Source organism: Panthera tigris, chromosome A2, assembly GCF_018350195.1.
Source record: "Panthera tigris isolate Pti1 chromosome A2, P.tigris_Pti1_mat1.1, whole genome shotgun sequence".
Classification (NCBI taxonomy): domain Eukaryota; kingdom Metazoa; phylum Chordata; class Mammalia; order Carnivora; family Felidae; genus Panthera; species Panthera tigris.
Window position 1 is genome coordinate 147,197,655 of NC_056661.1, and position 576,716 is coordinate 147,774,370.

General features: G+C 40.3%; 2 protein-coding genes, 2 long non-coding RNA genes and 2 pseudogenes across 12 annotated transcripts in view; 3 read left to right on the forward strand and 3 right to left on the reverse strand.

Annotated features, from left to right (window-relative positions):
- Positions 1-746: 746 nt before the first annotated feature.
- CHCHD3 (coiled-coil-helix-coiled-coil-helix domain containing 3) lies at positions 747-280,368 on the reverse strand. Of its 3 annotated transcripts, none has more exons than XM_042972717.1 (9): positions 280,123-280,368; positions 268,842-268,929; positions 220,053-220,134; positions 176,316-176,433; positions 98,161-98,244; positions 55,462-55,532; positions 12,323-12,458; positions 5,484-5,582; positions 747-1,032 (listed from the first exon to the last, which is right to left on the reverse strand). In XM_042972717.1, the coding sequence occupies exons 1-8, from the start codon at positions 280,201-280,203 to the stop codon at positions 5,529-5,531; spliced, it is 714 nt and encodes a 237-aa protein (XP_042828651.1). In that variant the 5' UTR covers positions 280,204-280,368; the 3' UTR covers positions 747-1,032; positions 5,484-5,528. The 3 variants fall into 3 exon arrangements, with proteins under 3 accessions (XP_042828651.1, XP_042828642.1, XP_042828655.1); XM_042972708.1 differs by lacking the exon at positions 280,123-280,368 and adding an exon at positions 275,884-276,046; XM_042972721.1 differs by lacking the exons at positions 747-1,032; positions 5,484-5,582; positions 12,323-12,458; positions 280,123-280,368 and adding exons at positions 37,481-37,616; positions 275,884-276,071.
- On the forward strand, positions 141,863-142,462 carry LOC102955374 (annotated as a pseudogene).
- On the reverse strand, positions 221,962-231,837 carry LOC102955665 (annotated as a pseudogene).
- On the forward strand, positions 276,185-278,478 carry LOC122234865. The gene is made up of 3 exons (XR_006212809.1): positions 276,185-276,688; positions 277,432-277,568; positions 278,301-278,478. It is a non-coding gene; the product is annotated as an uncharacterized LOC122234865 (long non-coding RNA).
- Positions 280,369-426,346: 145,978 nt separating the features above from the next.
- The window catches only part of EXOC4 (exocyst complex component 4), a 745,858-nt gene continuing 595,488 nt past the window's right edge, over positions 426,347-576,716 (forward strand). For all 5 annotated transcript variants that reach the window (XR_006212814.1, XM_007076278.3, XM_042972750.1 and 2 more), the window contains exons 1-7: positions 426,347-426,470; positions 449,355-449,544; positions 459,766-459,960; positions 478,264-478,448; positions 489,541-489,650; positions 506,519-506,762; positions 526,076-526,250. Coding sequence is in view for 4 of the 5 variants with exons in the window: in XM_007076278.3 (XP_007076340.1) it covers positions 426,385-426,470; positions 449,355-449,544; positions 459,766-459,960; positions 478,264-478,448; positions 489,541-489,650; positions 506,519-506,762; positions 526,076-526,250 (1,185 nt within the window). In the remaining variant the exon portion in view is untranslated. The remainder of the gene's footprint in view (positions 426,471-449,354; positions 449,545-459,765; positions 459,961-478,263; positions 478,449-489,540; positions 489,651-506,518; positions 506,763-526,075; positions 526,251-576,716) is intronic.
- LOC122234870 overlaps positions 564,808-576,716 on the reverse strand; it is a 23,390-nt gene continuing 11,481 nt past the window's right edge. The window contains exons 2-5 of one of the 3 annotated variants that reach the window (XR_006212822.1): positions 575,738-575,881; positions 571,751-571,992; positions 569,588-569,714; positions 564,808-565,328 (exon numbers count right to left, since the gene is read on the reverse strand). This is a non-coding gene — a long non-coding RNA (uncharacterized LOC122234870). Of the gene's footprint in view, positions 565,329-569,123; positions 569,715-571,504; positions 571,993-575,737; positions 575,882-576,716 lie in introns of those variants that run through there. The other 2 variants (XR_006212821.1, XR_006212820.1) reach the window with 2 other exon arrangements.

Genomic DNA, 576,716 nt, shown 5'->3' on the forward strand with positions numbered 1-576,716 from the left:
GCAGGGTCAGACATTAGTAACCGAGCTTATCTAATCTAGTTCTTGCCCCAGGCGGGGTGACTTAAGTCATCCCATAGACAGGAAGGTTCATGCAATTTGTAAAGATCTCACTGAATCCTACCTAGCTGAGAGGCAAGTTAGAAGAATCTCTTGACTGTCTGAGGCAAAGTGCTTTGGAGCTTTTTAGAGGAAAGGTACAGCACAAATGCAAATTAATAACAATATAAATCAACTCAATTCCCTTATGCATAAGCATCTAACCCAACGAAAGGAATACGCGAGGCCCCAGGCTACAATGCCAGTCTTCGTTGGAAAATATATTTATTATTGATAGTGAGTGAAGTAAAGATGTCAGTATTCATGATCGAGAAGAGGTTGTATAAGCCAAGGTTGCCTTTATGAGGATAAAAAATGCCTTATTTCACTTGTAATCATAAACATCATTCCAGTAAAAGAGGTACATTTTTCTCTCCTTTTTGTCTTACTTACATGATCACTATAATAAGTTAAAATGAAGTAGCTCTTATATAGTAAGGGGAGAAAGGAACAAGAGAAAAACAACGTGCCACAGCCTAGACAATTCTACCCAGCACCGCTGGGCGGAGAGGGAGGTTTGGTGCCCCTCCCACCTCCCCACTCTAATTACCTTTGTCCCCCCTTCCGCCCCCCACCATCCCAGACCCCAGCTTTGTTTGGTGAACGTTCACCAAACCATGGAGCCTGGCAAGAACAGAAAGTTAAAAAGGTGGAGGGGGTGCCTTTCTCTTTTAATGGTCATAAATGGGTTGACTAACACTGCAGTGTCCTTGCTGGCAGATACCTGATCTAGGCCTCGGCTTTTCACACTGCAGCTACTCAAACTGGGATGTGCTTCGGCTGAATCTGCTCTCTGGTGCTTCTCTTTAATCGTCTTCTCTTTAAATGGGTTACTTTCTCACTAGGAAAAAAAAAAAATGTTCCGCCTCTGGAATTAACGTTGAGGAGTTTTGCTTGTTCTAAAAGTTGAGTTTATCCTCCCTTCTCAAGCATGCTCTGCAAGAGAAAGAGAAAACATGGGTTTTAGCAGGAGGGACCGAAAAATGGCAGTAACTATTTAGTACTATTTGTATCACTTTTCAAAGATCTACTCAAAAACACAAAAAACAAGGTGTATGCTCCATGGTCTCAAAATATTATTACCTTTAAAGAACACCACCGCTTAATCATGTATAATCTCCAAATGACCCCACCCCCACCCCCATACCAAGCTGAACCTTAAGAGTGAGCATGGTCTGGACTGCAGGGTTGGGGGTTGGGAGTGCCGGACATGTGTGTTCTCTCACTACTAGGGACATCTGGAAATGTGGTGGGAGTATATCTGGTGGCCACAGGGACTGGGGTGGAGTGGGGGTTAAACCCCAAAGGTTCTGAGAGGGTAAGAATCTCTCCCAGAAATCTCTGCTCACTCCAGGCAGAATGCAGATGTTCATGAGTTCATAATGCTGGGTGGAGCTACGGAGATAAGTATCTATTCCCAACTTGCAAAAATGGCCCCTCTATTCTATTTATTTATTTTTGTGAATGGGGGTAGGGGGTGGTAAATGGGAAGAATTCTCAAGTATCAGATTAAAACTCTCTAACTAGCCAGGACAGAAGATATATACTCTCTCCATTCTTAGGAAGCTTTAAAAGACAAAAGTGATGCTTTCCCATTTAGTTTTGAAATTACTTAGGAAGAGGCTAGGTTGCCTCTAGCTCATCTGTTCCCACTTTCTTCCCTAGATTCCCCATGCTTCCAGCCATTTACTCACTCAGCTCTTACCTGAGTTCCCACTAGGTAATCACTAGACTGAGTGAGGTGTTACAGGGAAACCAATAGACACGCCCATGGAAAATTAAGGTGTAATATAATGTAATAATTGGCTATTTTTAAAAACATACTTGCTAAATACATGCTAAAAGTTGATTTTATTGAATAAGTAATACATACACACAGTATAAAATTCAAGATTCAAGTATTTATTCAAGATAAAAGAATACAGAGAAAAAATAATTTTTGCCTCCCTCCTGTTTCCCAGTTTCTTGGGTATCCTTCCAGAGAAGGTAACAGTTTAAAAGAGGAGCGAGTGGTTCTGCCTCATTCAGAAGAAGAGATCTCTCTAGAGCTGGAGTGGTCAGAGGAGGCTTCTAAGAGACCTTTCAGACCATCTTTCAGAGTCTTTCAGAAGCTAGACAGAAGGTCCAGGAGTAGGTTGAGGAGGGGTGAGGGCAGGAAGCAGCGGCAACAATTCGGAGGTAGGAGAAAGCCCAGTATGTGTGGGGGGCAGAGGAGAGAGATGAGCAGAGCTAGAGGAAAAGCCTGGCAAAGATACTTCCTATTGGCCTCTGGGAAAAAACCTGAGAATCCAACATGTCTTTAAATAGGAAAATGCCATTTAGGAAGGTTCCCCTGATGTCCATGGCCTAATGGATCCAAGAGATAAGAGTCTGGAGTGAAGACCAGGGTGGAGGCAGATTAGGAATCAAGCAAGGGTGGGGATGAGAAATGGAGAGAACCATAAAAAGACAGGGGAAGGAAAAGAGAGGTGGTGATACCAAAGGTATGGTGATCCTCAGTGACAGGGACAATGGTAGTGCCACCAACAGAAAGAGAAAACAGTAGGAGGAGCCAGTTTGGGAATGAGGAAGGTGACTTAAATTTGGGGTTTGTAAAAAATCCCAGATGGAAATGTCTAGAAGGAAGTTGCGAACTTGAAAAGAGATGTCAACAGTCTTTAGAGATAAAGATTTAAGGCCAAAGATGAAGAATGACGACTGACATAGAAGAGCAGAACAGAAAGAGTGGAAGGACAAATAAGAGAGCATGTTGGGTCACAAAAGCACAGGATGGATAGATTATCCTAAGGATTATCCTAACTCATCCTGGATTACACGTTTCTAAGGCTATGTCCACAGAGCACAAAAGAACAGATATGAAAGCAGGCAAACGAGTTGAGAGAGAACACATAGAAATGGTCATAAAGATGATACATTCAAGGAGGAAGTAAATTAGAAAAGCCAGATGCATCTAGAGAAAACAGAAAAGACAACACAGATAAAGCAGAGGATTGCTCAGCAGAGCTGTCTTGAAAACAAGCACTGAAACATGAGTTCTCTCTTAAACCCAGCATCACATAAGCTCTGCATCTGCTGGAAAAATTAAAAGTTGAGCACCTACGATGTAAGAGTCAGACAGGACAATGTCCCAGTAGCACAGCATCTCATTTATCCCCACCCACTTGTGGCTTGATCTGTATGAGACAACAACCACATGTCCAACTACTTGGACAGGAAACCATGGATTCCAGATATATAGATGACCTCACCACAACATCACACGTTAACATAAAATAGAAGTCAGTATGAAGCAGATTTATACCGAGCCCATCTAAAGGCATTTAATTACCGAAGAAAATGATCACTTTATGAGTGATGCCATTTTGCATTTTGGAGTTAATACACTCACTACTTCCTTCAACATACCGATGGGAACTTTAAGCAATTATCTTCCTGGTCAAGATTACATGGCTGTGCCTCATACTACAGTTTAGGTCTTATGGTTATGATCACTATATGACAACGTGTTACTCTTTTCAAATGTTGCAAAATAATTCGTACTGACCACAATGTAATTAAAGCAATAGCTAAAGAGTTCTTCCAGAGTCTAGGGAATCTTACTATTCTTCCTCCAACGCCATCCAAATACATAAGGGTAATTTTTTAGCCAGATTATGTAAGAATTCCAGACTCTCTTAAAATTGTTTAAAAATATGTATTTTTTAATTTTTACTTATATTTGAGAGAGAGACACACAGTGTGAGCAGGGGAGGAGCAGAGAGAGAGAGAGACACAGAATCCGAAGCAGGTTCCAGGCTCCGAGCTATCAGCACAGAGCCTGACGCAGGGCTTGAATTCATGAACCGCGAGATCATGAACTGAGCTGAAGCTGGACGCTCAACTAACTGAACCACCCAGGCGCCCCTGGACTCTCTTAAATTTAAGAGAGACAAGCGAGGCCATGGCTGGTTTGAGGATCAGTGGGCCAGTCTAACAAAAAGATGAACAGGAACATTTTGGAGCAAGTACAAAACACAGAGAAATCACCACATTCACAGAATGGCCTGCTACATGTACTAAAATTCTAATTTTCAAAGATAGCACAGCAGTTCAGCTAATTCACGGGTGGCTCCTTGAAGACACAAGAATAAGAGAAGGTCTAGGGCTGGTCTACACACAGGCTGTAAACTGTGGTGGCACTCAGATGCCACCAAAGGGTGGCAGAGGTCGGTACAAAACCTCCTCACTTTGGTCAGAGACAGCAATAAATACAACGTCAAGTTGAAATTTTTTAAAAACTAGACTGACAAAACACTCTGTTATTACTGTATTGTAACTATGCAATAAAACCTGCTCAAAACCCAGGCCTGAGGACCTCTGGCTGGAGGGATCCCAAGGCCTGGAAAGGTCTGTGTCATTTAGTGTCACCTTATAGGTTCTCCCACAATCTCTGTATCGGTTCTGTAAGTAGCTGCTGTTGGGCTGAATTTCAACGCTGCATAAATTTAACACTGCATAAATTAACATAGGAAATTCCCCGAAGAATCAGGGAGAAGATTTGCAAGTTATAAAAAAAATTGCTTCCTTCATTTAAGGAACTGCTAACACTTCACCTTAATGTGGAGAAAGAAATTCCTCGCATTTGCTCATCATTCACGTATATGGGCCTGCAGAAACCCCTTTTAAAAACAGCTGGGTAAACTACCAAAAGGAGGGGACGGCTCAGGCATCAACACTGCTCTCTCCCCAAGTCTTTTCCTGATCCCAGCCACCGAGGAAGGAACAGCTGGCAGCTCGCACCATCAGACAAGAGCAGTGCCCTTGGAGACCAAAGATTGCTTGTCATTTCCATTTATTAATATGATCTTAACTGTTTTCCTCAAATATTTTTGTTACACAGTCATCTCATCAACTGTTTTCTGAATCATAGCTTTCTTGAAGGGGTTGACTGTCACAGCCGTGTGTCAGCTACTGGATGTCTCAATATATTTAAGAAGAATTATGGCAACCCTGGATTGCTGAACAATACCCATGAAGAGAATAAAAATGTGTGTGTGTGTGTGTGTGTGTGTGTGTGTGTTTTAAAGACACCAGTCAGAGTGCTTGTCTCTTGAGCTCACCCAACATCTCGCCAAGATTTCAACAGCCCCCCTGAAGCTGGATATGGAAGCGGGAAGGCTTACAGGGGAGAACTAAAATGGGAATGTGTCTGGGTATGCCTGAGTTTTTACCAAGGAGGGACATGAAAAGTGGGAGTAAAAGAAAGAGAGTGGTGAAGACACAGTGAGGAGACTCTGAGATAGAAGCAAAAGTAATCAATAAATTCAATTTATGAGGAGCACAAAGAGAGCCTTGCCCGTGCACCGAGCACACTCCTGACCACCTGAAAATCTGATTAGCTAACTTACTGTGTTCTCACTCTCTGTCTGTCCCTGACCAGCAAGGGCTGTTCTTTATCCTCCTGCTTCATGCATGGATCTGGTTTCATTCCTCCCGTGACAAATGTTCTGTGTAATATGCAAATTAAGTTACAGGTAATTAACTGTTTACACAACTTGCTGTAATAATAGACAAAACACTAACATACTGCGGTTCTAGCTCTAGCACTAGAAAAGAAATGCCTATTAGGAAGAAGGAGTCTATTACCATGGTAATATTTCTTCTATTAAACCCAGATTAAAAAAAAAAAGAAAACATCGTAAAGTGACTATTAGTCTCAGAAAGTGGTTTTGAAACCACTTTCCTATGATAGAAGGGTTCCTATGATAGAAGAGACTGGGTTAACGCACTTAAAGTTTGGAAATTAGTTTGCTTTGATGTGACTCCAAATCCGAAGGGCCGCCCCACCGAAGGACGGGAAATCTATTGTGGAACACCCACGTGTCATCCTGAATATGAGCAACCCAGCTGGGTGATTAATACATGTCATTAGGTGATGATGATAAAGAAGCCTTTAAACACAATAAAAACATGCTCCCATAGGTCTTCCCAGGGAATGAACCTTCTTGATTTATCTTTGTGCTCCCTGAAGGTGGGTGTGTGTGGACATCAGAAGAACTGCATCAGGCGAGGGGCCCCTGCTGTGGGTCAGGAGAGAGCAGGGTGACTGAAGCAGCAGGGCCGAGAGAGGATCTAGCTACAACCGCGAGGTGGTCAGGGGACCGTGTTGCCTTGGTTCAGTGCCTCTTTCCTCCCTCCTGCCAGCTCCTCACCCAGAGCTACCTACAGTTTCAAAGGAGAAAACAGGAGGGGAGAAAATAACTTCATTTTAAGAGGCTCCTGCCCTCTGTCCAAGACCTCTTCCAATATGTTCCTGAGGCTGAACCAGGAACCAGTTCCCAGGGTTGGTCTGATTAGAGCTCTGCCACATGGCTCGGACCCGACAGGCAGTGATGGGAAGTGGCAGCCCCTCAACTCTCAAGAGGGAAAACAAAGACTTATTCTTATTAGCAGGACCTCTGAAGGTCGAAGGCCTCGAATGCAGTTTAGGCCAATGTGCTCTAGAGCTATGTTTGCCAAACTGTGGTGCACAGAGTTACTTGGGGAATTTGTTCAAACTTCAGATGTCCAGGTCCAACCTCAGACCTTCTGAACCATAATCTCCAGGGATGGGGCCAGGCAAGTGCATTCAAATATACTCCCCAGCTGATTTTGATGTTCCCCCATGTCTGAGACCTGGTATTATAGAAAACAGCACCCTGGGTTAGGCATCAGGAATGGGCTGTGCTGGTCTGGACTCTGCCCCATGTACAGATGATCACCGACACTCTGAGTGCAAATTTTTTCCAAGTGAAAAGATGGGATTAGGTCACATGATCACTAAGCTCTGTCCAGCTCTATTAAGTCATTTGGATGTTATTTACAGTCTGTCTGAAAACAATGATAGAATACAGCTTGCTCTAGCGCTGGGTTTTTTTGAACTATGATTTCAAAAGCAACAGTGACTACTGGGTTTTCAGGCCTTCTTCACACTCCAATAACAGGGAAGTATTTGAGCCTTGGTCTAACATAAACCCACTACGGGGGGAGATAAAACATGATGTCCTTAAGAAGGCTGACACTTCCAGGGCATCTGGTGGCTCAGTCAGTTAAGCATCTGATTCTTGATTCCGGCTCAGGTCTTGATCTCATAGTTTGTGAGTTCAAGTCCTGCACTGGACTCCATGCTGTCATTGTGAAGCCTGCTTGGGATTCTCTGTCTCTCTGCTTCTCCCCTGCTTGCTCACTCTCTCTCTCTCTCTCTCTCTCTCTCTCTCTCAAAATAAATAAACTTAAAAATTATGTAAAAAAAGGGGCGCCTGGGTGGCTCAGTCGGTTAAGCGGCCGACTTCGGCTCAGGTCGTGATCTCGCGGTCCGTGAGTTCGAGCCCCGCGCCGGGCTCTGTGCTGCCAGCTCAGAACCTGGAGCCTGCTTCGTATTCTGTGTCTCCCTCTCTCTCTGCCCCTCCCCCGTTCGCACTCTGTCTCTCTCTGCCTTTCAAAATGAATAAATGTTAAAAAAAAATTATGTAAAATAAAAAAAGGAAGAAAGAAAGAAAAATTATTAAAATAAGGCTGATGCTTCCTGCCATGAAAAATTCCATCATATGCACCGATCTTTAAGTTTTTAATTTTGGAGGCTAACCATGGATTGGAGGCGTCATTTGTATTTTAGAAATGAAGAACTGGGTGCATTAGCATTGGGCTTAAGTAACTTCATATTAAGACCCAGCCTCATTTATCAGGGTCTTGACCTCATGCTCCCCCCCTACAGCTGGGTGGCTCTCTGACGTCTCCAATGATGCCAGCAGGAAGCACTGGCTTAAGGTGGGGGTCGCCTCACTTACAAGATGTCCTCATTTTGATCCTTCCTTCAACTAAGTTGCTTACTTGGCTATTGACCCACTGCCCACTTATTGATTTACACTTCTGCTATGGTTTACCCTCTGACTGGCCTCCATCATCTGACTCCAGGCTCCACACTGACCTCTGTCCCTTGGCATCTCCTGGGTCCAGCCCTTGCTTTTAGTCCCCGTCTTTCCTCAGCTCTTCTGACCTGGCTTCCTGGCTCTGTCTCCACACTCCCTTTACCACCCATGATCCGTGGTGGACAAGGTTAAAGCCATTGCACAGGGGAGCCTAGGCCGGCTAGAGGGAGAGAGCCTGCATTTTCTAATGGAGTTTATTATCTGGAAGGCTACATTCTGCCAGGCAGTGCTGAGATAGCTGTTTTTCAGTACACTGCCTTAGAGAAACTGTTTTTACCCCCTCCTAGTTCATTCTGCCACCCTGGCTTCCCTGGGGCTGTCAGGAGTATGAGCTTCAAGGAAAGGGTATATGGCTGTGGGAGGCCAGGCAACAGGCAGGCAATGAGAAGGGCAGCTGCTCTTCTGGAGTGAAAGTTTAAGGCTGACAAAAAAATCTAAGAGGCAGAGGCACAAGTGCTGGAGGTCCCCAAAGCAGCGGTGCTGCCTAGACCGAACAACAGGTCTCTTGACTGAAAGGTGCTCATAAACGTGTGCTCCTGGGCACGTGGCCTCTTGTTCTCATGCAGGGAAGGAGAATCAGTGCCACAGTATCACAGCTAGAAGGTCCTCATGGGTCACCTGGTTCAAACCCACAATTTACCAAAGAAGAAACTGAAACCCAGGTCATCATGACTAGATTAGCTACTTAGCTGCTAGATTAGCTAGTCTTTCCCATAAGCCCTGCCTTCCAGTGAATACAGAATGTTCACCCAGAGGCCAGCCAGCTTCTGTACCATTCTGTCAGCAGCAGGGGTGGGAAAACACTTGGAATGCTCTGAATTGCCCCTTAAGAATGCTATCCCCCAAGCAGCCAGATGTTGCAAGAAAACAGCAAGGTGGTGGGGGATCCCAGGGAACACAGCAATGCAGATCTGAGAGGGGCCCTCTCTATACCCTTCCTCGCCTTTTGATAAAGAGAACTTGGGTACATTTTGGTCCACTAGCGGGCAAGTATCACTGGCTCCCCATCTCTCTCCCATCTTCTGTAGTCTCCTGTAAGGTAGGTGAACCAAGATTGAATAGGATTCAGGTTTTAATGGTAAGATCAGGTCATACAATCTTGGAGAGTTTATAGAAAGCTCTGAAGCTAAGCAGGTATGAGAAATAAAAGATACAATAGTCTATCAATCAATGTCCTCCTACATTTTTAAAAGATATACCTCATGTAGCTGGCCCGTAGCTTTTAAGTCTTAGAAATAATAATTATAGCAATTTATTATCTCTCTACCCTTATGAAGAACATGTAACTTAATATACTGGAAATAAGAATCTAAATGTCTCGTATGAACCCATGAGGAATTGTTTAAGAATAGCTGAAGAAAGACTGATGTGAATAAGTGGCTGGAGAAAGGAAAAGTAAGGCCAAGGAATATCCGGAAATTTTCCAATCAGTAAAATCTATTAGTCTATAGAACAATGTGTCAAGGGAACCAGTGAAAGCCCAACCTTATGAGTCATTTAAAAATGGAGTGGATTTGGCTATTGGAATTATTCCAAGGGGAAAAGTCTTGCACTGCGCCGGAAATGGACAGCACAACCTAATGGGTTGCTGTCATGTTGACCATTTTCCACATTAGCACGCCTAGCCTGTTCTTTGGATTTAACAAGGGAACATAAGAAGGGGAGGTAACGAGTCAGGATCTGCTACAATTGACACTTAAGACCCTATACTGCCGAAGCCCCTTCTACCAATGGGCAGAGTCGGGGTCACAAAGTTAGACTAATTTCACACTGAGAGAAAGGGGAAGGTAGTATTAGAGGAAAAGTGCTCATGAAATACTGATTATTAATGCCCTGTGGCCATTTGAGCATGCTCTAAAGATAGGGCGGTGCTGAGCTATACCTTTGCTCATGGCCTTTATAATCCCACCTTATTTGTTACCTTAGTCTCTATTACTAGTTAATTTGTTATTCCTGTTTTTTCTCTTCCCTTCGTGATTATCGTTCACATTTTCTCTCACTGCCTTATTTCTGTATTAGTGGATAATGGAGGTCCTTTCTCACACCCAACTCAAAAACCAAACACCATTTTAAATTTTTTTGTTTTTATGGCAAGGCATATCTTGGTCTAGTTGTTACATTTATGGTCACAACTTCCCTGGGTTTTGGTTCTTTCAACTGTAAAACAGTGAAAATAAAAGCATCTCTATTTACATCTCCGGTTGTCATAAAAAGAAGTAAGAGCATAGATGTGAAATCACCCTGAAACCTAAAGTCCTACAGAAATACAAGGTACCATTGCTTCTTGTTTCTTGCCCATTACAGTGTTGCCCAACTTAGGATAAAAATGTCATGTGAACAGCTATCTTTTTATTAGATTTTTATTTTTCATTATTATTACCTGCTATATACTCCCTAATATTTGAATACAAGAGCTGTGAAAACAACACGTACCTCAAAACACACCTGCTGAAAAGGATATTAAATTATATTGCAGATTGGGGGAGGGGGGGGTCTCTTGGAATCACTAGTAATAATTTGGTGCTTTGAGATGATCTGTTCAGTGGTTTCAACGTGCAATAATACAACTGAGGAAAGGAAAAAATAAGATTTACTGGATACTTCATATAAACTTAATCCTCACAACACTGGGGATAACATCACCCCAGTTCGCAGATGAGAAGAATCAATGCCCAAGGTCACAGGGTTAGTAAAAGACAAAGCTTGTATACACACCCAGATCTGCCCGGTGTGAACTCCCTACTGTACTGTGTGGCATATGTGACGTTTTCACAAAGTGTTTTATTCTATAAATATATGCCATTGACGGCATGGGGCCAGGTGCAGACGGGCATGATGGAGTGGCAACTGCATACACCCTTTCAGTCGCCACTTCAGTAATGTTACAAATCACACTGCGCACACAGGCATGCTTGCTGAATGCCGGGGTAGAGACATACACTTTGTCACAGCCATTCTTTGCACTGACCGCCACCCCCACCTCGATATGGCACTAATATCAAGTTAGAAAAATCCATGAGTCAAGCCTGCAGGTCCCAGGTGCTTCAGTTAGTATTAGTAGTGAAGGTTGGGGCTTGTTAAGAGCATATCAGGAAGCTGTTTTTGACAAATGAAATGTACTAACATAACATTAGCGACGTTGCTTCTACCAAAGACCTTTAAAGAAAAGAATCGCTGGCAATGCTACTAGGAGCCACACAGGTGGTGCTTCAAGCAAGAAACAGCAAAAGCCTCAAGCCACTAGGCTTTTAAAGAAAACGGAGGCTTTTAATAAGTCTTGATTGTATTTTCTTCCACTAGTGTTGATGTTATTTTCTAGCTACCCAGATAATACTAACCCTCCCGTAAATATCAGATATTTATAGTGTTAGAAATATACAGTAAGTGGCATTATTATAACTACAGCAAATTAGACTGGAGAAAGGCATGCTGTGTAACTCAAACACTAGATTTAGTTGGGTCAGAAGGTCAACTCTAGGGAGTTTGTCAGCACAAAGAATCAAGGTTTCCAACAATTTCTATCTGTCAGAACAACCTATATCCAACTATTATACCAGTTAAATGATGGGCAATTATGTGACCTGCCAGAAATGATCATTTGCTTCAGTGTTTATCATTAGCTCTGTAAAGCACATGAATTAGAGAAAACACATGTCCTGTGGACATCGTATTATTCTGGAATGAGGGCTCAAGAGAAGAGAATGACTGCAGGAACATAAAAGAGATGGAAAGTGTTGCCTAAATCCTATCTCTGGCCTCCCTTTCCCTGCTCAATCCAGCGGGCTCTACCAATTGGTAGAAGATTGAACAGGGCTTGAAAGATGGCTTTCTGTTTTTAGGTTTTTTTGTCGATCCTTCATGTTTCGTGTTTCTCTGCATGAGTACTTGCTGCTTACAGACCCTTTAACTTGTATCTTTCCTCTTTGTTGTCTTTGAGTAGTGGCCCAGAAATATGGGGCAATGACCTTGTGGACACAATTACCATACAGTGGACGACAAAAGTTCAAAGCAACTGGAGAAAGTATTATTTTAGTAAGAATCTTTTTCTTTCCTGCAAATAAATGAGTTAAATATAAGGAGAATATTGACTCTTCCCACAACCACCTGGATGGAGGTTAATTAGCACCTAATGGACGTGTTAGAGCAAATCCTGATGATGAGGACTAGTTTGGTTTATAAAGCTTTTCCACACACATTAGCCCACTCAGTCCTTACCACTGCCCCACGATGCTGGGCTTGCTTCCTTCTGGTGCCCCAGTTAGCTTGGCCTGCACACCCACCTGTTTGGCCTGATTGACACAGCGCATGTACTGGTTGGCCAGATCAGAGCAGCTGAGGGTCTGCTGGGTGTTCTGGCGGTAACACTGAAGAATTTTGGCTTGCAGATCAGCACAGACAGGATGAAACTCATACCGCCTGAAAACAAAAACAGGAACCCGTGAGACAAATGCTCTTCAATCAGAATAAAGATCAAGGCTAAAGAGTGGATAAAACATTCAATAAGATGTAAATGTTGCAAATGTAGAAGCGAAGTTTGAGAAGTAATTTTCTTCAACCCTTAAAAAAAGATACCAAAATAGTTCCCATGATAAAAATACATGTAACGTAAATGACTTCTATGAAATGAGCTGCAGTAATTGGTACCACCACGAGCCTCTCTGGACGTTGTAACAATCCCACCCAAACCCACACCTAAACCAGGTGAATGGCACCGATACTCTTCAGCCCAGTCGGCCGAATCAGAAACCTGAGAGCCTTAACTTCTCTCTTCCATGCCCATATCTAGTCAGTCTCACAGTTCGAGACCCAGCAGTCTAGTCCTCTTTCTCTGTACTCACTGTCATCACATTAATTTGTAATCACTCATATCCTGGATTCAAGCTAGTCTGTCTCTTAGCTTTTGCCCCTCTACTACTGCCTTCCAGAAGGTTCTTTCTAATATATAAATCTGAGACCATATTTCTCCCGCCTGCTTTCTGAATAAAATGCAAGGTCAACAGGCAAGTCCTTCTGGGTCAGGTTTCTGCCTGCCGTTTAGCCTTCAATCCTCAGATTGCCGCAGCCTGACCAAGCCACTTTCAGGGTTTGATCCAGATACGCCCCTTCATGTCTTTGCTCATGCTGCTCTTGATTTTGGACATGCTCTGTTCCCAAAGTCCCACCCATCCCTATATATCTGGAAAACACTTACTCATCTTTCAATAGTTGAGCTAAGTATTGAAGTGTAACCTTCTCTAGACAGCTTCACTAACTCTCCATTCAGGGTGGAATCTACCACTCCCTTTTTGGTGACCCCACTGACCCCATACTGGCTGCTTCTACTGCTTCTTTCACCTTCCACTTAACACCGATGACACCGTAGCCTGGTGTAATTTACTAGCCTACATCTACTAGGAGGCAAATCCCAAGAAGTAAGGACTGTCTTATTTTCTTTGTGACCTCAGCTATTGATATGGATACCTCTTTTAGCAGTCATGCAATAAATTGCTTAGAATATAAATGGGTAGAGAAAAAAAACATTTTTAAATTCTGGGCTAAAATTTTACTAATTATACTTACAAATCTTTGCTTTCAGTGAATATGCAGTACTAAACACAAATGCCTCCAAAAATCTTAAAATATACACTTGAAAAACGATAACAAAATAAACCGAATGAATTATACAAATGAAAATAAAATATTCTTGTTAAGATCATAGAGGAATTTGAATTATAAGGGCTAAATACACGCAGAAAAAATACATAATATTATCACTTTTAATCTAGGAATTTATATTTTTTCAAATTAGTTTTGTTTAGTACAAAAGGCTTCCAGTTTTTCATATCAGTTCTTTTTTTGAAATTTAAATTTTTTATTTCTCTAGTAATCTTGAAATAGCATTATTTTAAATTAAATGGGTTCTAAAAAAAACCCCTACAGAATAGAGGGGGAATATTTTTCATCAATAAGGAAACCCCTGGGTGACGATTTGTCTCATTACTTTTATCCAAGACACTAAGCTAACACAGATTTTGCTAGAACAGAAAACTGACATGCAAACCACGTTACTGGTCCCTGAGGGAATTTACTTCTTACTACCTTCTAAAGAAAGTAGACACACAGGAAAAAAATAATCCCACAAATTTTACATAACATTGCTTTTACTTTTTCATTCATTACCGTCCTGCTCTGCCAAATACCTAAGAACAGAATTTAAATCCAATCCCTGGAGTTTCCATTCTCTTTAAGATTTCAAAGTTCACATATCTATGAGAATTTTTTTTGGACGTGGATTTCCCTAATCCCCCACCATGAACATCAGCATCTAAAAAGATGTGCTTTGAAGAGTAGAAGATACCATGAACTGACTGATTATAGCAAGACACATCTGGATAAATATTGAATAAAATATAATCAAGCACTAGGTCAGCTGAACCTAGCAAATATATGACGAATGCCTATAACAGTTCAAGGGAAAACAGGCTTATAGTCTGTCTTAGTGTTGAGGACCATCATTCTTCTAATCTATCTTAGATTTAAAAGCAGGGGAAGCAGGATAGGGAAAGAAGCCTAGAACAATCCTAATCATATATTCAGCTCTTCCTTATTAACATACAGGAAAAGATTGTAAAGAATGAGCTTCCACATACTGCACATCATAAAGAAGACAGTGTGTGGTTTTTTTTCTTTTAAAAAACTATTGGCGCTGGAATAATTCATTCAATACTATGAACTCCTTAGAAAGAGGTAATTTAAGTTGTATATAAACGTTTACTGAACTGAGCTATTAGTCATGCAAGTTAATGTCCATGAGTTATTTATGATTTGAAATGTGTCAAAACATACTTTTATCACCACAAATCAATACTGTTCACTTCCAGGGCCTGTGATTTCCTGTCTGGGAGTCCAGTAGGCCTGTGTGGATGTGTGCACGTGCACATGCATGCATGTATACAAATACATACACACACACACACACACACACACACACACACACACACACCCTTCTGAAATCCTTTTTGTATACATTTCAACGTTTATTGATGATTAGATAGTAGAAAGGGGGAAAGAGGGGTAGAAATCAGCATAATTTTCTCCCACTTCCTGGAGGAGCCTCTGGTACATTTTTCCTGGATTAATCTGTGAGGGCAAAGCTCTGCCTCCATATTGATCTGCAGTGCTTGTTATGCTGCTCTAATGTACTGTTTTCACTTTGGGAAAATGTGAAATGAGATTACCGTCCACCATTAGAAGGCCATAAAACACAAGCCATGGCACCTTCCACTCAGGAAAAGGTTTAAAGGCATTTCCAATATGCATTATGGTCAACCCTTCATATAGCCATTGAGTCAGCGATTGATTTTTATTGACTGCTTTCCTTCCTGCTGATGGAAAAAGTCACTACTAGGCAAAAATGACAAAAGGGCAGAATTTCAAGATACCTAAGAAGGAAAATTAAATCTTGGCTGCAAGGGACATTTAAATAATTTAATTTCTTTGTAGGGAAATAAGATTTTAAAAAGGAAATGGTGAATGACAAATGTTAAGAGAAAGATGAAGTATAAATATGGAGAACTCAAAACAGTAATAAAGAAAAGAGAGGACAGTAACCCAGAAACATTGAGTAAAAAGGAATTGGTGGAATAAAGTTGATACTTGAAAATATATATTGATCAAAAACAAGTTAAAAAAAAAAAGTTTCATGGTCACTTGAAAGGACTGGGGATTTTGATGGGTCCCACCTCATATCCATCCTCCCTCTTCACTTTCCTTTTCCTTCCTGGACTCTTCATTCTCTGTTCCCTGCCACCTCCCTCACTTCTTCAAGTATCAGCAGCTGCCCTCACCCTTCCTACCCCACCCCACAGTGGCACTGAGGACCAAGAGGGTTGATGACCATATTCAGCGACAGAACTGGAGAGCCAAAGACTTGAACAGAGAATAAAATCACTCCTGGTAGGCATTAGGTAGCCAATGAAACCATTTTTGTTAATGTTTAATGCTAATATTCACTTAAAAGGCAGCTAAGAAAATATATCCAAGTATTTTCTCATTACACTAACAAGGCCATTGTAGAAACTTTGTGTGTGTTTGGGGGGGGGGGGGGATAAAACAGAAAAGAATACAGAAACACATCAAGGCTGTTCCTAATTTTTCAGTGCTTAAAGTAACAGAGATGGATATGTTATATGTTGTTACCCTTCTCTCTGATTATTTCCTGGGCATAATTTCTTGTAAGCTGCATTAAGGGTCAAAGACAAATAAAAACATTTTGGTAAAAATGAAGCTGAGATAAGCGGTACTCAGCTCTCCTCTTCATCTGTGACACGCTGACACCTGGCCACCTGTTTTAGAGCTATCTGCAGACTTCACTGCTGCTGTGTCTACTTTCATGTCTGAGAAACTTCTTTGATGTGGGTCTGAGCTTTACATTTCGAGGAAACTACTTACCCATCTTTTTAGTTCTGCTAATATAAATGGCAAGGATAAGAAGGTAACTTCAGAGACGGAGGAAAACATGAAGATAGATCTCCTCATACCACTCTACCAGAAGGCTAAAGGAGTCATGTCATGACAATCAGCAGCCACAAATTCCTAAAGCTCTCAGGAGCACAGAAATTGTTCGTTATGAGTGCAGGTGCATGAAAAAGGATCCTTTCCCTGTATCTGGACCAGTAAGTACAGAGAGAGAGGGAACGGAGAGAGAGAAGGAGGGAAGGAAGGGAAGGAATGGATGGGTAGATGGATGGGTATGAAATGGATGGTGCTAAAAGAATTCTGATTTTTTTTTTAACAGGTTGTGACTGCATCCTTCATGGGATCTGGTGGTCTAATAAAACAGTATCTACCACATTAAAAGCAGGCACACAATACAGCCATGGAATCAAATCTTTAGCTCTAATTCCTATGGCATAATGCAAAAATGGTAATTTTATTCTGTATTAAACATTTCATTAGATGTTAAGCCCAGGAGTCAGGATTTCTGGTTTTATGACACAAAACTAAAGCTATCAAGTACATTGCCAATAGTTTAAAACATGAAATAATCCACTTATCATTTATAATAAAGCTATCATAAAATGCAGCAGCAAAGCAGAAAGTATTAACTCAAATGTGTTATCAAATAGATCTTTTTCATTTTAATTTTACCTTAAATTACAATATCCTAATAATAGTTTTTAGAATAAAATGTAAACAGCCTCTAACTATGCAAAATCTGAAAGACAACTCCAAGCTTTCCATTCTTTTTTTTTTAATGTTTATATTTATTTTTGAGACAGAGAGAGACACAGCATGAGCGGGGAAGGCGCAGAGAGAGAGAGGGAGACACAGAATCTGAAGTAGGCTCCAGGCTCCGAGCTGTCAGCACAGAGCCCGACGCAGGGCTCAAACCCACGAACTGTGAGATCATGACCTGAGCCAAAGTCAGATGCTTAACCAACTGAGCCACCCAGGCGCCCCTAAGCTTTCCATTCTTACTAGCTGCTAACCATCTTTATTAATGAAGCTTCTACCTGGGCTGTAATCAAATTTCCACAATTACACTTTAGAGGCCAAACATCTCCCAAAGCTGCCTACTTTCTTTGTTTCAATTTGTCTCCATATACACTTTGCTATAAAATTTGAAAAATAAAATGAAATAAAAGCAGAAAACTTTTTTTACATTTAGTTTGTAAAATGATGAATGTTATTAGCTATGATGTTGTCTATCCTCACAACACAAAAAATGCCAAGAGGCCTCCTCTGTTATCAGAGGAGGGACCCCTGACCTTGACTACCCCAGGTCAACCTGGGTTCAACCAGGGGGTTCAATGAACCAATCAAGCTGACAGTGCTCATTGCCCATAATGAGTGCCATACCATTCAACCAACAGATTTAACTGGGTGTTGTGAAAGAAAAACCCAGCGTGGCTACAGCTACAACAGAATTTACAGAATTCTATCCTATATACCCAAAGGCTTGAAAGAGCAACATCTATCTGAAAATATTTTAATACTTAATTCTTAATTTTAATCTATGGTTGATTTGGGGGAAAGATGCCAGTATCACAACTCAGTAATCTGGATCCATAGGAGGAAGGTGACCTGTCTGCAAGGAGAGAGGGGAAAATATTGCCAGTCTTACCCCAGATTTCAGCATCCCAAGTAAAAGGCCTAATGCTAGGAAAAATACACAGATAGGACCTGTGGTCACCTATCTGAGATAAGATAATACAATGTTCTACATACACAGGTTCACTGTTCTTTGACCAATAGGCCCCACAAACCCTAAGCAGATGAACACAAACACAGCAGAATATTAGGTGAGTGAAAAGCTTTCCAATTTTGCAATATATTTTGCTTCCTCATCCAGTAATACTGAGTACTTGGAAATGATGGGGACATGAGGGCAAACCTAGGAGGAGAGTGGGAACTTCCCATGTGACCACATGAAAGCTGGTGGGGGCTGACTGCTCTCTCTTCTCATGGTGCTCAGTGGACAAAAACCACTCTGACAGTATGGGACTCCCAGATGTCTGGTTTTGTTTTCCTGAGCAGGTTGCTACTACTCTACTCTGCAGGGAGAATGACATGGCATCTTGCCAACTTCACCATTCGCTGAGTGAGATCCTACTACAGAGACTCACCCCACGAGGGTCTGGATTTAGAAAAATGGGGCCATCTTCTGCCACATCTCCAAAGAATAAAGGCCTGAACCCTTTTGTTTTATAAATAGTTTCTTAAAATCTGGTGATCTAGAGAGACCAATGGCAACTTAATGTTAGTAAAAAACTTTTCCAGAAAATTTCTCCAGGTAATAATGCCTTGGACAAGAAATAGTTATTTATTCAGTTCAAAAGATTTGTGAAGTCAGGTATCAGGTATGAGGCAGAGAAAAACAATCAGTTGGCTAATTTGAATTTTCTACCATAGCATGGTACCCTTGATACATCTGGGCTATGTGCAGCAAGGCTTACATCTCTAAAAAGATAAAACACTTCTTACTTACATAAAAGATACCTGAAACATGAGACAATAATTATAGGGACAAAGAACATAAATGATGCCAACATTAACTCAACCTGGAAAGACCCCAAATCAACTTCCGGTCACACTTTCTTTAGAACAATCATGTACTCAGGAGATGTTTTCTCAAACTCACATAGTTCTTCTCATTAGGTGAAATTCTACAGCTAAATACTGCACTTTAGTCTGAGTGACCCTTAATTTAAAGACCTATAAGCCATCCCTTCCCTCTCTCCCTTTCTTTCTTAACGATGCTTGGAATATTGTTATTGCTTAATAAATGCCCACTAATAATGCGGTAATAAAAACAGGGACTCTAGTGGGTTAACCATGCAGCTCTGTGCTTTAATATGCCCGAGACAGCAGCAGTTTATACAAGTATCCTGAGTAGAAACATCACCTGCTGCATGCACACAGCACTAAAAACAGAATCACAGCTCATAGAAGTGGCCCTTGGTTATAGGAACTGTAATATTTGCAGAAGCATTCTTAGTCCCTTCAAAAGACCTACAAGCCATGGAATGCAGAGCTGTCCAGGGCCCAACATTAAATTTCAATCTCCCAAGGATACATCAATGTGAGACTAAGGCCACCTCAATACACCAAATTACTTTTATTTGAAATATTTTCATAAGGCGTCAAGGTGAAGAAAAGTATTAGTATTAATAAGGAATACTACTATGAGTACTACTAAAGAAAAGCATGGCATTTACTCTCACCTGACTTGATAAAACAGCTGTTTAATTAGACAACTTACAAAATGTTAATCTTGAGCATACACAATACATCACCCCTGCATTTCTTTTACTTTAAATATGTGTGTGTGTGTATATATATATATAATATATCGAACTTACGCCAACACAAGTTAGCTTATTTTGCCCCACCCGACCCAGACTTTGTGAATGGTTTGTATTTCTCCTATCCTGTTATTTTGAAATGTTCACTAAAATTGGTCTAAGAATGGAAGATATGAAGGTTGGCTGGTTCATTCATTCATTCTTTCATCCATTCTTTTACTCTAACAACAAATATTATTAAGCATTCATCACATGCCATTCACTATGACAGGCGCTGAATAAGATATGATATTTGCCTTCAGATGGCTCGAATGGGGGGGGGAGAGACAGAAGTGTGTATAAGGTCTTATAATGAGATCAAGAGATAATACATTTGTAAACTTAGTGCTAAGCAAATCCAGAGATTTAGTTTGGGATATGACAGAAATGGAACATACAGTATTGGAGACATGAGGACATCTATCACTAGTGAACAGGAAACAAGAATAGATTTTATGATTTCCTCAAAGTAACTTTCAAGCCTGCTGGAAGATCTGCACAGTGTATGCAGACTATAGAGACAGAAATGGAGAGGAGAGACCTCCTCTGAACTTGGGGATATGAATACACCCATAACCTGGTGACTCCAAGCCTTTTGAACTCCTCTGCTTTCCACAGAGGAAAGCTTGGTACTTGCGTTCATGACATCTGCTAACACAGGCTTGGTTTGGAGGGGTGGAAGTAGTTGTGTATAGTTAGAGCTTATAAACTCTTTGAGTCAAGTAGGAATCCACAAGGAAATAATCAGAGGCCAGGACAGAGTTTTAGACCTACCAACAATAAACAAATGTTGAGAAAAGCTCCCAGTTGCTGTCTTAGTAGGAGGGCTCTGGTGGTAACTCTCAACTGATGCTAAAATTACTCTTCAGCCTTCAATGTTTTCGCTACTTGAGAATGCTTTTTGTAATCACTCTGTTGCTTTATTACTTGATAGGGCCAAGGAGGAGCAAACTGAACAACTGGGTCCTGGATCAATGCCCAAATTTGGAGTTAGGAGTGAGAGAGGAGGGGTGGGGATAATATGGGGAAAGTAAAAAGATACGAGGAAGCAAAAGAACACACCAGAATTACAGGGAAATCATGGAGGAGAAAGGGAAGACATTAGGGGCCAGATGAGTTTCAGTGGAGACAAAAACAGAGGGTCTGACTGAGCATCCCAACCAGCCCATGGGAAAGGGGAGGCTGCACATTCTAGGCCACGGGGCTGAAGCCAACTGTGGCAGTTGTTTTCCAAGACAACTTTCATTGCAAATTGTGGAAGGAATATTACACTTCCCTTCATTACCCATCCTTCCTGTAGAGAGTCCTCAAGTCCAGAAGAGGAAGGACTGGATATAGCCAGTGTGGCCATCCCCAGTACAGCCAAGAAGCAGGGCACCAGTCCTGGCAAGACAGAGTATACTTGCAATGAACCTAGGCCTTTCCAAGCAAATGTAATGAAACACTGCATACAACCTCCCAGAGATAATCCTTCCATATTTGGAGAAATATAGATTTCAGAGGCCTTATAATATCATTTTCATCAATGAAATCTATTATAATAGCACAGAATCACAGAATCTTCCAATTGAGTAGTATGGTACCAGGAGCCTATACAGAAATATGGTTGAGCACACATATTCATGTTAAGCTCCTATTTTTAGGCACTTACAAGTTTTCAAAAAGAATTACCTGTTGGGATGGATTTCTTAGGCTCCTCAGCTGAGGGGATGCTTAGGCAGTGAGAAGTTTGGTGAAATCCCATTTGAGTCACCTAAGCATAAAAATACGTTCCACTATCCCCACATCTTCCCAGCTGTGATCACAGGTGAACGTTTAATACTAAGATAAGTCAGGAACAGCTTCGTTCTAAAAATTTCACAACTGTCACACAGCTCAGTGAGGACTGTGGCACATCCTAAGACAAGTACGTTAAGACCAAGAGGTCTGTAGTGACACGGTGCACCGCATTACTTGAGGTGATGCTCCTTCTTCCACCACATTTTGAAAGCAAGATCCAACTGGCAGATACACCCAGGAAGGAATGTGTCTGGCTCTCTTAACTGAAAGAATTGCAGATGTGTTTATTTTAGTGACAAGTGAAGAAAAAACTCATCCCTACTGACTTGTCCTCTAAGTATCAGGGTGCTAGAAATGAGTGGAGGGAATAGCAGGGATGAAGGAGGTAGAGATTAGCCTGTTGTTGGGTCTCCACTCCTTTGAGGACTTGAAGGGCTGGATGCTTAAGCACTGCCACCAGAAGCAGGAAATCCCTAAACGGGTGCAACAGGCCATGCCAGCAAATCTCCAGGGACACCAGGCAGCCAGGCAGAAAAAAGCCACATGGGCATCATACTGGTGGCCACCATGTATACGTTGTGAAGAGAGTCCTAAAGGGTGTGCAGAAACAAAAGGAGAGAGAAAAACACACACACATGAAAGACACACACTTGCAGAAGTCATAGGCAGCACAAGGCAATAAAGGTGCCAAGGAAACAGTACAGCGGTAGGTGCCACACTGTTCTCAGGAGGCAGTGATTGCTCCCAGTTGAGGGAGGCAGGAGGAGAGTCTGGGTGCCTTTTCCAGAGAAAAGGAGAGGGGGTAAAAGACCCCTGAGTGAAGGCTGGGACTGCAAGAAGACAGAGGACAGTTGAGAGGGTACGTGTGGGTCCCGGCTCAGGTTCAGCGGAGCCAGGCATGTTCAGGGGACTTAGACCGGAGGCAATGCTGCAAAGGAAGGGGCAGGGGCTGGGACAGACTTCCTATAAACGACAGTGTGCTTACAGTCTACTCCGCAGGCGATGGCAAGCCACCAGCCTGTCCAGATGAGAGAGTGAAGTTATAAAGGTGCCACCGTGGAGAGGCTGAACTGATCTGAATAAACCACATGGGCGGCAGAGGGAGCAGTCTAGGCTGGGACGCCAGCAGAGCAGTCCCCAGGTAAAAAACAGGCAAGAACAGCAGCCCTGGAAAGCAGGAATGGAAGGATGAGATAACGTACCAGACACGGATTTAAGAGGAGGAAAGACGGAGTGGCACACACAGGGTTTAGGCCTGAGTCTTTAAAGAACCACAGCTGGAAAGGAGCCACCATGATCCACAGCGTGGAGCTGGAGCTCAGCACGGGGCAGGGCTGCATGCGCAGATGGGAAATCCCTGAACAACCCACAGGGGGCGCTGCGGGGCAGTGGCCTGGGGAAGTGACAGGGAAGGGGGTGGGCCGGCCACAAAGCTGAGAGTAGAGGGAAGAGCCAGTGGAGCGCAGTGTCCCAGGCCAGGGAGGACAGAGTTTCATGAGAGAGAAGGCAGTCAACAAGAATAAGACCGATTAAAGGTCATGGCATTTGATCCTTAGCAATTTGGAGAAACAATTTCAGTAACAGACTAACAGGCAGTTAGAGAAATGGAGGCAGTGGGGTTAGGTCAGTTCAATATCCCTTACTGGGTGCATGTTACATACACAGCAGAAACTATGTGTGTGTATGGAGGGGGGAGAGACATCCATCCCACAGGAGCTACTTCAATAGGGTACAATTGGCAACAGGAAAAAGGGAAAAATATGAAAGGGGAGGATTCCACCTGGCTGGAGATCTGGAGAAGGTCTTAGATGAGATGAAAGGATTTCAGTAGGGCCTTAAACAGTAGGGAAGCCTTAGGCAGGTAAAAGAAGGAATGGAAAGGAACTCCAGACAGAAAAGTGGAAGAAGGAAAGGCAGTGATGTCACTAATCAACTGTTTCTTCCAAAGAGTCATACGGAAATTTACAAACAGATCAGAAAGCCCGGCACTTTCAACAGGAACATGTTCTGTAAGCAGATGAAGGAATTCCCACCAAGTACAGTAATGAGTGAATGTGTGCTCAGAAGTTAGTAAATAGGGAAGGCTGTGTGAAGAAAGAGGTTTTCAACAGTCCTTTAGAGAAAAGCAAGAAGGGAAGAATGGAGGGCATGGTCCCTGCAGACATGGTATGATCAAGGAGAAACACAGATTTCCCGGTTAAAGCATGAAGTCCACTGTAAAGAATACAAAACATGAGGTTGGTGAGATGCAGGAGGAGAAGGCAATCATCTGTTTGCTGAGAAACCTCAAAAGCTAACAGAATCATGTGGCAGGAACGGGAAATCTTGTACAAAAGAGAGCAGGACATGAGAGGGCTTCTCCTCCTCAAAGGGCCACTAAATGCTGGTGGCAGAAGGGCGGAGATGGGACTCCAGGGATTCCATCCAAATAGACGCTGACAAGAACAAGGGACAGGCCAGAGACCCTCTTGTACCCCCACTCCACACTGTACTTCCCACCACAGCTCATTCTTTTATGCATAAAGTAAATGCATTGAAGCCAGGGATATATTAGTGCATTTACTGGTCTTGTCTTCACGCTCACGCTGTGTCTAGTATGTTCATTATGAGTCCCTTCTTGCTCTCCAGAATAGACATACACTGAAATTAATGGGTGATTAATGGAAGATGGAGAAAGCTTGGCATAAAATATATTTGAAAAACAGGAGTTTATGGATGTTGGTCAACTATAATTCTCCATTAATCCATGATGTACTCAGGTTCAATTTAAAATCATGTAACGTGTATATGCTGATATATGCATAAGGTGTATGAAAAAATATACATACGATTGGCAACAGGAGTTGCTTCAAAGGAGAGGACTGGGATAGGAGGTTATGGACTTAAGGAAGAGGGCTACTTTTGCATCTGACATTTAAATCTTCTACTAGAGGCATATGTTGTTGCTTATCAATAAATAATTGATTTAAAAGATTACAATGCCGTATTATCTAAAGATACTTTGAATGCCCTGGAAATTGCTAAAAGGAAGGTTGCTTTCCTTCCAGATGCCTAAGCACCCAAACCTGTTTCTGTGAGATCTGTAGCACTTAACATAGAAGTGACTGGAAACTTAAAGACAACACCAAGACACCGGATGTGAAACCGCACATGCCAACTCTACACAAAGACAAAAATGTAAACTGGAAAATAATTCAAAAATGCCTTCACACATGTCAGCCTGCAGCACAGCCCTTCTGGTTTAATATCTCAGCAACTTTGTGAGAAAAAAGGACAGAGAAACTGCCCAATTATTTTAAGTCACAGGGCAAAGTGCTGGCAGTAAAATGTAACATGAGTGTTTGGAAAGCCTAGAAACTGTCTCCATCCACGAAATCCTTGTCAGGGAGGCTGCTCCCTTCTTTACCTTTTTCACTGCTCTTTCCCTATCTCCTTCTTCTCTTAATTGTGCATAATCCCCAAAGCTCAGGTCTTTGCCCTGCTGTTCTTCTAATTCCAGGGCAAGTTACCCTTCCCCCTCTGGGAGTGCTACTGCTGTGTGTGTGACAGAAAGGGTTTTCTAGTTGCTCTCCTTCAGTTAGTAGATGTGTGAGCTTTGGTTTCTTTGGGCATCAGTTCTTTATAAAATACACAGACAGTAATCTTCCCCACCTGAAGCCAGGGACTAGATCTGGTGGTCCTCTTACAGTCCTTCCAACTTGAAAACCTTTAGACTAAGCATTAAATGGGTATGTCCAATTTATTCGATTTCCAGTTTCTCATCCAAACGAGATTTTCCTTCCATTTTTTCACCAATAGCAATACCATTAACTTTTTAGTAGGCATTAAATTGTTGCTCTTTTGTGCTCTTAATACTTTATAGTCAAGAAGTCACTGAGGTTGTTAGTTCTTCCTTTGAAAAGTCTTTCACTTTCAACCATTGCTCAGTTCGCCCTAACAGTACCCTAGGCTAACAGTTCATGCACAGACTATGATCACTATCCTCTGAATAGTCTCTCTGCCCTCAGCTGCCTCCTCTTCAAGCTCAACATCATGAATTCCAACACATGCATACTTGCATACACAAACCTTTCAGAGGAGACAATCAGGACTCTTCCTTCTTCTCCATCTCCCGTAACTAATTTTACTTAGAAAATAGTTCTCATGTTCCTTGCCTCCTCAATAAGCTACTACTTGTGGTACTGGGAGAAAGAGAACCCACTGAAACCTCTACTAAACCACTATTTACCTATTCTGGCCTCAACGTGAAGGACAGATGGTGACATCTACAAGGTTGTTTCCAAACACAATCAAATAGGAACCAGTACAACAGCTAAAGAGCACAAATATACATATTCCTAATGTTCACTTTCCAAGCCATGTTATAAAATTATACAATCATTCTGACTTGATTCAATTTCTCACTTGTGGGTAAGGGCACTATCTACCACAGTGATAAGCTTCCATAGGAACTAAATCCATTTCAAAGGGTTGGAACACAGAGGCTTAAAAACAAGTGCTCAAGATGTTATACACAGTGCCTTACATCTCTGAAACTCAGTACTATAAACATTAACCTCTTAATTCCGTGAAAGTCCCAGAAATGAGAAAAAATGGGTATTTGGGAAACGAATTATTTAATGTAACTGGTAGGGAAAAGAAAGAACTTGGAAGTCAAGTTGCTGATAATCCATTTCATCTCTAGCATTAAGCACAACTAATCACACATGGTAACATGACTTACCAAGTTTTAAAAGAAAAATACATTATAAATTCAAGTAACTAATATTTCCCTACTTAATAGTTCATAAATGAGGGACACACCTCCAAAGCATTTTATAGCTAATGAAAGTGAAAAGTTTATATGGTACGTATAATTACACTGTACTACATGCACACCTATGAAACACCAACACAATTACTCTTTAATTTAAAAATTCTAACATGTTTCCTTTTTTTGGTTCTGATTAACTAAAATATTCAGTGCTGATGCCATAAGAAGGCATTAAATTCTAACACATCATATAACCTCAACTCCTTGTGTTACATAAATGGATTTAAGCATTTTTCAGAGGGCAGGCAAGATTTAGCAAATTGGCTTAACATTCTAGGCTGCTGCTGAGACCTAAATTAACAAGACCAACCATGAAGTACAGAAAAACAACAGCTTGCTATACAAATTCTCCAAATGATTCTGATGAGCCTCATACATGAGCATTTCAGAGGTGGAATCTCAATGATTCCTATATAAAGGGATAATGATGTATTACTGCAGGACTAAACAATGCATTTCTCAATTCATGTCCTGGATTGGATTCACCATGCTGAGCTCCATTAGTTTTACATCTCCCTAAGGGTTCCAATTCAGCAGTATTAATCTAAGCCATTACACACAGCCTCAATCTATGAACGTCTGCCTTACGAATGTCCCTTAATACAGCTCTCCAGTTGAGTGTTTTGGAGAAAAATCACACAAACCAGGGAAACTCGAGTCATTATAAATTCATAAGCAGACACTAAATTCTGCCTGCCATGTTTTCACACTTCTGTGGTAAATTCACTTTTGTCCCCTTTACAATGATCATTTCATCCCATCTCCAACCTCTCCCCAAAATCTCACCCCTTTCCTTCCTCTTTCACGCTTGGCCATTTTTCTATGTTTTGCTGTGAAAAACTGAAACCAAGAGAGAACTCCTTTATCTTCCCAGGGTAAAAGTTGGATGTGTACCTTTTCAGGTGTTACTTTGGAGAAAAAGATCCTTCTTCTAGAAAAACAAAGGCAATTCCTACACGTGGATCCAGTTCTTACCTTTCCCCTACCCTCTTTTCTAGCAGGATTTCTTCCACCTCCTATCTTCAATCTCTTTCTTGACTATATCATTGTCACTAGAAATCCAACAGTCTCTACAACAGTGCTATCCAACAGAACTTTTTGTGATGATGGAAATGTCTTATACCTATACAGTCCAACACAGTGGTCACAGCTACATGGTGCTCATGTGTACCTGAAATGTGACTAATGCACAGGTAATGCATTAAACTTTACTTAATTTTAATAAACTTAAATCTAAACAGTTACACATGGCTAATGACTATCCTATTGTTGAAAGCATAGTTCTGGGAAATACTATGCTTACAACAACCACCTCCACTGCCCTACCTTCCATTCATTCTCTCTGATTCACACCAAAATGGCCAAACCCAATGATTCTTTGTACACATCATATAGGAACACTCGCTCGGACTTGTTCATATAAATTACTCCCTTTTCTTGAAAGGAGTTTCTTGGCTTCTAGAAACACTGTGCTTTCCTGCTTTTCCTCCTAGCTCACTGGCCATTTTCTTCTAACTAATCTCTAAAATACAGGAGTTCCTCAGGATCATATTTTGGATGTTTCTCTCTGCTCTTCTCTCTTTATACTCTCTCCACCATTATCTCAACCATTCTCATGGCTTTAATGCCACTTGTGTGCTGACAGCAATCAAATTTGTATCTCTAGCCCTCCCTACTTACAGGCAACTGCCTACTACTATTTACACTGAAGGTTTTGCAAGCGTTGCATGATTAAAGTTGAACTTTTAATTCCCTGCTCTACACCCAGTTTGTTCTTTCTTCCCCATCTCAGCAAATGGACCGTCCAAATTCAGGGAGGAGTCTCCCGATATACAATCTGTCCCCAGGTCTTGTCCATTCAACTTCTAAAATAGGATCTAGAATCGACCTACTTTTCTGTCCATTTTCACTGTCATTATTCTAGTTCAAGAACAATGAATCCCAAAAATCTCTTAAGTAGTCACTTGGTTTCCATTCTGCGCCCCCATCCCCCCAATCTCTACTGCCGTTCATTATCAACAACACAACTGGAGTGCCCCTTTTTAAACTCTTGACTTCCAGGGGCGCCTGGGTGGCTCAGTCGGTTGAGCTCAGGTCATGATCTCATGGTTTGTGAGTTCGAGCCCCGTGTCGGGCTCTGTTTTGCCAGCTTGGAGCCTGGAGCCTGCTTCTTTTTTTTTTTTTTTTTTTTTTAACGTTTATTTATTTTTGAAACAGAGACAGAGCATGAACAGGGGAGGGTCAGAGAGAGAGGGAGACACAGAATCTGAAACATGGAGCCTGCTTCTGATTCTGTGTCTCCCTCTCTCTCTGATCCTCCCCCACTCATGCTCTGTCTCTCTCTGCCTCAGAAATAAACAAACATTAAAAAAAATTTAACAAAAAAAAAAATTTAACAAAAAAAAAAATAAACTCTTGACTTCCAGGTTACAACTCAAATCCTTCAAATACATCTTCCAGCTCTTGGGATAAACTTTAAAATACTACTTATGACCTTTGTAGGTGCCTCTATCTCCAGCCTCAACTCTGCCCACTATGCTTTCCTACATGCTTTCAGGACCCCAGTGAGCCAAGCTCCTTGCTCAGGGTCTTAATACAGGCTGGTCTTGCTGCCTAAACGCCCTTCCTTTGTGTTCCCCCTAAAGCCTGCTACTTTAGCTTTCAGGTCTGAGCCTGATCTCTCACAGTCCATCCCCACACAATGTGCTCTCTCAGTGCTTGGCAGTCGTCAAGTTATCTGAGTGACTAGTCATTCCTCCCATTAGACTACAAGCTGCAAGAGAGCAGGGATCACATCGGTTTAGTATACCACCGTGGGTCCCTGTGCCTAGCACAGCACTGCCAACCACCATGCAGCCACTGGGCACCCTCCCTGCTCCTCACTGCCACCGTGTTAGCCATTGTGTGTGTGGGGGGGGGGCGGGGAATAAGGTGGACATGTGAGGAAGAGTGGCCAAACTGTGCCGGGGAGACCAATGTTCCCAACATCCAAACTGGAATTAAGAATGAGCTTTCCAATAAAGTAGTATACCCAAAGTTAGGTTCCATATTACAGTTACTGCTTAGATTTTAGCTGTTTGTGGTGATGGTTAATACAGGATCTGGTATCTAAGACACATTACGTCCATATCCGGGCACCACCTTCTACTTGCTATGAAGCTTGGGTAAAGTGCTTAATCTCTCTAAGATGTGACTTTTTCATTGTTTCCCCTATTTAAGATTACTGTAGAGATGAGTAAGATAATGTTTAAGCACTCAGTGCAAAGCCTGGCACATAGTACGCTTTTAGTAAATATGAAGTATCATTGATACTTCATAATAATATGAATGTCAAATTATCATTTGACTTCGAAATGATTAAGTATAATCATTTAAACATCGGTAAGTTATTCTGGGAACCTCTTAGTTACCACCTTATTTCCAAAGGAAAACAACTTTCCACTTTCAAAAGACTAACTTAAAAACAAGTTTTAGAATACAATCCATGGGAGAGCTGCTAACTGTTCACACAACTTGAAGGTGAGCACAAAGTGTTCAGGTGGTGGTAAAATAAGGTTCCTGCACGTATTTTGATAAAGGGATTAAAAAGCTGCACTTGTGTTAAAATCAAACCTCCGGCACGGGGTATATAATTAACATAAACCTATATATCTTTTCTTTTCTCAACTAAGTTCTCACAGGGAGCAACAGCCCTCCCTTTGAATAAATGGAATTGTATTTGAAGTAATTACACTTGGCACAGATTTGCCCACTGCTGGTGGTGGGGCTGCTACTTGTGACTAGGCAGTGAGGGGGAACTCAACGGAATCGATGGCACACTGCTTTAATTTGCTTTAATAGTAGCAAAAGCGTGTCTAAAACAAGTTGGGCATTTCAAGAATAATCAACGCCACACAGCTACAGTTCTATTACCATGAAACCAGTATTCAAAGAGGCCAGAAACTGGTTTTCAGCCTCTTTCAGTGAGTTTCTGTATCTTTAGTGTCATAAATGTCATTTTGTAAAGTCAAGCTGGCAGTCCTCAGCGGGAAGCTGAGAAGTGCCAGTGTTAATTAAAAATGTTGGATAACTTTTCAGTTTATTCACGCTGTGAGATCTGTTCCTCCACCCCACCCTCAAAAACTTTAACTACCAAAGGGCACTCGGGAACAGGGAGAAATAGGAGGGTACTAACGATGATTTCATTTTCAAACGTTTTGAAATTGACAGGCAGTGACAGCATTGACAGGCAGTGACAGCACAGTCCAATAAGCAGGGATGGGGGAAAGGATGGACAGATAAGTTCTCTTTTCTATAATACTGGATGCAAAGAAAGCCCAGATCAGAAATCAGAAATGGTCTTCCCCGTGCCGGAATGTGTAGCCCTTGTGAAGGATAAATGAGACACCTGGATCCCTACACGTTAAAAAAAAAAACAAAAAACAAAAAACAAAAAACACAACAGACAACTGTGGATTGATTAATGCTCAGAAATTAATTGCACATGACTAACTTATGATGTTAAAAGCTTATAAAACTGATGTGCTATATATATCATTTCATATCATGGTAAGAATATAATGGCTATGGTGATACAGCATGCCATGAAGTAGAAATTTTGGACATATCTGCCTAATTGGTCAATGTAAACTGTCAAAAGCCGTCTGACTGTGGCCAGCAACTCCAGCTGCAGTTAGGACTGAAGAGTCCTGAAAGAGGAAAATCTTAAGTACTGCTCTGGATTATAACTTCAGTTTCAGGTCTGAGTAGCTGGTTTGGTTATCCAAACTGGATAAAACAATTAGATAAGTTATTCACAGTCACAGTGAAATAAAGCCCTGAGGTCTTTTATTGACACGATGAGAAATCAAGTATAGTATTAATTTCTACCAAATACCATAGATTTTTACCAGTTTGAGATCTCCAATACTGGCAATAAGTGTCAATATTTAGACTGAGGGAAGAATCATTTAACAGATAGAGCTTCACTACTTCCAATATTTAGGAAAGAGGTCACTTGATTGAAGTCTTATTTCCCTACTTGAAAATTAAGGCTTTTGCCCATGAGACACTATTTTCAGAAATGCACTGAAGGCTAATATCTTCGCATGCATTACAAATGCTAATCAAAGTGGAGTGTTAATATATTATCTTATTTATTATGAAGAAAACGGCTGATATGACTCCACGCGACGGACATTTGACCAACAGTTGTTTGTACCCTGCTTATTTCCTAGGTCCCTGCAAATGCTTGTCACAGCTCCGCTGGTGCTCAGGTAGCTGAAGTGGGGCAAAAGAAATGGGCTCTCCTACTAGAAGCCACATCAGGAGAAGAGACAGCAAAAGAGAGTCCTGCCGTGCAGTATTTCATTTCACTAAACCTGCTGGTAGGAGAAAAGGTGAAAAAAGAACAAAGGGGGAAACAATTTTTTTTTTGAGAGAAGATATTAAAACTGCAGTCTTTTTTCCTTCCTCCCCCTTTCCCTCCCCTCATTTTTCCTATTTCTAGTTTAGGCGCTGTCAATCAGGCAGCAAACAGATTTACATATGTGCTTCTAAAGGGGTTGGGGGGGGGAGGAAAAACTCTCTCAATGCTTATGCCAAAGACAGACATCACTAATCAATCCAGGCTGAGCCTTGTCACAGCCTCAGAGTCCTTCTCAACAAAATGCTGTAGGGAGTTCACTACAATCAGCTGGGGCTGGTGCCTGAAACCAACTTTAGTTGTGTTCCCTGACATGGAAGTTTGCCCCAGTGCTCTAGCTCTAGCACTGGGCTTGACTCTCTTGGTGTTGCACTCTCCTAGGACCTGAAGTTAAGGCTGAATAGTTCGTGATGTTGAAATTCACAAGAGCCCCAGCTTTCTTCCAGTGAACACTTTGCCATACAGAATCCAAGGCATCTGAAAGTAAGCAAGAGACCAGATAATACCCCTTTCTGACTCATTCCACATCCCTCTAAAAGGTGAGCAAAGCCAGGAAAAAATCACCTGGGCTTGGCAGGCCCCTATTAATGTTTAAGCTGGATCTTAACTGTGCTTATTTTTAAGGTTGATATGAGGTTCAGAATCAGCATTTACACTTTTTAAAAGTGTGCATTTAAAAGAAAGTTTCATAACAGTCACTAGATTACCCTGCACGATCATTTTAGGAATACCTTCCCCATACATTAACACACTCGTTCATTTGGCTTCTAATATAATTGGTCTCTCTCTCTCCAGAAAGCCCTTAATGACACCACCTCACATCCAACCTTCATAATTTGGCTCCCTCCACCTCAGAGAGCAGGACTTCCTGGGCACAGTCTTCCTGCCTGCCGTTGTGGGCCAAATGTGATTCTCCCCAGCTGCTGCTGTGCTTCCTGCTTTATGACAGGGGCCTGCCTGATCGCTCCAGGCCATCCAGGAACAGAAGCCTTCCAGGCAACAAGAAGCTATTAGATGCAGCCTGCTTGGGCCAGGGCCACATTCCGCTCCCAAGAGGAACTCATATATGCTTCTGCCTGTATTCTTTCGTTCTATAGATTAAGAGAGGATCATCTCCCACACTTGCACGAAGGATCTCTCTGGATAAGGAAGTCAACAGAAGATCAGAGAATGGCAAAACCTTGCCAAAAGTTCACTTGGTAAATGGCACGTAAAGACCTTGAAAATAATCTGGAATACCCAAATGGAGGTAGGTTCCAATGACTAGAAATGTGGCTGCCTGAAAAATGGACAGAAGCCAGAAAAGACACAGTGCGTCTCTGTCTATATGTGGGAACTGAAGGAAAGGTGGCCACTTCTCCTGTGCCTGTGTTTGTCCCTAGTCCCCCACAGCTGCTGGCTCTAAAGAAAATGCGAGTTGCAGGAGGCAGTCATATAAAGGGCAGCACTTATCTGCTTTATAGAGAATTGAAAAGATTTACGTATTTTTTCTGGGGTCCCAAGCTTTTTTTTTTTTTTTAATTTGGCATTACCCATAATGTATTTGTCCATGGGATAAACAGAGACGCCTTCCCCCACAATTATATTTGCTTAAAGGAAAACACAGCTGCCTTTCTTGCATATTAAGACGCAACTGGAACTGGAAAGACCAAAGATTTCAAAGGGAAGGAAAGTTTACAGCATAAAAGATACTCCGCCATACCAAAGCGCATTGAATCTAAAAAACCAAGGCAAAGTAATGACTATGCTCCTTGGGGACAAAAGTCCTTTTGAGAAAGAAGCTATAGGTGCCATTTTCTAGAAGAGCCACCTGCTACTACTTGGAGCTATTGCAAATATTCAGGAGCTAGAATTTGAGTCCTTCCATCTATTTGTGTAGGAGAGTATGCACGCACGTGCACCCTGAGGCAAAACCAATAGGTAATTACTGGATGCTGTCACTGTGGGATAACTGAACCATCAAGTCGACTACTTAATGATCCCCTCAGACGACCAGCATCACACTGCTTGCTACTACTGTTAACAGGAAACCTTTGGAGAAACATGCTAATCCAAGTGAAAGCAGGGAAGATACTGTACTGCTAAGAGGGCCCACCCCCATCAAAAGTACAGAATGTAGCAAGAAGATAATGACCCTAATTAGTTAGTTATTATTTGCTATACTGACAACTGCATCTAATAACACTGCCGCCACGGTGCTGTTTTGTGTGACATCTTCTTCATGTGGCAACCTTTTCATAAATCAAAGCAAAAACCAAACCAGTTTCTTTTATTCCCCCAGTTTCATTGAGAAATAACTGACATATCACTGAAGAAGGTTAAGGCATACGGCATGATGGCTTGATTTACATATGTTGTGCAATAATTAGTTCAATAGCTTCAGCCAACATGCATCTTCTTGTATTGATACAATAAAAGGAAAGAAGAAAAGAAGGGGGAAAAACGTTTTCTCCTTGTGATGAGGACTCTTAGGATCCACCCTCTTAACAGCTATCACAAAGCAGCGTTAGCTGTAGTCATCACGTTGTATTTATCTTGTAACCCGAAGTTTGTAGCTTTGATCACCTTCCTCTAGTTTCCCCTTCCCCTACCCCTGGTAACTACAAGTCTGATCTCTTCTTCCATAAATTTGGGGTTTTTTAAAGAGTCCACATATACGGAAGATCTTTCAGCATTTGTCTTTCTCTGACTTATCTCACTTACTGGCATTATGCCTTCAGGGCCTATCCACGTTGCCACAAATGGTAGGACTTCTTTTTATGGCTGAATACTATACATATCACATTACAACTTCTGTATCCATTCATCCATTGATGAACACTTAGGCTGTTTCCATGTCTTGGCTATCATAAAGAATGCTGCTATGAACATGGGGATGTATACATCTTTCTGAGATAGTGTTTTTATTTCCTTTGTATGTATTCCCAGAAGTGGAGTTGCTGGATCATACGGTTATTCTATATTTAATTTTTTAAGGAACCTCCATACTGTTTTCCACAGTGGCTGCACCATTTGCCATCCCACCAAGGGTACACAAGGTCTCTTTCCTCCACATCCTCACCTGCATGTGTAACCTCTTGTCTTTTTTGGTGATGACCATTTAAACAGGCATGAGATGGTATTTCATTGTGCTTTCAATTAGCATTGTCCCTGATGATGTGTAGCCTCATCTATCTTCTTTGAAAATAATGTCTATTCAGGTCCTTTGCCAATTTTTTTATTTGGGTTGTTTTTTTGCTATTGAGTGTATGAGTTCTTTATATATTTTGGATATTAAGCCCTTCCTTATCAGATATATGGTTTGCAAGTATTTTTCCCATTCCATAGATTGTCTTTTCACTTTGTTGATGGTTTCTTTTGCTGTGCAGAAGCTTAGTTTGAAGGAGGTCCACTTGGTTTTCATTTTGTTGCTTGTGCTGTCATTATCAAGACCCGTGTCAAAGAGATTTGCTCCATGTTTTCTTCTAGGATTTTCATGAATGCAGGTCTTGCATTTAAGTCTTTAATCCATTTTGGGTCAATTTTTGTGAGTGGCGTAAGATATTAGTTTTTTCTTTTACATATGAATATCCAATTATCCCAGCACCATTTATTAAAGAGACTATCTTTTCTTCACGGAATATTCTTGGCTCTCCTGTCAAATATTAGCTGACCATATACGATTTGGTTTATTTCTGGGCTACTGATACTATTCTATTGGCCTATTTGTCTGTTTTTATGCCAATACCATACTATTTTGGTGCCAGTTTCTTATACAGCCTGATAATAAAGGTTAACACTGAACCTTAGCTGTTATCTATCTTAGTAAATGTGTTGATGATGTGGCAAGACTGTTCCACATTACAGTGGGACTGCCAGTAATGGTAATACGTGCAAAGTGGCAACCCACTAGGTCAATGGGACTTGACAATCAGTACGGTTTTAATTGAGCCAGAAAAAGAAATGGCTCTTTTATCCTTTTCTTAAAGTATACAGGAGTTTTCTCTGCTGTGTCTTGGTTCCATCAGTGCCTTGATCATAAAATGCCTATAATCAAGTTTGATACAGACTTGTATGGCAGACAATAGAGACCTCACGGGGAATGCAGGTAAGTCAGCTTGCATAAGATAACTTCTTATGAAGTGTTTAATTGGCTTTCTTGGTAGAGAGCTACCTGACTTGAAGATGTCATGTTTCCAAGTTCAAGTAGAAAATGTTAATAAGGCACACTTTAGTTACAGAAAATATATAAATCTATCTACATTCACAGAGGTGAAATATAGTCCTGAAAAATAGCAAAGGTCAGGAAGTTTTCAAATATCTTCTTTAACAAAAATTCATACTGTACAGAAATTGAAACTGAAGGAATTCCCAATTAAGGACAAACCTTAAACTAACAAATAACACTCCACTGTATTTTGGATTTGGCTATAATCTTAACTACCCTACTGATACTGTCAAGAGGAAAGCTCATCTTCTCTCCGGCACGTTTTGGAGATGAATTGTGACAATTAGCTAGTGTCCCACAAAAATCAGCCCTATATTAACAGCCTGTAATAAAGAACACCAACAACCAGAGAAATCAAACCATTAGGCTAGACAGAGAGATGTCACATAGCCACAGTCCTCTAATTTGCTGAAGGAACTTATTTCAGCATGTTATTTACTAAGTACAGTATAAGTGCTAGGTGCTGGGGGAGATCTATAAACAGAATAAAATACAATTCCCTCAGGAAGCTTTCATTTCCACTGGGAATGAGATTCACACACTGTAACTAGATTATACAACCTTGGTATGAACCTTCAAACTCCCAAGAGTCTGTAATTCTTACTTAGCTTTTTACACCAGGGTTTCCTTTAAAGTTTGTTTGTTTGTGAGAGAGAGAGAGAGAGAGAGAGAGAGAGCGAGCACGAGTAGGGGAGAGGCAGAGAGAGAGCGAGAAAAAGAGAATTCCAAGCAGGCTCCGGGTTGTCAGTGCAGAGCCTGACGTGGAGCTCAAACCCATGAACCATGAGATCATGACTTGAGCCAAAATCAAGAGTCGGACACTTAACCTACCAAGCCACCCAGGCGCCCCCACAAGGGTTTCCTTTAATGAAAATTCAAAGTCCCTTCTCAAGTAAAAACATCCTGTGAGTAGAAGCTAAAAGCAGGAAAAAGTTTTATAAGACTTTAAAATCAATTTAGTAAATAACGATATCGATATTAATTGAACACCTGTTAAGAGTGCTATGGCTGTAAAGGTGGCTAAGACACAGCTCATGCCTTAAGGGGGAGACGGGCACAGGCAACCGCGATACAGACTGCAATGTAACAAGGGCCTGAGTTGTACAAACACAGAGGGAGCAATTAATTGTGTTCTCTTTTGGGAAGGGGGGATGGGGGGAGGAAGTGTCAAGGAAGGACTTCAGAGACACTAACATACAAGACAGGTCTTGACAATGGAGTTTACCAGGAGCAGATGGTGAAGGTGTGCTGTGCTATGAGGGCAGTGTGAGCACGCCTGCAGAAGCAGGAAGGTGTGAGGCGTGTTCTCTCTTTAAGGAAGAACTCTGAGGTCCATGACAGACTGCGGCAAAAGATGAGGTTGAGGTCATGTCAAAAGTTATTTTTATATTGTGCTTTAATATTGTAAGTTTTGGGTGTCTGTCCCAACTTCTGTATAATGATTTATTAGATACTGTCAATTATTCAGCTTTAAAGCAGAAACTTATTTCACTTTTAATCATATGGATCAGACTGATGGATGAGTATCTGGAGATTGCAGGGCAAGCTGTTAAAAAAAAAAAAACAACCATTATCAGTTGCCGCTACTTATCACTGCAAACCAAAATCATCACAACACTGTGCAACCAAATAAAATTTGGGTGCTGAGGATGACAGGAGACTGAGGCCACCACCCTTAGCCCCTATTTTCAAATGTTGTGTTCATGAAAACAAGTGTCTCTGTCTTCCTGATAATAAGCAAAGATTGTAAATAAGCTTATAAACTACATTTATATTTTTAAAAATACCCTTTATCATCTGTAAGTCTGATGATTCCACCCAGGATTTCATTTGAAAACAATCCCACTCACTGGTCCCCAGAAGTGCGAAAGCTACTAAAGGGCCTGGGAGAAAGCTGTTCTTTCCAAGGTTTCCGTGTTCCCACATCACTATGTGGATCTACATTTTTTCACAGAAACAAGGTTATACTCATGATTGGCTTAGCTTTTAAAATCCAGAATGTAGTTTATTTTTTTTAAGTTTATTTATTTAATTTGGGAGAGAGAGAAACAGAGCACATGGGCAGGGTAGGGGCAGACAGAAGAGAGAGAGAATCCCAAGCAGGCTCTGTACTACCAGCACAGAGCCATGATCTGAGCCTAACTGAGCCATCAAGGCACCACTAAAATCCAGAATGTAATTTAAACACACACACGCACACACACACACAATTTTTTTTTCTTTTTGCTTCTTTTCCTTCCCACAACCCCTAATCTCCAGTCTCTTATTCTTAACTGCAAACATACAGGGGTTAAATAGGTTTTTGAGGACTAACATAATCACAGGTATCATTTTTATTTCTGGAAAAATTATAGTCCAAATGCCAAGCAAATGACTTCAGAAGAAACTTCAGGAAGAATTTCGTTAATGCATTATAGACTACCAACCTATAATTGCCCACAATCTCAAGGTAATATTAATATTCTAAAGGCAAAACAAGTTATTATATGAAAACTATACTATAAACAATAGCTGCATTTATCCAAGCACAACCTCCCATGTGCGTCCCTAACTAAATTATGTGTACAACCTGGGATGTTAAAATACAATTATTATTTTGAGCAGTGTTGCTGTTAGTTAATGATTTGACAGAAAACATGTGTCTTTAAACATGTTTTTAGAGGCATGGTACATTCTCAATTGCAATTTTATATGTCCAGGGATTATCTCCGAAGAAACCATACACTGAATTATATGATGGACATCAACTTAAAAACACACGGAGTTCACTCAACAGAAACCTGAACTATTGATGACCATCCCAATTTGCTAACTATTGATAGCCATCATGGGGTATGCCAAAAACAAGAATGGCCTTCAGTTAATTCCTATTTAGCATCTCTGTGATTATCACCTTCCATAGATACAGAAGACATACCTGGAGGTGGGGGAGGAGGAGAGGTAACTTGCTAAAACAACTCAACTGCAAAATGTGAAGGACAAAGATTATACCCAGTAAAATTTCTGCTGACATGGATATTTACTATTCCATTATAGCTATAGTGACATTATGGAATGTAACAATTACGAGACGTCCTAAGTGGGGGGAAAAAAACCCAGGGAGACCAAGACCCACAAACAAGAGAAAATGAGCCTATTTTCTTGGTAGTTGCTATAGCAAAACCTGTAGCATATTAAACATTCTCTTTTTCTTAAATCTACTCTCTAGAAATTACATCATACAAAAGGGGAATTTTATGGCATGAGGTACAAATAGATGTATCATTAATAAGAACAGATCAGCTTTTTGAAGAACATGCCCAAAAGCCTAGCACTGGGATCTTTTAAAGATCTGGCCTTAATGCACTCTCTGGAGCAATGATCCTATTTTCTTTGCATCACCAAGTTCCGAGAGTGTATTTTTCATTTGTCTTGTCATCGGTTAGCAAAGGTGAACATGTGTATACATTTTGGTTTTCAATTCTCCTATTAAATCAGCTTCTCAGTGCTTCAGTCTCCAAATGCTCCAAAAGAGGTATGGATTGACATTTCTGCCAAAGGACAATTTTTTGCTCTGTAGTTTTTCCCAGAGTTAATGGAAAAAGTTCTACCACTAATCTTTTCAATTCACCTCTAGGGAATTATAAACCAGCAGCAAAAACTCTAAAGGTTGTGCCAAAATGTAATATTTTTAAATTACACAAGTCAAAAAAGCTGAAAATTTTCACAAAATGGGTTTTGCTTTTCTTAAAGGAGAGAGAGACACACACACTTGGGAGGCCAGATTTAGATTCACATTGTAATAAAACCTCTAAAGTTAAGTAACCTAGGCTCTGCCAACTCTAACCCCACTAGATCTGTACAGAAATTGATCCTGTATAGGGCTGAGTGTCTACTATATGCCCAGAATTTTACCTACGTTATTCATCACCCCTTATTACAAACCCCATGGGTTATTACAGGATATACATTTCCTACATCAGCAAAGAGCAGCCCAATGCCACATAGTAAGGACTGTCAGGGTTCAAACTGCACCCATGTTATAGGAACAAAAGTACCAATTCCAAAAGATTTATGTACAAATTCGTTTCACTGAAGTAGTTTTGTTTTGGTTTTTACACTACTCAAAAAAAAAAAAAAAAACAATAAATAATCTGAAACAAAACTGAGTGCCTGTCTGTAGGGGATGGGCTCCATGAATTCTGATGGGTCAATGGCGTAGAATAATATTAAAAGAATGAGTTGGAATTACAGGTGTTGACCAAGGAGGATATATCCATAATAAATTAAAGTCAAAGAAAATACATATGGCACAATCTCATGTGGTTTTGTGTGTGTGTGTGTGTGTCTGTGTGTGAAAAATAAAACGAACATCTATGTTTATTGTTTCTATGGGTAGACATAAATGTGGAAGGATTACTATCAAACTACAATGTCACAGGATTTACTTTTAAGGGGTTAACCTGGAAGAAAAATGAAGAAAAAAATTACATTTGCCTTGTTATAAAAAAAAAGTACTACCTTGATAAGTTTTAAAAATCCAATAGCATTTATTAATTTCATATTCTTTTCACACTAAGCCTCTAGGATGGATATCAAGAGGCAAAGGTTGATTACAAAGTGCAATGGGAAGGAAAAAGAGTTCTTATTTATTTAATAATAATACTAGGATCTTATGGCAACATAGGAGCTAATTTTATATGTCTTGGGTCCATGCAATCACCGTTAGACATCAATCAAAAACCACATACCCAGACAGACCGTATCTGAATAAACCACATAAAATTTGCCTTTAACACACTCTTTGCAACATGCAGAATCTGGTATCATGTGAATTCTTAGTATACCATTCAAAGAGATCACGCCTAGGAATATTTTTAAAAGTTCACCATTATACCATTTCAGTTAAAAGATGATCCCATAACTTGGTCTGCAGGGACAGTGCTAAATAAGGAACTGGCATACTGGCTTTTGGTGTTCCTTTATCTGAAAAGGTTCTTTCTCTGCTAAAATGCCCTAGGATTTCCCCACACAGCATCCTATGAACCAAACGTTTCTTGAACTCTCTCTTCCCTTTGTTTCTTTTCAATCAAAACTGCTCTTTCCTGTGGCCAGTCTCTTAAAGCCCTGAACTTTGCAAAGAGACAGTTAATGAATTAATATGTGCTTATTTTTGAATGGATATTAATAATGTTAAAATAATAGTAACCAATAGTATATAATAACTTGTGATTATAAGAAGCACACACACACACACACATATGCACCAAACATTACCCTTGTATATTTGATAGAAGATGTGTAAGAATAATGACCAACTCAGAAGGCATAATCCCATGGTGAGAATTATGGGCACGAGGTATAGGAGATATTATATATATATATTTTGGGGGCACCTGGGTAGCTCAGTTGGTTGAGTGTCTGGACTCTTGATTTCGGCTCAGTCATGATCTTACGGTTCATGGGATCGAGTGCCAAATCAGGCTCTCTAACAGCATGGAGCCTGCTTGGGATATTCATTCTCTCTCTCTCTCTCTCTATCTCTCTATCTCTATCTCTCTCTCTGCCCACCCCCTGCAACCCCTGCTCGTGCTCTTTCAATCTCCTTCTCAAAATAAATAACTACACTTTAAAAAATATTTTCAAGTAGGTAGGATTCTTGGCTGAATCCTCACATCTTACTCACTCTGCTTTTTACAACATGGTGCGTAAAGTCTGACTCTAATTTCCTTTATAGCTTCATATTCCATCACATCTCCCTCCACATTCATCACAACCATTTCCAGCATCCGATTCCCTCTTCGTGGAAAGCTATTCCCCCTTTTCCTACCTTTTGAATATCTCAAAGTGGAAAGACCCAGCCTACACCAGTCACCTCTTCCCGCAACCCAGATTCCCTTCCTTACTCCTATAGCATTTTTCCTGTACCTTTCTATCAGCATTTACCCCACTTTAGTCACTTGTGTATTAATCTGCCTCCCCCATGTATTCTACAAGTGTTTTGAAGTCAAGGATCATAACCTCTTCATATCTATACGTCCCGTTTATAAAAACCACCAGGAGTGTATGAGATATGAGTTTTTCTTGAACAAATGTTATAGTTTCTGTATGAGGTTTTGACATCTCTGTAGCAGAGCTAATGATCTCAACAAGTGCAAGACCCCTGAGGACAGGGACTCAAAGTTACGTTTCTGCATTTCCGGTGCCAACAGCGTTTGGAGGAGCATCAAAGACCTTTGATGGATGGATATGTTGACTTTAATGATGATTTAAATTCTCTAAAGCAAAAATGTCATATTAATAATCTTTCAAAATAAATAGACGTCCCTGAGCTCTTCACTGGGGAAAGAATCCCAATAAATGAGGATGGCAGAATCCACCAATTGAAAGGACCTCCAGGACAGGGGCATCAATGAAATTGGTCTGCCAGCGAAATCCACTATCTCAACTTCAAAGACCTCAAAAATACGCCCAAACCAACACTCAACTAACCAAACCAAAACCACATATTATTTAAGTAGTGACAAAACACTTGATTCCTGCTTCCCCTCAACTAACGAAGGATGTCTGAAAGATGGATTCTACACCCGACGATGTCATTTTCTTCTTTACATTAGCATCTTTTGTATCAGAGAAACACTATCGTGAAAAGAGCCAGTTAATTGTGAGTAGCACCAAATGAGCTGTGATGGAGGTGTTATGAATGTGTAGCAGTGAAGGCTGGTGCAGAAAACAGCAGCATCTGGGCGTGCAGCTTGCAAAGTAATGAGACTGTGATGATGCGCTGGCACCGGGCTTTGAGCGCTTCATCTTGCTCAAGAGCTCTGCTGGGGAAACAAAGGTGAGAGGCATTGACCTCCTTCCCACAGCTTGCACGAGCACACAAAATAGGAAAGGATCAAGGATCGAGGCCCTTCTCTCTTCTGCTCCTTGCCAACACACCCCTTTTTCAGAACTGATGGTTCCTAGTTGGGGGCCCAGCATAAAGCAGGCTGAGCAAGCTTCTGCCATATGAAGTGTCATGTCTGAACATGTCTACAGTAATTGGCAATTCATTTTTCATCCTGAAGGCAGAAACAGGTATATGCTACCTTCAAAATCCCAATCATAAACCACGCTGAATGTGCCTCTCACACAGGCAGCTTTGTTGAGTTCTCTTCCAGTGGCAGGCTGGTGGACTTCAGAGTCTCCAGGGATGTGGATGTCTCACAAACAGGTACGTGTGTAATCCCAGAAGCATAAGAGAACAAAACGAAGAGCAAATGGCAGCAAATTAAAAAAAATAAAATCCCACCACACAACAGCAGCCCTTAGTCTTTGTTGTGTTAATACTGTAATTGGCAAATAGCTGACTTCTTTATACTTAAGATCCCTACAAAGCATGTTTAACATACTGAAAACGGAGGTTTGAGCCCTCACAAAGGAGTACAAAGCCAGATGTATCACTTGCACAGTATTTCTTGCCAGCTTCATCCAGAAACAGTAGCTGAGGTGACTTTTGAGAGGAGCCAAGAGCAAAAACGCCCCTTAATGAGCGCATCTATCAATTTTCAAGGGACGCAGTTGATTACCAGCATTTAGACGTATAAGCTCACAAAAGGAACACGGCAATTTAACTGTTGGCCACTGAATGAGAAAGCACATAAAACAGCTTAAGGCAGCCATGTGAGCAAGTTGGGGATGCTTGGCGACACTTGAACATGGGAACATGTGTGCTTCCGTTTCAACATGTAGAAAAGGGCCAAGATGCAGGCTTTTACAAGTTCTGAAGCATTTTGCCAGGATGCAATACATAGTATGAACAACTTGCTGCCTCGGGTTATTATATTACCAAGTACCAGTGTTACTGTATAAATGTTTCATTTATAAATAGCGCCTTCAAAATCCCTTTATCAAAAATAACTTTCAAAATGTAACCAGGTCTATCTACAAACAAGACTCTTAGCTAATGAGGAAGAAAGTATAATAGGCAAATGTAATTTAATAATGGGGAGAAGACTAATTGATAAGAAAGTAAATAAAGAAAGCAAAGCACGGTTTACTCCTATTTCTACAGCATTGAAACATACTGAATGAACGGTCCTGACTGAGATAAGGGACTCTAATTCTAGTGAAAAAAATATGATTATGGACACAATTGGAAATCATAAGTTTCTTAAGGCTGACTAAATTCAAGAAACTAACTTATTTTACCTAGGGCAAATTACAGTTAGAAGTTGGGCACTCCTAATATTTGGGGCAATTTTTCCCCTCATTAAAATTAATTAACAATGACTTTAGGGTGCTTTAAGTATAATTACCATTACAAAAAAACTGCACTGATCTTAAGTGTTCATATTGTAGTAAAAATCATATGTATAACCATTACCCAGAAAAGAATACTCGCGGCGGTTTGGAAAGTTTGTGTCCCTTTCCAAGCAAATACCCTTCTACCCCCATCAACCAGTGTGATTTCAGTCAATATAGACTAATTCTTCCTATTTTTGAATTTCATATATATGGAATCACACAAAAGGACACATCATTGTTCCTGGCTCCTGGCTTCTGTTTTGCCTAACATGTTTCTCAGATTCACCCATGTTATTCCATGTATCAACAGTTTGCCTTTCTGTTTTTGTTATTTTTTTTTTTAACTGCTGATAGTATTCTATTCTACTGTATGAATATACCACAGTTTGTTTATCCATTCTCTCACAGAGGACCATTTCGGTTGTTACTAGTTTTTGACTACTATGAATAAGCCTGATACGAACATATGTGCACAAACCTTTTCGTGGATGTATATTTTCTTTCCTCCTGGGTAAATACCTAGGACTGGAATTGCAGGGTCATAGAGCAAGTGTATATTTAAATTTATAAGAAACTGCCAAACTTTTTCAAAAGTGGCTGCCATTTTATACCTCCACCAGCAAAGGATAAAAGTTTTGGTTTCTCCACATCCTTACAAACAATATTATCAGTCCTTTTGGTTTGCAGCATTCCAATGTTATAACTCACACGGTCCGATAACTAACGATGTTATTAGCACCTTTCACGTGCTAATGGCCATCCTTATACCTTCCTTTGAAGTGTCTGTTCAAATCTTTTGCCTATTAAAATTTTTTTTTTTTTCTTAATGGTGTCTTAAGATGAACAGAACTTTTAAATCATGATAAGGTCCAAATTATCAACTTTTGTATTTTGTATGCTTATGTCTTAAGAAAAATCAAAAGAGGCAGCAATGAGAATCCTTGATAGACTGAAACCATGAGACATCTCACTAAAAATTATCATTTCAAAAGACCTATAGAAATGTATGCCTAAGTAGAATTATCCTAGAAGTTCTGGTTTCGATTTTACTACCAGGGTTTGAACCCCAGGCATGATGAAAGGGCAACCACAGACATCTATAATTATCTGGTTGAAGGCAGGGAGGCCTGACAGTATTTGGAACAGACTTCCCAAACTATGAGATGATAAAACATAACTGGATCTCACAATATGGCTGAACCTACACAACTTCTTAAAGATTGTCCCGAGAGCTATCATTTTTATGTGTAGACAACGGCTTTGATGTAATTTTTAACCATGCTCAAGACATAAGATGGTTAACTCTGCAACCTTGACAAAAGGAGAGAATTGAAAACCTACATCCTAGAACTTTCCCGGACATTTTAAAACATGGCAGGTCAGTAAGACAATAATTAACTCTAATTGGCCCTCCTACAAGCTCCTCTCCTTTCTACCTGGAGCTGAGTGGCACTCAAAAAGCAAAATAACTTTTTCTTACTTTGAAAACATCAAAGGAAAATCAAAAATTATTTTCTACTGGATCCTTTAAAACATAAAGGACCTCTAGTCAGAATCAACAAGAGGAACAAACTTCCAAGTCCCAGTTAGAAATATCTTTTGGGAGCTGTAAGCTGTATGGTTGTCTAATTACCCAAAAAAGCAAGGATCAAGGAACACATTCCAAAATACCATGCACTCTAGAACTCAAAATGTTCTCATTTAAATATTACAATACAAGGAAAGAAACAAGCTATCATTTTGGCAGAATCTTCATTTATCTGAGTGTGCAATTAATATTTCATATAACCATGTAGGGTATGCTAGATTCTAAATGGATTGTATTGATTAAGGAAGAAAGCTCAATGCTAATGTTCTTGTAGGGGAAAACAGAAACCATTTGTTATCTTGCGTGGAACAAATCATGGATTCAGGAGCTTATGGCCACAAACCTAAGGGCTACAGCGAGACTGGTTAGGATCATTTACATTTAATGCACAAACAGGTTCCATTAAAGTAAAGAAGATGCTCAGAGCAACCCAAACCAACCGTGATTGCCACAGCTGGGACCCAGAAGAGAGTTCCAGGTCATGGATAGGGTGTGGCGAATGTGACTGGACCTTTGGTGGCTTCTGTCACCACTTGAGGCTCCTGTACATCCTACATTGACGATGAGGAAGTTGCTGCAATGACCCTCTCGTGACCTTGTGACCAACTGCAGATGCTCAAGTGACGGCCGCAGTCTGGGTTCTTTTTTGTGAAACAGACAATCCTGTCTATGGTTTACATCCCTGCACCTGCCCTACGTCCCAATCGCCTTGGCCACTCTGCCCTGCCCCTTTCAAATACAGACACCCTGGACTGAGTGGAATGCTGTGAGGGACAGTTTAGGAAGCAGAGGGAAAAAATGCAGATTAAAAACCTAACCCCCAAGTAGTGTTAATGTTTCTTACCAGTTACTTCTGTTCCCTTAAAAAACAGTGCAGAGACTAACTACAGAGATCCAAACCAAGGAACAAAAGGAAACTAAATAACTTAGATCTGATTAGAAGGGCCTCAATCTTAAAGGAATTTTAAAAAGCATTAATCACCTAAGGTTTCTTTGCAAATCTAACCAATCCTAAATGCCTATGACATGAAATGTTTGTCAAAAACTGGTGTGTTCCCAAGCAGACCTCACTTTAATTGGAACTAATTTGTGGTTGGACACAGTTGGGATTTTGGGGGGGGGGGGGTGGAAAGGGAGACAGACTCCTAGCCGGAGAGGTGGCAAACTACTTTGTACGTACCCCCTGATGAAGGACAGAAGGGGAGCCGCACCATCTAGAAGATAATTCAAATGGCAGCCAGTGTCTCAGAACTGAATACAACAACTACTTACAACCCTCTTTAGATGAGGCTCAATGACAACATTCTTTTCCTTCTTTTTTAACTTTTAAACCTTCTCAGCGTGGATGCCCTCGAGAGAGTGGTGGTTATAGTTTCCATTTTACAGATGCAAGAGACAAGCCAAAGATGTAATAAATAACCTGCCTGAGGAACTGGTTGTTGGAAAAAACCAAGCCCATGTTTCAGCCAAATGTGTACTTGCCATTAGCTTCATATACAAAGTATATTCTTAAGCTCATAAACATTGTTTTTCAAATTCCGAATTGAAATCCTCTACCAGTAACACATCGACAAACTCTAGACGGTACGTGAAATACTGTGCAAGTTGACAAAAGTGAGCCGATGTTTTTTTAAAAAACAACAAATAACCCTAAACTTCTAAATAGGCTATTGTAACCAAGTTTATACACAAAGGGTACAGGTATATTTATTTTATCTAGAATTTTGCCTCTTCAATTACTAAGTCTCTTACTGAATAATCAAGATGTTACTTGGCTTCAAGGTCCTTAGGGAATAAAATGTCACCACTGCAGCTGCTGTATTTCCTGCTCACAGCCTTTCAAATTAAAAAAAGGGAAAGGAGGGCCCAATACAAATGCAGAATTTAATTAGTTAGTAAAAGCCCAAATCCTTGCTCAAAGCCCTGTTCTTCCTGCAATATCGCATTCTTTTCTTCTTGTGTAAACTTTTCATTATGAAGGAGACATCTTTATAATACAATAACTCTAGTTATAATGTAACTTCTGGTAACATAACTCCTGCATTAGAAAAGACAGCATGTTCAAGTAATGTTGTTTTAATACAATTTGTGTTCAGCAGAAACCAAGTCAACTTGGTCATTTAGAATTTGATCAATGTGAATTAGTGTCTCACTGAGATAAACCATTTGATCATTTAGAAATTGATCAATGAGAATCAGAGATAAAACATTTATCATGTACATTTGGTCTATCAGAGCCATTCACGCAGCACTAAAGTACGTTATAAGTAGACATCAGTAAGTGTTAGAGACGATGTGCAGGGGACCTGTCAGCTGCAGATACAAATACATGTCCAACAGTATATAATTTTAAGCTTTTTGATAAGGCAAGTTATTCAATAAGGCAGCTGGAGTCACTGAAAAATTACTGGAGCTCAACTTTGGAGAAACCACAAAGAGCAGCACAGCGAAAGTAAACAGCTCAAACTTTCTGAAATAAGTTTTAATTAAAAGCAAAAGGTAAGTAACATAAATTTACTTGGCTAAACTTCTAGACGAGTTTTGAGACTATTAATCAGAGCAAACTTTGTACCTGCGGTACAATTAGTTCTATTAATCTAGTATTTCCAAGTTGAAGTCAAGTTGACGTTCAGGCACACTGGCTTACGCATCTAACAGAATTATAAATTTGCCAGTCAAAACCTTATTTAATTATTTCACGGCCAATTAAGCAGGATCTTTAAACACTGTTGCTTAAAACTGTCCATGATCCCATGTGTAATTATAGAGAACACGAGAAACACCTGCTGATACCACTGGCCTGTCATCCTCAGCTTCTCTAATTCATTTGCAGTATAGCTATTAAAATCATACACCCAAAAGAGAAACAAAACAGTACTGCCAGTATAGAGGCGCAGAACTTGCCACCCCAAAATATGTCCCTCTGGCATAGGATTAGTTTTGGTTGATCATTCGGAAAAAACACACGCCAACGCACGAGAAGCTCTGGAAACCAAGGAGAAATTACCCTCTCGCAAGAGACGTACCCATGCATAAGGGAAACCTCCATGGGTGGGGGGAGGTCTCCCTTGCTGTACCAGGAAGAGGGGGGATGACTCAGTCTGCAGAAAGTCCTCTCTCAATGGAGAAGACAATGACTTAAGTCTGCATAACCACCTCACCCTTGTTGACTGTGCTCCTGTAACTGATTCTGTACCTCTAACATCTTTTGTCTTTAGCTGAAGACAGACGGTATTTAAGTTGATGCTTTGGGCCATTTTGGAGAGTTACTCAGTTTTTCCAGGTCTCTTTCACATATACATGTCGCTACTCTTTGAGTTGTGTTCTCCTGTTAATTGGTTTTACACAAATTTAATTATTCAACCAGCCAAAGAACCCAGAGGAAGGGAAAACTTTTCCATCCCTACATCAGTCAAAGTGAAACCTAATAAAAGCAAAACAGTTTAAAGTTAAAGGATTTTACATTGAAGAAAACTTTGAATATATGGTAATACTTACAAAATCCATTTTATCTCGAGGAGTTTTGCACAGCACTCCTCAGATACTCTAAAATCACCTCAACTTCTTCCACAGGGTGACTAATCTTTTAATACTTTGTAAGGATAGCCCAGGCTTCTTCCACGAGCCTAAATTTATAAGTCGGGCTTCAACAACTTTGTTCAAGGATAAAAGTGAAAACCCCTTCTGAAGTCAGGCACACAAAGGAGTATTAGTAGTGCTCACATCCAATCTCAGAATCACACTCCTTCATCTTTCAAAGAAACAGAAGCCACGCTGAAAAGTTACACCTCTAACAAAAGGATTCCAGAACTGTTTTCCACAGACCTACGTCACTTCCCACATACACATTTTCTCCTTTCTGGAAGGTAGAAACGGGCCACTTCATTATCTAAGACAGGATGGGAAAGAAACATCAGTCGTCTTTAAAATGCTTTTCATTTGGTTGATAGCGCACGTCTTCACGAGGTTTTCCACTGCCTTCAACATATTCCTATTTCTTTGATATGTGCTTTTATATTTGCTTGATATTAGCTTTTAGATTTAAAAAACAAACAAACAAACAAACAAACAAACAAACAAACAAACAAACGCACGCGTGGAGCACCTGGGTGGCTCAGTCGGTTAAGCATCTGACTCTTGATTTCAGCTCAGGTCATGATCTCCGTTTGTGGGATGGAGCCCCGCGTCCGGCTCTGCACCAACAGTGTGAAGCCTGCTTGAGACTCTCTCTCCCTCTATCTATCTGTCCCTCCCCTGCTTGGGCATGCACTCTCTCTCTCTCTCTCTCTCAAATAAAGAAACATTAAAAAAAAAACCCTCATATGTACAAAATACACTGGTAACAATGGTTCAGCTTTGCAGGTGTGGCATTCAGGCCCTACTGAACCCCAAAGAGGTCTGACTGTGACAGGGATCGTGAAGCAGGGCCCCTGCAGCACTCTTCCCCTACTGCTCTGCCACACCCCTCAGGGCGCCCTAGGTCCCCAGGGCTTCACACTAGGTCACCGGGTCTCCCGCTGGGCTGGGGGCTTCCTGAGGATAAGAACCCTTTCTGTAACCTTTTTTGTTTAACATCATGTAGATTTTGTCTGGAAGCATACAGAAACTTCTCCTGTGGTGCACAGCTGCGTAACTTGAACTGGACATAATAATAAAATTATATCATCACAATATATTTAACAATGAAAACTAATAAAATCAAATACACACTGAGCATTTACCTTGTGCTAGACCAATGCAAAGCACCATCAGTGTAACATTACTTGATGTATTAGTTTGTTTAATTAATGACCTATCAGGTGGAAAATAAGGATTAATATGGAACGTAATTCTCGGTATGCTGAGCTATGTGACACAGTACTAGGGTACTAGCAGCACGTAACTAAGAATTAGCACCATAAATGGCTCTATTTAACACATATTAACGAAGGGTGATAAAAGGTGACTGGAACTGCTAACAGTGACTTTTTAGTTGGACTGGGTGAGTAACGGTTACCTTTTGAATAAAAGCTAGATGTAAAAAAAAAGAAAAAAAAAACTGCTGGGTTTGCTAAGTGATTTGGGTTTTATAGATAAAATCTTAAAGCGATTGTGGTCGGGAAAAGTTCTTGCAGGAAAATAAACAGCCCACATTCTTAATCTCCAAATTGATTCTTGCTGAAAAAAATGGTAAACAGTATTTTTAATAACTTATTAGGGACATAATTATTCCATTACAGTAGAACTAATTTGGGGTTTTTCAAATGCTCTTTATTGTAAAGTTCTGTCTTCCTCCTGCTCTCTCTGGTGGACTCTGAGTTCCACACTGGCAAGGTCCTACCTGTCTCCTCAGAGCTATGTACTCAGAACTCGGAGGGCATGTCACACAGAAGCTCTCTGAATGAATGACGCGGCAATAAAATAGGAGGAAAAATCCCATTAAATCTAAAGTGTTTCAATGGGTTCCTGCCAAAACTATAAACTGAAAGACTGAAGGGTGAGTTAATATTTAAGCATCCTTAAAATAATTCCATTAGCTATCCTGGCGGGACGCATGGATGTGACTGGTGTTTATCACGTGCCACCTCAAATGCTCTTAGCTTTCTTTCTCTTTACAATGATTTTGTGTGGGGGCGCCCGGGTGACTCAGTCGGTTGAGCAACTGACTTCGGCTCAGGTCATGATCTCACGGTTCGTGGGTTCGAGCCCTGCGTTGGGCTCTGTGCTGACAGCCCAGGGCCTGGAGCCTGCTTCGGATTCTGTGTCTCCCTCTATCTCTGTTCCTCCCCTGCTCCTTCTCTGTCTCTCAAAAATAAATAAACATTAAAACAAAACAAAACAACTTTATAATGATTTTGTGTGCCCCTCTATCAAGTGAGTAATAACACCCTTGAAATTGCACTTTAAAAAGCTTCCATCTCCTGTAACCAAGATGCACCCAAATGAACACTCCCGTCAAATAAAATTAACTAAATCCTCCCCAAAGTTCTTCAGAGCCTGTTGAGATCAACAATGCTGAAATCAACAATGTCATGCAATGAAAAGGATACAGTATACTGCCTTGCAAAAGACTGAAGCTGCCAGGATTACCTGAGATGCTCAGATCTCTAAGGAGAAACAAAGTTCCACTGAGTAACTTCTGTGCCTTCAAAGATGGTAAGCATCTCTTATAGCCAAGGCACTATCACTTCCTACGCATGAAGCTAACAAACTCACCACAAATCAAAATACAAACTTTCTAAGAAGCTCCATCTAGCAGGTAGTATTGGGCAGGGGGGGGGGGGGTACTAATATAATGGAAGCCACTCTCTGAGAAACTAGCTCTTAAAATTCCTTCACAGTATGTGAAAACCTGGGGTTTTGTTTGTACCAGAGTTGGCCAAACTGCCAAGTCCAAGGGCAGAGTCTCCAAGACTGTCCCCACTCTGGCATCATCTGCAAGTTCAAGGGGTTCCCAAAACTGCTCCAGCCTTAATAATTCACTAAAAATATTCACAGAACTCACAGAAAGCTATTAAACTCACAGTTACGGCTTATCATGGGAAATGACACAGAGAGTTAGCCAAAGGAAGAGATACATAGGATGGACTCTGGGAGAGTTCTAAATGCAAAGTTTCCACTCTCCTCGGGATGCTCTACTCCCCAGGCATCAACCTGTGACAATACGCACAGAGAATCAACCAGAGAAGCTCACCCAAATTTCAGTGTCCAGAGTTGCACTGGGGCCTCATCGCATAGGTTTGCTTGACTGATCGCTCATGTGGCTGAATTCAGTCTCCAGCACCACTTCCCCAGAGATTGGTTTGACAACACATGGCCCAAAGGGCCCATCGTGACTAATGAAACGCTTCCATCACTTGGGAAATTCCAAAGGATTCCAAATTCCCTCTCCCAGAAGATGAGTATATAGGCCAGACCTCTCTGTGGGAAAAGCCAAATTCTTTACCACGCCAAATGAGAGTAGAATTTAATAAAGAATAATATCTTATAAAGGTAACAGAGAACGAAGCTGCCGAGGCTCTGATTAAAACTAAGTCTAGGGGCTCCCAGGTGGCTCAGTCGGTTGAGTGACAACTCTTAATTTGGCTCAGGTCGTGATCTCATGGTTTCATGGGTTCAAGCCCCGTGTCAGACTCTGCATGCTGAGTGTGTGTGTGGAGCTTGCTTGGGATCCTCTCTCTCCTTCTCTCTCTGTCCCTCCCCCAGTTGTACTCTTTCTGTCTCTCTCAAAATAAATAAATAAACTTAAAAAAAACAAAAACAAAAACACTAAGCCTAACCTACAGCTCCATGTTGTCTTGGAGAAAGTAAGTCAGCAAGACATTTATTTTTGTGTTCCCTGCAGCCTCTCATTTGCCAGCAGGCTAGTCCAGGCTGAATGACATGGCAGCTGCACAGGGCTTTTAGGAGAGTGATTCTGTTCATCTAAAACCAGATTTACCTCTCTCTATAAAAATCGAGCCTCCATCAGTTTTCCAATCTGCTAAACCTCTATTCCTGGTTTTCCCTAGTGCCTAAATCCAGGTGTCACGGGCTGAAGGGACCCCTCCCCAACCAAATTCGTATGTTGAAGATCTAATGACCGGTATCAGAAAGTGTATTTGGACAAAGGGTTTTCAAAGAGGTAATTAAATTAAACTGAAATCATTACGGTGAGCCCTAATGCAATGTGATTTATAAGAAAAGGAGACTGAGACACGGATGTGGAGAGGGAAGACAGGTCAACCGTGCGGGCACCCCGATCTCACACTGGCAGCCTCCAGACTGTGAGGAAATCAACTTCGGTGGAACCACTCAGTCTGTAGTTCTCTGTTACGGCAGCCCTAGCAAACGAATACACCAGTCACTCACTAGTCCAGGTCTAATCTTTCAGTGACTTGCTTGCACCCCCTATCTTTTCTCTTTCACTTACATAGTCCTCCCGTTTCCTACTACTGCTTCTTGTTCCTCACCCCCTGGTCAAGCCTCGCATCCACTGTCTGGTTAGTATTACCAAAGGAGCACAGAAATCAAGCGCTTACCTGGTCAAAGACCTTCCAAAGACTTCTTGCTACATGAAGACCAACCTCTTAGCCCAGCAGTTATCAAAGGACCGTACTGACTTTTCCAACTTCATCTTGCACGAGAGTCCCTCTGAGTCAAACCACTGATCTTAAGGGATTTGTCACCCAACTCAAGAACATGATTTTCCTTCTGAATCCTTTCCTTTCCACCTGTTCAATATTCCCCTTCAAGCCTCAACTGAGTAATTGTTTTCCTTATGATAACGTCATAGATCATTCTAGTCAGAATTGATCTCCTTTGATTTATCATAAATTTTACTTATTTGAATAGCTACCCTCTGACAGTAGAGGAATACCCAGGGTGCCAAGTCAAAGATTCTCATGGCATAGAGACAGAAAGGATAACAAATGTTACATTATTGTTAGGGGAAAAAGATAAACCATAACTTGAAAAATACATATGTAGAGTACCTTTTAAAATCAAGTCCAGATCCATTTTTATATCTAAATACTTAAGAAAGCACATTAACCTTTAAGAGTGAGATTTGTGGCCCATTCTTTGAAGGTCTCTCCCTGCTGACCTAAAAAGATAATTCACTAACAAAGACAAAGAGGTTTGTCTAAATATACCTCAAACTACCTTTAAAAAAAAAAAAAAAAAAAAAAAAAAGATTTTTTTTTTTTATTACATTAAAGAACACACTAATATCCATTTACCATACAAATTGTACCACAGCAGAAAGTAATAAATAATGTTACACCTTAGGGTTTAATCATTTTATCAAAAGCTTATAAACATGCACCAGGAAGAAGGTCAGAGCCCAATACGATCTTTCAACTAAACCTGTCACAATACCTTTTTTTGCTTCACTAATTTGCACATGTGCTACTAACAGGGGTTACACAATAAAACTATTTATACTCTCAGGAAAATTCTGAATGATGTCTTCTTACCTAATGTGAGAACTGGCAGCAAAGGGAAAGTACAGGGCTACGGGTCACGGACACTTTGATCCATCAATTAGAACATTCATTTAAACATTCCAAGGATTAATAGAGGCAGCAATTTAACATCACCTTCATAATCAAGGGCAAGGTAAAGTCTGTGATTTAAACGCTTTCAAGGTACATGGGAAGGAATGAAAACAGCTTGAACATGAGAAAAGCGGTTACTCAAATTTGGACATGCCTGTCATTTTATTATATAAAACTGAATGGTCTCTATGATTCTATTAACAGAGATAGCAATTTCACGTCACCTTCATAATCGAGGGCATCCCATCTTATATAATATTATTCCAAATGAAAACTCTATTAGCATTGCTTTCAACTTCCCCTTACTTCATGAAACTGAGTCGCAACAAGCTTTCATCAAATGCCCTTTCCTTGTATTTGGAGAACACGGATGCACCTCACTACCCAAATACCCAAATACACTTCCAAGTATTCCAGAGGGCCCACAACAAGCCATCCACTATTCAAGAAGCAAGAACCTTGTACTTTGATCTTGTCAAGGACGGGAAATACTGTAACATTATGTGTTAAAAACTTACTTGAACTTTGCTTCCACCTCTTCAGCTGCTTTCTGATATTGTTCGGTGGTGACTTTGTAGAATTCTGAGCTCTGTGGACAGAGATTGACAGTAGAGTTTTCACTACTCGAGAGGGCAAAATGTAACACTTACAGTTACAAAATAATACATAAAATCTTTTTTTCAGCCATTCGAGCAGTAGGACAAAGATCTCTTGCATAAGTGACATAGATACTTATAAAAGTGCACGTAAAGGTATCCATTTAAATAATAGCACATCTGCTGGTATACCAGTTGTAATTAGAGTAAACCTTCATTGTTATAATTCATCATTATTTGATCCTTGTGAGAAAATTCTTCACATATTTGCCTATTATTCCAATGTTCTACCTGGGATATTAAAGGTTCACTTCTTTTTATACAGTATTTTTGTCCTCAAGATGGATTCTTTACAGAGTAGAATGTGTTCTATTACCTTCACATGACCACAAGAGCATCAATATTTATAACAAATTAATTAGTAAGAACAGGGTATGGGTTTAGGTAATTTTTTTACCCCCTAAAAAAAAAATGTTTCCAGTATTACATAAATGAACACATACGCAACATAAATCAAGCTGCAATAGGAAAGGAATGCCTTTCCTGAGGCAGAACAATTTTAAACTATCCATTCTGGCTGGCTACGTTGAAACCTATCTTACTTCAGGGGGTGGCCTAAATGACCCCAAGAGCCTTCAGACTCAATGAAATACCCTGCAAGACCTGTCCCAGGACAAAAGAATACTACATGATGCAGTGGTCTATTGTGCACCTTCAATCCCTAATCACTCAGGTTACACATACGTGACTTGGGGTAGTTTATTTTTTAATAAATCATTGTTGGTTGGTGAGAAAATGAAAATGAAATCCTCTTCACACCAGTGACCCCTCTGCATTTAACAATCTGGGTTGCCCAATGACAGTCACATCCAGGTTTGTTGGATGCAGATAAAATCAATGGATATGTGATTAGACAGCAGACTCGGGGTGGCTGGAGCAACGGACGGGTCACCATTTGAGATGATGAATGGCTCTCTATCAACCCAGAGTCCCCTACGATGCTAACACTTACTATAATCTTATTTGGGCTGCGATTTATCTTTCTTGCACCTGATCAATAAAGACGAACAGAACAGTTGTAAGGATCGATTGTAATTTTTTATCATTTTCAAGCACGAAGGTGCATTTCTGACATGAAGACAATATTCACGCAGGGCTTCTGCATGTTTTAAAATCACACTGCGAATGACCAACTTCATCGGTCTATATGCCAAGAGGTTTTAATTCACCTGTAGGTCGCAAGCTACCAAAAGGCCTTTTGTCTTCTCAGGTATTATAACCTTATGTCGTATCACACCTCCCTTTCAGTTTTATTTTACAAGATTTTTCTTTCCTTTAAAATACACACCGGTCACTACATGCTCTTTTGCAACGTTTGGCTTAAGCTTTTTTTGTGTGAACCCTTCTAACAAAGAGGGCAGTAAAAAGGCAGTTACTAACCTGCCACTAACACTGATGAGAAACGCCCCATACTACTATAATAAACTGTCAAGGGGGCGTTATGATACTAAAGTTTCAAAATGCCGGCAAAGCTAAACATCTTGATTAATACTTTCAATTAATTTAAACATTGAAACAGTAATGTCCAGACAGAGCCAGGACGAGGCTGACAGATTTGGTTTCAGGACGAGGCTGACAGATTTGGTTTCTGGTTCTGCTCTGTGACCTTGAGCAAGTCCTTCAAAGTCCCCTTGGCTTTCTTTTGTAACCTGTAAAATACGGATGAAGTAGCCTTGCTTATCTCTGCCAAAGCAGTTACAGAAATCAAATGAGATTGGCACAGGAGCTGTGCCACCTATTTTTGCCGAGTCAAGTCAACATACAAATAAAATAATTTTGGAGGAAAAAGCTAATTTGGGCAAAACTAATTCTGGGTACAAATTCAAAATGATCAAAGGCAAATATTGAGCTTTCTAACAGGAATGATGCACAAAAGTGAGTTCTGCCATAACATAAGTTAGCAAGCTCCCCTCTGCTTTATAATGCCAAATACAGGTAAAATTACTACTGATTTTGTCAAAGTTTCCCTAAGACGTTAAACAGACAAAAGACATGTACCTGTGCTGTCTGCAATCTTAGCTCTTAACTTCCCAAGTTAAAGTTTTAGGCTTTATTTATGTCCTGTATTTCCACCTCAGTGGCCAGATTCCCACACTGTATAAATCTTTATAATGAGGAAAAGTCCCCAGGAGGCAATGCCATATAACAACTAAGGGAATAAACACAAATATGCCCAAGATCTGTATGCAGATAGCGTTTAATTCATGTAAGTATATACTTATTCATTCAACCAAATTAGATACTTATTATCCAAATAATGTCCAACTTGGGGAAACAGATCTTCATGATCTGAAAACTTCTTGAGAAGCTTTCCATCCGATATAAGAGAAAAGAAAGAGTTAAATGAAAGGTCATAAATATTGAGTTAAAGTTGTGGATAGTGTTACTAGAGTACAGAAAGAGTAGAGTTTCTCTTTTGGTGGCAGAAAATATTTTTAAAAATAAACAACCATTAAAAAACAAAAACAAAAAGCTTGCCAATAAGCTTGCCAGCAGGAGAATGAATAAATACGGGGTATTCACACAGTGGAAATCTACACAGTGATGAAAAAGAATGAATTACACATACATGTGGAGCAAACACAAGCAAGTTCTAGATAGAATATTGTAGAGTGTAATTTATGTCAAGTTTGGAAAAAATGCAAAATAATCAAATAGAATTAGTAAATAGCAAATTCCACGGATTATCCCCAAGTAGCAGCAGTTTGGTGGTGGTAGCCGGCGGGTTAGGGGCAGAACACCATCAAGAAAGGAAACACAGTGGGACCTCACTGACTTGTTATGTTTCTTAAAATGAGGTGTACATAGCTAATTGTTATGCTGGTTATAAATGCCTGTAACATATACAAAAATTGTGTTACTCTCCCCCTCCTCAAAGGAACTAATTAACAACAAATAATTTAATAATATAGCCAGAACATAAAAACAGGGGTAGAGGGATACATGCTGAACAGGTTGGCTAAGTCAAGATTTTGTATATTTTCTTGAATGCTAACCTATTGCCGAATGTCCACAAATTACTAAATAAAAGCAATTTCTGTTGTGAAATAAGTATGGACTTACAGAAAAGGGGCAAAAATGGTGGAAAGTTTGTATATACTGTCACCCCCCTTCCTTTCACGTCAATGTCTTAGATAATCCCAGCACAATCATCAAAACGAGTAAGTTAACAATGCAACATTACTAGTAACTAGTATTAACTAAATTGCAGACTTTATTTTGCTACACTTTTTCTATGAATGTTCTTTTTCTATGTCAGGACCCAATTCCAAAGGTCATTTTGCATTTAATTGTCACAGCTTCTCAGTATCCTCTTGTCTCTTAAGACCCCTTGACACTCCTGAGGAATACACCAGTTGGATATTTTGTAGAATGGCTGGCAATATGGACTTGTCCGATGTTTTCTCATTAGACTGACGTTATTATGCATCACTGGGACAAATATCATAGTGGCAATCGGCCCTTCTCCAAACTGGACCCCAAACTACTCCCAAAATTCTAGCTTCACAATTGCCTACCGATCCTGCAAGGCTTCTACTCTGAACAGGTACGCACAGGTGGTAGAAATACCCTAATTGGGGTCCCTGGGTGGCTCAGTCCTTTAAGCGTCCCACTTCGGCTCAGGTCGTAATTTCATGGTTTGTGAGTTTGAACCCCATGTCGGGCTCTGTACTGACAGCCTGGAGCTGCTTCAGATTCTGTGTCTCCCTCTCTCTGCCCCTCCCCCGCTTGCGCGCGCGCGCTCTCTCTCTCTCTCAAAAATAAAATTAAAAAATTTTTTTTAAAAAGGACCCTAATTTTCAGAAAGTCTGTTTGTATTATCTATGTTGTCTTGAGATGGTAGTAGGTGTGTATATGCCTCTTTTCTTATCAATTATAAATTACCGTTACTTTAATGTTATTATGGTAGCTAAGTTTGTTGTTATTTGGTCAACCCTACAGCTTGTAGTAAGTACACACATCAATTGTGTTTTTGTCTGATCCTTTAAAAAAAATTGTTTTAATGTTTATTTAGTTTTCAGGGAGAGAGAGACAGAGACTGAGCAGGGGAGGGGCAGAGAGAGGGGGAGATACAGAATCTGAACCAGGCTCTAGGATCCTAGCTGTCAGCACAAAGCTCGATGCGGGGCTTGCACTCACGAACTGTGAGATCATGACCTGAGCCAAAGTCGGATGCTTAACAGACTGAGCCACCCGGGGCACCCCTGATCCTTTTTTAATAGCCACATTTTGAGAACAATATGTGCTTCAAATAAGTAATATCCACATTCCAATTTTCAAAGAAGGTAGATATTATGTTATATATGTACGTATATAAAATGGCCATATATACCTGTCTAAGTATACCTACCTACCTATCTATATGTGTCTATATCTCTCCCCTCCAAACTTTGTTAAAATACTTTCTTTAAAAAAAAATTTGCTTTTTAATGTTTATTTATTTTTGAGAGAGAGAGAGTCAAGAGTGCATGCAGGAGAGGCAGAGAGAGAGGGAGACACAGAATCCGAAGTAGGCTCCAGGCTCTCAGCTGTGAGCGCAGAGCCCGATGTGGGACTCGAACCCATAAACCGTGAGATCATGATCTGAGCTCAAGTCGGATGCTTAACCAACTAAGCCACCCAGGCGCCCCCGCTAAGATGCTTTCTAAGTCCTCACACCATATGGGGTAGGGGAGAATAATCTGGTCAGATGACCCTAAAAAAAGAACCAAAAAGAACAGGCAGAGAAGGCTGCCCATAATCTAACATGGTGGTCTTTCAACGAAAGGACCATTCATTGCTTTGAGCATGGTCATATTGTTTTTATGACTGTAGGGTCCTTTACAACCTAAAATTTAAGAAGATTTACAACCTAAAAATTTAAAAACATGTAAATTGTAATTAAATTTAAAATTTAAAAATATTTACAACCTAAAATTTAAAACTCTCTTTCATTCATATTCATTCTGTAGTTTCCTGCTCCATCAACAGAGGTAGAATAGTTGACATGATTTGTCCAGTGGAAGCATAAATTTGTAGCAAGTAAATCTTATTTAAATCAAATATTAAAAGTCTGTTATTTTCTTACTTTAAAACAAAATTTTCTTGTTTGACATGAGCATTAAAACAATGTTTTCTATCAAGATTTCCTTTGAGAAAGGTAGATCTTGTAAATTCAAAGTAGAATAATGGTATCTTTTTGATGTTTCAGCGCTATCAAAAATCTGATAAAGGCTTGTCTTTGTCAAAGATTAAGTGAAACGAAGTTCCTAGGAGGTGACCTATCTCCAAAATAACAACATAATACTAGATATGGGAGATGTGCCTGTCCCCTATAGGAGAGGTCAAGGCACCACTGGAAACGACAGGCATTTTTGTTTTCTGTATTAAAACATTTTCCAATCTAAGGCACTAGGTACCAGTTACTAAAAACACAGGCAGCAGACTGAGTTGGAGACTGAATGCTCCACTGTACAAAATGTTTAATATATTTGAAACAGAATATGTTGTCCACAGCACTCTGTACTCCGGTGAGCAACGTACTTTCCTTTGGAGCCATACTGCCAATACAGCTCCTTCCTTATAAAACAGGACATGTCACCGTACCCCAACAGTTCTCTCACCTCTGTAAAACTGGGACAGTAACAAAAATGGCCTAATAAAAATCTCTGGGAGATTAAATATGATAATTCATGTAAAGTTCTTTGAACAATACCTGGGACTATATATGGTAAGCATTTTGGAATGTTACCTATTACTATTACAAATCATTTGAAGAGTACAAAAAAAAAAAGTATAGAGTGTTGGGTAACTTTTTGCAAAAGCCATTTTAATAAACATTTAAATCTTTAAAACACAAATATCTTTTCTTCTGTTGGACCAATCACTGAATTTTGTTTACACGGCTCATCTGTTCTATTTTTCTGTTCTTTAAGATAAATGGGAAATGTGAAGACAATGGCTGGGCTGTACTGAGAATGTTAATGGCTATGAAAAAACTATAAATACATAGAGAGATAGTGACACTAGACCATATTTACAAAAAATAAAAAATAAACCAATAATTTTTTACCTTATCATCAATGAAATCCAATGAACCAAATTACACAGTAAAAGTACTTTTTACTGCCAGGATTCCCAGGGCCTTAATTCTTAGTATGCATTATAAATCGCCAAGATGAGAAATATTGCTCGTGATGAGCCCCAAACTGATTTCCCATGGAACCTTTTAATTCTGGAGCATCTTGAGAGAACAGAACTCCTCAAATGTTCCAGGAGAAACGCTGGGTTAAAGACAAGTTCACAACCACTATTTCAATCCTGCACTTCTCTGCGTGCAACTTTTCTCTTCCCAGAGCAACATTTTCTTACGGGTTACTCTTAAAACTCATGTTCAAAGGGTAGAAATCAGCAATACTGGAAAATGATTCCAGGACTGATGGCATCCCTCTTTATGAAGTGCTAATAAAAAGGAGCAGTCTATTATCTTGAACTTTAAAAAGTTGAGATGAATTCTTTAAAGAAAACTGTTGCTGTACCTCCCTGCTGCTCCCTCAGTGCCCTGTGGCCACGTTTTTCCCTCTTTTCTGTGTATACGGCTCTTGGTGACATGACCTTGCAAGCTTCTCTCATCAAGAAAGGGTGGAGTCTGTTTCTCCACCCCTTCAATTTGGGCGATGCCTGTGACTTGCTCTGTCCAACAGAATGACAGGAGTGACAATGGGCCAGTTGCAAACATAAGCCTCTCTCTTGGAATCCTGGCCTAGTGCCACATATGGAAGTCCAGGCTGAAGAGGAAGAGACTGTAAGTCACCCTAGCTGAAGTCGTCCTAGACCAGCCAAACCTTAGCCAACTCAGTGTAAGTGAGGGCGGTCAAATCCAGAAGAAGTGCCCAGATGGGTGATCTGCAGAATCATGAAGTAAATAAATGGTGGTTGTTTTAATCCACGAAGTTTGGGGTAGTTGGTTATACAGTAAATGCTAACTGATTTATACCTTTGTCTGTGTTCTCACAGCACCATGCACTTCTAGCAAAGCACTTAACGCACTTACCAACCATGTGTTTTTACATGTGGTCTCTCCAACTAGTCCGTAAGATCCCTAAAGGCGAGTAGTTCATCCCATTCATCAACGTACGTAAAGCGTTCGGCAAAGTACGTGACACACAAAACTTACTGAAATAGTGTTAGAGTGACACCATAAATTGTAAGCTGCATTCCAAAGTTTACTTTTATTTACAACAGGCTGGAACAGACAGAAGTTTAAGGTAACTGAAATACTGTAACATGGAAACGTGGAGCCCTACGTTTATCGTACATCTCTTACAAACCGACCAACACTGCAGTCTGCTGTGGAAATGAAAAAAAGAAATGGCTATTGCCGGGGACTGTGTTCAATTACAGTCCCAGTACAATTAACAGTTCAAGGGACAAACAGCAGCTTGAACAGGTAAGGGGTTTATTTGTCTCATGAAATAACAAGTCCGGATGCTGGAAACCCAGAGCTGATGTAGGTGCCAAGGATTTTATCAAATGACTAGGCCCTTTTCTCTCAATTCCTCCGCAGCCATGCTTAGCATTTGCCTTTTATTCCCATTGCCTCAAGATAGCTAGTGTACCTCCAGTTATCATGCCCATGGTCTAAGGAAGGAAGAGGAGGGAAGTGAAAAAAAGGGGAGAAAGGCCCTCTCCAGAGATCTGTGCTTACATCTCTCTGGCCAGAATTATAGATCATGCACAACCCTGGCTGCAAGAATTTTTGTTTTCTCACTTCTACAGTAAGAAAGAGAAGGCAGGAGTTTGGAATTGGTGTTTATTGAGCCAATTTATCATACCTGCCACAGACAGCTGAAGTGACAGCACAAAATCATGCACAAAACTGTGTGGCTGATTTTAGATGCGGGTATTCCCAGTATTTCCTTCCAGCTGCTCTTAAACTTCAAATTTGGGGTATGGGGGGATGGATTTACACATCTGGTATCCTAATGCTCAAGAACAAAGTTTTTAGACAGTAGAGGAAGGAAGTGGGAATCAACAAGAGTGGGCATCATTCCCACTTTTTTGGGGCTGGCCGTGGCCCATGTTTTTGAATGTGTGACACTGCCATTTTCCATTTTCAGAAAGTTTCCCTTTAAAAGTGTATTTTTAAATGCACATGCACAGACACACATTATTGCTAGATTTGAAAAGTATCTGTTTTCAATTCTAAATTAGATCAAAAGAAAACACGCACACACAGTATTCTTGCAGCATTTTCTGAGGTTCTGAATCTCATTTCTGTTCTGTTCTAACTAATATGATCATACCTCCAGTATGTAAGAAACGAACAAAACAGAAAGGTCACAAGAAAAATTTGCTAACGAGCTTTTGTCAGTTCTTTTACCAAATGCTTCGTATGGTGATTTGGGCACAACTACATAACACATCATACTGAAGTATAATGTAGATTCTGGTAATCTTACACTTTTTCTCAGAGGTGAGTAACACTCCTACTCACTGTCCATTCAAAGATTATGGCAGCTCAGCAGGCATTTAGCAACAGTGAATGGGAGAAGGACCAGGTCTGGCCTTAGTGTGAGCGGTCCAGCTTGAAGGTGTGGCTCTCCTCTTTCCAAACTGATCTATAATTACCATTAACAATTATAGGTCTCTATCCCTCCTACAACCCACCCAAATGTAAATGTTACTGTTCCTGGCTTGTTTTTTTAAACAAAGGCCTAGTGTGTACAAGTACCAATGAAAGCCTTCCTATGACAATGTCAATGTGAGCATTCCTATGTTAAGTAGCTGGATTCAAAACAGGCTTCTATTTCTCGTTATAACACTTGCCCAGGAGCTATGTTATAATATGTAATCAGCTAGATGCAGGTAAGTATGTTTCCCCCAAGATGCGAGCTAGGCATACAAGGACCTGATTTAATCCTGCACATGCAGCATGGTTACAATTCCAGGCACAGAATCCCTGAAACAGTCATTTACTGAATGGCATCAGGTGGCCAAAAAGAGTTGATGCTTCCTCAACCTGTCTTTTTGTAGACTTACCCAGAATCAAGAGACTCCCTGCAATATAACTAAATTCTTTGCATAAGAATCTTAAAAGAACTATAGAATTTTTAGAAATTTAAAAAAAAAAATCACTAATGGTCTCAGTTTAGTTTACCTAGTGGTTTCAGTTATTTCTCCTGATAAACTTTCCATCAGAACACCTAACGGCTGGTTTGAATTCAGCCTCCTGTGTGTTCCTGTATATCCTGAAGTCTGAAACAGGTGGGCAGAAGAGCCATGGGAGGAACTCGATCATATTCAGTCAGAAAAGTGGCCCTTGAATAAAGTAGTTGGCATAGTAAAGACTCTTTCATTTTTGGCACTTCTTAAACCCACGGCCTCGAGTCTATTGTCTCTCTACTCTCTCCTTTTATCTCTTTCCCTCCCTCTAACCTCCTGCCCCAGAGAAAGCTGTGTAAATAAATACACTGCCTATTTAAGTAGTCTGCACACTGCCAACACTGCTTCAGATGCATGGTGTATCAGATTCAGTATTCTGTTTCTAAGACGCACATCAAGGAATGGGTTTGGTTATTTAAGCTGAGTCTCACTTTTTAACATCTAAATACGAGGACCTTATCTTTGAGAGTGATTGTATCAACAGGCCACTGTAGGCTCACCAAATGGCACAGATCCTGGCCTCTCCTTGTTCTCCAGCAGAACACCACTCCCGCCAACAACCCCTAGCTCCCTAGCTGATCCACCAGAGCCTGGGTCTCCATTAATTTGCCTGCATGGCTCCACAACCTGAAGAATTATCATCGAATCGAGTAGATGCATAATTAGCTATCCTGAGTAGCCCCACATTTCTGCTAATAACCATTTGGGTACATATATAAGTGTATTTTAATTATGCTCAGCCTTATTTTTTTTTCAAATTTATATCACTAGTGATGGGTAATAAATTACTAATTTAGCAGCTTCTCACAAATCAGAAGTTCTGACCACTAAGTTCTGTGATAAAGACAAATGAAGATTTCCCTATGGAAAAAGCCTGTCAGTAAATTACTCCAACATCTCTCTCTCCTAGTTAGATAAATCCCAGTTTTAGGCTAGATATATGGTCAACCAAACTAAAATTTCCAGCTTGCTTCAGGTTAGGCTGCACTGTAAGCAGAACTGTATGGGGGCTTCCAGGTAGGCTGCCTAAAGACAGCTGACCTCGACTGGCAAAAAATCTTTTCAGCCCAGTCTTTTCCTCATTTTTCCAGTCTGCAAGTGTTTGAGCCCCAGCAGCCATCCTGAATACAAGCTGACCTTAAAGAGAGAAGACCCTGTGCCAGGAGGCTGGAGAGAAACAGTAGGTGCCTGGGGCTCTAACAACCTTGAAGCCAACATGCCAGCCCTGAATTGCCCACCTCTAGACTCGTATTAAATAAGAAAAAAATAAACTTGTAACTTAAGCCATTCCATCTTTATGACACACTGAGTCACAATAATCCGGAACAGACCTTCTTCCTTAAGCCCTGATAGGTTTGCTTTTTGTGCACCTCAGGAATGACTTTAATAAAATCAAATGAAATGATGCACCAGGAGTAAACGTTTGTCCTTTGCAGTAATGCTTTGCTTCCACTCGTCAGAAATCTGTTTCCATCTGCCTCTCTCCTTTTCTGACAAAGGACAGGAAGAATTGAAAAATTTTAGAGCCATGGTTAACTCTAGCATCAAATCTTACCAGTCATAAGAAACCACATTTCATGAAAACACCAGGGTCTCCTAGGCACTCTGGCAAAGGTAATGAACTGCTCTTGTACCTACATTTTCCTTCCATCTCTACTATTTCTCATAAAAAGCAACAGAACTATTCAGAGCTGCTTCTGGCATTTCTAGTTTTATTCCAGGCACTTTAGAAACTTCACTAATTAGAGTCTCAGGTTTTTCCTTTCTTGATTTAGTTTTCTAATTAGAATAGAAATCATAGATTCATTGACAGCCTCGCCACTACATGAGGTATATTAATTATATATGAGTTATATTGTCTCATGCCTCAGTTTCTTCATCTGGGCAATTTAAATAAACTGTACCAAACATTCACTTGGCATCCCAAGTTTCCTTCATCTGCTCATTTCTTCATTCTACAGATACTGAAGGTCTGAAGGTCTGTGCCAGACCCTAGGCCAGGAACTTGGAATATAATGGAGAGTAAACAGAGGCTTGGCCCTACTTCTACAGAGCTTATGGCATACAGGGCGAGACAGACACAAATTCAAAAATCACACAAATTATAATGAACAAAGAATTACAGTGCCACAGGATCACTATACAGAATTTTTTATTTCTGGGAAGTAGTTTGTCTAATGAGTCTCTAAAGCCCTATATTTTCTATATTTCATATTCAGCTCTTAAGTTACTTATGCTTTTATTTCCTTTCAATTTCTCTAGCTGTTTCTGTCATATAAGTCAAGCTTCATAGCAGAATTCTCTCCAACTGTGAAGCTCTCTTCTAATCCTGTTAGAAATAAGGGGGATCTACTTGAACTCATATGGATGGAAAGAGGTCCAAGTAGTAAGAAAAACAAAAAGATGTAAAATAATTTGAAGAGTATATTTTCTAACCTGTTGGGTCCACGTGCACATACACGTACACCCTGAAATACCCTGTAAGCAATAGTTGTCATCCCTGGAAAAGCGACATGAGGAAGAAATACTTTCCTTTTTTTTATAGCCGCCTGTGACAATTTAAGTTTTTTACCATGGGATCGTATTATTTTTTAAAAGAAAATTAACCATGCTGCAATTTCTAACAGGCATTACACCTATATTTGTATCATGCCAGAAAAGTAACTTATCTAGATATTATTGGGAAAGTGACTCCCCGACCCCTTCCTGCCCACAGCTCCCTTTTACCATGCTTACAGTAAGACTTCTCATTTACCCGAAGTATAAGGTATGAACTTTTCTATTATCCTTTTCTATAATAATGTCGATAAAAGGTCTTCAGTCGTTATATTGCTTGTAGCTCTTCTGAGATAAAACCACCCGCCCCTCCTACACTCCCCTTTTAGACTTCTACATTATACATCTGACACCTTTCTACTTTTGACATGCTTGTGTGTCTCACTGTTCCCTCAACAACGGTGAGACAAAGCAATTTCACAGTTATCACAAGGGTTATCATGAGAATTTACCATGATATCTTGCAAGACCTACACAGAACCTTTTAAATGACTGCACAGGAATCTGGTTCTCTTGAGGACTGTGTAACATGACACTGTCAATTCTCAAGGTTATAAGTCTTGTGAAGGGCTCATTGGGGTGACGCTACATGCACATTTAACAGCACCCCCACCGGATGGCTCCACACAGAAGGCGTCACTTTTCTATTGCCAACACATCTCAGGCCTGCACTCCATTTTACCCTAACTGGTCTCATTATCGTCTCCCATAGAAGGGAACTCTGTAACTCTCTTATACTTGCTCAGCACATGCACTGGCGCCCACACATGCTCAGTGTCCTCTTGAAAACCATGGGCTAAAAAGAAAGCTGGAAATGATAATCCTTACAGTAGAGAAGGAGGCAAACATTAGCTTCTTCATCATCAACTCTGCTGAGTTCTTCATTTGTTCACAATTTTATACTAATAATCTGAAGAATCTATAACACAAGCTCCCCTTGACCATTACCGGCTGTCCCATTTACCTTCAAGTCTTCAGGTCTAGCCCTTAGGCCAACCTGAGATTCAGACATTTAAAAGGGCTTATTGTTGAAAAGCTAATGCTGGCCACACCCACAGGGGTGAGCCCTTGTATGGGAGGGTGAGGGCCTCTTTAAAGGCTTATGGGGAGAAAAACCTAAACTAACCCATTACAGGAAACACAGGTAGTTGCTTTCAGTTTTATAGCCTTTGAGCCTCCAAGAGCCCCTTTTGACACTGAAAATGCCTTGAGCGGAGGTAAACTGTCATCCACCCCTGCTCCTCAAACCTGTAAGGTCCATCCTACTGACAGCAAATATGATTCTACTAATCACATAAATACAGAACAGAAAACACAAATGTTAAAGACTCTCACAAAGATTAGAAGACCTTCTGAGATTATTTCCTTGGAATCCAGATTGAGAAACTCTAAACTAATCCATTTACTGCCCTGTAGCTTATTATAAGGTGATTTCCTCAGAGGGCCTCCTAACCAAACAGGTAGGGGAAGACTAATGCTTCCCAAGGCAAAAGAGAAGTGTGTAGAGTAAAAACTGCATCCCCGGGAGGAAGGAGAAGTGTCAGGGAAAAAAAGGGGTCCTGACAGCAGGTTGGAGAGGCCAACACAGAGCCTGTCTTCTTCCTACTTTTGCCTAGAACCAGAATTTTTAAACTATGGTAGAGGCCAACACCAATAACTCATTCGTATCCAAAAAAATCTATCCAAGAAAAGCTTTCGTGAAAATTGAGCAAACCTTTGAGCTTGCTTTCACAGACACGACACTTGGTTTTGTTGGAGAAATGAATAAAGTACTGCGCCAAAGATGGCCGACTGGACCACAACAAGCTCTGGTCTCTACCTTGGAGACCCCTCTTCCGGGTTCTTCTTGCCCTGTTTGCTGTGCGCCCGAAAACCCCCACAGATATGGAAGCTGACAACTATAAATTACCCTCCCCACTTGCATTCGGCGCTCAGATCTTTGGAGAAACGGTCTCCTCTGAGCCCGCCGGTGTTAAATAAATCTCCGACCCACCGAGGTCTCCGAGTGCCGCCTGGTTTTTCCGCCAGCGTTCCAGCCTGGTTCCATAACAGTTTCTCTGCTTCTCTGGCACCAGCTAAGCGGCAACCGCAAAGTGAATCAAGCATTTGTTCAGAGGTCATACCTTTCCAACACTACGTAAAAAGGAGCAGCTCACATAAAAGGGAGAGGGCCACAGACAAGCTCAGAATCCCAGACTGAGCACATCTCTTCACGTGAGTAAGCTAGGATTCTGGCGGACCTCAGCACCGTTAGGACTAAAACCCTTAATGAGGGTGCCCATCGAGATGCAGATATGGCAAAGCACTCCAAAGCTTAAAAGACAGTTTCATCATTCTGCTTAGAAAGCTATTTGTCACCTTGAGATTTACTCATTAAGGAGCTAGGGTGCTCACCCTCTAATGCATACATTTCACACCCATGTTCAGTAGTCTTGGTGAGATGCGGGTAAGGGGTATGGAACTATCATCCACGGCAGTTTCTCATTAGCACATCTACTTTTGTCCCTGGCATTCTATACGATCAGAGGGTTAGAGAAAAACTATGCAAAACCCAACCAAAGCCAACATTTTAGAAATAACTTTATTGTTTTCTAAGTAAACTTTTCACCTGAAAGAAAATGCCATTTTTCAAAATCTCCTGGTTAAAAAAAAAAGAAAGGTCCAGAGTACAAGTATTTGCCACATCCATTTCCCTAGAAGTAGCATTCAATAGGTTACAGGAAAATTTGTCAAAGATTGGTAAAATCATTTCACTTTATCCTCATCAAATCGGCTGGGTTTTTTGTTTGCTTTTTGTTGTTTATACAGATGGACGACATTGATGAGTATATGAAGAAGTGGGCTCCCCTCTTAATTTGCTAGTCGAAGTATAAACTGGTACAATTTAGAGCAACAGGTCTCAAATGACTTTGACTCAGCTTCATTTCTACAAATATCTGAAAAAATCATGGGTGTGTATAAAAATTTAGCTAAAATATTTTTCATCATAGAGTTTACAACACAGGAAAATGAAAAGCAACTTAAACATTCAACCACAGAGGGCAGCTAAAGTAAGTAATAGATCAACCAAACAATGGAAGGATAGAGTTGTTTCAGCCTGCTTCACTCCTGAAGATGGAAAATGAGAGAAGAAATATTTAAGTTCCTTTCGTGATTATACTGAAGAGTAAGGACAGTTTTACAATTTCTTACAATGTTCCCAGACAGTATCAGCTCTCCTCCAGAGGAGAAGAAATAAAAACAAATAGCTGGCATTTTCACAAGCTACAAAGTACGTATCCATCCAAGACGCCAATACAGATGAGACAGTAGAGATTAATTTTAAAAGAGGGGGGAAACCAATTTTAAATTACAAAGGTCAAAACCCTATTTATTCGTGGTGTCTGTGAAATTCTTCTCCTATTTGCTAAGTGGGTGAAATGTTCATTTTTTACTCACTCAAATATTTACTGACAAACATCTCCTAACAGCAAAGTGCTAGAAGCTGAGGAAAATATTTTTCTTTCTTCCTCCTCCTCCTTCTTCTTCTTCCTTTTTTTTTTTTTTTTTTAAAGGTAGTTATGTGAGGGGTGCCTGGGTGGCTCAGTTGGTTAAGTGTCCTACTTTGGCTCAGGTCATGATCTCACGGTTCGTGAGCTCAAGCCCCACATCAGGCTCGGTGCTAACAGCTCAGAGCCTGGAGCCTGTTTCAGATTCAGTGTCTCCCTCCCTCTCTCTCCCTTGCCCCTCCCCCACTCATGCTCTGTCTCTTTCTCTCTCAAGAACAAACATTAAAAAAAATTTTTTTAAAAGGTAGTTATGTGATTCCAATGTTTATAACCTACAGGAATCTGATATTCATACGAAGAAGTCCTGAAAAGAGCAGAGGGTCTGGGAATCCCATCTCTACAACTGCCACAATCCCATCAGACCAACACCTGAAACTGCTGGAAAGCTGGTGGAGACCTGCCGGCCAACCCTGCCCCCGCAAAAGGCAAATACGGTGAGGAAGCAATCATTTATCTCAATGGATTCTATGATAAAAACCAGCTAAAGAATCAGCAAAGTCAGAGGCTGTGCCTTCATTTTACCTACCAGGAGTGGTATGCTTAACCAAAGTTACATGCTTGCTTGATATCCCATAGGTAGTATGCGCTATAACCAAATCAGCCCAGGTCTGATGCTCTAAGTACAGGACTGTAAAACTTAGGTCTTGAGATTTAAAAATAATATAGCCTCTTCAACACAAAGCAGTAGATGGTATCCTATAAATACTTGACAGATTTACGATTTTTTTTGACCACAGAAGGTATTATATTTATTTAACAGTCATGTAAGAATGAACTGCAATACCCAAGCAAAATAAGATCCAGTGCAGGTGAAACACCTATCTCAAGTTTTAATTACCTTTCATCGATTTTGAGCCCCTAACAGTGGCATGGTTCTCTCAAGTGCTAGAACGCATATAAAGCTTCTCAGGTGAACAGAAAACTCAAGACTTAATTTTAAGGGTTAAAACTCTCAGCTATGAAAAGGAGAAAGATTTCGAAAGTGGCAAAGGGATCACCTATCCATTTCAAAGACATGTTTATCTTTTTGTATTTCAAAGGAAAGGCCTTTTGAAAGATCTGGCACAGAAATATGCATGTGAATAGAAGCACATTGAAAAATCTTAGCTTTCAGGTATAATGGCTCTCCCTCAGAAAGCACTGTGCAAGATTCCTCCATCTGGAAGGCAAAGGCGCATTTCACATGCTGCTGAGTACACAAGGGCCCTGCAGTGTGGCTTCTGTCCAGCTTTTATCTGATGACTCATTAACATTTCCCTTCATGACAGGCCTAAATCGTACTACTACTTAAAAGTTTCACTCCCCAACTGCAGAAATGCATTCATTCGTGTGGTACTGAAACATGCCAGAATGTTAACAAAAGAAAAGAAAAGAAAAGAAAAGAAAAGAAAAGAAAAGAAAAGAAAAGAAAAGAAAAGAAAAGAAAAAGAAAAAAAAAGCAAGCGGTACAGGGGGAGGTGGGGGATGAGGGGGGTGGAGAAGAAAAGATAATTATGGAAGACCCAGTAAGCAAATTTGATAAGTCTTCTTCTAGAAATATTCATGAAAATCTGTTCTTGAAAACTGCTAGTATTTAGTAGCCAATCTTTTCCACATGGTTTTACTGAGAAATGTTCTTAGAAAGATCACAGAGAGGGGTGATAACAAAATGCGTGTCATCAAATGATCTTTTGGTCTGGCATGGAGTCTCTCTCGCACATCCTCTGTGTGGATTGCGGCTCCTTCCAGGGCCTATCCCATTCACTCCGTCTTAATCACACTGTGCCTTCTGCCTAGTGCAAGTCCTTCCAAACACCGCAAGCAAGAATGCAGCCATCCACCAGGGACAAAGCATGCTGTATTCCGTTAGTTTCCACAAAGGCGGACCCTGGGGATTTAGAGTTGAGGTCTACAAAAGCACTTTAAAGAACGTACTCACCCACAGGAAAGAGTTTCTTGTGAAACCCCTGTGGTCTGAACACATCTCACGGGAAAGAGACTGGTTCTTTACTTCTGACAAAAGGTCTTTATTAAAAAGACAAATGTGAAATATAAATGTAATCTGGGGTAAGTAATGTGAATGAGGCCCTGAAATCATTGCTCTTTTTGGCCCACATTCACAGAAATCACACAGCAAAGAAAGTCTGTAATAAGCTGGCTCCACTGGCATCGTGAGTGTGGCCTAAATGTAACTAAATCCCTCAGCAGCTAGATGTAAACGGCTATGTCCTATAGGTTTATTCTCTGCCTGCTGAAAGCCCTCTCTTCCAACTAGAGGACAAGTTATTAAGAACCCGGTTGTCATCTTAGATTGGATAGATCATTTGTTTCCCTGGATTCTTTTTCTCATCATTTACTCATTACACGCCTCCTCCTGATGTAAGGAGACATTTATTAGCTTCTGCATTTATTGCATTGGCAAACAGAAACATTCTGCTGCATTTCCTGGGGGGTTCACTCATTTATCTATTGGATAAGAGACTGAAGTTTTCTACAGGGCAGAAAAATTAAAATATCAGTCAGGTTGACAGCTAGGAAAATGAGGGTCTCTCTGCAATAAGCAGCTTTCTTGAGCTTTGGGTTTAGTGAGGAACTGCCATGTTATTTCTCCAAACTACTGCTTCACATGGAACTAAAACTGTGGGCCACTGGCTAGCAAACTAATACTCTGAATGAATGATACACATGGTACCCAGTAAAGTATCTGAGATGCAAAGCTAATTGGTATTTTAAACAGAAAATGTACAAAATGCTTTCAAAGATCCATTTCCATAAGGAGCTAGGGAGCGAGCACTTCTCAAACCAATGAAACTAGAGCAAAAAAATCACAGGACTTAAAGCTGCAAGGGACCTTTCAAGGTATGGAATCCTATCCCAAGAATCTTCTTTACGGCATCCCTGACAAGTGATCGTTCTCATTCTGCCTGAAACACTGGTGGTGTGAGGGAGACTGTCATACCCCACAAGGCAGCTTATGTTAGAGCTGAAGACCTCTGGTTGACAGAAGGCCACCTCCTAAAGGTGGCCTGAATGAATGCGTGTGACCTTGGGCAAGTCATTTGACCTCTCCTGGCCTCGGGGTCCTTGCTTCAAAAATTAGGTTACCCTTATGTTGAAAGAACCAGAGGTGAGGAGGGGAAGTCATTTAGAGACGCGACTGCTGCATCCCAGCCAGAAGACGATTGAATTCAGCAGGTCATGGGATACCACGCTGTCCTGGGAGACAGTGTCCCAGCATAAGCAGAGCCACCAGGCTGGTGTCTAACTGTCTGTGCTGAGTCCTGGCCATTTCAACCAGGACATGGGAGCTCATTTAGGGTACAGCTGTCTTCAACTCTTTGTCAATTCCTTCTTCAATTCTTGTTGCCTCCTTCCTTTTTGGCTTCACTTCCCCTGAACCAACTTGGTTATACACCTTTCGTTCTTGACAAAAAGCAGAAACCACAACACAATGGAAAGTTCTGTTGAGGCTGGCGATCACTAACACAACCCCGCAAGCAGCCGGTCTATGCCAACCGTGCCCTGATCTTCCTGCTTCTCTGGTAACAACTTTATGGGGTTTAGCTCCCCACTGAACAAAGCATGAATGGCCTAGTATTGTGCCAGCACTGATTATAGACAAAAAACTGATTTTTAGAGTTTTTCTCAGTTAAGGGTTTACATATTAGAGAATACCAACCTTTCTTACACAATATAGCTCAAAATATTGCTCAAGTCCCACCGAATCATTTTGGGGATAAGAAAGAGTAGAAATGCTAGTAAGAATATTAACTTCATAAATCAGTAACATCTTTTAGCCAGGTGTTCATATAGCCATTTTTCCTACACGGCTCTTAAATCCAATGAGAAGAGCAGCCTGGGTAACTACACTGCTCTGCGTGCTACTGCAGCACTGATGAGCAGCTCCACTCGTGCCGCACAGCCTCAGTTTACCGGCTGGAAGAGATTCCCACTCATGACTATGAAAGCCTTAGCTACAGTCCGTGAACTCCCTGGAAGGAAGTGATGCAGCATGCACTTGATGATAACTTCATTAAAAGCTCCCTTACATGTTCAACCATGGCTTAGAAGCCTGGGGAACACGGCAGTACGTAACGCTGCAAAGATTCGTGTCCTTCCTCCCAAAAGAGTTAACGTCAACATAAAGCTAGAGGATACTTCATTAAAATCACAAAATTACACCTGTGCAATAATGACCTAGCTTCTAGAGTCTCCCCCACTTGTGGTATCTTTCATATAATCAGCTTGGATAAAAAAGCAACAGAGGTTCTTTAGGGGGGTTCACAGTTTAACGAGACGTCCATATGCCATTATGTGACACAGGATGATTAATATTTTTCAATTTAGTTTCAGCATTTATTTTATCCAAGCAAGAGTATTCCTGAAGAAGTCCTTAACTCCTAAATTCCTTACAAAAACACTAATTCAAAGGGATACATGCACTCCTATGTTTCCTACATTATTATTTACAATAGTCAAGATATGAAAGTAACCCAAGTGTCCGTCGACTGATGAATAAAGAAGATGTGGTATATATACACAGTGGAATATTACTAAGCCAAAAAAAGAAAGAAATCTTGCCATTTGCCACGACGTGGATGGAACTAGAGTATTATGCTAACTGAAATAAGTCAGTCAGAGAAAGACAAATACCATATGATTTCACCCATATGTGGAATTTAAGAAACAAACGAACAAAGGACAAAAAAAAAAAGGACAAACCACAAAACAGACTCTTAACTATAGAGAACAAATTGATGGTTACCAGAGGGGAGGTGGATGGGGTATGGGTGAAACAGGGGATAGGATTAAAGAGTACTTAGCCTGATGAGCACTGAGTAATGTATGTAACTGTTGATTCACTATACTGTAGACCTGAAACTAATACAACACTACGTTAACTACACTGGAATGAAAACAAAATCAAATAAAACTAAATTCTTCCAAATGCTTCACTATATGTAAGGAACTATAGGAGGAACACAAAAATCGACACCACACCATCTCTGTCCTCAACTAACCAATCTGCCAGAGAGTTTATATATGTTAATATTTAATATTCACTGATAAAATCCTATGTGCCAGGCACTATAGTGTGCTTTACATGGTTATCTGATTTAAACCATACAACACTACCATCACGTTGGTATTATCATTTCTGTTTTCCAGAGGTGGAAATGGAGGCCCAAAGAAGTTGAATAGTTAACAGATTGTTTGAGCTTGTCAGTGGCACTACCAGAAAAGAATCCAAGCCCGCTGGCTCCAGAGATGATATTCTTAACAGCTCTGCTATAGTGATTTCTAAATAGCCGTATAAAAACTTAAATGCCTTATGTAAAGAAATCACATCTGTACAGAAGGATCAGGAGGCTTCACGTAGAAGGTAGCAGGTAGCCTCTAATTAAATCCTATTCCTTGCCTCAATCTATTATTAGATATTTAATTTATTTTATTAAAAAATTATGTATTTCACTTAGCTTTAAAAAGGGAGGAAGGGTGATAAATCAATTGTAATTACAAACAAAAGCAGATACAGGTGCTAAGAGGCTGTGATGATTTTATGGATATCCAAACACTTGTTTTTAAATCTCTACACCACAAACTGAAGCCAAAAAACAAAACAAAACAAAACAAAACAAAACACACACACACACACACACACACACACACACACACACACACACACACACAAATAATCAGAGGGAAACTGGTTAACAAGTCAATGAACATGCGCTTTCTCTGACATAGCAATTATAAAGGTCAAAACTTATTTTCACTCTATACAAATTAAACTAAAATGAACTGCTAAACTGTATATTACAAGGCCTTGAATTAAATTTTGACTAGTCAGACTTTTCTAATAGAAAATGCTCTTAATAATCTTTTGCTTTTTTCTAGTCCAAATTTGCATTCCCTCCATGATGATAGAGAACCCCTTTCTGTACAAATCAGCACAAGTCTTACACTATCCCACACCATCCAAAATAGTCCTGCACCAACAAGTCCCAGTGGAAGACTCCCTCTGCCAGACTTTGTCCTCTCCAAAGAGTTAACCACCAATTCAGGCCTCAAGGCTTGGTTCATGGTCCTCCCTCCTTCTGGGTCTCTAAGGGAGCTCCTCCTGTCTAGTGGCTCTAAAATTTTCCCCAGTTCAGTTGACAAATTTATATATCCAGCTCATATCTTGCCTCTGACGACATGCTCATCGGTCCAAATATTTTGCTGACATCTCAACTGGCTATCACCGAGACACCTCAAAATTAAATGGATAAAAACACAATTGCTGATTTGTGCCCCACAGACATTTTCTTGTTTCAAAGAGCCAACTCATCCTCCTGGTCTTCCCAGTCTCAATAAACGGTTCTTCCTTTCACCCAGATGATGACGCTCCAACACAGGAATCCCCCCTTCTTTCTTTTCTCCTTCCTCATATTATATTCAGTGCGCCACATCATGTGTTCTCACTCCCTACTTTCAGGCCAGACTGCCTTGTTTCTTCTTCTTTAACAGGCAGGTAACGGGCTTGGGTTTTATTTTAAGAGCAGTGGGGAAGCAGGAACAATTTTGTAAGTAAAGAATGGATGTAATATAACTCAAGTTCTTAAAAGATCACTGTAGCTCTTAGTTGGGGAATAGGCTGGTGGTGGGTGGGGCAGATAACAGAGTTAAGGTGACAAGTGATTGCAAGAATTTAGGTGAGAAATGATGGAGGCTTGCTTGGTCCTTGTTGGTATTAGAATTAGAAAGCAGACAAAATTGAGCTGTGTTTTGGAACAAGTCTCAAAAGAACTTTCTCATATTCAAAAGGAAAAAAGAGGGCATGTGACGAAAAAGAAGAATCAATACTGTGTCGTGAGTTTTTTAGCTTCAACCCTTGAATAGATAATGGTACCACTTCCTGAGGAAGGAAGAAAGCTGGAGGAAGTCTGGTGTCCAGAACACCTCATAACCTCTATGTCTGCTATTCTGAGGGAGGGAGGGTGTGCATATATGTGCGCACACGTGAGATTCTACGTGGCCCCCACGCTCAGCCTTCTCTACAGACTGTTGTGCCCTTCCTCTTAACTGCTTCGTTGTCAGACCACAACATCTGAAACAGCACCTCTCTAATCTATTTTCTCTCACAGTATCCATGGGTCCTTAATCATACTTTATTCATCATCTGATTTTCTGGCTTTTTTTGCCTTCTTAACGGTCACACACTCACTAGATTATGAGCTCCGTTAGGGCAAGTATGTCCTTCACATCTATTCCTAACTCCTGGGTGCCAAGCACAGGTCCCGGCCCATAACTGCAACTGGATAAACATTTGCTCCATCAATTATCCTCAGGAATTTCTAGGGAGAGGGGGAAAAAAACATGCCTAAAAGACAGCTTAACAAACTGTTTCCAAAAAGGGCCAGATAGTAAATATTTTTAAGTTTCGAGAGCTACACAGTCTCTTGCAACTACTCAACTCAGCTGGAGCATTAAAGTAGCCACAGAGAATATGCAAACAAATGAGTGTGGCTGTGTTCCACTAAAACTATATTTATAGAGGCTGAAATTTGAATTTCATACAGTTTTCGTGTGTCATGAAATTATTCTTTTGATTTCTTTTCAACCATTTAAAAATGTAATAAGCATTCTTAGCATGTGGGCCGCAGTTTGCTGACCCCTGGTCTATCCAAAATTCACACATCTAGTGTCAAGGAAAGGAGAATGAGGAAATGGTAGTCTAGGTGATCAGTGTTAACTTCCACTGAAGAATTTACACTGTAAAATAATCCTTGTATTCACATACCTGTTACCCTTCCACTAGCCTACTGGTTCCTTAAGAAAAGGAAATCAGGTCTATGAATCTTCTCACCAAATACTTAATTTTTTTTTTTTTTTTTTTTAATCACAAGAGAGGCAAGAAAGAAAGGAGGAAGAGAATTGCAGAAATATATCCCAACTCTGAAACAAAGACAACGCTTATTTTCTCTTGATTCTGGTACTATCTGGCCATGATGAGAAATACAGCAGTTTCAAAAGATGAGTGGTCATACAATAAACCTCAATTTCAAATTACAATAATGACTTTAACTGAAAGACCCTTAAAAAATGTAAAAAGTTCTAAGAACTCTCCTATTATCCTGTAGGTCAACCTGTTCAGAACAAACACTATTTTCAAAGACAAGGTCAGCAATATCTCTATTAAATACAAAACTGACCTCCAACCATATACCTCTTGTCATTAAAACTGCATTTTCTATAGTTAAAAATGGTAAGACAGACCATTAAAATGAATTTTAATTTATCAGATAAAAAAGGTTATGGTATGAAGATGCCTTTAAATATCTAATAAAATTATGCCAAATGTAAATTGTAAAGCAATATCCTGTAACTGAGTGCCTTGAAAAAAAATTAATGGGAGGGGGGTAAAAAAGAAAGTGATGGCCCGGCCATGCTAAGGATAACACACAAATACGTGTCCCCAAGCTCCAGCACGGCCACTCTAACATTTACCGTCCACAGTACAGAAACCAGCAGGGGGTCTAATCTTTTTTTGTTTGTTTGTTTTAAGGATGGAAAAGAGGTAGAGGGCATGAGGGGCATTATAAGCCTGAAAGTAGGGAAGGGAATTCCCTCAAAAAGGGGCACAAAATGGAGGGGCAAAGAGTAGCTACCAAGCCTTTTCTGTTCTGATAGGATCAATGAAAGCCAGAAAGGGAAGAGAGGGATCACGAAAACAGGCTAACCATGTCCAATCTGTGGACATGATTAGAGGAGAAATCTTTGTGCGACTAATATTACAACGTATGTGGGTAATCCACATAGTGTTCAGCTTTGGTTAGGGACACCGAGTGCAAGAGGCCTGCGTGATTCTTTGTGTCTAATCCAATCCCATCCCAACTCTGGCCTCCCAAGAGTCTATGCAGCACAGAGATTGAGAATGTGGACATTGAGAATTGAGAACATTGTTACTCTGCCACTCTCTGCTCCAAGGTAAAAGGAGGATACAGGCCTGCACATGAATGTATATGACGTATGCAGCACAGTGCTGGCAAATGGTAAACTCACAATAAATGCTGTGGTTCCTCCTTTCAAATAGCTGGGCAGGATTATTCCTGCTGACTTGGATGTGGAGGAGGGTGATTGGGGGCCTGAGGAAAGAAATGTGAGGTCACAGGGAGACCTGTGGGCACATTTCCATTGATAAGGAATTTTCTTCTAAATACTGGAGTATTCACTTACCAGATCCAGAGCACCTATTTTCTAGTCCTCTAGGAGAATGAGGATTAGAATCACCCTTGAAACTGGAGTGCCATTTGAACTCAACAGAACTGATCTGCTAACAAAGTACAGACCGAAATAAGCAACGTCTGCCAGGCTTGGCAAGACAGATACTGTACTTGAAAAGCAAACCTGGCACTTGCTGAAAAGATAGTGAAGAATGCGCTAGAGCAATAAATGGCATGGAATCAAGGCAAGAGATGTGGGCAACTGGTGTGCAACGGGGCCTGCCAGAAGGCTCTTCCCCCATATGCGTGGTTCACGCCTGGCGCTCAGGTCCCTGCTCAAGTGGCACCTAATCAGAGGCCTGTCAGTATAAAACAACATCTGCACCTATCTGTTCTCACCCCAACACACACAAGCTTGTCATTTTCTCTTCCCTTATTATGAGTTATTTCTCTTCACAGGACTCATTACTGCTTGACATAAAATATATTTGTTATATACTGTCAATATCAACAGAGTGTTAACTCTGCAAAACCAGGAATTTTTGTCAATTTTGCTCTCTGGTATATTCCCGGAGCCTAAAATGGAGTCTGCCATACAGTTTGTTCTAAATAAATATTAAATGAATGATCCAGCCTGGTGAAGAGCTCACGGTGACAAAGAAAAGAAAAAGATACTGAAAATAAAAATTTCTAAACTGTAATGGGGTACTAAACTGCTTGTTTAAAAAAAATTAATATTGCCAGTTAAAGCAATAATGACTTTTCATGTTCATGCAAACACAGCAAACTATCTAAAAAGCATTCTAAATCGCAGATGGGACCAAGAAATTGGAGGACAGTCATTCTTGAATCCAACAAAAATGAATGAGGAACACACAAGGTAGGTTTAAATGTATAGTTTAGAAAGTTTATTTTACTTGTTAACTAAAATCAGCACACATTCCTTTCTCCCATAAAATGTCCACAGATAAAGAAAGTGACTAGATGTATGTTAAGTAAAAGTCAATATTTCTGTTCCTTAAAATACTTACCAAGAACATACAGTATTTTATTGCCATTACTGATTTTTGGATAAATGAATAATGAAAACTACAAACCAAAGAGAGAACCTACCTATACCCATTTTTCTATGTGGATAAACTTTAAGAGCAGTAATTTTCTCAAAAGAAAAATGATTTTCTTCAGATAATGGGAAGATCCAGAAAGTACATTATATAAAATAAGCTCTGGGAAATTTTTTAAACTGCCGTGTGGGTGTGCAAGGTGGCAAGTTGCCGTATTTTGTACCACAGAGAAAATGGGAAAGAAAAATACAATTTATTACAGTTACTTATGCTTTTATCTTTAAATTATAGCATATTCAAATAAAAAAAGACATTCACCCACGATTGAGAAACGGTTTAATCCTTATAATGCCCACAATTTATACTACAATAACTGCATACTTCAGTCATTAAAATATACTTGGTTTCCAGGGACTGAAAATACAAGATCTGCATATATAAAAAATAATTTAAGGGGCCAAACCAATATTCGTTGTATTTGGGTTTTTTGAGGCCCAAGCAATAAAGACAACAGGAGGCTGTGGGAGAGACATAAAAATTTAAATTACAGGAGAGCAACACAGAGGTTCACAGAGATCTTTTGAAAATATTACTGTTTGCTGATTTTGTTTTTTAGATGTAGTATTTAGTCATTTATTTCTATGCAAATTCTCTAATCTCAGAATGCCTCTGGAGAAATCTAGTCAAAAGAGCTATATTCTTGGGGCGCCTGGGTGGCTCTGTCGGTTAAGACTTCAGCTCAGGTCATGATCTCGCAGTTCATAAGTTTGAGCCCCATGTCGGGCTCTGTGCTGACAGCTAAGAGCCTGGAGGCTGCTTTGGATTGTGTGTCTCCCTCTCTCTTTGTTCCTCCCCCGCTTGCATTCTTTCTCTCTCTCAAAAATAATTTTTTTTTTAAAAAAAGGTATTTTTTTAAGAAAGTTAACACAACCTACTGTGATTTTTTTTTTTTTTTTTTTTTTTCTGAGCAGGCCAACAATATGCTGAGGTGTTAGTTTTATAATTAAAAGGACTTCAGTGATTTTGCTCTTTGGTGGTACTTTTAACAGACTCTTGCATAAACTGCACAAAATGATGAGACATGCCAGAATTAAGTCTGACCTAATACACTTTTCTGTGGAAATGAAATTTACGATTTGATATCAACATCCCACTGTTATTTCCCCAAAGTCATGACCACACCAGAAATGTTTTCTGCCTCTCAGGAATACAATCCAAAATAAAAGCCTCATTTAAGAGAGAAAAAAAAAAAAGACCCCTGTAACCAGGAATAATATTCTGATCCATGAAATCCATCATTAAAGCACAGTCTGTGTCAAGGAATCACCCTACTGTGCTTCTGTTTTTGGTTTTTGTTTTCCCACGTATCTCCTTGCTCTTGCCCCAACACAACCCTATGACCTGTTTTCACCCAGGCTTTCATGCTTTCTCCTTCTTTAATGGATAGTACAGAAGATGAAAACATAACTCATTCTGTACTACTTGTTAAATAAAAACTCTGCAAGACTGACCCAAAAAATCACAAAGAAAAGTCAATCCTTATTCTGCACTGATATCCCAGATCAGAGACTTCCGATGGAAGATTAAAATAAAAAATATTCAAGTAAAACACATGTAATCATAGCACATTTAATAATTCTACAGATTCTTCAGTCTCCTCCATCCCTGTGCTCCTCGCACCCCAGCTACTTCCTTAAAGCTGCTTCCCCTGAACTTTGCAACCACACGTCTCTAGAACCCAGTCTCCTTACGTGTCAGTCCCTGGGCTTGGGGAGCCACCCTCCAGAATCACAATATCTCAATGTTTCATAAACAAACCATTCCTAACCTGGAGAAGTGAGTTCAACCAGCTCCATTTTGTTGTTGTTCTTTTTAATCTCCCACCTACTGGCCGGCCTTATGGTCATAAATGAACAAAGATTCTAACCAGCCTCTCCTCAAAAAATGGAGGATGAAAGAAAAGACCTCAGCTTAAATACACTGAAGTGTCCAGATTTGATCTCTCTCCCTCTCTCTAATACACACACACACACACACACACACACACACACACACACACACAGAGTCATTCAAATTTGAAGGGATATACATACAAGAGAAATCTTATTTGGGGCGCCTGGGTGGCTCAGTCGGTTAAGTGTCTGACTTTGGCTCAGGTCATGATCTCATGGTTCGTGGGTTTGAGCCCTGCATTGGGCTATGTGCTGACAGCTCAGAGCCTGGACCCTGCTTTGGATTCTGTGTCTCCCTCTTGCTCTGCTCCTCCCCTGCTCACGCTCTCTCTCTCTCAAAAATAAACAAACATTTAAAAAAAATTTTTTTTAATAAAAACAAAGAGAAATCTCATTTTATCAAATAAAAAGGTATTTACAGAGCTCTGAAAACCTAAAAGATTAGGCAGACCTAACTGCAGTTTTCTTCTTTTTTCCTGCATTACAAAATGGTTATACAATTGAGCTAATCGTTGTTTCTGGCAAAATTCAATATAACATTTCAACATAACGAAATAATGGATATTTTTTTCCTAGAGTTTTTGTCCCCAACAAGTTACCTCAAATTGTGCGTAATTATCATCCTCCTAGATGCTGGAGACTGAGGCTTGGCAACAGCTGCTATCCGAATGTAATATCCATATAAATTCACATAAAATAGTTGGTTTCATCTCTACACCCTCAAGACGTTATGAAAACCACTTTACTGATGAGGCTCTTGGGTGAAACAGGTTGTGTGTGGTGTTTTTAAGGACGAAGAATCAAAAAGTAGGTCTGACATGACTGATCTTTGATGTCATTATGTTTACTTTGTGGTCCTGTGAGGGAGAGGTCTCAAGCCTTTGAGGAATACTAGGATCATCTAAGCCCATCTCCCTAACTTGCTGAGGCCTGGGGTTATTAAACATCTCAAGTAATTATGAAATAACTGAGAGACAAGCATTTGGAAATTACCGCTTTACAACACAGTGAGTATGTGAAAATTAGCAAATGGAACGAATCAGCAAGTTAGCTGTCCTTTTCTCTGTTAGAACAAATCAGGCAAGTTCTACTGGAACTTTCTTTCATTCAGCACAGCAATTAATTAAAAAAACTACCACGTGCCTGCTTTGTGCCATGGTATCAATAAACCCAGTGAAGTTTTGTTTGAGTTTCATAAAACATAAGGAATGGTATCCAAGTATCCAATATATTTCAGTCACCTTTGCAGTACTTGGGATGACCACCCTAACACCAATCAGTTCTAAGAGCCAAAATAAATATTCATTTACTTACTTAGAACCTATTTGAAAAGATAATAATAAGGACTAAATACTGCCAGCACTCTGCCAACTATATAAAACCAATTTTTAAACCTCCAGGCTTCTGCTTCTTTGTCTGAAAAAGTATACTTCCATACTAGACAAATGCTAAAGTTCCAGGGAGCAGTAAACTTTCATGTCTATAAAATACTCCATTTCATTCATTCAGAATCCAGGTTGCTGTATCAATAATGGTTTTAATTGTCAGTGAGCACAGGCTTCAAATATAGGCAATCTTGTTTTGTTGCCTGGCAAGGCTTGAAATCCAGGATTCCATCATAATCACTGTTTCCATTTGGCTACTCCTAAAGTAATATTCATTCAAAAACTATCTTTTGTGTAATTACTCTTAAATAGCTAGAGTATAACTGATATTTCTGTAAATGTAGTTACTCGATATAACTTGTGCCTTTATTTAGACTAGAACACTCTTTTGTCTTTCTGGCACTATTCTTTTGGGCACCGAGTTCAGGGTCACATCTAAATGATACATAATTTTTTAATGTACCCAAAAGAGAAATGCCAATCTCTGTCTTTAAATGCATACTATTTAATTTTGACAAACAGTTCTAGGAATGTCTGCCAAACTTCTACAATTTACAGCAAATGTATCATGAAAGAATAGACCATTCACAATTTATTATGTATTATTTTTTTTTGAACTACAGAAACACTCACTGTAGTTCTAGTCACATTTTTATGTGAATGATACTGAGGTAAGCGGAAAAACAGATCTCAACACGCAGATTACCTACCGGAGGAGATAACCTGAGGATCTCAATTCTCCACCTTAAACTACCCTTCTCCTGCCCGTGTCTGCACTCTCTGTACCATCACATACTGACCCATCTGATCCATCATATACTGTCCATCTGGGCAAGGCAGAAGCACACTGGGATTAAGCTCTAGAAACACTGATATTAACACGAGGTAACAGGCAAGGAGGAGAGACAAGAGATGAACTGTGTCGGATTCAGCCACTCTGTGTATCTCAGGTGTCTACCATGCATGGCACCTGGACACATAGTAGGTGCTCGACATCCCCTAAAAGGGGGATGTCTAACACAGGGTAGAAGAATGTACAGAGAGACAGCAAGCTTAGAGATTTCCTAGTGAGCAACGCTGAAGCGGCAGATGGAGACCATCACGAGAGATGAAATGGAGAAATGGCTTCTGTTTAGTTGACTGAATGGTGTATTTCTGAGATTTATAATATTGAAATTACTCAGGTTAATTCTGAAGAAGAGTCTAAGGAAGCCACTGAGTTGGAAGTTCAAATAGCTCTACGATAGGAGGACTATTTCTGGCCTTAAATTAGAGAAAGGAAATTGACAGTAAACTTCTATTTGTGTGACCATGATCCAAATCTACAGGAAGTTTATGTTCCAGGATTCTACATGTATACAATCTAACCAGTGGGCAAATAACAAAGCTGGGCTGTTGTGGAGACAGGGTTCAAGGGCTACTTCACCACAGATGTACTAGAAAGAAATGATTCTGCAAAATGAGCTGTGGCAAAGGAAGACGGCCGGGGAAAATGTGTCCAAGTAGCAGTGCGAGCTGGAAGGGGATACCACATCCTGTCTCTCCTTGCTGCCAGCACACTAAGACTTGCCATTACATGGCTGATCTAGCTTGGCATGTAACTTTGATTTCTGGATGCTTCTCCCCAGAGTATTTCTCAGACCACCTTCTTTCTCTCCATCCTCCGAGGAATAAGGCCCAATCTGCAGACCTTTTGCCACCTCTCCTATCAATCTGGTCTGTGTGCTTCGTCAGACGAATTGTATCCAGCATCTGATCAGGCCCTATAAAAGAAACTGGCGCAATCTCTCTTTACTGTGGAACACGATCCACCATTAAGTAAGCCTACTGGTGCAGAGTTTATAAAAGAAGCCAAGAACAAAAGATGCTAGGGGAGACTCAGCTGAGAACCTGCTCCTTAACTCTAATGGCTCTAAAAGTGTCATGCCCACTTCCACCAAAAATCGTCTCAAAACAAGGGGCAGGGGACTGGAACTGCATAACGAATATAAGGCCAGAAAGCACAGGTCACACAAGAGAAAAGACTATTAATGAGGATAAGAGAAGGGCCTGGCTACAACAGCTGGGAAACTCAAGGCAAGCTACTTGAGGTCTCTGAGCCTCGACAACAAAATCAACAACAGACCGGGTGGTGAAGACAGAAAATACCATCCCCGAAGGGTCTGTGCTGGCATTAAAAGGATGGTGTTAAGTCCTTTCATACACTGCCTGGCTAATACTAACTCCTCAGTAGATGGCAGCTGTTTCAATGACACTGCTGATGATACCAACACGGATACCATATTTCTTGGCCAACACTGTCCACAGTGTAATAGGCCAAAGAGCGTTTTCACCCAAAGCCAAGTCTGGGGATAATACATGAAGCTGGGCATTCTATTTAAGACAGGGCGTGTAGATAAAATTGTTTACCTCCTCTTCAAAACTATGTAAAAAGTAATGGCTAAGAACACTGTTTAGGCAATATGATTTAATTTACTTCAAAACTTTGCTCAAAAAGTAGTATCTACACCGATGTTTAATTTTATATAAATAAGATGTGCCGTTGTATTAATATCAGTAGCTAGTGTGACTGGACCAGAAGGACCCTCACCCAAATCTCTAAGAAAACCTGCAGGATAAGGTGTAACCTGAGGTAAGGTGGACACTAAGTAAACTGGAAGATGAGTATCTTAACTACATGATCGTTTTTTTATATTAAAGACTTTTACCTCCTGAAAACTCATTCATTCATTTATTCAACAAAGATTTGCAAAGCACCTACTATGTGTTAGGCACTGTTCCAGGGACTGGGGATACAACAGTGAACAGACAAGGTTCCTGCTCTTATAGATCTTAAGTGAGACCTACAAATAGCGAGGGCACAGTACCACGGCCACATTATTCTCCCCGGACCTCGTGTTTTCAACTGTGCCTGAAGGCAACTGAAATTAAGAGCACATGACTACTGACCTTTATTCCGCTTAGCTCATTGGATACAAAGACCACATTTTCCGACCTAGGCAAGCAAAACCTAGAGCTTCCTCATCAAATACTAGCCAGTCCTATAAACTCTTCCTGAAGGGTCACAGAAAACTCAAGGCTCTGAAGGAAAGGAAGGTGTTAACACATCTTGTCCTTAGTCTTCTAGCTCTAGAACTGTGTAAACACTGTGGGAAGATTTTTAAAGGCCTGCAATGGTAATTAAATATTTATCTAATTTGATTACCATCCTACTTCATTTTATAAAAGAGAAGAAAATTCCTATTTGGACCTTGATTCTTGGTGGCATCAGCATCCCCAGTCTGATTCCTCACTCAAGGATGTACATACAAGTCCTGGGTTAATGGGCATAATTCTGGGTCCAGAGATGGAAGCGCTCTAGTGAAAACCCTACTACCCCTCACTCCCAAGTCTGCAGAACTGGAATAACGCAAGCCTGAATAAAGAATGTGAATATAAACACAACACTGAGAATCATAGGCACCGTTTCCTAAAGATTCTTAGAAAGACTAATGATTATAAAGAGAACTAAAAGTGTGAACAACCCCCACTCCAGAGGACCTTAAGAATCCTCCGGCCTTTCTCGTCTGTCTCCTCTTTTGCAACACAGTGTAATGGCAGACCATTCTAGGATGGCTGCAGTCCCTCAGAAGTCTTCAAATTAGAAACTCTACTAATGAAACTATGGCTCTTGACTTCGGGGTCCTACGATGGAAATCAGGAAGGACTCAAAACTGTAGGAAACGGCACTGTGCAGGGCACAGCAGATCTCAGATGGTGTGCTGGGATAAGCTAGTGTTTCCTGAAAAAACGATTCCCTGGCTTGAGCGTAATGCTGAAACATGGCATGCAGCATCCTCATCTTGGAAGCTCTGGATGTATATAAACTCTGACAAGGCCTACAGTAAAGAAATCTGTTCAGCCAGTTAAACTTAACATTCTTCAAAATTATTTGGCCGTGGAACCCAGCCCACTTCTTGACAAACACATTAATTTTTAAGAGTTCGCTAGTGCCTACTGTGTGCCATGGTGATCAAAGGGGAAATATTTCTGGTCTTCATGTAACTTACATATTTAATATTTATTTTCAAAGACAGCTATTGAAGGTAACCAGTTCACCGGGTCTTTATCTGAGCCTTTAACCTGATAGATCACTCCAACTCACTAAATTCCCCTCTAAATCCCATGATCTTTAGCTCTCTGAGACAAAAATGGCAGCTACTCCTCACAAAACATCTCTGCTCTGGAAAATAATAGTCTGGCATAGTCTCCCTGGATCCGCTGTGGCAATTAAAAGCTCTGTACCAGATGCCAAAGGGTGTTTGTGCCATTTGTATTCGTCACTATACCTACATACACTGCCTGGCTCACCGGCGGGGTTTAACAAAGGTGTTTTTGAATCAACGGTAAATGACAAGGACTCCTTCTAGCCCCTGAAAATTCAGACTAAGAATGACCCAGATCAAAATCCTATCTTAGTCTCTGTGGCCAAATTGGATTTAGGTTCCCTTTATTGAATGCTGCCCTTACTGTGCCAACCTGCTTTATATGCCAAGTTCAGATGTGGGCACTTCTTTATTGATGATGTTATGAGCTAATATTATTTGCAAATGTTTTAATGACCAAATAGATCTTTCTAACTGGAGCTAATGTGTTGAAATGTAATCCCTTATAGAGGCACAGCTGGCTCATGGTCTGAACATAAAACTGGGATTCAAGAGCATTTTCTAACACCAGCCCTGCAATTTTCTTTTAAAAAAAAAAAATTAATATTCGTGTATTTCAATTCCTCAGTCAGTGAAACAGGAAAATAAACATTGGCTGGTATAACTAGGTATAACTAAATGGAGTATGTTTGAAATTTATAACTAAACAAGATACCAAGGAACAAAACAATCACTAATTATGAAATTGGATGCAGAGAAGATTCAGAGGTCCAGCCCATTTTCAATCACATACACCGGAAACACAAGATGACTTCCTGGCTGCAGGGTTCTCACCAACGGCAAGAAAAGATCCCAAAGAAAGGAAAAGGGGTATTCATTGTTTGACAAATAAAACAGCCTGGCTGAGCCTCCTCACACAAAACAGAAATCTTTAAAAGTGAAATTAATTTTCCCTGGATTTCCTAACACTTTACTTCTTACCTTGTCTTTACACGTTCAAGTGGCATATCGTTTGAAAAAAACTGTTATGGTAAACAGAATTTAATTATTTTATGGTATGGTCTTTTACAAGGTAAAGGAAATGTGAGGAGTTGAGAAAGTACGCATCCCATGTGGTTGGCGTCGTAGCACTTATGATCATTACAAGCACTCACGAAAAGGCAATACTGGGCTTTAAAGCTGAACTCTGTATTATCTCTTTCTCAGAGCCCTGGGGCTATCACTGCAAAGCACAGTGGTCCATTCTAAGCCCTGAATAGAGAAAAGGAAGAGATCATTAAATTATAATTTCCATGCACAATTGGTACAAGTATTTCCTACCAACAGGATTAATATGAAAGCAAGATCCCAGAATAAAGCTGCTCAGCAGAGAGGATGGCAGTTTAGTGTCTTGTAAATTTGATTTCACTGAAAGCCCTGACACATCATAATGGTGAAATCCTATTTACTGTAGCAAGCAGGATGGATAATGCTATTTAATACCTGGTGTACTGTGTGCCATCAGCTCATAGCTTTGTACTCCATGCTCTCATCTTACCTTCAGGTTAATACTTCTTGACAGCCTACATGGTAAATAGAGCCCCAAATTAAGTGCTGATCCTGTGATTTGCAAATCTTTCCTCTAAAGTTAGGCACAGAAAAACTGGCTCCAGTTAAAAGGATAATATTCACGGGATACACTTTTAACAGGCTCACCCCAGAAAAGAATGTAAGTCGCATAACCGTAAAGCCAGATTTAAAAAGCATTTCAAGGTTATCCAAATCACATTTCCCATTAGGAAATTCAGAGAGGTTAACAGAAAAGCCAGAGTGTTTGAAGGACTTGTTGAATAATGAATTAAGGATAAGACCCCCATACCCACTATCTTGCGTGGATCACTCCCTTCCCCCCAAGGAGAACAAAACAGAAGGAAAAAAAACAAAAACAAAAACCTCCATTCCTGCTTGCTGCTTTTGGAGTATTTGCAACAACAAGCTTCCTTTAGGGAGGTAGTTTAGAGTATAAAAGGGTTTGGTCTTTGAACACACATTATAAAGAACTATGTCAATTATATTAGCAAAAGTTGTAATGATACTGACCCTTATTAATTTCTCTACCTAATAATTAAAACCTAAGTATATTTAGTTGAATTATCACTACTTGCTAATGAGAAAAAAAAGAGGAACTCAAGGTAAACCACTACTAAAACCTCTGTCGTGTGTGATGGCATTACAATTAAAAGAGTCACTCACTGGCTTCCACTGCCTTCAGTGTCCAACTCGTGGACCAGAGAACTCTGTTTCTGCAACGCTGGGTAACTTCAGACGACAGGGAATCTGTCCTGATTTCAAGATGAATGAGGAAGGCAGTACAACAATTCAGGGTGCCAAGGGAATAATAGATCTCTAGGTTGACAAACGCAAACTAGTTAGTTATGTACCACAAAGTTGTACTTGCTTTTAACTACTGTGTTAAATTTGCTATGTCACACCGTATGGCCAAAGCAGCCCACACAATAAAATTTATTATATATAAATGAGCTACCCATATGACCTAGAATGGGTAATGATGACTGTTTAGAGAGCATTTGAGGGTGAAACTACCAAAGAATTTTTTTATCCCATAAATTGACTTTATTATCTTCCTACCCAAAAAGAATGTTTATGTTTTAGTATTTCAGATGGCGCTGATCTCTGATTCTATCCTATATTAATCCCTTCAAAAGGCTGACCAAGTTTCACTCAATGAAGTATTTTTATAATGACAGACTTCATCTGGTAATAAAAATACATAATAATTTCTTCCCATAAGGAGCACATTGGGCTGACAATAATCCGCTCTGTTGTCGTTTCTCTTTAATGTCATTGTTAGCATTATTCTCCCCCAAGCTTTGCACAAAGGAAAAGAGAAACCGAGGTACTAATTGACAAAGAAGTCAAGCAATCAAAAAATCCAATTAATCATACAGATGAGCCCAACTCTTTATGATGCAATGGAAGATATGCCACCCACTATAAGTAAAAGGCTTTTAAAAATTGCTCATTTGATGTAAGTAAGCACGACCTTAGAATTTAATTAGTAACTCTCTCCACAGGTGACAAACTAGCGAAGTACTTTTCTTCTTAATGACAATTTATTTTTCACCATTCTCTTTGCATTGCTCTCTTTTGCCCAGCTTGTACAATTCCCTCTCCTTAATTGTATGGGATTGACTGCAGTGTGTATGCAAATAGCTGCTGAAATCCGGAGGAGCCTATAAACTGAGAGCAATACAGATCCCCCTACCCTGTTGCTCTGAACATTATAACTGTAGCTAACTAAGCCCTCTGATCTCCCTCAGCTCCTCAGCTCACCAGGGCTTTTATAGCTCTCTTCACACTGTGCCAAACCCCGCCATTCTTATGAGTGCCAGGAGCAAAGTGGATTCAGTAGAGCAAATCAATTCAAGTTCATAATTGAGAAGTTAGACACGCAAGACACACTAATCATCAAAGAACTCACATCTCCAAGATGTCCTGGGCAGGAGGGGGTCCTTCATGCTGGAAGATCTCTGGGGGAATCTGGACTCTGCCCTCTCATACTATGGCCTGGCCTTGCTTCTCGCTTCCCTCCCGCCATAGGGGTAACAGACTACTGGAAAATACACATTTCCCTGAAGAACATGAAGACAAGCAATCCAGATTCTAATGAAATGGCCATCAAAGCGGCTTATCAACAGTAACAGAGTCTGTTTTCTTTCTAGAGATGGAATGAGATGACTCTCCTATAGCAACACAACGAACATACAGATGAACGGTTCAAAAACATTTTTAAACTGTTTGAATGACTATGAACTCCTTACTCTGAAGTAGAAGAAGCACAACTGGATATTAAAATAACTCTTAGAGGTATCACGCTGTAATTGGTAGGTAATAATACTGACTTTACGTATTTCCTTTTGGCCAAATGTCCCCGGAAAGTACCAAATCCTGGGGGGAAGATTCTGCATTTTGAATGCTTAACACCCTTGCAGTTTATAAGGCAGCATTAATCACATTTTAACATCAGGACCAAAAAACGCTGTATTAGAAGCCAAAAAGAATGAATTTACCACCCCAAGAACAAACAACCAGCAGGATTTAACTCATGAGTGGAGAACTAACAAATATTAAAGCTAATACTGGCTAATGGCTAAAAGGTCAGGTGCCGGACCTGCCCCAGATTGAGAAGCTTTGGCTGTATGTTCTCCAGCAAATTACTTGAAGCCTTAGGGCCTTCATCTAAACAACAGGATTGATAGCCTCATAGTGCTGTGTGTGTGAATAAAATGACATAGTCTGTGCAATGGGTCTGGCACATGTAAATACTCGAAAAACATTATTCTGAGTTACTACAATGATGATGATGCTACAAATAGTATTAAGGTAGTCAAACTTAAATATGATTCTCAGAGGACAGATATATACTATTAATTTAAATGACTAATGAAGAAGATTACCACTTACTTGGTGGATAGTTAAAAGTATACATTAATTGCTTAGACATCATTTTATGGTATAAGCTTAGTAAATCTAGGATTCATTCACTCAACTCCTACGTGAGTTGTGGAACATACAGGGACAAGAAAATTACCTCTGCTCTGAAGGAATTTACAAGATAAAAACAGATAACTTACCACAGTTATCATGAATATGGCACCTTGAAGAGAGGTATATAAAACACTATGGAGAATTCCCTTACCAATTTGTTGAAAGCTTCCTAAAAACACTTAAGAACCTTCGCTTTGAAAGCTGCCCTAGGTTTCCTCTCATCAAATCACCAATCAGGAAGCAATATTCTCCAAGTCTCTGGCATCAACAACCAGAGTTAGTGTTCAAGTCTCTTTCAATGACGTGACATACCTAAATGTGACCCCTTTCCTGTTCTTTACACATAGAAGTTCAATTCACAACTATGTTCAATGCTGTTTGACAAAGCCAGCAACCTTTCCAATGAAATAAGGACTTGAAAGACTTTTCAAATGGCTTTGACTTTCTTTCTCAATAAAGAGTTGCTGGTTTTGGAATACTGGTTCTAAGAAGGGTGAACTGGTGTCCAGTTAAATTATACTTATTCTGAGGCTCCTGGGTGGCTCAGGTGGTTAAGCGTCTGACTTGACTGCAGCTCAGGTCATGATCTCACAGTTCCTGGGATCGAGCCTGGCATCTGACTCTGCACTGACAGTGCAGGGCCTGCTTGAGATTCTCTCTCTCTCTCTCTCTCTCTCTCTCTCTCTCTCTCTGTCCCCCTGCTCAAAAAGTAAACATTTTTTAAAAATTCTTATTTTATTTTTTTACTTATTCCTCCCCATGAGTTAGTGGTAGGAGAAGGTTATCTCAGACTCCTAGTGAACTAACCACTATGGACATGCGCGAGGAAAAAGCTCCATTCACACGTGGGAATTATCTAATTGACAGAATTTATTGAAACAGATCAAAGAGGCAAGCTGTACTATAGAAGTAAATGTGCTCCACATGCTCGGGGGGCTTGGGTTCATATTCTCAAAAGAAATTGGTATCAAGTCCATGAAAATGAACAGTTCAAGTAATAAGATGATGAGTCATCAAAAAGTGATAATGTAGACAGTTATGGTGTTCACCTAGTTGACGGGTAGGTGGTAAAGTGATCTTAGGGGATCATTTTTGGAATGATTCTATGAAAGACTGGTCAATGTTCCCTGTTCAGTAATGATACACCATCTAGTATCTAGTCTATGGTTTCATCATCTCATTTGGTTAGAATAAAGACATGTGCTTAAACCACTTTTAAACCACAGGCAGTCTGGATTTCATACAGTAAGTTAGATGATTCTGCAAGTGATCATAATATCATAATCATTTTTCTGACATTATGCATTATTGGATTCAGCACTTTTATATCTTCTAACCCGAAGTGTATGGAGAACTTCTAATAGAAATGGTTAGACATTGTACTTTTCACTGTCATCCCAATACAAGGGGAACTCTTTTTACAGTCTTCTGCACTAAACCTAGAAAATGCTTCATCATTGGAGACCTAAATGTCTCTCAAATATTCCTGGAAGAAATCTAGTTGAATGAAATTAATGTAGGTACTTCAGGAATGGCAATAGTAAACAGGATTTTACAGAGATGGGAGAAGACAGCAGAAAGTTGAATAATACTAAGGTAATTTCATGATTTTTAGTATTTTGTACACAACAGAAAGTAAGTAGCTTTCTTTAATGGCAACAGCTTTTGCTAATCATTTTCCAGTTTTCAAAGAGCTTTTATATACATCATCTTATCTGGTTCCCTCAATAACTCACAAACGTGAGCAAGTAACGGAGTATTACCCCCACTTCATCGATGAAGAACCAGAGACCCGAAGAACTAGGTGACTTGTCACATAACAAGATGACAGCACCGTGCCTTCTTCTGGCTCCTGGTCTAGTCTGGAGTTATTTAGGTATTAACTAATAGTAATGTGATTATTCCACCCCAGGATTTTTCTAAGCTCACCAATGCTTCCCAGTTTTCAGGTAAAATTCCTAAATAACTACTTTCCAGCCTTATCTTCAAAAAGAAAACATATATATTTTTTTCCTATATAAGAAAATGCTGATCGCAATGATTTGACCCCACCGTACCATATCCATCTGATGTACCACTGCATGTTCTAACCTGAGGCCAAAAACAACAGTTACGTGCGAAGCAGATCAGTTTCACGCACGAAGAGCAAATCCTCTTGGTACTTCACACTAATCACCGAATTATCTCCATCAAATTGGTGGACTTAGGAGAAATGGGTGAATATTTTTCAGTGCCTTTTCTTGTACCCAACAGTGGTCAATGACAAATTCAAAAGGTACCTAGCATAGTAAAACCTGAAGGCAAAGACAACGGTCACGGGGTGGGGAAAAAGGAGATGCTAGATAAATCACCTCAAAAACTACCACTGGTGCATTTTACCCTGCTAATAACATCGACTACCAAGTATGGTGCTCTGGAAATACGGAAGTAAAATAAGAACTACCACTGGATGAGTAGGTATTCTATGCTGGATACTACAATAGGTGCTTTATGAGAATTAGCTCACCTAGCAAATCAGTGAGATAAGTACTGTTACATCCTCATTTTACTGCTAAAGAAACTGAAATTCTAAGTAGCGTGCCCCCAAAAACTCAGCAGGTAAATGTCCGCTCAGTGAATTCAATCCAAGCCATCTGACATCACAGGCTGTGCTCTGAACCAGGGTTCCGTAGACTATAACTCATGGGTCAAATCCAGCCTGCTATCTGTTTTATATAGCCCTAAGAGTGGTTTTAGGTTTTTAAATGATTGGGGGTGGGCGCAATCAAAAAAAAAAGAGTATTTCATGACATACAAAAGTTACATGAAATTCAAACTTCAGTGTCCATAAAGTGGAATACAATCACACTTGTTCAGCGACATACTGGCTATGGCTGCTGTCACACTGCAATGAACCGAGAGTGGGGTAGTCGTGACAGAAACCATTACATGGCCAGCAAAGCCTAAAATATTTCCTACCTGGCCCTTCTGAGAAAAATCTGCTGCCTCCTGCTGTAAGCCATTCCACTCTATGCTTATTTCACATCTCTACTTGGATGTCTTAACAAATCCCCCAAACTTTAAGTATTTAAAATCAAAGTCCTGATTTTTTCCACCATCTACATGCAGGTCCATATTTGGTTAGTCTTCCCCTGTGGAAAATCCATCCCTCTAGGTATAAAAGCCATAGATCTACAGTATCCTTGAGTTCGTTCACTCATGTTCAAAACCATCAGCAAATGTGACCAGCTTTGCCTGTGAAATATCCAACCCCATTTCATTCCCTCTACTGCTAGTGGCCTGGCCCAAGCCATCACTATCCCTTTTCTGAATTATTGCCACTACATCTTAATAGGTCTCTCTTGTATCAGTTCTTGCCCAAGACAGCAGCCAGAAGGCTCCCATACTCACAAACCCTCTAGCTTTTCAAACATACCAGGCATACCCCTACTTGGTGCTGGCTTGCTCCCCATTACTGCAGACCCACCTATGAGACAGGCCCTCCCTCTCCACGAGATCCCCACCAACACTCCTAGCCCCTGGGACTCCTTTTTTCTCTGCTTTATTGCTCATCCATATTATTGCAACCTGCCATTCAATAGATATATTGGATTCTAATTGAATTTAAGCTCCCTGAGGCAGAAGTTTGGTTCATTTTTTTTTTTTTACTAGTATATCTCTGGCACTGGACCAGGGCCTGACATTTATTAGGTGCTTAAGAAGATAGCTGCTCAATGAATGAGGAAATGAACCCTGTGTGCAAGAAGCACTCAGATTAGTGACACACAGAGATGGGTGAACATACTTAACGTGTTAATAATTGTACTGAATGGGGCTTAATAGTAGATTTCTTATTTTATCTACTTTCTTATTAAACACCTTTCTAAACAAATCAAATTTTAGAAGTCTCAATCAAAGGGAAGAGAAAGCTAGCTTTGTAAGACCTATGTATGAAATTATTCTAGATAAATCTACTTTCCTGAACAAGGGCACCGATGAGGTACTCAAACTCCCATTCTTAAACCCACGGTCTCATTCTGTTTTAGCCTTAATTCCCTCCTCTACATCTCTGTCAAACTCTGGGGCCATGTTGACTAGAGGTACTGCCTCAGCTACCCCACTTAGCTCTTCTCCCCAACTCCTACTATTCAACTCCTGCCCGCCACTTTTTTTTTTTTTTTCCTCTAAATGTTTACCTATTTTTGAGAAAGAGCCAGAGATAGAGTGTGAGAGGGGAATGGGCAGAAAGGGAGACACAGAATCCGAAGCAGGCTCCAGGCTTTGAGCTGTCAGCATACCCGAACCCATGCAACCGCGAGACCATGACCCAAGCCGAAGTGGAACACCCAACTGACTGAGCCACCCAGGTGCCCCATCCTGGCCACCACTCTGAAGAGAGATATTCATTTCCTAGCCACAAATGCAGGGAAACTGAGATTTCATAAAGACAATAATATCCCCTTAAAACACTACCATTTCTAAGAACGTACTCAACTTTGCACAACGTTTGAGAAAGACAAGAGTAGCACTCTACTATCTGACCTGGAGGCAGTGCAGTTTCTATACATTTAAGGAAAGGGGCGCCTGGGTGGCTCAGTCGGTTAAGCAGCCGACTTCGGCTCAGGTCATGATCTCACGGTCCGTGAGTTCGAGCCCCGCGTCGGGCTCTGTGCTGACAGCTCGGAGCCTGGAGCCTGTTTCAGATTCTGTGTCACCCTCTCTCTGACCCTCCCCCATTCATGATCTGTCTCTCTCTGTCTCAAAAATAAATAAACGTTAAAAAAAAATTTTTTTTTAACATTTAAGGAAAAAAGATGAGGGCGTTTGCAGAGTGCTAAATACCTCATTGAGCCAATAACATGACCACACCCAAGGCAACCAAAGAAGAAATGATATTTCCTGTGAGAATGATCTACCTGCTTGGCGTCTTCACTTCCTGGCCACTTGTTAACTAGGAAAACAGTTATATTTGTAATTATTGATGTTTAAATAAATCATATGGGAAAGCTGCAGATGTGGTACAAGAAGAGAATCAATGACAAGAAATAGTCATACCCTCTCCTCCAGTCTAGCCAGCTGCTCTTTGTAGAATGCATCCTGCTTCTTTATCACTCGATCTTTCTCTTCCAGCTGCTTAGCCTAAAAAAAGAAATGAAGAATATACTATATGGAGAAAAAGCAGCAACAGCAAAGCAAAAGTCAAGTATAAATTACATTAGAAATAAGTACACAAAGCTGAAGATTTTTGCAATCTATTAGGTCTCTGCCACAGAACAATATTAATAAGATGATGATTGCTGTATTTAAATGTAAAGGAGTCTACATTGTATTTTTTTTTTTTTACTGTGACAGCTGTGTCCTACTTTGTCCAAAAGTATCAGAATACAGCAGACAGTTTTATTTAACTTCTTTCGAAGAGTAATTCCAAAATAAATTTTTCTTAAATATTTTCTACAATAAAACTTAGATTTTATTCCGATCATAAGCTACATGGTTAACCTTTTTTCTTTTTTTTTTCTGAACAACAAAAATGCCTGTATGACATTTTCTACATAAATCTTATGTTTGAGAACGCTTAAATTACACACTGAAACCTGCACATAAATACATGTATTGGTCTATCTTCTTTCTTATGAAGCAACTGTCTTTGGAGGGAGGGGCAAAAACTACTGTAAATGTTTATTTGAATAACTGAAAATTAAAAGTAATAAATAAAAAACAGTGAAGGTAATTTTAAAACTTGGTCGTCCCCTTTCTAATTTACAAGATTTTTTTTCAAAATTAAAAAAATGTAATAAAATATTTTTTGATACTTGAAAAAATAAAGATAGTTACTTGTGGATGTTTTTCAAGGTTAAGAAATGCATTTTTCAAACTGTTGTTTGTATCTTGATCATTACATTTTAATGATCTTTATCTTTGATAACAGACCTCCCTAAATCACCCCAAATGATAAAAGTTTTTAATATTTTTGTTCAGTAGAATGCTGAAAACACACTTGACTAGGAATTTTAAGATATTAAGCAAGTATGTATTCTGGCACTCCCATCCTTGTGCCGTGCAGCACATTATTTTGCAGGGCGATCAAGTGTCCCCTAGCTCAGCCTGGGTAAGGGTGACTTCCCCTAGAGGCTCAGATTCAGTGTACCCATTTTGCACATTTATAGGTCATTGCTTTACTACTTACCTTGTCTTCAATGTCCTGCAGCATGTTTGAAACAAACAAACAACAGTTTTTTAACAATACAAGTAGTATTTTTTCCTAATGTCACAAAGAAATCTGATAGATAATATCTGAGATGCAAACCAAAGAAAGCAATGGGGGGAAAAAAAATCAGAGGACTTGCTTAACTTGGAATGCATTTGAATGTCACTGTGCTGTTACAGTTTGAATAGAAGATTTCAATGAAAAGTTCCTGCTACTTGATAGCATATGAATAAATAAAAACAAACATTAAGATTGCGCCACAACATACTAATATGAAAGTACATAATCTATGGCTCCTTGTTACAACATAGTAAAAAGCTGACTAGTCTGTCAGGAATATAAAAGAAAAGGTAAACAAGGAAAAGAATTTTTAACAAAGCTAAGTATGAAGAAAACATGCATGACTATATGACCTAAAAAGAAAAGATCTTCCTAAATTCAACACACACACACACACACACACACACAATGAATACAGGAAATGTGAAAGAATGGATTTATGAGACCCACCATTTAAAAAAAAAAAAAATCACTAAACCAAATGAATAAGCAAATGACAAAAAGAAGAAAAGAAATTTCAACATGTAACTGAGAGTTAAAGATAATACAACACAGAACACGTTTAAAAAGCACCTCCCCCCCCCCCCCAAACAAATGACCTACACTGGTAATTCACACACAAAAATACAAATAATAAACACATGGGGTAAAAATCAAAGCCCAAGAGAAATCAATGAAAATTAAAATAATGAAATACCATTATTCATCTACTGAACAGACAAAAATATAAAGTACTAATAAAAGTGTCAAGGATACAGGAAAATGGGCTCTTCCAGACACTACTGATCAGAATGTAATCTGGTATAACCCTTTTTTAAATCAATTTGACAAAATCTAATGTTTTCAAAATATACATATTCACTGAGATCTAAACTCTATTTTTAGGATTTAAGTAATTATGACAATATATGAAGATGTTCATGATAGGGTTGTATAGAACTGCAAAAAAGCAAAAAAAAAAAAAAAACCCACAACATTTTAATGGTTAAATAAAAATATCCTCAAAATAGACTAAGTAAAAAAAGAAACAGATAATAAACAGAAAGGACAGTATAATCTCTTTTTTGGTAGGGAAGAAAAAAACTAGGATACTCAACAAAATGTCAACAAAACTTATATGGTAGGCTTATGAGCGGTTTCTAGTTATTCTTGCTTTTTTATATTTTCCAAATTAAAAAAAAAACATACTTTATAGTCAAAGGACATACGAGAGAATTGTCTGAGGTGAGAGAACTACTCTTCTTGCTTATGGTGGTGGTTACACAATTGCATGCATTCGTCAAAACTCATAGAACTATATATCACAAAGAATGAATTTAACTACATAAATATTAGAAAGTGTACACAAATTAAGTACACTAAAACTTATGAAAATAGCTACATATATAAACATATGGATGGATGGGTGCATACACATGTCTTTACTATTATTAATCTGTTTATCACTTGGCTGATTTTATTCTAGATATTTAATCCCAGGAAATATTAAGAAAAGCACACAAGGATTTATACCTAAGAAAATACAGCCAACATTATTTAAAGCAACAAATAATTGGGAACGACAGAAGTTTGTGTAAATAAGATTTGGTCCAACACAAAGATATTGACTATAAAGATTTTGTCCAGCTATAATGACCAAACATGGAGAGCCACTAAAAATTAATGTTTTAGTAGAATAGTTAATTTTCTTTAACTCAAAATTTTATGTGAGGGGGAAAAAAGCAGGTCATAAAATAGCACATACGGGAAATTCCTAATTTTGGTTAAGGAAGGAACAGGGAAAGTTGAGTGCCTTGTTACACAGACTTGGAAAAAACTACCCATCTTAGTATGCTAAGATGTTAACAGTGAATATGATATGCATAGTGGGATATTTTTTCTTATTTGGACTGTTCTATACTTTCCAAAATTTCTGTTATGAACAATTATTACTTCTGTGATCAGAAAAATGCTTCTTAAACATTAATATCACATAAATGTATCCCTGACTAGGATATGGAAAAATATGATAGAGAAGCTCAAAGAGTGAGGTATTAAGTAATTATATTAACAACCAAATTGTTTTAACAACTTGAACAATCATTTATAGCATGGAAATTATTTTACCTACAAAATCCTTAATGTACTAGCACTTGATTCTCTCTCCCATTCAATTTTTGACAGTACCCACCATGGTTCTTAAAACACTTGCACTAAATGTTTCTTTTGTTCACATATAGTGCACAGTGAGACTTTTTTAAAAACACACACACAAAAAAGTAATAGCTATTCCATTATGGTTATTCAGAAAACACTAAAGAATTCAATACTATAAATATATTGCTTGAACCTACTGAGGACCACATACACCAACAAATTTAATTTGGAGAAGCAACATAAATAAAGGATGTATAGCAATATCCTCATTCACTTTTCTAAGATGCAATCTTTGAAAAAATTTAAAGCAACATGTGAAACGGTCAGATGTGCACACTAAAAAGGAACTACCTCCAAAGACCCGAAAACACCAAACTATAGTCTAACATCACAAATCTTTCCCTAGACAGCCAACAGAATCAATAGTTTGCGAGCCACTGGGGAGAACAACAAAGCAAGAAGCATGGCTGCAACACCTGAACAGCACATTGCTTTGAAACAGTTAATGTGATGCTGGGAGGGAAAGTCACACAATATGAATCCTGAAACTCAAACAAGCCTAGAATACATTGACTAAGCTAATAGCTGCCAAGTATGGAGAATCACACTCAACTTACAAAAAAAAAGCAGTAAACCAAGTGCAAGGAAATAAAACTTCTACGTATAACTCTCTAACAGAGAATCATTGTAAATGAACAAATAAAAACAAAGAGGATTACAACATTATTGCAGAATTATTTCTTAGAAAAAAAGGAATATAAAAAATTTCCCCTCATCTCTTGTTTGCTATTATTCCTCTCACTACAAGAAATGTACGCTGGTTAGTTTTCAGATCCTGTTGGATTTGGGACAACATGATCAGAACTTGGGAAAACATGACAGAACTTAAGCGGATCATTATGGAAAACGAGAGCACCCCATATGCAAGAGAAACAAAGAAAATAAGGAAATCAAGGTTCCTTTAAGAAACCCAACACATAAACATTTCAATGTTTTAAACTCGGTGGTAGCTAGTTTCAAAATAAAGTACCCATATATTATCTTCCTTAAGACTTGATTCTTTTCAGAAAGGATTTGAAGGTACTATGACTAAGAATATAATAAGATCAACAGAAGTAAAAACTGGGATTTTGGATACAACATATTGTGGTGGTGGGAACTTTACCTTCCCCCGTACATTCCTAGGTAACTCTTCGTACCGAAAACTTTTGGGCATAGTAGCTCAGCCTTCTTAGGCCTGGTTGCTGCTGAGGACTGAGATGTGGCACAGAGTACGTGGCATTGAGAACCCAGTGACATCACAATCACTTAGCTCAGAGGTTGTACTTCTTTGGACATCAAGGACAAGGCATGTTAAGGAAAGGTTTGGGACCATGGGAAAGCTCGTATATTTTGAATGACAAAGTACTTGGAAACGCTAGTGTTCAATTTTAATTGCTCAAGGGAGAAAACAAAGCAGGTACCTGCTCAATTTGATACTAAGAAGCCAGAGATTACCAGGATTGAGAAAAGGCAACAACTGTAAATCAATGCACCCAGGATATCCCTATAATTATATTTCCTATCATTCTAAATCTTGTAACAAATCTGAAACACACATACAATGGATGGAGAAAGATTTAGTCTTTCACAATGATATGGATCATCTGTGGCATAGATCAATCTCCATCTATGTAATAACTCACATAGGCAAATAAGAGCAGAAAAAAGAGCTTTATTCTTCATTAAACCTACACAGAACACAAAATATATAGGAACCTAATAAAATTATATGCTGACATAAAACAAAGAGAGAACTGAAATATCCAACAGGGACAAACCTAAACCTGTAAGGTAATAATACATTTAGAAGCTATGGAACATGATCATTGAGAATATCAATTGGCCGTAACAAAATAATTAAAGTAGCCATGTGTTCAATTAGCTGAATACTAGACTTCCGTTATAAATGAGAAATTACATAGGGTTCACTGAGCTTTTATCAAGTGGCATTAATAAACAAAGAATTATACAAAGTGCTGTTTTCCGAACCACATTAGAAGATGACCTTCAAAAAGGGTAACTCATCTGGGTTAACTTGAATGATGCCCAACCTATTATCAACTTTAGCACTTTTCAATGACTACTTACAGGCACGAGCTATGACCAAACCCCAGCCTGAAATGTTAAACTACACTTATGTCCGCTAACATAAATTGAATACGGACCAGGACTTCCAACAGACTCCTTAATCCTAAATCTGGAACTCATATCCAGGCCCCAGGACTTGACCAGTCCATTTGTTTCTGTTTTGTCTTCCCGAGAAGAGTTTCAAGAACTCTGGTCTACATTTCAGCTTTTTCATGCTAAGGACATACTGGAAACAGCCTAATGAATAAGTCCTCTTCCACTTTTGGGCATATCTGCTTAGTTTCTTCAAAATGCCAGCAAAGTGGCTTTTGAAATTAAAAAGTAAAGCCAACAATGAGTGAAGAGAGGACGTTATTAGGTACATAAATTTAGAATAGAAAACAACCTAGTGTTGCTTTGCTTTAAATTCTTCCAGTTCTCTCCTAGTAGTTGTGCAGAACATGGTAGTTAACAAAAGAAGCAAAATTAAGTGCTAGATGAAGTCAGAAACAATTTTACAAGCTTTCTTCTACAGCTTTAAAGAGGAAAAATAATTTTTTACTTATACACTTACTTCTCCATGTTTCTAGCTTCAGAACTTACTACCACTATGACACAGTAAGTAGTCCACCTGGTGGGGAGTCAGGAAATCCATATACCCATTCCAACTCTGTTAAATCACGATGGCCACCTCAGGCCTCATCCATGTTCTAAAATCCTTCTCTAATATTACTTCCTTCATGTAGCTTTTCCCAAGTCATACCCACCTCCCCACCCCCTGCTGCCTCTGCTACTTTTGCACCTAATAAAACTTTCAGCAGGTCTCTTACGGCACCTGTTTGCCTTTTTTTTTTTTTTTTAAGATTTTACTTTTAAGTAATCTCTACACCCAATGTGGGGCTTGAACTCACAACCCCGAGATTAAGAGTCACATGTTCCACTGACTGAACTAGCCAGCTGCCCCTTATAGCTCCTGTTTTTGAGTTTGTCTTGTATCATGTATGTTTACTTAGCCACTGTCCCTCTCTCAACTGTAAACCCTCCTCCCTGTCTAGGAAGAGATTTACTCCTCTCTGGATCTCTGGCTCAACTTAGGTCTGGAGCTTCCACAAAGGAAACACTCAGGACATGGTAGCTCAAATGGAAAAAAAGTACACTGAGGTGAAGAGACTGGAGGAAGTAAGAAGACACAACTTCTGGGGAGCAATTCTGTCACAGCATCTGTGATTTACTTCAAGATGCGCAGTATGACATCATGTGTCTGTGCTCCTTAGGTTAAGCTCTGAACCAGGTGCTGCCAGTATGCTACTCAAGAATACACAACGCAGGAGCAGTCAGCAAGTATTCTTACTGGAAGTGCGAAATCGGAAGCTGAAAAAGTACAGGTGGGTACTACAAGGGCTTCACTCATGCATGCCTTGATCAGTAATGATGGTTTGCTAATTGGCACAATGACTGGTGCAAATGAGATTTTATTAGTGAAAATGGTTCATTAACTAGCATGATGTCAGATATAAGTTCTTTTTAGTTAGTAAAATGAACGCTCAAAAAGATACAAGGGTTAGCTAATGGAAGGACCCTCCTACATCTGCGGTGTGACCAGTTATCAGACAGTGAGAGCTTATGAGAACAAAGCACACAGCTCTAACTTTAAGGATGGTGGCCTTAGGCTTAATCGCTTAACAGTCTTGTATCCAGGCACCGGTTGAAGACAGAGATTCTCACCTTTGGCATTGCTGACATTTTGGGCCAGATCCTTCTTTGTAGTGGAGAGCTGCCCTATGCATCACAGAATGTGTTTAGTAGCATACCTGGCCTCTATGGTGCCAACAGTACCACTCCAACTCTGAGCTGGGACAACCGAACATGTTTGCAGACATTGCCAAAACTGCCCCAGTTGAGAACCACTGGTTTAAGAGGATTGTTGGCTGCCTAAAGTCAACCATAAGCAGCCTAGTCTGCCCCAGGTAACCCTTGTCCTGAAAATAAAACAACTTAAAAGAATAGACAACTGGGACCACTGAGTTTTACTGAATGGCTTGTATCAATTATTGCTAATACATTTTTCTTCAATAAACACCTGTTTGTATTATAAAACTGAGGTGGAGACTTGCTCCCATTATAACATGGCAGGGTTGCACCACAAGGTATAATGTATAAAAGCAACAAGAATGGCTCACACGCATGTAATGAATAATATCTCAGTGAGAAAGGAAACTGGGAATGTAATTTTTTATTTGTGAATTCTTTATTTCTGAAGTATGCAATTTATAAAATAAGTATGTAAGTTCTGTCTTTTCTATAGCTCCGTATATAAACAGAACCAATGCCCATATAACCTAAAATTTTTGAATCCATGCAACTGATGTTCAGTTCGGGCAGAATGGATATCCAGTTGACATGAACTGGTACTAGTTGTTTAACATGTGTTCCGCTTGGGCAATGACAACACTATACCTGATGCTAAATATTTTATAGATCATTCCTGAGAATAGGTGTATAATGATTCCATTATAATTTACAACTTTCAATGTTACAAAGCAACATGACAGTTCAACATGAAAAGCACTGAAATATACCACCTGGTCAGTTCAGTTCTGTATATTTCATGCTGGTCCCAAACACCCATTTGAAAAAAGAACATTCATCATGATACCCAGCTCGTAAGAAACACTAACTAAATGCTCAATCAAAAGTAAATGAACTGTTAGGATTTCAGAATTCTTAAATAAGCAGCTTTATCTTTTCTAATGACACTAACTTTAGCTACCCCATGTTTACGAAAGACACAAGTGAATGCAATCATGCATCAAGTCTAAAAGACCACCTAAATCAAATTTGGCAACGGAATAGAAAACGATGTTCCAGAAGACCAAGTTCTATGAATAAATAAGAACCTCATGTCACAGAATCATTAGTAAGCGTAGAAACTTTAAGGATAAGAATGATCATCAAAAGAGGAAAAGGCAGTTTTTGAAAGGGACCATATTCAAGAAAACTACTGGGCTCAGAGCAGGAAGGGGCTTTTATTATCAAATCCAGCTGCAGAATAGATGGGCATTACAAACCACTGAGTGTTACCATCGCATATAAGAGCAGCATGGTCTTAACTCCAGACCACATCTGACGGGGTCCAGAGTAGAAAGGAGCAAAGTGCAGTTCCACTACAATGTCTCGATCTCCTTATTCCACATTGTGGGGAACAGTACTTCCATTTCCAGGCACTTATGTATAATCCTGTCTTAACACAGAGATTAAAAACTCTCAGAAGCACTCTAGCACAGAGATGCTGCGTGAGCCACACTATTTGTGCCAAGATACTTGGTGGCCCTGATCTGACACCTAAGTTGGACAACACCGTGGAAGCAATTACCGCCCAACTTCTGACTTCCTTTTCTTTGTATTAACTTGTGTTTGTTCAATTTACATTGAGATTCAATGCGTATATTACTGGGACCCATTGGCCGCAGTCAACCTCTCCTCTTATAACCTTATTCCTTGTTGACGGAGGGAATTCCCAAGGTCTGGGAGCAAGTTGGCTCTGGGACCCTTGCTCTTGACAGCAGACATCACTCACTGACTGGATTTCTTTTCATTTTGGCTCGACGTGAAGAGAAGACAATGTAAAAGTGACTAGTCAACGATTTGTAGTTATTTTCAACCCTACCCAACATAAAGAGATTTTTAAAATTTGCTGTGAGGCTAATGCAGAATATTCTAAACATGTCTTCAAAACCACCGATATGCCATGTCAGCTCAGGCCCACTGGGATGCAGACGCGGAGGCAGATCAGAAGTAGGAGGGATGTAGTGGGGGGGAAGGATAAAGGAGAGAGGGAGCAGGAGTGGCAGAGGTGGCAGAGCGAGCCTCTGACTATGCTGTAGGTCTGATACCTGTGGTGCGAGGTGAGGTTGGAAGGAGACAACCGCGTAGCTCTGAGAAAAGCTCCGAAAAGGCCAGGACAAAGAGGAGCCCCAGGCCGAAGACTGACCATTAGAGGAATCCTGTGTCAGGCAAGATGGCGCAGCTCCAGAGCCTCTGCCGTGTACTATCAGCCAGGCAGGGGCATGGCCCGGGGACGAACGCCTGCGGTGGGTTCCAGACTTGCAGCAGCTTGAGGCTTACGGCCAAGTGCACCCTTGGCAACACATTCTCTCCAAGAGTGAGAGCCGAAAGGCACACCCCCATGGCTGCCACAGAACCTGATTTGCAAATGACAAAGACCAACTCTGAGCAGATCTTAAACTTCAGCTTCCAGTTCGAAATAAACCAGCCACCACGAGTGAGTTCATATCTGTTTGTACGTATCAGTTCCTTAGGAACTGCCCCAGTTATGCAGGCCAGGCTGCATATTTCCAATCGGACCTAAGAAATACAACTTGATCCAGAAGTCCTGCACAGCAAGAAAAGCAACAAAACAGTCATCAGACAATTAAAGTTTCAATTCCAGTTTGGCTGCTAACTCATGATCCTGGTAACCTCTTGGGGCCTGTTTCCTTTCCTTTAAATTAAGGGGACGGTCTAAATAATACCTAAGATCCCTCTAACATTCACGTTTTATGCATTACATCTACCACAACAATTCTGCTGTTATTCAATTTGAATCTACTCTCCAGCTAGGCCAGAGGAAACTCACTGAATGCGTATGTGTTGCTGCCCAATTGTTAGGATGCTACAAGTACACATTAAACAACATTTGGAGTGTGTGTGTGACACCTGGTTGCCAGGGGCAGACGCTGCACGGCAGCCGTGACGCTCCCTCTCTGCCTGACGTGGCACTGGTGGTGGGTGTCCAGTTACTGGAGAAGTGATGTGGCCTTTCCCGGCTCTCAGGCTCTCAGCAATAGTCACAGGCCTGCTTCTTGAACCTAATGCTACCTGTCAGATTCAAACAGGTAAGACTGACTATAAAATGGGCCGCTTTCTAAAACAAATTCAGCTCACTGCTGCTAACCAAATCACACTGGCTCTCATTTTCTACCAAAAAAAAAAAATGACTAAGTGCAGAAAATAACTGGGCATCCTTCTCTCATTTATAATGCTTTAAACAGGACGGCACGGTGGAATTACGTCACAGGCACATTTAATTTATGCAAATACAAAACTAGTCCCTGAAGGAGGGGACAGAGGAATTTTTTTTTTTTTTAACGTTTATTTATTTTTGAGACAGAGAGAGACAGAGCATGAACGGGGGAGGGTCAGAGAGAGAGGGAGACACAGAATCTGAAATAGGCTCCAGGCTCAGACCCATCAGCACAGAGCCTGACGTGGGGCTTGAACTCACAAACCGCGAGGCCATGACCTGAGCCGAAGTCAGATGCTTAACCGACTGAGCCACCCAGGCGCCCCTGGACAGAGGAATTTTAAGTAACGCACAGGATTCTACTACCCCATCGGGAAGCCTGGGACAGACAGCCTGCCGCACTCTTGGCCTCCCTCGTTTCCTGCCCAATGAATGGAATTCTAGTGCTTCAAGATAATAGAGTTTCCATTCACAAATCCTTAAATAAAGGCCAACATTTTATCTAGTGCTCAACTAAAGAAACATAGTGACTCAATAACAGAAGAAAAATAGCATGGCTGGGCTCTTAAGAATAAATCTGAACAAAAGAAATCTTTGCCTCATACACGGGTTTTGTTTCTGGGCTTGAGGTTTCTTTGTTTTTGTTTTTAGTCTTACTGAGATGTAATTGACATATAAAATTCTCATGCTGATTTTAAAACTAAACCCTTAAGATGTGACTCCACTGTATTCCCAGAAAAACTGGAATTGGGAAAATATTACAAGGATAAAAATTATTTTTAAAACTTTCCTCAGCAATGGCCACTGGTAATGAAACTATGAAGGGGTACCTGGCCCTCTGTACAAGGCCTCCAGCTTACCTGACCAAGAAAAAGCGGTTAAGATATGAGACCATGGGAACAACAAATGATAAACTCAAGCTTCAACAAAGCAAAAATGGAAAGAAGTCTTAGGGAGGAGGAATGGAAAGAAGAGAATGCACCCAAACCATAAATCACCCAAACAGAAAGCAAGAGAGCAGACCAGATAGAATGTAAATAAGCCACTTCTATTCCTGGATCAAGCTGGTTGAAGAAGGATGAGAAGGCAGCCATTATCTGCCCATGGTGGAACCACACTGAATCACACCTCTTCTCATTCTCTGAGCTCGGCTAGCTTAGATTTAGCATTGTTCTCATCCCTGTTTACACACTGGTGTGGAAACCCCATAATGATACAGAGATTCTCAAATTCCAGAATCCTTTGGTACACTGAGGGGAGGGAGGGGTGCTTTTCATCCAAGGTTTGCTGAATAAGGAACTCAGGAATGGACGTAACCAAAATGTCCACTTACAATTCTTAACATCCTTTATCACTTTTTAAGACCTAAAACTACACAATCATGTTAGAAAGCCTCACTCCACAGCAATGTGAAGTAAAGAGTACAGTTTTATACCCCCCCCTTTTTTTAATAGTTAAGGAAACGGTTCCAGACAAGAGACTTGCCTGAAATCTACAGCTGGAAGAACTGTCTCGTGAAAACAGAATTTCTAACTCTCCCTACTACTACAGCTCACCAGGCAGACACTTCTATAGGTTTGGATCCAAGAATGAAAAGCAACTTTTTGACTTTGACTTGGTTTTGCCTGCTGGGAAGTCAGAATATTATTAACTATTTGACATGATATCCTGCCTGCCTTATAGTTATGGCCATCTTATTATATGTTATCTTTCTGGCTTAAAAATCATCCTCCTGTGAGTATGATTTTCATTCATCCATCATTTGATCAGATGCCAGAAAGCCCCTAGCAACTGTTCTGACTGAGGAGCTAAGTGATAAGATCCCAGCCCCAAAGAAAGTGACCCCCACCCTCAAGCCTCTTAAACCAAGTACAAGTACAATGCAAGTAAAAAGATGATCTTAATGACATAGCATGAGTGACACGTGATGCCATATTTATCAGCTATCAAAAACACTCAGACAAAAAGAGAAAGGATCATATACATTTGAAGCAGGAATGTGCCTTAGAAACCAAGGTCTTCAGATGTTAAAGAACTAATTCTGGGACAGCTCTACTCACATAAGATCATAAAGCTAGTTAGTCATGAGTTAAAAACAGAATACAGGTTATCTTGACTCACATTTAGAGTTGACATACTAAACAATATCTCAAAAAAACCTGCCTTTGAATAAGAAAAAAGAACCCAAAAATAAAAATTCTTGCTATATCAAACATAACATCACTGCTTCCCCCCTCCACCGCCCACCAGGCACATACACAATAAAAAAGCATGCATTTGCATGGGTGATCATCTACAGAGCTGCTAAGGGGTGTTCACAATCTGGGATGAGCACTGAAGAAGTGGACAAAGATACTACAGACCACAAATCAAGAGGTGCATGAAAACATATTCACTGAAAGTAACAGGTATATATGTTAAGCATAAATACCAACATGTGTAAGTCATTCAGTACAGCAAAAGAAATTTATTGCTGAAAGCTCTGGCTTGATTCTTTAAAATTTTAACAATATTAGCCAGCTCTTCTATTTTAAAATGCTGGATGTTTTGTGATCCTTGCTTGCCATGTCACCTAGCACAGAATATTCCAGACTCCAGGAAAGAATTAGTGCTTTTTCCTAACTGAACTAAAAAGGCAGCCTGTTTGCTCTGAAAAATGGCTACCACCTGCTATTAATCTGAGCCCGAAAACAAGCAGTGTAATGACATTAGCAAGTTAACACTCCCTCCCCTACTTTCCTCAAAGAAGAGCAAAAGTGACATTTCATAATCTCGAAAATTTTGCAAAAAGTTCTGAGATAGGATTTGTATTTTACTAATAATAAACTGCAAATGATATATGAGATTATTAAAACCAGATATTGTGTCCCTGTGGTGTGACAAGCCTGGTTTAAGTGCTGAAGGAATTCCTCCCAAGTCCCCCTCTCTTTTTCCTTTATTCTTTTTGTCTAGTGTCAGATGAATACAAGCAGTAATGATGACATGATCAAGGAAGAGTTGACAACTGGCGGAATATTTGTAAAAAAGACTGCTTAACTGATCTTTGCAACAAGCTGTATTTTGTCCTACTTGTGCTTTCTGGCTCCTGAGGCAGCCTGCGTCCTCAAGAGCTGAAATGTAACATAAAGCAGTTACTTGACGTATTCTCCAAATGATTTCTGGAACACTTGGGAGAACTTTTCCAATTTGGCTGGTAGAAAAAATGGGCCACCAGCTTACTCAGTTCTAAGTAAGCATACAACCATGATCTAAGCAGAATACACAACACACGACAGCCCATAAATGACTCTGGGGCCACTGTGAACATGTCTGTTCCTAAACCAGACCCTACACACCTGCAAACACGTTAAGTTAAATGCTAAAATAATTTGCCCCTCTGGACAACAAAATCAACCTAACATATGTATTCATTTATTCAACAAGCACTCAGTGAAACCTATTTTATGAAGATCCTCCAACACTATTTTATAAAACCTATTTTATGAAGAAACCTATTTTATGAAGATCCTATTTTATAAAGATGGTAGAACACAATCGCCAAATACATCTCAGTGACCATAAACCACAACCCTGAACTTGCGATTTGCACAGAGCTATAAAACCAGCAACAATCCATTCTTGTCTACTAACTGTGTTCTTCAAGAATTCACAAACTGGCGTGAAGAGCAGTGCATGGGTTGTGTAAACAACCAACCATAATAAAAGATAATATATGATAAGGACAGTGAATGGTGCACAAAAAATAAAGGATTCGATCAGCTGCACCAGAACTTGAAAGCTCCATGAGTAGGATTTAGATGGGCAGAGGCAGAGTCAAAGGCCACTGCAAGAGAGGGGACAGTAATCAAAGGTACACAGGAGAGAAGACAAGAGGCCTCGGCGCATACAGCAGTTAAGAGGGCATTTACAGTAGGAGGGTCAGAAAGTAAGTGGGAACTAGTCTGCAGGAAGACATAACTGTCTGGCTAAGAGGTCCGGACTTCATCCTGCAGGCCATGGGGGGCCTCTAAAGGTTTTGGAGTGGGATGAAAACGGTATTTTAGGAAGATTAATCTTGGTGCACAGGATGGATTAGAAAGAGGGGAGAATGCCAGTGGGGAAACCATTAAGGGGGCTGTTGAAAGGATCCAGGTGTGAGATAATAGCGGCCTACATGTGCTGAATGGCATTTATGTTTCCACCAGCACTTTCTAAATACCATCTGAAGTAAATATATAAATCCCAGTGAGAGGACAGGGGACTGCAAAACTGAAAGAACAAACCATTCTCCAAAACGCAGGGGAGACGTGCGAGCGTGAACACAGTGCGTCCCGTCAGCCAAGCCACAGAGGATCTCCAGACAGAAACAACCATTGAAACCATGTGATTTGGAGATAGGCCATGGATATATTTGATGTCAAGTACACCATTCTAAAATAAAATTAACTAGCAAGGAAAATATAATTAATGAAAGAGGACGAAAATTGGGACAGGTTACCATGAGATCTCAGGCATTGTTTTCTTTAACCACCAGTGGCAGTCGAAGGTTAAAAATCTGGGAAAATACAACAGACAGCATTCTCCAGATCCAGCTCCACACAAGTACCAATGTCCTTCCATCAAGATGTTCAAATTCACTACAGTCTAACACTAAATTTCAAGTCCTTTATCCTGAACAAAAGACTACTGTATAACATCCATTACCTTAGAAAAATCATGATGGCTCTAGATAAAGTTTTTAATACCCTAATTTTAATATTTGCTCAGATATTTCACCGAGATGTTGTTTTGTATGCCACTTTAAAAATGTTAGTCAAGGAAACCTGTATTCCATGATTAATTTGTGATTTAACTAGCTTTCTGATCTTAAAACCATTTTTTAATGGTTTCTAAGGTATGGTCAAAGAGTTTTAAACTCTAGACCCTCCTCCAATGAATTACAATAGATGGCTAAGATGCCCCAAGAAGTAGGTCAGAAGTGAAAGCCCTTGTCCTGCTTGCTGGGTCCAGAACAGGCTGGATCCCTTAGGCATCCGTGGACACTTCAACAAAACAGAAAACGAACCAAAAGGAAAACCACTCTTAATAACAAAGATTAATAAAAACTAATAGTTGTACAGCACTTAGGAGTTTATAAAGTTCTTTCATATTTATTACATCATTTAATTCTCAAAACAATGCTAGGACTAAATTAAATTCTCTACACAACGCCTAGAGAACAGCATAGCACAAAAATAGTAAAATAAACCCTGAGAAAATGATCACCCCAATTTTATACCAGAACACACCAAGGTCACAGAAGTGAAAAGAAATGGTCAAGTTACAAAGCCAATAAATGGTCAAGATGTGTACAGTACCTTTCTCACCTTCTGCCCAAAGCCATGCCCAGGCTCCACTAACCATTCCCTGGTATGAACTCCCATGGCACTTGCAGCCTGCAGCACCCAATGCATTCAGCAAAAGTTATGAGAAAACTTCTGTGTATGAGGCATCGTACAGAGGATTGTTGCTTAAGGGTGTATTAGTCAGATTTCTCCAGAGACACAGAACCAATAGGATATGTGGAGAGATATATAAGAGGACATTCATTATAGGAATTGGCTTGCACAGTTATGGAAGCTGAGAAGTCCTACAAACTGCTGTCTGCAAACTGGAGAACCAGAAGGCTGGTTGGTTAATTCAGCCCGGATCTGAAGGCCTAAGAATCAGAGGAGCTGAGGCCACTGGTTTGACTCCTGGAGTCCAAAGGCCCAAGAACCAGGAGCTTCAGTGTTCAAGGGCAAGAGAAACGGACTTCATCCCGGATGAAGAGACAGAATTCACCCTTCCTTTGCCTTTTTGTTCCATTCAGGACCCCAACAGAATGGATGACGCCTACCCACATCGGTGAGGGCAGATCTCTTTACTCAGTGTACTGAATCAGATATGTTCATCTCTTTCAGAAATACCCTCACAGACACACTTAGAAATGATGTGTTACCAGTTAGTTATCTGGGTATCCTTTGGACCAGACAAGCGGACACATAAAGTTAACCAACAGAGGCTGCAACAAGAATGAGAAACTAATCAGGTATGAGTTTTCCTCTGAAAAACTCTCCATGCTTTAATAAAATCGCCAAAAGACAGAGAGACAGAGAGAGGAAGGAAGGAAGGAAGGAAGGAAGGAAGGAAGGAAGGAAGAGGGAAAGAGGGAAAGGGAGGGAGGGAGGATACAAGCATACAAATAACTATAAAAACAAAAGTAAAATTTGTAGACTGTGAACTCCTCAGGCGCAGGGTGGATGTCTTTTGATCACTGCATGAACAGAGCCTAGCAGGTACCTAAGAGAAGCACCATGTAGTTTGGAGGATGAATGACAAGATTTCCTCATACGCTTACCTACACTGCTCAGGTTCCAGACGGCCACAGAGTGGTTTAACTAAATGCACACTCTTTGTTCCTCAACTTTCTTATTGACTATTGGCATTTCAAAGAGTATATTTTTGAAAGAGGAAGATGAGTAAGAAAAAGTGTATTTCTGAAATGCCCCTTTGTAGATCTCTCGCCCAATTTGATACTGTGCATTGTTATATGTGTCATTTCCTCCATCTCTCTTCTTCCAAGAGATAGGCCTACGCAGTCAGCTTATGATTTCCATTTCCCTTGATCCAATCTGATCCCCTCTACTTTATCACATGGAACATAGCAGTGCATTCTGATCAGTAAAGAGCTGGCAATTACATGCTTCCAAGACACCCATCCAGGATGGCAGACAGAAGCAAGTATGTCAACACCTCTTTCTCCCACGCCCATGGCAGACATCACTCGGCCACCGCTGCCCTTTACTCACAGAGTCTAAAGGGGGCCGCAGAACTTCCTCAACTCAGTGCTCTAGGCAGGCAGTCCCAATCAACTGGAGCTGGCTGACAGTTTGCCAGAGCACTTTCCTGGCTGTCAGACATGCTTTGGGTCAAAGAAAAAGCGGAGAAAAATGTACAGAATACTAAGAGGAGTAACGGAGAATAATTAGGGTGCGGGAGGTGCAATCATAGATTAGGCCCCAAAAGAAGCACAGACCGTGTTGAACCATAAAAAGAGTTAAAGGGCACGAAGACAGTGGACAGAAAAGCTGGAGGAGATGGGAGTTGCACAAATACACAACAGTGATCCAGTGGCCCCAGGAGCATGCCCAGTCCCTAAATGCACACATCTAAGTAGAAACCGGTAGAAAGCAAGCAGGCCACACTCTGGGAATCAGGGACTGATGGGGACAATATGGGAAGAGGTTCCAGCCAGGAAGTGACCAAAAGATGACTTACCACTCCTACCCAAACAAAACTAGGGCCACCAGTTTTGTTTCACAGAGCATCACCAGGGTGACATCACCTTCGGGCAGAGAGCAGCCAGAGCCTATTTTCAGCTCACGTGGGTAGAAAGGACGAGCTGTTTATATAGCGCCCTATTGTGCCCAGCAACCACCAGAATGCAAATGAGTCATGGCAGACACTGACAAGAGACCCAAAAAAGGGCCCAGAGAACCCAAAGGTGTGGACAGCTCAAATTATTTTCATTTTCCTTCTTCCCATAGAAATCCTGTGAGAAACCAAAAGTTTGTTGCAGAGGTGCACAGAAAGTGATATGGGAAAATAAAACTCGTGTGCACTACAAAACTTATCTTGGCTCAGCCTACTTGCTCCTTGCCTTGCTCTCCTGACTCCTGATTTAGTGCCTCTGAACTGACCTCACAGGACTGACGTTTGGTTTTCCGTACCCTTCTTTTATAAACTTTTCTAAACCACTTCCCAAGCGGGTTACATGTTTAAAACCATAAACTATGCAGGAGAACACTTTTGGCATGAGTGAGTTTTTACTTATAAATCCAATCTGACAAAAGAATTCAATATATACGCAATATGAGTAAACATTAATGTGTCCTCCCATGTCCTTTTTATTCCCTCTTTTTCCCTCAGTTAGTGCTAATATTTTCTTTGGTAATAGAATAAAAGTCAATTACATCAGCCAAACTAGGAACCTGTCATACCCATAACTCTTCTTCACTTTCTCCATGCAACTATCACAATATCCTATCAATTAGTAGTTCATGTACCACTCTTAGGACTTTTATGATATGAATTTAACCACCATTAAGACCTACTGCTATTGGCTCGATATTTTTCTTTAAAGTAACTCACTTTTAAAAGCCGAATAATTATAAAACTTTATATAACTACCATAATTAGAAAACCAGATTCAACTGTCACAAATAGAAGATAATAGAGAAAAATACAATGAAAACAATTTCTGGTTAGAAATTATTGCCCAACCCAAGATTCTGAGCTTGCCCTCTGACATGCCCCATTCTCTTTATTAAAAAGGTAGATTGACCATGCTAGCGTTTAAAGACAAAGTATCACCAACGATGTTGGCAGTAAATTGCAGGAGTTAATGATATGTAATCCACAGCCAGAACTCCTGGGTTGGAATTTTAATTCCTCCACCTACTAGCTATGTGATATTAGGCAAGTTATTTTAACCCCTCTGTGCATTGGTTTCCTCATCTTTAAAATGGGACTATTAACAGTACCTCCCTCATGAGGTAGTTACGAGGTTAAACGGATTAGCATTTGCAAAACACTAAATCTTCACTACATGTTTGTTAAACAGAATATAACCACCACAATGACAAAATTAGGTTCTGCTGAAGAGCACACAGGCACAGCAACTACTCACAAGTTACAACAAATAACACTATCACGATGAACATTCAAGAATATGAATAAATCAAGACACTAGGTATGTCAAGGGCACATGCCAAAAGAGACCAAAGAGAATGTAGAGATTTCAACTGAAGTGAAGGAAATGAGCCCTGCATTTCCTCTGTTTGAAGTAGACCAGAGATTTGGCTTCTCCCCAAGTTCAACAACCTCAGGTAACTGTAGTAGGCACGTCCATGATGACAAAACCCTGCTTCAAGGATCTAGAAATCTAAAGAGGGACAGTTGATTTTTAAAAAATCACAACGTAATACGATGAGAAAGGTGGTGGCATGGAAATCAGAGAAGGGGGAAATTATGCCAATGGAGTCAGAAAAGGCTTTACCAAGGAAGTCAATATTGAGATGGGACCTAGAGACTGAGTAGCTAATTCATCCACCAGACAAGAGAAAGGGTACTCCAGGTTCAGAATGTATGACGCCTAAAGGTGGGAAAGCAGGCTGCATTCAAGGACTGGCAACACATGTGAGAACGTGAACAACTTCCTCTACATTGTCTACACCAACAAAACCCAAACACACAAGACCTTGAAAACAAGGGACGTCTATAACACAATGCTTTCTTGCCGCGTCATGCCCAGACTGAACAAATGTGAAGAATCACTGGCACAGTGGGCTGCAGCCAGCAGCAACAGGAAGGGAAGAAAGGCTTTAAAGATGGCCTGAAAGATAACTGAAAACGAAGTGACATCACTGTCACCTACTTGGAAGCCACTACAAGGCGAGATCACGCTGATGAGCAGCAAGCCAAGCCCAAAAGGTGATGGTGAACAATGTATTTAGAATGACATCTGGCTGAAAATCAGGGCTATAAATACCTAAAGCTCTCTAACATCTGATTCATTTGGGATATAAAATCCAACCAAAGTAAGGGGGTCTGGTCTGCACATCAGTTTTCTTGAACAGTGATCTCTACTTAGGACTCAAACATGCAGAAATGACATTATAACCTCAACCATCTAGGCCTGGGCATACAATTGTGTTCATCTAAATTAGTATCATTATGCATGTAATCAATAAGAAATATATTTCACCACAGAATGGGAAAAAAAGATGGTCTGGTTTATCTATTTGTTGTGATAGATACATCCTAAATGTCAATGAAATACAAACACACTTTTCTTTTCCAGGCAACAGCTTTCAAATGTTCTCGACCGCTGAGCTTGAAAGTGGGGAAAAGGGGTGCAGCTATGCCAAAGCAGCACCCCCTACCTGACAGAGATGTGTGAGCATTGAGAATGTGCTCAGTGAGGGGAACAGGGACCCTAAAATGCTATGTAATCAGATTACTTAAATACATCAACTTAGAAACAACAGGAGGAAAACTTTACTAATGAAGCTAAAATAGAGAAGAGAAAGATAAATCCAACAAGGACACACTAAGTCCTATGGATACCACAAGCTTCTAGGACATCCACTGGGAGAGCAGAGCAAGGAACCAAAGCTGAGGTAAGCAGGAATGAATTCAGGCAAGACAGAGGTGGAGAGCAGCGATGGAGCTTCTGGGAAACATGGGGTGAGGAAAGGGACAATTCTGACAAAGCTTTACTTTGAGTGAGTCACATTCAGAGGGCAAAAGCATAGGCCAGCAAGCCTGAGAAAGTGCTGGAACAGGCTTGTTGAGGGCAGATGTGGACAACCTCTATTGTTCCCTCATTCTCTTTCCTCTGGTGTTTTCTTTTGGACTCTTTGCCATCATCTTTCCCTCCCTTATTTATCCATTTTTCCACTTATTAGTAATTTCTTTCTATTCTGGTCTCTTTTCTTTGCTCATTTTTCTTCCTCACTTTTGTTCTTGCCCTTAAGTGGGTGAAAATGTATGCAACGCATTAAGTTGTTGTTATTGTTTTGAAGTTCAAAGGAAATCAAGTCGAATATGTTGTACTTTTGACTCTAAAAACCGAGAAGCATTAGTCCCACCCCCAGCGCCTTACTTGTGGCTGGGTTCTTTTCTTTTCTTTTCTTTTCTTTTCTTTTCTTTTCTTTTCTTTTCTTTTCTTTTCTTCTTTTCTTTTCTTTTCTTTTCTTTTCTTTCTTTCTTTCTTTCTTTTCTTTTCTTCTTTTCTTTTCTTTCTTTCTTTCTTTCTTTCTTTCTTTCTTTCTTTCTTTCTTTCTTTCTTTCTTTCTTTCTTTCTTTCTTTCCTCCAGATAATTAGTAGAACTACAGAGAAAAAAAAATTCCCTATTCCTGATTTAGCAAATACATTCTTAGTTCTCTGCATCTTTGCTCGTACTGATGCCTCACCGATCTTTTCATTACTTCTCTAATTTCTGACTTTGTGAGCATGGGGAACAAAGGGTATTAAGCCACAATTATCCCTGGCACACGTAAAATTGTGATGCTTTGTGTGAGATATATATAAAACTAATTTTTCACAGAAAGCAAAATGTTTTTCTCTGGTAAGTCAAAATTAGCACTGTCGTTCTAGAATCTAACACTACAGAATTAACACATATGGGGGACAGGCCAGTGAATTCTTGAGCCCCCGCCTGAAGCTAGCTCTCCCAATGTCTCTTGCCTACTCATAACCTATTTTTCTATATTTCCCAGTGATCTAGTTAAACAATACTTCTCATCCCTTGATTTCACATACTTCTCATTTTTAAATCCATTCTCTCTTCCTCTACTCTTCATCCTCACCGGTTTATTGTGGTCTGGGACTACCCTTCAAGTGCTCTTGCAGAGAATTAGAAATAATAACTAAATCATTCAGCAGGAAAAGATAGAAACTGATAAATGTGACACTTTGTTGAGCAGCCTCTTTTGCCCTAAATAGATAGCTTCATATCACTATTCTTTATTTTCCCTAGAATGAAAAGAATGTGGTAGGAAATTATTTATAATACAGTCTCTAAGTATATAATGAGTGCATTCAAATGGTACGGGCTGCACCCACGTTTATGATTCTGCTGTTGTTTAAAAAAAAAAAAAAGTAAAATCAATATATCTAACCGTACAACTCTGCACTGGGTTGGCTAGTTTATTATGCTGAATCTGGACTGAATCTAAAAGTGTTCTATACACAATCCCATAGAGAAGATTAACCAATAGACTTTCCTTCTACCAGAACTAGTTCCTGTCTTTAAACTAAATCCCTCCTGCTGAAATTGAATCCTTAAAAAAATTAATCCCATACTCAGATGTAGCTAGAAAAGAGCCAGTCGTAATCCTCCATATCATACTTCTACACATACTAGCAGAAGGTAATCCCCTCAAACGTCTCCTCTTTTAACTAAATACCTGGGCTATACAGCTAAATGTTTTTTTATCCAGCTCTTTAACTGCAATGTGGATCTTTTCTGTGTGTTACTCAAACTCTACATCCCTCTCAGTTTATTTAGATTCTGTGAACTTTGGTTTCGTCATCTAAAAAACAAAGCTAGTGACACCTGCCCTATTACTTCTCTTTTAAGAATCAAATTAAATCATACCTGTGAAAGCATTAAGAATTTAAAAACAATATATTCATTACAAGTAGGTATATGAGCAAACAAATGAGAAATGATGACCAGAATGAAGAAAACACAGGAAATTTAACATAGTTAAAATTTAAGTTCAAGCTTGGTCTTTATTTTCTGTTTCACTACAGCTAATTCACTCTGTGACAACTTCTAGTTTTGATTCTAATAAGGAATAGCTTAGCAACTGACAACAAGTTAAGATCTTACCTATTGCTATATTCAAAAAGACCTACTACAAAAGTGCTGAGTTGGCTGCTGGATGGCGATGGTATAGTTAGGGAGACCAAGATACTGAATCTCAAATCTAGCCTTTACTAGCTTTCGACCTTGGGAAAATTACACAGACTATCTAAGCCTTAGATTCTCCATCACCAAAATGAGGACAACAATCAGACACTCCTTAAATGGGCTCTGTAAGGATTAAATAAGACCATATATAAAGTTCTGGCACGGTGCAGCACACACGTGGGAAACAATACCATCAGGACTAGTAAATGACAGACTTAAAACACCGACTGAAAAACAAAAAATACCTACGTACTTTATACATTAAGTTGTAATAAAATACCTAAATACAAATTCCTTGCCAATTGTCTGAAATAAGAATGAGTCCTTTTCCTTGGGTATGGTTCTGCTGAGTTCCCCATAATCTTCATAATGGATTATCAATAATTTCAACTGGTTTCCTTAATGGTGAGTGAGGACTAAAAGACCCTCATAGAGCAATCAGCATGCAGGATCCTTCTTGGATTTCTTCCCTAATCTTTCCCACAGTTCTCACCCATACCCATACCTAACTCAACAGCAAATTTTCAGTAAATCACATTTATGAGTCTTTCCAAAGCATTCACCTTATTTTTCATATAATAGCAACAGATGACACGACATTTAATTAATTTATGCAGAAGTGACAACTAACATAAATAGGCTTGCAAACAAACATTATATACCCTTGGTAAGCATCCAACTTGGTAAGCATCAGGTAAGAAATGCACAGGGATGTTAGAAGTCTACTAGTCACAAGAGCACCAATGAGCCATGGACATTACAGAGTATGTATCTGAGGGAATAGAAGTTGTTTAACCTACCAGGTGAAATCTGAAGAGGTCAGAGAAGGGTTATACTATAGCTGAATCATCACCAACACGTTTGCTTTCACTCTAATCCCATATATTTCCATTTGTTCCTGGAAGATTCCACGTAAGCTGTTTACCCTTTTTGACCAAATGATCCCCTAAGACAACCGATCTAACCCCCTCCCAGGAAGCAATAAAATCAACTTTCAAGTCGCCCAAATCCAGTCACAAGTTTTCATGATTAGTCTGCAGTAATTCTAGCTTGCAGAAAGCAAAGACAGGGAACGATCCAGTAATATTAAACACAAGGCATATTACCATTTGGCTCAACCGATAATGAGAGCATTTTTTGCGCCCTAAGATCTCTGTGGCCCACGTGCACACTATCGGAGGAGCAGACATGTCTTGCTCCAGTTTTAACAAGTTGTGTTCTAAATGCAACCCAAGCCATTAACTCCAAAGAATTAGCCTTCTAAAACTGGCACTTCTCACAGATGTATAGCCACAGGCTGACGTGTCACACATCTATGAGAAGTATGACAAGTAATCGGACCCTACTAACAAAGTACTAAAGGTTGTGACTGGTTTCCCTCTTACACAAATCACAGAAGATTCAAGATTATCCCTGTGATAAGTTGCTCTCATTCCTTGGGTTTCTGGGTGTTTTCAGTGAGAAAGGGGTAGAGCTTTAGCTAGCACACTGTAAATGCATTTCATCATCATGCCTTTATCTATCCCTTTATTTATAACACAGGTAACCCATGCAGCAATGTTGTATAGAGGAATATACAAAGAGCAAAAATCGTTCTACCACGGAGGTCAGTAAACTGTGGCCCAAGGGCCAAATCTTGCCCACCACTTGTTTTGGAAATAAAGTTTTACTGAAACATAGCCCCATCCATTCATTTATGTACTTGTTCACGGCTGCTTTCGTGCTGCGATGACAGTTAAGTCATTGCAAGAGAAACTGTAAGGCATGCAATGCTTAAAAAATATTTACTATCTGGCCCTTTACAGATACAGTTTGCTGATCCTTGCTCTAACAGAAAATGTGGTACCTTAACCAAAAGACCTAGAAAACCCAGTCCTTTGACACTCTGGGACAGAAAAAGAAAATATACAAAAAAGATGTTTATCTGACATGCAAGTCCTCCCAAAAGGCAGACAAATATGATTTAGATACAGACCTAGTTTTCTGAGGGTAGCATGGGTGGTTTAGTCAGTTGAGAGTATGACTTTTGGCTCAGGTCATGATCCCAGGGTCATGGAATCGAGCCCCCGGTCATGTTCCATGCTGAGTGTGGAGCCTGCTTAAGATTCTCTCTCTCTCTCTCTCTCTCTCTCTCTCTCTCTCTCTCTCTCTCTCTCCCCCCGCCCTTCCATCTTACCCCTCTCTCACACTCTCTCTTAAAAACAAACAAAAAACTAGTTTTCTGAATGACCAAACACATACAGTGAAGATCAACAAGTTCTCTCAACTTATTATTCTTAAGCACCAGAAAACTGAGTCATAGAGAGGATAGTTTCCTAACTTGTGTTTTATTTATTGTTTATTTACTTGTTGCCATGAAAAAGAGAACCAAAAATTGTTATGGAGTTCCAGGATGGTGACAGCATGCTCTTGTACATTTTAGAAGCAAGTTGTTTCATGGTCAATATGGCTACCTGACAAGTGGCTCATCTTAGCCAAGTTCAAGTTCACTTAGAATTACAGGCTTGTTACATCCCAAAATAAGAATATAATCATTGTTCACTTAATTCTTTTACTTTAGGCATCAATATTTTTTTAATGTTCTCAGGTTTGACATTTTAAAAAGTGATTTACAGATTAAATCTGGCCCTGCAGTTTATCATGAAAGCAGCTTTTTAAACTATACATCCCAATACAGCTCATGTTCCTTGGTGAATGCGAATAAGAAAGAGAATTCCAAACATCATTTCTTTTCTGCCCACTTACCAACACTTACCGGCTGAGCAAGAACCACAGTAACAGACACTGCTTGGGTTACAACGGCAACCACGTGTCATACCCTCCCCTGGGCTCCTCGGAAAGAGGCTGTTTCCCACCTATCACTGATGGCTTCCTCATGACAAATCACCACCACGCAGAAACAAAACTCATAGAATATAATCAGATGCAGAACAAGAGAAAGGAAAAGGTCTTGTGTAAAGGGAACAATATTTTAGTTTTAATATTATAATACTTGAGGAAATTATGACTCCAATTTTGAGAAGATTTGAGGGTGTATAAATACATACAAGCAAAAAGCCAAACTACTCATAATGATACTCTAATTTTATAAAATTCTTCTCTACCAAAGAACTCAAGCCAATTATATATCCCTGAAATACACTTCCACCACTACTTTCCTCCAGGCTTTGAAATTTCATTTAAGAAATGTAATAAAAGCAAGTAAATCCCAAGTACTAGCACAAGTTTCACTACTCACCCCTTGAAACAGTTCCTTTGCAAAGTAATGAGATTAATAATCTACAAGTCTCTGCATATTAAGCTCACCCTACAAGTAAAAGTAAATAAACCTAAAACGTGCTTGAAGGAGATGTCAAAACTCTCAATTTATAGATAAACACTGAAATTAAGAAGAGCTTAAGACTTTTACTAAATACAAAACAGAAAAATATGACACATACCAACAAAAAGCACTTATGTAAGTCATCTTCCAAAGACTAAATTCAAAGGCAATTGCTTGGAATTCCGAATGTATTTTTCCATTAGAAAATAGTCCAAAGGCAGCTGCTACAAAGCCTAAAGGGGACTTCTTAGCACCAAGTTTCAGAGGCTGATGGTACTGGGTTAGTGAGAAGTCTCCTTTCCCTACAGAAGAGAGGGAACTTGCAGAGACACAGAATTTTAGTTTCAGTGGAGTGGAGAAATCCATCCCTTCAAGCCACATCTCTGTTGAGAGGAGAAACAAAGGTTCAGCAAGAGTGAATGACCACCCAAGGACCCACAGCTAGAAAGAGTTGCCAGAAGGGTGAAGAGGCACCGTCTCAACTCCTGCATTTTTTCTGGGTGCATACAACTGAGGTTGACTAGATTGGTTTTCGTAAGTTCACAAAGAGGACGCAGAAAGGAAAGGGAAAAACCTTTTGTCAACTTGGCAGGCAAGAGTTAGGACAGAGGGAAAAGAAGAAACAGCTTAAGGGGAGTGCGGGGAGGTAAGTGAAGCTGCTCGAGATGTACAAAACGGGCTCATAGAGCGCACCCAATATACCCTAAGAAGGATGAAAGGGGTTGAGCAAATCTCTCTTGACTCAAAATCTGTTTGCAGACATTTAATGTGACCTCTTCCAAGCAAAACTACTAACATCACCACTAAGCACCTCTGCTAATTAATCAACAGTCATTGGTTCATGTCCCCCAAAGCCCGTAACCAAAGAAAATGCCACAAGGATTTAGAAAACTGTCCAATACCCCACTGCAGTGCCACTCAATGACTGTGAGTCCATGCCGGGTCTGTCCCCCATATTCTGCTTACTCACTGAAAGAAGTTTCAATACTATCACTCTGTTTCTTTTCCTCTCAATACTAAAAAGGGGGGGGGGGGAATGGCCAATGTACGAGCAGGTACTAATGATACATTTGAACTTTGAGCAAATGTCCATTATTGATTTGAAAGGCCTAACCCCCATTTTTCACTCGGGCCTAAAATTATTCTAATTATTTGAGTTTGGTATCTAAGTCACTTGACCAATTTTCAGGGAGTTTCATTCATTTTCAGGATTTTAGCCACAACTGAGACTCTCAACCTTATAAACTGCTACGCTGTATTTTAAGTATGGGGAAGCTACCAGAAAAGCAACTATCTGTTTTTAAAAATCATATCCCTCAACCGATAATGAGGAAACATCATTTCAAATAGTCATGCTGTATCAAGCCCATGCCACCCATAATGTGCTAAATGTTGTTGGATAAACATATTAAGGTATATCGTAAAAAGAATTTACACACAAACCTTTATGAGAAAACTTATTTATTCCCACATGAGGCAGAATCTAAAATGGTCAAGAAGGAAAACCAAAATCAAAGAGCCATTTAGAATGTGAATTCAAAATAATCGGAATGATGTCTCACTTAAATGAGAACAAAACAAAGAGCTTTCAAACACATGCCATAACAGACATTCAAAGCTCAAATGCATCAAGAGAATCTTCTAATAATTTTCTTTTCTCCAGTTACCAAGAAAACTTATAATAATCCTTTTCAAAAGTTTATTTGATATTCTGGTGGGTTTTAAATGTCTATATTTCAACACAGTTGGAATGTGGTTACCCATTTATAGGCAGATTTGTATGTGACTGGACACTCCAAACCTGCTTTTTCCATATGGATAGAATAGATAAGACTAGACATAGATAGAAATAAATATGTAAAATATTCAGAGAGAAAATTTTTTTAATTATTCCATTTATGCAGTGGCCAGATTTCTGGCAAATGTAACCAGTTAAAACAAAGTATTGATTTCAAGTAAGATTTATTTTTTAATTCTTAGCAACGGGGGTGTCAGGGTCTCTAAACCTGATTATACATGAGTTTTATGTGCCTTCAGATCCTTATTCATAAAATTGCATGTAAAATAAGATAAAAAATCAGAACCCAAGTTTTACATCCAGATAAACACACCTTTTCAAGTATAACTTGTCAACAGGAGATAGCCCTCCCTCAACAACCAGAAAAATTTTTGATCTTCAGACTTTGGAAGAAGTGTTTACACACTTTTTTCACCCAAAGACAAAAAAGAAACAGATACATGGAAAGTTCAATTTGACTTAGGGAATGAGCAGGAATAATTAAGCACAAGGTACATAGCTGAAGTGTTGAAGTATTTATTAGTTGTATGCAATAAATGAATGGGTATTAGACTTCTGAAGAATCCTGTAATCCTTTGCAGACAACATGGATTAACTATGCAATTCATTAGAACCAAAAGAATAACATTTGGCTTACAAACCTTGGAGTAAATAGCCAAGGTAACTAGAAGAATGGAACTTTGACCACAAATGGAGAAATAACGGATGAGAAGAAAAGAACTGTCATCATTTAAAAACCAAATTTTTTTTAAGGTTTATTTATTTTTGAGAGACAGAGACAGAGTATGAGCAGGCGAGGTGCAGAGCCAGAGAGGGAGACACAGAATCCAAAGCAGACTCCAGGCTCTGAGCTGTCAGCACAGAGCCCAACGTGGGACTCAAACCCATGAACCACAAGATCATGATCTGGGCCGAAGTCAGACACCTAACCAACTGAGCCACCCAGGTGCCCCAAGAACTATCAGCATTCAGATGACTGACAAGGGTGAGATTAGGTGACAATAACGAGACTTGGAAAAAGAGGCCTGGTTTTAGTGAAATATGGAATATATTATGTGGAAATTTCGAAAACTAAGAATGATCAGAATAAGCCTCAATAGGCTTTGGGGGAATGTTTTACTCTAATATTATCCAATTATAGTCTCACAATACATGACATAAAGGCAGAATGAAGTTAAAAGCACAGCGTTTAAAAATAGCTCAGTTGTTGGAGCACTTGGGTGGCTCAATCGGTTAAGTGTCTGACTCTTGATCTCCGCTCGGGTCATGATTTCACAGTTCGTGACATCAACCCCCACATCGGCCACTGCACTGACAGCCCAGAGCCTGCTTGGGATTCTCCTCCCTCTCTCTCTGCCCCTCCTCTACTCGCACGTGAAAATAAATAAACTTTTGAAATAAATAAACTCTCTCTTGAAAATAAATAAACTTTAAAAACAGCTCAATTGTTTTTAATTTATAAATCTGTCACTGTCTCACAGTTATTTAAGTGCAATTTATTATTCCTGGTTTGAAATATAGGTAATGATTAACTCTCCTCATCTCACCCACCAATACTCCAAATTGAGACAACAAACAACTGAGAGGTCATCATGTAAAAGGGACATACTGGCTTTGGTCAGAGTAAGGAATTGAATTTTTTTTTTTTTTTCGTTTTTCTCAGCTCTTTAAAAAAAAAAAAAAAGAAAGAAAAAGCCAAGCAAGTGTCGAATATCCAAAATTCCTATGACACCAGACTTCAAACTGTGGAGTGGATATTTTTAAATGAGGATCTTTAAAGGACTCCCAACTTGGGTTAGATAGAAGCAAGTAGTATTTCAACACAAATGCATTCCTTTGAGATGCGTTATCTCTGGGATATGCATTGCAAAGCATATGAAATACCAAATGTCCAGCTCGCTCACTTTAACACACACATACACACACACAGCATGCAGTCATGCCCAGCCATCTGAGTGCCACATGCCTTGAGAGAGATCTAAGGCTGCAACAAATTAAACTAGATCCTATTTCTTTAAGGCCCAGAACTGAAAAGAACTGCTGAATACTAGTGGTGAACCTGTACCCCTTTGATCTTCATTGTAACAAAAAAGCAAGATGACATATGCTCAAATGAAAAATCATTTATAATGGATGAAAGAAGGACTATTCTTTCTTTGAATTTATCTGTTCGGAAGGGAACAGGGTGGGGGAGTTTTGGAGGGGAAAAATAAATTCTCAAAACACAAAACAATCCTTATGAGATAATAATACCAATAATGGAGTGGAGCGAGGAGCCAAGCAGAAAGAAAGGATGTAAGGAAAATCACTTCAGCCTCCACTAGAAAGGGGAGAGATTCTAATCTAACAAATGGGTGGGAGACAATTTCTCATTTAAGTGAGATTAATCGTAAAAGAACCCGATTATGCTGCAAAGTTGCAAGCAGAAAGCACGGTACATCATGGATTAACCCTGCACTACTGTGACTCTGGAATTCATTTCAAAATGACTGCATTTTATTACTGCTTTCCAGCTACAATTTACTACTTTGTAAGATATAAATATTGGGAGTAATAAATTTGTCTAGTTGCTGCCTTTAAACATTAAAATTGAACTTAATTAAATGCATTATTCACAGGGGACACAGTTCCCCTAGCTAGCCCCTCAGTTTAGTAAAGTGAAGTTTTTTTACTGAGTTTGTGTTATTTATAGAAATCTCTAAAAACATCTGTGGCTGACATTTTTCACCTATGGCACAGCCTATCAGCACCCAGCCATATTAATGCCATACTAACAAACTGTTTTATCATCAATACTTTTTTCTTATTTTGAGAGAGAGAGAGAGAGAGAGAGAGAATGAGTGGGGAAGGGAAGAAGGAGAGATAGGGAGAGGGAGAGGGAGAGAGGAGAAAGAGAGAATGAGTGGGGAAGGGAAGAAGGAGAGATAGGGAGAAGGAGAGGGAGAGGCAGAAGGAGAGGGGGAGAGAGAGAGAGAGAGAGAGAGAGAGAGAAGAGTCTTAAGTAGGCTCCATGCTCAGCGCAGAGCCCGACATGGGGCTCGATCCCACAACCCTGGGATCATGACCTGAGCTGAAATCAAGAGTCAGACACTCAACCAAATGAGGCACCCAGGCGCCCTCTTATTCTAAATTTTTTTTAAATTTTTTTATTAATGTTTTATTTTTAAGACAGAGAGAGACACAGAGCATGAATGGGGATGGGGCAGAGTGAGAGGGAGACACAGAATCCGAAGCAGGCTCCAGGCTCTGAGCTGGCAGCACAGAGTCCGACGCGGGGCTCGAACTCACGAACTGTGAGATCATGACCTGGGCTGAAGTTGGATGCTCAACCGACTGAGCCACCCGGGCACCCCTAAATGTTTTTTAGCCAAAAGGATACTTTTTTTTAACCAAGAGAATAACTCAACAAAGTCAATGATTTTGTCAGTTGAATCACAACTTACATTTTTAGGAATCGGTGTATACAGAAGTGGAATACAAGTTCTAGACTAGAAGAACTTTTGGAATAAGTTGATATGATATGTGTGTAGGCTCAGACCTGTGCAATGCTCTGCAAACATCCATGACATTCCTAAGTGTCCCAGATGACACAAGGTGCTGGAGAAACAGATGTTCACCTCATTGCCCCTGTCCTCTAAAAGCTCACATCTGCTGGGAAAGTGGAGTGGGAACACAGAAGAAGGATAATAAATTTCACAGTGGATGGAGAAACATTAACAAAAAATGGTTCCAAAAGATGGGGCTCAAGAAAGTGTCAATATGGAAAAGACGTACGTGCGTATTTGCAAGCAAAGGCATTAAAGCATGGAGGGGTGGTAGCATGAAAGTACATGGCAGGGTCAGCAACCTACCGACGGTTCAGGGCAGTGGTGTCTATGCCGCACTCAGAAATATGGCCAAACATGACGTGGCAAAACAGTGCAGGGGCAGACTATGAAAGATACGCCTTGCTACCATACTGAGCCTCCAGCTTTACCTGGAGACCAAGATGAGCTGCTGCAGGACTTTTTGCATGGGAGTAACACATCAGAGTTTCATCTGAGACAAACCAAACCACTCCAGAGGCCACATGGAACACGGAGGCAGACTACCTGGGATATGCTTTCAGAGATACAGGCTAAATGTCATGAAGACCCAGACAAGGTCTGTGGCGGCAGGTTTGGATTCCAGAGGTTTAAGGAAGTGGAATCAGTGGACTGTGGAAGAGGAGACGGGAATGGCAAGGAGGACAACCAGATTTCGGATATAGATGGCGGTCTCACTCACTGAGAAAGAGAACAGCAGTTTCTGCTGAAGTTAGCGGGTGAGAAGAGAACACTGGTTAAATGTTACATGTTGAAAAATACAGCCTGAGAATAAACATTCTGAAGTTATTGGTCTATGGCTGATGGCTGGAGCCATGGGTGTGATGAGACTGTAAAGAGAGAGTACAGAGGTTGAACAGGAAGTACTCACAGGAATCTGTGACGAGCAAATGAGATGATGTGTGTGAATGCATTGCAAGCTGTGCCTTTGAGACACAGGTACAAAATATCAGTATAATAAATAACATCGGGTAATAAAATGTCAGTGCCCGTACTCTTTTATCAATCATCTCTACTGATTCGTCTTTTTATGAGCAGTTCTATGTATTATGGGATACGGACTTAATGATTAGAATCTGAAGTATGACAGAAATTTAGGGAGTACAGTTTATTAAAACATACATTCCCACAGATTACACAGAAGCCCACGACCCCCAGATTAGAACCACAGACAGTAAAGAGCCCACTACAACAATGAAACAGATGTTAGCCCGTTTCCCCAAAATGTAGTATGAACAGTAGTTTCATGGAAAATCATAAATTTTCTCCAAACTGCTGATGCTTCTGGCCCCTTCCCCAGCTGCCTTTATTAGCCACAATGAAGTGAAATGGGAAATCTCCTTTACTCTTAAGATACACACCAAGTCCCTGGAAACTCTCTATTCATTTCTAACCTCTCGCCAGCCATCAACAAACTCTGCTTCTAATCAGATAGGTGCGTGGTAATTTGATCAAATATGTAACCAACTTCAGCCCCTTCCAAGATTACAACACTGAACCTTGCTGAAGCATTTATAATAGGGTCTAACAGCTACCGCCAAGCTGCGTGGAAGCAACTGGTTTAAAACAGCTTGAATTTCTAAAACAAGTGGTATTTTTCAAAAGCTGAAAGACACTGTTAAAATAGCTCTATCACTTATGTATCTATTAAATTGTTTGAAATTGGCAATCTTTAATGTAAGGCTCTTCTTGGAATTGGATGTCCATTTCCAATGTCAGAACAGATTTCAGAAGCACTGGAAGAACTCACCCTTCAGTAAGACTCAAAAGTATGTTTTGGCAAGAAAAACGCAGTCCATCTGATAGAAAAACCAATCTGTCAGATACATTTTAGACTTCATTTTAACTTTTTTAAAAGGTTTCATCCTTCACAAGAAGTATCTTAATGTACCCCTAAAGTCAACGATATCCATATCCTGAAGGATCTTCTAACATATGTAAGTATTCATATAGCAAATCTATTGATTGATACAGTTGAGAAAAGGACCCATGAAGCAATTTCAGCCTTTTTATCTCTAAGAAGCACAGAACTTGCAGAAGAGTCCCACAGAAAGACTAGACTAGGATCTTTAGCTGGAGGCCTGACGAGGAAGGTACCCTAAGGGAGGAGGGCAGGCCCAGGCAAGAAGGAAGAACTAGAACATGGAAGAGAATTAAATCAAGGATAAGGAAGAAAAACAAAAAGAAGTTTGGGAGACATGAGGGAAAGCTGAAGTTGGGACAGAGGTATCAGGAAGGGGGCAAGCGAGTCAGGTAAGAGGCATTAACATCTGCTTAGCAATGAAGATGCACCTGCTCAGGACACTGGACTGGGAATTCCATCGCCCCTCACCTGACCATGTTCACCTTAGCTGCTTCAGAGCCCTACTCTAAAGAATAAATCGACTCGGCATTCACACAGAAGAATGTAGAATCTCAGTAAATCCTGTCACTGAGAAAATGGAGGCCATTAGGCTGCAAACTTCTCTCCCTTCAGCTTACATTTCCTCACATGATCCTTCCTTTCCTCCTTCTCTCACTCTGGAGAGGAAGACCCTCAACTCTAAACTTGGGTGTACTCCCAAATTTCCGAGATTTTGCTCTATCAATTTATCACCACCTTTCTTGCATTTTTGATCCTTCTCTTGCCATTGGGGCTCCTTCCCTTAACTCCCAAATACATCAACCTCTTTAAAGAAAATCTCCCAATGCAAAGTGGTGCAGCCACATTAGAAAACAATATGGAGACTCCTCAAAAAACAAAACAGTGTGAGTCATCTTTGTAATGCCAAGGGCACTAATGTAACGCTCAGCACATAGAAAGCACTATATTAATGTGGGAAAACACTAGACAAGGAATGTCAAGGGCTGGTTCAAGCCATGACTCAGTCACTTCTGTGGTAGTAGTGATTTCCACCAAGCCACCTAATGTTTTGATTATCAGTCCCCTCCTCAATAAAATGTAAAATAAGAATTCTTTAATTTGAGGGTATCCAAAGGACCAAGAGAGATAATATATATGAAAGTTCTTTGGAAAACCAGTATTATGCAAACAAACATAAGACAGCATTACTAGAATGTTTTAAAACAAAATGTATATTGATAAAGATTGAATTTTTTCTCCAAAAGAAATCCTGCTATAAATGATTAAGTACTGGCAACAGAAACTGGATGAGACAAAAACATCAAAGAGGTCTGCTCACTGGTAATATTTTATCTCTTTAAGATTATGCATTGCTTTATCATACTGAAATATAACATGTTAATCACAAAATATTAAACTAGATTTTAAAATACAGTATTTTGTAGGGGCACCTGGGTGGCTCAGCCGGTTAAGTATCTGACTTCAGTTCAGGTCATGCTCTCACAGCTTGTGGGTTCGAGCCCCGCGTTGGGCTCTGTGCTGACAGCTCAGAGCCTGGAACCTGCTTTGGATTCTGTGTCTCCCTCTCTCTCTGCCCCTAACCCACTCTCATTCTGTCTGTCTCTCTCAAAAATAAATAAAACATTTAAGAAACAAAATTTTTTAAATGCAGTATTTTGTAGCCTTCTGTAACTTCAGGCATTAATTTGGGTAAACAGTCATTATATTACACTCCTATACCTAAATGCTCAGTTATACTTTCAACGTAAATGTCAACTACATGAAATAGCTTTTGAAAAAGCAGCTTTCATTTTTTCTTATGATTCACAGTTAACAATCTACATTCTCACTGACCAATGTAAACGAGCTTGTACATTTCAAGTTTTATAAGAAGAGTATCTTCAATGCCACCCCAACCCCCAACACACACACACACATTTAACACCATGTCTGCCTTACTTCTGAAAAGAAGAAACCCACTGTGCAGCAGGCAGTGTGAAATATAATGCAGCTTTACACTGCATTATGAAAGCAAGAAAACAGCCAGCTGTGAGTTAGAAATAGAACAAAATTTCGAGTTGCAAACCCAAGGGACCTTTAGGTAACACTGAAAGTGTTCCTTAATGATGAATAGCTGATTTCATTTCAGACCCACTATGAACACTGTAGGATATATTTAACATTTTAATTTTTGGTTTCAAAAGCAATAAACCTGTTGGTCAGACGGAAGCTTGGCGGTCACAGCGGCCGATCTATCAATCAATCCCACATGGCTGGGCTCCACCAGCAGCCCCTGACACCAATTAGGAAACTGAAATAGCAAACTGCTGCCACCAGGTTACAGTTTTGCCAATTAGAGCACATCCTGGGTGAGAGCGACCAATGAACACTGGAACCCAGGGTCAAGAAAGAGAGGTGAAAAGCACCTTGTGTAATGTGACATGAAAAAGAAAGATTGCAGGAGGGACACAGGAAAGAAGCAAGACAGTCTGAAATCAAACAGTACATTTTATTGTTCACTTGTCAAAGACATGCAGGCACTAAGACAAAGCAAAAGCAAGGCACTTCCCTTGGTCTCTACCCTGGAAGGAACTGCTTATTGGCCAGCACAACTCGGGAGCCCATCACTCTCGTACATGAGCACAGAACCTGCCATCTCCAACTGTTCCCTTTTAGTCAGGATTCACAAGTTAAGGCGGCTCATGCAGGGTCTGAACGTCAAAGGCAGACCACTGATAGACCCATATCAAAGTGCTGGAAGGACACTATTTCAGATCAGGCTCATTACTGGCGCGCAAAACTTATCCGCTAAAATTTCTCTTTTTTACATCCTACAAAATTTTAAGGACCTCCTTTCAATTTTTCCACCTGAGTTTCTCTTCCAAGCCACAGCTTATCACCCTGGCTTATGAAAACGTCATAAAATCTAAGGACCTCAAAATCTTCCCCCTGGAGTCCCTTCATCTAGCCACTGTGTCCTGCCTCAGAATACCTTCTCTTAATTCCATTTAATCTTCTGGCTTTGAGGGACTCCCAGCTGATCCTTTCTGCTCTGTGTCATCTGAAAAAGCAAAAGGCAAAAGCAAGGTTTTCTGACATGAAACCCTTCCAGAATGTGGAAGTTTGGGACTTACAGCTTTCCTTTTCAGAATCAGATATAACCCTGGGTCTTGATGAGTTTCACAAGCGTGAAACAGACAGACAACAACGGTAGGCAAGAACATCCTAAACGTTCAAAAGAACTGTGATTTTTCAAATGCAAAAGTGCTATTATTCATCTATCAACTGAGTCACAAGTGTTATATTTTCCACAGGATCTGATGTCAGTCTCATTGTGCTGACTCAAATTCAACTCTGGTAGCTTTCCGTTCTGCTGCCATCAACTCTGCCACGTTTTTACAAGAACGAGCCCAAGCAATTCTACAGGTGTGCACTCAGCATGCTACACACATCTGTATCTGCACAACAAGGGTGTACTTCAATGATGGACACTGAAAGCATCAGTCAGAATTTATCATAGGTAGCTTCTAAATTGTTCTAGGGCCCTACATAAAAGATATTTTTCCTCTAGAGAGGAGGTTGTCAACCTTGGTTGCCCACTGGAATCACCTGGAAGCTTTGAAAACCTGCCACATCCTAGGTCCCATCCTGCAGAAACATGGATTTCATTGGTTTGGAGTGATATCTGAGAATCGAGATTCCTTTTTTTTTTTTTTTTTTTTTTTTTTTTTTTTAATGTAAAGCCCTAGTCTGACTTGGTCCACATCTGGATTTCCTTCCCTCAAAAGATACCAGAGGTCAAAACACCACACAGCTGAGCCAAAGATCACAAGTATTTCAAAGGTTTATGGCACACAGGCATACATATGGCAAGAGAGTCTATGGGCAAGGGGGCCACAGGCAAAAGGGCCCTCCTGTGGGTGCAAGGAGACACAAGAGGGCAGGTGCTGGGCATATATACATGGAACTACAGCATACCAGTGGGATTTCTGAATGATGCTGGCTGAGGACTAACTTCAGGTAGTCCATTCCAGTTGTGGGGAGGGAGATATCAAAAGGACAGGATAGGGTGCACTGCTCGGTCTTGCTGGGAGTAAGAGAAGTGAGTAAAAGCAGCAGCATCTGACATCCTTGTTGATGCTTAAAGGTGTGACAAAATATCATTCTGCTGGCCATGACTTCTCGTGCCCAACTCTTATTTCTCTACATAGCCAAGTAGAGAAATACCACGACTCTAAGAGTACTTCTCAAACTTTAATGTGCATATTCACCTGGGGATCTTGTTAAAATGCAGATTCTGCCTCAGTAGGTCTGAGCTGGGTCAGAGAGGCTGCGTTTAACAAGAAAAAATGATGCTGCTGCTCCAGGGACCACTCTGGCCCCATTCCCCTCAACAGTCTCCCCTGAGTTACAGGCCTCTCACAAATGAAACGCCCACGGTGGCCTCTGACTTACACGTTCTGCGTCTCTTTCGAGGATCTGTGGGTACTGGCAAAACTGACAGTCCTGGGGATGGGGCACAGACACGTGGAGAAATGCTGCAGGCTGCAAGGCTCCATCATCTTACTCCATATTATAGCTCCTCCAATATTGACTGCATGTCTTATGTATCGTCTGTCTCCCACTAGTATGTAAACTCAAAAAAAGGAGCACCGTGTGTATCACACTCGCCATCATAGCCCTGGAGCCTTCTGACACGGAGGAGGCACCCAAATTTGCTGATTCAAGGAGGGACTGGATGAGAGGATGGGGGCACCACGTGTCACGCTAGTGCTGGGTTACCCTAGTCTGTGCTACCAGTTCATTCCAGGCAAAGACAAGTGGGGCAATAACCTTAGTCTTGAATTCTGGCCAGTACTTAGGTAGGTCTGCCTGGCAAAGGGTACAAGATGATTAATTTCTGCACCTTCTCAATTCTATTTATAATAACACAGGGGGTATACAGTGTCCAGCACAACGGGAGACAAAACAGAAGAGGTATAACTGGAGGGAGACCATTTTTTTCCTCTTCAGTTTCCCTCAATTGCCATAATGAACTTGCCTGGCATAAGAGAACTTGAGAAAGAAAGGGAGGCAGCCTCTGGAAAGTACAACCTAAGCATAACCCTGAATCTAAACTCCACAGGATCCCCGAAGGACCATGATGAAATGGCAAAGGAGAAACTCTGAGCCTCAGGAAAGGTACTAATCCATCCTCAGAATTCAATCACTCATAAATGCCTCCTAGCAAAACTACTGAAGGTCTCACAAAATTAGAAAACTAACAAAATTAGAAGTGCAAGTACCTGAGGCAGCATATAAGCAAGTGTGAAACCAGTGAAACCCAGATTTCACTCACTAGCATGAACCCAAAACGCCAGCACTGATCTGCAATGATTTTCAAATTGTAGGTTGCTATCCATTAGTGGACTGTGAAATCGTATTAGTGGGTCAAAACCCACTGTTTTTGAAAATGGAAACAGAAGAAAGTAGAAAAGATGAAGGCAGAAAATGGAATAAATAAAATATGGTATTCTTTCTTGTGTTTCAATTAATTTATCTGTGGGCGGTGGGTCATAATTTAAAATGTATTATTGTAGGACACAATTAAAAACCCATCTACACCAGGGAGGGCCATATTTTACACAGCATCACACCTAAATAAGTCCTGTTCACAAATTAAGAGGGCACATTTATACTACAGGGATGGTATGCATAGTAGCTCCAAGCATGGGTCTGGGGCCAAAGTGATTGCCTGGTGACTATGCGCAAATTACTTCACTTCTCTAAGCCTCAGTTACTCCAATCTTATAGGAGCGGTAATACTATCACCTCATGCTATAACAATTATATAAAATATATGTGGAGTTCTTGGCACAGAGCCTGGTACGACTGAGCGCTGGATAAAGTACCATTATCATCACTGCTTAAAGGTAGGTCTGATAACGTTTTTTTCCATGATTTCAGTGGTAAAATACTAAGGAACAGGGGTTAAGGTAACTCATGCGAGCAAGACTGTGGCTCTAAATAAGTGAAAAATGAGGAACTCTTTTAATTCTGGGAGAATCTACTTGAAATAAAGAGCTTGCCACTGCAAAAGGGCACGACGGAAGAGTCACTAACTCACAGAAATGCCACCAAGCTAAGACACGGCAAAGAAAGAGAGCACAGGTCAATAAAGGCACAAATTAAATTCTCTCACCAGGACACCTGAATCTTGCTCTTCTTTTAAACTGCCACCAGGAGTTCTGACCCTGGCCCCCAAAGGTACGGAGGGCCTTAAGCTTGCCCTGTTGCCCAGTCTTATTCAAACGGTGAGGAACCGCAAGCTGCGTTCTTAAGAACCAGTTATTAAGTAGAAGCCCTGAAAAGCTGGACAGTGCTCGTAATTATTAAATCCAATATCAAAAAGGTAGGTGGATAATTACTATATTCGCTTCTCCAACTGGTCTTGATGAAACATGCTGACGTTATTCTCGACACAAGTGTTACCACTGGTAAAGCACTCAATTCGCTGGCATCTCATCAATGGTACACTTGAAACTCCTATTGCTTGCTGTTAAACTAACAGTTTCTATTAGGCTAAACACAGTTTGGTAGCCATTGTCAAGAAAATTGGAGTTGCTCAGGCATGGCGGCAGTTACTGATGTTATTTGTTTGGAAGCCTTGTGATTTAGTGAATCACTAGCAATTGTTAAGCAAGTAATTAAACTATAAGCCAAGACCTGTGATTTTCAGTCTTTTCAAAGCAATAATCATCAAAATTCCAAGTACCATTTAACTGATTCCCTTCTAAACATGCTGGCAACGTTTATGTTGTCATTCATCAGTTGTATAGTTTATAAAAACTAGATTATGGCCTTTATAGAAATCATGTGCTGCTCAACTACTCTGCTAAATAGGAGATGTTTAAAGGAAAAATTCACAAAAATTATTTAATGAGAAGTGGACACAAAGACTTTTGGATTTGTTCACGAATATGGCTATCTCAGGTTTAATAATTCAAAAGTCCTATTTTTAGGACTGAAATACTAAAATAACCAGACTATTGTTCTTATAACCTTTTCCAAATATAAGAATGCATTATATAAATTTCACAATTTCTCTAAGTGCCTTTAAAATTACAAGCAATTTAGTCTATGATTCATGTACCATACCAACTGCATGCAGTTTTGTTTTTTTTTTTTTACTTCGCATCTCAATTATATCTTAATATTATGGGGGCTGAAATGCATTAAATAAATCATATTTCACAGACTCCTGGTAAAGTAATAATACTTACATGCATTTTAGAAGAAATTGGCCTACATTATAAATGTATTCATAATGTCATTACCTGCCTTTCCACGCTAACTGAAATATTAGGCGGTGGTGCCTACCGACTTCAAGCCACTGATGAAAGCTTTTAGTAAGTCTTACGCTTATTCTGGGGCTGGCAATCAGCTCCGTGAGCTAATATAATATAATCCAATGTTTACCAACAGCAGTTTATCCAAAATATAAACGAGCTCTTATAATTAGTGAAACACGATTAGTCTTTAAGATTTAATCTGGTGGCTAGTATTTCTTCACTGTGCTACATAAAGAGACTGGCTGATCTTTCATCTGTCAAAGGGCATTGCCTTTTCGAAGTACCTTATTATTGTCAAGTGTTTTACTTACCCAGCATACTGCCATTAAGGAAATTAATTCCTTAAAAATCTGTTACTTAAAAACAATATATCAGTGGTTTTATAAAATGACAGAAAAAAGAATTCCTAGCAAATACCTTCCACAAGTTAAGAAAATTCATAGCATTTTAGAGACCTGCCAACACAGTTCTTCTCTCTTTCTAACTGTTAAAAAGTAAATAATTGTCTTTGGTTTATATCCCTTTCTAAAAAACTTACAAGGCACTTTCATGTACATTATCTCCTATGATGTTTCCAATCATTCTGTGAAGTAGGTATCATGGCTATTAATTATTTCTACTTAACAGATGGAAATACTGAGGCTTGTGGATGTTAAATGACTCGCCCAAGGACATAAAGTTAATACTGGTAGGGATTCACACTCTTTCCCCCATGTGACATTGCACACTTGATACAGCTATTTCCAGAGCCTAAGAAAACAATCTGAGTAACCCATCAAGACAAGACAGAAATACAGACTGTACACAACTTGAAAATGGGCTGTTCCACTTGGAATTTGGTTTGGGGAGATCAATGAATCTCCTCTGAAAGAGGAGCCCGAGCTGTGGACTGCACAGCCACCATTCCCATGAGGCATGGGGTGCAGTGAACATGAATGAGTGTGTGAGAGTTGGGGGCTGGGGAAAGCAGGAGGAAACCTGGTAACAGCAGGCTATCCCTGCACAGATCCCATTCTGGATCTCTCAAAAAAGAAAGGACTTGGGGCGCCTGGCTGGCTCAGTCGTTTAAGCATCTGACTTCAGCTCAGGTCACGATCTAGCGGTTCGTGAGTCTGAGCCTCGCATCAGGCTCTCTTGCTGTCAGCACAAAGCCTGCTTCAGATCCTCTGTCTCCCCCAACCCCGTCCCTCCCCTGCTCATGCGTGCACGCTCTCACTCTCTCTCAAAAATAAACATTAAAAAAAAAAAAAAAGAAAGAAAGAAAGGATTTGCTAAGATGGTGGAGGGAATATAATAACAAAGCATACTAACCCTTAATGAGATGAGTACTCACAAAAAGAAGAGGGCTTTGCACTGTTTCAAATACTGAGAACTGTCACTCACTCGCTTAAACATTAAAGAGTCTTTTGAACAAACAGGAAGGTTTGGAGAGGAGAAATGAATAGGGTATACTCAAGCATCAAAGTCAAGAGTCTGGGGGATAAAAAAAAAAAAACCCTTGAAGTCTCGTAATAAATTAAAAAACAGAACAAAACAAACAAACCAAAAAAAAAAAAAAAAAAAAAAAAAACAACAACAACCCTGAAAGACATATTGGAACAAATGAGTTTGTGGTATTCTCATTTATATTAATTATCATCATAATTTCTTCCACGGTTCAAATTGATTAATTCAAATTTCTTTTCCCAGGAGCCCATCAACTAATAAATAGTCCCTATGGACATATTCTCTTTTGAGGTAAACTATTAAGTAAACACACAGCTCCACAAATGTATCACATGGAAAATTACTTCCTCTAAGGAGCTAGCTATCTAAAAGGTGTGAGTGATAGAAAGCAGAAACAGAATACATTTGTCACTCCCATTAGCATTATTAGTGCTAATGAGAAAGTACATGAACAAGAACATACACCTCTTAATTTGAATGTGTTACAAATAGAGAGTAGATTAGTCACAGCTACCCAGATTAAATTTTAGCACTTAATACTGAAATACTACAAGAGGCAATGCTTACAGTGGTTTTGCAGCAGAATTTCAGCTATTTAATTACAGTTTTCAAACCATTTAACACCTCTTGGCACACAGAAGCTAGATGTGTGTATGAATGTGTGTTATTCAGACAGTTCAAGATTTTAGGTATAACTCAATTATCTGGCATCCCTGGGAAATAAAGTGCTCCATTTAAGTGCATTTTCTATATAACTGAAGCTTCTATCTTCATGCATCCTAAATCCCTGATTAAATCTGTGGCCATCTGTAAAGGAAATCTTTCCTCGGAGTATTTCATTTCCCTGTCTCCTTACAGGCAATTGGACAGAAAGTAGTGAAGTGCTTCCAAGTTGTTTTGCTTTATGGATGAATCAAGGCCATCATTAGGAATATTCACCAGGGGCACGGGGGCGGTTCAGTCAGTTAAGCGTCTGACTTCAGCTCAGGTAGTGATCTAACAGTTCATGAGTTCCAGCCCTGCGTCAGGCTCTGTGCTGACAGCTCAGAACCTGGACCTGCTTTGGATTCTGTGTCTCCCTCTCTCTTTGTCCCTTCTCGACTTGTGCTCTGTCTCTCTCTGCCTCTCAAAAATAAATAAACGATAAAAAAAAATTTTAAGGAATATTCACCACTGAAGCACTTTCATACAGTTCTTACTTTCTATATTGTGTCTTTTCCTTCAATATCAAGCAGTTAGCAGTCATTTCTCCCAGGATCACAGTGATGGCTTCCAATTTACAGATTCCATTATTCACTCCATTCTTGGGATTTGTTGCATCTTCCATGGACTGGTGGAGCAAATAACCAAACATGTTAAGAAATATAGTCGAGCCTTTCCATCTGGCAGAGCCATCAGCTCATAGGAAAGCCAAGATGGGCACCTACATGTACATCCAGAAGTTATGGAGGAAGAAGCCATCCAATGTAATGCATTTTCTTCTCAGAGTGCTCAGCTGCCAATACCACCGGCTCTCTGTGGTGCGTCCCACAGAGGCCCCCCGCCCAGCCTGGCCCAATAAAGAATGAAGACTGGGGTACAAGGCCAAGATTCATGTGCGATGTGGTGGCTGCAAACGCTCAGTGCCTAAGGGTGCAACCTATGGCCAGTTTGTCCATCATGGTGTTAACCAGCTAAAGTTGCCCCAAAGCCTTCTATCTGTTGCAGAGGAGTGAGCTGGACACCACTGTGGGGTTCTGAGAGTCTTGAACTCTTACTGTGTTGAAGAAGATTCCACGTGCAAATTCTTTGAGGTTATACTCATTGATCCATTCCATAAAGCTATCAGAAGAAATCCTGACAGCCAGTAGATCACCAAACCAGTCTATCAGCTCAGGGAGATGTGAGGGCTGACACCTGCAAGCCACAAAAGCCATGGCCTTGGAAAGGGTCACAAGTTCCACTAGACTATTGCTGGTTCTCGCCAAGTCTCCTGGAGAAGAAGCAATACTCTCCAGCTCCGCCGTTACCACTAATATAAGTAATGCTTGTAAAATTCTTACCTAAGAAACAATTTAGGTCAAAAAAAAAAAAATACACACACACACACACACACACACACACACACTCAATAGGCATCAATAGGGCTAGAAATGGGGGCATAAGGAAAAAAGCATACGGTTTTATTATTCTTATTAGTACCCAAATTCAATGAACAAAGTATTTTGCATTTACCCTGTCAGTTTCCATTTTTAGAGAAGACAGCAGGGGAACTCTTAAGGACCCCAGACTCCACAGGTAAGATCCAGTTCAAACACAACCAGAGAAGCCAATTTCTCAATGACGGATATCCTCTCAAAATAATGTAAAGCTGATGCTTCCCAATCATAAAGGTGGGCCTTACTTTTAGGCGGGCCCATTTTCATCCCTTCTTACATGATTCCATCTGCTAAAGGTATCATGCTCTGTGTGTTCAAACCAAAAAGATTATGATGGGGCAGCAATTCTTTGGATTCTTTCCTCAAATTTGTGACTATATCCAACATAAGAAGTGGCCAATGTCACTACTTACAACACCAGTTCTTACCTTTGTAGTCATCCTCGACGACAGTACTTAAAAGAAGGCACTAGATTCCTTACAACTTCACACGGTGGGAGTGGGGGTGGGGGACTAGCTGCAGTTACTGCTTAGGCATCCCTATCTATGCACCACTCCCGAGGCCATCCTCAGCTACGCTCCCTCTGCTAAGACTCCCTGCTGCTCAGCATAACCACACTTCAGCTCACATCAATGCCTTTCCTTGTCCTCTTCAAAACATCCCCTCTGAGACCATCAGCCACTCATTGGAACAGCTACTCCTAGACTGGGGTTCTTTCTACAGGTGCTCTGCTTGTCTACATAGATTTGTAACTGGAGATTCCATCTCTTCAACCACAGCCTCATTTTCCTCTTTTTATCCTCCTTAACAAACTCTCTCAAACCTTCCACCTTCACCAACCAATTGCCCACCTCCTAGGGACGCCGGGTTCTCCACATTGCTGGGGACACCAAAAATTAGGAATTCAATCCTGTTCCCCTTAATGGCATCACCTCCTCTACTTTTTCTGATTGCGTTTCTGGCAAACCGCTGGGATAGATGGATGGTCAGACAGGGCAGGGATCTAGTCAGGGAGCATGAGGTGTTTATGAAGACAACAGGGCAACGTGGGAAAGCACTAACAACAGCACTTGGATTCCCATGTCCAACTGTGGAATCTCAATATAGATCTCCCAATCCTTGTTAACACTGCCAAACACAACTACGGGAATCGTTATCTACAGAAACGTAACAGGACTACACTGATGAGGTTACAAAGCACATGTCTCATCTCTATGAACTTCCAGAACAAACCTCTGAAGTAACTATGGTCATTTGAAAGATGAGGAAACAGATTCAGGGACACCGGATAGTGGCCGAAATCATTTATTTAATGAGAAGAGCTCGGGAGCAAGTCACCCTGAGTCATCTGACCTCCTCCAGTGTCACCCCCATAACAATTCTAGGCCTATATTTGTTGACAGGGACCATCCAGGAGGCACACACTTGTTTCTAATGAGGTCAAGAGATGCTTGGAGAAGGGAAGGCAGAAAGTCACACAAGGCAGAAGAGGGGAACACTATTACATTCATTAAAAAAATCCTTACAGTGACTTGTTTATCGTCCTTGATAAAGATGAGAACAAGTGTTGAAATAATTTATTTATGATGGATAACAGTTTAATGGAGTATAAAGTAGACTCTCTTTTTTACAGTTAGTGGGGTTCTTAATGTTGCCATATCCAGACTGAGCCTGTATCCTACTCATCCAGACTTTTGACAGAAGCATCAATTTTCTAAATTGTTCTCTAACAACTACAAGAAAGAAAATCACTCTCGGTGTTAATAATTGCAATTCTCTGAAGATACTAAAGAACCCACTATAATTTCACATCGTTGAATCCTGTGGCTTTATACATCAGAAGAATTTTCAGACAGTTTCTCCTGTGTGCTTTTAATATTAAAAGAAGATATCTATATGAAATACATTGAAGAGCTAAAAATGATATGATGGGATCCAGACTAGTATTACAGACTTGAAAGTGCTGTACGACAACATCCATAAAACATGAAGAGAGCAAAACACATCACACAAATGTCCTCTGAAAAAGCAAACAAGTACTTCTCTTTGTTCATAATGACAACAGGCAGAGTTAGCTAAATGAAGTTCACAGGTGAACCTCAATAAATAACAAACTGATGTTATTTATTAATAACAAAACCCACATTACGTATGATGTCTACTGCCAGGCATCTGATTGGCTGCAAGGGTCACAAAACTTCCAGACATGCAAGAGTGATAAACGGTTTAGTAGCAAATAGCGAGAAGAGACTCTAGCAAACAATAAGAGAAGAAAAGAGAAAGGATAAGGAATAAGCATGAATAGATCCTTAAAGAATAAACTACCAAATATCTAAAGTAATATTAGGAGCACAAAAATTTCTATTTACATATACATTCCAAATACTACATGAAGGTATTTCAAGGCACAAAGAATAACCAAGGGTCTCAAGTATGAAAATACTTAATGAAAAGAGACTAACATTCATTGTGAAGAAGAGATGAATTGTATCAATAAAGAAATTTTAAAAATTAATGGCCATGACTAGGGAATTGCCTTGATAAATTTTTTACAGTGTAAATCTACAATAATTTAGATAATGTGATATTAGTTCAAGAATTGGCAAATATAGCAAACAAACAGAATTCAACACCAGAAACAGCCTTAATTCTACATTAGAACTTGGGTATGAAATAGCCAAGATATCTCTGAGGAGAATGGATACATTATTTATTTTAAAAACTGCTACTGGCAAAACTGTCTAGAAAAACTTCATACCATATGCCAAAATAAATACAAGAATGAGTAAAAATTTCACTGTAAAAAACTCAGAACAAAGTAAAAAATAAAATAAAACTAATTAAATCTTACAGACGGACAAACCTTTCTAAGCATATACTCACTATAAAAAGTGATAGATTTGACTTTCTAAAAACTGAAACAAATTTTTTTTAATGTTTACTATTTGGGGGGGGGGGGGGGAGCAGAGAGAGGGAGACCCAGAATCCAAAGCAGGCTCCAGGCTCTGAGCTGTCAGCACAGAGCTGGAAGCAGGGTTCAAACTCCCAAACTGTGAGATCATGACCTGAGCTGAATCAGACACTTAACCGACTGAGCCACCCAGGCACCCCATAAACATAAAAATATTTGTAAATCCTGTAAAAAGGTTATGAACGGGCAATTCAAATTAGCAGTGTGTGTATAAAAACAAAAACATTCAAATATACCCTTTGACCCAACAAATTTGCTTCTAGAAATTTATCAAAAAAACAGAAAATACATCATGGATATCTGCAAAGATTTAGCCCACGGGTACATTCTCCTATCTTTGTTGATAAAATTTAATAAAACAGGAACAACATCCAAAAATAAGGAAATGGTCAAATATCCAAACTATACATCCATGAAAAGACTCCCACAGAAAAGTAATAATGGAGAAAAAATATGCACAACCTATTTCTGTATTAAAAGATTTTAAAATAGTAATACAATATGAGCCCTAACCTGTACCCTCCTGCCCCACATGCACACTCCCCAAAAGTTTGTGTGTGTATGTATGCATACGTATGTCTACATATATAATGGCAAAAAACAGGAACCATACATAAAATATGAACAGTAGTTAGTCTTCAGGAGTGGTAGGGTATGGATATCTTGCTTTTTCAATATCATCAGTACAAATTTTTTACAATAAACATTTGGTTTTGTTTTATGTTGATGTAATCATCTATATATTACATAATTGTCTTCCAAAATGGAAGCCTACTCTAAACTTTCTTTTGTTGAACTCACTCCTTATCAAGACAGAGAATTTCTTCATTAACTTTATAGACAGTTCCTGTAACTTAATTCTCTTAGCTTACGAAAATTTGTCAGTTGATTTCCTTGGTTTTCTAGGTACAAAGCCTGCAAATAAGGGACATTTTACTTCCTCTATGTTTTCTCTTCCATTTTTTGCTCTTACCTAACAGTACTGGTTAGTACTTCCAGAACAAAATAAATAATGGACATCCTATGCTGCTCCTGACTTTAATGGGAATGCTTCTTTTAAATCACCATTAGGAATCACAATGGCATCTTGGATTTTAGGGGTTTCTTTCAAAATCAATTTTTAAAAAGGCTCATCTTAAGAGCATACACTGTTGCCTCAAACTAAAAGGAATTAATTAAATATGCACAATAATGTAAAATTAACCTGAAATAACACTTTTCAAATAAGGCATGGTATTCCAGAACTCTATATTTTGTGTCAAAGGAATATAACACAGTAGATTAAATTTCTTCAATACTGTGTGTATATTAACACACACATACACATCTGTCTCTACACAAACGCAAACACACACACAGACACACACACACACACACACACACACACACACCCCAAAGGGGTTGTCAAGCCCCTAAATGAATTCCTGTATTTTACTGAAAGTTAAAATAATACACGTTAGTAAATGACCTCAAACTTCTTTTCTTTAAAAGTGATGTAAATGAAGAAAAGGGAAGAGACTGAAAGAAATCATGCAAGAGCAAGCTGGACACATAATGTTAACATGAAGAGTAAACAATCATTCGTCTAACACTCAAAGATGTAAATTCAAGCTGCATTAATAAAATTTGTTTTAAAAGAACTTTCAAAAAGAAAAATTAAGCTGTTTAGATAACTACTGAAGATGCACTAAAATGTAGACCACTGACAGTAGGCACACAAAAAGTGCTCACAATATCTTCTGAATTAAATTTGAAACCACAGGGGCGCCTGGGTGGCGCAGTCGGTTAAGCGTCCGACTTCAGCCAGGTCACGATCTCGCGGTCCGTGAGTTCGAGCCCCGCGTCAGGCTCTGGGCTGATGGCTCGGAGCCTGGAGCCTGTTTCCGATTCTGTGTCTCCCTCTCTCTCTGCCCCTCCCCCCGTTCATGCTCTGTCTCTCTCTGTCCGAAAAATAAATAAAAAACGTTGAAAAAAAAAAATTAAAAAAAAAAAATTTGAAACCACAATCTATGCCAGTCAGCAACTATACTAATAAGCACAGGAGATTCTATGATGCATAATCTTCAGAGGGCAGACTTACAAAGGTCACATAAACATTTTTATGGAAAATGATAAACAGAACCATCTGTATACACCCACTATCCAAAGAGCCACCAGGAATTATAAAATGGGTAAAAATAGGTATTACATCCAACACTGGTAAGTTTATACTGATGATTACTATATTTGGTCTTGATAAGATATGTTCAGTTACCCATAGGAGAATAATTTGACTAAAAACTTTGGTTGGCCTTTTTTGGGGAAAGAAAACAATGAGAAATTCAAGAGTATCTCAGTATTTTTGGAATGTACCTGATTTGTTGAAAATCAGCACCAAAGAGGGCCTGGAACAGGGTAGCCACTCATTAAATGTTTTTTGGAATAAAAATCAGCCCATTTTAGAGCCTTATGATTGGAACATCACTTAAAACTCTTCTTGTCACCTTGGTCAGTTTGGCTGAGAGGCTGAGTTCATACTGGACTTTCATGTCATTTAAGGCTTCACTCTGTTGGAAATGCCAAAGGCTAAATTTATTCCAAAAGGTCAGAATTAACTCCAAGAATTTAATGACTGATTCCATATTCTAATTTTATAAATATATACAGGCAGAGTAAAAATTTGTATATATCAAGCTAAGGTCTAAAGTGAGAGGATTCTGGGGTGCCTGGGTGACTCAGTCAGTTGAGCATCTGACTTTGGCTCAGGTCATGATCTAACTGCTCAGGAGTTCAAGCCCCGCGTCAGTCTCTGTGCTGACAGCTCAGAGCCTGGAGCCTGCTTCAGATTCTGTGTCTCCCTCTCTCTCTGCCCGTCCCCTGCTGGCACTCTGCCTCTCTTTCTGTCTCTGTCTCTCTCAAAAATAAATAACCATTAAAAAAATTTTTTTTAATAAATAAAAGTGATAGGATTCTATTTCAGTGCAAACTTATCTCTCGTATTAGTGTGCTTATAGCCTGATACATATATTTTATTGTATAAATGGATGAGTGAATAAATGAACAGATTAACATTATAATCTGTTTAGATAATGTCTTTAATGAGAAGAAATGTCTGAATTGTATGTTCTTTTGTTTTTTAATGTTCAAATCCACAATAACCTTTATACCACCATCTTAAAACTTTTACCAAGCTATGTTTTATCAGTTGTCTATTCTACAAAAGAATGTACATGAATCAGCATTCTTTTTGCTAAACAAGAACCACTTTTACCCATTCTTGAGACATGAGCTACTGAGTATTTATAAGATAGACCACTCTATTAAAATACTAGAAAATCTAATGAACACTGTTGTTTTTTATATAAAATTAATGTTTTAACACAAGCTGACAAAAAATAACTTAATAAAATAACTTTCTTACCTCACTACTATTAGTGCTTTAAATTTATTATGTAGTATCATAGTTGAAGGCATAATTTTATTAATCAAAAATTAAATGAAACAAACCATGTAGCACAAATAACCAGAAACAAAGGGTACGTTATCTCAATATCTAAGCACGCCTATTTGGCTTTTGTACTAATTTATTTTCCTTCCTGCTTCCTTACCAAAGCAAATTCAATAGTATTTTCACTTTATTTTAAAACTTTACACAAGAAGTTCAGGGAAAGAAAAGAAAAACAAACGAAAAATCTCTGATGGCATTAAGAATGCAAAGTAGTTTTGGGCGCCTGGGTGGCTCAGTCAGTTGAGCATCTAAACTTCAGCTCAGGTCATGATGAGTTCGAGCCCCATGTTAGTCTCTGTGCTTACAGCTCAGAGCCTGGAGCCTGCTTCGGATTCTGTGTCTCCCTCTCTCTCTGCCCCTCCCCCACTCGCACTCTGAGTCCCTCAAAAATAAAAATAAATATTAAAAAAATTTTAAAAGAATGCAAAAGTTTCTAAAATTAGAGCCTTGAAAACTTGAGATATCAAGTTCAAAAGAAATAGGGAAATGAGAACCATAGTTTTAAGTTTAAATAAAGACCATTAAGTTTTACATTTAGTAGATACAGAAAGACTCAAATGTTTAGTGTAACTGCTGAGCACTTCAATTTATTTTTGAAAGTTGTATTTTCCAAGCAAAGTAAATTGATAGTGCACTAAGTATATCATTTATTTGACGGTGTTAAAATAATATCATTGCATTTGATAATATGGAACTACATGATGATTATGTTTAAGATAAGCACAAAAACCTGACGGCCAATTTTCAAATGTTAAACTGTAAAAGAAAAAAATCTATCAGGTACCCAATTTATATAATTAAACATTGAGTAAAGTTTGATTTCCTCTGGTGTGTGTCAGTTTAATTACTATATTTCAAATATGACATACAGATGATCAGTAAAAACTCCAAAAGGACTATCATCATAAAATAAAACTGTGACAGTGATCCCCCAAACAGTCACAAAACACAGCCCTTAGGAAAAAGACATAGGGGCAAATCCAAAGGTAAGAGGATAAATAAATACACAAATTTTGTAATGTCATTATCAAATAATAAAACTAATATTTTAAACAAACATACACATCAGGCTGAGAGATCCTATTTTGGAACTTCCTTCCTAGCCTTCCAAAAACTCAAGAAAATTGGTCTAATTACTTTACAGTTACTCCTTGTATCGAATTGAAAATATTATTACAGTTCTATCACCCAATAGCCTTGATTCTAAATGACTTCAGCCTGTTCCCAAAATATCAAATCTATTCTCAGCTGATGAAGATTTATCACTTTGGAGGATATTCAAAGGATGTGCTTTTAAAGGCAATTCTTGGAAGAAGGGAAAAAAAGGAAGAAAAGAAAGAAGGTGGCGGGGCAGGGCAGGGGAGGATGGGGCAAGCTTTGAGCAGGGCAGTTCTAACAGAATCAACACAACAGCTTCAGGGAGGCTCTGTAGAAGGAAGAACACTTACTGTGCGATTTCAGTTTATTTTTAAACAATTCTCATTACATGCCAGTCATACTTCTACAGGCATGAATTGGTTGACAATGGAGACTCTTCTGTATTTACATGACCAACAATGATACCAAATTCAAGAAGAAAAATTTTCTATGGGAAATCAGTCACTAATGTTCAAATAACATACGTCTACTCAACATAATGCATAAGTGGCTTTTTTACTTCAAGATTTTTTTCCTCCATTTCACAACTGACAATTGACTTTCTCACAGCTAAAACTTTAAAATGGCAAAACAAATTTTGAAGACATTTTCTGTAATTAAAAACGGCTGCTTAGATGCTGAGAGAGAATTTTTCAAGAATAATGTTGCTTTTCACTTTTCCCTTCAAAGACTCAAATGAAAGAGAAATGAGTTGAAATCAAGTGATTAGAATTCCATTTCGTCCATCACCCCTTTTCAAAATTTCTTTAAAGAATCTAAATTTTACTGACAACTTTTTATCACTATAATATCTAGGAAAATAATAGTATTTGGTGTTTTCAAAAGAATATATGTAATCAAAAAGTCAATATGATTTATAATCGCAAAGGAGTTGTCAAGGAACGTTAAATACCTAAATACTTTTTAAATTGGCTTCACATCAGAAAGCTCAAGCAAGTATCAGTCTTGAAGACCTCATAATTTTGGCAGACTGAGAACTCCTCATAATATCCATCTCACCTTTATCGATAGTTGGGCCTCTGATGTTTAGCTCGGCTCATTATCATGGGGGATTGGCACATAGGGAGAGGGGGTATTTCCTAGCTTCCTGTGATGCTGGATGGGGACTAGTAAGTAAGTTCTGACCAAAGTAGTATCTGTACCTTGCAGGACTCATCCTAGTCGAGAAGGGATATATCCCTACTTCCCCTCTGCCCCTGACACTGTCCCATTGTATGGAACGTGAAAATGTGCTTTCTTAGACCCTATGGATGAAGACTAACCATAAACATATACTAATATAAAATTTAAAATTGCAAGTTCCATATTTTAGTAAGCCTATACTTATTTGCCTAAGTAGTGTTAACAGTAATTGTTGCAGAATGTAAAAATGTATGTGATATCCTCCAGAAATGGATAATACCTTTTCCCAATTCAGTCAAATGGCTTTAAATTTTAAGTAGTCTCATTTAAAAAAAAAAAACAAACAAATCTAGAACAATGTACAAATGACCTCAAAAAGTATCAATATTTCAAATAAATTTTTAAGAACTCATATCTTAGAGTAATTCAAATAAGTCTTAAGACCTTTGAAGATCAAATTCTTTGATTCTGAAGGACCAAGAAAAGGATACAGAAACAACATGGTCTCCCCAAAAAGGTGTAAGATTTCAGTATAGGTAAGACTACAAAAATCACCCCAGAGGAGGCAGAGAAGAATTCAAACAATATTCAATAAAAGGACTTAAAAGACAGATCCAACTCAGAAGCCCCAGCCCTTCCAATTGTCACCTGCACAAACATGGCCGTATCTGAGTTCCTCCTGGAGGGTCTCAATTTTGCTTTGAGAAATAGGTAACAGGTGCCCAGTCTACTTCACGGTGCTGTTGTAGACATTAAGTATGGAAAAAACATTTTATAAATGGATCCAAAAAATGATCCTTTGCAAATATAAGGAACTATTATTCAAATAGCTATGTGTACATGCTAAAATACACACTGGCTTTCATTTTTAAAAAGTAAAGAAAGTCATTTGTTTAAAAAAAAAAAAAACACGTCACTGTAAATGCATTCATATTTAAAAATCTAATAAAGATCTCCTCTCACCTGCACTTGGCATTTCAGGAAAAAGATGGCTTAATTTGCTGCTCTGAAGATTTCCCCCTCACAACTAAATAAATAACAAGGCTAATATTTACCAGTATTATGTAAAAATGACATACAACCAACAAAACATTTCTCATCTTATAAGATGAGAAAAACATTGATTCCATGATTGATCATAAAACAGAATGTGAAAGACAACCAAAGGACCATCCAAACACAGATCAGAAAGCCTAGGGTGGCAGTATGGGGGCTAAGAAACCCCACAATTTTTTAAGTTTAGATTTTTATTTAAAAATTTGTTTTGTTAATTATTTTCCAATGTCTGAAAAAATAATTCCCAGATAGTACATTAAGTGCTGTCAATTGTGTTACACTGTATAATATGTTGCTATGTGGTTTCTCCATTTTATCAAAATTACATTTGAGAGAATGAAAACCATTTGTCTACATTTAAAATTCCTCATCTCTACAACTCAATATTTTTCCTTGATGCATTCTAAATGCCCTAGTAGAAATTATTTTGAAAAGAAACCATTAAAGGTATGCTAATGACTCTGAATTGTGACAGATGCTGTGGAAACAGGCCTGTTGGCTGAGGCACAGCACCATTAACTATCTATCATAAAGTACTCTGGACTTGCTCATTTATTACTGCTGCGTTGCTCAAGGGGGGAGAAAAACAGCAAGAGTTTCTCTTTCTGAGGCAAAAATCATAAGCCACTCACTTATTCTAATGTCATGATCCCCACTGTTTGTCTGCATGATAATTAGGAAAATCAGAAGTAATGAAATATTGCTTTAACAACGTGATTGGAATTAAACCATTAAAAAGGCCAAGGAGAAAGTTCCATGTGCTTACTAACTGGTGAGTCTCCAACACTAGACACCCACTGCAGGCAAAACATATCCTATTTCCTAGGAGTGAATCAAGGTGTGGAATTGCAAGCCTCACAGGGAGGGGCGGGGGCAGGGGAAGAAGAGAAGAATTAAGGAGGAGGAGTGGAAACAACACATTGTTATTCGGAGAACCTTCCCTTACAACCTGTTAAGAATATTTGTTGATCACCCATTTTGAGAAGAAACACTGACCCAGCCACTGTGGGAATCAAGAAGTAGACCAGTGCGTTTTTACAAAGTGAATGCATGCATGTTAGCTCACTGGATCCTACCAAGAAGGCTTTAAAGAAAATACCATGCTGCTTTTGGAAGAGAGGAAACTGAAGCGCAGCTACAAGCAAGGGGACTGACTCAATATATCTCAGGCTCATTAGCTGAAGCGCCCAGAGGTCAGGTCTTCAGTCTTTAAGGCCAGTACTCTTTTCTCAAAGACCAAATACGAAAGAAGTGATGCGAAGCGGGGAGGGACGAGAGGTAGGATGGGTGGGGATAGTTTCTTTAAATCTCTACAAAAATATGAAGACTATGACTACTGTACAACATGTTTCAGATAGTTGTTACAGTCACATTACATGGAAGACGCTTGAAAACGGATATGGGCGCCCAGGCCTTGGCGCACCCAACGAACAGCCTTGTTCAGCTGACACAAAAGGCTATCCGACCACAGGGCTGCCAGGTACCAACAAGAGGAGGAGAGGGCCTTGTTTCTCTCACCTCCATCAGTTGTTCACAATGAAGGTTGGACATAAAATCCTGTGTTTTAGACCTCGTGAAGATAAAAAGCTTCTGCACTGCCAAGGAAACAATCAACAAAACTAAAAGGCAACCAACGGAATGGGAAAAGATATTTGCAAATGACATATCGGACAAAGGGCTAGTACCCAAAATCTATAAAGAGCTCACCAAACTCCACACTCGAAAAACAAATAATCCAATGAAGAAATGGGCAGAACACAGGAATAGACCCTTCTCTAAAGAAGACATCCGGATGGCCAACGGGCACATGAAAAGATGCTCAACGTCGCTCCTCATCAGGGAAATACAAATCAAAACCACACTCAGGTACCACCTCACGCCAGTCAGAGTGGCTAAAATGAACAAATCAGGAGACTATAGATGCTGGCGAGGATGTGGAGAAACGGGAACCTGCTTGCACTGTTGGTGGGAATGCAAACTGGTGCAACTGCTCTGGAAAACAGTGTGGAGGTTCCTCAAAAAATTAAAAATAGATCTACCCTATGACCCAGGAATAGCACTGCTAGGAATTTACCCAAGGGATACAGGAGTACTGATGCATAGGGGCACTTGTACCCCCATGTTTATAGCAGCACTTTCAACAATAGCCAAATTATGGAAAGAGCCTAAATGTCTATCAACCGATGAATGGATAAAGAAATTGTAGTTTATATACACAATGGAGTACTACGTGGCAATGAGAAAGAATGAAATATGGCCTTTTGTAGCAATGTGGCTGGAACTGGAGAGTGTTATGCTAAGCGAAGTAAGTCATACAGAGAAAGACAGATACCATATGTTTTCACTCTTATGTGGATCCTGAGAAACTTAACAGAAGACCATGGGGGAGGGGAAGGAAAAAAAAAAAAAAGTTAGGGAGGGAGCCAAAACATAAGAGACTCTTAAAAAACTGAGAACAAACTGAGGGTTGATGGGGGGTGGGAGGGAGGGGAGGGTGGGTGATGGGTATTGAGGAGGGCACCTTTTGGGATGAGCACTGGGTGTTGAATGGAAACCAATTTGACAATAAATTTCATATATTGAAAAAAAAATTAAATAAATAAATAAATAAATAAATAAATACTGAGAACAAACTGAGGGTTGATGGGGGGTGGGAGGGAGGGGAGGGTGGGTGATGAGTACTGAGGAGGGCACCTTTTGGGATGAGCACTGTGTGTTGTATGGAAACCAATTTGACAATAAATTTCATATTTAATTTCATATTTTAAAATTTTATTTTTTAAAAAAATAAAATAAAATAAAATAAAATAAAATAAAATAAAATAAAATCCTGTGTTTTAAAAATGCACTTGCCCAGGTCCCACCCTGTAACTACCAGTCCACTCAGGCATTTATGTTTTTTACTAGCTTGACAGGGGACATGAGTGACCAGCCAGGCTTGGGAATCCTAGAGTCACAGCCCTTTCTACTGTACCTCCACACACACTTGGTAGAGAAAAAGAGGTCGGAACAAAATTCACAGCTTTAAAAGTAAGCTACAGATTTTAGAAGAGTTAAGTGAAGGGCAGGAAATGTAGTAAAGAATTAAACAATAAACAATCCTGTCCAGGAAGGTAATACCAAGCCTGAGAGATTTTTAACTACAGAAAAGGAAAGTACTCAAGACAGCCCTAAATGGATGGATGAGAAGTTCACTTTAACAGAGACAGACTACAATTAGCTCACACCATATAGTGTTTGCTGAGCAAAGGTGCTTGACAAAAGGTGTTATGACACCCCAAGCTCAAGTCTGTATTAACGATTTGCCACTGAAGTCCAAATTATAGACTGTAGTAAAACCAAATGCTCATTACCTGCAGAAAGATTCTAAGTGTCTCCCTTTTCATGGGAGTTGCCCCCTGGCATTCAAGAATAATGATAACCAGGGAGGTGGCAATAAAATACTGCACCTAAAGACCTTTGAAGTGTTCTAAAGAGGTGTTAACTTACGGTCATCTATAAAGTAGAAGTCAATGTGTCCATTATTTACTTATTCTAGAACCACATGGTAATAAATTCAATATTATTCAATACCTGAATTAATAATACCAATAGCTACATAGTCTACCCAGTGAAAAGGACTGTTTAAATAGCAAGTGCTTCATTTATATGTAAAAGCCCATGAATTAATGTCATCTGGACCCTTCATCAAGGACATCTGTCAGTGACACCTAGTCTATAAAAGAACCTTATAGAGTCTTCTACTCTACGTAACTTTTAGCAAACTTACTAAGTGATTATAACCTTCTCAAGTGCTTTGAGTTTAATATATTGCCAGGAGGTGTTCAAGTTTAATGGAGACTGTAAAGATACCAACCACAGCATGTAGGAACAGGGCCCTGTCACCTACTGGCCTCAGGAGTAGTGCCCCCCCCCCCCAGCTAGGTTCCCATGTCCTCTTAGATGAATGCAGCAAGGAGCATCACCCATGGTCATCCTCCACCTAACAGAACAGTCATTTCGCTGACCATAGCAGCCCAGAATGGGCATGAATTGCCATTATACCAAGATTTGGACTACTGAACGACCCAAAGGAGCCCCATCACGGCTGACTCTCCCTGGCCCAACTCTGCCTATTCAGATTGATTTCCTTCTGATAGCTAGCTAGCCGGCTGGAAGGTTGCAACAGGGTTGCTCAGCTACTGATACCTATTGTGGATACGAGAAACTCCATTCAGTGAGCATAAGTGGGCTCCTACTGAGTGTAAAACTCTGTGTGAAAATGCAAGCATAGAGGGCAGGGTTCTCATCTGCCCTTCCCACCTCTACAATGGAACTGACATTCTAAAATGAGAGATGAACACACACTTGACCAGACCATACTTTACTCCAACAGGGAGTAAAGGTTATGAGTAGGGAGACCACATGTTCTGGTTTCCCTGGGATGTCCCAGTTCAAGTGTACTGTCCTCATATAATTAATTAATAGTGCCTCCTTCCGCTTTCCCTGTTTAGATGATAAATTATAGGGTGGCCCTATTAATAAAAGAGCTATGAACAAAAGGTTTTAGAAATACAGAAAGACTGTGAATCATTTCTGAATTAGGAAATCAGGAAGGCTTTATAAAAGAGGTATTTATGCTGTACTTTGAAATGAAAGGCAAAATTTAAACGAGGCGACTCAGAGATAGGCGGAAAAGCAGAGGACAACATTGCAGGCAGAAGGACCAGCCTGAGTACGATACAAGAAGCAAGGCACATCTGCTGCTTCTGAACCACTTACTAGTTGAACCACCTTATTTTGTAAATGGCAGTCCATATTATGGCTACTCTAAGTGTCCTGAGAGCAAGGATCCTGCTCAATCTGTGCTCCTCCAGCTCCGGACACAGCACCTACACAGAGGAGGTATACAACACCTACCGGTTAATAATTACGTGTTGCGATTCAACTGAATGAAGTGGGGCACGCACCATCACGTTACCCTGCCATATTACACAGCTCTGCCTACAACCCTAGCACTTTTGGCTGGCCCTGTAGTTTAGGAGAACATACAGGAGACTGCGGGGCCTAGAGAACCCATACCTCTGTGGAGACAGGGTCAGAGGTTATCGTGAGGCAACATCCAGGGACACATTACTGAGAAATGGCTGAAAGGTGAAAGCAAATGACAGTGCCAACATGATGTCACCTTAGCCCTCCCTTGTGCCACCTTTTGCATCTCAACAAAATAAGGACTCTGCCATGCTCAGAAACAAGAGGAGCCTTCACCTGCAGGCCCAACTGCATACCAGGTAGAGTTCTCAACAGTCCATGAAGTCCTGCCCAGAAAGGCCAAAAGGCTAGCAGCAGCCCTTAAGACCAAAGAATGAGATCCCCCAGGGAGAAGGATTTCTGCCTCCAGACTGCCACATCAACACTCCCCTGGGTCTCCAGTCTGCCTCCCCCCCCCCGAAGATTCTGGTTTATACCTTTTCCCTTTGTTTTATTTCTTAAATTCCACATATGAGTGAAATCATATGGTATTTGTCTTCTCTAACTTGTTTTGCTAGCATTATACTCTCTAGATCCATCCATGTCATAACAAATGGCAAAATATCATTCTTTTTTGTGGCTGAATAATATTCCACCATATATATAAATAAATACAGAAGTGAGATGACTGGACTATAGGGTAGTTCTATTTTTAATTTTTTGAGGAACCTCCATACTGTTTTCCACAATGGCTGCACCAGTTTGCATTCCCACCAACAGTGCATGAGGGTTCTTTTTCTCCACATCCTTAACAACACTTGTTTCTTGAATTTTTAATTTTAGCCATTCTGACGGGTGTGAGGGGATATCTCATTGTGGTTTTGATTTGCATTTCCCTGATGATGAGTAATGTTAAGCATCTTTTCATGTGTCTGTTGGCCATCTGGATGTCTTCTTGGGAGAATGTCTATTTAGGCCTTTAGTCCATTTCTTACTTGCATTTTTTTTTTTTTTTTTTTTGGTGTTGAGTGGTATAAGTTGATTATATATTTTGGATACTCACCCTTTATCAGATTAGTCATTTGCAAATATCTTACCCCATTCAGTAAGTTATCTTTTAGTTTTGTTGGTTCTGCTGTGCAGAAGCTTTTTGATGTAGTCCCAATAGTTTATTTGCCTCAGGAAACATATATCTAGACAGATGTTGTTACAGACATATATCTAGACAGATGTTGTTACAGATGATGTCAGAGAAATTACTGCCTGTGTTCTCATACAGGATTTTATGGTTTCAGGTCTCACAGTTAGGTCTGTAATCCATTTTGAGTTTATTTTTCTGTATGGTTATAAGGAAGTGGTCCAGTTTCATTCTTTTGTCTATGGCTGTCCAGTTTTCCCAGCACCATTTGTTGAAGAGACTGTCTTCCTCTCATTGCATATTCTCACCTCCTCTGTTAAAGATTAATTGACCATGTAATCATGGTTTGATTTCTGGGCTTTCTATTCTGTTCCATTGATCTATGTGTCTATTTTTGTGCCAGTACCATATTGTTTTGAGGACTACAGCTTTGTAATATAACTTGAAGTCTGGAATTGTGATGCCTCCAGCTTTGTTGTTCTTTTTCAGGATTGTTTTGGCTATTCAGCAACTTTTGTGGTTCCATACAAATTTTAGCGTTGTTTTCTCTAGTTCTGTGAAAAATTGTGTTGTTATTTTCACAGGGATTGCATTAAATCTGTAGATTGCTTTGGGTAGTATAGACATTTTAACAATATTTGTTCTTCTGATCCATGATCATGCAATGTCTTTCCGTTTATGCCATCTTCAATTTCTTTCATCCATGTTTTAGTTTCCAGAGTACAGGTCTTTCACCTCTTTTGGTTAAATTTATTTCTAGGTATTTTAAGTGTGGTGCAGTTTTTAAACATGTTTTCAAAAACAATGTCATCTGACCCAATTATCAAAGTTGTTCAAACTCAAACATAAAAGTAAAAATTCCCTGAATGACAAAACACTCCATAGATATAAGGTGGCACGCACGTGCACACACGATCAAGAGGCCGAATTACAGCATGAAATACGGAGTTCACTATTTTTATTCCTTTTTGGTTAACTCCTCTCTTTCCCTAATCTGCAAGTATTTCAGGCCTCAGCATTAAGCATGATATATACCAATTAGTCCTACCAACATGTAAAGGCCATTAGGGAAGGGATTTCTCTTTTTGTATGTTTTGATATATCCCCAGTATATAGACTACAGTGCAGAGCACAGAGTAGGCTCTCAATAAATAATTCTTGAATAAAGAGAAATGCAGATGGAACACACATACCTACAGACAGATCTACATATGAGATAAAGAAAACGTTCACTCTTGATCAACCCATGAGCATTGGTTGTGATAGGCAAGTTATGTTTTAAATTATAAGAGCTTTATAAAAATTCCACATGAGTACAATAAAATGTCGTTATAATCATGGAATGAGGTCTATCAATGATCATTATTCAATTACCATATATCTGCCTCTGTTCAAGGTAAAACAGAAGCCAGTGACATTTATTCACTACCAAAGTCGTTCTAACGGTGGCCTTGAATAACCGACAAATAATATGGACCTTTCCCCCATTATTTAAGAGTGACTAGGGCATAAGGTACCTGTTTCATAGTCTAGGAAGTTATATTTATCTTTGTCCAGCTACTTATGTCTCTTAAATGAGGAGGTAGGCAAATGGGCCACTTAGAAAACCACCACGTAAGGAGGAGAGACAGAGGTTGCTGGGTGGCTCAGGTGGTTAAGCATCTAGCTCTTGATTTCGGCTGAGGTCATAATCTCACAGTTCGTGAAATCGAGCCCCAATCGAGCTCTGCAATGACAGCTCGGAGTATGCTAGGGATTCTGATTCCCTCTCTCTCTCTTTCTCTCTTACTCTATCCCTCCCTGACTTGCATGCACATGCTCACTTGCTCTCTCTCTCTCAAAATAAATAAAAATTTTTTAAAAATAAATAAAATAAAGGAGAGACAGAAGAGGTGACACAAAGATAAACGTGCATTCCCCTAGCTCTGTTGAAGAATGATCTACCCTGGCCTTCTTATTCTCTGGCCTGCAATCTTCACAGCCTACCTGGAAATCACCACTGAAGATGATGAAAAACATCCCAGACAGGAAAACTAGAGATAGTGGAAACTGAGCTCACTGTCACTTTATCCCTAAGAGGCCTGGGCCTCTTTCTTCACAAACAGGAAGTTAGGTAGGGTGATTTCTATAGTTTCTTTAAGTTGTAACAAGAAGTACAGTGATCGTGCGAGACAATTTCACCTCTATCTGCACCAAGGCTGACTGGCCACTAAGACCGGGGGAAGGAAGGAGACAGAGCGCCATACAGCAGGTTCTGGGCAAAAGTGTGCAGTGGGCTGCAGCTCTGAATTGATGAGGCTCTCCCATCACAGGGCATGCCTTGCCGAGCACATCTCTCAATTTCCCTTCTTCAGGGACATGGCACAAGGGCTATTAACAGGACTGGCATCAGGATACCTGTCAAAGGCCCCAGGTGAGGAATTAATTACCTGGGTGAACTTACTATTGCACGTTTCAAAATCCAGTTTGCTGACCGCCTCGGAAGTTTACAGAGACTTACAAATGAACTAAAAGGCCAAATTATCGCTTTCAAGTAAAAATTACGTCTGCCAAAAAGAACACACATGTGGGACCTCTGGCCAAGGCATGCTCTTTCTGCAGGCCATCTATGTGGACACTGGAAAGTTACCTGAAAAGCTTTATGACCTGGAAGTGTGCTGGCATGATGCTATGACAGCTTGCTCGAAGTATCTCCACAAAAGGCAGGCATCCACCAGCACCAGACAAATGCAGACCAGGGCTGGGGTGGGAAGGACACAGCTTTTCTTGTCTTTTTGAGTCTTCTCTTTCCTTCCATTTATAGAACTCTTTCAAAAGCAATTCGTTAGGGGAGCCTGGGTGGCTCAGTCAGTTAAGCATCCGACTTCGGCTCAGGTCACAATCTCACGGTCCATGAGTTCGAGCCCCACGTCGGGCTCTGTGCTGACGGCTCGGAGCCTGGAACCTGCTTCTGATTCTGTGTCTCCCACTCTCTCTGCCCCTCCCCCACTCATGCTCTGTCTCTCTCTGTCTCAAAAATAAATAAACATTAAAAAAAAAGCAGTTCATTAATGACTGAAGAGATCTTTTTTAAAAAACTGTATATAATAAACACATATTCAATTCAGAGAATCAGATAAACACAAAAAGTGTTTTAAAAATAGAAAAAATCAAAAAGAAAATATCCTATAGCAAGCTGTCTGCGCAGATACAGATTAGAAAGAGCATGAGGACTTGTATGGTATTAAATATCATATTGTAAACATGTCCCATGATATTAAAGATCTTTTGAAACTTTATTTTGAAGACTGAAAAATAAAAATCGACACATTCTTTCTTTAGACATGTTAATGTATTCCACCAGTGACAAGCAAGTTTTACTCTACAGTCACTCAAAATATGTTCTGAACTTTATTATAAGACAACTAACTATTCCTCCTTTATTTCTAAGCTACTATACTGCAGTCTCTAACTACAAAAAAGACCTCCTAAAATGAAAGCACCCCATCCTTAGAAACTTTAAGCTTTATAAGATCTCCAGACTGACAAGGTGGCGATATGACAAACGCCTCATCACGACAGCTGGGAGAGGAGGAGGAGTGCCCCTATCCCAGATATCAACTAGCATCCTTTTTCCCAGGCATCACACGTGCATATCAACGGTAGTCTTGCCAAAGTAAACACCCCCGCACTTTCCTCCCTTGCTTCTATCTGGAGAGAGAGAGAAATAAGAGGGAGAAACAGAGAAGAGGGTAAGGCCATGCCAAGTCAATGAAAAGTATATTTTGTAGACATATAACCTGGCAATAGCATCAAATCACATCATTACTCCACCTACATGCAGGATGAAGCTCTAAGCCCCCAATTAAGTTAGGCTCACACGACAAAACCTTTTCAACCTCCTGCAATTACACAATACAAAGCAGAAGAAAAGCTCCAGAAGACTTGTACCAAACTGTGGCCACCATAAGAACATTCCCTCTTGCACAGTTGGCTTTTACTTGCTTGTGTCCCATTTTCAGGGACATGGGGACAGAAATGTCTTTTGTGCAGCTTCTCTAGGATGACAGACATTAATAGAAATGCATGGATGGATTTACAGCTGGCATGGATCAATTTCTAGTTATTTTACAATTATTGACTGGGGAACTCAAAGAGGCCTTGCTACCTGCCAGACAAAAAGCTAAACCCACCCCTTTATAAATCTTGAGGAAAAAAACAAAGAAACATGAAAACTGATGTATTCTGGAAGGAGCGCATGCCAAGACAAAATTATAACCAACTCAAAGCTGAGAATCGAGTAACAAACACACCTCCAGAACAGAGCTGGAGAAACTCGCGGGCTTGGCAAGTTATCCTTACTGCCGCAACCTTTGCTGCGACTGGAAGTGACGGCAGGCTTTTTCACTTCAAGTAAAAGACTTCTGTCAGGGTGAACATATTTTAATCCACCACATGCATTTGTACCATGTCATTTACAAAGACAAAACCTGACTACTTCATGAGCCTGCCTTTGTTGTGTCACTCCACGGGTCTGGTGTACATGTTCCCAAGGCTCACAGAAGAAAAAAAATACTGTGTGTGTGTGTGTGTGTGTGTGTGTGTGTGTGTGTGTGTGTGTATGAAGTATATATAAAGAGAGGAGAGGGGAAGAGAGGGTGGGGGAAGCAACAGTGTAATATACATGCAGAGCATATGTACAGCTATACATACATCTTGGAAATGGTGATCTACAAGATGGAGATACATGGTTAAAATATGCTGCATTCTAAAGGAGGAGGGAATTTAATTTTTTTTTTTTAACGTTTATTTATTTTTGAGACAGAGAGAGACAGAGCATGAGCAGGGGTGGGGCTGAGAAAGAGGGAGACACAGAATCTGAAGCAGGCTCCAGGCTCCGAGCTGTCAGCACAGAGCCCGATGCGGGGCTCGAACTCACGGACCGCGAGATCGTGACCTGAGCCGAAGTCAGACACTTAACCGCCTGAGCCACCCAGGTGCCCCAAAAAGAGGATGGTATTTAGATCTTGTTCTTTTTGATGGATGCCTTCAGGGTTGGAACTCAGCAAATTTCTTTACAATATACTGAGTTCCTCAAGGAGTTAAAAAAATGAAGCATCCATACATTCTCCTGTCACCTATGTATAACAGAGAATGATGGGAACATTCTAGAGATAACATGGAAAGGCAGGGAGGAGTTGGAAAAGAAAAATTATGCCTCAAATGGGCAAGGCAGAAATACAATGCTCATACTAGAAAATTAACAAAAGATTTTTAGTGAGCTGAAGAAATACGTGGGAAATAAATGGAAAATACAGTAAGCATTTAAAAAGATGAATCTTTAGGGGTGCATGGGTGGCTCAGTGGATTGAGCATGAGCATCTGCTTAGGCTCCAGTCATGGTCTCGCAGGTGGTGAGTTCAAACCCTACATCAGATGCAGGGATCAATCTCACAACCCTGAGATCATGACCTGAGCCAAAATCAAGAGTCTGACACTTAACCGACTGAGCCACCTGGCCACCCATTGACCCTTTCAATACAGTGACTGCTAACAGCATTTACACCACTGCCTATGACTAAACCACTTCTACTAATCAGAGTTAAGTTTTCAATAACAAAAATCCAATTTAACCAAGAAAATAGAGGCTTTCAACTTTAACTATTTTTCTTTTTTTAAAATGGGTTTTTTTTAATAACTAAAGAAAATTAAAATAGATGTGACTCTTGGAATTGGTAACCTATTCATAAGCAAAATTATTTTATGAAAAGTCAATTTATAAGCATATAGAACTTTGCACTCTCTTAGAACTCGTGTATTTATATATTTATTCATCAAGGTAAAAGACTTGAAAGAAAAGTGCATTAACGACCTTGTCCTCATTTTAAACAGATAGAAACAAAGGGCACAAAGAAAAAAAGCAATTTGCCTAAAATTACCTGGAGCAGTACTTGAGGGAGTAGAAGGGGGGACAGAGAGAAGTCTATTCCAGATAAAAATATTGTTCAAAAAACTCTGTAGAAAAATAAGAGTTTACTCTCTAACAGTTTTTCATGATACAACATGGATGCCTGCTACATTTCAAAGACACAGAATCAATACAGATGCTGGTGAAAGCATTTAAGTTGTTTTCATTTTGGTTCATGAAAAGAAAATACCCAGAACAATTGAATCTTTACCCACAACATAGAATATTAATCTATATGTCTGAATAAAACCCCTCACCTATCATTTTCTGCCCATTCTACCACCATCTTTGTAAAACTCTAACAATAACAGCAAGAATTCATAAATTGAAATTAACACAGTATTCATGTAGATCCCGTTGTTCGTAAATCATGCTTAAAATGTCTTAAGATATGACAACAAAATGCAATATATGATCCTGGGACGTATCCTGTTCCAGGAGGAAACATTACTATGAACATTATTGGCATCTGGATTAAAGAGTAAACTACTGCGGGGGCCTCTAGGTGGTTCAGTTAGTTAAGTGTTCGACTTTGGCTCAGGTCATGATCTCAACAGTTTGTTAAGTTCGAGCACTGCCTCAGGCTCCATGCTGACAGCTCAGAGCCTGGAACCTGCTGCGGATTATGTCTCCCTCTCTCTCCTCCCCACCCCCATTTGTTCTCTGTCTTTGTCTCTCAAAAATGAATGAACGTTTAAAAAAATTTTTTTTAAGATTAAACTATTGCATTAATGCTAGACGTCCTGATTTTGACAACTGTTCTTGGTTATGTAAGAAACAATACATAAAAATAATTTATTTTTGAAGGAGAGACAGTGCAAGTAGGGGAGGGGCAGAGAGAGAGAGAAACAGAATCCAAAGCAGTCTCCAGGCTCCGAGCTGTCAGCACAGAGCCCGACGCGGGGCTCGAACCCATGAACAGCGAGATAATGACTGGAGCAAAAGTCAGACACTTAACCAACTGAGCCACCCAGGCACCCAAAGAAACACGCTAATTTTTAAAGGGCAGAAGTGTTAAGGGGCAAATTAGCATGACGTATGCAACCCATGCTAAATGGTTCGGAGAAGGAATGTGTATGTGTGCAGGCACGCATAGAAAGAGACAGAATGACAATCCATGTGTGCTAGATGTATCTGAGTAAAGTTCTTTGTTCTTAGGAAATTTCTGAAACTTAAAAATTTAAAATAAAAAATTTAAGAAAATAATTTTGAAATTAAAATTTCTTGTAGTGTCTACAAAATACCTTTACCGTGTGCAACACAAAGTATACACACCTACATGCAAGAACATCATCTAGCCCTGCTTATGTTCAGGTTTTAATTTTACAACACACAGTAAAAATCAGTTACTGGCTCTTTCCTGTCCTTCTACCATAGCTGTGAGGGAAAAGCCTACTTTTAGGAAAAAGACTAATTTTTCTATTACATTAATTAACCTGCTATGAACAAGAAATATTCTTGGGATCATTAATTAAGTTGAAAACTGCATTAATGGTTATATAACTACATCCCCAATTTGTTTCCTTTTTTTTTTTTTTTTAATTTTACAAATCTCCAAAATGGTCAATGACATAGTTTTTTTCAACTCTATTCAGAGTCTGACTTTTACAGGGAAAACCTGTGGAATACCTTCACTTTAAATTTCTCATAAAGTTCAGTAAAACATAAAATATACAATTCACTAAATCCACTGCAGGAGTAAAGTGGACATATATTACTGTGAATACATACATATATTATTGTGAATATATTACATTTAATCTTAAATATAATCTAGGGGTACCTGGGTGGCTCAGTCAGTTGGGCATCCAACCCATGATTTCAGCTCAGTCATGAACTCACAGTTCATGGGCACAAGCCCCATGTCGGGCTCTGTGCTGATAGCACAGACCCTGCTTGGGATTCATTCTTTCTCCCTTCCTTCCTTCCTCCCTCCCTCCCTCCCTCCCTCCCTCCCTCCCTCCCTCTCTCTCTCCCTCCCTCCCTCCTCCCCCTCTCCCTCCCTCCCTCTCTCTCCCTCTCTCTCTCAAAATAAATAAATAAACATTTTTTAAAAAATCTGCAGCAAGCCTATCTCTATTCTCAACAAGAATCCTGCTACATTAACACATCTTTATTGTCCAAAGTAGAAAAATAATCAATTCATCTCTTACCTCCCCTGCAAATAGTTTACCTTGCACATAGAAAAAGAAAGTTTCTTCCTTTATATATTGGTGATCTTCTGAGGGCAAGGAAATGGATAATTGCTACAAACCTGGTCCTTTTCTATCCATATCAATCACCTCTCTCAAAATACAACATAATAGAGCAAACATTTTTTTAGTAAGTACACTTGAAAATAACTTTATGAAAATATACAATAATATTTCATTTAACCAGTATCCTTTGCATTGTTGACATTCACAGGTGAGAAATTTTTTTGGAATACTGAAATTTACAACCTGACAGGCCGAAACTTTTCAATTCAAAATAATTTAGAAGGAAACTTTAGTTCTAATATGAATTCGTCCATTCCTTGTCCTTAAATAGATTATTCTTAATCTCTGGTAGTGTTGCAATAATGAATACATTATTTCATTAAGCAATACCACACAAGGCCTGCTAGAGTGGCCAGGGCTGCCTGCCTTCATGTTCCTTCTCCATGAGTATAGTATGCCCATCATGCTGTGGTATTTTTACTTCCTGCATGTACTCACCATATGTATGACGTTTTCATGTCTTTTTTAGGCCTCCAGTAATTTCTCCTTTGTCCATTCACCTAACCCTAAAAGTCCCCTTACTCTTTCAAATATTGTTGGTAAAAGCACTATAGGTTAAAAACTCGATAATAACAAAATTTGCTAAATTGTTCCCCAACTAAGATCACCCAGGCAGTGGGGACCTAATTTGCAGCTCACTCCCTGTGCAACCTTTAAGTTGACAGTCTCTTTGAACAGTTCTCTTATCATTTGTAACAGGAATGATAGAAGTCCTGCCCATTTCAACCAATTATCAACACCAAATAAGACACTGGACTTGGAAACTCTTGGTTAAATGAAAAGCGCTAAAAACAAGTTATCAACTATTTTCATTGTGATGCTGGTTATCAACAAAACTCATGAGGGATACAGCACTACCTAGAAACGTTCTGTGGGTTTCCAAGTGTTTTGGGTTTGGAGCTATAGTTCCAGGCATTCAGTTAGCTACGTTTCTGAGAATCAGCCTAAAGAAACGTTAAAGGATTATATTTAGTGCGTAAGCAGAAAATGTATACAAATAGGTCTGTAATCGCCAATAAAACTAGCCCTGAGACACTGACCGGTGTCTCAAGAGAATACTAAACACAATCTAGAATTAAATTTATAGTCAGTGTTTTAAACAGGCAGAGGATATTTAAACACAGAGTTAAGTATGTAACTTTGTAGTCATTTATCATAAAAGATGGGCAAATGAGAAGTTAGCTAGAAAACTCCTCTAAACTTTTAATCTCATCAACAAATTTCTATGACAATGAAAACATCTGATGAGTTTGCCACAAGTAATCATGAATTATTGGTGCTGATCATCCCATTACATTTTTTTGAAAATAGCCTGGTGCCGTCTGAGTAAATCATATTCTGCCCAGGGCTATGTAGCTTACCTCGAATTATTTCAGAATCATCTAAAATGACTCATTTTTCTATTAAAATGATGAATGGGCTAAATGAGGTATGTAATAAATACTGCAGGTTTGTAAACAGATTCCCGCTCTCTGGAGAATGGAGGCCTTACTTCATTTGGTAATTCTGCCCCTCGGTATTTTCAGGAGAAGTCATCCTTAAAATATAGTTAGTAAAGAAAAGAGTGGAGAGAGTCACATTGGAACAAAATGTTGAATGTCTTTCTGGTTAACAGAATAACCCCAGGCTACGTGGAAATAAACCTTCCCACACCCAAAAGCAGGGCATAGTTTAAAACATCAAGAAACTCAGAAAGAACATAATTCAGTCCCATTTAGGAATCACATCTAAGCAATAAAATCAGGGATACATAAAAGAAATAAATATAGAGTGGTTCAAGAATGCGTAACATTGTGAAAATTTCAATGTCCAAAACCCAAAAATGAAACAGATCTCATTGCACACAGTATGTCACAGAGTAAGCATCACTGCTATTCGATTCACTGCTGAATTCACTAAGTCACAGGTCTGCCCACAATGGGTTGAAAGCAATTCTCCAAAGCCGACATCAGAACTGGCAGCTTTGGGACTTGCCATGAAGACAAACTGAAAAGACTGTTGGTAAACAAAAAGGAGCACATTTGTCTTACAGTCTCATTCACAACATAATGTGCAAAAATCTTACTTGGGATTTGTAAGGACTGACAGACTTCGTTATACTTATGTTAAACTTTTAATTTGTTAAAGGTTAAACCTCACACCGAGGGCCATATTTCTTGGCCTCTTCAGCAGGAAATGAGATTATGATGTCAGTTCGATAAAATTCCAAGGCCCTAATGACCGTTCATTTCAGACCAGGCAGTGAAGCAAATAAGTTAACCATAAATGCCAGATCATTATAAAGAGATGGAATCATAAGCAGCCCTTTGCACCTTAGTTACCTATGGATTTTTACTCAGTGCTCTCCATACCTCACCTTGACACCCATAATGACCCACCTGATAGGACATCAATAAGCTATTGATGGCAGGGCTACCACATAGGATACCACTCGACACGAGCTGCCCTCAGCCAGCCAGCTTGCAAGCAACTTGACGCACTTTTTTCAGGACGTTTCGAATGGAAATATGACAGCACATTCTAAGCAGAGTTGCTCCTCACGGTGGTCTTTTAATACAACTAGTTGTAAGCAAGAACATCAACAGCATTATTCTCAACTGTGCTATTTCTTCTCTAATCACTTTGTCAACAAGGTCACACAGGTAGTTCCTCGGACAAAAGCAACACGAGCAAACTGTGGTCACCTGTACAATGTGTCCACTGGACGGCTTCGCCGTCCCTGACAGTGAGATTTAATCTCCACTGCGCGAAGAACACTCAGCCATTCTCTGCTCCAGGCCCCACGGTATCTGCTGAGCATGCATGCCTCTCTAAGGCTACTTGGTAATGCTGAGATCCCGGGTATTCCTGTAAAGCTGGATGAGGACAGGGTTTGACTAGGTACATTGAGAAGCACATTCATCTGGTTAACCTTTCAGTATGTAAGTTAATACTGAAATCTGTAATAACAGTCCTATTCTCTCTCTGGGCTCTTAACATAAGGCTAGGCTGGCAAACTGAGACAAAACGTCTTTCTCCTTTTCCACCGCAGGAGCAAATAAACACACCTGAAGCTGCCCTACCTTTCCATGGGATATTTCTCGAACAATCTCTTCACAGGGCTCTGTGCACTCCCGCTGACAATAATAATGCTGCTTTACACACAGAAAGTAAGGACCATATGGTAACAAAGAACAAAGGGAGATGGCATCCGCATGCTTTGTCCTGGCACCTTAATGGCCTGCTGATTCCAAACACACAGGAGGCAAATGTGTGCAGTGCACCTTGGCTCCACCAGTCTTGAGGGATAATGCCCTTTAAAGTTCCTGTTAAGAGAGTAACTGAGACTTGTAGATGGATCCCTGGTCCCATTCTCACCAATAAGGCTGAGGAAAATATCTTCTACCGACATGGCTTAGATCCCTCAAACATCAAGTAGAAATTCTATATTTAAATCATCTTCAAAAGCAAAAGCTCAAAATCATTAACTTCATTTTTGGCATTGAAAGCAAATTAATACGCCACGCATGTCAAAACATTTTGGGCTTGGCGTCTTTTGCAAGAAAACCAGCACACAGTATATATAACCAGAGGGAACACATCAATAGAGATTATAATCAAAGCACTAAATTGCACCCAAAAAACTGCAACAGTTTTTTTAAAGTATATTTAAGAGCCCAAGGACCCAGGAAAGCTGCTGCAACACGGCAATGTGGCTCACCTGGTTAATCTTAACAACACTAAAAGCCCTGAGTGATCAGCCTTACTGTTCTATTACAGAGAATTTGAGCAAGAGCCATGCTGATCATTTTGATCATTTCAAAATGACAATCCCAACTGCATCCTTTGGCCTTGGGCAGAACCTCACTTATATTTGGGCAGTGTTGGTATTCTTATCTACTTCTTTTAATTTAGTCATTTTCCTCCATACCCCAAATTTCAAAACCTTTTTCTCTTTGACCATGAAATTTCAACTGTCACAGTTTGAAGCACAAACAAAACATAGAACTGAAAAGCACACAGCACAAAATTAATCAATTCTTCTTCTTGATTGCTTCACTGGTGCATTTCAGACAAAAAGGAAACTGGGGATAAAAAGTGACATTTTGGTGAAACAGTCACTTAAATTTAGAAAAACTAAATTTATGCATTCACCTACCCTATTTTTTTAGTGTTATTTCTTCTAAACACTACAAGGTTTTACAGATTCAAAGAAATATGACATAAGTAGAAGAAGAGTTGAAGAATGACCCTCCCACAAGCCCTACACCTTGTAGGAGAGTCTTCAAAGAAAAGTAAGCAGATATAATTCATCTTTGCATCCCCAGCAACTAACAGTGTGTAACACATTGTAGGTGTTCAATAAATTTGCGAAAGAGGGAAGTGCAGAAAGGGATCAAATCTGACTAATGATCTCATCTAGAGTCAAACAAAATAATTAGTGCGGTTTCTGAGTCCAGAATCCTCCCCAATTCCACACAGAAGTCACACTGCACAATATGCACTTAACCAAGAATGTTTTCAATTGATAGCTACTTTTTCTATTTAAAATAAGAGGATTTCTAAAAACAGAAACCTTGGAGTCACCCCTGCCACTTCTTTCAACTGTTCAAATCTAAAATCTTCTAAGTACTATCATCTAAATATCTCTTACTTGTCCTCTTTTCTCTCCATCCCCACTAGCACTGTCCAAATTCCAGCACCACCCGCCCTCAAATAGGATTAATGAAGACTTTGAACTTGTCTCTTTCCACTTACTTCCTCCTCTACTCTGTCCTGCCCACTTCACCAGGTTAAGGTATCAAAATGCCTACCTAACCATTTCATTTCTCCCCTTATATGTATATGGTGCAGGGTTCCCTGGATCGCATACACAGAACTCATGATCTTAGCCCTGCCAACCTCTTGTCTCATCACTCAACACTCCCTGCCCTGGACTTCCCGCTCGGCAACTCCTTGCGGTATACCACTGGCCCCACGCCTCCATGCTTTCACCTGCAAAATGAAAGCATCCCTACTCCTCAACCATATGCGTGATCCCTGCTCATTCCTCAACACACAGCTCAGGCACCACTTCCCTAAGAAGTCTTTTCTATTCTTTCCCACGCCCTCTCTCATTTTCAGGGCTTGAGTAGATTTGATTCTTCCTTTAATCAACCAACAAGTATTAATTGACTAATTCCCCTTTGCTAGGCACTTATATATTAGGCACTCAATGTGTGTTGAACAAGCAAATGCTCATGTGGCAATGAGTTAAAAGTCCCTGCTTTCACAAAAGTCAGAATTCTCTCAAGAATGTAAGTAGCATGGCTCTCTAACAGAGTTAGTGCTTCTTAACATTATTTTTAATGTATCAGTCTCCCACACTATACTGTGAATTTCCTAAGAATAAGATTTTGTCTTTTTCGTTTATATACACTTGGTATGTATCTAGCCCAGTGTTTTTCACACAGTAAGCACTCACTAAAACATCCATCCAATGGGTGAAGAACACTACTGCATAATTAGAGGTATATTTATTTGACTATTTCCTTAAGTAAACTGTGGACTCTTTTAAAGTTTAGGTTAAGAAAAGAAAAAAGAAAATACTACATAGTTCTGTGTGGTAACAAAAAAATGACTAATGTTAAGTCAACAAAATTTAATAAGACAGAAAAAAGAGTGAACCAAAATTTTAATTCACATTTTAAAAAGAAATTAAATGTAATTCCAAAGTTAAAAAAGACACAACTCCCTACTCTTTAATTTTTTAAAAAAAAATCTAATGACACAGAAAATATTAGATTTATATACGTACAAGGTCTTAAAGATACACAGAATGTCAAGTTGAACTTTACAGGTTGCCTGGTGCTGTCCTTTTCTTTAATCTTCATTCTTTATGGAGGGGCTTCCCTGCACTTAAGAAACACTCATTCCTATCAGTGAACTGCTTCTCTAAAACTTCTGGGTAAAAATCAGCTAAGAGATCAGTACCAGTCAGTGAGAAGGAGAGTGAGGGGCTAGTATGGGCTTCTCGGATCTAGAGCAGCACTGAACAGCTTCTCCAGTTAAAGCAATTCTTCCTAAAGGCAAAGTCTGATCTGATCCGATTTTAAAACTTCAACAACAGGACTACCGTCTTTGCCCTTCAAAGAGCTTCAGTAAAGCCAGCTGCTACAACTGTGGGAAGAGAAGCCTGGACGGAGACAGCAATCTAAATGTCAACTGTCAGCGGGTAGAGGCAAACGGGGACTGGGGAAGGAGTTCGTTTTATTTCACGGTACCAATATCCCATCAGTTTTGTTTCTTTTTTCCTAGCTCTCCTGAAAGACAGCTTTCCAATTCCTTCAAACATGTGAAACCCAACCTTTACTTTCTTACTGGCTGCAACATCCAGGCTCTAAATAAAGAGGAACAAAATCAATGTTTGATCACCATTCCACGAGTCTCACATGTTAGGGTGAAGAATGGCCGCAACTGGGGCCCAGCACTCACAGCAGAAACATGCTAACATTCTCGAAGTGACTCTCACAGGAATAACGGGTGTTGGGGATGCCTACTTCTCCAGCTGAGAATCAAAGTACTAAAGGACAACATTAGACTTAAATCACTTAAATCCTGTTTTATAAGTTGCTAGATTGTAGAATCTAGAAACTGGACTGTAGACGTATGGGGGAAAAGGAAGAATAAACTTTATACCCTCTAAATATTACACGTGCACTGATGTTTATTTTCTTCAGAATCTTTTTAAGTCTTTATTTGTGGTAATATACACATAACATAAAATCTGCCATCTTAACCATTTAGAAGCGAAGAGTTCAGCAAAAGGACATTAACATTGTTATTCAACCCATCTCCAGAACTGTTTTCATCTTGCAAAACCGAAACTCCATACCCATGAAAAAGTGCTCCATTTCTCCCTCCCCACAACCCAGGGCAACCACCCTTCCAGAATTTCTCCCTATAGATCTGACTCCTCTAGACACTTCATGTAAGTGGAGTCGCACAGTATTTGTCTTTTTGTGACTGGATTATTTCACTCACCATAATATCCTCAAGGTTCATCTATGTTGCACTGTGTCAGAATTTCCTTCCTTTTTAAAGCTGAATAACATGCCACTGTAAGTCCATACCACATTTTGTTTATGCATTCATCTACTCACATACACTTGGGTTGTTTCCACTTTTTGCCTGTTATGAATAATGTTGCTATGTACAAATATCTCTTTGAGACCCTGCTTTCAAATCTTTTAGATAAATACCCAGATGTGGGATGGCTGAATCATATGGTAATTCTATTTTTAATTTTTTGAGTAACTGCCATAATGTTTTCCATAGTGGCTATATCATTTTACATTCCCACAACATCCTTGCCAATACTTGTTATTGTAGGTTTTTTTGATAGCAGCCATCCTAACGAGTATGAGACAGACAGTTCCTTAGTAATTTGTACATTTTCCAAATTTTCTATAATGTCCCTGTATTATCTTACTAGAAGAAAATGCTGTGAAATGCAGTCATCAATCATTAAAAGTGATCACACAAATACATATTTATGAATACAGAATGATCTTTACATATAGTCTAAATTGTTTTAATGTGCAGGTTACTGTAAGAGTTATATGAGACTATGTATGCCATCACCTATGTTTGGGGAACTACATATAAATATATTAATATAAATGTTTTATACAGACTTAGTGGAATGTGGAAAGGAATACAAAAATAATAAACCAGAATATTAACAGTAATTGTCTCTGGATAGTGTTAATCCAAGTGATCTCAATATTTTTCTATTTACTTTCTGACTTTTATCCAATGAATATGCATGCCTTCTAAAATGAATAACAACAATACAGGGGGGTTAACCTCGTATCAGGTAGCTAGATTGCTATGGGCAGCCATGTTGCTGTGGCCATGAACTACCATTCAAATCTCTAAGAACACTCAAGCCAGGACAGATCGACTATAATCCTCTTGTATAAATTCCACTTTTAGTCCCTAAGTGCTGTGAGGGCTCTGTTTTGGCTAATATTATGATAGGTGCCAAAATCTGGAAGATACTATAAGTTGTTATCTATACCCTATAACCCCAGAATCAAGAAAGAAGAGACCTACAAAACAGTCTGACCCTGGACATTTCTTTCTTGGGCCATCACTTCTGTTCTGGCTTCACTGTCTACCCATTTAGCCTGGACCCTGGGTTAGTCTTTGGAGAAATGGATTCATTACACATCGGCTTCCTTTTATTTTCTCTAATGGCATGTGGTCATAGCAGTTGGCCTCTCAAAGAAAGGACCAAGGGAAAAAATACGAGAGAACACAAAGTGACCCTTTTCTTATCAATTTTTCAACAGTTCTCAATGGCCTGCTGAACAAGGGACATCCCCCTCAGTTCTGCAATCAAAGTTCTCCAATATAGTCTCATTTTACTTCTCCACTGATTTCCCAACTGTACTCCAATGAACACTAGTGGTCCTGAGAAGTTACATGTGGGTTTCTAGGAAGACTGAAGTGGGCAGTAAGCTGTTGGGACACCAAAATTCAACCAGAGCAGCCCCACTTTTCCCTAACAATGGAAAATCCTTTGATAAGTTATGTCGCACAGAGAAGACAGGATGTTATTTAGCCATCAAAAAGTACATTTCACAAGAACATTCACTGATATAAGAAAACGTTCATGATGGTAAATGCTATATACAGCATTATACAAATTCTTATATATTCTTATGTATACACAAATTCTTAAAGTATGTAATTGATCTAAGAACCAACATTGTCTAGAGGTGCCTGAATGGCTCCATTGATTAAGTGTCTGACTTGATTTCACCTCAGGTCATGATCTTAGGGTTGTGAGATGGAGCCCCGGGTCAGGCCCTGTGCTGAGCACGGAGCCTGCTTAAGATTCTCTTCCTCTCTCTCTCTCTGCCCCTCTCTCCAACCCCTCTCTTAAAAAAAAAAATTGTCTAGAGGAAACACACCCCAGTGTTTGTAACTGTAATTCTTACAGTTATGTAAGAATGACAGATTTATGGGTGCCTTTTAAATTTTCCCCTATCAATAATCAATTTTTAACGTTTATATAACCTTTCCTCTCAAACTGTTTCAAAATGTTTCTTTTAAAAAAAGTATCCCTTTTCTTTAAAAATACAGTTCCCCAAAGCCTTTGCTACGCATCTTTCCCTTTCTAAAGCCCAGAAAGTGATTAATCAAAACTTACTCACCTTTGCTGGAGACTTCCCAGACTAACATCTGGTGGTTGCGAGCAGGGATAGAAACAAGATAGGCTGCTTGCCCCAGAGGTTTCAAAGACAATGAAATCAAAATCAAGGGGAAGGGGGTGGGGGCGGGGAGGGAGGCAAGCAGAGCAAACAAGCAATATCCCTTCAGGGAAGATGCATGTGCAGTGTCTCAGTGTGGATCATCACTGCAATAATTCTCAAGTTGCCTGCCTTTAAAAAGTCCTTCAAGGTTAATCTTAGCAAATTGTCAACAACTTGTAAGAGGAAAAAAAAAAAAACAAACAAAACAAACAAAAAAAAAAAAACAGAAAAAAAAAAAAAATCTAAGCAAAGAGAACATGCACTTTGTCCACACTGAAAGCTGGCCAGAAGTACTTAGCTTTTCCCGAACATCAGAGATTTCCTTGTAGACAAGACATTTCTACTAAATCTTTAATACTCACCAGGTGCTTTGCCTTGGCTCGTTCTTCTTCACTTGATATCCTTTCTCGAAGAATAGCTCTGGTTAACTGCTCATTGGCAAAAGCCCTCTCTCGGTCCAGTTCTTTGCTTTGCTTAAGTCTGAAAAGACAGGAAAGGACTAACTTAGGAAAAACTATTTTACTGGTTATTAGTTAACAAAATAATAGAGAAGCAGCCAAAAATCACTCTGGCCTATAATTTATTAAAAGCACGTATATTTTCTGGGGCGCCTGAGTGGCTCAGTTAATAAGCATCTGACTTCGGCTCAGATCATGATCTCATGGTTTGTGGGTTCGAGCCCCACATCGGGTTCTGTGCTGACAACTCAGAGCCTGGAGCCTGCTTCGGATTCTAGGTCTCCATCTCTCTCTGCCCCTCCCTCACTCACTCACTCTCTCTCTCTCTGTCTCTCAAAATTAAATATTAAAAAAAAAAAAAAGTGCGTATATTTTCTATCAAGCCCCCATGCAGCCCCTACCCAAACATTTAAAATAGCAGAATTCAAATCCCGGAAAAAGTTAATTGATAGGACTATTAAACTAGTTTTACAAAGTTCTTCCTATGTAAAACTGAAATGTGTCCACCTAAAAATTCCATCCCTGGTGCCTGCCTCCTTTGTCCTCTGGAATATAAGCAGTAAGTCTAATTAACAGGCCATCTACAAGACAAATATTTGAAAGTAACCATCATCTTCCCGTCAAAACTGACTCATTCAACTGTTTGTGGAACACACACCAGCCATGGAAAGAAGCACGATGACACAGTGCTGAACAAGAAGGATGGGTCCCTGTCCTCATGGATCTTACATTACAGCAGGGAACTAAAAACATAATTAAGATGTCTTCCCTCCAGATGAATTACTCCCATTTTCCAAGGATCCTCATATGCAAAAATGGCAAGACCTTTCAACAGCAGAGGTCCTCACTTCTGGAAGGACTCCAATTTGTCCCTTAGCTCCAAACTAAATGTAACACTATGGACACAAAATAAGAAATAAGTCTAGCAAAATAAGAAAACAGAACTTCACCCTCTAAGATCTGTACAGAATACTGATTGTGTTAATGAAGCATCCGACAACACTGGGTTTATCAGTAACCTCATCACACAATTACATCATAGTCAGTTACCATCCACTAAAACCCCTCATTGTGCATAAAAAAGATAAATTACTTTGGTAACTATTTTCACCATAATGCCTGGCACATAAAGGTATTCAGTAATCAGTGAATGAGAAGATATTTCAGTCTAATCTCATGAACAAAGACTTTCTGATTGCCTTTTCTTCTTTGAGAGAATAACCCCTGTATACCATCATATCCCTAAAGGTACAAGCACTGCTTTAAAAAGAAAAGGTAAAATTGTTATGTTGGTATAAGTGAAATTCTGAATGAAATCTACTTTGTAAGTGGGAATGATGAGCACCAAATTGAATTCAATACTACTCTATCAAATTTAGTCTTAAAATGATTTTTGAAAAGAACTAAAGAAAATAAAAATCTTTGCTACTATTTTTAAACTCCCACATCATCCAGATACTCTGAAATTCTCAGAAATCAATTATAACAAAACTTGATTATAATCAATTATAATTAAAAATATAATTAGAAATTACCTTGTAAAATATATTCCAAAAAATTAAACCTGTGTGTTTTTAGGTCTTGAATAAAGACGAATAACAGAAACACATTAAAACCTACACTTTGAAAATCTCTAATGCAAAAGTAACCTCTAGAAACTTTTCCTTAAGGGATGCCTGGGTGGCTCAGTCGGTTAAGCGTCCAAGTTTGGCTCAGGTCATGATCTCACAATTTGTGGGTTCAAGCCTCACCTCGGGCTCTGAGCTGAAAGCTTGGAGCCTGGAGCCTGCTTCGGATTCTGTGTCTCCCTCTCTCTCTGCCCCTTCCCCCACTTGTGCTCTCTCTCTCTCTCTCTCTCACTTAAAAAATAAATAAATAAACATTAAAAAAAAAAATTAGGAACTTCTCCTGAAACAGTAAGTACAATCACACTGACACAAATCAAATTTCTCCATACTATTTCACAGTGAGTTCAGCAACATCAATGATACCAATACAGTAACTCAGTGGACCTGCATAATCGAAAAAGAACACCAATAATGCGAAGTCTTGTCACTTCCAAGCAGCAGTTCCAAAAGTATCCATAAATGAGCAGCAGTGGCAGCACCCATGGGAAATTGTGAGAAATGCAAATACTTGGACACCACTCACATCTACTGAATTAGAAAGTCTGGGGGTAGTGTCTCCAAACTGCCTTTTCATAAGCCCTCCAGGTGATTCTAATGCTTACTAAACCAAGAGCCACAGCCCTCAACTAGCAAAATATACTTCCACTCCCATAAATCCTGGAGGCCCTATAAAAGGAGAAGAACATCAAAAATGAAGTGGTCCTCATCAAGCTAGTGTGCCGGTCACTGCTGAGGTTACCGTTTAAGGTAACAAGATGGTGCAGTTAAATAAAGCATTTTACTGGCATGGCACCTGCATGTAAAAGATATTACCTATGTTACAAGTCAGGTGGAAACTAAAAATAATAAAAATCACCATCATGTATAGATCACCTACTCTATGCCGAGCACTGTGCTAGGGACTTTACATACATATATACAACTATTACAAAAATTACATTATTAGTTCATTAACATAAAATGAATTCTGTACAACTAGATTTTCTATCTTCTACCACATGTGGTATATATCATATTTTAAAGTAGTATTTATTTAATAATAACTGCCTACTTTTTTTGGGGGCGCCTGGGTGGCGCAGTCGGTTAAGCGTCCGACTTCAGCCAGGTCACGATCTCGCGGTCCGTGAGTTCGAGCCCCGCGTCAGGCTCTGGGCTGATGGACGGCTCGGAGCCTGGAGCCTGTTTCCGATTCTGTGTCTCCCTCTCTCTCTGCCCCTCCCCCGTTCATGCTATGTCTCTCTCTGTCCCAAAAATAAATAAAAAATAAAAATAAAAAAAAAAAATAACTGCCTACTTTTTAAAATTTAGTTTACTCACATATACCAATTTTAACTACAAATGTAGTTAAAAGGGGTTCAAGCTTAAAAGTTTTGACAAGGTAATGAAAAAGAAGCAAACTACTATGTTTGGGGTGCCCAGGTGGCTCAGTCAGTTAAGTGTCCAACTCTTGATTTTGGCTCATGAATCTCATGGTTCATGGGATCGAGTCCCACATTGGGCTCTGAGCTGACAGCACAGAAGCTACTTGGGATTCTCCTTCTCCTGTCTCTCCCCCCACTCACTCTCTCTCTCAAAATAAACTTAAAAAAAAAAAAAAAGCAAAAACATATACACAACTTCAATGTTATAATAAACATAAAGGTTATCAGTTTGTAATATTTGGTACAGAGGCACAGACTTTGGAGTTGGGAGTCCTGGGTCCAGAACAAGGCTCTAGCACTTACTAGCTGAGTCAATGCTTGAGCCAACCTCCCTGGGTCTTGTTATTCTCATGAGCAAAATGAACTGGTGTAATACCTACCTTAAAGGGTTCTACATACACAAAGCACTTAGCATGATGCCTGTAATACAATAAGCACTCACCACTATTAGGGTAAGTAGCAGTATTAGTAACAGTACTCACTATAGGGTCAGGAACACAGAGAAAGCAATAGTATTCTGAAAAGAAGAAGAAAATCTCCAAGTTCGCTAAATATACCATGACTATATATAGCTTGGTCTTCTCCATCTTTGTTTCCGAGTTTTCACCACTAAGAAGTTCTGCTTTATTGTTACGACCTTCAAGAACTACCAAAGTTGAAAATGACAATGCCCTTCCAGCCCTATCCCTTCACCTGCTCCTTTGTTTCTTCCCCACTTGCCTATAAGTTCTGTAAGGGCAAGAAGGTGGTCTGTTTTTGTTCACTGCTATATTCCCGGTGCTTTTACCAGTGCCTGCCACAGAGTAAGTGCTCAACAAATACTTGTTGGATGTATGCATGCAAGAATGAGTGAGGAGCATGTTTCCAACCAGAAAGAAAGAAAGAAAGAAAGAAAGAAAGAAAGAAAGAAAGAAAGAAAGAAAGAAAGAAAGAAAGAAAGAAAGAAAGAAAGAGAAAGAAAAAGGAAGAAAGAGGAAGAAAGAAAGAAAGAAAGAAAGAAAGAAAGAAAGAAAGAAAGAAAGAAAGAAAGAAAGAAAGAAAGAAAGAAAGAAAGAAAGAAAGAAAGAAAGAAAGAAAAAGAGAAAGAAAGGAAAGAAAGGAAGGAAGGAAAGAAAGAAGGAAAGAAACAGGGGGAGGAAGGGATGGAGGGAAACCAGCTGCAGAACATAGAAGACTGAGGGATTTACAAAACAACTGGTGAGACCAGCTGAACCCCACAAGAGCCAAGCCACCGGGTTGCAAGTGTCACAAGTGTGATATAGTCCCAGACTACACGAAATACCCTAAAACAGAAGGACGTTATAATACTTTTATTGTAGATGGAAATTCTATACTCCACAATACTTCAGAGCCTCTGGAATATCAGCACCTAGTTGTGCTGGACTCTTGGCTGCAGAGAGACTAGATGGGCACAAAGTGACTAAAAAGAAAATTATTTCCCCTTCTTAATAAATTCTTAGCCACTTTTATTCACCATTACAAATAGACCTGCATCTTCAGAAAGTCTGGCGGTAGGGCCAGAACAAATTCTTATTACCTGTCAGCAACTAATCTATCTGTACAATCTAATAAACCTGTTTGCTCAGCTTTAAAATGTGAAGGTTGGACTGTACCATCTTAAGGCCACTTGCAGGTACAAGTTTTACAAACATCATACATTAAATACATTATTCCTCATCCTGTACAAACTCTTAAGAAAGGTGGTGGTAGGGGACAAATGAAACTAAGAAGTATCATTTCCAAATTTTCACTCAGTGGGCACTTCTATTTCTTGTGTCATCCTTAGACTTTCCCACTACTTAATAAAAACCATGTACTAGGGGCGCCTGGGTGGCTCAGTCCAATTCGATTGCAGTTCAGGTCATGGTCTCATGGTTCATGGGTTCAGGCCCTACGTCAGGCTCAGAGCTAACAGCTCGGAGCCTGCTTGGGATTTTCCTTGTCTCTCTCTCTACCCCCCATCCTCCTCCCCTGTTTGCATGGGTTCTCTCTTCCTCTCTCTCAAAATTAAAAAAAAAGAAAGAAAGAAAGAAAAAGAAAAGAAAAAATGGGATTCACAAATTCACTCGATACATAATTACGGAGTATCAGACACTATTGTGATTACTGAGAACAAAATGGTGAGCACAAGAGACACACAGTCCTTATCCTCATGAAGCTTAAACTCTGATGGTTTTTTGTTTTTGTTTTTAAGTGAGATTGCCATGAAACTATATGGATGTGAATTGAAATCTAGAGGATATTAACTGAGGAACCTTGGGAAGGAGAATGAGTTTTAGAGGAAACATCTGAGAAAGCATTTTCTTTAGAGCTCTGTGACTGCTGTCTCAGGCACCAATGGCTGGCATATTTAGGGTCACCGAGGGAACGCTTTTAAAACATACAGACACACACAAACACACACACAATTGTCAATAAAAATTAGTGCAAGGCTTGAAAGGGGATTTAAAATGAATGGCCTTTGCAATTTTAGAAAAGAATTTTAGAAAATTTTAGAAGTTTTCCTTACTGACATATTATTTTGGAGGGCAGATTTCAGATAGATGGTGTCACTAAATGAGGTTTCCTTTTTACTTCGGAAGTAAAAGCAACAGATTAAAAATTTCTATATTGTAATCTTCCTAATTTCCCCAAATCTCTCCTCCACGAAATTCATTTATAGCAATACTTTCTTCTAATTAAGTTTCCTCTTTCACTGATTCATTTAAAACATTTTGCAACTGCTTTGCAAAGAAAAACTGCCTGTATTCTCAGAAGCTCCCAATTCTTTTCTGAGCTTCCTCTCGGGTGCCCTTGCTTTTATTATTCCACCAAGCTACTCTGTTCAATGGCCGTCTATGAAAGGTAGACGGCTGTATGATCACCTAATTTTCCTCGTATTTTGCGCCAAGTGAGATGAGCCTGTTTTCTGGACCTCATTGAATGCTACCAGCCCAATGGTGGAGTTGCACACCAGAAGCCAGGTCGTTCGGTAAACACTCCACTAGGGAAACAAGAGTGAAGTGCTCATTGACAACAGAAGGCAGCACTTTACTTTTAAGGTCCCTCTTAGGTGAAAAGAGGGTATGAGATAAAACTTGCACTATTATTGCATTATTAACTTGGGTTTCCAAAGCTTTAAGAATTATCTCAAAATAAAACTAGCCAAACCAAATATTTTGGAGAATACATTCCCTTTTTATTTACTGGCATTCCCCACTTATTATTTCAGATCTCCTGGTCTAATATTATTCTACATTAAGCCCCTGATTTAAGTTTCATTTAAATCTCCTTCTTTTAAATACATATCTCTCCTCAAATTCTCTAGAGTTTTAAGCAAAGAAGTAGGAGTTTAGTGTAAACTTTTCTTATTTGCATTAAGTAATTGGATAGCTTGCCTAAGCTTAATGAAACAAATACCAGTCAGCTCTGCCCTTATACCTCAAGCCCTAGCAACTTCGCTCTTTTTCTCAGTCTATTCTCCATCAGGTGAGAGACTTAAGTACACCAGCAAAATGAATTTCTAAAAACCAGCCAAATCTCCTATAATGAATATTATATTTTTCCTTTTAAGTGGAAAAAAAATAAACTACTCATATATTCAGCTTTCATAGCTATCTATAATCTAGTCCTACCTATTTCAGTTTCTATGTAAAAAACCAGCCTTTATTATTTTATTCCAAAGAACCTAAAGATTTCAAGAAAGTGGGAAGGACATTTTAAAGATAGCTTTGGCTACCCATTTTTTGTACAGTAAACCTCATTATCCTCCATGAAGGAGGCACTGTCATCCCCCTTCTTTACATGAGAAAGACTGGGGTGTGGAAAAGCACATGGGAGGGAGACAGAGAACAACCTGATTGGATTTCCAAAGCTATGCTCTTAAATGTCCTAAAGAGTCACCCCTCTACCGGAATTCGTTTCTATTACATCACTTACTTTGTGGTCATACACGGACAGGTTTTAAATCTGATATTATTCATAATTATTTTTTAAAACCTCATTTTTTATTTGTTTCCACTACATCAAGTCAGATTTTGCCAAAGTCAAAATTATTACCAGCCTTTCCCCAAAGTGGTGTGGCTTTCAGTGGCCCTATATGTTTCTCTGAACCTGCACACTGCTCATGTGGCCATTCACGACACTTAGATTTATCTTCATCTGGGTTGACACGTAAGTAATTCCATACAATTCTAGCTTAGAAAATTACTTTATAATTTAATGTATAAGGCCATTATATTACTGAGGAACAATAACAAGAACCTCAGATAATGGGCAACAATAAACGGGAAATGAAGATTGTTAGAGATACAGTAACTTGATGAAATGATTGATCTACAATTGAACTGTGACCATTATACACAGACAATATCTGCGAAGTATTGCAATGCACTTGACTCAGACTGTTTCAAACACTGCAAGAGAAAAATGAGCGACTACAACCTCAAAGGTCATTTCTAATGCTAATGATGAATTTTATTTTAATGCATCATACTTTGTCAGAACATGCTGAACCAGCATTCAAAATACTGTGTACTATTAATTTTTTAAACAGAAAAGCTGAGCTGGTAATTCAACGAACTGATTATTAGACTATTAAAAATAATGATGGAACAAGTATACAACTTTTTATTAGTGAGACTTTATAAAGTACAGAGCAAGCTTAATACTTCTCTGCTCAAATTACTTCAAATACTGGAAGAGATATCTGTGCACTGAGGTTCCAAAATACACGCATGAAGGTAAACGCACATTAATATACCATTTATATAATAGCTATGTGTCCTATGTGACATTTATATATACCTATATGGAATATACAGATGTGCGACAGATAAAGAGTTAGCATTTAATAATGCTGACTTCTGTGCCAGGCACAGGTCTAGGCACTTGTCAGGCATAACTCACAACAAACCTTATGGAATCGATTATTGTATTTTGAATGAGGAAGCAGAGACAGAGAGAAGTTATGTAACACCAAAGCTTATGTAAGTTAAATAGTGCCTAGCTCTTGGCAGGTATTCAACAAATATTTTTGAAAGAATGAATACAGATTATAAGCATAGTTTAGCATTACAGAACATAGGTATTCTTTATATAATGGTGATTTAACAATAAATGGCACCGTCTTGGAAAGCTGAATGACCGCAATCTCACAAATCATATAGTAAATTAGTATTATTTAACCAGCATTATGACCTGGCTCTGAATATAACTGAGAGGACATTCATTTTTGTCATCTATGTTTCTACATAAATATCATTTAAAATGTCATTCAGAATCTAACAATCAAGGTCTCCTTTCTTTGCAGAAGAACATTTTTTTTAAGTGATTTTAGTATACACTCAAATTTACTTGTAGTCTGGACATTTTCCTGCATAACTTCAAAATGATGCTGGAGGTGAAACTCAGCCCATAACTGGAAACCCACAACTTTTACTGGGGATTACCTGTAGCCATAATCCTAATCGGTTTTCATCCCTGCCCCCACCCAATGACTGCCTCCCATCACACATCATATATTATTTTGTACCTAGAGTCCCTATTTCAGTTCTTACTTGGGAACAAGTTCTACCTGTGTGGCTTTCTGATACCATTTTCTTACCAAATGCATTCTCCTACTGCACAGAAAAATACACTTACACTTGAAAAGAATTCTGATTTTATTCCCAAGTTAATGTCACCATATCCATGGCTCATAAATGTCTCTGTCCCTTGGAAATTCACAATTAAACTCCCTGGGAGGAACTTACACAACACCCTGAGGCACCCCTGTCTTCCCTCTCCCAGAAAGACCTATGGCCACTTCTTTATGGGCTTAGGCTGAATATTTAGAGACATCTTACACCAAAATCAACTATTTACTTTAAAGGTTACATCACTTGTCACAATATTCAAAATACAAATGAACAGTGGTAAGAGTAAGGAGGTAGAGACACCATTAAATTGTGGCTTATCAGCAGGGCTTGAAAACCAGCTGTTTCACAGAAGTAGGAGGAAGAAATCACCTTGTGTGACCTGTTTCTTGTCTAGAAAGTATCTACACCCCTCCCCTTGCTAGCACTGTTTTTGTGGGTGCTGCAGGGGTTTACGTACTAAGATGCTGGAGGAGGGCAACCACAGAGTCCGCTGGATACAAACGCAGGTATCTCGGGGACAAATCCCTCTCATCAGCCCACATGAGCAGCTTGAGCCAGGGAGAGATGGCAGTGTGAGATGGCTTCCTGCTGAAGACAGAAAACCACAACACTCCTGATTCAGTGACCTAAGATACAGGGGTATCTGCATAAAGAAGATTCTGAACTATGAAGAAATGACAGCATCTTCATATCCTCAAGTATACAGAACACACATCAAGCCTTTTACGGTGATTGAATTTAGATTTCTTCTTCATAAAAGACACATTGTGCCAGGACACATATTTTGAAATTAATGCCCTTGTTAAGGTGGGAAGTCTGGGGAAATTTTGGCCAGATAAGAGTGAGAGAGAAGACGTTACCATTCTCCATTCTAAGACTTGCAGAGGAAAATAATCAATACTTCTTTTCTCTTTCAAAGAACTTTCAGGCTTGAACCAAACTACAACCTCTCACCCTCCACCGGCATTATGCCTCTGGAACATACAGATGCACACCTCACCTGACTCAATCCATCTCTTTTATGGGAGATGCTTTAATGTTAAAGCTTAGTGGATTCCTCCGTCAAGCCCAGGGTAAACATTTTTAAGAATGATTACACAAAGTCTTTTATTTTTTTTTAATCAAGTAGTCTTTGAATTTCTCATTGTTTTTGATTCATATATTGAGCTGTTAATTTGATGCATAAAGGTTAATAATGACTTGTTTTTGTAAACTGTGCTTGTTATCGTCACATAATCGTGCTTCTTTATTCTGGTTAGCGGTTACAACCTTGAATTGTACCTTTCTCAGATTTCTGTTTGTGTGAGACAACTTTGCCCAACCATTAATTTTTAACCTTAACTTATTAAGGTTAAAACAAATCACTTTGTTTTAAGCATACATCATATAATACATAGCTTCTGGGTAGGTGAATGTGTCTGTGTGTTAACACAATCTGGGTAGGTGAATGTGTCTGTGTGTTAACACAATCTGGCAGCCTTGATCTTTAAATGGGCAATGTGGCCAGCCACAATTATCAACAGTATAACAACTGATACACTTACCTTTATTTCTTCCATTTTATGTTTACTATTATTTTTACCTTGTCATTATCTCCTTTTCTCCCCCTTCCTTGTTTTCCCAGTTATATACTACATATTCTCTTCACCTCTCAAAAAGATCTACAGTATTTTTGTATGCAATTAGTGGCCATTCCTTTTCCTGTTCAGACACGTTTTCCCCCTACTACAGTTTAAAAACAAAACTCCTACTATTTTCTCAACCACTACCCTCTGCAAACTCAGTCAGATGAAATCATTTGAATAGTGACTTTTCCCCTCAACCCAACTCTTAGCTAAGGGTTCAGTGTTTTCAAATTCATACAATTCGTGGGTTTTCTCTTCAAGGATTCTCCCCAGTTTCAAGCATCGGTATTAATACTATCCTTATTAGACGTTTCTATCATTCATGTACACATTATAAAAATGTTCCTCATGGGAACTTCTCCTCTCCCCCTTTCCCTATATTGAGATCTCTGTTGTCATTTGAAATTTCATTAGAATTCTTTTAAGTATTTTCCTAAGATAGTCTACTGCATCAGATATTTCTCTACAACTATTAGCTTCACATCCCTCTTCTATCTACTTTTGTGATGTTGAGAGCTGGAAGTCTCTACACCACATTTCTGCTCTGCGGTTGGGTCCCTCTTGGGTTCTGCCAATAGAGGGTGCCAGAGGGAGACTGCAAAGCTAGAGGAAGAAAAAGCCACTCTCCTGTTTGCTTGTCTATGCCTTTCAGCATCACTCGGGCCTCACTATTTAATCCAGTTTGCCCACACTTGCAAAATCAACCTCACTGTACCCCAGTCTGGAGACACCAGCCCTGCCTACCAGGGCGCTCCTCAAAATCTGAGTCCCAGCAACACTGGCCTCTCCTCTAAGCTCAGAGACAGGATCACCACCAGCCAGGGGGCACCTCCTCCTCGGAGGCTGAGCAGCACTAAGAACCCCTCCTGCAAACTTCCATGTTTAACAACTGCCACCGCTTCCCACCAGGGCTAAGTCTGGGGCACCTTCAAGCTGTGCTGTGTGATACAGTCAATAATAGCCACACAAATGTGGCTGTTACAAACTGAGACGCACTTTCAGTATAAAGTACACATTGGATTTTTAATACTTAGTATGAAAACAGGAATGTGGTATATATCGTTAATAACTTAATATTAAACGTTAAAATGATATTTGGGATACACGGGGGGAAATAAAACACCTTAGAATTATTTTCACCTATTGCTTTGTGCTTTTTGGACATGGCTACTAGATAAATTCTAATTAACAGAAATATAATGTGAACCATCTATGTCTACAGCACTGTCTTAGGGCTCTTTTTTGTTGTGAGTTGTTTTTTCCCTGCCTTTTCAGCTCTTAAATACTTCATTAACAATTCTTCTATTAAATTCTCTCTGTAAAAGCAACTGATGAGTTCTGTCTCCTTAATGGATTCTGGCTGCTAGCTGTTACCGTTAATAAATGCTCGAAACCCTTGCATGCCCATAGGTCCTTTTTTTCACCTGACAGGTAAATGAGAGCTCGACACAGAATTCTGGACTTACAGTTCTTTTTCTCAGGAATCCCGAGAGTTATTCCACCTTCTAGCTTACAGTTTGGCAGAAGAAAAGGCTATACCAGACTGATTCCATTTCCTTTATAAATTAGTGGTTCTTTCTGTTAGGAAGCTTATCGGATTTTCTCTTTATCCTTAGAGTTGAGAAATGTTAGCGTCTATGAATAGGGGTGCATCTGCTCTCATCAACCTTCCTAAATAGAGAGGCCTTTCAAAGTGCAGACTCCAGGCTGTCTTCAACTCAGCGAAATGTGTTACACCATTTAATTACAACTGTTCCTCAGTCTCTTCCATTTATCTCCATCTACAATTTAGTTTATTTCATCAAATATAACCTGCATGGGTTATCTTCCCCATCCTTCAATATGTATAAAATCAAGATGCACCTTAAGATCTACGTGTCCCACAATCGAGTGGCAGTCGCTGCCAATGCTACAAACAGCAAAAGCACCACTGAAATATTGCAACAGTTCTTGATGGAAGCACCTTTTCTGAGGGCTCCTTTCATTTGTCTACCTGGCTGCAGTGTCCAGCAAGTGCCCCCTTTTCATCTGCCCGCTCACCAGGGTATAGGCCCAGCTGCAGGGCTACGTTAAGTGGAGGTACCCGTTCAATGGTAGGAGACAAGGCAGTCTCCACCCCTGGGGCCTAGTGGTATATCACCAGCCGAAAAGTTTTCAGCCCCCTGTCAAGGGAACCAGGTGAGAATCTCTCTGTTCCCATCTCCCTCCCAGACCAGTTGACAAGGACATGGAAGCCAAAAGGTTCTCTGAGAAGCATTCAGAGAGACTGGGGACAATCCTGGTGATCCTTGTGCTATGCCAAAGCTAGCCCACTGGCTCACATCTGTCCATCACATGCTCTTCTCACCAGGGACGGCAGGGAACGAGACCGAACTTGAAATGAGAGGTCAGTGGAGACGCTTTCAATGCTATCAAGCCTCCAACTCCTTAAAATCTTCTCCACTTCTAAAATTTCTCTTGTATTTTTATTCTTTTTTAACACCAAAGAGTGTTAAACACTCTTTAAACACTAAAAAGTGCTGGATGAAGCAATCTAGGGCACTGGAAATTAAGTCTTATAGAAAAAATTTCCCTATATCACCTCTTCACTATAAGCTGCATTTTCCTAAAAAGAAAACTTGAGGTAGAACATAGCTCCCCACACTATAAATACCATGAAGTCGTTATGTATACTTTATACATACATATGTAATATATATACAGGGTGAAAACCATTAACACCTAAACAATCAAATAAGAGCAATTTCACATAAGGACAGAATAGCGTGGCCCAGTTTTGCAGCTAAAAATAATCAAGCACAATTGAAGGACAGGTCTTAAGGAATCAAAGAATAGGCAGAATGCCTATCTTGCAGAGCACTGCTTTGATTAAATATTGCACAGTAGTAAGTTCAAGATTAAATTCCATGGCAAGCACCTATTCCATAATCCCGGTGAAACAAACAGTCAATTGACACAAAGGTCAGCCTGAGAGAAGAGTGACATCCTCTTTGGAAAGCTTAAGAGTCTAATGAAGTTGTACATGAAACAGAAAGACAACCACTCCCCCTCGACCAAAGAAGTATATGCTGCAAAGACAAATTTTGTTCTCAAAAAACTATGGAAATTCACTACAACAAAATCCACTACAACAGCCTCTTAAGAATCAAATTTTAGGGGCACCTGGGTGGCTCAGTTAAGCGTCCAACTTTGGCTCAGGTCATGAGCTCACAATTTGTGGGTACGAGCCCCGCCTGGGGCTCTGTGTTGACACCTCAGAGCCTGGAGCCTGCTTTGAATTCTATGTCTCCCTCTCTCTTTCTGCCCCTCCCCTGCCTACACTCTTTCTCTCTCTCTCTCTCTCTCTCTCTCTCTCTCTCTCACAAAAATAAGTTAACATTAAAATATTTTTAAAAAAGAAAAAGAATCAAATGTTACAGGGCACCTGGATGGCTCTGTTGGTTAAGCGTCCGACTCTTCATTTTGGCTCAGGTCATGATCTCATGGTTCATCAGTCTGAACTCCGCATGGGGGCTCCTCACTGACAGTGCAAAGTCTGCTTGGAATTCTCTCTCTCCCCCTCTCTCTACCCCTCCCCTCCCCCAAGCTCACTCATTCTCTCTCCCTCTCTCAGTCTCAAAATAAACTTTAAAAAAGTTTTTTAAGCTAAAATAAAAAACGAATAAAATTTTACATCATTGAGCACAGCCATCATTCTTACTATGAGCTAGTTAAATACAGGCCTTAGGAAAAAATATCCATGGGGCACCCAGGTGGCTCAGTCGGTCTGATGACTGACTTCGGCTCAGGTCATGATCTCACGGATTGTGGGTTCAAGCCCCACATCGGGCTCTGTACTGATAGCTCAGAGCCTGGAGCCTGTTTCGGATTCTGTGTTTCCCTCTATGTCCCTCCCCACTTGCGTTCCGTCTCTATCTCTCTCAAAAATAAATAAACATTCAAAAACATTTTTTAATTAAAAGAAAAGGAAAGAATATCCATCAGCCTCACAGATGAATAAAGATGGCCCTGTATTTTTTCACCTCAACTGCTCTGTAACCTCAAAAGAAATACCAAGAGTTGAAGGGGTCTTGACCCTTAGACCAAGCTGGTCTTCTGTTACAAATCACCTTGGTCTACGCAAGTACAACAGACAACCTCAGCACCCACCACGCCTGCTCCACAATGCACTCTCCCTAGGTAACAGCAACCATTTTACATGCCTCTCTGATACTATTCATCAGCTAAAAACTCATTCTCTGGCAGATGTTCTATTTCTAGCATTCACGCTAGAAACCATGCTAAAGAACAAAACAAACTCTAATAAAAACACACTGATCTGAAAGCCACACTAAGCAGTATATATACTGGATTTCATTTTAATTTTCACCTTAAACAGAAAATGAGATGGCACAAAGATGTAGCACAAGATCCAAAACTGTGAATTTCTGTATGGTTTCACCTACTGTCATTCTCGGATTCATGTTCGTTCCCTCACTTGATATTTTCCATCTCTGACTCAAAAGTAAAATCACAGACGCACCTTCAGGAATAAGAATTATTACCATTCAGGAGTCACATCAGAGATAAAAATGAAAGAAACAAATGGAATCGTCTGAAATGAAAACGCATTAAAAAGTGCTTTTTTGCAAATTTAATATGTAGACCGTAGTGTAGGAACAAGGAATCAACCCACAGGAGACAGAGCATGACATCTAGGCCTTGCACTTAAGGAGTCAACGGCGACACAATTCCAATTCATTCTAACAAAAGGCATTCAGACCCATGTGCTCCTTCCATTCTCTATTCCATTTCATTTGTTACTTTGAATACTGAAGAGTTTCACGCACAACTTATGCCTTTTAAGTGAAAAAGTATGCATAATCTTCAACTAATAATATTATAATAGCTGCCATTTAGGGAGTACCTCCTTGTGCCAGGTATTTTAACAGGTGGTTTACGTACATTATTTCATTTAATCCTCACAAAAAACCCACAGAGTAGTAGTTATTCACCTTTCAGAGCTAAAGAAACCAAAGCTGAGAGAAGTTAAATACACTGCTCAAAGTCACATAGGAAAATACAAGATTTGTATTCTAGATTTCTGACTCTCAAAACCACATGCTAGTCAACTATACTACGTGACCTTGATTGTGTGAAGCAAAATGCTTAGCTAAAAAAGCCCCTCTGAACAAAATGTCCAGTGTCTGATTCAAATGTTAACATACACAGCTAGTCTTTCTTCCCTCCCCATCAGACCCCTCCATCTTTTGTCACTTGGCCATAATGCAACTGCAAAAGCAAACACGGGTAGTGATATCACGTGGCAACAAGTGGTTAACAGATGGTCCAGAATGTGCTTCCACTCTTTTTCCCCCCACTCACAGACTCCTGAGGTTGGGAAATACTGCTACAGCACTATTCCAAAGGTATAATCTGCATATAAAATTACATTAAAAGAAGCATAAACCAAAGATTACAGGCGCATTGATTAGGACTATAAAATACCATGGGTAAAAGAACAGAGAAATTCAAAGGGGTCTGCGTTAGGTCTTTTTCTCTTTAGAGTTACTAAGGCCGCAGAGGTAATAACTTAACATTAACGTCTCAGTTAATGCAAATAGCTATGCAGTCCCTCAAATTTAGTAGTTATAGGGGTGGGGAGCCTCCTGAACCCCTTCAGTGATCTGCAACATAATTCTAAGTGAGAAAAGCAGCTGCAGTGTTGCAGTGAGGAGGGAGTGTGCTCCTCGGGCTTTGGAACCGCACCATTGACTCCCGGGCAGCCTGTCCAGAAGAACAACACAGCGGGCGGTACGCAAAGCAGGGGCAAGGAACTCCAACATTAACCACAGTTAAAAACGTCTTGGGCATACTGCCTTCGTGTTACACAGATGTTTAATAACGTAAAAACTTCAAAATGATTAGGTAAACCGCATCTACTTATACAAATAAAACTGTATTTCCACGATGTTAACAACCATTTCTAAATTTCAACTCTATTATAGGCCTGAGGAACTAAGGCTTTTTAATTATGCAATATTAGTCACTGACATCGTGCTTCAATCCCACGCAGCACGAACCGTGTTAGCTAAACCAACAAAATGAATAATTTAACTCTCAGCCAGCAGGAATTCGCTACGCCACCTTCATTATTTACTTCACAATGCCCATTTCTATCATTTTTTGAAATAACAGCTATAGATGTTCATCATCTTAGCGATGAGCCCATGGGCTACTTACATAGTTTCGGATCCACATATCACAGGAAAATTAATTCATCCTCTGTTCAAAAATATTTAAGTAATCAAGGATGTTTTAAAATCAACCTACACTCTCTTACTGATCTCCCTCATTAAATTCTAATCCATTAAATGTCAATAAACACCAACATATAATCAATGTAAGCATACTTCAGATAAAGCTGATACGCTATGGTATTGGCACAAAAAACAACGCATCTCCTCAATTGTGCATTTTCACACCTTTTACTACTTTACTTTTCTTTATTGCACCAGAAAAAGGGTTTTTTTTTTTTTTTTTTTTTAAGAAGGAACAATTTTTGACACAAAAACGCTTCTGTCATTTTCCTTCATGGAAAGAATTTTATGGCTTCTCACTGTAACTAACAGGGTTGTGAAAAGCAGCAAGAAACCAGATGCGTTCACAGCAATCCAGAACAAATTTGGTCACAGAGACCAAGGCTTGAACTCGATCACTCTCTTACACTCTGCCGAATATCAAAAGTGTCCAGTTACCCCACAGTTCACAGGAGGCCCATCTAGCTCCGATTTTGCAGCAATGATAGCCATCATGGAGATTTGAAAAATGGTCCCTGAATCAGATATTTCAGTTTTATAAGCAGCTAGAATTGTACTAACTCATATTGAACCCCTAGTTAAAATAATTTTAAAGATAAATAAATACTGTCAAGAAAGAAAAATTTCAGGGATAACTATAAATTTCATTAAGATATATAGCAGATGTTACATGGAAGATGAATATTCATTCCATCTGGCTTCCGCTGCAATTCATTTTATCTTTACCGTGATTTCCAAATATCCCAACTCAAAATGCTTACATTGTACAAAAATTTAACTGCAACACGTTTGTGGTGCAAACAGTTTGTCATTTTTTTGCTTAGTTCAACATGACTAAGTTTGTTAATATATTTTGACAGACTTGCATAACATCCTAAAATGTTTTGAACAATGCAGTTTAGGCCGCAATGCAATATTAATGAGTGAATAATGTTCTTGAATATAAGGTTTAATATTTAATGATTCAGAGTGCTGCCTGGATTTGATGCAGAAGAAAAATGTGGTTAGAAATCACTGCATTTTTCAGGGGACCTGAGAAAAAGACTACGGATTCGAGGCAAACCTTTAACCTAAACTTTGAGCTGAGGTCTCAGGTGTGAAATTGATGCTTCGCCAACTGAATTTCTAGTGCTTATCAGTATTCACAGCATCACAACATTTATCAAGTGTCATTTATCAGAATTTTTAAATTACTAGGAGCTCAGATGTCTATGCCAAGAGGTGGGAAAAGGAGGGTTAGCGTAAAAATAACACTGGGTAGTCTACATTCAAACACATTTAAGAATCAAACCCGCCAATTGCACTAATATGTCAATTTGATTATTTCTCTTTTTAAAAATGTGTGAAACTATGATACAGTATTAACTTCAGATCAAATAACTTATCTCCATATCTTCTGTAAAGGTTAAGTACCTAACCTAAAGGATCACACAAGAAGGATCTAATCAAATGATCACAGTGATGTTGGTTCAACCTGTTAGTCTAATGCACACACTACTGAACTTGACTTACCTGCAAACATTTCTATGTCTTAAAACTAAGCACATGAAGAGCAATAAGAACGAGATTTATCAAAATCAGTAAAGTAATACCCAACACCATAAAACTGTGAAGAAAGCACTGTCAAGTACTCTTAACTGGAATGTTAATATTCTCGTGCTCTTAAAATAAAACACTATTCCAAGGATGCAAATAAGGCCCAGTCTCCAATATTTATCTGCACTTAATAGTTCACAACAGCCATGTCAATAACCACTACAACACTACCTAGAATCAGAACATCAGCGTGTAAAACTCTACTCTGGCATACTGACTTTATCAATATAACCTCGCTGAGCTGTTGATTTTTCTCACAGGCAGATGGAAATATAACACCTTATGCCAAATGATTGTTATAGAATCAAATTAAATAACACTGTTAAGCACTAGGTCATACTCAAGGCATTATACCAATGTGAGTAAACACAGAAAAACTGATGTAACATTTACTGAGCAACTACAATGCGTGACAAAGGGCCTGCACAAAACCCTTCATTTGCATTACCACTGTAGTTGTCAGAATAAAAAGAGAAGACAATGGCAAAGTCTAGGCCGCTTCATTTAGGTTCTAGAAAAAAAAGGAGGAAAATGAAAATAACAGGAGAATGGTGGGGGGAGACAAAAAGCACAAAATGCAAAATGGCAGAAATAATTCTAAATATGGAAGTGATCATAATATGTGTAATTTGAACTGAACTTGCTAGTTTAAGTCACATTATTGATAGACAGAATTTTAAAATCCCACCTACATACTGTCTACAGGAGATACAGCAAAATCACTAAAATACAGAAAGACCAAAAATAAAAAGATGGGAAAAAATGCAATTAAGCGAACATTTACCAAAAGAAAGCTGGTGCAGCTATATTAATATTGACAAAACAGAATTTATGTTAAAGAGTATCATTAAAGATAACTACATGATAATAACAAAAGATTCAGTCAACGGGAATAGATATAATGTTCAACCTGTATGCATTTAATAACACAGCCACAAACTATATAAAGCAAAAACTGTCAAAAATACAGGCACACAGCTCTTACAGTAACTAGTAGATGATGCAGCAGGTAAAAAAAAAAAAAAGTAAGACTATAGATTTGAACACAATTTTTACCTAATGGACATGTATAGAACCCTCCACACAACAAATAGAGAATGCATATTCTTTTCAAGTGTATACTAAATAGTGATGTATTGAGCCTTTAAAAAAAAATAACAACAGAAGGAATGCAAATATATGGGTGAAAAAGTTTCTAATATCTGTATTTCCATCAACATCATATTTTGATAGTTGACAAAGTTATCTTCTCAATTTGGAAAAAAGACAAATTATCAAGTGATCATCAATGCTCTACTATTCAATTTGATACATGTTTTAATCATTATTTATTGAGCACGTATTATGTGCTTAGAATAGTGTACAAAACATGTTTAAAAAAATCAGTGACCCGGGGGCGCCTGGGTGGCGCAGTCGGTTAAGCGTCCGACTTCAGCCAGGTCACGATCTCGCGGTCCGTGAGTTCGAGCCCCGCGTCAGGCTCTGTCTGGGCTGATGGCTCGGAGCCTGGAGCCTGTTTCCGATTCTGCGTCTCCCTCTCTCTCTGCCCCTCCCCCGTTCATGCTCTGTCTCTCTCTGTCCCAAAAATAAAAAAAAAAAAAAAAAAAAAAAAAAAGTTGAGAAAAAAAAAAATCAGTGACTCTATCAACTACAGTATCATTCCTTCCTTTATATCATGACTTTTCTATAATGCTATTAATTCTATCCCATTTTTACCAGATCAGCAATTACATCAACATTAATTTCAAAATGAGACGAACAGAAACAAAACTGCTTTAAAATGTCTACCATAGAAAATCTGAAAAGTTTGCCAACAAGTAATAATAGTCTTCTTTCACTACAAAATGTTAATTACTAGCACAATCAGTAAGAGTCAATTTTTTCGGTTAAACCATTTAAAAGAATTGATGCTACAAATTCAATGAAAATTAATTAATTCCTCCTCAGCACTGGTCCTGATGCTCCTGCAGGTAATGATGGTGTCTCTTTAAGGGAACAGAGAATCGGTAATTAGACTTCCCTCAAGTGTGAATAACTGAGACAAAAAGGCAGACAGAAATTCACTTGGTACTCTTTACCCACCCTAACCCAAAAATCTATATTAAGATACAGTAGCTTTTATGACTATTCTCTTTTAAAATGTACTTAAAAGCAAATGGAGCACCTAGGTGGCTCAGTGGGTTAAGCGCCCAACTCTTGGCTTTGGCTCAGATACTGATCTCACAGTTTGTGGCTTCAAGCAACACGTCAGGCTCCGAGCTGATGGTGTGGAGCCTGCTTGGGATTCTCTCCCCGTCTCTCTCCCTCTGCCCCTCCCCTGAGTTCTCACTCTCAAAATAAATAAATAAACTTAAAATTTTTTTTTTCCCCGTATTTAGGAGAACAGTATGCTCAGAAAAACAGAAGAATACACAAGAATTTGTTAATAATGGTTACCACTGGGGAAAGAGATGGGGTACTGGGCTGAGTTTTTTTCAATTTTGTGGTATAGCCATTTTTATGCAAATGTATTATTTACATAAAATGTTAGAGCAACATTGACTAGAAATATAATGCAAGTTACAAATGTAATTTAAAATTTTCTAAAAACCACATTAAAAAGGTAAAAAGAACCACATCAAATTAATTTTGACAATGTATTTTATTTAGCCAAATACATCCAAAATAATTATTTCCACATATAATCAATACAATTAGAGACAGACTTTTATAAATAAAGGAGATGTTCTATATTCTTTTTCACACTGGGTCTTTGAAATCTGTATTTTATATTTAGAGTAGATCTCAATTTGGATCAACCACACTTCAAGTGCTTAATAATTACGTGCAGCCATAGGACAACACAGACCTACATTAAGTCTCAAAGGCACATCTAGGTACAAGTTATTTTTCTTCCTAGATTTCAAAGCAATAAGGAGGTATCTATGCAAACCTCTCTCTCATCAGTTCTCAGCTAATGGCAGTAATACTACTGTTTCACTACTGATTTTGAAGATCTTTGTCAAGATTTTGCTTCTGATGGCAACTTCCACAACAAGGAATGATTTAATTTCTTTCTGCAAGGCTTTATTTAGCCTACTCGTCAATGCCCTCAATCCGTGTATGTCATTTACCTTCTTGGTATGTAAATGAGAATTCTTAAAATTACACTGCGCATTTGCAAAGTCATGGATGGGGCTAAACAGTATTACGCTAAGTGAAACAAGTCAGTCAGACAAAGATAAATACCATATGATTTCACTCATAGGTGGAATTTAAGAAACAAACAAACCAGCAAACAGAAAAAAAGAGACAGCGAGAGGGAGGCAACCCAAGAGACAGACTCTTAACTACACAGAACAAACTGATGGTTACCAGAAGGGAGGTGAGTGGGGGGTATCGGTTAGGTAGGTAATAGGGATTAAGGAGAGCACTTGTGATGAGCACTGGGTATTGCATGGAAGTGTTGAATCACTATATTGTCCATGTGAAACTAACAATACACTGTATGTTAACTAACTGGAATTTTAAAAATTATGTTATTTGTGTGCAATGCCACTATCTTCATTCAGGGCTTTAACTACCTAAGCAAAGTTGGCTACTGCTGATCACCTGGCTCTCCTTTCAGAAGGTCTTTAAAAAGCCAAACACAGGGGTGCCTGGGTGGTCCAGTCAGTTAAGTCAGGCACCTTCAGCTCAGGTCATGATCTCAGGGTTCGTGGGTTCGTGGGTGCGTGGGTTCGTGTTCCGCATCAGGCTCCGTGCTGACAGCTCAGAGCCTGGAGCCTGCTTCAGATTCTGTGTGTGTGTCTCTCTCTATGCCCCTCCCCCTCACACTCTCTCTCAAAAATAAATAAACATTTAAAAAAAATTTTGTTAAAGCCAAACATAATTGAAGAACACAGTTCCAGACTTTACAGAGGGTCTCCCAGCGATTGAAAATTATTTTCTGAGCAAGCAAAAAAAAAAAAAAAAAAAAAAAAAAAAAAAAATGAAGGCGCCAGTACATAAGAATCAATCATTTAGCATCATTATCAATTTTAACACACTTATATTAACTAAAAGGATAATTTTTTCAAACTAAAAGTCGATTTTTTCAATCACTTGTTAATCTGATAAGAAAAAAATGCCCTATCTCACCTCTCCCACTTAGCACTTTTGAAACTAGACATGGTGTATCCTTAAGAAACACAGTCAATGGCTCATGCAAAAGAAAAAAAGTACACCTAGCTTCACTTAGCTTGTTTTTCGTGCATTTTCACCAACAAAGAGATTTTCTACACTCCTTAGAAATGATGACAGCAAGAGAAAATGAGAAAGGGCACATGCAGAAGGTGGCAGGTAGGTTGTTCTCTCTATACAACGAGGGAATAATTCTCTGAAATGCATGGGTAGATGGACCGATGGACAAAATAGACAATCACATATACAGAACATGTACTATGATTCTGTGAGTCACTGTGCTGCTCTAAGAACTTTATATGGAATATATCACTTAGCTCTCAAAGTAGCCCTGAGGATATGCCAATGTGGGTGTTATTATTGTGTTCCATCTTACATAGGGGGAAACTGACCCCTAAAATTGAGTAATTTACTCTGTGGTCTCTGAACTAGTAACTCATAAAGATGGAATTCAAACCCAAGCAGTCTGACCCCTGAGGGGTCACACTCTTACCCATCACATGCTACTGCTTTTCAAAGAGACAAAAGTTCTCTGTAAAAAATGAGCATTTTGCATTGAAAGTTCAATGTGTGCCAGGCAATTTATATATATTATCTTATTTAACCTTCACTTAAAAACAAGCTTATCAGGTAGGTATTCTTACTAACCTAATTTCACAACTGAGGGAACTGAGAAGGTAAATCAGCTACTCGAGATCACAAATTACTAAAACACAAAGCTAACAGTCAAATCAAACCTCCATCTCTTAACCTTCAGCCTATTCTCTGCCCCTCCCTCGATGTAGGTAGATTCGTAATTAGTATAATGGAAGAAATCCATGTAATTAGGCTTTCCTATGACTAAAATAATTTTACTTGTAATGCTTAACAGTTCAAAACGAGCACGTTATACAGAGAGATACCCTGCATGAAGTTAAGCACTACCAAAAAAGACCACTCATTACAAAACTATTAGAGGCTAACACTGTTTCAATTTCTAATTCACTTTAAGCTTGCTTTAATAGAATTAACTCAGAATGGGCGTACTATTTAAATAGGGACACATTTTCAAATTTTTTCTTTTCAAATATCTACAGAACCCTTATTAAAATTGCTCTCCCATTTAATGTCACACAATAATGACGCCTCCTGAAATCTTCATACACAATACACTCACACGGGCAGCAAATGTTGCAATGATATTAACCTACCATTCATTTAAGTAGAAATCAAACAAGAATAAAAATGAAATTAAGGGGCATTATTGTACAGTTTCATTACAGATTCCAGGGTGAAATAAAATGCCAAGACATTGAAAAATAAAATGTGTATTTGAATTTCTAGGGGTTGCTATATATATTTATATATTTGTTATCTATATATATTTTTATATAATACGTATATTTTATGTAAATAAATAAATAAGTGTATTAGTGTATGTGTGTGTGTATATCTATCTATATATGTATGGAAATAGGGTGAAAAGATACAAGTAACTAATGAGGTCTATTAGGATATTTAAAAAATAAATCCTAAAATTATTAAGGATCAGGGCGCCTGGGTGGCTCAGTCGGTTAAGTGGCCAACTTCGGCTCAGGTCATGATCTCGCGGTCTGTGAGTTCGAGCCCCGCGTCGGGCTCTGTGCTGACAGCTCAGAGCCTGGAGCCTGTTTCAGATTCTGTGTCTCCCTCTCTCTGACCCTCCCCCGTTCATGCTTTGTCTCTCTCTGTCTCAAAAATAAATAAACATTTAAAAATTTTTTTTTAAAATAAAATAAAATAAAATAAAATAATTAAGGATCTATCTATGTATTAAAATGAATCAAGATGAACCTCACAAAACAGTTTATCAGGTAAGATAAATGTTTCAAAGATAACATGCAACCAAATTTGTGCAAGATTGCTAGAACGTGAAACTTCCACTACGGCCAATTCTTAAAAATTTCCTTAAGACCTGTTTATAGGACTAAAAAAGTACAGAACTGGCAAACATGATCTTAAAAATGCCTGGAGACTTGTATGCTTTAAACATGGGCTTGAAATGGTAAATTAACCTCTCTAGGTTCAGGTCAGGTCCCATGGGAAGACAGAACAAACCATTATTTTTTTAAAGCAAAGTTAAAAATAACAAATACAACCACTGAGCTTTTATTTTTAACCAGGTGAGATACGTACAATTGGCTATAAATATCTTCAATGACTCAAAAATGTGATAATTGAAGAAACGATAATTTTGTTGCCGTCCGTCCTACGTGACAGTGAAAAAGTAAAATATGGCTGTAAAGACCAATTTTATTTCCTTCCTCACTATGACAGTGCACTACCATTTATAGTTAGCTGTCAAGTTCAAATTTACATAGTCTCCTGTTTGTTTCTGATTTTTTAATGTATTTATTTAAATGCAAGGTGGACCATCTGGGTGGCTCAGTCAGTTAAGCATCCAACTTCAGCTCAGGTCATGATCTCGCAGTCCCTGGGTTTGAGCCCCGCATCTGGCTCCGTGCTGACAGCTAGAAGCCTGGGGCTTGCTTCGGATTCTGTCTCTCCCTCTCTTCCAGCCCCTCCCCACTCACACTCTGTCTCTCTCAAAAATAAATAAACATGGGCCCTAATCCAATACGACTCCTGTCCTTCTAAGAGCAAGACATACCAAGGATGCTCTCAAAATGGGGGATGGGGCAGGGAGGGCAGAGCCAGATAAAGACACAGAGAAAAGTCAGCCATCAGCAAGACAAGGAGACAAGTCTCAGGAGAAACCAAATCTCTGGCTTTTTTTTTTTTTTTTCTTTTTTGAATTTTAGAGAGAGAGTGCGCACATAGGAGCAGGGGGGAGGCAGAGAGGAGAAGAGAAAGAATCCTAAGCAGGCTCCACACTCAGCAGAGCCCAATATAGAGTTTGACATGGGGCTCAATCCCATGACCATGAGATCATGTCCTGAGCCAAAATCAAGAGCTGAATGCTCAACTGACCGAGCCACCTAGGCGCCCCTGGAGGAACCAAATCTGACAACACTTTAATTTGGACTTCCAGCCTCCAGAACTGGGAGAATAAATTTCTGTTGTTTCCAGCTATCCAGTTGGTGGTATTCTGTCATGGTGGCCATAGCCAACTAATATGCCATCTCCTGAGAAAGAATACCAGAGGAGCTTCAGAGTTCTAGAAAACAAGACTGATTGCATTGCAAAGGTGGGCCGTGAAAGCAAAAAGAAAGTTTCAGAAAAGCTAGCTTATAAATAAAGATAAAACTCAAATGGAACCAAGATTTATAATGCTTTTCAGCATAGAGGTCAGGTTAAGGTACCTCTCAGTACAGCACGAATTATGATATATGTCCAAAAAGCAAAGGAAAGCAGCAATTTAAGACACTGGGATAATTAAGTAGCAAACTAAAAAAAATAAATAAATAAATAAATAAAATTAAAAAAAAAAAAAAATATATATATATATATGAGTGAAAAAGCGATGTGAAGGGGGAACAGTTTCTAGGCCAGGGGTAGGAAAGGGAAAAGGGCAAAAGAAACTTCTTTAAAAGAGCACAACACTTTGCAACCAGGAAAATTTCCAAATGCAGATACTTTTTACTTTGGTTCAGTGATCTACGGAATAGAATCCCCGTGATACAGCAAACTGAAGAAAGTCTGGGTTCTACTGGTTAAACATCTGCATTCTATCTCCACCATCATATTTGCAAACAGAAGGGAGTTTATTCAAGAGATTAATAGTGGTAGTAGAAGTAGCTGTGGTAATAACAGTCATTACTTTTATTATTTAAAATAGTATTATTATAAAAGTTTATAGGGCCAACGTGACTGCAATATATTATTTGATCTTCAAAACACTAGGAAAGCAGTAGGACCTCACTCTCTCATAACTGTTTCCATGTTTTCGGAGATAAAGAAATTCCGTGATTCATCCATCCTCAAACAGTTAATAACTGGATATGGAAGGACTAGATCCCCCGTCTTCTGACTCCCAATTCTGGGTGCTTTTTGTCTAAAAACACACGCGAATACGCACCCAAATCTCTTCCATCTCTACAACGCCACTTCTATGTTTATTATACTCGTCAGCACACGTGGCGTCGGGGAGAAGCACGTGCACATCCCCAGGCTAACCCTCACACCAGGGTGAAGTGAATGTCTAACTTGTCTTCTGCATCTGCTATTAGTCCAGAATCAAGAGACGTTCCAGCAAAAACATGGACTTACACTTTTTAGAATAAGACGAACATTTATGAAAATAACTGTGCTAATTACAAATTTAAAATCAGGTAATTATAGAAAAATCAAGAAACAAGAAAAGAAACAAAAGTGTAAACTACACAGCTTTTTTTTTTTTTTTTTAATTTGAGAGACAGAGAGCACACGCAAGTGAGGGAGAAGAGCAGAGAGAGAGGGAGAGAGAGAGTCTTAAGCAGGCTCCACATTCAGCGCAGAGCCCAGCCGAGGGCTTGATCCCACAACCCTGAGATCACAACCTGAGCCAAAATCAAGAGTCAGACGTTCAACTGACTGAGCCACCCAGGCGCCCCTCTGCCATGCAATTTTTTTAAGCCTAGACTTCAGTCACCCACTTCCCTTTCACAGGTTTTTCATTTCAATCTTCAAATTTATTTGATTTTCCTTTCATTTCATTTTTTGTAGCAAGCAAAAAGCAAACACTGTGTTATCCTTTAAAAGATGAAAGTAAGGCCAAATTCAACATTCAACAAATATTTATTTAGTACAAACTGTGTGCAAGGCGTGGTTTATAAAACTGGAAACATCTCAAAGCTGGTTTATTTCTTCTACTGATCTTAGAACACAATCATACATTCACAGATGTGACATGGTGCCGATCAGTTAACCAAACCACATTTAGGCCAGATCTAGGGTGGCAATTTTAGGAACATCAAGTTCTGGAGCCCGCCAGCCACATACTGTCTCTCACTGCTCTAAGCCTATCGCATCTCTTCAGCTGCATACAGATCTCACTGACAGGTTTTTATATCTAGAGACAGCTGACACAAGATCAGAACTGAGTAACAGTTTTTTTTGTCTATTATTTAATTTATTATTTAATCTATTTGGGTTATTGTTAAATAACCCAAAATTATCTGGCAAGTATTTAACAGGTGCTTCAACTCTCACGGCACTCCTTCGGTAACAAGACCAACAAAAAGACACCTCCATCCCACAAAGAACCACCCATCTAAAATCAATGAAAATGCTAGCCAAACAAATCTGAGAAGGTATGATCACATGGGCATAATGTAACACAACACTAGTTTTACTACTATATTCCCAAAATTTGCAACAGTGAGGCAAAAGCAGCGACTCATGGGTAGTGAGTTAACCAACACAATTTCTTGAAGGTACACTGGCAATAATATTTCGCATAATTTTTGCCTGAGCAATTCTACTTGGAGAAATTTACCCCAAGGAAGCAATGCTGGATAATACTGTAATAGGAAAGGAAATAACACTGGATATGTGTTAATTTGCTAACAAGGATATTCAAAGCATTCTCCACAGTACTGAAACATTCTGAGCTATTTATTTGGAAGGCAAAGTCTCAAATGGTGAACTACCATGAAAGTATCCAATGACAAAACATCCATGATACGTTTAAGAAGAAACGTAAGGCAGCTTAGAAAAACAGGAGTTACAATATGACATCACTTCTGTTACCTTCCCCCATGTACCAAAATATTTACAACAGTTTTTTGGGAGCAGTGGGATTTTGGCAATTTTCATCTTCTTCATTTTGTTTAGCTGCTTTTCTCTAATTCTGTCTACAGTGCACATTACTTTTGAAATTAGAGTAAAACATTTATTACTACTGTGTGCCTCTGACTATCCTTTTACCCATAGATACTCTCAAATAGTAGGAAGAGGGTACGGGTGAGGGGATGATAGAACATAGAAAAGCAGAGCAGGCTACGAGAAAGAATCGACTTCAGACAAAGGAAGAGAAACAAGCAGAGGCAGACTCTAGAGAGGCTCAGGGACAGGCTGGTGCTCAGGAACCAATTCCCCTTATCGAGGGCCTGAGGGGCCACTAGAAGTGGGCAGAGAAGGTGGCCCGTGTCATGGCTGCTGCTGACTCCAGATCCCTGCAGCATTTGAAGTTTCACGGGTAGGGGAAACTGGCAGCTCTCTGGACCTCCTCAGGGACCCCCAAGCTACATACTGCTGAGCCCTCTCCCCACCACGCTACGATACATGTCTCCCAATCTTCTGATTCTCTTAGCTTCTTGATTAATTTATTTGCCCTTTCAAAATGTCCTCTAATTCATTACAGCCTTCCTGGAATTGCTGTCTGGCTTCTCGACATGTGATATCAGATGTCCCATAAACAACAGGACTATTATATTAAAACCGTGAATTAGATCCGAGCATCCTATTTCTCCCTAAGCCTATTAACTTGATGTTCTACAGGTTGAATCTCATTTAATTTGCCATTTACAGGATAACCTTTCCAGGTGTATCTTTCAAGTCCTTCCTGCTGTTCTGGATATCTCTTAATATCTGTATGTTGGGGAAAATCATCAGAATGAGGTAAGAAAATTAATCCTGTTTTTCTCCTAATGGGAAAAACTGGAGAGGATGAGCACACAGTGCAATCAAGTCAAGACTGGGCAACACCCTGAAGAGGGCTGCCTTCCTGACTGAAGACTGAATAGCCAGCTGCTCACAGAGAAAAGCAAAGGATATTTCTCTGAAATGAGAAGATTGAGTGATCAAAAGGATCAGTTAAGGCAATTTCCTATTCTTCAGCATTTTGCCATTCGTTATGCAGTCAAAGGTGTTATGTCTCTGTGCACAGAATTGTCACCATATGGTACCGGAATCAGCAGATCATATTACCAATGATTTTTAGGAGAGGAAAATTCAAAATGATACTTCTCTGTTATCTATACACACATGCAGAAAAGCAAGAAATTCTATGGGGGTGGGGGGGGGGGCACACTTATATAACACAGCAAGGCCAGGCATGTTGTCAATAAGAGTAAATTAAAAAATCACTTTGCCACTTTTATAACCTCTCAGTTTTATACTGTGTTAGAATGATATATGTTAAATACATCAAGATAACGCTAGTCAGTCATGAAAAATGCCTAAGACAAATTTAAATGACCACCATAATAAAGAATTTGATCTTTTCTTTTTTGTATTCTCCCTAGGCTTATGTCAGTAAACTAGAATAAACATGTTATTAAAAGAGAATCAATAGAAGCCTTTAAAATATACAGTACCACAAAAGGTCAAGCCCTGGTATTGATTTTAATATAACATTTTTTGTGCAGCTTCCCAAAGGGTTCTTTTCTAATATTGTTCTTCATTTTTCTCTCACTTTGCTCCCTGACTGGTGAATTTGTTGTTCTTGTCTGCAAAAAGCTGTCTAAAGCTGGGTTTGCTGAGTGTGTGTCATTCCTATGACAAGCTGCTGGAAATGAAAAAACAAAAAGCAAAAAAGTCAACCAAAAAAAAAAAAAAATTAAAGGTAGTGGGAGGATAGACAAGAAAGCATGAAGCACAAGACAACATTCAAATAGCAAAGAGTACAGAAATGCTGAAACTCAGAACAATCTGCCATCGTGGACCCTCCTGGGCTTTTATCTCCCCGGGGGCCTTGCATGGACACCGAATCCTTGAAGCCAGGAAGGCTGAGGAAACCTTCCTGGTCTCTTGGGATTCAACAACAAGAAGAAGAAAAAACGATCTCAAAAAACCAGGTAAAGGACACAAATTTTCGAAATACAAATCCATGTGACCCCAGGCTCCTCTTGAACTTAAAGCACCAAATGTTCAAAGGAAAACTGGAACACCTTCAACAGGATTCGAGGGGACTAATGAGAGGCGTGCGGCTAGAGCCACAGACTTCCTGATTTCTGTCCCAACATTCAAGGTTCACAGACTGAGATAAAACACACTCAGTCATAGAAGTATGAGTGTGTGACACAGTGTGTATTTTAGATGTAGTTCAAATTTTTCGTAGGTTTTTAGTTGCCAACAAAAATAGTCCAGAGTCCAAACCATAGTCTCCTAACTGTCAGTCTTTCACTTCTAGACATTGCTGACTAAGCAACTGTCTCAGGACAGGATAGAAAAATACATTATTTTTTGCCTAAGTCACATGAAACCAAAAAAAAATGCTGTGTCTGCAGTTAAACCTGCGAGCCAGTTACACCTACTAGAGGGGAAGACATGAACCACAGTTGTTTCCTGAGGCCCAAGAAAGCTGAAGAGGAACAGCTGGGAAAGAGGTGTAAGGGGGAAAGAGAGCTGGATTCGAATCCTGACGCTGCCTTTTGTCAGTAACACAGCCTAGGGCAAGGGACTCAGCCTCTCCGAGTGGCGTGGCGTTCCAACTGTAAATCAAACCTGTGAGGAGCAGAGCTACCCATCCATTTGCTCCCAGTTTGGCAGGGGGGGGCGCCCAGCCTTGAATCCTGAGGAACTGTGAGGGGTATCATCCTACAGGCTGCCATACAGGCTAAGGAAGGGTGGTCAGAAGGCTCCTGCGGGAGTGCGGAGCTAAGGTACACAAATACAGCAGCACGGCACCCGGTAAACAGGAAGCAATCATTAAGTGAGAGCTGCTGTTGTCACATGATAATTCTCCTGCCTCTTTTCCCTTCTGGACAAATTCTATCCCATTCTAATCCTATTTAGCCATAACCATAAAATATCATTTTAATTTGGTAATGCATTCTTGTTGACACTTACTATATATATATGAGTTCTGCCCTCCTATTCCAGTGGAAGAGACCGTCAATCAACAGCCAAAGTGCAATGAAGAAACAAAGTAGAGAAAAAGATAACCAGAGTGAGAGGACAGGAAAGAAAAAATATTTAGGTAAAATAATCAGGGAAAGCCTCTCTGTGGGGCTGGAAAGAACACCAAATAGTAAAGAGGAAGCCAGCCATGCAAAAATGGAATACAAGTATTGTAGGCAAAGAGCTGTAGGCACAAACAGGTTTGCAGCTGATGCCACTGAAATGTCCAATGAGAAGGTGGTAAGAGATGAGGCATGAGCATATTCATATACAAAAGGAATCAGGACTAGAAGGTCATGGAAAGATCCGGACTTTATGCTAAATCTAATGAAAATCCAGTCGAAAATTTTAAGCAAATAAACTCCCATGATTCAAAATACATCTTTAGGGGCACCCGGCTAGCTGGGTGAGTAGAGCATCCGACTCCTGATCCAAGGTCATGAGTTCAAGCCCCACGGTGGGTACAGACATTACTTAAAAAAATAAATTTTTAAAGCACACTAATACTGCTTTGTGAAGAGAACTTGGAGACCAGGGTGGCTCTCTGGAGGAGACTTTGTAATTGTACAAATGAGAAATGATAAAGACTTAGACCAGGGTTTCTCAACCTTAGCACTGATGACATTTGGACTGAATAATTCTATGTTGTTGGAGGCTGTTCTATGCATCATAGGATATTTACCAGCATCCCTGGCCACCACCCACTCCCTAGACACCAGGACCACCCTCTTCGTTGTGACAACTGTAAAGGTCTCCAGCCATGGCCAAATGCCCCAGGGGTGGGGGCGAGAGGAAACTATCCCCCAACTGAAAACCGCTAGCTTAGACTAAGTAGGGATAGAAATAGTGAGGGACAATGGATTTGCAATACATTTGAAAAGCAGGGACAACAGGGCTAATTAATTAGAAGGGGGAAAAGAGAGACATAAAGGCAAGAAGAAGGGAGCAAGAATAATCACTAATCAAAATTCTAATATTACCCTCAATTTTTGTTAAGCTAACATGTAAGTTTTCAGTAGTTTCAGGAAAGTGCTTTCTATGTCAAACCTACCTGGAGGTGTACAAATAACTTATGTTACAGAAACTCACTTGGACAATAGTTTGGGCTCTTTTTCTCTAAGTCTATAAAAACCAAATTGTATGGTTGACAGGTATATTCATAAAGAAATACATAATTCCCAACATTGTATAGCAAAATTTACTGAAATATTAATTTTCATCCACTATTTGACAGTATTTTGACAGTTTTATTTCAAAATACAGTCATGTGAATTAAAAAAAAATACCAAAAAAAATCCCTTTACTTATGAATTCTTTTCAAAACTAAATTCCTTATTTATTGAGCTCAACGATCAATGGAAAAATTGTACTGAAATCTGAAAAACATAAAACTTCAGTAAACCACATCAAAAGAGCCTCAGACAGAACATTCAGACTAATATATAATCGGTAACATCACTGTTGGACCAGAAAATAATTTAGCCTCTGAGACACAGTCAAGTAGAGTGGTGATCAGTATGATTTCAGATTCCAGACTGTTTGTGTTCAAATCCCAATTTCTCTATTTTCTGGGCATGTGACTGTAAGCAAGTGAATCTCTGTGTGTTTCAGATACTTCATCTGCAAAGTGAGTGTACCAGCAGAAGAGAACTTCCTGCACAGCACTGCTGTGAAGGATTAAATGATCAATCCGTGCAAAGTGCTTGCACCAGTGCTCGGCACAAAGGAAGGGTTCAAAAACTATCCGCTGTTACTATTATTACTTATTATTACATATTATTACTGTGACTATTACTTTTCCTACGTAGAGTCTTCTTAAATGGCGTGTATTATCAGATCTAAAGTCTACCTGTAAGATCTGTATAAATGGCACACATGGGAAGAGGCCCACAATATAAGATTGGGAAGGGAAAAAAAGCAAGTTATACAACATTACTTCAATCTCATTTTGTTTAAAACACAAACCATGTAAAACACTGTTAAGAATATATTTCCCCCCGGGTATGAATGTGTGAATGGTTTTCTATGGGGAAACAGCAGAGTCAGGGAGAGAGGGGGAAAGATGATTAACTTTTTGTTCTTCTATAGTATCTGAATTTCTTCAATAGGTATTTCTTGTGCGTGTGTGTGTGTGTTTGTGTGTGTGTATGTATATATTTTTTTTTACAAATAAACATCCGTGTTTTCAGTAGTTCGAGGAATGACCTAAGTCAAACCTACCAGGCTCTGTAGCAATAATAAAGATTGCAGACACTGCTGGGTAATGGTTTTTAAAAGGTGAAAGATTTATATGAAGAGAAACCAGAGTATGGGCAATGGTCTTTAAATTAATTGACATTTCCCATATTAAATTAGTGGTCTCAGTTGCCTTTTTTTTTTGGTTTTGTTTTGATTTGGTTTGCTTTTAATCCATCATCCTATTGTACTTATAGCAAAATTGTAATTTATGGGTTTTTAAGGAATTCTTGTTCTAATCTAATCACCATTCGTCAAATGGCACCGGGAGATAAGGAATTTAAGCAATCCATTCTAAGAAGCTGTGAAGGAACTTAAATTTAAATCGTTAATTGAAACATTAATGGTTAATAAACTATTTTTATACTTTATACTTGATGTCAAAAAGCACACTAAAATCATTTTAATGGGATAACTTCGAAAACCAGTTCAAGTGAAATAGTTTGAGTGTGAAGGTGCTACACAGTATATGCGTAGGGAAGCAGCTGTCAACAGTATATGATAAATTGCTCCACACACATCGTACCTACACATTACTCAACGCGGGAATTCTATATTCTAGTTCCAAAGGCACATTGCCCTAACAGCTAATTTTCTTAACTGATTTAAAAACACAGAAGTTTGTCAACTAAATGTGATACCTTATCAAATTACTTTGACTATTACAGAAAAGACAAATAATAACAAACGCTACAAACCAAAAATCCAACACATGAAGCAACACAACCGATAAAAATACTAGAATGACTGTAAGTCTCCTAAAAAAAAACAAAGAAAAAGCCCAAGAATGAATATAAAAGTAGAAATGCAAAATGATTTCCACTCCACAGTCATTTATTTAAGTAAATCCTACACCTCTTTATTACTTCTGGAACAATGGCAGGGCCCAGGTGGCTCCACTGAACTCAACAGAACACTGCTGAGCACACGTGTGCCTCAGTGACCAGAAGCTGACACTCATCTCTAAAGTTCAGGAGGCAGAGGACCACCTGCTGCCACGTGCGGAGCCACCACACTGAGCAGTTAAGAAAAATGTCCCAATCTTAAGCTAATAAGGAATTTACATTGCCTCCATCACTTAAAATATGTACACAAATGAGCATTTAATAATTAAGTTACAGCCTACATAAATAAAGAATATTAACTTTAAACACAAATTCTCAAAAGATTTTGGTCCTAAAATAAAGGAAGTTGTAAAAAAATAAATAAAATAAAATAAAGTTGCCCAGATCTAATAACCAGGAGCACACCTACGGAGGTCCTTTTTGAAGCGATCTTTTATCTACTATGATTCAGAGGTGAAAATCCAAGTAAATGCTTGCTACTCCTCCCCACAATGATAAATGAAAAACTTTAAGGGAAGGACTCCCTGTACACATGGGAAGGTAGTACTGTGGGATGGTAAAGTGCATGGACTCCATCGACTTGGGTTTGAATCCCAGACCCACCGCTTACTAGATACAGGCCTGGGCAAGCTCCTTTACCTCTCATGTTTCTTATTTATAAAGTGGGGGTAACAGAGGTGCTGAGAGGATGAATGACTTAAAATACATAAAGTGCTCAGAACAGCACTGAACACACAACAAATACAAGGCAACACCACCTACAATTTTTTTTTTTTTAATTTTCTCATTTTAGTTGGGCAAATGGGCCCTGAACTGGAAATGGTTTTCATAACAGATAATATGTGACCCCAGAGTGTATATCCTATGTGTGTCTGTCATGTATAAACTGTGAAGAAAGTTTCCAAAGACAAACCATATCCACTTCTGGATAAGAATGGGATATGAAAGAATATGGGTTCTCTCAGCAAAATACTTACTAGAAACTTAACATGAGCCACTAGCTTTTTAACAGTTTTCACCAACCAGGAAAGGAAGGGGGAGGGGTTATTACTTAAACATCAAAATGTGTCAATGTTTGGAAATATTATAATGCTGAGAAAAAACTTTACATCTGATTTACAACCGTGTTGCCCACACTCCTTTTCAGCTTGAGACTCTACTGGCAAAGCTGTTAAAGTCAGAAGAAGAAAGAAGGGACCCTGTCCATGTATTTTTCCAGTTTCCAAAGGGAACTGCCATAGAAGGATCTCACATTCTTCTACACTCTTCCCAATACAGCATTCATTACCAGCAGGATCAGCAGATGTCTTCCAGAAGGGCCAGGACTGCGTGCTCAGCCAGGGTAAGGCCCAGCCTACGTGGACCACCGTCCATAAATACTAACTTCTGGACTCAAGGAAATGGACATCAGGCCACTGCCCACTCACCTTCTAGAACAGAAACAAAACCACATCCATCCAAGAAATGCCGTTTGGACAAGACAAGTACACTCCTCACACAGAAAGTGTCCAAATTGGAGAGAAAATTATCCTGACCCCAGGTTTCTCAAACTAAGCCCTAATTAGCATCAGGGCCTATGAAGATGATTCCCAGGTCTCTAGGAAGGGAAAAGAGGGAGGAAAAGGCTGACAGAGCTCTACAACCCTAGTCCTAGCCCTAACCAGATAGCACTTTATATTGGAGTCCCATGTGGAGCTTCCTTTGAATCAATGTTTTACAGGATGATGAGAGTCAATATGATTCTATCACCTCAGCAATCGACAGTGTGGGGCTGAGGGGCTGTCCAATTCAAGTCCTGGTTCGGCTGCTGACTAAGAAGCTTCACATATGTCTACTTCAGTCATATGTTTCTATGAAACAGTGATAAACTATTAATGCTACTGTCAGTGTTATGGAAGGAATGATAAATGATTCACAGAGCACATTACCACCTCCTCCCATCCCCGGATTGTACTGGGCAATGCAGAAACAGCAACAAGAACCACTCCAACCACAGAACACGCAGAAACCAATTCGTAGAAACTTCCAAATGCAGAAAACCAATTTTGGCACAAATAACTTCAAACACTATGCTTCACGAGAGAAAACTCTGTAATTACTATCAGAAGATACACGTGAACAAGAAGTGGTTGAACATCACTGCTGTTAATACAATCAGTAAAAAAGTTACAGATTTCTACGGCATGCTTGACTGATTCTGGTTTTCCAGGCTTAATATTCCTACCATGCAGAAAGAGCTTCTTCAACAGGATTCGGGGTGGGCTTCTCCAACAACGTAGCATTGATAGGAAAGAAAAATGGCTTTGGAAAAAGAAGAGATTTAAATAAAACACAGACTCAATAATCTAACCTTCTATAATGACTGGTTATAGAATGGAGTAGATTCTATTAAAAAGAGAAAAGTGTCACTTGAAGAGAAAAAGATGAAAGCAGCAGATGGTGAGAGATTCCAATAATCAGTACATACAAAGCACTTCCAGTCATGTTCCCCGGAAAAGTACTGGGTGGCTAAACGTGATCTTCCTACTGCACTGAGAACGGGTTAGGTCTTTATCTACTTTTAAACAAATGTAATAGAAAAGGGATGGGTATAAAACAACAGCAATGCAGTATGCATTAAAAAAAAAAAAGGCTTCAATAAGAAAATAAATCTATTATATTAGGGCTTTTAATACCACAGAAGGAGCTCTTAAATGTCAGCAAGTATAAAGGAGTAGTTTGCAGATAATGCCAACAAACTGTCCACTACCATTAGCAAGCCAGACACAGAAGTACATTCGCATCACAGCAGAGTGATACACATTACACCCGGATATCAGAGGAGTGTCACTGAAGAATGATAACTCAAATTTCATCAATCACCTTATTTGCAAATATTTATAAATCAGAAGTTAAAATTCATTTGCCTGTGATAGTTGAGTGCCTTGAGAAAATACTGACTGCTAAGTCATCTTTTAAAGTCACTTAAAAACTACACTTTTGGGGCGCCTGGGTGGCGCAGTCGGTTAAGCGTCCGACTTCAGCCAGGTCACGATCTCGCGGTCCGTGAGTTCGAGCCCCGGGTCAGGCTCTGGGCTGATGGCTCGGAGCCTGGAGCCTGTTTCCAATTCTGTGTCTCCCTCTCTCTCTGCCCCTCCCCCGTTCATGCTCTGTCTCTCTCTGTCCCAAAAATAAATAAAAAACGTTGAAAAAAAAAAAAAAAACAACTACACTTTTAAGGGGTGCCTGCACGGCTCAGCGGGTTGAGGGTCCGACTTCAGCTCAGGTCATGATCTCACAGTTCATGGCTTCGAGCCCCGCCTCGGGCTCTGTGCTGACAGCTCAGAGCCTGAAGCCTGCTTCAGATTCTGGATCTCCCTGTCTCTCAGTCCCTCCCCTACTCGCGGATGTGCTCTCGCTCACTCTCTGTCTCTCAAAAATAAACATTAAAAACAGTAAAATAAAAAACTGCGCTTTTATGATGAGTACGGTTATCCATGGTACTTCCCTGAAAACTGTTTTTTTTTTAAGTACTATACACCTAGACATTACACACAGGCTGAAGGTATGTAATTTCATAACTGTGTGATTTGTGTCTACAATTGGAAAATGGTGTTTCACACTACACTAACTTAAAACAAAGATTTATAAGACAAGTATCTATGGTCTCTAGTTAAAGTCTGATTTTTATTTTTTATTAATATTTTAATGTTTATTTATTTATTTTGAGAGAGAGAGGTAGAGAGTGAGCGGGGTAAAGGCAGAGAGAGGGAGGGAGACAGAGAATCCCAAGCAGGGTCCGTGCCAAAGCCTGATGCAGGGCCCAAACCCACGAACCATGGGGTCATGACTCATGGTCAAGAGCTGGATGCTTAACCAACTGAGCCACCCAGGCGCCCCAATGTCTGATTTTTAAAGGCATAATTTGTTTTTATTTTTAACAAAACATAGAATATATATGTATATGTTATAGAACAGGCCGTCCTTGCTAGAAGACTGTCAGGATTTTCCAGGCCCAGTGATTCAACTCAACAATTTCTGTGAGAGCTCACTACATGAAAGGCATCACGCTACGTAACTTCTGACAGGTTTTTTGTTTGTTTTTTTTTTTTAACGTTTATTTACTTTTGGGACAGAGAGAGACAGAGCATGAACGGGGGAGGGGCAGAAAGAGAGGGAGACACAGAATAGGAAACAGGCTCCAGGCTCTGAGCCATCAGCCCAGAGCCCGACGCGGGGCTCGAACTCACGGACCGCGAGATCGTGACCTGAGCTGAAGTCGGACACCTAACCGACTGAGCCACCCAGGCGCCCCTCTGACAGGTATTTTCAGTGGGACGCTAACCCACAATACCCTGTTTTTCTCCAGTGGACTCTTTCCTCCTTCCCTTCCCAGTTTTTTCCTGCAAGGGCAGAAAACATCTAATAATAAAGCTGAAATGAATTATGATACATAATGAGTTTAAACAGAAGATACCATCACTGTGAATTTCACTTTTACGATAAGAAACTAAATGCACAAATAAGCTTATTTAAGCCCTTGTTTGCTGACATAAGCCCTTACTTGATGCTCTAAATTGAAAACTGAATGGACTGTGCTCTACTCTAACTTACCCAGATACTGATAAAATTTATAACTAATTTATTAACCAAACTAATTATTTTAAGTCTCACAAATCTAAGGTAATTTTCCAAGTAATTAAAAATGAGGTGAAATTTCAACTGATGTCCATCAAAAACAGCAGGTAAGTCATCTTGGTTAATGCTCGGTTAGTTACAACATCGCGTAGCTATTCCCTTCCTGGTTTCTTGAAGAAAGGTTATTAAAACTGAAACACCTGCGCTTGCCTTTACAGGTAACGAGGTGAAATTCAAATGCCAAAGGTCAGAGGTCAGAAGTAGTTCCATTTTTCTTGCTGTCAGAGACTGACTCTTGGAGGTGGGGTGCAAAAGACCACATATTGTGGCATATTGTGTCCCTGCTACATTGGCCTGCTACGGTTACAACACAGTACGGTCAGCCATAATCCAAAACAGGCAATAAAGAATAACAGCAAAAACAGACTGCTGACACGGGCATTCAATTTACTCTTGACTCCCAATGCACCAGACAACCGTTCCATCCATGAGATGTGGTGGTAAGCAAAACTGGGATTCCAAATTAGACCCATCAATTGTAGTGTACTACTACTAGGTCAGTGATTTGGGGGGTGTCATCTTGTCAACTAAGCAAATAACTAAAGATTTTCATAAAAGAGAATCGGATCTAAAATTAACTGAATTGAGCTTCCACATGCAAATGTTTTCTGAGATACGATGAGAATACAACACATACAGTCATGGGGCTTACAATCAGCTGCATTGTCACTGGTCTTAATGAAGACCTTTTCCTACAAAGCAACTTTTAATTAGGCTACGTCTGCTGGTTAGATTTCAGACAGCGGAGATTTAAAGGAAAAGAGTTCAGGTGAATTTTCAATGGCCAGTCCAAACATTTCTGAACCGGATCTAACGGCGTGTGGCACTGCCAGGCAGAGATGCCGTCCAAGGCCTTCCGAGCAGGTAGGACAGGAGGCAGACCCTCAGGAAGTCCTTTCGGACCTGACAGATGTCATGGCCTGGAGCGTGTGTGGACTGTACCGGAGAATGCAGCTCCAGGACTGTGATGTGCCGTGTTTTCTCCCGCCTGAAAGCATCTCACAACTGCTGTCTGCCACGCGGCAGTCCTGCACGGTTGTCACGGCCTGCGCGTAGCATCAAAACTTGCACAACTGGCAGCAGCAGCCTGGAAAAACCCCAGGAATGACAACGGAGCAACCTTGTAAGGAAGGAATGCTGCGTTGCCAAGGTGTTGATAGCACAGAATATGGGATCCCATATGGAAAAGCAAGAACATCAAGACCCTGAGTCAAAGAGCGAGTCAGAGGAATCAGACCCAGTATGAACAAGGACATGTTGAGCCAGATCATTCTTTGTGTGGGGTGGGGGGGTTTACCCTATGCATTACAGGATTTTTAGCAGCACCTCTGGCCTCACCTGCTAGATGGCAATAATGACAAGCTGTGACAGTCAAAAATGTCTCCAGACATTGTCTTATGGCCCCTGGGGACCAAAACCTCCCTCACTTGAGAACACTACCTTAACCTATTTATTTTGCTTACATTTTCCTTTTTCATGAATACACAAAGTAATAGGTTTTTTAAAAATTCAAAGTAAATCTTAATGAGCTCTTTCAATAAAATTTCTAAGAGATAAACTACTGTGCTATAATTTGCAGCAATTTTTTTCTTAGTGGTACATCAAATGCTTCTTAAATCGATGACATCTTCAATTCAATGAAATTTAGCCACCCACCATTCTTTCCCCTTTGTTGTGAAACCTTCATCCTGATTTCCTTTGGGAGAATTACTTCTACCCTGCTGTGTACAGTTTCAGTAGTACTCAGTTCTTCCCTACCTAGTAGTTCTCTCATCTTCCTTTTGATTCTCTTGAGCTATCCAATATGCTTCTAAAAATTTCCTCGCTTCCTAAGTTACCCAGAGTTCAGTTTCAGTCTTTCAACCAAAAAACCTAACTGAAACAAAAGTCCTTCTTTAAGCTAGCCTGATGGAAGACATTTTGGATTACTTCGCTGCCACAAAGTTCATCAGCTTATTAAAAATGTTACTGGTGGGGCACCTGGGTGGCTCAATGGGTTGAATGTCCAACTTCGGCTCAGGTCATGATCTCGCGGTTCCTGAGTTCAAGCTCCGTGTCAGGCTCTGTGCTGACAGCTCAGAGCCTGGAGCCTGCTTCAGATCCTGTGTCTCCCTCTCTCTCTGCCCCTCCCCCCGCTCACACTCTGTCTCTCACTCTCACTCACTCTCTCTCTCTTTCTCTCTCTCTCAAAAAGAAACATTAAGAAAAAAAATTTTAAAAAGAAAAAAAATATTACTGCTTCCCTTACCATTTGCCACATAGGCAGCATGAATGGATTATAGATGAAGCCAGAATTGTTGAAACAGTGTGATGGGCTTTAGGGATTCATTGTACTTATCTCTGATTTTCAGTGTGCTTTAAAATGTCCATAATAAGAAGGTAAAACAAGGATAACAAATACTCTGTAGAGAAAAATAACAAAATCTAAATGATTTCCAAAGTCCTTTTTGCACAAATTTGATTCCTTACACATACGTGTACCTACGTGCCAACCTTAAGTGCTTGGGAAACTACCTGCAGTTATGTGTGCATCTGGACAGCAAGGGAAAACAATGAAGCAGCATTACAAGTGACGGGACAATGGCACAAGGAACCATTCTCTGAAACTGCTTACCAGGGTTTACTCAATTAAGGCAACAGATACAATAACGTATAAATGCCTCGTGACTCCAAAAAGTTGCTTTTAAAAGACTATGCATAAAACTTTCTTAATGCTTCTTCTAAAGTTTCTTCTCCAGTAGAAAAAAGAAAGAAAAAAAAAATAGCTATTGATTCTTCCAAGAACTACCATACAGATGAACACACACTTTTTGCCGAGATCTGACAGCTGGAAATTTTCATTCTGAAGAAGGCTTCAGACAAAATATTTTTGTAAAGAAAAAATAATAAAAAGGTTGTACTACCCTCTGCTCTCCTTAAAGGTGACAGAAAATAAATTCTTTATCAATAGTCATTTGTCCAGTTACAGCAAAGCTGCCAACCCCAGTCCACAAGAGATAAGAGATTGGCTCTCACTGGTACCTTTTACTCATCCCATTTGCCCTTTACCCTTTCACCGACCAAGGCAGAGCAAATGGGAGTTGAATAATGAAAGGGGGGAGAAAACACACGAAAACAAAAACAAGACACCACAGTGAGAGTTATTGTAACTGAAAGCCTGTACCATGTGTGGAGAAAAGACAAAAGTCCTATGTGAAATATAATAAGCAAAGTAAATATGAGAGTCTAACCAAAAAAAAAAAGCCTTATTAAAATAAAATTCAATTAAAAATAAAATTTCAAAGACAAGAAATTCTACCATAACATATCGATTTTCTTTGCTTCTTAATGAAAGTGGTCTGAAATCTTTTGAATATTTAAACTCCACTCTCTAATTATATACTCCACCAACCTAACCCAATTAAGTAATTATAAAGTGTTGCGTAGGAAACTATTGAAATACACAGAAAACCCTTTTAGCAGTACTAATTACATCTTGATTTTTTTTAAACCCTAAGCCCTGAGCCTTCCCTATTTCCTGAGAAAATGGTGGTCTTACTCTTAAAACTTATGTCCTATTCCATACATTTCAAGTAAATTAGAGGTAGCTCAGCACATTGTCAAAGGGAAAGAAATATTAGGGAACATTTTTCAGACTCCTCAGTTTAGAGATAAAAATCTTTAAGGCCCAGCGAGGTTAAATTATATGTTGAAGGTCCGGTGGTCAGTGAGGACTAGAATCCAATTCGAAGATTCTTTACATTGAGCTCTCTCAAACAAAATAGTTAAGCAGTCCAAAATAAGAACAAATACATACTAGGCATCTACACATGGTAGGCATGTGCCTAGTATTCACAGTAGAAAGATCTTCACATGATTATAGAATACACTGTGCTACATGCAAATTTCAGAAGGAGCACAGATGGAACACTTGACTCTATTTTGGATTAAAATGTATTCATATATTTTTATGAATAAGTACATACTTTAAATCTTTAAAAGTAGTATTTTTTACCACAAAAAATTATGCTGTTTGGAACGTTGCTTTTTATCAATTTATGGCTTTTCCACATCTATCTGAATCAGCACAGGAGGATCTACTTGACTGTCTAGTACTCCATTGTAGGCATGTATCCTAAGTCATTCATCCTGTCCCCATAATGGGCATGTGGATTGCTCCCTGTTCTCTACTATTACAAAAACACTTCAGTGAACATTCTTTCAGCTGTTAGCAGTAGTAACAATGACAATAATTGTACAGATGCACAAAAGAATAAAATGTTCAAGAGTGGTTATCTCCATAGAACAGTTATTGAGGATTTTGATTCTTCAACCTTATATATTTCTGCAATGTCTCCGCTCTTTTAAGTGAGCACATTACTAATTAGTCCTATCTGTTAATATTAGCACTATGTAAAACATGTAACATTCACTAGCAGCTACAATACCGTAAACCTTAACACCCACAGTAGAATACACAATTTACAATCGCAAACCATTTGCTGAGAGAGACTAGCCTCAGAAATGCTTGGAGAATCCTCAAGAAAGACTTCTCACATACCGAGAAACTGTACAATAATCACGCAGCTAAGAACCACACGAGAGATACAGCTGTCACAATCAAGTGTGGGAAGAGAGTAAGGGAGGGTTTGAACAAGCACCATCCAAAACTAGAAAATGGCCACGTTCATATGTTCAACACATTCTGCAGCCCAGACACAAATATGAGTCTTATTACAATCACTCCTCTCCAAAAAGATTTCATAATTATGACAAAAGTCCACCAAAATCTCCCTCAGATATCACAAAACTCACCGTTTCTGATTTTCAGACTCTTTCTTGGCTTGCTCCAACGCCAGCTCCTCAGCCACTCTTCTTTTCAATTCTTCATCAGAAACTAGGATCGATAGAGTGGAAGGAGAGAAAATCAATGATTTCTTAAAAACAAAAGCAAGACAATACTCCAGAAAAACAAAGCGAAGACTAGATCTTAGTGGGCAAAGTTCTGCCAGCTGGTCAGCATCTCCTTGGAACTACCTAAGCACTGTAGAAAAGACCAATTAGTGCACTTCAGGAGTAATTTAATCAAAAGTTCCCTGGTGACCTAGAAATTTCCACACCTGCCAAAACGTATAATAAACTCAAGTAGCTGCTTACTGCCCAGTGGGGACCGAACCATTAAGTACAAATTCTTTAGGATGATGTCCTATCATTAAAGTGTGACCATCACGTAGAAGAGGAGGAGAGGCTGGAAGGAAGGGACTTCAGAGAGGAAGAGGAAGAGGACATCAAAACATTCTCACTTTGATAATTAAACACTTTAAAGAACCACTTACGACAGGAAGAAAATCATTTGTATTTACAACCATTTTTCCATGATTTGTGAAAAAGGACATTTACAATTTATGAAAATTTTATTTTTCTTTTAACTTCTTTATTAAGTTTGTTGCATAAAAGATATACATTCTCATACTGACAAGTCTTGCCATGAACAAAAGCAACACAAATAAGGCAACAGCAAGATGTGCTTCACATATAAACAATCATGTGGTAAGAATGAGAAATCTGGCCCTGCACAACAAAAAGATTAGGAAGCAAAATGTGAATAATCCCTGCATTCAGAATACACCCAAATGTGTGCACAAAGACAGTGCACCCGTAACACAGCTCACTTAAATTCCCGTTTATGATGCATAATTCCTTAATCATCCACTTGTGCAAGAAGAATGAACATGAAGAAACATGAAATCCGAATTGCATTTATTTTCACAACATCAATGCTATACTCAAAATAGTAACTTCATTGAATCTAAAGGTTAAATGTTTCAAAGTGAAAGGCAATCTTAAATTTTTTAACCCTATGAAAGGGTCTGCGGGAACAGGTGGCTTATTTTTCTGCTTGCAAGGAGACTAGGTCTCAGCCTGCACTAAGTGGCATGAGCGACAAAGGACAACAAATACCATTGACAGTAATGCCCAGACATATCAAAATCCCGAGTTGAACCACGTTCTTTCTACTTCTATAGCAAGTCTATTAAACAACCAGCATAACGGAAGCTTCTGCCTCATGCGACAGAATCACTAACTTAACTATACATCTATCAGAAATTTCCAAACCCCATTTCCAAAACAATTTTAGTACACCTATTAAGTACTGTGGGTCACTTAGAAAACCAGAAATAAAACATACAACCAGTCTTTGCAATTAAAAGTTTTTCATAACATATAAACAATGTTCAGATACAAATTCTGAACTAAATGTTTTTTTCTAAATATGATTTATGTAATCAAGGCTTTCTTAAACAAAGACAGGTCTTAGATGTATGATCTGTACAAACTTACAGTAGTGTATATTCCAAATAGAGATTTTCCTCCTATTATGATATGACAATGTAACTCTTTTCTGAGTGAAGACATATGTTAAGGCTTAAGGTGTAAACAACTCTGGAAGGCAAACAACTTAGTAAAGAAATAACCAGTCATCTAAAAATGTGTATCATCTCATAATAGGCCCCTGAATTTTCAAATTTACATGTGAGAATACATTTACATCTTAAATTTCTAGGAAAGGCACAGGCTTTATATAAAAAAGCAGCAAAATTTTAAACCCACCAATTTATTGAAAAAGCCATTACTTTTATTAGAAACAAATAATGCTTCTCAAAATGTTGGCAACAGGTCAAAGTATAGACATATGTTTCATACAGTGTATTTCTCCCTTTAATTATATTCCAGAAGGAGGTGGAATACCTCCTTGGGGTGGGAAGCAGAAGTATTTGATGGATTGTGTGAACTGGTCTCCTTGTACACAAACCATGCATTTCCTCCCCAAAGTATCATATTCAGAAAGCCAAAGATCACAGACACATTTAGGGATCCGATACTAGTTACAGAGCCAAAATAACATGTCATTTCTTGATGGTCACAAGGCTGAAGTTCCTTGACAATACTGTGACCAGTAGCTACTTTAATATCTGTAAGAGCTTTAGCCCAGGCTGAAGTGCTCGCCAACCACAGAAAAGTGGCAACGAGTAACAATGAAGCCAATCATGGGAAGGTTTCGACTATCCCAACACAGGTTCATATAACCAACATAGAGCAGAAGGGCAGCTGAGCAGTACAGGAAGACAAAGACTGCAAATGTAACGCAGAATTGTGCAGAAGAAGAGTAATCTCCAATAAGGACATAATTTTTCCAATTTACATCACACACGTTTGCATCTGGAATTGCCTCAAATAATGCTTCATTCAACCTGAATGGATAGGCAAAAAAGCAGCTGTAATCATTTTATTTTCATTAACTTTAGGACAAGTCACTTGAATTTCTGTTTTGCCCTTAAAACCTCCACAGGTGGCAAAAGCAAAGATAGAAGCAATCCACTCGAGGACCTTGATGAAGCTGAGTAGCTCCTTGAGCAGGCTGAGGTTGAGCTGAAAGGAGGACATCCTCTGAGGGAAGGGGGGAGAGAGCAAAAATGTTAAAGCCGTATTTTTGGAAACTATGTCATCCACATCAAGTGCCAACAATTGGAGAGAGATGTAAAAAAAAAAAAAAATGCTGAGAACACAGCTGGAGCTTTCTAAATACCTGGTGACTTGATTTGAAACATCTGGTGTTTCCAATTGGAAGATGTTGTACGATATGTTTTGTAAAGATTCTTGCAGCTATGATAGCAAATCAAATAGACAAATCTGACATACTTCTTAAGAGCCTTCATAAGAAATATGTAGAGAGCATTTCCTCTTTACTAGAAATCCACTACCCAAAATCATGACCAAGAAAGCACCACAAAAATTGGGGGGAATCTAGGGATACCTACAGGAACTAAGAAGTATTTCAAATGGTAGAGGCTATTAGGTGGGAAATGAGGTGGGACCGTCTCTCCCGTGCAACAACACTTTGATGATCTCCACGCTTATCAGCACCTTGCCTCAGCGCATATGCAAAAAAGTGAATTACAACAGGACATAGAAAGCCTTTTTAAAATTTAGCTGACACTGGACAATAACAAAGAAGATATGGGAAAGGTCATAAGGATGTGTTCTCTTTTTTTTTTTTTAATTTTTTAATGTTTATTTATTTTTTGAAAGGGAGATAAGAGTGTGAGCAGGGGAGAGGCAGAGAGAAAGGGAGACACAGAATCTGAGCAGTCAGCACAGAGCCCGATGTGGGGCTTGAACCAAGGAGCCATGAGATCATGACCTGAGCCGAAGTCAGACGCTTAACTGACTGAGCCACCCAGGCGCCCCTGTGTTCTGTAAGTTGTAGATTATCAGGAAACAACAAGAGCATCAGAGGACATCATCATGAAGGTGAAAAGACAACTGACAGAATGAGAAAAAATACTGACAAATCATATAGCTGATTAGAGACTTGTATCCAGAATACACAAACAAAAAGACAACAAAATTAAAAATGGGCAAGGGATAGAAATAGGCATTTCTCTAAAACAGATCATACAAATGGCCAATAAGCATATGAAAAGTGACTGAAGGGCATTCATCATCAGGGAAAGGCAAATCAAAACAATGATACACCAATTCAAACACAGTATAATCAAAAAGACAAACATTAACAAGTGTTGCTGAGAACATGAAGAAATTTACGGCAGTATTATTGACAATATCCCAAGTGAAAACAACCTAAATGTCTATCCACTGATGAATGTATAAATAAAATGTATATCCATCTCAATAAAGCTTTAGAAAGAAAAAAGAATATAATACAAAAGAAGAAGAATGGACAACGAATTAGGGAAAGGGTAAACACTAGCTGGGTCTAATCCCAGCTTGGCCATCAACAATCTGGAGGACCTAGGGGAAGTTACCAGCCTCTCTGGACAGTTTGCCTCAAAAGGTTGTTCTCAAATGGACGTTCTCCAGGGTCCCTTTCAACTATATACTATGCTGCCCTTTGGCTTCTCTCCTCCTTCACCGTCCATAAGATGAGAAAGATACAAGTCTAGGCTTTGAAAAGGTCACATAAAGTCAAGAAAAGAACTAGAACAGAGAATTCTGTCTATATTCAGGCAAATCTTAAAATTCTTTTAGTATTAAAGGTTTAAAGCAACGCAAACACCAACAAGAGAAATTAGACAGTAATAGAGGTCAACGAAGAGTCTAAACAGAATAGTCCCTGTTTTTCCATTAGCTACACTTTGTATCAGTCAAATAACCTACCCGAGGTTCGACTTCCTCAACCAAAAACAGGACCCGCTGGGTTACACGGGTGTCAAGTGGCTATGAAGTTCGAGGCTATGCACTCCACAAGGCGATGATTTTCACATCGTCAGCTACTTCTCATAAACAAGCAAAACAACATCACACTACATTGTTTCAGGTTGCTCACAGCTGGTAGCTCTAATTAGTAGCAAAAATTGAAACAAGTATTTAATCCGATTAGTGCTCCCCAAACTATACCCTTAAGTTTCACATACCAGTTAGAATCCACACACAGGCTGATGTGTAGTCACACCGCTTCCCCCGGATTTTTTCAAATTACCACAGCAACATTTCTCTCAGGCAAAATGCAATCAAATTCTCAACCACAATTCAACTGAATTTCATTCAACCAATTAAAACTAAGCTTCAGTGAGACGTCAGCATTCCAGGTCTGAGGATACAGCAATGGGATCTGTTTCCTAAGTCTCCGTATCTTCCACAGCGTGCTTTATGCCTCTTACATATAGGGGCTTCCTACCACGGGAAAAGCCAAAGTCTGCAGAGAGCTTCTTACAATCGTGTGATACACCTAAACTGGAACGGTAAGGACTCCATTACCAAATGGCAACGAGCTGGGTGGCTGGGAAGGCAGCCATGCAGAAGAGATTGCAGAGAAAGAAATGTAGCCTCAAGGCTTGTCCTCTTTCTCTATACTATCCTGCCTATCAGGTCAACTCCACCACCGGCCAGGGGTGAGGTGAGAAAGAGATGGAGGTAACTGGTGATGTCATCCAGGCAGGCCACAAGGGAAAGAGGTGGGAGTGAGAAATTACCAGCAATGCAAAGGGCCAGGATCTCCTAGAGGTCACTGAAGAAGACATGCCCAAGGGACCAACTAGCTGACATCACTTATGGTCAGGAAAGACACCAACGCACAGCTGTCTTTCTAATGCCCCAGCCAGTTCTTAAAAAAAAAAAAAAAAAAAAAATGCAATGTTGGGTCTCACATCCAAGGTCACAGCTGAAAAAGTAATTACCTTAGCTACAAGTGAGAATTTAAAATAACAAAAGATAAAACATGACCTAGCATAAAGAGTTTAAAATCTAAAATAGCAAATCTAAGCCAGGCAGGAAAATAAACCAGTGTAGTAATGGGTTTTGAGCAAATCTAAGTTTCATGTTATTTGTTTTTAAATCAATAGAATACAGAAAGCAACAATATACTTCTTCTGAGGGGTCTGGTCCAAAGCACAGAAGGGAAAAAGATATACCATTTGGAGACCACTATTTAAAATGGCCTTTCTGAAAACACTCTTTTCAGCTCTCAGGATCTGAACATTTTCTCAAATAAAACTGTTATTAAATTAAAAGGTCAGAGTTTCAGGATGGACTACTTTAAGAGAAGCACAAGAAAGGCCAACCTTGCCTATTAGCACAGTGAGTTTCCAAGCAGATCTTTAGGGACGGGAAAAGTTTGTGAAATGAGAAAAAGTGAAAAAGAGAAATGCTCAAGCCATATAAATCAGATTTGCCATGGAAATCTGCAAACCTATTTCAAGCTCAGTAAGTATGGTTCCACAGCTTTTACATACATACGACACTTTCCTTTTAAAATGTGTTAAGACAAAAGGGTATTTTCTTCACATACTTGAATGCTTTGCTTTTAAAAATCTTCTCAAAAAACATGTTAATGTCTTCCTCAGTGGCAAATTGTGTCTTAATGAACACAAATACTGGCATTTTCTCAATTAGTTATAGATGATACAACACTGACCAAAGAACATGTGAGAAAAAGTCAAGTATTGCAATGGCTTGGATATAGCAAATCTGGCCCTAAATCCTTTATTTAAAACTATTATTGAAAATAATAGGGGCACCTGGGTGGCTCAGTTAGTTGAGCATCTGACTTCAGCTCAGGTCATGATCTCACAGTTTGTGGGTTCGAGCCCCACGTCAGGCTCTGTGCTGACAGCTCAGAGCTCGGAGCCTGGAGCCTGCTTCGGATTCTGTGTCTCTCTCTCTCTCTCTCTGCCCCTCCCCCACTCATGCTCTGTCTCTCTCTGTCTCTCAAAAATAAATAAAAATGTTAAAAAAAATTTTTTAAGACTTTAAATTAAAAAAAAGAAAAAGAAAAAGAAAATAATAAATACTTGTATGGTTGAAAGCTGCTCACAATTCCTAACAAATCTGTACTTGTTTTGAGTAAACAACATTCTAAACACATGTTTTCATTAGTCCACTAATTCTTTACTGACTGCTTAGCAATCTTTTACTCCTCTTGGCCACATTCTAAATTTCTAAGAATTTAAATTATTTTTGTCTTAAATCTTATTTATTTATTTTGAGGGGTTGCAGGGAGGGGCAGAGAGAGAGAAGACAGAGAATCCCAAGCAGGCTCCACACTCAGCGCAGAGCCCAATGTGGGGCTTGATTCTCACAAACCGTGAGATCATGACCTGAGTCAAAATCAAGAGTCAGACACTTAACCAGATGAGCCACCCAGGCACCCCTGAGAATTTAAAGTCTAAAGAAATTCTGAGAATCTAAGTTTCTCATTTGGGTTCAGGATCAAATAAGAAACTCCAAGATTCCTACCTTGTTCTAGATCCTAGTGTTCTTAGGAATAGAATACCATGGTCTTAATACTCAGAGGAAGTGTAGCATAAATTCATTATGCCTCACTTGCTTCTATGTGATATGACTTGTGTCTAAATCCTGTTTTTAGAAACTGGTTAAACTAGAAGGAGACCGGGAAGGAAGGGGTGAAGAGAGAGACTCACTATACTCAAGACAGTTCCTTGAGCGGAAAACAGAAATGACTCCAAAAGATGGAAGAATTTTATGAATGCCTCACATCTATGAAAACACAAAAACTTGAAACTACAACTATGATTCAAGATTTACATGGATTCCCTGAACCTCAAGGGACGTATCAATGTCCCCTGTAACATTTTCCGCCTATGACTTTCCTTTTCCCTTCATCTTCTTTGCAACATCCTTACACTATAATTCCCTCCCCAGTTACCATATTTCTTAAACAATCTCTAGAAGTTACTTAATGAAAATGATGGCTTGCCTCCTGGCAAAATGTCAGGTCCTTCGGGACTCTTTCTTTCCTCTATTTCTCTTTCCAGTTTTACCATCTGCACACACATGTCATGTCCGATTTTACAAAGCCTATTATTTTCATATGCTGGTTTAAAAACACTGAAAAAAAAAACTATGAAGATCTACTGACAGAAGGAAATAAATGTATATATTCGCATAACACAAGCAGATTTTACAGAAACAATGAAACTCTGCCAGGATTGAGATAGTTGAGCCACAGCTTACACCAGAAGACATAACCAAATTAAATTTTCAGCTCTGGAGAAATATCCATTAATCTTATAATTTCAACAAATTCATTAATAAACAAAAAAGAGCACTGATTCTTTTAAATATAATAATGAAAGCATCCATGCAATGAATGAAATACAGCACACAGTACATTAGAACTAAATGGCTCACAGCATGGGTTGCAGAATAAATCCTGTCCCACTCCTTGTAAAAAGTACAGGGTTTGATTGGGAGAAGGTCAAAAGATGACAAGGATAAATCTCTGAGGTTAGAAAGAAACATGTAACAGTTTGCCATCATCCTTCTGTAGCACCATTTACTTGGCAGACAAACCGGATTTAAACACACACGCGCACACACACATGTATACTAAGTATGATGTTCAGCTGACAGTTATGTTAACTATCACCCGAGGATAATGTACTTTAAGACTGCCTTCAAAAACATGCTGTCGAAGTACCTGGCAGAGTAACTGAGGCTACCTATATGTTAAAGTTAATGACAATGTTAGAATGAAAAATCTCTAATGCACATTTATAACCACAAATACTGAATGAGAAAGCACAGTGCTACAAAGAGTTTGGCAGCCTAAACGTCAGGAGCACCAAGTTAACGGCTTCTTTCGTAGTATTACTGCTCCATCAGGATTTATATATACCTTTGTGAATTTCTAATTTGAATGGATAATATGCAAATAATGTCCACTTTATTGCTCAGTTCACAATCGGCACTCACGGAAACCAGCTCCGTGTTCCTTTCTATGGGAAAACACACATCAATACCAGGCCACAGAAGCTGTATAGCAACAGACAAGCTCATCAGTCATATTCTACAGTTTCCACATTTTTAAGTAGATAATTCATAAAACCAGTATTGAGAATCAGATAGATCTAGTATTTCATGTCTTAATATCCTGAATGATAGTTGCAAGACCTCACAAAGCCTCAAGGAAAAATAAGATCTATAATTTAAATTAAAAAATAATAATTACCTCTGGGTATTGCTTTTTGATGCATAGCTTAATTTTTTTCTGTTTCAGAAATGGATGTGTTTTATCATGGGGATAAAACTATAAATGAAACAGCGTTAAATCTCCAGCCCCAAATAAAGTACCCAAACTTCCCAAACCTGCTTCCATTTCACTTTGGTAGTCCTGAGCATGGACATACTCAAACATTTCTCCAGGGAGTCCTGTGAAATGCAAAGAGGGCCAAACTGGAAATGAAGGGGGCTCCCGTTTAGTCCAGGCTTTGCCACAATTAGTTTTTGTAGATTTTGCTCAAAATCAGTTCATGAGATCGAGCCCCACATCGGGCTCTGTGCTGACAGTACAGAGCCTGCTTGGGATTCTCTCTCTCTCTCCCTCTCTCTCTCTGCCCCTTCTCTGCTCATGATCTCTCTCTCCCTCTCCAAAGTAAACATTAAAAAAAAGAAGAAGAAGAAACAGACACACTGTAAAATCATATACAATGTAAGTAAAAAGTGTACCTGCTACTCAAAAAAAGAAATTCAAGACAAGCTCCCCACCCTTCCCCCTCACTTCCCCACAGCACTGCCACCATCACCAGGTTTCTGCTCCTGGACGCTCCTTTACAGAAATCTGGAGTCACCACTACTGACATTCTATTACTTATAAAGGAGAGGAAGCTTCCTGTGCTGGCTGGGGATTTCAGTTTCAATATTTAACCTTAGTATTCCATTCTATGGCTAACCATATGAACTTATTTTTGTTTAATTATTTTCTTCCAAATCAAGCAACCTGTAGGAATAACACAAACTAGGGGAATCAGTCAATTCATTAAGTAGTAAATTCTCATTGACTAGGCACTCCTGGGTGGCTCAGTCGATTGGGGGTCTGACTTCAGCTCAGGTCATGATCTCACGGTCCATGGGTTTGAGCCCCACATCAGGCTCTGTGCTGACAGCTCAGAGCCTGGAGCCTGCTTTAGATTCCGTCTCCCTCTCTCTCTGCCCCTCCCCTGCTTGTGCTCTGTCTCTCTCTGTCTCTCTCTCTCTCTCAAAAATAAATAAACATGAAAAAGAATCTTTAAAAAAAAAAATTCTCATTGACTTAATCCTATGCTAGGCCTTAGAAGAGATGAAGGCATACGATCCCTACTATTATAGATTATAGTCTAAGTTAGTAAAATCGTGCTACTGAGGTTTAATATTAAGGAACCATACCAAGGTTGGCTGTAGTCATGGAGTGCTTCGTGGAGTCCCACGTTCATGAAGCAGGTGGGACAGGAGCAAGTACCTACACTAGAGATGGAAAGGAAACGCGATAAAGCTTATTTGTAAGAAGAAAAAATAGAAGGTAAATTATGTTTAATTGTGAGGAGGCTTGGAAACCAAGCAGAAGTTTGGATAAGAAATGTTACGAAATGTTAAGAAACAGGGCACCATGAACAGTTGTTAAAATAGGGGAATAACGCAACGAAACAGAGTGTGACAGGAAGTTTATTCTGGCAAAGGTTTGCAGATAAACAGGATGGGAAAATCATAAGGCAATAAGTAGTTCTCAGAGTATAGCTTCATCCCCTCATCCCCAATTCTTTCCCCTCCCAAGCAGCAGCAGCACCAGAAAGAGATGCAAATATTTCAGCCCCACCCCAGACCTATAAATCACAAAACCCTGGGGGTGGGGCCCAACAAGCCCTCCAAGTGATCCTGACGGTCTCTCAAATTTGGGGGTGGGGGGGTGGGAGGGGGGCAGGAGGTGATGAAGACCTGAACTCAGGATACTGACAGAAACGATGTGCTGGAAGATACAAGAACTTTTGTGGAAAAAACTGATCCTCTGTAACTGAGAGAAGAAAGAAAGAAGTCAAAGGTGCAACCAGATGCCAGAAAACTAATACCCATGATGGTCAATTAAGGAGAAGCTGTTTGGGCAAGAAAGATAATGAGTTCCATTTCAGACAAATTCAATTGAAAGTAATGGTAGAATCACCACATGGAATTCAGATTTGATTTGCAACTTGGCTAGAAATGCTGATTTGGGAATGACAATTACAGATCTGAGCTCAGTGAATTCTGGAAAAAACTGTGCAGAGAGAAAAAAGTAGAAGACTAAGGAACAGGCCTTAAAAATACATCAGAGGAAGGAGGGGAGTAAAAGAGGAACACCATTAGAGACAAAGAAGAAATGGAATGGAAAGGAAGAAATGAACCAAGATACCATGTGCACAAATGAGGAAGAGACTTCATCTCATGCGCCAATTTCAATCAACTGGCAGCAGCTGCTTGGAGTGCTGTGTGTAGAAGGACTCCACGGCCAGTCCAGGTTCAGTGAATTACAGTCCACCGTGAGCACTGGAGGAAGATCTGGAAGCATGGCTAACAATTACCTATCATTCCGTGGAGTGCACGGAATTCAGACTGTGTCGGCATCGGGAATCAGTGGCAAGAGAGTAATGGTGGGCAGCAGGTGCAGGCCTCTCTTCAAAAGTTTAGGAATGAAACAAGAACGAGATAGAAATTTTATAAATAAAAGACGATTTTCACAAAAAGTGGCAATCTGTGCATGTTTGAAGGGCAGCCATAATGAATAATCTGTAAATTGTTAAAAGACTGATGAATGCTGCTTGTTGTTTCTCAGAAGTAATTTGGAGAATACAATGTACACATTACTCATAAGGATCTGATTGTTTAATGTATCATAATGAAGACCAACTAAAGTTTATATATGATCTTCCAGTCCACTTTTCTCATTACCACCCTGTTGCAACGTTCACAGCACAATTTTTAAAGTATATTTTTAAAGTGACTCTGACACTTAGAGTCATAAATCAATCTTCCCTCTTCCTACTGTTATGAACAAGTGTGTGCTTTTTGGCAATAAAGACTGTATTTTATCCAAAAATTCATTAATCACTAATAAAAGAAGTGATTAAATAATACACAAATAAATTAATTACTAAATAGGATATTTAGTTCTTTAAACTGTGACCAACATTATTTTCTAACTTATCTTTGCATGAAATCAAACCCCAAGAAAAGCAGAAGACTCAAAAGTCTGAAAATAAATTCTACCTTCTAATTCACCTAACTTTCTATAGCTCTGGGAAATGTCAACTGACCCCAATCTGGAGACTTTTCTTCTTTTGAATGAAAATAAAAATTTTGACCCAATTATGGCCCTTTTGAGAAGGAAGAAAACTACAGAGTCCTATTTCTAGACACTGGCCCACTATCAGACAGTAGAAACATAAGAGGATCACAGATAGACCTTTGGGCTTCAGTGACTTCATTTATAGCCCATTAAGTGTGAGATGCCAAAAAGGACGTATTTAACACACTAACTAACCACTACAGAACAATGGCCTCTTCTGGGAAGTTTTTGAAAAAGCAAGTCAGGTTTAACACCCATGCTTAATTCATATTTTATTTATGGTACTTCAAATATATTAAAACTGTGAGACAGCATAATACACATTGGTATTATATTTTTCATTAAGCTATAGTGCAATATCCTGAGCTTTTTTTTATTTAATTCACATTGTGATAATTAGATCGGCCTCTTTTTTTGAAGTAAAATTATATCAATAGCCCTGTTTATTTTTTTCCTTCATCTAAAGTAACAAATTTCCATTTATCATTCAGAAAAAAAGAATTTCAATGTAGTCATAATCTCTAGTAAAGCAAAAATAATACTCTGAGGCATTGCGGAAGCTGCACATCAGCAGATCAAGGCTGATTGCACCACCTTTAAAACACAAGACCGTGCACAGGGAATTCAAGACCCAAGCCCTTGTCCTGTCTTTCATTTAAATCCAAGAATGCACTTAACCTTTTTTCGAGAAGTAAAATAAATTACCCACAGTAAAGTTAGGCCGAACAGAAGAGTAAAAACATTTATTATGATTATATTCCTAATGATCCACAAACTTCCTCAATACCAGTGCTATACGGAGAAAGGCGGTAGAACCCTTTCTTCTCATTCAGTAGCGTGTCATTTTTGTTAGCTTAACACCAGGTTTCAGGATGTAAACCATTTGGAATACCTGGGGCTATCCAAGATAGTAATGAAAACAGGTGCTTCCTTCAAACCAGTGTTTTTCTCCCTATCAGAAACAATGCTACTTTCTTTTAGCAAACATTTTGTAATGGTCCCTTTACTATCCCGAAAATAAATGATAATCTGACACAAAAAAGTTGCTATCAATATTATACCCTGCGTGTTATATTTTTAAAAGAATAAAAAGACACTACTTTATAATAAAATAATGACCTTTCGCTAAGTCAATGCTCAAACCTAACCACACTAGAAGATGTAACGAGGGGCATCTGGGTGGCTCAGTCGGTTAAGCACCCAATTCTTGATTCCAACCAGGTCACGATCTCACAGTTCACGAGATCAAGCTGTCAGCACAGAGACCGCTTGGGATTCTCTCTCTCCTGCTCTTACTCCTCCCCTGCTCTCACTCTCTCTCTCTCAAAATAAATAAATAAAAGATTTAACAAAATAGTCTGAATCTTGAGCTTATATATTAAATCACCACAAATGCAATAGATAGAACTATGGTTACACAGCAGCTGCATTCTTAGAAAATTCAGTATATTTTAGAGCCATGCAAAACAGACTTTCTGCTTGTATGTTAAACAGGTTCTGGGCTGAGTAGGCAGGTTTTCAACTGCATAAATTTCTGATGAGTCATCCAGAAAACTGAGGGCACAGGACAATTCTTCAAGGTACAGAACTATCCCAGGCCTTGCAAGACATCTAGATCCTTGCCCACACCACTGAACACCAGGATTCCCTTACAAATGTCTAAAATGCCCACCTGGAAACAGTACTGCCTCATCCCTGACCACCACTGCTTTAGACTAAATTAAATATTCACTCTGAAACAAGAAAAACACGGGAAACCTAGCTACTTTATGGTCCATATGACCAATGATAGTCGCAAATAATGCACTGATAGTAATATGGATTTTTCTTTTTTTGTTTCGTTTGGTTTTTTGGTTTATTTATTTATTTATTGAGAGAGAGAGAGAGAGAGAGAGAGAGAGCGCGCGCAGGGGAGGGGCAGAGAGAGAGTGAGAGTCACAAGCACTGTCAGCATGGAGCCAGATGTGAGGCTCGAACCCACAAACCATGAGATCATTACCTGAGCTGAAATCAAGAGTCAGACACTTCCTGACTGAGCTATGCAGGTGTGCTACAATATGGATTTTTCAAACACAGATACAAATCTGCTGAGAACTGCAAAATGCCTTCCACCAATGTGATCTCTGCTCGCAGGTGCCCAAGTGTTACTAGCTTCCTCTCTCCCCATACTCACCAAAATCACATTTGCCAGGTCCCAGTCATACAGATCATCTTCATTTTCCTTAAGGTTTCCAAAACCACTTTCTGCTAATCATCAACTTGTCAATTTTTTTCTCCTCTGATGCCTCAAGATGAGTTCTACAAGGTTGAGGGTTCCATCAGGAATTTAGTAAAAATGGAGAGGTGGGTTCAAATTACAGCCTGAAGACTCCAGCTCACTGTCATGATACCTCAAGAATACATGGAGATACAGGGTGATACCCATCTACCCACAAACTATTCTAATGTTTTCATTAAGAACCCACAGACGTTTCCAGGTTAATGCCTTTAAGAAAACAATTTCCCAAACATAACACACTTCCCATCAAAACTATCTACATCTGATGGTTCCTGGCCAATTAAAACTATGTGTTTCATAAGTGACAATATCAGAATTAACACTGAACAAACAGTTCAACAGGCCATATCATTTTTATAGTCCAGGAAAATGAGAAGGTATTTCAAGCTACTCACTCTAAATTAACTTACAATAATTCACAGAGAGTCTTTCTTGAAATTAAGGAAATGAAAGGTTTAGTAAGGAATAATTTCTCTATAAACACCAAAATAAATTAGCTTTCACTATAGCATATAATAGAAAAACTAACAAATTATAGGAAGGCAGCAAGAATGAGTATAATCTAAATACACACGGTACTTTTAAAAAATGTATTTATGTCATTTTTAAGTACCTTCAGCAACTGGATCCAGTCTTTTAAAAAATGTTATCAGGTAAAGGTCCCTAGAAATATTCTAATAAGACCAATAATTAGAATATCAACTTATTCTCTGTAAATAGCAATTTCTAATGTACATGACAATTTCATAACATAATTTGCTGAGTAATTGGAGATGTCCTCGCAGGGAATTTTCTTACCAAATTCTCCCTCTCTTTCACCCCACCCACCACCCTGTTAGTGTAAGTAAATATAAATCTTCTCTAATTTCATGACAAATTGTAAATTAAATGAATCCAAATTAATTTTACTGTGTTTTAACATTTTAAGTGGCTTTAACATATTTTATCTGTAATAGAGTTCCTAGAGGATTTCACAGTAAAAAATAAGACATTATACACACATAATATAAAAATATCTTTAAGAGAATTGTATGAAACATTCAGATTTAAATCTATATGCATCTGAAACATGGCATGATAACAGGAATAGTATAACATGCCACACACAAAAAGACTTTCATTTTACAGTCACCATTGTGTGTGTGTGTGTGTGTGTGTGTGTGTGTGTGTGTGTGTATCACATACAACTGTGAAATAGAGAAGCATATCATATTGAATTTCTCTGAAATGGACAGTAAAACAGAGCTCAATGAGAAGCAAGGCAAAGCTATTTTAATTAAAGAATCATGTTTAAAGACACCTGTGTTCTCTTTCTGACTTTACCCTCTGTGACTTAAATTCTTAGCAATAAATTACCAAGGAGGTTTTTCTCGAAGATGAAGTAAATTATAGAGGTATTTTAAGGCCAATGATGAACATCATTACAAAAACAGAATGAAGCTCTACTCAACTGAAGAACCACCAGCATTTCATTTTTAAAATCTTGACTATTTTATAACACTTCATTGAGCCAATACTGTATTTCACAAGAGACTATTTTAAGCCATATATTCTTCAGAATGTCAACATGCTATGATTTACAATTTTTTTCAATGGACGGAAAAGATATAATAAGAAATTTTTTTTTAATTTAAAAAACCTGGAACTGAGGGTTGCTGGAGGGAAGGTGGGGGGGGGGGGGGTTGGCCAGATGGGTGATAAGGAAGGAGTAAGGAATTCACTTGTTGTGATGAGCACTGGGAGTTCTATGTAGGTGGTGAATCACTGAATTCTACTCCTGAAACTAATATCACACTGTATGTTAACTAACTGGAGTTTTAACAGAAGCCTGAAACAGAAAGAAAAAAGAAAAATAGGAAAAAGAAAAAAAAATTGTGATGTGCCTCTCATGAGAATTTAAGATTTTGCCTGATGTCGGGGTCCAACTACATAAGTATTTTAGCTTCTGATCTCCAAGGTTCACGTATTTATTATAAGTGAATTTAATCTGACAGTAACAAGAATTAATTTTAATTTCTTTCCTATTCTTTGAACACTGCTAAAGTCATAGATTATGATGAATGATGAGGAGACTGAAGGGTAAAGTAAAACTGATGCGACCCAGTATTGTCTAAATATTCATCTTCATGGCCCATTTAAATGACTATTAGAAACATGAAGGCTGATAGCAAAGAGAAAGATTTAGACCACAAAGGAGAAAGCATACATTGTATATATAAAGCAATGACAAATAGGAAGCAAACTCAATATCCAGAAACAGGAAAATAGTCAAAACAGTAAAACAGGAGAGCCAGATTATGAAATATGGTGCTAATATTAAGAAATAGGCTTTAAAGAATATTAATCCATGAAAGGATTCTCACAAGAAAGCTAAGAACCTAAACTTACCATATTTTTTGGTCATACTGTTTGATCATTTTGTTTTGTAAGTTAAACATCTAGAACTGAAAAGAGCATAGGAAACCATCACAAAGAAATACATACATATATCTATACATAGGGTCTAGAATGATATATATATATATATAGATAGATCTATATATATAAAGTGATATTAATGATATCTTCAAATTTCGTGGGGAATGGATCATTTTTCTTTTTCTTTATACTTAATGGTACTTTTTACGAAAAACATACTTTTACATCCCTAATCATTTAAAAGGTTATTTTTTAAAAATGCTTGAATTCCAGTTTAAAAAACACCTTTATCAAGTCAATCATGAACATCAAATACACAGAATATATCAGATTAGCTGACAAGACATTCAAACCTCACTTACACCACCAAAAAAAAAAAAAAAAAAAAATTTAAAAAAGGGGCGCCTGGGTGGCTCAGTCGGTTAAGCGGCTGACTTCGGCTCAGGTCATGATCTCGCAGTCCGTGAGTTCGAGCCCCGCATCGGGCTCTGCTGACAGCTCAGAGCCTGGAGCCTGTTTCGGATTCTGTGTCTCCCTCTCTCTGACCCTCCCCCGTTCATGCTCTGTCTCTGTCTCCAAAATAAATAAACGTTTAAAAAAAAAAAAAATTAAAAAAAAAAAAAAAAAAACTTGTTTGTTTTTTTCCTTTTACCCCACAAACCATCCTGCCTACACACCATTATACTAGACTATGTATTCTTAAAAGGCAAATTACTCAAAGAAAGTATAATCAGAGACCATTATTGTAATAATGTTTGGGGGGACAGAATTTATACCATGGTTTCTTATGTGCTACCTAGAAGCATGCCACATGATGGCTATTTGATAAAGAATTCTTTTGTAGTGAAAATGATGAGATTCAAAGTGTCAGAAAAATAATACTTGATGGCCATATTAAATACAGGTAGAAAATGGGGTAGGGGGAGCCTTAGAGTCAAAATATTCTCTTTGCACTTCATTGTTTCAAGAAGCGTTTAATTTTTTGTCTTCCATTTAGATTTTTCAATTGATAATACCAATGGTCCTAGTATGATGAATGATAATATGTTATCAAGGACAGCTGATGAAAAATTCTTAGTCACTGACTTAAGCAATCAACTGAGGTTAAGCAAGTCAGATAAAAGGAATGAAAGATAACCACTGATAGGATTTTCTACATCACACAACAAATAACCCACAACATAATGATGGTAAGGCTCTATGGAGATCCATTTCCTACATACAGCAGTCAATGCTACAGAGTCACTACATTTGGGGATGTTCTAGAAAATCTATAAATTGTCCATTTTGGCTGCAAAACAGACATAGAGTCCTATTTATTTTATTCCACAGAGGCACAGGCTAAAAGAAAATATAACTTCAACTATAAATTTAAACTATATTATATCTATCATTATATTCTTTGCTGCCACTAGCAAAATAAAACATTTAATGTTCTTTGCTTTCTGATTAGATTTATACTTAGTAGGAAATACATATCAAAATTTAGCCTTGCTTCCTTAAAATGGAATCTGACAACTTCTCACTGGGGTTTCATGGCCTGAAGCATCTCTAGTGAAAGCTATTATTCAATGTACCAAACTCTCATTTTTTTAAAGTTGCTTAGTACATGTATACAATACAATCACTGGCTAAGACAAAAAGGTTTTAAATATCTATTTGTAAGAACTGTATCTCAATGACAAATATCAAAATCATCGCTTTTCACAAAGCTTTCAAGACAGAGTAGCAATGACAAATGACAGGATACTGTAACAGATACTATAGCTTTATCGTGAGTTTAATCTTCATCTTATTTATTTGAGTTTAAAGGAAAATCAAACTAAATTATTCATTCCTTACAGTAGCAGAGAAATCTTCAGATACTGTTTATGCAGTTTGAATATAAACTGAAAATATCAAATCTTTTCAATTTTTCACCCATGCTACTAAATCAGGAATAACTAAAATCCAAACAGGAATTCAGACATGTGACAAAGTGAAATATTGGTAACCAAAATACTCCAGCGCTACTCAGCTCTATTCTGAAAAGAACCTGTGTCTCAGGGATGCCCAAATTTTCAGCACTTACAATCTTGGCTATATCCTCATCCAGCCTTACCTAGGAATCCAAACTACCAACTTCAACTAACACAGCACAGGATACCACAAGGGGTAATTTTTGGTTGTGCACATGGCCAATCAGAATAAAGACTACCTTGGGTGTCTGGGTGGCTCAGTTGGTTAAGCGTCCAACTCTGGCTCAGGTCATGATCTCTCAGTTTGTGAGTTCGAGCCCTGCGTCGGGCTCTATGCTGACAGCTCAGAGCCTGAAGCCTGCTTCGGATTCTCTCCCTCTCTCTCTGTCCCTCCCCCACTCACTCTGTCTCTCCTTCAAAAATAAATAAACATTAAAAAAATTTTTTAAAAGAATAAAGACTACCTTTTCCAGCCTCACTCGCAGTTTCATACCCTCATGGCCGTCTTCTGGCTAATTATGTGTAAGCAGACAAGGTGGGTGAAGCTTCTGAGTCATTCCCCACAGCAGAGGCTGGAGGACAGCTGGGAGCCACTTTGGACCATATATACAGAAAGGAAACACCCTAGAGACGAAGAGCAATAAGACAGAAGGAGTTTGGGTCGCAATAAAAAGGAATCATCAAATTACCCAAAATGTACAGGAGAGAAAAATAAAATTCTAACTTTTTAAGCCACTGTTACTTGGGGTCACCATTCAACAGCGGAACCTCTCTTCTATCCTATACACCTTCCTAAAATATGGCAAAAATTCAAAGTTCCAATCTACCCTCTCTCAGACCTCAAAGACAATCTCAAAAACATGCACACTTGAGAAAGGACAGGGAGGGAAGGAGAGGGGAGGGTGGGGGAGGGTGGGGAAGGGTGGGGAAGGGTGGGGAAGGGTGGTAAAGGGAAAAGACACTTCAAAACTAGCTCTGTTGAGCATCCCTGAAAAGAAGCGGAAGAGTTCTGAGGGCAGAGGCCTATGTTTGTCCTAGGGAAAAGTCCCTCCCTCCAGATGTGCATGAGAAAAGGAAACTGGAAAATAACCCAGGTGTTTGGTCCATTCCAGGGTAAGTAATTTAAGCAAGCTATTTAATTTCTTTAGAAGAGCCTCAGTTTCATTATTTCTAAAATGAGGGGCATGGATCAGATCACCTCAATGTTCCTTTCAGTTAACCTAATTCTGAACCTGTGCTTCTCTACCCATGACGTCAGAGCAGAGCAGCTAAGAAGTCAGCTCTGGAATCAGATTGCCTAGTGCCAAAACCCAGCTCTACCATTGTTATATGTAAATCTTTGGTCATTAGCTTCCCTGTGACTCAGTTTCCTCACCTGTAAAATAAATATAATAAGAGTAACCATTGGGAATGCAAGCTGGTGCAGCCACCCTGGAAAACAGTACGGAGATTCCTCAAAAAACTAAAAATAGAACTACCCTACGACCCAGCAGTTGCACTACTAGGCATTTATCCACGGGAACCAGTGTGCTGTTTTGAAGGGACACACGCACCCCTGTGTTTATAGCAGCACTATCAACAATAGCCAAAGTATGGAAAGAGCCCAAATGTCTATCGACGGATGAATGGATAAAGAAGATGTGGTATATACATATACAATGGAGTATTACTTGGCAATCAAAAAGAATGAAATCTGACCATTTGCAACTGCATAGATGGATCTGGAGGGTATTATGCTAAGTGAAATTAGTCAGAGAAAGACAAAAATCATATGACTTCACTCATATGAGGACTTTAAGAGACAAAACAGATGAGCATAACGGAAGGGAAACAAAAATAATATAAAACCAGGGAGGGGGACAAAACAGAAGAGACTCATAAATATGGAGAACAAACTGAGGGTTACTGGAGGGGTTGTGGGAGGGGGGATGGGCTAAATGAGGAAGGGGCATTAAGGAATCTACTCCTGAAATCACTGTTTCACTATACGCTAACTAATTTGGATGTAAATTTTAAAACATAAAAAATAAAATTTAAAAAATTTTAAATTTAAATTAAAAAAAAAAAGAGTAACCATGTCACAGGAATTTGTGGAAATTATATCTCCTCCTAATGGATGTCCATACCTCATCAGATTACATTTTAGCACTCATAAACCTACTTTACCTAAAGACCTATACATGCAGTCCTCAAACTTCAAATAAATAGCAAGTGACTATCAATTAAGATTCTGACTTAGGCTCAGGTCATGATCTCATAGCTCATGAGTTCAAGCCCCGCATCGAGCTCTGTGCAGATAGCTCAGAATCTGGAGCCTGCTTGGGATTCTATGCCTCCCTCGCTCTCTGCCCCTCCCCCGCTCACACTCTGTCTCGCTCTCCTTCAAAAATAAACATTAAAAAAAAATTTTTTTTTAATCACAAATTACCTTTTCTACCCTGGCAATTCTTCAAGGCTTCATCTTGCCATCTACTTCCTGTTTAATAGAGCCTAACATCATCATACTGCCTGCAAACCAGTAATTCACTAACTTTCCACCCCCTTTCTGGAAAGTGAAACCTTGGTGAGAAAATGTTCCGGCTATCCCAAAGTTTGTTCAGAATCTGACTACCGGAAGGAATGCTCTCAATTTTTTTCCTTCTCTCTTCTTATGCAGCATTCTATATAGCAGCCAAGGGTTTAAACAAATCCTAAGTCCTCCCTTTGTATAGATTTTTTTTTAATTGCAAATTCACCAAGCAGAATTTCAAATAGAATGATGATGTCACAAGTTCATTTTCCCCATCTTCCTTGCCCTGCCATCATCCACAAAAAACTCACATTCTGGGGCGCCTGGGTGGCTCAGTCGGTTGAGCATCCGACTTCAGCTCAGGTCATGATCTCACGGTTCGTGAGTTGGAGCCCCGCGTCGGGCTCTGGGCTGACGGCCTGGAGCCTGCCTCAGAGCCTGGAGCCTGCTTGGGATTCTGTGTCTCCCTCTCTCTCTGCCCCACCCCCACTCGTGCTCTCTGTCTCTGTCTCTCAAAAATAAATAAATGTTAAAAATAAATTAAAAAAAAAAAAACTCACATTCTATTCTAGATGTACCATCTAGGAACCCCACTTCCACTATTCTCTGTTCCGCTACTAACTTTCAGGAATTCCTAAAGCCCAAAACAAACAGCACAACTTCAATGCTCTCTTTGATATGCTAACAGTTCCTAAGAGAACTTCAACCATCAGCTACAAAATAAACATTAGTTTAGGTCTAAAACAGCCTGCGTGGGCATAAGTTAGGTAAAATATTAATACATTAAAGCTGCTGGTAATGTTCTTAGCATTCATGTTAAAATTCTGTAAGAAAATAATTATTTTAAGCATGCGGTGACTGATTTGCTGCATTCTTAAGAAATGCAAATCATATCCAGAGGCCCTTTTTTTCCTAGTACAGCATGTCCAATTTCATAAAAGATGTAAATGGAGAACCATAATCCACTTAAACATATTCGCTTAACAGGAAGCTTTGTTGAAACACACCGTTTTTTTCCCTTTTTAATGAGCAATACTTGTACTTTCGCCATCTTAAGAATGCTTCTCTTACTCAAGCTGCAGTAATATTTCTGCATTTCCCTAAGATTCTTTCGAACTATCTTAGGTCTTTCCTTTGAGCGCCTAAATGACCGTTTTTTAACCTCGTGGCCACACAGGAGATAGCACACCAAGAGAACAGCCTCTGAAGGAGTCATAAATGACTTCCTACCTCCTGCCAACCATCGTTACCCCAGAGAGAAGTAGAGAGCTTGGCATCCTTGCCAGGTGACACTCATCACCACAGTCAACTCTGCAATAACACAGGGACCAAGCAGGGCCAATACACTGCGGAAGTCGTTCCAAACTGGCTCCGGTCTGTGCCAATGTGTACACGTTTCCACAAAGTTGCTCCCTGGTGCACAAACTGGGGAGATGTTTCATTTCCCTTCCCAAAGCTCTTCTCCCTGCTATACATTCCAATAGCCGAATGCTTTGCTCAATGCTTCTAAAAGTACAAATCCTCTCACTAATACAATCTTAAGAAACTGTTCTGTAATTTTTAAAAGAATCTGTAATTTATATGTTAATGATAAAGTAATCATAAGTTTAAAACATTGGATTTTAAATTACTAATATTATTGAGATGATGACAAAGTGTATTATATAACCTTTCTATATAGTGTTTACAATATACCGTGATAAAACTTGTTCTAGTCTTTACTTATGCAAAAAAAAATTTTTCAAAAGTAAAACCAGGGGCACCTGGGTGGCTCAGTCGGTGAAGCATCTGACCTCGGCTCAGGTCATGATCTTGCAACTGGTGAGTTCAAGCCCCACATCAGGCTCTGTGCTGATACTGTATCAGCTGTATCCGGAGCCCGCTTCGGATACTGTCTCCCTCTCTCTTTCTGTCCCTTCCCTGCGTGTGCTCTCTCTCAAAAATAATAAATAAACATTGAAAAAAAAAAAAGTAAAACCATATATATATGTTGGGGGCCAAGAGTATTTTTAAATATGGTATCAAAAACAGACGAAAAGTGCTTCCATGACCTAATATTCAGAATTCTTACATTTTGCACTTCAGCTGTCTAAAGTGGTTAAAGTAAATTAAGTGGTTTCATTTTAGCCCCTTCTGTGTTTTATTTCTAAATGGCAAGATAAGAGAGGGGCACCTGGGTGGCTCAGTCAGTTAAGCATCTGACTTTGGCTCAGGTCATGATCTTGTGGTTCATGAGTTTGAGCCCTGTGTGGGGCTCTGTGCTGATGACTCAGAGCCTGGAGCCTGCTTCAAATTCTGTGTCTCCCTCTCTCTCTGCCCCTCCCCTGCTCATGCTCTCTCGCTCTCTCGCTCTCTCTCTCTCTCTCTCTCAAAAATAAATAAACATTTTTAAAAAAATGTTTAATGACAAGATACGAGAGATTTCAGGGTGCTATTTGTAAATGCAAACAAATTTGATGGAGGATAACTTTTATTCCCAATAAATTAAAAGCAAAACTGAATATAATAATCACTGTATTTTTCTTTTTAACATTTAGTATTAAAATATTAGACACACCTCAATGGGCTATATGAGAATTTTTATCAAATGAATACAGCTTACTAATCTAGTGAAAAGCATCCTAAAGTTAATTTTCAAAACTATCATCATTTTTATGATGTTCATTAACCTGCTTTTCATCTTTAGTGCCCCATATGTTTCCAGACTTTAACCAACAATCCATTATGGACATAAATCAAATACTACATGACTATGAATAAAAATTTTAAACTACTTAAATGTCTACTCGCCACGGCAGGTGGGAGTATGTGTAATAAACCAACTATGTGAGAAAGCAAACAAGGGACTAAAGCCTATTTGCCTGATCTCCACTAACAATCACAAAACTCATTAGACAGGCAAAGAAAATATTTAAATAACTGTTTTACTGGGTGATTTGTTCACAGAAATTAAAATACCCTCCATTAGAGCATTTAACAGCAATGTGCTCTCCAGAACACTGCCATTCAAGTCCCCAGATGGGAAACAGTGCTTTCAAATGGTACAAAATACCAACCTAAGCAGACATGGATTCTTTCAAAGTTCTTTCCTATGAATTGTATAAATACTTATGCTTTAGGGCTCCAGAAGTTTCCTAATGGGAATCAAATAGCAAAATAAAAGTTAATGGGGGCACAGGACAGTTACACACACACACGTCATTATAAAAAAAGAGGCACTAAGAGAAAAAAAGTGTATACTGTCAATGCCAAATTTAAAGATTTGTCCTCAGATGATAAGGAGTTAACAGCATCCTCCAGCCCTATCCTAAGCAAAAGTCTTGTTATAAAAACTTGGGCCAAAAGCTGTTGCAAGCTGCTCTAGAAAAATAACAAGTTAAAGAGGTTAGAAAGAGTAGAGGGAAAGAACGTGTGTGGCAGAAGAGAAGTTTGCCAGATGTTTCTGCAGGGCCGACGTGGGGAAGGAAGCGTGTGCAGGTCTGCAAGCCCCCTTCGTGGGAGGGAAGACAAGGCTGAAGAGGAGGGCTATGTCAGCGTGCCCCACACGTGCCCCACACATTCCTCAGCTGGGACCTAGGAAGCTGGCCTGGGTCAAGCGGAGACACAAACTTCTTGTGTACTGGGGGGGCTGTAATCCTGTTGAGTGGCAAATGAGCCAAGGGAGTTTGTTCCCTCTACCTAAAGCTCTTCCTGGAACACCATCCAAGTTATTTAGTATCTCTGAAGCTACAACTAAGTCAGACAGGAGCCGGAGAAGAAAACAGCCTACCTATTCCCCGCCTGAGGGAAGAAATAAAAGGTTTTTGAGTGGTTATCTCCTATTTAACTCACAAAAGAACTGGTAGAATTAGGCTTTAGGTACCCGTAGGAGCAAGTACAATACACTCAAGCTGTCCGGTCTGACAAGTGATGAAGAGGTTCAGACTCACCAGGTAGAAAGCGTTACAACAAACCTTTTCAGGCTCACCTAATGCAAACAAAGCCATTTCAACACTCTAACATTCCACTTCAGGTCCTGTCTGTGCCCCATGTACCAGTCATTACTGATGGAGACCTGAAATGCTGACAATCATCCTCATTAAAGCAAACTGCCCAAAAGGAGCTAAAACACATAAGACTAATGCTTTTTAAGCACGAAAATACTAAACCCCAATATAATACCTTTAGAGCACAGGAGAGTAGAGAACTGACTAGAATCTGAAGAAACATAATTTACAAGTATAGGTTCCAACCATTTTAAATTAAAGTGAACTTTAACGTTTACCCTCAAGAATCTAACAACATATGGGCACCTTAATTATTTTCCTTTTTTAATGAATCCTTGTATCATTAGCATATATTTTGATTTTGCAATTTGTTTATTCAACCTTTATTAAGTACCTAGTATGTGCCAAGACCAGCAGGTAACATAATGTGTACCGGCATGATGGACAATATGGCCCTGATGCAGCTCGTAACCTGGAGATTTTGAGGCTCATAAACTTGGGTAGAAAAAACGAATGTATCTTTATTTTTGCTAACTTCTAAATTAAAGTGAACATTTCCTTCAATTTTGAATGATAGCCTAAAATAAATTAGTATTAGACACAGCACCTGTGATTTTGTCACCAAAAGGAATCATATTCTCATAACATATAATAATAGTTTCAGATATCTCAAAATATCAATACTTCATGCTCATCACTACTTTGAAGTAACAGTAAAACACCAGATCTTTGTATTTAGTGTGCTTATAACTAGTAAGTATACTTCAATATTACAAATTTGGGTCCTTTAGTATCTCGAAAATGTTATAATTGGTTTCCTTTGTAATGCTATAGATTTTATGTATTAATAAAAACATTATTCTGAGAATAGATCCATATGCTTCACCAGAATGCCAAAGGAGACGATGGCACAAAACAGTTAACACTGTCTAATCCAGTAGAATGCACAGGTTTGCAGTAAAGACCCAAGCTCAAATCCGGATGTTGTTGCCTGTGACCTAAGCAAGTCATTTAACCTCTCAAAGCCTCAGTTCCCTCATTTGCAAATATTTCTCAAAGTTGCTGGATTGTGATAATGTATGAAAGAACATGAATCAAATTTTAGATGATGCCAAATTATGGTAGAGATACCAGAGTTAATAGCATCAATATGACTTCTCGAAAAGATTTAACCAAAAGTTTCAGACTAAAGACAGAGGTAAAAGAGGTTATTTTACAGTCCTATAATCCTAACTCTATAAAATGTCTTATCCTCAGGTCATTTTAAAAAGGTAATCCAGGGGGCACCTGTGCGGCTCAGTCAGTTAAGTGTCTGACTTTGGCTCAGGTCGTGATCTCACGGTTTGTGAGTTTGATTGAGCCCCACATGGGGCTCTGTGCTGACAGCTCAGAGCCTGGAGTCTGCTTCGGATTCTGTATCTCCCTCTCTCTCTCTGCCCTTCCTCTACTCGCGCTCTGGCTCTCTCTCTCTCTCTCTCTCTCTCACTCGCTCCCTCTCTCAAAAATAAGTATTAAAAAATATATTAAAATAAATAGATAATCCAGAAAATTCAAAACAAGATATGAACTAAACTCAGAGCCACAGCTCATTATTTTATATAATCATCTAAATTTTCGTCACTCAAGAAGATACCTTACCTGAGTTGAATCGACAAGTATTAAGTTATATTTAAGATGCAAATGTGGTTTGTCTCAAGCAAAAATGAGTCTCATCACTTTACCCTTACCACAGAGTACAACATATTTATAAATTACTGTGCAATGCTTTTTTGTACAAATATGATTTATACATTTTAACAATCAGAGATCTAATGACAGGTGGAAAAAAAAACCCACCTATGATGCCTGAATTTAAAATAGCTAAGTTTTGAAAACATTATCTCAACTAATGCAGGCCCAAAAAAGAAATCTTTAATCTTTAAAGACTGGGGGACAGAAGGAAAAGAAGACAGATATAGATAATCCAAAAAGTCAAACACAGTTGCTTTAGTTTTGGATCCAGTAAGAGTTATACAGTCAGAATCAATTAGTGAACAACTACCTTACAGAGACAGCAGTCATGAGTTGTGGGTATAAATTCAGGAGGGAAGAAAGGAAAACAATTTGTACCTGCCAGTATTCTAACACTAGGCTGGGAAAATAATATGCACACATAACTTTAAAGGACCACAAAGCAACAATTCTAATCCATCACTGAGAACAACCTAAAACAATAAAATAACTAGGCGAAACTGAGTGTGGTAAGAGTTAAGAGATCAGAGTCGCATAGGGATGATCAGGGAAGGCGTTTTGGAAGAGGCAGGATTTTACTGATTTTAAAGACGAATCTGGCCTAATGGGGAGAGGATGACAAGGAACGTAAAGCCAAAGAGGCAGGGTGGGAACAGGGATCATAGGGCTAGTTTAGAAAGCAACAAGAGGAGACCTCCTTTCTGAATTAAATCAACAGAACAGTTACTCATTTTCCATTCACTATCAAAAGGTAAACGTTAAGAATTGTCCCCCCAAAAATAATTTAAAACCTCTCAGACACAATGATATAATATTTAGAGAACGGCAACAATATAAAAACGTATGTGCAAATACTCCCCAAGCAAGCCTCAAAATACATATAAATTCACAAAGCAAGAGGTTTCAGATTTCTGAAGACAAAGAACCAGGGTAATGTATCTGCTCCACAGCCACACAGAATGTGCTAATTTAAAGTACTAGACCCCTGGGGCGCCTGGGTGGCTCAGTCGGTTGAGCGACCGACTTTGGCTCAGGTCATGATCTCACGGTTTGTAAGTTCGAGCCCCATATTGGGCTGTGTGCTGGCAGCTCGGAGCCTGGAGCCCACTTGGGATTCTGTGTTTCCCTCTCTCTCTGCCCCTCCTCCACCCATGCTCTGTCTCTCTCTGTCTCAGAAATAAATAAACATTAAAAAAATCTTTAAAAAAAAAAAAAATAAAGTACTAGACCCCTGTATTTTAGCAAATTTTTTCAATTTTGTAACTTTTTATTTTGAAATCATTTCAACTTGCAGAAAAATGGCAACTCTACAAAAAATCCCCATGTACCCTTCACCCAGATTTCCCAATTAACATTTACCAGATAGGGGAGCCTGGGTGGCTCAGTCAGTTAAGTGTCCGACTCTTGGTTTCACTCAGGCCACGATCTCACAGTTCGTGAGTTCAAGCCCCACATCGGGCTCTTTGTCACCAGCACGGAGCCTGTTTGGGATTCTCTCTCTTCCTCTCTCTCTGCCCTTCCCCTGTTCATGTTCTCACTCTCTCTCAAAATAAATAAAACTTTAAAAAAACATTTACTAGATATATTTGATCATTTTCTCTCTCTACATAAACACACACACACACACACACACACACACACACACACTTCTGAAACATGTGACAGTAAGTTGCAGACGTGATGCCCCTCACACCTCAATATTCCAGTGATTTCTGAAATGCAAGGACAATCTGTTACATAACCACAGGACAATGATCAGAATTAAGAAATTAACAGTCATACAATACTATAATCTTACTCTATTTCACCAATTGTCCACAAATGTCCAAAAAAAAAAAACCTGATTCAGATCCAATCCTGGATCATACACATTTCAGTTACCATATTTCCTTAGATACATGATTTTGTTAATTTATTGAAGACTAAATTAAACTTAATAAATCCAGGAGGAAGAGTGCCCAGCAGTCTTATCCTACTTAATTTTTCAGTTCTATTTACATACACTATTATGGTGGTCTTCCACGTTTACAAAAAAAAAAAAAAAAAAGACAGAGGCTTACCTATACTATTTAAGGAAGTACAGTAACTGCTTTCTCACCCATAATGAGGTCCACAGACTATGCTGTACTCTTGTTAGCTGTGTTTATTACCATTTCTCGTTTAACCATCGGTACCTTGAGAACAAAAGCCTCACTCATCTTTGTATCTCTTATATACGTAACTTTGACGTTTGGAAGGTGTTTCAACAGTACAGAGAGAACAGGGCTATCTTTTCAAGTAAAACTTTCCATTAAGAATCTCCATGAAAGAGAAAAGGAAATTGTACATTAAAATGATTAGAGATTAACAGTGTCTGAACATGAAACAATATCCTTAACTGCAGCATTAACTTAGAACAAAAAAAACTATCCCACCTTCCACTCCTCCTCTATTAGCCTCTGGACAGTGACTCCTTGGTGCAAGTCTCTTTCACAAGCTAGTACATTGCTGCCATATTCTGTGGATTCTGAGGACACATACTTGTCCACATTTTAACTGCTCTGACAGCAACAGCATCTGACTATAGCTGTGAGCAGAGTGGCTCACAGAACACAGTTCACGAAACTGTCTAAGTACGATAGAGAAAGCAATACCATCGAAACACGCAGAACGAGTATCGGCAGCTTGGGAGAAAACTCCAGCATCGAAAGAAAAGCACTGTTGTAAGAAATGCCACATTTTAATGGCACAGAAGGTAAGAAGAGCGTGGGGGAATATGCAGACATGGAGAACTCAGAGTCAGAAAGTGAGTCAGACTTAGATAGTGAATAAGTTTCAAAAATATCATGCCCAATTCATTTCAGTTTTCCTTTTTAATCTGTGTTCTTCCAACAAATAGAAAATCAACATCCTAATGGATAAAAAAGAATTTTATTAAGCTTAAGTGTCAAGGTTATTTCTTTGTGGGACATAAAATAATGGTGTTTCTTATCATTAAAATGGCATCTTTAGATTCAAGAAATCACAGTATTTTGGGATGCCTGGGTGGCTCAGTCGGTTAAGCTGACTTCAGCTCAGGTCATGATCTCAAGGGTAGGGAGTTCAAGCCCTGCATGGGGCTCTGTGCTGATGGCCCTGAACCTGAGCCTGCTAAGGATTCTCTTCCCCCTCTCTCTCTGCCCTTCCCCCACTCGCTCTCTCACTCTCGTTCTCTCTCTCTCTTTCTCTCAAAAATAAACAGACATTAGAAAAAATTAAAAAAGAAGAAAAGAAATCAGTATCTCAAACACAGAGGAGAAAAAAGGCTATGTCTGCTACGTTCTTGGAGACCTCCTTCAGAAACAGACCAAAGCCAAGCTGGAAAGTCAAACCACAGTCCACCTACCAGTTATAAACTTCTCCAGGAACTGATGAGGTTCTTGCGGGCCAGCAGGGAGGGCACTGCAACATGCAGCAGCTACTTCTTGAGACTGCATTTCAGAAGGCAGTATCTCTACCTCCATTATAACATGCTCCCAGCTCGTAACAGAGCACACACACCCCTCACAAACCAAAACACAGCTGCTGTGTTAAATTTAGACATGCCAACCTTGATAGTACCCTTCTAATTACTATTTTTTTCCAATTCTCTAGAGTGACTTTCTTTAAACCTAAAAGCTGCCAACAGCATTTTTGCTGTTATTGGCTACGTTATTCTGAGCATCATATCCAAATAATGAAGTATATTAATAAATAATTTTAAAATAAGAGATCTTTCAAAATACATGTTCTTGTGCCTTGATCATTTTGATGTATTTTATCTAATTTGTAAATTTTATATATTAGATCTAGGCATACACACACATATATGTATGAAGGAACTGTGTTTTGTTTTGGGGTTTGGGGTTTGTTTGTTTCAAGTTTTTATTTAAATTCCAGTTAGTCAACATCCAGTGTAATATTTGTTTCAGGAGTAGAATTTAGTGATTCATCACTTACATATAACACCCAGTGCTCATCCCAACAAGTGTCCTCCTTAATATGAATGAATTTGTAGGTAAAGATATATTTCAGACCACTTGGGAACAAACTTCGAAGAAAGACAATTTCCATTTATAAATGCTCACGGATATAAACAAATAAGCTCATAACTATACTATACAGTATCTAATCACATAACAATGACTCCATCATTTGCTGAAAATCTGTTTTGCTTGGGTAACACTGTCGACACACACACACGCAAACATGAATGAAAATGGTTCTTATTTATCCCAGGAAATCTCAGAGAGAAGAGTCCATTCCACATTTGGCAGATTAGAACGCCCAGAGAAATAAACTTATCCAAGGTAAAAAAGACTAGTTGGTAATAAGGTCGAGATAAAAGTCAGATCTTCTCACTTTCAATAACCCCATTAATTTCAATAGTCTATTTATTAAACAATATTGTAGGTATTAGGTTTTCTTTTTTTTTTTAATGTATGTTTACTTTTGAGAGAGAGAGAGAGACAGAGCATGCGCGGGGAAGGGACAGAGAGAGAGAGACTCACACACACACACACACACAGAATCTGAAGCAGGCTCCAGGTTCTGAGCTGTCAGCACAGAGCCAGACTCGGGCTCCAACTCACAAACCGCGAGATCATGACCTGAGTCAAAGTCGGACGCTTAACCAACTGAGCCACCCAGACTCCCCAATCAGTACCAATTTTCTAGGTGAGGAAACCACTGTGACTGGCCCACAGAGATTCAGAACTGATCCCAAAGCCCTAGTGTTGTTGCAGCAACAGATCTGGACAGGCTCTGACCCTCCCTGAAAAATGGCCTGATGTGTCATGAAATTATTTCCATGTACATGTGCTAAATTCTCCCTTCTAAAGTGTATTGGGGAGAAATGCAATAGTTAATACTCTTGAAATAGAGGAAAACAAGAACAAAAAGCCACCACTATCACACTTGGGAAAATGAATAAACAAAAGTCAACCAAAATTATTTAAACTATTATAAAAGTAAATTATTGCCACCGCTTCGCCTCCCTGTCTGGTCACACTGGACCTGGGCACAACAGCAAACAGGAGACCATTTGCCTTTGACACGAGCTTCCTTCAGTAACTACTAATTAAAATGTTTCAATGTCCGCACAAACACATCTGTGGTTGACACGTCATTTCCATAGGTGATGAACACACACACACACACGTTTGTGTGTATATATATGTGTTTATTTGAACAGAACTGCATAGAGACAATACCCGACCCCAAAGTGAAGCATTATAAGCCCTCTCACAAGACAGAAGAAACCTTGTACAAAGGAGCCGACCCTGACTGCAAGCTACAGGAAGGTACCCACACCTTAGTGGTGCCAAAGCTCAATGTAATCTCTTCACTAAAAAGTGAAATGGCATCTGGGTTTCCAAGTTAACCCCAAAACCCATTACAAGCCTGAAGAATTACTCTAAGAACATTATTTTCAACGTCATCCATTATTTAAGAAAATGCATTCCTTTCCCAATAATGGGGGACTGCCCAAGAAACAGTGACTTCAGGATGTAGCTCCTGCCACTCGTGGGCCTCACAAATCAGAGAGAGCTGAGGTTCAGAGAGGCTGAGCACACTGCCCCCAGGTCACACACACAAGAGGGGGCAGAGCAGAAGTCCAGGTCCACTCACGTCAGGACTTCAACATCTATCAATTATCCAGTGTTCCTTCCACCAAACCCCAGGCGCTGGGCATTTATTCAATAGGTGTCTGAGCAACTTCTTGGGGTCACGCACAGGAGGGCCGGAGGGGCCTATCTGGAACAAGTGGGAAAATCTCCCACCAAAACCTGAGGACTGTGGCCCTTACTGGTTGAATAAGTCCTCCTACTCATCCTTGGCAAGACCTACTGATCCAGCCCTGGGTTGACTCGGCTAGCTGCAGGGTGAGTGAAGAGAAATGAAATGCAATGCTTTTGCTATTACAGAGTCTCTGAAGAAGCCCTCATAACAATCAGATCCATGGTGAAGAACCACCCACTGCCACTGTTCATGTTAAATCAGGGTTAAGTAGATCATATCAGCCTCCCCAAAACATTAATCTGAAACATCCCATTTTTTTAGATAGTTGGCAATCATATGAAAAACGAAACTGTACGCATAATAATGGTAAGTGTCCTAAGTGATTACATTGGGTGATATAGTGTCAGAAAATAACTGTTTTATTTAAGTCAGTTGATAACGATTCCATTCAAAATTTCTTGTGGGTAGATTGCATGATGAATACCTTTTGGCAATGATCTTGTTCACTTTTTAAGAGGGCTAGATTTTGCATGAACGAGCACACCAGAATAGAGGCTCCCCACTGTTTCATCAACACAGAAACTACTAGTTCCTACAGTAAGGGAGGAAAAAGAAAACCACATTAAACAACTTATCTAAGGGCACATGTTTTATTAATATGTGTGGCTTCATAAAAGCTCTAGTATAAAACAGACTGTAGAAATAAAGTGCCTGTTAACGAGAAACACAACATCAACAAACTACATCTACCTCTCTTATCCTGAAGGTGACAGAGAAATAACACCATTCCTTCTACTTCTGTGAACCTCGTATAGCTTTTTATTAAGACAAAGCAATGCCTTACTCTCTAAGACAAACTTCTTCAAAAACCTGAAAGGTAAAAATACACTGCTCAACTATATCCAACGATGCCACTTCATTGATACTAAAATTAACACAGAGAATGATGTCACTGCGTGGGCTCGTCAGAAGGTCCCTCTCACACTCCCTGGCATCTCTGAAGGGGTACTGAATTCCCAAAGCTCTACTTCACCTACATTCTACTGAGTTCCAAGTCACAATTTTAAAACAGAATAATAAATATTATAATGCAAGTCCCTAAGTGGGTACTGTCAACATGAGAACAGGCAAAAATATGCATTTGATGATACTTTTCAAAAATCTGACAAGATTCAAAAGTATTTTAACAGCTTTATTGAGATAAAATTCCTATACCATAAAATTTGCCCATCTAAAGTGTACAGGTTCGGTGGTTTTTAGAGACTTACACAGTCATGCAACCATCAGCAGGCACTCTCTACCCACCTGCACCCCACCGCCCCGACCGTAGGCAACCACTAATTTACTTTGTTTCTCTGTGCTTGTGCAGGACATTTTTCATAAAAACGGGATCATATAAGATATGGTCTTCTGTGACTGGCTTCTCTCATTGAACACAATGTTCTTGAGGTCAACAGTATTTTGAAGAAGCTGGGGATGCTCATGGGCCCTTCCATTCTTAAGCACCCTCTACAGGTGAGGCAGATGCCAGATGGGTCACAGTGGGGCCCAGGGGGGGCTTTCAGGTGTGAATTCTGCCTTCCAGGAGCTTACTGAAGAGTAAAGATGCTAACCCGGCTATCAATAACCCACTTATTTTATTGGTAGAAATAGTGACCACCAAGGGAAAAATACAGACAAAGTATCATGTATGTTCAGAGAAAGGCAAAGTAAACAGAATCAAGAGAAGTTCTGATAAGGTGACCTTTGAGTTGATCATATATACACACACAAATAGTTAAAATCAAGTACAGAAACATGGGGATGGAGGCATTTGCTACAGAAGTAAATCCACACTCCTTAGCTCTGTTATTCCATCCATATTTACTCGTACTCTAATCTCCCACTCAGTTTCTGCATTCTAAATAAATATAACTAGTTGCAATTCCCAGAGAGCACTAACTCCTTTATGATTCTGATGCCGCAACCACCATTTCTTCTCCCAAGAAAGAATTGTGCCCCACCTCCTTCATCATCCCCCACCATCAAATCCATTATGTGTGATAGGTAAACTCCATTCATCCTTCAATATTCAGCTCAAATATCACCACCTCTTTCATGATGTCTGCCCTGACCTCCCCACGCAGAGTTAGTCCTTAATTCTTCATGCTACAGGTGTATCTCCATTACGGCATACACTGCATTGCTCTGCTTTATGCATCTATGAAAGCCCAGCACTTAATAGTGTCTGGCACACAGCCAGGACCAAATAAATGATTGTTGAGACTAGGGAACAGAACACAAGACAAAGGCAGAGAGGGAGACAGAAAGACTGGCAGAGCCAACGTGGTGTGTGAAAGGTGGCATTGAAGTCAGAGCCCTGGATGCTATGTTAACGAAGGGACATTTATTGATCACCTGCTATATGTCAGCACCCGCACATTATCTCATTTAGTCTCCATGGCAACCATGTGAAATCAGTCTCTCCATTTTATCCTGGAGAAAACGGAGATAACACAAGATCACCCAACTATCAAATGGCAAAAGCTCTAAAAATAAATAAATAAATAAATAAAATAAATGGCAAAAGCTCTTTGAACACTAAACGTACACTGTGCATGCGAGCGTGTGCACGTGCAAACACACGCACACACACGCTCTCTCTCTCTTCTATCCAAGGTAATTCAACTACAACCTTCCCATTACCTATTTGAAGAAACGGGCTCGTTTCCTCTGGAATCCTGTTCCCAAAACCACACCATCGCACTGTATCACTGCCAGGGAAACAGAGGTGGTGACTGCAGTCAGCTTTTGCAGCCTCCATCCTGGGTCTGCTTAGCCTGGTACAAATCTTACCTCCTGCAGTACATCAGAAATAATGCTGCAGACCTAAGTACTACAGAGGCCTCTATGACAATTCAGCTAAAAGAAGTTTACTTGGATGGAGAAGAGGGTACTCTCAATCAAAACATAACATAGCCTTAAAAAGTTTCAGTTCCAAGCCCTATAAGCAATAATGAGCAATAAAAATGAGCAATTTTTTTTAAAAATCACTGGTTTTAAATTTGATTGTCATTTCTGCAATCATCATTTTGCAAAAAGGTGAGCATGGGTTTATGAAACAATGCCTATGCCTGTAGAGCTATAATGTTTAATAGGACAGAAAAAAAATTAGAGGGAGCAATTTATCATTTGTATGTTTATCAGGCTTGATAAAAAATTATTTTTTAATTATACAATCCATGTTTTCTCAAAAGTTTTTTATTAAAAAACTAATAAAATTTGCCAAAGGCCAAATAATCATGAAAAGAGGATTAGAATTTCCCATATTCTTGTAATAATCACTCTAAAAAGCTTCTGAGAAAAAATAGTAAAGCAACCTTTTCAGAAAAGTTTTATAAAGGTGTCACAAAGGCAGTTCATGGGTTCAATCTCACGAGATTCCCAGAAGTCAACACGTCACTTTAAAAAGTTGAAGAAACACATTGTGCCCAACGGGCGTCCAGGATGCCCCACAGAATTAAACAACAGCTGCTTAGCTAGCCTCGGTCCTCCTGCCAGTAGAGAACAAAACAGAGATGATCGGCCCTATGACGTCTGCAAGTGTGCATGCACACTGTGGATTGAAGCCGTCTCTTCTCGCTAAAAGCACAAGTTTTAAGGAGGGAAATGAATGAGAGCTGTTGGAAGTGTTTTGTTAAAATAATTTGTTTACATAATTACAAGGACAACATTCAGAATCCATAACCTAGCTGGCTGAATTCATGAAACAATAAAAATGTGTTGGGGGAGTTGTCAATCTTTAATGCTGCTTTATATTTTTTATTTAGATCAAATCTATCCTCATTATGGTAATTGATTTTCTTATCATTCCTCAGGTCAATCCTCAAAAATGACATACAGCAATCAATATTTATCTTATTTTTTAAAGCAATGAGATGCCCGTCACATCGATAGCAAGACTAATTACATCTGAAGAATTTAGCCTAACTACCAAACAAAATGGTAGGGCAAAGCCAATCTGATATAATTATATGCATTATCACTACTGCAGTATACAGCAATAAGGTGAAAATGGGATGCCTTGGCTAAATTCCCATATGAGCTAAACCAAATTCTTAAAAAGTTTTTTTTAAGTGTATTTATTTTTGAGTGAGAGAGAGAGGAAGCACATACACGCAGTGAAGGAGGGCCAGAGAAGAGAGGGAGAGAGAGAATCCCACGCAGGCTCCACACTGCCAGAGCAGAGCCTGATGCGGGGCTCCGACTCACGAATCCCAACATCACGACCTGAGCCGAAATCAAGAGCTGAACACTTAATGGACTGGACCACCCAGGTGCCCCAGAGGTTTTTCTTTGATCACTGTTAGTTAATGCTTAGCTATCTATGTGTGTTTGAACACGCTGAGGAGCCAGCTCCCTGGTCTCCCAGTCTTCTCCACACAGGCATAAGAGGACACAAGCAGCGGATCTTCCTTCCAATCCCTAACACCTCTAAGTTCCTGAGCTTCCAGACACCAAAACCGCAGAGCTGGCCCCAGGCGCTTGAGGAAGTCAATGAGAGCAGAGACCAGCCTTTCTGGAAGACAAGAGTGATAACAGTTGCGTCAGAAATGGAGATCCAGCAAGGGAACAGCTGCCCAGGAAGAAGAGATGAAGAGGGCTTCCACTCTCAAGGGTTCCAGAGCACTGACATCAGGAACACAGCAGAAGGTCCTCCTGGAGGAGGCTGCCAGGGCTGAGGAGCTGCTTTTCAAAGTCAGAGGCCGAATCTAACCGTCCTAAAACTCCTCAAATTCCAGGGCACAAAGGGACTAATGTCAGATTAACTCCGATGCAACAGAGAAGGAAAGTGAGGATGGTACCAGGAATTAAGAGTGGAGGGTCCTTGGGGCGCCTGGGTGGCTCAGTCGGTTCGGCGTCCGACCTCAGCTCAGGTCATGATCTCACAGTCTGTGAGTTCGAGCCCTGCGTCGGGCTCTGGGCTGACAGCTCAGAGCCCGGAGCCTGCTTCGGATCCTGTGTCTCCTTCTCTCTCTGCCCCTCCCCTGCTCATGCTCTGTCTCTCTCTGTCTCAAAAATAAATTAAAAAAAAAAAAAAAAGAGTGGAGGGTCCTAGAGGGAAAATCCCAACTGTCTTCAGCCCTCCCCAAAACGTGGCAAAATCTAGGCACGTTATTTCTCTCCAAACTAAATTAATAACTAGGAATGGGACATGGATCGCCACATCAGCATTTCTGAATCAATCAGGGCCCTACTCCCTAGCCCCTAGCTCCACAGACTGTGCTTTTCACAAGATAGCGTTCAAGAAAGGATCTCTTGCAACAGGGTTTCCTGGGATTCGCTATGGTTAAGAACTAAAACTGGCAAAGCATTACATGGACACCATCCTGGGCCTGGTGAAGACCCTCATACCCATGCCCAGTGGAACAAGTGTAAGAGAAAGATCCCTTTTCCACCTTGTGTCTAGATGACACGCGCACGTATACACATCAGGCTCCATGACCCATATGGCTTTAGCTCGTTCATTCCACAAATATGTACTGGGCACCTAACATGATAACATAGTCACCGTGGCTGTGGGTATACAAGAGGAGTAAACAAACGTTCCCTGACCCCAAAGGCTCATAATCTAGGAAGAGAGACAGACAACTAAGCCAGCAACTACAATACAATGAAGCCCATACTCTAACAAGGATCAGTACTATAGACATAGTGATGAAAGCACAGGAGAGTCTTCAAAAAGGTATCAATTTGGAAAGTCTGTACCCAGATTACGGGAAAATGGCTCCTGAAGAAAAGAGAAATCTCCTCAGCCCTCTGAGACTTTTTTTTTTTATATGAGTTTGCCTAATCATCTCACCTCAACAGGTCGATGCTTACCTACAGCAAAGACAGACCTGTAACCGCTTTTCACCTCAGCCAAGGCAGGTCGGCACCACAGCAAGACACACCATATAAGGTGTCCTGAGAGGACACACAAGTGAAGAAAAGTTGTGGCACCTGAGAGACAGGGCTGAGTACATGGGCACCTGCAGCACTATGGAATAAGGGGAGGCACACACAGGGTGCTGGGAGGGGCACCTAGCTCAGACCTGGAGTCAGGAAAAACTTGCTGGGGTACATGATTTCCAGCCATCTGAACAATCCGGAAGGGCTAGCCAGATAAAAGACAAGCAGGAGCTGAGGTGGGGGTGGGGGTGGGGCTGGGGAAGACAGCTGGGGGAACAGTGTTCACACATGGTCAAAAACCCAAAAGGAACACTCTAGAACTTCAATATGACTAGAGTTCACCATGAGACAGGTGGGTCTGGGAGATGAGGTAGGAGATAAAGCAGCAAAGGGATTGTGCAGGACCTGCTGGCAACGTGGGAGAAATCTAGATCATCCTAAGGGGAAGAGAAGCCTCTCAGGCTTCCTTAAACAGAGGAAAGGCACGATTGGTTTCACACTCTGGCAGTGAGAACAGACTGGGAACCGCAAGACTGAAGGCCAGGAGCCGAGCAAGACACTGTTGGAACACGGCAGGGGAGAGATGATGGAAGCTGCTGGGCCAACGACCCCGCGGACGGGAGAAACCGTAAATCGTGAAACCATGGCTCTGCCCCTACTCCTCAAACACACAGGGAGGCTTGGGGTGTCCCCTGTAGGACTATAGGCACAAGGGGGGCGGACCAGCAAAATGAATTAAAAAAAAGAGTAAGGGGGAGGAACTGAGGAACGGAGCAGCAGCACTCGCTTACCAGCCAAAGTAAATGAGTCCTGCCACCAAAGTCAACACACAAGGGCCTTCTGCGGCCTCTACCTCCCCACCGCACAATCTGCAAGACATCATAGCCTTGAAGTGAGGAAACAGTTACCATTATTACCCCGTAAAGCAATTCCAAGCTCCAATCATTCGGTCTGGTTAATTAAAACCCATATTCCGATTAACCGCTCAGTCAGGGGGACCGGGGCGTGCAGACCCAGAACGCTGTCTTAAGCATGCCACGGCAATTCTGTGAAAAAGTTTGAAGAGCCTCACTGTAGTGACCCGCATGGGCGCCCAACGCTTTTCAAGGAACACTCAAGTCCAGTGACAGCTGTCAACAAAGTGTCAAGGAGCCCTGGGGGCAGAACAGGTTTAAACAGGGACTTAAAAGCACTTAGTGTTCCCGGGTAGCACTGATTTGGCCTAATACAGAGCACTGTACCTGTGATTCTGAATAAACCAGGGAGACAGGAAAGGGTAGAGAGAAGAAATGAAATGCTGGGTCAGACTTTACTTTTTAAAATGTTTTTTTACAAGGAAAAATATCATCATCGACAACAATAACCCACAATTTGGTCAACAGCCGGAAGGGTCAATGGATTGATTTTGAATACCTCAGCTTGAATTCCTCAGTTAAAGGAAAAATGTACCTTTAACACTCTCTTGGCCAATTTATTTTCAGAGATCTGGGCCATCCAGATGACGCCCTCAAAGTCTATCAAATTCTAAGAAAGACAAAAATATTGGTAATCAAGTGTTTATTTTTATCACTGGTATATTAAATTTAAATCAAAGATGGTATTTTTGTGTATTGTATGTCCTACACTTTATAAGCCAGGAGAGCTGCCTCCATAACCAACGTCGGATATTTTATTTTATAAATCCTGAAGCATGATTATAACATTTTGACTTTAGAGTCGTTTTCTCTTTGTGGTTTATGAGCCATCATTGGCGCTGACCATGATTTACTTGTTAATGCCCAAGAACAACACTTGTTCTATGAGAAAATACAATCCACTATCCCGCAATTCACTTCAGTGTCAAAATCTACCACGGCGAAAAGTGGAGCGCTTCGCTAATACACCCCTTCTCTTTCCTCCCCCGTGGTCACTGCCATTCCTGCCTTTCAGCTCAGCTCCTGAGCGCTGACTCCACGGCACCACTACACCGCGAATCTACAGGACACGATGCAACTAACAAAGCACCTCTTCTTTCCAGGAACTGAGGAACAAGTAAGGAATCTCTGGCCCACTTGATGTGAAACCCCTCGAAGCGCTAAGGCAGCTATGCTGCACCAATCACAGGGCAGGGGCCTCCGAAGACGGAATAAAAAGCAGCTCAGTCAGTGGTCAGTTAACTCAGAAATCAAAGGGCAGAAGTTCTAAGTCACAGAAAACGACTGGAAGGTGTGACTCAGTGACAGGTCAGAACCTACTAAGCATCTCTCTGTAATTCCTTGCCTCTACTGCTGGAGGTTTTTCCTTTCTGCATGCCTCCCCTCTCACCATCCCAAAATACCATGGGATATAAGCTGTATTGTCAATGATTTTTTTTGTTCCATTTTTAGGAGGGAACTATTGCTCCCGATTTTAAAACAAAGTGAGTTTCAATTTGTGCTGGTTCCTCAAAAATAAATAAAACACAACAGTGACGGATCAACAGATACAGAGGAAGGTGCCCTAGATGAGGGGGGGACTGCCACTAACCAGCCCTGTGGCCTGAGGCACCAAGTCCACCAAGTCCTTCTTTGCCACCGCCTCTTGGATCCGCACCACGCAGAGCGGCCGTCCCTGTCTCTGATTTCCAGCGCATCCTGTCAATTATCTTTCCAGGCACCCTTTTGTATCATTTCACTCTCCCTGCTCAGAAATCATCTGCTGTGCCCTACACTGTCTCAAAAAGCTGAGGGCTTTTTGTCTATTCTTTTTCTTTTTTGCTATAGGGCCAGTTAAGGACAAATAAAAATGCTCATGGGGCTGCTTATCTTTTCATGAAAATAAAAATGGTTTTATTTAGTACTCCAGTGGAAAACATATATTCTTACCATTTACATTTGTTAAATGTAAAAATATCAATGAGAAAAATCAGCACTGCATTTTTAGCCATAACAGTGTTATTAATATCTGAGTACATTTGAACAGTAGCACCAAATGCAACTCTCTAAACTTGCACCCTAAAATTAAATGGGAGTGCTCAGTAGCCACTAGGCCCTATAGGACAAAAGCCAATTCCTTAACTTCCTCAACCGTCTGTCCCATGAGACTCCCACGTGTACCCTTCATCTAAAGTATTCACATCTGTGTACCGAGTCTAATGAACACCTTTCACACCAACACTTCCACCTCCCCTGGTTACCTGCCTACCCGAGCCCTTGACTGTCTTCTCTGAATTCCTAAAACACTTTCTATCCCTCTAGCATATTCTATCTTCCTTACATATTCATTCACCAACTCAAAAATATTAACTGAGCAGGCAAAGGGGAATAAACTCGTATTTCTCCACTACATTATAATGTTAAATAGGTTTTGACCAAACTAATAATTCCTTGAAGCCAAAGACCACTGCCATGCTAATAATACTTGTTGACTGAATTAACAATATGAGTTCAACCATCCATTAAACATAGACTGTGGATCTATTTTTAAGAACAGCATGCACTGAGTTGAGAATTTGATTTAAAACCTTGAGAGGTGCTTGTGTGGCTCAGTCAGTTAAGCCTCCGACTCTTGGTTTCTGCTCAGATCATGTGGGACTCCATGCTAACGGCATGGACCCTACTTGGGATTCTCTCTCCCTCCACCCCTCTCTCTCCCTCTCTTTCTCTCTCTGCCCCGCCCTGCTCTCACTCTTGTGCGCTCTCTCTCAAAATAAACTTTTTTTTTTCATGTTTATTCTTGAGAGAGAGAGAGAAAGCGCGTGCACACGCACTCGCACGTGCCGCGGGGAGAGGCAGAGAGAGAGCGAGACACAGAATGTGAGGCAGGCTCTAGGCTCTGGGCTGTCAGCACACAGCCCCTTGCAGGGCTCGAACTCATGAACTGCGAGACTGTAATCTGAGCTGAAGTCAGAAGCTTAACCTACTGAGCCACCCAGGTGCCCCCAAAATAGATAAACTTTTTTAAAAAGTTAAAATTAATAAGTAAATAAATAAATAAATAAAGCCTTTAAATCAATAGTGTGCAGGGTGCCTGGGTGGCTCAGTCAGTTAAACATCTGACTTCAGCTCAGGTCATGATCTCACGTTTTGTGATTTCAAGCCCCACTTCAGGTGAACATGACCCCCCACTTCAGGTAAGCCCCACTTCTCTCTCTCTCTCTCTCTACTCCTTGTGGAATTCTCTCTCTCCCTCTTTGCCCCCCGCTCACTTGTGCCCTCCCTCATAAATAAATAAATAAATAGCATACACATAACTTCCTTTTAGGAACCGTCAGACAAATTATCTATTACAGCACAAAAAGTGCACACCTGAGACACTGACATCAACAGAGTTTCGTGTATTAAAAGTTGGAAACCTGGATTCTGTAACTTCCCTTCCATTCTTGTAACTCAAGTCAAAGGAACAAGTGCAACGTGTTTACTGTGAACTCTCGCTACTGTGTTATGTCTAAATAGGCCTTAAAGAGCTGTTTCAGAGGGCTAGATTTGGGGAGAAAAACACATAGAACATATAGATGAATCTATTTCCCTAAATTGGCTGTTGAGTTTGGGCTGTGCTATTTCCGGCTTAAATTGGTTTCCTGCAATTTGTTAAGGCTGCCAAATACTTAGTGATCTCAGTGACACACTTAACACAAATCAGCAAATCTTTCTTATTTTTCACAATGGCAAGAAATGTACAGAGAAACTTGCCCAGTGAGGATAACAATAAAAGTGAGTTATTTGTCTTTTTTCCCAGATTCATCATTTTCATCTGGTTCCTAGTGGCTTAGGAAACCAACAAATAGCCTCCTAATGTCATTTCCTGCCTGTTTTTTTCCTATTGATTTGGGGACAGAGTTCCCTCAACATTAGGTAGGGTCAAACATGAGCGGTCTGACCTCACTATAAGCCAGAAAAACTAAAGGATCAGGGTGGAAATGAAGAAAATCGATATCCAACAGTGGTTTTTAAAATCAAAACAGATGCACAATGTTAATATCGCCTTACAACAGCCTAAAAAAAAAAAAATCAACTGGTGTAAAAGCAAACCAACATATTTGGGATAACACATAACACAGCAAAGAATTTGAGGCAGCAAGGACACAGTTAAGTTCTTTAGAGCACATTCATTTATTAAAGTGGCATTACAATCTGCTGTGTGTCACATATTATATTATTTTGCCTGAACAGCTTTACATGCAAATACTTATTGCAACGAGTCATTGATCTGGTTCAAGGTTTGGCAAAAAAAAAGTTTCAGTAAAGTCTTTAGAGGAACTCACTTTTTTATAGCATAAATTATATTCTCAAACAATATATATGACAAAACTTAGCTCCTATATACAGAAACCCTAGGGCTCTCAGTCCACCAAATACGCTGTCCTATATTCACACATATGAATAGTCTAGGGCTGGTATGAATGAGACTCCTCAGAGGAAGAAGGCATTTTAACGAATATTAAAAAATTCAACTCGGGCGCCTGGGTGGCTCAGTCAGTTAAGCGGCTGACTTAGGCTCAGGTCATGATCTCGCGGTCCGTGAGTTCGAGCCCCGCGTCGGGCTCTGTGCTGACAACTCAGAGCCTGGAGCCTGTTTCAGATTCTGTGTCTCCCTCTCTCTGACCCTCCCCTGTTCATGCTCTGTCTCTCTCTGTCTCAAAAATAAATAAACGTTAAAAAAAAAAATTTTTTTTTAAATTCAACTCATATTTAATATATAACTTACGTGAGACACCGAAAAATGTAGAAAAGGCTGCTGACATTTTTATCAATATGTAGACTTGAAAAATTATTTCGTAATGCATCTAAATGATAAGCCTTTAAAAACTCTATTACTGAGTATTAACTAAAACCCCCAAATGAGACAAACACAGAGAAGAACATAAACTTTGAGGCTTTCTACTTTTATAAACGTTTCTTATTTTTAAGAAAAATAAATTTTTGTTAATTGGCACAGTCATAGTCTAACTGCATTCTTAACCTAAGGGCAAGACCATTTCAAAACAGCATGTCAGATCTTAGTTCTTTTCTTGAGTTGGGTTGGAATAGATTAGGGAAATATTCTACTCAGAGGGCCACATCCTGTACCACATCATGGTACAGACAGAAAAAGCAAGTATTTATGCAGAATGTGAAGATACAGGTGTTCCCCAGCTACTCGGAATCTAAGGAATCAATACCTCCAGGACACTTGTAACACACAGTTCAGGAAGCTATTATAAAGACTGAGGTGGGGCGCCTGGGTGGCTCAGTCAGTTAAGCGCCCGACTTCAGCTCAGGTCACGATCTCGCGGTCCGTGAGTTCGAGCCCCGCGTCGGGCTCTGGGCTGATGGCTCAGAGCCTGGAGCCTGCTTCCGATTCTGTGTCTCCCTCTCTCTCTGTCCCTCCCCCATTCATGCTCTGTCTCTCTCTGTCTCAAAAATAAATAAACATTAAAAAAAAAATTAAAAAAAAAAAAAAAAAAGACTGAGGTGAAGATAGTATACCCCAGGGAAATATTCCCGGAAGTGTCCACTTACCCACAATCCTGGGGGAGCTGGGATGTGGGAAAGGAAGACAACAAGATTCAAACACACAGCACCATTGAGCTCAGTAACTTCAGTCACATCATTGAAATCATCTGATGGACCTCACAATGGCAGCACTGATATATTCTAGACTACGCAACAGAACTTTCTGCAGTGATGAAAATGCCCTGTATCTGCACTGTCCAATAAGATAGCCACTAGCTGCATGTGGTTACTGAGCACTGAAATGTGACTCACACAACTGAGGAGCTGAAACATCAGTTTTATCTCATTTTCATTAATTTTAATTTAAATCTTCACAGCCACGTGTGACTGGGGGCTACCATTCAGAGTGTAGTTCTAGCCTGACCACCAAAACACAAGGTGGCATTCAAAGAGTTTTCAGTGCCCAGGCTGGCCATGGACCCGAGTTCATCAGTCATGTCAAACCCAGAAATGGGAAGGGACAGACGTCTCAGCACAGCCAGGGTGCATCACGATGTCAGGTCATACTCTGCAGGTCAGACCATGAGCATTCACAGAAAGCCTCCCTACCCACATCCACTCTCTCAAAAGTACCAGTTCAAGAAACCAACCCAAGCAGGAAAACACTTTCTCTCCTCCAATGCACTACTGAATGAGAACTAATGTGGGGAAAAGCTAGAAGATGCAACAATCACTTACAGATAGAAGGTTCTTTCCTAAACTCAAGCAGCACATCACTAAAAAGGGAGCTCTTGGAGGGAGGGCAGGGTGGGAGGGAGGGCAGGGTGGGTGATGGGTATTGAGGAGGGCACCTTTTGGGATGAGCACTGGGTGTTGTATGGAAACCAATTTGACAGTAAATTTCATATATTAAAAAATAAAAAATAAAAAAATAAAAAAATAAAAAATAAATAAATAAATAAATAAATAAATAAAAAGGGAGCTCTTTCCCTCCAACTAGTTTCTGTCACATCTTTTCTACAAATGAAGCCGGGTGCCATTCAAATTATAATAAACAGGTGGTTAACAGCATCTGCTCTGGAGTCAAACAGACTTGAATTCAACTGTCACCTCCATTGCTTACCAGCTTTGGGACTCTGGGCAAGATAACTAATCATGTCAAGTCTCCATTTCCTTCTATATAAAACAGGTTAAAAACAGTCCCTCCCTCACAGGGTTATAAGGATTAAATGAGATAAGACATAGAAACATGCAAATGACATTTAAGGATTATTTATCACAATTCCATCATTACTTCATTGTCTTCATCATCACCATTATCATCCTCTCCCCCTAACACTGTAGGAAGGAAAGAAATCTACCCAGAAAAAAATCATGTTGTAGAACGAATTCCAATTTAAAAAATATCCACACATCGGGGCACCTGGGTGGCTCATAGCTCAGGTCATGATCTCGTGGTTTGTGAGTCCCACATAGGACTCTCTGCTGTCAGCTTGGAGCCCACTTCGGATCCTCTGTCCCCATCCATCTCTGCCCTTCCCCTGCTGATTCTCTCGCTCTCTCAAAATAAATAAACTTTAAAAAAAAAAAATCCACATATCAAAAGTTATTCTTAAGCCAAAATACTTGATATACTTAATTTTAGTATCTTTCTAGGTTTCTCTTATACTATGCTTCTATCTTTCTTATCATCTTCTTATATACTTAGTTGTTTCTGCCCAAAAACCCAAAACTTTTTGAAAGGAGAGGAGTTTTGTGTGTATGTGTCCTCTCAAAACAACTAGTTTAATTATTTGCACAATAGTGGACAGTCAATAAAGTAAATGCCACCTGAATTAAATTTATACAATTATATTCCAAAACGATCACGAGTAGCTACCTTCAAAATGGATAATGGGATCACCCTAAATTAATTCAACACTTAAGCACTAGGAACTATCCTAGAAGCTGGGAATTCAGTTGTGAAAAGACAAGGGACCATGTCCCTGGAGCTTACCTTCTGGAGGAGATGGCAGTCACCGGACATAAGTAAAAGAAGGATGGTAGGAAATGATAAATGATGAGATGAAAAACAGAAAGGGTCCAGTCATGGTGTGCCTCAGAGGCCAAGGAAAGCAGTTCAATTTATATTCCGTGTACCATGGAGAGCCACCACTGGGATGTGACCTGGACTGATCAATTTTTTTTGAGATTGCTAAGGCTTCTGTGTGCATGGCAAAGTGTAAAGGGACAAGAGAGGAAATAGGGAACCAGTTAAGAGGCTCTCAGACGGCAAGGTGAGAGGCACTAGTTGTCTAGGTCGGTGCTACAGCAGAAGAGACAGATGTGAAAGGGTCACATTCCCGTGTGTTGTAGAGATGGATGGGACGAGCCTGGCTAATGGCCCAAAGTAAGGAGTAAGGATAGCATGGGGCCCAGGTTTAGGGCTTGACCACCTGTGCCATTTACTGGGAAAGATGGAGAAAAGCAAGTCTGGGGAAGATCAAAGAGGCTTACTTTGGATATGTTACGTTGAAGATCTGTAAGCAGAGACTTCAAGTAGGCATTGCCTAAGTTTTGTTTCAAGGAGAGAAGTCAGAGCTAGTGATACAATTATGGGAGTCACGGGCATCTGTATTATGATTCAAAAGCCACTGAATTGGGGGAAATTACTTAGTGGAAATCAGCAAAGACAACTAGGCTGAAGAGGTGGGAAGAAAACCAGGAGAGTGTGTGGTCCAGAAGCCAAAGAAAGGGTTTCTGGCAAGGAGGGAGTGGTCACTTCCTAATGTTAATGAACTGTGAACCCCTCTTAATGCTCCCACTAAACAAGAAGATTCATTAACAGCAAGAACTATTACTTATTCATTATTTCTTACTCAACTATTTCTTACTCATCTCTTACCCTCTGCTTTAAAAAACATATCAGAAGCTCAATTCATGGTATAACTAATGATTGGTAAGAAGGTCAAGACTATGCCCAAGTGAATGGCATCTGGGCAGCATTTCATCCTTCTCAGTGTATCTCAGTCTGGAGGCAGATTTGCCACACAATACCCTTTCTAATAAGTACAGAAACTACCTAGTCCAAGATTAACCATCTCGATTATTTTCCCATTGCCATTTTCCGAATAAACAGAGGGTCCATCCATCACACTGAGTAGCACAAGAACAGTACCACACACAAAGAAGGTGCTCAATAAACTATCTGTTGGATGAAGAAATGGATGGGATAGGGGAGAACAAAGAAAAGAGAAAGAGTCTCTTATTCCACAGGATCCACAAATAAAATGAGGCTTAATAATCATCTGTAGATTTCATTTAACATCTTGTTTTCATCAATAATTAAGACTGAGAAGAAATAAACTGTTTATAAACTTAGAAGAAGTCTACTGGAAAATGAAAGCATTAGGGATATTCACAATTTGGCAACAGTAAGTCGATATGTTCTAAGTTCAATATTTTATTATAAATGTTTATTCCTAACTCTCTAATATTCCTACAAGTAATCCATTTTATACAGATATTATGAAGTAACCTGCCAAAACTTAATAAAGGGTTCAGAAGCTGGTTGAGAAAAAAAAAAATTGTTCCCAAGACTGGTTTGCAAGTAGATTCATTCTCCTTTTAGTGCAAAATGTTTTAAAAGAAACCCTGGTACTGATTTCTAACATTGCATATAAAAAGCCGAACACTAGGGGCGCCTGGGTGGCTTAGTTGGTTGAGCATCCGACTTCGGCTCAGGTCATGATCTCACACTCCGTGAGTTCAAGCCCCGCGTTGGGCTCTATGCTGACAGCTCGGAGCCTGGAGCCTGCTTCCTGGAGCCTGCTTCCGATTCTGTGTCTCCCTCTCTCTCTGCCCCTCCCCGCTCATGCTCTGTCTCTCACTCTCTGTCAAAAATAAATAAAACATTTTAAAAAAATAAATAAATAAATAAATAAATAAAAAGCCGAACACCCAAATAACAATAGACACAGAGGAGTGTAGAAGAAGTTGACTACCAAGTAAACTCTTATCGCTTATAATTTTTCTACTAAAAATTCTAAAATTAAAATTCTGAAATACCTGAGGCACCATAAGCGCCAGAATACCGCTGAGACTTCGAACCAGATGGGGAGGTTTCCTTCATACGATCAATCACATTTTCTGAAAGCTGAAAAGGCAACATCAAAATAAAATCAATTATAAAAAAAAAAAGGAAAGAAAGAAAACAGTACAATAGCACCCGAGTAATTTAGTCATCCATATCAATATGTATAACGAATGGCCTAAAGAAAGCTAATAGCTATAAAACTAAAAGCAAGGAAGAAAAGTTTTAAGACATCAAGATGCACCCTACAGCACTGCTTTATTTCTCCTAATGCACTGCTAATTGCGCATTATAAATACCTCCTGTCCTCATTTTATACAGTGCACTAAATTAATCTCTGAGAAAACGTAAGCCAAGAAAACGCCTTTGACTTTCCTCCCCTAATCCTACAAATTAATTTATGCAAGCAACAGGTCTTAGTTCCTTCCTTCCTTCCAGTCTCAAAGGAAATGGTGTCCCTTCATCCCTCCTGTTCAGGCTAATCACAAACAACTGCTCTTTCAACAGATTCTATTATGCAGCTATCCCGTGCCAGGAACCAGGCTAGACTTGGGGTATTCAATAGTCATCAAGTTGCATAAAGTGGGTTAGAGGAAACAATCATCAGGCATTTAAATATAACAGGAAGAGCATTGCCTATGTCAGCTGGCCTAGAATGGAAGTATACAGAAGGCATAATGGACAGGACATCTAGCCAGGCTTTGGGCATGGGGCCGGGACTGGGAAAGATAAGCAGGTGTTAGGAAGAGAGGGGGATAACAGTACTCCAAGAAGAGGAAAACACATGGCGGTATAGATGAGAAACAGGGCTTGCCACCATCAGACGTTAAGTGCAGATAACAAGTAGACAGTTGGCAGTAAGGCAGAGGCTCTGAGGAACACTCAGGCCTGGAAGGTCTGAGAGTCATCAGTCCCTGAATTACTATTGTACCATTCTTTTTATTTTCTTTATTGCACTTACCACTATCTGATGCATTGTTTGCCTGCCTTTTACACTAGAAAGGAAGTTCCATGAAAGCTAGCATTTGGATGTCCTATTATATCCCCAGAGCCTCAATAAGCCTGGTTAATTGAGTGAATGGCTAAAGAAATGACTGAAACAATATGTGAATGAATGAAGAATGGCTGAAGCACAAAACTGGGGAGAGGGCACAGTGAGAGAAGGTGGACAGGGAAATAAGATTTTGGATTCTGAAGAGTCCTAGCAAACCCATGAAGTCAAACAGTTTGAACTTGATCCTGAGGGCAACTGGGCACAATCAAAGGATTTTAAGCAGGGTAATGACAAGATCAGACTTACATTTTAGAAAGATCACTCTAGCCACTGCTAGAGAACAGATTGGAGGGGGACAAGAACAGAAGCAGGAAGTCCCCTGAAGGAAGCTAAAGGACCAATTAAGAAGCTATTAAGCATATGTCCACACAAAGATTTGTGCAGGGATGTTCACAGCAGCATCAGTCATAATATAGCAAGAGCGGAACCACGCAAATGTCCGTCTGCAGGCAAACGGATAAACAAAACATTATGTATCCATACGATGGAATTCAATTCAGCAGTAAAAAGAAGTGAAGTTCTGCCACATGCTACAATATGGATAGATCAAAACAACAATTAAGGGAAGAAAGCCAGATACAAAAGGCCACATATTATATAATTTCATTTATATGAAATGCCCAGAAAAAGGCAACTCTGCGTAGATAGAAAGTAGAGAAATAGATGCTTACGGCTAGAGTAGGAATGGGGATTAACTATAAATGAACACGACAGATCTTACTGGGGTGATGAAAATGTTTTAAAACTGGACTGTGCTGGGGCGACCGGGTGGCTCAGTTGGTTAAACGTCCGACTTCAGCTCAAGTCATGGTCTCACAGTCTGTGAGTTTGAGCCCCGCATCGGGCTCTGTGCTGACAGCTCGGAGCCTGGAGCCTGCTTCCTTCCGATTCTGTGTCTCCCTCTCTCTCTCTCTGCCCCTCCCCTGCTCATGCTCTGTCTCTCTCTGTCTCAAAAATAAAAAAAAATTTAAAAATTTAAAAAAAATTTATTTTAAACTGGATCATGCTGGAGCACTTGGGTGGCTCAGTCGGTTAAACATCCAACTCAGGTCATGATCTCACAGTTTGGGAGATCAAGACCCGCATCAGGCTCTGCACTGCAGAGCCTGCTGGGGATTCTCTCTCTCCCTCTCTCTCTTTCAAAATAAATAAAATTTTTAAAAAATTAAAAATTAAAAAAAAAACTGGTTTGCGCTGATAGTTGCACAAGTTGGTAAATTTACTAGAAAGTGCTGTATACAGAAAACAGGTGAATTTTATAATACGTGAAATACACAATAAGGTTGTTTAAAAAAAATTATTAGCGATCCAAAAGGAACACATTCAAAGATATTTAGGATTAAAATAGCTAACATTCACTGAGTGCTTATTATGTGCCAGGCGTTACACTAAAAACACTTTCCTCATTTAATCCTCACCTATCATATGAGACAGACACTTCTCCACTGTATAGGTGAGAATGTGAAGCCCAACCAGACTAAATAACTTGCTTGGATTTTATATTTTATCAGTAATGGAGCCAGAATCAAACCCAGGAAGTCTGAGTCTCGAGGTCCCACTCAGGTACCCCGCTTTATTGCCAGACCTGGTGTCTGACTAGCCATGGAAGTGAAGCAGAAGTCATCAGAACAGCCAGGTTTGTGAGTTGTGTAACTGGGTGATCCCCCTCCTCTATCCGCAAAGACCTCCTTCCAACTTCCACGTCCTTGACTCACCACCATCTAGCTTATAACCCAGTACAGTGGTGCTCTTGTAAGTCACCAATGACCAAATAATCTTTTGTGTTTATATTTATACAACTAACTTACACGGCTTCCCTTTAGCTTCTAACACCTGCGGTCACTCTCCTCTTCTGGAAATGTCTCCAGTGGCCTTTCTGACCACCCACCATCCTGACAGCCCTAGGGCTCTGGCCACATCTTATCTGTTTGGCAGGCTTCCCCCGTCTCGCCTACCCTTAGATGCCGGAGGTCCACATACCCTCCCTTGCCTTTATTCACTTCTCACTCTCAAAGCTCTTGTTGGCAATCTCATCCACTCCCTTGATAACTGTGTTGATGAATTAATGAATTCTAAATCCTTCATGTCCCAAAACCTAAACCTATACATTGAACTGCCTAATGGACACCTCCTCTTGGACAGACCACAAGCCCCTCAAACCCAACATCTCCTAAATTGAATTCTTATTTGCCAAAATCTCTCCATCTTCTTGCTTTCCTAATCTCATTAATGACACCACCTCCATCCAACTTTCTGAATCAGAACAAAGGACTTACCCTGACTCTTCATTCTCCCTCGTCCTCTGAGTCATGAATTCTTCAACCGCTAAATATCTACTTATTCCAACATTCCTTCTCCCGTCCCAATTCCCCTGCCCTAATTCATGGCACCATCAATAACCTTCCTAAAACACAAATCTGATTATGGTAACTCCCTGCTTCAACTCCTTCATACCTTCTGTTGACAGAAAAGTCCAAATTCTTCTGCACAGCACCCAAGACTTCCTCATCATTTGGTCATGGCCTAACTCTCCAACCTCAATTTCCACACCCTTTCCCTTAATACTTCATACCTTGTTTCCCCACCTCCATACTGGCTACTTATTTGATGCCATTGCTTTGCCTTTACACATGGCTCTATTGCCTTCTCCCCTGGCCCTGGGGGAGGGAATCACCTTTCAAAATTCAGTTCAAACATCCCACAGCCTTCTCTGACCAAATCAGTTCCCACTCCATTCCAACTCTGCTTACCCAAGGGCTACCCTTATTTGTGCCCCACGATACCTTGCACAAATCTCCAAAGACAAAACAAGTATTTTCCTTTCAACAAAACTGTGTGCTCCTGTATACTATGGAATCATTCACCAAATGTTCCCTGCAAGAAGACATCAGTGAACAAAACAGTTTGTACCTGAGCAGTTACTTGTATCTCAGGACCCAAACCGGAATGCAGGGGGAGCCAGTTAAGGGAAAGACTACAGCTCAAAAGCTGGCATCTTTGGAGGAAAATCCCAAGGCTCTTGGAGGAGAAATCGAAGTTAGAAAGGACAATGTCAAGGGACTTTCTATTTGAAGATGTCAGGGCCACTTGCATCTTTTGTAACAACTGACAGCCACTGACACTGCTGTTGAAACTCATCTGCAAAGCTGAGATACATCTTAGGAAAAAACCCTTTAAGACTGACTGACTATAATCCTGAGTAACATCCAGTTTCTGGTAGCATCAGGATAAGCGGTAACCCCCCAATCTCTAGGCCAGTGCTTTCTCTGTTAAACAATACACCCCTACGATCCTATGTGACAAAATAAATTCACTTCCTCTTAAGGAGGTAAAATGAGCCTAAGTTTTAGAATCTTAAAACTATTTTAACTGATACATAATGTATATAAAGCTCATTCAATATATAATGTAATATACTACACATTATGTATATTTATAGACTATTTAAATTAGTATGCCATAATATATTACATATATATCACATATCATACACTATTATACATCATATATGGTATGTTACATATTTAACATAATTTGTGTTTAAAGCCAATCACCTAAGGTTATTTTGAGATAAATTATATACACACGTAATTTTATATGTTAATTTATATTTCTATTGCTCAGGCCAGTCAAAGAACTACAACTACACTAAATATATATCCTACACAATCAGAAAGTGAATGTGTTTGCTAAAAACCAAGTGTTAGCTATAAACCTGCACCTGTATTGGGCACAGGCTACCCTTTCTTCTAAATACCACTTCATCCATTTCTCATCCAAATTCATACATTACCATTACCTATTGCTACTTTCAAAATGAATACGACAGAAAGTTCTTCCACTGACTAAAGCAGCTTCAAAAGTATTATCCCTTTAGAGTAAAACTAAAGGCTGACCCAAATAGAGGAAAAAGCACTGGCCACCTCCTGGCTATACAATCCTAAGGAAGTCCTCTCCAGGGGCCTCATTTTCCTCATCTGAAACTGAAGAAGGCCTACGCCCAGGGTTTTAGGGAGGATTACCTACACACATACTTGGTAAAACTTTACCAGCAATACGGCTCCAGCCATGGGGACTTGGACTGATCCTGTCATCATGTTCTTCCACCAGCTCATCAGAGCTTGGGCTGAGCTCCTCGGCTACCCGGTGCACGAAGACCAGGGCTACAGCTATTGCCGGTGGCAGCTGCCTAAGTCCTAAAACGATTACATAAAGTTCTCATTTGTCCCTATCCATGCATACTCTTTGGGTAAAGTGTACTGTCTCTTTCAGCCTGATCACTAAGTCTTTTTATTTATTTTTGTGGCTTATCTGATGCCTCAAAACTTGCTACTTAATGTCAAATTCTTACATCAATTCCAAACATTCCCCAATGTGGTCTTTGATTGTATTTCAGTAAGTGTATAAGCATGTCATGTCCAAAGCAGCACAATTCATCTTTTGAGTTGATAAACACATCGTAAAGTTGTGTTGAGCATCAACCTCCCTGTTTTGTTCTTAAAATCTTTGTCAGTGGATTCTTAGGCCCTTCCAAAGGCACATCCACGGCAGCCTATGGTTGCAACTCTGCGTACTCCAAGCATGATTCACCCTACCCCAGGCCGTTCTCAGCTACGCTGATACAAGGCAATTGCCATGCTGTGTTATCCTCTGTATTTCCAGTGAACACCAGCTGAGCTGACCTTCCAGGTGCAGAAATGGGTTCATACCTGCACCCTCCCCTCATCTCCTCTGGGAACCGGGGGTACTCGTGAAGCAGTTGACATGTCAGGGTTACACCCGCAATCTGTAGCTTTAGAACAACTCTTCTTTGTGATGTGAACAGACCCAAAAGGGATCAGAGGTAGAACATAAGCTTCTGCAAGAGCTGGATAAGCAGCCCTCTGTAAGAGAAGCAGCTACTTCAGGAAACATCTTCCCTTAAACAGGGTACTTCTTTTAGAAAAGCTTCTGTCCTATTTAAAGACCTATAGCTACTATACCTGCTTTCTAGACCTCTCTGTACTTACTCCCCAGCAAGGCAAATATCATGTGCAATCTACAAAAAGTATTTGCAGCAAACAATGGCAAACTCTCTCTCTCTCTCTCTCTCTCTCTCTCTCACACACACACACACACACACTGGAATCATGCCCGGAGGTCCCTGGACTCAGGGGCCCATGGATTAATTCCTCAGCTGTACGCAACTCTCTGCTTGTTGCAGAGTTCTAGGCAGAATCTATAGCTCACAGATTTACAATAATCTGTGAACTAAAAGAACCACTGTTCTAACATGACAGATGACTTAGAGAAGGGCCTGCCAACATCGCAGAATTCCATCCACTGACTTTGATTATCTGCCCTATTCTCTACTGATGCTAAAGACAAATTTATGTAAATGGGGCTTCCGAAGCTCTGAACCACTCACCACACCAACATGTGCTCCAGAGAGGAGGAAAAGAGGTGTATCATATCCTACAGGGTTCGCTGTGGAACTCAAATCTCCCCACCCACCTTGACTGGTCTTATCTAAAATGAGCACAGATAGGGGCTCCTCGGTGGCTCAGACAGCTAAGCGTCCGACTTCAGTTCGGTTCATGATCTCACGGTTCCTGAGTTCGAGCCCCGCATCGGGCTCTGTGCTGACAGCTTGGAGCCTGGAGCCTGCTTCAGATTCTATGTCTCCCTCTCTCTCTGCCCCTCCCCTGCTCACGCTCTGCCTCTCTCTCTCTCTCTCTCTGCCTCTCTCTCTCTCTCTCTCAAAAATAAATAAACATTAAAAAGTAATAATAATAAAATAAAATGAGCACAAATACACCACTCACCAATCTAGAATCCGGTATTTTCAGAAACAGGAGGCTGCGTGAGATGGACAAAGTATTTCCACTTCCAAGGAACAGAGTAAAATGAGGGGAGCTCCTAAGTTACCCTTCTCCAAGAGGTAAAGTTTGCAACCACATGAGACAAATAAATCACACCCTCACCTCCATAACAGTTTTTCTCATCTCTTCCAGATGCATCTTATCCAAAAGATTAAAGGAGTCAGACCCATTTTTCTCGCTCGGTCTTCCTTCCACGTAGGTCATTTTCCGTGAGAGTACTGGTTTGCTTTTTGTTAAATTACCATTTTAAGACACAGGCTCCAAAAACTGCCATCATTATTTAGAAGCTGTTACTCCTAAACACTTAAGGGCATGGCAAGGGAGGGAGAGACACACAGATAAATACAGTAATTTTTAGCTTATGTTTGTAATTTGCCACAAACATTTCTTTGCATTTGTCATTAGTGGAAATGAACTTCTACTACCTGCATAAAATCTTAGAAAGCTTTAAGAAGAAAAGTCCTAGAAAGTTTAACAGGGTACTCTGCCCAAGAGAGTCACAGATGCTAAACTGCAAAGGTACCAATCATCCACCAGTTAGCTGAACTACCTAGACAACATCCCTCCGCACTCCCCATGACTGACTGGACTTGTTGCCTCTGCTAATATACACTCTCCGGAATCCTCAACAACATCTCACGTTAAATAATCTTTTCAGTTAGAGGCTCCCAACTGCCAATACTTCCCCAAAGCATTAGCTGTGTTCCATGTGAGGATCCACACTACCACATGTATGGCTCCCATGAATTTCAGCTTGCAACTTCAAGGCCCGTTGCAGAGACTCATTTATGCCTGGAAAGCACGATAAATATTACTTTGAAAATGATACTCATTGAAGTTGACATTTGCTCTGGAAGAGTTCACCCAAAGCTTTGATGTTTCAGATAAACCAGTGGAAGACTGAGTGGTAAGCATGCCTTCCGAGCAGGCACAGCAGGTGCTCAGAAAAATCATATTAAGCACATGTAATATGAGTAATGAAAATGCTTGGTCTTTCTATCCCTAGAAATTATTTTAGACTTGGAGAGGAAGGCAAGGAAAGAAGGTGGCCTTTCATCCAACCATGAGTTGTTTCAGATTAGAAGATGAAATAAGGTGTAAGATTATGGGTGATTTTATGCAAGTGGGGGGAAAGCTATCAATTGCTAAGGATAAAGGAAATAAATAAGACCCTATAAATACCATGAAAATAACATGTCGTAGGTGAGAATAAACTTTAAACTTAAAATTGTAAGTAGGTCCTTTAATTGCTAGCCATTGAGGACCTCAGCAAGAAAAATCTAGACAAACATTATCAATAAACACAGCCTAGTTACTGAAAGCCTGATATTGTCTGCTAAGTGCAACACTTCCTATATTAAGATAAATGAAGATGAAATTACTATCCTTATCAGTGGAATGCAGAATTGGTTTTCCAGCAGTGACTGAGTCCATGAATCGCTCCTATGCTCTCATTTCTTACGAGTGAGGACACAAATATTAGACATTGGGCAAATTTGGAACGTTTTCTTCAGCCAAGTTGAACTACCTATCTGCAGTTCAACATTGAAGCATGGACCTCATCGGCACCATGTTTTAATCAACTGAGCTAAAACCAGTAACTCACTTACGATACTGAGATTGTTGCTTATCCTTCCCGGTGCCTCATAGGGAAACAAGATGACTCTTTCGAGCTAAGAAAAATACAGAAATCAGCTGAAAAAATATACAAAATGCCTAAAGAAAAAAATCACACAGACGATCAGCTGCAGAACTCAGGACTCCTATCTCCCCGTCCACATCTTTAGGTATGTCGTGAGAACACAACATGCTCTAATTTTTAAGTTCAATATAACTTTATATATCCATTCCCTTGAACAGCTCTAATAATAGCTATTACTCATATAAATAGTAAACACTGTCAAAATACCAAATGCCTATATACATTGTCAACTTTCTCACCAGTAGAGCTTGATACATAAGTATTTCAAGCAGGCTACAGTATGCAGACATACTAAACAAGGAAACACAGTCAAAAGTGACTTGTCCAGGGCCACAGAGCCTAGTGAGACACAGAGCTAGGACTAAACCCAGGTCTGCCTGGTTCCAAAGCAAGTGCTCTCTCCACTATACTACACAGCACCTCCAAAGAATCTTCAAATATTAGATGTGATGGAACCTTACAAAAATGGCTGCTTTTAGAAAATCTACAATGTGCCCCATATTTTAAATACCTTACCTCAACTTCTTACCAAATATAAAAAAGTGACTTGTCCAAAGCCACAGACTAATAAATGCCTAGTCTGAGACTTAAAACCGAGGTCTGTTTAACTCTGACTGATGCTCTTTTGACCGTGACCTCAAAGAACTCAGAATGACCCCCGAATACTCAACAATTCAAGAGCGTGCCATTTTTAGAGGAAAATGCGATGGGTTGACTATGGCTACAAGAAATTTATAGTGCCACTAGACTCACAGAATTTCAGAACTTGAAAAGCTCAGAGATCTTAGAGATGTATTCAAGCCCCATCATTTTGCAGATGAGAAAACCAAAGCTCGGAATGATGCAAACTGTCCTTGAAAAAGAAGGATTTGAAGCAACTGGGAGAACACTGCAAGGGCATTCCAGGTGGAGGGTAGATCCTGAAGAAAAGTAAAGCGTAGAGGTCAAAAGGAGCATGGTGTGTGCTTGGATTATTATAAATAAAGTGCGCTCTGTGAGAAAGGAAAAAAAAAAAAAATAGAATACAGCTGTCAAGCTGAGCAGCCAAAAGACACAGCTTCTTTTATGTAAAAAGTTTAGAAAAAGTTTTTTAAACAATCTCTCCATTTTAGTCTATTATATACCCCTATCATATACTTACCCTATTTAACCTTACCTAATATTTGATATTAACCTCTGTGCTGTGGCCAAATTTTCTTTTAATTTAGTTTGCTCTCATCACTGTGTCTGTACCAGAGCATGAGAATAATGATTTACACATTCTTCTGGCCAATGTTTTCTCACCCAAAATTTATTTTGTTTCCTCTTACTCTTCTTTTTCACTCTCTGGGTATGGAACAATCAAAGCCTCAAGCAAGATTAAACAAATCTCTGCATAAAACTCAGAGTTTATAGTAGTTTTTATTTTACTCCAAAGAGTACCAACTAAACCACAACAATGCAAGGCAGCCTCAGACATTCTATTACAAAATGTGGCACTATCATTAATTAATATAAAGAAATGGTGGTCACAGACCAAAAACTGAGTTCAACAGTCTGAGTTTCTATAAAGAAAACTTTAATAAATTCTTCTCAAGGTAACAGTCTCGCAGTAAAAAGTTTGTAAACATTGTAAATATTTAAGAAATTTTATTTCCTGATAACATGCTAAAAATAATTGATACATTTCATTTACTTGTGCTGGCGGTGTAATTACAGAGGAAGAAAAATAAAAGATATTATAAAACGTTCAGAAGTGAAATCGCTTTATTTACTAGGTTCAGGCATACTTTCAAAAAAAAAAAAAAAAAAAAAAGAGGCTCCAAATTCAGGTGCAGCAGCGAGTGTGTTAATGAAGTTAGTGCTGGTGTGCTGACACCCTAGAGAAAACTCAAGCTGTCAGTTTATGTGTCAAGCACGTGCGGGAACATTAAAAATTCCTCTGCGACGTCTGGTTGAGAACTGATTGTATGACTCCCAGCGGTCTGAAAAATTGCAAACCTGTCTCAGGCCCTGTCAGGCTGGCAGACACTTGTGCTGAAGCAACTGGGTCTAGCCCAAAACTTAGGCGGCTGGCCACAGAGGGAAAGAGGAGGTACCAAGTGAAAGCGAAGAAGGGAGAAGTCACCCCAGGCAGGTCAGAAGTCTATGGGGTGTGCGAGCGTGCGGCAACGGGTGGTATCACAGGGAGGGCACCAAACGACCGAGAGCAGGTAAAGGTCTCCTCAAAGCCAATTCAGCTTGAGAAAGGTTACGGGGGCAGTGCAAAACGAGAGCTGGGGTCCTGAACCCAGGGGGTGTAAGACAAGCCCCATTTCACAGAATGGAAGACAGGGGTTTCAAATAAAGTCCCACTACTCGTGAGCAAGAGTCAAATCTAGCCTGTGAGCCCCTGGCCGGTTTAATTCAGCGTGGCATTCCCCCCGACCCCCGCAACCCCCTCCAGCACAGTGCTCAGCACTTAGCACACAACCAGGAAATATCTCTGAATGAATGTCCCAAGTCTTGAAACTTCAAGCTTCTTTGCAGAGAACTCGGCTTCGGGCCGGACAACACTGGGGGCCGGGACGGGGGAAACCAGGCAGAGCGAGTCCCGGGAAGATCGGAGGTTTGGGGTCCGAATCCAGCTGCTGGCCCTCTGCCCGCCCACTGTCACTCACCCGGATGCCCTTCACCACGGTGATGTTCTCATTCTCGTCCGCCTCGAAGGTGACCCGGCGGGTGCTGGAGGTCCCGCCCATGGCTCCTGCTTCTGCCCCCACAGAGACCTAGCTGGACGCACGAGCACTTCAGGCCCCACGCGCACACACGCGCGTGGACACGCCCGGACTCTTCCCTTGCACGGCGGGAGCAAGGCCACGACCCCGAGGAGCAAGGAGAAGGCGCCGGTCCCGAACTCCCGCCTCCTCCGGTCACGCTCCACAACAAAAAGGCCTCTGGTTGGTCGGAGATACGAATGGCCCGCCTCTACTCGGTAGGGGCGCCTTGATTGGTTGGTCCAGACCCGGATGCTATGGCAACAGGTTCTGTTTGACAAGGTTTCCGGAGCCTCTGGGTGGCACTGGGAATTGTAGTCTCCATCAGGCGCGATGGTCGCTGGGACGTTCCCGCCTCAGACCTGGGGCGCAAGGGGAGCATGGCATTCTGGGAGATGTGGTCTTGACTGCCCGAAAGGCTTCTAGCCTGACAACTTTCAAGGAAGTTCGTTTATCTAACAAAGCGTACTTTGAAAATATTCTAGAAACTTAGGTAGGTGCGTTAAAAGATACAATGTCTCTCCTAAAGGAACTCACAGTTTAATTACGGAGATGCACCCGGCAAATGAAGCCATTCCTAGATTCCTAACTATAAAATCTGAGGCAAAATTTAACATTTAGTTTAGTCTTAACCATAAAAAAGTAAAAATAAAAATTAAAAACTTGGCCAATGGCCTTACCTCATGAGGACTATATATTATGTACTGTTTTGTTTACTTTTGTAAAGTAAAACTTTAAATATAATGGTTTTCAAATCTGCATATGTGAAAACAAAGACCATAAGTTATTTGCACCAAACATGCAGATCATTCACTTTCTTGTGTCTCCTTCAACTTCAGTTATATAAGCTAGTTAGGCCATAATACAATGAGGCAAAGAAAAAGTTAAGTGATTGCTAAAAGTAGCATGAATTAGTGGAAGAATGGAAACTACTTCAGACAAAGTTGAGATAATCTATTTTGGAAAGTTTCTAGTTCAGACCTTCACCTCTACAAGACAAGTAAATAATTTTTAAGTAATGTACACACACATTTAAAAGTATTATTTTTGTGGTGCCTACATGGCTCAGTCGGCTGAGGGTGGGACTCTTGATTTTGGCTCAGGTCACGATCTCATGGTTCATGGGATTGAGCCAGCGATGGGCTTGCACTGAGCATGGAACCTGCTTAAGATTCTCCCTCCCCTTCTCTCTCTGCCCCTCCCCCCTTAAAAAATTATTATTTGCTACTCTGTGACATGTAAGTTTAGTTATGTGACCTTAGTCTTAACGGAGGTCGATTTGGAAATAAGGCTACTGACAGTACGATCCTGGGATCCCTTTCAACATTACAAACAACCAACCACAACACAGCATCCTCTTATTACATAGGCCTTCACAAAATTTCAGTAACACTTTCTTTTTAAGTTTTTCTCATCTCTACACCCAACATGGGGTTCAAATTCACAGCCCCAAAGTCAAGAGTTGCATGCTTCTCCTACTGAACCAGCCAGGCACCCCTTAAACTGCAGTAACATTTTTGAGTTTCAGTTATGTGCTAATTTATTACTGTAGGAATCTTTAGAACCAAGACGATGTCTTTTTCATCTCTGTATCCCTGTAGCAGAGCAGTGAATTTATCCTATGTCATCATTTTTTTTTAATTTTCACTATATATGTTTCCAAATTCTATTATGCAACTTTGCAGTTTTGAGACTACATGTTACTTTGTACTTTTCCCCAAATTGTATATTATGTTTAAACTTTGCTTTTACAGGGAGCTAAAAATACCAGGGATTCTGTCTTTCCTTTCATTGGCACCTTCCCTCCACATACACACTCTCCTCACTTATTACCCCAACATATACTACCTATTGGAAGTTCTACATAAAGCAGATGTTAAGTAAATTCTTATCAAAATAACTAATTACAGGAGTTTAAGGGAAGAGTAGAGATATGAAGGAATCACTAGTTATCTTGAATCTATGCCCTTCAGCTACTAAATGAGTTCTTTCAACAAAATAAAGATGAGGAGGCCAAAGTATGAGAGGTAACATATTGCCATAATATATATTTTATGATAGAGAAACATGTAACTAATCTTATTAGGCAATCTAAAAATACTTTGGAATTCATAATCCATTCCAACCAACATTACAAAGGAAAAAAAACCTTGACTTGAAAAAAAATACATCTCATTCTTCGAAAAAATGCCTACTATAACAACATTGGTCTATGTGTATCAATTTCAAGGCCAAGCCATGCCTACAGTCCCTTCTAAAGATAATTTCCTGAGCTACCCAGGACCTGTGATCTCCCTTTCTCTCTGGCCACAGCTTATTAGTGATCATCTAACCCAAAGGTGTCATTTAATTACCCAGAGACCTATGAGCTAGAATGCAAAGCTTTATCCAAACAAAAATAACAGCTAACGCTTGAGCCACTCAGACTCTATATGTCTTTTTCCCTTTTCTCTATCTCTCTGTTTCTTTCTCAAATTTGAACTTGAAATTTCAGAGCATGCAAAAAGATAGCAAAGAGAAAAGCTCTGAGGCATCACAGTAAGCTAAAGATAGGGGAGCAGAAATTATAAGAACAATAAAAGGTATCCAGACTGGAAAAAAAGTAAAACCATCTCTATTCACAGATGACATGACATGATCTTATAAATACAAAACTCCTAAGGAATCCACTTAAAAAAAACTATTAGAAATAATTTTAAAAATTCAGCAAGTTTGCAGGATATAAGATCAACGTACAAAAACCAATTGAATTTCTATACACTAGCAATTAACAAGCTGGGAATGAAACTAAGAAGACAATTTCATTTATAACAGCAGCAAAAAACAATTCACATGCTGTGAGCTAACGAATTGGTAAACAAAATGTAGCATTTCCAGAAAATGGAATATTATTCAGCAATAAAAAGTAATAAAGTGCTGACATCTGCAACAATGTGGATGGACCCCAAGAACATTATGCCAAGTGAAAGAATTCAGACATTAAATACCACTTCTTGTATGATCCATTTGAATATAATGTCCAAAATAGGCAAATTCATAGGGGGGGAAAAAAAGTAGATTAGGCTTGCTAGGGGCTAGGAGGGGGTAAAATGGAGAGTGACTTCTAGTTGGAACAAAGTTTCTTTGCGGGGGGGGAGGAGCAGTGATAAAAATGTCCTAAAATTAGATTATGGTGATGTTTGCAGAACTCTTTGCATATACTCTCATAGAATTGTATACCCCAAATGGGTGAACTATACAGTATGAAAGCTCCATACCAATATGACAGAAATTTATTTATCATTCACTAAAGTCTAAAATAGGATTTTTAAAGAAAAAAGGGAAAGAAAAAAAAAAAGAAACTCTGAGAAGCTTCAAGGTACTGAAAAATAAGCCAATCAAAAGAGATACTAGAATAAATTGGACCTTTCAGAATTAGCTCAGTCCTACACATAGCATGGGGGTGTTGGGGGTGGAGACCCACAGCTCCAGAAGCTTCCGGAGTTCCCTAGGATTCATAAAGGCCTTCAAACTGCAGTTTTTTATAAGGACTGGATCTTTGAAGGCTCCTACTCTTCCTAATGCCCAGCTGTTCCGTGTTTCCTAGGCTCTGGGGTACACATGCCCTTACCAAAGAATCTTTGTAATCCTAGGAAGCCTACCTAAATATCTACAACAATAATAATACAACATAGCATTTTCTTCAGTCTTCACAAGGAGACCAGCACTCTAAGTAAAATCATTGGCTGTCAACAGTTTACATTGATGCCGAACAGAGAACTGGGCAGTACTTTGATTGTTCACAACGCTTAGCTTGGCCAGCAAGCAACATTACCTTCCAATTCCTTCATCCTGAGTGACTTCTTACTTTCCTGCCATCTCAAACCTTTAGAATTAATGCTCCAAATAAAGAAAACAAATAAATAAATGCTTTTGGTGTCAAAATTCCAATCATCCCTAATTCCCTCCACCCCCTGGAAAAATAAAAACACACCTAGACTTCCAAATCACTCACATAAAATTCCAGAAGTCTCACGTGAGGAAGGTTTGCACTACATACTCTTGATTTTTCAATTCCAACTTTAAACACAAAGTTGCAGAAGCAAAATCCTGGTGATCCCTCTTCCACCACGTTTCTTCACACATCACTTGACTGTCCCTGATATACTACTTGGGAATGTAGGAAGAAGTGTGTGAGAAGGAGAGGTAAAAAGAAAGAAAGAAGATGATCTGGCATGATGAGATATCAGGAAGGAGAGAGACCTGTTCCTGGTCCTGAACCAGAAACACTAATGAATGTGTTGTTCATCATAGCCTCTCCCCCACATTTCTGAGTAGCATTTCAGCTGCACAGGAGATCACGCAGATTCTATGACCTGTGCTGAAATAGAAGATAGATATAACGATCATGTTTTCTGAGCTAAAAATTGGAACACATGCTCTGACTATTATTTGTGTACTTATAGAGACAATTAAATCAGTCCTTGAAATCAGGATCATCCTAGAAAATCTAGGACATATAGTTGCCATAGTTATAGCAAACCAATTAAAATCACTGAAAAGGGCTTCTTATGTAGTTCAGACAATCAATATAAAAACATTCTGAAAATATAGACTGAGACTTATTCAACAAGCCAGAACAGGACAGCAGCCTTAAAGCTTTCCCCACCAATTACTGTATGTAGAATCATAAAAACAATGAAGTGTGTGTGTGTGTGTGTGTGTGTGTGTGCGTGTGTGTGCCTGCACAAGTGTGCTTATGCGACATATTTCAAATACAAGAATTTTGAGCAGCATACTTGAAGAGATTAGAAAGCCAAAATAGCATGAAACAAGTCAGCAATAATTACAAGGTATTCATAAGTACGGTAGGACAATATCTCTTTATGTCTTGGAAAATAGCCACAGTAATGGCACAAATCACATGGTGTCCCTTTAGTATCTCATCACTGGTCAAGTAAAACAGACCCCTGCACTGCCCATGCATCTAGTAAAATCATGAGGCAGTGTTCTCCATGTTTCAAGGACCTCTCCATCTATCTTTGACTTTCACCTCATAGTAGCCTTTGCTACTGATTTCTTGTTCACAATAAATTGTATAAGCTGTGCTACATCGTCATCACAGTATGGGCTCTGGTGGCCATTCTGCTTAACAGACATCACTTAATACCACATAGCTAAAATAAATTTTACACTTGGGTTATCACTTGGCAAAGCACCAAGAAGATTTCCTGGTACCTCTGGCATAAAGATTATCATAGAGTAAAGCTTCAACAAATTTATAGCCAGTTTCTAAAAGGCCATTCTCTGCCATTTCCTGGACATCCTTCTGATATATATTTTTTTTCATTTTTATGTTTTTTCCTTGACATCTTATTTCTTTTCTCCTCATCCTACATTCATCAGAATACAGTAGCCGAAATACAGAGTGTTGGCATCAGGACATGGAAGGAAGGATGCCAGAGAGTAGGGGAAAGTCTGCCCAGAGAGCAAGAGGCCCACCCAGCCCAGCTCCTGTCTCATCCACCCTCAAGCCCTGAAAAGGTCTCAGGGCCTTGGATTTCCTCTGTGTCTGATCTGGAGTGATCATCTCTGACAAACAGAGCCCAGGTCAGAAGAGGCTCATTTCTCCTCTCTGAACCTCAAACAGGCTCAAACATTCCATCTGTCATCTCTCCTGAATGGCTCCTCTGGCCTTGATGAATTTTCAAGCCATTTTTATCTGAGAGCACAGGGACATTCTCCTCACCCTTTAACAATATCGACCTGTCATGGATCTTGAGAGATTTCTGAAATACAGGCTGTTAGCTTCTTTACTTCCAGATAACAAATGCTTGAAATGCATCAAGGTTATATGAGCACTTCTGCTTCAGTGTTGGACAGGCAGAGAAATGCCTGTTTATTGATGTTAATAGAGTAGAAATGTCCCTAAGTATACATTCCACACAACTGGTCCTCACCTAAGTGTGTTTCCCTGCTTAGAGAAGCACCAAGGAGGGCACTGTATGAGAATCTCAACTCCACTGAGATTCTGTTCTACTCAGATGTTCCAAACCACAGTGAATCCCAACCCTCACCCTGCAACAAGAATCTGGACAATACAACTCTTTGATTAGTAATCACAAGACTTCCAAATGGAGGTGACCTTGACAACTATTGAATCTTCTCTTTATTTCGTAGATGAAGGAGCTGAAAAACAGAAAGGCTATGAGTTGCCCAAGACCACATAGTCTTACTTTATCAGAACCTGGGGAGATCCTGGATCTCTAGCAATTTAGTCTAGGACTTTATCACCACCCTCATGCTGCTCTACCATGAGAAACTGCCCTCGTGAGCCCTATATGTCAGGGCTCTGAAGCCTGATCTGAGATACTGCAGTGGCTACTGGAACCATGACGAACAAGATTATCAAGCAGAGATGGGGAGGGACAGTGCACAGCTGTGAGGTGGCAACAGAAGCATCCAGCACAGAGGTGGCTCAGGTAGCAAGAATCAGTATGCCTTCCCCATAGGACTATAAGAGGCTTCATCAATTCATTTGCTAACCATCCACTAGCTAATGACCCAGAAATTCCACGCCTGTGAATATATGCAACAGAAATGAAGGCTGGTGTCTACCAAAAGACACCTACAGGAATATTCACTGCAGCTTTATTCACAAGAGCCCCAAATGTCCATCAACTTTAGAATGGAGAAATAAATGGTGGTATATTTACACAATGGAATGCTGTACTTCCATGCAAAAGAATAAGCTATTGCTACATTCAACAACATGGCTGAATATCATAGACATGAAATTGAGCAAAAGAAGCCTAATGTAGAAGAATATATACTGCATGATTTACATGGTGTTCAAGAACAGCCAAAACTAATGTATGGTGGTAGATATCAGAGTAGGTGTTACCTTTTTGAGTGTGGTTGACTGGGAGGGGGCATGATGTTGTCTTCTGGTAGGCTGGAAATGTTTTATGGTGTGGTTATTATACAGGTGTCTAGAAAATTCACTGAGGGGTGCCGGCATGGGTTAGTCGGTTAAGCATCCAACTCTCGGTTTAGGCTCAGGTCATGACCTCATGGTTGTGAGATGGAGACCTGACTCAGCTCCTTCATGCTGAGTGTGGAGCCTGCTTGGGATTTTCTTTCCCTCCTTTTCCCTCTGCACCTCCCCTGCTTGCACTCACGCTCTCTCACACACACACACTCTCTCTCTCTCTCTCTCACTCGCTCTCTGAAAAAGAAATAATAGTAATTAAAAATTAAAAAATAAAAATTCACAGAGATGGATGATTACAATTTTTGCACTCCACTCTGTGTAAGACATAAATAAACTTTAGAAAGTACATTTAAAGAGAGAGATTTGTTTGATACAATATGTCTTACGGGATGAGTGAATCCTTTACAGGGAAGCTGGGATCCAGAATACTTCATAATTAACAAGAACATTCTGAATCTAGTATAGCCTTCATCAGTGAAATTGAGAAAATCGAAAGACAGAAAAAAAGAGGAAGCAGTGGAACCAATGTGTCCAAGGCAGTCCCAAATTGAAGAATTTAAAGCAGTGATGTGCTGAAGTAAACTTCCACTGACTCGTGAGAGCTGTGCCACATTAGGTGACATCCCAACTCTCTCTTCAGTAACATCACCTCCGTGGCTTGCATTTGGCTGGGGTTGGAATAGTTTCCACCACAATGGAAGGCAAACACTACAAATCAGAGCTCTTTTATTTTTTTCCTCCAGCTGTTTGTTACACATCAGGTTATTGAAATGGATTTAAGGTGCAATCCACATGGGATGGTGTACTGCATCTACTGTTAGAACCAGATACCTGAGAGTAAGTATGTCTAAGTAAAATGTGTCTGCGCTCTGTTGGCTACTAATCAGGGAGGATCTGATCCCAGTCAATCTTTCTCACTATCTACCTGTGGTCACCATCTCACTAAACTTCTAAGTAGTCCAGTACATTTCATAACTCCAGACCATTCAGCAAGTTGTTACCTAAATCTAGAAACACTCTTCCTGTTCTTCAGATCATGAATTTCCTGAAAACCCAGTTCAAATGTCATCTTCACAGTCTAAAGTCTTCCTGAGATGCCTAAAATCAAAGAATTGCCGGGATGGACATTTGCTGGTTCTTCCCTGACACTTGCTTCTCTTCTCTCCTGCCATTAATATTGTTGTCTTCTATTCACAGACTCCCTCTTTGCCTTTCTCAGACATCAGTTTTGAATTACACTGTCCCCCATCCTCAGCTCCAGCAAGGAATGAGGTTCCTCAGTGGCTTAAGCCTATCAGCAGATCTGGTGATTCTAGGAGGGAAAAAAATGTTCTTCTGAGGAAGCTTCTGGAATAGACTTCCACCATATGGGAAGGAGGCTATAGCCTAGAGTGTGTCCTTTATTTCACCCCGAGAGAAAGCTGCCTGAAAATGGAGCTAACCCAGAAAGAACAGAGCCAAGAAGAACTGGAGAGAGAGAAAGTGAGCCCTGGTCACATCTCCTGGCTCTGAATCAAGCCTTACCTGAAGCCAGAGGTCTTCCTGGACTTTTAAGTTAAGTGAGCAAACAAATCTGAGTCTTGTTTTCTGTAAGTTGCCACAAAAAAAACACACCAACTGATAAATTGCTTCATCTTCTGTATGTCAAGTTACATTCATTCCACCAACTTTTAGGGTAGCACAGAGTGGTCACTGCACAAGTTCACGCAGTCCTTTTGGTCACTAGGGTAGAAGGTAGGGACTGGATCAGGAACTAGGGAGATCTCTTGGGGCCCTGACCAGGGGCAGAAACTACCTAGAGTAGGTCAGAGCCTGAGAAACCATTTGAACGTATTGTTTTTTGACACCTGCTGACTGGCAGAAAGGAAGAGTCATTTGCTCCCAAGACTAGGTTGTGAGGAAGGAGTTTCTCAAGGAGGAGTGGATGTCTCAGCTAGAGTCTGCTCTAAGGCCTGAAGCTGGCCCTTCCCAGATGTTTCTACCTTTTCCCTCTATTGATTCGTTTAAATAAAGGAACTTTTTACCCTTTCTCCCCATTTTAGCTAATGTATTTAAACCACCTAGCACAAACAGCATCTGACATCCACTGAGAGCTCAATAAATGGTGATTTTATGTTCTGGTGGGGTTAATTTCATTCTGCCTGATGTAAAATTTCTTATTAATTATATTTCCAAGCCTTTAATATTGTATTTTGTTTGTATATGTTTTAGATACTTAAATTACTTAGATTGACTCTATTTTTAAATTCTTAATTTAGAATTCTTATTTGTAACCTGCTGTCTTATTTTCCTTAATCTTCCTTGAGTTACTTTCACTTATTAAAAACAACACGTTGGGCACCTGGGTGGCTTAACTGGTTAAGCAACTGACTCCGGGTTTCAGCTCAGTTCAAGATCCCATGGTTGATGAGTCGAGCCCTGCATCGGGCTCCAAGCTGACAGTGCAGAGCCTACTTGGGATTCTCTCTTGCTCTCTTTACCTCTTCCCCGCTTGTCTGTGCAAATGTGCATGTGCTCTCTCTCTTTCTCTCTCAAAACAAATAAAACTAGAAAACATAATGTGTTTATTGTAGTAAAGTAGATAAACAATAAGTTGGAATTTAAATCACCCACAACTATTCATTACCCATAAATAACTTGGGCTAATATATTAAGCATATATACACCTATTTTCCCCCCAAAACTAATGGAATCATATAGTATGCATTGTTATTTAGCCTGCTGGAGTTTTTGCTTAATGTTTTGAGATTCTCTTTTCCATGTCATTAAATACTCTTTTAAACAATGTTTTAATGATTGTATAGTATTTCTTTTGTAATAAATCTTTATTAAATTTCCTACTATCAGGCCAGAGGGACTTTCTCCCTCTTAATTTCAAAAACCCCACCATCAATGCTTTGATGAAAGTAACTCATTGTGCATATTTGTGATTATCTCTCTACCATAAAACCCTAGCATCGAAATCATTGGGCAAAAGAATATATATCCTGAAAAACAAATACTGTCTGATTCCATTTAGAGGAGGTTCCCAGAGTAGTCAAACCCACAGAGACAGGAAGGAGAACAGCAGTTACTGGGGGCTGGAGGGAGGGGGAAATGGCGAGTTATTACTTAATGGGTATAGGGTTTCAGTTTTGCAAGATGAAAAGAGTACTACTGGAGATGCAAAATGGGGATGTTTGCACAACTATGTGAATGTACTTAATTGCATCCACTGAACTGGACATTTAAAATGATTAAGATAGTACAATTTATATATACTTTGCCACAATAAAGAAAATTGAAAGAAAAAAAGGTTCAAGGTCCTTGTATGTCTTCTCAACCTCTGTATCTGAAACAATTCACAATTCCACCTGTCAGGCATGAAATGGTTGTTTTCTATATCCTTGACTACACTGAGCAGCATCATTTTTTAAAGCCGTTCCCAACTTAATAAATAAAAAATCAACTGCTCATAGTTTTAATTTGCAGTTATTTTATTACTAGTGACATTGAACATTTTGGTGTGTATATATTATTATTTGAATTTCTTCATATGTGAATTCATGTTCTTAGTCCATTGTCCTGTTAGTGTACTCATCATTTCTAAAATATTATGTTAACTAATTAGAGTTTTCAACTTAATAATATTTATCTCTGCTTTTTAATTATGTCTTTTAAAAGTATAATTAACTTAATTTTGCCTTATAATGTTAATCATGATTTTGTTTTTATATTATTAATTATGATTTTTACTTTAAATTATTTTGTATCTATTTTTAATTGTCCATCTCTCAAATTTGTTCCCAATTTTTTATAATTGATGTCATCTTACTGAGTCTTTCTAAATTCTTTCTTCAAACCATTTTTTGCCTTATATAATCTTCTTTTTATTCTCTCCTCATTTCTTTAGAAAATCATTTTCTCTGCTTTTAATTACATTTTTAATAATTACAAAACTAATAGGAAGAGAAGCAGAGACAGCAGTGGTTCTGGGCGGGGAGAGTCCTCGACATTCAAGACATCTTTCCCCATCTGCCCTGAGGTTACTCTTCTCCTGGACTTCCTTACCTTCCCAGGCTGGGTTCCTACCCCTTGTGGGCCTGTCTCCTTATGACAGACACAGCAGACACAGCCTGTGTGTGCTTCTGTAGGAACCCTATTACCTCTGGCCACTCTGCATCTGGACCTTGCATCAGAGGTTACGAGTTCGTATATGGGATTCCTGAAACACTACAGCAGCTAGATTTGGGACACGCTGTGCTACGCACATTCCATGAGGAAAGTGAAGAAGGTAGGCAGGAGATCTCACCCAAGGAGGGCTCCTACACAAACCGTCCTTCTCCTGAGCTTGGTGAGAAACCAGGGAGCACCCATCTGTATCACAACACCGCCCTCCTCCCTTGTACCCTTGTGGGGACTGTGTCCCACTCAACTTTCTATTCTGCCCATCTGGAGTCCCTAGTCTTTGATGTATGTCTGTTAAATGATTAATTAATGTGAACCAAGCACATGCTCGTTTATAAAGTGCCAGCATTGTAATGCAGTGGAGTCAGAATTCTTAGGTTGTAACCTAAACTTTGTGGTCGGTAAATTGCTATCTAGAATGGGACCTGCACATAACTTTTAATTTCTCGAACTTTTTGTTTTCTCATCTCTAAAAACAAATAACACCTACCTCATCTAACTGATATGAGTAACATAGGGGCACCTGGGTGGCTCAGTCGGTTAAGCATCTGACTTCAGCTCAGGTCATGATCCTGCAGTTCATGAGTTCAAGCCCCGCATCGGGCTCTGTGCTGACAGTGCAGATGCCACTTTGGATCCTCTGGCTGCCTCTCTCTCTGCCCCTCCCCTGCTCGTGTTCTCTCTCTCTCTCTCGCAAAAATAAACAAATACATTTTTTTTAAATATGAGTAACATAAAGAATAGCTGTTTGGTTATTATGAAGATTTCAGGAGAATTTTTTAATTATTTAAATTTAAAACAACTAAGATGGTCTCGCTCTTGCCCAGTAAGATACACATGTGGCTCATCTACTCAGCAGTTCCCCTTTCCTTTTTCTCCATCTCCAGCCCTGGGCAGATGAGGCTATGGTGGAGGCAGAGGCATGGGGTGACCGCAGAACACAAGGGTGTCAGGGATTGCAAATCCTAGTGATGAGGGAGACGGGGAAATTCAGTGGACAAAGAATTGGCTCCATTATATTGGCTCTCAGTAGATGCCAGCTGTCTCTCCAGAGAAACAGAAATAGTAGGAGATTTGATACCAGACTGAAGATAGTGATGATAGATGATAGATAGATAGATAGATATTATAGATGACTGATAGATAGATGGTTCATAGGTACAGATATTTCAAGGAATTTGTTTATGTGGAGGCTGGCAAGTCTGAAATCTGTAGGGCAGGCCAGCAAGCTGGAAACCCTGGGGCAGAAGCTGACATGGTAGCCTTGAGCAGAATTTCTTCTTCCTTGGGGAAAACTCAGTTTTACGATTAAGGGCATTCAACTGATTGGTTGAAGTTATCACCCGCATAATCAAGGATAATTTCCTTTATTTAACCAACTGATTTTAGATGTTAGCCAGATCCAAAGCAACACCCCGAGGGGCCCTGGGTGGCTCAGTCAGTGAAGCGTCTGACTTCGGCTCAGGTCATGATCTCATGGTTTGTAGTTCGAGCCCAGCATCAGGGTCTCTGCTGTCAGGGCAGAGTCCGCTTCGGATCCTCTGCCCCCTTCTCTCTACCCCTACCCCGTTCATGCTTTCTCTCAAAAATATAAATAAATAAATAAATAAATAAATAAATAAAGTGACACCTCAATGAGTGTGTGACTGAATAACTGGCCAAGTCATAGACTAGCCATGTTGACACAGAAAACTGACCCTCACACCAGTATAGATTAGATCTGCTTTACATTTTTGTCACTGGACAGTTTCTTTGGGTGAGACCCTGACCCGAGGCTCATCCATACAGTACAATGGGATTTATTTCTGCTAAAGAGTATCAGACATGCACAGACACAAAGACCAGTGGCAGTCTGCAGACTAAGCGGGTGCTGTGCAAACCATTTTTGCTGATTAAAATTGGGGTATGGGGAGAAAGAGAAAATAATGGGGCAGGTGGGCATTGTGGCTCTGCATTTGGAGAATTCCTGAGGAAGGGCCTTTCCTCTGAGGGCGAGCAAGCTGGACGCGTACATCCCAGGATGAAGAGCTGGCCCAGAGAAAGGACAGAGTCTTCAAAGAGAACACCTCGATGTCTGACATGCACATCCTCATCCACCATAACTTATCCAGTGCGTGTGTCTGCAAAGTCCAAAGGTGCTATTCACATGTAAATAGAAACAACCTCTGAGAAGAAATTGGGGGCCAGAGGGCCACTGAGAAGCAAGCAAAGGAAAATCTGCAAAAGGCTTCTTGAACAGCCTAGTCACGTGAGCTCTCCTGCACAGAGCCTTAGCTCTGCTCTCTAGGGCCCCGAATGGAGGCTGCTCAAAGCCCTGTGCTCCCAAGGCCCCATTCACCAGGGCAGCGTGACAGGAGGGAAGAGAGGCAGCAACCTCCTGTGTCCTCACCCCACCCTCACCCTGAGTCCCAGGGAACCATTTCCTCCGGCTCAAGCCCCGCATCATCAATCGCCAATGGACTGTTGAAGCCCTCTTTGACTTCCCAGAGTAGGAGATTTCCTGGATGGGAAAGCAGTCCTCTAGATACCCCTTCCCAAGTTACGTGCTGTAAACCGAATCCTGAGCATGGAAAATGCAAGCCTTGCCAGCCCACAAATCACTTTTAATGACCCCTGAAAGAAACCATCAGTAAACCTCAGGCAGCAATCTGGAAGTCTGAAGGTACAGCTACAAAAACACAAGGTAAGGAAGGTGACATATAAAGGCTCATTTCACTTGGGCAGCATCTCTGTTTCTTTCTTTCATGGATCATTGTGTTTGCCTTTTTGTCTGCTGTGAGGTAGAGATGTGTCTTGCCTAAACACATTAGGAATTTATAGTTAATCTGGAGCTTCGACGAACCTTGTCAATCTCATATCGGTACCATCTTCATGACTCGACTGCCTGTGTGTTCCAAGACAGCGATTCAATTATAAACAAAACCCTTGCAAGAAATGCCAGCCTTCTGCCAGAATATTAAATGGTTAATGGAGCTGTGAACAGCAGAAGGAAGAATTCCTAGCCACCTCCTCTCTCCTACTTTATTTCTGCTCCAACTTCTCCAGCCTTTCAGAAGTGGGATGGGGTACTCATACTCAAGCCTCACCCTCTGCCACCCCCTAGGCAGCGCCCCCTCCCAGGCTGAAGTGGGCCCCAGTCCCAGAGCCCATCTGACTGGGAGAGGACTTGTATCAACGCCACGGCCCTGATTTTATATTCTGACTCTGACAAACTGAAATTTTCCAAAAATAGCCACTGATATTTCCAATCTTTCCAATCCCAAGTGCTTTTTTCCAAGAGCGTTGCCACTCCCTGCGAAGAAGTGGGGTCTATTCCCCACCCCCACCCCCACCCCCACCCCCACCCCCTTGAGCCTGGTTGGGACTTTGCGACCGCCTCAATGAATAGCATGAGGCAAACAGACACTGCATGACTTCCGAGGCTAGGTCATCAAAAGCACTATAGCTTCTGCTTGGCTCTCTCTTTTTCAAGATGCCGGCCCCAGGCAAACCAGCCACCGTGCTGTGAGGAAGCCCAGGTCACATGGAGAGGCCGTGCGTTCCGGTGGATGGTACCAGCTAAGGTCCCCACTTGCAGCTAGCATCACCGCCAGACATGGGAGTGAGTAAGGCTTCAGATGACCCCAGCTTATGCTGTGTGAACAGAGACGAGCTGTCACTGTTGAGCCCTGTTCAAATCAGATCTGCAAGCAGAATGAGCATTGCGTTGTTTCAAGCCATAAAGTTATAGGGTAATTCTATTGCAACAGCCACAGTAACTGGAATAATTACTCTTCTACATCTGGAATCCAGGGCTTGGAAAGACCACCAGACTCGTTGCTCGCTGAGTCCGTCTCGTCCAGGCCCATCCCAAGCCTCGGCTCCCCAAGGTGGCCCCCCTGTGACCGTTAATACCTCCCCATGCGGGCTTAGTCTAAAAGGTTGGGCTCCTGCACCCTTCCATCCTCCTCCCTTCTAACCCCTTCCCTTGCCCAGTCACCCCATCTCCCTCAGAAGGGCAGTTTGGCCCTGTATTCTGCCTGGTGGCCCAGGAACTGAGCTTCTCTGCTCTCTTCTGGTCCGTGTTTGCTGTGGGATAGACACCCACCTCTACAAGTCCAGCCCTGTCGCCCTAATACACCTACCCCAGCCCTTTGTGCGTGTTGGCAGCCCTGGTCCCCGACCCTAACCCTGGCAAGACCGGCTTGCTTGGGACAGGATTGGGCATGCCGAACCCAGGGATGTTTCTTGCCAGGTGGTGATACCTCAGGAATGGGCTTTGCAGATGGGCGAGCTTCCCAATTCACAGGGACATTCTCTTACCAGGTCCCCAGGGACTCCTCCTCTCCAGCACCAGGTGTCTCAAGTAGCTCATCCTTCAATAACCGCTGGGGTTTTTTTTTTAATTTTTTTTAATGTTTTATTTATTTTTGAGACAGGGAGAGACAGAGCATGAACAGGGGAGGGTCAGAGAGAGGGAGACACAGAATCTGAAACAGGCTCCAGGCTCTGAGCTGTCAGCACAGAGCCCGACGCGGGGCTCGAACTCACGGACCGCAAGATCATGACCTGAGCCGAAGTCGGCCGCCTAACCGACTGAGCCACCCAGGCACCCCAATAACCGCTGGTTTAATACCAGAGAGTGATCCGGGGTAATTGTGGGTCAACAGCTGGTATTACTCTAGGAGTTCTGATCAAAATAAAAGTTCTTGGAGGGACAGAAGTTTGAAGTTGCTACCTAATCTTTTGATTCTTGCCTGGGATTTGGCAGTCTACCTATATTTAACAAAATAAATACAAATACATGCTCTCGGTTGCTGGCAGCAAATGTATTCTGAGGGAAAAAGTCTCGGTCATTGGAAAAATTCCACCACACGATACAGGCAAGAACAGTGGCCAGTGTCAAGGCTTCAGAGAAGGCTGAAAACATATTTTGGGTAAGACAAAGACGGACATTTTTTGCTCCCTAATGGAGAGGGGAAAAGGAAGTGAAAGGAGAGAGAAAAGGGGGGGTGGGACCTGGGTGGAGAAAGCGTGTTGTCAGGGATGGAGGAAAGCCGCAAGGCCTTCTGTGTGACCCTGCTCTGTGAACTGCACAGCTTCCGAGAAGTGCCCCCAAACCAACTAAACACTACTTGGCTGTGGAAAGTAGGGATGATGCTGGAGTTTGGATCAGGGCTGAGGTGGGGCACAGAAAGCCCACAGGGAGGACACCAGAGCTGGAGACAGAGGTCAGTGTCAGCCTGGAGGAAACGGCAGCAGGAGGCTGGGGAACCCCCGGAGGGGATGGAATTGGGAATTCAGAGCAATCTCGCTGAGGCCTAGGGGCTGTGCAGGCTCCAGCTGAACTCTGCCTCGCTTAGAATTTCAGGGCCCCGAGGGCCTGAAATTTATACTTTGATCCTTCTCTCACGACACAATGAAAAGGCAATACATGGTCACTGGAAAATATTTGGATAGTTCAAAAAATAGAAAGAAGTGAAAAATCATATTTTGGTATCTTTGAGACAAAAAGTACTTTTCTCTGAAAGAATAGGAACAATAAAGATGTTCTCTTGCCACCTCTTTTCCCAACTAATAAGACAATTATTAAAAATAATATAATATCTTTCTATATAATTGTTCCTCTTTACCAGGAACAGCTAGAATAGCTGAAACCCTATCATGGTTTATGTAGAATTCTAAAAAGATCCACCTAATTTTTTGAAAAGGTTTATTGCTGGATAATGCTGTACATATTCCCATGTGCCACATTTTGGTCACTGACAACCCTGCAACCTCTCTAGAAAGTCCTATGTAATTTGCACTTAGAGTCACCAGTTTTTGTGGACAAATTTTCAAATACTTGTTCATGTGTGTCATCAGAAGTATAAAAAGAATTAGAAAATACCGGTTGTTTTCCTCAACTCAGGAAGCTCTGTAAAAAGCACAGATATCAATAAATACATATGTGGGGGGTGCCTGGATGGCTCAGTCAGTTAAGTGTCTGACTCGTGATTTCGGCTCAGGTCATGATCTCACATCACAGTTCATGAGATCAAGCCCCAAGTTGGGCTCTGTGCTGACAGCACGGAGCCTGCTTGGGGTTCTCTCTCTCTCTCTCTCTCTGCCCCTCCCTAACTCATGTGTGCTCTCTCCCTCACTCTATGAATAAATAAATAAATAAATAAACTTAAAAAAAAAAAAAAAGAAATATAAAGTTGACAAGAAGCTCTCTTTTCATACTAGCTGGAATCTATCCAAAGGGAATTCAGACTGGAGAAGTGTGCAAGATGGAGTTAGAAACTACAGACCTGCATGAAATGCAAACAAAACACACTTTCCTCTACAACAGCCCACAGAAGCTCATGCTGGAGGTCAAGGGGGTACTGCCTACTCCTGTGTCCTCCTGGCATTGGCCTCTGGCCTCATGGCTAGGAGCTCACCTCTGCAGGACCTGACAAGGTAACCCTGGGGCCACGGGTAGCATTTTCCTTGTGAATGTGTCTTTGATTTGGCACAACTCTGAGATGGAGCTATCCCATAATAGCTTTAACAGGGTTATACACAAAATCTTGTGATGCTGGCTAGCAGAAGGTTGGAATCTTCAAGTGATACTTTAAACATGCTTTTCAAAGCAATACGTTTTTAAGTCCCCTCAATCCTTTCATTGCTTTTATCCTTTGAAAAATGAGGTAGGGGTTTCCCCATCAAATAGTACATTCTCTTTAAAAATACCTATCTCGGGGCGCCTGGGTGGCTTGGTCGGTTAAGCGTCTGACTTCGGCTCAGGTCATGATCTCACGGTCTGTGAGTTCGAGCCCCGCGTCGGGCTCTGTGCTGACAGCTCAGAGCCTGGAGCCTGTTTCAGATTCTGTGTCTCCCTCTCTCTCTGACCCTCCCCCGTTCATGCTCTGTCTCTCTCTGTCTCAAAAATAAATAAACATTAAAAAAAAATTAAAAAAAAAAATACCTATCTCATGCTAAGCATTTCTTGGCCTCTTTCTACAAAGTGGTGGTATAATGAAGAATAACATTGCAAGTACATTGTTAATTTCTTTATCTGTCCTTACAAAGGTTTACTTCTCCAGAGCAGCCTTAAAATTGAAGTGCCAGGTGCTGTCAGTGCCAGAGACAGAGTCCTACCTCTAGTGGCTTTCTGTTTGGGGTGGCAGTGCTAAGCACTGATGTGCACCAGAATCACCCAGGAGGCTTCTGAAACATGTATGAATAAATATCTGGCCCCATGCCCAGATACTGTGATTCACATTAGGTTTGGGTGGGACCTCCTCATCTACCTTTTTAAAAAAAAATTTTTTTTAATCTTTATTTATTTTTGAGAGAGAGAGAGAGAGAGAGAGAGACAGAGTGAGAGTGGGGGAGGAGCACAGAGAGAGAGGGAGACACAGAATCCCAAGCAGGCTCCAGGTTCTCAGCTGTCAGCACAGAGTCCCACGCAGGGCTCGAACTCAGGGACTGAGACATCATGACTCAAACTGAAGTCGGATGCTTAACCGACTGAGCCACCCATGCGCCCCTCTACCTTTTTAATAAACTTCCCCAGCGATCCCCGATGCAGGTAGTCAAAGGCTCACACTGGTGTTTCTATGGTTCAAATCTCCTTGGTGGGCTTCCTGCCTTCCCAGGCTAGAAACTGTCATCTCTCTGCATCTGATATTTCCCTGCATTTTGATTTTCAATATTAACTCTTTCCCCAGCGTACAACTTCCAAGACTTTATTAAGACTCACTTTTTACGTTTTCCTATATGTCCCCTAAGGTCCAGACTTGAGATAGAGGTAGGTTTGGAGGTGCAGGATTTCCCGCCGGTTCAGTGTTTAAAGTCTAAATCAGAATCTAATTGCAATACAAGGAATAATGATCCTTTGCTAAAAGCAGCTTAGGGATTCTGAGCTGAGAAATATTCATGTGAATGGGAAAAATATAATCCACTGTGGAAGAAGTGAGCCGTGTGTTCTTTTCTGGAATGGCATCCTCTATATTTCATGAAAGCCTCTGGGCTCCTTGCCACTTGTGTGAATAACCAGGTTGGCAGACCACACAACTTGAAGAATGAAAAGGTCATAGCATCCTGATTCAAGACCTCATAGCTGCAGAATTTATCGTCTTACCACGGGGTCAAGAAAATGTTCCCTTCTCGTCTGACCTTGCACAAGCCCTCTGTTCCCCCTAGACTTCTGTGCACAGAGCAGAATTGAGATGAACTAAGTGGAGCCGCAAGTATTATTTCACGTCGGTCCCTCGGCTTCTTAAGGAGGGCAGCTAAGGTGAGGGCGGTTGATAGTATTCCCGAACTAGAGGGAAGAGAGCGAACAAAGGGGTGAAATCTCCCCACCTCTCAGAATTAAAAGTCTGGCCACCAGGAGAAGGAGAAAAGCTAGAAAAACAAAAGGGTGGTCGTGGACAGCTGCTGGGTTTCCCCCTACCGAACATCCCCTTTTCTCCTTCTGCTTGTAGAATTCTTCTTTTCTGGGGGATACTTTTTCCTTGTGGCTAGGATAGGCTACCCCTGCCTCTCACCACTGAGTACTCTGCCCCTTGCCCCGCTCCCCCATCTCAGGCCTGCAGCGATTGGTTCAGGGATACAATGGGAGGGGGGGCGGCCAATCAGCAACTTCCCTGGTACTTTTTTTTTTTTTTTTTTTTTTTTTTTTGCCAGAGCTGCAGGAAACCTTCTCTTTCCACTGGGATTGCCAAACCAGCAAGATGGGAGTCTTGGGCTGTGGGATGTCATCGTTATGATCACAGTGAAAGAGGCTGTCTGAGAAAGGGAGAGATAAGTGGAGCTCTGGGTGCAGCCAAGTATGATTTTTTTTTTGTTTGGATGTTATTTATTTTTGAGAGAGAGAGAGAGAGAGAAACAGAGCATAAGCAGGGAAGGGGCAGAGAGAGAGGGAGACACAGAATCTGAAGCAGGCTCCAGGCCAGCCAGGCACCCCGGGTTTTTACTTATTTATTTATTTTTGAGAGAGAGAGAGAGAGCTCAAGTGGAGGAGGGGCAGAGAGAGAGGAAGATAGAATCTAAAGCAGGCTCCAGGCTCCGAGCTGTCAGCACAGAGTCTGACACAGGCCTCGAACTCATGAACCGTGAGATCATGACCTGAGCCAAAGTTGGATGCTTAACTGACTGAGCCACCCAGGCACCCCAAAGCCTGATTTTTAAGAGTCAACAAAATCCTTCTGTGCCTTGTTTTCCCTTATTTTAGTTGGGAGTGGCTTTCTGCTACTTGCAACCTAAAGAACCCCGACTACTAGAGATTGTGCATTTATCCTTGAGATCTATGGCATGTTAGTGTGAACGCTGTCGATGCCCCATCCAGGGCTCCTTTGCAGCTAGTGTGCCCACCCCCCAGCTGCCGTAAGTGCTACGCTAATGACTTAGGCCTGATCTCTGGGTTGACAAAACATCTTCACCCTGAGGTGCCTAGGAAATTATGCCAGGCATCAGCCTCTGACTGACGGATGCAGGCCTGCCTCCGGGTGGGACAACTGCAGAACACATGACCGAGAGCTATCTGTGGATCCACCAAAGCAAGACTTGAGCTAAGGCCACTTCCTTGCTGGGCTCCTTCCTCCTCCCTGTCCTCCGGCTCTTGCTTCCTTACAGAGCTTTCCCAAGGGGCCTGACAAGTCCCAGGCACCCGAGTCCCTCTCAGCTCTGCTTTTTTGGGAACACAACCTAAGAAGCACAGTGGTTTGTTTTTAATTAGTTTTTATTTTAATCAAAGAAATAGATGACATAGTTAAAAGTAAAAAAGTAGGAAAAGGCATTTACTGGTAAACAGTCCCCTGCCCAAACCTCCTCCACCCCAGTCTAGGAGGTAGTCCTTCTCGATTCTTCTAATTCTCTTACTATTTATCCTAATGTTTTAAGTAACATGCATACCCTATTTCCTTTTTAAACATTATCTACTGACTTCCCACAGGGATAGAGGAGAACTCAGTCATTTACACTGCCTCTGCTCCCACACACCCCCTGACACTTTATCATAGTATATCAGAACTTCTGGCTAAATCAATAGTCATTTTTTTATATTATTTGTGACTTTGATGACCTACACCCATATTTCATCAAATTTAAGATGCCATCAGTTGTAAGACACACTATTAGTTTATCTACTACTAAGAAGAAAAAGTGTTGCCAATTAAGCATGACATGCCATCAATTATATGGTGCATCCCAGTTTCAGAAGTAACATGAGGTGAAAAAAATGTTTTGTCAATCCGACTCCCCAACACACGCTAGCGTATCAGATCCATACAAGCACTCGGTCTGTTTTGTTCACTGCTGCGGGCACACCAGCTGGCACATAGTAGGTGCCCAGTAAAGAACTCTTGCGTGCATTTGCAAATAGTGCCAGAAATTTCACACATCGCTTTCATTCACAATTCATCAGGCAGAATAAATCGCCTGCCCTGCCCCGCTGTAAGGGTGCTATGAAGGCTTCCACCAGCCCAGAAGCACAGCAGAGGCAGATATTGACAAGCCACCACTACCTCCCGAACATCTCCATCAGAGCGGCCACACTCACCTCCTAGTCAACAAGTCCGAAACAGAGCACGTCTTCTCCCATCCCACCCTGCCCTACGGAAGACTGAACTGTGTATGTGCTCTCTCAGAGACTGATACCACCCTCTATCCAGTTCCCAAGCCTCGAATCTGGTACCCATCGTCTCCCTTTCTCTCTACATACAACTGGTCTTTTCGATTCTGTTACCTTAAAATATTTTGATTTGGTTTTCCATCTCCGGAGATCTCTAGTACTTAGTATCCGCCTTCCTTGTTTCCCTCCTGGAGCATTAAAAGAGGCTTCTTTTAAAATTTTTTTAAGTAATTTTTTTTTGTTAAGTTTGTTTGTTTGTCTGTTTATAGAGAGAGCATGAACCAGGAAGGGGCAGAGACAGAGGGAGGGAGAGAGAGAGAATCCCAAGCACCATCAGTGCAGAGCCCAATGTGGGGCTTGAACCTAGGAACCATGAGATCATGACCTGGGCCAAAACCAAGAGTCAGATGCTTAACAGACTGAGCCACGCAGGCACCCAGGGGCTTCTTTTAAAAAGAGAATAGAGTAGTGGTTACCAGTGCTGGAAGGTGGGGGAAATGGAGAGATGTTAGTCAAAGAGTACAAACCTCCAGGTACAAGACGAAAAAGTTCTGAGGATTTGATGTACAGCATGGTGATTAGAGTTAATAATACTGTATTATATACTTAAACATTGCTAAGACTCTTAAACGTTCTCACCACAAAAAAAGGAATGGTAATTATGCGACAGGAGGGAGGTGTTAGCTATGCTGTGGTGGTTATAGTTGTGCAATATACAAGTGCAATATACAAGTCAACAAGTGGTGCACCTTCAACTTACACAATGTTAAATGTCAATTACTGTCTGTAAAACTGGGGGTGGGGTGGGGGAAACAGGCTTCTTTTTATGCTCCAGGCTTCAGGTTCCAGCCCACTGGCTACACAGTTGCCAGAGGTAACCCTCTAAAATGCAAGTAGTGAAATGTCATTCCTTTGTGTGCAAGACTCTGCTGCCCTTAGGCTATGGTTCAAGCTCCTCAGGGGTTGTGAATTTGTCAGGTTCTGCCCCCATCTCTCTGCCCTCACCTACTCCTCTGCCCTGCTACCCCTGCACCACGAATGCAGGTCTCCTCACCTTTCCGCCTCGAGACTCTGCCTGGAGCACTCTTTCCCCAGCAATTTACATAATTAATTCCCTCATTTCCTTCCAGTCTTTTCTCAAAAATCACCCTCACACCTCATTGTCTCCTCACTCGGGACCCAACTTAGCCTGTTTTCATTTTATCTTCCTCATACTTAGCACGATTGCGTGGGCAATTCTTTAATTTTGCTTATTAGATGTTTTCTGTCTTCCCCTCTGCTAGAATATACACTTCATGAAGAGGAGGAATGTTTGTCCATTTTGTTCACTGATGTTTTCCAAAGCACTAAAGAGGACATAGCACATAGTAAGGGCTAAGAGAATACATGACAGATGGAACAAATGAACCTCTGTTGTATCACGTTGCCTAGACCATTGTAATTATTTACTGGTTTATCTGCTACTCGCACTAAGATGTGGATTATTTTATTTCTATAGCCCCAGCATGATGACTGACACCTACGTGTTCAATACATATTCGGTGTATATCTCAGATAGGATAAACCTCTCACTCTATCAACGGGAACACTGAGGCCCACAGAGCTTGCTCCATGGCTTACGGCGGGTAGATGCTGGGGCCAAGGTAGAATCCAGATCTTCTGTGTCTGTGGGATGAATCTCTCCACTATACAGCCCAACGATACTGAAAATATTTGTTTATTTTGTTATTATTATTATTAAGGTTTACTTCTTTTTTTGAGAGAGAGAGACAGAGTGTGAGCCGGGGAGGGACAGAGAGAGAGGGAGACACAGAATCAGAAGCAGGCTCCAGGCTCTGAGCTGTCAGCACAGAGTCTGCTGCCCAATTTTATTTTATTTTGAAAGAGAGCACGTGCTCAAGTTGGGGAGGGGGAGAAGGAGAGGGCGAGAGAGAATCTTAAGCAGCCTCCGCACCCAGCACGGAGCCAGATGCCGGGCTCCATCCCACCACCCTGGGATCAGGACCTGAGCTGAAATCAAGAGTCGGACACTCAACAGACTGAGCCACCCAGGCGCCCCTGTACTGAAAATATTTTAAAAGACAGCTTGTCTTTCAGCTATGCTGTAAATTTCCAGAGGTAGGGGCCAGGTGCCCAGCTACTCTGAAGTTCTAGCGGCGCCTGATACAGTGCTCGGTAGACACAATACTTATTCAATAAATATTTGTGGTTTGAGTGCTCAATAACAATATTATTATTGGTAGCGTTGTTTCCACTTTTAACGACAGAAAGGCTAATAACCTCCCAGCAGTCTGCTTTAAACAGGTTCAAGACACTGAAATACAATTTTAACAGTGTCTTCCATCAACTTGCTCCCTGGAGAGATGAAATGAGTTCATAATGAGATTCCTGCAATGAGTCAAAAAGCAGAGGGAATGAGTGCGGGCTTTTGCTGCGGCTGACACAGATGTTTTTCCCTGACATTTGGGAGCCCGGTTCTCTCCGCGGCTCAGAGCTAGCACCAGGCTCTGGGGAGGCGGACAGCAGTGTGACCCCACCGATGCCAACAACACGTCTTCTTTTCTGGGCATCCTCCTTAAACCTAGCTTAGCTGCGGTAAAGGGCTGGCAGGCAGTGATTGCTCGCAGCCAATGCAGTGTGCTACCAGCCTACGGAAACATAGGCGCCTCTGAATCCCCCACAAAATAACAAACTGATTAATTGCCAGCAACTGCAACAGCTTATTTTCTCGGCCAGAGATTGCTGTAAAGACTCTTATTTCGAGCTTATGTGGCTAATATGTTTGACTTGCTTGGTTTTAACGTAGGGGTTGATCCCATCTGCTGTTTTGAAGCCTTGATGATGAAAGCATTAGTTCGTAGATTCTGGGCCTGAGGTGGCCAAACAAATAATTGGATGAGCAGGGGTAGGTTTCCTTATTTCCCTTTATGCAAATCGAATGGAGAAAAACAGCGAAAAGTAGCCTGGATTGGAAGGGCTCTCGAAATGCTGTTCCCTGCTCCTGGTATGTTAAGCTGCTTTTCTGTTGTCCGGTGGTTCTAGGGTCAACCAGGGGAAGGTGTTCCAATAACACGATCTCAGAATGCTGTCCTATTTATTCCTACTCCTGAGCTAGAATGTCTCAGGGCCTTCTTCACCCCTAATGACTCTCTGAAATAAATAAATATATACCCTTATTTCCCGAGCACTTTCGTGACTCTGTGGCATCACTTCTGACCATGTCTAACGTCACAAATCCCTGAGCTGCTTTAGGGTAGCCAAGGGTGGCCGAGGTTGATCTTCTCTGTGTGGACAGCATCTGTGCTCACATTCAGGGCCCTCCGACTGGGCCACGTCACCACTTACGGCAATGCACCCTCCCGATCTCCCCAAGTAGCACAACAAACAAACCCATCTTTGGTAAATTCTAACTCCAAAAGCACCGGCAAGTTGCATACGTTATGGAAGATTTTGTGATAAGACAGAGGAGAGACCTATAGTACAGTCCCGTCAGCAACATTTTCCAAAGATTGTTCTAATGTCTTCTTAGGACTCAGTGGCCTACCCTTTCCTGGAGAGCAGACTCTCCAGCTATTTGGAGCTCAGCATCGCCCTCTCCTAGCTTCCTATTTCCCATGGAACAATTTAGAGCCTGTCTCAGCTTCCTCACTTTGCATCCGTACAAAGAACTTTCTCCGCATCCAACTTTCTTACAAGAGAGGGGGATTGAGAATGACATTTTGGGGCTCAAAAGCTATAAATTCCAGCTGTAAAATAAATAAGTCCTGGGAGTGTGATGTACAACATGGCGACTACAGGTAATAGTATGCAGTGCATATTCGAAAGTTCTTAAAAGAATAGATCTTAAAAGTTATCATCATAAGAAAGGAACCCTTATGCACTGTTGGTGTGAATGCAAACTGATAAAACCACTGTGGAAGACAGTGTAGAGGTTCCTCAAAAAGTTAAAAATAGAACTACCCTCCGATACAGTAATTGCACTACTGGGAATTTACAAAAAAAAAAAAATGAAAACATTAATTCAAAGTATTAATTCAAAGTACATGCACCACTATGTTCATTGCACCATTATTTTGTAAATTTAAAAAAATTTTTATTTTAGAGAGAGAGAGAGAAAGAGAGAATGCGAGCAGGGGAAGGGGGCAGAGGGAGAGAAAGGGAATATTAAGCAGGCTCTGTGTTCAGCGCAACATAGGGCTCGATCTCACAAGTGTGAGATCATGACTTGAGCCAAAATCAAGAGCTGGATGCTCAACTGACTAAGCCACCCAGGTACCGCTTTTGCAGCATTATTCATAACAGCTAAATTATGGAAGCAGCCCAAGTGTCCATCAATAGACAAATGGATAAAGATGTGAGATATATGTAACGGAATACTATTCAGCCATAAAAAGATTGAAATCTTGCCATTTGCAACAACATGGATGGAGCTAGAAAGTATAATGTTAAGCAAAATAAGTCAATCAGAGAAAGACATACTATATGATTTCACTTATATGTGGAATTTAAGAAACAAAACAAATGAGCAAAGGCGGGGAAAAAGGAAAGAGAAAAAGACAAACCAAGAAACAGTTTCTTAACTATGGAGAACAAAGTGATGGTTATTAGCGAGCAGGTGAGGGGCTAAGGGGATTAAGGAATGGACTTGTCATGATGAGCACGGGGTGGCGTATAGAATTGTTGAAGTACTTTATCACAGACCTGAAACTAACGGAACACTGTATGTTAACTGTTACTGGAATTTTTTAAAAACCTTAGTAAAATTATATATAGATATATACATATATATATATATATGTATATATATATATATACATATACATATTTTTTAAATTTCCCATCATAAGAAAAAATTATAACTGTGTGTAGTGATGGATGTTAACCAGACTTGTCGTGGGAATAATTTTGTACTATATACAAATATTGAATAATTATGTTGTACGTCTGAAACTAATCTAATGTTATATGTCGGTTAAACCTCAAGAGAAGAATGCCTAACAATAATTGAATCATGGCATTAGACTCACACCTAAGTTTTCTGGCCCTACGTGAAACGCTATTTCTATTGTGCGCATTTTGTCTAAAATAACATTAAAATCTATTTTTTGAAAAAGGATATAGCCTCTTTCCCTTTGTCACATGATGTGAACGCGGTTGTTTAATGAGTATCTCGTGCTGAGATATGGGGACTCGGGCACTGGATGGTATGTGATTCAGCTTTCATTGGGCCGTGTTCTAGTGAGGGCACCAGGATCAGAGGGTAAGATACTGGCCGGAGCTCGGATCTGTGAAGGACATCTCTTCCACCCTTTCCTCATAGATAAAGTGGGGCTCCTAACACCTTCCCTACCTCCTCTGCAAGGTGAGATTATAGATGAGAAAGCTTTAGAGGGAACAAATTAACAGATCCTGAGACATTGCACCACCATGGCTGAGACTCTGTGATTCCCTTCCCACTCTTTCAACTTCCAGTGGTTTCTATCTGTAATCTCTCTCCTTTCCCCATAGCGGCCCGAGGGAAGTCTGATACAGATAGATACTTGGAGAATCCCAATATCTAAGCCCCCAGAACTATTAGTGTGCCCATGTCAGTCTAGCACACTGCTTGCCTGATTAGCCCTTTGTCCCTGCCTTTCTGATCGCTAAGAAAAACATTGCATTGAAACGAAAAATCATTCCTTTTCTATGCCTGCTATTATTTCTCTTCACTGAGAGTATGTTTCCCAAGGTTTCTAAGGAAAATGCAGGGAATAATGACCACAAAGGTAAATTGAATTACATTCTCGTGGTATGAGGATGACTCTCAGGTAAAAAAAAAAAAAAAAGTGCAATAATGTAAGAGATAACTTTTATTATTTTTAGCAAAAGTGTCTGTTAAAGGAGAGTTTACCATAGGATTTTCTATTAACTTGTCACCTGATCTGGCTATATAGGCACAAAGAAGCAGGCAAAGCAGAGAGGGATTGAAAATTCAATGAGACTCAGAGGGCCTCTTTCCCTTTTTCTGTCTCTGTTTTGCTCTGATTCATTGTGTTGGTGAGGAGTTGATCTTCCGTCTGGGCATTTGGTGCCCCTGAGAGAAAAAAACAAGGATGGGCGGAATTTTATTTTGGTGCCAGATTCTTTCACAAAGCCTTTCAGAGGACATTGGCCTCTGCTTCATTTCATTCTTGGAAAACTCATCTCCCAGCCCTGCCGTGACAATATCCCTAAGTCTCCTAGGGTTTGGTCTGAGTTCCGGGTTTCTGAAATCCCCTTCTAGCCTGTCAGTTTCGCACGTGATGGACCTGTTGATTCCACAACATGCCAGCACACAAATCCATCTGTCATGATGGCATGGTGCCCTTGCTGCAGGGTGACATGCCAATATCCACCAGTCCCGGTGCCAGCCAAAGTGGCATTAGCAACAATGCCCTGCATGACACAATAAACTGTATACCATTCAGTAAGAAGGTCTTCCCAGGGAAGGCACACACTGCCAAATTAGGAACATCGCTCATTATGGCAAATGACACATGGCCCATTTCGGTGTAGACCCTGTCCCATGGGTAAGATTGGCTCTGTCTGTGAAGAGTGACTGTGAGAGGGCAGCTCCTGTGCACTGACAGAGCACACCCTGGAAGGGAGAATTAGCAATTGCCAGAACCGTCATTGGGTGACAAAATATCCCCATGTGCCATGAACTGAGGGGTTTCCTGGGACAGAGGATTGGCACTGCTAATAACAAGAGTGTCTCAAGGATACTGGGATGAATTGGTCAACCTACCTGTATCCCCATCACTGACCCTACCAGCTAAATTCCCCTTGGTCCTGTGTCTCCATCTAACCCTATTTCCATTTCCATGCCATTGTAGTAGGCATCCTCTGAGATGGCCCCAATGATCCCCTCCTTCTAGTTTACATGCCTTTTTAATCCCGTCCAGTTGAGTGTGGGCTTAATTTATTCACTCACTTCCAATGAAAACAAGGTAGATGTGAAGGATATTACTTCTGAGATTTTAGAAAAAAGACTGGTTTCCATTTTGGGTGCTCCCTCTCCTCAGTCTCTCTTCTCCTTTCCCCTCCTTCCCCTCTCTCTTCCCTCTCTTTTCCTCTTCCTCTCTCTTTCCCTCTGAGGATAGCCAGTGACCATGTCTTGAATAGCCCTATGGAGAAGCCCACATGGCAAAAAATCGATGTCTCTGCCACCAGCCTACAAGGACCTGAGACCTGCCAAGTGTCATCTAAGTGAGCCTGGACACAGATTACCCCTCTATCCAGCCTTGAGCTAACTGTAGCCCATGCCAACACCTTGACTGTAGCCTTGAGAAAGACCCTCAAGCTGGGCACCAGGTGGAGTCACACGGGGATTCCTGATACAGAGAAGCTGAGACAATAAACATTTGTTTGTTTGTTTGTTTGTTTGTTTGTTTGTTTTGAGCTATGAAGGTTTGGGGTATCTTGTCACATGGAAATAGATAACAAATACAACAGTAAACCATGAAGGAGCCAGGCTAGTTCAGAAAGATGGGACTTGGAATATCACAATATTTAGAATTTACAGGAATGCAAGAGCTCAACTGTTCCTAACGATTCATTAGGAAAGTGAGGAGCCTGAGCTCAAAGGGGACCAAGGCACTTGTTGTGGAGTGAATTGGTGACAGCTTGACTTAGACCTGGATGCATCTTCAGACTCTGGCTCTGGTGGTGGTTTTGTTCAGGGCTGCTGCCCGGGTTTGGTGCCACCAAGCACCCAGAAACCTGCCACCTCTCATTTGGTTTGCAAAAGGAGACTCCCTCGAACAGACCAGCGTCTTCTTAATCATCTCTTCCCTGCTGGAAGCCTTTCTGACTCCTATTAGCTGGCTAGATGCTGCTTTCAAAGGCTTTCCAGGTGGAGTGGAATGTGAGTCCCATCCCCCTATTTGATTCCTTTTCAAATTGTAGTGTTTCTCTGAGATCTTACAGGGAGAGAATTTATCTCCAGCTTTGTCATAGGGTTGATAAACTTAATAAAATCTTTTATACATGATCTAGAAACACTGCAGATTTTTCCTGGATCTGACAATCAAGAAGCCTCTAATCCTCTTTAAATCAGATTTCTAGAGTGTGAATAAACTCTCATCTCAATTTAATTCAATGAGTGTTCCCAGAGCACCTCTGTCAGCATTTGTTCTAGAAGGACTGGAGTGGAAAAAATTTAAGACATGATTACTATCCTCAAGGAGCATTTCTGGGTGGAAATGATAATCATAAGCCAAGTCATAATAACATTTAGCACCAAGGGCTTATCTATGTTTATCTATAATGTGTTCTTTCTTTCATTTAAAAAATCCGAAAAAAAAAAGATGAAATATTAGTTGTTAATTCTGAGTAGTGGGCACATGGTTGTTATGTTATTTTCTTTTTAAAAATATGCACTATATTGAGGTGTCTGGGTGGCTCAGTCAGTTAAGCGTCCCACTCTTTTTTTTTTTAATTTGTTTTTAACGTTTATTTATTATTGAGAGACAGAGAGACACAGAGCATGAGTAGGGGAGGGGCCGAGAGATGGAGAGACACAGAATCTGAAGCAGGCTCCAGGCTCCGAGCTGTCAGCACAGAGCCTGATGCGGGGCTCGAACTCACAAACCGCGAGATCATGATCTGAGCTAAAGTCGGATGCTTAACTGACTGAGCCACCCAGGTGCCCCCATTAAGCATCCCACTCTTGATTTCAGCTTAGAATATGATCTCAGGGTTTGTGCTGAGCATGGAGTCTGCTTGGGTCTCTCTCTCTCTCTCTCTCTCTCTCTCCCCCTCTCTTTCTTTGTCCCTCCCCTGCTCATGCATGGGTTTTCTCTCTCTCTCTCAAAATAAGTAAACGTTTAAAAAATATATACACTACATTTTAATAATATGTATATTATAACAAAACTAAGCATACATTATATTTTTACAATGTATACATTATAAATGTATGTATCTTTTAAATTAAAAGTATCTGGCATTTAGCAAGTTTTCACTATGTCAAGAACTCTCTACCAAGTCTTTACATGCAATTTCTCATTGAATCCTTCTACCAATCCTCTGAGGAAAGTACTGTTTTTGCCTTGTTCCAATTCAGAAAGGTTGAGTAATTTATTCAAAATCGTTAGGCTAAAAAATGGAATTAAAATCTAGTTCTATCTCCTTCGGAAGTGGATGATCTCAGTCACAAAGCTTAAATTCCTGCCAACAAGAAGTAACAAAAAGTATATCGAGGTGCAGAAAAAAGAGATACGTGTTCAGACTTCAGTAAGCTGCCACACCCGATCTAACCTAGGGTCAAAAGTGAGGTAATGTGCTATCAGTCAGGAAAGTGAGGAATCAATGTTAGCCAACCTAATAAGAGAAGGCTTCATGAAACAGACTCATTGATTCATTCAACTACTATTTCTTGAGCACCTGCTATGTGCCAGGCACAGGTGCTGAGGATAAAGTGGGGAACAAGATGTACAGGGCACTATTCTTGTGGAGATCACAACCTAGTGGGGAGGGACAGATTGTCAACAAGGACATGAATAGGTAATTTCAAATGATGAAAAACTCTATGAAGAAAAGGAAACGGAATGAAAGTAACAGAAGTAGGGGCTTTTAGACTGATTGTTTTCGAAGTCCTGTTCATTAAAGTTCGGAATCAGTTCCCCTTTATGCCTCATTGCTCTGAGGTGGAGGGTTTCACGTGACTGGGGCACCCTAATAATCAGTGACATTTGTGAAGAGAGGACCAATGTGAAGATTGACTGTGTCAGGTAGAGTGATAGATTCTGCTACACATATTATCTCATTTAATAACATTTGGATGTTAATGATGGGCAGGAAGGCAATAATAAGAGCACGTGCGATGTGAAATCAAGAAAAGCATCCTGAGTTTGGGCAACAGACCAGATAAGGGAGGGCACAGGAAAGAAATTAGGGACGGGGGGGGATGGGGGGCGCCTGGGTAGCTCAGTCAGTTAAGCAACCGACTTGGGCTCAGGTCATAATCTCATGGTTCGTGGGTTTGAGCCCTGCATTGGGCTCTGTGCTGACAGCTCAGAGCCTGGAGCCTGCTTCGGGTTCTGTGTCTCCCTTTCTCTCTGCCCCTCCCCCTCCCCTGCTCATGTGCTCTCTCTCTCTCTCTCTCTCTCAAAATAAATAATCATTAAAAAAAAATTAGGGACAGGGTATTCTAGACAGCTGAAGAAGAGCTGACTTTCGAAAGCCAGGATGGGGCCTTAGATAAAAAATTTGAACCAGAATGAGATACTAAATAAGACAGTGACGTGATGAAAGTGGTGTTTTAAATGGCTTATCCTGGCTACAGATAACACAGGGTACATACATAGTGGTGACAAGGTAGTGGTGGGAGGCAAGAAAATCTTCCAGAAGACTATAGTTCAGATAAGCCATATGGAACCCTTATCTAAGAAAGCAGGAATGGGGAACAGAGTGATGTATCTGAGAGACAAATTGCAGAGAGAGAATCAACTACCCAACTCCAAGAGCTAGGACGGGGAGGGCTTTCTTTGGATATAAGCTGTGTGAGCTCCCAGTTGGAGGTGACAGCGTGGTTTTTGCCCAACAGATCTGGAGGACTGAGTTGTTCTGGTCTGTTGATGCTTGAACAGATGGTGAAAATGATCTCTCCAACTTTTTGGTTTTGGACTTGAGATGAAAAGTTTCTCTGAACTATTTACTGGGTAAGTGGGAGGGACTGTGCATAGGACTTGAGCTTCCGGGGGCAAGAGAGCTACTGCACAGGTGGACATATTACAGAATGCACACTACAGTCAACTCCTGTGTTCAGAAGATTTCCTTTCTCCCTAAAATTTGTTTCACTCCTTGAGAAATAACAAAAGAACTTGTACCATATGCTTCAAATATCACTAATACTCCATTACTTTCCAAAAATATTGAAACTACTATTCCCTCCCAGTCGTATAATTAACACCCTCTTTGCCAACATCTATAGGTTTTTATTGGATTCTGGGTTTCAAAGAGTAAAGATTTGCCCAAGTGGCCTCAAGAGAATATAGGGAAGGGCAAAGAATTATAAGGACTTGTAATAGGATATAAAAATAGGACTCTTCTTGTCTCAGAATTTGGGCTCAGGATCCCCAACTCATGATTATAGGTGCAAAACACTCCTACATTCTAAACTGTGTCCCTAAATCACTGATAAAAGGGGTGGTGGAAACATTCTGGCCAGCATTGGCTCATCACCCACTTCTAGGCAATGTGAGGGATGGGAAATTTATTAAGGAGAATAGAGGCCAAGAGTTGGGATATCTTTGGAAAGAGTCATCCGTGTGTTTTTCATCACTGCACGCCCCATCCCACACCCTTCCATGGTGTGGCAGATGTGGTTAGTGCTCATCCCCTTGCCCTTCCCTCCTCATTGAGCACTGATCCCCCAAACAACCTGCACTGCCTTTCTTTGCCTGAGAGTTTCTCTGGCTCTCAGAACCCTGATAGGAATTGCTGGAAATTAATGCCTCCCTACCTTCAAACTCAGGGATTTCAACCACTCACTGATTGGAGTTGGTATATGAGAACCCCAGTTCCCATGCCCATTGAGGGGGACACGCCTCTGAAGCACCCAACTTGCAACACTGTTCTATAGGAATCAATACTCCGAAATGCTTGGAGATTTCTTTTTCGTCCTAGCACATGGTCAGTTTTTGTAAATTTTCCATAGGTCCTTGAAAAGCATCAACATCCTAAAGATGTTGGGTGCTGTGCTACTTGGGCTATTAGGCAAAGTTTGTTTGTTAAATTGTTAATTGTTCTAATCTTCCATATTCTTACTGGTTTTGTCTATTTTATTTTATTTTATTTTATTTTATTATTTTATTTTATTTATCTTAAGATTGATTGTTTGATTTTTATAGTAAGCTCTATGCCCAACGTGGGGCCTGAACTTGTGCTCAGGAGATCAAGAGAGTCACATGCTCTACTGACAGAGCCAGCCAGGTGCCCCTGAATTTTGTCAGCTTTTTAAAGGAATTTTTGAGAGAGGTGGTTAAAATCTCTTGCTAAGTTTGTGGATTTATCTGTTTTTCATTTTAGTTTTGTCCATTTTTGCTTTATATATTTTGAGATGATATTATTAAGTACATATTAGGTTAAATTTGCTATCTCTTTTTGGTAATTTAATTATATCATTAAGAAGTGATCATCTTTACTGCTAACAGTATTTTTTTGTACTAACCATCTATTTCACCCAATATTAGCATAGCAAAAGCAGATTTCTTTCAGTTAGTATTTGCCTGGTATCTTTGTGCATCACAATGAACATAACCATCACCTTCAAAAGTTCCCATATGCCTCATTCCCTTTCCCCTTGATTCTCCCTGCATTGTCCCCTAACAGTTCCTAGGCAATGTCTGACCTTTTTCTCTGTCACTGTAGATTAGTTTGCTTTCCCTAGAATTTTATATAAATGAAATCATTCCTTATGTACTCTTTTTTAATATGACTTCTTTCATTCAACATATTTATTTTTAAATTTATTTATGTTGTGTGCATCAATAGATCTTTCCTTCTTATTCCTTATTTTTTCTTATTTCTTATTTTCACTTGAAGTTGTCTCATGGTCACTGAAGCTCTTTTCATTAAAAAAATTTTTTTTCTTTTTGTTTCATTTTGAAAAGCACTTATTTAGTCTTCAAGTTTAGTCTTCAAGTTCACCACTCTTTTCTTCTACAATGTCTATCTGCTGTTAACCCATTCAGCATTTCTTTCATCTTAAATATTATAATTTTCATATCCATTTTTTTAATGTCTTGAATATCTCTATTTACCTTTTTAAATATATGAAAATACAGTTTTTTAATATCTTTGCTAATTTTAATATGTGTAAATCCCTTATCAGTTCCAATTAACAGATTTTACTCCACTTTCTGGGTCATAATTTCCTGCCTTTTTTTCCAGGTCTGGTATTGTCTAATTGGATGCGAGTCATTGTGAATTGCACCTTGCTGGGTGCTGAATAGTTTTGTATTCCTATAAATAATTTTGACCTCTGTTCTGGTTTAGTTACTTGGAAACCCTTTGATCCTTTCTGTCCTCTCCTTAAGTTTTGTTAGTTAGGACCAGAGTAGTATTTAGTCTAGGACTAATTATTCCTCACTACTTAGGCAAGATCTTTTTAAGTACTCTGTTCAGTTATCAGTGAAGTAGGTTTCTAGTCTGACTGGTGGAAACAAGTACTATTCCCAACCCTGTGTGAAAGCCTTCGAAGGTTGTTTCCCCCCTTCCCCACCATCTCAGAGTTTCCTCACATGCATGTACTGATCAGTACTCTGTTGAATACTCAAGGACCTTCTGCAGATCTCTGGAATTATCTCTCTTTTCAGCCCTTTCTTTTCAGCACTCTCCTGAAAACTTGAACCACCCATATCCCCTTGGATTCTTAGCTCTGTTTCCTCAATTCAGGGAGTTCACCAACCTCTGCATGGGTTCTCCCTCCCTATCTGTGACCGGGAAACTCTCAAGAAATTAAACTAGGGTGGTGGTGTGGTTCACCTCATTTGTTTCCTATCTTCTACAGATCATTGATCTTCATTGACAAATTCCAGCATCTTGAAAATTATTGTCTCAAATATTTTGTCTGCTTTTATTTGTTTCAGGTGAGAGAGTAAATTTAAACTCTGTTATTCCATCTTTGCTGGAATCAGAAGTTCTACCTTTTTACTCCTAATCTTTCTCTAGTCTCAGGTTTTAGATGTGTTTTTTGTAAATAACGTGTATTTGGATCTCTTTTTTTTTTTTAATTTTTAATGTTTATTATTTGAGAGAGAGAGACACAGAGACAGAGAGCAAGCAAGGGAGGGGCAGAGAGAGAGGGAGACACAGAATCGGAAGGAGGCTCCAGGCTCTGAACTGCCAGCAAAGAGCCCGACATGGGGCTCCAACCCACAGACTGCGAGATCACGACCTGAGCCAAAGTCGGCCGCTTAACCCACTGAGCTACCCAGGCACCGCGTGTATTTGGATTTTTTAAACCTAGCGTAAAATCTTCATTTTAGCTAAAGTATTAGCTAAAATGTTATTAATTTTAGTTTAATTATAATACAATTTAAATTCTTTACGCACTCAATGGTTTATTTAGGCTTATATCTGCCACCTCATCTTTTTATTGTTCGTCTCTATTCTACATGTATATATATTTTTTATTTCCATTTACTGCTTTTTAAAAAATTGACTATTTTTTATTTTTCTCGTTTTTGCCTCTGGACTAGTTTGGAACTTAGTAGGATATTACACTTCACGAAAGCAAGTTTTGTGAACCTGATAATATAGTCAGCAAGATTCAGAATAAGGATAGCTCAGAATCCAGGTGCCATAATGAAATCACAACAGGCCTCTGAAAAGAGAATTTAAGGAAGGAGAATATCCAGCATGGCTACTGAGTAAAAAATTAATTAATAACAGGAGGGAAAATAACTGGGAAGAAAAACTCATTATTATCAGAAAGATTCTGGTGGAAAAGGTAAAATAGCAATTGCCACTGTAGTTTTAATTATGTTTGCATGCCTTATGGGGCCCAGCAAGCAAATGAATTCCTTAAAAAGACGATCCCAGAGATGATGGGAGGTGGTGTTATAATAATCTAAGCTTTATGCCCCTTGCTCTTTCCCTAAATAAAAGGTCTACTCCTCAGGGAAATAATAATGATGATGATGACAGTAATGACAGAGTAGCTAAGAGTTTTTGAGTACTTAAGTATGTAATAACAATGCTTTCTCGTTTAATTCTCCCAATAATCCTTTGGCGTAGATTTGACTGTATAGAACATGTAGGCTACTTTAAATTCTCTGAATCTCCCTTATCTGTTAGTCTAGCCAGTGCTACAGTGACCAGTCCTGCACAGCTCCATGCAGATGCAACCTGGCGATATCTGCCCTCAGTCCCATTCTTCCTGCCCCAGAGCTTCCCTGCTCATGATCAGCGTGGGTTGTTCTGAGAAAGCCCAAGTATGTCATTGGGATGGATATACTCAAAAGTTAGAAGAATCCTCTCGTTAGTTTTCTGAGCTCTAGAACAAACGCCACTGTGAAAGAAAGGACAGTGTGGAGGCTCTTGTCATTTCTCCCCTCCCCCACTTTTCTGGCCAAGAGAATAAAGCAATCGTGTATCTCCGAAGTTGTAGAGATTAGTGCTACCAGCAAATGTTTAAAAGATGCAGGCGTAGTGGTTGCCGTAATATTTCCATTTAATTCACCTATCCAGATGCTGAAAAACAAAAACAAAAAATCCAAGATAGATCATGGTGGATGAAAACCAGAAACCTTAATCAAGTGGTAACCCCAATTAGCAGCTGCCATTTCAGCTGTGATATCTCTACTAAAGCAAATCAACACAGCCGCTAGCTTTTCATATGTGGCTGTTGATCTGGCCGATGACTTCTTCCCCATCCAGATCAGTACAAGAAGGATCAGAATTAGTTGGATTTTACATGGGAAGGACTGAAGTACGTTCACTGTCTTGCCCCAGGGCTATGTTAACTTTCCTATGCTCTGCCCCAGTTGAGTCTGTAGGGACTTGATTGTCTTGACATGCCACCAGAGCATTAATGACATCTTGCTAATGGGATCTGGTGAGAATGGGATGGCAAGTGTCCTGGATGCCCTTGTAAGTGAGCCAGTTTGTGGAGATAAATTCTACAGACTCAAGTTGCAAACATTAGTAGTGTGATTAGTTGCTAATAACTTAAAATTTTTTAACTTAAAAATTTAGCTTTTATTATGGAAAATTTCAAACATATACAAAGCTAGGCAGAATGAGATAATAAATCACCATGCATCCTTCACCAATTCCAACACTGATGGACCCATAGCCAATTCTTTTTTCATCTATAAGTTCATTCACTTCTCATATATTTTGAAATAAATCCCAGAGTTTGTATCTTTTCACTCATAAGTATCCCATATATACCTCTGGAAGATAAGAATTCTTTTTAACATAATTACAATATTATGTTCACTTCCAAAAATACTTAAGAATTCCTTAATATCATCAAATGTTAGTCATTTTTAAAAATTTTCCAGTTGTTTCATAAATGTTTTTAAAGTTGGTTTTAATGTTTTTAAACATTTTTAAAGTTGGTTGTTTGAGTAAAGATACAAAGAAATCCTACACATTGCAAGTAGTTGATATGTTCTTTTTAACAATTTTTTTAAATGTTTTATTTATTCTTGAGAGAGAGATAGAGCATGAGCGAGGGAGGGGCACAGCGAGAGAGGGACACAGAATCCAAAGCAGACTCCAGGCTCTGAGCTGTGAGCACAGAGCCCGACGTGAGGCTTGAACTCATGAGCCGTGAGATCATGACCTGAGCCGAAGTCAGACGCTCAACCGACTGAGCCACCCAGGCGCCCCAATAGTTGACATGTTCTTAATGTTGCTTCTAATTTACCAGTTCTCTTTCCATCTCCCTGGGATTTTTTTTCTTGTAATTTATTAGTTAAAGAAACTGGGTCATTTTTCCTACAGATTGGATTTTGCTAATGGCATCCCTGTGGTGTCTTTTGGCATGTTCATCTATGTTTCCTGTAGGTACGCAGCTCGTGATGAAATTTTTAAAAGTCCATAAAGTCTGGGCTGTCCTGGTAGAGGACAAGCATTTGTACCTTGCACCTCTTATCAAGGAGGCACAATGTTTGATGAGCCTTTTGGATTTTGGAAGCCTGCACTTACTTGAAAATACTATTCTAACCAGTTTATCAGGTCACTAGAAAGTCTTCCATTTTCAAGTGGGATTCAAAACACAAAAACAACTCAGCAACAGGTCCAGGCTTTAGGGCGAACTGCCCCGTCGCTTGGACCACATGGCCCAGCAGATCTAATAGTGCTAGGGAGATCCCTGGTGGGCAAGAAAGCTGTTTAAAGTTTCTGGCAAGCCCTGATGTGAGGGTTATAGCAGGGTTCTGAAGCAACATCTGTCCTCGACTTGCAACGATGGCTTTGTGGAGTGGGAAGAGGGTGTCCTTCCAGCCAAATAACACAGGGAGAAAGAATGTGCATCTGGTTCATAGACGGGTTGGCTATATATGTTGGTGCTGGCCAAAAATGGATTCTGTAAGTCCAGTGGTAAAGGGAAATTTTCCTAGTAGATGGAACAGTGAGAAGTAGTGAACTTAATTGTTCCATTTTCTATGAAAGGAGAAGTAGCCTGAGGTATGGATAAACACAGACGTCTGGGCAGTGGTGAATGCTTTGGCTGGTTGATCAGGGACGTGAATGAGACCAGAAGATATAATACCACAGGATCCTCTGGTCTGACCACTTACCCTGTTATTCAGAAGCAACCAGCCTAACAGAATATTTCATTGAGTGCCAACCCCGGCAAGGCTCCATCTCAGAGGTAGCACCTGCTGGGTTGTCTTTTTTTTTGGCTTCAAGATATGTGCATGGAGTCTAAAGACATGTGGTGTTATCTCCCCAACATCTAGAATACCTGGAATGGGAGAAATTGTGCCAGGGGACTTAGCCACTGAACTTGAAGCAGTCACTACCACCGGATCGTTTGGGGATCCTCATGCTGGAGCGCAAGGGCACTAAGAAAGGAACTGGCAAGGGTAATTGACCTTGATAACTACAAGGAGCTAGTGCTATACAACTCAAGTAGGGAGGGGTTTTTCTAGACCCCAGGGGATTCAATGTGGGCATCTCTTAGTGACTGGTGAATGAGAATTGCAGTGATCACTCTCTGGCAAGTGCAGGGCAACCAAAACTTAGGTTGTTCGGAGAGGACTATCTGAATCACTTCCCCTCACCGGGAAGGAAGCAAAGGGGGTAAGAACCAATAGATAAGTGTTTCCCATCCCTTTCCATTCCCCAGAAAACAGAATCTGCATTGCACCTTATATAGTTTTTCAGATAGTCTTGAAGAATCGAGTTGTTAATTGCTTGTAGATCATGTCCACTCAAACACATACCATGTACAGGCTCTCCTTCTTTCATCCTTCACTTGCCCCATCCTGTTCTCTGCAGTGATACTCCCCAAGAAAGGATTTGCACATAGATCTCTGTTTTCAATTCCGTTTTCTGGGACACTTCGGTGAGGACAGGTACTATTATTATTTCCATTTTATAGATGCCAATTAATTATTTGTCCATGGTTATATAGCTGTAGGATCATGCAACTAGGATTCAGGCTCTGTCTGACACCGAGGCTGTGTTCTCAACTGGTGCCGTCCAACAGAACTTTCTGTGATAATGGGAATGTTTTCTCCCTGCACGGCCCAATATGGTAGCCAGTAGCCACATGTGGCTACTGAGACTTGAAATGTGGTTAGTACAACTACATTTTTAATTTAATTTAATTTTAATTAGGTTGAAATCAAATAGCCACATGCAGCCAGTGACTATCATATTAGGTAGTCGCCGATTATCCAGGCCAAACAGCTCAAAACCACTTTGTGCAATTGCCTTCTAGGAAAGACCTAGGGTAAGCTATGAGGCACCACTGATTGAATATTATTCATAAAACAATCTGGAAGCAGAGTGGCCAAAACCAATAAAGGTGTGTTTGATTATTCTTGCTGAGATTTAACTGCAAAACAAACAAAAGAGCCTCATGTCAGAGACTAGAAACTTATTTGACAAATCAAAGCAAAGATTAGGAGCCAAGCACGTTCTGAGCAGAGGGTAGATACCGGCAACCAGGAGAGATGTGATCCTTGCCCTGCGTTTAGATCAAATCAATGCTAGATATTACAGGCAGGAGATATTATCCCCCTTTGTCTTCCTTCATCACAACACAATTCATCTGTGTAGGATGTCATTTTTCTTATCTACTCCCTTGACCTTTGATAGTTTCATTGCTATCTTACCAACCCAACCTGTTCAGAAGCGTATCTAGTGAAAGGAGCCCTGGAATCACACAGACCTGGGTTAGAGTCAAGTTCTGCTTTTAAGACCTGCCCTGTCGTATGTAGTTACTTATGTCTCTGAGACTTAGTTTTCCTCATCTGTAAAATGGTGGTGAGAGGATTAAATGAAGTAATAGATGTATATCCTGGCATTGGAGAGCCCCACAGAAATGTTACCTCTCTTTTCCCCACTCTGACCTTTAGGGATTCCCTGTCCTCGTTCTCCTGGAACATTTAAAAAAAATTTTTTTTAATGTTTATTTATTTTTGAGAGAGAAAGACAGAGCATGAGTGGGGAAGGGACAGAGAGAGAGAGGGAGGCACAGAATCTGAAACTGGCTCCAGGCTCTGAGCTGTCAGGAGAGAGCCCAACGCGGGCTCGAACTCAGAAACGGCAAGATCATGACCTGAGCTGAAGTCGGTCGCTTAGTCGGCTGAGCCACCCAGGTGCCCCTCTCCTGAAACATTTATAAGAACTTTCCACAAAATAGTCAAGTACATGGCAAGAGAAGCCAACTCTAGAATGCCACTGGCAGTGACAAGTTAGTTACAAGATAATATTTAGAAATAATTTGTGAAAGGAGATAAAGCTCCAGGCCTGGTGATCACATAGCTCTTTCAAAAGGAAGAGAGAGTTACAGGCCCATAATCACATATTCCTGCCACATTCACCATGGAAACAGGTTTGGGTTACTAACCTGAGGCATGTAAACACAAAGCAATAAAAAATAGATGATACGAGAGCTATGCTCCTTTTATTACCTTAGGAAATTTAAAACTGCTCAATTTACATGCATGGCACTATTAACAAATACTTTTTGAATATCCACTGTGCATTCATCACTGTGCTGGCTCCTGGGGATAGAAAGATCAATGCAACCTGGCCTGTGTCCTCACCCAGGCTGAAGTTCTGGAATACTGTGTTCAACACATATCACAGGTAACATGTGACGAGTGTCAGGCTATTAGGACAGCTGCCTTTTCCCGGGATGCCTCATGGCCCTGGATAGAGTGACAGAAGCAGTGCTGGAGAGGTCTAACAGCCCAGCTTAGAGGACACAGCTAACTGGCCAAGTCATGGTCTGTAGCAGGAATTGGGCTGGGAGTCTGAATGATGTTAATACAAAGGTTCCAGGCTCTCGTTTGCAGCCAGGTGAGATTTCGTTGCAGCTTAAGTAAGCCCAGTTCCTGATGGCTCAGACGGTGGAACTGGAGGCTAGAAGAAATGCACCTGACTAGCTCTGTCCTGGCTCCCAGGTAGGGAATTCTGGCAGCAGTATTCTGAGATACTCAGCTGAGATAACTCAGGCTGGACCGTCAGCTGATCTCCATTCAGATGAAAGGGCTGGTTGCATCTGAACACCCGTTTTGATTTCCCTGTGGTAATGGCTGAGTCCTCCTTGGCCCAAGAACCCTTGCTGTGGTTTCTGTAGGTAGTTTAACATCACTGAGGTGACTGGTTTTACTTGTGCAGTTAAAGCTCCCTTCTCGGCTCATTTTGACCACTCACCTTAGGTCCTCAGGGTTCCCCGAGAACTCTCATTTTAGGAGGACGTGGTCTTCTCATTAGATCAGAGCCAGAGGCACCTGTCTGAGGTACCACTCGTAGTGTCTTTGAGTGTCCACTGAAGGTAGAGAACCCTGGAGACTGAGGAGGTCCATCCCAAGATGGAGCATGATCGTCAAGAACACTGATCACATGGGGTCTGTGTGACTGGAGCCCCTGGAGATATGCAGTGCACAACATATGTAGCTGCACATGGCATCCCTGTAGATAAGTAAAGAAGAAGAGGGTTGAGCATTCTAGGTAGGGAAGACAATGTGAGCAAAGACCTAGAAGCTCCCTCTTTTTTTTCTTTAATTTTTAATGTTTTAATTTATTTTTGAGAGAGGCAAAGACAGAGTGGGAGAGGGGGAGGGACAGAGAGAGAGGGAGACACAGAATCTAAAGCAGGCTCCAGGCTCTGAGCTGTCAGCACAGAGCCCAACATGGGATTTGAACTCAGAAACGGTGAGATCATCACCTGAGCTGAAGTTGGACGCTTAACCGACTGAGTCACCCAGGCGCCCCCAGAAGCTCTCATTCGATTCGCATTCACTTATTACCACTTTCAACCAAGGAAGATTCTATAATCCACAGGCATTATCACCTCATTATTACTTCATTAACTCCCTCTATATCTCTGGAGAATTATTTTGTGGCAAGTGTTAGTAACCTCAGTAGAATACATTAAGGGTAGTGATATGGATTCTGATGATGAGTTTTTGAGAGGTCGAAAACGAGAGCTTCCTGTCCTTGGGTTCTACCTCGTCTGTAGTCCCACCTGGGATTCTATCACCTTCATTTTAAAAAATCAACCTGATTTTTTCAGGGTGATGGAAACAAAGTAAGCTAGCCATGAGTGTACTCCACCGAGCAAGAGCCAAAGCTGGACAAAAAAATTTAAAAATCACTTATCTTTGCACAGTGACAAACTGAAGTTGCTATAAATGCCAAGAGAAAACAATACAGAGAAAATGGATGGGGTTCCTGGAACACATTCATAAATTCATGCAGTAAATGTGCTGTGTGTTCTCCAATTGGCAAGCGTCTAATATAAGACAATATTAAGGTGCTGCAAAACCTAAGTTAATATAACATTTCCCTTCTATACTATTTAGATTTATTGCCTGAATTTTTATGGGTTTTAAACAGCTTTTCTTGACATTAAATATTTAGCAGTTAACAGTTAATTTGTCACTTTAATCTCGAATTGTTTCATACTACACAATATGACAGGAGTTAGGGGGAAAAGGGAAGTTATGTTCCTCTGCATGTTGTAAGGTTACGTCTTGGATTTGTGGGCACGTTTGGGGATGAGGGTGCCAGCTGGGAAAATTTCAACATTTTCAGAAGTCTCTTGCACTTGAAATGATGATATGTTTCACGGCTTTCTGGAAGGTACTTTAGGGACGGGAGGATGGCAAGATCCTCTGATCGCTGCTATCCATTCCTGTTAGCAAGGAGGGGAATAGACATTGGTCATTCTTTACTATACATGGGAGAAATTAAGACACCAAAACCAAGTTGCATATGGTTGGCAAACACTCATTGAGACTGGAGGAGTACGTGGAAGGTTGATTAGAGTATGCTCTCTGCTTTGGTGTATGCTTAAAAAATATCCATAATGAAAAGGAGAAAGAGAGATTCTAGAAACAAACAAAAAAGCAAAAAGCACATTTTTGTCCCAGTGACAGGACATGACCTTGAACCTTGCTTCCTCTCTCTTTCTCAGGTTGCTCTGGTTTCACCTCAGTTTCCTGTGCTTTTCCTCCAGGCCCTGCTGAATCATGTGTTAGCACTGTCATTGCAAATGTAGGATTGAGGCTCCTTTAAGATTTCATTTCAGGAGAGCCAAAGAAATAATCATCTTGAACCAATTGGTCAACACTGAACCAATGCTTTAATACATCATCTCAATTAAATACTCAGATCATCCTCTGTGGGAGGGTATTAGCACTGTTTTACAGATAGAGAAACTGAGACTTAGAGAGTTATATAATGTGTCCAAAGTCACAGAGGAAGGCAGAACTGGCATTAGAACCCAGGTCTGTTGTCCCAAAGCACCAGTTTAAATCTTGTGTCGAAGTGGATCTAAACTAATCTGTAGGGGGCGGAGGGTTACGGGAGGCCCTTCAGGCTGACCGTCAGGGGTCAACTCCCCTTCACTCTTGGGTTTGAAATCATCCTCCTATTCAATGTCCAAAAGCAGCAACATAATTTCAGGCTGTCATCCCCCTTTCTGCCCCCAGTACACCCACAGGAATCCACAATGGGAGCACAGAGTTGGGGGCATGGGACAGATGATGTGGAGGATGAGGTCTTCCTTGGGAAAGATTTAATCTGGGCAGTGCCACAATACCTGGTGTCTGTCCTGAAGGCATACTGGGTTCTCGGCTGTAAGCCAAGATGAAAAGGAAGAAGCCACAAATAAGTAGAGCCGGCACTGAGGTATTAGTTTTGCTTTCTGGGTGGTCCTCATGGGATGGTAGCCTGTGGTCTTTGTCCCAGTAGGAAAAGAAGGATAGAAACAAGAAAAGAAGGAAGGAAGGCAACTCCAACTTCAAAGGGCTATAGCAAATTCAGGCTCTGTCTGGGATGACATAAATATGTAGAGGTCCAGCCCACTGGGTGAGGCATGTCAGCAGAAGTTTCTATGATGCTGAGATGCTTGAAGGTAGACAATGGCAGTATTAAGGTTCAAGAAATTCATCCTTGTCAGAGGCCAACATTAGGCAGGAGATTTTTACAAACGTCAGATAGGATATCAAGGCCCTAGTCAAAGAGTATGAGGTTCAGAGAAGGGCTCTTGCCTCAGCCCTTTTCAGACTCTACTCAGAAACCGTAGAGTTCATGTCAAGTAGTCAAGGTCATTTAGATTTGAGACTGGTCCTTAATGATTCTAGGAAATACCACTGCAAAGCCCACCATGATTTCCTCAAGGAAAAGGTCCACATATCAGCCTTTTTGTATCCATATCTGCAGTTTTGAATGCAATGCCTAGTGCAGAGTGGGTCCAAGGAAACGTCTGTTAAAAGAATGAACGGGAAGGTTTCATGCCTAGATAGACACAGGAACTTTCTGAAGTCAAGATAATCCTGACAGATCAGGCCTATTGATAGTCTCAGCTCCAACTGTGTGCACACCTCTCCAGGTGTCCACAACTCAAAAGGTAATCACTGAAAAAAGCAGGTCAGCCCTCCAGACTTGATTCAGGTTGGACCTTCTTCAAGTATACCCATCCTAGTTGGGGCTCTGAGAGACCAGAGCCTCATTCTGTCCCCAGGTCTCCTCACATAGACCAAGCTTCAAATGCTGGAGTGCCAGACTGGAAAAGGACGCCCACAAGCCAGGAGTGCTAAGACTTTCTCTGTGGCTCTGAGTCTCATTTTTAGGCTCATTCTATTTCATGAGCATCTATTACATTGCTACAGGGATCCAGGCCCCCGGGACTGAGAGGAGAAGTTCCTCAGAGCAGCTAGCTCAAGAATCTATGGTAGAGTCCGTAGGAGAGTGGTGCCCCGGCATGGCTCAGGTCTCATAACAAATGAAGTTGTGTTGAATTTGCTCTTTGCTGCTTGCCATACTCCAGGGTAGCTTTGAGTTAAACCAATCTGAGCTCTGCAAGCACAGGTTCCTTAGGGACAGTGAGGACAACGTCTTACTCTGAATCTGGTCCTCCCTTGTAAAATCAACACTTGACATTGTGTCTGGGCTCCCTGTTGCTCGTGGACATGCCCTCTGCATCAGTTAGGGGTTGTGCAGCCACAGCAGCAAGAAGATGTGAGCTTCCATCGCTCAGCTTCTGTCTTGCATCTTCCAGAGCCTGTTAGATGAGTGTAGCAAGCTTCCTGCCAAAGGACTAGTGAGAAGGGTAGAGGCAATAGGGATCCCTGGACTGCTGGATTCTCCTTCCTCATCCAATTTCTCTCTTCTTTCTTTCTTTCTTTCTTTCTTGCTTTCTTGCTCTCTTTTTCTCTCTCTCTCTCCCTTCCTTCCTTTCTTCCTTTCCTTTTCTTTCTTCCTTTTTCTCTTCCTTCCTTCCTTCCTTCCTTTTTTCTTCCTTCTTTCCTTTTCTTTCTTTCTTTCTTTCTTTCTTTCTTTCTTTCCTTTCTTTCCTTCCTTCTTTCCTTTCTTCCTTCCTTCCTTGCAGGAATTATCAGTGTCTGTCTTAAGATTGCTGATGAATGCTGTGATATGCCACCCAGATACCCTGATGGATGTGTTGTCCCAGTTTATTATTCCTCTTTGCCTTCTTACAGTCCAGTCAGCCCAAGACGTGACTGTGTATATTAGTAAGTAAGCCTAAATAGAAGGAGGAGTGCCAGAGTTCTATGTCCAAGTGCTGACTTTTCTATTGACTTTGATAAGACCACAAGAAGAGCCATTTGCCCTTTATCTTAGGGCCTTTATCTATTAAAGGAGAAACAAGGGTATCAAGCTGACTTTTGTGATGGGGGAAACATACCGTTAGATTGTCAAATTCTCAGGAATAGGAATCATGAAAGAAATGTGAAGCGATTGACTTGAGACATGTTGCTTACTGCAGATTCCAAATACAGCCACGGTGGGAAAAATCTTTGAAATGATAGGTCTGTAACTGTGGGTTTAACTCCTGTCTTTGATCTCTGCTTCTCTTTAAGAATAGTGAGCATTTCTTTCTTTCAGTGTTTAAAACAAGAAGGAGCCTTAAGGGACGGACTCCAGCATTTGAGAGTTTCAATTTCTTAAAAAAAAAATTCTTTCTTCAAATGGCAGGATCTCAGAATTATTGCTCGTAATTACCTTGGAGAAGGAAATGCCATCGGAGGTGGAGGGTTGAGGGATGAACTGGCAAAGGGAGGGCAGAATGGGACCCCAGGGAGTCAGACTGTTTTGCTCCAAAGGGGTCCCCAGGTAATGGATGTTTCTGGATTCTCTCTGGCCCCACTGTGATAGGACACTAGGTACTTACTTCCCATTTCCATAAAATCGAATTGGTTATACGTGGTGCCTCTCTCAGCTGTTGTGAAAACGGATTTCAGAGAATAGATTCTTTCACCACATTTTCACCTCGACTGAACCAAGCAGCGATGAGCAGTGATTTGCAGATGTTGACCATCCCCTGTCTCCATCATTTCTCTCCGCGTCTGCCTCTTCTTTGACAGCCCAGAGTATGGATGGCATCCTGGGATGGCTCACATCTCTCTCTGTCTCTCTCTGTCTCTGTCTCTCTCTCTCTCCCCCTCCTCCTTTGCTTCCTCTTTCTTCCCCAGCTTATTTCTCCCTTTGATGAAAACTGTCTTCTATCAGGATGAGATATACTTTGCATATATTTGAAACCAGCAGGGTCTTTGGTTCTTCCCAGGTATTGCACAAGCAGCAAATACCATCAAATATGAAAAGCGTCCTTTCAATGGTCCCAGGAAAGCAAGATGCCTATAACGTGAAGAGGTATACCACCCAAACATAGTCCTATTTTTCAAGAAACAGTGGGCTGGGGGCTCAGGAAGGTCCCACGGCTTCCTTTTTTTTTTTTTTTTTCCTTTTCTTTTTTTTCACTTTCAAAAAATAAAAAGTAGTCCTGGTCAAAGGATTATCTGTTTTTGTCAGAAACAGGAACCTCCTATAGTTTTTCATGGATGCTTACAGATCCTTAGGGCTCAGAAGCAGACTGATCAACAAAGAGGTAGGAAAATGCCAGTGGGTAACAAGACACATCCTGGGCCAGGCAGACCTATTTAATCCACAGAGGCAAACTTCCACTGCTAAGTGCTAACTGTACTCAGATGGGGCTGTTGGCAAGCTGCTGGTAGACAACACTCTCTGAAAAGTCTTCCGTGTTGTAGAAGAAATGGGAAGGGGGCTCTGGCAGAAATAATAGTACCCCCATCATATTTATATGGTACTCTGCTCTTCGGGGAAGCTTGAAATGAGTTTAGTCCTCACCAGCAACGTATGAATTAGAAAGGGCAGTTTTTTCCAGACTGAAAAGATAAATAGCTCACTAGGGTCGGTCAGGACCGCAAAGTTTCATTTTATATATCAACTTGACTGGATTACAGGTGCCCAGATACTTGCCTAACTGTCATTTCTGGGTGTGTTTCTCTGGAGAATCCCGACTGAGACAGGGAATTCAGGCCTTCCAGCGTCCAGAACTGTGTTCTTTCCAGCACACGAGGCACCTGCTTCCACAAGGTCTGCAAGGCCAGCCGGAGGGGATCCGACAGCCAGCAGCGAGAGATATCATTCCAACAGCATGGATCACAGCCAGGGGCCCAAACTTCATTCTACTTAGCCGCGTGGACCCCTGCCGTGCAGATGTCTGAGACACCTGCTGAGTGCTGGTCCTAAGGGCAAGGGGCAACTTCTGCACTTACCACTTTGTGTACCTTATCACACTGTGAGACGGCTTCTTTCTTACTTGCCTGTGCCCTCTAGATCATAGTTAGCAAGCTTTTTCTTTAAAGGGCCAGATAGGGGTGCTGGTTGGCTGTAGTCGGGAGAGCATGTGACTCTTGATCTTGGGGTCATGAATTTGAGCCCCACGTTGGATGTAGCTTTACTTAAAAAATATATCGTTAAAGGGCCAGATAATAAATAGTTTAGGCTTTTCAGGCCTTAAGGTCTCCGTAGCAAGTACTCGACTCTGCCACTGTAGTGAGCAGGCAATTACAGACAACAATACAGATGTATGAGCATCTGTGTTCCAATAAAACTTTATTTATGGACACTGAAATTTACATTTATTTTTTTAAGTTTATTTATTTATTTTGAGAAAGGGAGAAAGAGGGAGCATGAGTAGAAGGACAGAGAAAGGGAGGGAGAAGGAGAACCCTAAGTAGTCTCTGCACGGCCAGCACAGATGCTGATGCGGGGCTCCATCCCACGAACCATAAGATTATGACCTGAGCCGAAATCAAGAGTCAATGCTCAACCGAATGCACCATGCAGGTGCCCCTGAAATGTGCATTTAAAAAAATTTTTTTAATTAGTTTTCTTTATTTTTGAGAGGCAGAGAGAGACAGAGCATGAGCAGGGGAGGGGAAGAGAGAAGGGGGGATACAGAATCCGAAGCAGGCTCCAGGCTCTGAGCTGTCAGCACAGCCCCACGCGGGGTCCGAACTCACGAACCGTGAGATCATGACCTGAGCCAAAGTCGGACGCTCAACCGACTGAGCCACCCAGGCGTCCCTGAAATGTGCATTTCTTATCATTTTCACTGGTCAGGAAATATTTCCCCCAACCACTAAAAAAAAAAAAAGTAAAGACCATTCTTAGCCCTCAGGTTACTCCTGGAGTAAGGAAATGAGTTGCTCAGGCAGCCTCTGCCCTGTGTGTCACACAGGTCTTGGCACACAGAATGTGCTCGGCACTTACTGGGTGACTGGGTAAATGGGGTAAAGGCCAGTCCCTAGACTGTTTCCTAAGGCTTTCACTGGCTTAACCCCTTATTCCGTCAGCCCATGAAGTCTCCCCAAAGGCAATTGCTTTCCCGAATTGCCCATCAGGCTGTTAGGATGCTTTCCTCAGCACCAAAGGCTCTCTGAGAAACACATCATATGGGTTTGTGTTCATTCCCAGCAACATAAAACCTCCTCTTCCAGCCTTGTTTCCAAAAATTTCCAGGAAACATTCTGGCACGGTAGAGAGTCTGAATTTTGTTGTTGTAAACAGGAACATAGGTAACAGGTGTCTCGGCTGCTCTCATCAGAAAAGGGAAATTCCAATGATATCAAAAGCTTTGTTATTGAAATGATACACGCACCAGGGGAAAATAATGATTGCAATCTGATCAAGCAATATTACCAGCCTGGTATTTTATAAGCCCGGAGTACATTCCTTAGATGACTTCCCCATTGATTTCGTCCTCAGTTAGGATAACCATCTGCAGGCTCAGCCTAAAGGATTTATCACCTCCTGGTTCTGCTGCTAGACCAAGTGCCCACTGTTGATAAGATCAGGAGGCTGATTTAACAAATTGAACTTTAATATGATTTTCCTAAGAAAATTTATCATCCCCAGTTCCCCTCTGCCTTGTTGAAACAGTCCCCGCAGGAGATAAAGAGATAAGGAAGTTCTGAAGCCGCCCAGCCATTGGGCTCAGCACTACCCTCATTCTTGGAGATTGTGTGGACACATGCCACTTCCAAGAGCTGCTAGAGAAACGTGGTGAGGTCGGGAAGAGCCTGGTTAGCTAGGGATGCCAGAGCTCCTATAGGATTCAGGCCGGGACCCTGGACCGACCCCAGCCAAAGATGTGATGTGGGAACAGCCCAGACCTCTGATCATCCCATCTGGGTCTTCCTCTCATTCACATGTCCCCAAATAACCCTGTTTCCCCAAACCAGGTCCTCAAGTTTGGGCCATCTTCTCATCTATCAAAATCTACCTTCAGGGGTGCCTGGGTGGCTCAGCCGGTTAAGCGTTGGACTTTGGCTCAGGTCACGGTCTCTCAGTTCATGAGTTGAGCCCTGCATCAGGCTCTGTGCTGACAGCTCAGAGCCTGGAACCTGTCTCCCTCACTCTCTGCCCCTCCTCCACTCTCTCTCCCTCTCAAAAAAAGAATAAACATTTTAAAAATTAAAAAAAAAACAAAAAACAAGCAACCCTGCTTTCAGAAAGACTATCTGATGGACTTATTCATCCCCCAAGGCTGGGTTCCCTAGAATAGTTATTTATAACTAATTTGTTTGTCTTTTTCCGCTGGGATATAAGTTCCGGAAGGTCAGTGTGAGCTCTTTCCTTCACTTAACAGGTGTGCAGTAAATCTTTCCTGAAAGAATTAATGAATGAGTGGTCTGCACTTAGGTGCACCATGCCATCGTGCTGACCCCCAGAACAGAGAGAGGAAGGTGAGAGAGAAGAAGTGTACCTGCTACTTTAAACAAAGCCTGAGACTCCTGGGCCTACATACGATCAAATGCTTAGACTTGTAAATTTGAACATTTGTAACAAATTTAATATTTGCAAGGCGCTTAGAGTAGTGCCCGGCTCACAGAAAACAGTATATGGGATTCTTCAGAAAGCAAACAGACGTACACAAAATGAACAAAGAGCCGGCCAACGTTCCCTCATTGCTGAGACAAATTAGAAAAGACAGCTTCTCCTAACATCTCCCTCATCACCTCTCCTTTTCACCTTCCACCTCCATTCCCCCACCCCTCCCCCTCTCACCACATTACTTATTTTCTTTCTTCTCCAATTTAAGGGTATTACCACTGTCCATTCTTACCAAGTTTGATCTGTCTGGGAACATCGGGGTGGGAAGGGCCCCAGCCCCCATCCCTTAAAGCGGCCTGAGGACCGAGGAGCTCCTAGAGAATGCTAATTGCATTTCGATAGGCTTGAACTCAAATACGTCTTGGAAGGTGTACTTCTGGGGACAGTGAACAGGCCCAATCACACCCCCCTCACTGAATATGTAAATCCCTTCTTTGTAAGATCAGCCCTGGTGGGTCACTCCGGGATTGATTTCCTTCCCTAAGGTAATGGTGGCGGTTGTGGGTGATGTTGAAGGTATAAAGACGAGGAGGAGGAAGATGAAAACAGGGGCTGCCGTGTAAGGTGCTCACCGGGGGCTCTTTGCTGTCCTGAGAAGCTCTTTTCTCATTAATTATCCTCTTTAACCCTAGGAGATCGTTGTCATTTTTATGTCCCCATTGTACAGACTCAGAGAGGTTAGCTAACTTGCCCAGGGTCAAACAGCTAGTAACCAGCAGAGATTCAAACCCAGCTCTGTCTCTACTCATACAAACTCTGCATGAAGTGCTATCCGTAAGGCCATGCGTCTGCTATCACTCATTCTTGCCACAATACTCTTAGGGAGGTGTCAATGTCCCTTTTCTAGACCTGTGACAAATGAGACTCAGAGGAGCTAAGTGTCTTGTGCGAGGTTACAGCTAAAAATGATGGCACCAGCATCTTAGCTGAGAAGTCCCACATTCTCTCCACATGCCATTTTGTTGTCCCAACGCGGTGGATCGTTTTTATTTGCTCCTTCAAAGTTTTAGAATATTTTTCAAATGTTTAATAAGCATGTATTTTATTTTTATCTCTTTATAGCCTTTTAATTACAATATTAATATCGGAATACATGCTTATAAAAAATTTAACACTGCAGAAGTTATATTCCTTTTGTAATGAGGAGAAAAGATAATAAAAATGATGTTATGCCATGTTTCTTTGGTTGCATTAATGACCTCGCTTTTGTTATCACTAACAGTCCTTAGAGCACGAAGTGAGGCATGACTGTGGCAACGCCCCCATTTTTCAAACGAAGAACCTGGTAGGGAGTGAGAGTGCTATGGTCACCGTCAGTTTACGTTGAGAGATTATGTTGACTAAATCCCTCATCGTCCTGCTTCAACCTGGTTTGCAGACTCCAAGGCAGTCAGGGTGGGCTTCAGAGCATCAGTGGGAGGCAAGTTTCTCTTGTTCTCTAATAGAAGCATGTGGGTTACAGGCTAGTGGGGTGAGGGGTTCCGGGGGATGGGGCAATCACACGAAGGAGCATTGATGATAATCAGGGTCTTGAAACCCTGAATGTCAGTAAGATCAGGGCGGGATCCAGGTGGCACATTCAAGTGGGGAAATAGGGAAGAGTTTAGTGAAGGGGCTACTTATAAAGGTGTGGGCAGGGTTAAAGGAAACCAAGGAGGAATGGTAAAATATCTGGGTAGCAGTAGCATCTGTAACCAGGCTAGATCTGAAGGAGAAAGAGGACGGAGTGGTTAGGGAAACAGAGAGAGATCTGTTGACAGGGCCTCCCAGAGCTACCTCCCAGGTAGTACAACACAGTCACCGCCAGCCCACAGCCAAGCAGTAGGGACACCAGGGGAGTAAATACCCCAGCTTCTCCCTCCTTCCACTTTCTGATCTCCTGCCAGCGCCTTCATTTGCAGAACCCAGCAGGAGTCAGAGAGCAAGGGAGCCCAGTTGGTGCAATTCATAGTGGGCAACTTCTAGAGGCACAGAGTAAGGGTGAGGAGTGAGGGGCAGAGAGACAAACAGTACATCTGGCATTGCCCTGCCACGCTAGCCAAAGGTAAAGGAGAGCAAAGCAGAAGAGCTGCGAGGCTCCCAGAATGTAGAGGTAGGAGAGAAAGGGACCGGGAAGGTAGCCTTGATGACCACAGAGCTTGTCCCCCCCACCTTTTAGTCTTTGTTTGAGAATGGTTTTGGAGTTACAGATAAATTAAGAAGATAATACAAAGAGTTTCCATAGACCTTGCACCCAACTTCCTCTATTATTAACATCTTAAATTAGTATAGCACATTTCTTATGGTTAATGGACCAATTTTAATACATTACTATTAACTACAGTTCATCAAAAAACGATGATCTCCTTAGGTTATCTTTAATGTCCTCCTCGCTCCCACCCCGAATCCCATCCAATACCATATTACATCCAGCCATCATGTTTCTTTTGGCTCATTTTAGATGTGACAGTTTCTCAGACCTTCTTTGTTTTTGATGTCCTTGACAGTTTTGAGGAGTACTGGTCAGGTATTTTGCAGGATGCTACTCTACTGGAACTTGTCTGATGTTTTTCTCATGATAAGACTGGGTTATGGATTACTGGAAGGAAAACCACAGGGGTAAAGTACCATTTTTATTGTGTCATATCAAGGGTACATACTTTCAACATGATTTATGACTATTGATGTTGACCTTGATCACCTGGCTGAGGAAGGGTTTGTTAGCTTTCTGGACTACACAGTTATTTTTTTCCTCCTTTCCACACTGTATTCTGGAAGGAAGTCACTACATGACGCCTAAGGATTGGGAAATTATGCTTCCCCTCTTTGAAGGAGGAATATCTACATAAGTTATTTGGAATTTTCCTGCACGGCAGATTTTTCTTTTCTCCACCATTTATTCTTTAATCCAATCATTCATTATATCACTATGGACTCATGTATACTTATTTTCTACTTTGGATTATAATCCAACACGCTTTATCTGTCATGTTGTCCAAACTGTCCCAGCTTTGGCCATTAGGAGCTTTTCAGTTGGTTCCTGTAGTCCATTGACACATCTCTATCAATTTGTTTTATTTTTATTTTTTTGTGTGCACTTTCTTTTTTTAAAATTTTTTAAAAAGTGTATTTATTTTGAGAGAGACAGAGAGGGTGCAAGTGGAGAAGGGGTAGAGAGAGAGAATCTCAAGCAGGCTCTGAGCTGCCAGCACAGAACCCAATGCAGGGCTTAAACCCATGAAACTAAGACATCATGACCTGAGCCGAAACCAAGAGTCGGACGCTTAACCAACTGAGCTACTCAGGTGCCCCTGTATGCACTTTCTTAATTTCTGGCCCTACGAGATGGCTCAAGGCTTATTCTACGCATTTCTTGCTAAGAGAAAAACTATTTCCTCTACCCACATAACACTTCTAATGCCAAACGTGTGGAGTTCACCCTTATATTAAGCAATTTTGACACTAACTACCTGGAGTTGGCACAGACCCCACAGGTTAAGGGTTCAATCCCACAAGACTACCCTTGACTTGGGTTGCTAATCACAGGCAGTGAGCCCCCAGGTTATCCACACTTTTGTCTGACTTGGCTACAATTGGAGGCTCCCATGACTTCTTCCTCAAGTTCAATAATTTGCTATAATGGCTCACAGAATTCATAGAAACACTTTATTTACTATTACCAGTTTATTAGAATGGATTCAAACTCAGGAGCATCCAAATGGAAGAGATACGTAGGGCAAGGAAGAAGGCACGTGGCGCCTCCATGGCCACATGGGCATGACATCATCCTAGCATCTTGGATATGTTCAACAACCCAGACTCTCTCTGAATTCCCTTGTTTAGGGTTTTTATGAAGATTCCATTATATAGCATAATTGATCATACCACCAGGCTCTGGCGATTAATTCAATCTCTTGCCCTTCTCCCTTCTTTGGAGGTAGAGGTAGGGTTGAAAGTTCCAGCTCTCTAATCACATGATTTGTTCCCCTGGCAACCAGCCGCCCTCCAAGAGTCACTTTGTTAGCATAAACTCAGGTACAGTTGAAAGGGGCTTATTATGAAGAACAAAAGTGGTCCCTCTCACCCTATGACTCAGGAAATTCCAGGAGTTTTAGGAGTTCTATACCTGGAATAGGGAAGAGAGACCAAATATGTATTTCTTACTTTGTCACATTAGCCTTCGTTCTAGAAACTGCCATTTCTTCAACAGGTTCTGGTCCCTTTCATTGAAGGATGATATTAGAAACCAAGATCTGGGTGTTAAGTATGTTTGTTGCTCCTGGGGTGTTGTTTCTCTTAGACCCTCTTAGCTAACAAGTCAAAAATAGATGCATGTGCACGTATATACACACATACATACACATATGGACATGTGTACACACATGCACATATACAAAAATACATTTCTGCATGTAATCATCTGTATCTATACTAAGCTAAACATGAATTCATACTGATGTCTCCAACTCTAACCCATTACCACATGGATCATTCTAGGTTTCTTCCCCTAGCTCGTCTGTAAATTTCCACTACATCAGTGAGAAAATTGGTTTGGATCATTGGCCATTCATTTACCTAATTCCAGTATACATGAATGTTCACTTCCAACATGCACAAAATGCAATATCAGAACTTGTGGCTGTGGCTACCAACTTCATAAATACAAGGCTTATGTGCAGTGTCTTTCATTTTTATTCTTACAGACTCAACTAATTTCCAAAATTACTTAGGTCAGCATCTTTTCCCCTGCCCTCTTCAGTGAGGTTTCATACATTTAGACTCTCTTAATTCTGCATTCCTTCCTGGGACCCTTCAACACCTTAAATCATTTTTTTTAAGTTTACATACATTAAGATTCACTCTGGGGGCACCTGGGTGACTCAGTTCATTGAGCGTTTGACTCCTGATTTCAGCTCAGGTCACGATCCCAGGGTTGTGGGATCAAACCCCACATTGGGCTCTGCACTGAGCATGCAGTCTGCCTAGGATTCCTTCTCTCTCCCTTTATCCCTTCCCCCACCCTGTCTCTCTGAAAAGAAAAAAAAAAGATTCACTCTTTGTGCTGTAAAGTTCTCTGGGTTTTGAGAAGTGCCTAATGTCAGGTATCAATTACAGTATCATACAGAATAATTTTACCGTCTTAAAATCGCCCGTCCCTCACCCATTCATCCCTCCCCTCCTCCAACTGAATTCCTAGAAACTGCTGAGCATTTTACTGGCTGTATAGTTTTCCCTTTTCCAGAATGTCATATAATTGAAATCATACAGTATGTGGTCTTTTAGATTGGCTTATTTTACTTAGGAGCTTTAAAGTTCCTTCATGTATTTTTGTGTCTTAATAGCTCATTTCCTTTTTTTTTTAATTTTAACCTTTTTGAGAGAGAGAGAGAGAGAGAGAGAGAGAGAGAAAGAGAGATCACACATGCAAGCAGGAGAGAGGGCAGAGAGAGAGGAAGAGAGATACTCCCAAGCTAGCCCCACATTGCCAGCACAGAGCCAGATGTGGGGCTCAATCGTATGCTCCTGGGATCATGACCTGAACTGAAATCAAGAGTCCAATGCTGGGGCACCTGGGTGGCTCAGTTGGTTGAACGCCGACTTCAGCTCAGGTTATGATCTCGCATTCATGGGTTGGAGCCCCACATTGGGCTCTGTGCTGACAGCTCAGAGCCTGGAGCCTGCTTTGGATTCTGTGTCCTCCTCTCTCTCTGCCCTGCCCACTTTGTCTCTCTCTGTCTTTTAAGAAATAAAGTAAAACGTTAAAAAAAAAAGTCTGATGCTTAACCAACTGAGCCACCCAGGTGCCCCTCATTTCTTCTTATCACTGGATAATATTCCATAGTAGGGATGTACCACAGTTTGTGTATCCATCCGCCTATTGAGGGACATCTCAGCTGCTTCTAAGTTTTGGCTATTATGAGTAAAGGTGCTATAAACACTTACGTGCAGGTTTCTGTGTGAACATAACTTTTCAAATCAGCTGGGTAAATGCCTAGGAGCATGATTCCTGGATTGTATGGAGAGACACTGTTCAGCTTTGCAAGAAACTGCCAAACTGTCTTCCAGCGTGACTGTACCATTTTGTATTCCCACAGCAACGAATGAGCATCCGTGTTGTTCCAAACCTTCCCTTTTAATTCAAGCCATGTCACTTAAAACATGAAGACAAGCACCTCGCTAGTCTCTCCTGCTCCAGAAGGCAGGGTTTCCATAAAAAGAGGTGGTGACTGAGGCACAGAGCCTCAGAATCTACCACGCCCATGACTCTATGTGCCTCCAGTTCCCAAAGGATACCTGGAGCTCCAATATTTTCACAGTATAAGGAGAGGCTGTGATTCCCTGGATGAAATGAGGGAAGAGCATGTGGAGAACACCCAGGACACTAGAAATTCTCGTCACACACCCAAACAGTGCTTCCCTGATATCCAAAAGGAGCTCCACTAACCAGCCACTCAAGTTGCATATATATCACCTGGGTCCCAAGATTTCCTCATCTATACTGCGATCAGGACAAATTTATCAGCAGGAGCCTTCGAAATGAAAAGCTGTAACATAGCAGACAACTGAAGAACTTGCTAGGGTTTTCAATGCCAACACTTAACCCCAAAGATGCATTGAGCCCATGCTACGGACCAGTCGCTATGCTAGATGCTAGCATCCCAGAACTGCTTGTACATGGAGGAGACCAACATGTCCACAAGCCATCACGATTCAATGTGGTACACACCATGACAAATGGACACACATTGATTTTGGAACTGATGATACAAGTCCGGTTAGTGAATGGGAGCAAGTGAAGTAGCAATTTCAACAACAGCTTCTGCATCCAGGGAACCAAGCCAGTCAACCTGAAGGGCCATAATTAACTTTTTCGGGCTTATGCTAAATTACCGCAACTAGCTTTTTGTAGATGGATTCGAAAGAAGAAATGAATTCCCTTGTGTTTTTGAGGCTGTTGTGGAGGAAAAGATGGCAGGAGGTAGAGGAAGGAGCCCAGCAGTGGAGCGGCCCTGGGCAGAGAGGCAGAGACATTTATTATAGGAGCAGCTGTACCCCACACTCACCAGTTTCCAAAGCTTCCCTGTCATTTGGAGGGAAGACAGCACACATTTTAAGGACACAGTGGAATGCAAGCGATTGATGGGTCAACACGGCTGACTGGGCTGGTGATTTTGTAATTACGAAGCAGATTTTTTAGACAGAATGGTTACCCCGACTGTGTAATTAAGAGGATCGTTAAGGATTGTTGCTGGGCTGTGTGTCACCCTGGGGCGAGAGCTACCACATGGTTACAATAGAAAAATGCAGTCAGGCTTCATCATAAGGCCATTGCTAATTAATTGAAACAAATATTTGCAATAACAACTCCAATATATGATATATTTGCAACAGTTGAACGCTGAGAGAATCCTAACAGTGGGGTCTGATCAGGGGTAAAACACACACACACACACACACACACACAGAAAAAGAAAAAAAAAAACACAAACAAACAAACAAACAAAACAGGTGTTTTGCCCCAGGTCAGAGAAAAACCAATGGGCCAGTTGAAATTGGAACTGAAATTGGCCTTGGTGCAGGTTTGGTTGAATCCAACCCCAGAGCACTGGTTAAGACCATATTTTGTCGTTACATTTACCCTAGCACGGGCATGGATAGGTGGGAGAAGTTCCATCCACAAACAAGAGTGATTGAGTTGGAAAATAGCACCCATGGGGAAGGTGAGAAAACAGAGATTTAGTCTGGCTATAAATCTGTTCACTACATTAATAGAGACTTTCACAATTATGAGAAGTTTTATTCCCCAAGGATAGAAATTCACTGTGTCCATCTCTCCAGAGCCCAAAGAAGAAATGAGCCCCCACTGCAGAATGAGGAACTGAAATTAGCACACATTTCGACATTTTAGGTTCTAGAGCAAGAGATGACACAGACATCTGATCTAATTCCCCTCGAAGCCTTTAGGATAGCAAAGAGGCCATAAATCCCAACACAGAGCCCCCTCCATGCTCAGCACACATTTCTATTTTTCTTCATATCATTCTGGACATCATTTTTGCTGGAAATCATTAAGCAGCCTTCACTTCAGTCGCGAAAGCACTACTTTGGAAACAATACAGGCCAAATCATTAACAAAGGACACCATCTCATGTACTGGAAGGAGGGTCAGACTGTAGACAATAGCTGAAGCCACTCGAGGCATAGGCATGAATTATATATGCTTTGGAGGTTGCTTCTAATCTTGGGATTCTAGAAACTAATGATTATTTACCTTATATTTCCATTGTCTGCTACTATACCCAACACAGTAGGTGCTCAGTATCATTGCTCAGGGATCACATGTAATGTAATTACTCAAGGCTCTTGCTTATCAGGGAATTTACTTTTTTTAATGTGTATTTATTTATTTATTGAGAGAGAAACAGAGAAAGAGAGAATCTTAAGCAGGCTCCGAGCTATCAGTGCAGAGACCCACATGGGCCTCAATCCTACATACTGTGAGATCATGACCTGAGCTGAAATCAAGAGTCAGACACTTAACCAACTGAGCCACCTAGGTGCCCTGGGAATTTACATGTTTAATAGCCTCTTCAAGTGATTTTGAAAACCTCTGGCCTAAGGCTACCAAACCTCAGCACTGGGCTTGAAGTGATCTCCTTGAGAACAGCATCCTCAGACAGAATGCGAGGACCTCAGTAATCAGACAGGAATCTGCTAACTGGCCAACAAGTTCAGTCTGCATCCACACAGCCAGCCAGGTTGTCACAGCATAGTTAAGGAATGGGAAAGACCTTCTGAAATGACCTCTAAATGTTCCCTGTGCTTTACAGCATCTCACTGGATGTGTGGGGAAGTTCTGTGAGAGGTTTGCACTGGTGACAGGCAGGGGAGAACAGTCCTCCACACCCCCCCCAAAGGCTGTTCCTCCAACTGCGATATGAAAAACCACAGGATAAATCTAATGCCTTTCTGGCTTGTCCTTGTTATTCAATGTTTGATATTTAAAATCACATTTTTACATTAAAGCAAATGTGTAAGTGTTGTATTATAGAATGAGAAATGCGCATGAGCTTTTCAAGGAAAATGAGAGTCTTCAAAGAAATTTCTTCCCTGATGAAGTTCTGGGAAATGCTCCAGAATCCAGGGGTATGCGTTTATTCTCCTCTAACTAGTAAGAGTTTAGGGCAGCGCTATCCATAGAACTTTCTAAGATCATGGAAATGCTCTATATAGACACATGTGCTATTGACATAGTGAGACTGTGGAGCTACATTTTTAGTTGTATCTCATTTTAATTCATTTAGTTCATTTACATGTAAATAGCCACATGTAGCTGGTGGCTACTGCATAGGACAGGTTTAAAGGACAAGTTTACATTTTATTCCCAACATCTCCTGAGGCAAGTCTTTGGGAAGTAAGGAAGAATCTAGGAAACAGAGCAGAGCATGAGGCTTCTGTAACATTTTCCCCGTCATGCCTCACTTCTGCTCCTAAGCCTCTGCTCACCTGAGAACGCTTTCCAGTCTTTGGAAGCACTGAGCAGATGAAAAAACCTGTTTCTGGGAAAAGCAGGAAGTGGTGAACAGTGCCTGTGAGGAAGTCTGGGAACCCATCCTGGGTGTCTTGCGATCCTCTCAACAAGACCTCAGGAGTCCTGGAGGTAATTTTTTTAATGTTTCTTTCTTTATTTTTGAGAGAGAGAGAGAGAGAGAGAGAGAGAGAGAGAGAGAGAGAGAATCCCAGGCAGGCTCCATACTGCCAGTACAGAGCCCAAAGGAAGGCTCTAGCTCACGAGCCGTGAGATCATGACCTGAGCTGAGATCAAGAGGACGCTTCACAGACTGAGCCACCCAGGTGCCCCCGAATCCTGAATCCTGGAGGTAATTTGCAAGTTCCTCCTAGAGAGGTAGAAAGTGAGGTTTAGGTGGAACTATTTATTGTTCCAGTGACTCGTGAATGAACTGGAAGAAGCACCTTCAGCCTCCAGCTGCCGTGGATTAGTTCCTGTAATGAGCCTGGATCCTTCTCAGGGAAAGATGCTGTGAGGTTGCTAAGATTTCAAAGCCGGACAACATCCTTGCAATGTGACTATATACATATATACATACATTTATATATATATATATATATGTCACGTAATGTACAAATGTCCCTCTGACTTAGCAATTCCTGTACCGGTAATTTATCCAAAGTAAACCATGGAGAAATGTTAATAATATAATAAATGGGAAAAAGGAAGGGCACCAAATTATATATACTATATTCATATATAATAATATGCTGTATATATTATATATTTTATAATAATGTAATTATTATATCATGTAATCATTATATATAATATATTATACATGCTAGTATGTATCAAGAGGTTTTCTTCAATGCATGAGTATGTCTATAACAAAAATTGAAAGAAAATATACCAAAACATTACTAGTGATTATCTCTGAGTGGTAGGATTATGAGTAGTTTTAGTTTTTCACTTTATACTTTTTGCACATTTTAATTTTTCTTTAGTAAACATCACTTTTATGATTAGGAAAGCCAATTATATATATGCTAACACCTCACTTATGAATTGATTTAGTATCTCATATTCAGTGAGACCCTACAACATTATCTTCACTGCTGTCGACATACATTGGTATGCTTTGGTCCTGCACTCAAGGAGTGGATGTTCTCAAACACCTTGGAATTTTACTTTATTTTAATGTTTACTTATTTTGAGAGAGAGAGAGTGAGTAGGGGAGGGGCAGAGAGAGAGGGAGACAGAGAACCCCAAGAAGGCTCTGCAGCTGTCAGCACAGAGTCCGACGTGGGGCTCAAACTCACGAACTGTGAGATCATGACCTGAGCCAAAACCAGGAGTCAGAGGCTTAACCGACTGAACCACCCAGGTGCCCCAGGAACCACTTGGAATTTTAAACATCCCCTTAATTTGCTGTGTAAGTTTTCTCTGAAGGAGACTCTGCATGAACATAGGCATGTTCAAAAGGCAATGCCAATGGGCAAAGAACAAGAGTAACTTGACCAAGGAAGAGACTGTTTAGAGAACGTTTCAAGCGACTAAGAGCTGGGGTGGCTGTAACTAGCAAGCAGCTATCATCGGAATGAGCAGTCTTGTGGACACCCAGCGGAAGAAGCGGTGCCTTTTTCCCGTTTACAAAGAGGCAACTTCTAGGCTGACAGTGGTCTGGCGTAGACTCTTTGGTATCACTGACTTGATCATATTCAGAACGAATGCAAATCCGGCAAACACATGCAGGAGCTAAATGGGAAGTTGTCCTCATAACAGCCTTCAAAAGACAGAGCAAATGCCGAGATTTCAAGCATGCCTAATTTCTAACCAAAGATATGCCATTCCAGGCTCCTGTCTTCCCTGGGGCGGCTGATTTTTTTTAAAGCAATTGCTGATAGAATTGGGGAAAATGCACTTAGAATTGAACAGTAGTTTCCAAGGTGTTGAGAGCCTAAGCGAGCCAGCTTCCCCCAGTCCACTGACAGACGCAGGATCGGTTGAGAACAGGGCTTTCTGTTGCGATGTGCTGCTCCCACTGAGAACACGCTGCTTTGCAGGCGGGACACGTAACATTGCATTATACATCACCCAGCTTGCCACATCCTGTTATGTTGCATCCCATCAACCTCAGCCGTGATGGAGGCGAATACAACCTGGGGTTGCATGAAGCACTTTGTAATGCGTCGCAGCATTTAAGCCAGCATCAGCCAGGTTGCACACTTTGGCCTGGAGACTACATGCTCTTTATTCAGAGGATGCAGTCTAATGTGCAGGAAGTGACGGCTGAGGGTACAAAATCCATCAAGGAGGGGCATCTGAGTCACACCCCGTCTGAGAGCCAAAGTTCATCCACGATGTTGAATTATCAGCTCCCCCCTGGAAAACCCCACAACCGTTGGCTCTTTATGAGAGAGGATCTGACAAATGAAAACATTCCAAACTTTTGGCAAGAGGAGGTGCCTCCAATCTACTGTGGAAAGAGTCTTGCCTTGTAAGGAGATCATCTTCAAGTATTCATGCTGGTGGATCAATAGCAAGCAACTTACAGAGCCTAGGACTGGATTAACAGCTATCACCGTGAATCAGAATAGTGCCAATGCTTTCCATGCTCTGAGGTTCTCTTGACCCAGTCAGAGAGGGAGGGAGGCATCTGGGAAGAGGGGTCAGGGCCACATGTCTCTCAGGACCTTTCTTTTTATTCAGTAGAATTGGAACACTCTGATGGATGAGCAGTCTGTCCAACGATCCAGTGATGAGTAGCAGGCCCAGAGCCATGGCGATGTCAGGTGACCCTTCAAGCTCTCAGGCTTCCATTAGTCTTCCTTTGATGTGGCTAAATTCTTGCCTTCCCGTCCTAGTCAAGACTCACTGGTTGGCAGTAACAGAAAGAACAAGCTCAATCAAAAGAGTGCAGCTGGATTTTGTCAGACCCAGCACTGGAAAACCCAATGAGTCAAAGCAGCTTCTCTCTACCTCATTTGGTCCCTTTCCCTCTCTAGAACCACATAGCCTCTCACTTCACCTTTCCTTGCATGACCCTCCCACCCTTCTCTCTCCATCTCCATCCTCACCTTTGCCTTTTCCCGTCTAGCTGTCTCTCTTAATCAGCTTTTTCTACCTCCTTACGTGTATAAGGACAAATGTGGCTACCTTGACCCATTTTCATTCTCCTCAGGTCAAGTGGCTAAAAAAATTTTTTTAAAAAGTACTGTATCTTGTACATCTAATAAAATTCCCCAGAATATTTAGGCTCATGTGTTGTCTACTCCAGTTCGATTGGTACTGTCCCCTGAGTGTCCACTCCAGTCCGTTTGGGATGGCCAGAAGAGTCATATCCTCCAACCAAAACTTTGAACGACAACTTCACACAAAACATGACACAGTGGATGAACATAGGCTCAGAACCAGACAGACTTGGGTTGGGGCACTGGCTCAGAAATTACCAGCCATGTGACCTTGGTTAAGGAGCATAAACCTCAATTTCTCCATAAGAATAGAGGAAATACCATCTCTCCTAGCCGGTGTTTTTGAGGAATAATGACTTATTTTGGAAAGAGTTACCTAAACTCAGAATCTCCATTTCTTCACTCCCCACTCCTTCTACATTCACTTACTTCTCATTAAGGTCAACTGTGGCTTTCCTACCGGTAATATTTGTCTTAATCTTATTTAGCTTCTTTTTAGAATTGGCACAGCTGACCATTCTCTCCTTGAAAATGCTCTTTCTATGGCTTCTATGACAATATATCTTGTGTTTTTACAAACCTATGTTGGTCGCTTTAAGATTGCCTTAATATATAAATGAACAAAATGAAATATTTCGTCTTTTTTGTGTCATCACCAAAAGTTAACTGCTGCTAACATGTTTGATTCTCTTTTCTTTTTCATTCCTGTCTTTATGAAAACTACTCCATCATTTTGTAAAAGAAATTTTTTTTTACTTGTCCAGGATGTAAATTTCAATTCAAGGATGTGTAAAAAAAAAAAATTAGAAATTTAGAAACAGCTCAAATCTCTGCATCCCCAAATTCTATTCTTTATTTAGGATGACACAACCAAAGCCTTTTTGTTATACACGATATCTTTTTACATTTATTCATTTTTGAGAGACAGAGAGAGACAGAGCATGAGCAGGGAAGGGGCAGAGAGAGAAGGAGACACAGACTCTGAAGCAGGCTCCAGGCTCCAAGCTGTTAGCACAGAACGCAATGTGGGGCTCGAACTCACGAGTAGTGAGATCATGACTTGAGCGAAAGTCAGATGCTTAAACAACTGAGCCACCCAGGTGCCCCACACAAAATATCTTTTTAAAATGCAAACATGGAGGGGTGCCTGGGTGGTTCAGTCAGTTAAGCAACCTACTCTTGATGTTGGCTCAGGTCATGTTCTCACTGTTTGTGAGTTCAAACCCTACATCGGGCTTCGCACTAGGACAGCGTGAAGTCTGCTTGGAATTTTCTCTCTCTCTCTCTCTCTCTCTGCCCCTCCTGTGTGCTCTTCCTCTCTCTCAAAATAAATAAATAAAGTAAAATGCAAATGTGGAACTAGAAATAGATGCAAATACATTTTTTTAAATGACTTCACACTATAGATGCTATTTTATTTAAAAAAATTTTAATGCTTATTTTATTTTTGAGAGAGAGAGAGAGAGAGAGAGAGAGAGAGGGAGTTGGGGAGGAGCAGACAGAGAGGGAGACACAGAATCCAGAGCAGGCTTCAGGCTCTCGGCTGTCAGCACAGAGCCCAACGCAGGGCTCAGACTCAGCAACCGTGAGATCATGCCCTAAGCCACAGTCAGATGCTTAACCGACTGAGCCACCCAGGTGCCCCTATAGATGCTATTTTAAATTAAAAGAATTAAACTTAATTTCACTTTCTTTTAATAGACATGAAACAAAAGAATTGTTGACCTTCAGATAACTATTTCCTTCACCTGCAGTAGAAGCAATTTTCCAAAAGATCCCTTCAAAGCTAAGATGAGAATATGAAAAATATTTGACAGATAGAGTCATTTACATATTTCTCCTTTAGACATCAGTACTGTCTCAATTCCTCTCAGCTCCCTTCACCCATGTCCCAATCTGCTTGCTGTATGTTTTTTTTTTAATATTGTCCACATTTGTAGCTTTCATTTTAATTTCTGTACATGTAATTCTCATCGTTTCTTGGAATCTGGTTTTGGCTCTAGATTTGGCTCTCTATTCAAAGGTATTTAATGCTTCCTCCCAGTCCTTGGATCTTGGAATGTCCATTCTTGAGCTCTTGATTTTGAGTTATCTCTATGTGGTATTTTGTTATCTGCAGTTTTTTCAGAAATGCTCAGGGGTCTGTAGTCTTTGAGTTACTTCATATGTGAGAGTGTCTGCCTGTAGCTTTTTACATGAAGGCTTCTTGGGTCATGTAATGGTCACAGATCATACTTTCTTTCTCTTAGAACTCTGATGATGATATTCCTCCTTTACTTTCTTCTAGCATTGGATGCTCTTGTAGAAAAGCCTGGGGCCAGTCTTATTTACTGTTCCTTACTTGATGCATGAGAAAAATCTCTCTTTACCTTTGTTCATGTAACTTAACTACATGAGCTTAACTGGACTGTGCCTTACATTCTGAGCAATTGAGATAATACATAAAAGTGCCCAGCACAGAACCTAGTACAGGGACTGACCAACTGTGACCCATAGACCAAATCAACTTACAACCTGTTTTGGTAAACAGAGTTTTACTGGAACACAGCCACGTCTATTCATTTATATCTTAGCTGTGGCTGCTTTCCTGCAACAATGGCAGAGCTGAGTAGTTGTGACAGAGACGACATAGTCTGCAAACCTAAAATATTTACTACCTGGCCCTTTACAGAAAATGTTTATCAACCTTGACCTAGACACAATCTTCTCCCCATTACACACCTTTTCTCACCCATAGAATCAGAATACGTGGACATTAAAAGAAACTTTACACTTCAGTCTCTAGTCTAACACCTTGTTTTCTGCAAGAAAAGTTTCTATAAAACCTAGACATGTGCGCACCCATCTTTTGTTAACCAACTCTAAGGAAGAGTTCACCTGCCTTCCATCATGTCCATCTTACCTGGTATTACCTTTCAAAGATGAGCTCACATCTATGTCCAGAGACCCATCACAAATGAGGCAGAATTTAAAACCGTCTGCGTTCAGACACATGCCCTATTGCGTTCATGCTGTCACATGGGCCTGGCCCACTTGTAAATAACCAATTGGTATCAACCACAGTATGACGTTTGATGACAGGGAGAACGTAGTCAAATCACTTGATGTGAGTCAAGTCCAAGAAAATTAAACGTGAAGTCTCTTAAAGGTAACTTTGAAACGATCCAGATTTTAAAAGAGTTTCACTATGATGACTTTGAAATGCACTTGAGCAGGACTCATCTGGTCCTTCCTCTTGGGGAATGGGCAGCTTTCTGCAGGAGGAATACCTGTGGAGATCATTTCCAGCTCTGTGAATTGCCTTCTCCACTCACTATCTCTCATGTACCAATTTACGGAGAGTGATGAGGGGCGGTGAGATAGGAGAAAGGATTAATAGTCTGCTTTCCAGTGACTGGGAATGTTGAGGATAGATATTTAGCAGAGGGTGAGATAAGGAATCTCCACGTTCTCTGTGTGTTTGTACATGGACGATATCAATATATCAGCCTTTTAGATATCTACTTGCCTTAGGGCAGTAAAAATTAGAGGCAAGAATTTTATTTAACTCTGTGTTATCTGCTCTTTGCAACTTGAGGTAGAGGTAGGCTGGTTAACACAAAATGTATCTCGGCATGGGCACATATTTGTAATGTACATAAAAGGCTGAAATACAGCTTTTTCTAGTTCCTCGTCCATGGACAACAGAGTAAGCATCTAAAAAGCTAAGAAAGATCATGAGTCAATACACCCAAAATGTGTGGCTTCAGGCAAGTTTCTTAACCTGCTCTGCCTTAGTTTCTTTATTTTAAGATGGAAAAAGAAGAAGAACTAACCTTAGGCAAGTCCTGACTATGTGCTAGGTATGATTCTAATGATGTCCACTAATGATCTCATTCAATTCTGACAACTCTTCAAGATATAGACTATTATCCCCTTTTGCAGGAGAAAAGTGAGGGATAGAGAGGTTCAAGCCATTAGTTAGCAGGATGGGAATCTGGAAGTCTGGTTCCAAAAAGTATTCTGCCTCCAATTAACAATGAGATGAAAAATATACATAAAGTGGGGCACCTGGGTGGCCCAGTCAGTTGAGTGTCCAACTTTGGCTCAGGTCATGATCTCATGGCTCATAAGTTTGAGACCCACGTCGGGCTCTGTGCTGACAGCTCAGAGCCTGGAGCCTGCTTCAGTTTCCGTGGATTCCCCTCTCTCTCTGTCTCTCCCCCGCTTACTCTGTCTCTGTCTCTCTCAATCTCAAAAATAAATAAAAACATTAAAAAATTTTTTAAAAATATATGAAAAGAAAAAAATTCAGCTACATTTCTTATCATATGCATTTGTATATAGTAAGATGCAAGAAATGGTAGTGATCTAAAATAATGATGATTGTGAGGAAAAGGACAACAACAAAAAAAACCAAAGTAATTTAGAAAAGAGGGATTATAACCCCTGAGAGGGCTGCTGGCCCTACACAAACTCTCCTCCTTACTGGAGAGAGGGCTGGCTTTACTTGATTCTTAGATCCCACTTGGGACAAAGAATGCCTCCTCCTGCCACAGCGCTGATGGAGTTCAAAGTTGCCGAGGCCATTATCACAGTTCTGGCTTTTAGTCTTTGATTGTGGGACTTATCCTCAGCCTTCATCTTCTGACCAGGTCTCAAAATCAAGGATGATTTTCATGCATTCATGTAGGCTGCTGGGTAGGAATCAGGAATTACCATTTCTGGGTGTGGAAGGCTTGGGACTGGGGCCCCCCCTGGCGATTGGCCATCAAAGAGAAAAAGGTGCAAGTATTCCTCCTCTGGGAGTCCAGCCCTGCGCCCCTGCCTCTTCTATGGCAGATTCATGGTAAAAAGGAGGTTTGGGAGAAAAATCACAGTCTGTGAGCTGAAGAAGAGGATGCAGGGAGGGCAGAGAATAAAAAGAGGTGAAATTCAGGTAGCAACAATGAAAGGCTTTGGTGGGAACCGCAGATCACAAGGAGATGGGGTTGGGATGTGGTCACATGGTAAAGATGAGCAGTATTTCTAAAGAGTAAGCAAAGACGAAAAGAATTAAAAGCAGGTGCTCAAACAGATATATTTATACCCGTGTTCATGGTAGCGTCATTCATGACAGCCAACTTAAAATGGAATGCTATAAGATGGTCTGTGTAAACCACATGGTGACCACAGAGAAAGAACCTTTAGTAGATACACAAAAGAGAAAGAGAAAGAAATCAAATCATGCCGCTATAAAAAAAAAAAAATCACAATAGCCAAAAGGTGGAAACAACCCAAATGGCCATTGATGGCCATATATATATATATGTATACACACACACACACACACACACACACACACACACACACACATATATATATAACATATGGTCAATCCATACAATGGAATATTACTTGGCCCTAAAAATGAATGAAATTCTGCTATGTGCTACAACACGACACTTGAAGATATTACGCTAAATGAAAGAAGCCTGATACTGAAGGGTGGATATTGTAGGAATTACACAGGGCACGTAGAGTAGTCAAATTTGTAGACAGAAAGTAGGTTGGAGTTTGTCAGGGGCTGGAGGAGGGGAGCGGGGGATGAAGAATTATTAATAGGTACAGAGTTTCAGCTTGGGAAAAATAAAGAAAGTTCTTATTTTGTTCTGGAAGTGGATGGTGGTGGTGACTGCAGAACAATGTGGAAGTCCTTAATACCACTGAAAGATCCACTTAAAATGGATAAAATGGCAAATTTTATGTTATATCTATTTTACCATAATAAGAATAATAAATATGGGTGCCTGGGTGACTCAGTTGGTTAAGCATCCAACTCGATTTTGGCTCAGGTCATGTGGTTTCATGGTTCGTGAGATCAAGCCCTGCGTCGGGCTCCGGTCTGATGGTATGGAGCCTGCTTGGGATTCTCTCTCTCCTTCTGTCTCTCTGCCCCTCCCCCTGGCACTCTCACTCTCTCTCTCAAAAAAAAAAAAAAAGTAATAAAAAATAATAAAGGAAATCTCAAAGGAGCAGGCAAATAGGACTTCATCACTGTAGTTGCTTTCTAAATTTTTTTTTTAATGTTTATTTATTTTTGAGACAGAGAGACAGTGAGCATGAATGGGGGAGGGTCAGAGAGAGAGGGAGACACAGAATCCGAAACAGGCTCCAGGCTCTGAGCGGTCAGCACAGAGCCCGACGCGGGGCTCAAACTCACGGACCGCGAGATCATGACCTGAGCCGAAGTCGGCCGCTTAACCGACTGAGCCACCCAGGCGCCCCTGTAGTTGCTTTCTAATGTACATTTATTACATAGATTTATGTTTACATTTAGTGGTAGTGGTGGCTGGGGTAAAGAGGAAACTGACTACATGTGTTTTAGGTTCCATTTTTACCAATCTGAACCCACTGGTCAAAAATAAGTCCCCTAATTTCTTCTGGGGAGCTGCCACAGAGTTTAGGCAATCCTGCCCTCCCATCAATCACTCTCCGGAGAGGCCTAAGGGAGACCCCTGCAGGGTGTCATCACCAGGATTCCTGACTACCAGAGTTGGCAAGATTAGAGGGGCAGAAAAGTAGGTCAGTGGAGAAGCCATTTGCCAGCTTGCAGAGACTTCCGTTGGGGTACAGAAGAGCAGGCCGTGCTGCCGGCTGTGATTCAGGGCATGAGTGCCTTATTATACACAGGGGTAAATGTTGTTAATATCATGAGGTTGCACAGAGCTCTCCAGAAGCCAAACCAAGAGACTCTCATTGACTCTGGCAGGCTCCCCAGTGCTGGCAAATCGGGGCATCACGGGACTCTAGTCTCCCTACAATTAAACAGATAATTAAGAAATAAGAACATATTTTTCCAATATAAATTGATAGATGCTGGTTGGTAATGTTAGCATCAGGAATAAATTGAGCAGTAATCTGCAAAGGATGTTATTGCTATTACAAAAATAAAGATCTGTCTCCGCAACCAATCAATTCGGCAGATATATACCGACAATCAAATTGTTAAAAATGACTTCTATAAATTGCCCAGTGTTCCGTCTAATGGTACCAGAAGCAGCTGTGACACAATTTAGGGCTGATATAACCATACGTCGAGCACGCTTTTTCATCCTGATGTTTTTTGTTCCCTTCTAAGCAGTTGCAGTAGGGCCCCAGCTTAGTTTAATGCACCCATGTGAAATCAAAGTGTATTTCACTCCACGGGTTAGCAAAGGCATTTTGGCAGAAACACTCACAAATATATGCATTTAATATGGGAAGAATAATTCAATTTTCTTTCTATTATTTCAGCTACAAGGTTGCAATATCTTTAATTCTTCATTAAGCCCTCTGGCTTGCAAGGAAGTTGCTGTTCTTTATGGGCTGCCATACCTCTTTCACATGAATGTGGAAAAGACACACCAAAGGGTAGTTATAATCAAGTATTTTTCAGTCTTGTCTAACAGCCATTTCAATGGAATCAGAACGATTTAGTACATTTTCTTGATACCCGCAGCACTTGAAGACTCGGTCTGTTCAAACTCTGATTGTCTGTTAATTCCTAATCACCAAGTCACCCCGTGATCTGTCAGTGGCCTTTTTTTCCCCTTTGCATATTCATGTCAACTGACAGAGTAGTTAAATACTGGCTGGACTGAAAGCAATTTCCCCGGTGGGGAGCCCTGACACAACAGGAATCCATCTTGAATATTACAGTTCCAAACTTAGTTCTCATGTTGAAGTTTGTCTAGTAAACTTAGATGGTGCCCAAGCTGAGACATGGTTTACTCCAGACACAATTAACAGTGAGAACAAAAACATCAACAGTACCCACCGGTCTCCTACTGAGTGTTAAGTTCTTTCCTCAAAACCAGAAGGCATATCAACACAAATAAACATGGTCCCCGCCCTCAAATAACTTACAATATGGTGAGGAAATGGCTAAAAAAAAATGGAATGGTTTGGGAACAACTAAGGTGATACAAATTAGGAGGAGTCCTATGGAATAGATTAGGTAGGCAAGATAAAGGTAGGCAAGCCCTACAGAGGTCATGTGGAAGGTGAAAAAGGAGCCACATCTTTGTCTTGAGTTCAACAATCTAATGATGTAGCAGAGGAAGAAACTTAGAGTGATTAGCTTCTATAATAAGGTAAGAGAAACAGGGGCAGGGGAAAGAGAGAGTAGTCGAGGTGGGACGTCGGTCAGACGCCCGGCCGACTGACCCATCCAGGTGCCCCTTGGTATAATTTTTTAATATAAAAAATGTTGATAACTCTTAATCGGTCTATTAGAGATTTTTTGAGCGCACCTCCAGATTCTCCCCATCCTTCTCCATCCTGCTTTGTGACCCAAGAGGCTGACCCCTGTGGACTGTATCATCTTGCCCTCTGGCTGCTAATGGCTGCTGGGAAACCCAGATGAAAAGTAATAGTCAGAAAGAGAATGAGGTCAAAGTATATCTTTCCCTGGATCCCTCTATGCCTGGTCATAAGGAGTTGGCTTGCCTTTCTCTGTAGATCATCCAGAAACCTCTTCTCCTCCCTGCCAGTCTGGCCTAGAAGTGGTGATAGCTTCTTGAATTTAGTATGGGGGGTATAACATCATCCCTCATTAGTTTCCCTACCCCCTGCCTATACTTCTGTAAATCCTACCTTTATTAAGGATTATTACTTTATCAAACTTTAAACTTTATTAAACTCTTCTCAAATACCGAGGGTGAATGCATTTTCTTTTTTTTCTGGCATGACTCTCATAGCGTTCTCTGCAAATATTGACTAATTGACTGATTGGTTGACTTGATATGATCCAGTCTTGGCTCTAATATATCTTCCCTTTAAAAAGTTCTACAACATAGTAATGGCTCTCAGGCTGATTTCTTTTAATGAAAAAAAAATGTTTAAGATAGTTTCTTCAATAAATATTCATCAATGGGAAAATGGTTAAATAAATTATAATTCATTGTTATATATAATACATGAATTAAAAAATGAGATGGTCTTACCAGTACATGGAAGTATCTCCAAGACATAATAAGTGAAAAAAATTAAGTGGCAGAAAAAATAGACTCAGTATAACCCCATTTATGAAAACAACATTAAACAAAATAAAAATAAATATTTTATATGAACTTTTGGTCCTTCAATCTCTATTCCCAAATTTTCCTTGCCTCATCTCCTGCTATGTTCCTTCCTCGACCTTACATTTCAGCCTCATTATACAGAAGCTAAGTTATAGTAAGCATTCAATACTTGTTGGATGAACAAATGAATTACAATTTTCAAATATAACCTGCACTTTCTCTTTTCCCCCCATCTGAGGTATAATTGACAAGTAAAAAGATATATATATATTTAAGGTATATGCCTTGATGTTTTGATAGATATATAGATTGTGAAATAATGAATACTGCCAAGCTAATTAACATATCCATCACATGTTTACCCTTTCCTTTCCTTTCCTTTTTTTTTTTTTTTGTTTTTTGTTTGTTTGCACACGGTGAAAACACTTAAGATTCACCCTCATAGCAAATTTCAAGTTTACAATATAGTGTTGTTGACTGTATTTATCCTGCATTTCCAAGACTCCATCTAAGTGTTAGCTCATACTGTTCCACCTGGTTGGAATACCTTAACCTTTCCTCCACCTGTTATAATTAGATTAGTCATCCAGCATCTGCTATACATACCCCCATATCTGTGAAGTCTTCCCAAACAACTCAGCCTACAATTTCCTGCCCCTCCTCTGCCATTCTGTAGGGATTTGTAAGTTCAGCTGAGCACTTAAGACACCTTGCTTTGTATTCAGATCTAATTTCCTCATAAGATTCTAAAATCCTTGGGAGGGCTTTGGCAATTTTGTATTCCTAATACACAGCATAGAATCTCACACATAGTAGGCACTCCATAACTAATTGGTGCATCTGTCTCGAGTTAAATCTAATTGATTGTTAGGGTACAGTGGGCCAGGTCTTGCTGCCTATTGTTGATCATTAATTGAATGTCTCCCAAACTAAATTGATTAATTTAATTATGAAATTGTGTGTTGTCGTATTTTAAATAATTTAAAATTTCAGGTAATTTAAATTTACAATGAAAAGCAGATGTTTCATGTAAGACCGCTAAGTAGGAAAACTGTTTCTTTGTTGGATATCAACGTCAACACAGACAATGTAGGGGCTTCAAGCAAAGATCTGGCCTGGCCGGTGTGGGAATGGGCAGGAGAAGAGACGTTGGCACATCTTTGGGCAATCAGCCCCCTTTTCCTTGTCTCCAGGGGGATGAGCATATTTTCCCATCTACTTTAGCAGCAGTTACCCCCTGCAGACTTCCCAATGAATCAGAGGCCGCCTCTGCACAGACCCATAATCCACAGCTTGTAAGTAATTCTCAAATCTAATTTATTAAAAACTCATTTATTTTCAACAACACCAGATTTCTGATTAATTCCCAGCACCATGGGTTATTTAATGCAGTGGGTTTCATTGTCATTTCTGATTTCCCAAAGTGCTTGATTGATAGAAGCTATTGTGGGCTTAGTCTGTCAGCGTATTGTTCCCTTGTCAAATGACAACAAAAAAACCTTATTGATGGAATTGCTTAAATAAGGTAGAAATACGGAATTGCATTGGAGACACACAGGTGTTAGGCATTCACTAGGGAAGCGAAAAAGTATGTTTAGAAACTTCACTGAAATGTAAGGCATAGATCCCCATCTATACCCCACCTAGAAAAGTGTAGCAAAGCATGTAGTTGTGCTGTCTCCTCCGATGCCAAGGAATTAAGAGGTTTATTTCCATTTTGCCTTTTCATGAGGGTGATGAAACACAGTGAAGTAGATTCAGAACCATAAATCACCTTTAAATGAAACCAGCCATTTTGTTTGTTTTTAAAATTTTTCAGAACTTTAAAGACCCATTTAAATCTTTGAGAAGAGTAATCCTTAGAAGACAAGATACAGTCATTAAGGCTCAAACTGCCAGGATGTTTGTGTAGCTGATATGCCACACTAAACAGGAACCCCTCTTTGTTGACTCCCTTAGCCTCTCCCCAAACTGACATTACTTCCCCAACCTAGCCACAGATACACACTAGGAATTGGAAATTTGGTATAAAAATTGCCATAAAAGGTTAATAAAGGGGAAAGACTCAGTTCTTCCACATATTCACAAAGGATTTTCACAATTTGGTGCACTAAGTTTGTTAAAATGCAGCAACTCTCCCTTCTATACCTTCCAAGAGTGTCTTTTATCTTCCTAGACAGACAAGGAGCCCAGTGGGAGAGAACTGACCATTAAGTGGGAAAATCCAGTCCCTTTGCATTTCTTAAACTTGAGGGTGGATAACTCCCTAATCAGATCTTGCTTGTCTAAACAACTTCCACAACCCTCAGTGATGGCAGGCCAGAGATTTGGATTCACTTCTGTGGGAATGTTTCCCTTTAGCCTGGCATCTAACGGCTGGGCTCTTGTGCCATTTGTGAAATGTTCATTGTCAAAGAGATTATAGACCACCTTGCACAGCTTAGAGGACACATACTGTGTAAAACTAAGAGCTGAGAAGTCAGGAGCCTGTGAAGAAAGCCTACTATAGGATAAATCTCCCCACCCCTTTCCCTCACCTGTACTTGCCTCCCTAGAGGAAACTCTAAGAGGGCAAACTAGGGAATAATGTTACAGGATCCAGAGTTCTTAAGACTACACTTCCCCACACCCTTTATTATATGCAAACAAGCCCACTCATGTGCAATTTCTCATATATAAATACAACTCTCCAGAAAATCTCCTGTGAGAAAAGTGAGTGCTCTGATATATTTACTAAAGAGAATTTATAGTAATTTACCTACAAACATCTGTATGCAAAGACATGTATTTACTGAGCGACTAAATTTAGAATGAATGGGGCTTTACTGCCCTTTGCAAAAGATGTAGTTAAAACTGGGCCATCTCCATCCTTCATGAAGATTGACCAAGACTAAAAACAGACTGTGTTAAGATGGTGATGATATAGAGAAGGGACACCTTTATATTGCTATTTATAAATTGGTGCAAACTCTATGGAGGGTAATTTGAGAACATGCATCAAAGTTAAAATGTGCTATTAGAGATTTCCAATTTTAAGATAGCAGTGTAGTGTGTAGTTTTTTTTTCTGACCCTGTTTCTTCTAAGAAATCACCCACAACCAGCAAGGGATATGAGAAACAAAACACAAACTCCATAATCCATGAAATTAGGAAATATTTATAAACTCAAACTATAATAGATGAAAATAAATGAAGGAGTTTAAATGATGTAGCAGCATGAAGAAAGCCTGTATAGTTGGTTAACAATAGGATTTTTAGGACACTTGATACCATAGAAGGTAAGAGTATAGAAAGTGGCTCAAAATGGGGAGATTGATTAAAAATCTATATAAGGAGCAGAGAGAACCCCTCAGAACCTCATCCTGAGCGGCCAGGTGTATATCTCTCATTCCCAGGACCAGGAAGGAATTAAAGCAGTAACTTCAAACTCAGGGTCACCAGCCCAGTGGAAGGCAGGGAATAAGCACTAGATTAAAAAAAGTAAATTATGTGTAAAATGAACAGCAAGACCCCCACCTCCTCTGCGATGCGTAGCTGCCAAAACACTGGGAACCAGATTTATTGCCATGGCCTTCCCCTTGCCCCACCACCCTCTACCCAAAGAAAGTAAAATAGATTGTAGAATTCTTCTCTGGAATAACTGAATATCCCAGAGAAAATACCTAGAGATATAGATATGAATTCCACCAATAAAAATCAATCAGCTTGCTACTCTACTAATTTACAACGGAGCCAGCAAACTCAGCTCTACAGATGGAATTTCCAATCAGCTCTTTAATAGCTCCTTCTAAAATATGAACTGACACCCAAGGATCTCTTGACATTTGAGAAAGTCCTCCAATATGAAAGACAGTAACACACACACACACACACACACACACACACACACCAGTGAAAAGGAACTAGGAAGAAATAGAGACAATGTAGGCAGCAAAAAATTATTTTCAAAAAACAAATAACTTATTTTCATAGAAATAATAAAAAGAAAAAAAAGATAATGAAAAGAATAAATCCATGGGGGTGGGGGGAAAGGAACTATAAAAAGAGTAATCAGAAAAAAAGAGCTCTTAAAAATATCACAGCAAACATTTAAAAAATTTTTTTCAATGAATGTGTAGAAAAAAGAGTTTAAGAAATCTCTCAGAGAGTATACCAAAACAACAACAACAACAACAACAACAACAAAAAACCAACGAGGAGATAAATCATAAGAGAAACAATGAGAACATTAGACATTCAAACCAAGAAATCCAACATCTGATTCATGGACATACCAGAAAGAGAGAACAAAGAAAGGCATGGAGAGAGAATTATCAAAGAAATAATACAAGAAAATTGTAGGACATGGGTCTCCAGATTGAAAGAGCCCCCAGAAGGTCACTACAAAGAACGAAAAAGACCCACACCAAAGGATATCATTGTAAAACTTCAGTGCATCTGGAATAAAGAGCCTTTCAGAGGTTTTTTTTAAAAATCATACACAAAAGATCAAGAATCAGAATGGCATAGCATTTCTCAACAGCATTATTGGAAATTAGAAGATAACGTCTTTAAAATTTTGAAGGAAAATTATGTTCTATCCATATCCAGCCAAACTATCAACCATGAGGGTAAAATAAAGACATCCTCAGTATCAAAAGACCTAAGATGTTTACCTCTCATTAATCATTCTTAGGAAGCTACTAGAGAATGCGCTTCACAAAAAAGGATTAAAACAGACACAAGAAAGGATGAGAAACAGGTCTTTGGGGATCCAACACAAGACAGAAAGATAAGGAGGATTCTTAGAATGAGAGCAGCAAGCCCAGAAAGCAACCAGTCAACACTGGAGCAAGGAAATGTAAGCTTCCAGGGATAAGAAGGAACTGATTGATCATCTGATGACTGTGTCACCGTGGAAAACTGTATTGAGAGGTAGTTGGATGAAAAATTAAGTATTTACAAAGAAAACGGGAAACGGAAAGTACGAGGTAATCATTAACGCTAGAGGAAAAAGTCCAAGAAAGGAAACAATCATGGTATACTGCTTGGTGCACCAGTGGCCAAAGTTTGCACAAAGTAATGTAATGTAAATACAAATGTCACTTTAACCTTCAACTGTGATGTAAGCACATCTGGAGAGAGGGGAGTGAGTGTGTAAGAAACCTAAACCTTCATCTGACATAACCCGAAGTCAGTAGAAAACACCAGAAAGGGTAACTCACACATCAACATGAGCTCATGACCGAGAGAGGCAGAGGTAAAAACCAGAAGGAACAAACAGAAGGACTGAGAACAGTGGGCCTGCAGGGAATCAGGAAATGGCGGGGTCTGGGACTGTGAGTTTTACTTCTTTCAGTGATCCTTGGTTTTTAAAAATTATCTGCCTGCGATAATTCATTAAAAAGAAACGTTTACTTTTTTAAAAAATTGTTCAAAGTTTTAATTTATTTATTTTGAGAGGGAGAAAGACAGCACAAATGGGGGAGGGGCAGAGAGAGAAGGAGAGAGAGAGAATCCCAAGTAGGCACTGCACTGTCAGTATGGAGTCTCCCCCACCCCCGCCCCGCCCCCCATGTGGGGCTAGAACTCACACACCCTGAGATCAAGACCTCAGCTGAAATCAAGAGTCAAACATTTAACTGAGCCAGCCATGCGTCCCCAAAAGTAACATTTACTTTTAAATAATAAGGTGGTCATATTAGGTGATCTTTACAATTACTCCTGGCTTTATTTATTTATTTTTTTTTAATTTTTTTTTTTAACGTTTATTTATTTTGAGACAGAGAGAGACAGAGCATGAACGGGGGAGGGTCAGAGAGAGGGAGACACAGAATCCGAAACAGGCTCCAGGCTGTCAGCACAGAGCCCGACGTGGGGCTCGAACTCACGGGCCGCCAGATGGTGACTTGAGCTGAAGTCGGCCGCTCAACCGACTGAGCCACCCAGGTGCCCCACTCCTGACTTTAAAAGGCACTTATTGGGGCACTTGGGTGGCTCAGCCAGTTGAGCATCTGACTCTGGATTTCAGCTCAGGTCATGATCTCAGGGTTTGTGGGATTGAGCCTCGCATCAGGCTCCATGCTGACTGTGCAGGGCCTATCTGGGATTCTCTCTCCCTCTCTCTCTGCCCCCCCCCCCCCCCCCCGCTTGCAAGCACATGCTCTCTCTCAAAATAAATAAATAAACTTAAAAAAAAAAAAGGGCACCTATTAAAAGGTTCCAAGGAAAGAAACCATTTGGGAGGAGAAAAGTATGAAAAATTAACTAGCATATTGAAGGACTAAAGACTTTTTTCCCCCTTCATGGGCTTCCTTTTTCCTGCTCTTATGCTAATTCCATAAGCTTTGAAGTAAAAAAGTATATGTTTGCATGAATAGAATCGACCTCTAAACTTGGCCTGAGTTCATTTCCTGAAGAGTAATTTCAAAGAACACAGACAGAATACTATTCAGCAACACAGGAGAACAAACTGCATGCTACAAAATGGATACACCTTAAAGGAATTATGCTAAGGCAAAGAAACCAGAACCACAGGATTAAGACATTCTGGAAAAGGTAAGACTATAGAGACAGGAAATAGATCAGAGGTTACCAAGACCTGGGAGTAGAGTGTGGGGTTGACTGTAAGGGTGCTGGGGGGAGGGGGAAGAGGGCGGATTTTTTGAAGTGATGGAATAAATCACTTGATTGTGCTGGGGGATGAACTACGATAAGCATTTGTCAAAACTCATAGAACTGCATTAAAAATGGTGAATTGTATTGCATGTACATTATAACTCAGCGAGAGAGGCAGAGAGGGAGAAGAGAGAGAGGACATGGACAATGGTTCCAAAGTAGTTTTAGCTTCACAGATTGTTAGATGAGACTGAAGTAATCCCACCTCATTTGGCCTTTCCTCACTGCACCAGGTAGGTAATTAAGGTCCCATAAAGCCTGAGGTTCCACATAATTCTTTCCCAGATATACCAGCAGGGATAGAGAAACCCAAAATATCATGCAGGACTCTATGCTAGTTTTATGACCAGTGCAGTTTTTTTTTTACAACTTTCTAAAAGCCAAATATGAAAATTAAAAGCATCTCTATGGAAGATTGCCAAAATAGCCACAATTATTCTCTTCCTTGAATCTACACTACTTTGCCATGTGCCTTTGCAGCTCCTTCCATCAAGAGGACTCATCTAGGTCCCCACTCCTTGAATCTGGGCTGACCTTGTGAATTGCATTATGAACAGAATATGGTGGGGGTGAGTTTGTGCCAGTTCTGACCATAGGTCTCAAGATAACTTGCAGCCTTTCGCTGCTCTCTTGGAGTGCTGTCCGGGCACCACGTAAACAAGCCTGGGCTTGTTCCTATGAGAGACATGGGTCTGAGTCACCATCATCATTGTTTGCTAACCTTCAGATATGTGAATGAGGCCATCCTAGACAAGTAAGCCTCCAGCTAACCCATTGGCTGACTGCAGACACATAAGCAAGCCCAGTCAAGACCAGCCAAGCCTGGCCCAATGAGCTGGATCATCCAGCTGAAGTATAGAATTAGAAACAATAACAAATGGTTACTGTCTTAAGTCACTAAGCTTTGGGGTAGTTTGTTAGACAGCAAAGCTAACTGATAAAATATAAAAGAGAATATGATTAGGTAAAAAAAACAAACAAACCGGAAAACAACCCACTTAGAGTCTCTGTAATATGAGGATACCTAGAAAATAAAATAAATCAGAAAATAAAAATAAATAAGTCTTCTTAAAGTTTCATAAAATAGAGTATTATACTTTGAAAAAGTAATTTTACTTACAGGAATTTATTCTGTAGGTATACTCACCTCGGTATGCATTAATATCATTAACCAAGTGAGCCCTGATTAGGCTAAATAAAGTTCTGTTACAACACAGCCTCATCCATTTGTTTACATATTCTTTATGGCTGCTTTCACAACAATGGCAGAGCTGAATAATCTTGACAGAGATTGTGTCGCTGTCAAAGCCTAGAATATTTATTATCTGATCATTTACAGAAAAAATTTGCTGACCCTTGGTCTCAGGCAGCTGTTCTCAAATGTTACTGGGCCTCAGAGCTACATGAAGAACCTATTAAAACATGGATTGCTGTGTCTACCTTCGGGGTTTCTGATTCAGTAGATCTGAAGAGGGCTTAAGAATTTGTATTTCCAGTTCTTTCTAATGATCTTCAGATTACCCTATGTAGGCAACTACCTATTCCATGTTCTCTATGAGCTGGAAGATAGAAGATTCTCAATCCAAATGGCAGGTGTAATCTGCAGCAGTGTGTTCAATGCAACATTGCTCTGCCCACTCTGCATGGAGCATTCTGCCCAGCACTAGGGTCCAGCTCACAGCTCTCACTTTGTCTTATCATAAGCCATTTAATCTTTCCTGCCAAGTACTTGGAGGGAGAGCCATAGAACCTGGAAAAGAAATACAAGGCCTGGGTTCAAGGTTTTGTCCTACTGTATCCTTGAGTAAGCTCTCTGAAGCCCTGGAGATACTAAAATGCTCTTACCTACTTTACACGGCTATTGTGAAAATTAAATGGGAGATTCTATACAACCTATTCCGTCAACGCTAATTTTTCGAGAAACTGAAGTTATATTGTTATGATGTATTATTGTCAGTAACCTACTGTATTGTAACATTGCTATTATTTTTAAAAAATTTTTTAAAAATTTTTTTAATGTTTATTTATTTTTGAGACAGAGAGAGACAGAGCATGAACGGGGGAGGGTCAGACAGAGAGGGAGACACAGAATCTGAAGCAGGCTCCAGGCTCTGAGCTGTCAGCACAGAGCCCGAGGCGGGGCTCGAAATCACAGACCGTGAGATCATGACCTGAGCAAAGTCAGACGCTTAACTGACTGAGCCACCCAGGCGCCCCTAAATTTTTTTAACGTTTATTTATTTTTGAGACAGAGAGAGACAGAGCATGAACGGGGGAGGGTCAGAGAGAGAGAGAGAGAGGGAGACACAGAATCTGAAACAGGCTCCGGGCTCTGAGCTGTCCTGTCCCTCCAGAAACCAGGATGCTTCACCCTTTGGAGGCCTTAACAAGATGGTTTCCGTGGTCGGGTTTGTCCGGGAAAAGCTGGAGCACTCAATCGGGCTTCTGGTTTTATAGCGCGTGTTTCTCCCTTGGAATGATGCTGCCTCGGATGCCTACTCCGCGGCCAGTTTAACTCGGCATCTCACGTAAGTCGAGTAACCGCTCCAGGCCTCGGATGCTTCCTCTAAAGAAGTGAAGGAGTAGTTGCATGACGATTTCGAAGGCTTCTTTCCATGCCCAGGTTTTATGATTCTCTTGAACTCCAGGAATGCCATTCCTCTCCCCTCCCCCCCCCACACCCAGAGAATGCAAATAACTTTTTAATATAAATCCAAGCAAAATGTAATAAAGAAGGTAAATTTGCTGTCAAAATTTGCATAATGTATTCTCAAGCCAAGCAGAAATGGCATTTGGATTGTTTGCTGTTTTGAATTATCTGCACCACCGCATCCCTGCATTTGTGCCGATAATTGGGAGTGACTGTATATGGGGGAAGATTCACAGTTGTCTCATATGGATCACATCACAGTAGCATTTCTCAGAGTTTGGGTTAATGTGGTTAACTCGGGTGGGGGAGCCAAAGAAGAGCTTTGTAAAGACTCTGTAGTTTTCTAGGGGGAAAAAATCTCTTTTTCAGATGTCCCTAATTGCACCTCTAACCATAAAAGAAAAAAGAAGCTCAAAAAATGCATGCGTTCACTAAATTCTAAATCAGTAGACTCTTGCATTCATGAATTTTCGTTCGTGATCGGGGTAGCTCCAAAGGCAGGTAAGAGAATTTGTCACTTTATTGAGGCCTGAGTTTGGATGGCTTGTGCTTGGTGACGAGTACCAGGAACAAAGCCTATAGGTGATGGTGGCACCGAGCCAGTCGCAAAGCAGCCACTCAGCATCTCAGCTTCGTCCTTCGCATAGGCAGCAACTCGCGTGGATGCTGTAAGGAAGTGATTTTACTCTGACACTTCAATAAAGCTTAAAAAGGGCTGTAAGCTTGTCTGTGAAGATATGCAAAGAAAATACATGATTTGGAGAGCAACTCAGAAGCAAAGCGCCGCAGCACCCGTACAGATGCTCCCGTTCGCTTGAAGTCGGAAATGCGAGCAGGTCCTTGTGGTGAAGGTCCCCGGGGCTACTGAGGTAGAACCGAGAAGCTGTCTTCAGGAGTTTGAAGGCGCGGGGGCCGGTTTAGGACAAACACAACAAATTACTACTGGACAAGGCAGGTAGTAAAGAAATGAAACATGCTGCCGCTGAAGGCGATATAGACTGAAAATAGAAATAGGCTCAAAAATTGCTTTGGATAAATTCAAGGCTTATAAATCTACAACAGAGGGTTTCCTTTGTAATGGGAAAGCCAGGTATATTGACACTTGACCGAGAATAGCTGCGCCTGCCCGCAAAGCGTCCTTTTTCCCACTCTGACTGCAGCTGCCATTATCACTACTATCCTACGTTTACTGAAGGCTAGGCGATTACTAAAAACTTTATATGCATTATCTTTTTTTAATCTTCACAGGTGCATTGTGCTGAGTATTATTCCCATTTCAGAAAGGAGGAAACTGAGTACTCTACAAACATCCCGGGTTGACTGCTCAGCTCACACAATTCCCCCCCAACATTTGACCGCATTTATGTCACATGATCCCTCCCCCTCCCCCACCCCCTTGCCAGCCGATTTGGGGGGCAAGCCCCTGATCCAACCCAAGCTGCGCCGATGGCATTCTCTCTCGCGGAAACGTGAGATGGGAAGTGAGGGCGGACAGATGTGGAATGTGCCCATTAGTGGCAGAAATTCAGTTAAAGAACATATCCTTCGAGAAATTGGAACCCTCCTAAGGTGCTGATGGGAATGTCAAGTGGTACAGCAGCTGTGGAAAATAGTTTAGCGGTTCTTCAAAAAGCTAAACATAGAATTACCATATGATCCAGCAATTCTGCTAGGTATATACCCCAAGGAATTGCAAGCAGGGACTCAGGTACTTATACACCAATGTTCACTGCAGCATTATTTATAACAGTCAAAAGGTGGAAGCAACCCAAATGTCCAGAGATGGGTGAATGGATAAACGAAATATAGTCTGTCCATATGATGGAGTATTATTCACCCATAAAAAGAAATGAAGTCCTGACACATGCTACCACACAGACAACCTTGAAAACATTACACTCGTTGAAATTAACCAGACACCAAAGGACAAATATTATTTGATTCCACTTATATGAAATATCTAGAAGAGGCAAATTAAATGAACAAAAAGTTTATTAGAGATTATCGAGTGCTCAGGATTTTTGGAAGGGGTGTTCAGACAGTGTTCAAAGTAAGAGCAAACCTGCTTTTACACACAGAATTGGCCTTTATAGTCTGAAATCTAACTAGTACAGGTATGCATAGAAGAGCAAGGCTACATTTCATTGTTGATTGAGTCCAAAAAAAGTCTCAGAGTTCATGTCAAAAGGATCCCGTCACTCTGGATCATCTTCATGTCCAATCTCTTCCCCGACTTACCATTTTGGGTAAGCCTGACTTACCAGGTCAGACAGTTCAGTGATCAGCTGTGTAAATCTCAAAAATATCTCTTAAATTCAATGTGATGAATTTTACCCAGGAACACACTCACAGGAAAACACTCTTACATGGGGATCCAGAAAAGTAGCAACCCTTACATCCGACTTACAAATGTATCTTCTTTGGCCTGTATAGCAGATACTGTCGATCGATTATAAAAACATTTCCCAAATGTTTTCTCCCTTGGCACTTTTCACTATGGGGGAGGGAGGTCTCTCTTGCAACTCAGAATGATCACATGACCCAGTTTTGGGCTTTGTGATGAAAATGAATGGCTCTCGGGCTAGGGTGAGGGGGGGCTTCAGGAAAATAATTTTTGATTTCCTGATTAAAAAAAAAAAAGGAGATGGCCTCTTCTGCAGGCCAGGAAGGTGAATGTGAGACACAGGGTGTTGGGGTAGTCATCACATGAGGGGACAGCCTTGAGGATAAAGTCCAACAGGCTTAGGATGTAGAGCACAAATACAGAAAGGCCTGGGTCCCAGAATTAATACCAGCAACCACTCACCTCTACACTTTTTCTTCTTTTAAAATATTTTTATTATTGGGGCACCAGGGTGGCTCAGTTGGTTAAGCGTCTGACTTCAGCTCAGGTCATGATCTTGCGGGTTCGTGACTTCCAGCCCCATGTCAGGCTCTGTGCTGACAGCCTGCTTCAGATTCTGTGTCTCCCTCTCTCTCTGCCCCTCCCGTGCTTGCACTCTCTCTCTCTCTCTCTCTCTCTCAAAAATAAATAAACATTTAAAAAAGTGAAAATTTTTATTGAAGTGTAATATACATGTAAAAAGGACAGCAACCATAAATGTACAGCTCAGTGAAACCTCACAAACTGCACACATCCACAGAAGCAGAACTCAGATCACGACCAGCACCCCAGTGTCCCCCGCTATCCCATGTCTTCTTTCACTGTTTACCTCCACAAGGATAACCCTCTTCCTGCTTCTAATACCACTGATTAATTTGGCCCGACTTTATACTTTATATAAATAGAATTTTACAGTGTATCATTGGGGGTATTATTTGGGGTCTGACTCCATTCACATAATATTATGTTTGTGACACTCTCCATGTTGGTGTGTGTTGTGGGTCATTTGTTTTCATTACTGTGTGGTATCCCATGTGTGTATACACCATAATTTATCCATTCTACTGTTGATGAACATTTGTATACTAGCCAGTTTTTGGTTATTATCAATGAATGTTCATAAACAGTCTGAGGATAAACACATGTACCCATTTCTGGTAGGTATACACCCAAGACTGGAATTGCTGGGTCCTTGGATATGCACTGCTGAGCAGTTTTGCAAAGTGATTGTGTCAGATATCTTTATGTGGAAAAAATACGGCCGCATTTGATTGAAGCCATTGTAAGCTGTGTTTTCAATAACTTGCAATAGAATGTATTCCTAACCTTCTTGGTGTCTTGAACTATTTTTTCAATATTTTTCAATAGATAGTCAGGGACTTACCATAATAAACTGCCTTTTTAGTTGTCTTAAGATATTAGAAGATCTCACAAGATAGAGAACATCCCAAAATCAAGAGTCAGATGCTTAACCGACTGAGCCACCCAGGCATCTGCTGTGGAGTTGTTTTTTCTTTTTAATTTTTTTCAATGTTTATTTATTTTTGAGAGACAGAGACAGAGTGTGAGTAGGGAAGGGGCAGAGAGAGAGGGAGACACAGAATCCAAAGCAGGCTCCAGGCTCCGAGCTGTCAGCACAGAGCCCAACACGGGGCTCGAACCCATGAACCGTGAGATCATGACCTGGGCTGAAGTCAGACACCCAACCGACTGAGCCACCCAGTCACCCCTGCTGTGGAGTTTTTAAGAACTATCTCTCTTCGGTCAATAGTTTAACAGATAATTGTGTTACTATTAGGTTTTTTGTTTATTTATTTATGTTGAGAGAGTGTGTGCATGACAGGTGAGGGGCAGAGAGAGAATCCTAAGCAGGCTCTGTGCTGTCAGCATGGAGCCCTATGAGGGGCTCGAGGCAGGACTTGATCTCAAAAACTGTGAGCTCATGACCTAAGCCAATACCAAGAGTCAGATGCTTAACTGACCTAGCCATCCAGCCACCCCATGTGTTAGTATTGGTTAAAGTAGGCACTGTTTGCCAGGCTAAAAGCCTTCAGGCCTGGATGCTCAAAAATACCAATAGAATGGGGCCAAGGGAAGCAGGCAGAAGAATGATGTACAATGAGGGAACATGATCTGGGGGAAAGCAGAAGTGATCAGAAAAATTACCTAAGCAAGAGGCAAATCAGCTAGAAGAGGCTTGGAAACCAGCAGCAAATGCTGAAGGGAATATTTTCACTTAGTTTGAAAGCTCTGAGGGAAGGAAAAGGAAGGAAGAGGAGAAACTCACACGGTTCAGGTTGATAACTAACTGAGAAATTCATTTTCTAGTTGGAACTGAAGGTAGGAGAAGAGGTTCCTGAAAAAACAAAGAAAAGGATCTTCTTAAGGTTTTAGGAAAGTCAAGAAAAAGAAAAAGAGAAAAAAAGGGTATGTGGTGGATATTGATTGCTTTTGCCCTTCCTGTCATGCCACTCCCAGTCTGCGTTGTTCTGTAGAATTGATGGTGCCCACAGGTCCGGGAGTCGGCATGTGGCCTGAGCATGGCCAGTAAGCATATTGCATTTTGCTGATACATTGATTGGTTCAACGATGGGCACGCACTCCAAGTCGGGCAATGCGATGCAGCCCCATGAGTTTCACGGAAATTATGGGGGAAGATCCGCTCTTGAAGATATTCCTCGCTATTGATATAAACATGATAGATGTTTGAAGTTGCTGGGAGCTCGCACGTGGGGACCATCTTCTTGAAAATGATGTTAATAGATACGAGAGAGAAGAAAACTGAGTGCTAATGATTCGACCTGGTTCAGGCCCCTACACCCAGCCATACCTGAAGTTCTAGGCTTTTTCCATCATGAGAACTTATTCATTTTTGTGCGTAACTCAGTCGGAGTTAGTTATCTGTCACTTACAACAACAACAATAAAATCTTGATTTATTTCTTTATACTCAAATTACAATGCACAGCGAGTAGGCTAAGGCATGATAGACTATAAACCTTTAAAAATTAAGATAGAGAGAAAGAGAGAGAAAGAGCTTTGGCTGGTACAGAATAAAAGGAAGGATAACATGTCGAATCATATATACCCTAGAACTATTAAGAGACAGATGGAGCTGAGAAAGAAAACTGGAAGCCCCTTCTGGTATCTTACTCGTATGTGGAAGCAGGTTGAGGGCCATGAGCCCTGGTGTTCACTCCCTGCCCCGTTGGAATTTTCAGGTCCTGACACTCTGGATGATGGAATCTGTTTTATGTGGAAGATGTGGCTGAGAAAGACAGTGGAGAGAGTAGGGGTAAATGGCTCTGGACATAAGACTTCAAGACTATTCTAGGGTTTCTTTTACTTTTGCTTCTCAAAGCCTTTCTCATAATTTCCTTCTTCACACCTTTCTCTTCCTTTCATCCAATTTCCATTTTTAGATTTTTTTCAGTCTTCTTCAAAAGAGTTCAAAAGAGGAATTTGAGATTGTCACCATTAATCATTTGGCATTTAATTGGGTTTTGATTAATATCTATGGATTAAGGTCACATCCTTCACTTAGAATTTCTGGCAGAGTGATGAAGGTGTATATAATCCTCACCCTGAGCCCCAAACTAAAATACTATAGACTAGGACAAATCACCTGTCAACAGTATGCAAATGTTCAGCTTCCAAACTGTAAAGACAGGTTTCTCCAATGTTGTAGACAGCTTTAATTTAATCACCAGAAAGGGTCTCAAGTGAGCACTCATTGCCACAACTGAATCTTTTAATTAAAAATTATATATACATACAAAATATATACTACATATATATAAAATATATATGATATGATATCATATATATTATGATATTACAGGATCCCCTTGATTTTGTAAGTTATGTGTCAGCACAACTATTGACATGTCACAAGTTTTTGGAAGTAATTACTTTTCCACCACACCTATTTATATATATTTTCAGTCTTTTCATTGGTTTCCTTATATATATTTTCAGTCTTTTCATTGGTTTCCTCAAAAATCGGAACTAAATTCGAGTCAGCAAGCCTTCTTTCCCACGTCCCTTTCCTCCCACCTCCTCCGGATCCATCCCTCATTCCTCAGTCTCTCCCCACCCCCCCTCCCTTTTATCTATCAACATTTATTGAAGGCCTATTGTGTTCCAGTGTTGCCAACTCTGAAATGACACTAAAAAGTCCCTTACGGTTAAGTTACAGCCACTATTGTTCCCTATTATTTGACTTAATCCACTGAGGGAATAGTTTTTAATTTCATCGCTGGAAATTTCCTTAGCTTCTGATTTCCCTGGGGGATTGTGTTAAGTAAGAAAAAAAAAATGTCTTTTTTTTTTCCTCCTAAGATCTTAGTGAGTTTGAGGGCCGATATACATCACTGCAGTTTGCTATTAACATTAAGTTAGTTAATTATGGCAAACACACAGTCGACATGCTGTGATGATGGAAGGGAAAAAGAATAGCCCATCAGTCAGAGGGGCCTTTAAATGATTTTGCCGTAATCTAGGGATATTGAAATTGATGGGTCTTAGCCCATCAACCAACCAAATATAGCATCTAGCTCTTACTGAGATGGGATCTTGACTTTCAAGGAAACTGAAATCCTGAGGAGCTGGGGTTGGTTGCATCACATCACACTTGAACAAAGAATTATTGCTGTGTTTGTCACCAGGACAAGCGCTCATATTCTCTACATGACCTACTGTTAGTGCCTTATGCTTTTCTGAAGGTTTCATGGCTACGAGATCCCTTTGACTTTGCTCTTGAAACTTGTGGCTTGACCACCTGTTGTAAGTGGCCCTGATTAGGTATGCTCCAATGTTCGAGCCTCTGCTCCACCCCCAGGTTACAGGGTGAGCCCAGTTGTGTCCCTGTAAACCTAGAGCCACCAGAGAACTTCAGGGTGCTGGGAAGCTTCCCGAAACTTTGGATTCCTCCGTCCCTGCTGCAAGCCACTCACTCTCCTGTGGGTGGAAAGCACCCACCTAGCCAGGTGACTGGGATCAGGTAAAGCACCCAACCCAGGATTGACAATTGAGATCCAGGGCCAATTTGAACTGTTATTTGGATCAGTGAACAGCTGGAAGACATTTTGGAGGAAACTGATGGAAAACCTCCCTTCTGGTAGGCGTTTTCTTTGACAGAGAGAACACCAGCGAGCGGTGAGCAGGGAAGGAGCACAGAGAGAGAGGGGGATTGAGTATCTGAAGCAGGCTCTGTGCTGCCAGCCAGCTCGATGTGGGGCTCGAACTCACCAACTGGGAGATCATGACCTGAGCCAAGGTCTGGCACTTAACCAACTGAGCTACCCAGGTATCCTTCACGGGCTTTTTCTAACACCAATTCCCTTACCCTCCCTCTCCTTCCTCCTGTTCTTCTACTTCTTTCTCTTCATTTCATGCAGATGAGTGTGTTCAGAGCTTCCTTAATCGCACAGCAAGCCCTGCCCGAAGATATTTCGCACCCCACCAGGCCTGCAGGTCAGGTCGGCACCTTGCGTCTCTTCACCAACCTGCTGTAAGTGTTCCCTCCATTGTGAAGAGTCTTTCTCTTCATCTGCATATGCTTTGTCTCCTTAACAGAAGTGCCAGCAGCTTGGAGCAGTTAATTTTTCCAACCTGACCTCTTCCAGTGATAGGCTCCCTCTTAAAATTACTGCGTACCATTTTCTCTGAAGAAAACAGAATATTAACGAAGAACACAGGCTTCAGAGCTAACAGGATGACAGAATTTCATCCACAGAGACAGAGGGTGTTAAAATGGTCTACAGCTGGGCACGGAGGACATTTCTTCCCCCTCACACCTCTGTGAGGCCCAGAGCTGTGTCTACCAGGCTTTCAGGGTCACGTTTAGCACATATTTACACGTTCAAGCTCCTGTAAGGGTATCTAATCTTGTTTCGAAACAAAGTCAGCCAGATTGGACCACCTTATCAGTCTGAACCTATTAAATCTTATTTATTTCCCAGCTGCTGGAGATTCAGGTACTGGTGATTTATGTAGGAATCTGGCAAATGTCAGACAAAGCCAGCGATGCTTGTCTGCAGAAGTGTTTGGAGAAGTTGGCAGTGAAAGGGTTATGTGAGTATTTCCCAGCCTCATCTCCTAAGGCTCCCCTGTTTGCGCTTTTTAGACAACAAGGCCATGCGATGCTTGAGCAGGAGGGAACCGGTGAAATTGTCTCTCCCTGAATGCTGAATGCTCTGGGAAACAGAGCATCATTTATATCAATTGTAAAACTGTTTGCTCCACAAAGTCGGGGTGCAAATATGTTCACGGTTTTTTTGCTTTCCCCATTACTTGTCTGACAGCAAAACTCTCCAGGTGCCTATTGGCAGAAAGCCCAGGATTTCACCCTTGAGGCCAAGCTGATACTTCCAATTATCAGTGGACACTAAAGGCTTAATCCCCGGGGAGAGGGTGTTGGGCATGGTGGTGACAGCCCCCCTAGAGAGCCGGCTTATCAGCACACACTATAGTTCCTGGGGCCCTCCCCTAAGCCCCTCCCCAGCCTTTCCCTTTTAGGCCTGATTTGCTTGTCTGTCCTTCCTCAGAGAGGAACTCCTATACTAAGAAGTATTCTCTGCGAACAGCCTTGCCACCCTTCCTCGCACTGCAGGAAATCCCTCTCCCACATGTACAGATGGTCTGCTCCAGTGAATCTTCCTTGATAAGACAGGAAGAGTCCATCTAGGAAAGGCTGTCATTTTAAGCATCTCTGTGTACGGACACTGTGTAATCTCTTTTAGGTCCCAGCGTGTCACTTATACGTGGTCATTTCTTAGTTCCAAATGCAAATGTAGGACCAAAAATCTGCCTAAGCTAACCCGAATGTCCGAAACCCACAAGCTTAGGACAAAATGTAAGATGCTCGAATTTTCTTTAAGACCCCAGGCCACCAGACCCCTGAGCCGCTCTTGCCAGACCTCCTTAAGAACCCCATGGTTTCTCCAGGGAGGCCCCCCTCAGGGCTGGCCAGCTGTTGGCAGCCAGGAGAGAGAGCATTCATTTATTCTTGAGGCCAGCCAGCCAGTCAACAGCAATGGGAACTGTTGGCCTCCCACTGGCCTGGAGTTTCCATCTCTGCCCCCTGCCATCGGGCCAAATGGAAAGCCGGGAGAGGCAGCCTGCCGCACTGCTGTCTGGGTCGCAGCGGGCACAGCTCTTTGAGTTTACAGCCATTTTCACCATGGAGGTCTCAGAGTGCTGAGAAGGCTGGGTGGGGAGAAGTTTTAGTCCATGGGCTCTGCTTCAAAGCAACAGTTTCCTCTGATAGCAAACTGCTTGTGCTAAGTCAAAGCCTCTGGCCTGGATTTCCTCCTCTCTTGTGGCATAACTTCTCTCTGTTCTGCAGCCTGGCCTTAGGCTGGAGGAATAGTCTTTGTCTTTCATATCCGAGGAAAGGGGAGAGAGTCTCATATATTTTCCCCACGTGGCTCTACTGTCTCCTACTTCTGAATACAAACCGCTGTGGGAAGGGAGTGGGGAATTACCTCTCTGACAAGAGTCAAGACCCACACCCAATCTACCCCTCGAAACAGTTCAGTTTCAATTCTTGCCAAGCCTACAACGGGCTCTTGTATCAACTCATGATGACAATGATACATTTCATCCACATTGCCCATGGGATTAGCATTCTATTGCTGCTGTTAACAAATGACCACAGCCTTGGTGACTTAGAACAACATCGATTTATTACAGTTCTGGAATTCAGGCAGTAGTCCCAAATCGTATATGTTACAAAATCATGACCACACTAAGGTTAGTTAACACCTTTATCCCCTCCCATAATTACTAGTTGTGTGTGTGTGTTGGGGGGGGGGGTGGTGATAATTTTTTAAAAGATCTTATTTTTAGGTAAACTCTACACCCAAGGTGGGGCTTGAACACACAACCTTGAGATCAAGAGTTGCATGCTCCACCAAATGAATCAGCCAGATGCTCCTGGTGATAACTGTTAAGATCTACTTTCTTAACAACTTTCAAGTATGTAATAAAGTATTGTGTGGGTTTTTTTTTCTTAATTTGAGATAGAGAGAGAGAGAACGAGAGTGTGAGTGAGCATGGGGGAGGGGCAGAGGAAGAGAGAGAGAGAGAGAGCGCGTGCAAGAATCTTAAGCAGGCTCCACGATCAGTGTGGAGCCTGATGTGGGGCTTGATCCCACCACCCTGAGCTGAAATCAAGCATCTGAAGCTCAAGCAACTGAGCCACTCAGGTGCCCCTAAAGTATTGTTAACTACAGTCACTGTGCTGTACCTTAGATCCTCAGAACTTAATCATCTTGTAGCTGAAAGATTATACCCTTTGACCAACGTTTCCTTATTTCCCTCACTTCCCATCTACTGACAACCAGCAGTCTGCTCTCAATGCCCTTGAGTTAGGCATTTTTAGATTCCACATATCTAAAAAAAAAAAAAAAGAAGAAAGAAAAAGTAATTTTTTCCTGTTGAGTTGTAGGAGTTGCTTATGTATTTGGAACATCGATCCCTTATCGTATAGGTGATTTGTAAATATTTTCTCCCATCCCACAGGTTGCCTTTTGATTTTGCTAATTGTTTCTTTGGCTGTGCAGAGCTTTTTAGTTTGATGTAGTCCCACTTGTTCATTTTCGCTTGTGCGTTTGGGTTCACATCCAAAAAATTGTTGCCAAGATCAACGTGAAGGAGATTTCTCCCCGTGTTTTCTTCTAGAAGTTTCACAGTTTCAGGTTTTCCATTTATGTCTTTACTCCATTTTGAGTTAGTTTTGTGAGTGGTGTAAGATAGCGGTCCAATTTCACTTTTCTTCATTCTTTTTTGGCGCAAAAGACTATGATTTCCCCCATTGAGTTTTTTCAACTCCTTGCCAAATACAGTTGATCGTATATGCATGGGTTAATTTCTGGGCTCTTGATTCTATTCCATTGGTTTATGTGTCTGTTTTTATATGAATATCTTACTTTTATATTATTATTTTTTTGTAATAAAGTTTGATATCAGGAATCATGATGCTGCCAGCTTTGTTCTTTGTCAGCATCACTTTGGCTATTAAGGGACTTCTGTGGTTCCATATGAATGTTAGGGTTGTTCTTTCTTTCTCTTCCTGTGAGAAATGCCATTGGAATTTTGATAGGAATTGGTTGGAGTCCATAAATGGATATGGGCATTAGGGACATTTTAATAATACTAACCCTTTTCATCCATGAACTTGGGATATCTTTCATTTATTTATATCATCTTCAATTTCTCCTAGTTTTCAGCTTACAGATCTTTCACCTCCTTGGTTAAATTTATTCCTTAGCATTTTATTATTTTTGATGCTACTGTAAATGGGATTTTTAAACCTCTTTTTCAGAGAGTTCATTGTTAATATATTGAAATGCAACTGATTTCTGTGTGTTGATTTTGTATCCTGCAACTTTACGGAATCCGTTAATTCTAATCGTTTTTTGGTGGAGTCTTTAGGATTTTCACTTGTAAGATCGTATCATCTGCAGAGACAAATTTACTTCTTCCTTTCCAATCTGTGTGTCTTCTACTTCTTTTTCTTACCTACATGCCCGCAAGATTCCCAGTACAACGCTGAGTGGGAATGGTGAGAGTGGGCTCCCTTGTCTTGTTTCTGTTTCTTTAAGGAAGGTTTCTAACCTGTCACCATTGAGTACAGTGTTAGCTGTAGGGTTGTCACCCATGGCCTTCACTATGTTGAGGTACATTTCTTCTATATCCAATTTCTTGAGAATTTTTAATCACAAAAGAATGTTGCATTTTGTCAAATGCCTTTTCTATATCTGTTGAGATGATCATATGATTTTTATCTTTCATTCTATTAATGTGGTATATCACACTTATTGATTTGTGGATGTTGAACTATCCTTTCTTTCTTGGTAAGTCTAGAGAACAGTTTGTCAATTTTGTTTTTTCAAAAACCAAGCAATTCATTTCATTGATCTTTTCTTGGGGCGTAGTTTCTCCTTCTTTTTCCAGTTCCTTGAGGTGTAAAGTTACGTCATGTTTTTGAAATCTTTCTTTTTTCTTAATGTAGACATTTAACACAATAAACTTCCTTCTTAGAACTATTTTTGCTGCATCTCATAAATTTTGATATGTTGTGTTTCCATTTTTATTTGTTTCAAGGTATTTTTATAATTTCCCTTTTGGTTGTTCAGGACCCATTGGTTGTTCAGGAATGTATTGTTTAGTTTCACCTTTGCAAATTGTCCAGTCTTCCTCCCATTACTGATTTCCATTTGCAAACCATGGTGGTTGGAAAAGATACTTGTTATGATTTCACCCTTCTTACGTTTGCTGGGCTTATTTTGTGACTCAGCTTATGACCTGTCCTGGAGAGCATTTCATGCACACTTGAGAAGAATGTGCATTCTGTTGCTCCTGGGTGGAATGTACTGGATATATCTGATAGGTCCATTTGGTCTAAGAGGTAGTTAAAGTACAATATTCCCTCATTTTCTGCTTGGATGACCTCTCCATTGTTTAAAGTGGGGTACTGAGTCCTCTACTATTATTTCATTGTTGTCTATTTCTCCCTTCAGATCTGTTGGTATTTACTACATCTAGGCTCTCTGGTGTTGGGTGCATATATTTATAATTGTGACATGCTTTTGATGAACTGGCTCCTTTATTATATAGTGACCTACTTTGTCTCTTGTAACTGAATTTGACTTAGAATCTATTTTAAAATCTAGACATTTTGTTGTTTGTTGTTTATTTGGACCTCTGGTTCCATTGATCATACTCCTCTGTTCATTGCACACTGCCAACACTGGTTGGGCTAGTTTTCCAATGCACTTAAAGAAGTGTCTTTCGTTACTAAACTCTTCTTCTCTGCATCTCCATTCTGCTTGGCTATTTACTAATTTACAAAATAATCATATTCCCAGAGGGGAAAAACTGAATACAGAGCAAGGAATTCTTTGTTCTGGTTCTCGAAATCTAAGTCATAGGACAAGATACCTGAGTAGACTTTGAATCTAAAGGAAATTTTTTTTTGAATAATATGGGAGATTGTAATGCAAATTTCCTCTTGCTTTAACAATCACCCTGACACTCTGAGTCTTTTGCTTTTTATAGTTTGCGCCATGTTCCCCTTTGTCCTTACTGAAACAAGTAATGTCAGTCTGATTCTTCTCGTTTAACTTCAACAGCACCTTTGAAGTGAGTCCTGAGAAGCAGAAACGAGCAGTCCTATATACTCTTAGTTGCAATTATATAACTCCTTTTCCACTCCTTGGAGCTCATATCAAAATATTGGTACAACTTGTAAGATGAACTGGAGGCATTCTCTCTTCCCATTGCAAACAGGAATGTGCTCATCCTGTTCTCTGATGTTGGCATAGTCTTACTGTCTTTAGCAATCATCCTAAAGCAAGTGATCCCATTGACTATCAAAAAAAAAAAAAAAGCCTAAAATTGTACCAAATTCTAAATAGTCACTATGCACAAATGTGCTCCAGTTTTCAGACTAAACAACTTTGTTATTTAATTTAGTCATCAGGAGATATTTTAGATATCCAAAGCTGTATCCTGACAAAAATCTTGGCACTGTCTACATATGCATCGGAAAACTACTAAGGGTACAAATGGAAAAACCTTCCACATAGGCAAGAATTTATTATTTTTTACTTTTTTATTTTTTCAATATATGAAATCTGTCAAATTGGTTTCCATATAACACCCAGGGCTCATCTCAAAAGGTGCCCTCCTCAATACCCATCACCCACCCTCCTCTCCCTCCCTCCCACCCCCCATCAACCCTCAGTTTGTTCTCAATTTTTAAGAGTCTCTTATGCTTTGGCTCTCTTCCACTCTAACCTCTTTTTTTTTCCTTCCCCTCCCCCATGGGTTTCTGTTAAGTTTCTCAGGATCCACATAAGAGGGAAAACATATGGTATCTGTCTTTCTCTGTATGGCTTATTTCACTTAGCATAACACTCTCCAGTTCCATCCACGTTGCTACAAAGGGCCATATTTCATTCTTTCTCATTGCCACGTAGTACTCCATTGTGTACATAAACCACAATTTCTTTATCCATTCATCAGTTGATGGACATTTAGGCTCTTTCCGTAATTTGGCTATTGTTGAGAGTGCTGCTATAAACATTGGGGTATGAGTGCCCCTATGCATCAGTACTCCTGTATCCCTTGGGTAAATTCCTAGAAGTGCTACTGCTGGGTCATAGGATAGGTCTATTTTGAATTTTCTGAGGAACCTCCACACTGTTTTCCAGAGTGGCTGCACCAATTTGCATTCCCACCAACAGTGCAAGAGGGTTCCCGTTTCTCCACATCCTCTCCAGCATCTATGGTCTCCTGATTTGTTCATTTTGGCCACTCTGACTGGCATGAGGTGATATCTGAGTGTGGTTTTGATTTGTATTTCCCTGATGAGGAGCGACGTTGAGCATCTTTTCATGTGCCCGTTGGCCATCTGGATGTCTTCTTTAGAGAAGTGTCTATTCATGTTTTCTGCCCATTTCTTCACTGGGTTATTTGTTTTTCGGGTGTGGAGTTTGGTGAGCTCTTTATAGATTTTGGATACTAGCCCTTTGTCTGATATGTCATTCGCAAATATCTTTTCCCATTCCGTTGGTTGCCTTTTCGTTTTGTTGGTTGTTTCCTTTGCTGTGCAGAAGCTTTTTATCTTCATGAGGTCCCAGTAGTTCATTTTTGCTTTTAATTCCCTTGCCTTTGGGGATGTGTCAAGTAAGAAATTGCTGCGACTGAGGTCAGAGAGGTCTTTTCCTGTTTTCTCCTCTAAGGTTTTGATGGTTTCCTGTCTCACATTCAGGTCCTTTATCCATTTTGAGTTTATTTTTGTGAATGGTGTGAGAAAGTGGTCTGGTTTCAATCTTCTGCATGTTGTTGTCCAGTTCTCCCAGCACCATTTGTTAAAGAGACTGTCTTTTTTCCATTGGATGTTCTTTCCTGCTTTGTCAAAGATTAGTTGGCCATACGTTTGTGGGTCTAGTTCTGGGGTATCTATTCTTTTCCATTGGTCTATGTGTCTGTTTTTGTGCCAATGCCATGCTGTCTTGATGATTGCAACTTTGCAGTAGAGGCTAAAGTCTGGGATTGTGATGCCTCCTGCTTTGGTCTTCTTCTTCAAAATTACTTTGGCTATTCGGGGCCTTTTGTGATTCCATATGAATTTTAGGATTGCTTGTTCTAGCTTTGAGAAGAATGCTGGTGCAATTTTGATTGGGATTGCATTGAATGTGTAGATAGCTTTGGGTAGTATTGACATTTTGACAATATTTATTCTTCCAGTCCATAAGCACGGAATGTTTTTCCATTTCTTTATATCTTCTTCAATTTCCTGCATAAGCTTTCTATAGTTTTCAGCATACAGATCTTTTACATCTTTGGTTAGATTTACCCCTAGGTGTTTATGCTTCTTGGTGCAATCGTGAATGGGATCAGTTTCTTTATTTGTCTTTCTGTTGCTTCATTATTAGTGTATAAGAATGCAACTGATTTCTGTACATTGATTTTGTATCCTGCGAATTTGCTAAGTTCATGTATCAGTTCTAGCAGACTTTTGGTGGAGTCTATCGGATTTTCCATGTATAATATCATGTCATCTGCAAAAAGTGAAAGCTTAACTTCATCTTTCCACCTAGGCAAGAATTTAAATCAAGCCTTAGTTCTCATAATAAAACCTCAGCTCTGCACAGCAGATATGTGTGTGAGTCTCCTTCTATCAGCAGCGTGGAAGATCTATGCTTTAGGTCTCACATTACCTGCCATTCACTGTCTGTTAATTATCTACCTAAGATGACTGATGATTGAAAAGAATTTTCTAAGAAACATAGCTAAAGATGTATTCCTCTAGCCTAACTTCTCTTCTGGTCTTAGTTTTATCTTCATGCCAAATCAAAAACTAGCAAATAACGCTTTGAAGATAGACTTCTTAAGCTGCCTCTGAGAAAACTTTCACAAATGTATGACTTAAGATAGTCCCCTTGACACTTACCAAAAATGTATTTGAGAGCTTTCCTTATAAGAATGTCCCTGTATCTCAAATAAAATTGGAGGTTTTGAATCCACCATATTAGTTGAATATCTGGACGACAGATAAATTTACTTGAGAATTTAATGATAGGGAAATATTTTTAAAGCTGATATATTTAATTTAATAGCTAATGAAGACTGCTTCCATCATATTTTTTACCTTGGCTTCCAGGGAGCTCGGAGCTATGTTTGGGGATTAACTGTAGTTTTGCTTAGCCTAAGTGTGTAAATTATGACATGGCTATAACTGACCTATTGCTTGGCCCTTATGTTTTTGCTCTCTGGATGGTTTCTAGAAGTTTGCTCTTTATTGTGAATAATTTCAAATGCTTTGGGCAAGAGATAAAATCAAAGTAATAGGTAAATAAACTGTATATGCTTTTTATATCACCATTCTTGGAATTTGATAGAGGGAGAGCAAGAACAAAAATGAACTGCTCTAGAAAAAGAGAAGGCATAGATAGAAACAGAACAAAGGTAACTTTCTGCCTAAGAGCAAGACAGGAAGACCCCAGCTATGGAGCCCATTTTCTCAGACGGATTAGAATTTGCATTCACTCTGGCTACTAAGCAGCTAGATCTGCTGCTGCCTTGGCCAAGCTGCTAATGACCTTTTAACAGAAAGCGAAAGATACCGTGTTGGTGACTGATTTTAACTGAAGAAGAATAAGAAATTAAGTCTATCTCCAGATATGATTTTTTTTTTTTTTTAGTGGTGTATGTTTGTTGCTTGCTTGCTCGGGAAGGACTTTTTTTCTCTTTTCCTCATTTTGCTCCATGGTCTATTCCTAGGCTTGCCATTTCTAAGCACTCTTGGGACCATGAGCACAAATGTGTATAGCAGAGACCCTGTCATTGGCCCGTCAGTTCCCTCAGCTGCCTTCTGTGCCAAACCTGTCTCTCTGACTTGTCTTCCCAGGTCAGAGTGAATTGGCGAGAGAGTGAGGGTCTCTGATGTCCCTTCCACAGCTTCAGCTGTGGGGTTGAGCTGTTGCCAGTCAACAAACAGGATGCCAGGCTCAGCTGTTTCAGCCGAAGGGATTGATCTTTTTAAATAAAATCTGTTGGGGTGAATAACATGACTCTCAGGTGCTCTGACAGGGAAGGGTCTCACTAGGAGGGAAATATCAGGCCACAATCAGAGAGAAATGTATATGGTAGCTCTAGACCTCACCAATTACAGAACGGGATCTCAGAGACAAATTTAGGGGAAAGCATTACAATAAAAAATTTTTTTAATTGTCTTTTTTTTTTTATTTGCTAACAAGCCAGCTGATTTTGTAGTATAACTGTAGTCATAATATTGAATTGAAAAGATACCCATGGTAATCAAAGTCAGGTTATATTAAGCAACAGTCTATGGACCACCTTTCAGTTGAATGCAGAATTGTGTGGGTATGTGCAACGTTCATTTTCCTGGAAAAAGAAGTCGTATTTTCATCAAATTTCCAAAGAGGTCAACAACAAAGAAAGAGGTCCAGAACCTCTCACTGATCTAATCCAATGCCCTCATTTCCTAGAGCTCATCCAATCATAACTAACTCAAGTCACTGTGCTAAAGCTGAGGTGCCAGGTGAGGGATTAGGAAAGATCAATCACAGGAAAGGAACTTTTTTAATAAGATTTTTTTTTAAGTCCTATAGCTTGCAAGGCTGAAAACACTTGAAAGGACAAGAAAGAGCTGGACCATCTAGAGCACTAAATACACAGTTTTTCTGATCAAAATATTTCAGGCATGATATTTTTCCATGACCATTTTATGTGTTTAGGAGTATCATTTTTTTACAGAGGTTGTGAATCACTTAAAGTAGCAAAACCTGCAAGCAGGAAATGCTGATATGTATGTATATATATATATATATATATATATATATATATATATATATATATATTTACTTTATATATATAAATTTATATATAATTTCCTTAAGGAATTCACTCGTGCAATTATGGAGGCTGAAAGCCTAAGATCTGTAGTCCCAAGCTGGAGACCCAAGGAAGCCGGTGGTATAAGTTCTAATCTGAGTCCAAGTCTGAAGGCAGAAAGAAGACTGATGTCTAAGTTTGAAGACACAAAACTCTACCTTAGCCTTTTATTCTATTCAGGCCTTCAACAACCTGGATGAGGCCCATCCACATAGCTTTATTTTTTAAAGTACTTTGGCAGTTTTATTGAGATATAATTGATATACAAGAAACTACACATATTTAAAGTATACAATTTGAGAACCTTTGCGTCTATGTTCACCCTTGAAACTAAAATCGGTCAAGATCATGAACACACGCATCACCTCAAAGTTTTCCTAGTATTCCTTGTCACCCCCCTCTCCAACCTCTTCACGCCACCACTCCCTGACAGTCCCCAGGCAACTACTGATCTGCTGTTTGTCACTATGGATTCTTTTGGATTTTCTAGGATTTTTTTTTTCAATTTTAAATACAGTCATATGGCATATTCCCTTCTTCATGACTTGTTTGTTTTTTAACGTTTGTTTATTTTTGAGAGAGAGAGAGGGAGAGAGACAGAGCACAAGCAGGGGAGGGGCAGAGAGAGAGGGAGACACAGAATCTGAAGCAGGCCCCAGGCTCTGAGCTGTCAGCACAGAGCCTGACACAGGGCTGAAACCTATGAACTGCGAGATCATGACTTGAGCCGAAAGTCAGACACTTAACTGAGCCACCCAGGTGCTCCTTTCATGACTTGTTTTTAATTCTCATAATAACTTTGAGATTTATCTATATTACTACATGTATCCGTACTTAATTCCTCTTGTTGCTGAATAGTATTCCATTGTGTAGCTATACTACAATGTGCTTACTCATTCACCTGTTGATGATGAACACTTGGGTTTCCAGTTTGGGGCATTACAAATAAATCTATACAGATTTGTGTACAAGTCTTTGCATAGACACATGTGTTCATTTTTCTTTTCAGTTGTAGCCATCCCAATGGGTGTGCAGTTCATTGTAGTTTTAATTTGCATTTTCCTAATGACTAAAGATGTTCAGTATTTTTTCATGAGATTGTCATCTATATATCTTCTTCAGCAAAGCGACTTCTCAAATCTTTTGCCCATTTAAAAAAATTTTTTTTAATGTTTTTTATTTTTTGAGAGAGAAACAGAGGATGAGTGTGGGAGGGGCAGAGATGGAGGGAGACACTGAATCTAAAGCAGGCTCCAGGCTCTGAGCTGTCAGCACAGAGCTGGATTTGGGGCTCAAACTCACAGACCGCGAGATCATGACCCGAGCTGAAGTTGAGCATTTAACCTACTGAGCCACCCAGGTGCCCCAAATCTTTTGCACATTTTTAATATAATTGTTTCTTTTCTTACTATTGAAATTTGAGAATTCTTTATATTCTCTGGATCTAAGTTCTTTACCAGATACGTAATTTTCAAATATTTTCTCCCAGTCTACGGATTTTCATTCTCTAATGAAAGTTCTTAATTTTGATCAAGTTCTGTCAAAATTTTTAACTTTGATGAAATCCAATGTATCGATTTTTTTTTCTTTTATGGTTTGTGGTCCTGGTACCATATCTAAGAAACCTTTGTATTAGGCCACAAATATTTTCTTCTAGAAGTTTTAGTGTTAGGATTTATAGTTCCATATAAAATACATCTTGAGTTTATTTTTTATATAGTATAAGATAAAGATCAAGGGATAATTGTTGCACATAGTTGCTCAACTGTTACAAAATCATTTGTTGGAAAGACTAGCTTTCCTCCATTGAATTGCTTTTGTGCTTTTGTTGAAAATCAATTGACCATATGTGTGCATCTATCTCTGTACTCTCTAATCTATTTCATTGATCTATTTATCTGTCTTTATGCCAATACCACATGTCTCGATTACTGTATCTTTATAAGTCTTGAAATCAGGTGGTGTTAAGTCCAGAATTAAATACATTCTCTCTTTCAACCTAGTCTTATTCCTGTCTTTATTTCAATGAATGGTGGTGCCATTCATCATGCCAGAAACCAGAGTGTTAGCTTAGGCTTCTTCCTCCACTCCTATCTTCCCTCAATTATTGGTGTTTCCTCCACCCTTACCATGACTACTCTGGGGCCACTATTGTTTTATTACATATTGAGTCTCAATCTCTCTCTCTCTCTCTCTTCCTCTCTCTTTCTCTCTCTTTCTCTCTCTTTCTTTCTCTTTCAGCTTTAAGGATCATGAGGATAAATCATATCTGCCTTGTCACCAGTGTATCCCAAGCCCCTTGTATGGGGATCAATAAAACTTAGTTGAATGAATAAATCAATTATCTAGTTTATTACCTGGAACTCTGTAACCCACACAAACCAGTCTTTTAACTGGTTTCCTCCAGTGTGAGCCCATCGAATCCATTCTGCATGATGCAACTGGAGTAATTTTATAAGCAAATCTGATAAAGTGCATTTCCCTTTAAACCCCTTCAATGGCACCTCATTCCCCTCAAGATGATTTCCAAGTTCTTGAAATTGATTTCCACTGCCCTCTGACCTGGCCCCTACTTAGCTCGCTAGCCCCAAGTCTCTTCGTGCCCATCCTCAATGTCATGTTCCATGCTTTCTCTTGCTTTTTGATCTTGCACACTGTTTGCCTACTTGGAAAAATGTTTTGCCCTCCCTGTTCCCTTTCATCAGGCTAATTCCTATTCATCCTTCATGCTTAAGTTGAGATGTCTTTTCTGAATCCACCACCCCTGGGTTAAATGCTTTTCATATGCTCTCAGAGCATCAGGTATTTCTACTTATCACAATGTATTACAGTTATCCTAGGTATCCATACCCATAGGAGGCTCTGTGGGAGCAGGAGATGTGACTATTTTGTTGATCATGTATCCCCAGTATTTAGTACAGTTCCTGTCACACAGTGAGTGCTTAATAAATATTAGTTAATTAAATTAAATTAAATTTAATTAAATAAATATTAATTAAATAATAAATAGATCAGGTTGCATACCCTGATCTACATGATTTAAAACTATGTGTGTGGCATTAAAAGCACGATTGATATTGTTTCTAATGCATTGCTCTATACTAACAGATTTAAAACTCTTTTGAATAGTTGAGCTTTACATTTTTAAGAAAGGCTTCAATTTAATATATAAATGGATAACTTTTAAAGACATTCAAGTCTAAAGTAGCGCTTCTCAAACTTCAGTGTGCATAGAATCACTTGGAAAACTTAAGAATCCTAGAGTCCTGGATCCCGTTCCAAGAGCTTCTGATTCAATATATCTTGGAATGGAACAAAACATCTGTAATTTTAACGAGCACTGTATTAATTAAGGTAGCTTATCTGCCATAACAAATAATCTCCAAGCCTCAGATGGTTAACATGAGAAAAGGTTCATTTCAGGGCACTTGGGTGGCTCAACTGGTAAACATCTGACTCTTGGTTTCAGCTCAGGTCATAGTCTCACGGTTTGTGAGTTTGAGCCCCACATCAGGCTCTGTGTCGACAGCACGGAAGCTGCTTGGGATTCTCTCTCTCTCTCTCTCTCTCTCTCTCTCTCTCTCTCTGCCCCTCCCTGCTCATGCTCTCTCTCTCTCAAAATAAATAAAAGGACTTTAAGAAAAGGTTTGTCTCTTGCTCATATCCCAACCCAAATGGATTAGCAGCTTTCCATGCAGAGATTCAGGGACTCGGACTCCTTACATTTCATGGTTCTGTCACCTTGTAAGGACTTTGAGGTCTCTGTGTGGAAAAATGGCCTCCAACCAAGAACTGAATGAAGACTGAGAACATGAAGATGTGGAAGATCTGGGAGTTTTTGCTGCATTGCCATAAGTCGTCCAGGGCTCTGCTCAATCGAGAGATCACACCTAACTGTGAATTGGGAAGGGGAATGTAGTCTCCTGGCATGTCCAGGTGGAACAGAAAAGGCTTAGATATTGGTGAAACTTGCGTTTCCTCTCTAGAGCCCTTTGCTTCAGATGCACTAATCTATGAGCCATCGTTGGAAAAAACCCTAGTATAACATAAAACTCAGTTCATCTCTTACAAATTCTGAACATAATCATTCATAGCATAGTTTCTTATCCCAAGACTTGATTTTATTTATTTATTTTTTAAAATGTTCATTTATTTTTGAGAGAAATAGAGCATGAGCAGGGAGGGGCAGGGAGAGAGGGAAACACAGGATCCGAAGCAGGCTCCAGGCTCTGAGTGATCAGCACAGGGCTGGACACAGGACTTGAACTCATGGACTGCCAGATCAAGACCTGAGTCGAAGTCAGCAGCTTAACCGACTGAACCACCCAGGCGCCCCTTTAATATTTGTTTTCAAGTCACATAATATATCAGATGGTTCATGTCCATGGCTCCATAGGCTGACTGCCTGGGGGTAAAACATTGTTTTCATAGAGTCCATCAATTCCTGGCTATTGCTTTAGCTTAAAGAATCATTTCAGGGACTCCAGTCTCTCCATAGCTTCTGCTGAAGTAGCTCCTTCTAAGTTTTAGGTCTTTTTATCGATTCTTTGCAAGGAGCAGGAAAAGGAGGAGATTATGACCAGGTAAGGCATTTCAGCCCTTCAGATAAAAAAACCTTTTAGTAATTAATTCTATTTCTAGATCTCTCTTCACTTGAGTGCCTTTACATCTGCGTTTTATTTTTCTTTTATGTGAGAGCTCGCTTCAAGTTACAACCATTTGATCAATATTTTATTTTGCACATAAATGATTTTCCTTAGTAACTTTTTAACAACTTACAACTTTCATAAACTACCTTCTTAAGTAAACTACTTTCTGAGAAAGATTACATAAGAAAGTCATTTGTAAAGATTATACGTTGTAAAAGTCCTAATAAAAATTATTGTGTGCAAATATTTTTGCCTGAAGATCTCACATTCGGACTAGCGTTTTAATACCAATGATAGAAACCACTTAAAGTAGATTTTAAGTTTTTTTTCTCAAAGACTCCAGAAATTATTTGGATGATTTGGGGAGGCAGGGTAGGAGATAAAGTATTGCTTCAGCTTTAAACATGTGAACTTCGTCTTCCCCTCCATTTTCTGCCTTGTAGAAAGAGAGCTATAGTTGAGAGCCTGGGAGATAATTATTCTAAGATGCCAAAGAATCATTGAGGGGAAGAGTAAAAAAAATCAACTCTCTGGTTGAGTTTCTCATCAACTCACAATGCTATCGTGTGCTTTCAAATTCCCCTCCTAATCTTTTTTTTAAAATATATTTTATTGTCAGATTGGTTTCCATACAACACCCAGTGCTCATCCCAATAGGTGCCCTCCTCAATGCCCATCACCCACTTTCCCCTCTCCGCCACCCCCCCATCAACCATCAGTTTGTTCTCAGTATTTAAGAGTCTCTTATGGTTTGCCTCCCTCCTCTCTGTAACTTCCCCCTCCTAATCTTGAGTAACTTGGACTCCATCACTCCCCCAACTCCCTGCCTCAGTTTCCCCACCTTCTAGGCCAGAAAGTCCTGCACTGATCCACGAACTTGGAAAATCATAGGTCAGAGGAATTGTACCAAATCTGAAAAACACTTTGAATTCTGTTTTAAAAATAGTATAAGAAAAACGATGGATGGAAATAGTGTTGGCAAGATGCAGTTCTGTATCCTTTTATTAAAGAAATCATTCTGTCTCAGACCTTTCTCAAATGGCCAGGGAGAAGGGTAGAGAAGAGGCTCAGCCTCCTTCCAAACAAGCAAATGTTAGCTCTTCTAATGCAATCTAAAGTTCAAAGGATAAGTAAGTGGAACACATCTGGGACACAGTGGCAAAGGCTCTGTATACATTTCTAGGAATGAAATTCCCTTAAGCCCTCGAGAGGGCAAAGAGCCTGCTGGGTTGTGGCCTTTCTCTCACCACCATTCTAATCACTGCAGATGAAAGTTTTAATAGTGTTTCAGGTTAATATTTCCCAAGCTCTTCCTCTTTGGGCCTTGCTGGGACTGGGTGCCAGAGGCTTAGTATTCTAATCCTGGCTGTGTAGAGTAGATTCTGGGGAGAGCTCAGTTAAGATGGTAGAGATATCCTTGATCTAGTAAGTTCTGCCCCCTCGTCCACCACTGAGAGGTCTAGGAGCCTAACTTCCTTCTGCTTCCATTTTCTCGTTGAAAACCTTAGATGATGCTCTCTGCACCATGGCTGTGGAAAAGGATGGCAAGAGGGCAAGGAAGGGACTTTGAGTATCTTATAGGAAGTCTTCCCCTATGGCTTATATGCCAGGCCATACAGATCGCTCTGCTTAGATTAGGTTTATATCAAATAGAGAGAGGGGCTAATAATGCAGTAGGTCATATAAACATCAGGCTTAATTAACTGTTAAAATTAAGGTGTTGGCAGAACTTTCTGGAGACTCTAGCGGAGAATCTGTTTTCTTGCTTTTTCCAGCTTCTACAAGCTGTTGGATTTCTCAGTTCAGGGCCCCTTTCTCCATCTTCAAGGTCAGCAAGAATGGACCAAGTCCTTCTGACGCCTCTACCTCTTTGGTTCTTCTGTCTTTGTCTTGTGATTCCACTGAACCCACCCAGAAAGCCACTTGTCTTTTCTTCTATTATTACTTTTTTGCATTAAGCTTTTTAAAAACTGTGATGAAATACATGTAACATAAAATTAAGGGCACCTGGGTGGCTCAGTCAGTTAAGCGAACGACTTCAACTCAGGTCATGATCTCGAGGTTCATGAGTTCGAACCCCGCTTTGGGCTCTGTGCTTACAGCTCAGAGACTGGAGCCTGCTTCAGATTCTGTGTCTCCCTCTCTCTCTGCCCCTCCCCCACTTGCACTCTGTCTCTCTCAAAAATAAAAATAAAGTTTAAAAAATAATTAAATTTACCATATTTTTTCTAATTACTGTCCTTTTAAGTTTTTTTTATTTTTTGTCTTTCAACATTTTTAAAAATTTAAATCCAAGTTAACACATAGCATAATAATGATTTCAGGAATATAATTTAGTGATTCATCGCTTACATATAACACTCAGTGCTCATCCCAACAAGTGCCCTCTTCAGTGCCCATCACCCATTTTCCTTACCCCCAGTGGCCCACCCCCATCAACCCTCAGTTTGTTCTCTGTATTTAAGAGTCTCTTATGGTTTGTCTCTTACCATTTTTAAAAACATTTATTTAAGAGAGAGAGAGAGATTGCATGGGCAGGGAGAGGGACAGAGAGAGAGGAGAGAGAGAATCTCAAGCAAGCTCCATGCTGTCAGCGCAGAGCCAGAGGTGGGGCTCTGTCTCACAAACGGTGAGATCATGACCTGAGCCAAAATCAAGAGTCAGATGCTCAACTGACTGAGCCATCCAGGCACCCCCACCATCTTAACAATTTTTAAACGTACAGTTCAGTAGTGTTAAGTATATTCACATTGTTGTGCCTTTTCTTGTGTCAAAAAGGAGATTCAAGGCCGCCTAAAATATAAGTTAGATATTTAAGGCACACTTCTAATAATTCTTGGTTTACAAACCATATCAATGCTGAAATTATAAATTATTGAGAAATGAATGGCCACGGTAGCCCCACATATCAAAACTTGTAGGGTATGCCAAAGAAAATTTATAGCCTTAAATGTATTTATTAGAAAATAACATTTAAAAAAGTGAACTAGTCATTTGTTACAAGAACCTTTGAAAATAACACAAGAGTAAAAGGGAAGTATTATAAAAAAAATAGAATTAATGAAAATATAAAAATAGACATGATCAATATAAACAAGAATGAATTATTTAAAAAGAATAGCAAAATAAACAATGGCAATTCTTATAAAGATAAATGAGAAAATTAAAAATAATAAACGTTAGAAAAAAGAAAGACTAGAGGTCTAGCAGTAGTTTTTTTAATGACACAAGATTATGTAAATCTTGTACATTATGTTTGAAAGTATAGACGAAATTGATGATATTCCAGAAGAACATAAATCTCCATATTGACTTAAGGAGAAATAAGAGGTAGAAAGCTGAATTTCTCAATAACTACAAAAGTCATTGAATCGGTAATCAAAGATCAATTCTCTAAAGGTTCGGTCTCAGAAAATTTATAGACCAGTACTATCAAACTTTCAATAAACAAATATTCTTATAGAAATCATTCCAGGAATAGAAAAAGAGGGAAGCCTTCCCAACCTGCTACACAGTCATGGATAGAACAAAAAAAAAGGACTATAGATACAACTAAATATCCTAAGTAATATATTATAAAATGAAGATATATAAATATATAATCTCATAAGCCCACACCATAGGCGAGTATCATTGAAACTTATGAATTTAAGAATACTGAAATGTTAGAAAATCTTTTTCATGTCATTTTCTACATTAACAAATAGGAAAATTGACATCAATACATGGTTTAGAAATTTGCTCAAATTGAATTCTTATTTCTGATCACCATTAAAAGCCTCAGACTAAACTAGGAAAGGAAGAAAACACTCTTACCCTGATAAATGATCTCTGCCATGAATTCAGACCAAGCAGTAGAACTTCAGGTGGGACATTGGGAACATTCTTGCTAAAATCAGGGTGTGGGAAGGATGTGTACATCAGCTCAGTTTTTCTATATTGTACTGGAGCTTGGAGCCAGAAGACGAAGAAATAAGTCCCAAATACTGAGGGAAAGTAAGATAACTGTCTCATTTGTATCTTTACAAATTACTGTTTAACGTAAATGTTCAAGATAATTAACTGAAACTATTAGAGTCAATAAGGAAGTTCAGAAATTTGAGCAGACTTGAAATCAGCATTTAAAAAAACATGGAAGTTTCAAAGAGCCTTGAGTATTCATTTGGGATCAAGTGTATCTACACATACTTTTAATTTTTCTAATTCTTAAATTTTTTGGCTTCTTTTTTTAATTGAGATATAATTGACATATAACATTGTATTAGTCGTAGGTGCACAACATAATGATTTTGTGTATGCCTATATTGCAAAATGATCAGCATGGTAAGTTAATGGATATCAACACACATATTACAAATTCTTTTCTTGTGAGGCAAACGTTTAAGTTTACTCTCTTAGCAACTTTCAAACATAGAATATAGTTGAATGTGTTCTTATTTTTTTTAAGTTCATTTATTTTGAGAGAAAGAGAGAGAGAGGGAGGGACAGCAGAAAGAGGGAGAGAGAGAATCCCAAGCAAGTCCCGCTCTCTCAGCATAGAGCCAGATGCTGGACTTGATCCCACAAACCACGAAACCATGACCAGAGCTGAAGTCAAGGGTGGGATTCTCAACTGACTGAGCAACCCGGGTGCCTCCAGTTGTATGTATTATTAAGTATAGTCACCGTGCTGTACATTATTTCTCAAGAATTTATTTATCTTATAACTGGAAATTTGTACTTTTGCGCAACCCCTCTCTGCCCCACCTCTACCACCTCTAGCAACCATTAATTTGTTCTACGAGTTCATTTTTAAAAATAAACTTTTAAGGGATGCCTGGGTGGCTCAGTCAGTTGAGCCTCTGACTCTTGATTTCAGCTCAGGTCATGATTCCAGGGTCATGGGATCGAGTTCTGCATCAGGCTCTGTGCTGGAGCCTGCTTAGGATTCTCTCTCTCTCTCTCTCTCTCTCTCTCTCTCTCTCTCTTTCTCTGCTCCTCTCTCACTTGTACTCTCTTTCTCAAAATAAAAAAAATTAAGTAATAATAATTTTAAAATTTCTTCTTTATTGGAACATAGTTGACATACAATGTTACATCAGTTTCAGGTATACAACGTAGTGATTTGACAACTCTGTGGTATGCTCACAAGTGTAGCTACCATTTGTCAACATACAATGCTGTTATAATACCATTGACTATATTTTCTATGCTGTATCTTTTATCCCTGAGATGTATTCATTCTGTAACTAGAAGCCTATACCCCCCACTCCCCTTCCCTTCTGGCAACCACCAATTTGTTCTCTGTATTTATGGGTCTGTTTCTGACTTTTTGTATACATGCTTTTTTTTTTAATGGTTATTTTTGAGAGACAGAGAGAGACAGAGCATGAGCAGGGGAGGGGCAGAGAGAGGGAGACACAGAATCGGAAGCAGGCTCCAGGCTCCGAGCTGTCAGCACAGAGCCTGATGAAGGACTCGAACTCACGAACTGCAAGATCATGACCTGAGCCGAAGTCAGACACTTAACCTACTGAGCCATCCAGGCACCCCAGTATACTCTTTTAAAAGTCACACGGTGCCAGGGGCTTTTATAACAAAACACCAGTCTTTCCCCATCCAACTCACCCCCTTCCCACACCATGCCCTCGTTACCTGGTTCCCTTTCCTTCATAGAGGCAACCAACGTTACTGATGTCTTGTATCTCCTTCTAGAGGTATTCTGCATGCGTACAAACACAAGCACACCTGTATGTAAAGTTTGTATAATGCTCTAAATCTTACTTACATCACTTAACAATGTACCTCAGAGATGTTGTCAGTGTCAGTACCCATGGCACTGTCTCATTCTTTTGGATGGTTGAATATTATTCTATTGTTTAGAACACTATTGATTTAATGCTATTGTTGTCCTTTATGTTGTTTTCAACCTCTTGCTGTCTTAAACAACATTGCCCTACATATCCTTAAGTATGTGTGAATACACAGTATGAATTATTGTAGGGGGAATTCTTGGGCCATAAGGTATGTGCATTTTACGTTCATAGGGACTTCCCCTTCTTCCCAACACAATCACATGTTAAGTGTGTTTTCAGTATAATGAATATATAAGTACTGTTCACTGCTGAGCCAACTGATGTGCTGTAATTACGATTTTTTTCTTGTGCAAATTTTTGTTTTACCTGGAGTTAAAAATACACTCATTTTTTCATTTGCTCAATACTCTTCGACTAGATAGTTAAGCTTTCCTGTATAATCACAGAGAAGTGTGAAATGCCACTGCAAATAATTTTCTACATAGTCAAACCTGTCAGGAAATGGATCTATTCTAATTTTTATTTCCTAGAAATAATCCTTCTTGGGGCTTGCACCTTCCTGCTCCAATCTGGACTCTCTGTGGTTTAGTTTCTCCAGAAAAGAAATCCCCTATCTCTGGCCAAAGTGGGTGAGCATGGCTGTCCTGGATTTGAAGCAGAGGCAGGGACATGGGTATTACTAGCCAGCCTTTTAAACAGTCGTCCTGTTTTTACCACGTTGTACCCCTTCCTTTCAGACAGTCTGGTGCTTTCCCAAGCTTTGCAAAGTTGTTTATCATTCCTCATCCTCTTTTTTCTCTTCATATAGTGTGAGTTGGGATTACACATGACAAACGGGGTGTTTGTTCTTCAGTTCATTGTTTTCATTAGTGTTTGGGGTGAATTTTAAGAGGAGAAAGGGGTGTACCATTCAGGGTCCTGAGAAGAAACATATAGCGTACTGAACTTGGGATAATTTGAGGTATGTTTAATAAATGGACTTTTTGCAAAGAATGAGATGGAGGGAGGGGAATCACAGGGGATACTACGGTGCCAGAGGCTGGAGCAGAGCTGTTACTCACCCAGGCCCCAACCTGAGGGGGGAAAAACAGGGAAAGGTAACTGGGACCCAAAAGAGAGAGCTAAGTAGAGGAAGCCATCTTGAAAGAGTAGCAGTGACCTTTGGTTGAGGTGGCCCTGTAAGGGGGCAACCAAAGAACCTTATCATCCTTCCTCCTCTTTTCTTCCTCTTCTCTCCTGGGGGTAGATGGAGGGTCCCCCAATCATGGCGCCCTCAACCTGGAGCCAGAGGGCAAGGGAGACCATGCATGGCTCCTTACACACTTACCAATCCACTCAAGGCAGAAAGTGGTGTAGAAACAGGAGGAGAGTGAGTCTTGGGGGATGGAGGAGAGGGACAGACAGAAGATAACTGACACAGGGACAGAAATGCCTTCTGCAACTATTTAAAAACTGGAAGATTGGTCTCCTGGCTTTAAATGTTATCTCTTGGGGGCACCTGGGTTGTTCAGTTGGTAAGCATCCAACTTCGGCTCTGGTCATGATCTTGAGGTTCAGCGGTTTGAGCCTTGCGTCAGGCTCTGTGCTGACAGCTCGGAGCCTGGAGCCTATTTCAGATTCTGTGTCTCCCTCTCTCTGCCCCTCCCTTGCTCATGCTCTGTCTCTCAAAAATGAATAAACCTTAAAAAAATTTTTTTAATAAATAAGTGTTATCTCTATATTTGTCACCTAAATTGATGTTATTAAGGCCTAAATTTATTATCTCATGCCACAGTTCTTTAAAATATAGACTTGTAGCTCCAACTGCCTACTTAACAGCTTCACTTGTGTGTCTAACTGACATAACACATTCAAAACAGAATTGCTGATTTCCACTGCCAAACGTGTGCCTCCCTGGCCTTTCCAGAATTAGCAAAGCTCTGGCAGACTCCCAGTTGTTCAACTCCAACACCCGAGACTCACCATATACTCCCCTCTTCCTCTCACTCTTTACATGCAGTGCTGTAAACTCTATCCTCAAAATACACCTGGGGGTGCCTGGGTGGCTCGGTCGGTTAAGCGTCCCACTTTTGATTACAGCTCAGGTCATGATCTCATGACCTCACAGTAGTGAGATCAAGCCCCTTCTTAGGGCTCCCCACTGGGCATGGAGCCTGCTTAAGATTCTCTCCCTCTCCCTCTGCCCCTCTCCTCTCTCTCTCTCTATGTATATATATATGTATATGTATATGTATATGTATATGTATATGTATATGTATATGTAAATATAAATATCTTGATTCAGGCCATGACTCCCAATCCCATTGCCATCACCTTAACTGAGCCCCCATCATCTCTTGCCTCAATTACTAATTTAAAATTGTTTCCAACAATCAATCAAGCAATCAGCTTCTAATTGGCTTCTCTGTTTCAACTCTTGTGGTCCTAAAATTTGTTCTTCTTGGAGCAGCCCGAGTAATCTTAGCTAAAAACTTAGCCAGATAATACTCCCATACTAAAAATACTTTCCAATAATTCAAGAGTAAATTCTTCAATAAAAATTGGGGGAGGGGGCAAATGGAGAGAGGGAGAGAGGGAGAGAGAAACTTAGGCAGGCTCCATGCCTGAGGTGAAATCAAGAGTCAGATGCTTAACCTACTGTGCCACTGAGGCATCCCAAATAAAATTCTTGATACCAAGAATAAAATTTTAACTGCTCATCACGTTTCAAGCTTCCACGGTCTTTGGTCTGCCTCCCCAACTTCTTATATGAATTTAAATGCAGTCTGACATTTTATGCTATTTTTTTAAGTTTATTTTTATTTATTTTCAGAGAGAGAGAGAGAGAGAAAGGCAGAGAGAGAAGGAGAGAGAGAATCCCAAGCAGGCTCTGTGCCGTTAGCAGAGCCCAACTCAGGGTTTGATCTCATGAACCTCAAGATCACAACCTGAGCCGAAATTAAGAGTCAGACACTTAACTGACTGAACCACCCAGGCGCCCTGTAGGCTATTTTTTTTATCTGCCTATGAGAATAGCCCTCAAACAATGACTATTGGGAATTGTATATAAATACTGGAGAATAGCAGAGTATGCCACTCCAAAATATGACTGTAGGAGTTCAGGACATGCCACCCCCAAAAAATCCATTTTGATAGATTGATTCTTTTGAGCTGAAGGCACTTTGAGAAACAGCAAATGCAGGGAGAGCTTTCTGCGAACACCCCCCATGTCTGCCTAAAGATGCACCCTCCAAAAGGAACTCAGTTATAAATCTCCTCCCCAAGAGTTTCCTCCTCCCCAGGGAAGATTGACTCTTATCACAGGAGAGGAGACCAGAAGTAAACACCACACCAGACAATTTTGTCTACCTTCCATAGATTTTACTAAGGATCCATTCACCTTCCCTAAAAATCGTTGACCCTCCCTTCACTCTATTACCATGGTATTTAAACCTGAATTAAAAGCCCCCTCAGAGAGTTACACATTTCCCCCTGGGCATCTCTCATGCAGGTATGAGGTACACGTGTTAATGAACTTCTGTTTGTTTTTCTCTTATTAATCTGTCTTTTATTACAGGGGTCTCACTTTAGAACTCAGAATGGTGCAGGGAAAATTATTTTTCTTCCACAATACTTAGCTCCTTCAGCTTTTGGCTTGGATGATACAGGTGTGTGTTCTATAACATTTACCAGAGTTTCTTATGGGAGTAAGCTACAGACATTCAATTGGAAGTTTGCTTGATAATGTACGCCTTTTTGGCTGCCTTCCCATTCCTGTCTCACTTGCCCACTCCCTTATGGAGCTTCTTTCCTGCCCTTCCAGATGAAAGCACTTGCACTTGAATACTTGTCTCATAGACTGCCTCTGGCAAAATCCAAAAGTGGAGAACACTAAATTGAGCTGTATTATTTCCCATTCTCCTAACCTGCATACCTGCCCTCCCAACCCTCCTCCCATGGTATGATTCCTAAGATTGAACATAAAATAGATCTAGCTGTCAAGTCTAGACAGTGAGGGTAGGGGGAAGCAGATCACTGGATTCTCTAGAACATTTCTACTATACATATATAAATATATATATATATATATTTATATATATACACACACATACACACACACTATGTATATCATATATAGTATATATATATATATATATATATATATATATATATATATAATTAGTACCTATATATTTAATATATTTTATTTATATACTTATAAATATAATGTTTATATATATACATAAAATATTATCTGGTGACACATGTGCAAGCCAGGGTAGAGCAATTCTGGATTCCATTCATGTTTTGAAAGCCAAGTTGTAAAATATATAGTTATGATGCTTATTTCAGCCCACCAAATTTCTTCATTCAGTGTATATTTTAAGTAATTGGTCTTTCACATAGACCAATGGAATAGAATAGAAACCCCAGAACTAGACCCACAAACGTATGGCCAACTAATCTTTGACAAAGCAGGAAAGAACATCCAATGGAAAAAAGTCTCTTTAACAAATGGTGCTGGGAGAACTGGACAGCAACATGCAGAAGGTTGAAACTAGACTGCTTTTTCACACCATTCACAGAAATAAACTCAAAATGGATAAAGGACCTGAATGTGAGACAGAAAACCATCAAAACCCTAGAGGAGAAAACAGGAAAAGACCTCTCTGACCTCAGTCGCAGCAATTTCTTACCTGACACATCCCCAAAGGCAAGGGAATTAAAAGCAAAAATGAACTACTGGGACCTCATGAAGATAAAAAGCTTCTGCACAGCAAAGGAAACAACCAACAAAACGAAAAGGCAACCAACGGAATGGGAAAAGATATTTGCGAATGACATATCAGACAAAGGACTAGTATCCAAAATCTATAAAGAGCTCACCAAACTCCACACCCGAAAAGCAAATAATCCAGTGAAGAAATGGGCAGAAAACATGAATAGACACTTCTCTAAAGAAGACATCCGGATGGCCAACGGGCACATGAAAAGATGCTCAACGTCGCTCCTCATCAGGGAAATACAAATCAAAACCACACTGGATATCACCTCATGCCAGTCAGAGTGGCCAAAATGAACAAATCAGGAGACCATAGATGCTGGAGAGGATGTGGAGAAACGGGAACCCTCTTGCACTGTTGGTGGGAATACAAATTAGTGCAGCCACTCTGGAAAACAGTGTGGAGGTTCCTCAGAAAATTAAAAATAGACCTACCCTATGACCCAGCAGTAGCACTTCTAGGAATTTACCCAAGGGATACAGGAGTACTGATGCATAGGGGCACTCGTACCCCAATGTTTATAGCAGCACTCTCAACAATAGCCAAATTACGGAAAGAGCCTAAATGTCCATCAACTGATGAATGGATAAAGAAATTGTGGTTTATATACACAATGGAGTACTATGTGGCAATGGGAAAGAATGAAATATGGCCCTTTGTAGCAACGTGGACGGAACTGGAGAGTGTGATGCTAAGTGAAATAAGCCATACAGAGAAAGACAGATACCATATGTTTTCCCTCTTATGTGGATCCTGAGAAACTTAACAGGAACCCATGGGGGAGGGGAAGGAAAAAAAAAAAGAGGTTAGAGTGGGAGAGAGCCAAAGCATAAGAGACTCTGAAAAAATGAGGGCTGATGGGGGGTGGCAGGGAGGGGAGGGTGGGTGATTGGTATTGAAGAGGGCATGTTTTGGGATGAGCAGTGGGTGTTGTATGGAAACCAATTTGACAATAAATTTCATATATTTAAAAAAAAATAAGTAATTGGTCTTTGTTGGTAGGCTGGTTGCTTTTAGTTGTTCCCTGGTTCTGCAATTAATTAATTAACTCACTTTTTCACTGATCTTTAAATCTGCAATTTTTATTTAGCAGTCGTATGATGTAGGTCAAAGCCTTGTTTTATTTGGGTTTAAAAACATTTCAGTCCACGTGGTGCTCACTAACACTGGCTAACAATTTTGTGCTTCCATATTTAATACATAATGTCCAGACTTGAATGGTATTAAGAAAAAGAAAAAAGCAATCAAAACACTAAAAGCTCCAATATCTTTTGGGGAACTATTGCTTAATGGTTACAAATTTCTGTTTGAGATGATGAAAAAGTCCTGAAAATGGATAGTGGTGATGGTTGCACAACATTGTGAATTATCAGTTAACTGTAAACTCTTAATAATGATTCAAGTAGTAAATTTTATGTGTATTTTACTGCTATAAAGAATACCAAATTTTAGGTTCCAATGTCCTTATCTTTTATCAGAAAAAAATTGGAGTTTCCTAAAATGTTTAAATTAGACCAAAAAGTCTATAATATCATCAAGAGTAGAAACTTGAATATAGTTCTCTTACCTCCAAGCCCAACCTCTGTTCACAGGAGCTCAGCCCATTCTGTGGTACATGGCAGGCCTTCAATAAGTACTTATGGAATTAACTTTTGAATGGTTAAAATCATGACAAAAGCAAGCCTCCATTATTTATCTTGTATGAGCAGAGACTGAAAGAGATCTCTTCTCATAGAACAGATTTAATTCTCGTCATTAGTACCATTATCTTTGTTCGCTCTTGATCAAGAATCTTTTATTGTCCAGAAGACCATTCCCATTGTCTCTTGTTTGTCTACCATGCTTCTTTGTTTGTTTCTTTAGCCATTGCTTCAAATGCTTGCTTTCCCAGTCTTAAATCACTGCTGTTTCAGTCTCAGATTAGGGTGCTGATATGAGCTCAAGTTCAAAATCCAGGTGCAATCCTTCAGCCCCCTAGAGAATGGAAGACTTGGATCCACACCATCGAACTTGGTGTTTGTCTAGTCTTTCCTTGTCCTAGACAATATATAATTGTCCTAGACAGTTGATGATGAGCAGGGAGCAATCTGCTGTGCCCTCCTTCTACACCACTGAGAGACCAGCCCCTCACTTGATCCCACCTCCTGCCACCTTTATCTGGGTTTGCTGCATCTGCCTAGCTTCTTTAACCCTTCTACGGTCCTGAATAACTTCCAGCTGATTCTCCCTGCCACATGCTCCTACCTATGGGTTACCTGCCCCCTCTCCCATCAGCTTGCCAAATTTAGCATGGACAGAACAGCGTGGGGGTGTACTCTAATCTGGAGTGTGTTGGTGAGTGTTTAACAAGTGGCTCTCCTCACAACACACGCAAACACACAAAATAACCCACAAAGAAACAACGACGAAAACCACTTGATTTGTAGCACTTCTTGATTACTGTGGTATAAATACTTCTACTACAGTCAGTGTCAATCAGTGCGATGTCACTGAAGGCAGAGTTGGGAAGATAGACACAGTAGTACATCATTACACAGTATTTCCACCTGTGCTGGCCAGCCTCTAAGCTAGCCTCCCTGGTATTCACACCTAGTGCCTATTCCCACATTGTTCCAGGGTTAGTTTGTGTAACTGATAAAATATGGCAGAAGTAATGGTAAGTTACTTCCAAGGTTAGGCGATGAAAAACACTGCTGCTTCTCTCTCTCTCATCATTCACTTAAGGGTTAACTGCCACGAGCAGCCCAATAGAGAAGCCCAGGCAGCAAGGAACTTAGGCCTCCGGCCAACAGCCATGTTGGTTAACTCTTGAAAGCAAATCCTCCAGCCTGAGTCAAGCCTTGAGCCATCTTGACTGTAGCCTCATGAGAAACCCTGAGCTAGAACTATCTAGCTAAGCTCTTCTCAGCTTTTTGATTCAGAGCCTTAGTGAGCTAAAAAGTATTGTTATTTTGAGCTGTTAAATTTTGGGGTAATTTGCTATACAGCACTAGATAACTAAAACACCACCATACAGATAAAATAGATGTAAATAACCTCAAGAAAAGAGACTAAAATAATAATAGCGAAATAATTAGGAAACAAAATTTTCAAATAATTACTACCTTGGTTTTAAGTACTTATTTATTTACTTTTTTTTTGAGAGAGAGAGAGAGGATGAGTTGGGTGGGGGAGAAGGGTAGAGGGAGAGGGTGGGAAAGAGAGAATCTTAAGTAAGTTCCTCGCCCACTGTGGAGCCTGACTCAGGGCTCAATCTCATGACCCTGAGATCATGACCTGAGCCAAAATCAAGAGTTGGACGCTTAATCTACTGAGCCAGCCAGGGGCCCCGCTACCTCTGTTTTTAACAAAATTTGTAAGATTATAAAACTAAAATTTTAATAATATCTGCATTTAACATAGAGCTTGAAAAATTCCTAAAAAATTAACAACCAGCTCTCATGAGCCTCTATGGGCCAATTCCAGCACACTACTGACTTTCATCCAGGGGTTGCTGAACTTTTGTGGTCGTGTATACCTATCAGGAATAATTCTTTGAGTTTACAATTGCAAAATAGCATGTACTACTCTACTAATATGTTATGAAATTATTAAGGAAAAATATATAGTATTTTAAAATAGATTTTACTCCATTTATGTAATATAACACTTTCTATTTTCAATGGAAACAAACTTGTACTAAGCAAGAGAAATGTATCAGCCCTATTCGATCATCACTGTTTTCACCTACAATGTGGCTGAAATAGAGGTCATGCCAGGAGAAGGCAATATGTCAACTTTGCCAATTTCTTGTTGTTCCCTTGTACCTGCATTATTAAAATTCAATTTATGGTCTTTCTGTAGGAACATTTTAAAACTACTTCTTCGTTGAGTGGATTAAACCTACACAACACAGTCTGTAAAGTCCTGTAACTATATGCATGCAAATGACAACATTTCACAATTCCATCAAATACTGGGAATGAGAATGGGGATCACAGTCAATTTCAACTCACTGTGGAACCCCCACTCTTCCCAGTTCACTTCGCACACCACGGGTGACAAATGACTGAATGGCCCAGGTGAGGATGATAGGGTCAATCAATCCATGTAATAAGTATGGAAGTTTAACTCCTTTCATTTTTTTAAGGAGAAATCACTGTCTTGTTATTTTTCCTCATACACCAAAGGACCATTTTACCCAATTCCTGGAGTATCACAGGTCTCCCCCACCTTCCCCTTTTACTTTATTATTTTATTTTATTGTTTATTTATTTTGAGAAAGAGAGACTGCACATGCACAGGGGCGGGGCAGAGAGAGAGAGAGAGAGAGAGAGAGAGAGAGAGGGAAAGAGAGAGAGGGAATCCCAAGCAGGCTCCAAGCTGACAGCACAGAGCTCGATGCAAGTCTCAATTCCGTGAACCATGAGATCCTGACCTGAGCCAAAATAGTTAGATGCTTAACGGACTGAGCCACCCAGGTGCCCCCACCTTCCCCTTTAGAGACCTATGGTCTAATCCTTTGCTGGCAACCAAGGCTGATAAATGGTGTTAAATAGCCATGTAAGACCTCCAACAAGGGCTCCTAAGAGGCACATCCCCTTTTGTAACAGGAGGGGAATCTCTGTAACTTGGATTTACAAAACTACGTTGAAAGCAAGGATAGAGGAATACAAATAGCTAGAAAACACGAAGCTATCTCTGCGGAGCTGAAAAGATGACACTACAAGAAGAATGTTTTAAAAACAGCAAAACCAAAAAATCGCAGCCGAGGCCCAACATGGGTGATGGATGTGACATCAGGGTCGTGAAGCTTTGTGGAGAGCAAAAGTCAGAGAAAGCCCGTGACATAAAGAGAGGAACTGGAAGTATGATTTGCAAGCACCTTCTGAGTCCTTAAAGTTTCCTTTTCTGGGAAGATTTAATAGAAGAATAAAGCAGTCACCCAACCTCCTGCATAACGTCTATAAATGTGTTATTTCCTCTCCCTCCCAAACTTCTTAAGAGACGATCATTCACATGCATATTTTTCGGCATATTATAAAGTAATTTGTCACTTCCTTTGTAGTTTGATAGATGTTTCCTGGTGTTTAACTCCAGAACATTTTCTTTCATGCATCTGAAGCCTTGACATTTCTTAGAGACTCCAGTGTGGCTTTAAAGCGACTGCTTCTGTGACCATCACCAGCCTTCCAACAGAGGGCCTTAACCCAGGGAAACTGGAGGGCACTGGTGATTTACAATGGAGGTGGAACTTGGTCCACCTCAGTTAAGCTTCTTTATCCCCGTTTATAACACCTCTGAGTAGTTGTTGGGGTTAGGGTGAAGGTGGAGAGAATATATTGACAACATTTCTTTTAAAGACATCCAAGCCTGTTTTAGAGGTGATATTCCAGGAGGAAAAAACACATACTAAAATATCTTCCGTAACTCTCATATAAATAAAGAGAAGTAAATATTGAAGACAAATAAAATAACTTTCCTAGCCCCAGCACTTTCTAAAGTACACTCACATCCTTTTCTCATTGGAGCCTACTTGTGGTCTTTGGTTGAGATTATTTTTTATTTACAGTTGAAAAACCTGAGGTCAACTGGCTTACCCTATTTACACAAAGCTGGTATCTAAGGTAAATATAGACAGACACAGCGGGTCCCAGCTTCGGTGATGTATAGCAAAAAGGGGAAAGGAAAACAGATTATTTTTTCTTCTCTTTTGCTTCCTGTGTTGCTGCCTCCCTACTCACCCCGGTCCAGGTTGCGGTAGGCTGACAGTCCTCATTTACTTTGAACTTGTTTTGAGAAGACTCCTGGGCAAAATGAAACCTCAGGGCCAGGATAAGAAAACAGGGGGGAAGAGAGGTTCATTGGAGACGTAAACCATGAAGATGATTGTAGATACAAGGGACAGAAGAGGTTAATTAGAAATCTGTTTGGCCATAAAGCAGAAAAGACAGAGGCAGGACGGCACGATCAAGAAAGACAGGAATCAAGAAAGCTCCAGTTTTTCAACCACGATTTCACCTTCTCACAGCATCTTAGGGCGAAATGAACAGGGTCCCTGACTCACCATGGGGGACTGTGCTGGGACTACCATGCCTTCTCCGACACTCAGTTTCTGTCTCTCCTAAACACCTCATTTAGGATGGCCAGGTAAAATACAGGTTACTCAGTTCAATCTGATTTCAGATGAAATCAATGTCTTAGTCTAAGTATATTCCAAGCAAGATGTGGAATATACTTTAATGTTTATTTTTTAAATTTATTTTGAGGGGGGGGAGAGAGAGAGAGAGAGATGGGGGGCGGGTGACAGAGAGGGAGAGAGAGAACCCCAAGCATGCTCTGCACTGACAGTGGGCTCCGTCCCACAACCATGAGATCATGACCTGAGCCGAAATCAAGGCTCGGACACTCAACCAGCTGAGCCACTCAGGCACCCCAGAATATACTTATACTTTAAAAATGTGTTCTTGATCTGCAATTCAAATTTAATTGGATGCCCTGTGTTTTTATTTGTTAAATCTGGCGGCCCTAATCTAATAAAAACCAGATCGCCCAGATTACTTGTGAAGCAGTTTTTCCCCATTTCCCTTCCCGCCCCAGGCCTTGGAACCACCAATCTACATCTTGTCTCTATGGCTTTATCCATTCAGGACATTCTGTATAAACGGAATCCTACAATCTGCAACCTTGTGTCTGGCTTCTTTCCGTGTGTTTTGGAGGTCTGTCCACATCGTACCATGCATCAGTACTTTATTCCTTGTTATGGATGAATGATATTTTCCCTGAGTTTTAAAATCCGGTTTATAAATCTTATTCTATTTTATAGAATTCGCAAATTTTGAACAATAAATTTTAAACTGATTAATATTTAGCCATTTACATTGTTAATTAAAATTCCTTTAAAATTTCAACTAGCGCATACACTTAATATATTCAATTTCCTTTAATACATTAATGAACTTTTTAATTGAAGTATAACTCACATATAGAAAAGTACACACAACTCATAAGTATGCAGCTGCATGAATTTCCACAAAATGAACACTGCTAGGTAGCTGTCACCCAGATCAAGAATTAGAACATAACTGGCATTGCAGAAAGTTTCTCCTGCCGCTTTGCATTTTCCTGTGAAAGAGTCGTCTTTAAGTCTTGAATCGTTATGATTTTCTGCGGTTGCTGGACTCATCTGCCAAACGTTCTACCAATTATTCGCCAGTCACTTGTGTACTTTAACAACAATGGCTACGTGGTGCAAAGGACAAGATTCAGAAAGAAGCTGTGTGTTTTTCTTGTGGCTTTCGGTATCCCTGGCAACCCCTCACAACATCCCCCCCGACCCCCGCCACCCACCAGGGAACATTCTTCCTGAGTATATGACATTCATGTTGCCCTTTATTTTTTTTTCAAGTTTTACGAATTACTTTTATTTACTTATTTTCTAATTTTGTTTTTTTAATTTTTTAATTTATTTTTATTTTATTTTTAAATTTACATCCAGGTTAGTATATAGTGCAACAATGATTTCAGGGGTAGATTCCTTAATGCCCCTTACTCATTTAGCCCATCCCCCCTCCCACAACCCCTCCAGTAATGCTCTGTTTGTTCCCCATATTTAAGAGTCTCTTCTGTTTTGTCCCCCTCCCTGTTTTTATATTATTTTACCTTCCCTTCCCTTGTGTTCATCTGTTCTGTGTCTTAAAGTCCTCATATGAGTGAAGTCATAGGATTTTTGTCTTTCTCTGATTGATTAATTTTGCTTAGCATAATACCCCCTAGTTCCATCCATGTAGTTGCAAATGGCGAGATTTCATTCTTTTTGATTGCTGAGTAATACTCCATTGTATATATAAACCACATCTTCTTTATCCATTCATCCATCGATGGACATTTGGGCTCTTCCCATACTTTGGCTCTTGTCGATAGTGCTGCTATAAACATTGGGGTGCATGTGTCCCTTCGAAACAGCACACCTGTACCCTTGGATAAATACCTAGTAGTGCAATTGCTGGGTTGTAGGGTAGTTCTATTTTTAATTTTTTGAGGAACCTCCATACTGTTTTCCAGAGTGGCTGCACCAGTTTGCATTCCACCAACAGTGCAGGGAGATCCTCTTTCTCCGCACCCTCGACAACATCGACTGTTGCCTGAGTTGTTAATGTTAGCCATTCTGACAGGGGTGAGGTGATATCTCATTGTGGTTTTGATTTGAATTTCCGTGATGATGAATGATGTTGAGCATTTTTTCATGTGTCGGTTGGCCATCTGAATGTCTTCTTTGGAGAAGTGTTTATTCATATTTTTTGCCCATTTCTTCACTGGATTATTTGTTTTTGGGGTGTTGATTTTGATAAGTTCTTTATAGATTTTGGATACTAACCCTTTATCTGATATGTCCTTTGCAAATATCTTCTCCCATTCCATCGGTTGCCTTTTAGTTTTTCTGATTGTTTCCTTCAGTGTACAGAAGCTTTTTATTTTGATGAGGTCCCAATGGTTCATTTTTGCTTTTGTTTCCCTTGCCTCTGGAGACGTGTTGAGTAAGAAGTTGCTGTGGCCAAGATCAAAGAGGTTTTGCTTGCTTTCTCCTCGAGGATTTTGATGGCTTCCTGTCTCACATTTAGGTCCTTCATCCATTTTGAGTTTATTTTTGTGTATGGTGTAAGGAAGTGGTCCAAGTTCATTTTTCTGCATGTTGCTGTCCTGTTTTCCCAGCACCACTTGCTGAAGAGACTGTCTTTATTCCACTGGATATTCTTTCCTGCTTTGTCAAAGATTAGTTGGCCATACGTTTGTGGGTCGTTTCTGGGTTCTCTATTCTGTTCCATTGATCTGAGTGTCTGTTCTTGTGCCAGTACCATACTGTCTTGATGATTATGGTTTTGTAATACAGCTTGAAGTCTGGGATTGTGATGCCTCCAGTTTGGGTTTTCTTTGGCTATTCAGGGTCTTTTCTGGTTCCATACAAACTTTAGGATTGTTTGTTCTAGCTCTGTGAGGAATGCTGGTGTTATTTTGATAGGGATTGCATTGAATATGTAGATTGCTTTGGGTAGTATTGACATTTTAACAATATTTGTTCTTCCTATCCAGGAGCATGGAATCTTTTTCCATTTTTTTTGTGTCTTCTTTGATTTCTTTCATAAGCTTTCTATAGTTTTCAGTGTATAGGTTTTTCACCTCTTTGGTTAGATTTATTCCTAGGTATTTTATGGGTTTTGGTGCAATTATAAATGGGATCAATTCCTTGATTTCTCCTTATGTTGCTTCATTGTTGGTGTATAGGAATGCAACCAATTTCTGTGCTTTGATTTTCTGTCCTGCAACTTTGCTGAATTCATGAATCAGTTCTAGCAGTTTTTTGGTGGAATCTTTTGGGTTGTCCATATAGAGTATCATGTCATCTGTGAAGAGTAAAAGTTTGACCTCCTCCTGGATAATTTGGATGCCTTTTATTTCTTTGTGTTGTCTGATTGCTGAGGCTAAGACCTCTAATACTATGTTGAATAACAGTGGTGAAAGTGGACATCCTTGTCTTGTTCCTGACTTTAGGGGGAAAGCTCTCAGTTTTTCCCCATTGAGGATGATATTAGCACTGGGTCTTTCATATATGGCTTTTATGATCTCGAGGTATGATCCTTCTATCCCTACTTTCTTGAGGATTTTTATCAATAAAGGATGTTGTATTTTGTCAAATGTTTTCTCTGCATCTATTGAGAGGATCATATGGTTCTTGTCCTTTCTTTTATTGATATGATGAATCACATTGATTGTTTTACGGATATTAAACCAGCCCTGCATCCCAGGTATATATCCCACTTGGTCGTGGTGAATAAGTTTTTTAATGTATTGTTGGATCCGTTGGCTAATATCTTGTTGAGGACTTTTGCATCCATGTTCATTAGGGAAATTCATCTATAGTTCTCCTTTTTACTGGGGTCTTTGTCTGGTTTTGGAATCAAGGTAATGCTGGCTTCATAGAAAGAGTTTGGAAGTTTTCCTTCCATTTCTATTTTTTGGAACAGCTTCAAGAGAATAGGTGTTAACTCTTCCTTAAATGTTTGGTAGAATTCCCATGGAAAGCCACCTGGCCCTGGACTCTTGTTTTTTGGGAGACTTTTGATTACTAATTTGATTTCTTTACTGGTTATGGGTCTGTTCAAATTTTCTATTTCTTCCTGTGTCAGTTTTGGTAGTGTATATGTTTCTAGGAATTTGTCCATTTCTTCCAGATTGCCCATTTTATTGGCATATAATTGCTTATAATATTCTCTTATTATTGTTTTTATTTCTACTGTGTTGGTTGGGATCTCTCCTCTTTCATTCTTGATTTTATTTATTTGGGTCCTTTCTTTTTTCTTTTTGATCAAACTGGCTAGTGGTTTATCAATTTTGTTAATTCTTTCAAAGAACTGGCTTCTGGTTTCATTGATCTGTTCTGTTTTTTTGGTTTTGATAGCATTAATTTCTGCTCTAATTTTTATTATTTCCTGTCTTCTGCTGCTTTGAGTTTTATTCGCTGTTCTTTTTCCAGCTCTTTAAGGTGTAAGGTTAGGTTGTGTATCTGTGACCTTTCTTCCTTCTTTAGGAAGGCCTGGATTGCTATATACATTCCTCTTATGACCGCCTTTGCTGCATCCCAGAGGTTTTGGGTTGTGATGTTATCATTTTCATTGGCTTCCATGTACTTTTTCATTTCCCCTTTAACTTCTTGGTTGGCCCATTCATTCTTTAGTAGGATGTTCTTTCGTCTCCAAGTATTTGTTACCTTTCCAAATTTTTTCTTGTGGTTGATTTCGAGTTTCATAGCGTTGTGGTCTGAAAACACACACGTTATGATCTCGATCCTTTTGTGCTTGTTGAGAACTGATTTGTGTCCCAGTATGTGGTCTATTCTGGAGAACGTTCCATGTCATGCATGTTGCCCTTTAGTGTGAAAGGATGGCAAGTGAAGAGAATGACAGTATATATCAATTATAGCTGGGTTTATGCTGAAGATCAACTGTTAGTAACTGTATATAAATTTCCCACTGTTGTGTGGACAATTTAACCCTTCTGTTATGAAAACCCTTTAGGTATTGCCAGGGATAGACACAGGAAGTCACTGGGCTTTAGCAGTATTTGCTGTCAAGGGTTCTCACACCCAGATTGAGTAAAGAGCCCCCCTTAGAAAAGATACCTTGAAATGAATTATTTCTAGCTGGAATAAACTTTCACAGCAGCTCAATGAGCAGAAGGCCCAGAGCTAAGATAAATTTGGAAAGTCGTCAAGAGTTCAGATGGGAAAAGCCCTCTGGGGCCATTTAATAAAGGGCTCTAACAGCTAGGGGAGGAATCTGTTGTTGGGAAATCGGGAATCCTTGCAGGCTTTGGAAGGGAGAGCTGACCAGATGCTAATCATCCTCCTCCTCTTTGTCATTATTTTTATTTTTATTTTCAAGAGGAGCTTTCTGATGCGAAGCCTCAGACTGATGAATGATTTTTCACCCCTGTGGCTTGCTAGGGGAGATGTATCTGTTCAGCAAGGCTCCTTTTCAGCTTTCCGACCTCATCATGGTATGGGCTGCCCACCCAGCCTCCTGGAGGAGTTGAGGACACACTACCCCAAAATATGCCACTTTGGCATATCGATTATTTTGAGCTGAAGTAACTTGAGAAACAGGAGATGTAGGAAGGGCTCTCTGACCGCCCCTCTTTCCACCTAAACACTGGTCATAACATTTTTCCTGAGGAGGGTGACCTCCCTGTACCAGGAGGAGAACTTCCTCGGCCCCGGAGACCAGGAGTTGCTTCTCTACTCAGAAAATGGAGCTCCCCTGATAACATTTTGCAACAGAATACTTGGAGGGTTTGTTAGAGTAAAAGTGGTTTAAGATCTAAGGCAAAATAACAAACGTTATTATCTGAGTACACATTGCCCTTTTAGTACCACTGCCTGCAGCCTTCCTGCACAGAGCAAAGCCCTCTGGGAATGAGCACTTACAACGAAAAATGGTTTATTATCATAATGGAGTATTCAATTACTTGCTCTGATGAGAAGTAAAGGCGTTTCTAGATTCATTGTAGTAATTTAGAGTTTTGGGGGGAAATAATTAAAAATGTAGGCCACCTATGGGTGCTACATAATGTGGATGATCTAGTGTGGTTATAATGGGAATATAATACATTTTATTTATACAGTGTCTAGCTACAAAGAGTATATTAGGTATTTTGCAGTGGGGCTCAGAAGCCTAAAGCAAACAAGATTAAAATCAGCAATAAACCAGATCAGGAGAAGCCAGTGAAATTCAGCAATAAATTTGATGCAAAACCAATGTGATATGCCAAAGGCCTTTTAGAATTTGCTGCAGGCTGATGCGTATGTTTTTTCATTTTAGTGATATAGAAGGATAGAGAAGGTGGGGTTGGTGGCTGTGAAGGAGAGTTCAGCCCCGGAGCACTTTCTATTGTAGGAAGAACAATTCTGATTTTCTGGGGGAGAGGAGAATGTTCGTGGCCTGAGATTTTTTGAAAACTCTTGTGTGTGTGTGAGCTTGTGTGCGTGCATGTGTGTGTGTGTGTGTGTGCATGCATGAGCGTGTGCGTTGGGAAGATTTACTTCCCACAGTCACTCATTCCTGTGTGACTCATAATCCTTATAGTCAGGAAATCCTTCCTTCCTGCATAACCCCACCTTACCTTCTGGGTTTTTCTGCTAATGTTTTCCCTCTCTGTCTGTGAATGGTATTTCTCCTACTCAGCTTCCAATCTTCTAAGACCTCTACTCTTGGCAGCCCCTCACGTTAGTGTGACACAGCATACTACACAGAAATAGGCTGTGGAAATCCGATTTTGCAAAGAGGACCAGCTAGCTTCTCCCTATTCAGGCAGGGGGATACAGACTTAATGGTATGGGGTTTGTTGGGTCCAGGTATCTAAATATAATAATACTTAGAGAAAGTCCTTATCGCAGAACTTTATGAAAATGGCAGAAAAGATTTGTCGAGAAGGGCTGAGTGCGCTCTCTGTAAGGAAAATAGCTTCTTTTTCTGTAGGCACCTATGTTACGCGTACTGTAAAGCATACCTTCTGACGCCCTGGCAAAAACCTGTAACCAACGTGGTGAAGAGGATGGTTCTGGTCTCATTTGTGCCCTCTTTGATGTATTCCACGTTGTTCTTGCTGCAAATGCAGATGCGTTTGCCTGTCAAAGAATCACCTCTAAGAACTGAGTCTTTATTACATATTTTCTATGGAAGGTTTGCCTCTCTGCTCTGTATTATGCAAATTACTTGCCGGTTGCCTGCCCGCCTTGTCAACAAAAATGGGTGCGTGCTGCCACGGCATCTCTCATTCCACTCAGCGTGGACTACACACTTCGTCTCTTTGGCCTCTGCTTGTGCTTTGGCACAATCCATCTTCCGTCCTTGGCGATCTTTCACAGAGCTGGTTCATCCCCCTTTGGTAGGAAGTGTTACTTCCTGTTTGGCAGCCAATGATCCTGCTCTGGGCTACACCATGGTACTTTCTAGACAACGCCATTAAACATCCTCTAAGTCCCCGTGCCATTGACTGGAGGTGTTATTCTCGGAGCACTTTGTGTCTAAAACCGCGTAGTAACCTCGGATTGTAAGCATGTTTGTGTTATTTCCCAACCTGTTGATGTGATACCACAAGATGAGAACTATTTTCACATTTTCTTTATGTACCTCCGTGTCTGGTTCATTTACACAGTAAATATGCCTTTTCCACATACACTTTTTATATCTTTCTTTTGTCCCTCAACATCGTATTTTTAAAATGTTCAAACCTACAGAGAAATTGAAAGAAAAACTGTTTTCTTGGATTTACCAATTGCTGATACCAATTGCTGGCCACATTTGCTCTATCTGTTTACACATACATATGTATTTTTTTTCTAAACCATTTGGAAATACACTGCAGAAACCATGATTTTTCATCTACAAATAATACACATTTCCTAAAAACAAGAACATTTCCCTATATAAACAAACTACTGTCATAACATCTAAGAAAAAAGAATAATATACAGTCTATATTTAAAATTCCAGAATTGTCTCAAAAATATCTGCTATGATTGGTTTACTGCTTTTTTATTTACTTTAAAAAATTTTTTAATGTTTATTTCTTTTCGAGACCAACAGAGAGAGCAAGGGAGGGGCAGAGACAGGGGGAGACACAGAATCTAAAGCAGGTTCCAGGTGTTAAACTATAGCACAGAGCCCGATGTGAGGCTCAAATTCACGTACTGTGAGATTATGCCCCGAGCCGAAGTTGGTTGCCTGATCGAGTGAGCCACCCAGGCGCCCTGGTTACTGTTTTTTCAAAATCTAGAATCCCATTAAGGTTCATGGATTGCATTTTGTTCTTATATCCAAAAAGTCACTTTGAATGAATGTGGAAATTGAAAATCATTTGTGTCGTGGTTCTTCTTGGTAGAATCTGGAATAATTATTTCTACCTAGAAAGTTGATAAAGGAACTAGGGATAACATATTTAGAAATATTTATGTGTGTGTGTATGTATGTGTGTGTGTGTGTGTGTGTGTGTGTGTGTATCTCAGGAGATCATGATTGTTACTGGGATTAGAACAGGCCTTGTATTTTGCTGATATGCACTGGCATATGCAATGATGTTAATACTGAAATGCTATTTACTGTTGATAAATAGCTATTGCCTGAAGCCCCCATAACGTACTCCCTTCCTCACACCTCTCACACTGAAGCACCTAAAGTCTGAATTCCTGGCACCGCAGATGGCCTCCAGGACCAAGGCTGAGACGTCTGCTCTGCTTGGTTAGTCCCTGTGTTATAGCATTCTTAACCTTTAAAATATCACTCCTGCACTGTTGGTGGGAATGCAAACTGGTGCAGCCACTCTGGAAAACAGTGTAGAGCTTCCTTAAAAAATGAAAAATGGAATTACCCTACAACCCAGTGATAGCACTATTAGGAATTTATCCAAAGGATACAGGAGTGCTGATTCGAAGGGGCACATATACCCCAATGTTTATAGCAGCACTATCAACAATAGCCAAATTATGGAAAGAGCCCAAATGTCCATCAACTGATGAATGGATAAAGAAGAGGGTATTATGCTAAGTGAAATAAGTGAAAGAAAGACAAATATCATATGTTTTCACTCATATGTGGAATCTGAGAAACTTAACAGAAGACTCTGGGGGAAGGGAAAGGGAAAAAATAGTTTCAAACAGAGAGGGAGGCAAAATAAGAGACTCTTAAATACAGAGAATAAACTGAGGGTTGATGGGGGTGGGTGGTTGGGGGGCAGGGAAAATGGGTGATGGGCATTGAGGAGGGCACTTGTTGGGCTGAGCACTGGGTGTTGTATGTAAGCGATGAATCATGCGAATCTACTCCCGAAGCCAAGAGCACACGGTATACGCTGTATGTTAGCTAACTTGACAATAAATTATATTTAAAAGAAAAAATCAAAAAAATAAAATTGTCATCAATGGTATCACACTGTAAAAAAATTTTTTTTAAATAATAAAATATCACTCCTGGATTAAAAGAATGAAAACCCTGAATAGACACATTCCAGATTACTCTGTGTCTATTTCAGTTTTCCCATCTGCCGAGATTATTGTAAAAAATTATTTTAGAACTTCTGCTATTTTATCAAGTCACTCAGTAGGTTTAGGATTTAACAGTTTTTACTATTTAAAGTATTAAGTCACCTCATTCGTCTGTCCCGTAGTTCTCTGCATTTTGCTTTTCATTAGACTCATGCTAATGTATTATATATAAAAATCTAATTTATGTTTCCCCAAAGAAGAGCACATTCTCTACATGATCACTCCAGCCAAAGAACCCAGCATTCCATGCTCAGGTGAAAACCATATTTATCAATTTACAAATGTTGGCACTGAGCAGGTAACAGGTGGTAATGACTGTTTCTTCAGAATTGTGTGCATAGCTGAACATTTATTTACTTAACATTTTTGAAATTAAGTGTGAAAATTCCACAAACCTGTAAAGTTAAACAAATGTCGTCAATTTTGCGTTTACTTCGTGCACACAAGTGTTTAGGAAAGTGGTGCTCCTGAGCAGTTATTTACATAATCAAACAATGTGATGAGGTTTTGAGCCATCATTTTGTTCAATTTTTAAAAGTTTTTAAGAATGTAAAAAGTGAATGAACTGTGTTTCGGAACTCTGAAAACCTGTATCAGAATTGTCAATGAGGGGCACCTGGGGGGCTCAGTTGGTTGAACATCTGACTTTGGCTCAGGTCATGAATGATTTCATGGTCTGTGAGTTCGAGCCCTGCGTCGGGCTCTGTGCTGACAGCTCAGAGCCTGGAGCCTGCTTTGGATTCTGTGTCTCCCTCTCTCTGCCCCTCCCCCACGCATTCTCTCTCTTTCTCTCTCTCAAAAACTAATAAACATTAAAGAAAAAAAAAAAAGAATCATCAATGAAATCTTAAGAGAGAGTTTTGGAGCCTGAAAGGGATCAGTGATAGAGAGTGCCGGAGGATGACTTAAAACGGAAAGAGTAAAACGCCATCAAATTTCTTAAGTAGATGCTGATCGTCAATGGACCGTCATCACCCAAGCAAGACACCCATGTGAACCCTGTGCAATGCAAGATATTGATGACAAATGTAAACCACAGGAAGTAAAAGCCAGAATACAGATACTATGTATGTCAGATAGAGCTTGGAATAACTTATCTAAATTATTATTGTTTGAACAGAGAACATTCACATGGCTTAGACATTTTCAAATACGGGGGCCCCTGGGTGGCTCAGTCGGTTGAGCATCAACCGACTCAGGTCATGATCTCACAGTTTGTGAGTTTGAGCCCCTCATCGGGCTCTCTGCTGTCAGCCTGTCAGTGCTGAGTCTGCTTCTGATCCTCTGTCCCCTCTCTCTGCCCCTCCCTGCCTTGTGCTCTCCCAAAAATAAATAAAATATTTAAAAGGTTTTTAAAAATACATTCCTAACCTTCAGCTGCCTGGTTCCTTCCCAGGAGGGAACCCAGATGATGACATTATCAGCTTCTTGTATTCTTTTAAAAAATTTTTTTTAAGTGTATTCATTTCTTTTGAGAGAGAGACAGAGAATGAGGAGGGGAGGAAGAAAAAATAACCTAACTATAAACTAAATATCAAACCAATTGTTAACCCAACACAGGCATGCAACTAAGGAAAGATTAAAAGAAGTAAAAGGAACTCGGCAAACACAAACCCCCCAGAGACAGGGAGAAAGAGAGTCCCAAGCAGGCTCCATGCTGTCAGCACGGAGCCCAATGTGGGGCTCGAACTCATGAACCACGAGAACATGACCTGAGCCAAAATCAAGAGTCAGACTGAGCCACCCATCCGGGGGCCCAGCTTCTTGTACTCTCACGACAATATATAATGCATATGCAAGTGTAATATATTTAGATTTTATGTAAATTCAGTATGGTGACATTCAGAAAAGTGAACAATATATTTGGCAATTCATTGTTGTCACTTTCAGAAAAGTTAATAAAATAGAATATAAAAAATAAAATAGAAATAAGGTATAAAATCATGTTGACACTTACATAGCTACCACCTAATCAAGAAAGAGAACACTACCAGCACCTCTCCCCTCCAATTGCTACCTGTGCCTCTTACCTAGAAGGTAACCACAATTTTGACTTATAACAGTATATTTTGCCTGTTTTTGAACTTTGTGTAGGTGAAATTATACAGTATGCATTATTTTGTGTCTTTCTTTGCGTATTCCATATTCTATTTCTGAGATTCATTTATATTGTTGTGTGTAGCTGAAGTTGGGCACTTTTCCACTGTTCTAGGGTATTCTATTGCATGACTATGGCACTGTTTCTGTGTTCCACTCTTGGGCATTTTCTTGTAATGCCCAATTGGAGAATGATGCTGTGTCTTTCACATTTCTCTTTGTAATATGTACTCATATATCTGCTGGGGAAAAATATATCTATATAATGTAAATAAATCTTACTATGTTATCCCTCCCTCCATACATACAATGGCTTTTTTCAGAACGGTTTTTATCAAAGAGGATTAATAGAAGAAGATTTATGTTGGAGACCTAATCAAGTTACACCAGGTAAGTAGCTGTTTTTCATCTATTAGCTGAACCAATTTAACTTGATAATCTCTGTTCAATAGATGCTTAACCCATGCAAAATAATTGATTCCATTTGTGAATCAGGTTCCCCTGTGATGCCTTCCAGTCTCCAGATATCAGAGGGAATTGTCATAACAAATAAAGCTATCTCAGTAGATGGTTGAAGATGCTCTTAGAAGAGCTAAAGACTGGGGTGCCTGGGTGGTTCAGTGGGTGAAGTCTCTGATTTTGACTCCAGTTATGACCTCAACATTCATAAGTTCGATCCCTGTGTCAGGCTTTATGCTGACAGCTCACAGCCTGGAGACTGTTTCAGATCTTGTGTCTCCCTCTCTCTCTGCTCCTCTCTTGCTCATGGTCTGTCTCCTTTCTCAAAAATAATCATTAAAAAAAAAAAGAGCTGGAGATCAGTGGTGGTCAACCTGTTGTCCCCATTGGAATGGGAAGTGTGATTTCAGAGTGACTGAACTTCTTGAGACATTAATCCTTGAAATCTTGGAATAGGAAACTCTATTGTTTAATTGTCTGGTACAAGTTTATTTTATTTTTTAAACCACTGATGGACTAATTAAGGACAAAAGTGTTATCAAATCATTATTTAAATAAAAATCAAAAGCTTTTATATTTTGAATATTTGTTTCATTCCACAATAAACATCTACAAGCATTTTTACAAGACAAGCACATGGGTCTTTGTATTGTCTACAGTTTACTTTTACATGGGAAAAATGTAGACAGCACATGATAGGATTTTAGTCCAGACAGTATGAAAAATTACAGATATGAAATTTTGATGCTGATTCTATTTTAATATTCCTCATGATCTTATGTAGTAAAATGAGATTATAATCTATAAATCTGTCAAAAATAATTTCTATTTTTGTTATTGCTCCCAAAAGGCAACTTAAATTTGAATTAAATGGTAACTAAATGGTAAAGTCTTCTTTAAATTGCTGAAAAAAAATACTGTGTTTAAATCACTTACTGGTTTGATGACTGTGGTGACATTTGCCAGCCTCTCTGGTGTAATTTTCCTTAAAGTATTTTTGGAAGATTCAGTCTCAGCCCAGTACAGACACACACACACACACACACACACACACACACACACACACACACACGTATGTATATATAATTTCAGAGAGAGTGTGAGCAGGGGAGAAGGGCAAAGGGAGAGAGAGAGAATCTTAAGCAGGCTCCACACTCAGTGCTGGGGGGCTCGATCCCATGACCCTGGGCCAAACTCAAGAGTCAGATGCTCAACTGACTGAGCCACCCAGGTGCCCCTGGCCCATTGTATATTAAAAGAGTATAAAGGATGTTTCAATTCAACAAATACTGAGACACTGCTCTGTGGAAGGTGCTGAGTGTATGGAAATGAATACAACAGTGTTTGTGCACTCGGGTCCCCAAATTAACAAGACCCAAGGAAACCAGCACAGCCGCTATAGCAACCATATCATCTCGTCATAACTGCTACTGACCAAGAATTAAGGGAATTGTGATGTATGCGTGTGTAGTGCATGAGTGCTTAAATGAGATACTGACTTTTGGCCTAAATGGGCAAGCAGAATTTTAACCAGGTAAATGGAAAAGACTTTTTTTTTCCCCTTAAAAATAACTGTATATTGAGCGTCCTACATACATATCTACTTATCTCTGAGTTTCTCAACAAACCTGAAGATAGATAGCCACATGTTAATGGATATGGGATCTGGGGCTCGGAGACACTCTAGGCTGAGCAGAAGCACGTAGAAAAAAGGAAAATGTAAGAATATCTGGTGTATTTGGAACATGGCTAGAGAGTAAGATGTAACGGGGAGGAATCACTAAGGAAGCTGGAAAGATCATTTGGAGCTGGTTCTCTAGCAAACAGTTTTAAAACAATGCTGTGGGCAATGAGAGTCCTTGGAGGTTTCCAAAGCAGGAGTAAAAGGATCAGATTCCTTGTGTTAGGAGTGGGGTATGTGAGAGATTCATGTGAAGAAATATTACAACACATAAAAAGTACATAAAGTCTTGGGGTGCCTGGGTAGCTCAGCCAGTTAGACAGCCAAGTCTTGATTTTGGCTCAGGTCATGATCTCATGGTTCGTGAGATGGAGCTCTGCATTGGGCTCTGCGCTCTGCTTGCGATTCTCTCTCCCTCTCTTCTCCTCCTCCTCCCCCCTTACCCCCTGTACACACTTGCTCACATGTTCTTTCTGTCTCCAAATAAATAGTTTTTTTTAAGTACGTAGAGTCTTACTTTGCACTCATACAACGGTAGATTAGATTTAATGCATAAGAAAAAACTTTTAACATCCAGAATGCACAAAGTACTGCACAGTCAGATCCCTAAATCATTAGTTGATATGCAGACCTCACAGAACAGCTTCAAGTCCTCAAAGACCACAGACACCGCATGCAACACATTTGAAATGGCAGATTTCGACTAGTGGTGGAGAGATCAGACTGAGGGAGGTATAACAGGAAGGAATACCGCGTGGGAAGCTAATGAGGGCTGAGATGAGAGATGATGAGGACTTGATGAAGGCAATGGGGAGGCAATGCCAAGAAGGGGATGGAATTAAGAAGCATTGTGCAGCTCAGGGTGCCTGGGTGGCTCAGTTGGTTGTGTCCGACTTCGGCTCAGGTCATGATCTCACGGTTCGTGAGTTCGAGCCTCACGTCAGGCTCTGTGCTGACAGCTCAGTTCAGATTCTGTGTCCCTCTCTTTCTCTGCTCCTCCCCTGCTCTCTCTCTCTCTCTCTCTCTCTCAAAAATGAATAAACATTAAAACATAATAATAATAAAAAGCATTGTGCAGGTCAAGTTGATAGAATTTGGTGACCAGTTGAAAGATGACTTAAAGGACTAGCTTGGTCTCTTTCTTCCTTTTTTGCTCTTTCATTATATGTATATATTATAACTACATTATTATAAAATATATTAGAACTTTATACATATTATAACTATATATTATATATCATAATATATATTATGTATATATAATAGTGTACAATTTAGTGGCATTTAATGTATTTACAATGGTATGCAACACTATCTAGGTTCCAGAACATTTTCATTACCTCAAAAGGAAACCCTGTACTCGTAAAGCAGTCACTCCCTATACTCACCTCCCCTTAGCCCCCAACAACCACTAATCTACTTCCTCTCTTTTTTGGATTTACCTTTGCTGGATAAAGGGAATCACACAATATGGGACCTTTTGTGTCTGGCTTCTTTCACTTAGCATAATGTTTTTGAGATTCATCCATGTTGTAGAACTGATCGATACTTCATTCCTTTTTATGGCTGAATAATATAATCCATTGTATGGCTATGCCACATTTTGTTTCTCCATCTGTCCACTGATGGACATTAGGGTTCTTTCCACCTTTGCATATTGCCTGTAGTGCTGCTATGAACATTTGTGTACAAATTTTGATTCGAATACCTGTTTTCAATTCTTTTGTGTATATACCTACATGTAGAATTACTGGGTCGTATGGTGATTTTAGGTTTAACCTTTTGAGGAACCACCAACCTATTTTCCACAGCAGCTGCACTATTTTGTCTTCTCACAGGTAATGTACTAGGTTTCCGTTCCACATACTTGCCAGCAGTTGTTATTTTCCTTTTCAAAAAGTTATAACTATGGTAGTGGGTGTGAAGTATTAGTATCTCATGGTGGTTTTGATTTGCATCTCCTTAATGACCAATGATGTTCAGCATCTTTTCATGTGCTTATTGCCCATTTGTATATCTCCCTTGGTGAAACATCTAGTCAGATCCTTTGCTCGTTAAAAAGAAATGGATTATTTGTCTTTTCGTTGCTGAATTATAAGAGTTCTTTATTTTCTAGATACCTGACTCTTATCAGATAAATGATTTGCAAATATTGTGTTCCACTGCATAGGTTGCCTTTTTTTTTTTTAATTTTTAAGGATTATTTATTTTTGAGACAGAGGGAGAGAGAGCACGAGTCGGGGAGGGGCAGAGAGAGAGGGAGATACAGAATCTGAAACAGGCTCCAGGCTCTGAGCTGTCAGCACAGAGCCTGATGCGGGGCTCGAACCCACGGACCGTGAGATCGTGACCCAAGCTGAAGTCGGACGCTTAACCGACTGAGCCACCCAGGCACCCCTACGTTGCCTTTTTAAATAAAAACTTTATTTATTTTTGAAAGAGAGAGAGAGGAGTTGGGGAGGAGCAGAGAGAGAGGGAGAGAGAGAGAATCCCAATCGGGTTCCACTATGTCAGCACAGAGACCAATGTGGGGCTCAGACTCAAACTGTGAGATCATGACCTGAGCTGAAATCAGGAGTTGGACACTTAACTGACTGAGCCACTCAGGTATCCCAGGTTGTGTTTTTACTCAACAGATTTTTGAGCCATTTGTTGAAACAGGAAACACAATGGAAGAAGGCAGTAGGGATAGAAGGGAGTAGAAAGAGTGGGTTCAGTTGGAGGCCTGGTTGAAAATCTGAGCGGAGAGCCCCAGAAGGTATTTGGCTATGCCTGGTGCCTGGAACACCTATGCACTTGGTGTTTGTTGAGTGTTGGAATCTGGACTAGAGACTGGGGTACAGTTGCTGCCTTAGCTACCAGCAGTCAGGTTTGTGTCCCACAGAAACAAAGGACACTCCCTTTTCAACAAAGTTCCCCTTTATTATTGAAAATACTAATCTTGACCAACTTCCTAAAACACTCATAAACTTCAGTGCATCATGAAAATTAAACCATAATTCTGCAATCAGACAACACAGGCTGAACCAGGTACCAAGATATGGAAAACAAAATCCATAGGTGAGACATTGTAGAGCCTATTGTGATCTACCAACATTTGCCTCCCAGTAGAATACATTGTGTGTATATCTCAAACTAAGCTTATATTTTTGTAATATTTATGTAAACTGAAGTCATTGAAAAAGCTGATAAATTAAAATGCTGAATAAAATCGTTTTTTCCATGATCAAAGCCTCATTAACTTTTCCCTTCAGTTTTAATCTAAAGGCTCAACCATGCCTAAAACACATTTTTTATGTTTATTTATTTGTTTGAGAGAGAGAGAGAGAGAGAGAGAGAGAGAAAGTATGAGTGGGGTCGGGAGGAGGGGGAGAGAGATAAGGAGAGAGACAATCCCAAGCAGGCTCTGTGCTGTCAGCCCAGAGCCCCATGGGGGGCTTGATGTGAACCGTTGAGATCATGACCTGAGCCCAAACCAGGAGTCGGATGTTTAACTGACTGAGCCACCCAGGCGCCCGCGTTTTTTTATATCTTAGATGAGCTGACTCTTGTATGAAGGCAACATTGACAAGGACATGAAATAGCTCTTTCCAGGGTTCGGCCCACATGGCTGACGTTATGAGACACTCTTTTTAAAATATGCTGGGTCAACAGGGAGGGGGACAAAACAGAAGAGACTCATAAATATGGAGAACAAACTGAGGGTTGCTGGAGGGATTGTGGGAAGGGGGATGGGCTACATGGGTAAGGGGCGCTAAGGAATCTACTCCTGAAATCATTGTTGCTCTATATGCTAACTAATTTGGATGTAAATTTAAAAAAATAAAAAATAAAATTTAAATATGCTGGTTCTGTGCTGGGCATCCTGCAGACACCTAGGCCTGGCATTTTTTTATGAATCTGCTGCTGAGGTAGGCTTACTCACACATTTCATTTATCCGCAATAATAAGAATATCAATACCTTGGATTTATGTAGAGCCTCTCATCCAAAGAGGTCAAAGCGTTTTAATTTAATTGGATGTTCCCGTGGCTTTAAAAGCCTCTGGGTATATTTACAAATGTAATAATAAGAAACAGTCTGCCCCGGTTTACAATATAATAGACAGCATAAAACAAGATCGGAACATAAACTGCTTTTCACCCTCACCGCACAAATGTATCCAATGCCCGGCCATGGGGTTCAAGGTCCTTTCTGAGCGGATCTCCATGTATCTCTTCATCTATGACACCATTTCTTCTCCATGAATCCTTTATTCTATTCAAATGATTCTTTTAATACAAGATATGTGTTTTCACTTTGTGCATCTACCTGTCTAAGAGGCCCTTCTCTTCCTTTTCTCATATTTAAGTCTCCACTCTTTTTTTTTGGATCTGATTCAATTATAACCCACCTTTTCCATGAAGACTGCTATAGTCATTCTAGCCTTCCTTTATTTCCCATTGAAACACCTACAGTAGTTATGTTCTTTTTCTTTGAGTATTGAGTAGATGCTATTTCCTTCTCTTTTATTTCCCCATGTAGTAGGTCAGCCCCTCCACACAGCAAAGTCCATAATCCGTGCCTTAGATCTTCATAAATTTTATCTGGTTCCAAGTAGCATGGTGAGTTTGGGAGTCTGTGGTTGAAGGCTTACAAAAGGGTGGACCTACTAAGCCTTCCCTTGATTTTATTTTTCATTGTTCATAGTTTTGTGTGTGTGTGTGTGTGTGTGTGTGTGTTTTAATTTTTAATGTTTATTTTTGAGAGAGAGAGAGCGCGCACAAACTGGGGAGGGGCAGAGAGAGCTGGAGACACAGAATCTGAAGCAGGCTCCAGGCTCTGAACTGTCAGCACAGAGCCCGATGCGGGGCTCACACTCACAAACCAGGACATCATGACCTGAGCTGAAGTTGGCCGCTTAACGGACTGAGCCACCCAGACGCCCCATTTGTTCATAGTTTAGTGCAAGTTTGAGATTAGTTTGGAAGGTCACCGAGAAGAGAAGCCATGTGAAAGGGCATGCCTGTCCCTTTAAGATGAAAGGTACAATGGGTAAGATTTCCTGAAATGAGATATGAAGGAAATGGAATAGAGAAGCAAAAGCAGTTTGTTGAATTAAGGTTTAATTGGGGTGCATTGGTTTAATTATCACGTAATTATATTTCCAGTTTGTGATAGAAGTAGCCATCATTTTGATTCTTATCCAATTCTTGTGTTTTTTAAAAAAAGTTCTTTTGAAAAAAAAAGTTCTTGGGGCGCCTGGGTGGCTCAGTCGGTTGAGCGTCCGACTTCGGCCCAGGTCATGATCTCATGGTCCGTGGGTTAGAGCCCCGCATCGGGCTCTGTGCTGACAGCTCGGAGCCCGGAGCCTGTTTCGGATTCTGTGTCTCCCTCTCTCTCTGACCCTCTCCTGTTCATGCTCTGCCTCTCTCTGTCTCAAAAATAAATAAACATTAAAAAGAAAAAAAAATTTGAAAAAAAAGTTCTTTTGTTTATTTCTGTTTATAAAGGCAACCTATTCATAGAAAATTCAGGAAGCACAGGAAAGTATTAAAAAAATGAAAAAATGCCTATATTCTTGCTCAAAACAACTTCATGATACCTGCAGAGGTGTATTTTAAACAAAACTAGTACCTTACTTTACTAATAATAGCTGGTATTTGCCAAGTGCTGATCATGCATATCTCACACAGTCTCACAATTACTCTCTCTAGGAGACTTCCCTATTATCAACTGCTTTACAGGTAAGGAAACTGAGGTACAGAAAGGTTAAGTAACTTGCCTAAGGTAACCCAGCCAGTAGGTGGAGAGCTAGGATTGAATCTAGGTAGCCCTATTGCACAGCCTGAATTTTTAATATTTTCGTTGTGGCCAAACACACAATATTTACTATTTTAACCATTGTAAAGTATATTATTTATACATATATTATATATATTATATATATATTTATATTTATATTATATTTTTAATATATTCACAGAATTTTGGAACCATCACCACCATCGAGTTCCAGAACATTCCCATCTTCCCCAAAGGAAATCCTGTGTCTCTAAAGCAGTCATTCTCCATTCCCATCTCCCTCAACCCCAGAGAATCACTAATCTGTGTTGGGGAAGAAGAATTTCTTCTGGTCTTCAAGGTCCTTCCAGCTGGACTAAGAATCAAATTGCCATGAAACAGATCAACAGGAGAAAATAAAATTTAGTTTCCTATATACAGGGAATCCACACAGACATGAGATTCCAAAGGCAGACAGAATGAGGTATATGTGTCAGCCTGAATGGAGAAGAAGAGTGCAGGGGTCTGGGACTTCAAAGGGAAGGAATACAATTTATAGGAAGATACACAAGAGTATATGTTTGATAAACAAACATTTGCTGGGGCACTCAGAAACAACGAGACATAGAGGACTTGGGTCAAACAGGCATTGCTAGGTTCCTCCATGTCTGCTGTACCTGGTTCATATTGCAATGTAGTTATCTATGGACCCAGAGCAGATCCTCTACCTAAGTTCTTTTTAGGCGGTTGAGAGGGAGGTAAAGAGACTTTCCTGAATCTGCAGAGTTTTGATTCCTTTTTAACTCAAAACAATCTTTATGCTAAAGTGGCCCATCTTTGGGTGTCCTGCCCTTGGCCCTGACATCTGCTGTCTGCGTGAATTTGCCTATTTTGGATACTTTTCATATAAATGGAATCATAGATTGTGTCGCCTTTTGTATCTAGCTTCTTTCAGTTAATATAATGTTTTCAAGGTTCTTCGATGTTGTAGCATGTATTGGTATTTCAATCCCTTTTACGGCTGAAGGATATTCCTTTGTATGCGTATATCACGTGTCGTTTATACCTCAGTCACGTACCACATATTATACCACATTCATCCATTCATCCAATGATACACACTTGTGTTGTTTCCACTTTTTGGCTATTGTGAACAGCGTTGCTATGAACATTTGTGTAAGAATTTTTTTGAGTACTCGTTTTCAATTCTCTTAGATATATACCTATGGGTAAAATTGGTGGGTCATGTAGTAATTTTAACTTTTCGAGGAATCTCTGAACTGTTTTCCACATTGGCTGCACCATTTTACATTCCCCCTACCCATGTACAAGGGTTCCAATGTCTCCACATTCTTGCCAACATTTATTTTCCATTATTTAAAATTATAGCCATCTGATGGGTGTGAAGTGGTATCTCACTGTGGTTTTGATTTGCATTTCCCTGATGACTAATGTTTTAAAGCATCTTTTTATGTGTTTCTTGGCCATTTGTATATTTCCCTGGGAGAAATGTCTATTCAAATTTATTGCCCAGTTTTTAATTTGAGTTTCTGTCTTTTGCTGTTGAGTTGTAAGAATTCTTTCCATGTGCTGGATATAAGACCCCATCAGATATATGATTTGCATATATTTTCTCAAACGCTGTGGGTTGTCTTTTTACTTTCTTGATTGTGTCCTTCGATGCACAAAAGTTTCTAATTTTGATGAAATCCAAGTCATCTATTTTTCCTTTTGTTGCTCATCATTTAGGTGTGATATATAAGAACCCACTGCCAAATCTAAGGTCATAACAATTTACTGTATTTTTTCTTCTAAGAATTTTATCTCTTATGTTTAGGTCTTCAATCCATTATGAGTTAAATTTTGTAATATGCTATGAGGTCTGAATGCATTCATCCTGACCTGCAAATTCCTATGTTGAATCCTAACCTTGAAACATGCTAGTATTAGGGGGGTGGGGGCCTTTCGGAAGTGATTAGATATCAGTATTCTTTATAAAGGAGACTTCATGAAAGTCCCTAGTCCCTTCTACCACTGAGGTCACAGTAAAAAGTTGCTGGCCATGAGCAAGGACGAGGGCCTTCACTGGAACATGACTATGCTGGCACCCTGGTCTTGGATTCCAAGCCTCCAGAAGTGCAAGAAATAAATTTCAGTTGTTTATAAGCTACCCAGTCTGTGGCATTTTGTTATAGCAGCTTGAGTAGACTAAGACAGGATCCAACTTCATTCTTTTGCATGTGTATGTCCAGTTTTCCCAGCATTATTTTTGAAGAGACTTTTCTTTTTTCATCAAATAACATTGGCACCCTTGTAGAAAATCAATTGATCATAGATATACGGATTCATTTCTGGACTCTCCATAAAATTCCAGTTATCTATATGTCTATCTTTATCCAAATGCCACACTTTTGAATACCTATAGCTTGTTAGCAACTTTTGAAATCAGGAAGTCTCAGTTCTCCAAATTTGTTATTAAAAAATTTTTTTTTACATTTGTTTAATTTTGAGAGATAGAGTGCGAGCTGGAAAGAGGCAGAGAGAGAGAGAGAGAGAGAAAGAGAGAGAGAGGGAGACACAGAATCCAAAGAGGACTCCAGGTTCTGAGCTGTCAGCACAGAGCTCGAACCCGCAGACTGTGAGATCATGGCCAGAGCTGAAGCTGGACACTCAACTGAATGAGCCACCCAGGAGCCCCCAAAATTTGTTATTGTTAAAGATTGCTTTGGCCATTTGGGGCTCCTTGCAATTCTGTATGAATTTTAGGATCAGTGTTTCCAATTTGGCAAAAAAGGCCATTGGAATTTTCATAAGAATTGCATTGAGTTTGTAGATAGCTTTAGGGAATATTGGCATCTTACCTGTATTTTGTTTTAATTAATGGACACAGGATGTCTTTCCATTATTTGATTCTTCTTTAATTTACTTCAGCAATATTTTGTAGCTTTCAGTGTAGAAGTCTTTCACTTCCTTGGTTAAATTCATTTTTAAGTATTTTATTCTTTTCAGTGCTGTTACTGGAATTGTTTTGGCAATTTTCTTTTGGATTGTTCATTGCTAGTATATAAAAACACTGCTGATTTGTCTTAATATTGCATCCTGCAACCTTGCTGAAGTAATTTACTAGGTCTAATCATTTTTTTAAAAAAATTCTTTAGGATTTCCATGTGTAAAATCATAGTATCTGCAAATAGAGATAGTTTCACTTCTTCCTTTCCAATTTTATTCTTTTTCTTGCCTAATTGCTCTGGCTAGGATTTCCAGTATTTTGTTGAATAGAAGTGGCAAAAGTGGGCATCCTGGTCTTGTGCTTGATCACAGCTGGAAAGCTTTCAGTTTTTCACCATTGCGTATGATGTTAGCTGTGTTTTTTAAATAAACAGTCTTTATCATGCTGAAGAAGTTCCCTTCTATTTCTGGTTTGCTGCATGTTTCATTGTGAAAAGGGTGTTGGATTTTGTCAAAAGCTTTTTCTGCAGCAACTGGGATGATCATGGTTTTCTCCTGGCCTGCATTCTTGGCCAGTAGGGTCAATTACTTTTCTCTATGTATATAAGTTACCTAAGTTTGTAACCTGCTTTTTGTACTCATACCATGAAAATCTCATTTTCATTAAAAACCATTAAAATTATGATTTCCTGAGGCCATATATATATATTTCCCCCGAGGTTGCATGTTATATCCTCATATGGATGTTCTACAACTTACTTAGTACTTCTATATCGTTTCAGTAAAAATAGTTGATGTGTTCTGCTCTACAACTCCAGAACCTCTGAATTTGCTTTCTTTTCAGTTCTGAAGTTCTTTAAATCTTTACTGCTACTAAGCAGATCACCTCCTTCCCTCCTGCTTCATGTTTATTTTTCTTCTTGTTCCTTGATTTATACTTCTCATACATATGCTTATCTTTGTTTTTTGCTTATTTCATCTGCTGAATTAATGACTAAGCCAGTAGAGTCAAATGCAAGAAATATAACAACCAGGGTACCTGGGTGGCTCAGTTTGTTGAGCATTGGATTTCGGCTCAGGTCATGATCTCAGGGTTCGTGAGTTCAAGACCCGGATCAGCTCACTGTTATCCGCCTGTCAGTACAGACCTGGCTTCAGATCCTCTGTCCCCTTCTCCCAGCTTGTGCTCTCCCCGCAAATAAATAAATATATAAAAAAAAGTATAAAAACTTACCGGCAAAAATAATAAAGTTCAAATGTACATTATTACTATCTATATTTTATTTAGCTTGGGAAGAAAAAATCTGCAATTTGGTCAGTTTTGTTTTTTGGTCTTTTTGTCAGTATCCAATTTGTGAGCGCTTGCAGCTATGTTTTTAAAGCATTATCTGCAAATACAGGGATGTTGGAAGATTATTGAACTCACATATAAAACGAATGTAGAAAATTTAGTTTTAGAGAATAAACATTTATTCTCTACAGAAAAGCATCTCCGTGTCTTATTTTCGCACTTTATTTATTTTTTAAACCACTTGTGTTTAAATTAAAATTTTGCTCATAGACATCCCTTTCCACAACCCCGCCCCAGTAAAATACACGCCCCTACGTACACATTTTGGCATCGTTAGATACATTTGATTAAAAAGCTGATAAAATTCTAAAAACAAGGACACTGAAAAAAAAAAAAAGAATCCCACCAGATCAGAACAGATACAAATCAGACAGTCCTTAGGAGACTTGACCAAGTTACCACTGGTTTAGTTTCCCTGTGTTCCCAGGAACCGCGGAAGAAAACTACAATTCCCAGAATGCTTAGAACGCGTGCGCGGCCTGGAAACTTGCTGGCTCAGTCCCGCCTCCTTATTCCAGTGATTGGACTGTCCCGTTGCGCGTCTCTGAACTTCTCTTTTTCCATTGGTGGACTCCCCAGCGAGGTCAATTACAGAGCCTACGTTCGTTTTGGCCCTTCTAGCCTGCCGGCTCTCCCCCTCCCCGCCCGGTACCAAGATGGCGGCAGAAGCAGCTGGTGGGAAATACAGAAGCACTGTCAGCAAAAGCAAAGACCCCTCGGGGCTGCTCATCTCTGTGATCAGGTGAGGGAGGCAGGAGGCAGGGTCAGGGGACAGGGGGCAGCGGGCAGCGGCTCGACCTCCGCTTTGGAAGGGAGAAGGGTTAGGTGGGTTCCACCCTGCCGACCCCTCCCCTTTCCTCCTTGCCTCCCCCAACCCCTCCCAAGGACCCCCACAGTCCTCCCTTTTTCTCTGGGGTTGGGCTAGAGGGAGGAACCCCGCCTCGCTGTCTTTTCTTTAGGGCCAGAGCTTTCCATTAGGGTCCCCGGGCCCTAAAGGCACGCTGTTTGGGGGCTTGGTAGAGAAAGCCAGGTGTATTCATTTATTCATACAACGTTTATTTATGGATTGCCTTCAGCCGCGCTCACTAGGGAAGGCTTCTTGTTTCCTGGATTTCTGGGTGGAAGGCCCTGAAGTCCGGGGACTACTGTCACGAGTTGCAGATTGTGTTCTCACACTTCGGACACCTCCAACCACCTGTGAATGGCCACAGCTTCAAATACAAGAGCCTGTAATGAGCTGGTAGAAGGGCCGTGGGTTTGAAGGCACACATCCGTTTTCAATTTTTTTCTGCCTTCCTGTCCCGGTCTAGTCCTTCAAAACAAAACCAAACAAATTTCGAGTTATCTGCCATTCTCCCAGAATATGTATGGTGGGAGTGAGATTGGTGGGGCTCCTGTTTTAATAATGTGATCTAGATTAAGGATAGGGGAATCCTTTCCAACACCATTAAGCATGATACAGGGAGTGATTAAAACAACCTGAATAAAATGTATTTAACACGTTTTTACTTTGTTGACCTTTGAATTTAAACTCAGGTATTTTTCATAAAATGCCCCCCCCCCTTCCCTCTCTCCTCTATCCCTCTACCTATGCTAAACTTTTGGTTGAGTTCTAGGAGGGCTCCTGGAATGTCCTGTTGATCTTTTTAAAACCCAGGCTCAGTAGTACCTGGTAGTTCCTAAGGGCTTGAAGGTATCCCTAGATTGAATTTTAAAAGTCTCCCACTCATGGACTGATAAAGACCCTTCTCATGGGTGTTATTTTGGGGCCTCTAATTTCATATCATGGTATATTGAATCATTATTACTAAGTTTTTTGGTTGATTTTTTTCTTTTTAATTAAGATTTTTTAATTAAGATGATAATTCTCTGTATGGAAATACTTAATAAACCTGGCAGGCCATACAAAGGGAATGCGGGTCTAGTGTGGACCCACATTCTTGCTGTGACAGTATAGTGTAGATGTTTCATGATACTAAAACTCCGACTAGAGTGTTGGTAGTGGCCCATCTTAATCTCCTGTAGAATTATAATACATGAATTTATTTGGTTTCTTTTTTGAGCTTCTTTTTTCTGCCTTGTAGTCAACATTCATTTAAACTGTGCATTTAATGCTAGTTTGTAGTATGATGCCTGGTCCTTAATACGTAGTTAGTAAATATATAAATATATGTCAAACAAATGAGGGAATGCCCTGAGTTTTGCGAAGATGAATCAGACGTGACGTTATCCTGGAGAGTATAGCTCACTTGAGGGGTAAAATACGGAAGTAAAAACTATGACATAAGAGTGGGAGAGACAGAGACAGGTGAAATATGAGAATCCAAGAGGAGTGGTGAAGTAGAGTGTGGATTAGGGAAGGGAACAGCTGTATATAAATGTACCATTTCAACTGTGTACTTATGATTCTGTAGGCTTTACCACTTCTGCTGTGTATCAATTTTCTTAAATGCCAATTACATTCACTCTAAATGCCCTACATTTGACAACATGAAAACCAAACTAAAGTTTATTTATTTATTTTTTTTACTGATGCTGGTTCAGAAACACTGCCTTTGGCTGACTGTTCCTTTGCTCTTCAGGGGGACTTTGCCGCTGGATGGTGTGGAATATGATTTTGTGGTTGTTCGTCCATCTTTTCCACCCATCTATATTACCTTCACATTATCACCATGATTTAGGGCAATGCATTTTTTGTGCTGACTTCTGTTGTGTGTTAATATTTGTCATTTTTCTTCCTTATCCTTGACCACCTCCGACCACTTGAATAAACCCTTTTCAAACATCTGTTGACTAGCATGGTATAACAGAGTGTCCAGACCTAGTATCCTGGGCAAGTTTTTTTAAAAAATTTATTTTAGAGAGCATAAGCTGGGGGGAGGAAGGGATGGAGGGAGGGAGGGCGGGGGGATCATCTTAGGCTCCACGCTCAGCATGGAGCCCAATACTGGGCTCAATCCCATGGCCCTGGGATCATGGCCTGAGCCGAAATCAACAGTCGGACACTCACTGACTAGGCCATCCAGGTGCCCCTCTGGGCAAGTTTAGTAAGGATTCAAGCTCATGGTTACATAGGACCTTACTTATGACTGGATATTGTTGGTTCTGGAGTGTTAATGTTTGTATTTCAATATTTCTTTGAGTCATAGGAACATTGTGGGGTTGAAGCGAAAGTGTTGCTAGCTCTCCCTCCTTGTTGTTATGTCCCTGATGTGCTTTTGAACATAACACAGTGGTTTAAATTTCATAAAAACAGTGGCAGTTAATGAGAGGAGGATGGTAGTAACTTCGGTGTTTAGGTGGGGAGTAGCAGGGGAGAGTACTTCAGCAGAGAATAGAATGGGGAACGTTGTTGGTAAGACAGTAGATCTTAAAAGTTTTCATTACAAGAAATTATCACTGTGTGAGGTGGATGGATGTTAACTAAGCTTATTGTAATCATTTTGCAGTATACACAATATATTAAGCCATGTTGTACAGCTTAAAGGACCGCAGTGTAATATGTCAATTACATCTTGCTAAAACAGGAAAAAATGGGAATGTATATTTCTTGTTAGTAAACTCTTCTCACTCTGAAGTTGCTGCTTTGTCTGTTCAGTTTGTATTCTTTGTGATACCCTTCTTGCAACATTGTATTCGTGATTAAAAAAATTTTTTTTAATGTTTATTTTTGAAGGACAGAGAGAGAGAGGGAGCACGTGAGCGAGCATGAGCGACCCTGAGCGGGGAAGGGGCAGAGAAAGGGAGACAGAAGTTGAAGCAGGCTCCAGGCTCTGAGCTGTCAGCTCAGAGCCCGATGTGGGGCTTGACCCCAGGAGCAGTGAAATCATGACCTGAGCTGAAGTTGGATGCTTGACGGACTGAGCCACCCAGGAGCCTCTGTCTTCATGATTCTTAATTTCTCATGTAAAACTTTTGAGGATTGCCTCCTCTTCTCCTTGACGGCTTTTCAGATTCTCTTTCAAATAAATACCAAAGCTTTCTTGAACCCATTTTAGGCTCATGTTTGTAAAGTCTCAGCATCCTTGAAGATCTATCTGATACGTGCCAGTTCTCTTTCATGTTCCCTTGGACCTATCATTTTATCACCAAATAAATGATTTGTCAGTGATAGTCCTTTGAAAAATTTGATTAGTTGGGCTTTATTTCTCTTTATTTCTCTTTTTATGTCACTGAGCAGTTTTTTTTTTTTTTTGAATAGTGAGTGTTAAAAATTCTCCATCAGTTCTTTTGTTCAGATGTGTAAAAAACAGTTATTTGTATTTCTTATTGGGCATTAGCATAACACATATATATTTAATGCTCTCTCTATGAGTTGGAACAGCATAAGGAAACTACAGGTGGGTAAGGGTTCGACCTAAAGATACAGTAGATATAGACACGGGGAATGGCCAGATCTCATCACTGTTTCCTGCTGTGGTGCCAACTAGTTAAATAACAACTATTTTGCTGGTGTGATCGACCACCACTTTAAAGCATTTGAAAAACAAAATAGCTTCAAGAAGTATAGTGTAGTTGTAATGAAAATGTTATGTTTGGTAGATGATTATTTAAGAACCTTGAGACTCGTAAAATGCAATTCTTAGCCTTTTAAAAAAAAGTACTGGGGAAAAAGATTTCAGGTCAATCAGAGGTTTCACAGGGTGGGCTCCCAGGGTATTGCTGGGTCCTCAGGCTGGGTAGTGGGGCTTTGATGAGGAGACAGACCGTGCTTGGGACTGAGTCTGTCGGAGGCCACTCCTCTAACTGCAGCTTTTGGCTTAAAGTCTTGCCGCTGGCCCTTTGAGATGGAACTAATTGGGTGGACAGAGTCATGATTACCCGCTGATGTAAATTTGGACAGTTTTACACGTATGTGTGCACACACAGCATTTTCCTACTTTTTTATTGATTCCTACCCCCTAACCTCTTGTTTGGTGTGATGTCGAAACAGGCAGCCTTTCTAAATGAGAAGTAAGCAGAATGGCATTTTGGAGATGCTATTTTATTTTTGTGAGTTCTTGTCAGATTTTTAATTGGGAAATGTGTCTACCACTTACTGTTAGGTGATTTGCTTTCCAATTAAATGTTGACTCACTTCTCCTTGCAAGTTGGCCTTTAATAGACCATTTAATTGGGAAGCCAAACTTTGGCTGTGGCTTGAGGTGACCTTACCGGAACCTCAGAGCGGAGCTTTTGTAGACAGACTCTGGCTACAGATGTCAAGGAGGTTTGAAGGCAGTTGAAGGCCCACGGTGTCACCAACTTTCATGTCTTCACAGAAGTTGGGATTTCAAAAACTTGGGAAATCCTTTGTTGTAGACACCTGTTAAATTCTCTTCCTCCTCAGAGAGTGTTTTCGGTCAGCCCCGTACATAATTCAAAGCCCGCTTTGTTGAAGGGGCCCGGGCTCTGATCAGAGCTTTGAACAAACAGCTTTGAGGTCCATGGCACAGTCTGTGGCAGAAGGGAACGTGGTCACTGTGTTCGGAGCGGAGGCCTGGAAGTTGTGCTAGGCGGTTAGCGCTGTTTGCGGCGGCCCCTCCTCTCTTCATCTGAGCCAGGCTCATTGTGGTTTTTAGGGTTCCCCGCTCTCTCTGCATCCTGGGGCGTCTTGGCCCTAGCAATGTGGTGCCGTTTAAACATCACTGCTAGGCTCTCTCGAGACTAAACACTTTTTTCTCGAAGTCCTGCCACATCCGACAGCATATGTGGATATAAGAGGCAAAATAATCCCCCTCCCCCCCGCTTATTTTTTTCTGCGAAACATGAAGAATTAATATCTTGGGAACCCATGTCTTAGTTTCCAACCTCATGTGTCATTTTTAACACGGGGATTTCCTGAAGGCCTTGAGGCAGAGAGGGGTATGTAATGTTGGGTGCTGGGTCAGGTTTTTTCCAAGCCACTACTTAGAGTAGATAGGTGCGGTCAGTTTTTGGTGGGAGTTGAGGTGTAGTTAGTAGAGCGAGAGAGAGAGGGAGAAAGAGAGAGGGGAGGGAGAGGGAGAGCGAGATCTGGTGAGAAACTTGATTGTAATGTTTGCCAGATAGCAACCGGGATAGGATGTTAGTTTTCTGTCAGGAATCTCCTTCCCAGTTTGGTGTGAAGGTAACCAAAAAACCTTCTGTAGCTGAATTAAGATGGCAATTATTGATAATTTGGGAGTCAGCCAAAGAAGCTAGATTTCAGTACATGTACTCTTACGTGTACATATGAAATATATCTAAGCAGACGTAAAACACAAAATATTTATTAGGTTAAGGACAGAAAGTTTATAAACGAGCAAATTGAAAAGCCTATGATCACTTTGTCTAGATAACCCCTTTTGCCATTAACAAATTACATGATTTTCTGAAATCACAGGTATAATTTTCAAAATTCAGTTACGTATTTAGAAAATGCAAATATTTCAAGAGGAACAAAATAAAAACCAAAGACTTTTCTCCCTGTTCATCTCTTCCCTGAAATATCTCTGTTAAGTGTCGTTTGGTTCTTTGAGGAAAATAGAAACTGTATTTAAGTATGTGTGAATGTATGATCTTTAAACAAGAATGTATATTCTTTAATATTTTTTCTTTTTTTTAATGTTTATTTATTTTGAGAGAGAGCGAGCGAGTGAGCACGAGTGGGGGAGGGGCAGAGAGAAGGGGAGAGAGAGGATTCTAAGGAGGCTTCGAGACAGCGTAGAGCCTGATGCAAGGCTTGATCTCATGAATCGTGAGATCATGACCTGAGCCGAAACCAAGAGTTGGATGCTTACCCGACTGAGCCACCCAGGCGCCCCATTTTTTAATATTTAGTATCTTAATATATAATATTATTTATGAAATTATATGCACTTAAAGAATATTCATGAAAATTATGTATTATATATTCTTTAAACAATTGGGGTCATACTATGTATATTTTTGAACCTCTGTTCGTTGGCTTATTTTTCTCTATTTTGGAGATCTCTTCTAGCAGCACGTATTGATCTATTCAATCTTTTCAGTGGCGATGTCGCGTTCTGTCATATGGCACTCCATAATCTATTTAATTGGTGGTCTCTTTCCCACCCCTTTTGTAACATTTAAGTTTTTTTTTTTTTCCCCCTTTTTGTCTTCTGTTAAAAATGCATTGCAGTGAGCATTCACATACCTCTGAGAGCCATATCCATGGTGTAAAATCATGGCAGTAGCAGAGGAATTGCTACATCTGAGTATATGCACATTTTGTATTTTGACAGAGTCAAAATGTCCTCTGGGAAGATGGTAATTTACACCCCCACAAGTGCTGTGGTAGCGTACCTGTTTTCCCTGGCCCTGGCCAGGAACTGGATGTTTTTGATGACTGTCTTTCTTTATTAACTCTGTTATGAGTAAGAGGGTAGTATTTGTCTCACTGTCACGTAGTTGCATGTCGTAGTTGGATGCATGTGGGTATACGTGTTTTGCAAATATTTTTTCCCGATCTTGTGTTGTCATTCTCTTGACATAGTCTTTCCCAGAGCAGAAGTTTGTAATTTTCACGAAGTCCAGCTCATCAGTGATTTCTGTCGTGGGTCATGTCTTTGGTGTTGTATCTAAAAAGTCTGTGCCGGGTTGCCTGGATGGCTCAGTTGGTTACGCGTTTGACTTGGCTTCAGCTCAGGTCATGATCTCACGGTTTGTGAGATCGAGCCTGGCTTTGGGCTTCGTGTTGACACTGTGGAGCCTGTTTGGGATTCTCTCTCTCCCTCTCTTTGCCTCTCCCCTGTGTGCATGTACGTGGGCTCTCTCAAAAAAACTATAAGTAGTCTATGCCATACCCCAAATCGTCTAAATTTTCTCCAATATTAACTTCTAGGGGCTTTATATTTTGTCTTATATTTGGGACTGTTATCTGGTATGAGTTAAGTTTTGTGAAGGCTATAAAATCTGTGTCTAGATTTTTTTTTTTTTGCACGTGGATGTCCAGCACCATTTGTTGGAAAGATGATCTTTTTTCTCCATTGTTGGACACATGTGGGATCGTGAACAACATTCCATGCCTTTTGTTCTCTTCTTGTGCACACTTGTCATTGTAGCTTTCCTCATTTTCCTTTATAAAAATTGCATCACAAAAGGTGGTAAAAAAAAAAAAAAAAGTCATAAAAAAAAAATCCAACAATCCTCTTCCCAAATAATACCTATTTTCTTTTTAAGGTTTGTGTGTGGATTCTGTTTAGGTACATACAGAGATTTAATACTTGTAATTATAACAAACTTAATTTTTTTTTAGCATAACAAAATTTTTTTGTATTGCTGTGTAGACCTTGTAATTATACATTAAAATTTTTTTTAAATGTCTATTTATTTTTGAAAGAGACAGAGTGTGAGCAGAGACAGAGAGAGAGGGAGATAGAATCTGAAGTAGGCTCCAGGCTCTGAGCTGTCAGCTCAGAGCCCCACGCAGGGCTCGAACCCACGAACAGCAAGATCATGACCTGAACCGAAGTGGGATGCTCAACCGACTGAGCCACCCAAGCACCCCTGTAATTATACATTTTCTAAGTGGGGAAATCAAAAAATATGGAAAATTACAGAGAAGAAAAATATAAACTCATTCTCTTTACCCAGAATTAAAAATTAAGAAATTTGCTTCCAGTGTTTAAAAATTGTTATGAAAATAATACACATTCATATAAAGAGTTCAAACACTGGAAATGCAGCAAGATGGAAGATGAAAATTATTCCAAACTTTATCTTTTGTAAATTACTAACCATCATTGATATTAGCTGCACCTAATTGTAGACATTTCTCTGTCTCTGTGTGGGTACGAAATGGGTGTATAGATAGAAATAATTTTTTAAATAGATATAGGATCTTTATATGCTGACTTGTATGCTCACTTTATTTGTCTCACTTTTTGAGGTATATATACATGTAGTAAAGTGTATACATATTAAGTATATGTCTTGCTGAATTTTAACTTGTGTAACCACTACCCACATCAAGATAGAGGTGAACATTTCCAGCATCCCTGTCCATTTCTTTCCAGTTCGTATTTTGTGTGAGAGTATCCTGTTATTCCAGCACCATTTGTTAAAAAGATTATGCTTTCTTCACTGAATTTCTTTTGCACCTCTGTCAAAAATCATTTGACCAGTGCGGGTCTCTTTCTTGATTATCTAGTCTGTTCCATTCATCTGTTTATCTTGATAACATTATTACACAGCAGCCACACAGTCTTTTTTTTTTTTTTTTTTGAGAGAGAGAGTGCGAGCAGTGGAGAGGGGCAGAGAGAGAGAGAGAGAGAGAGAGAGAGAGAGAGAGAGATATTGAGATTGAGAATCTTAAGCAGGCTTCGTATTCAGTGCAGAGCCTGACACGGGGTTTGATCCCATGAACTCTGGGAATATGACCTGAGCTAAAATCGAGAGTTAGCTGGTCAACAAACTGAGTCACCCAGGTGTCCCTACAAAGTCTTGATGGTTGCTTTTATAAGTCTTGTAGACAGTATATGTTCTCCAACTGTATTGTATTTCTTAAAAATTTTTGTCACTATTCTAGGTCCATTTCTGTATCAATTTTATTTTTTATTTTTTTCCATATTAATCTTTGAATTAGCTAGTCAATTTCTACCATAAAACATGCTGGGATTTTGGCTGGGATTGCATTGAATGTACAGATTAATATGGGAGAATTGACAGCTGTGAGTTGTCTTATCCCTGAACAGGTATATCTCTTTATTTAATTAATTTCAGCAGTTTTTAAATGGATTTCAGCGTGTAAGTGTTACACGTATTGTTAGTCAGGTTTATCTTAAAGGCCACTTCAGTGTTTTCACACCCAGTCTTTTTTTCTTGTTTTTTTTTTTTTTTTAGTATCGTTTCCATTATTGTGTCTTCAAGTTCATCTTTTCTACAGTTTCCAATCTGTTGTTAATCCTATGTGATGTAATTTTTATTAGATTGTAGTTAGGGGCTCTAAAAGTTTGATTTGGGTTTTTTAAGAAAAAAAAATCATTAATAGCTTTCCTTACATGTTCAGTCTTTCCTATAGTTTCTTGAACTATGGAAACAGGTATAATGGTTTTAATGCTCTTCTTTACTAATTTTGTCATCTGTGTCATTTTTGGGTTAGTTTCAGTTGATTATCTGTTCTCCCCCCCGTTTGACATTCTTCTATACCTTTTGGATACTATATACTGTGATTTTTACCTTTTTGGGTACTGGTAGTGGATGTCTTTGTTTTCCTGTAAATATTCCTGAGTTTTGTTCTGGGATGTGGTTAGGTTGCTTGGAAACGGTGGCCCTTTCAGGTCTTATTTTAAGTTTTGCTCATTGGGAGCAGAGCAGCATTTGGTTTAGTGTCAATTTTGTCTCACTTCTGTTGCAAAATCCTTTTGAATACTCCACCCAGTGCTCTGTGAATCATGAGATTTTTCACTCTGGCTGTGTGTGATTTCAGATACTGTGTCCACTAATCCTTACTGGTGGTTCTATTCCTGGCCTTGGGTTATTTCCTTTCATGCATGTGCTGATGATGGTCAGCCGAAGCTTTAAGGGAGCCCTTCTCCAGATCTCCAGAGTGCCCTGTGCAGTTCTCTTTCCTCTGTCACCAGCCCTGCAAACTCTTAACTGCCTTCATGTTTAAGGTTTCAAAATTGGGTTTTTTTGGTTGTTGTTGTTACTTTCAGATGCTAGGGTAAATTTAGTTCCTGTCATTTCATCCCGGCCAGAAGTGGAAGTCCATCAGGGCTTACTATTTTGAAAAATATCTCTAAAGTTTGATTTTTCATTGGTCCGATTTCATCAGCTGCATATGCCCAGAGAGGAAGAATAAGGTAATCAGATGTGCTGTCTGAAGGTATGGCAGGAGAGTGAGGTAGGTATCTCAGCCCTGATGGCCTGATTTTTGCAGTATTTTTGCAGAGTGTTTAATTAAGCAGCTAAAAAGTTTCACTTCGTATAATATTTTTCCAGGAACTTTGCCTTCAGAACTCCTAGAAATGCTTTAGAACTATTTTGCATCTGTTTATGTATTTGTTTTTGAGGGTATAGTTTTTTTTTTGTTTTGTTTAATGCCTGTGATGGTATTGTTCGTCGCAGCCTGAGCTCTCATAGAGCTGGTAATTGGTTTTCTTTGGGTGGCACAGCGTTTAGATTATTTTTGTTGGTGGTGGTTTTGTTTTGCTTTTTGTTTTTGCTTGCATTTGGAAGTTTGCAATCTGTGCTCGCATTTTTCAGTTTGCAGTGGTGGGGGCTGTTCTCTATCATCTTCTACTCTGCTCCTTACATTAACTGCTTTTCAAGCCATGAAATGAGTTCTGCTCTTTTCAGTAGCCAGTCCTTTATGTGTTGGGAATTCGCCTTGAAAAACACGGGAACTACCATTTAACAGGGAGGTTCTTGTGACTATTTGACATGGTAGGCAAACTTAACGTTTTAAGTTCCTTAGGAGAACCTTTCCTGACGTTTATTGTGTTAAAAGTTTTTATATAGCCCTTGCAAAAAATAAAGTGGCACATAGTTCAAAAACGTGTTTTTCCATTCAAAATTTGGTGCCTATCATTGTGCTAAATATTATAGGAGACATCATTTTTATACTCAAATATATCACCTGCGTGTTTTTAAAAATTCAGAATCTCAAAAAAAAAGTGCAGACTCAGTCACCACCTACCCACCTTGGTAGAACCTCCATTTTAAGATTAGCAGGTGTTTTGAATGCAAATTGGGTAGCCTTTAGGATGTAATTTAGTTGGGGGAAATAAGGTAAACCAATTATCATTAACTTTTTAAAGCAGAGACGATGGTATCTTGGCTATATTTACAAAAATATTCTTAATTTAAGTAAAAGAACAATTGAACATGGAAAAAGACAGACAAAAGAAACACAGCCTTCTAACTGCCAGAGAGGAGGTGAGTGGGAGGATGGGTGAAGTAGGTGAAGGGGATTAAGAGTACATTTATTGTTATGAGCACGGAGTGATGGATAGACTTGTTGAATCGCTGTATGTACATCTGAAACCACTATAACACTATATAAATTACACTGGAATTAAGACTCTTTTCTTTTAATTTTGAGAGATACATACTGAATATATACCAGTAAAAATATCATGTCTAGTATTTGCTTCAAAATCGTGGGGGTTGAGGGTTGAAGTTAGGGTATAACAAGATTGGGATGTATTCACAGTTATTGAAGCTGGGTTATTTGAGGAGTCTTGATTTTTGTACGTGTTTGAACATTTCATGAAAATGTGTGGGTGTGTTTATATGTAGGTCCTGGGGAGAGGGAGGGAAGGGCATTACCAGGGTCTGTGGACAAATCTAAGAGATACTACATACACTTCACGTCTAGTCCACCCAGCTTCTGCCCTCCCTCCCTCGCGCATGGACGTGTTCGAGTCTCTCGGATGTCTGTAGTTAAACCTGCTTCAATTTGGGTATTCCGGAATTTCCAAGATAACCTAGTGCCATGCAACACCTACTTTTGTCTTCTAAAATGTGATTTCTGAGGAACTCGCCAGAATCTCCACGTCAGGGAAGTAGCCTACACCTTCAAAATGACCAAATGCCGTAATGTGTGGTAGTCACAGGAGCCTTCCCCCGGGGATGAAAAATAAGATCCCTGTGGAGAAGGCTAGGGAGCATGTGGAGCTTCAAGGTCAAGTGGGAAAAGAGATGGTGCTGGTTAAGTGAGGGTGGGAGGTGGATTTCAAATGGACTCTGTCAATCCTGGATTCAGTTTTATGCTTTAGTGAGGCTGATTTTACTTAGTTTTAGATAATGCCCTTCTCTGTTGGTTATAAGATTTAGAGCTTTTGGCCCCCAGAAGTATTTTGTATAACTGAGTTAATTGAAATATTGAAAAACCGCATGTGTTGGGTGTAGTAATTGGCCCTAAGTGCTGTCTGAAGCAAGACACCAGTGAATTTTCAACTGACTTTAAAGCAGAAATTGTTTGCTGTCACTTGATATTAAATGAATCTTAGTAGCGAATTAAGGGATGTTGTTTTTATGCATCCAAAAAGTTTTTCAGAAGACTTGTCATCATGAATTGCTATCAGTTGGGATGGGATTATCTTGTATTTTGTGGGATCTAATAAGACATAATTAAGAAACAAGCCGTCACAGTGTATAATTGAATATAATAAAATCGGATTAAAAAGTGTAATGTAGATTCGGTTATGCTTTGAGTGAAGCCATATCTTATGTGATTATATAGTGATACACATCTCAAATATTTAATGTGTGATTTTTTTCCATGCAAACTCAGAATTACGAGGGTCTCTCTCTCTTTTTTTATAATTCATTGGAAGCATTTATAGACGATTCATCATATACAAAGTGCTCTGCATAGTAGAATAGGCTTTGAAGACCACTTCTCAAGTTGTTTTATATTCTTGATCTCTTTTCCTCTTCTTTAGTTTGGAGTTACACTCTACTCTTATGCAGAACTGGCTTTAGTTCCCCTGCTGACATGTTACTGTCAGGCATTTCTTAGGTTGGCTGTTTCATGCTTTAAAGGAAAAGAAAATCTGACTCTCAGACTTTGAAATAAGGGCTGAGTAGATCATCTAATAGTGTAACCTAAATGTTTTTGTTTAAAAGCAGTTTGGGAAAGAAAATAGGATTCATGTTTTCAAGAATCATGTCTGTTCTAGGGTTTTTTTTTTTTTCTGTCTTGGGATCAATAACCAAAAGGAATATTCTAGAAAGCTCAGTGAGCTAATGTTTGGTTTTTTTTTTCCTGTTTGGAGTGAGGGTCCAAAACTAGTTAATCCTTGTGTTTTGGGGTTTAAAAATACTTACTTTTTGCCTTATGACAATGTGTTATTCTATTTTGTAAATAAAGAGGACCCCTTGTCTGGTGCTCTTTCCATTATGTGATTAAAAAAAATTCATTAGGATTGTCCTGACGAGAGTGAAGGTGGTACAGGTTGAGGGGTTCAGGTGCCTGATGAGGAAAAAGTACAAGGGCTCAGAGACTGCTAGTTTCTCTAAGAGGCCTTATTTCCCAGGAAGGGTATCACTGAGTTTTGATTCCTGCTGTAGATTGTGCTTTGAACAGCTGTAGCTTCCTGATAAGTAAGTGATTTTTGGATAAGTGGATTTTGGATATGTGGGACCTTGCTTGTGATTAGTTTTTCTGAGTTGTTTGAAGGGATTTACATCAGTTGTTTTTGTTATTCCTGGAGGAGAGGTCACTGGATACCAACAAGTATTTACCTTAGTAAATACTTAAGCATGTTAACTGTTTTCAGATAGCATGACTTAATACTAATTGTTCTGCAGGGGTCACCAGAATTCAGGTGTATTACGTTAAATATTTCTTCTAGCAGGTTAATTAGTTATCTGAGGCTGTATTAGGCAGTTAATTCTTGAGGATTTGTGGAGAATCCGTGTTGCTGTGACTAGGGTATGACCGATAACATCTGCCTTGAGATTTTAGCGAACCAAAATAATACTGCCTGTGTTTTGCAGGGTGGTGTATAAGTCTGCTCGAGCTGCCGTAACAAAACATGGACCGAGTGGCCTAAACAGAAATTTATTTTCTCAGAGTTTTGGAGGCTAGAAGTCCAAGATCAAGGTACCAGTCAGGGTTGGCTACCTCATTAAAGCCCCATCCATATGACCTCCCTTAGACACCCTAATCTCCGAAGAGTCACACTGGGGGTTAGTGCTTCAACATAAATTTGATAGTGGTAGGGGGTATGTCTCAATTCAGTCTATAACAGCTTGTACTCTGGGGACTCTTACTACTTTGTTAAAATACCCTAAAAGGCTTCCAGAGTGATAGCCTGTTATCACCTATAGGTGGTCTTGAGTCTAGAGTCCTGGGCAGGCCACTAATTTTTCTTGACTGGTCGTCAACCTTTCTACTTGCTTTTCTGGCTTATAATATTTAACAGTCCCCTACTAACTCTTTAATACAAATACTTGTACTGTTGATGCTCTTCAAAGAACTGCTCTCTGGTCAGCTTGAACTATCAAAGGGCTTTCTGAGAGGAGGAAATTAATGAAACATGGTTTGATTCATTTCATCCTGTAAATTCCCCCAATTCTATCATTGGAAATCTTCATGTTAGGATTATGTTCAGAGTCACAATCTCTAGGTCTGAGTTGTGTTTTAATGTTCTGTTCTTGAAGGAATTTAGAAGAACTGACCATGTAAAATTTATTGTATTTACAAGGTGGTTGAAGACATTGTTCACTGTATTGTATATTGTATTCCTTGTTGTTGTTGTTGTTGTTTTAAGTTTTTATCTATTTATTTTTAGAGAGAGAAAGAACAGAGAGAGGGAGACAGAGATTACCAAGCAGGCTTTGCACTGTCAGCGCAGAGCCTGACGTGGGGGTTGATCTCATGAACTGTGAGATCATGACCTGAGCCGATAGCAAGAGTCAGACGCTTAACTGACTGATCCACCCAGGCGCCCCTCTTCCCTGTTTTAAGTGAAAGGTTTCTTTTAGAATTTAGGACTAGCTTAAAGTGTGCTTCCTCAGCAAAGGAACTGGAATCTATACCTTTGATAATGAGAATTATTTAGCTACACTTCACTTTTTGCATGGCTAGGAACCTCACAGTTAGATTGAGGGCTGATTTCATATCAGCTGTGTTTGTTTGGGTATGACCTGCATACCTGTGTTCTGCATTCATGTGGCCTTGTTTTGTCCTGTATCTCCTTAACTAGTTCTGTTTTCTCATTGATATTTTCTATATTCTTGTACAAATGATCTCCAATCCTTTTTGGAAGAGGTTGGAGAGAAGTAAAATGAAACTTGAAATATTGTTGAATATTCGCCATTCAGTATTCACTAATAAGTACTGGTTGAGGGGTGCCTGGGTGGCTCATTCGGTTAAGCATCTGACTTTTGGTTCTGGCTCAGGTCATGATCTCACGGTTTGTGAGATTGAGCCTGCATCAGGCTCTGTGCTGGGCATGGAACCTGCTTAAGATTTTCTCTCTCTCTCTGCCCCTCCATGTATGTGCATGCACAAGCTCGCTTTCTCTCTCTCTCTCTCTCTCTCTCTCTCTCTCTCTCTCTCTCTCTCAAAAAAAAAAAAAAAAAAAAAAGAAAAGAAAAAAAGAATACTGGTTGAAAGCTATCATTGTTTTTTAAAGTTTTTATTTCTTTTAGTTATCTCTCCACCCAACATGGGGCTCGAATTCATGACCCTGAGGTCAAGAGTCGCACGCTCTTCAGTCGACTGAACCAGCCAGGCACCCCAAAAGCTGTCATTCTCTGTTTGGGTGCTAATCCCCAGGTGGCATCAAAGAACACTTTTAGAGTACAAGTCCACAAAGGTGTCCCTGTTCTGGCTCCCGGCTTCCTACCTGATCTCATGTCTATCACTGTCCCCTTCCTTGCTTCTCTGAAGCCACACGGACTTGCCTGCCATTCCTTCTTCCTTGAACGGGCCAAACAATCCCCTGTGCATCTTGGGAGTCTGTGCGTCTTCCGTTCTCTCTGGAATCCGCTTCCCCAGATAGTGTCCCCTCTCTTTCCCTCATTTCTAGAAAGCTCTGGTCAAATGCCATCTTTATCTGAGAGGTTTTCTGGCCTCCTGTGTAATACAGTTCCCCTCCTCCTACTGTCCCTCTGTTTTTTCCGTAGCTGCTTCTTCCCGGGCTGCTGTGTATTCTGTATTTCTCTTGTATCACCTGCTTCTCCCGCGAGAATGTAAGTTTCCTGAGGGAGGGATTGGCTTTATTCACCTGCCAAGTAGTAGGTGTTTAATCACTATTAGTTGAATGACTAAATGAACTAAATAGGGTCGCTGTAACTATTATTCGTCCTTTCCTAGAGATTTCTGAGCAGGCATTTCTTTGCGCGAGATAATTTAGTAGCAGTTGTTTCTTCCGGCAAGGAACTGCCCTCCCTGACCCCTTCAGATCCTGTATCTTGCTGCTGCTCATTATTTAGCTTTTCCTAAGCACTTTTAATGTGCCATGCACCAGAAGAATATAAAGAAAAGGTCTGACCTCAGTTTGTGAATAAATATCTTCAGGAACTTTCAAATGGGGGGAGGCTTTGGGCTAACAGTGTTGTGATTCACAGATGATGTATTTGGTTCCTAATAATGTATCAGCCCACATGTCAATGGAACTTTTTATTTCACCGAGCACATTCATGGACTTTGCCAGTCACAACCACCTGGTGAGGCAGGTACACTTACTAGCTTGTCTGTTTGACAAGGGAAGAAACCCACAGAAGTTAAGTGACTTGCCCAAGTTCAAAGGGCTTGAAAGTTATAAATGCCTCATGGTTGACATATATGAAGGGAAGAGGAAAAACTTCTGGTACATTCCAAATGGTAGTATTTTTGGTTTGTGGTTCTTTGTTGCATCCTCTCATTTGTCTTTGATTGAAGGTTATTGTTTCTCTTGAGTGATGGGTTACCTTTGGGTGACTAACCTTATTTTTATAGGTGCGCTTTTTCTCTTACTTGATCTTACTTTTGTCTTTTTTAAGAGTAATAGCAACTTTTGTGTGCTTTTCCCATGTCTGGACTGCATTACTCTATTAAGTCCGAAGTGAAGGCAAAATTGCTCCGTAGAAGGAGTCCATGATGGTGACTAGTTATTTTCCTTTCAAAACACTTGACTGACTACATGGAAACACAGAAGCTGGTATAAAAAGAGGAAACCGACAAATTCAGTTTTAGATCTGCAGGTTTTTAGCTTGGGTTTAACGCTCACGCATCTGGCTAGCTTAGAGCCGATGGTTATGAATTCACTAGAATCATATAGTATGTGTCCCTACTAAGTGCTGTAAACAGTAACTTAACATGTGTGCTATGGTCTTTTGAGCCCATTAGGTAAATAAATTCCTTCCTAGGGATTAATTAGTCATGGTTAGAGATGCAATTCATCATGCAAAATGCCAGAGCTGTCTTAGTGAAAAATTCTTGGTGATCCAGAAATGTCTCTCTGTCTGGCCTTACTAGAATTTAGCGTAGGCTTTTGTGTTCCTCCGTGAACTTGGCAAGTTTGTAAATCATAATGGTTTTGAGATAAGAGTGGGGAAAAAAAAATCTAAAGAGCGATTCGCTAACATGAATGCATCTTGGGGTGGCAACTTCAAATCGTTTCCTCTCTGCTTATGTCTTTAAGCTCACACTTCTTGTTCATACTCAAGACTGTTAGAGCACTTAGCAGCTTTTTTAGTACTGTCCGCATCTCTCCTCATCCATTTGTCTCTTCACATGTGAGCTGTAGCTTGATTAGGAGCTGAAAGCACAGGAAGTAGGAGTTCATAACGTGCACAGTGGAAAAGGCATGGGCTTTGAAGTCGCGTATAAGCTTGAGGTCCGTGTCTGATGTTAGCTGTGGGTGTGGGAGCAAGTTACTGTACCTCTCTGTTCCTCTGATTCCTTATCTGTAAAAAGGGTGGCGATAACCATCTCGCCAGACTGTTTTGAGTATTGTCTTAGATTATGTGTGCAAAATAACCACCACAATCCCTGGCACGTAACAGACACTAAATAATATCCTGTGTTCACTTTCATCAGCCCTTTCCCAAGTGTATGACACAAGGATGCATGTACATTTTTGTGGTTCGTTTGAAAATTTCCCAAGTAGATGAGTGAGAGCTGGCTTGTCAGCATTTGTTGTCAGTGGGATCTTGGATAATTTTTGGACTCAATATTTACAAAAATGCAGGTACTTTTAGGCCTGGTTATTTAGAAATACAGTACCCATGTTAGAGGATATAGAAGCCTTTTACTGGGGTGCCCAGGTGGCTCAGTCAGTTAAGTGTCCGACTCAGGGCTGATTTTGGCTCAGGTCATGAGCTCATGGTTCGTGAATTCGAGCCCCGCCTCGGGCTCTCCGCTGACAGCGCAGAGCCTGCTTGGGATTCTCTCTCTCTCTCCCTCTCTCTGCCCCTCCCCCGCGTTCATGCTTTTTGTCTCTCTCCAAATAAATAAAACTTAAAAAACAACCAAACACCTCTTCCTGTTTGGATCGGTCACAGCATATTAGGAATTTTGTGTTCGGTTCTAGCACCACGTCTTGAGAGGCAGGATAGGGAAGCTTTTAAGGGCCAGACCGCTCAGGCTTGCGGACTGGCTCTGCTACTTAAAAGTTCTGTGCCTCCGACGCACAACTCTGTTTCCTGTCTGTAAAAAGAGGGGTAATAATGGCACCTACCTCCTAGGGTTGTTGTCAGGAATAAACGAGTTCCTATGTGGAAACCACTTAGGTTAATGCTGAGCGTACAGTGAGCTCCATGTGAATGTTCGCTGTTTTTGGAGGGACTTCAGAGCAAATCCACAAGGATGGTGGGCTGCGTGGGAGCCGTGTTGTGGGAGAAACGGTGGAAGCAGTTAGAGATGTTTATGTAACCTGAGAGAAAAGTACTGAGAGCGCATTGCCATCGAAAGAGAAATTGTACGGAGGAGGGAATAGACTTCCGTCACCGCAAGAAGGTGGAACTCAGATCAATGGTAGAAATCATCAAGAGGCTGATTTTATTGTAATGAAAGGCTTCGTAACAAGGAGAGCTGTTAAGAATTGCAGTGAATGGCTTTGTGAACCGGGGAGCTGTCCGTGTCCGTGCCACAGAGGCTCGTCAGAGGGCTGGGGAGAGGTTCGCGCCCTGGCTGGCAAGGTGACCTCGTTGGCAGGTGTTCTCTCCTACCCTGCTATCAGTCCGGGTCAAGTGACTGGCTTCCAGGAAGATAATTCCACGCTGAAATTTGCTGGGTTTTGGTAGCAGGCCTGGAAACTTTCTCCCTAGAATTCTAGTCTGCTCTTATGGTCTATCGTTCATTCATTGTGCAGATACTTATTGTGGGAGACATTGTATTTCTGGTCTCAGAAAAGAAAACAGGTTGGAAACGCCGTCCAGTACGCAGTCTTTGAAGGTACCCAGTGAATGACGTTTCGTTATTGTTGGGGCCATTCTCCTTGTGTTGTTTCTGAAGTTCTCTTTAAAAAAAAAAGGTTTTTTTAATGTTTATTTTTGAGACAGAGAGCATGAGCGGGGCAAGGGGAGAGCGAGAGGGAGACACAGAATCTGAAGCAAGCTCCAGGCTCTGAGCTGTCAGCACAGAGCCCACATGGGGCTCAAACTCACAAACCACAGAATCATGACCTGAGCCAAAGTCAGGACACTTAACTGACTGAGCCACCCAGGTGCCCCTGTTTCAGAAGTCCTCAGGAGCAAAGCACGGAATGCCCTTTGTTTGAGAATGTCTTTGTCAAGGATGTTTATTTGGGTGTTTGGAAGACAGAGATGATCTGTCCCTTTAGAAAAATGGGAAGGCATGTTTACTGTCCGGTATAGAAGATGTAGTTTTCTAAGCTGAGGGTTCCTCTCTAGTCACTCACAGCGTATACAGGCACGCATTTGGGTCCAGTTGCCTAACCATCTTGGGACTAGGGGCCTGGTGGTGGGGGGGCTGCTGCAGATATGCTGGTGCCCTTGCTTCTTGCTGTGCTGTGAATGACAAAGCCCTTTGCTTCTGACCCACGAGTTTTGTGTCTTCTAGCAGCATCCATGAAACTCTGGCTGGCTCACTCGTTAGCTCGTGGGTAGGATAAAATCTCAGGCTGTCTACAGTGCTTGACGGCAAAGAGGAGTAAGGTGAGCCAGAGAGGTTAAATCCCATGGCCAGTGCCGAATGACCTACTGTTTTGGGGGTGATGGAATTCGAACCTGTGTCTCCAAAGGATATTCTTTCCATGACCTCGTGGAACACTGCTCTTGCCTTTACTGCCATCACTGCTGTTCCTGTGACAGTGATCGCCAGCCACAGTCCCCACCGTTTGTTGCGTGCTGGTGACTGCCAGGCCTTGTTTGATCTCCTTTACTTCCCACCAGCAGCCCTCCAAGGAAGGTGACCGTACTGTCTGGGTTCTGTAGGCGAGCAAAATGAGATGCCACGACCAAGGTCACATGGGCAGTAAATGGTGGAGCCAGGATTCAAAAGGTAGAGGGAGGATGGCAAGAGGGCTCCCCCCCACGCCCCAAGGGCCGTTAGGAGGGTTAAACATACGTTCTATGAGGTGCACAGCACTGCTGGTTTCTGGCCACTATAACAAACCTTCCTAAAGGCTATTATTATTGTCATTATTAACCTTGGTGCCTTTTCCCCTTCTAATTAAAAAAAACAAAAAAACAAAAAAACAAAAAACTTTAGTTTTGGTCTCTCTTGCTGACGAAAGGCAGAATGTCATTCAGCCCGGTTCACATTAAGAGGATGAATATTAAAGGGGCGCAAACCTGGCACAGGCTATTTCCTTATACAAATATTTTCTTTAAAAATGAAAATAGGAGCTAAAATCCCCTATAGACCCAATTTACTTTTAATCTTCATTTTAGTAACCCTTTCCATCTCATAAATAACTCCTAACGCGACGGTAATGTGTTACAGTGACAGCTGATGCCTGGGAAGGTGTCCTCTCTGGGCCTGACATTTTCTTTAATGGTAATTCTCCTAGTTAATGTAAACAATGTGAAATGTTTGGCATGTTTCCTTCCACAAATGGTGGTGGAGAGGAAATCAAAGCATTGTAAAGACGGCAAACTGATCCAGGGTAACTTTGACAAATCCGTGTCTGTGTGCTGTTATAAGGGGAAATGAGAGGTAGATACCTAGGAACTCTTCCCTTTGGGACAGCTGATAAATTGAAGGCCTTTTCTGATTGTGCTTTACTTTAGATTACCAGCCTGGAAGGTTTCAGATTTAAAGAGCAAAGTTATGTATCATAGAAACAATAGGAAGACATGCTTAGCTCCCTGTACCTACGTATGGCAAGTGATATTCATAGCTCCATCTTTGAAGCCATATTCCTCCTAGGTTCTCCACTCTGATTCATGTTATGAGTCAGATACTTGTGTGGGACTTTCTCCCTGAAAGTGACTTTGGAGGTATGGTGGTCTGATATATGAGCACCAGTTGACAGAGGAGGATACAGGATCTGGCAGGATACAGGCCTTCCTTCAAGTCTTGGGGTTCCTACTGCGTTGCTTTCCTGAGCGAACACCACAGCCCTTAGAGGCTTTGCCTTTTCCTTCGTTATATGTCTTGTCCTGTCTGCACCTCCCTCACCCCCGTCCCCGCCATTTGCTGCTAGAACTGGTCTCTTGGCATCCCTAACACATTTACACAATTCTTTTTAGAGGTGAGATTGATGTCAAAGACTGGCCTGCTGAATCTCTCTGTAAATTGGAAAAGAAGTTTTATATATTATGTGGCTCATGAATTAAGATCTCTTGCTCTAAATGACAGTTGGGGAAAAAAACTGGTGTACAGTATTTTGCTTGTGAATATCTGGAAGTAGATATGTGATTGATTCACTGACAGACCATCTCTGAAAGCAGTTCTAATGATGGACTTATAATTGATTGCATCCATCATTGAGAGCCTAAACTACCCCCTTCCTAAATTAAAGATAAATGAAATAAGCTATGCTGAATGTATAAGCTGACAAATCTGAGGGAATTTAATGAAACTCTAAATTACCACAGCCAACAGATAAGAGAAAAGGGTTTCTTTGTTGCTGATTACAACACTAAATAAAAAAAATTTTCAAAAAAAGATAATAAAAGAAACAAAGATCTGTGGCCCACATATCAAACTAAGTTATTGAAAGGTTTTTAATAAGTGTATCTATCTCATTCCCTGGTTATTGTTGATTTATATCAATCTCATTAGTGCTGTTGGAAGAATAGTAAACGTAGGGATTGTCTTCTGGTGTAGCTTATATTATTGTTGTTGTAACATACTTTAGAATCGATATGACTTTATTTCCGGGCTGTTGGGGGCTCTGTGCCAAATTTAGTTCATTTAAATGAGCTATTTGGAATGTAGTTCTTCAGTGTATAAGTAATTTTATCAGTGAGTACACTTTTAGCTCTATGTAAAAGACAGGTTGAGGGTGACTTAAACAGTGGGTGTTGGTTCTCTCCCCTAACAAGAAGCCCTGAGGTAAGGCAGTGTAGAGTTGGCTGCTTTGGTGGCCCAATGATGTCACAGCAGTAGCCGGCATTTCTCTTGGCTTTCCCTTCCATGGTTGTAAGGTGTGTGAAACATTTGAGTATCTTAGCGTTGTGTAATAATCGGGAAAAGGGACCTGCCTCCTATTAATCTTGCAAGAAAACTCCTGGAGGCCCTTAGGTCTCATTGGTCAGATTTGCCACGGATAAGGCGAATGGAATTACTGGGATTCACTGAAGTGATCAAGACCCGCCCAGACTCTTGGAGAGTTCATGCTGCCTCTTAATGGATTAAAATTGGTATGCCAGGGAAAGAGTGAAAGCCTCCTTGGATAGGCAAACAGCAAATCCACTTAGATGGGCTACTGAAATTTGCTATAAAAGTGGTTTCATATTTTCTGTTAGTAACTTGTTTTCATTTCCTCCCTAGTTAGTTAGATGAATGTGCCAGCATATTAACTTGTCTTTTACTGTTTTGCTTTTAAATGAATTTTTTAAAAAAACGTTTATTTTTGAGAGAGAGAGAGAGAGTGCATGCCAGCCAGGAAGGGGCAGAGAGAGAGACAGAGGATCCGAAACAGCCTCTGTTCTAACAGCATGGAGCCCGATGGCGGGGCTTGAACTCACGAACCGCAATATCATGACCTGAGCCGAAATCGAGAGTCAGACGCTTAACAGAGTAAGCCACCCGGGCACCCCCTTTTTTGCTTTTAAATTTGATTCGGCTTGATATAATCTCTGTCTTCACCAGGACTCTGTCTACCAGTGATGATGTTGAAGACCGAGAAAATGAGAAGGGCCGCCTTGAAGAAGCCTATGAGAAATGTGACCGTGACCTGGATGAGTTGATTGTACAGCACTACACAGAGTTGACGACAGCCATTCGCACATACCAGAGCATCACAGAGCGCATTACCAACTCCCGAAATAAGATAAAGCAGGTGAGCCTCCTTCCCTCCTGTGATTGTCGCACCGCATCTACCGTTAGTAGTGTGTAGAGGTGCCACGGTGGTGGTGAATGGCCATAGTGAGTGATGCGTAACGACGCTTTTCGGGAGTTTTGCAAGTGTCTTTGAAAGCCTGGCTGCGGAGGATCACAGAGGGCATCCCAGGCTTGCCTCTTCCCGATGTCTTATCCTTGGCTTCTGCTGCTCCTTCTCCTTGCCGTGTGAAATGGTGTGGAGGAGGTGGCCTCAACATGAAGATACTGAAGGGCCTCTTGCTATTAGAGGCTCCCATTTCTGTGTATCAAATGTATGGCGTCTGGTCCTATCCCACACTGTGTGTGTGTGTGTGTGTTGATGTAGCAGTTGAAAAATTTTTTGAACTTTCGGCTTTCACTGTGTCCCCTCATTTGAAATTGGTTGTGATTTCTATGCAGTCATTGTACATTCTTGGTATGATTTTGAGAAGAAACCCTAACTTACAGATTATTTCAACATGCATTTATGGATACTGGCATTCTTGAATATCGTTCTTCAGTAGTGACGAGCATGTATTAACTTACTTACATTTTGTCATTTTCTTAATATTTTGCAGCAATTTCTTTTCATTCTTTTTTTCTTCCTCCCCATCTTTCTACTTCTTGCCCCCTTTTCTCTCCCCGCCCACCTCCTTCCTTTTGTAGTAGGTCCTTGAAAAACTCTTGGTTCCTGGCTACCAGGTCTTTGCTGCCTAAAGGATAAAGTGGGCTCATAAAGGGTATTTTTATATTTGGCCTGAGGGATGAACTGACATGTAGGTGCTGTCACGTCGTCATATGGTTTTGGCCATGTGTTTCAAGGGTCACTCCTTTTAATACCACTCTGATGGCATTAATTGCTACCACTTAGCACTGCTTGTTTGCCAGGCATGGCTGTTCCTCACTCAGCAGACTAGGATGTAAACGCTGGTCTCCCTTTCAGGTCCTTGCTGCTGGTTTTCAGACATCTTTTAAGTGGTAACCTCCCTTTTTGAAATGAGCTGTCTTGTGGAACCCCGATATGTTAGCTGCCTCTTGTTCGGTGTTGGGTGAGAGATGCAGGGCCTCATGCTTGATCCCCTCCTTATAAGCCTGCAGCTGGGGGCGCCTGGGTGGCTCAGTCGGTTGGGCGGCTGACTTCAGCTCAGGTCATGATCTTGCGGTCTGTGAGTTCGAGCCCCGCGTCGGGCTCTGTGCTGATGGCTCGGAGCCTGGAGCCTGTTTCCGATTCTGTGTCTCCCTCTCTCTGACCCTCCCCTGTTCATGCTCTGTCTCTCTCTGTCTCAAAAATAAATAAATGTTAAAAAAAAAAAAAAAAAGCCTGCAGCTGCCCTTCCAGCACCTCTGTGGCCACAGGGCTGCACAGACCATTTGCAGCACTCTGGCTGTGCTGTTGATCGGTCAGGGAGTTCCCTGCACTGTGCCCGCCTGGTGGTATCTTCCCCGCCTTGTTCCCCCCCCCTCCCCCCGGGGATATCTAGGCTCCCAGCTTTCCCGCATTTTCTTTTCTGTCTTCTAGGCCTTATGTTATGATTTTCTAAGCAGAGACCTAAATTATTCTTCTAAGAATGTGGTTGATAGTTTCAGCCTCTCTGAGTACCTGTTGAGAACCAGTAAGCTCTTAACCTATTTTGAAGCAATTTGTTGACCTCTTTACCTTGTCAAATTAACTGGGAATTTTCAAAAGGAATACTATAATTCTTAGCCTTTACAAATGATGAGTTCATCCTATGGATTTATCTGTGAAACTAGGTAAAGCTGTAGATCAGTTTAAAGTAAACTGTAGTCCATTTTGACCCAATACACTAAGCTCAAGAGGAGTCAGAAAATGAATGTTCAGCGGTGCTGACCTTCTGGCTCTGCCCCGGGGAATCCCAGGAAGGGTGAAGGTTTGGTATCTCTGTTTTCTGATTAGTTTGCTTGGCTGAAAGGACTTTGTCATAATGTCAGGGGAAGCGCTAGTGGTTTCTGCTTTGACCCCCTCTCACTTGGAGTCGATAGCCTCTTTGCCTAGAGAGTGTTGGCTGGTTTTGAAAAGAGTCTCATCTTGATTATTTCACATTTACTTTAGTGGCCATAGTCTGTCCACCATCCCCATTTTTAAGTACGTTGGGATTTTGAGCGAAAGAAAATAAAAAGAAAACTTGGTGTTTGTTACATCAGACAGTTGTCAAAGTAAATGTCACACAATTCTGTTATGAATTAGCTTCAGTATTGGGAAGAGAAAGGGCTAACGCTCTTTTCCAAAAAGCCTCTAGTAATTGATAAGTAAGAGCAGAAAAATGTTGGGGGGAAAAATGAAAGCGAATTTGTTTCTATTGTATAATTCGACAGTTTTATAATGTGAAAGTCCATTTCTTATCACCAAGGAAACGCTGATGTTTTCTTCCGAATCTTTCCCTGTCATTTTTGGTTTTTAATTGTTACTTTGGATTGTATGTAAAATCTCGGTGGATGTAGGTGTGTGTATTTTTAAAGTAAAAGTGGGGATGATTGTATAATCATGGGGCTACATGATTTCACACCCAGCAAGATATTGAGGATGTATAGATGTGAGTTGAAATTTTCTTTCTGCTCTCTGCCAAAAGTAATGAGGATTCATTCAACAAATACCTGTTGAGTGCTGGCTGTGTGCCTGGTTCTGTTTTAATTGCTGGGGTGACACCAGTGGAAAACACCTGTCCCTGTCCTCATGGAACTTACACGTTACAGGAGGAGACGGAAAAAGAAAGTAGGTGTTACTTAACAGCAGTGATTTAGTCTCTGTATAAAGTGCCTGTTTGGTGCTGAGCGTTGCTCTAGGCTCTGGGGTCTAGAAGTGAATCAAACAAATTCCTGTCCTTGTGGAGTTTACATTCTGCTTTACATTCTAGTCAAGGGAGACCCCACTATAAATTAGTAAAATGCTGTCTAACAGATGGTAAGAAGTGCTGTACTTAAGAATCCAAGAGCAAGGAAGGGAGAATAGAGAGTTGCTGCTTCAGTGGCCTAGCCGGGCAGAGTTCACTGAGGTTACATTTGAGCCAACACCTGCAGAAACTGAGGGAGAGTCAGGAGAAGCGCCTTAGGAAGAAGGCATGGCAGGGGCAGCAAGGTCTTGAAGCAAGAACATGATAGGAGTTTGGGGGAACCAGTGAGGAGGCCAGTGGGGCTGAAGCAAAATGGGGTGGGGAGAGGTGAGAGTGCTGGACAGAGAGGGCGAGGGAGAGAGAGAGAGAGCTGGTGGGTGAGGTACAGTGTAGTGGGTCAGGTCACGTGGGGTTTTGGTGCCTGTAAGGACTTTGTTCATAACTCTTTGTGACGGGAGACCACTGTAATCAGCTTTTGAACATAAAACCGGCATGATATAACTAACGTTTTAAAAGGGCTAGCTGCTATTCTGAGAGTAGATTTTGGTGGGGACCAAGGCAGGTGAAGGTGTTCATGTTCACGCTTTTAAAGCTTGAGAACACAGAACTGTTTACATTTCCCACTGTGTTAATAGTTTCGTATATGGATTTATATTGGGAGGATCTATGTCCTTGGGGATATTGAGGTGACAGACAGAGTTGACTCTTTTCCCAGGTAGTCAAGTCTATTGGGAATGTTTTTCTAGATTAAAAAATTTACATGTCCATACAAGAGATATATATGATTGATCAGGTTGAGTGATGTGGATAATCAAAATACTTAGGCTACCCTATTATTACTGTTGAACACATAGTGATATCAGTCAGAATGAGATGTTACTGTACTAGAAAACTTCAGAAGCCACAGGTACTGCCAGTGTCTCATAATAATGACTGTTCCAGCAGCGGCACCAAAATAGAGGGATATGAATGGATACAAGCTGGGAAGTTGGGTAATGTTTGAATTTGAATGTGATTGTTGGTCTTTGAATTTGAGTGTTTCCTCCATGCTCTACTAGGTAGATGAGAGGACATCAGATTTCTTTAAAGATACTAAGTGTCTGTCTAATGTTTATCACAGAAGCTGGAAGACAAGGGAAAACAGATACTTGTCTCTCTTGTGAGGTGTGCACAAACACTTTACGATTCCCCCCAATTTCAGCTGCTCTGTTGGTACTAGATGAAACTGCTAACTCGTTTTTCTTGCCTGTAATTGGAAATAACTATATGTGATTATTCAAATGAAGTTGTTAAGAGCTTAATCATTGAGTAGTGCAACATTCATTACTTAACATTTAAAATAATTTTGTGGCTTTTATATGAAACTATACCTTAAGAGGCAGAATAAGAACAAAGAATAATCTTAATATAGAACATGTCGCAGTAGAGCAACATGGTTGTGGTAGGAAATTGTTTACGGCCCAAACGTATGATGGAAAAATCCCGGCTGCTTCTATGAGAAAGGGAGAAAGGGTAGAAAGGTGGGCTAAACGGTGGGCAATAATGCGCTAGCATAATTTAAAATGTACTAGGCAGTATTGCGTGTTAATGCGGTCACAAGAACTATGCGCTCATCTCTCCGTTGAGTTTAACTGTATCTGTATTTGTGTACCATGTCAAGACTCTGCAACTTAATGGAAAAGTATTGCCCTCAGAAGGGGTTCTGTGGAGCCTCTCAGAGAATTTAAGACCTTAGAATGGCAGCTAAACCCGCCCCTCCTCCTCCAAAACTAAGGAAACAAAAGCATGGGAATAAAAGTTTGAGGGTAATTTAAAAGTGATCTGCAGTTCTAAAAGGCTTTTAAACAGAACGGTGAGTGGTGTTTCTGTACTTCTTTCTAGGCACTTTCTAGAAGGCTGTGGAAAAAAATGGGTTGGACACAGGTCAGGAGAATACCCATGAACACGCTTATATGTAGATTTATTTTTAACTACAGAAGAGAAAGTCTGTTTTGTACTTTCAGAATTAAGAATGACGTTGACTGTTAACATTAGTTTTCACCTACCATCCCTTGCGTAGAACATTTCTAGTCTCTAGTTTCAGTGGGGTGCTTGCGCATTTGTTGTGCTTTATTATAGACAGTTTGCACACTCAAAGGCAGTCCCTCCTCCCATTATCCTTGATCAAAATCAGAAAGGCATTGAATTTGATGACTTAAGGCCTGGATCCATCAGCCTCTCGTACATGTATCTCTGCTACTCAGGCTCCAGGTAGTTTTCCTCCTGTCTTCATCTTCCCCAAGTCAAGGGTGCGAATAACTCTATTTCTCTGCTTTCTGTATCCTCTCCCATACCCATTCACAGTAACCTCTTGGGGCCTGTTACCCTCATTTTCTCTTTTGCTAATAGTCTCTAATTAGAATGGCTGGAAGTTCTAGTATATTGAAACTGAAATTCTTGCTGTGGCTGACCAGGTTGATTAGGAGCAAATGTGAAGTTACTAGAAGTCTCAGGAAGGAAAGGAAACTTGTGTTTGAAGAAGGATTTCTGTACGTGGGTTTCGATGTCTTGATTTGAATAGCTTGACTCTGTGGATTTATTTCAAGAAGAAACAGGAAGATAATTTTTCAATCTTAATTATCCTGGTAAATTAAAACAGAATGGAATTAAAATACTGTTACCACATCGAGAAATAAAAGTTTAGATGTACTTTGGTAACTTTCTCACATTTTAGATGATGTTCATTGATGGATACAGTCCTGTTTCTCTTCCCTGTATAAAAACATTTATTGAGCTATAATTGACATACAATAAACTGCAGTATTTTAGAAGACAGTTCAGTGAGTTTTGGCAAATGTATATGTCCTAGGATGTGTTCCCATCCACCCCAGAGAGTTCCCCCTTGCTCCTTTGGAGTGAAAAGACTGTGTTCCTCTACTCCTTTCCCACTCCCCTCCACATCCTGCCCCAAACAACTGCTGATTTGAATTCCATCACTACATTAATTTTTGCGTGTTCTAGAACTTCAGTATGTACTTCTTTGTATCTGGCTTCTTTTGTTCAGCATAATGTTTCTGAGATTCTTCATATTTCTTTTCTTTTATTACTGAGTAGTATTACCCCCCTGCCGCCCAAGTTTTAAAATAACATTTCTTCATAACCGTGACTTTCTAATCAAAAAGCTGAGGCCTCGGGGCAATTTAATATTAAAAGTTCTTGTACCTTCTTATGTCTGGAGCTTTGGCTAATAACTCAGTTTAGGGAATAGTTTTGGTGATGTTCATTTTCCACACAGCCTGATGCCGTCTCCCCCACCCCTAAACACAGACACAGAGTCCACTTTTCTTTTCCATTTTCTTCCATGTAGTAAGCAAAAATGAGAAGTGAGCAGACTACATTGTATATATCCTGCTGTGAAATGCCCTAACAGTCCTTTTCCCAATCAGAAAGGAGTTTGCCAAGCTTTACTGACACTAAGTAAGTTTATCCTGAGCCCTCTTGATCAAGAGCCTAGTTGGGTGTTGCACGACATAAAATTTATTTTTAACAATTTCCATAATAACTGTTAAACACCAAAGAAAAATCCGAGAATTACAGAACCCAGGTGATAAAAGTAGACTATCAGAAATCAAATTCAAACAGATTTTAACTAAGGATTTAAAAGATAATGGATTTAATAGTTGGAGTTCTTAGCCCAGAGACCAAGAGTGCCAAGAGGATCTGGGAATAGCCTTGAGAAATATGTTTAAGAAGTCCAAAAAAGGGCATTAAGAGATACACAGTTCCAAAATAAGACCTAGGGATGAAGAGTAGAGCCTGGGGAATACTGTCAATAATAGTGTAACAACTTTGTATAGCGATAGATGGTAATGACACTTCGTCATGGTGAGCATTTTGTAATGTATATGATAGTCATATCGTTGTGTCATATACCTGAAACCAATAGTACATGTCAACCATACTTCAATTAATATTTTCAAAAGTCAAAACCGTAAGTGATGACAAAAACCAGTACTTCCCTACCTCATCCTTCCCCAGTCCCACTTCCAAAACTTCAGAGACACTGACTTTTACTCTTAGTAATATGCTTATACTATTCTTGGTTTTTCTACTTTAGACATTGGATATAAGCTTCCGGCTATGGAAGATGAGGATTTAGGTCCCCCTCCCACCGTTTCCTCTGCCCTACTTCATCTTCTTCCCACTTCCTCTCTCTAGTTGTATCCTAGTTGTTGGTTAAATAGATGCTGCTCATTTTATTACAGCTACGTGACTATTTCCCTCTGAGCCATCCAGCATACTATTTGTGCCTGTGCGGTTTTGTTGTTGCTGTTTTCCTTGCAGTTAATGCTTGAATCCTCCTGTTGCCTGTCTTCTGCATTGGTTTTCCCCTTTCCTGGATCCTGTGTTTCTGGTCTTCTGTTATTCTCTTGTGTTGATGGAGCACGTTCTTCACTAGCTTGCTGAGCTATGGTGCATCTAAGTTTTATCATTTTGAGAGCTTATAAGTCTGAAAATGTCTTTATTCTTCCCGCACACTTGATTGATAGTTTTTCTGGGAAATAATTCTCTCTTAGGATTTTGAAGCTATATCATTCCTTTGTCTTGTAGCTTTTAGCGTTGCTGTTGAGAAAAGTCTGATGCATTCTGATTCATAATGCTTTATATGGATTCTGTCCCTCCCCACTTCCCCCAAAAGCTTTTAAGATCACCTCTCTATCCCATGTGTTCTCACACGGCAGGATCACATGTCCTGGCATGATTCTTTTTTCACTCCATTTTCTTGAACGCTTGGTGTACTTTTTCAGTCTAAAAACACATGTCTTCCGGAACATTTTCTTTTATTATTGTATTTTTCTTTACTCCATTTGTCTCATTTTTCCTCCCCTGGAACTCCTATTTGGCAAATAGTGGACTTCTTGGATCAGTCTCCTCATTTCTTTTATCTTCCACCTTTCGTTTTTTGTTTTATTCTCTGTAGATTTCCTCAAAGATAGCTTCTGACCTTTATATTGGATTTTTTTCTACCATATTTTAATTTCCAAAGCTGTTTTTATTCTCAGGTTTTTTTTTTTTTTTTTTATAGCATCCTATTCTTGTTTCATTGATGTAATATTTCCTATTTTTCCTAAGGGATATTGATTATAGTTTTAAAAAATTTCTGTTCTGCATAGTTTCTGGTGTTCCCCGCCCCTCCCCGCCCAGCGCCATCCAGCAGTTTTTTCTTTTTGTTTGTTTTGGTGCCTGCCTTTTCATATTCCAAGCTTTCCTTGGCTGTCTGGTGATCCTCGTCTAACTATTTAAATGAAAGAGGGAGTCAGTACAAAGCTGATTGGAAAGCTCAGAGCATGTTGTGGGCCTTGTCTAGTGATGATCGTGCAGGGACCCAGTAGTTTCCTCGGTGAAACTTCAGGTGTCACTAACTCTGGGTCTTTTCGCCTTGTCATCTTTCCCAAGAAAGGCCATAAGTTTCCTGTGTTGGAGCTAAAAATCAGGCTGAGTGTATTTAGAGGCAACCCTAGCAGGAGGCTGGGTGTCCAGAGCAGGCTGAGGATTTTACTGTTCCATAGGCCCACTTTAATATCATTCTTGTGTTTGCAGTCTGGTGCCTCACACCTTCCCCTTAGTGATGTCTGGCCTGGATCCTTTCTGATTGAGTTTCTTCAGATCATAAGCCTTCTAGTTGGCCAGTGTTTGGGGGGAGGGAATTACCCATCTGTGTGGATTGATGAAGGTCCAGGGCTCAAAATACTCCCTATGGAAGGTGTTGGCCCTGGGGCTCCGGCTTTCCGTGTTCTCGGCACCTCCTTGTCAGTGGTAGCAAACCCGTCTCCATACTAAGACTTTCAGATCACTCTGCTCTGCTAAATTACCCACATTTCATCTTCCTGCCAACTTGAAAAGTTTTGTTACCATCTCTTATATACCATTCCCCCCTCTCTGTTCTCTTTTCTAGATGCTTTATGATTAGCAAAAAAAAAAAAAAAAAAAAAAAATCACTTAAGGACTGCAGAAAGGGGAAGGAAGGAGTGGAGGTAATTAGCACTGTCTTTGGTAGTTTTTCAAAAGGGTCCATGACTCCTTCCAAAGCGAATAATCATTCCACTGTGCTTATCAGGAGAGATTACAGAATCTCTTTATTTAGGGTTCTTTTTACATTGGAGAGTTTCATAAAAGTATGATAGGTGTATTGTCCTTAAGTTATTGGGATAGAGTAGATGCTTTCTCAGCAGAGAAATGTTTCTCAAGAAACATTCTGATCTTAGCATTCCATCTTTATATTTTCCTTGTTTGTCGGAAAATGTTAAAATTTAGTTTTATAATCACCAGAAGCATAGTGTTCATGAGTGTGTGCACCACCACACCAGATCTTGTGGAAGACAAATTTTCAATGGTCAGAAACGTGGTAGACTTTCTGGGCTGATGGAAATGTCTTATACATGATGGTTTGGATTATACAGGTGTCTTACATTTGCTAAAATTCATCAAATGGTATAACTGACATGTATTCATAAATTTTACCTAAAACAAAAACCAAATTAAACAAATACTGAATTCGAATTTAAAAATACATGTGAGGACTGTCAAAAGTACATGAGAGTAGTTCTGTGAATTGTGAAAGGTCCTGATTCTTTTTATTTCATGTTGTAAAAATTGAAAAGCCTTAATTATGAACATGAAAATGTGCTCATCATGTACATCGTGACTACCTCCTGCTCCTTCTCCTCCTGTTCTGTCGAGCTGTGCCGTACTGGTCACTAAGCTAGATCCATGAGAATGTTTGAGGTTGTCTTATTTAATATCTAAAAATCCTTGATATGTCCTAGTGCTTTTATTTTGAGATGGTCTCTGGACGTGTCTCCTCTTTTCTGGAAAGTGGGCTTATTTTCGTGTTAGTTGAGATGAATGCACAGTTCACTGGCTGTAAGCTTCAGCTGAAGTTGTGGATCTAGGGTGGTCCAAGTGAGCTGTCTGCTGAATAAGAAACATGCAGAGAAGAATTGGGAAGGAATCAGCACGGACTCGATCAGTCATTCCCTTTTAGATAGTTTAACATCCGTGGGTTCTTCCTGTCTTCAGAGTGCTGTATATCCTAAGTAGCTTCTTCCAGATTCACTCAAAGGTAGGTTAGGAGTAGTTTTCTCATTTCACAGGGGAGCAGATACACACAGAGGTGGAGACCCCCATCCATGCGAGTCAGTGTCAGAACCAGGATTAGAATTTTGCAAGGCAGCCAACCACGGGGAACTAGTGGGAGGGGGAATTGGGAACTGTCACTTCTAGTGACACTGATAGTGAAAACTACTAACCAGATTATAGGTTTAGGATGGCAAGACTCTGGACTGACCCAAGGTTGAATCTGTTTATTGTAGGTGAAAGAGAATCTGCTTTCTTGCAAGATGCTGTTGCACTGTAAACGGGATGAGCTCCGGAAATTGTGGATTGAAGGAATTGAACACAAGCATGTCCTGAACCTGCTGGATGAAATTGAGAATATCAAGCAAGTGCCTCAGAAGCTGGAACAGTGCATGGCCAGCAAGCACTATCTCAGTGCCACCGACATGCTGGTGAGAGAGCTACCTGTGCGAACGGTCATTTCTGCTAAGATAGGAAAGCCCTTGCTCTTGTTCTCTGAATGCTGTCTTTCACGTAGCACATTACAGACTGCCTCTTGGGATTCACAAGCCCTTGTAGGTGAAGCCTGACCGGTTCTCTTCCTAATTTCAGTGTTTGAAGTGGTAGGCGACTATTTATGCGTTATCTGCCTTTGGAACAATGGCAAGGTGCGTAATGGTAAGAAACTGGTACCTAGATCACGTTGGCATGGTAATGAAGATGTTTGAATTTCAGAGGAAGGTGGCTAATGAATCCTATTTTATTTTATTTTTTATTTACTTACTTTTTTAAAGTAGGCTCCATGTCCAATGTGGGACTTTAACTCACAACCCCAAGACCACGAGTTGCATGCTCTACCAACTGAGCCAGACAGGCACCCCTAATGAATCCCATTTTAAAGAATCAAATCTGTGTGAGAGACAACTTAAGGATATTTACGGACTTCACGTTCCACAAATTCTTTGAAGGGATTGTTATGTGAGGGCTTTGTTTTTTCCTTCAAACCGAAGAGCAAGAAAATAATTTTGGAGCAATAATTCTGGAAGCGACTTTGTCAAGCAAGCATACTCCACAGACTAGCCTTTAGCCTCTGAGTCATTCTGTTACTTTTTTTGTTTTTTTTTAAAGTAAGCTCTACACCCAGCATGGGGCTCAAACTCCCAGCCCTGAGATCAAGAGTCACATGCTCTACTGACTGAGCCAGCTGGATGCTCCCATTCTGTTACTTTTTGAATTAGAAATGAAAATTCAGAGAATGTTGTTACTGGTGGTGCATGTGCTGAGTGTCAAGAAGATGAATAAAAAATAATACACATCCCATTTCCTAACAGTCCTAACTTTCCCAGGGCTGGTGGCTCTTAGAGGGCTGCTCTATCTACCCCCCCCCCCCCCCCCCCCCCCCGCCACTTTCCACATGACCACCCCACTGCCGTGTTACTCGAGCTGTCTGGGGACTACAGAAGCCCTCCATAGCAGGTGACTGCATTTGGTTCCTCTTTTCCACAGTAGGTGAGAGTCCCCTGTCTTTGTTTCACTGAGTTAGATTGGCTGTAACACTGAAAAAAACACTGAGACGACTTGGTGGGAGAAGCAGGATAAATCTTCCAAATGGTTCCAATTTAGATTTTCAAAAAGAATTACGCTGTAAGTCCTTCATGAGAACCTGTTAAGGGAATTCGGTCGCTAAGATGTAGATACGCTGTGATATTCTGTCATATATTGAAACCTGGTGTATGATAGGAGTAAACAGTAAGCAGTCGCTGTAACCAGTCAGCTAACAGGACAGGAGGAGATGTGGAATGCCACCTGTGTGGTCTCTCTGCCTGTTGTCCTCAGTGTCCTCTTGCAGACTGTTGCTTTCACAAGTGGGTGGGGTTTGGGGGAGGAGAAAGGGTGTGGGCTGTGGCCAACGTCTTTCCAGCTTTGCGGAGGAAAATTTCTTGTAATTAAAACGTGCAGGGACAGGGGTACCTGGGTGGCTCAGTCAGTTAAGCATCCGACTTTAGCTCAGGTCATGATCTCACGGTTCATGGGTTCGAGCCCCATGTTGGGCTCTTTGCTGACAGCTCGGTGCCTGGAGCCTGCTTCGGATTCTGTGTCTCCCTCTCTCTCTCTGCTCCTCCCCCTCTTGTGTACTCTCTTTCTCTCAAAAATAAATAAATAAACTTAACCCACCCTCCCCCCCCCAAAGAAAACATGGATAGGGTCCAGATTGGGCCAGCTTGAATACTATGATTGTCAGTTCTAACTAAAATCATGTGGTTGGGAGGAGTGGGGTGGGAAGGAGGAGCATTTACCTCCAGAAAGGAGTGAGTACATGAGCTGTGTTGCCCAGAAGTTCCTTTTTTTCCCTGTTTGTCATTGTTTATATATAATGGACACTAATATTTTGTCAGAGGTATTTGAAATATCTTCTCCTAGTTAGTGGTATATATTTTTGCTTTATGAAGCCCTTTGTTACAAAGAAGTTTTGAAATTTAATGTGGTAAGATTTCTTTCTTTTTTCCTTTATCTGATTTTTAAGAAAAATTTTTTTCTATCCCAGTGTCCTCTAGAGAATCTACTATGTCTTCTTTAATTCATTTGGACTCTGTTTCCGTATATGGTATAAACTCGGGATCTAATTTTATCTTCTATGTAAAAAGCCACTTAGCTCAGACCATTTGCTAAATTTATTTCCTACTGACTTCTAATGCCATCTTGGTCACATACCAAGTTTTCACGTATGCATGGGTCTGTTTCTGAGCTCTTCATTTTTATTAATTGATCTTGTCTATATCTGCACTGAAACCATGCTGTTTTAATTACCGTTATTTTATGATATAGCTTGATAGCAGGTGGAGACGTTCCCTCACCTTGCTTGTCAAAACAGACAGAACTGTCTGTTCTATTCTTGGCCCTTTACTCTTCCGTATGAATTTTAGTATCAGCTTGTCACATTCTGCAAGAAGCGTCATGAGACTGATTCATTGTAAGCATTTCATCTTCATATTACCGAGTCTTTCAGTGAACAGGATAGACCTCATTTATTGAGATCTTCATTTATGCTCTATATAATAATGCTTAGTAATATGTTCCTTAGAGGTATTAAATATATCTTATTGCTGGCTATCATATTTTTTAAAACAGTGGCGCTTTATTAATAACAATTTTTAGTTATTTGTTAGTGATGAAGGGATGTGATAGATGTTTAATTGATCATATGTCCCTGAATCTAATCCCAGTCCTGTCTGCCTGGAAAATGATTTATTTATTTATTTATTTATTTATTTATTTATTTAGGGCTTAGCTCAGATTTCTTTAGCTCTCTGAATGTCCCAGGTGATTAGGTGCTTTTTCCAAAAAATTAGGCATTTGTTTTTATCGTGGTTGAGAATACTTGACCTGAGTAGATGCCTTTTTTTGTTTGTTTGTTTCCATAAGCTGCATGTACTTCCTTGTAATACAATTGCTTTTGTTTGTATGGTAGGTCATTGAGGGCAAGGGCTATATCTTATTTATTTTGTCTGCCTTGTGCTGAGCACCGCGGGCCTCATATAGTCAGGGTTCACAGATCGTTAGCCAGATGGGTAACCATGTGAAAGACTTTAATAGAGGAAAGAGGTGTTTCCTCTCTAGGGGCTCTGGTCTGATTTTTTCTTTGGGTTTGGTGTTTGTCTTAATGACAAAGTCTTCCAGTTTCCAGCCTTTCCCTTTAGCAATATTTGAGTGAACAACAAAAAACAATAATTACACTAGCAGCCAATACGTACTGAGTATTCGCTATGTCATTACATTTAAGAAGCACATTTGTTAACGCATTTAATTCTGACAGTGACCCTATGAGAGATGGGTTTCTGATGTGCTCTCCATTTTTCCGACGAGGTAGTTGCTTTGTATGATCTGAGGAGCTGGAGCATCCTAATGTACAATGAAGATTTCATGAAGGTAGGATTAAAGGTGTGCTTAAAAGGTTGGAAATTTCCTTCAATTTGGCCTTTTGTATATGAGTGGATAGTAAGGGCTATAATTGCTCTTTCATTGGACTTGATGTGAAAAAATACTCACATTTCCTTTCCCCGTGGCTATGTGCTATTAGAAGTAAAATCTACTTAAGGCATCTCGAGGGTCGAAATGAAACATGCTTGCTAAAAGACGTCATAGGAAAGTGAAGACAAAAAATCAAGTCTTTCAAAACTCTCCGATTTCCTTGGATCTGTTTATCAAAAGATTTTGCATTTCCGTTGTAAGGCAGGTGCAGACACCCAGGAGTGTAATCCCTACTCAGGTTCATAAATCCAGAGTAAATAAATCAGTGGTGACCCATGGCCCTTGTCCGCTCCTGCAATTGCTACTTCACTGTCACACTGGTCTGATAGCTAGAGACTTGGCCTCTAGATGGGATATCTATTTCTTCTTTTGATATGATAACCTGAGTATTGCCTAAAATAATTAAATTGTCATGACAGGGACTGTCTGCAAATAGGCATGGCCTTTTGTTTCCTTCTTCAAGGTAAACAGCTGCTGTTAGCTCATGAAAGGCTAAAAGTGGTCCAACAAGAAGCCTGCATCCGTCACATTGAAATCAGAGACTTGATTAATATTGTAGCCTGTAGCTTTGCGATATGTATGGTTTGAATTAGACCTCTGCAGTCATTGTGCTGGGTTGATGCAAGCACATTAATGACATAATTTCTGGTTGCTGCATCACATTTCTGCAGTCTGTCCTTTGTATTCCACTCACATTAATTGAAGTAATTTTGCCAGTGAAGCGTGTTTCAAACCTCTGCATTTAAATTGAAATTTTAATTCCCTTATTGTCTTGAAAAGACGGCTGAAGATGCCTTGTTACAGGTTTCATTATCACTCAGAACACTCCAGCTGCTGGTTCTAATGTACAATGACTGATTAATTCCGGGAAGAATTATTAATATAAGAACAGCAGCTTCTTCCCAGTGGCATGAGCTAACCAGGAAGGTATTTGATGATAGTTAATATTTTTATGAACTTTTTTAAAGGAAAATTTATGTGGAAGTCTGCATCACACGAAAACTGCACAGATGAGCTTTGAAAACCACTTACCCAAGTTCTGATTTATCAACCCATAGAAGTCGACTCATAATTGCATTCAATCAGTGGAAACTGAGCCAGTGTGGGTAGTTTTGAACCACTTGAGCTGACCGTCACAAGGCCTGGGACTACAGTTTTTTCATTTTTAAGTCTTCCTGAGATTGTAGAGATTTTGGATGTCTCTTGTTTTTCTATTTATAGTTTTTTTAAAAAATCATAGCTGTGTACTAAGATAAGGATTATTATAATAACTACTTAGATTTATGTAGTTGCCTTCCGCCCAGAGAATCCCACGTGCTTTGAGAGAATAGTGTGGTGGAATTATATCACTTACACTGAAAATGTGGCCACATCGGGCATAAAGGGAGTAAGGCAGCAGTTTAATCTCATGGTTTTCTAAGCTCCTATAATAAAAATATACCTCTAATGGTTTCAGCTTACAAGAGCCTTCGCATTAGTTGTATAACAATCAAGGTCGTGAATGTTAGTGTGGGTCAGATGGACCTGTGTTTGGGTCCTGGCTTTGACTTTTACTAGCTGGATCACTTGGGGCTAATTCTTTGACCCTGCCGAAAGTTGGGAGTTGAGAATTACATCTACTCCCGAGGATTGTTGAAGGGATTAAATGAGATACTAAGCTATTTATATAAAGTACACGCAGTATACACAATAAGTGCTTAGCAATGTTATTTATAGTGAATTGATTACTTTAATGGATACTGTAAGAAGGATAATGGTGATTGCTCCCACATGAGAAGTTCGCAAAGTGTTCGGAAGTGGACTTGTTCTGAACTGTTGAGAGTTGGAGTAGGGCTGGCTAGGTTAGGCATTATGGATTCCTTCTTCCCTTAAATGGACATCTATCTAAATGAAAGACTACCCCACATTTTATGTAGTCCAAGGAGTTCCTGCAGGCCTAGATAAGATTTTTCTCTGAAAACGGGTGCCTGGCTGGCTCAGTTGGTGGAGCTTGATGTCAGGGTTGTGAGTTTAAGCCCCACGTTGGGTGTAAAGATTACTTAAAAATAAAATCTTAAAAAAAAAAGATTTTTCTCTGAAAACAAGGCTAGTCTGATCTAACACATGCACAGAAGGATGATCAGGACCCTAAAGTTCTTTCCCATATATTTGGGATTTGACATGGGCAAATTTCAGATTCTGTGTCAATCACCTTTTTGGCTTACTTCAACGATATGTTCATAGCAATGCAATTTGTCAGTAAACTATCTAGGATCAGTTTGTTGCAGAATCGACTCTTAGGTAACTACGTGTGTTTTTCTGCTAGTATTGTAAGTAGATATAAGCCAGTTCACTATTGGAGGGTACTTATCAATAATGTTGATTGTAGTGTTATAAAGTAATTGATGTTAAGCTATTTTTTTCTGTTAGTGCTTAGATGGCAGGACCAGTGGACCAGCGAGCTTGTTCTTTATGCTGCCATTAGAACTGTGTCATTAGCAAATAGACAAATTCTTCTTTTCTCATATTATGGGCAGGGAAGGGGTGATCATGCATCTACTCTCAAATGATTAATGCACAAGAAAGAAAAAGGGGGCAAAGTGTACATTCCTTTCGTCTGATCTGAGAGTTTCTAAGATCTCCCAGGACGGTTTTTTCTCATTATGACTGTGGGAATGGTATTGAGGTGAAAACTCTATAAATATCGAGAGCTGGAACATTCTAGTGAACTTATTGGACTTAACCTGAAAGTGGTAAGTGACTGCAAAAATGTTTCAATATTCCATATAGATTTCTCTACACATTAAAAAATATATCCGTGATCAATAATGAAATAGCCACCATTAAGCCCATCTATTTCTAGTGTAGAATATTGATTTGAAAGACCATTGCCAATATTCTGTACTAATAACAGGAAAGAATCGGGCACATGTTTTGGTAGACTTAACAAAGAATGGTATGATGCCATTGTCGATGACTTCCGGTTGCTGGGAAATATATCTGAATGTGTGCCCTTAACCTTGAAGGAGCTTACATGCTAATAGGGAGAGACAGTGAAGAAATAAAGAGTCTCATATCACGATGAGCATAACAAGAAAGTGGGGATCAGGAAAATTGGGGATGGAGGTAGGGTAGTATGGTTTGCTCTATAAATAAGGTGGTCAGCTATAGCTGCTTCTAGCTGCATTTGGGACCCCTTCAGGCCTTCAAACGCCTACATCTGATCTTTTCAGAAAGGTTTAGGAAGAGCTGAAAATAAAGGTATTAAACAAGAAATCTTGGTAGTTGTCTAAAATTAAATGAGTAGGCCTAATGTGGCAGCTTTATGTTTTTCCTGGAGAGTAAAAGCACAGGGCTTGTAAACAATTATTTGTGTTCGTGTCCAATGCCCTTTTTTATTTATATTTGTTTTTGAAGGCTAGGGTAGCACACTGTTTGAAAAGCACCCGGTCATTGTATTAGCTTTCCTTCCCTTTTACTTTGTTCTTTTATCTGCTTTTCTTTGCCTCTTTTATTTTAAAGCAAATAGAAATTTTGTTATATTACACTAAACCTCATAAGGTTCAGCAGTTTTCAGTTGACTCGCTTGGCTGTAGGGCAGTGATTCCCAAACTCTGCACATTAGGGACCTTCTTGAAGAAATCTAAAGCCCAGGTCCCACCCTACACTGATGACATTGAAGTCTCTGATGGTGGTACACTACCTTCAGTAATTTGACATTCTTTAGGTGATTCCATTGTACAGATAAATGTGGAACTGTAGATCTCGGGTATACCCTATGCCACTTAACAGAGTAAAACTAGTTGTCTTTGATGTCTTTTGATACCAGTTTTGAGGGGTTAGAAACCAAGTACGAGTAAAACCTTGGACTGTGAGTTACTTGTTCTGTGAGTGTACTGCAAGATGAGCAAACATTTCTAACAAATTTTAACTTGATCAATGAGTGATGTCTTGCAGTATGAGTCATACGTGATGCTGAATGTCACACGATCACAACTGAGCCAGTGGTTCTTGAAATCCGCTTTGATATAAAAGTGCTTTGGATTATAAGCATGTTTCCAGAAGGAATTGTGCTCACAAACCAAGGTTTTACTGTATTTGCACAAGACAGACTTTGCACAGTGATTGGTACGTTTTTGTAGAAATACTGTAGTGTGAAGTTGCTTTGTTGCCATCCTCTGTTGCAGGTTTTGGGTAGGGCTGACAAATATTGGGCCCTTACTCTGATTTTATAGCCTGATTATTTGGTCAGTAGGAGTGGTGTTGAGTGGTTAAATTAGATGCTCTCCAGGTTTGGGTGGACTTGAACTCTTCAGGGCTGCCTTCTTGGTGCTCTGCCTGCTGCTTTCTTCCTGTGGTTTCTTATTGGAATTGCACTGGGATTTCATGGGTTGAAATTGGGGCACAGATGTACTTACTGACGAGTGGTGGCTAGGTACATCGGTGGTGTAGTGCAGACAGAATGGATTTGGAAGCCAGACGTTCTTAATTCTAGTCCTGACTCAACAACTCCCTAGTTCGGCGAGCTTAGACAAATCACTGTCTCTCTCTGTTATGTAGTATTCTCTTCTCTAGGGTGGATCTACAAATACCCTATCTAGATTGTAGACATGCTGTGAGAATAAAAGTGAAATTTGGTAAGGTTACAGTGCTTTGTAAAATATAAGGCAATAGACAAATTTAAGAAGGTGTAAGTAGCGTCATCATCACTATGACAAAGTGCCAGGTAAGAGAAAAGCGGTCATCTATCATCTGGGACTTGTTTATACCGAGAAGTCTTTCTCTCTCTCCTGGTGCTGCCATCACTAATGCATTAATCAGATCACCTGTGTGCACATGCCCTTTTATATACTTTCGCCCCGTATGAGGAATAAACTAAGGCAGGAATAATACACGAGGCCTTTGCTGACCTCCTCTGTCATATTCCGGGTTTCAGCCTCACATATGGACTTCCTCAAACAGGTTTCTGTTTGGTCATTGTGTGGCCAGATGGGGACCCTATATATGTATAAGTAGCTGCAGGTGACCACGCATGTTGATGGGAGCCCTCTGTCTCAACTTGACGATGACTGGGGAAGGTGGATCAGTAGCTTTTGCTTGGCTTGACCAGATAGGAGCTTGTTGAAGTATGTTTTCTCTGGGATTTATCCCAGTACTAATTACTTGTTGTTCCTAGCTCTTCCTCTCACATTCCTTTGTGGGATTTTAACAGTTGATGTTAGTAAAGAATTGTGTAAGTGCTGGGCATTTCTAATGGATTGGGAATTTGTCTTGATTGAAGTGTGAGCCTGACGTGACTCTCAGAGACCTCCTTTGCCAACTCCTAAGATAATTGTTCTGTAACTTGTTCTTGTCCCAGAATAACAAAAAGATGACAGAAGTAAGTGGCTTTGGGACCCTTGTCAAATGAGGATGTCTTTCCTAGTGGTCTCTTCCCTTGTATTTTGGAGTAGGAACCTAGGATTTAGTGCTGTCTTTATGGAGCACTGATGGGAACTGAGAATTGGAGGGACCATTAGATTAGGCACAAAGAAGGATTTTTTTTTTAAAGTTTATGTATTTATTTTGAGAGAGCGAGAGAGACAGACAGACAGACAGACTGAGCAGGGGAGGGGCAGAGAGGGAGACAGAGAATCCCAAGCAGGCTTTGTGCTGTCAGCACAGAGCCTGATGTGGGGCTTGGACTCAAAAACTTTGAGATCATAACCTGAGCTGACACCAAGAGTCAGACGCTTAACCATCTGAGCCACCCAGGCTCCCCATTGGGTGTGTGTGTGTGTGTGTGTGTGTGTGTGTGCACGCGCGCGCACAATCTTGCCCATAAGCAATTGACATTTTAACTTTCACTTAAGGTGTTAGGTATGTTTAATTTCATCAGGAAAGTAATTATGAACTGATCTGTTGTAAGTTGATTTAGAACAAATAAGGCTCCAAATTTGGCATTATGTATCAGAAGCCCTAAATATGTGCATTACTTTGGACTTGGAATTCTACTTCTAGAATGGTAAGAGTTAAGCATTTTAATTATGTGATAAAAAATCTATACAAGGATAATTATCACAGAAAGATTTGTGAAAGTAAAAGAATATAGCAACTACTTTGTATGGGGAAGTGGTTTAAATCATTTGGGGAATATTCATTTTATGGAGTAGTATGAATGCTAAAAATATATTTGGTAATGGGCAGATGTTCCCAATGTATTGCCAAATGGAAAAAGCCTATTTAAAAATAATAATACTTTTTCAAAACTTTGTATGGAAATCGTTTGGAAGGAATCAGATTAAAACATATTTTACCTGAGTAGTGAAATGTGGACCATCTTTTTCCTTTGGGATTTTGTGTTTTTTGAGTTTTCTTGATCATGTATTTTTATAATTGGGAATTAAAAATAAAATAAAGGTTAAGAAAAATACATTCCTGGGCCTTAGGCCTCACTCTTTTCTTTTTTTTTTTTTTTTTTCCTTAACCTGTGAAATTGGGGTAGGACTCCAGTCCTGACAGCCTTTAAATGTCTCTTGTAATAGAAAACTCAACATTTCATTTCTCAGATACTGTCATTCTTTTAGACTTGGGCTTATGGAATATCTTAGATCTGACCACCCCTACTTGACAAGAGGAAAAAACCCCCAAAGATTTCTGCTTAAATTTTGGGAATTATTTGTGGTAGAAGGCCCTGATGTTTGGGGGATCCCCAAAGAAGACTTAAGAAAGAGCTTAGTCGAATGGTATGCTTTTAAACCAAGTCTATGTGTCACAGCAGTGGTAGGATGAGCTCTTTGTTAAAATCAGAAGTCACATTTGATCTCTTGTGAGTTTTGTTTTCTAAGATAGTTGTGAAGATAGTTTAAAGAAGAAATTCACAAGTAAATGGGCTTTTCTTTGACAGCACTTTATCTTACAGGCCCCCCCTCCGCTCATTCACTTATCAATAACTTCATCTCATTTGCTGCATCCTGTAAATTCCATTAGCTCCCCGGCAGTCTATTGCATTAAGCCTTTACTACCTAATATCACCTCATTTACATTGACACATGCTTGACCTCAGCCCTTCTCCTCTCTTTGCTAATGCACCAACAAGCACTGATATCTCTCTGGAGCATTATCATTTGGCTGTTAGCACAACTAATAACAGCCCTTCATTTGAACTGATGAAGGTTTATTAAATAAAAACATGTAATAACCCTAGCAGTAATGAAAGCAGAATGGAAGTAGACAGCATCCTGTTTTTAATGGTGAGAGCATATGCTGAGTCTGCATTATAGGTATTGGGTTTCTGGAGGGAGAAGGGGCACCTGAATGGGGCTGATCAATATTCTGTTCACAGATGACTTCAAGAATGGGCATTTTTGATTGCCTGATTGGATCACTGGTTGGCTGCAGGCTGAGGACTTAGGGTGGAAAAAAGTGTTCATGCTCCAGGCGCTTGGCCTTGCTCCTGTGATGCAGCTTTCTTGGGAAGTCTGTCTTAAGTTCCAACTGTCAATAGCTCGGAGGCCTGCAGGCTGTGGCAAAGCAGAACCGTAGGGAGCCAAATCTTCTCCAGTAAAGCTGGGATCAGGGATTCTGTTTTTCCTATAGATCCCCGAAGACTCCTCTAAGCCTTGCAGGCATTCCCTTATTCTGCTTTCTATGCCCCTTACCCTGCCTCCCAACTTCCCTCCCCCGCTCCCCTAACCATTTTTGTATGAAGAGCAGTCTAAGCCATCTTCTACATAGGTCCCCTGTGGTGGCTGCTGTCATGTTTTAAACACAAGCCGAGTGGAGGTTGTTACTAAGTTTATATTTAACAGGATTTTGATCAGCAAAATCCTTTGGGGGTCACATGTTTGTGGTTTTATGTCGCACACATATATAATATTCTGCTAGTTGAAATTTTCCTAGATTCTCTGCTGCAGTTAACCCTATAGAACACAGGGTTCTATCAAGGCCACAGTGTTCTACAAACAGCACTGTGATGTCCTAGATGCACCAAAGCTTTCAGATCTCCTAAAACTGTTGGATTAAACCATATGAAACAGCCAATACTGGATCATTTTTGACTTGTAAGAAACAGGTTCCTAAGGTTCCGATTTCAAACTAATACATGAAAAAGACTGTGATTTTGTTTGGGGGAGGGGCTTAAAGCTGTGTGTTGTTGTTGTTTTTGTTGTTGTTTTGGTTTTTGGGTTTTTAAAAATTTCTGTCTGATAACCAAACTACTGCTTTGGGCACTGTGGTATAGCAAAATGACAATGTTTGGTAAGTGATTGATCTGGAGTTCTTGGTGATAAACATCTCTCCTGCTTGTGTAAAAGTGGGTTTGGCTCATTCTGCGTCCAGAGGAATACTTCTTATGCCCATCTAGGACTCCTTGAGCCCTCTATGTGGATACTTCTGGGTATAGGGCTGTCTTGAGGAGCAGGGCTGAAGCCACCACAGGTTGCCTTCTAGCAGCTCAGGGGCCCAGGTGGCAGCTGGCCAGTGGCCTGGGCACCAAGTAAATGTCAGATTCCAAGGCCTGCTTCTTTTGTTGCTCATAGCCAAGGTTTTTTGGCGTTCTTAGTTGAGTCTGTTCAGCAGGTTTAACTCGTGGTGGTATAGGAAGGGAGAGGGTATCCATTCTCTGGAATAGCCTAATTTCATATCTAAAAAGATACACATCTGTATGTTGAGCCAAGGCAACATTTGCAGAATGGTTATGTCTTAACTCGAAAAGTACTTCCTTAAGGGAGGCATACAGACCTATTGAAAAGTGATAAAACATTTTGGAACCATTTAATTATGAGAGTCCTGAAGGAAATACTTGTTCTAGGCTCAACAGTGGCAACACATTTGCTTTCTTTAGGGAACATTATTGCCAAAATAAGCATTTTCCTTAGCTGACAGGTGGTTTAGTTAGATGGCTACTAATGTCAGTTGCCATTGTGTCTCTCCTCTCCCCCAACTGAAATAATAATATAAAAATGATAATAAACCAGTCTTTCTTCAGTGAAGCCAACTGAATGTTGAGAATGGCCAACTTTCCTCCAAAACATTTCAAGTGGTTCATATTAAAGCACAAAACTAGATCTTTTTACCTAATCAACTTGAGTGAGGCTAGCAGAAGATGAACACTTAACTATGAAATAATAACTTCCTACTTTAAACTAGAAGGAAATTGAAGGGTACCTGGGTGGCTCTGTCGATTAAGCATCCGACTTTGGCTCAGGTTATGATCTCGTGGTTCATGAGTTCGAGCCCCGCGTCAGGCTCTGTGCTGACAGCTCAAAGCCTGGAGCCTGCTTTGGATTCTGTGTCTTCCTCTCTCTCTACTCCTCCCCCCACTTGTGCTGTCTCTCTCTCTCTCTCTCTGTCTCTCTCAAAAATAAATAAACATTAAAAAATAAACTAGAAGGAAATTGAGAAATAGACATTTGGGAAAGAAAATTTAAGGGCTCTGTAGTTCGTAATTACAAAGATGGCTTTTGTTGTAGACTTATCTCAACTCACGGTAAACTGTTTTGAAATACCAGACAATTCTTGATTGTGTACATTTTAAATGTAACTGTTGCATACTTACTGAGTTATGGAAACAGTTTTTGGGATTTCTTTGTTCTTCAGTGCATAGGTTTCTAATAGCAAAACATGCCGTCCTGTTCAGTATCATGTATGAAAACATTTGGTGAATGCTTGCTTATTTTCATAATCCTAAAGGAAATATTTTTCTTCCTTTTTTTTTTTAAGTTTATTTTGAGAGAGAGCACGTGCATGCAAGTGGGGGAAGAGCAGAGAGAGAGGGAGACAGAATCCCAAGCAGGTTCTGCACTGTCTGTATAGAGCCTGACACCAGGCTTGATCTCATGAACGGTGAGATCATGACCTGAACCAAAATTAAGAGTCAGACACTTAACCAACTGAGCCACACAGGTGCCCCCCACCCTTTTTTTAAGTTTATCCTAAAGGAAATATTTTTCAACTCCAAAGCAGAGTTCTGTTATCAAAGCCATTTCCAACTGTGGTGAGTAGGACACTAATGTTCTTTTGGGTAATAATAGATGTTATATGAAAAAATTCCCTCCACCCTCCAATTTTATTTCTGAAGATATGTGTAAGAAAACTTCCAAATACATTTAATTCACTCATTATATGGTAATCTACCCTTAAGAAATGGTGTGGCCTGTCTGAGATTTCTAGAGGGTCATACTAGACATCATTTGGGGTATGAATGCGTGTTATTCCATCTGTGAGTAGAGGTATAGACAGCATTTACTAGTGAACTGTTGTCCTGAATGCTGTCTCTTTGATTTTTCATCTGGTATTTCTTGTTTGGTAAGAATATATATTTATTTGATGTTGTATGTCACATTTAAGAACCCAATTTCAATAATTTCTCATAGTAACTCACCTGTGAGACCGTTTTGTTGCTACTTTAGTCCAACCTCATCTCTTGAATTCTTGTTAATGGTTCATTAGTGTTATTTAAAAAGTGCTCTGTAGGGGCGCCTGGGTGGCTCAGTCGGTTAAGCGGCCGACTTCGGCTCAGGTCATAATCTCACGGTCCGTGAGTTCGAGCCCCGCATCGGGCTCTGTGCTGACATCTCAGAGCCTGGAGCCTGCTTCAGATTCTGTGTCTCCCTCTCTCTCTGACCCTTCCTCGTTCATGCTCTGTCTCTCTCTGTCTCAAAAATAAACATTAAATAAATAAAAAAAAGTGCTCTGTGGACATTAAATTTGGGAAACAGTGAAATGATTCATAAAATGACCACATTAAAAAAAAAAACAAACTCTTTAGTTGTGTTTTTACCAGTAGTTATGCATATCTAAACGTGGATATTTTTTAAGATTTTATCTTTAATCTCTGGACCCAATGTGGGGCTTGAACTTACAACCCTGAGATCAAGAGTTGCATGCTGTACCAATTGAACCAGCCAGGCACCCCAAAGATATTTAATGATTTCTAATAAAGCCTGAATGTTAGCAAATGCCTGGAAACCAGGTTTCCCCCATCCCCCATACAGCAGAATTGACCATCAGTGATGTTTGGATGGATTGGCTGTTTTCTGCCTCACCAAGTTTTGCTTATGTATAAATGTTATGCTACAGGCTTCTTGAAACCAGATAAGATAAATGTCAGGTTTCTATAAACTGATGTTCTAGAGATCACATGTTGCACTGATAACTATTTTCTTAAAATCCGTTTTAGTACCACTCAGTAAGGTTAGAGTGGGGGAAGACAGTGCCCTTGCCTAGCTTTCGTAATTATAGCTTTTAATAAGTGAAGGCCAGGAAATTGGAGCACTGTATTTTCATATAAAAATAAGCGTGCTGTCTTCCCTGTGGTATGGTTTTCAAATCTTTGAAATTGTAAAATTACTCTTGATTATATATATATAAATTGTACTTGTATTTTGGGTCAAGAAGACATATTCAGAAAATTTGTCATCCAAATGCTTGTAACGGAAACAACACTTTGCTGAAAACAGTAGCATTAGCACGTTAGTAACACCCCGTGAGATTTCTTTAACCACAGAATAAATAGATTCTGTTAAAAATCTCATGTCTAATTCCAGTGAGCCCTCAGTATGTGCCAGGCACTGTGTTAAGTGCTTTCCTTATATTAAAAAAACGAAAACAAAAACAAACTTCAATTAAGTAGCTCTGAAAGTTGACATTATCCTATAATTTTGTTTTGGGAACATGAACTGTTTGGGTTAAAAATCTTCATGCAAATTCCTACAAGCAAATTGAGTGTGGATGTGCAGTGGGTGGTTTTTAAGCTTAAATATCTCAGCTGGATTTAATTACCTTAAGGGATAAGGCGACATGATGGGCCAGTGGCTTACCAAATTATTTTTCATTTTCTGGACTTCGATGTCACTAAAGGTTAATGCATCCTCTTTTCTCTGTTACAGACCCGAGTTAAAATCCATTTTAGAGCATAAGTGTAAATGAATTTGTTGTTGTTTTTCCTCCTTGGGGACACAGTGGTCATTTTGCGAGGCTGCTTTTCCATTTGGAATTGTTGGCAGCTCGCATGAGGCCCAGGGGCTCTTGTCACAGGGGCAGTTATGGGTCAGCATGAAAATGAACTGGCAGGCTTCGGGGGGCAGAGCTGGCTCAGGGCTTGCCACTTTTTCATTCCTTCCTTCTTGCTTGGTTAACTTAAGGAGACTTACTTGCTACTGACATTTGATTGTATAGCACATCACAAAACAAGTGCTGTGTTTGTGGGTAAGCCGTTGCATTTTCCTCCCCCACCTCAGGCCGGTTTGTATTTGGCGGCTCCCAGACTTTCTGTATTCACTGCCCACGTGCTCCTCAGTGACGTTGTGCACGGGTGTAGGTCCGTGATCAGCACTTTTGATCATTGATACGTTTCATGGCTTTCGTTATCTGTTGCCTTTACTTAAACGCCTTACTTTTTAGGAGCATGTTTATCTCCCTAATTACATCCACTCTTTGTACCTTGAAGTATTACTAGTTATTGCCTTTCTCTGTACCTTTTAGGGATATTGACAAGTATAACCTAAGCAGGGAGTAGTCGTAGCATAGGAATCCCTTTGGGGAGCTGGGTAGGGCTCTTCTCCCTCTGAGTTCAGCTTGTAGTCCTCTCTTTTCTATTACTACTCCTACTACACTACTACTACTATTACTATTATTTTGTTTTGTTTTGTTTTATTTTTACTCAATATAGTGTATTGTCAAGTTAGCTAACATACAGTGTATACCGTGTGCTCTTGGTTTCGGGAGTAGATTCCCGTGATTCATTGCTTACATACAACACCCAGTGCTCATCCCAACAAGTGCCCTCCTCAGTGCCCATCACCCATTTTCCTTACCCCCCAGCGGCCCACCCCCATCAACCCTCAGTTTGTTCTCTGTATTTAAGAGTCTCTTATTTTCCCTCCCTCTGTTTGAAACTATTTTTTCCCCTTATTATTATTTTCTTCTTTGTGTTTCTCTCTTGCTTTTATTTTTCTCCTAAGGAATAGTAAGAGTATATTCTTCACCTCGTTATTTTCTTTAAAAATCTAGATCTTGGGGTGCCTGGGTCGCTCAGTCGGTTAAACTTGCGAATTTGGCTCAGGTCATGATCTTGTGGTTCTTGAGTTCAAGCCCCACGTCAGGCTCTGTGCTGACAGGTTGGAGCCTGGAGCCTGCTTCGGATTCTGTGTCTCCCTCTCTCTCTGTTCCTCCGCTTGCAATCTCTCTCTCTCTCTCTCTTTTTCTCTTTCTCAAAAATAAATAAACATGAAAAAGATTTTTAAAAATCTAGATCTTTATGGAAAGACAAATATAATTTTATATCCATGGATAAATGGGATCATATGAAACATACTTTATTTCCCCCCCTTTACAGTTACTACTTTGGTTTCAAAGTGAGCTGTTCCACACTCCCCGAGGCCCTCATCTTCATTTGTTGGAGGTATTCCTATTCCATTTTTATTCATCCAATCTTTTCTGTCTTAAAATCTCCCAAATTGCACTTCACACCAGGAGCGTTTCCTTCTCTGTAGTTTATTTTCTCTTCACCGTTCATATCCCATTTCTTCTGTCGAACTGGATCAGGTCAAGGAGAGGTGATGACTGTTATTTTCTGCTCGTAGCTTTCATGTCAAAAACGTATTTACCTCTGTGTATGTGTGTACGAGGAAGAGCGAGCAAGAGCCTGTCTGTATGTAGGCACACATGTAGACTTAGGCTAACCAAGCTCTGCCTCATGATCACAGTGAGAATTATTTAGACATTCACGTAGTGTGCTTTTCTTATTTTTTATTTTTATTTTTTAAACATTTATTTATTTTTGAGACAGAGAGAGATGGAGCATGAACAGGGAAGGGTCAGAGAGAGAGGGAGACATAGAATCTGAAACAGGCTCCCGGCTCTGAGCTGTCAGCACATAGCCCGGCGCGGGGCTTGAACTCACGGACCGCGAGATCATGACCTGAGCCGAAGTCAGATACTCAACCGACTGAGCCACCCAGGTGCCCCTCATGTAGTGTGCTTTTATTTAGTCTTAGTCTTAAAAAGCTAAATGTGATTAAAAGTTGATTTCAGTCATTAGTATGTGGACTTCTTGTGAGGAAATGAATGACATAATGTGGTCGGGGAGGCCATCACACTTGTGTCTGTTAACAGGCAGTGTGTGTGGGAATAAATGTTACATACAGCTCTGTGGTACTTTAGATGCCTTTATGTTTATCCTTTTTTTTTTTTAGTGAAAAATTTTCCTCTATTCTTTTTTTGTTTTAATTTATCGTCAAATTGGCTTACATACAACACCCAGTGCTCATCCCAATAGGTGCCCTCCTTAATGCCCATCACCCACTTTCCCCTCTCCCCCACCTCCCCATCAGTTTGTTCTCTGTATTTAAGAGTCTCTCGTGGTTTCTCTCCCTCCCTCCCTCTCTGTTTGTAACTGTTTATTTTCCCCTTCCTCTCCCCCATGGCCTTCTGTTAACTTTCTCAAGATCCACATATGAGTGAAAACATATGATATCTGTCCTTCTCCGACCGACTTACTTCACTCAGCATGATACCTCCCAGTTCCATCCACGTTGCTGCAAATGTTTATCTTTAACAAGATTGTTTCCTTCAGCACTATTCCTCTTAGATGGTGCACCTTCAAAGGCACAACTAGGCCTAACCACGTTACACTCTTCAAAGTCTGATGTATGCTGGTACGGTTCATATAAATTCTCTTTTTCTTTTAGAAATAGTCTCTTGTGTTTCTAATATTGGTAGGTTTTGTAGTTGTCCCACTTAATCATTTTTTATTCTCTCTTCAGGTGTCAGCAGTGGAGTCTTTGGAGGGCCCCCTGCTCCAGGTGGAAGGACTGAGCGACCTGAGGCTGGAGCTTCACAGCAAGAAGATGAACCTCCACTTGGTTCTCATAGATGAACTGCACCGGCACCTGTACATCAAATCCACCAGCCGAGTTGTGCAGCGTAACAAGGAGAAAGGGAGAGTGAGGTTGGTTAAAGAGCCTCTTCGCTACAGTGTCTTGTGGCAGTGGAGAAGTTCAAGGACCATTATTTGTTTCCCAGAAGACTGTTGTACTTGATTTGCTTCTTGGTTTTGCTTCTTACTTTTCAACATACTGTCCCTGAAACTATAAGATGGTTTTGTAAGAGCAAATACTCCATGTTCTGAAAGGCTGTCATCCCGAGTTTCTTCATTCCTTCATTGCACACTTATTATGACCCTTTTATGTAAAGATGGATAAGAAACATGTACTGTGGGCCTGTGTACTGGATCAGAGATACTCTGGTACATCTCACAAGGGAGAGAAAAAGATCCTTAAGTTATACAGCACAGCTGGCCTAATTAAGAAATATGTGTATGGACTGAAGTTATAAGATTCTTTGTTACTTAGGGGTCGTGTTCAGCTGTAGACAGTCTTCTTTCTGGAATAGTTCAGGGGAGCTTCAGAGAGAACACTTTTCTTTTATCCCTGGGCTTGATCGTAGCATAGTCCTGTACTTAAGGGCCTGGGTGTGGACTCAAATTCACTGGGTTAGTTTAGACCTGGTAGGAAGTAAGACCAGGTCTTAAGACAGTTAAGACAGTAGACTACTGACGTTATTAACATGTATCGGATAGCTGTGCATGTCATAGTCCTTCCAGCGTTCCTTGAAAATAGCTCTCAGATCTCAGAGGGCAGTTGAGCTGTACCTGTCGAAATACATGTGCTCGTACTTTTTCATCCAGCTACAGACAAGCGGAGCACTGGAAGCAGTGCATGCTGGGAAGGAAGACTTTGAAGTCCTATCCTCTTCAGACAAAAATTGCCAACTTTGTGTGTGATGCTTCAATTTAGTCCAAGACCCTGACAGAAAGAGAAGTTTCTATCTCGTTTCCGCAGATGGGCACTAGAAAATCTTCTGCCAGGCACACAAATTGAGCTGAGGGTTATGTACCCGAGAAGTAACTTCAACACTGTATCTGAATAGAATGTTAGTTCCTTAGTGGAAAGTAGTGTTGCGTGGGGGCGGTGTTAAGGCAATTCCTTCCACAGTGTGTGGTGGTAAATAGCAGGTATGAATAGATTCCTTCCCATGTAAGGACTAAAAAAAAATCCAAAAATACTCTGGGTTCTGTGAAAGTATTCTATAACATAAGGGAGAATAAGCATTACCTTGAAGTCTCAGAGAAGAGCATTTATTTGAAATAAATTTATAAATCAAAACAGGAAAATTTAAGATGCTTAAGCTGGAGTTTTTCGAAGGATACAGGATGATGTAATAGATGAGGTTATTCAAAATTACTACTCCTTCCTCCAGTGTAGTGAGAGAAGTATATTTCCTGTTCTTTGATTTTTGTGATTTTTTTTGGGGGGGTGGGGTGGGGTCTTGCTTTTGCTTATTGTTAAGCATGTGCCACAAAGAGGGGCTCGAAATGGACTTGCGGCAGGGAGCATGCCCTCTTGTGTCTTTGCTGTTGCCGGGATGGCATCAGGCCCAGAGGAGGATGAGAGCTCTGTGGAACTGAGCTGAGATCACCTGGGCTGCCTAGCCTGGATTAGTCAACCACCAAAATATGTGCTTATTGTTGAATGTGCTTATTCTGTGGCTGTATGCAGCAAGCATATAGCTTCTGTGAGAGGGTGATGGAGAGCTGTAAGAATGGAATTGGTAGAGATGCAGAAAGAATGAACTAAACATGAACAAAATATAAGAACAAATGGGACAAAGTAGGGAAATTCAATGTTTGTTTCAAGCGCTGGGGAGAAGAGTTGAAGCAGTGGTAAGGAGGGAAAAGTTTCCTCATCATACAGAGGATAAAGACAGGATGATAAAAGAAAGATAGTGGGTGCGAAAGTTGGAGAATAGTGATTTTAGTTACTCTGTAGAACAACACTAACATGATAGTGTTTTGGGCTGAATTGTGTCCCCCCCCCCCCCCCCTAAAATTTAGGTCTTCAAGACCTAAACTGCAAGTACCTCAGACTGTGACTAGTTTGGAGATAGGGTCTTTTAAGAGGTAAATAAGTTAAATGAGGCCATTAGGGTGGGCCCTACTCCGGTATGACTGTTGTCTATTTAAGAAGAAATTTGGATCCAGACTCACCCAGAGGGAAGATCCTGCGAAGATCTCGTGCTGAGATACCATCTACGGGGCAAGGAGAGAGTCGTCAGAAGAAACCAAGTCCCAACATCTTGATCTTGACTTCCTGCCTCCAGAACTGTAAGAAAATACATTTCTGTTGGTTAAGCCACCCAGTCTGGGGTACCTTATCGTGGCAGCCCTAGCAAACAGATACAGGGAGAAACAGGTAATAATTACAATGTAAATAAAGAAGCCGACTTAAACAGGAGAAAAAAACCCAAAAAGACCTTGGTCTGAAAATCACAAGGATTTAAGGTAAGATGAATGAAAAATCTTGTTCTTAGATATGATCAGGAGATATTTATGAATTGTAAAAAAATTCTGTGAGGACTAGGAAGAAAAATTGTTGTCTCCTGTGACAGAGAGTTATTTGCCCACCTGATATCCATTTGGCCCTTCTTCAATTTTCATGACAACCCTTATTTTGTTCCTGGCAGCTCACAGGCTGTATTTCCCATCCTCCCACATAGCTAAAGGTGGTTCGGGAGACTTCTGCTTGCAAGCTTTTGAATCAGGGCTCCTAGGAAGGTTCTCTAAAGGTGCCAGCCAAACTGGTACACTCACTATTTTACCCTTCCCTTGCCTTCCTTTACTTCTTGTCAAGGACGTGGATTGGTGCCATCAAGCTATCTTGGATACTAGGTGACCTTGAGGATGGAAGCACATCCTGAACTCTGTAGTAGCATGGATCCTCCTTTATAGTCTGAATGGGTTACATCTTTCCTCTGAGAGGGAGGAAAATTTTTTTATTGTGCTCAGGCCACTGCTGTTTTGAGTCTTCTGTTTTTTTATTTTTTTAATGTTTGTTTATTTTTGAGAGAGCGACAGAGTGCGAGTGGGAGAGGGGCAGAGAGAGAGGCAGACACAGAATCTGAAGCAGGCTCCAGGCACTGAGCTTTCAGCAAAGAGTCCCACGCGGGGCTCGAACCCATGAACCGTGAGATCATGCCCTGAGCTGAAGTTGGATGTTTAACTGACTGAGCCACCCAGGTGCCCAATGAGTTTTCTGTTTTATACGATTGAACCCAGGCCTGGTAAAGAGGAGCAAAAATCAGGATCACCAGGATTTGCTGAACACAAAATACTAGAAGACAGCAGAACAGAGTCTTACAAAGTGTTGAATAGGGAAGAATGGGGACCAAAGGTTTCTATACCCAGCCAAGTGGACACTGTTAAGCATGGACAGCAGCAAGATGTTCTCAGATATAAAGTAACAACAAAAAGAACTAGTATGCAAAGATGAACTCTAAGATACAAACCACAATCAACAACTGGACAACATTAAAGTTGTGGTTTGAAACTACTGTAAGGACCACACACCATTAAATATGTAAATGTGCATATAAAAAACTGACAAATACATTTTTATAAGATCAAAAATATAAGCTGAAGCTATTTTTGAAAAAGGTCTATGTGGTAAAAGAATACTCTCTAATAAACAGGAATTATATCCCTATCTTATGTTAGAGACTGGGAAATTTGGACAGTCAGGAGATAAAAAGGAGTGGTGAATTCTTGTGTAAGATAAGTCAGAAGTTGTTTTGGATTTGAATAATTGGAGAAAATGTTTAACTTAATTTTGTGTTTATTAACCTAGATATGTATATTTAAAGATGTCTTTTTTTTAATTTAAAAAAATTTTTTAAATGTTTATTATTATTACTATTTTTTAATGTTTTTATTTATTTTTGAAGGAGAGAGAGACTGAGCGTGAGCAGGGGAGGAGCAGAGAGAGGGGGAGACATAGAATTTGAAGCAGGCTCCAGGCTCTGAGCTGTCACCACAGAGCCCGATGCAGGGCTCAAACTCACAAACTGTGAGATCATGACCTGAGCCGAAGTCGGCCGCTTAGCCGACTGAGCCACCCAGGCGCCCCATTAAATGTTTATTTTTGAGAGTGAGAGAAAAGAGTCCGTGTTAGCAAGGGAGGGCCAGAAAGAGAGGGAGACCGAATCCCAAGCAGGCTCCAGGCTCTGAACTGTCAGCACAGAGCCCGATGCAAAGCTTGAACTCACAAACCATGAGATCATGAGGTGAAGTAGGATGCTTAACCGACTGGGCCACCTAGGCGTCCCAAGATTTTTTTTTTTTTTAATGTTTGTATATTTATTTTGGGAAGAGAGAGCACGTGAGAGAGGAGAGAAAGAATCCAAAGCAATCTCTGTGCTGTCGGCACAGAGCCCGACAGAGGCCTCAATCCCATGAACCGCGAGATCATGACCTGAGCTGAAATCAAGAGTCGGACATCCAACCGACTGAACCACCCAGGCGCCCCTACAGACTTCTATATGGAAAATCACTAGAGGGGAAGCAAATAAAATATTCTCTAGTACAAGGATGATTTATTAGCTAATATTCTAGATTGCAAGTAGCAGAAATCAATCCTGATAACTCAAACAAGGAAGGGAATTAAGTGGAAAGTGGTAAGGCGGTAGGTCATAGAGCTGAAGGGAAGGAAGGCTGTGCAATCAGGCTTTAACACCCAGGAGGGACCAGGAGAGATGAAGCAGCTGAGCACACCCTGTCGACAAACCCAGGGAAGGGGCTGGTTGGGTTGTTGTCTTTGTCACCATGCCTGCAGCTGCTGGAGTTTGTATTCTTGTGCCAGTGTTCTGTAAGTGTCCCTGCATCTGTCTTTATCTCCTCAGGATTTGAAGTCCTGGGTAGAAGCATCCAGTTTGTTGAGCCTGAGACATGTCTGGCCTCCTTCAGCTGGTACAGTAGGAAGTTGGGCCCTCTTTCTTTTTTGCATTGACCTAGACAGTCGAGAGTCTTTCCAAATACAAAGACTGTTCTAACTGCTGGTATCCAGAAACAAACACATAAACACCCAACAACAAATGTCTACTCTCACAGAAAACAACAAAAAAAATCACCCAAAGGCACATACATATTTTTAAAAAATTTTTTGTTTAACGTTTATTTATTTTTGAGAGACAGACACAGAGCACAAGAGGGGGAGGGGCAGAGAGAGAAAGAAGGAGACAGAATCTGAAGCAGGCTCCAGGCTCTGAGCTGTCAGCACAGAGCCTGATGAGGGGCTTGAACTCACGAACTGTGAGATCGTGATCTGAGCCGAAGTCAGCTGCTTAACCAACTGAGCCACCCAGGCACCTGGGCACATACGTATTTTTGAAGTAGAAATAGACAACTAGTAGGTGTAATAAAAGGAAGTTACGTGGCTCCATGGAAAAAATAATAAAAGTGGTATTTGGAGGATATGAAACAAGACCTAAATAAATGGAGAGAACTTCCACATTCTTAACTCAAAGATGTCAGTTCCAGTTAAATCCCAGTTGGGTTTTTTTGAAATTGTCAGATCTGTAGTTCACATAGAAGGATAAGTAAATAAGGACTATTTAAAAAAAATTGAAGGGCAGTATTAAGGGAGGCTTTTCTTATCTAATATTAAAATGTATTATCAAACTAATCAAAACAGTGCAGGTATGCAAATAGAAAATCAGATTGGGGAGGCACCTGCGTGGCTCAGTCAGGTAAGCGTCCGACTTCAGCTCAGGTCATGGTCTCATGGTCTGTGGGTTCAAGCCTTGCCTTGGGTTGTGTGCTGACAGCTTGGAGCCTGGAGCTGCTTCAGATTCTGTGTCTCCCTCTCTCTCTGCCCCTCCCACAGTCACTCTCTATCTCTCAAAAATGAGTAAATGTTTAAAAAAAAAAAAAAAGAAAGGAAATCAGATTGGTATAACAAAATAGAATTTAGAAACAGACGCAGGATATATGGAACTTTAATATTTTTTAACAATAATCCAAGTAAGTAGAGGGAATGATGGCTGCTTAGAAATTAGCGTTGAGACATTTGGCTAAAGAAAAATAAATTTAGATGCCTACTTGTTATTATATATGAAAAATTCTAACTCAGTTTAAAAATCACATGATAAAACTTTACTAGCATTAGAAAAAATCAAGAGAATGTATGTGGAGGAGGCTTTCTTGGCCCATATCCTACAAAATAGTACCATATCATGAAAATATATGTAAAAGGATATTCATTGGAATGTTGTTGGTAAGAACAACAACAAAAAAATACAGTTTAGATGTTCATCAAGAGGCATATAGTGAAATGAATTATGGCGTATCCATGCCATGTAATTCTTAAATAAACGAGAAAGATCTCTGTGCAGATAGGGAAAGATTTCTAAGATACATTATTGGGTCTAAAAAAAGCCAATTGAAAAACAGTGTGTACAGGATGAACCTATTTGTGTAAGAATTGAGAGAATATATATTTAAATATGTATCCTTTATATGTAGACATAAATGTATGTTTCTAGAAAGAAAATTCCTGGAAGGATAATACTGACACTGATAAAAGGAATTAGCTATGAGAAGTGGAAATGGTAGATAGGAAATAGGAAATAAGGACTTAGTTCATATCCTCAGGACTGTGAGTGTATCCATCATGAGCATGTATTATTACTTCAGTAGTAATATAATTATTGATGATGCTTCTGAAGATTACTTTTAATGAAATAGTAAAATGTTTGCTGCTGAAACGAAAAACCAGGATCTAAAATTCTATATAGGATGATCCAAATAATGTTGAAAAAGAGCATGTGTACGTTTTTGTATGTATGAGTGTGTGTATATGTGGGGGGGGGGTAGGGATGGATGGACAGATAGACTCTTTGCTGTTAACTGTTTTGGAAAGTGCTACAGTATAATTAGATTATTTTTTAATATATATTTTAAAAACCTATAATACCTTCATAAACTGATGAGCAATAAAGAGTTATTTTTTAAGTTAATCCATTTACTTTCTGCATCCTGGCTTAATACTTGATTTGACCTTGTTTCCTTGGATGCTCTCTTGCTCATAGAGAGCCCCATGGATTTCAGCCCCATGGATTTTGGTGTCCATATTTGTCTGTGGGGGCATAAGGAAAGTGCTGGACCCTGTTGTGTTATTTATTTCCTATTTTGTCTGTTAATTTTTTTCTTTTTTTGTCTGTTTTCTTTTTTATCTTTCAGTTCTTTTTCTCTTCTTTTTCCCTCTGCCTACATTTTAGTTTCACTTTTTTTGTATTACATGGCTTCACTCTTGATCTGTCATTTGAGACCATTACTGTTTTTGACTTTTATACCCTCTGAATCATTCATTATTCTTTCCATATGTTCAGGCCGATCTTAGAACGACAGAGAATTACTTTGCCAGCCATTCCCCTGTTTCATTATTCAGTTACATTTTCTGACTAAGGGCATATTATCGTGGACAGCTATTTCTCAGCTCAGTTTGACTTAACAAACTTTTACGAACCCTTGCTCTTTGCCGGGTACTGTGCCAGGCGTTGGGGTTATAGAGGCAAACCTAGTCGTTACTAGATTTACAACTTAAAGTTCGGCTCACCTCTGTCAAGTTGTAGTTTGACACTAAAATCAGCCATAGGAGCCGCCCCTGTGAAATTCGGCCGTAGTTGGACATACTGTTAAGTGAAGGAGTGGAAGGAAGTTCTAATAAAAAAGCAAATGTTTAATAAGTTTTTGGGTCTTCTAATCCTTCTTAAAAAAAAAAAAAACGCCACAAAACCCAAACTTTTCATGGTGTATTAAAGTCAAGCACATATAAATAGGTCCTTACTAGATGGATGGATGGTTAGCGGCCAGAAAGTCCTTAGGGTTACGGTGGTAGGGAATGTTTTTGGTAGAGTTTGCTTTATAGTTTTCCTGTTTGCCACCAGGTGGTTAGTCAATGGCAAACCCCATTCAATCACAACATGCAGTTAGTAATTGTGGGGGTATTGTCTTATGCCGGAAAGGATTTTGTGTATGTCAGCTGTCTTTGACAGCTCAGCCACGAGTGATTCTAAATATATTTAAAATAAAAATTTGTAGGGGACGCCTGGGTGACTCAGTCTGTTGAGCGTCCGACTTCAGCTCAGGTCATGATCTCACAGTTGGTGACTTCGAGCTCCACGTCGGCCTCTGTGCTGACAGAGCCTGCTTTGGATTCTGTGTCTCCCTCTCAGTGCCCCACACCCGCTCTCTGTCTGTCTGTCTGTCTGTCTGTCTCTCTCTGTGTCTCTGTCTCTCTGTCTGAAAGGTAAACATAAAAAAATTTGTAATCCTATATGTATAAAAAGAAAAATAGCTTCTGATGTTTCTTTCAACATAAAGCAGTTCAGAGCATTCATATGAATGACGAAATTGATAAGAACAATCTAATCTTGATTTTATTTTTTGTTTTCAAAAATACTTCCTTAGAGATATTCCGAACTCTTTGGAGGTTCTAATACTTGCTCAACTTTATTTCTTCTGAAATGGAAACAGAGGCCGTGTTCTATAATAACCTCCCTTTCTGTGGTGCTTCATGTCTCTAGTTACTGAACGAGTGGGTGTACTCGCTTCTCTTGAACTCTCGAGACTAAGTCCTTTCGTAAAGGAACAAGAGAAGAACCAAAAGTCATTTCCAGAGTTACTTGCCTTTGGGTTAGTGTTCACAAAGGAGAAAATTGAAGCCCAGGGGAAAATCTTAGAGAGACGAGTCTATGAAAATAGTTTTGCAGTCCATTGACTTTCTAAAAATGTATTGATGGAGTTTGAGAGTCCTGTTGGCTCTCATAATAAAGTCAGTAGGTTATGTTTTCCAGAGTTAAAATGGCATGCCACTTATTACCCTGTTTTTAACTGAGAACATATTTTTGGGTTAAAATTGAGAAAATAATTGTAGGTTTTAGTCTGGAGTGAAGCTCGTGCCCATCTGTGTCTGTAGAAGGGTGTATTATACTCACATGTAGACACATATCACTGCACACAAGTAGGTACTAACTTTACCGCCTCATGTATCCCAGGTATACACCTGAACTTTCCTGTTAGTTGATACCTTCATTTATCAATGCTCTAAAAATAACTTGTCCATTTTTGTTATGGAAATATTTATGAAATGTATTATATACTTTTCCCATCATTTAGAATTGGAATGGACTTTTTCTTAATACCGGGTAGCAGCACTGTAAACATCGGTGATTATCCTCCTGTATCCAGGGCAGGGAGGCGTATGGAGCTAGGTTTGCAATTGTGAGTAAATCCGGGCAAGAGGATGAGGTGAGGCAATTGAGGGAGAAACTGAGACGAGAGCAGTAGTTGGTATGTAAAAGATGACTGGGTAAATCTATGCTCTAATTGATTTTATAAACAGACAAATTACTGTGACCAGTCACTAGGTTTGAAGGCTCTGTTTCTTAGGATAGTTGAGGTAAACAGGAGATTAATAGCTTTATATTGGAGGAAAAGGTTTATAGGAACCATGTCCATTTAATTCCAGGTAAATGTTATCTTTGTTACTTTTATATCTTACATTTGAGGTTTGACGTTAGTGGGCAAGCAGTTCCAGCAGCTGGAAATGGGCTAAGTTTGGTTTCGCTCGTATGGTGTTCGTACTTGCATCCTTGGCACTGAACCCTGTGCCCAGCACTTAGATGCGGAAGACTAGTTTGAGTCAATGGTTCCTTCTTCCCCTGTCGTCAGTGAGAAGGGAGGACTTAGTAACTGTCACTTATCCACAGGCCTTGGACAACAGCTCACATGTTAATACCGCAGGTATTAAAAATAATACCTGAAATGATGATTTTGCCCTTTAATGTGAAGTTTGTTTTTCAGAGTTTTCTGAAAGAACATGCATACATTTATTAGATTAAAAATACACACATACAAAAATACCTAGTACTTAGGACCCAAAAGGAGTGATGAGAGGGAGATAGGGATATGTCACTGTGGGTTGGGGGGGGTGCAGATGTTAAAAAAGCATGCGACTTCCTGTCCCATTTGGAGACAGCTTTCCTTAAGGTGTGGTCTTGTCCCCACGCCCTGGCTCTGCCTGCCCTCTGTTTACAACCACTGTGAGGGTCACTTCCATGGTTAGCCAGATTGCCACTGCTACTGCTGATGTTGTTTATGGGACTGGAGAGAGGTGAGAATTGTGGCTTTGACCTGTCTACCCTTGAAACTTGGAGAAGCTTTCCTGTTGTAGATGCAGAATGTTAGATAATTCAGTTTATTCCTCCCTCCCTCCCTCCCTCCCTCCCTCCCTCCCTTCCTTCCTTCCTTCCTTCCTTTTTTAAGTTTATTATTATTTCTTTAATGATCTGCACACCCAGTGTGGGACTTGAACTTACGACTCTGAGATCAAGAGTTGCGTGCTCTTCTGAATGAGCCATCCAGGTGCACCATAGATGGTTCAGTTTCTTCAGAGTAGAACACAGGTGTTACTTGCCTTGAAATTGCCTACTTCTTTCACTTAACAGATGGCTATAAGTGGGAATTAACTTGAAAATTTAATTGTTTTTTATAGTCTTTGTGTCATTTAAAATTAATGTGTTTATTTTGGAGATGCTTAAAGTTAATCATTAAGATGAGGTGCTAGGCCTTTTTGGAAAAGGTGAAATGGGTAATCAGATACTGAATTAAGCTGTTTGAGTTCCTTAAATCATCTTTTATTGTCGTGATTCTCAATTTGATGAAATTTATGAACCTCTTTTAAAGAAAGCTGAATGTAGTGAACTCCCAGAATATATCAAAAACTCCAGCTGGAAAACACAGGTTCAACAAAACTTAACTACTTAAACCTTTGTTCAGTTATCATGAAATGGTGACATTTGATCTTCCTTTGCTGATAAATTAATTTTAACACAGAAACAACAAAGGGTGCTGATATTGCATGGCATAATTTGGTTGTAAGGTATTCATCTAGATGATCCGGAATATATTTACACTAATGTTTTTAAATCTAGCAGTGAAGTAAGACAATAAAAAATTGAATACTTAGAACCCTTAGAATATATCTTTAACCCCCTTTCTATAGCAATCACCACTGGAAATACTCTTGGGAGACCTTTGAAGTCACAGTGGAGATAGAGGGCTCATGACAAAAAGAAAGGGCTAAGAGATGGGCACGTAGTTGGTTTTGGAGAAAGTGGAAACTAACTACTCTACCTTTCCCTTTTAGCTCCCTTATAAAAGATGCTTCTCCCGTTCCTCTGATTGATGTTACCAACCTTCCTACTCCTCGAAAATTCCTCGATGCCTCTCAGTTTTCTACTCCTGGAAGCTCAAGTGGTAAGCTTTTAATTCTTTAGCCACTTAGCCTCTTTTCATAATACTACAGTAAGGCAAAGACCTGGGGAAGTCTGGGGAGTCAGGGGTGGGAGGTCCTGGGGTGAGTGCCTCGGAGCCTCTGATGAGCTCTTTGCCACCCTCAGAGGGAATAAGGAAATGATTGGTTGGGCCTGTTGCATTCTCAGCTTTGAAAACTGGCAGCTGAATCTGGCCTGACTCCTGAATCCAGATGTAGTTATGCTTTATTTGACGAGCACGGTTTGTTTTTCTGAAGTTGAATTTGAATGCTTTTCGATGCATTGTCTTTTTTTTCTTCTTCTTTTTTATAACCTCTATTGTTTCTGTTAGCTTTTACCCAGCTGCTGCACCTGTTCCATTGCCCGTCTGGTTCTTGAGAGCTTCTGAGTGTGTGATCTATATCCTGTGTGTCCTCTATACTGGTTCCTTGTACCTTCCAGTGGCCTCTCCGCTTCCATATGTGCTTGCATGTGGGTGTGCACACACACTCATACATATAATGCACTTTGAGGTCATAGCTGCAAACTAACCATGTTTCTTCTTGGGCTACCTACTATTCTGTTGAGTAAGACAAAGGAGAGCCATTTTAGCCTATATTTAAAGTTCTTTGAATTTAATGCAGATTTAGGGGAATTCTTCTGGGATGGCTCAGACCTGCTCCGTTGGAGGGTTCAGCTTAGCTTGGCTCAGATTGCCTCTGGGTCTCTGCAAAGAGCTGTTCAACTATTGCATTTCTGGATCGAGGCGAAGGAGATGGGGTGTTTTTGAGAGATGTCCCACAGGTGCCTTCTTGTCATAGCTAAAGTCCTCAATATGTTTTAAGGAATGAGTAATGCTGGTTATCATAGGCTTTGCAGGTATAAATCAGTTCTTACCATTTCTATAGTCCTGTAGAGCTTGAAATAATGAAAAGGTAGAAAGGTAGAAAAATAATTTGGATTCAGTCAATACATTTTGTGTAACTAATTGAAAGTGTTTCTTTTGAGAGCCTGACTATATATTGTTGCTGGAGCATATTTAATTACCTTTTAAAATATCATTTAATTAAGTTTTAGGGTTATTTAGGCTTGGAATCTTGAGGTTTATTGCTTTTACTGTAGGAAAAGTGTAGAAATTATTTTATAATAGATTTTACTGTTAGTCTACTTAATGATTTTTTTTTTAAACCCCAACACTTATTTTTATTATGACACTTTACAAGGTTTGTGCTCAAGCCTCTTCCTGGAGCTAAGAAGTTTTGTTTTCTTCCTCTGTCTGTTGTAGTGTTGCTGTTCTCTGAGTTTTGACACTGCTTTGAGCTGTTGTAGAATGTGGAATTATGAAACACAATATATATTTATACTTTTGATTTGGATTTTTCCCTCTACCTGGAGGAGACATTATCAGCTGTTATATTTTCTTATGTTTATAATGTGAATTATCATTGCTTAGCCTGGTTATATCGATTTAAGTAAATGTTGCCGAATCAACGGTCATGTAACAAAAATTTTAATTGTTTATGAAGAAATGATAGGGCAGGCATTTTGCAAATGAAAAGCACTGTGCAAATAGCAAGTAAGTTGAAAACATGCCAATTATGGCAAATTTAAGTAGAAACTAATTTTGCTCCATCTATTATTTTTAACAAGACAGCTCTTTGACGGGCACTTTTTCTGTCAGGTCCTGTAGTTAGCGTTTCTCACTTAGTGGAGTTCGTGGTGACACTTTGACTTCGGCCGTCTGTTCTTCATTATTGGGGACCACGCTTGAAGAGCCGGATGTTGTCTGAGTGGAGCTGGGACCGTCATGGAGACTGCTTGTACATAAGCTACAAACCTTTCTTTCTACAAGGGCTCGTTTCTTTGACCGGTTAGGACTTTTGATCTCCTGATTTTTCTGTGGGTGACCGAAGGAGAAGGTGGTCGAAATATTACTGGTGGAGATGTATACCAGTAGTAGTTAAGACACGTTTAGGGCCTACTTGTGTGCCAAATGGTATGTTGAGTGCTTCGTGTGGTTAGCTCAGTGCTTTAACAGTCTTTCTAGGTAGGTACTGTTATAATGGCTCCATTTTACAGCTGGGAAGAACTGAGGCATTGGGGGGGTTAGTAACTGGCTTAAGTTGACATAGCTGACAAGTAGTAGAGCTGTGATTTCAAGTGAGGAGCTGGAGTCCAGAATACGCTCTTCTAACCAGTGCGTTTTCCTGCCAGAGAGGTAGGTATGCTCTGGGCATTAATTTTCCCTTGTTACCCCAACAAATGACCACGACCAGCTTACGGTTTTGTAGCTTAGAAGCCCAGTATGGGTCTCCCTGGGCTGTGTTCCTTCTGGAGGCCCTCGGGGAGGCCCTCTTCCTCACCTTTCCCAGCTCCTAGAGGCTGCTGCTTTCCCAGACTTGTTGACCTCTTCCTCTCTCTTTTCCAAACCAGAGACAGTGTGTTTCACCTACTTCTTGGGTCACATCTCTTTGACCTACCCTTCTGCCTCTTCCTCCCCCTTTTAAGGACTTTCGTGATAGATTGATTCCACCTGGATAATTCTGGCCGCTCTCCCTAGCTCAAGGTCCTTAGCCTTAGTCACATCTACGAAGTCACCTTTGCCATGTAATACATTCACATATTCTGGGAATTAGGGCATGGATAGCCTTTGGGAACAACTACTCTGCTTACCATACTCTGTACTGCTTGTTTTCACTTGAGTCGCCTTGAGGAGCCAGTATGTAAAATTTTGACTTTCTTGAAATTATGTGTGAAGTCTTTTTTTAAATCACTGCAGTCCTAGTCTTTAGGACTATATTAATCTGGGTCACATTATTCAAGGGGGTTGTATAAATGAAGAAGATGTAAATTATGTAGAGAACTGCACAGAATGTTGCTAAGTACATATAAAAGTGTGAGGCTGATGAAATACACTATAAATAAAGGGCAGGTATTTTCTTATTCTTAGTGAACAGTAAGTCCTGCGAGTCTATTTGCAAAGTGCCCTGCAAGTCAGTCCTGGAAGGAATAGTCATTTTCAGCAGGGAATTTAACATGGGCTTTTAAAATTGCCTTCTCAGCTTGTGAAATAGTGGGATTGAGGGTGTGATCCACTAGAACTGACATCTTTATAGAGGAAGTTCCAGTAGGGAATCCCTGGATAGAACAGATCTCTCGTTGGGGTGCTGTAAATCAGGGTTGGAGGTGATTCTTAAGGACTTTCAGATTATTATTAATTAAACAAGAATTTTGATAGTTTGCAAATGAGTCATTTTTCAAGTGTCTTATTTAGAGGCAGAGATGTGAGTGACTTATGTGAGATTTTCTAATGGTTTACATGTTATGGTTTGCAAAACATGTTGCATCGTGCAGCTGATGCAGCAGTCCCCTGAGGTAGTTAGGGCAGGTAGTGTTGTCATTATCATGATGATTCTTTTCATATCTATCCTTTTTCAGTCTAGTAAATACTTAAGTTATAAGTAAATACTTAAGTTATCAATATAAACTAATATGGAGTGATTTCCAGGATGTATTATAAAGTGAAAATAGCCAAGTATAAGAGAGTATCTGAAGTAAAATTTCTCTTCCTGGAAGAGAGGTATAAGAAACACGGGAGGGATAAACCAGAAACTAATGGAATCGATTAACTAACTCCATGGGATGGATAGAAAAACAGAAACATGATTAGCATCCATTTAACTCTCATACACAGTAATAGGGAAAAGAAATGGCCTAATAAAAACCAGGGAAACAATAGACGATTTACAAGAGACCCAAATGGTTCATATACCTGGAAATATTCTCAACACCACTAGAAACCTCAGAAATGCAAACTAAAATAACAAACTGAAAAAAATAAAAACACAGAGCCTGTCAGATTTGTAAAAATCAAAATCCACTTGTAAGAATTAAAAGTCTAACAAAGCCAATTTTAAGGGCAAGAAAGAGAGAAACAAAAGCTCATGCACAGGTCAGAGAAACCTACATTGGCACAATCACTTTAAAAAGTTATTTGGCAGGCGCCTGGGTGGCTCAGTTGGTTGGGCGTCCAACTTCTGCTCAGGTCATGATCTCACAGTTTGTGAATTCGATCCCCATGTCGGGCTCTGTGCTGACAGATCAGAGCCTGGAGCCTGCTTCAGATTCTGTGTCTCCCTTTCTCTCTGCCTCTTCCCTGCTCATGCTTTCCCTCTCTCTCTCAAAAATAAATAAACATTTAAAAAAATTAAAATAAAATAAAAAGCTATTTGGAAAATGAAGTTTAAAATGCACCAACATTCCTCTACATATATAACACACGTGGCCCCCCAAGAGTTGGGCTTCCTCAGTTTTTAGGCATTATGGCACATATGCAAAATAACTTATACAGCACAATGACTTGTATAGTACAACTAGGGTAAAGGGAGGTGGCGGCACGTAGCTAAAGAGAACTTGTCTAGAGATTCTGATTTCCCCAAGACCCACCTAGTTACCCGCCCGAAGGCTGAAGGGCCCATTATCTCAGATATATCTACAACCCATTCCCAAGAGATCAGTGGTTGGGGAAATTCTGTCCTACAGAAATATGTACAGACATACTCATTCCTGTAAGGTTTCTAATAATGACACATTGCAAACTTATAACTTGCCTATCTATAGAAGAATGGATAAATTGTGATTATATAATGAAATACTATACAGTAGTTAAAACTAATAAACTAGAGCTATACTGTAACATAAGAAAACCCAAAAGATACAAAGTTGAGTTTAAAACCCAAGCAGTAAAATGATACATATCATATTATACAATTATAAGCAAATTAATTAAAGTATACAAATTCGAATCAAGTAAACATGTAAATCAAGTTATACAATTTATTTAAGCCCTACTCAAAATAATATACTTTGTATATATAAACATGCACAATATATAACATTTATATACAAATATATGTATATATATATAAACCACATGTATTGTTTCTATATTTACAAATATACAACATACACATTTACGTACAAACAGTAAAAGTGTGCAAACATACAGGACAAAGACACAGAACAATTTCAAAACAGTAGTTACCTCTAGGGTAGAAGAGAGAAGAAAAGAATTGGGAAAGAATTCATGTATTCACAGGGGCCTTCAATTATACCTGTAATTTTTCTTTAAAGAATCTGAATTAAATACGGAAAACTATTAAGATTTATTAATCTAATGGGAAGTACCTGAAGATGGTTACATTAATCTCTAATATATGATATAATACTCATGTGTAATAAATGTATTTTAATTAACAAACCCTGTCCTTGCTTTATTTTTACATTTATAAATACCTGAACTAATAATTCTATTTTGGCCCCTTTGTATATAGTCCTCAGCTCTAGGGGCCGGCTAGAGCTATGGGTGCCTCAGTCAGTTGACCATCCTCCTCTAGATTTCTGCTCAAGTCATGATCCCAGGGTCATGGGATGAAGCCCTGCATCAGGCTCCACGCTCAGTGTGGAGCCTGCTTAAGAGTCTCTCTCTCCCTCCGCCTCCTCTCCCATTTTCTCTCTCTCTCCCTAAGATAAAATAAAAATAAAATAAAATAAAATAAAAATATAGTCCTCAGTTCTATTTATGATTAATCATAGAAATCAACCAAGATATTTAATAGCAAATGAAGGATTCTTTAGGAACAACTGATTTAAAATGCCTAGGGAGGCCCCAACCTTAGGACAGAAGTAACTCAAAAAGTGTCCTATTGTTTTGGAGAACCTTCATTATTCTAGATATGTGAGTTGCAGGAAAAAAAATTTCATCTCCTCTTATGTTAGGATTCATAGCTCTCATTCCATGTAGAGAGAATTTAAATATCAAATCCAAAATTTTTAAGAAAAGTATCAAGTCCCAGAACAAGACTTTACGGAATAGAATGCACGTAAGAAAACAGCAGCGAAAGAAAAAAAAAATCATTTAATTTGTGCTCTCTTTGGGTTTTATTGCTTAACCTATGCTGGTACCAAAAAGAAAGAAAGTTAAGAAGTCCAGTTTCATTACGGTTATATTCACAGCAATCCCAGCAGGAGCATGCATAAAATGAATAAAGAAGCCACAAATGAAATGCCTGTGTACCCCGGGAGTAATTGCTCAGTCAAAACGTTCCAAAGGCAGTTTGCCAAATGAAAGGACATACTGAGAATCCAAAAGCTTGAACCAACATTTTACTACAATTATTGGCTTTTCTCCACATTTCTCCCATCCTTTTACCTAAGTTATAGTTGAATTACTGCATCTAAATTAGACATTAGTTTCCTGTACATTACAAAATACTGTGACTGATGAGAAATGGGAGAAAGGCTTGCAAAATACATCTCTTACTTCTTTAGAGTGGGAACAGCAAGGGGCTAGCTTCCAATAATTACCATCTGGTGAACCTGGACCAATCACTCAACCTCTGTGGATGGAATAGGTTTATAAAATGAGTTTTGAAAAATAATACCTGATGGGGGCACCTGGGTGGCTCGGTCAACTGGGCGTCTGACTTTGGCTCCGGTCATGATCTCACGGCTTGTGGGTTTGAGCCCCACATCGGGCTCTGTGCAGACAGTTCGGAGCCTGGAGCCTGCTTCCGATTCTGTGTCTCCCTCTCTCTGGCCCTCCCCCGCTCACACTCTGTCTCAGTCTCTCTCTCTAAAATAAATAAACAAACAAAAAAAAGATACAATTTTGAAGCTATTCTACAGTCTTTTCTCTCAAAAATGAATAAACACTAAAAAAAATAAAATAATAACTCATTAACTAGAGTGTATAAGGAATTTTTCATATATTTACTACAAACTGTTCATGTGGTTTACCTATTTTTTTTATAATTTTACGTTTGCATATTTTTGCTAATTAGCTTGTTTTATTGGTTCATAGGGGTTCTTTATATATTCTGGATACTTAGCCTCCGTTGGACACATGCCAATCTTTCCATGTATAAGGACTCTTTGGTAAAATGCCCATCATGGGCAGAGGCCTTTAAGATGTCATTTCTTTTCTTCACTAACATACAGGAAAGCTAAATGGACACTAACCATTTTTCTCTCAGTGGGTTTCTTGCTTCTGCCAATCTGTGCCTTGATTTTACATTTTGCAATTAATATTTTTTGATCATGTATACACATATACAGTTCTATGCTTTTATTTTGGTATTTCCAAATACCAAAGTTCTATGCTTTTATTTTGGTATATCCAAATACCAAAGTTCTATGCTTTTATTTTGGTATTTCTGGTATTCTCCAGAAGAGTTGTAGTAGTTCATTGTACCACGAGTGTGTGAGAGTGCTCGTTTCCCTCACAGCCTCACCAAATAATGTGTTATTAGACTTTAAAACAAAGAAAAAAATTTTTTTAATGTTTATTTACTTTTGGGAGAGAGAGAGAGAGAGAGCGAGAGCGTGAGCAGGGGAGGGGCAGAGAGAGAGGAAGACACAGAATCCAAAGCAGGCTCCAGGCCCTTAACTGTCAGCATGGAGCCCAATGTGGGGCTTGAACTCATGAACTGTGAGATCATGACCTGAGCCAAAGTTGGATGCTTAACCATCTGAGCCACCCAGGCACCCCTGTGTTGTTAGAGTTTTTCAGTTTTGCTCATTTGATAGGTGAAAATGGTGTCACAGTGTTGTTTAATTTGCATTTCTCTGGGGTGCCTGGGTGGCTCAGTCAGTTACGCATTTGACTCTTGATTTGGGCTCAGGTCATGATCTCATGGTTCATGAGTTTGAGCTCTGCATCGGGCTCTGCGCTGGCAGTGTGGAGCCCGCTTGGGATTTTCCCTCTCTCCCCTTTCCCTGCTTGTGCACGTATTCTCTCCCTCTCAAAATAATAAAGCTTAAAAATATTTAAAAAGTTTGCATTTCTACAATTAGGAGTCGGTTGAGACAATTTTCCTTAATGTTTAAAGTCCATTTTAACTTTTGTGAATTGTTATTATGTCTTTTATTCACTTTGTTCTATTTTATCTTTAAATCTCTTACTGTGCAAGACTTCCTATTATTGAACCAGTTTTTCATTACCTAGAAAAAAATGCCTCTTGATCATGGTGTGTTATTTTCTCAATGTGCTGGTGAATTCTATTTGTGAATACGTTAGTTAGAATTTTTGCATCAATGTTTATAAATGATACCACCACCATATTGGAGTTTGGTTTCAGTGGAATAATTTGCTTCCTAGAAGGAGTTAGGAAGCTTTTCTTTATTCTCCATGCTCTAGAACAATTTCTGGAGCATTGGAGTTCTCTGGTGTTTGAAGGTTTAGGGAATTTTCCTGTGAAAACATTTGGATCTGATACATTTTTCATGTTTGTGCTTTTTATTTTCTCCGTTTTTTCCTGTGTAAATTGCTCTCCTTAAGTACTCTGTCTCTATTGGGATCAATTTTAATCTGTATTTTTCTAGGAAATTATTGATTTCATTTAGTTTTTCAAATTTATTTATGCAGAGGTCTCTAAAGTATTTTCTTATGGTTTTGAAATTTTCTTTTTTCCTTTTGTTTATTTTATTTGCACTAGCCCCCTTTTCTTGATCAAAGTAGCTGGTGGTTTGTGTATTGTGTTAGGGTGGTTTTTTTTTTTTTTTAATTTTCAAGAAATCAGTGTTTTGATTATTGGGTAGGTCTATTTTTCTTTTCTCTACCTCATTATTTTCTGCTTTTATCTTTATTTCCTTTTTTGTGCTTTCTTTTGGCTTATATTTTCTTCTGATCTAGACATTGAGATCATGTATTTTAATTTTTACTGATAAATGTGTTCAATGACAGGAATTTTTCTCAACACTTTAAATTTGTCCCATAGACATTGATATTTAATGTTTCCATTATCATGGGCATTGAAGAGGGCATCTTTTGGGATGAGCACTGGCTGTTGTATGGAAACCAATTTGACAATAAATTTCATATATTTAAAAAAAATGATCTCATTTCAATTTCTATTTGGCTGGAAACATAATGTTTTTAGTAGAAGGATTTTACATTCATAAAGAAAAGGGTCTTTTGTGTGTGTTTTGTTTCTAGTAATACTTTCTACCTTTATTGCATTGAATTCAGAGAGTATTGTTGGTAATATTTTTACTTCAGGGAACTTACATTTTCTTTGTGGCTTATTATATGATCAGTGTTTATGAGTGTCCCATGGATACTTGAGTAAAAGATGCATTCTTTATTACCAGGTGGATGGTTTGATATATATCCATAGGATCCACCTTATTTAATTATGTTGTTTAGGTCTTCTATCTCATTTTTTTTTTTTGTGATGTATTCAAGATTTCTCTTGGATTTTTCCTCTGTCTCAGCATCACTTGAAGCTTTTGTTTTAAAATGGTGGCTGCTGTTTAATTTGGTATATAAATATTCATAAATGTTATAGCCTTATTGTGAATTGTGGCATGTGGTATTAGAGGGCATGTGCCTTTTGTCATTATGGTTAATGCCTTTTGACTGGCATACCTTTGTTCATTTTATATTTCTAGCTGTTCCAAATTTCTAGTTTTGGGATCAACAATATTGTTGAGCTTTTCTTTCTGATTCAGATTGAAAAACCCCTTTCTTATCATAGGGGAGCTGAATCTATTAATATATGTTGATAAGACTAATATGTTTTGTCTCAACTCTATCATAGTATTTTATAAATACGTATATTTGCTGTATTTCTTTATCTCTGGGATATTAATTCTTTGCTCTTTAAACAAATTTTTTTTTTTGGCTTAGGAGGTGATTTTTTTCCCCCCAGTGATGGTCTATTTAATGTATTTAAAAACTTGGATAAAATGCTCTTAGTCCCTTTTTAATGCTTTAATCTTTCTCTCTCATTTCTGTTTTTGTTGGTATCCTTTAATCCCCATCTTTTGTTTAAGTAGCAACATGACTTTATTTTCCTTTCTTTTCTGCCAATTGTTAGTTGTGTTATTTTTACTTTTTCACAACATACCCGTCTTAGTTGTCTTCCATCCACACCGGCCCGTTTTGCTTTTGTCATAAATCTGTACTTAAATATTTTAAATACTTACCATCAATCTTTTTTGCTGAAGTTTTCCCACTTATCTCTTGGTTGCATAAAGCTTATCAAAAGATTCCTTAAGGCTAACTGCTTTTTCCCCCTTTTTTGTTTTCTTTTCATTGGTACTTAAAGGACAGCTTAGATGGGCATAAATGCCTTAGTTTACAATTTTACTTACTGATTTTTTGCTCTTGTAAGCTGTGATCCTGTAGACCTTGAGGATTTTTAACTTAGGAACTTAATAGTTTTAGTAGGATATGCCCTGGAGGTTTTTTTTTTTTTTTTTTTTTTCTTTTTTTGGGGGGTGGGGTGGTTAATTTTTCCAGATACCCAGTAGGCTCTTTTATTTTGCAGATTCAAGATTTTTTTTTTTTTTTTTTTTTTTTTTGCTTTATAATTTCAAGTATTCTATTGTTTGTTTTTTTCGAATGTGTACTTTTTTCTTTGCCTGTCTTCCATTTCTACTGCTTTCTCTTTGGTCTCTTTATTGCTGTCTTTATATCCCTTTTATTCCCTATTTTGGTTCCCTGAATTTCCACAATGCCCTTTATAAAATATTCATTTGAGTCTGTTTCCCCTTGGGTATTTTATAATTTATTCTTCCTATTTGAAATAATTGTCTTTTTCTTCTGTATTTCTTCTGAGTTTAGTCTGTTTTCTTCTCATACCTTTCTTTTATTTGTCCATGTCTGTTCCTAGTTTTGGAGTTTTTGACTCAAAGTGACTTTTCTTATCCCCAGATTCTTGTTTCAGTATATTACTTCCATCTGGAGTGTTGTCATCTAGTTTTCTTGTGCTTCATGATAGTTTTATTGTAGGAAAATTTATTGAATTTTCCTGTTAATGTGTGTTGGATTTTCTGATCGCCCTCCCCCCATATACCTTTATATGAATCTGTTCATTTTTTTATGTTTTTTTTTTTTTTAAATGGGTATGGGGTGTTTTATAGAATTCCTAGCTCATTGGCTCCCTCTTCTGTCAGCATAGCAAAATCCAAATACTTGAGTGTATTATTTGTTTTGATGGTAGGAGAAGATTGTTCTCAGAATTTCGAGTCTCTTGTGGGGTCCTGAATGTTCTCTTTATGCTTCTTTCTCCCTTCACTATCCAGTAGTCACAGGGCATTTCTCTCTTCCTTTTGTCTTATTTCTCCCATAGAAGCTATAGGTCTCAAATACTCTTGCAAATTGTCTGTTTTTAAACTCTCTCTCTCCTGTAGTCCATGTTCTCATCTACTTGGATACTTTTTGGGTATTTTCAAACTTAGGGTGGACATTGTCTCTTTTAGTGATAGTTTTAGATCAATCTTAGGATCATCAGTAAGTCCCTTGTCTCTTCATCATGGTTCTTCACCTGCCTGCTTTTGCTTGCTTGCGACAAAGCCTTGTGGCAGAGCAGGGGTGGGGCAAAAGTTTGAGAGATTGCTTGCTGGGATTAGGTGTTTGTTATTACAGTTGTGAATTTTGGGCAATTTCTATCTTCCAGGTTATCCTGAGGGTATTATTTGCACACATTTTATTTGTTCTTCTAGTTGTTCTATGTTGTTTTGGAGGGAATATGGAGAAATGGAGACCTAAGCAACTACCATTGTCTCCAGCAATCCAGGAGTTGCTAAAGCTGGAAATTTTAAAAGTACATTTTTTTTTTTTTTTTACTTCCTTAGGGGATTGTTTTTGTGTTTTGATATCCCATTATCTCATTTGATAGACACAGTGGTGTCGATGTTATCTCCATTTTACAGATGGAAAAATTGGGGTCCCACAAGATTTAATGACTTGAGAGAGATTTACACAGTTAGAACATGGTAAAGTTGATAATCAAATCTAAAATTCTATGATGCCCAGCTCTTGCTCTTTGTACTACATCATGCTATCTTTTTGGGCAATTGAACTTATAAAGCCTTAGATATTATTGAATATTAATATAAAGTATGAATTTGTTCATCTCCTCCTTGTCTCTTCTCTTCTCCTGTATCCCTGTTATATTTTTAGTAGCCACTCTTCCATTGGTGGCTACTCCTTGACTTTCAAAGATGCATCCTCCTTGCTCTAAAAAGAGATAATGTACATTCAGTGCTGTCCCAAGGGAAACTGAACAGGTGTTGGTTTTGTTGGTTTTTATCCTAATAATCCTCCCTCCACTCTACCCTCCCCTTCAAACATACCATCATTTCCCCCTTAGCCCACTTTCAGTTGTGGAGGGACCAATGTTCATTCATTGTGCTTTCCAACCTCACTGCAGTGTGGGGTTCATCTCCACCTCTGAATTGAAACTATTCCCACACTGCGGCCGTAAAAACCCCTAGCTCCATGTCAGTGACAGCCCAAGTAGCAGTTGGCAATATTTTTTGTCAGTCTCCTTTCTGGAGTGGAGTGTTACGCTGTCTGTAGTTTCCTTCGGAATAATTTAATCTGCACCTTAGGGGTGCTTAGTTAACATTTTTGAAGTACCTTAATCAGGAATCCACACTTCAGAGATAGTTAGTTAACATTTGAAAGACCCTAATCAAGATTCTATACTCCAGAGGCGACCAGTGCCTCCTATACTGCGCTCTCGATCTGTACCAGTGGGTGCGTTAAATAAAAGATGTTAAAAGTAATTTTTTATTGGTGAAACAAATGGTATTTAAGGTATAGGGTTGACCAAGCATCTCCACTGGGACATGAATGGAAGATAAGGATTTGAAGAGGCCAAAAGCGTACCCAGGTCTAGAGCTGGATTTGGTCCTGTTCCTGCAGTCTTAATGGAGGATTTTGTCAGCTCATATGGCCAGTGGTGCGTGTTAAGTCTCTGTAACACCCCTGGGTTAAAACCTGCCTGCCTCTGCCTGCTTGTCCACACACAGGTCACTGGATACATCCTTTGGCTCCACTCCTCGTTTCCATTTCTTGTCCACAGAGGTGTTACTCTCAATTTTGAACCAGACTATTTTTTTAATTTCTTAATGTATACTTTATGTATACTTGTGTTTTGAGATTGGATATCTCAAGTACGACTTTACAGTGCCATTTTGACCAGAAGCACAGAATTATTTTTAGGTGGTAACTTTCTTATTTTCTACCTGAGAGTATTGTTACTCTTCTGAGGCCAGATTCCCATCTCTGGGGGCAGCATGTTGGATGTGTAATTCTCTTGATACTTTATTGGTCAAATTAGGCTTGGTAATTTTTTTGAAGTCCCCTTTTTATATTGAATTCCGTTCAACAGTGACACAGTTCTCCTGTTATATAATGTTCTTATATGCAACAGGTAAATGAAGTTATGTATGTAGGCCAAAATCATATATATCAAATTTACATACTTTAGGTACTGTGCATAGTATGAGGAAGGACATCTACCAGGAGTTTCTGTGGTAAACACTACCACTATTTTACAACTCAATCAACATGTATAAATGTTAAGTCAAATAATAAAGCTTATTCAATATGAAGTTAAAGTGTATTACCAGGTTTCTTGTGCAAATTTGATAACATTTGTATATAGCCGTGGCATGTGTTACTGATATTTTCCTACCAAACATACTGAGAAAAGAAAGCAGTTATATACTGGTCTACATTGCTTCCTGTACTCACTGGGAAACAAAAGGTGATTTTCTTTTATAGAACACTTATGGGCTTAAATGGATTATTCACTTTATCTGTTATTTTTTTAAATGGGCTATCTATAATCTAGGTGCACATAATTAGCTATGGGCCATGTAACTGGAGATGTAGAGATTTAGACTAAGTTGATAGAATCATGGAATTGTGGAGCTTGAAAGGACTTGAGATATCATTTAGTTAATTGTTCCATGAGTCCCAGCGTGTCTTACTTAAACCTTCCATGAATCCCTGCTTAGCCTCAAACCACAGACACGGTTTCTATGCACTTAGGCATGTATATCTACACATCCGTATCTCTTTCCTTCCTTCCCCATCTATGCGTGTAATAGAGACCAATTGGGACCAGTAGGATTTTCGTAGAAATAATGGGTTAAAGATGTGAAGGTCTTAATATTTAACTCTGTCCTGCCAGTAAGGGTCTTTAAAACCGGGTTCAAGAAATCCTCACTTGGTAAGTATCCTCAGAGCAAAAAATCAAACAGAACTAGGTAAGAGAGTCAAGTGTTTCTAATTATAAAGTGTTCTCAAACCTACATGGTGAGTACATATTCTATCACTGTAGATACAAGGGAATGGTTTGGTAGCGTTTGGTAGTTTAGAAATATGTACATTTTGTTCTAATTGTGGTGTGAGGCCCTTGCTGAATTTCAGCTACTTTATTTTTGTACAAGCCTTTTTCCACAAAGCACCAATAATTCTCTATGACCTCACAGGGCTTTTGTGATTATTGGACTAGTCTTCACGGTTGATTATATTATCCTTTTAAATTGCCTTTTAATTTTCAGCTGATGTAAGTGAAATAGATCATATAAATTAATTAATATTGGATCCATTCAGTGTTTATGCTCTAGGAGATTTTAGGAGACAAACAGAAAGGTAAGCTTCTACAGAAATGTGTCATTTGGGGCTGTGGCATTTTATTATTTAGTCCTTGCTTATTTGTTATTTTTTAATAGGCCATCTATCATATTAGCACACATATAAGTAGCTATCTGCCACATAATCTAGCGACTTATTGATTTAAACTACATTTATCTCCTTGCCAATCGCTTTTGCTGCAGGTGGTTGCCACATTCAGATGGCCCTTTGCTTGTGTCTTTTGTGACTCATAGGTGCCCTTTTGTGAAGATCATTTTCTCCCAGCTAAATTTCTATTACTTTTGTCCCCTCGCCTGAAGCCCCGCTTATAGTTGTGTTTCATTTTCCCTCTCTAACATGCTGAATTTAGATGGCTCCTTGGCTGCTAAGTATTTCTCTCTTCTTGCTGCTGGGATTGGTTTTGCAGGATGCAGTGATTCTGTGGCCTGAGGTGTCTAGTTCTTAATGTATAAAGCAAAACCAGTAACTAAAATGTCTATTCTTGGGATGTCACATTTGGAAATATCAATGCCCCCCCCTTTGTTGTTGTTGTTGTTGTTGTTGTTGTTTTTGATTTGCCATTAGAATTGTCATCTTCAGAGGTTTAAGCCACTTTGGTTCTACTCCTGCTTTAACTAGTGTTAAAATTATTTAAATTAAATACCATATCATCAGATGTCCTCTATGTTGCAGAGAAAATCATAGGAATTTGGTCTTTCCTTATGTGGTTCTCTTTCTCCACATGGTTTCAGCATCATGGATAAATATTGAGAGGATGTCTTCAGTGAAGAGCAAGCTTGTTCAAGTAATTGTATCATGCACATCATTAAATGCTTCTGGTTCATGTTTAAGTGCATTTTATGAGTTGGGAACAAAAAGAAAAAGGATTGAGGAGAAGAGACTGCATTCATCTGAAGCAGGGATTTTTGGGGACTTTGGGCAGCGGGTACAAGGATTTACTCCATAGGCTGGGATATTTTTATTCTTCCCCAATAAATAGATTCCAGTATATTCCAGCGGTGCTGAACAACTTGGAGTGGGGCCCATAGTGTAGTTGAGCTTGAATCTACTGGAGAAGAATGCACGCGTTCTTTCAGGATATCCCATGTTTTAAAAACCTGCCACTCGTTTTGAAGAATAAAGGAGAAGGAAGGATGGGGAAAACTTTCACTATTGGGGTCCAGCTTCAGGCTTGCACTCACTTTTGCTTTATTCTCCCTTAACCCAACCATTTTTAATAGGAGAGAATGATTTTTGGGCGAGAGGTTTTTTTAACCTGCGGTTCTTTGGTAGTTGTGAACCCCCTGGCATCCCGTGAGAAGTTTCGTGTGTATCTGTGTTAGTTTGAAGGGAAGGCCTGTGGTTATCAGTGGCTAACAGAGGTCTCAGAGCCTCATCCCTTGTTCCTGCCAGCTCCCCCCTGGCGGTAAGAAGCACTGCGCTGGGCTGTCCTCTTCCAATCCCAAACCACGTGGTTTCCATGAAAGCTGTCCTCTGCCGATCTACAGAGACTTTGGATGTAGAAAATTACTTCTGAGAACTAGCACGGATTAGCAAGAACTGTTTACAGCAGAGAGTGTTATGGTGGACCCATGTTTAAAGAAAAATAGAAGGTGGTTCTTTTGTATTTATGAAAACTCCTTACTTAGTACTCTTTTCCTCAGAGTCTGTTGTTCTTCCTTTATTTTTCTTCATCTTATTTGACTTCTTTACCTTTCTACATTAACTTGTAATCTCTTCTTATCAAGTTACTTATCTTTTCTAACTATTAAGTAAGAGCTTTGAGACTATGGTCTGCTTCTTTAGAATTCTCCTGCAGCACCGAGCATGGTTTTTTATTTAATTAATTTATTAAATTTTTCTTTTTTTTTAACATTTATTTATTTTTGAGAGAGAGAGGGAGGGAGGGAGGGAGCGTGATCAGGGGAGGAGCAGAGAGAGGGAGACACAGAATTCGAAACAGGCTCCAGGTTCTGAGCTGTCAGCACCGAGCCCTGTGCGGGGCTCGAACTCACAAAGTGCAAGATCGTGACCTGAGTCGAAGTCGGATGCTTAACCAACTGAGCCACCCATGCGCCCCACAGTATGGCATTTTATAAACAGTGAATGCTTCATCAGTGTCATGGACTGACCGACTGTGGATGGGGCAGTCTGTGGAAAACTTTCTGTGGAGATTTGCTTGTTTTTAATGGTTTCCACCTCTTATTTTAACGGATGGGTATGATTTGAGGAATATAACTGTTATTTTGTGATTGTGATTCTTAGTTAATGTGTAAAAATGATTTAATTATTAATTTAGTTGAAGAAATCTTCTCTGACTCCATTACGGGAGTAATCAAAGCAGTGATCCCATTTAGTCAGCCTATTCTGTTTTTGAATCTTGTAATGGATTTTTTTTTTTTTTTTTTTTTTTTTTTTTTTTTTTTTTTTTACAGTCAAGGAGGTAAACCTGCAGGACATCAAGGAGGATTTGGAGTTGGATCCAGAGGAGAACAGCACCCTTTTTATGGGCATCCTCATCAAGGGGCTGGCCAAACTGAAGAAGGTCCCAGAGACCGTTAAGGCAATCAAAGAACGCTTGGAGCAGGAGCTTCAGCAAATTGTGAAGCGGTCTACGACCCAGGTCGCAGACAGTAGCTATCAGAGAGGAGAGAACCTCACCGTGGAGAACCAGCCAAGGTAAATAGTGGTTTTGAGAACTCTGGGTATTGTACGTTTACTAGGATGGGGGATTGGTGACTAACTCCTGTTAGCGTTATTTCCTGCACTTGGGCTGCTAGAGCCCATGCAAACTCAGATTGGTGAGAGATCTTGAGTAGGCATGATTCAGCTAGTTTTGATGTAATTAAGAAGGGTTTTTTGGTCTAGTTTTTAAGAGCAAGAATGCATACGTGGCAGCTGGGGAGGGACAGAGAGGGAGAGAGAGAGACAGAGAGAGAGACAGAGAGAGAATCTTAAGCAGGTTCCACACCCAGCTTGGAGCCTGACACGGGGCTTGATCTCACAACCATGAGATCGTGACTTGAGCTGAAAGCAAGAGTTGGATGCTTACCCGACTACCACCTAGGTGCTCCTGAACAATATGCTTTAAAACTTCTTAACTACAGGGGTACCAAGAGCCGACTCTTGGTTTTGTCTCAGGTCATGATCTCACGGTTCGTGAGTTTGAGCCCCACGTCGGACTCCACGCTGACATCTTGGGGCCAGCTTGGGAGTCTCTCTGTCTGTCTCTCTCTCTGCCCCTCCCCTGCTTAAATAAATAAGCTTAAAAAAACGTATAGTGGGGTGCCTGAGTGGCTCAGTCAGTTAAGCATCTGAATTCAGCTCAGGTCATGATCTTGTTTGTGAGTTCAAGCCCCGCGTCTGACTGTGTGCTGACAGCTCGGATCCTGGAGCCTGCTTCGAAATCTGTGTCTCCTTCTCTCTCTGCTCCTCCCCTTCTCTCTCTCTCTCAGAAATAAACATTAAAAAAAAGCATATTGTTAATACTCAAATGAAAAAAAAGTACCAATTATTGAATATTAAGTACTAAGCAATATTCAAGCCAATTTATATTATCTCATTGAATTCTCACGACAACTTCGTACAGCCAGGGAAACTGGGGCTCAGAAACTAGTTATTAGCTCAAGGTCACAGAACAAGTGGCTGGCTTTGGGATTGAAGGCAGGTCTATGGTCTTTCCTCTGTCCTATGCTTTCTTCTTTAATGTGTGGTGCTATTTGCCAATAGGCACATCAGTTTCAAAAAATAGAAACTACGATTTCCGGTGAGAGCAGAGGGCAGAGTGAAGCGTGTCTTCTCAGTTTCTCCAATAACGTAAGTCCCTGGGAGGTGCCAGACCGTGTGCAGAAGGGCTCATAATATCGTGGACCTGTTGTTAAGGAAATTCTACTGTGTGTACTTAGGGCTTTAATATATTTTTTTTAAAAAGCAGATAACAAATGTAAGGAGAAATAATAGCTTACTTAGTATGGAATTCTCCAGACTTTAAATTTTGGGGAAAAATGAATGTTACCTATTTACATTTTCTATATTCTTTTATACCTAAACCACATTGATTTTGATTATGCCTTAAATGTCTTCAAAAATTAATGGCCTTTTAAACTTCATTTGGAAGTGCAATTGGTGAAGAAACCATCCTTAACCCATCTCCTGCCGCAGACCCTTTCCCAGCACCTGTTTTGATGAGCATGCGCTTTGGAGTCAGGCGGACCCGACTTTGAATGCCAGCTCTGTAATCTGAAGAAAAGACTCCCTGTCTTAGAGGGTTGCTTGGTCTAGGTGAGATCTTAGGATCAGAGTTTAGTCGAGTAGCGCCAGCCAGAGCTGTCACATGCATTCATATATGTGGATGCACGCGTTTGTTTATTCTTGCCTCCTTCCTCGACTTCCATGTTCTTTGCTTCACCCTGTGATCCAGAGAGGCTGGGCAATGGTTCTCAACTGAACTTTGCTTTTCTTCTTTCTTTGCCCTGTGCCTGGATTTCCGTGAAGACCTTTTGCCTCCTCACTAATGAACACTCCAGAATTCTGGTCTGGCTTGCTATTTGCCCTGCTGCTGCAAGTCCCTAGATGAATACCCTGAACTTTCATAGGGAAATAACATGACTATCGGGTATATTGAAAATGAAACGAAAGGGCACGGATCAATAACTTTTCTGCAAATCTCATTACAGTACCCTTAAAAGCAATGTGTCTTTCATAGGATTTTGACCTCTTCCTCTTCCATTCCTAAGCCCGTTCCAGAATTCACAAGTAGAAATTACAGCTATGGAAGTGGAAATTCAGCATACTGCCCCAGGAAATAATAACTGTTTCCCTGTGAGGAATGAGTCAGCAGCAGGGTCTCCCCCCGCCACCCTCTTTAAGTTTTGTCGTCGTCCGTATTTAGAGGCTGTTGTGGGTAGGGTATATTCGACACTGGAAAGTAAACCAGCTGCTTGCCCTGGTTTCTGGTGTATCACATGATCTCATTTTATAAATGACCGGATCTGAAAAACTGGGCCGAAACTATGGTGAGATAGAATAATACAGAGAAAGCAAACATTTGGGGTGAAGCACTCCTCTTGGAGATCAAAGATGAAAGTCTTGGGCTGGGATTCCAAACGGCTTACAGTTTCATGCTAGTCTGTGAGGGCTCTGTGCTTTCAAATGCTTTAAAACTCAACAATTAGTGACCTTGGGAACGTCATTCAAAAGTGATTGGCACTGTTACTTCCAGAGGCTGAAAATTTTAGAAGGGATGTTGTCAGATTATCCCTTGCAGCCTGCATGGTACTTTGTGTTCGTTAAACTGTACTGGGATGTGTTAGTGGCATTTACCTTAGAAAGAAGTCAAGTCGCAAAGCTTCATATTATTTACCATCCAGGGCATCTTACGCTAAATTACCAGAATCTGTTTTTCTTAAAGTTGGGGTGTAGGCAAAAAGAGCCACAGATCCTTTTTCCCCACTATGCACGTTCTTTCCCTCACCCCCCCGTAGTGAAATAACCTCTTTCAGATCATAAGCATATAAATACTGCAGTGAGGCAAGACACCATTACTGTAACTTTTCTTAAAAGTCCCATTGTTCAGCATCATCTTACTAAATATATTCTGGTTGTGATGCATTGCAGGCCTGTTGTCATTTGTCTTTATGGAAAGAGAATTTCTATGGTGTGCTATTCTTCTAGAAAAGGAGAAGGAACCAGGCTACTGAATGGTCATGTTTCACTTCCTGCAGAGAGAGCCAGGATACTTCCTCAGCCAGTTTGTAAAAATCACTTCGGTGACCCACTTGTTTCCCGACCCCCCGCCCCCCGCTCCCGACGATCTGTGCTCTGTGTGTAGGAGAGATACTCCTTTCATTCATTCGTAATCTGGGTGGTGTCCATAAACCTCTACTTACTTTTGAAGAAAAATATTCAGATGGTCTTGTTGCCAACTCGATATACACATTAGGGCAACATGTGCTTTTTGCTAATCTCCCGGAAGCTCTCGCTACCCATAATTTCCTCAGAAAGGCAGCCGGGGTCTTCAGTTTCAGATGCTGAATGTGGTCTCCAGTCTGCACAGCACCTTACCGATTTCCTCCATCTCCTGCTGCCTAATTGTTGATTCTTTCCTCAAATCTAGCTCATGAGCATTTCATACCATTTTTGAGCCTAAGAAGCTGGAAGAAGTTCTTTAATAATTAACAAATAGGAAAAGCATGAGGAAGAGCTAAAAGAAATAAAATCCCCTCAGAGGTGCAATGTTAAGACGATGGAGGAAAGAGGGGCGCCTGGGTGGCTCAGTCGCTTGAGCATTTGACTTCGGCTCAGGTCATGAGCTCACAGTTTGTGGGTTCGAGCCCCGCCATCGGGCTCTGTGCTGACAGCTTGCTCAGAGCCTGCAGCCTGCTTCAGATTCTGTGTCTCCTTCTCTCTCTCTGCCCCTCCCCCGCTCATGCTCTGTCTCTCAAAAATAAATAAGCGTTAAAAAATTAAAAAAAAAAATAAAGATGACGGAGGAAAGAAAGATGTGGGAAAAGACAGTGATTGGCGTGCGTGAGGCAGCTCTTCCATCTGTTTGGAAATGGTCCTTTTTCAATGTGGAGGCAGCCGATCGTGCAAGAGGCGGTGCAGGGCTGCTCCACTTTGGTAAACCTGCTGGTCTTGGAGAGGGCAGGAGGGATTGAGTCCGTGGAAGCCATGGCGGGTTATGGAGACCTTTTTTCCTTTTGGAAGGTCCTTTTGCCGTGTTCCTCCACCTTGGTTACGAATGAAGGGAGCTTCAGTGTCTGATCTAAAGAGAGCTAAAGAGAACATTGCATATTCTGTGCTCACTGTGATAGGAAAGAAAGGTTTGTGGAAGACACGGGAAAGAAATCTGCTTTAACGCTAAAAGTAGTTGTGTTTGGATAATAAGGCTGTAGATCTGCCCCCCTCTATTTTGTAACTGTTAGGAAGTCTAGTGAGAAATAAATTCATTATTTAAGAATTAAAGTACTAAAGTTATTTTCATCAGAAAAAAAATCATTAAAAATGAAAATGCCTACTGGGGGGTATCATTATGGAAAAATGTAATACCTGTCGGCAGACCTACTGGATCGTGACCGTTAGATTACCTTTTATGATGTATGTGTGTGGCTGTGTGTGTTTGGTTATTTTCTGACTGCTTCTAGAATGGAAGCCTTGAGGGAGAACGGATTTGCCTTGCTCAGAGCCCTATCACTTTATTTCCAGAAGGTATCACAGTACCCACTTGACCCATAGTGAATATTTGTTGAACGAAAGAGTGAATTCCACGTGTACTGAATATGTACCATGGACCAGACACTGGGATAAAATGCCAAACAAATAAGACATAGTGTTTAAAGTCTAGAGGGAAGTAAAGGCATTAATCAAAGAACTGTTCAGTAAGTATATTGTTACAAACTGTGTGACTGAAGTGCTGTAGAGGAAGAACAGAGTGTGCCGTGAGAGCGTATAACCACGGACACCTGACCTGGTCCGGGTAGGTGGGCACTGAGGCGTTTCTTGTGTGTTTTTAGATAAAGTGAGGCAGCTCCTGTGTTTTATAATAGTTGTTTTCAAGCTCTTTTCACTGATAGCACCTATCAGTTGTGCTTCCAGTGGAGCAGTTAGCTTGGCATCCATATAGAAGATGGGAGAAGGAAAGCAGCTAGATTCTCAATAGAGCATTTTCAAAGTTTGTGCTGACCTCTGTGGTTGATACGGTTTTGATAATTATTGCCAGTGTGCTTTTCTTAATACCAAGTTTTCATGTCGTGCAATGTTTGAGAGTTTCTATAGTCCCTTGCCAACAGATTGTATTATCAAACATTTTTTTTTATCTTTGCCAAGCTGATAGGTGAAATGGTATTTCCAAGGTGGTTTTGATTTGCATTTTTTTTGTTGTTGTTGTTAATATGAGTGAGGTTGAACTTGACATTTGTGTAAAAAATTTTTTTGTTATGATACCTGGGTTGTATCTGAATATATTACTTCAAAATAATCTGAATTGAGAGTGGGTGGAGATACAGATAATATATTATTAGCTGTAAATGATATTTCCTGAAGTAGTGTTCTAGATACAGGGTGGTTTATTTTCCTGTTCTTTTCCTTTTTAAAATTTGTAATTTCCAATAATACAGAGTTCAAATAATGTTTATTCCTTTTCAGCGAACTATCTACTTTTCTGGTATTTATTATTATTATTATTACTGACTTGTGGGAACTCTTTATTTATTAAGAAAACTAGTTCCTTGAGATTTATTTTGTAATTTCCCCTCACTTTTTCTCCTTTGACTTTGTTTATGATATCTGGCCATGTAGGCATTATATATTACAGTTTTTGTTTCAATGAGGCTGTATTTATCAGTGTTTTCTTTCAAACCTTCTGAGTTTTGTGTTAAACTTAGATATTCCCACTCTTAGAGTATAAGTAAAATTTCTCAACTTTTTTCTGGTATTTATGTAGTCTCATTTTTAATATTTATGTCTTTGATACATCTGGAATCTGAAGGAGTGGCCACACCACTTTTAAGCGGATATAACACTAATGAACTGTATTATAATGGGCTGTATGCCCCCTTTCATTTGTGTCTTCTATGTATCTGCCATGTAATTGATTGTGAGTGTTAGCTGAATGCTTGCAGAATAATTCTAAAACTGAATCATTTACTTTATAGTTATGTTTTTTTTTCAAGGTTGGTATTTGCCTCATTTCCTAAAACTATTTTTTTCCCCCCTGGTTTGTCAGTCAGTGAAGCCTGGGAGGTTTGCATAAATCATTGAATTACTGCTCTAAAAGCTAAAAAAAAATAAGCTTTAAGAATATTTTTAAAACTCAGAGGTCAGAACTTGGAATGAGGGCATACTGATACAATAGGGCATCCTTACACAGTAATTCTGTCTATAAGGAAGTCTGAAGGCTCAGTCCCCAAGATTAGTTTTGTCGTTCAAATGCAGTGTTTATGAAAAGACAAATGAAACACTTCTCATGGTTCATTCAGATCTGTGGCTAGAGTCAGGCATATGTTTCTTTTTTTAAAGAAGTAGCATTGCCTTTCATTTTTTATTTCTCTATTAGTAGTTCTTCTCCTAAGTATCTGAAATGTAGGATTATGTGGGATTGGTCATTGTATTCGACCGAAAAGTCATTTGGAGCAGCGTTGCAGCAAGGTCAGGCATTTGTCCTTGTGGCTGCTTGAGGCCATTCCCGGGCACCACACGTAGCACCTGGACATGCTTGGAATCAGGGAGGGCCTTGATGTAATTTAGATGAGTAGTTAATTCGAATCAAAGCAAGCGGGAAGCAAGTAAATTTAACTTCAGTGATTATGGTATCATTTGATTAAATCTCTCCTTTTGATTACACATATCAGTGAGAACATGCTTTAAATATACTCAACTGTTAAACACTGAAGGATGGATAGATAGGATGAACTAGCGACATACAGAAGAAATTCCACTATTCTTCGACTAGAATATATCCCCTGCAGCTTTATTGCAATATTTTTAGAACAGATGAAAGGAGTTAATTCTTTACATGTGGGACTTAATATACCAATTGTTAACTAAAACATAAACTTTATTACCACGGAACATGGTACTGGTTCCAAACCTCTGTAGGTTCCTAGTAAGACTTAATAAATAAATTGGTAATAGCTTCATAACATATCAGGTGAGTTAGTAATGTTCATTACTCTCTTGTAAACATGTTTGGCTAAACGGGACAGGGCTTAATGTCACATCGTTTACATCTTTATATTTGTCAGGGTAATAAAAACAAACGCTGCTTTTGATCTCTCTTGTTTTTGCAGGGTTTGCAGGGTCAAATTAGGGATCATGCCAGTTGTAGGGATGACAGGTAAAATCTGTTTCGTGGGATACTGATAACATTTAGGCGATAGCCATCACGCTGCGTCAGGACCACTCCTCTATGTGGCAGATAGTGGGAGCTGCCTTAGGTCTTATTTTCTGTGCACTTGGTGTTCGATAGAAGGTACTCCACATTCAAACTGACATGAGGTCTTTCGTTGAAGAAACACACGGACAAAAAACTTGTGTCAAATGACAGTCTTTCCTCGTTGATGTTGACGGTGGTATCCCTTGGGATGTCACACTTTATGGGCTCTTCTAACTCCTGGCCCATTCCATTATCATGGTCTCTTAATCACATCGGATTGTGATTTTTGTAAAAGGGGGCTTAACTTTGTGTTTGCAGCCTGATATAGGGCTGAGCACATATTAAATGCCCAAGAAGTTTAATGAATGAATAAGAAAAAGTTGCCAGAAAGGTGATTTATAAATAAGAGGCTGTGAATTTTTAAAAAAAAATCCCCACACTGCATACCGAAAGATCAGCGTCACCAATGCCATTTGAAAGTTAGAAAGGGCGGGGTGATTAAATTGGAATCTCTGGGTGCAGGGCCCCACAGGAGTCTTGCCTTAGGTAATTCTCAGGCATGCCGAAGTTTGAGAACACTCTTTATAACATTACAGATAATCACACCGGTTGGTAGTTTGGTGGCATTTATGCTTTGCAAAGCAGTTTGTCATCCAGTATCTCACCTGAGTGAGCCTCACTTTTGGCGTCATCACAGGTAGGGACATTATTATTAATCCCAGATTTGCCCAAGGAAATGGGAACGCTCAAATAACTCAGCAGTTGGTGGTGGTAGAAAGAGGAGTGGAAGCACTGTCTTTTCATCGTGCAAGTTTGCCTTCTGTCTTACATAAAGATGATGCTCCTGACCCCTTCCTGGGCCGATTTTGTTTTTCCACCGGAGAAAGGCGGTATTTGCACTGACGTATCCATTCTCCCCCCCACCCCCCCCCGACCCCCCGTGGTGATCAATGACAGGCCTCTCAGAGATAGCTGGACATGTTAGGAAGTATGATCAGCAGCCACAGAGTAAATGGGTCTTAATTAGCTCGCGTGAGAATTAAACAGATGACTTAGATACCTGAGTAACTCCCCTAGAGACCTTGCACATTCTCGTACTAAAAATACACACCTAACATCTTCAGGTATCGCTGAGAAGTGGATTTATGGATAATTTTTCTATTGTTCCACTCTGATGAATATTATTTCGGAATGGGGGAGAGGTGTTTTCCCCCCTAGCTTTAGTGAGGTGTAGTTGACCTACAACATGGCATAAATTTAAGATGTAGAACAATATATAAGGACACCCTCATATGTTGCAAAATGACTACCACTGTAGCATTAGCTAACAGCTGTATCACATCAATTAAATACCATTTTCCTTTTTGTGGTCAGAGCTTAAGATCCACCCTTGGCGATTTTCATGTGTATAATATGGCATTAACTACAGTCACCTCCTATACATTAGCTACCCAGAACTTAACTCATCTTGGAGCTGGAAGTTTATACTATTTGACCGTCACCCCATTTTCTCTACCCCTAGCCCCTGGCAGATACCATTCCAGTCTGTTTCTTTGAGTTTGGCTTTTTTAGATTCCACGTATGTGAGAATGTACAGTATTTGTCTTTGTTGGACTTATTTCACTTATCATAGTACCCTCAAGTATTATGAGGGTTGTCACAAATGACAGGATGTCCCTCTTTCTCATCACAAGAACATATTCTGTTGAACGTGTACACACACACACACACACACACACACACACCGCATCTTCTTTATCCGTTCATCCATTGATGGACACTGAAGTTGTTGTCCTGTCTTAGCTGTTGTGAGCAGCACTGCAGTGAGGATGAGAGCTCAGACATCTTTTTGAGATCCTGTTTTCATTTCCTTTGGGATAGATACTCGGATGTGGAATTGCTCGATCACGTGGTAGTTGTATTTTTAAATTGTTGAGAAGCCCTCATACTATTTCTCATACTATTTTTCATTTTTTTTTTTTTGTTTGTTTTCTTGTTGTCATTTGTTAAAGGCCATTCTGACAGGTGTGAGGTGTGGTATCTCATTGTGGTTTTGATTTGCGTTTCCCTGGTGATGAGTAATGTTGAGCACCATTTTATGTACCTTTTGGTCATTTATATGTCTTCTTTGGAAAAATGTCTTAATATTTAGCTCTCTGCTTATTTTTATTTATTTATTTGAATTTTATTTTTTATTTTTTATTAAAAAAATTCTTTTTAACGTTTTTATTTTTGAGACAGAGAGAGACAGAGCATGAACGGGGGAGGGGCAGAAAGAGAGGGAGACACAGAATCGGAAGCAGGCTCCAGGCTCTGAGCCATCAGCCCAGAGCCCGACGCGGGGCTCGAACCCACGGACCGCGAGATCGTGACCTGAGCTGAAGTCGGACGCTCAACCGACTGAGCCACCCCGGTGCCCCTTATTTGAATTTTTTTATCTTACAGAGGGAGAGTAAGCAGGGGAGAGGAGGCAGAAGCGGAGGGAGGGAGGGAGAGAGAGAGAGAATGAGTGGGGGAAGGGCAGAGAGAGAGAGGGAGAGAGAATCCCAGGAAGCCTGACTGCAGAGCCCAACATAGGGCTTGATCTCATGACCGCGAGGCGAGATCACAACCTGAGCTGATATCAAGGGTCAAATGCTCAACTGACTAAGCCACCCAGGCGCCCCAAAATCTTAGATATTAACTCTTTATCAGATGTGTCATTTACACGTATTTTCTTCCATCCTGTAGGCAGCTTCTCATTTTGCTGGGGGTTTCCTTTGCCGTGCTGAAACTTTTTAATTTGATGTAGTCCCACTTGTATGTTTTCACTTTTGCTGCCTTTGCTTGTGGTGTCAGATCCAAAAAATCGTTGCCAAGGCTGATTGATGTCAAAGCGCTTACCTCTGTTTTTTCCTAAGAGTTTTATGGTTTCAGGTCTACGTTCAGGTCTTCAACCCATTTAGAGTTGATGTTTGCGTACGGTGTGAGATCGTGATCCAGTTTCACTCTTGTGCAAGTGGCTTCCAGCATTCCCAGCACCTGCAGCCGAGGAGGTTATCCTGGGAAAGGCTGTGGAAAAAATGACTCCGATACTTTAATTAAAAGGAAGAAGGCCTGGGTCTCTTTTCTAATTTTAGTCACTAGTTTGCCCTCTGTTAGAATTAAAAATTCATTTGCGCTTGTGTACTGAGAATTCAGAAACTGAGCACAAGAGGCCAACTTGACAGGGAAGTGACACAGGAGGAGAGTCGCCAGAGCCGGGCCCAGCTCAGTGTTCTTACTTTTGCTCCGTGTCTATGTTGCTAATGGTTTTTCCCGTTCTTTTCATTGCACAGATGGAGAATTAGTCAGCACTCCTCAAATAGTAACTTCTTTTTACATGAAGATTGTTATTAATAAGTGGCAAAACTTACTCTGCCTTTAAAAGTAGGCATTAGATAACCCTGAAGATTAAATGGGGGTCTCTGTCCTGTTTGAAAAGAAAACTGCTAGTTCAGCCAAGCCTATTATGAAACTGTGTATGTGAGGTAGAGACATGTAAAACTGAGACTGTTTTGATAGGAAATAATTGATGATCAGTTTCTTTTCCTTTTTCATGTAAGACCTAAGCTCCGAGTTCAGTCTCTTCTTATCTTTTAGAGCATAGTGGTAGGAAAATAAATACTCTGTGGTGTTTGCCTTGGTCTGTCAGTGGGAAAATGCAGAACCCTGATATTAAAGTCTCTGCAGATAAGTAGTAGAACGGAACCGATTTTCTACCTCGTGTGTGTGTCTGCTTCGTGACCGAGTAAGGCAGCTTCTTGGCTGCAGGCATGGGTTTTCCAGCCAAATGACTAATTCAAGGTTCCCTGGATGTTAAGTTTAGATTCAGATAGTCGTATCTCACCTTAAATGTTGAGCATTTTTCACAGCTTGATGATCCAGCTCTAGACCATAGACACTTCTTGCCCCTTGCAACTGTACCTGTTCCTCCACATTTTCTCCTTCTGTTTCTTGGCAATGACACAGATTGGGGTGGCTGCAGGTGGGAGGTTAGTGCAAGATCGGGAAGTAAGTAACATGTTACTTACAAGAGGGCTGTTTTAAAAACCTGCCAGGTACATCGCATGTATGTTTAAAGAACAAGCGCTTTCTTCAACTTGACACGTATGTTTCTTTTTTCTTTTTTAACACAAAATGGATTTTATTACAGTATTATTAATGTTAGCTCTGAGTGCGTGTATCTTTCAGCTTGAACTATACTTCTTTTGATTCTCATGTTAAGGTTGGTAAGGTTATCTTTTTGAGAGGATAGTTACATGTGGAATATTTTTTTTTTATTGTGGTCTTCTAAAACTAGGAGGCTATAAAACATAAAAAATAAAACCAGGAGATTATAATTCGTAAATGTATTTCCTCACCTTGTTATCTATAACCAGGCCTCTCTCCCTCTCTCCCCGACCTGCTGGAGCTCATTTGTTTCATTCCTTCAACAAATACATACTGCCTATCATATGCTGAACATTATGGCAAATGTTGGAATACAGTGATAAATTGGACACAGTTCTTACCCTCTCTTAGTATACAGTCTAGAGAGGGAGAGGGAAGGACCGGAGGAAAGCAGACCAGTTTGAAGGCTGTTTTTGTGGATGGTATGGCCTGCATTAGCAGGGTAGCAGTGGCATTGGAGCACCGTGGTCCATCTGAGAGATAGCACAGGAGTAGAAGTAGAGGAACGTGGTCACTGATTGGATCTGGGGGAAGAAAGGAGGTGAGGGTGATTTGCTGGGGCAAGTGGTACCATTCACTGGTGTAGGGGCCGCGGAGGAGTAGGTTTGGGGAGCGATAGGATGAGTTCTGTTTGAGACCTGTGAGGTTTGAGGTCCAGAGCTCAGGAGAGTGAACTAGCCAGAAGATGGGTTTAGGCATCGTTAGTAGGTGGGAAATTGAAGGCCGTGCTGAGCGAGCTCACCCAGAGAGAGTGTGAGGATTGAGAGGAGTGCACAGCCATTCAGGAGAGGAGGAAGAGGTTTCCGAGGAGGAGCAACCAGAGGGAGGAGGAGAGCCGAGGAGTATCGAGTTGTGGGCCAGTGGGAGGCAGTGTTTCCAGGAGGATTGAGAGTAGTCCGTAGAAACCAGTGCTGTACTTATTTAAAGAAAGGGTGTCTATGAGATGGAGCAAAATGAATGTGGGAGACTTCTGCAAGAGTTGTTTTAGTAGCGTGCCGGGGACAGAAACCAGTTTGCAGTGAGAAGGCAGAGGCAGGTATAGACTGTTCTACTGACACTCTTTCCAGCCCGGTTTCCTTGGCCTTGTACAGTACTGATACCTCTTTGGCCTCTTTTGAAAAATGACTTCCTTTTTTTTTTTTTCTAATACCCCTGAAAAGGAACATCCTCTACAACCGAGGGCTTTGCTTGCACCTTATCTGTGTTGTAGTCTCCTGGTCCTTAATATGCGGATAAAAGCGGCACCTTCCTCACGGGGTCATCCAGAGGTTTAAATGAGCTAATCCAAGCACAGCACTTGGCACAGTGCCCAGCATGGGATCAGTGTGTCTGTCTGTGGTGGGCGTAGTGGTCTTTGTCATGGCCCTCGTCCCCTGTGGTCATCATTCTCTTTCCCCTCCTACTCCAGCCCTGCTGTTTCAGAGCTCGCTTCCATTGTGACACCTTTAGCCACCAGCCCCATGAAGAGGACCCCTGGCCAGTGTCTCTGATCCTAGACTTCTCCTAATATTGCCACCTTCTACTGCTCATTCCTTTACCCCTGAGCCGGGGCACCCACGACATTCGACTGTTTCCATTCTGGGCATTGGGCCATGTGTTGGGGGAGGCGGGTGGTTATAAGGAAGCATTAACCAAGGACTCTGTCCTTACTTTCTAGTCCGGGAGGCCATGCATGTCACTATTTTGTCACTTCTCTCCGTCCATTGGGAGCATCTCTTTGTGGAGGGATTATAGAATCCCAGAGGAATGAAGGAATTGGCTCTTATTCTGTGAGTTAGGCCTCCATTAGTTACCAGTGACAGACCCCAACTCCAACTAAATTAAAGAGGGAGTTTTATTGGGATCATGCTGGAACATGTCACGGAATACAAGCCAGGTTTTACTAACTGAGCTGTGGGAGGGACAGAGACGCAGCTGGGCCATGGAAACATCTGGAGCGTCTCTTGTGTCTTCTGCACGTCCCACCCCCTCCAGATGGTGACTGTTAAAGGTACAGAAAATAGTTTATGTTGTTTTAGGTTTGTTTTTCTTTTTAAGTTTATTTATTTTGAGAGAGAGAGTGAGTGCAGGGGAGGGGCAGTGAGAGACAGAATGAGCAGGGGAGGGATAGAGAGAGATGGAGAGAGAGACAGGGGAGGGGCAGAGACAGAGAGAGAGGTAGAGAGAATCCCAAGCAGACTCCGCTGTGTCAGCGCAGAGCCTGATGCAAGGCTCAGTCACACAAACTGTGAGATCATGACCTGAGCCGCAACCGAGAGCTGGACACTTAACTGACTGAGCCACCCAGGAGCCTCCGGGGTTGCTTTTTGAGTATACTTTTTACATAGTTTTTGCATGTAATTCTCACCATCTGTGATTAGGAAATTGTAATCGAAGAAGTTTGTGTTTGAGGAGCCTGCGATTGGGAAGGCCTGCATGACGTGTTGAAGGTCCCACGGACGTGCAGCGGAGAGCAGGCTTCAAGTCCACAGTTCTCAGTGGCATTTATACTGTCTTGCCGTCCCGGGATTAACATTTTTCTTCACCCGCTGTGATGTCGTGTTGCCGTTACAGCATCCTATTCTGTGGCTCCAGACGTAACCTCTGTGGTGTGTGTGTGAGAGAGAATGTGTGTTCTTTTCTTCTGAAGGGTAGAAATTGCAATTAATTGAAATTTTAATCTCCGACATTCTTGGGCGTCTTCGTATAAGAGACCTTTTCTCGTTGAGTTCGGTGTAAGGAGTCTCTAGTAGCTTATTGATTCTGTCTGTTGTCTTTTAGATCAGTGGTGAAGCCTTGAGCCTGATACGATTTAAGCAGCTGAACTATCTGCAGTGTAATGTCTTATTTCTCTTATTTATTTAAATTTTGTGGTGGGAGTAGGGAATGATTTCAGCGGGGCTCTGTGTGTTTGGGTGACCCTGAGTATATCTGCAGCGGAAGGCAAAAGACGTGTTTTCTCCATCTCGTGTTGTGTGGGCAGTTGGAGAGTGTCTGTGAATATTAACTTGTTTCAGTTGATTCCTGCCGGCTTTAAATTGAGCCAGATCAGTGTGGATTTATGTCCTATTTATGTGAGTGATTCCCAATCTCTCTTGTTCTTCAGCGCATCGGGAGGGAGTGGTCTTTCTTTTTTAGGGAGTGCATATGTTGGTGACGAATGGTGCGCCTTTCGCGAAGCGTGCGTTTTAACTTTGGTTACTTTTTCCTTATTAGCCATTCACTCCTCATCCCACTGCTGAGTTCAGGAATCCTTCTTGCCAAGGTCGCTGGGACCTGTGAGTCGTACAGTTCTCCGTCCTTACCTTCTCTGACCTCCGTGTAGCTTGGCTGCTTCTCTTCTCCTTTGTCTTCTACAGTTTTCTCTCCTGGCTTCGTTCTTCCTCCCTAGCTCCTTCCTCACCATCTTTTCAATGCTGCTATTTTGGGAAGTGTTGGCTGTGGACCTCGCCTGCCTTACTTACTTTGCATATTATCCCCGAGTGATCTCATCCTCTCAAATGTTTATCATTTTAAAAATTTCCAATGTCATTCTCTCCCCTGAGCTCCAGACTTGCATATCCAAGTGCTTAAATACATAACACCTTAGACTGAACCAGATCTAAACCCACCATCTCTCCTTCCAAATTTCTGCCTTCGCTTGAATCATCTCTCACTCTCAGGAAAGGTAAGCGTCATCTTCAGAGTTGCTCAGGCCAGAAACCCAGACAGGGAGGGTCTGAACGCCCTTTCCTCTACCGAGTTCTGTCCATTTTCTACTGTGCTGTTTCCAGCAGTTCGGTGAGAGCTCTAGAGAAGGTATCAATTAATACTTTGTTTTTACAGATGGGAACACTTGGAGACGTTGACTTTTGTTTTCCATAAAGAAATGTAAGAATTATCAATGCTGGGAAGGAATTTGAATCTTTTGATTTCTTATAGGTTATTTACATTAGCAGGAAGAACAAACAAAAAACAAGTGAACCAAAAGAGAAAAGTTAATGTCCTCCTGTAATAAGACTCCAAAGGAATCCATTTTTGTAATATTTTACTTTTTAAGACATCAGTTTCCTTTTTCACTGTTTTATATGTTTTTTCATTACAAGGGAGGTTTTGGGCCCTACTGTCCTCAGTCAAATGCCATAGCTGCTGGGTTTCTTTTTAAAATAGACATATTGAGATATAATTCATATACTACACAGTGGTTTTTAGCATATTCACAGGGTTGTGCAACCAGCATCACTGTCTAGTTCTAGAACATTTTTGTCCCCTGCCAGACAACAACCAAAAAACCCTCATAGGGGCACCTGGGTGGCTCAGTCAGTTAAGTGTCCGACTCCAGCTCAGGTCATGATCTCATGGTTCATGGGTTCGAGCCCTGCATTGGCCCTGTGCTGACAGCTCAGAGCCCGGACGGAGCCTGCTTCGGATTCTGTGTCTCCCTCTTTCTGACCCTCGCCCACTCGTGCTTTGTCTCTCTCTCTCTCTCTCTCTCTCTCTCTTAAAAATAAATAAATGTTAAAAAAAAAATGTAATAAAAAAACCCCATATGCTTTAGTAGTCAGTTCCCACCCACCGAAGTAACCATGAATATATTTTCTTTTTCTGTCATTTGCCTGTTCTGGATATTTTTTATAAATATTCGTATCTTCCGTGACTTACCTACGTATGTTTTCAAGATTCTTCCATATTGTAGCATGCACCCACACTTCTTTCCCGTCGATAGCCAAATAAGAACCCATTGTATGAATATACCGCATTTTGTTTGTCTGTTCAGGAGTGGATGGGTATTTGGATGATTTCCATTTTTACAATTTTACTAGTATAATATTTTACTACTAGGAATCATGCTGCCATGAACATTTGTGTACAAGTTTTTGTGCACGTGTATTTTTTAATTTTTCTCGGGGCTATCCCTAGAAATGGAATCCCTGGGTTCGTAGGGTAATTGTATGTTTAATGTTTTGAGGAAGTGACAGACAGGTTTCCAGAGCAGCTGAAGTGTTTTACACGCCTACCTGCGCTGTATGGAAAGTTCCAGTTTCTCTCTGCATCTTCACCAACACTTTTTATTGTTTGTCATTTTGAAAATAGCCATCCTGATGGGCTGAAATGGGATCTTATGGTTTTGACTTGCATTTCTCTGATAGCCAATGATGTCGAATGTCTTTTGTTTGCCTATTGGTCATTCGTAGATTTTCTTTGGAGAAATATATTCAAACTCTTGATGTTAAAATTTGGTTGTTTATCTTTTTATTATGAGTTGTATGAGGTCTTTAGGTATTCTAGATACAAGTCTTTGGTCAGATAAATGGTTTTCAGATATTTTCACCCATTCTGTGGGTTCTTTTCACTTTACTGATGGTATCATTTGCAGCACAAATGTCTTTCGTTTTGCTGTAAGAACCGCGGGTTTTATTAATATTGCCATAGTCATGCTGTGGTAAGGCAGAGGAGAGCATCCCTCTCCTTGAAATGGGTCACTGTTTCAAATGTAGGTAGAGCTGGTAGAATGTTTCCACTTCCAGCCCTTCTCTTCTCCCTTCCTTCTTCCCTGTGAGGCCTGTGTTAAGGCTATGATGGTCATACTGCAGCAGGTCTGTCTTGGCCTTGATTGTCCAGGAATGAGAGAAGCTGGCAATGAGTCTGCATTTTATCAAAGGACTGCTGTTTCCACGATGCTCACAGATACCATGGATCTCATCTTACACTTCAGTTCCCTGCTGGGTCTCTTTTCTAAATAGAGCACTGTCCCAGGTTGCCGAGCTGCTCGTGTCCTTGAGCGGCGGTCAAGATGTGCAGTCATGGAGCTTGGTGGCCCTGGAGATGATCAGACAGCAGCGCCCCTCCATGCAGAGGAGCCACTGCGTTTCCAACGTTTTCTGCTTCGTTGCTGGTGTGCAGGCTTTTACCTGGAGCTTTGTGCCGTTGGGAAATTGGACACCAGTGTGCTTCAGGCTTCTGGATGTCCTGGATCAATATGACTTCAAAACTGTTAGGGTATAATATGAGGTTATTCAGTTTTAATTTTGTCAAGGACATTTTGGCAATGTAATTGCCATCATGACAGAAAGCAACTGGAGATTTTTCCTATCAGGAGAGTGCTCAAAATACCAAATTAATTTACTTTTGTGAAAAGTTAATATATGTTTCTGTTTTTCTTATTTTGCTATCACTGAAAAGTACACTGTGGTCCATGGATTGATATTTGGGAACCACAGACTTACATATTTAGCTTAAATATTTGAAAAGTAGAATCTTCACTTCATCAGGAATTTACTCTGTACGATGCCAGGTATCTGTTTTATGCAGATCATTTCCCTATGATGAATTAGCTATTTCGGCTCTTACGTTAGGCACGTCTTCCTGTACTTTGTACCCCTCTGCTGATATTTGAAAATTTCTTCAGTAACACAGATGAGAAAGAATTGTTTTAGGTATATGTGAGCATAAATGGGACTTGACCTTTCAAAGATTAAAAAAAAAAAAGTAATTCCAAAGGTAGAATGGCTCCTATTTATAAATACAATGTTTAATTTCTGGATTATTTGTGTTCTAAACTGGGAGTACTACATAAATTTTTATTGATTCTGTCTCATCTAAATTAAAACGTCAAACAGATATTAGGGTTTTATCGTAAGATAGTTATTGGGTGTCATACTGGCACATTAATTATCGTAATTGGGCAGTAAAGTAGCCATAGGAATGGATAATATGCTCTACATTTTGATGAAATTGTAGTTATCACCTCTTATTTATGGCACTAAAATCTTGTTAATGGACACTGCTGACAAGCTCTTTTGCTTTCCTTTTCTACTTTTCAGGCTGGTTTCTAAGTCCACTTAGGAAATCTCAAACCGAGAGCCCACAATATACAGTAAAGGTCACATTTCCGAATTTTCTAGACTCTTTCATGGTATACACATTAAATTCAGCAAATATTTGCTGATCACTGTTTTAAATGCCCTTGAGTATACGGAGATGCATAAAGCAGTTTCTACACTGAAAGACTAATAATGAAGAAGGGAGTTAGAATGTCTCTATATAAATACCTGTGACCCGCATTTATCGAGTCACATCTATGAGGCACGTATAAGCACCTTACAAGTGGGATGAAATAGAAGTTCAGAGGAGGAAAGGATGCTTCGAAGCCCGGGTGATCAGTGCAGCTGTAAGCCTCTGCGATAGAGGAATTACTTGGCATTCCTGACATAAAGCTTCGAACTATCTGTGAATACATATCTACATTCTAGAACTATAGCGAGAGGTACGTGGCTAAATGCACTGACATGGAAATCCACTTTTGTTCTAGGCTCAGCTGCCTCGCAACCTCATTTTGTGTCCTTGAGTATATAAAATTGATGTAATAATATGTGTCCAGCATCTCTCACTATGAAAAATGAGATAATGCAGATGCCTAAGCTGCTCCCTGTGGTGAAAGTCAGATTGCTCGGCAGGTGTGTATCTTTTTTCAGGCGACTTCGGCCATACGTTTGAGTGGTAGGCACAGCTTTCCATGACTAAAAGGATTAGTATCCTTACAAAAGTGCCCAATTTATTGCTGGGGAAATAGCATATTCTGTGTAACATCTGAGCTGTTGTCTGAAAAATTGCCTGAATTTCTTAGAGAAACTGCCTGTATGAATACAGAGTAGCAGTGTGGTGATCACTGAAATGTGATAAAAAGGGAATGTGTTTATTGAGCTGCTCCAGCTGGTTTAGGGACGTTGCAACTGGTTTTTAGATTCTTACGTCGCTTCCAGTTTACAGCAGAGGAAACTGAGGCTTAGATTTCCAAAGCTGCTTAGATCCTACAACTGTTGGAAATCCGTCTGTGGAAATCTCATGTGCTCTATCCATGGTGGCTCGTTCCTTCCCCGCAGGTTGATGGTTTTTGTGTGGGCCCTTGTGAGCCATCCTCGTGTGCGTGGGCGTGCGTATGTCAACGTTATCTCTTTTTTTTCCCCAGGCTACTTCTAGAACTGCTGGAGTTGCTATTTGACAAGTTTAACGCTGTAGCCACTGCACATTCTGTGGTCCTGGGGTACCTGCAGGACACCGTTGTGACCCCGCTGGCCCAGCAGGAAGATGTCAAATTGTACGATATGGCGGACGTGTGGATGAAGATCCAAGATGTTCTGCAGGTAAAAGGTCCTTTTACACGTGGTGCCATCTCGATTCAGAATAACAGGTTGGAACGAAATATCTACCACCTAAGATATTCCCTTGCTCATAAACAGTGAGAGAATAATGTTACTATTGAAAGGGGATGCTGCTGATGTCATCAACTTCTATCATCTTCAGAAGACCTCTTAACTTTTTTTGCCAGGCTTGAAAATGAGGAGATTCTCAATAGGTAGCCATCAAGGAGGTACAGTATGTGGCCTTCTGTTGTAAAGTGCTTTACTGCACTGGAATTAGTCCTATATTAAGGTAATCAGTGTTAAAATGTTCTTGGACAGTATTTTATAAACATATGTAGCTTAGTTTTATGGCCGTTTTCGTACAGTCATCTCTTGCATATATTGAGGTGAATGACCGGTCAAGAGCTTGTTTTGAGAGATGAAAATTACTGTAAGGAATAAATGCATCACTTTGGTTTGCTGAAGATTGGAGCAATGATATTACTGTTTGGTATGATGCTGCAGAGATGGTATTTAGAAATTTTATTATATGCTGTCTCCAAGTGCCAGGCAAATATATTTGATTTGGCCACAGGAGAATTGGAAATACGATTAAGAGGTAGCCGAAGCAAATTTGACATAGCTAAATAGAAGTGACTTGGTTAGATAGTCCCTACTAATGTGAAAAAAAAGTATACGTAGGGAATTGAAAAATGTAACTGTGTGGGAATGAAATTTCTTGCATGGCAAATAGGAATACTTGCCGGAAAAAATAAATCACGAATTAAATTGTAGTCATTTTTAAGAGTATAGGTATGCTCCTGATGGATTGAATGATGGATTCTTGCTTACTCATTCATTAGACTTTTTTTTTTGGTGCAGTCTGGGTGCTTTATTGGTGGCTCAGTGGAAAGATTATAGGTTGCAACTACATCCCCCGAGTCCGTTTTGCTCCTTTGTCAATTACCACGTGTCCATAGTAGGTGCTTGAGGAACATTTGTGTATTGAATAAAATGTCTTTATTGCCTAGACACTGGTTTTACAGTGTTTTATATCTTGATTTGCTAATGTCATGGAAATAGGTGCTTTTCAGGTCACCTGTTTATTTTAAGGATGAAATAGGATCATAGATTTTAAAGCCATTTCAGAAATAGTTAGAATGAGGGACTTCTGGTTCTAGCCATGATGAAATGATGTGAGCAGCTCTACAACTGGGTGGACTCAGTCCGCACCTTCAGTTCAGAGCAGAGAACACATGAGGTGGATTCCACGTTCATCCTGGCTTCCTCCTGGGGGACACCTGCCGTGCTATGGCTCAAGGAAGTGAAACGTAGGCAGACAGCAGCGGAGTCTCTAAGCAAAGGGAACAGAGATGAGAGTTTGGAGGTGTAGAGGCAGCTGGAATTTGTGGCGTAGGGTAGTGGGGAAGAGAGGATCACACAGAGGAGGCACCCTGTCAGCCTGAAAAGAGTGCCTTTGAGCCTTTGGTCAAAAACCGAGTGATGCAGACACCACAAAGCTTGGCAGGAAACTGTCACTGTGGGACCGTGAGTTGAATGGAAATGCCAGACGTTGCCAGATGATTGGAAATTGGATGCTGGAGTTCAGTCAGTGTGGGGAGAACCTGCTGAACACCCCATGCTTTCAGATGTGGCCTCAGCAAGGTTGTGATTCAGGGATAGGGACTATTCCAGCTGTAGGGGAGGGGTTACTCTGGATCTTGATCTTGCATAACCAAGTCTCTCCAGCATCAGCCCGATCCACCTGTACATCAGCTGCTGGCCAGAACAAAACTCACTCTGAAGTGAGGCAATATAATCCGCATTTTCACTAGTGAAGCATCTACAGTGTCCAGCATACAATTATATTTGTGGGAAAGCAGAAGAATGTGACTCTAACTGGGAAATAAGAAAATTAATAAAAATTAATATCTGAAATGGACAAATCACGAGATGGGTTTAGCCGCAGATGCCTGCTATAGAAAAAAAGACCAGGGAACTCAAAGATGAATAAATCAGAGTGATCCGAAAGGAAGCACAGGAAGAAAGCCAACTGCAAGGAGAAATGAACAAGGCCATATTGTCCATAATGGGACAATATCATGCAACGTGGTAGTTGCAGGTACAGAGAAGAGGGAAGAGAGATACTGAGGCAGAAAATTATTGGAAGAAATCATGACCGAAAGTTTTTAAATTTATTGAAAAACATAAACCCACAGATTCAACAAGCCCAACAAATCCCAAGCAGCTTTAACCTAGAGAAAACCAATGCCTAGACAGATCATCACCAGGTTGCTGAAAACCAAAGAACAAAGGAGTCTTAAAGATAGCCAGAGGAAAAAAAGACACAACGCTAAGAAGGAACCCATGATAAAAATGTCCACTAACTTCTCCATGGCATTTTGAAGAACATGGCCCTGTCTTTCAATACGAGTTCCTGATTTTGGATTTTATAGATCCTCTTTAGGGGGCCCTGGCTGGCTCAGTTAGTTGGTTGATTGACGCTTGATCTCAGCTCAGGTCATGATCTCACGGTTTGTGGGAAGGAGGCCTGTGTCAGGCTCTGTATTGACAGTGTGGAGCCTGCTTGGGATTGTTTCTCTCCCTCTCTCTCTGCCCCTCTGGTACACTCGTGTGTGCACGCACGTGTGGATTCTTTCCCGCTCTCTCTCAAAATAAATAAACATTAAAAAAAAAAAAAAAGAGATCCTCTTTAGGGTTGCCTGGGTGGCCCCATCCGTTAAGCATCTGACTCTTGATTTCTGCTCAGGTCAAGATCTCACGATCACCTGGGGCTCCACGCTGGGAATGGCGCCTGCTTAAGATTCTCTTTCCAGGGCGCCTCGGTGGCTCAGTGGGTTGAGCATCCAACTTTGGCTCCAGTCATGATCTTGCGCTTCGTGAGTTTGAGCCCCACATCAGGCTTGCTGCTGTCAGTGCAGAGCTGTCTTTAGATCCTCTGTTGCCCTCTCTCTCTGCCCCTCTCTGCTTGTGCTCTTTCTGTCAAAAATAAAGTAAAACATTAAAAAAATAAAAAAGATTCTCTTTCCTTCTGCTCTCCTCTCTCTCTCTGTCTCAAAAAAAAAAAAAAAGAAAAGAAAAGAAAAAAGAATCCTCTTTAAATATAAAGATATAGATAGATTAAGGTGTATGAATGGAAAGAGACATACCGTGGAATACTAGTAATTTGTATTATGCAAACATGTTGGACTCTATTAGAATATGTAATATTATCAGATGGAATTACTTTGTGTCCTGGTACTTACGGCGTTTAAAACTTGAATACATGAAGCCCCAGAAAGTATTTATCGACTATTAAAACCTACTCTTGCAAGGTTATGAAATACTTTATAAATTCTTATGATCTCTGCTATTTGACCAATTTAGGCTAGATAGATGTTCTAAGTTGAAAACAACTTTAAGCCTATTAGGATCCTATTTATAATACCATCATGAAGAATTATGATTATGAACAAAGATATATATGCCTTAGCTCTACTTACTTTGGATATGTTAAATGTGTACAATTCTCGTACTTTTGAAAACAAAACACATAATTTTATGTTGAAAATGTTTATAATATACTAAGGAACTTTAAGTTCGCTCAGACATTAACAGCCAAAACGTAAAGATGATTTAAAATATGTGTTTGTGTCTTATTAAATGACTTATACCTTTCACATATGTTGTTTCAGGAGAATGATTTGGGGATCCTACCTTCATATTATGAAATGAGTTACTTGTTTTGCCTATTTAAATAGCTTTATTGAAATAGAATTTACATGGCATAAGATTCATGCATTTAAAATGTAGATTTCAGTGGTTTTTAGTATATCTGTGGAGTTGTACAACCATCACCATGATACAATTTTAGAATATTTTCAACACCTAAAAAGAAACTTGGTGTCCATTTGCAGTTTCTTCCCATTCCCCACTGCTTTTACCCCCAAGACATGTTTAAGTCAGGAAAGAGGGCTCCGTTGTGTGTTACAGCTCCCAGGAAACTGGTAGTGCCCAAGTCATACACTTGGAAAGACTGTTACTATTTGATGTTGATGTGTTCATGTATCACTGGCATAAGCTATTTGACAGATAAAGAACATAAAACTAAAACTGATCTAATAGCACAAGGTGAGGTGTCTAACATAGAAATACTATTTCCTCTCACTTACTGTGTTTGATTGGTTTGAGATCGAGGTATAACCATGTTCTTCTTTCCTTTTAGTCCATTTTTCTCTTCCTCTTACCTATCTGCTTTGCTGCCCCCATCTTTTGTTTTCTTAGACATATGTTGGAAGAATGATCTTAGTCATCACTTGAATTAATCTGTGGTTCTCTTAATGGTCCATTCTGCTCTTTTTTATTAACCCGCAGATGTGAGAATGAAGCATTTTTGAATAAGAAGTTCATACTTTACATTGTTACTATACTATAAAAATCATTCTGCAACTTTTCAATTTGTTTTCAGTGTGCTGTATTCTCTAGTTCCTTCAGAAATTCAGGGTACAGGTTACTGAATAATATCAGGCTACACACCCGTCAATGAATTGGGTACACAGTGGCAGACACACGGATGAACTGATGTTGCCAAATGTAAGAAGGTAGGTGGCGCTGTGTGTCATACAGTTGTTCTAAAACATGTGGAATGGACCAGAAAAGCTTTGTTTTGTTTTGTTTTTTGAGGTTGATGATACGCTGATTCTTGGAGGAGTCACAGGAACAGAGGAGAGATGGGAATGGCCGTCTAGGTAGCGGGAATGGCGAATGAAAGGATGTTAAGTGGTTCAGAAAGAATGGAAAATGGTATTCAGAGATAAGAAAAAGAATGGCTTAGCTGTAAGTGAGGGCTTATTTTGTGGACTAGATAAGTTTGTAGGTGGATTTGGGTACAGGTTGTGGAAGACCTCTAGTGTCACCCATAGGCTTTGTGATTAATTTTCAGACTGATGGTTTCTGAGGCTGGATGTGCGTTTGATATACCCAGGGTTTGATTCCTGGCCCCATCCTAGACCTTTTGAATGAGAATCACTATGGATAAAGGCTGGGTTCTGTAGGCTTATTTTTGTTTTTTTTGTTTTGTTTTTTTTTTGTTCCTAAGGTGGTTTTGTTATATATGTTTAGGATCCTATAATTGGGAACCATTGCTTTGGGCCAGTGTTACCTGGGGGAACATATTAAAAATGCAGATTTTTAATTTCTTATTTAGAAAATTTTTTTAATCTGTATTTTTGGGAGAGACACAGCACAAGCAGGGGAGACACAGAATCCAAAGCAGGCTCCAGGCTCTGAGGTGTCAGCACGGAGCGTGACGCGGGGCTCGAACTCACTGACTGCGAGATCATGACCTGAAGTGGGACGCTTAACCGACTGAGCCACTCAGGCTTCCCAAAAGTGCAGATTTTTATCCTTAACTTACACTCACCAAATCATAAACGCCAGGGATGTGGCCATATAGTCTGTGTTTTAAGAAGCCTTTTGGGAGATGTGTGTGTGTGTGCTGAAGTTTGGGGACCTTTGTTTTCAGTACTATTGGCTCACTGGGGATTTTGATTGGGGTGTGATGAGATAAAGTAGGATCAGTGCTGGCGTTGAAATGGACTGAGCGGAGAAGCTAGAGACTAATGCAGGGAAGCTGTTCTGTAGGCAAGTGGAGAGTCTGCGGATATTACTGGAGGTATTGTCTAATAGTGAAATAAACAAGACAGGCTCCCACGGGGTATGGAAAAGGAATACAAAGGAGAGCAGGATTTGTAAGCCGTTAGGGAGTCTTGGGAATTCTACAAAACTGTGTCGTCGACTTAGGAATCTGGTTTCCAATGTGACAGAGACTAACGATGGTTTAGTACTGTTATTGGGGCCAGGTACATGCTAGGCATTAGGGAATAAAGGTGAACACAAGAGAGCTCACTGGCAAAGTGAGGAGGGACCTGAAGCAGTGTATGTTTTTCCACTAAAGTCATTCTTAGGGATCTTGCGGGAGTGGTAACACGGCGGAATGTTTTTTTTTTTTTTTCTAAACCAACACGGAGGCTTTCAAAAAGACTCTTGGCTTAAGTTCCTCTAGAGTTTTATGCCCCGGCCAGTTTAGCTCTCACATACTTGGTGGTGGCATGCTCTTTGGGTTAAAGATCATTCCTGGAGAATGAAATAAGGGAGCGAACAATAGATACCTGCAGTTAAGCGTGCGCCAGGCTTGAGTGGAGGTGATGGCATCACATGGCGAATGGAGTCACGTAAGTAGAGTTTGTGTTTCTGCGTTTCTTTGAATGGAAAGTGTTCCTTGCTAAAAAGTGGAAACGCCCTTATGTTTATTAAATCTCAGAAAAGAAAATAATTTTTGATCTTTTAAAGACTTCAGCAGTTTTTCTCCACTGGAACCTGGGCTTCCCCCAGCAGGCAGAATCCATCCTGCAGTTGAAAGGCTCGTTTGTCCCGGCGTGTTTGTGTTTGGAGACAGCCTCTCGAGGAGACAAGGCTGTAGCTCTCATAGTAACAGGGTGTCAGAGTTTTCTGCTGGTGTCAGCCCTGTGACCACACACCGCTGCACTCCTTTTTCAGTTTTACACTCTCTTTGAAACTGTGATAATAGAAATACATGTCTTTGCCCTTCTGAGCAGCGGCAGCACCTTCCAAAATGTCACCTACTTGGTGACATGCCTGTCATACTGTTGGCTGCACATTTTCGAGTGCATAAGACTAAGGTACACTGGAAACAAAATACTCTGTTTCTTGTGGAATTCTGCCCAACAGGAAATAAGAGCATCACTTTGAACGGGTGTTAGGATTCTAAAAAAGAAATCTCCCTCTTTCATATCTCCTTGTAAAACAAACTGTCTGTTTCGCCGTTGCTGGCTGAAACGTGTAACCCTTCGGTGTGCTAAGCAGCGGTCTATAGGTGGAGGCAGTTCTAATTACTCTGTTTACCCCTGACAGTGACGCCCAGAACAAGTCAATTCCCTTTTTAGGGCCTTGATCTCTTTTTCTGGAGATTAACACACACAGAATGTAAAATCACTTTCCTTTTGTTAACTGCCACATAAATGTTTAAATGGTGATAAAATTAACCTCACCCAGAGGGAACTTGAAGTTTGCTGTCAGGTAAGAAAATCGACAAATCTTATTGGTGGTGATCTGTGACCCGGAGTTTTTCAAGGAGACACGCGCAATTTCTATTTTGAATCCAGGTCTGAAACTAGGTTCTTCTTAGGTTTGGTTTCGTTTGATGTTTTGTTGGCTGAGGATTCCAGACCTTAAAGTAAAACTAGCTTTTTTTTTTTTTTAATATTCCAGGCCAGATAACCTGTGAGATTACCCTTGCAGAAAGAGCTTTTCTTCATTTCTCAGCCTTCCAAACTTTCTGATAGTCTCTATTTTGGGTGGCGTATTGAAGTCCTCCCACTGTGTCTCCAGAAAGCTGCTCGCTCCTAGAATTTTTGTTGTGTCTTGTCAGTGGATAGTATGCTGCCCAGTGAACAGGACTGAGTTAGCATTAGAACGTTAAGTTAGAAATCTTCCTCCAAATTGGTGTCCGTTTCTATAGCATCAGGGCTCAACCTGTATTGTTTTAGGTTCACTACTACTACTGCTTAATGCAGGAACTGATGGGCTGTCGCCGTGTCCCTCTAGCTCCTGGTGTACATGTGGCAAGTGCTAAGGTGTCTGCCCAGTGAAACCGGAGGTACATGTCACGGGCATCTGAATACATTGGGCCAGACTCTCACCCAGTAACTTGGTGGCAGAAATTGCAGAATAAGTAGATCTGGTGGGAAGTCTGCTCTCCTTAAATTCCTTGTTACCCAGGCAGCGTCTGCTTGGGTCTGATTAGGTCTTGGTCTAGAAAAACCAGTGGTAGAGATGGCAGGTTTTCCATCCACACGACCACTTCCAAGCCTTCTTCCTCCGTCCCGTTTTGTCTGAGATTTGAGAGAGGGGAGTGTTACAAGCCACGTGCCCATTAGGCTTGTGCCGCTACTGATGCCGTTAGGGTCCCTATGATGACGGTGTGCTTATCAAGCTGTAGTGCACCTGGGCTGAAGCAGGGGGCTTGTTAGGAACCAAGAGACCCTGGTGAGTGGTGAGGATTCCAACCAGAATTCCCTGTGCGGCCCATCCCTGGAGAGCCTGTTTCAGTAGGATTCCAGTGGATTCTACTGCATGTTCTCAGTTGAGAGCCAGCATTAGCAAATGTTGGAGGTTTGGTCATGTTAAAACCGGAGCTATTAAAGACAATCTTCAGGAGGAAGAGAAGTTCGCAAAAGGCGAATCTGGTTTAATTTTGAAAGAAATGTCACTGCCGCATGTTCAGGAATGTCAGTGTTCCATGACATAGAGCGAATGAGAAGATGTTGAAACTCCATCAAGATGTGAAAATGCTTGAGTATACACACTTTAAAGGGAAAAGGAAACTGAATGATTGTGCTGTCACTGATCTCCCTTCACAGCTTTTGGACAACTTATTTAGAGTAGCATCCCAAGCAGGTGATTCCTATTGACTTGAATAGTTGAGAATGTGGACAAATACATTATTTCATCTGAGACTTGGTTTGGATTGGAAGCAATTACATCAGAATGTCTGTCATTAAGAATGGGGGTTTTCTATGTTGCCTTTCCCCACCTCCACTTACTACTTATTTGAGGTTTCTAAATTTATGTTAACGGAACTTCTTTTTTTTTAATTAGGGGGAAAAGAAACTTCTTCCTTTTTAAACACTCATTTAAAGGAATTTAAGGAAGTATAACCTTGCAGGGAGTTCAGATAAGAACATATATCAAGGACAATTACAGAACAGTTTATGATTCGAAGGGATAATGTTCATTGTGAACACCACTGCTAAGGAAGACCAGCGAAGGAGGTCAGAATGGGTTAAAGCCGTTGAGTTCATGGTCAAGAGGATACTGGGCATGTTTCAATTTGGTTGGGGTTAAATGCAAAATGCAGGTGGTATGCTAGAGAGCTGGGGAGAATGGAGGTTTTTGGTTGGTTGGTTTTTTGGGAAGCATTACCAAAAAAAGATTGAATAATTTTGGGTGACAGGGATAAGAAATTGGGCAATTTGGAGATAAGAGATTGAATAAGAGATTGGGAAGTTTGGAGATAAGAGATTGAATAAGAAATTGGGCAGTTTGGACTTGCTCCTTTTGGCAGTGAGCTACCATTATGGATTTTTGTTATTGTGGGAAATTTCAAATGTGTTCAGAAATAAAAAAAAAAAAAAGTATATAATGAACCCCTATCATCCAGTCTCAGCAGTTTCAGGAGCTATCAGTTGATGGTAATACTGTTTTGTTTCTACCACTGCCCATTTCCCTTTCCTTTACTGTTTTGAAACAATCCTAGAGATGATATTGTTTCATCTATATTGGAGTATGAGTCTCTAAAAGATAAGGACTCCTTTAAAAAAAGAAAACATAGCCATACCTAAAAACATAATTTCCTTATCACCAAAATATCCAGTCAGTGTTCAAATTTCTGGTTGTCTCAAATGTTGTAATTGTATATATATTTTTTTACAGTTTGTTTGCATCAGAATCCAAATAAGGGTTAAATAGTGTGGCGTGATTGGTAAGTTTCTTAAAACTCCATCAATCTGTAAGTTAAATCTCTCATTTTGTTTTTACCACTTGCAGTTTATTTATTGAAGAAACCAGATCATTGTCCTGTAGAACTTTCCACATTCTGGCTTTTGTTGATTGCTTTTCCACAGTGTCACTTGCTATTTATTATTATTGTCTTGTAACTTGGGTCTAGAGGCTTCATCAGATTGAGGCTGATTTGGGGAGGCATAATTACTTCGTAGCTGATGGTAGAAATTATGCTTTTCTGATAAAGTAAAATGGTGAAAATAATATTTTTAGGGTGATTTATCTGGAAGCGGTGTGCAAAATGGATTGGTGGAGAAGGAAATGGATGGAGAGATCCCAGTTAAACGTCAAGCTCAATCAGTGCAGGAGAGAAGAGGGAGACTAGGGCAGGGGCAGTGACAAGCAAGAGGACAGAAGTTAAAGAGATTTTGAAAGAGGAGTGAATTTTCTAAAACCTTTTACCATCGACTCTAACAAAGAATCATAAGTCAGGATGGAGTTTTGGGAATGGGTGGTTGGCAGTTAGGATCAGGAACATGGTATTTTTGTGCCTGTTGAATCGGCAGAGTATCTCCATCAAGTTGGGTTACTCCAGGCGACTAGAGATGGAACGCGGGAGGCTAGGGGAGAGACTAGGGCGGGAGATAGAAATATAGGAATCATCTATCTGCTTGGGGATAATAGCCGAAGCAGTACAAATGGCCCAGCTCAGAAACTCGTGAGTGTAAAAGTGGAGCGAGGTCTTTCCTTGAGCAGTTCATCAACTCAGTTAGCTCTCACACTTGCGATGAGCAGCCTGTTACACAGTCCCTCGAGGCTAGAGTTTCTCTCAGTGAGGCCACATCTTGCCTTTCTTTCGCTTCTGCGTTTTTTCAGGATGTGCGGGTGGTAGGACGGCAGCTCGTTGAGCGGGACCCACATGCTGTTCCAGCCGGGGGTGGTAGCTTTCCGACGCAGGCGATTCCTTAGGGGATGTGGACAGACAGCTTGGAGAGCCAATAAAAGCTTGTGTGAGCAGGTCCGGAAGTGAGCCTGGAAGGAAGTGAATGAAGCAGAGGGAGCCGGGCCAAAAGTATATTTTGGCCAGCGGTAGGGAGAAGACATCGGAGTTGAGGTGACTTGATACTTACTTCTTTCCCTCATGATCCTTGCATTGGCCAGCCTGGCCTACACCATGACTGAGAAGCAGGTAGTGAGGGTGGTTGGTTACCAAGAGTTTCCTGATACCCTCTCCTGTTTCTTCCGTCTTCTAACCCTCAGAACTCCAGGGAACGTGGTTAATGGGAAGCCACAAAAATTATATGCTGTCATAAGAAGTTCCTCCTCACTTAAAGTATCTTAAGAAAATGTGTTATTCAGAGATCTGTTTTAAACTTTTTAATAGCATCATATTCACCCAGCTATGTTTTATGCATGTATTGCCTAGTTGTCGAAGGATGGACAGAATAAGTTTTTGCTGTCAAATCTCTGTTGGTAATACAGTGAGGCATTGCAAAAAGATGATGGGTCCTTCACAGGGGAATTTTCTCACAAATCACTTAAAAGTTTTAATCCTTGATAAGATTACATTATCATAGCATTCAACCTGCAATTTTTTTTAGTAGTTCTGGGCTTTCCGGGAGTATTTGTTGGTATTGTCAAAGAGTTGTCACACTAGTGAGGGGTGTGGACCTTTTTTTGTTCAGCTACTTAAAAGTTTTGAAGGCTTTTGAAAATATAAAGTGAACAACGACACACAAAATTCACCGCTTGGGATATGATTCCATCTAAGGAAAACAAGGGCCTCCAGGCACACTATAGCAGATGACGAAAGCTCAGCATGAAGTAGCCAGTCTCATGGGGGTGATAAATGACAGCACATTAGATATGTGTTAGCAACGTGATATGGCAATGAAAAAGGCCAGCGCTATTTTTGGCTATGCTGCACAAAACCGCATCTCATCACGGAGCCGGGGCCGATCATCCCTGTTTACCCAGTTCTGGAGAGGCAGTATCCCAGATGCCGTGTGGAACTCGAGTGCACCACAACGGTAGACAAATGGATGGAAGTCCCAAGCAGAGCATCTGCAGTGATTAAGGACTTCAGATGAGGCAAGTTTAGTGGTTTTTAGAACTGGCATATTTAGGAAGGAGCACGGAAGCAAAGAGATGTTAACCTTTTTGGAGATAGGACGATACTGAAGAAACATCGTCATTCTAACGTTAGTCACTCACAACAGAGTTATGAGTCCTCAGTAGTTGGCATTGGTTTAGTACAGAGCACGTTGGTGTAGTTACTCAAGCTATTTCCCAGATAGCTCCAAGTAAAATTGAGCAGTTGCTTATAGCCAACTGTGATTTTTTTTTTTAAAGTTTTTATTTATTTAAGAGACAGAGAGAGACAGAACATGAACGGGGAGGGTCAGAGAGAGAGAGAGGGAGACACAGAATCAGAAACAGGCTCCAGGCTCTGAGCTGTCAGCACACAGCCCGACGCGGGGCTTGAACTCACGAACCGCGAGATCATGACCTGAGCCGAAGTCGGACGCCCAACCGACTGAGCCACCCAGGCGCCCCCAACTGTGATTTTTTTTTAATGTTTATTTATTTTGAGAGAGCGAGCAAGTGCACACGCATGGGAGCAGAGAGAGTGAAAGAGAGAGAATCCCAAGCAGGCTTCATGCTCAGTGCAGAGCCCAACACGGGGCTTGATCCCATGACCCTGGAATCAGGAATCAGATGCTTAACCAACTGAGCCACCCAGGTGCCCCTCAACTGTGTGTGTGTGTGTGTGTGTGTGTGTGTGTGTGTGTGTGTGTGTTTAAATGTTTATTTATTTTGAGAGAGAGTGAGAGAGAGCACGAGCATGCACATGCACTGGGGAGGAGCAGAGAGAGACAGAGGGACAGAGAAGAGAGAATCCCAAGCAGGCTCTGCATTGTCATCTGCAGAACCTGACGTGGGGCTCAATCCCATGACTATGAGATCATGACCTGAGCTGAAATCAAGAGTTGGACACTAAACTAACTGAGCCACCCAGGCGCCCCTCAACTGTGTGTGTGTGTGTGTGTGTGTGTGTGTGTGTGTGTGTGTGTGTGTGTTTTAAATGTTTATTTATTTTGAGAGAGTGAGAGAGAGCACGAGCACGCACATGCACAAGCTGGGGAGGGGCAGAGAGAGACAGAGGGACAGAGAGAATCCCAAGCAGGCTCTGCATTGTCATCTGCAGAACCTGACGTGGGGCTCTATCCCATGAACTATGAGATCAAGACCTGAGCCGAAATCAAGAGATGGACGCTCAACTAACTGAGCCACCCAGGAGCTCCTCAGCTGTGTTTTTATCAAGGGATCGATAAACGTGGCAGTGCCTGCTGTTCTCAGAAAAGGAATACGAAATAATAATTGATCAAGTAGCTTAGGTAGCTTGTGATTGGAAATGCAAATGTAAAAGGTAAACTTGGGAACAATGAAGTGGAGGTTCTACAAGAATTTTTAAAAATTCGGATAAGAAATGAAGGAATTACTTTTCACAACAGTAGAGGTGAGCACGGCAGAAAGAAATAAGAAGCGCATGCTGTATACTGAGTGTCAGGAAATACTTCCACAGTGAGAATTATTGGGCTACCGGATAGTCCCCTAGGAAAATGGGGTTGAATTTCCTTGGGCATTTGATCCTGACAGAATTGAATGTGTATCACTAGGGAAATAGACTGAATATCCCTGCAGGCTTTCTCATTTCTTCTCTGATTCTGCGTCCTTGCTGATGATCTGCTCACCTGCTGTGAGTAGAAATAACCATCTCTTGTTTTTCTACACCCGGGCACATTTTAGATGCTCTGCTGATTGATAATAGGGCACAGTGGAGAGTCATTGCCCTGAGGTTGACCTGGTACCCCCGCCCTATCCCCGCTGATTTTATAGAACTGCCCCTCTGTCTGGGATGTAGCACAGGTGGGGGCACTAGGGTCCCTCACTGAATGCAGATAAACTTGGTAGAGTGGGCTGGTGTGAGGGGTCAGGGTCTTCAGAGATACCTAAGAATCCAAAAGGGTTGCAAGCTGGCCTCCCCGGGGTGCTTTGGGAATAGGAGAGTGGTAGGCACGAATGCCAGTCCTATCCCCACTGTTCCCCTAGGATTTTACTGTACAGAGAAAGGATATTCTGCAGGCTAAATGACCACAGACCCTTCCTGTGTCCCGTAGAAATGTGCTAATTTTAAGTTCTTGCATGGGAAAGGGCTCTTGAAGAATAGCTTGACTCCCTATGCTGTGGTGATGATGGATATGCCAGGCTTTGTAGCAGCATCGTTGCTTAATCAAAGAAAGAAATTGCAAATGCAAACTACATATTAGGTTCATTACAAATGCTCTGCTTCCCTGTAATAAGCTGGTTTGTTGGATAATATTATTTTCCTAGCTTGGCATTCAAATGCCTCCACGATTTGGACAAGCCTACTCTTCCATGCTTAGTTTTACTCTTTTCCTATAGAAATGGTCCTAGTAAGTTGGTCTGTCCTTGAAGTAGGACTCTGCCCTTTCTTTATACTGCACATCTTCTCCCCATCTTTGCCCCTGTGCCTGAATCCCCTCTCTGCTGTGCTCCAGTCAGTTCTGTCTTATCCGTGAAGCAGCCATGATTTCCTCTCCAGAACTCATTGCGCTGCTTGTTTTTACTATTCATTTGACATCTCTCGTGGTTATTTCTTTTCCTGTACTGAATCCACATCTTTCCTTCCTCAGGCAGGTAACAGTCCCCTGGAGGACCATTTCTCACATGTCTTTAAATTTCTCACAGTGCTTTCACACTTGTAGTTTTTAACTCCTTTTTCAATTCCTCTTTGAGCCTTTTGAGAGAAGGGACTATTGTTTATTAATCGTGGTTCCCACCCCCCGGCCCCTGCCCTGCTGCCGCAGAATTTGGCACAGCTTCTTAGGTGCAGTATGTACCTAATATTTCTTGAATGAATGAGTACTTGATACCCAATAGATACCTATTGATTGGTTGATTTAAGATTGAATTAAAAAAAATTTTTTTTTTTAACGTTTATTTATTTTGGGGACAGAGAGAGACAGAGCACGAACGGGGGAGGGGCAGAGAGAGAGGGAGACACAGAATCAGAAGCAGGCTCCAGGCTCTGAGCCAGCAGCCCAGAGCCCGACGCGGGGCTCGAACTCACGGACTGCAAGATCGTGACCTGAGCCGAAGTCGGAGGCTTAACCGACTGAGCCACCCAGGCGCCCCTAAGATTGAATTTTAAATGCCTTGTAAATGGGATGAACTTTGTAGATTTAAAACTCATGTAGCAGAGGAATCATAAACTCAAGATTTGCTGTGTTCCCAGGAGACCATTTCTTCCGCTTTCTCTTAAACTGGATGGTAGTTAAATCATTTCCAGGGTTTCTGTTGGCCAGGCAGATTAGCTCAGGCTTCCAGATGAGGGGCGTGAGTAACGTTGGCAAGAGAAACTGTTAATGACAGAGATGATCACAGTATGGTTACCAGCTAACCCAGCCTCACTCATTGGCATCATTTTTACTGCGGGTGTGACAACCCATTTGGAAGAACTGTGACACATTTGATAACAGGTTAAGTCAAAATGAAAGCACCCCAAATTGTCCTTAGTTCTTTCGGGAAAAAAAGGGAAATGACTTTTCATTTTGATTTTCTTATCCTTATTAAAGTTTTCCTGCATATCTTGCTGTAAATTAAATCCACTTCCTTCAGTGATACCTTTTGTGTGTAATCCCCTTCTTTAAGTGTTACGTCTCTCTTTCGAATCATCAGAGCTCGTGTGATGTGATTCTTTTGAATAAATGCCATTTGGTCAGAGCATGCCTTTCACCTGAGGGCCAGCTGGGAGTGCGTGGTGTGGAGATGTTCCTTCTGGGTATAGTTTTTGGAAGTGTTTTGTGATCTTCTGGGAGTTGTGGTGCTATAGAAATGTAAGGTTTTTGTTACAACTCCCTACTATGCAGAAAGAACCATGCTTAACATCACTGATGATTCTTTTGCGTAATCAAAGAATTAAGCAAAAAAGTCACATTAATTTTCAGCTCCATTAGAGACGCAAGAATCAAAAAAGATGTTTGCCAAATGGGAACGGACTAAATTGGTAAGAAAGAGAAATTTCAATTTCAGGCTTCAAGAGAACGTTACAAGTCTAGCATAAAAAAAAGATCCTACCCAAAGTGCCTAACAGTGGCCTTTTTAAAGACCAGCAAAGTTTTACAAGGGGGAAAAAAGAAACTATAAGAATATGAAATTCAAATTGCTGTAATTCAGTCAGTTTAGTAAATTACTTCAGCGAGCCTCAATTTGAGGATGTCCAGCCAGTCTGTGGTAATTAGTATAATTTTCCCATGGTGACCAAGTCTTTATATTGTTTCTGGTCAAACAGCAGTACTTTTGCCTTTTTTTTTTTTTTTTTTTAAACCTGGTAGCAATTGGAGATGATGAAAATCCATTTACTTGTGGAATGGCAAAGGTGAAATTCCTGAAGTGAAACAGGGACATTTAAAGTGTTCACTTTAGGGGCACCTGGGTGGCTCAGTCAGTTGAGCGTCCGACTTTTTTACTCACGTCATTATCTTGTGGTTTGGTTCGTGAGTTCGAGCCCCACACTGGGCTCACCACTGTCAGTGCAGAGCCCGCTTCTGATCCTCTGTCCCCCTTTTTCTCTGTCCCTCTCCTGCCTGCGCCTTCTCAAAAATAATAAAACATTAAAAAAAAAATACAGTGTTCACCTTAAAGTTTGCATTTTTAATATAACATAGTCTTCTAATTTTCCTCTACCTGCACAGAAACTCCATTTCAGTGTGTGTGAGCAGCTGTTCATTAGAGGACTAGCGGGGTGGGAAGGGGTATGCCATGAAGAGCAGAGCCCTTTTCTTGAAAATAAAAACCTGGAGGCAACCAGAAGAGCATGGAAAAACCCTCATCTTCCATCTCTCTCAGGCTCTTGACTTTGTATCTACTTTATTTCCATTCACGGCCAACGGGGATCTGATAGGGTATGAGCAGTTCACAGTATTAAAAGAGCAAGTGAACAGGACCCCAGCACTGTCGTGGCTGTGAATGCACGGAGATTACTCATACTTAGGCCCTGTGTGACTCTGGAGGCAGTGAGTTTTACTGCTCAAGTAAAAAAAAAAAAAAAAAAATTACACACACACAGTATTCAGAAAGGAAGAAGCCATCTGTTCATTCTGCCTACGTTTCTGTGGGGATTTAATCTGACATGAATCACTTGGGATTTGTACAAAATAAGCCTGTGCTAATATTTTATGAAAAAGGGCACCAAGAGGTATGCGTGGGGCAACCCAGACTTTCTCTTTAAGGACTGTTTGGCTCCTTTTTTTTTTTTTTCCCCAAATGTTTATTTTTATTTATTTTGAGAGAGAAAGGCAATCCCAAGCAGGCTCTGCACTGTCAGCACGGAGCCCGACGTGGGACTTGAACCCACAAACGGTGAGATCATGACCTGAGCCAAAATCAAGAGTCAGATGCTCGACTGAGCCACCCATGTGCCCCCAGGACTGTTTAGCTCTTAATTCAGCTGATGCTGCCTTCTTTTCTTTATTGCATATGTACATGGCCAACAATTTTTTTTTTTTTTTTTTAAAGTTAGCCCCTTTTCTGACTCCTTCTGAAAGAGGTTTGTTCCTTTGTCTTAGCATGAAAAGTTCTCAGGCTGGACAGGGGCATCAGGAATGACTTCAGACAGACCAGTGGTTACAGGTGTGGTTCCAGACCAGCATCATCAGCATCACTTGTGAACTAGTTAGAAGTACAAATTCCAGGGCTCCGTCTCAAATGCACTGAGAAATTCCGGGAGGATGGAGTTCTGTGATCTGTGTTTTAACAAGCCCTCCTGGCTATCCTGATGTGCAAGAGAACCATGGAATTAGACACTAGGGTGTAAAAAGAAGATACCGATGTCACTTCAGGAAACTTCAGCACTCGTACTCACTTAAGCTAATGACTGTGACCCAGGCCAAGCCTTAAATATAGTCTGTTTTTGAACCCTCACAACATTTCAGAGAGCTTGGAGGTATTCTTCCCATGCTCAGATGACAACTGTGTCCTCATAAGTGGTAAACAGTAGAGCCAGGCTTTGAATCCTGGTCTGATATCAATGGTTATTGTCTTAACTACTATCAAATAGGGAGATTTACAAAAGAATGATTTAAATGACCACTGTAGTGACTTTTTACAACTAGTGTTAGGATGGCACCCGGGAAGTTAGTTGCATAGCAAGTTGGGTGCCCAGAGCAACCCAGGCTGTAAACCTAGAGCTCCGTTCTAGCCCATCTCTGCCTTTATTTTCTCGTATTCATTGAGTTAGTCTAATGTCTTACTCAATCGGCGTCCTCCTGGGGGTCCTGGTTCCTTGGATGTCAGTCACTTCCCTGGATAGTGCATTAACATCTCTTACCGCAAGGCTCTCACTTCAAACTGGAAAAATCAGCATCGTGGAGTGACTTTTTCAAGGTCATTATCCCTGTTCAGTGGAAGAACTGTAGTTTGTTTCCATTCATATTAGTGTTGCAGGATTAAAAGTTGCTGCCGGTGTTTCTAAGAGCAAAGAAATACAAACTAACCAAGAGGCTGACTTTCACTTTTACCTGCATTTTGTTGAGGAGTCTTTTTGCAAACCCAGATTATTTGTTTGACTCCAACCTGGGTGTTTGTCACAACTATCATGGTTTTATCCATCTTGAGCCTTGGTTCCTCACGGCCTGTGAACCGGTCAGGATCTACCACAAACAGAGCTGGTCTTGCCACCCATCTTGTCTAAGCCTGAACATATCCTCTGCTGCTGCTGTTTGTCCCCACCCTTCCCCTCCGCCCCCCCCCCCCCAACCTGTCACCTAAAGTCGCAGGCTCTGCAGCTGAATTAATAGCTCTTGAGCTGGTAGCACTGAAGACAACCCCTTCGTTTTTTTGTCTATAAACTATGTCATCTCATGGAAGGTGCTTGATAATTTCATAAAGAATTAATATTTTTGATCCTTATCGTGCTATCTTTTCCTATTATTATGAAGCCTGCCCTCTATTATTCTATTTATCTTTCAGTTTTCATAATTCACCCTGTGTTACCTCTGAGCATTTGTACTTGCCATTTGCCTAGTACAGGTACACCGTTGTCTCTGCATTTAGTCTCTCCATAATAACTAAAACATTTAAAAAAAATTATAGCTAACGTTTCCTGAGCATTCACTACATGCCGCTGTGCATAGTACTTCACATACATTATTCCATTTAATCCCCACATTGATAATGCCATTATTCTTCGTTTTCAGGCCCAAAAACAGGGTTTAAAGAAGTTTAGTGACTTACCCCACTCCTAAGTGGTGAGGCCAAGATTCACACTCTGTTTTGTCTAATTCCAGTTAGACACTTAACCACTGTGACATATTGTCTCCATTGTTTTTTCGAAATGTACATAAACCTTTATGGCTTTGTCTGTTTCCCTTTATTATGGTATCTTGCTCATATATTAAGCTTCATATGCTTGTTGCAGTTGGAAAAAGATCAAAATGTGTAGAGATTACTAGGCAGGCCCTCCAGGCCAGAACTTCTGCATCTAAAATCTCGAGAATTTTCTAGTAAAGGGCCCTGAATATCACCGGAGGCCATGATGGGCTACAGCCTCCCGGGTTAGAATTTATTTGATGTAGGTCAAACTGTCTCCTCACTCTAGTTCTTACTTAAGCTTGGGTACCATTTTTTTGGTAGGTTTAGGGTCGGGGTGAGAAGGATCCATGTGTGGCTGTTAAGAAATAGGGCTGTGCCAGCATTTTCCTAGTTGAAGCAGTTCCTTTCAATCCAGGACCTTAGTGACTCTGTCCCCTTGCATGTAAACCCTTTCTTTATTTCACACTTGCTCTCCACATTTGCTTTATTCAATTATGTTGAGCTTCTGGTGTAGCGTACAGCATAGTGGGGTCTGATCTTCATTTTACTTAAATTCCCGCCCCAGGCATTCCCAGTAACCCCATCTTTTTTTTTTTTTTTAATTTTTTCAATGTTTATTCATTTTTGAGAGAGAGAGAGCCAGAGCAAGAGCGAGAGCACAAGCCACAAGCAGAGGAAGGGCAGAGAAGGAGACACAGAATGTGAAGCAGGCTCCAGGCTCCGAGCTGTCGGCACAGAGCCCGACGCGGGGCTCAAACCCACAAACAGAGATCGTGACCTGAGCTGAAGTCGTATGTTCAGCCGACTGAGCCACCCAGGTGCCGCACCCCATCTTTCTTTAAGCAAAGTTTACAGGACGTTGAGTTTTTCTTGTCCTCCTTTGTTTATTTCAGTGTGTTCCCCATTCTCAGTTGACATTCTGAGCACCAGAGAGAACTGGATTATCTCTAGTTCTTTCAACATGAGCCCAACTGAGTGACCGGACTTCCATTTTCTCTAAATGGAATTATTTACATGTATTTCTGAGGATGACCTGTGGCTTAATTAGTATCTCTAAACTGATTAGAGAATGTAAAGCGGTATTTAAGTGCTTATTTTTTAATTACATTTGTAAAGGTTAAAATATTGATAACTCAACCATCATTATCATCATCATTTAGAATTTGTATACCATTTGCATTTCCAAAGTGCTTTATTCATGTAAATTAGCTGGTCCTCCTGGCATTTCTGTAAATTATGTCGGTATTATCCTCTGAAATGTTGACATTTTTAGTTTATAGTTATTATTTTTGTTTCAGCCAAACTACACCTTGTTCAAAGGGTGAAAGTAATTAATAGCATTTGAACCTCAAAAGTAAACATTGAGATGGCCGCCAGGCTAATATCTGCGAATGAATTCTTCCTTTGTACAGATGGTGGATCTTAGGTTTTCCCCTTCCCCTTCTCTTTCTCCCTCTCCATTTCTCTTCCACCTGCTTATTTGCCTTTCCCACACACCCGAGAATGTGTACACATCCTAAGAGTGTATTCTTTTTTATATATTTTCACAAACCAAACATACCCATGGCATCAACACCCGGGTCAAGAAGTACCACAGCAGCAGGATCTCTGCGGCTCCCCAATTACTTGTTCATTAAGTTCATTTGAGGGCAAGATTCTGACTTACGGACAAGAGGTAGGTTGGTAGAGTTGGAATTAGGGGCAGGGTGAGTTTCATGCTGAGATGTTGTTTCCGTGATGACACTCATCAATTATGTCTTCCAGAAATTTTATCTCACCCATTGAAAGTAGTACCTGACGGTCACAGAAAGAGGTTTACACTGCATGAGTGATGTGGCCAAAATGCAGTTTGGACCTCACAGGAGCGATGTCAGGCCCTCTTAGGAAAGCATCATGAGGAAGTGGGAGTAGAGCCGGATGGCCCTGGTGGTGGAGAGCATGGACAGAAGAGTAGGATCGAGTTAAGAGAAGCAAAAAAAGGGGGAGGGTAAGAGCGGTATGTATTCCCAGCAGGGAAACTAGATTTAGCATGTGGGGTGTTGTGGTGACAGGTAGTCACCACTTTGTCTGGAGGAGAGGAGCCCTGCAAAGGCCTCGTCACCGTTCACATTTGTGAGGGAAGTAGGGGCCAGAGTTTTGAGGCTCTTGAATGCCAGCTACGGTTTCATAGTAAACTGACCTTTACCGAATACCGTCTACGTTAGGCATAATGCTCAGTGCTTTTATATGCATTTTGAGTTTATACGCGAGTCATTCGGGGCTGTGGGAGGCAGAGGTTAGTGGCACTAGAGACATCGCAGCAGCCTGGAGAAAAATGGGGAGGCTGGAAGTGGGAAAAACAATTAGAAGGCCTCTGTGGTTGATGTGACAGGAGATGATGAGACCTCAGAATAGGCTTGGTTTTGAAATGTGTAAATTTAGCTACTTGAAGACCCTGGACCTAGACAGCAGAGATTTAAGATTTTCTGAATTATTTTACATACGATACATATGATACGTATAATTACATATGTAATTATATACATATGTATATATAAAATGTGTATAAAAATACATATTTTACATTTAATACATATAATCTAATGTAACAGTGATAAAGTATTATTTAGTTGGCAGATAATTATCAGTTACCTCTTCTAGGTACATCTCTATACGAGCTTTGAGGTGTTGCTTGGCCCCGGTTAATTTGGGGGCAACCATTTAATAAGTCACTTCTTAATATTTGTAGACAACCAGTTACTGAGGAGTCGCCCTGCCCCTGGAGACTGTGTGTTACAGTGCTCTCTCCTCTGCTTTCTTCTTAGGGATTGTTGCTTTTCTCTTTTATGGCAGCATGTTGACGTTAGGTCATTGAATCTAGTATAGGGCTTATCATTTTTTCTTTCTCATTTCATCATTTTGGGAACCAAAGTCAGATTTCTGTGAGGAATTACTTTTGATCTCTTTCTCCTAGGTTTAGAACTAGTTGTCCATAGCAACTACCTACGGTTGGTCTTGGGCTGTCCTTCCCTCACCCCTCTGAGAGGTCTTGTTCCCCTGTTTTGTGTTACATGGCAGGTTAATAAACTAGATGATGGGAGAATGAGTATCAAGATGGGCGATGTCTATAGATTGGGAGACAAGTGGGTATGACGGAAACTGAATTGTAATGGAGAAATAAGGAAGAAAGAACAGATTCAGGGAGTGAAGCGGTGAAATCAGGACAGAGAAAAGGTGAGGGTATGAGACCTCAGAGTGGCGACATGAGGAGCCGTTGGTAGTCGTGAGGGTCATAGTTGACGTCGGGTTCCGAAACTCATAACCAAGTTGTGCAGCCAGCAATGAGAGTGACCAAATGCCTTTTGACTGTTCTCTTAACCACCTGGCAGAGTTGCCATGATTTTTTTTTTTTAAGTTTATTTGAGACGGGGAGAGAGATGACATGTGCATGTGTGTCGGGGAAAGGTAGAGAGAGAAGGCGAGAGAGGGAATCCCGAGCAAGGTCTGCACTGTCAGCGCAGAGCCAGATGCAGGGTTCGACCTCGTGACTTGTGAGACCATGACCTGAGCCGAAACCAAGAGTCAGATGCTTAACCAGTTGAGCCGCCCAGGCGCCCTGCCATGATTTTTAATACTATTCTGGGTGTGCCTAAGAACCTTAGTTATCAGCACCATTTTTTTTACAGCATTGTTCCTTGAGGCCATAGTGCACACGTCTTTTTATTGGGCGTTCTGAAAAGATTGAGCTTTGTTGTAGTGGCTTTTGTACTAATTCTGATCCCTAAATTAGGGAACCGTCTTATCTGCTTCTCTCATACTCATTCTGTTAACTTCCCAGTGACCTTAGTTGTCCTAAAATTTGGTCTTTTGTAACATGGAGTTTTATATTCTTTAATAATTAGAGGCTAAATTATAAGTCTTTTTACTGAAGATTAAAAAAATAACTAAACGTATTAAATAATATGTACAGCGACATTTGCATGACTTCTTTTGTTTTTTTTTGTCTAAATTTTGACATAACTTTAGCTTCTTCAACTTTTAAATTTGTTCCTAAATGCAGTACTTTTAATAGATGTAGTGTTTATTTTCAAACTAGAATATTAATTACCCCTTTTAAGGCAAATCACTATCCAAAACACAGTAACTGTGCCTTCACTGAGAAATGTGGTAACACATTTTCATCTGACAAAAGGGGTGGGCAGAAAATTAGCTAATGAAATAGTTGTTCCAGACTAGTATATAATTAAGGTCTTTGCAAAGCCCTTTGGGAAACCAGAAAATCCGGGATGAGTTATAGGTATGTAAGTTATCTATTGCTCTACTAAATAAAGTGGAAATGAATTTTTCCTCTGGAAGGTATTTAAAACAAGAACAAGTCATAATTATATTAGTTTTGCCTAAGCATTCTGGTGCACTGAATACACGAAATACTTGAGTTGCTTTTTGACTCCTGCTAATTGCCATTAACTACCAGTGCGTACTTCTGCCTGCGTTGCCTGATTTGAAAGCTGTTTTTGAATTACTCCTTCAAACAGGTGGGGGGGGGCGGGGCTCCTGGGTGGCTCAGTTGGATGATTGTCCAACTCTTGATTTTGGCTGGGGTCATGATCTCACGGTTCGTGAGTTCAAGCCCCGTGTCTGGCTCTGTGCTGGCAGCATCGGGCCTGCTTGGGATTCTCTCTCTTCCTCTCTCTCTGCCCCTCCCCAGCTCTCTCGTGCACGTGTGCACAAGCTTTCTCTCTCTCAAAATACATAAATATTAAAAAAACAAAAACAGGTGTGGGGGCATCAGTGCTGACATGCTCATTTGAGCTTTGGGAGGTGAGTTTTGGACAGGTCCCCTAATTCAGTGCTTCTCAAACTTTAACATGGATATGAATCACTTGTTGATCTTAAAATGCAGACTTTTCTTCAGTAGTTGTGGGTGGGGCTGCATAGTTTGCATTTCCCGCAAGCTCTCAGGTGATGCCAAAATCACGTGGACCACAATTTTAATAGCAGGACTCTGATATTTACTGGAACGAGTGGAGAAATGTCTTTACTTGTAGAATACCGCCCTCCCCTCCCTCGTTGAGCATTTCTTATCTTGAGAGTTTGGGAGCTCCTTAGGGTTTTTAAAGGGCTGTGATCTCGACTCTTGTCTCTTCAGTATCCTTTTCCCCTAATTACTGCAAGCCTACTGTATTTGTGGAAAGACTCCTGGCTGGGCATCACATTTGACCCAGAATGCAAGTTGTGAACTTTTCTGTCAATGTTAGCAGAAATGAATTTGGCCTGTTCCAGTGATGGACCACTAGAGTGATGCCAGTTTTTTATTAGATCCTCCCTTTTTTGCTTCACTCAGTGCTGGGTGTTAAGCCAGCTGTGTTTTCTACCCTAGTGACTTTGGAATATTACCATTCCAGATGCTCCAAGTTAAAATTGTCCCATATCACCCTCTAGAGTCTGACAAGTCCACCTCTTATGTCCCTAAAATACTCTTTTAAAAAAATGTTTTTAATGTTTTTTTGTTTTTTTGTTTTTTTTGAGACAGAGAGCAAGTGGGGGAGGGGGAGACAGAGGGGGAGAGAGAGAATCCCAAGTAATTCTGTGCTGTCAGCACAGAGCCAGATGCGGGGCTCGATCTCATGAACCGTGATATCATGACTTGAGATGAAATCAAGAGTTGGACACTTAACTGACTAAGCCACCCAGCTGCCCCTGCTAAGGTCTAAGTGAGAGCTTTAAGCCCAGATCATAAGAGCTCCGTCTCACGGACCGTGAGACCATGATCTCAGCTGAAATCAAGGGTCGAGTGCTTACCTGACTGAACCACGGAGGCGCCCCACTCTAAAATTCTCTTATTCCCGTCACCTCTACCCCCAAGGCTACAGCTTTAGTTCAGGGCACCAGTCTCTCCCCCCGGGTCACTGCACCAACTGTTAATGGAACTTCTTACCCTATTCTTACTTACTCTCCACATTGCAGTGGATTATCTTTCTAAATGATGAATCTCGCCTTAACATCTAAACTCTGGTTTAAGTCCAAACTCCTTGGCATGGCATATAGGGCCTTTCTTGAGTCTGGCCTTGGCAATTTTACATCTCACTTTACAGGTGGCCCTTGAATGATGTGGGGGTGAGAGGGGCCGACATGTGGTTGAAAGGCTGTGTGTAACTTTTGATTCCCTAAACACGTAGCTACTAATAGCCTGCTGTTGACCAGAAGCCTTACTGACAGCATAAACATCCGGTTAATGCATACTTTGTACGTTATATGTATTGTATACTGTATTCTTACAATAAAGATAGTTAGAGAAAAGAAAATGTTAAGAGAATCATAAGGAAAATACACTTACACTAAATGCTGTGCTGTATTCAGCAGGGAAAAAAATACCCACACAGTTTAACGCCGTGTTGAAGGGCCAATTGTAGTTCCTTGATGTGATCCTATTCTTTCTTGGCTCCAAACTTTCACACTTACTGGACCCTTTGCCTAAGATACTTGTTCTCACCACCCCCCCCACCCCCCCCTTTCCCTGGGTAGCTCTCATTTATCACTCACTTCTCAACGTTGATGTCAAGCTTCCTGGAAGGCAGTTCCTGAACCTCCGAGGGAGGATTACGTAACTCCGCGTGGACTTCCCTAATGGCCCCTGTGCTTTGCTGCCCTAGCAATTTGTGTCCAGTACGCTTGTTCTTGGCTCATCTGGGAACTTTCTCGGGGCCATGACAGAGGCCCGTGCACAGCTATGTTCTTTTTTTTTTTTTTTTTTTTTGGCCTCAGTTTTTACAATTGTGGTAAAATGCACCTATTAAAATATTATATAATGTTGGGGCACCTGGTTGGCTCAGTCAGTTAAGTGTCTGACTCTTGATCTTGGCTCAGGTTGTGGTCTCACGGTTCTTGAGTTTGAGCCCCTCATCAGGCTCTGTGCTGCCTGCTCGGGATTCTCTCTCCCCCTCTCCCTCCGCCCCTCTCCTGTGCTCGTGCTCTCTCTCTCTCTTTCTCTTTCTCATTCGCTCTTTCAAAATAAATGAACTTTATATAATATGCCATCATATGTATATGCCACATTTTGCTTGCGTTGTGATTTGTCAGTGGACACTCGGATTGCTTCCATGGTTTAGCTGTTGTGAATAATACTGCTGTGAACACAAGTGCACAAATATTTCTTCAGGACCCTGCTTTCATTTCTTTTGCGTAAATACCCAGGAGGGGAATTGTTGGATCATACGGTAATTTTATTTTTAGCTTTTTGGTAGTGGCTGTGCCATTTTACATTCTTACCAACAGTGCACAGGGTCCCAGTGACTCCACATCATTACTAACCCTTGTTATTTGTTTGGCTTTTGTTTTGTTTTGTTTTGAATAGTAGTCATCTTAATGATTATGAGATGGCATCTCATAGTTTTGACTTGCATTTTCCCAATGATTAGTGATGTTGAACATCTTCTCATGTGCCTGTGGGCTATTTGTATATAATTTTTGGAGAAATCTCTATTAAGTCGTTTGGCTCTTTTTGAATCAGGTAGTTTTTTGGGTTAAGTTTTAGGACTTCTCTGTCTATTCGGGATATTAATCCCTTATCTGATGTATGATTTGCAAATATTTTCTTCCATTCTGTGGGTTGTTTGATGCACATATAAAAATTTCAAGCAGTCCTACTTATTCTTTTTGCTGCCTGTGCCTTTGGTATCATATTCAGGAAATTATTGCTAAATTCAGTGGCATGGAACTTTTGCCCTGTTTTCTTCTAAGGTTTTATATATTTATGTCATACAGTTAAGGCTTTATTTTTACTTTTATTTTTATTTTTTTTAAATGGTGTTAGGTAAAGTTCCAACTTCAGTTTTTTGCAAGTGGATATCCAGTTTCTCTAGCACCATTTGTGAAAAAGACTCACAGCTGTATTCTTAGTGCCTGGTACATACAAGTATTTATTGAATAAATACTCAATGAAAAAAAAAGTTACAGGTTAAGTATTATCTTTATTTTGTCAAAGGCAGAATTTACAATGCTTTTGTGGCTATGGAAACTTTCTACTAAAATCATACCACATTGATTTAGTAGTAAAATTTTAATGTATGTAGAGCAAATTTCAATAAGATAAAATTTATCATTGTTTGTTAATATGTAGGCAGTGATCCTTATTAAATATGAAGGAGGAAGGAAGAGTTCTGGAATAATCATCATAAGACCAATAATAAATATCTGAATAGAGATAGGTTGTGGGAATTATAAAAAATAAGATTACTTTTCCTGTTTGTGGTTTCTCTATTCAGATTATTGCCAAATAATGTAAATATTACCAACAAATATTGATCTGATAACTTCTTGTTTTCTGAATGTGATTTTTGTTTGCCCTACAGGGCAAATGAGCCACCATAAGATGGTAATGGGATCGTGATTTAGAGCTAGAAAGAGAAAGAAATTCTATCCACCCATCTACCCATCCATCTGCCTCACGTGGCAAATATTGGAGTCTACTGTGGGCAAGATGCTGGGGTTGCCAGCACAATATATATGATCTTAAAATATGTACATAATTTTCAAAGGCATCTCAAGCCTGAGTCTGCTTTGGTATTCTCCATGTTGTTGGTACTTAGTGATTTACTGCCTGCAAAGCTCTTTCGTGAGCCTCATCTCCTTTTATTCCTACATCACAGATGAAGAGACTAAGGCTGAGAGTGATTTACACAAAGTCACATGGCTACCCACGGAGAGAGTAAACTGAAATTCAGGATAGGCTCTGATCCCAAATCCCACGCTATTTTCTTAAACCATTCTTTGTTCACGAGCTACTGTGGAGTACTTCACAGAACCCCAACAAGTTTTCAAGATCATGGTTTGAAAAATACTTAAAAAAAATTACCACACGTGTTCCAGTGTTTAGTGGTTCTTGAGCATCGTGGATTAATACAATCTGACTTGTGTCCACTGTACTGTCTATTGAGTCTCTGTTGCTTTAAAGCATGAAAATCATATTTTTACCCTTAATGGTTTTCTAAGATGGTGTTTTTAATTTAAATGTAAACAATTGCATTTTTTGAAAGTTCTTTGGACTCTTTGTCTTGGCCTCTTGTAATTTGCTGTATTGATAAAATACAAAAGATGCAGTCCTCACAGCTAAAAGGAACTTGAGAGAGTGATTATATGATTGGAATTGTAGCATGTAAGTAAAATGTAGTTCTTACAGTTCACTTTAGTTTATTTTTCTGTCTGCTTGTGCAGAAAGCATTTAGGCAATAATCATTTTTATTGATAGTATTGATGAAAATGAATGTAACTGTGGTTTATTAAATACATGATGCTTAGTGAATGTGAAGTGGTATTATAACCCTGAACTTAGACAGTGACCGGAAATAGTCTATTGCTGATAGTGTAAATGTCCCACAGTGTGTGCAGTGAAGCTCATTTTCTTTATTAGGATGGCTGCTCTTTTTCCTCATTCACGGATTGATTACTCTTGGATTTGACAAAGATCCTATCTGTGAGTAAACTTTAATAAGAGTCCTCTAGCCATCTTCGTGACTGGGCCTCGACCTTGAGCTTCTGTGTTCGTTCTCACTGGGTTCAGTTTTAGCAATAATCCTAAGTCAGTTTAGGGAGGATCTCCTCATCCTTGGTTTTTGGTCACTCTTAATAACTCATCCAAATTCCTCACCCCCCACCTTTGATATATAAGTCCTTGACCTGGGTTTAGCAAGAATTCCCCTACCCTTGGTGTTTCCTTTTAGTACTTTTTGATCCACTGACCTCCTCACTCTGCCTGTCATCTATAAATCCCCAACGGTCTCTGCTGTATTCAGAGTTGAGCCCTCTGTCTCTCCCCTGTTGCAGTAATGCTTTTGCAGTAGTCTTGAATAGTCTTTCTTACCCTTCCAACAGGCATCGGAATGATTTTCTCTTTAATGGATTCGCAACAGCAAAAGCAATTCGAGTAATCAAGTCTGTGACTGGGCGTAAAGGTTAAAGTCACTGTGTCTTAATGGTAAAGGAAAGGGATATCAGCTATATGAAAATACAAAGTATTTGAAAATTAAGCTCTGAAAGAATACCGGCCTGCAGCAAGATAAGATGTTTGTAACATGACGTCTCCAGCTAACTGAAAAGGATTGCTGTCAGTTGCTGGACTTAGATCAGTTTAAACAGAATGTTGATAGCACCAGAATTACCAAAGTATGGAGCATTTTTCCTCGGTTGATGCAGAGATACTTAAAATGAACAAGCCCAGAACGTAGAATTTAGGTCAGAAGTGGTCCATGTTGAGTACGTGGATTTGTGAGGTGAACGTGATAACCACTACACCACGGAAACAAGACCTGGATTTTTAAGTGTGTACTTGGGTCTCATTTAATTTTTTTTTGTCCTCTCAATGCTTATATTAAACCAAGGCCATTATTCATTTTCATTTGCTCAGCTGAGAAACCTGAGGCTACAAATGGTCAAGTAACTTGAGGTCAGCCGGAAGTTAAACCCAAACCTGACTCCAAACCCAGTAAAACGATGATGATGAAGACGGTAGGGGGTGGTGGTATTGGTGATGCCGGTGAAGGTGACGTAGGTGACAGTGCCGGTGGTGTTGGTGGTGATGACGGAGGCGGTGTGATGACACAGCTGTTGGGAGTCGTGATGGTGGTGGACGTGGGGGTGGCAGCTACTCCTTACTTAGGATTTTGTTGTTGTTCTGAGCTCTGCCATAATCTCGTTTCCCCTACGTTGCAATGTTCTGTCCGTGTTTCACTATGTTATTGCCAAATGACAATGCTTGGATTTGAATCTAAATTAGTCTGACACCAACGTCTATGTATTCCACTGGAGTATTAGATTGCTGCCCACATTCTTTCCCGTCCATCATATGTAAATTCTACAGATTTTCATCGAGTAGCGACACTAGCCATGGACTGTGGGCTGTGGGCCTAGGAGAAGACGATTGAACAGGAATTGATGATTTTTTTTTTCATATTTTAATATTTAATACTTTATAAGACCAAAAGACCTTTCTGGAGCACCTTCAGTGGTCTGTGTTCCGACCATCTTACATAAGCTTTTCTCTTGCTGGAGCTGTCTGGAGTGACTGCATAAAAAGAGAAGTGTCATCAAAATCAGATAAGCCTCCCAGTAGGTTAGTTTATAGATAAATCATCATCCTTTTTACCCATAGGCTGTGCCTTTGCATTGCTCATGAGGGGCTGTACAATAAACCAGCAGATTTATAAATGTTTAGCTCAAATACAATAACAGAATGATCGGGCTTTATCGCCACTTTATTGAGGTTTTGTTTTGCCACTACAAAGCTACCATTTTGATAGTCTGAACATACTAGAATTTTGGCTGTGTTAGGTTTGCTCTCTCAGTGCATTCCTCTTACAAAGGCTGCATACTGCCTCAGTGAGAGGAGAGTCGCATGTGTAATGTCTGTGCTACTACACGTTGAGGTTAAGCATAGTGCTTCCCCTCCCACCCCCCCACCCCCCGATTTTCTCAAAGCAGTCGTGTGGAGTATCACCAGCTATGAGAGACAGAATGTGCTGGAGGCTAAATTTCTCTGTTGATGTTCCAAATATTTCCAGAAAAGGCCAGAGGAGTTGATTTGCTTTTGTTTCTCTGAGCGTTTCCGTTATTACCTTCAGAGCTCACTAGCTCAGAGCAGCGGGCATGACTTTCTTCTATCCTCATCCTTGACCCCTGCTCAACTTTTCTTACTGTGGAACATATTAACAGCTAGCCTTATTCAGACGTTTGGCAGGCTGTGATCGTTCAATTAATTCCTTCTTTCTTTTCTATATATTTTAATTACCCCAGGGATCTGGTATTCTGCAGAATGTTACATTTGGCCTGTTGGAAATACTTTGCTCTTCGTAACTCTGGGTTAGTTAACCTTACCAGGGAGGAGCCAAGGGAAGAGAGTCGCTTGAAAACTAGAAGTCATTGGACCTTACTTGCAGAGAAACCTGCTGTCAGTTAACATTTTTAAAGAATTTTGCATTTTCCTTGTTCTTTTTTTTTTTAACTTTTTAAAAAAAGTTTATTTAGAAGGAGACAGTGCAACTGGGGAGGGGCTGAGAGAGAAGGAGACAGAGAGTCCCAAGCAGGGTCTATGCTGTTAGTGCAGAGCCTGCTGTGGGGCTTGAACTCATGAAATTGTGAGATCATGACCTGAGCCGAAATCAAGAGTCGGACACTTAACCAACTGAGCCTATGCAGGCGCCCCTGTTCTCAATCGTTGTTAATTCGTTTATGTACATTATATTCTTAACAGCGTATTCAGAATTATTAGCCTTGTTTAGAAAATAAAGACATGAAGACGAGGCATACAGATTTGCAGGGAGTCCCTTTTTCCAGGCTAAGAAATGCAATTGTATTTTACCTGGGCCTTTTCTGCCTTTTCATTTTTCCCCAAGCTCCAGACAGCCCATCCTCCTGAGCCGCTGCGCAGTGAGTGCACTTCTGAAATGGTTTTATGCCCCTGAGCACCACACAGTTAACTTGTGGGGATCATAATAATGTGTTGGGCCTGTGTTTCCAGGTAGTCCAGCGTCTCCTTATGAGGGCTTATCCATCTTACAGGATATCAGAGGAGGGAGAAAAGAAAGCATTGTATTTGAGAAAAAAGCATCCATTTAGAGAAATTAGGGTTTTGTGCAGGATTGTCAAAAGAAAGTTAAGATGGAGGAATGTCTTTGTGTGATATTCTTCTCTGTATGGCTATACATGCCTTCACAATGTTCATCTGTGGGCCTCTGTCTACTGTCTTTATTTTGTATTCGTTTGAATAAGTACATTTAAGGTCCCCAAAAGATGGCACTAAAATTGCTTTGAAATCTACATTAGCATCAATAGATTTTGACCATTTAAATTGTGCTAGGTCACCATCTATCATCTTAGTAAAGTTTACGACCAGCATGCTAGTGGATACAACTATGATCTTAAAAGTTACAGACCCTGTTTTGTTTGTTTTGTTTTTTTTTTTAAATACAATGTATTGTCAAGTTAGCTAAAATACAGTGTATACAGTATGCTCTTGGCTTCAGGAGTGGATTCCCGTGACTCATCACTTGCATATAACACCCAGTGCTCATCCCAACAGGTGCCCTCCTCAACGCTCATCACTGATTTCCCCTCCCCGCCAGCAACAACCCTCAGTTTGTTCTCTGTATTTCAGAGTCTCATATGGTTTGCCTCCCTCTCTGTAACTATTTTTTTCCCTTCCCTTCCCTTCCCCCATGGTCTTCTGTTAAGTTTCTCAAATTCCACATATGAGTGAAAATACGGACTTATTTCACTTAGCATAATACCCTCCAGTTCCATCCATGTAGTTACAAATGACCAGATTTCATTCTTTTTGGTTGCCGAGTAATACTCCCATTCTATATATATATACCACATCTTCTTTATCCATTCATCCATCGATGGACATTTGGGCTCTTTCCATACTTTGGCTATTGATAGCACTGCTGTAAACATTGGGGTGCATGTGCCCCGTCGAATCAGCACTCCTGTATCCTTTGGATAAATTCCTAGCAATGCTATTGTTGGGTCATAGAGTTACTCTAGTTTTGTTTTTTTGAGGAACCTTCACACTGTTTTCCAGAGTGGCTGTACCAGTTTGCCTTCCCACCAACAGTGCAAGAGGGTTCCCCTTTCTCCACATCCTCACCAACGTCTGTTGTTTCCTGCGTTGTTAATTTTAGCCATTGTGACCAGAAAAGTTAGAGATACTTTTGATCTTTGTCATTGACCTATTTTTTGGCTACATATGATAAATTATAAAATAAACAAAAATAACTGTTACGGTCAACCATCTTAAAGGTGTCCATTTTCTCTATCAAAAGGAACTTGACAAAAGCATGTGTCAACTCATTCACTTTTGTAAGAAAAAAAAACGCAGTTAAACTTCATCATATCTCATATCTGTAGAGTCATTTTTGGATACAAATGAAAGGGCCTTAAATAGTTGATTAAAAGTGTTAACTAAAATAGAAGGAAGTTGAAACATCTTTCAACCATCTGTAGATCTTAGAGCCTCGCTGAATCACTTTACTCACTACAGTGTTGCCTTTAGTAGTCTCTGAAATGGCATTAGAAGTAAACTCAAGAATTCTTATTATCTAGAAATATTCTTAGTCATTTATGCATTATCAAGACATTTCCCTTTTCCGGTGCTGTACCTGACCTCTGCCAGTACATTTAGCACGTTCTTACACTTGCAGAATTCTAACTAGATCTTATCACAGATTTTTAAATCTGTAGATTTAATATTTTTGAGACTCAGCATCAGCAAAAGTAGCACAATTTCTTGGTCTTTACATTCCGTCTAAACATGTATTGACATTCTCAAGAAAGGTGTCTGAACAAAAATCCTGACACCAAATAGCCTGATGAAGGTATCTCTGGGTACAAATTATGATCAGATTATGAGAGACTTATCTTCAAGGTCACAAAAATATGCCAGCTTAGGGAAAGCTGTGCCCCGGTGTCAAGTGGAACATGAACTAGTTTATTTGGAACTCATGCAGTGTTGTGTTTACTGAAATACTTGAATGTATGTTCTCATCTGCTGCCTGTCTTTTTAAAAGTCATGGAGTAAATCATTATAACAAAGCAGTTTTTTCCCCTTGATGTTGACTTGCAAGTGTTTTGTTCCTTTCTAGTGCAGTTTACTTCTAAGTGTGGCCTTTGAAAGGAGGAGGTAGGCCCCCTAACTGTTAAAGTGGATCATGAACTAATAATAACCTGTCCTTCAGTGAGCTAGTTTACAAGAGTATATTGCTTTGAGGGAGTTGTTACTTGACTGTCGGGCCAGGGTTAGTCCTGCTCTGCAGTGGACAGTCTAACTTTAAGCCTTGTAAGGGTTTCTAGAGTATGCAGAATTCCTGATTTATACCTGCTAAGTACTTGAGAATTCACCTTTTTAAAAAAATCCTTTAAATTTTTATTTTTATTTATTTATTTATTTATTATGTTAAATATAATTTATTTTCAAATTGGTTTCCATACAACACCCAGTGCTCATCCCAGCAGGTGCCCTCCTCAATGCCCATCACCCACTTTCCCCTCTCCCCCACCCCCCATCAAGTTAACATACAGTGTTGTATTAATTTCAGGTATATCATATAGTAATTCATCAATTCTATGCATTACTCAGTGCCCATGAAGATAAGTGTAGTCTTAATCCCCTTCACCTATTTTACCCTTTTGCCTCCCCAACCCCCCACCATGGTAGCCATCTGTTTGTTTTCTATAGTTAAGAGTCCATTGTTTGGTTCATGTATCTTTTTTTTTTTCCCTTTGTTCATTTGTTTCTTAAATTCTACATATGAGTGAAATCACACCGTATTTGTCTTTCTGCGACTGGATTATTTCACTTAGCATTATACTCTCTAGATCCACCCATGTTGTTGCCAATGGCAAGATTTCATTCATTTTTATGGCTCAATAATATTCCATTGTGTATATACCACATGTTCTTTATCCATTCATCTATCAACGGACACTTGGGCTGCTTCCATAGAGAATTCAGCTTTTTGGGGGTCAGTGTGTGGTGGGCGGGAATTAGTTAGCTGACAAAAAGCATGTTGTGGTGGCATTTGGAGGATTAGATACACTTCTGTTTGAATGTATTTGGATATTTTAATATTTTCATCTTTATGGGTGGTAACGTCTAATCTTTTTTCCACATCCAGGTGTAGAGTGTTTTAGTGTTGATTCTGAAACCTCACAATTGTATGTTAATCCCAAGCCAGCATGTAGAATCAAATATACTTGAGTTAATTAAAACAGAGCCTGGTCATAAGCCTAATTCATATGACAGCAGCAAGCATGAGAAAAAAGTAGTATTCATAAAGAACATTTTTTCCATAAATAAATCCTTAAATCATACTAAAATTTAAAAGGAGAGATAAACTCTTTTTCTTTCTTTTCCCATGAAAATAAAATCCAAGAGTGACTTATAGTCATTGTGTTGACTTTCTCGAAACACTGGTTGATGGCAAACTACCAGGCAAGTGCTCCGTCTCTTTCTTACAGGTGCTGAAGGCGTTGTTGGTGCTCAGTTCATGTTTAATAATAACATTATTCAGAGTTGAAATGTGGCTGGTACACCAGGGTTAATGCCAGTGCTCTTAGGAGAGGGTGATTGGCATTTTAATCAGCACAAATGTTCAGAACCTTTGTCTAAAGACTATATTTCTAGCTCTTCAGATTTCCCTGCTCTGTGTGGTTCAGCACCAATTCAGAGGGGAGAGCTCCATCTACCGAAGGCCCGTATCAGAATGATTCCTTCTGTTGAGTTCAGTGATTTTCCTTTTGCACAGCTCGTTGAATTTTCTTCCAATATATAGGCTCCGATGGAGGTAATGCTGAAACTGGTAATTTTGTTGTTTCAAAACCAAATTTCTTGTCATTTTGCTTAGTGCTTAAATCTCAAGGAGTTATTAGGGAGCATTCTTAATTCATTTAATAATCGTGTTTTGTTGGGACTTAGTAAAATGGTAAAAACTGCCCTTAAGAAAATGTTGCCATAGGTGGTTTTTCTTTACTTATCCCTTCCTTGAATCCCCTTCAATACCCTCACATTGGCATTGTATTGGTGATGTCTGAGGTATTAAAAGTGACTTTGGTGTCAGATTGCCACTTGATTTTCAGTCTAACCGACTTGGCTGGCTCTGGGATATTGTGAAAGTGACTTAAGTTTTTTATAAACCTCAGGGTACTTGTGGGCCATGCTTAATGCATTTGGATTTTGTTGGAGAGGCAATAGAGTCTTTCAAGAGTTTTAAATAGGGGACCATTCACATTTGCATTGTGGATCCGATCAGAGATCTTGGTGGCCATGACTCTGGACGTCAGCCTCTTCAGAGACTGCCCAAGATGCCTATTCTTGCATTCGCTCACATTGATCAATGAAGGAGTGTGAAGGTGAGGCCATCTTTGCTCTGAAGGGCCCTTCTAGCTCCAAAGCTCCCCATGGTGTCAGCTCATGCTCTTCTTGGGCCTTTATTGGGGCTTGATATTTCCCTCCATCCTGCTTCTCTCCTCTGAAAGGAAACTGTGGGTGTTGATCCCAAGAGTACTCCTAAATAAACATCCGGCATGCAAAACTCTGTCCTGGTCTGGTTTCTGAGGACTCCAGTTTGGGACTTTGGATGATAGAGACCGAATTATGGAATTTGGACGTTTACCCGTAGGTAATAGGGGGCCCATTGGGGATTATTTGAGCAGAGAAGTAACTCACTAAAGCAGTGTATTAGGATGTGTAATCTGGCATCCACGTGGATCCCACAGAGGGGAGGCGGGAGTTAATCATTATGAGAGGGTGAATGGAGCAAGAGTCCGTAGGTACTATTGAAATAGGGAGAAATGGCATGTTGCCACCCACCAGCTGTGTGGCCTTGGGAAAATCTTAACCTCTTTATGCCCTATATTCCTGGTCTGTGAAATGAGGGAATTAATATATGTATCATAAGGCCGTTGAGAGGATTAAATGAGATAATGTCACATACATATTTAGGGTTTAGTAAGTGCTGTTTCCTTTAAATAGATTTATTAATCACAGTGTCATTACTGACACACACGTGCACACACGCACGCGCCCACACACCTTCTGCACCCGTAGTAGTGTGCTATTCTGCCTCTTGCTTAAAACCTTTCAGCTTTGCCTTTTCCACACTTCTTAAGTGTCGCAGCCAAGGGCTTTTCCTCTGTCGCGGTGCTCGCCTGTCATCTCCTCACCTTTGTGTTCCCACAGTGCATGCAGCAGGCCAGAAAATTTCATGTTCTTCGTGCCTCTTTGCTTGTGGGCATGCTGTTTACTCTTGTTTCTGTGCCCTGGCTCTGTGGTCTCCCTGGTGAATTTCTATTCCAGCTTCTACGTTCCCATTCAGATAACCTGTTTTTTTAAAAAGAATTACTAACTTCCTGGTCTGTATATTGTATACATTTGTTCCTCAGACTTCACGCACCGCGATGCTTTTGTGTATACTTAACCGTTTTCATCGTGACCTTTCCCAGGTTGTATTCATGGTTGATTTCTCCGCACACGGAATGGTGTTGATGGCACATCCTGGGCACTCGATAAATGTTTATTAATTTTTTTAAAGTTTCTTTATTTATTGTGAGAGAGACAGAGACAGCGTGAGTGGGGAAGGGGGCAGAGACAGAAGGAGAGAGAGAGAATCCCAAGCAGGCTTCCTACTGGCAGCACAGAGCCGATGTGGGGCTTGAACCCATGAAGCCGTGAGATCATGACCTGAGCCAAAACCAAGAGTCGGACGCTTAGCCGACTGAGCCACCCAGACGCCCCTCAATAAATGCTTATTAAAAGTAGGTTGACAAGGGATTCTGCACGGTGCCAGCAGTGGTCAGCGTTGCACAGAGTCAAGGCAACTTGCGTATCACCCCGAGGATTCACAGAATCTGGGAACGCCGCACAGTGCCGGGGTGTGTGCACAGAGGGTTCACAGAATCTGGGGAGGCCGCACAGTGCTGGGGCGCATGCACCAAGGGTTCCCTGGATCTGGGGAGGCCGCACAGGGCGCGTGCTCCGAGGGTTCCCAGAATCTGGGGAGGCCGCACTGGGCCGGGGCGCATGCACAGAGGCTGTGTTGCATCAGTGCATCCTTTGGTAGGTTGGAAGTCTGCTTTGCATATTGAGGACATGCATTCTAGAACCCTGGCCTAATAGAAGATCCTGATACCTTACCAGCTACACCTGGTGGCTCCAAGACGTCTTGTCAGTTGGTGGCTTCTTGTTCTGGGAGGTCTGGTATTGGAACAAGCCTGTATGCCATCTCTCTGATGGAGAATGTCATTGGATCTGCTTTCTTTGAAATTCTTTCTTGGACTCACCTTGTCTGTCACAGATTTATCAGTTTAGTTCTTCAGAGTTATACTTTCTCCACTTACTGATCTATTTAGGTAAAGTAATTTTTATTTTTATTTATTTTTAAGTTTATTCACTTATTTTGAGAGACCGCGAACAAGCACAGGAGGGGCAGAGAAAGAGGGAGAGAGAAGATCCCAAGCAGGCTCTCTGCCATCAGCACAGAGCCTGACGCAGGGCTTGAACTCATGAACTGCGAGAAAATGACCTGAGCCAAAATCAAGAGTCAGATGTTTGACTGACTGAGCCACCCCGGCACCCCTAGATAAACTAATTTTTAAATTGTAATTGTCAAAATCAGTAAAATTGGTCTTAATAACCTCATAGTACCCTACAAGTTGAGTACAGGATCTTGAGTCTAATAGGATAAGTCATGCTAAAAGAACCCGATAGAAATTAGAAAATTAGAAAGGGAGGCTATATTGGGGAAAACATATTTATTTTAGGTCGATGTCAAAATGATAGTGGGTGTCAAAGATGAAATTTAAAAAGCAGTAGTTCAAGATAGAAGTTAGGAGAGGCACTGTAACTTACCCGTAGGTTTTTTGTTTTTTTTTAACTTAAACTGTAAGAAATATTGAAAGATAGTACAATAAACATTATAGACTTGTCACCTAGATTTGCCAGTTCTTAAAATTTGCCAGATTTATGTAGTTTCTCTCTGTGTGTACATATTCTATATTGTATGTATATATGCACACACACAAGTATAAAAATATGTGTGTGTTTGTAACACACATCAAGACACTTTATCCTTAAATCCTTTAGCTTATATCTTCTCACAAAAAGAGCATTCTTTTACATGGCTGAATTCAGTACTGTTATTACACACGATATTGATACAATATTATTTAACATGCATTCCACGTTCACATTTCTCCAATTATTCAAAAATATCTTTTACAATTGGACCTTTAAAATAACCTAGGATCTCTGCAAGGATTGTATTTACATTTTTGTTTGTCCTGCCTATTTAATTTTCTTTAGAATAGTCCTTTCACCTTTTTGGTTTTGATAATTTTGAAGAGGTCAGACCAGTTGTCTTGTAAGAATGTCCCACATCTGGATTCGTCCAATTCATTCCTCCTTATTAGGTCAGTTTGGCAAAGTTGGGCACTAATGCTGCGTGGGAGGTGTTGTGTGCTTTCCACGGTCGTGTCAGGAGGTACATATCACTTTGTTTGGCTGTTGGCGATGCTGGGTTTGATTGCTTGCTTAAAACGTTTCCTCCAATTCTTTCCATTTTAGGGAGACAGATCTCCTTTATAATAGGCAGTCTGTAGAGTGATAGAGACCATTTGTTGATCCTCTTTCTTAACCTTTCACCAGGTAGTTCTTGCATCCGGTTTTGATTCTAGTCCGAATCAATAATTATATTGGTGATTATAAAATAGTTAATACAGATTTGAAAGTAATGCATGAGTTAATGATTAGTGGGATAAGGATGGATTTGGTAAATAATAATACATGGATACAGAGTTATCTATATAGAAAAAATAAAATTAAATCCCCACTTAACAGCACACAGAAAACTAAATTCCACATGAGTTATAGGCCTAAATATGGAAAGCAAAACTCTAACATTTTCATAAGAGAACACACAATGCAGATTTCCATGACATTGTGATAGGGAAGAATTCCTTAAGACATAAAAATTATAAGCCCTAGAAGAAAAGACTGACATTTTGGAATATATTAACATAAAAATATTCAATATAACAAAAGGCATTAAAAAGAAAATGAAAAGACAGACCACAGACTGGGAGTATGTACTTGTAACTCTTCTAAATGATTAAAGGTAAGTATCCAGAGTTTGGAAAAAGTTACACAAATCGGTAAGAAAAAAACCCAGTAGAAAACAGGCAAAGACTCAGTAGAAAACAGGCAAAGGATGTGACTAGGCACTTCACAGAGGAAGAAGATTGAATGGCCAATTATGAAAGATGCTCAGCATCACTAATAATCAGGGAAATGAAAAGTAAAACCCTGGTGAGATTCTATTTTACACCTATTGATTGGCGCAGTCTAATCGGTTTGCTAACACCAAGTGTTGGCATGGATGAGAAGAAACAGGAACTCTAGCATATAACTGATGGGAGCACATTCTCTAATATATTTAGCAAGCAATGTGGAAATATCTGGTACAGTAGAAGATGCACATATTCTGCAACTCAGCCGTTCTGCTTTTAGGTGTTAGCCTAGAAAACAGTCACACACTTACAGGAATATGTACAAGGAAGTTCTTGCTAGCACTATTTCCAATAGACAAAAAAGTACGGGTCCTGATAAATGCAGTGTAATTTTCCCCCCATGCACTGGAGCCGTTAAAATAAACTAGTTTTATCCACATGGATGAATCTCAGGAATATAGTACTGAATTAAACTGTAAAAGAGTATGTAATACATATGTAATGTAATGCTATGTATGTATACCATGTTTTGTATGTATAAAAAAGCCAGCTTTATTGAGATATAATTCCCATATCACACAATTCACCTGTTTGAAGCATACAGTTCAGTGGATTGCAGGATATTCAGTGTTGTGCGTCTGTCAATTTTAGAACCTTTACATTATCCCTAAAAGAAACCCTTAGCTGCCCTACCCCATTCCCGAGTCTTTTATCCTCTCCAGTCCTAGGCAACCACTGATCTACTTTCTGTCTCCCTATATTTGGCTATTCTGGACACTTTGTGTAAAAGAAATTACACCCTATGTGCTCCTTTGTGACTGGTTTCTTTCAGATAGATTGTATTTTCAGTGTTGATACATGATGTAGCCTGTAACAGTCCTTCATATTTTATTGCCGGGCAGCATTCCATTATGTGGATACACCACGTTTGTTTATCCATTCATCAGCTGGTGGACCTTTGGGTTGTTTCCGCTTTCTGGCTAAGATGAATAACGCTGCTAGAACATTTGTGTACAAGTTTTTGTGTGGACGTGTGTGTTCGTTTTTCTTGGGTGTATGCATTGGAGTGGCATCGCTGGGTTATATGGTAACTGTGTTAGAACCACCAGACTATCTTCCCAAGTGGCTGTGTCCTTTTACATTCTCACCAGCAGCCTATGATGGTGTCTGTCCTCTCTGTCCTTGCTGGCACTTGTTAATGGCCATCTGTTTTATTTTAACATTGTAGTGGGTGTGAAGCAGTATCTTATTGTGGTTTTTATTTGAGTTTCCCTGATGGCTAATGATGTTGATAATTTTTTCATATGTTTGTGTATGGATCTACGTACATTAGTATGTACTGTTTCTCATATATGTATAATCAAACGTATAAAAATTGGAAGAGATGGGAGAGTGGGTCTTACGCTATATTTGCATCATTTTGCTTCTTAAAAAAAATGAAGTCGTGAGGCAAGTAAGGCAGAATATTAGCATTTATTAAATCATGGTGACAGATACGTAGTTCTCTGTTACATTATTGTCTAGTTGTGTGTGTATGTATGTAAAAAAACCCATATTCTCATATATATATATATGAGATATATATATATATATGGAGAGAGAGCGGGGGAGAAAGACAGCTCCCCAGAAGTGATAGTTGGTGTAGTGAGAGTAGAAACTTTTTTCTGTGGAAGAATAAAAAATAAATAAATCTCAGAAATACTTTAGTGCGTGCTTCCATTTTGGTGAGGTATGAGAAATGGGAAATAAAGTTTGGTCAAAAGGCGTAAGTTGAAGAATTGTTTGTTAGTACAAATACAAGTTACGGTTGTCAGCATTGTCACGTGCTGCAGAGAGGGAGAGAGTGTGGTCTCGCTAAGTAAAAAAAATTGGGCCGCCTGGGTGGCTCATTTGGTGGAGTGTCTGACTCTTGATCTTGATTCAGGTCGTGTTCTCACTGAGATCGAGCCTCCCATCGGGCTCTGTGCTGGGTGTGGGGCCTGCTTAAGATGCTCTCTCCACCCCCCTCTGCCCCTCCCATTCTCTCTCTCTCTCTGTCTCTCTCAAAATTAATAAATAAACTTAAACACAAAACTTTTAATTTGGTGATCAGCTCATTAACACCCTCCAAGGACAGAGTTTTGAGTTTTAGAAATAAGGCTCAGATTTACATCGTAGGAGGTAAGCAGGATATGGTGTGTGAGAAAATCAGAGTAAAACACATTCAAAAGGTCGGTGAATTGAAGGAGAGAAATAGGGCAGTAGCTCAAAAGGAGAGGTGGATCAAAGTACGTTATTTAGCCTTACATATCAGACTTGGTGCAGTACTTGACCATCATCCATGTGAGCCGGTTGGAATTTCTAAGTGGCACCCCAGCAACAGTGTTCTGATTTAGAAACAGGAGAGTGACTACTTCCTTATTCATATCTTCTCTCCTTCCTCCCTTGTTAAAAGCATGATAGTATTTGCATATATGGCTTTTTCTCTTTCTAGCTCTTAAGATCCTTTGAGTGAAGGAATAATGGGTGATTTATTCATCTTTGTACCACTGCCAGCTACAGTACTTTGCATATAGTAGATGCATAAATGATATATCTTAATTTTAAAAGGAACAACTTTATTCAGCACGGAGAGACCTTATGGGAAAGCCATCCAAAAGTTGGAACGACTGAACGGTAACAGTGTGTACAAAGTGTGTGCACAATACATGACTCAGGGTCGATAAACATTAGTATTCCCTCATAGCTCCTTCCTTCCCAGTTATTTGAGAGGATACAATTGAGGAAACGATTCCAGAAGACACAGAAAGGATGGCAGGATTAGACTTTTTAAAGGCGGGATGGAGGGAGGCAGGATAAGCCAGTGTTGGAGCAGAGAAGGGTGATGGGACTTGTGATCATGGCCCTGTGTGTAGTGAAGTGAGGGCCTGTGGAGTTGGAGGTGGCCATGTAAGGTTATCACAGAGAATGAAGAACATTTACAGTATCTTCCTCAGAGCAAAGAAATAAAAGCGGATGACTGACTGCATTGTCTGGCAACATTGAGAGTTCACTTGAATTTAGATAGTGTGAATGATGAGGTCTATGTGAATATGTGATTTTTATGCTTTGGAAGCTGGGATTGAAGACAAGCATCCAGAATGTGCAATATAAACGAAGGGATCCACAGGGCTGCAAGGGAAAGATTTGGTGGAGGTATGGTAGTTTCCTTTTAAATGTTTGAACAGTTCCCATATGGATAAGTAATTCTTTTAATTCTGTTTTATGAGAGGACAGGGCTCAGGCTAAGTAACTGGAAGTAAGACAGATTTCTGCTCGGTAAGAGAACTTACAAATAATAGAGCTATCCAATATTAGAATACAGTATTCCGAGAGCTAGGGAGTCTCCTGTCAGGGGAAGGATTCAAAGAGGGGCTAGGATGTGAAAATGGAAGGTCTGACTGCATGTCAACTAAAACCCTTTTTTAACACTTAGGGTGTTAAAAGGTTTTATGATCACGAGGTTGATGGGGTAAGAAAATATAGTTTCTAGTTAAGAGCAGAAAAAAAATGTAATGACTGCGAGTCCACACTAGATTGGGACATCATTTATAGACAGAAAAGAGCCAGAGATCGAAGACAAGTGGGAATACCCAGGCCATAGTTACCTCCTTTTTGCTGCCTCTTCACAGTTGACATTAACAACGTGATCTCATCCGTCCTCATCTGCCGTTGTTTGCAGGAATTCTCCACCGCTCCGTCTCAGCACTGCCTTTGGGCGCCATGTGCTTTTACCTTCGTTTAAAATGTCATTGTAGAGTGAATAACTATAATTAACTGATTTGAAATAAAAACTCTGGATTTTAAAATTTGATTGTGCATGTAAAACATGAACATTTTTTATATACTGACGGTTTTTGCATGGTTTCTTTTTACTGGCATCAGTTAATAGATGGATGTTTGATTTTGAGTTAAGGCCATACTGTTAATAGCTAAATGTTTTTTTTTTCTGTTTTTACTGGAAAACAGCTTCTAAATAATTGTCTCCTAACTTTTCTCCTCGCTTTATCTCCTCTTAGTAATAGAGAGAACATAGTTTTATCAGTTTCACCCACCTTGTGAAGAAAATGTCACCAAACATATAAAGTCCAGGATAAAGAACAACTAATTAGTATAGAATTCATGTATTGGTTTCTTTCCGGGCTCAGTGCTTAGCATATATAAGCTGTAGGCTATGATCTTGTAGGGTCTCAAACTCAACACTTTTTTTGTTTGTTTGTTTGTTTGTTTGATATGGTACCTCAGTGCCCAGAAATTTCACATTGATTACTATAGGATCGCTTGCTTCATCTGCATGTGAAAGGAATGGAAAAATAGCTTGGATCCTAAGGTTGGCCAGTTAGCCCTTTGGCTTGCTAAGGTTGTGTGTTGGTTCCTAGAGAAGATTGAATAATCAGTCGGTTTAGCTTTCATATCGCACTGCTAAGACACTGTGGAATGAAAGTCACAGCATCCACAGAAAGCCATGTGTTCGAAATTACATCGAAGGATGTCTGACATGTACATAGGTGGGGATGTACCGGTGAGGAAAAAAAATGGGTCAGTACATGGATTCTCTTGGGGTGAGGGAAAGGGCCACAATCTTCAAGGGACCATGACAAAGTCTCTGGTAAAAACTTTCCTGCATATACTTGACCCATCTCCTGAGGTCCTGCTGTAGCTATCACTCCCTGGATTCTGTGTATTTTTAAGGCATGTTTGGAATCATTATGTATACCATTACCTGTAACTACTTTTCAGATTATCATGAATATTGTCAGGTATAAGATGAATTGAGGACAGTAGTTTCGGTGAATTACTCTGGGCTGAGACCGTTGTAATTGATTGGCCAGCTGTTTTATAGCAACTCTTATGTGGGGCATAGGATTAGATAAAGCCCTCAGACATGATAAGCTTTTAGAATTTAAATTAAAAATGAAAAGAAACGGACATTTATGGGGAAATATTGTAAGGACAACTGATATTTTCAACGTTAGGAAAAGGTCATCCTTGGCCGTATTTAGAAGTGATTAAATGGTTCAGTGTGATCTTCCTGGTATGAGTGAATCCGAGGGAGTTATACAGCGGACTCCTCTGAATATCAGTGTTATTTCAAGTAGCAGGTATCTGGGTGGAATTGAAGAGGGTAGAGCAGAAAAGTGATTTCAAGAAAATAACAAGGTGGTTTCAATCTGAGGGACATCAGATGAATCATCTCGTGAGACTGTTGGTGATTATGGAATAACGGAATGGTACAGGGGCAGATGAGCTGACGTATGGTCAGTAGGACCAGGAAAAACATCAAGGAAGAGAAGGAAAGGAAGCTCAGGGCAGCGAACAGAGTAAGGGCTTCTTTACAGATGCAAGTTTGAAATTCTCCAACCCTCCAAGTTAGCACTCATCCTTGAAAGAATGAAGAAGTAATTTTTGAGAACCAACAGGAAAGACATTTACCACCTGTGTGTGATGTTTTGATGTGAAGCTGAATTAAAGGGATAAACCGAAATCTGGTGGAAGTGAGACGAGGAAGGTAACAATGACACGAAGACAGCCAACACTCAGGTATTTATTGAGGACTGTCCTGGGAGCCATGGAGTATAATGCTTTGTGTTATAAGGAGATTGTAGTCTGATGGGGACCAGAGCAACTTGAAAGCTGAGCCCAAACGGGCAGGCAGCAAACGGTGGTGTCACATGCCTAGTAGTGCTGTTCCAAGTGGGTTTCTCTCAGTCCCCCAGCTAGACCTGCTCTATCAGTTTTTGTGGTTGCCTTGTATATTACCAAAAACTTACGGACATAAAACGGTGCACACGTTTATGACTTCACGGCTTCTGTGGGTCAGGAGTCTGGGCAGCTTAGCTGGTTCCTCTTCATCAGGGTCTGTCACCAGGCTGCAGTCTAGGTGAGCCTCCTAGGTTCGACTGGGAGAGAATTTGCTTCCAGGCTTCCTCCATTGGTGTCTGAATTCATTTCCTTGCTGCTCCTTGATTCCTGGGAGCTTGCTTCTTCAAAGCCAGCTAACTGTGGAGACTGACTAGTGGTGAGGGTAGTGGGGAGAGAGAGAGAGAAAGAGTTTCCTAGCAAGACAACGTCTTACATAACATGATATGACATCCTGTCATCTTTGCTGTATGCTGCAAGTCACAAGTCCCTCTCCAGGCCCACGGGGAGGGAATCACACAGAAGTGCGGACACCAGCAAGTGGGGATCATGATGGCCGTCTTAAAGTCTGTCTGTGGCACCTACTTAATCATTATCTGCATTTTAACTACAGTCCCTAGGTGGTTGCATGCTAAGAAGCAGTGTTAAAAGGTGGTAGATGCCAAAAGAGTTTCATGGAGGGAGAAGAAGATTCTTTGGGCTTGGCTTAGGTAAACCGTTTTATGACTTGAAAATAATCTGTGTAAAGACTTCTGCACACCAGGGAATTAGTTGTATCTCCTATCGCCCCTACTAACAACACCCCCCCACCTCCAATTAAGTACAGTGTTTTTCCCTTGTGTGATGTTGCCCGACGTTTCTTTCAGAGTTTGTAAGTTCCTAACTTTGGCTTTTTGAAAAAACGTTGCTCTTTTCACCTTCACTGTTCATTTTGTTGGTGGGAAGTATCGGATATGGGTTTTTTTCCTCTGCCCTAATAGTTGAGAAACCCTGGGGAAGTCCTTGAACTATCCTCCGCCTCTGTTTTCTTGTGAGTTCTAGCATTCCTTCTTGGAGGGTTGCGGTGTGAATTGAATGAATTAAAGAATATGACCGTTGTTGGCAAGCTGTAAAGCCTTATGTAACGTGGCAGTGGACTTGTTCGGTTGTACATGCCTGATTCCCAGTGCTACCCTCTTCCCATAGAAACAGGCCCCTAAAAGTCATGATTGTGCCTTGGTCGTGCCTGTCTGAGCGGGGATGGATGCCTGAACCAAACAGGGCCACACAGATTTTCCTTCTTGCAATTTGAATTTGGGACCAAAAGATGACAGTTCTGGCCTGGCTTATCTAATGTGAGGAGATTAGAATCCAAGGAGGCTTTAGTGCAACTGCCTTCTGTTACATGGAGCAGTAGAGAAAGCTTGTCGCAGAGCCTAGAGGGAAATTAGATCTGCAGAATAATGGAGAGAGAGGGATCTTGTCTGCTTCCCATTTCCCGCCTGCTTTTCTTCGTTCTGGCTACACTTTTGCCTTTGAGTTGCATAATAGCCCTCTAAATTCATATATAAATTCCCTTTTTTATTTAAGCTATTTCGAGTTTTCTGTTACTTTCAACTAGAGAGCTGATGTGAAGGCCAATGAGAATGGTACTTACAATTTCTTTTTTATCCCCTAACTACTCACCTCTTTTTCTTCCCTACATAATTTGTTTGTAAAGGCCAATTATATTCTTTATTATTTTTTTTTTTCCAGGGCGTTTTAGAAATGTGAGATCAAGAAATATGATCCTTGCCCTCAAGCAATTTTTAATTTCTTGAGGCAGATGGACATCTAATTGACCACGTATAATATTGGGCAGAAGAAATAAGTCCTATGTGCAGCCTGTGAGGCAATCTTGATCTTCTGCTTGATAGCATTACTTAAAGCCATTTAAACTTACTTTCTTTCTTTCTTTCTTTCTTTCTTTCTCTTTCTTTCTTTCTTTCTTTCTTTCTTTCTTTCTTTCTTTCTTTCTTTCTTTCTTTCTTTCTTTCTTTCTTTTTCTTTCCTTCCTTCCTTCCTTCCTTCCTTCCTTCCTTCTTTCTTTTTTCTTGTTTTTTTTTTTTTTTTTTTTTTTTTTTTTTTTTTTCCCACTAAACCGTTTTGTCCCTGACTTTGTGCTAGGGTCCTGACTGATGCTTCTGGATCTATCATTTTTGTCTGTCCCTCTGAGCACTGCAAGCAGGCCCTGCAGGATGGCCACGTACGCCTTTCTTGATTAAAGTAAGTGGAGGAAATTACAGTGATGAAGCTAAAACTGGAAACAAGACCAAACAGAAGTTCTGGTCTGAAATTTATTATTTTTTTTAAACTTGCTCAGTGAAGTTATTTGCTCTCCTGAGATGACTTAGGTCCCCGTTACCTGAGGATGATTTGAACATTTCTGTGTTTAAGCTTGCTCTTAGAGTTCTGTGTTTCCTATAAGCTAGCACTGCGTACAAAAAGGGTGCTTACACAGCTTGCATTGTATTCTAAAAAGGATAGTCCGTACAAGAGTTCTGTGTTCCCTATAGCTCGTGTTATGTAACGAAAGGGTATTTATATAGCTTGCATTGCGTAATAAAAAAGAGGACCTACTCGGAGATTTCTGTGTTCTCTATAGCTTGCGTTACATAACGGGTGCTGAAATTAGACGGAAGCCAGTGAAATTGTGGTCAAACTGCATAGGACTGATTTTAGAACCACACTTTCCTAACGTGGAGGTTATATAGGTTATATGTTTTACTGGCTGGTGGCAGCTTTTCAAAATGACCCAGTTTGGAATGACATTCAACTTAGAGCCGATTGAAATGGGCATCGGTGGAAAATCCCTTGGGGATTTGTGGAGCAATTAAAAAATCTAGGAATCTCATTCCTTTCAATAATAGAAAAAAAATCTGTAGTTAGAATTTTAGAGAAGGATGTGAAGCTTTATCTTACTAAAGAAATTGTGGGAAAGGCTTATATTTTTTAGAGAAGAAAGGAACTACTGTGATGAGTCTTAATTTTGAAAATATCATTAGGGTAAGTAATAGAATTAATGGAGTAACCCAAGGATGAGCTCAGTGATTTTCTTTGAGGTGAGACTCCTTCTAGAGATTAATTCTAGAATTGTTCTGGAGACTTTATAAAACAAAGGAGTGAAACCACAGGTAACATTAATCCTGGCTTGAGATATTCTATCCCGCCTTTTTTTCTTGTCTTCTTTAAGGCACGTGTAGTTCACTCATAGTGCTCTTTATCTGATGTCATATCACTTCGCTCATTTGGGAATTGTGTGTCTGTGTGTGCATGTTACACATTTGTCAGGTTCTTCCCTCTTCCCTTTCAAGCTCAGAAAAAATGAGAACCATGTAATTATCTCATTGTCAATATGTGTCCTGTACCTGGCACTGTTCTTGGACATGGTAAGCCCTCACTAATTGTTGATTGAATGAGTGCATATTTGTTATTTATTCACATAACCCTGTACTCTACAAGTATTACTCATACAAAGAGATGCCAGAAATACTTACACACAACATTTTTAGTCTCTTAGAATATTGTATACTTGCTGTGAGATATAGCACTACAAATATGGTTGGTAAATCCATAAAAATATGATCAGTTAAGTCTAATTTCTTATATTCTATCAGAGAGAAACAAAACAAGGAAAGAAGAATAAGAGAGATCAGTATGTGGGGCTTTAATAATCTTTAACCCATGACTTGGCAAATGAGTACCACAATCTTCTCTGGACAAAGCCCCGACTAGGTTGGCCAGTGCATAGACAAGGTTATGGCCATTCTCCCAGCCACAAACTAAGTCAGTGGTGCCAGCAAGCAGACTCTTTTCTCAGGGCCAGAGCTCAGGAGAGAGTGCTCTCTGGGGGAGGGGATGTGCCCCATGGATCACAGTTACAGGTCTGTAGGGCGAGGTCCTGAGACAGTCAGTCAGCCACAGCCACAAAAGCTGTGGGGGATGTGGGGGAAGGTGGCAGGGAGTTGCCCTTTGAAGGGAGCACAGGATTTAGAAGTTGGGTTTGGTGCCGATTGCCTCCACCCTACCCCTGAGATGTTTTCTCTGTCTCTGGCAATGATGCTTTCGGCACAGAGTGTATCACTGATCAACGTGCTTACCTGGATAGTAGAGGTGTTACTGAATTCAGCCTTGGCCAATTCTCTGTTCACTCTAAAGTTGATGACATCATGCCCCAGTTGGGGTTATGTCTGCTGTCACCACAGAAACAGCTCTGTGTATTATATCTGCAGATGGCTCAGAATCTGTCAAGGAAAGAGCAAGATAAATATTTTCTTAGAAATATAAAAGGAAGAGTTAAACACTTATTGTTTAGAAATCAAGCTGATAAACATATTATATTGTCTGAGGCGCCAGAAATAAGCAAATTAATTACATGCAAATAACTGTTGCTCACGAAATGTGGGATAATAATAGTATCTGTTGGATGTTTATGGCAAGTTTATTTACATGACTCAATTTTCTGCTAATTGTCCTGCGGAAAATGGTAAATACTTGGTTCCTTTGCCTTTGTTTCAGAAATACTTTCTTGAAATTGTGAAAACTGTTGCTTTGTCTTGCTATCATTGCCTTTCCAAGGGCAGTTCTAAAGACAGTATTTATGTAAACATGGTGAAGAAAGAATTGTTACTTGTACGTGGGGCCTTTTTGCCTTAAACGAATGTCATCATCAACATGCTTCCCTAACAGAAGTTCTGCGAATGTCATCATCAATATGCTTCCCTAACAGAAGTTCTGATCATTGAATATTATCACTCGTGTGGTGCAGTCCAGATTGACCTTTTGTTGATCGTTTTCATGAACATCTTTTGATGTCAGCTTCTTGGTGAACTTCAGACGTTTCCTCTCTTAAGGCAGCACAGGGAATTGAACAGTTTATATTGACAGCGCGACCCATGGTGTGGATCTCTGCCTTTTGTGCTAATGAGTGATTGGGTTCATTTTGAAAAGATGGCTCTGAAGTCTACATAGGACTTCACACACTGTCAAGAAACCTGTGCGTTCTGCTGTCACTCTTCACGCTCCTGGAGGTGTATGCTCCTTAGGTACTTGAGAGGTGATTGGGTGAGTTCTTTTATT

Coding starts and splice junctions, on each gene's coding strand:
- CHCHD3 (XM_042972708.1), bottom strand. CDS start 275,985: ATGACCTACGTGGAAGGAAGACCGAGCGAGAAAAATGGGTCTGACTCC. Junction 98,245..176,315: donor GAGCCAAGGCAAAGCACCTG/GTGAGTATTAAA, acceptor TTCTTTTTTTAG/GCTAAGCAGCTGGAAGAGAA. Junction 55,533..98,160: donor TGGCTAGACTGGAGGAGAGG/GTATGACTATTT, acceptor CTCTGTCCACAG/AGCTCAGAATTCTACAAAGT.